We start from the raw sequence: 576,716 nt of genomic DNA, 5'->3' as shown, positions 1-576,716 counted from the left end.
AAGAGGCTTTACCCCCACTCACCCCACCCCAGCACAATGGGGCTGTCTGTAAGGCCAAAGAGGCATCCCAGGAGTCAGCTGAGACAGGTGGCTATCCCCGTAGGGTATGTACATGGGGGCTGGGAGGCTGAATGAAGGAGTAATCAGAGACAAAGGCATGGCCTATTTTCAGCAGTGTCAGTTTTCAGCAGCTGAATGTGTGGAGAGGAATGCCAGAAAAGTACAGTATCATTAATAAAGGAAAGTTTTTTTTACCTCACTTTTTATACTTTGAGCTTAAACACATTTAACCAGTTCGTAACTTTACTAAAATTAATTGGGGGTGTTTTTTCTTTTCCTTTTATGTTTTTCTAATTAAATCACACGCTTCAGTTTTATGAAACAGATTACAGTGGATCTTATATACAATATCTTCACTAATGGTCATTTAATGTCACTGCACAGTACCAAGGCATGCTTGCTCTTGTTTACTCAGTCAGCAGCAGTAAAAACCACAATCCATTGTGTGCTATTGATGTAATTTAATTCTTTGTCCTCTTTCAACTCTGTGAAAAGAGTTTAATACACCAGAGATGTTGATTTAACTGGATTAAACTAAATAGTCCACATGTCAAAAACTAAGTAAACATTCATAAAAAAGTATAGTTTAAAGGACAAGGTTAAACATTATCCCAACCAGTACTGTGTGTGTTTCATATGAAGCTATTTATCACGTCCACGTGTCTTTACTGAATGTCATGATGGATTGCACCAGTCTAGCTGTTCAATTGGACATTGCTTACACGTGTTTACTCATTTGTACATAAAATATGACTGATTGGCTTAGCTGATTAGTATTTCATGTGCTCAATAGCAAGTGTTGCCTATTAATAATTATTAACACTAGTACATCCACATGTTACAGTAATGTTTGGTCTGTGACTACAGTCATCATTAAGGTGGCAACGTGATGACATCATAATATATCATGTAAAATGTGGGATTTGTGGATATAAATTACATGTCGTGAAAATAAATGGATATAATGATTTTACAAGGTGTTACAAGAGCATAAAATCTACAGATGGGCCATTTTTACCCATTAGGTGGTTGCCAAGCAACATGATGTCCCCTGATATAGATAAGAACCTTCAGGCCCCAAGTTGACTGTGTGCCAGTTTTAAGTGGAATTTATGGTTCAACAGGGAGAGCCTGTCTGCAGCGGGAGTCCAGGGACAGAGAGAGCTCCGCTGTCCTTTCAGGCAGTGTACAAAGTATGTGGTACAACCGGTCTGTGGGCCACTCTCACCTGTGCTGTTATCGGTCCGTCAGCCAGCCGTGGAAAAGAGTGACGTTATAACGCACAAAGACCTGAAGCGAAACAGAGCGTTGAAGCAATGAAAAGTGTTCACTGCAGCGACTGCCTTTGGTTTTGTTTTTTCCTTTCCTTCCTTCCCGGTGAGTTCCCTATTTTGGCCCACTCGTCAACCAATTAGCATTCGACTAATGCATAGTTCAGCCGTTTCAAGTGATGTGCAATTGAAATTTTGGAGGACTGCGGTGGGTGAAAACCCCTTTTCGCTCGTATGTAGATGGAGACATTCGCAGGACTCTAAATTGTGTTTTAGTTGGTCAGCTCATTTTCTGTATTATAGTAAGATGATGGATGGATATGCATAATAATCCTGTCCCAGTGCCACCACTTCAACTCTCTTTCTCCAGGCCATTCAATTTTGTACAATCCCTGCCATAGCTCAGAACATATCAGACCATCCTTGTGATGTTTTAGGTGATGACAAATGCAGAAAGAGATATTTTGGAAGGCTACAATTTTGGTCAGAATCAAGAAGTCATTCCGAGGAAACCGACTCTTCTCCAGATTTCCACAGTCCCTAAATCTACTTCTCCTTTGCATGCAAACTTGTGGATAATTCGAATCTACCAAAATTACATCTCAACAGTGGAGAGCATCCAAATCCTGCTCTAGGAGAAATGACCCTGTGTTTTCATTGAAGCTGTGTATCTGAATGAGGGGGGCTTTAAGAGGGTGCCAAGGAAACCTTGCCAGTTTTGCACCCTGACCCCCCTTTGGATATTAGAGGTCCTTTACCTCTTAAACCAAAGCACTTGAGTGAAACCTTCAAGGTCCTGTTACACCAGCTTTGCAGTGCAGAGGAAGCTTTTAGTGGCAAATTTGGTGGTTTGAACTTGGATGGCCCTCCAGAGAGGTGAAGGGATGGACACTAACGGCATTGTGTGTCTGTCAGTGTGGATTTGTTAGACAGGGGTTGCAGAAAAACTGAGAAGGAGCAGAAACAGGCCGATTTGATGTGACACAAAAAAGCAGATGACAGCTAAGAATGCGCGAAGATGAGCCACAAACATTACAACATATCTGATGTTGCATAGTTTCAGAAGAAATGGTGATACGATTGTTTTCTTTTACTGTCTATTTAATAACATGACTCCAGATCACAGCGGCGACTAGAGCAACTCCGCAAAGACCATGGGAGAATCCCTCCTTGCAGGACATTGAGCAGAATTTGTACTTTCCCAAGAGGATCACATCTCTTTTGCATGACGGTTTATAGGGGAGCACAGATCCAACAGTGACAAGAAAGCTGCAGTATCTGGTGTAACATGTGCAGAAATGATGACAGAAGAGCACTCATTTGGGCAGATCTAGGGAAAAGATCAAAAACAGCAGATGAGTGAATATACTGGCGATAGGTCATCATTAAGTCATCAGATCAAGGTTTCCTGACCTCAGTGGTCAATCAATTGTAACGCTTTCCTGCCGACCCCGAGCTGCCCTCATTTAGCCTCAATGAGCGTCTGTTGAATCACGAATCCGTCATTTTGGGGAAAAACAAAACAAACTACGCTTGCCTACAACGAGGGTAAGCCCCAGCGTAGGGTCATCTTGTTGCCAGGAAACACTTGAAAAGATTCTTGACCTCTTTGGCCTGTCGCTAGGAGAGCTCCTTATTGGCGCTAGTTCGACCCAGCGAGGAAATAATTAATGTGGGAATAACTCAGTGTAGTCTGTTTGTGTCTGTTTTCAGCTGCTTTGTGGCCGAGTTTTATCTCAAAGGCAAAATAGACCGAAATAATGAGAAACGCTACAACTTCTGTGAACTTCAAAGCAAAAATTAATACCACATATTTTTTCTTTCGCTCTCCTCCGTGACTCACGAGCTCGCTATCGGGAGAGCAAAGCAAAAGTTCAAACGCTCTGACGGGGTCAGTGCCTTCTGTACAAGTCTCTTTGATTCCTAATATAGTCACGGAAAGGCTTCCTGGCCTGGATAGAAAGAGCAAAGGGGGAGTGAAAAAAGGGGAGATCAAATGGGATAGAGGTTTGTTTTGTTCTGTTCTCTCTATCTGCCGAAGGTTCCCGGCTTATTTAGCCTGCTGTTTAATCTCAGCTGGCTCAACGGCTCAGGCTGCTGCGGAGCGGTCAGGAAAAGGCACTCGATCCAAAAATGCATCAGCCGCAGCCAGGCAGTCACTGGGCAACCCCACATATCGTAAGACAAAAGGAGTAATGAAGGCAAAGAACGGGCTGGGTAGAGAGAATACAGAAAGAAATGACTAAACCACAGAAAAAAGAAGAGGGATGGTTGTTTTTATGTAACGTATTTTATATAGCACTTAAGATGTCGTGAGTAAAATGCAGGTGAATCAGTCAGCGGGATAAAGGTTACACTTTTGTGGCTACTGATGACTAATTAGCCAATCCTTAGTTCCCAGTACAAAGGAAAGGATTTCATTCAGTGGAATACATCCTTAACAGTTGAGACATGTTGACATTAGAGGTGGTCATAGGGTAAAACTGGTTCTACCAGTTTGTGCCTGTGTACAAAAAAGGAATTCTTTCACAACCAGTATGAGTCAGTTATAACAACATTCAAAAACCAATGATTCTGGTTCTTTTAGCTCTAGTTTTCATCTATTTTCATTTTCCGTTATCAGGAGCAGTTGTTAGTAGCTACTAAGTGTTAATAAAGGACGTGCAAAATCAGTTTGAAACCTTAACTTTTAACTGGCAGGGTACAGATTTGGCTTGGTTGTGAGATACTACTATTAGCCATCTAAGTCTAATCCAATAAACTGTGAGATCATGCAGGAAGTATAGAGTCAGGCTTGATTGTTAGTGGTATTAATGTATTTTAAATTCAATGAGGCATGATCCTTAATTCAGACTAAGTCAATGTCAGTTTAGGCTAAGATTTAAACTTAATCTTTCTTTTAGCTGCTCCCTTATTCATAATGGGTCATGCCACCAGATGAATCTGCATATTTGATTTGGCAAATTTTTACGTGGGATGCCCTTCCTGATACAACCCTCCAAGAAATTTGCATCCCCTCCTCATCTCGAACTATGGAGTTTTTATGTTTTGGGTCTACACTATGTTAGCTTTCAACGACTTAGGCTAATTTTACTGGTGGAGTATTTTATAATTTTAGGCTTGTAGATGTGCTGGCTGCAAAAGTTTTCAGAGATTCCCACTTCAATCTCAGGCGGAGACATAAATGCATCTGGAACTGCATCAGGAGGGCATCCAGTGTAAAAAAAAATAGATTAAAACAGTCTGTCTAACCAAGCATGTGGAGCTTCCCACTGTGCTGATCGCTTCTAAATAAGGGACCAGCTGCTGAAAGTAGCATTTTGTACTTTTTACTGATATACTACTGATTAGAAATCTAAATAAATAAATCTTATCACTTTCAATTTCAGTTTAAATCAACTTAAAAATCTGAAGCCAACAACTGCAGTTCCTCAAATGGCCACTTGAGGACGGCTTCTAAAGTGAGTCAGCATTTTTACACAACCCGTCTATAGGATTGGACGTGTTTCTGAAACCACAACTATCGCCATCTAATGGCCTTCAGACAGAATGCAGGTTTTTAGGCATTTCCCCATTGACTTCATTTTTCTGACCCAGAACCTACGTCAGTGTTTTACAGTATCTGTGTTTGACTGACAGGTGGGAGTTTCCGAAGATAATGAGTTATGGCGTCACCAGATTTACTCTAAAGTAGTAAAAAAACCTAATTATAAAAGCAGCGAAAAGTGTAGAAAAGAGTTGAGTTGAAAAATAAACAAATTGAGGTTCACTGTACCGGTTAAAACACTACGGTGAATTAGGTGTAATTTGTTACATCCAGTGAGATTCCTGAACAGCAGAGTGTAGATTAGGTCTCATGGGTTACTGTTCTAATCTTTGTAGTTGCACATCTGATAAGTAACCAAGCACTCCCTGTATTTAGCGTGCATCCTTTGCCAATGCCAACGCTCTTTTTTTGGACTCTTAAAGGAAGAAATCCAGCTCTGCATCCGAAATTTCTGAGTTATTGCTTTAGCGCACTCTGCATCAAGTTTCATAAAATCCAGTTTTGGTGTAATCAGATAAACTAATACTGCTGTGTCTCAGCTCTGGCTTATTTATGACTGGAATGCAGCCTGACCAGCCTGGAGGGCAACAAGTTCTCAAGCTGTCCAATTTCTGTATTTGGGTTTCTCCGATGTTCCTATGTGATGTTTACAGAAGCTCCCAAAGGGCACTTCTCTAAATGCCAGCAGAGTAATTTAAGAGGGCGCAGACAGCCGTCGTTAACATCTATTATTTGCAGCGACGGAAACAGTTTCAAGCATCTTGTGCTGTGAACATAGCAGATCCCAAGAGTGGCAAAGTTCCACAAAGCCTTTTTAGAACAATTCACAGATTCACACCGTGGCAGACGGCCAACAAAGCTCCTTCAAGACCTTCTCTTGAAAGTTTATCTGACTTTAAAGCAAAGAATAATCTAACGAGAATGAATCTGCATGCCATCATCCCATCGGCACTGCAGAAAATGCCATGCGAGGGAAAACATTACAGCAGACCTTGACATTCATTAAGTGATTTTTCCTACAGAAACTTTTCCACAGCTTCATTACTTCCCAGCATGGAGCTCCTCTTGCCTGCTATTGTAATAGAGCTAAAAATAAGAGAAAAGATAACTTAAAGCACTACTGTCCACCACAAGTGTGACTGCACATCCCACCGAGCCACATTCATTCTACAGCCTGGTATAAAAGAAATAGATTATTTTAGCACTGATATTTATTCATATATAACTTTTCCAGTTGATATAAAGTTGCAGAAGAACTTCCAGCACTCTGAAACAAAGTAAACAGCTGCAGAGAGAGAAGCTAATTAAAGTAGAATAAAATAAGGCGACATGTTTAGCCTGTATCTGCCGCTTCCCGTCTGAGGGGTACGCGTCGTCTCCGGCTCTTTTGATCCCTCCCCACCCCCTGAACCCCATTCCAGTACCCATATCCTGTATCCTCATTTGGTACCGTGGTGACAGTTTCCCAGATACCAGACGGTATTGGTTTCCCTTCATCTTGTGGCACAGGTCCAACCCCAGTGTCTAATTTGCTAATGGATCCCCGTTGGAAGCTGCTGTCTCGACTGTATGGCGGTGGAATTATATGTGCACAAGTGAAGTAACGGAGGACTAACTAAGGGAATGAATAAATCATTGTTTTGTATTTTCCCCCCCTGAACACGGGCGACTGCAGCCGATTTTCCTCTTGTTTGTTTTCTGCAAAGCCTTGGTGTCATTCACCCACATAGTGTGACTGTCGCTGCTGATGGGAGAATCTGCAAACTTGACTGTAATAATGCACTGACAGCAGCATTCCTTGCTTAAATTTCTAAAGATGTCATTACATGTTGGCATCAAGAGGAAATGAGGTATGACGATGGGCTTAAGTTTAATCTTGATGAAAGTTTGAGTCTTGCATGCTGCGCTGAAAGACGGCAGCTGTCTTTATCTTAAAAGCTCCATCAACTGGTCGTCCCTTTCACGTAGCAAACGTACACTTGTTAAGACCACAGAAAATGGGCAAATGGCAGCTCCCGTTCATGTGTAGTGTACCATGCAACACTTGGGAATTTCTGACTCAGACTCCTTCAGCATAAACTGACAGAACCTGTTCGGTAGGTCCAATTCTTTCACGGCCACTAACTCTAGTCTCAACAGTTTCCCTGCAAGTAATGAGCTATCAGTTGTCATTACATGGATATATTTGTTGGGACATTACATTTGGAAAAGTTTAAAGAATAGTTTGTGTTTTTAATTGAATTGCTGACATGGAGGTCACGCTGCCATTTACGTGGATCTTTTGGTTTTAATGGAATCAGCCCGGTTCAGGTCTTAAGCTACGCCAAAGCCTCTGGGAGGTAGAGATAAGGCAGCGTAAAACCAAATAAAGCTGCTTTGCACTTGGAGCGAGACAAAGTTAAAAGCATGCTTAATGTGCCTGGATGCAGTGATTATATCTGTCTGGACCTAATGTAACACTTAAAAGTGTCCTTTGTGTCCAATCTTGAGATTGCTGCCACCGTTTAGTAAACACCCTAAACAGCATTCGTCACAGCGCTGGCTCACAGCATACATGGAGCTCTGTGGACAAAGGGAGCAAGGCAGCATTTCCAAGTGAGCGTAACAACTACTGAAGTACAGTGGGCAAAGGCCACTCATTCATTTGCAGGCCAATGAGAGCAGGGTTCTCATCTTTCCCATAAAGACTTTCCCTCTATAGCCCGTCTGGAACTGCAATTATCACATGAAAGATAAGGAGCCAGCGCGATGCATTGCAAATGAGAATAACATAACAAGCCCGTCAACGATTCTGCATGGCTGGCATTTCAGCAATAGCTCTGTCTCGTCTTTGTTTGCCTTAGTTACTTTCAAGTGACGCAGTCCAGTCATTCCACCCAGATGACAGATACTCGTGAGTTTCTGGCAGCATGATTTGTCATCTTTAATAACGCTAGTTTATGCGCGCCAAAGAAAATGACTCCAAACACTCCTCCTTTGTTAACAGCCTGGGTATTTTAAAGGCTACAAATAAACAGCTATTTGCCCAATTTAGAAGCATCTTCGTGTTTTTAACAATGTGAATTAACAAGGGTAATTTTCCACGGCACATTACACGGGGCACCGCGGAGTCTGACCTCATTATTAAGAGATTATTCTCAACTTCAATCAGCTAAAAAAGGAGAGCACTGTGAGGTTCACGTTCCATCTCATTTGGATCCCAAAATGAGGATTGTTTCTAAAAACGGGATGCTTACCTAAAGGTTCAGAATGTGTCATGCTTAGAAGTTTTGTTTTTTCTTTAAGCAAAGAAACAACTTAGCACAATGAGCAAGAAAAATCACAATATATTATTTCATTTTCCACAACAGAGTCATTAGCAATCAAATAAAAAACAAAAAACAGCAAAACACAGTTTTTGCTTTAAAAAGCAGGTGAATACAAATGTCAGACACGTCAACACAGGAGCTTTAAAGCTAAAAATAACACATTTATCTACAGCGGTGTATCGCTCTCGTTAAACCTTTCTTCAACAACAGTGAATTTAAAATCTGCCCGCAGAGCAAAACACGTGTCTCACATATGCCCGCCGTTTATAAACCTCCCATCTGCTGTTAAAGCAGGGCCTAAATTATCTATGAGACAATCAAACGGCTTTGGTTTTCAGTCAAGAATCTGAGCTTTAAGTGTGCAACGAATCTCTTGTGTTTAAGGCTACACGCTTTAACTACTACTACTGCTGAGCAGAGTTTTACTTGGGAACTCCTGTCGGTAAAAAACATAAACAAACAAACAAAAAGCAGAACTAAAAGTCTCACACGTACAGCAGTGGAGCTCAGGATTTGGCATTGAAGCAAAGTGCACTTGCTGTGACACTTAGACTAATCACTTTGCCACTTGAAACTGTTTTACCTCGTGAATCACTCAGCATGAAATGCCCAATTTTCCAAATGGCTGCTAAATCCCAATCTAGTCCGTTTCTCGGATCAGCTGATTGTGGTTGACCTGACGCAAACTCAGAGTCGGGTTTTCCACAGACGGAGAGGAAAATCGGCTGTTGAGTTGATGTTTCTACTTTTTCCACACCCACCTTTGAAAATACTTTTAGGCTAAAAAGTGTGACAGATACACCCAGTGAGGTATTGGACAGCTGAAAACAACTATAACTTTGAATCATAATAAAGCACCCTTTCAATTAACCTGCGTTTAAAGTGTTAAGACATGAATGTTAAGCATGAACGGTTTGAAGAGGCGCGTCGTTTCGACAGAGTCAGGAAAGTAAAACGTAACATTAGTCATCAGGTAAGACTTGCTAACATCTCGCTACAATTTGAGGAAAAAAAAAAAAGCATTTTGTTTTAAAAGTGAAGAATACTTTTGGAAACCATTCTTCACAAATTACAGTAGTCCCTCTGTAATCGCCACATTTAGCTTATCATTATTATCCAAAGCAGTAGTATTCATCCGACTCCACCCTGAGTTTCAAAGGCGATTTGGCAAAGGCGTCGCCATCGATCACCGTTTTATCCACAAAACAATCAAGGTCCGTAGGCGAGGGATCATCCGGGAGGTCCTCTGCTAGCGTGTCCAGGTAACTACCCACAGACAGACCATCCAGGCCGTCGCTGTTACCATCGTTCAAACTATTGAAGCTTCCTCGCAGCGAGGCGCCGTCCTGGCTATCCGACAAGCTGTATAAGCTGCCGGTCAGGCTATCGTCATGGCTGGTGACACTGCCTTTGTCATCTATCATCCAGCGGATGGACTCGATGCCCTCGTTGATGGACATAAGCTGCTGCATGAGCTTTACGTCAATGGCTCGCAGATTTGCCTGTATTGTGGAGAAAAATAAACATTCAAGTGAGGTCACTGCATTTTGCATTTCAGGAAATATGCTTAACAGATCAAGATCATTCTGTCTGTACCAATTTCACCCAGCGACTCTCAGCAACGACTTGACAACTGGTTGGGGAATACAGAAGGTCGTCCAGGCCTCTGTAACTGAGTCCTTACCTACTTATATTTTACTGCTTACTCATTTAATCTTTCAAAAGACATTGTTTGTCTTAGTTCAAGTACTTCTGTTACTAAAAGTACGAAGTTCCCGTTTCAAATATGTCACTAGTGTTTAGAGCCTGTGTTTGAAATGCCATAAACAGTTACTAGCTGATCTGACCAAAGTCAGGTAAATGAGTTATCCATTACTTGTCCTGACAACAAAACAAAACAATTTTTAAACCCCACCGTCATATCATCTTATTATCATATATCATCATGAATAACTACACATGATAAATGTCTGGGAAATCGGTTTACGTTTCATGTGTCCGACAGATCAGATTCTTAAATCACCAGATTTTGGCATCGGTCATAAAAACCTCGGTCAGGTTCTAGTAGTCTTGCTCAGCTTGAGACAAAGAGCTGTGGACTGACTTAAAATGACATTTGCAAAGTCTTATCGTGCTTCTGACCTCACATACCAAATTCTTTTCTACCCAGTCAGCATATTCTTCTTCTACTGGGTGACTTGTTTGTTGGTCCCACTATTTTCTCATTATCTACAGAGCAAGATGGTATTCCAGATTTAACTGTCTGACTGTTCTGAGCACACTGCATGGGAGCTTGTAGAGTATTTTATTTAGTTGTAATTGCTTAACAGTTATCGTTCAAAACAGCAAGCATAGTAGTGAAAAGTGTGCTTTTTAGCATTTATTATGAAAGAACTGGAGCAAATGACCCAGCAATTACGTAACCTGTAACAGCCACATGAGCAACACCAGCACCCTATTTAAATCTGTAGATAAACAGACAGGTATGAGTTATGCCAGATTTAGGCTTCTGAGGAAAATCAACGTCGTAACTGGAAACTCCTTTTAACCTCATGTTGTAACCTTCCAGGTAACCTGAAGGGACCTCCTGAGAAATGTAACCTCATGTCCGGTCAACACAGATCACAATGAGTCCGACTGGTTCTGGAAGATTATGGCATAGATTTCGCTCTGAAGCATATTTCAGGCATTAAACTGCTTCTTGCTGGCAGCTGTGGCGTGACAATTTAAAGACAGAGTCAAAGTGCACTAACAGTGCAAGAAATAGAGCTCATAAGTAAAATGGAAGCCATGAAACAACTAAAAACCAGCAGCGTCAGTATTGCTACTGTAAGCATCAAGGTTCAAGGATCATTCTTGGTCACAGAAATAGTACTCTCCCCCACAGATAAAGAAGTCAGAGAAGACACAATCTACTCCAGTCATTGTTGGGTCATGTGACACCGGAAAAACGACTTGTACGCGTGTCAAATCACAGCCAGGAGACAGTTTTTATTCAGGATAATGGATGAACGATGCCTACTTTACACAGTATGGCCATTGACTAAACTTCCTGCCCTGACAAACCATGCTATTGAGGGTGGATGGAAGTGCCTATGGAGTCATTCAAAAGGGATTCCCCCTGTGTCTACTTGGTGACAAACGCCCGGTCTGAATGAAAAATGGTAAATGGGCAGCTGCAACATCCTGCCACAGTGAAAACACTCTGAGGCAGATGAAGGCAGACAGGGTTGGTAGACTGTTCCAGACAGCTGCTTTGACACAACAGCCTTTCTTTAGAGTGGATTTGTAACCACCCTTCATTTGGCTCATATTGCTGCCGGTGTGTTTGTTTTGCAAGTATAACCACCTGCTTTATGCACAAACACACACACAGAAGCTCAGCAGATGGAGTTACACCAGAATTATAGGCCAAGCAGCTATGTTGTGTTAATAGGATGGCACCACTGGGTCTCTATCACAAAATGAATATCAGAAACACAATTAGTGCAGCACAGTTTTTGTCTGCGCCGGATGCAAAACATGATTTGTGATACAAAACCCCAAACCGGCCTGGTGGGACTGCTGTTCACAGTTAATTTGCTCCTTTGATAAGCCCTTGATTAGTTTGGGCTCGCAAATAATGCAAAAGAAAAGCTAAATGCTACTTTCTTGGCACAAACTTGTGAGTGTGCATGCAGGAAGTGGTCTGATTGGATTAGTGGCTGAAATGAGAGACCAGTTACAGTTGGGATTACACTCAGTTCATTTAAAATAAATTCATTTAGTATTTTTTTCTTTTACAGGATGCTTGCATAACAATATAAATGGCGGCAGAAAAGGTGTAATTTAAGTCTAAAAAAGCCAATTACAGATCTACTATTGTCCTTACAGTAATCTCTAATAAACTAATCCTATCAGAGCAAGATCTGTGGCAGCGGGTCAGTCTGCTGGCTATGACACAGCCCTGCTAGACTGCAAAACCCGGCCAACTACACCATCTGCTCGGGACTCCTAATACCAGTCTTGACCTTTTTAAAATGGCGCTTTGCTGCGACTCTGTCGGAGTTTGAGACAAGCAGGACATTCCAGGGACATTTGAGAACAATTTGAGTGATCGCAGATAAAACTATGCAAGCATGGGGAGATAATTACAGCTGCACAACTGCAGTGGTCTGGATCATAAGACAGGAGGGGGGCGAGCGCGCTGAGGTGACGGGAGTTCACAAACAGTCCTCTGCCCGCAGCACAGTGTGAACGGCTCTCACCTGCCCCCGTGACAGTCGTTCACAGTTAATGGTTATACCTGGAGCTCACGTAATGCTATTGTGTGTAGGTAAGGTCCTTGAACGCAACAGAAGAAACAGGACCACCCTGGCAGTAAACAACGATGCCACTACATTTATCTGAAAGTAATTATTAAAATATTACTTACAACACCTGAAATTAAGCTTTAAAGAGAAGACTGTTAAACGGTTTGCAAGCTACTACAGAGCTCAGGCAATACACTCACCATCTCCTGTTTGAGAAACAACATTTTGCTTTCCAGTCTTTTTAAGTCCGCAGAGTTAGCGCAACATTTGCAGTTCCCTGAATGCGGCGCTGCGGACTTGTCGTGTTTCCCTCCGGCGAGAGAGCGAAAGAGACTGTCCGGAACTTTTCGGCCCAACTTCGTCTCTATGTCCTTCAAGTCTCGCATGACGCTGTTGTCCTCCTCCATCGCGGGGTGCCACACGCGCAGTCAGGACAGTTATCTGCTACCACGGAGGTTATATTCCCACAGGATGGCGGGCTGTTCGCGCGAGCTTTAATCAGAGAGGAGTGGAGTCAAAGTATGCTAATAAAAGTTTTAAGGCGCGCGCTCATCGCAGCTTCTCTCCGTCCCAGCGCGGAGTGATGTGACGCTAAACGCACCGCTGCCACAGCAACAGACCTCCCATTTAAGCTCGTGAATGGACAGTTTAACGACAACGCGCTCTCCGCGGACCCTCCCACTGGGGGAGCTTCCTCTGAAACCAGACACCCGACAGGTGAGACGAGAGAGCGAGAGAAAAAAAAAAAGGCAGAGGTGTTTCCAGGATATTATTTTTCAAATGCGGTGGCAAAAGCCCACAAAGAAAATAAACATGACTGTTTAAAATTTTATTATGAATAACTTTTTGCAAAGTCTTATATTTCTCTTTATTTTGTCACCTCCTGACCCCTCTGGGCAAGCTAAGCTCGTGCTGTCAAGGGAGACTAGTCACAGTCAACTGGTGCTTACAGAGTCCTATAAGTGTAATAAAAGACAGTTGCTAGAAGTGATAAATGAAGTTGTAGCAGGGGCGTGTCCAGAGGGGTGGAGGGCATGGTTACTGGCCTCCCTGAAAATATAATGCCTCTTTTCGTTAGCGACTACTCAGCTTGAGTCTGCTCTGCTTGGTTTTGGTCATTTTCCATTACAATTGAGTACCACCTCAATGTGTATGGGGTCGTTATAGCATTGTGGCTTCAAGGGCTGTGATGTCATATGTATGCGACACAAACACAACAGTGTAGGATGTTGAGGCGATGGTATACCTGCTGCTCGGTGTAAAGGTTTTTGTCAGACACAGGGACGACACACAACACCGTGCTAGATTACTGTTAGGCTGCTCCCTTGTCACGAGGGGTCACTACAACAAGTATGTCCATGTTGTACTCCTCGTGACATGTTTGATTTGTCAGACTTCCTGACCCAACCCCAAAGGAGAGTTGTGTCTTTGTGAAGACTTTAAGCATTAAGTATATTTTAATGCTAAGCTGAAACTAACTTCTTCTAGGTTTTTCTTGAGTAAAGAGTTTAAATACTTCTCTGCATAGATTCTGAGTCATCCAGGTCATGGTAGTCTAAGGAGCCTGGAAAGATAGCGTCTGGACTTACTTAAGTTTCATGACATTTCAAGACGTTTCACAAAAAGTCTAAACATTTGTTTCACTGCTTTGCAAATGAAACTCAATGCAAACAGTGTTTAACCTCGTGGGCAGTGCCACTTATCGCATAACACCATCTGCACGAGGGCGCAGGGCAGCAAATGAGCCTGAAATCCATGCCCACTGCTATCTATGCCAATTTTCTACACTGTATTTGTTCCACATCAAATTCTGTGATTTTCCCCTGGGCCTGCATTGTTCACACCCTTAAGTAGCATAAATGATTCCCAGATGCCAAAGTATTTAATGTAAAGCCCCTAAGTTCAACAGAATTATTTATGTAAAAAAAACAAGAGTATAAATTACATTTTTCAACTATTGTATGAAAAATGTGTTTCAGCTAAAAAGACAGAAAATAAAGACTCTTGACACTCAGCTTTTACATTTGATCTAAATCACCACTCTGCTTTATTTTCCTTCTATTTCTTCATTTATTAGCAACATTTCAAGTCAGGTGAAACAGTAACTTAACACATCATAAAAAAGCATATCTCTCTATTAAACATACAGTAGGTCCTGCAGAGTTCTAGAAATTGAACTACAGCACCCCCTTGTGGATAATATGGCTTAATTGCATGGGCACTTTGATGAAATATATCTTTTCTGGTATTGTGCAGCTAAACCAAGCGAACCTAAGAAGTCAGATAAACTCAGGGGATGATGTAGAGTATGCAGTTATTAAAAAGATAGTCATGTTCAAGAAGTATTAATTCCTTCATTACTTTAAATGGGTGTAAAATGCTCACTGGCACATTCCTTTCAGGTGTGGCCCCTTTTTGTTAAGTGACTTGGCAAACACTGAACTTAGAAGTCAGCTGATCTTGATATGTAATTCCTGATGTAAGGCCTTTTTTTTAACCACTGATCAAATTCAGGGTCCTGGAGGAGTGACACTGAGCAGAGACGGGGTGTCTATTTCAGGGCCTTTTCATTATAAAAAGTCTTCAGTAAGTAGGAAATGTAAAAGTCAATATTTACATCTGCACTATTTGTAAATACAGACGCACAAATGCAGCAACAAAAGAGATGATTTTATGTTCTAGTGAGAACCTTAACAAACCACACAGGCGCGTCACTGTGAGACAAAGAGGCGCTTTAAAGTGGGGCTTGTGTGTGAGAGAGAGAGAGAGTTTATACAACAGATTGGCTTTTCTCATCATCGTAGCGCTGGTACTGATCCCCGAGCAGAGGCTGGTGGCCCTCCTTCCTGTGAGACCGGGCACGCACAGCACACGTGGTGAGAGCGAAAACGACCGCTACGACCACAAGGGCAGCAACTATGGCCATGGTTATGATTTCGCTCAGGGTGAAATTTTCACCTGGAAAGACAGGAGTAAACAATGATTACAGGTCATCTGAGCATTTCTCTGAAGGCGAGATTAAAGGCGTGTGAGTCAAATGTCTACCTGGCCATTCGGCTTCGTAAGAGTAACCGAGGTTTTCAGGGGCGGTCACAAACATCTCCGAGTTGGTCACTGGAGGCCAGAAGGGCACCATGTTGTAGCGCCTGTTGTGACCGATGGGAGCATTTTGTTCTGGGTACACAGCCGCATCTGTCGGGAAGCACTTTAAATTAGCACAAAAGCTCACCGCGCCATTATCAAGGACAGTACGTTTTTTAAAAACAGATGCTACTGAAAGACCTGGGCTGTGCCTCCTCAACCATTCATCAAATATCGCGTCGGTAAAGGTGTGGAGCAGGACAAAGATGGGGTCGTTCGGGGAGAGGTGAGTCTGTCCTCCTGTCCCGTTCAGGAACAAATGAGCCAGGTTGTGGAGGCTCCTCACTATAGGGTCATAATTCCCCTTGGGGGCGCTGTAGCCTGCCAAAATAGCACGAAAGGGCACAAAAAGCTGTGTATGTGAACTCAAAAGAGTTGTATGACGGACAGACAGAAATATCTTTGTGCTCCCTCACCTTCAATGGTGTTCCTGAAGCTTTCAGAGGAGGTGGAGTAAAATGGCGGCGTGTCAAAAGTGTTGACCTGCAGGCAGTCCGCCACATCCTGGGGCTCCGGGAGACGCTGGACCATAGGCCTGTTCACATTTCCTGCTGGGTTTCTTCTAATGGGAGAAGACTCGGTGCCTGGAGGGAGGGAGGGAAAGGAAAACAACCTGGATATTATCGTATTTTCAAAAAGAACCCCAAAACTAAAAAACACAGATCACTGCAACATCCCCAGTCTCCAGCCTCACTGTTGCAGATGGTTCCCAGCGTGTCGTAGTCCTCCACGCTCTCACAGACGACTCTCCACTGGGAGAAGATGGAGTTGGGACTCAGAGAATTCATGTCAAAATTGCTCCTGGCTCCCATCAGGTCATCTGTGCAGATGTCACATGTGTTTCCCCCGATAGCAAAGTTCCAGTAGGGCAGGGCGAAGGAGGGGTTTTGCAGCATGTCCTGGGTATTGAGTATGAATAAAATCAAAGAACGGCTGGGTTAGAGTGTGTAGCCTTGGATAAGGATGTATTTGACTGTGATGCAAACCAAATGCATTCAGTCTGAAGAGTCGGTATCGCAATCTTTCTGATTTGATTTAAAGTTTAGTTTATTTTTAATAAATTGTGCTAAAAAAGAAAGCTCTAGTGGAAGTCTTTTTAATCCCTTTAGTTATGTAGAACGTCTATATGAAGACAGAAGTCGGGGGGATGCATACGGTGCTATAAAGTCACGATGGATTCAGAAATGATGAAACTTTGTGAAAAGAAGTTGCAGTGCAGCGCTCTTGCTCTGCTTCCGACTTATTTCATGACTTCCCAATGCAAAACCTCGTAGTTTAAGATAAGGCGTAAAGGTAAAGAAAATGTGTCAATAGAGGATTTATAGGGGCAAAATATTCATGAATCTCAAAGGAACATAGTCTGTCTGCTTGGCTGTGAATTACTTCCTTCTTCAATTCTTCTTCTCCGGTGGTTTATCAAAGGAAAACTTACCAAATCCCACTTTTAAACTCTATGCTTGCTGATATGAAACCAGTCGGGTAAAAGAGTGAGTTCAAGATAGAAATAACCCCCCACCACACTATTAAAATCCAGGCATTCTTACCCATATGATTTAAATGCAGCAGGACAAGAAGCAGAGACAGTTCATTCTAATTCTTACTGGAGAAAAAAAAGAGCTTTCCCTCAAACTTCACCAGTGTGACAGATTTGAGGAAGAAAAAAGAACAACAAAAAACAAGGCACTAATTAGGGATCCCAATTTAAATTAGAAACTTGCACAGGATATGGAAGAAGCTTCTCTGCAGGAGTCCAACACTGACAGGGTTCAAACCCACACAGCACACACAGCAGCCTCATTCTCTGCTCTTAATTGTGACCCGACGGATGGATGCAACACCGACCCTGGAGCGGATTATTAACATTCTCCACGCGTCACTTTGGTGATCGTTAAAGTCTAATAACGCCTCTTCAACAAAGCTCCTTTCAGTGCTGTTTTCTCCAAATGGATGGTGTGCAGACCGAATCCAATCTCTAATTTGAAGTGGTTAAAGTCACATTTTGCGCGCTGCTCGCTTATTAAGGTGTGACATTGCTTCGTCAATTATGATTTCTTCGCCATTACAGTTTGCGGGAAGGCGCATTAGACAAAACAAACAAGCGGGCAGGGGAGGGTGGGGTGGTGAGAGGTAAGAAGGACATTTGTCGGCGTTGAACTGCTAAATTAAAGATGTCGATAAACAATTAAGTGATGATTAGCGACTCCCAGGCAACATAATCAGTTTTTTTTCTTTTTCAAATTTGAGTTGAAAAGACCATAATGACATCCGCACAACTGCAGTGTAAGCTGTTATAGATCTAATTATCTGCGCTTTCTCACCTGCATGTCTCGCTCCAGCTGGAGCAGGTGGTACCTGTGCCAGGTCAGGAAACCGGGGCCCTCGTGCGAGAAATCCACGCCCCCAAAACTGGCCTGCCCAGCGCCCAGGAAGGTCTTGCTGACGGAGTAATAGTGGGACCAAACGAAGTAATTATAGATAGTGACGTTTTCAAACTGCGTGGTGTTCCCGTCAGGGCCAAAGATGCCCGGATAGTGCCGCGTTGCGATCACCAGATCGGGGTGCACCGTGCGCTTGGCCTGGTCCAGCGCGTTCACGAACGCACGCTTTTCCTCCGCGCTGAGCTGCATCACGTTTCTTCTCACTGGAGGATTATAGCATTGGAGAAAAAAATATATTAGCTCAACCGGTCACGCGATGATTGGAAATCAGTTTTTAATACCAGAGATGCGCGTAATTAGTACATTTTTGGCAGCTTTTTTGCACTTACCAACAGGAACTCTTTGGTCACAGTTGGGCCCGGTCAATCCGTGTTTACACCGGCCGCAGTTATGACCACTGAAGTTTCCGTTACACTGACAGGTACGGCTGAAAAAACGGATGGGCCATCGTTCCCGATCATCCCGTCCGTCGTGCGGGTACTGAGGCCCATGCGGCTGTGTGTCCACCGCCACCGGCACACACTGTCCACGCCCGGTGCTGGAGCCACACGGGTCATTAGGCAGTCCAGAGGGCGACGGGCAGCACTGTCCACTCCTGAGACCCTCTGGAGTCACACACTCTCTGGGGAACTGAGCGCTCACAACCACCGCGCCCACAATCACCAAAAAGAAGAACTGCCACATTATCCAAAAAAAAAGAAAAGTCGCTGCCAAATTTTTACGCACGGCTGGTTTCGAGTCTGTTTTTACTGACTGGATAATTACCTTCGAGTAGAAACCTGAACTAATTATTTTCCCCTAAAATACACTTGCATCACTTCACATCAGGAGTTATTTCTTCTCTGCCAAATGAGTGGGTGTAAACCTCCACCTTCCATGCGCCCACGCAAGACTCCACTTCTGTTTCCCCCCCAAAACCACTGAACCGACGACCTTAAATACCGGATTAGCGCATGACTACCCGGATTTACTGACTCCCGCGTGATCCCACCACATAACATCATATTTCCTACTAGGGATGGAGAAGGTAGTGTGATCCGGTCATGCACAGTTTTATTCCTCTAAAAAAAGGTCCCTGGATGTCTACAGTCGACCGAATAAACGCAGCATTAAATGTAAGACAGTCCAATTAATAACCGACTCTAAGAAACACAAATTATGATAAATGACTACTCCCACACACACCGTGTAACGTCTCAGTGCGCTTTTATGAGCACTCTATGAAAATTAATTTGCTATGAAGTAATAGCCCCCCCGCCCCCCCCACCACAAATCCTTTAGCAAAGGAAAAGATGTTTAGAGAGTTAAAATAATAATAAAAAAAAAGATTTTCAGCATGTTGAAGAAATTCAGAATAGTTTGTGCAACACTAGAATTTAATCTTGCCTCAGAGGTTTGCTAAAGTGATCATATTTCAGGTCACTTGACTTCTCAGGAAGGCCCCTCCACCCTCCCTCTCCACCTCATTCTTTCCCCAACCCTGAGCCTGATTTTACTGTCCACAGCATGTGAGACTTGAAAGCACGAACAGCATTTATTCCACAAGAAAAAGTCTTTGAGAAATGCATAAATGTCTCTGTGTTTTAAATCAGAATAAATAAGATGCAACAGGTTCATATTTCCATGCACTTCATGCATGGAAATTTAAAATCTGAATTCAAAACAGTAAATACTTTGCTGGGTTAATCAGCCTTTTAAATGCCGTTGACTACTACAGTGCAACCCTGCCTTTGAAACACACCACTGTCTCTTGCTGGTTTATTTTTGCCTTGCAGTAAGCTCAGCGTGATAGATTGTTATAACTCGCCTACAAGGAAATTTGTCGTCTCAGTCAGAGCTTACACAGAAACACACAGTGTTCGTTGAGGGCTCGTACTGCACGCGGCACAAACCTAAAGCACACTCTTCTCCATCTGAAAGTCCCTTATCTCCAGCCCCTCTGGCAGTAATGCGACGTGGGGAATGAGGTGATCAGTGTCATGAGAACTAGCTGTGTGATGTCAGACCGGAGGGATTGCATGTAGGAAGGTTTTTGAGGTAGTAATGGTGGCAAGTCTGGTTGTTGGAGATAAAGAAGTTATAATGATGCTTCATGCAGGGAGGGGAAACCCAAGATGTGGCCTAGGGAGGTCACACCACGCAATAATGTCATCTGGGTGCCCCACACAACCAGTGCTGAAGCTGGTTCTGCTGGCTGAAGTGCTGTAGTTCCCATGCAGACACACAGTACTTATCAGCGATTAATAAAGGGCAAGCTCAGGAATTCTTTCAGATTTTTTGTTAGTCAACTGTGCGTTATGTAGACAAGGTTATTATATTTCGAATATATCCAAAAGCGCTGCAAAATTCTCAGGACTACAAAAACTTCATAGTGCAAGATGTAATCAGTAAAGCGGTAAACAGTTTCTCAGCATGCCTGTTATAAAAGACCATAAAAATTAAGAATATATGAATTTTACAATCCCAGAGAAGCAGACGGTGGGACATCACGTTGTCTCATCAGGAGTAAATTCAGGCACAGCAGGAGGGAAAGCTGTATACCTGTCACGCTTAGTGTTTCACCACAAGGACCTTCTGTTTCCAGCTAACTTTAAAGAATTATTAAATATTCTTCAACACGGAGTACAACACCCTCCTAAGGATGGCCGTGATTTAAAAACATAGAAACGGCATGTTTGCTAGCAAGCCTCCCAAACGTTTAACAGCTTGGACGTGTGACCATGTGATGAATCTTTCAACCACCAAAGACTGGGCAGAGAGAGAGAGCAACATGCTGCAGCTCTAACTTAAATTCACTTCTAAAGAATGAGTTACAGCTCACATCACAACAGAGCCTTCATAACAAACCATTCACATGACACCGTGGCTTCTTTTCTACATTTGTTTATGATAAATGTGTATCTTTTGATTTTAACTGTATTTTTCCTTTATGTTGATACTGTTGATTGACAGTGAACAACTGTGGTTAAGCTAAGTGACAAAAGAAGCGAAGATGTCTGCTTGTGCATGCTTAATAAATTCTGGCAGGACTGATCAGGCGAACAGCAGCGTGTTTCCTCTGCTCATTATTTCTCCTGTTGTACAGAACGCTAATCTGTCTTCATGCCCACTGTAACGGGGCCCGTTACACTTGATGCCGTGAGAATCCAAACAGTGCTGAGAGTCTGAATCTGAATTAAATCTCCAGGACTTATTTTCCTGTTACGTTAGTTCAAAAGTCACATTTTTGAGAATAGCCACTGAATGATAAACAGATTCGCTATTGGTCCGATGTGACTTCAAAGGCTCAGATATAAAGAGACCATAATTCTTTGTGCAGCTTTGACTTCCTTTGTGTAACAACAGCTAGAAGGTCTCCAATGCCGTCCCCCTAACTGGCAACCTTCAGAAAGATGCTGACACACATACAAGAAGTATCCAGACTTCTTCTGTTTGCTCAGTTGTCAAAACTTTAAACGACTTTCTTCTTTTAAATACAATTCTGATCTCACCGCATCATTTATCAGCTGCATTTGAGGTGAAGGTTACTGTTAATTGTCATTCATTAATCATCTGCAACTCTTGTTTTATGTGTCTTTACGGCATATTTTGTGCCTTTGCTTGTGTTAGTTCTAATAATACAAGTTTTATGCGTATAAAGATATTACATATAAGATAACTCAGTCCTTGTATTAGATGGCATGTTACCTAATTTTCAGTTAAAATCTCTTTCAAAGTTACTAGTTAACTATCTATAACTATTTTGCTAACTCTCACCATCAGGCTGTGTTATTGGGTAGTGGTCTAACTGGTTATGCTTACTAACTCTGATTCATGCTATTTTCCCCTATAAGTGTTCCCTCCACATCATTTTTATCTTTGTTGGTCATAATTAATGCATTTAGCTAATTTTCTTGATTCACTGGGATGTTTGTATTCAGGGTCATGCCTCCATACACAAAAGATAAGAGTGAATAACACCCCAAATTAATTATCTGGGTACAGTTATTTTATTATGATGATTCTTAAATCCTTTAGTTAAACATGTAGAGATTTTCTGCTTTATTTTGATAGATATGTGAAGAAAGGACAGAAAAGCAGGGGCAGAGAGAGAAAGGGGAAGACATGACGCACAGGGCCGCAGGTCAGACTCAAACTTGGGCCGGCTGCTCTCAGCCGTATGGCACGTGGTCGCCCGCTCAACACACTGAGCTAAACCGGCGCCCATTCATCCAGTTTTTCTAAGCCCAGCGTGAGTAAAATGTAGAGCTGGTGTTAGAAAGTCCTGTGACCTGACACTGTAAATACTGTATTTAAATATAATAAGAGATTACAGGTGACCAGTCAGTCTTTGAAGTAGAGCCTTATAAATAAACACCAGACACTCTGGCTGTCTTTTTTTTTTGTTAAAGAAGGCCACCCTACCTTTTATATAAGAGAAAACATCACTGCCGATGCACACTGCTGATATATGCTTTAAAGCAGAGGCATGCTTTTTACACTATCACCATAATTAAGCAAAAGTAGATACAGTAATGTTATATTCAATAGAAAAGACACAATATGTGCAAATACCCAAACTCGTCAGTCTTCGTGAGAGGTGTTTCTTATGAGTCTATACTGCGTGAGTTCATAGTTTTCAGTTGTTTCCATGACTATAAAAAGTTTAATATGCAGAAGGAGCAAAAAAATAAACAAATAAAAATGAACAAGGCATCATTTTCATGCTCTCGGCCAGGCTGCCACTATAAAAAATATTTCTAACTTTATCATTGGTGGCACGAATATGAATTTAAAGTGAAAGTAAAGTGTGATTATGTCATTACGTCCAACTTTCCTCTGCTTTGAACGTGTCATTTCCCCCCAGCTTAGCTGTTCTATGAATTATTTGTACAACATTCAATTGAATTCTCCCCTCAATTGCCCCTCGAGCATGTGGATGTTGATTTGCTTCATTGTTCCTCAGGTGAAGGAGCTGAGGTGGAAACAAAAAGAAAAGCACTGATTACTCCAAATAAGCTGATGATACCAGTGGAAAATCTTGATTATTTTGGTGTGCTGCTATCATAACCTCAAGGCAGTTTTGCAATTAGAGAAAAAAAAAAAGTCTGTTTTTGCTTACAGACTCTGCAGCCATAACCCTAAGGACTTAAAATCTAGGGCAGGATCAGCAAGGCAGATGCTTTCAAAAACATCTTACAGTCTGCCCTTAATTCACAGCAAGCCTTACCCTGGATTTCAGAGGGCACTTGATAGCTTTTAATTGTTAGATATTATCTAACAACATCGAGGACATGTATATTAGCCATTCTCCAGGGGGATCAACATCCTCTAATTAGCAACCAGATGCTTTGCGAATTCACACATCAAATGCTCGTCATAGGGAGATCTTTCAGGAGAGGAAGAAAAACAAGTTCATGTCAAGGGTCTGGCTTCAAATAACAACATCTGCTTTCTGTTGAATGGCAAGTAAAGAGCAAAGCAGCAGAAAATTAGTGTTCCTCAAAAACAACACTTGCAGTTAAATGCATGGAATAGTTGTGCAGTAAGTACAAAATTTAGGCAATTTTTCTTTGAATATCCAACTGAAGCTACGATATGCAGCATATTGGGTTGGATCCATTTTGCTTTCAGAACAGCTTTAATGTATCATGGCGCAGATTCAACAAAGTGCTGGAAACATTCCTTGAGTTTGGTTCACATTGACGCAATAACATAACTCATCCATAATGTGAATCTCCTATTCCAGCACATTCCAAAGGTGCTCTATTGGACTGAGATCTGGTGACTGGAGTTCATTTGAGTGCGGAGAACTCATTGTCCGGTGTGAACTTTATGACGTGGTGCGTTATCCTGCTAGAAGCAGCCATAAGAAGATGGGTACACTGTGCTCATACGGGATGGACATGATCAGCAGCAACACTCTGATAGGTTGTGGTGTTTAAACAATTCTCAGTGGGTAAAGTAGGATGAACGTGTGCCATGAAAATACCCCCCACACCCCCACCAGCAACCGGAACCCATGAAGTCAGAATGGGCCCATGCTTTAATGTTGTTTATGTTCAATTGTGTCGCATCAGAAACCATCAGACGAGGAAACATCTTTCTGATCTTTTACTGTACAAGTTTTGTGAAACCCAGGAAGCTGGGTGCGGTTGTCTGCAGGTCATCTGCTTTAATGTTCGACATGTTGCACGCTCAAGATGCTCTTCTGCAGATTTTGGTGGTAATTCGACTTACTGTTGCCTTCCTATCAGCTCAAAGCACTCTGGTCTTTCTTTCACCTCTGGCATCAACCAGACATTTTCACCCAGAGATCTGCTGCTCACTGGATATTTTCTCTATAAATCCTCGAGATGGTCACGTGGGAAAATCCCAGCAGATCAGCAGCTTCTGAAACACTCAGAGCAACCATGGCACATTCAAAGTTACTTAAACCAGCTTTCTTCCTTATTCTGATCTCTGGTTTTTAGCTTTAGCAGGTTGTGTTGACCGTGTCTACATGTCTGAATGTATCGAGTTGCTGCCATGCGATTGGCTTAATAGTATAAATGTGTTAACGAGCAGAGGAGCAGGTGTGCTAATGAGTGTATTCCTACTTGAGTGTGTTAGCATTTCCAGCACAGTTTCCCTCAGCTCTCTATGATCTCAGTCAAAGCATGGTCATCTCAGGCACAGAACTATTGCAGAAGCCCCGCCTATGGTTCAAAAAGAGTTTGGAGAGGGGCAGCCAATCAGGAGAAAGTTAGCTTAAAGAGAAATTAGCCTCAAGGGAACTGTGCGGAAACAGCTTGTTTCAGACAGGACCTGCACCAAGACCCATCATAACATAAACAAGGATTATTTTGAACTTTATTCCCAGAATAAACAAAGGTGTTTAGAGTCAAAAAAGATAAAAGCATACATTATTTAGATACAAATTAAACATTTGTAAGAAAATAAGGTATATTTATAAAGATGAAATTCCTCCAAACCTTTGAAAGGGCGTGACTCTTGACCTAGAAAATAACAGGGTTATTTATAAAAAGTAGCTAAAACTAGCCTCACCTCCACCAGGTGTTGCACTAAAAACATGCTCAGCTCGCAATACAAGAGTAAGGTAGTAAATGCTGCAGTTTTGCTTGCAACAGAGTATTTCATGTTGTTAGCACTCCTTCCTCCCCGCTGATAAAAAGTCTCATTTCATTGTCAAAGATCTAACTGAGTAATGTTTTGATGCAGTTTGCTTTAAAGCTAATATGTTTCAGTCTGGGGCAAGTTGTCACTACCACTTTGTTCTTGCTAAGACATAAGGGTACTGATGCTGTCAGTATTAATAATTTGCATGCCAAGTCATTCATCATTTAAATGTTCTCCTCAGGCTTATAAGACAATGTCACAACAAAGCCACAGCTTTAAAAGAGGAGAACCATCTTTTTTTTCCCTTTCCCCAACGTGACTCCTTACACCGAAAGGCAAAGACTCTTAACTGAGTCACATGAGTTTCACGTTGGTTATCATAATTCCAGCTGGCTTGTATTGTTTCATAATTGGGGCGTGACGGGGAGGATTTTACAAAGCTAGCGCTAAGCTCATTCTCATGTTGTAACTTTTGAAAGTAGAGCCACATTCCTCATGCATCTGCTGTTCCTATGTGCCCTTGAGGAGTATAAGGAGGCCTGTTAGTGTTGCAAAGCTGTTTGGACCATTTAAACATCATTTTTTCCCCCAGAGTTCTTATCTTCTACTTTTTTTAAATTCAAGATGAATACTGTAATAGACATGATTATAAATTATTCTGACCTTAGAGTGTTATATCTGCCCTAAATGAATTTTCTATGCTTTATCGTCATGGGTGTTTAATAATTCAAAGTTCTATTGACCTGAAAATGCACTGCAGTGTTTTAAGGTCATATTCCAGGACAGAAGCCACCAGCCTTTCACTATTTGTCTTTACTGTCTGCCAAACACATCAGTTTAGCCTTAATTAAACTGCCAAATTGGCAAAATTAATTACTTTTTTAATGGATGTACAATAATGTGCAAGTCTTGATCCACCCTTCATTTCTTTATATTTTTCTTCAAAGGAGACAAACTTTCTTGTCATTTTTTAAAGTGATCTTTCAGAGGCAGTTGGCTGCCTTTTACTCATTTACAGTCCAGTCTTTGTACCTGATCGTTTTCAGATGAATGTTTTTTGTTTGCTAAGCCACTTTAACACTGACCTATGAGTGATTCAAGCGTGAAAAAGGCACCTAACTCAAGAGATAAGCCGCTGTTGTGTCTACACATAACTGACATGATGTTAGTAGCAGCCTGTTGCAACAACACATAATTTGTTCCCGTTTCTTTAGCCGACACTATGAAAAATTGTAAAGATAGCAAAGTCTGACAGGCATAAATTAGTATTTTTGAAATCAACGGTGCTATATAAATAAAACTGGATTGATTTCCAAAAGAGTAAACTGAAAACATATTCCTCCATGATGTGCAGCGTGTCCTTAAAAAAATTTGAGGAAACTGGTAGAGGACAAAAAAATAAACAAATCACGTCCCGGCTTCATTTTTCAGCATGACAAAACACTAAATGATAAATGGACTGGTACTTACACATTATTGCAATATATTGACTCAACATTGAAAAAGATAAATCAGGGGTATGACAAGATTTTCCAAAGGCTGACATTGATATCACATCACTAAGATGCCCATAAAATAACACTTTTGGCTGATCCTTGCTATCAATCAAACAGGCTGATTCACTATGTGAGCCACACATGTAAATATCCAACAGAGCCTCGTGGCACTTTGGGAAACAGCCTTTAAAATATATATGTATTTTCACAGACCATTAACTTTAGCCTTTTTTAATGACTGTATTTATTATCGTTACATTACATGTTTTGTTTTCTCTTGCTGTTTAGTGTATTTTCCATCTCACTCTCGGTTAGATTTCAGCAACAAAACCACTTAGGAAAAGACAAACACACCCAGCTGCGCTCTCCTCTGGGATCATTTTTTAAGTCTCCCTGTGGACTTTGTTTTACTGTTGTTTGGTTAAACTACTGGGTTTGGTACAAAGAAGAATGTGCAAACGACATGGCACTTTTAAAATCAAAATTCAGTCATGCTTAATGTCTTGAGAAAAAAGAAAAAGGAAAGAAAAATTCACATAAAAGAAATTTCATGACTTTTTCATGAACTGCGGCCAGGCTCTGTTAGTCCTGTGACCACCGCTCACGCTCGCACTGCCTCGCTGCCATTCTTCGTGTGCTCACAGCTCTGCGTGTGTGTGTGAGTAAACCTTGGGCAGGATGGAGGATCATGTGAGAAGATGTGACTTGGGCTTAATGGTAATCCCCGCCTTTGGTAAAAATGGCGCAGTGGGAGTCGTTAGGAGGGAGCTATATAGCAGCGGTTCATATGACTGTCAGCCTCTCTGTCTTCCTCCCCGCTCCTCTTCTCTAAGACAACGCCTGCAACTGCTTGTCATTCCTCTTCACTTTTTCATCACAGGTTGCCTTCATGCCATTTATTTGATCCCAGCCCCGAGTCCTCGTGTTCATTTCCTCCTCTGTATTTTGCACCTTTAAGAATGAGTCCCATGTGAACACCCCGTTACAGCTTGAGGCATCTATGCAATAACAGCTGTAGAGTCTATAGAGCCGAGCTAGTTACTTTGTGAGGCTGCACTTGGACTACATTGGTACACAAGCAAAATAAAATGCCAACGATAAGTTTGCCACTCTCTGAAACCTGGTAATCAGCACTAAACAGGAGAGCAGGGCTCCAGGCTATGAAGCCAAAGGGAGGTTTTTATGTATGGATGGCACAAGACGAAAAGCCTGAGGATAACCAAGCTCACCCGGATAACTGTATTCAATGTTTAATGGCAGTCATCCAGTACTCCTCATGGGATTTAGCATTAATTTAACTTTAACTTAACCTCAGTGCGACGATAGCTTCTGAAAACCATTATCATGTCTGCATAAAACTGTTGTGGCAAATAATCTAGTGGCGGTTATCTTTAATCTTTAACTGCTGACCTTTGACCAAATCAACCATACTCATTGTCTTCTCTTTTAAGATGTAGCAGATTAGGATCAAATAAGGCGTTTGAGCAATTTAGATTGTCAATAACTGAGCAGTGAGGAAAATAATCCATATGTAGTTGTTACAGAGTGCATATAGGAGACAAAAGTATGAGTTTCTGACAGGTTGGGCTAATGATATTATTATATGTCACGTTCCAAATCATCTAAATGCAATCAGTCGATTATTAACAGTGTGCGAGCATTTTCTCAGGCTGAAAATCCGCTTCGCTACTTAACTGAGGTGGGAGTGAATGAAGGTTTATACTGAGGGACTGTCTGGGTACAGAGTGAAGCAACCTCATGACCAAAGCCCCGGGGATGCATGTGTGGAGGGGTGTGTGTTTGAGAAAGGAAGGGGGGGGGGGGGTTGTGAGTTCTTCCGTCCTTGCATGTTTGCATTTCATATCAGCTGCTGAAACTGCAGAACTACCCAGTGGGCCTCAGATCCTTGAGTAATGTGTGTTGTTTCCCCCCCACTGCCCGGTATCTCAAAAGAATTACCAAAACGAATGCAAAGAACGACGCTGTGTGATATATAAAGGCACTACAGCTCTGTTACCTCATGCCCGACAACATTTCCCATATCCTTACATTTTCAGTGGTCATGACCGATATATCTGTGCTGCGGAGAAATCAATTTGGATCCTTGAATAGGTGGGAAAGGGGAAAAAAACAGAGGAGAAAACTCCATTAAGCTTCACACCATATCTGGCACAGGAATACAAATAAGCTGGGGAATAAGGGAGTGCATTCCTATTGCAAAACGCCTATGCGCCGGGAAAGACAACAGAGACTTTTAAACAATTAAACAATTAATCCACGCAATGGAGTTTTTTGTGATAAGCACATTAACAGTCACAAGCTCGGATTCCGGCGCAAATTAGTTGCGCTCGGCGGCTGAGTAATAGTTAGGGAAGGTGGGAAATAATGGCTGAAGCAGTTTAATTACACTTTGTTGAAATTCTGAACAGGAAGTGATTAACAATGAGACAAAGTTTAACAGAGCAGAATTATTAACAAACAAGGCTTTCAGTCTCTGGGTGTAATACAGTATAAGAGCCAGCAGAGGACAGTGACAACTCATGTAAAGATTTGTGCAAACACATGTATCCAACTTGTATGTTTTTTTTTTGCGGCTCATAAGGGTGGGGCTCCATTTTCTATCATAATCATATACATTACAGACAGAAAACTGCAATTTTTTAGCAGTAATTTTAACCAGGAGCCCTTATTTTGCATGCAATGTAGCAACTAGATATCATGGAACACAATTCAAAGAAAACTGTTACAGGTATTGTTTTATAGCACCTGCATTCACACCGGTCCCAGAAAGATTTGCATGCACTGGATCCTGAATGCAAATCTCTTTGGGACGAATACGAGTGCTGTCACATATAAGGTAAAAGTGCTCCCACTTCAGGGTAGTTCAGAACTTTTCAGGCACTATGCTTCACATCCGTTTTGCAGAAATACAGAATAAGCATTTTACATGTGAGTCAGGGAGAACTTCATTTGTTCCGCCAGGGAACTTCTGAGAATGTAGTGCCAGCTTGAGGTAGACTGACACGCTGATGAATAGCGGGAGTTAGTCCCTCAAATGGAGGCCTCCGTGAATATCGGGATACTGTCTACTTAGCACATGCACCAGCATCTTAAATCTGCTGCTTTCCAATACCAAAGCACTTCAGGTGATTTACATAGCAATAATTTAAACAGCAGAGGTGCTGTGACCGGGCGTTAGCAATAAACTACAGAGATCTACCGCCCAGACTGCTGCTACCACTTGATTGCTTTTTAACAGTCATTCGTCTTGCCGGAGCTTCTTTAAAAGGCATCATTTTTTGGTCAGCCCTTTGCACTGCTATGTAGATTTCTTACTGATGTATGAAAATCAGGAAGGATATTGACACGGGAAAGGCGAGGGTAATTCAACGGGAGCCGGCCGTGTCACAGTTCATCGCAGGCAGCGGCGGTAATTAGTGAAGAACACAAGTCTTGCTGCAGGATGCTGCAAGAAAACAGCTGGGTTGGAGGGGGCTGCTCCAGCCCCGGCCAATTAAAATGCCGGATAGAAGAGGATGATGACAGGGATGGAGGTTAAGAGCGTGCTCCTCGTTACTGGAGAAACAACACTTTTCAGAAAAATTATGCTGGCCTAGTTTATGTGACATCATCAGTGGGAGCTGTGAGTTGAATCAGATATATAAAACATTGGAAGAGATTGCCTTTAAATTGCTGAAATCTTGACTGCATTTGGCTGAACTTAAAAACAGGGATGCTTGCTTTTGCGAGTTAGGTCTCCAATGAGGGCAAATGGTTCAAGTGACCATATTTCATTCCAGTTACCAGAGAGCCTTTGGCTATAGTGGTAGCTAGTTTTATTAGTAGAGTAGCACTACTGCTAGAGATGCTTGAGGCTTGAAGACTGAGTGAGAAAAGCAAAATGGAGAATGGACACCCAGGAAACAATAAAAAGATGAGATGAGGTTACACGGACCGTGCAAATGTCTTGATTTAACCTTTATTTCTTTACATGTTGCATCCAAGGAGCCAGACCTTTTCTGTGGTCTTGAGCAACCTTTTCAAGTTGTTCTCTGGACATTGGCTGCTTTTTCATTCACTTTCAGTCCAGTCCTTGAACTCGACCATTTCCAGAGGAATGTCTGTTACTATCAGTCTGTCACAAAAACATATAATTTGTTGCCAAAGTTAGTCAAAGATAACAGTTTGACAGGCATAAAATGTTTCACTAACAGGGTGATTCCCAAGTAGCTATTAGTAGAAAAATTGGCCTATCTTGGCATGGTTGAAATGTGCCCTTATGAAATTGAATAAACTGGATGAGTGGAAGCGTAAAAAACTAAGCATGTGAGCAACATCTGGAAGTCATCGTTATGAAAAAAGAAAAACCTGAACCCCCCTTAGATTCAAATCCAGCAAAGACCTGACAGGATCTTAGGCTATGTTCACACTGCAGGCAGAAGCGCATCAAATCCAACTTTTCGGACCTATGCGACCCATATCCGATCATGGTATGACGGTGTGAACAGCACAAATAAGATATTTTCAAATCCGATCTGGGTCACTTTCGTATGTGGTACTGAATCCGATACATATCCAATGTTTTAGAAAGCGACTGCTGTTTGAACGGTCATGTCGCATTAAATCCGTCTTTTACGTCACTGACACAAGACAGACGCCAATTATCAGCGCCCGAGAAGACATCGTGAACGCTTCCTGGCCATCCAGTGTACATGTCAGTGAAACTGTTGGGAAGACAACGTTGGAGAAACGTGAACATTTTATTTGTACTGTATAATCTGCAGATTCTGACAGAAATCTACAACTATCCTTTGAAGCACCGCTCCTCTCTAAAACTGCAATAAGGATCATTATTAGGCCATATGTAAATAACACAATAACTTTATAACTTAAAGCAAAATTGGGAAACGTAAAGTCCGAATCACGTCTTTATATTAAGGGCCATCAGTCAAACAATACTGTTTGGTCTGGGTCTAAACAGAGCGCATTGTGTGTGACGTCTTCTTTTGCGCATGCGGGCCGCTTTGAAGGTTCACACTAGAGCGCGTTTGCTGTCACATTTTATTTTTAGTGTGAACAAGCAGATAAAAAAATCGGATTTGATCAAAAAATCGGAATTGAGCATTAAGACCTGCAGTGTGAACGTAGCCTAAGAGATGCATCTGGTTCCTCAGTTGATCCATGTACTGGTCTTTGAAGCCTCAACAGAAACGGACTTATTTGAAGAACTGGACTGAACATCAGTTGCGACAGGTTTTATGAAGCAACTAATAAAAATTTTGGATCATCATGAGTGTGCACGGTCAGGAGAGAGTTAAATCAGTGTCTACGGCTATCTGTAAAACATGGTAGAGGATCTATCATGGTTTGGGGCTGCATTTTAGCCATAGATATTGGAGATCTTTCAAAATTCATGGACTTTTGACAGTGATCCCAAACACACTTCCAAAACCATACCTGGATAGAAAAACATACAGTGGAACACTATGAGTCATGGATAGGCCTCCCCAAAGCCCGGACATTATCGAAGTGATGTAGCATCATCTTGACAGAAAACAGGGAAAAAAAGGCAGAAACATCCAAAGAAGAGCTTCGGACGTCCTTCAGGAAGCCTGAAGAACTATTCCTGAAGACTACTGAAAGAATGACAAGAAAACTTGTTTAAGAGATTGCATTCAATAAAGGTGGTCATACCAAATATTGACTTTCAAGGTTGTTAGAATTGTACAAACTCTGTTTTTCCTTCTATGCTGTATTTCCTTTTATATTTGCACATTTCAATCAATCGCTCCACCTTTTTCCCCATTTTCCCAGCAAAATATAAAGAAACGAGAAGTGGCTCAAGATATTTGCACAGTACTGTAGATAAAAGTGAAAGCAACATAGAGACAGTCCTAGAAAGCAAAACAATCTGACTCTGTATTTCAATTTTTCTCCAGGCTTTTCTGTTCAGAGAGATAGTGTCGAGCAAAGCAAACAGGAATTCTGATACAGTATTTTTCACTTTATTTTTAGAGGCCGAGAAAGCACCAACATGTACAACATGATATATACAGAATCCATCAGTGGCCTTTCAGTTCAGTCACATGCTTTCTTCACTACGTTCTTTACGATGCCCTTGAATTCATTTATTAAGATAACGGTGTTTGAGTCTAGATCTTCATGCAAATGATTTCATGTCTGAGGGACATAGTAAGAAAATTAAGTTTTCCCCTAGACTTCTCAGAACCTGCGGCACATTAGAAAGAAACTATTGGAAGAGAGTAGCTGCTGACTACCAGAGCTCAGATAGAAGAAGGGTACAGAGCTAAGGAGGAGTTTTACCCAGTATCTCTCTATAGTTAAAAAATTATTAATATCCGATTGTTCATGAAATGGTAGCAGCTACGTCTGGAGGCGTTCTTTTTTCAGGTTCTAAAGTATGAACGTGAAATCATTTAATGCCATGTCGGACTTTGATCATGAGAGAAGTATCAAAATATCAGCTTCCATTTGTCTTGTTCTCAGATTTGCATATGCAACAGAGTCGGTTGCAAAGAAATAGAGGGAGGCCGATCCATTCAAATATTGGCAGTATCGATACCAAAGCTGGTATTGGTATCGATACAATCAATATTATTTATACTATCAATATTTTTATATATATATATATAGGCCTATATATATTTTTAGTATTGATTCTATCTATACTAGCGTGACAGGACTGATACTTTGTTTCTATCCTCACCGTGATTTAGTGTTCATTTCATCTCATAAGTCATGACATGCTGCTCTCTCCTATATTAATTGCCTTTATGGGTTAAAATGATCGGTTTCGGTGTTGGTATTGGTGTTGGCAATAATGACCGTACATTTACTTGGTATCGGATTTATATCAAAATTTGCAGTAACAAAAAACTTGTCACTACGTTTCTTTTGTAAACACCAAAAGTGCTTTTTAATTATTTTTTTTTTAACACCAAAAACCCAGTTTGCAGTTTTGCAAGGCGTTATAAATCTGGCCCATAGTGTATCAGTCTGGACAGACATGGATGTAAACTGTTTGGCAGGACATGCGATCACAATTGAGCAATACTAGTTTTGGCAGAGGATTGTGGTATGAGCTAATACCCGATAAGCTGTATGTTCCATGACTGTAATCCGTGCTGCATAACCAAACTGATTTGTTCCTTCCAGTGGAACCCGAGAAGGCAAATTATTATAATCAATACGCAACAACCTCTAATCACTCATACAGGTGGCTTCATTTTATAGCACAACCCACACTTTTCTCTACTCCTGTATTGAATTACACAACATACTGTACTGTCACCCCCCTGTTCCATCTCCCCCAGCTCTGTTGTTAGGCATCTACTGCTGGACAAACACAGGTATTGGCTGCTATCAGGCTTCTCGACTGCCGTCAGCCTTTGTGCAAATGATCTGATATTTATAGACGGAGGTGGCTGATGCTCACCTGCTCTGTATTTCACTTCTGCACTGGGTGAAAATCACAAAGACAGACCAGTTAAGAATGACAATGTTGTTGTTTCCTTGGCACCAAAGGGGGAATTTTAAAAAAAAATGCATCCAAGCGGCGTCTCACACGCTGCTTTCCAATGCAGCTAGTTAAATCCCTCAGCCGCCACGAACAAAGGGGTTGGAAGAAAGCAGCAGAAGATCTAAGGCCTTGGACAACGATTTGTAAACTCCAGATTTGGATTCCACTGTGACTCTTTTTTGGACAGATGGCTATCGCTATGTGAACAATGTGTGGAAAATGTTTTTTGTTTTTGTTTTGTTGAAAGATTGCCTCAAACTTTTCCGCTTCGGCAAAAGAGAGTCGTTTCTTGCAGTCTACATTAGCGTGGAGTCAGTCGGAGTGTAGCGCAACGTGCCCCGGTCTGTGGGCGGATGAGAGTCAGCTACTGATGTGGCAAGAGTTTTACAAAGATGGAAGCGCATTGCCCGTCAGGGTAAGGCATGCTGGAGTAACAGAAGGAAAAATAAATGTAAATGAGCCCCTGACTCATTGTCTATTGATTACAGCTGTATGCATGAGTTTGTCACATCTCTAATAAAGTGCGCACCCCCTCCTCCGTCACACGTGTGCCACTAAAAGTTTTGTGACAGATACCAACTTCTCGCAAACTTATTGGCAACGTGTTAATCCGCGCTCTCTCCGAATCAGCTTCCTCAGTATGCGCCAGAGCGTCCCTAAAGGAAATTAATTCAGCAGAACTTCTGGATATAGACCTACATTGATCTGTTGCTGCAGCATGTCTTTTTTTGTTTGATGGAAACTCTGATAACAATCCAAACACGGCAAATGCAAAGCTTCTCTGCGATAATGATACCGCTGTGTGTGTATGTGTGTGTGGTGCAGGGGGCATTTTTTATGAAATCAACACTTGTTAAATTTCAGAGCGCTGTCTGCAGAGGTGAGCTCGATTAGACTGTTTTCTAATGAGACAGAGCGTAAATAAACTTAAAAGTCTACAGAGCTACTGCCACCTGGGTGCAGAATAACGTCAGTCAAGTCTTGCATACTATACTGGGAGGATGAGTCATTGTAGTGCATTGTAATCCCCCTTTTTTCTTTATGGTACTCTCAAACTATCCAGGAAATCATTATCTGACAAAATCCCCACAGAGAGCAAAAAATGTCTCCAGATTCACTTCCACCACCTAAATCTGCCTTACCTGCACATTTTTTTGCCCCATCCCCATCCCTCTGTCTCTTTCCACCACTCCCAGATGTGATGAGGTGCCGGCGAACGCTGTTCACCTGCCACCGTCTCCCTGTACCTTGCTCCGGTTGGCGAGTCATTTATTAGCACTCCATTATGTCACGTAGCCAAATGTATTTCATTTGTTATGCGTGCAGGGGTGACGAAGGTTGAAATGTTCTTGCTAATTTAATGCCTATTGAGACAGAAAATTGGATCTACTTCAGGGAGCCGTGATGAGTGTCGGGGATGCCATAGCTGCCAATTTCTGCCCAAGATTAATTAAAATGAAATTTCCATGGGACCTGTGACAGTCGCCCGTCTCCTGTCCATATTTCTTCATAATTGGAATCTCAGTCAGTCTCTAGAGGAGGAAGGGGGTTTCTTGGACAAGTCAGGGAACCGTGAGGGATTTGCTGAGGTTCGCAACCGGTGAGAGTCACGATTGTGTTTGGACAAAGAAAAAAAAAAAACCCACACACACTTTGAAACCTTGGAACGCGACACATGAAAGAGTATAACTCATTTCAGGAAGGAAGATGAATAAATGACTTACGGCACGCTGAAGGACAATGAAAGCCCACTTACACTCCACCAGAGGCTAAAACCAGCATACAGGAGAAAAAGACCCAACTACGAGGCTGGGACACTGCGTTTAGCTGTGTAGTGGAAAGTCATGCATAACCAGAGCGGCTATTACTTCACACAGGTGTGCTGGCACAGCATGAAAACCACAACAAGCTATATCACTTTGTGATTCAGGACAGGTGTGCTGCTTTCATTCTGCCGGGTGCTCTGCTACAGTCGGAACTGTGAATCATTTCAAACAGCAGCACAGCAAAACAAAAAAGATGTTGCACCACGGGGGCCTCGGTTTACCACTTTTGTTCTTCTGTCAGGTTTATGCATTTCAAAAAAACAGCCATTTATCAGCACATTGTAATGACTGTGGTACCAGCTTCGCTTTTTATGATATTACAACAATAGTACCAAAGTATGTCAGGGTAGAATTAACAGCTGGTACTGCAACAAGCTCTGGCAGCTTTTATTCAGCGTGGCGCTGAAGGAGTCCGCCAATTAAGTGACTCGTCAGTTTGATAGAAAGCATTTCGTTTAAAATTCGTAACTGTTTTTTCCTTTTTTTTTCCTTTTTATAAGGGAAGCTCCACTGATTTGCATGTTGTACAAGTTCAGCTTAGTCATCACAATTTGTAGTAAACTTGTCTAAAGCCTTCTGTGGCTCTGGAGTGAGCTCTTTAAAGTTTGAAAAGATACTCTGAACAGAAGGTTTGTGAAACCCAAAAGCCGTGAGGATTTTCCAGTCAGAAAGTCTGCACTGAAATTGCTGCTAAATTACATAAATGTAGGTTTAATGGAAATTTACACTGAGCGGTTGGCAAAGTTGCAGGGAAAATATATATTTTGTGCATAGACAGAAATAATTGCATATGGGCTTTTGCATGTCTTATTCATATCTAATTCACATCTTATCTTTAAACACTGTGGATCAGACAGAAATAACATTTCAATTCTGTGTATGTCCTGTACATATTGCAGAACTGGTATACTTTGACTTGACTTTGACTTGCACGAAAAATCCTCCAAAACAAACCCAAAATCTAATGTAAAGAACTGCAGTTCCTCCAGTGTCCACTTGAGGCGCACTCCAAAAAAACCCCAGTCAATCCCAGTTGGCCCTCCATGTTTAAATGCACATCTTTAAAGTTGAAAATAAAGATGTATACAGTGATATAAATGTTTTTGTTCCCTACATTTAATTCTCTCCCTCATAACAAGTGAGATCATTTTTATACAACTCTCTCTTTCAAATTGTATTAAGACTTAAAGTTAAGCATTTTTTGTTACTTTGTTTCAATAGGACACTGTGCAGTTGATAGAAAAGAGGACGGGGAAACAACATGCAGAAGAATACTTTAGTTTATTATACTTTTATTGAGTCTCTTTGATCCTTTTCCTTGGTGTCATTGATATTTATAGAAAGAACAGAAACTCACTCATTGTTAAACGGTCTAACAGGCTGATTAGTGAGTCATGGCTAAACCCAGCATCCCTGTTCATCAGGTGGTTACAGAGGTTACAGAGCCAGTTTGATTTTACTTGACGACTTGTACCCTTTGCATAATGAGTTTTCAGTTTCCTGGTTCTGGATCAAGGCTTTCAGTCCCAAAGTGCACACCAACATGGCTTATAATTATCTTTGTTCCAACAGCCATCAGATGAACAAGTCATGATGCATTTTCAACACTGTTATTTGGGAAATAATGGTTTTTGGGTGAAATTCGTTGCAAGGAGTTTATGCTTTACACTCTATAAAATGATAGTATTATTTCACCAATCTGTGTCTATAACTTTGTGAATTTATGTACGTACCTTGCTAACCAAACTAGCTAGCTTTAGTTTGTAAGTATGATCACATATAGTGCCAAAAACAAAAGCTCAAGGATTAAAAACAAGGAATCAAAAGGTAACTGCTGACTTTATGTCCATCCTTTATATACAGATCATTATTATAGGAACTGTAGACATTTTTGGACCTTGTCTCATATGATGATGGCTAAAATGATCAGTAGTATATCATTTTCTCCTTTAATAATCCTGATGTACCTAACAATATGAAAGCACAGTAGAATGAAACCTTTCAATGGAAGCTAGCATGAGCATAAACATTTAAAAGAAGATTGGAAACAATGCAGAACATCCTTAACTAGGCAGAAATGTAATATATATTTGCAAAATATGTTTACACTGTTTGGAAGTGACAACCATATGGTATCCAGATGCTGTGCAGTGTTTTAAATTTCAATTCTAACCTTATTGCAAAAGTGACTGCATGTACCTTTGATGCAGCTACAATCACGGCTGGTAGAGCAAGAAAAATGTTCAGGGACACAATCAGAAGGATTTTTTAGCCAATCACCAAAATGCAATAGACTGGTATATGACCTACAAGGAAAACTTTGTGATAACATTTTTTTGTGTGATTAACAGTTGTATTACACTCCTGAGAACAATCAAGCAATCCACCGCGTATCTACCCAACTAAGTAGAGTCCTTTTCCCCGCTTTCATCCATTCTGTAATCCTCAGTCAAAAGATCAAGCTGCTTTCTTACCTTTCTAGGTAGACAGGGGCTTAAGTACTGTCACTGGATGGATTTGGGTTAGACCTGGGATGTCTGTAAAGTCTGCTTTTTTTACTTACTTGGTCAAAGCAAAAGTGCTCATAAGTTAAATGCAGGTTTCTGTGGGAATTAAGGGCAGCTGTGCACACAGGCGCACCGTGAAACACACACACCTCAGAGGTAAGTGAGCGAAATAATAATGAAAGAAGAGGAAGCTAGCGAAGAATTGGAATAAAAATAAAGAAACGTAGACTGAGGCTGCTGCAAACAAGCATACTGCTTAATTACATTAGGAGTTCAACATGATCAAAAAGTGCAAAAGGAAAGAATTTCATCTCTTAGACAGTAAGTGAAAACACGTATCAACTGGGATTCCTGCTAATTAAGGACCCGCACAACACATGCATCTGTCCTTATTTCCTTTGTGGGGCTCTTCTTAGCCCACACGAAGTCTCCAACAAAGCAACAAACTTAATTATACATTTAAGAATTAGTTTCTTTTAAGTTACAGAATCAAAACATTTTTTCTCCCTTTGTAGCAGTAGACTATGTAAGTACCACGACCACGGAGAGCGCAGCGCACTGACGTTCCGCTTATTGTCGAGGCTCATCGCTTTTCCTAAGAACAAGCTGCTTGGAACCTGTCCCCTGGGTATGGCTCTAGTTACGAAGATGAAGAACATTAGCAGTGGAAGTTTCTGAATAAGAGAGAAAATCTTCATCGAATTCAAAACCTTCACTAACCACATCTGCCCGTTTGTCCTTTCCTTAGGAAATGTTCTGCTGAAAAGGAAAAGCTCTCCATGCCCGTTTCCACACGGAAATGACAAATAAAGGACTTAATATCAAGCCTTAACATGGTTGATGTAGCGTTCAGAAATATATGCTGACCTCACGACCACCTGTCTAATATTGTGTTGGTTTCACTTTGGCTGACTTGTTTGTTTTTCCCACAGATGCTCGATTGGATTGAGATCTGTGGACTTTGGAGGCCAAGTCAACACCTCAAACTCGTTGCTGTGCTTTATGGCAGTGGGCATTATCCCGCTGAAAGAGACCACAGCCATCAGGGAGTACTGTTTCCATGAAAGGGTGTAAAAGGTCTACAACAGTGCTTAGGTAGGTGGTGTCAAAGTAACATCCACATGGATCCACAAGGTTTACCAAAAGAGCATTGTCCAAAGCATCACACTGCCTCAGCTGGCTTGCCTTCTTCCCATTGTGCATCCTGGTGTGCCAGATGTTCCCCAGGTAAGTGACACACACACACACACACACATGGCCATCCAAGTGATGTAAAATAAAATGTGATTTATCAGATCAGGCCACCTTCTTTCATTGCTCCATGGTCCAGTTCTGACGCCCCTTGTTGGCGCTTTCCATGGTGTACAGGGTCCAGCATGACTAATCTTTCGCTATGCAGCCCCATACGCAACAAACTCTGTCTTCTAACACCTTTCGATCAAAACCACCATTAACCTTTTCAGCAATTTGAGCTACAGTAGCTCGTCTGTTGTCCACATGGTCCAGCCGTCACTCCCCGTGTGCATCAGTCAGCCTTGGCCACCTATGACTGTGTTGTTGGTTCACCACTGTTCCTTCCTTGGACCACTTTTGATAGATAATGACCGTAGACCAAGAACGGCCCAGAAAAGCTACAGTTTTGGAGACCCAAACCCTCAAATTTGCTCAAATCCCCATGCTTGCCTATTTTTTCTGCTTCTAACATCAACTTTGAGGACGAAATGTTCACTTGCTCCCTAATATATCTCACCCACTAACAGGTGGCATGATGAAGTGATAATCAGTGTTATTCACATATGTTCAAATAAGCAGCAAACAACAGGAAAGTAGATTTTACAAAAGAGTAGAAAAAGTGAAGTTTCTGTGATAATAGAGTCTTATTCCTCCAGAGTTGAGCAGAAGAATCATCTGCATCTGCAATTTCAAAACTGTATTCAGTTGTGTCTGGTAACTGTAGCTGACTAGTGGGACTACTCTGTAAATGGCGTGGCACTTACATAATGCTCTACTACTCTATTTGAGTGCTTTCTTACTACAAGGCTGATACACCCATTCACAGGCACATTCATGTTAAGGCCCTTTTCTATGCCAAAGCACTTTTTAACCTAATATTGACACAATCACACTTCAGTGGGTGCATCTGTGGAAACTCTGGGTTCAGCATCAAGGATACGCTGGCATGACACAGACGTGCAGATGGAACCACCGACCTTCTAATCAGCAGATGACCTGCTGGATAGTCTATCCTGATAGTGGCTCAGGATTATTACTTGCATGTAGGTAGTCAGAGTATAACTGGTTACTGGTGACTCCTACCAGGGTAATACTCTTTAGGGGCACAGAGAGCGGGTGCAGAACCTCCTCCCTCTAACAGTTCACGATCCAGCCAGTGTGATTTAATCTTTGCTTTTAAATTAGTTACCTTTCATAATATCAAACTGATTCCAAGACGTCACCGTACCAGTCAAGGTTTAGCTTATAAGCATCACCCAAGGATGCATGTCAATTTGAGTTCAAGCTTTGCTTTTTTCCCCTATTTCTTCTTTTGTATTTGAGGCAATTTACCTAAATAGCAGACCATTATTTGCCTCACAGTAACTGCTGTCTGCAATTTTATCATATCCTACAGCCATTTGTGCAAGGCAAACAATTACTTTATTTTTAAATGTAAGAAACCATAAAAAACAAAGCAATCTGGGACACTGAAGAGAAAAAAATGTGTTTAAATATATACTTAAAGTAGAACAATAAAGGAGTTCAGTTGAGGCTGCAATCTAAAGTTGCATTCAGAACACAAAAGCAGCACACAGGGACGGCAATTCATCGAGCCTCGGGATCTGCTATTTATTTTTTATGTTCTGAGGGAAATACTGTACAGTGCCTCAGCCATTCATACCTCAGACAGAGCAGCCTTGATGCTGAATCGAGGCAACAAGGAGACGGAACAGAAAAGGTCGACTTCTGAGGAGGTGACAGGCTGAAGGCACCTTGACAATGGAGAAAAATCAGAGCGTTCGATATTTGTCTCTCAGGAGAAACATTCATACTTCATACGTACAGCACATGTACAGTATCGGCACACGCAGAGCTAAACGAACGTGGTGACGTATCAAATTGGACACAGGGGAAATAAAAAAAAAAAGGCACACCCACTGTCATTCGAGTAAAAGATAATACCCTGTCTGTTCTTCATATTTGGGCCACTTACATAACTAACTGTCATGAATTATGTAATGACCTCCATTATTAATTTTTAAATGCATCCCACTTTGAAGCATCTATAATTGGGCATTTATATGTTTTGTGCCTTGTCTCTGCGGTATGGGCGCTCTCTGACGCGAGTTCAGTGGCAGCGAAACAAAAGTCGCAAAAGTGGAGAGCGCACACTTCGTCTCATTGCTATGTGGCTCAAGAGTACAGGCTGGATCTCTCCGATTAAAACTAAAGCAAGAAGAGGTTTCATCCTGTCACAGGGAATAAAAATGTGACACGCTGCTTTCTCTCTCTTTTTTCTCTCCCTCCCCTCCTGCTCACGGAAAGTTTCACAGAAAAATCTTGCAGACTGAGGAGAAAGCAGACTGAGGGGTGTTGACTCTGTGACAGCTGTCACGAAGCATTGTCAGCTGTTGTTAAGCCTTGTGTATTTTGATAGCACTACACTGAAGGCTTCAGCGTCTTGGAGCAGGTGTGCTAATTTACACAACAGTGAGGTTTACTCAGTAATGCCGCGCCGATGCTATAGCTGCTGTGCTTTGACACCACGTCACCGCCAAATTAGCCCGCGCGTCTCGGAACGTTCCCTCCATAAAACGGAAACTTTGAGGCAACATTTGGGAAAGCATTTGCAAGGCCATCATCATAACACTAAAGCTTTTAATTAACGCCACTTTCTTTATTAAACGTATGCAGTGAGCTGCAGTGATTCACAATCAGCACTGCTCATAATTAGAGCAGAGAAGTCTCTATTGGAGTATCATGGTTAAAGCAGCATTCATGCATAATGTTAAAAGGAAGGAAAAAAATCAAAACAAAACAAAGAGAGACGATTGTTAACGAGCCCCCTGGTTATTAAAAAAAAAGAAGCTAAATAAAGCTAAAGTAGCTCGCTGATACCGAGGCTGCCTGTATGAAAAGATTTGCAAAAACCAAACAAAACACGTAAATGACATATGGGACTCAAACACATGACACTTCATAATCCCTAACCTTTTCCCAAACCTTTGTAAGTGGAAACCTCAATCCCTTAAAATGGAAAATAAATGGAATAAAATTGCACTTTTTCTGCGGTGACAAATATTTGCTAAGATTTTACTGATCTCGGTTTCTTTTAAGAGTCAATAGCCTAAAGTTGCAAACAATCAGGTAGTTTTCCCAACCTTTTGACTACGGGGAGTTAAGACCACGCATTATACCATCTAGTCTCATAGTGCACCATGACATCACTGTTTTCCACATGGGGATCATGAAAGTTTGATCAGCGTTGGCACAAAGAGAGCCTAAATACATTTTTCATTATCATTCGCCATCCATCATTCATGGTAATCAGCTGCAGTCAGAAGTCTTAAAATCCACATGTGCACATATACGAAGTGGAATCTGTCGGCCCTGGCCGGCCACCCGCCCTTCCAGGAGACGCGCTGTTAATGCTCAATGATTAACCGTTCTCCCCAAAGTGCCGTCTGCGTTTAAGTAACTGTAGCAACATTTAAAAGGAGGAAGCCAGGCTTTCTCCCCACGCAGACTGACAATGAGGGAAGACTCCTCCATCATACCATTGATCAGAAATGTGCCCGGTATTGTGAGATGCCCTTAGGCCTAATTAAATATTAAACCTTTTATTGGCTTCCACAAAGGTATTTGTAAATACATTTCATGCCAGGGAAAGCATCAAAGATTCCAAAATCCCCCTCCTGACACAAAGTTGCGGTTATTGCTGCTCAACCCCGCCCCCCCGCTCCACCCAAACCATTTAGGCGCATTTAGAATGATGAAAGAGGAAGGAAATTGCTGCCGATGGCTTCCAGGGGAATGGATAGTATATACATCTCAGTCTATCTGTGAGAAATTATATGTTCCTGACTTCTACGAGGTTATAAAATGAAGCCGTAAAACACTGCTATGTATAGGGTTGTATCCTAGTTTACAGTTACTGTAATTCTGATTATCAGATAAAAAGAAGAAAAAAAAAGAAGGAGTCGGTTGGAGCTCGAAAGCAGACGCTGCTGGTTCGGGTTGGTTGCTGCACAGAGCTGAATAACACACATTGCTTTACTGGCCCACGCCTGAAAGTAATCACAGCGGGGCAGGACGGGTGGACGCCGACTTGCAGGAGCACAGTCAGTCAGTCATAAACAACAGGTGACAGTACATTCGGCATGTCTGTCCTGACAAAGCGCTTTAATTGAGTGCCTTGCCTGACTTGAGCAGATAAATCAGGATATCCATCATCAACAGAACGGCACGCTATTAAGTCATAACCCCAGCCAAAATAAATGGAGGGAAGCGTGGTATAAAACATATATTGGCCTTCACTTGCTCGGTATATCCATAATTCACAGGCATAAATTATACTGCCTCAGCCTCACTGCTGAGTATAGCTGTCCCTCCTCGTTTGCTGGAAGGGGAGGGCGAGGGAGAGGGGGATGGTTGGGGGGGTGAACTGAGTCAGCCGGAGCACTGTCAGAAGACACAGCGTGAAGTTCTCAGCGGCAAACAGTAGATGGAGCCCCTGGCATTGGCTTCACCTACAGCGGAAACATTACATCAGTGATTTATTCCCCCCCTGCACCCCCTCCCAGCTCCGTATCATCATCATTACACGCCATTTATGTCATTAAGGTTTTGGTGTTTGCCTCCGCGTGTGTGCGCCGTCTCAACAAGAGAGGTGCACAGAGCACAACACGAGTTTACTTTAACAAAAAACACACAAAAAGCTAAAAAGATCTCTCCAGCAACATATTAGCCATAGCTGGTCGCGTGCCAATTTGCCGTATTTGTCATCCCGAATTTATGCTCCGTTTTTCCATCATACACCCTCGGGTTAGTTAGTTTCAACCTTTGACCGCTGTCCCTCTTTGTGGTCTGCGTCTGGGGCTTTTTGTTGTCATGATTTTATTCCCTGCTTCTTTTGACATATTATATAATTTCCCTTTTTTCTCCCCACTGGTGCTCATGCTTTTTTGGCACAAATAATCAGGGCGGATATTTGCTCTGAAAGACTGCATATTGAATTAATATGCAGGATACTCCTGTTACATCAGCGAGTTAACAAAGTTGTGAATAGACATTCATCCTAATGTGATACCCTGTCTCACTCTGAATTTAATCACACGCCGGTTAGGAGTTTGAGTGTTTTTCCGTGAGGCGCTCACACAGTTTCGTCTGCATCTGTGTGTCAGATGGGGCGTTCGTCTTTTTTTAACTTGTAACATATACCTCGCCGTAAAGAGAGGAATGCGGCCGTAATAGTGAAAGAACATTGGTGCCTTGATGGTTGTTTGCCGGAGGAACACAATGGGAGATGAGCACGAGAGATGACATTTAGGAAAAAGAAAAAAAAGGGAAGTAGTAGAAGAAAAGCAGCGTGGAAAGCTTCTGGCTTGGGCACCGAGGCATGGACGCCACTTCTCAGTGCTGATTACTGCCACAGCTGAGGAAACCTGTGGGTGTAAAGGCAAACCGATGACATTTTGAGCTTTCTTTAACAAACTCTGGATAGAGTGGGCTTGCAGCTTGTACTATACTTGGGAAACGTTGCCTGGCAAACAACAATCGAACAACCGGTGCTGCTACCTCTGCATGCGACTCTGTTCCATATGCACATACACCTCTGCACAAACTCCCGAACTCTTTGTCCTCCCATAGAAAAAGCGTATTCGCTGTCACAGCCAGACAGATCTGCACACACACACACACACAGACACACACATGCATGCATAGCACAGCAGTAGAGCCAGGCCAGATTGCTGTGGCTGAAGATATGTGGTGGAATCATCAATCATAAGAGCCTCCCTCTGGTCAAATCAAGTTTGTCCTGGTGTGAACAGAACGCGATGCCAGCCGAGCAAAGACAGGCCCTCGCTGGCTGGCGGGTGCGCGGGCACGCCGGGGCCTTTCACGACATCTGGGGGCATATCAGTCTGGTGGCAGATGGATGGACGGCCGATGATTAGGGCCTCCTTAGGCCAACTGGGATGCAGCTTCCACTGGTGACAGATTCTCCTGTTCTTCAGTCCACCCTACAGCGAAATGAAAAAACAGCTGGAGGGATGGGGAGCTCTGTACGATCAGCATCTGTTCTTCAGAAAGTACAACTCTAAAGGAAGGCTTTAGAGTTTTTTGACTCAGCGATCTTGGTACCTGACGATTAAGGCGACCTCGAGTTGCTGGGAAAAATGTTGCCCGTTCAAAGTTGGAGGCAGAATCGTGTATCTAGACCTTGAAGTAAGCCATTAAGCATTATCAGGTCCAGGTTAAATCAGTGAAAATATGAGCCTCCGACCGCCTGTTCGGCAAATTCAATCTGCCGCTGCATTCACACGAGCCTTGAGCAACAAAGCTGTTAGCACTTCTGCTCATAAAAATACAAACCAATGTAGCTCATGCACAGCGGATACTGCTGCTTTACACGGGAGCTGCAGAGATGCTGAAGTACCCCATGCTGTGCCCATGTTACCAATTCCTCTCTGCATTCTGCTATTTGTCAAGGTCAACTATTTCATCGGAACTGAACGGAAATCTGGGCTATAACCATGTTTGAGCAGCAGGATTCAGGGAAATGAGAAAGCTGAAGTGCAGCTCACAAGTGTAATTGGTCTCCTGGCATCTCCACACACAGCCTGATTAACATGCCTTTGAAGCATTCCAGGCACATTTACAGACAGAACAAAGACACAGTAGATAATAATGATCAGAAATGTTAGAATTTCTGCCGGTTATTGACGGACAAGGTGTTCGAACGTCTCGGACATCCACCTTTGATGTGAATTGATAGATACGCTCGGTTTCCCTTTAAGGTGCAGTTATCTTCAAAAAGCCAGACAGGATTAAAAAGAAAATGGGGTTGAGCGAGAGGAAGATTAATATTAAGGTTCTGTCAGGGCAGGACAGACAGCCTTCAGTCATTGCCTTAGCTTGAAACAATCAGGAACTGGCTGAATTCTTTGAAAACGCACTAATGAGAACTGATTGATACTAGACTGCCGTAGTTATACTTGGGTATGATATACTTGATCATTTATTAATTGCCTTTACCAGCGAATTCATGTAAGGATCACTGGAGGCAATATAACAGTATCCACTAAGAGACAATGAAAGAAAGGATCCCTAACAGAAGTACGACGGCTTTGATCGTTTGTTCCAGCGCTTAAAGTGACCCGTGTCTTCAAGTTTTTCATTGCTAGGTTAAGGTCATTTGTTGAAGTGATGAAGTGGCAGAAGTTTCTTTTCTTTTTCCCCTAGCGCTATACTGTCCTTTGTGAGAACCTGGTTAAAAGTACTATACAGGCCAGTGGATTCCAGTCAGATAATATGACCATGAACGCAGTCCTTTTAAATACTAAAAAGCAGCTGCACAAACTTCCTAATTGGAAAAAAGTAACGTGGTTTCAGTGTGGTACAGCATTGGTAGTGCTTTAGTGCTAAACTGAGCTTTAATTTCATGTTGTAACTGTCTGCTGCAAATTTGAGGGAAAGACTTAAATAAAAGAAAAAGAAAAATTCAGTTTCTTCCACTTCTCCAATTCAGGGTTGGAGAAGTGGAGCCTGTCTCAGCTGCCATAAGGTGACCCCAGACAGGTCACCAGTCTGTTGCAGAGCTAAAACAAAGCAGTGTTAATTTTTAATTTTGCCAGGAATAAAAAATATTAAGCAGAAAATTTGCATATTAAAATTTCCATAACACTTTGTGGGATGATTTGATGATTTGATGTGGATTTAGTAACACGTGCCAGCAGAAACTAGAGGAGCATCTCACCATGTAATATTTATAAAGGATACAGATCTGCAAAAAATCAAAGTCATGTATGAGCCCCCACCACCTTTTTTTTTCCAAGAATGCATTCAATCAGAAAAGGCTGGAGAGGATGAATGCTCACTTTAGCTTCACAAGGTCACACAGCTACACACTTTTGCACTTAAAGGTGCCTGATTCAACCACCGAGCTCTGATGTTGGACACTGCGCAGTTCCACTGGAGCAGCTGGCTCAGTTCAATGAGTTCTGCTCGATGGCATTTTTACATTCGCTATTGAAGGGTAGTAGTGTCTGTCATTGATTTCCTCCATCCACAGGTCCAGAAATACCACACCAACGAGGAGTGTTTAAGCTATTATGTTTCAGATTGATTCATCAAAGAATGACAAAGGGTCACTGTGCGTTTCTTTACGAATTAGTTCCAAATTCACTTTGGATTTCTCTACCTTTTCTTTCGTGTATTGTCTGTCTTGTTTCAACAGTCTTTGTACTAAATGTCATCTTCTACCTTGGGTGGCAGATGCCCTACACAACGTGGAAATTAATCACAGCAACAGCAATTATCTGATCGTAGGCCTGGTTTTAATTTAGCTTTAAAATAAAATCAAGTATAGTTAGGGAGAATTTTCTCTATGCAGCCGAATCCACTAAAAGACAATAGCACTGTAATCACAAACCCAATCAGCGTGACATTAACATCCAACAAGTCATTATCACAAACACATTTGGTCATAAAATAGTATTTGTAATAAACAGTGTGGGAAGTTTTTTGTGCTTGTGAAATAAAGTTTTTTTTACCTGCAGGATGTGCCGCAGTCCTCGCCCAAATAAGATATTCATGTTCGCGCACATGTTTGATTCCAAAACAAGACTCGAACACGCAAATTGGTTTCAAGGCTGCATTTTCCATTTGAGTCACTGTATGACACAACTTTGCTATTAAAGCATTGCTTCTAAACAGGCAAGCAAATTGAGGCGAGACAGAACAGAAGAGCCACAAAGGTGGTTTCGTATCCATCGTGTCGTATTATATTTAAAAAAGAGATGCTAAAAGCAAACTCAGCTGGATTCCAGACAAATATACTTCGGCATTTTCCATGCGTGGTTGAACTATGCGGCTCTCCTTAATGCACCATTGATGTCATACCCATGTTTTTATGACAGCACATGTACATCAAGTCATAGCAACATCAGGTGGAAGGAACACAGGAAGACCTACTGAGGGCTTAGAGAGGAGCTGGAGAAGATGTGGAAGGTGGAGGCAACAGATCCAAGGACTGTGTCAAAGGTCTGCACTAAAGTTTGGACCCAAACGCAAACAAAAAGTCTGTTTTTTCAAAAGTAAAAATTTATTTAACTCGATGGTCTGAATGAACAGAGCGGTGCAAAGATCGAGCGTCTTTTCAGTGGAGAGACTCCACCTAAACAGAGGGAAAGGCGGATTAATTCAGGGCATATGAACACAAAGTAGGAGTAGGTATTTTCAGGTGTGTGAGTTAAATTGAATCGCTTACTTTGAGAAGCAAAGGTCAGTGGTTTCAGAGGGGGAGGCAGCTAGTGAGTAGAGAAAGCGGAGTAGTGGAAGCGAAAAATGTCCATCCTTTCCCTTTTTCCAGAGTACTGAGGAGTGGTGTGAGCAGGAAGGCAGGCAGGTAAGTGCCCAGCAAGAAACAAGGTGACCGAGTTGACCAGGGTCAGGAAACCAGGTAAACAACAGGTGAGTAGTGATCCAAGAATGTGAATTACTGGAGACTGAAGGAAGACTAGTGTTAACTTACGTAGCAAAACAATTTACCCACATGAGGTAACAGACGATCTGGGGGAAAGGGGAAGTCTGAGTTAGTCCTATGTACTGGAGGCAAAAGCGGGAAAACTGGAACTCTGCTCAGAAGGGAGAGACAAGGACTAAGGCAGCGGTCCCCAACCCACCGGTCCGTGAGTAGTTTAGTACCGGGCTGCGAGAGTTGAGGCTCGGGTGTGAAATTGATGGTTTTCAGGGTTTTTATTGTTAACTCTGTTTCCCTGGGTCTTTTCCCGTGTTGTAGTTGTGTTGTGTCTTATTTTGAAAGAAATATTTACACGTTACCATAGCGACCAGAGAGCATTAAGGGGCAGAGAGGAGGATGTTACTCTCAATGTTGTTGGCGCATTTCAGGAGGACGCTGCTAATAAAGTTACACAATTACACAGTGAATTTGCGTTTATTATTATAATTACAAAATACAGCAGTTTTTGTCTTGGTCGTATCATTTTATTTTGCTGTATTTATCCGCGTCACCTTAAAAGCCGGTCTGTGAAAATATTGTCTGACATTAAACTGGTCCGTGGTGCAAAAAAGGTTGGGGACCGCTGGACTAAGGGATTGGGAAATACACCGCAAAACCATGACGACCATGATGAGTGCCATCTGAGATCTCTGTCCAGGAGAGTGCAAAGTGCAATCCCAGGACAGGAACTTAAGCTCCATATGTATGTATTTATATAGGTTTATGTATAAAACGCTAGTCTTCCTATTTGTATAAGTGACATCATATTTTCGCTAACTGAACACTCCACAGGTTACATAATCACGGAAAATTACTGTGGAGTTTTAAAGTCGTTACTTTCTTTCCAAAAACACTTCGAATCAGATCAAGGCAGAAAATGAGGTTAACTCCTCTTTGAGCACCATCCAGTTTAAGCCAGATCTGTTTTCATCCAAACTCTCTCACAGTATATATATCCTTGGGAGTACAAGTGCTCCTCTTCTTTTGCATGCATATTCAAATAGAGAGGGAAAGAAAGAGGGTAAACAATTAAAGAGACACTGTGCATACTTCTGAATCTGGAGCACTACTCTGTTGAAAGAAGGGAATTAATGTAATACCATATCACACCCTGCTGTAGTACTCTACCTTCACGCAGAAAGTGCTAAACTGCAGATGAACACATGCTGGAATCTGCATAGTGCAAAGCATGTTTAAAGAATAGTATGTCCTTCACCCTTCTGGGACACAACATTATGCTAACAGGATGTCTAATCACAATTACGTCAGAATTAATGAACCTGTTATTTCATGGCGGAGTCACAGCGAGTGCTTCCTCTTGTATTACTTTCATATTGCTTCCAATATTTTTCTAAATTAAAGTGTGGCTAAGCTGATTATGTCATGACAAACTGCCGCTCCTGGCTGCAGGTCATTAGCTTCACTGTCTAGGAGGTCACATGTGGGGTGTTTAAATTTTTTGTTGTTCAGAGTTCAATGGATGATTTAATTTGTTGCCTTGGAGAAAGAGTTAATTAGATAATGTCATCACCACAGTGCGATCCGCTGGGCAAATTAAACTGAAATAACATGCACAAAAAAAAAAATCTTCTGATGCACTTAGCAGTCTTAAACTTAAATTCAGGTTATATTACTCTAAAATGCATACACTCCCCGGGCACTTTATTAGACACACCTTGCTAGCACCAGATTAGATCATTTTTGAGCTTCTCAGCTTCCTTAAATCTTCCTGGTACAGATTCTGGAAACATTCAAAAGACAATTTGGTCCATGTTGACGCGACAGCATCATGCAGTTGTTGCAAATTTCTCTGCTGCACATCCATTATGCAAATCTCCTGTTCCACCACATCCCAAAGGTGCTCTATTGTGTTGACTGTCAACTGTCGAGGTCGTTTAAGTACAGAGAACTCATTGTCATGTTCATGAAGCCAGTTTGAGATGATTCAAGCTTTGTGACACGACACATCATGCATGTAAGCACGGGTATACAGTAGCTATAAATGGACGCACATTATCAGCAACAATACTCAGGTAGGCCGTAGCACTGAAGTGATGCACAGCTGCTACTAGGTGGACTAAAGTGTGCAAAAAGATGTCTCCTACACCATTACACCACCTCCACCAGACTGAACCACTGATACAAAGCAGGAAGTATCCCGGCTTTAATGTTGCTTCCACTGAATTATAACCCCAACATCAAAGTATCAAATGGAGACTCATCAGATCAGGGAACTTTTTCCAATCTCAAGTTTGTGGAAGCTGTTTAAATTGTAGCTTTATTTTCATGTTCTTAGCTAATAAGAGTGTCACATGATGTAGTCTTACCTTCACTCCCCATTCTAATGCTTAATTTAAACATCTGTCTTGATCATGTCTAAACGCCTAAATGCATTGAATTACTGTTTTATGATTGGTTAATTAGATATATGCGTTGAACAGGTGAGTGTATATAGACAAAATTTGCATGTGTATTGATTTGAACCCATTACTAATCTCGCTAGAGGCTTAATTTCCCTGACATTACTAGTTATTCTTTTTCTCAGCGGGGTCCCAGGTGACAGCCAATCATAATTAACATCTTAACTGAGCATTACATACTTAATAACAGCTTTGATTATCACCACCTGCGTGACCTATGTTGAATCAGCAGGTAGGAAGAAGTACAATAACAAATCTGTCGAGATGAAGGGACGAATAGGGCAATTAAGAGCTAGTGAATATGGAGGATTAAACTATATATATATATATATATTAGTTGGAGGAGTTGCTATAAATACACAGTTAAAGTCTGCCTGTTGAATAGATGTGTGTTTTTGTATAACGCAGTACTCTGTTCCACAGCCTGTTTGATGGCCATATGGGTACACAGAGAGGGGGTTCTGTTTCTGCTTCATCCAAAATGTGTCCAAAAAGAGAAGAAGAAGAAGAAAAAAAAGAGAGAGAGAAAGAGAAGTGAGTGAATCATCACATTCTGTTCTTTGTTGGTACAAATGAAGGCAGCGCTTTTGAAGTCACTTATGAGTTTGTAATTCCCAAACTGAGGACAGTTTGAGTTGATTTTTTAACTGTTCAAACAGCAGTCTGAACAACTGGCATGAAGAGAGAGCAAATATCAGCAAACCACATATAAAAAAGGAAGCCCCCAACAGCTATTGATGTCTTTGAACAAATTCTTAAAAGAAAAAAAAAACTATAATTTTTTAAGCGCAGCTGGCCCGAATATATTTGAACAGCAGTCCAGTTGCAGTGTCGCTACCTGGACGTGTCGGTGTAATTTCCAGGTGAGTGAAACCTCACCATACAAATGGACAAACCTTTGGACGGCCTTGTGGCTCCACGAACTTTCTCGTATCTCCTTCAATATTTGATGAGGTCAACATTTTCTTTTTGTTTCACGGTCAATAAGGCGTCAAAATATCAGACAACATTTTACTCCAACGTCGTCTATCTAACGCAGTTTCCGTCTCGAAGCGCTGTCAGTTCTTGGGGAGCTTTTATGCTACAGATCAAAGCATTGCAAAGCTTCTGTTTTTACCTGACTGCATAAAAGATCAAGGCATATAATGAGGCAGCCTGAAAGGTGATAGTTCAGAAGATGAAAGTATTGGCTGCTTTGGGTACGTCAAAGAGATGCATACCATTCTGAAATGTTACCGCCGCATTCTTCCGTTGCTATAACGATCACGATTATGATTAATTGCATAATATGCACTTGATCTCTGCTCACCTTCATTACATTATCTAATACCTACATATGCCACCTTATGTGGGATATTTTCAGTGTGTGTGTTCCTAATATGCTGCATATAAAAGGATTTTTATGCTTGTTAGGTGATATCGTCGTCTTTAAAAGTCGTCAACTATTTCTCAGTGCACGATTATAGCTATCGGCTCTCTGAAAGGTTGTGTTGAAGGTGTGTAGGTGGGGATGTTCTTGCCATGTATGGAGTCTCCAATACTGAGAAAAAAAAAAGAAATAACTGAATACTGCAAAATTTTACTTTTAATAGAGTTTTTTTCCTTTTTGTTTTCAAACTATTTTCCCCCAAAAAGCTTAATTATTTAATTGAAGCTTTTTTAAAAGTGTATTTTTTGTTTTGTTTACAAGGTAATTTTACCTACATGCTTGTGTTAAAAAAAGTAATGAAATACTGTCTCTCAGTACTAAATGTAGCTAACAAACTCCTTTGCAGCTAGGAAAAATTAGCATTGAATTTTTCATATTTGGCAACGGATTGCAAGCAGTTGAAGTTATCAACTGGACCGCCAGAGTTTAAACATGCAGTGGCCTCAACCTTTTGATGAAGGCATTGCATACGTAATCTCTGAGTGGAGGCAATCTGTCTACAATCGCACTCTAACTTAGGCTACGTTCACACTGCAGGTGCTCAATTCCGATTTTTTGATCAAATCCGATTTTTTTGTCTGCTTGTTCACACTACAAATAAAATGCGACAGCAAACGCGCTCTAGTGTGAACGCTCAAAGCGGTCCACATGCGGAAAAGTAGATGTCACACACAACGCGCTCTGTTTAGACCCAGATCAAACAATATTGTTTGACTGATGGCCCTTAATATAAAGACTTCGGACTTTACGTTTCCCAATTTCTGCTTTAAGTTATTTTGTTATTTACATAATAATGTAAATAACCTAATAATGATCCTTATTGCAGTTTTAGAGAGGAGCGGTGCTTCAAAGGATAGTTGCAGATTTCTGTCAGAATCTGCAGATTATACAGTACAAATAAAATGTTCACGTTGTCTTCCCAACAGTTTCACTGATATCTACACTGGATGGCCAGGAAGCGTTCGCGATGTCCTCTCCGGCGCTGATAATTGGCGTCTGTCTTGTGTCAGTGATGTAAAAGATGGATTTAATGCGACATGACCGTTCAAACAGCAGTCGCTTTCTAAAACATCGGATATGTATCGGATTCAGTACCACATACGAAAGTGATTCAGATCGGATTTGAAAATATCGGATTTGTGCCGTTCACACTGTCACACCATGATCGGATATGGGTCGCATAGGGTCAAAAAAATCGGATTTGATGCGCTTTCGCCTGCAGTGTGAACGTAGCCTTAGACTGACTGTAGTCTCAAACATATCTGCAAATAGTTGCAAATACCTGCCGTAGTCTGCACCAAAGAGTGCACTTGTCTCTTTGCAATAGGGGACTCAGCTCAGCTGGTTTTCAGCTTGTTACAGTGGCTTGCAAAAGTATTCGGCCCCCTTGAACTTTTCCACATTTTGTCACATTACAGCCACAAACATGAATCAATTTTATTGGAATTCCACGTGAAAGACCAATACAAAGTGGTGTACACGTGAGAAGTGGAACGGAAATCATACATGATTCCAAACATTTTTTACAAATAAATAACTGAAAAGTGGGGTGTGCGTAATTATTCAGCCCCCTGAGTCAATACTTTGTAGAACCACCTTTTGCTGCAATTACAGCTACCAGTCTTTTAGGGTATGTCTCTACCAGCTTTGCACATCTACAGACTGAAATCCTTGCCCATTCTTCTTTGCAAAACAGCTCCACAATTGCCCTGTGACAGCCTCAGAGGTTGTCTAAGAGAATGTTGGGAGCAACAACACCATGAAGTCCAAAGAACACACCAGACAGGTCAGGGATAAAGTTATTGAGAAATTTAAAGCAGGCTTAGGCTACAAAAGATTTCCCAAGCCTTGAACATCCCACGGAGCACTGTTCAAGCCATCATTCAGAAATGGAAGGAGTATGGCACAACTGTAAACCTACCAAGACAAGGCCGTCCACCTAAACTCACAGGCCGAACAAGGAGAGCGCTGATCAGAAATGCAGCCAAGAGGCCCATGGTGACTCTGGACGAGCTGCAGAGATCTACAGCTCAGGTGGGGAATCTGTCCATAGGACAACTATTAGTCGTGCACTGCACAAAGTTGGCCTTTATGGAAGAGTGGCAAGAAGAAAGCCATTGTTAACAGAAAACCATGAGAAGTCCCACTTGCAGTTTGCCACAAGCCATGTGGGGGACACAGCAAACATGTGGAAGAAGGTGCTCTGGTCAGATGAGACCAAAATGGAACTTTTTGGCCAAAATGCAAAACGCTATGTGTGGCGGAAAACTACCACTGCACATCACTCTGAACACACCATCCCCACTGTCAAATATGGTGGTGGCAGCATCATGCTCTGGGGGTGCTTCTCTTCAGCAGGGACAGGGAAGCTGGTCAGACTTGATGGGAAGATGGATGGAGCCAAATACAGGGCAATCTTGGAAGAAAACCTCTTGGAGTCTGCAAAAGACTTGAGACTGGGGCGGAGGTTCACCTTCCAGCAGGACAACGACCCTAAACATAAAGCCAGGGCAACAATGGATTGGTTTAAAACAAAACATATCCATGTGTTAGAATGGCCCAGTCAAAGTCCAGATCTAAATCCAATCGAGAATCTGTGGCAAGATCTGAAAACTGCTGTTCACAAACGCTGTCCATCTAATCTGACTGAGCTGGAGCTGTTTTGCAAAGAAGAATGGGCAAGAATTTCAGTCGCTAGATGTGCAAAGCTGGTAGAGACATACCCTAAAAGACTGGCAGCTGTAATTGCAGCAAAAGGTGGTTCTACAAAGTATTGACTCAGGGGGCTGAATAATTACGCACACCCAACTTTTCAGTTATTTATTTGTAAAAAATGTTTGGAATCATGTATGATTTTTGCTCCACTTCTCACATGTACACCACTTTGTATTGGTCTTTCATGTGGAATTCCAATAAAATTGATTCATGTTTGTGGCTGTAATGTGACAAAATGTGGAAAAGTTCAAGGGGGCCGAATACTTTTGCAAGCCACTGTATACTCTTGTTATATCTCTACATAAAAGCAAGGTTGATTTTGCAGTTACACTGCTGTCCTGCAGTAACCATGTCACTATTTCGGAGGAATTTCTGAATTCCTGTTTTTGAATCTGTGAAGTTCTGTCCGAACGGTTAATGGTTGTTTGAACACAAATAGATTGCATGCAATTACCAACTTAACCCCATTCAGTCACAAACTGATGCAGACTCTTATTGCCATTTTAGTGCTGTCTTAATGCACCGAAGTTGGATTGAAGACAGTAAGTGGCTGTAGAGCAACTATTTTAAAGGCAATGAGACTACAAGTTCATTGCACACCATCATTTTCGTTCACAATAATTTTGGTCATGGAGCGGTCTCCAACCAGTATAAGTCTAGTATTATGTATATTGTATCTTATCCAATAGAGCTCAGTGTATTTTTCAGAATCAGAATCAGAGAAACTTTATTAATCCCAGAGCGATATTGAGTTGTCAGCAAATATACAACAAACATCAAGCACTCATATAAAATGAGTGTAGAAACAGAGATATTGATAGAAAATGTTAAGATAAATAGAGATATACATATAAATATAAATACACATATCAATATAAAAGGACAAGTATGTGTGCAAATACATGTCGTGGGTTGTTGGGTATGAATGAATGAATAAGTAAATAAATTTTTAATTCAAGTGTACCAAAGGCAGCTCTGAATAACTTAAATTTAACGTAGAACTAACATCAATGCGAGACAGACAAAAATCTTGGCTGAAGAATCTCAAAGTCTACAAGTCACCAGCTGGTTAGGTAGCAAAGGCTGCCTTGGTAGATAAATGGTTTAATACCGACCCGGTGTACTATTATTATTTAGCTGCAAAACTCATTCAATATATGCGTAAAATACCGACGCATGTGACAAATCGTCGGTATGTTACGTGTTCGGATGCATCAGAGCCGGCTGGAATGAATCTATAGATGTAAATGTGTTTCACGCTCTGATCATGAATCACGTTGGAAAACATGGTTAGGATTAAGGTTATGGTTAGGGCTGGAATGGATGGCTGGAGCCTCTGCTCTAAGCATGAGTTAGTGGCATGCAATTGAGAACCCGGAGCGTCTCGTAAGGATGTGGAAGGGCACCTTTCGCGTAACTATGAGACGCCTTAGGTCGTGACAAATCATCGGTACGTTACGCGTTGGGAATAAGAATGCTCTGGTCAAGAAATCATTAATCCCAGCTGCTATTAACACTATTAACTATTCATAATAAAATTTAGATGTGTATGTATACATGCAGGATATATATGCATTTGCGCATGTGCTTTTATTTTTTCTGTTTTATTTGTTTACACTGAGAGCCACATTTAAAACAACTGCCATAAACAATAAAGTTTTTCTGATTCAGATTCAGAACCACATCAAGTCTGACTGCGAATTACTTTGATATTACTGTTCAGGTAAAAGGACTTAAGCTAAATCAAGCAGCAGGTGTTTTAGTTGCTAGCATATGTAGGACAGAGGGTTGCTAATTAAAATGTTGATAACAATGCTCTTGTACAAAGAGACTGTGAAATAAAACAGGCTTTGACAAGAGGTGAAAAAAATCCTGGAAAAAAACAACAATTAACTAATGACAGTGTTATAAATTGTTAAATGATAATAGGATGGTATAAAACACAAAAACAAAATCAAAACATAATCAGAGAACCTCCATAATTAGAGTCATATAGCATGTTACTGTTGCTGAGCTAATCTAGTTATTATCGCTGATCCCTGGAAGCGATAATGACACGGGACACTATCATCTGTCAGGCACCTCACAGCGATTTAATTCTAATGGGTCATCAATACAGTAAACAAAATAAATCTGTAGGCTACTGTTAGTCGTGCAAAGTGAAGGAAGACAGCTGACGAGATCGTAGCGCTTCATTTTCACTTAAACCCCTGTGGCTGGGTGGTTTGGGAATTATATAAACGTTCCCCCAAGCACCACAAAGTTGTCACTCAAAAGTCAGATACGACATGAAAACTCTTGAGAAGATGTCTTGTGAGCAACTGATTTCCAAACGTCCTCCAATTACTTCAACCAAAGTACGTGAATGCATGTTTTATCTTTAACATCAATTAAAACCGATAATGTCAAGTACAGTAGACAAAACAGAAGGTGGTCACAACAAATATAATAGAAAGTTTTAAAAAAGTACACCTATGCAGGTGTTTGTGCTGCTACATTTATAAATCTCAGAGCATTACAGGTCAGTCGGTGACCTCTCCTTGTGTTTGAGAACAATGATTAAAAATCCCGCAATTATCCGTGTGGTTTGAAACCCAGCAGGGTTCTAATTTGAATCTAATAATGCTCGCACCCCTATGACTAATTCTGTGAAGGACGCAGCAACACACTCAAAATTTACATTACTGCCAAGAGTCTAAGCACCCACATTGCTTCTTCAGGGTGTTGGAAAAGAATAGCTCAATTGAGGAGGGCCATCTGGAGGAGGCATTACAGTTAAGACCATACCAATAACAATAGACCATACCAATATGATGTAATGTCAGAGACTGTCTGGTACAAAGTCTATTACAAGGCGCATTATCATATCTTTTAAGCACATGTATAGCATCGCAAAATGAATGTGCATCCCACTGAATATAATATGTGTCGGATTAAATCACAGGTAGCTTAAAGTGATAACTCATGTAGAGTAGAGTAGTGCTTAATTCCCTCCATCACTCATCATGCTAAGGCAGGGACGGGACTACAAGGTCAGGAAAATGTGTCAAAAGAAATCTGGTGCATACAGCCATTGGGGATTCTGTTTCAACAAAAACACCAAAACACGTCAGTCTTTGAAGGAAACAGTTTTTGAGTATTTGAGTATATTTATTATACATGTGTATATTTTTAAATTTTCAAACACAGGACATGCATATCAAAGGATTTTTTGAGAAACTTCATCCCCAATTGCAGAAAAATTGAGCACAATTGCACAGGAAAAGACAGCCGCTCATGAAGGAGAAAGGAAATGTACATTGTGTATGCCTGGAGGGAACATATTTAGAAATCCCCCTCATCTACAACAGGGATGGGCAACTCCAGGCCTCGAGGGCCGGTGTCCTGCAGGTTTTAGATCTGTCTTTGATCCAGCACAGCTGATTTAAATGGCTAAATTACCTTAACATGTCTCAAAGTTCAGACCAGAGGTCCTGGTAATGAACTAATCATTTGATTCAGGTGTGTTGACCCAGAGTGATATCCAAAACCTGCAGGACTCTGGCCCTTGAGACTTTGAGTTGCCCACCCCTGATCTACAATCTATAGCATGCAAATGGTACACTTCTGGCTAATTTGAGTTTTTTTGATTATTATTCGGGCGTAATATGTGAGGGGTCATCTGAAGCCTCTCTGTATTGAGTTTGCATGTTGGCCCACATCTGCATGGGGTTCCTGCACCCTGCAGTCCAAGGACATGCTTGAAGGTTAACAGTGTTTTTTATTGACCGTCAGTGTAGAAGCGAGAGAAAGTGGTCGACCGTTTCTGGGTGTTGACCCTGTGATCGACTGGTGACCCCGCCTCTCGCTCTATGACAGCTCGGATAGGCTCCAGCACCCACCATCCCCGGGACTCTTAAGTTGGTAAATGGTGAAGAAAATGGATTAACCTTTGGGGTTTATTGTATTTATCGTATGTATTATGTTAAGATCGGTGGGAATTATGTTTTACAAGCACCAAATTTGGGACGTAAACTTTTTATATGATTCAGTTTTTGGTTAACCTTATTACACTTTTGAAAAACCAAGACAGTGGTCATCAGAGCTAAACAAAGAGTAAAGAACTCTACATGCTTTAAATACATCAAATACATGAATTTCTTTGAACTCCAGAGGTTAGACGTCCTGAACCAGCTGAATGATTTATAGTGCTATCAAAGGGGTAAAAGAGTTGACCTGCAATTGTCATCGACCCGTTTGAGCCACATGTATCATGTGTGTCATTGCACATATTTTGTTTTCCTTGAAACAAATGAGCTGCAAAGAACTTCTGACGTTATCTACTCTACTAGTTAGATTTTTTCTGCTTATCCTTCACTCAGTTTTCATCAAAGCGACGTGAACATTTTACTCAAACCTGATTAATTTGGCTCTACACTTTGTGGCTCTACAGTTATTAACACCATGACTGATTCACACCGTTCCAAACTGACTCACAGTCATGAGTGACGTGTTGGTATTATGCTAACTAGCTAGCTGATTGCCTCTTTTGTAACTGACTTTCTTTAGCTAATATCAGTTTCACAGCATTAATGGAGGAGCTCTTTTACAGCCCTGGAGGTTTTAAAGCACTACTTGGGTGAAAACTTAAAGCTATAATGTGCCGTGCTTAAAATCAAACTGGGGTATTCAAATAACTGTGCTCACCAGCTGTCAGAAGATGGCATTTAGCACAACCCTCAACTGTCGACCTCTCTGAGTAGGCAATTTGGAAACAAAGAGCGAATCCACGCCACTTGCCGTGACAAACCAGCTCCGTTCAAATTCTTTTAACTACTAATGACACTTTCTCCATGGGACAGAAAGCCTACATGAAGTATGGAAAACCCATCTGCTCCCTCGAGGAGTTTGTTCAATCTGTAGTCTCCTCTGTCATCTATTCTCGCTCCATTTCTGTCAGGACAGAAACACAGAGCGCTCTGATGATATGACAACACTTTCTTCTCATTTGGCAAATGAATGGAGTCAGTAAACATGCTACGCCTTCCCGTTCAGCGGCTTTGAAGATTTGCTGCTTCTTCTCTGTAAAACATTAACACTGCAGGTTTTTACCATGCCTATCAGTCTTTTATATATGAGACCACAAAGGTTAAAGACAAAAAAAAGAAAAAGCACAGCAATAATAAGATCTGGGAACTCCCTTTTCATAAATGTGTAGCCAGAGGAAAAGTAGCAGGAAACGGCTTTAGGAAGACACAATTATGTGCAACACGAGTGATGATGACAATAAAAAGACAAGAGAAAAAGCGGACCAGTAAAAAGAACAGTGCTGTTGCTGTGGTGTTTTTTTTTAATTTAATTTAATTAATTAATTAATTTCACAGCTGCAATAAAATTACCCAAGAACAGCGTTAAGATAAACAAATACATCATTTTGCTCATTAGCATCTGAGGTTTTGAACATATAAATGTCGATGCAGACGGCAGTTGTACGTGCAATAGTAATTTAATTTGTGCTTTCAATTGCGCCTCTGAATACCTGGAAAAGCCTGAATTCTGCTGCAGCTCAAAAAGCAGGCAGAGAGCAAAGCTTTATGCCCTTATGTGCCAACTTTTTGATAAGCACAAAGAGACATCTTAACCACTTGTCAGTCAGCTGTCGTAGCAGCAGGGCCAGAAGACAGGCAGGCCAGCAAAACAAACAACCAACACTCCTCTATCTAACCTATCTCAGAATAAATGGACAAAAGCAGCGAGGGAGGCAATAACCAGACTACTAAGCCTGCTCTGCCCACACCAGCAAACCAGCCAATTCAGCTTCAAGACACCCAAATGATATTGCATATGTGGAGGCTTGGCCCAGCCGAGTGTAAATAAGCATTTCCACGCTCAGCATTGGGTGTATAACATGGTGTCAGGTAGCTACAATGAATGTAGAGAGGCAGAAAGAGCAATCAGCCAACCTTCGCCTTGCTGAGATGGAGGGCCACAGCCGCACACACAAACAACCAATCACCACGGGACAGTGATTGATGCCTCATCCCGCTTTGAAATCTATCACCCCGACCAAGTGGCTGTCGAGAGCTCGCCTGACAGATTGTTAAACATAGCTTAATATGCATCACTCGGGCAAATAGTTCATTAATTCTTTATTATGTGGACTTGTGTGGTGAAAGCCATTGTCCAGGCCTGTATTTAATACACAAAGTGCTTTTGTGCCCGTAAGTGATGGCATTTTCCGTTTTGTTTGATCGCTCCTAATTTCATTTCTGACGCTTAAAAATCCCAAAGTGTAGCGTCCGTCTCATGCGGCACTAATTTAATTGTACTTTCTCGTAACAAAGTGGGTACAAAGGGAAGCGGGCACATGATGCGCGGTGACATGAGGATATCTGGCTGCAACACTTCATTTGCAACAATCCAATTCGGCTCTACTTGCGAGCGTGGTGAGGCAACAGTTTGGTTTATTCTTAGATCTGTGAAATCACGTTGCATCTCGCCAGTGCCATTTATGCTACCTCACCTCACCCTTTAAAGTTAACTGCAAGACTGTGAAGAACACAGGCAGTCACTGTCTCCTTGCCAGGATCTTTAAAGCACCCCACCAGCCCTGATATTTCTCAGCGCTTCTCTGTTCCACAAAGACCTATTTTGTAGCAAATAGGTATAGAGAAGCTTGCACTGAGGTAGTTAACTATTTAATAAACTTTGGCTCTTTGAAGCTCCTATGGCAGAGCCGGCGCATTTGATATCCTGCACAAACCGTGACTGATGTAAGTAAAAGCCTTGCCAAAAAGGTCTGAATGATGAATGCCAATGCGACACGAGCTGCATTCGTTACGAAGGTGTGGGTAAAGCCACCCAAGGGGCAAGCGGTATCACTTAGTTCCTCCACCCACATGGCGCGTTCTGTTTATCATCAACCATCTTGACAAGTTGTTCCTCATCCCCGCACTTATATGTCCTCCTCGACCGCTCGTCCCCACCCTCCGTCGGCTGAGGAAGTCGCAGGAAAGGGGAGGAGAGGTGCCTTCGCGGCAAGGGTTATTTTTCTTCCCCGATCCCTGTCTGATAAGCGTGTTTGCTCTTTTGTGTCTGGGGCTACTCTTAATCAAGAGGAGGTGGAACACAGAAAGAATTTGAAGGGGCTCCTGATAAGGAAAGCATCTGTTTAACATTTTTTCTTACATGCAGGGTTACAAACGATAGGCAATTTGGCCGTAGGAGAGGCAGATAAAACGTTATAGGGCATTAATGCAGATATATTCTGCCCTCGCCTGAACGTTGCACAGTGGTGCAGCTTTTCCTTAAAATGATCTTTAGCTGATTTCAGTTGTTGATCAACGCTATATTATCTTACATTGATAAGAGTGTCATTAACTTCATGCGATGTCAACAATCACTGCACAATTTTCTTCTGATAATTAGGCCTACCCAATATAGACACATCACTCATATATATATTTATATATATGAGTGAAATGAAGCACATCGCAAAGGATGACAATCATCCTTTTTGAGCGCAGTGTCCGTACAGGCAGTGGCACGGACACTAATTTAGCATTTCAAAGTCTTGTTCACGTCAGATTTTACACCTGTAATCGCCTCTCGCAAATATATTTTTAGCCTCTTGCATTCTGTTGTCCCCACTGGCTGGTTCCCAGGGGAAATAACCATTCCCGGAGCTGACATCCACGGTGCTTTCTCTATAGATCAAACGGGACCGGTCGTGAATTGCCAAGGCCATAAGGACCCACGTTCCCCGACACATGAACTGCCTTTCTTAATACCTGCTAGTCAGCCGTTTGCAACTCCTGAAGGGTTTTTACTTATTCCTCTAAGACACGCCGCGCCGAAAAGCATCACCCACTGGATAAAATTACAAGTTATAAAACAAGCTAAACTTGATCTCCAAGATCTTGAGTGGCTTGAAGATGCAGTATCCGCCTTTGCCAGATATCAGATTTATCTTCCTTCCTTCTTCCGTCTTTTCCCTACCCACTCTCATCCTTTAAAAACCCCAATTAAGAAAAAAGTATTTGTGTGTGGGCCTCTACTCGGTTCAAACAAAGACCTAATCATAGAGCATCACTGGCATTTTGAAAAAAGAAAAAAAAAAGGGAAAAAACAGCACTTGGCAGAGGGGCAAAGCATTGGCCTGGATTCTGAGGAAAAGTTTGTTCCACTTTCTCTCCACTTTCCACTGGTCTCACACTGTGTTGTGTTTGTTGCTCCAAAAATCGGAGATCAGCACAATTGTTTAATGTGGAAATTAACTTTCATCCTGTCATGCTAAATTTAACATAGTACAAAGCAACCTTTATTTCACGGGGAGCTGAACGGTGGTGATTCTCATTTTGGGAAACCTTCACAGACAGAGGAGAGAGAAGACATATCATATTCTCTTTTCCTGCAGCCATTTTCAGGAGTAATTTCTGCCACACAGGCCCATCAAGGAAGCTTTCTTGAGAAATGAAGGAAATACACAGGCTCTTTCATTCTGACATCAGAGGTGACCGCTACTCATTCAAGCCATTTGGTGGAGGTTTCTTATTAGCAGCATCTCTCTTGTACATTGTTGAGAGAGCCGCAAGAAAATATGGATTTTTTTAAATTTCTGGTGCTGTTGTGTGTCTGTGCAGGGAGGTTTGTGATCAACGTAAAGAAAGCTACTAACACAAGTCCTCATAACCTTAGAACACAGTTACAAAATTTAAGAAAACTATAACGTGGCAGTTTTAGTGATCCTGGTGGTCAAATTTGTCTTTAGAGATGAGTCACCCTCAAAGCAAATCCAAAGCAAAGAGGCTTTGCTCTTAAATCCACACACATACTGTAAATATACTATGTAGATGTTTATATAGTTTATATATGAGCTTGTACAGCTTTGCTAACTGAGTAAAGAAAAGCCAGCTTTTGCACTATGACCATTTTATAGAGCTGGATATTCATTCCTCTTAGCAGACGTACCATAGATTCCCATGGGTTTAATTAACTTTAAAGGGGCCAGTTTTAATTAACACATTCTTAAATTTACTTAGTGTCACATTCCTGACTTCCAGGTGGAAGGCAGGAGTTTGAATTACATTTGATTTTTGCTTTGGTTAGGTTTAGGGAAAAATTATGGTCTAAGTTAAATGGTAAATTGTCTCAGTTCTTGGTTCATGGTCTAGGGCTGTGGTCCCCAACCCCCGGGTCACAGACCAGTACCGGTACATGAGTTGTTTGGTACTGGGCCCTGAGTGTTGAGTGTGAAATTGATGATTTTCGGGGTTTTTTCTTTTCCGTCTTTTAGTTGTGTGTCTTATTTTGAAAGAAATATTTACACGTTACCATAGCGACCAGAGAGCATTAAGGGGCAGGTAGGAGGATGTTACTCTCAATGTTGTTGGCGCATTTTAGGAGGACACTGCTAAGTTACACAATCACACAGTGAATTCACGTTTATTATTATATTTACAAAATACCACAGTTTTTGTCTTGGTCGTATCATTTTATTTTGTTGTATTTTGACACCTTTAAGGCCGGTCCGTGAAAATATTGGCTGACATTAAAACGGTCTGTGGCGCAAAAAAAGGTTGGGAACCGCTGGTCTAGAGGACCATGCTAAAGGGTTACTCAATGTTAAATACGATGCTTGCTGTTCCCGACTTAGGATCAATAATTAATGAGCAGGGATGAAAATAACAAAACAGTCAATTTATTTTTTTGCATTTGTACTTTACTAAGGTGAAAATGGTCTCGTGTGGAAAGATCGCAAGTCAGTCACTTATGCCGTGTGAGGAATAAAAAGAGAGCACAAACCACATAGTCAAAGATCAGTGACAGCTTCAGCTTCATTATGCAAAAATGTGGTGATAGCTGTTTACAGTAACACTGCATCTCACATGCACAAGCATATGGGTTGTCGCCACTTATGTTCAAATGTATCTCTGGTAGCAGCCGTGGATAGTGTATTTTAGCTAATCTTTAATGTTTTCCATTTGCATAAACCTGGTGGTCTAGGAAATTTAGCTCACTGGCTTTGCTTCACATCCATACCAGAGAAATTAGCATTCTGACTCACTGATATTTGATATGCCAGAGAAAAGCTAAAACCCCTGTGTTTTGTGTGAGTGTTGGGTAAGAGCATTACGCGGTGTGTAAAAGTTATGCATCCCTCTTTGCTTTAAAATGTTTATGAGCTGCATGTTGTCTTCCTTTAGTGATAGTGATAGCGGTTTAGTCCTGCTGTTAATGCTTTAAAAGTGGGTGGTTATGGGACTTATACGGCTAAATATTACAACATAAACTCCGTGGACACTTGCTGTGGTGGTTTTGTCCTTTTTTCTGGGTAATTCTTGTAAGGCTATACTAGGGAAGGCAGTTATATATTTATAATTGATAATCAGTTATTTGCACAGGCAGCAAAGTGCTTGTCTACATAGAACATATTCACAATGCTCTGCGTGGCTCACCCAGAGTACGGTGATGGTGTTTGGCATGAATATACACTAATAATTTAATGCACTGTATGTCATAGACTGAAACTGTTCTTTAATTTATTAGTTATGTCACGAGGCTGTATAAAAATGTATCTCGATTCTTCTCTTTACCCTGTGAAAAATTTAACACTGTGATGTTTAGTCAGATTACACTTAACTGACCTACTTTTTACTGTTATCAGAGTAAATTTTGACACAAGCAATATTCAAGTTCAATGAAGTAACAGCACTTAATTAATTTCGAATAGTGATAATGCAATTTGTTCTGCAAAAATCACACAGAGATAAGAAAGAAATGTGCCATGGAAGGGAAATAAACCTTGATAGATTTATAAGGCTTTTAAAACTGGTTTACATCGCAAACTGTCAAGGAAGAAAAATATGTGGTTAACCCATTTATCAACATTTATAGGCGCAGATATTAAGAATGGCCTTGATAAATCCGATAACACGCTTCTATACTGTCCCACAAGAGCACTATGTAAGATTCTAATTCTAAAGATGAAACAGCGTTTGTATAACACCACCTTTATTATTCATATGTTTCATGTTCAAGTGGCCTCCTCATTAATCTAGGCTAATTATGGCTGTAACACTTTGGAGAGTGGATGGTGGAAACATGATTGGAGAGAGGAATGCTCTCGCAAAGATAGGCAAAAACCACTACAGAGGCAGTGTAATTTACAGCAAGCTGCCCTAGATAACAGAGAGGCTTGTTTGTAGTCGTACATGAATCTTCAGAACTATTTTCTTTGCGCTTTTAGCTTCAGTCTCAATGCAGTCTTTTCACACGTCATCACTGACAACATTTTGTTTTTGACAGTAAGCACAAAACCTTTTCACTTTTTTTCAGCCACGCTAACTATAGCACCTAAATCATAATACTAGAGACATGATTAAAACATCACAACATACATCAGAAGAAATTATTTGCTTCATTACACTGCATGCGTAAGGGGTGAGTTTGCACATGGCATCTTGCGCATTTAAAGGAAAAACAATAACAATGAAGTAAATGTAAAAGTAATAAGAAAAAGTCTTCTATATTGTACTGTATATTGTTAGTAAAGTATACAATATACATACAACAGTATGTATAACAATAATGTATATTGTTGTTAAAACACACTAAATATCTTGAGCTGAAAACTGATCAGAAAGATCTAAAAAACATAAAGCTAAATGCTAAATGGCTCATAGTAAATAATGAAGCACCTAGCTTGTAGCCTAAATCCTTTGCTAAAGGTATTTATAAATAGTTAACAGTAACTGAAATGTTAAATGAATTGTTTATGCAGGCTATATACTGTGTAGTAGATTAGTGACATGCAGCTAAAAGGCTTGGCTAAATTAAAATAACCCAAATACATAGCTAAAAAATAAGCTAACAAATAGAAATGGCTAACAGAAAAAAAGCGTGAACAAGCTAGCTGAAAGAATAGCTAAACAGCAAGAAACGACCTAAATAATTGTGAAATACATTGAAGCTTATAATACACAGTAGGAAAGAGATTCAATAAAGCCCATGGATACACAGATGAAATAGCTGAATAAATGGCTAAAAAACTGAATAGTTAGCTAGGAATAAGGAATAAACGGAGAGCTAATCAGAGCTAATCACAGAAATGGATAAAATAATTAGCTGAAAGCAACGTGGCACGTGGTTGAAAACTCGAGTTAAAATCAGTTAAATATGGAAGGGATGTAATTACTTTGTAAAATTAATTAATTAAGAATTAAAGAACATAATAGTATTAAATTAAATAACACTGTCTTGTTCTGAACTGCTGTACAGTGTCTGTAACAGCTTTGACAACACAAAATTTTTTGTGGCGTGAAAGCTGTTTTTAACCTATTTATGGATATTCTCCACACTGTTTGAGCCATGGGAGCAGAACAGTGCAGCATGTTTAGATTCTATGATTCCCTATTGGTTAAACACATACTAGGACTACATAGCTGTTATCAGAATTCCTATAATTAGACTAGTGCTATTTGTGCCGGTGCATGTTCACCTCAGAGACAATATGTACTTCACTAACTTCAGTAAAACCATTAAATTCCCAGTGAGACCTGCTGGCAGACTGCTTCTGGCTCTTTGAAAGTAAGTTAGAAAATGTAATCAGGTTGTTTGTGATCCACTTTGCCATTAACTATTGATATTCCAAGCCTTGTGTGATTACATGGCACGGTAAGACTAATTACATTATATTATAATACTAATTATATTCCTAAGGGTCGCATAAAATTGTTGGCTGTCATTTCCATACCAAACTAACATCCACGGGGCAGGGTGTGCCTAATTAGCCTTCAAAATGAGATGTGTGCATATTGGATTACACTGCACTTATGCTGTCTGTGTCTCTGTGCCTCTTTTTTCCCCCCATCAACATTGATTGCAATAATGCAAGCTGATGACTGTGTGTGCTTCTTAAAATAAGCAGAACACCCATACAGAAATACGCTACTCTTGTATATTAATCTGCGGAGCATAAACAGGGTATCGTTTGCTTCATTTCCAGAGTCGAGGGCCTTATTATTCTGGTTCTTCAGTATGACACTTCTGGGTTGCGTCCCAGTAGAGAACCTCGCTGAAACTGGGTCGAATGTTAAATCGGCTGTTGAATCAAGAACAGAGCAGGAGAGCCTCAAAAGGAGGCTTTAAAAAAGGTATGGTGGTATCAGCACTTTCTAATTCGATGATAGTTTCATCATTTGGACTGATGTGACATTCAAAAACAGATTTGTTAATGTGTAAATGAAGTACTGCTTGTTAGTCAGGTATTAAATAATCACTTGTAAATTTTGGAGCATGATGCAATTAGTATGCACTTTGAGCTCAGTGTTGTGAAGATTTCTGAACATTATACCACCACTGTGTGCTCATGTGCTCTTTTGAAATACTGTAATTTCAGAGAGGTTATCATCTTTAATGGCAAAGACCTTTCTACCCTTTTTGGCTGAGTGATTTGCATGTTCCCAGGATTTTCATGCTTTTTGAGATCAGTACAGAATGAACTCGATAATATTCAAATATATGTGCGCATAATTTTAAAACGCTCAGTGCAAGTCACCTCCAGATGTAACACCTCTGAGGTTTCATCTTGACAGTGTCAATTGGTCCCTGATGCAGTGTCTCTCTTGCCTCCTGGCACACATTATTCTCAAACTCTCATATAGAGAAGTTTCCCACCTAATCTTTTCAGTCAAAAGTCTACCACAAACCTACGACTCTACCAACGAAAGTGACGCGTCAAGAAAGCCTTTTGGAGTCCTTCCACTGTTTTCTGCCTCATCGAGCTTCTTCTCTTTTTTTATTTGATAGTAGAGTGACAAGTTACACATCCAACACAGCAGGGAAGGCAGTCATTAGAAAGCAGCTCTGACAGGCTCCGGGATGTTCCAATAATGTTACAACAATGCGTGATGATTGTTACCTTAGGTTGCACATCGTGGATCGTTGAGGTGTTAGGTCAGGGGGTGGGCAGAGTTGTCTGCAGCCGTTACGTGTTCATTTGTGAATAAAGTATCTGAGGATAAGGGGAGACTTGCTGATGCAATACCTGCAAACAGCTTGCAAAATAGAACAGAGATCCTAGGCTCTTGCCATGTCTTGGTATGATAGTTTTTTCTGGGCACAAAGAAAATGTAGCGCCTGAAGGTAGAAAATCTGGAAGTCTTGACTAAAGTTTAATCTCTCCTTGCCATGGGAAAATGTAAAGGACCAAATCTTTGGGAGGGTAAAGCATTAAAATATTTTTTCTAAAGGTACAACCATGTACAACTGGCAAAATATGACAAAACCAGCACACTTCAAAAGGGCCTGATAGTTAGACATAACAGCTTAGTTACTTCTGATGCTTTAATCGGACTCTCAGTTTTCTGCTGATAAAAGGCCCTTGGTTATCCAGATAAGAGGAGTGTAAGAAGCCATCTATGTCCACTGTGAGCGACCATCTTTGAACAGAGGTTGTGGTTTACGACACCAACTGTCTGCCATCCATAGTCCAGTTTTGAAACCCCTAATGGCCACTCACATCCTGGGCCATTTGACTTCAATAAATCACACGATAGACTGGTTTCACTATGGGTTCACCCAAAACCTTGGCTGATTGTGACCCACATCCGTTTTCACACCTTGGCTCATGTGATTAGGTAGAGGATCAATAGGGGGTCCATAACCCTCTTGGGGACACTCCCAGGAAGTCCAAGAAGTCCAGACGCTTTTCTTTCCAAGTTCCTTAAACTACGATGACCTGGATGACTGAGAACCTTCACAAACACACTCGGGGATACCAAATAAAGTTATTTTGCTTGGTCGGTTCATGGTTTGGTCTACTAGTAAAGAAGTACATCGGAATCGGTAAAAACTGTGATGCTACCAGCAAAGAATACACAGGAAATAAGAGCCATCGATAATATAGGTAGTTTATTTTAAAGAGTGTATTTGTCAGTATATTATAGACTAATGCTCTGGCTTTTACAATGGATTGAAAAGCAGAATATAGTGACTGATCGCTGCCTTTTTCCTTGCCTATATCATGTGCTTCAGACTCTCCCTGAACTCTTCATCATCTCCCTTGACTTGTAATGAGACGAGACGTTAATTATTTTGAAGAATGATGCGTATCATTTTCTCAGCAACGTTTTATTGAACACGTTTACCCTGAAAATATCACAATTATGGCAATAGGATCATCAAGGTAGCACAATGTAGCAGCTGTTAATAACCATATTTTTTTGTTAGTGCAACCAAGTATTGGAATATTTCTGTCAATGGCATTTTTAAAAGCCAGAGAGTTCAGAGAGCTATTACTCTGATGACAAGGATATAACAGTGGCAATGGATTTCATTCAATATTTAAATTTTCTTCCATTTCTTTCAGGTTAGATTTTCTATATTCATCTTTCTTTCAATATCTATTAATATACTCAGACCTTGATTCCAAATATTCAGAGTTTTAAGTGCTCTAGCTTCCCATACTTCCATCCTTCAAATGCACTGTGAGCTGTAAAACCAAAACAATGACATCATTATATTTGGAGAATATTTGCACTTTTTAACCTGTCCTGGATTTTATTGTGGGATGTTATTTTAAGTGTCCATCCATATGTGGCAGCTTTGCAGACCTTCTGTAAACTGATTTTTACACATGGACAGTATAAAATATGAAGTCCTGGTTTAAAGCCTCCAGATGAGTGCTTCCACCATCGCCATCTTGGTGTTTTGGAAACAGATGTGAAGACAGAGGGGTGGGTTAGAGCTTAAAGGCACGTCCATTGACCAATGACTCATAGCCCAGTAGTCCTCTTTTTTAAAACACAGTATGATCGAAATTTACAAAATGGACAGAAGTTTTTTACTCATTGTCACCTGAAATGAGCGACTGAGCCATTTTCCCATAGACCTCGATGTCTGCGACTACATACATACATACTTTACTTTCTCAGGCGGCTGTGGCTCAGGTGGTAGGGCGGCTTGTTAACCAATCTGATGGTTATACTTTGGCAAAATAGTGAACCCTGAGTTTCCTGCAGCGTATCCACTGGAGTGTGTACATGTGTGAATGTTAGAAAGCACTTAGGCAAAGATGAAAGCACCGTATGAAGTGTGCGATTAGGTGAATGAAAATTGTAGTAGAAATCACTTTGAGTGCTCAGCTAAGTAGAAATACACTATATAAATACCAGTCCACCTATTAGAAGGACTTAAAAGATAAAACAGTGCAATCTGTAGCTGAGGCATTGAGTTTTAGCATAAAGCTAATAGTGGTTACTTAATTATCCATATGGTTACTCTGATACTTATATATAGTATATAGTATAATTACATTGCTTTATCAAGTGGAGAGCTATTTATTCACAGCATTGTAATTGCGGGTATGTTAAATGTGAATATATAGTGAAGTGTGTGATTTTTTCCCCTGTACATTGTTAAGGTTGTGGAAGGAAATAAAATCTAAGACCAGAAAATTTATTTTTGGTATTTGCCACGTGAATCCGAACTGTCTTTCTCCTGTTTATCTAGGAATGAACTGTCATCGACTTACAATGTTGGACCTGTAACACCCGTATTAACCTGGCACCTGATATCGTGAGGGCAAACTGTGCTTCCTTTGTGTATATTAGGCTAAACATCCAGATAAGTGTGAGCAGGTTTGATTGCGCATTACCACTGACGATTAATTACATTTCTAAGAGATACAGAGCCCCAACCAGACATTCCAGAAGCAGAGTCAGAGACAAACAGGAGACTCGGGGTAATTCCCAGAACTGACACGAGAAACGTATTATTCCGGCCTTATCTGCGCAGGGAAAACTGAATTCGGAGCGTTCGCTCGGAAGATAGAGGGTGCACAAATTGCCGCACAGGTTCAAGACAAAAGCGTACTGTAGAGACTATATCTGATGAGGTTCTAATGTTGTAAGAAAAGGTTAATCATGCTGCTCAGATTCTCAGGGGATATTCATTACACGGGATAATGGAAATACCAACAGTCAGTTTTCAAAGGGAGATATTGCCTGAATATTGCTCTTAAGCGACTTTCTTTGTGTTGAGGAGAACTGCTCATTACGAACACTTACTGTAAGTCAGTGTCATCAGTTCAATGTCACAACTGAAGGGACGACTGAACATTGTCCTACAAACCTCGCAAAGTTTTCGCCTGCATGCATTATGCATTGTGCATTCAGAGTTTAAGAAACAAATGTATTCTTGACACCGTCCTCCATTTTGTATGAGCCCAGAATAACACCAGTGTTTTTCAAAAGAATAGTAATTAGGCTGTACACCTCACAACTCAGTGTGCCGATATAATTTAATAATAGTCCTATTCAGCTGAGAAATCCGTCTGCTTTTTTGTGTCGAGAGTTGCATACATTTTGCACATTCGCACTTCAAAGTAAAGAGAAAAAGAAAAAAAGCTGACTTCCCGAATCACACGAGCAAATTTCGAATTCTCATACACAGCCGAGTGATCGGAAAATAAGAGCATGCACTTTTCATTTTGCTACTTTTATCAAATTCACTTTGGAAACTGAAGGAGTTTTTGACACTTGCTTCCCATAAACAACAGTTGGGGGTAGAAAATAGCAGTTTCCCTGCGTATCACAGCGACTGAATCTCACATAAAGAAAACATGTCTTCAGTCGTCAAACTGCTTTGTGAGCCCTGCAAAGGGGCTGCAGACAAATACACTTCACAGTAGAAAAAGAAGAGGGGGAGAAAAAAAAGGTACAGTGGGCTTTCACGCACCCCTTTTTCTCTGCCTTTCTCCTGCTCATAAACTGTGAGCCCTGACAACATGGACCATTTTGTTCAGTACAGCTCAGATGCACCTTTCATATTTTTTTTCCCCCTCCTTCTGTTCCAATTGAGGGGCTTTGATTTTGTCCAGAATGAGAAAGTGCAGAAGGCATGCAACAGTGTGCCATTTGCAAATCATCAACAGACAAACAGACGGATGGCATGCATCATTACTGTGAGTTAATGGAGCAGTAGTTAAGATTCTGCATATATGCAGACTCGCAGACTCCGTGTCCAAATTGTTTCAAGTTTTGAGTCGCGCAATTTAAACAAGTCGTGAATGTAAAGTCCGCATATGAGAATACAGCGAATTCCCCCCCCCCAAAAAAGCAAGTCGAGGACTCTTACGGCTGAGAGGAATAGGAGGACACGGGCTCTTATCACCAACAAGAAGTCCAAAACATCAAGAGCTGGATTATCTTGGAAAAGGCCACCAGCTGTTCCTGCTTGTCTTTAACAATGCATCAGCCTGATGGCAATTTCCTCTCCATCACGAAGCTCAGTTTCCAAAATGTGCTGCCAGACTATCTGATATTTATCGTGGAATTGGCAAGTACTGTTAGCTTCTGTTCTGAAACATACCAGCAGCCAAGACCCTGCATTACTCATGCACCCGCAGTATGGTAGACTTTGGCCTATTCATTTCGTTTCGGGATATGAGTAATGGCTCTGCCATTCTTTGTGTGGCCACAGGGGTATTTACCTTGCATTTCTTCACCATACAGAAACTCTCGACTTCAAACAATATAAGTCTGCGCTTACTTTTTCCCCTCTATATTATAATGGCAATATTAGCAGCACGTACAAATGACCCTTAGCAAAGCAATCAAAGTAGAGTGTCGTTTCATTTCCGGCTGTTATAAATTACAAATTCTGGTGGTGTCGGGGTAAAACTGTGGAATGAGTCCCCCGTCAAAGCCCACTGCCTTATGTGAACCGTGGATGTATCTAATGAAAGCTCATCCTTATTTGACCTTAGATTAGCCGGTTTCTGCCGTCTGTCACACTTTACCTCTCGCATGCATTCATCAAGAAAAGAAGGCTGCACTTTCTCATTCTCTCTTTCTTGCCATTTAATCAATGCAGACTTATACTCACAGTCTTGCAGCGAGCCAGACGATAAATGATTAGCAATCATTTTGTTTAGGCTGCTGCCAGGGGAAATCTGCCTCTCAGGGTTAATGTCCTATATGATGTGAGGTAAACTGAAGAGGAGGCATCTTCCAGCTTATGTGCTGATCAGCACTTTGGGTTATCCCACATCAGGTGATTGATATTAAGTAAGGTGCTGCTGAGGTGTTAGGTTCACTGTAAATGTAGCCAAATTATCTTGAGAAGAAAGTCTATCCTTTCTCTGTTGAATATCAATGAACAGGCTCTGCCTAATCAATCAGAGCCGAAAGCCAAATCACTCAGGTTTTAGATGTCAGTTTTCTGGCCATCTTTGGCATGCCTGATGCCTGACTTCTTGGGAAAGGGAAAGCAGACAGTAGCTTTGCTGGTGCTATGTAGTATATCCAAGTTGTTAATGAGTTTTCGCTATTCAGAAACAACACATAAAAGTAACAAACGAGGTGCACTGAAAATCAGGCTTTCACTTGATAGGCGTAATTCTCTTTTACCACCTGCAGAAATTGGTGGTGAAGCGGTCTTCACACTGAGTGGAAGGAAACCAGTTGCCTTCTCGGGCAATCAAACGGATCCCTTAAAGCAGGAGCTGCTCTCTGGTGTCAAAGCAGTTCGCTAAATTTAAATGAGACGTCTGCCACGTCTCTTTGAATGACCCACTTTGGTTTGTTTATTAGAATAAACAAGGATATTTGCAGTCAAAAGAGTCACTTTAAAGGTCCCGGAAAACTTTTATAGTTTAATTAACGCATGTGAAATTATTTAAATCAAATTAACTCTGATTCCAATCAAAACAACCAAAAATACCCCAGTGTTCAGGGGTCTTCGTTTCTGCGACAAAAACACCTTCCCAGCCGCACAGTTATTAATGCTTTGGATTTCTGTTTTGCAGCTCCTTTACCAGACGCTGACTCGGCTCTAGCTTTAAGTAAAAACAGAAAAAAAGCACAAGACAAGAAAGGAAAGAGTCAATAATTATAATGGAAAACCCTTGAGAGATCACGGAGACCATTAATAATGGCTATAATTCCCCCGTTGGCCACTCTTTCCCTTGATGTTTGACATATTAGTTTCAGCAGCACATATAAAATGAACGTTTTTACAAACGGGAAGAAGCAATACCGTCTTATTGCACCAAAGTACCTACAAAGTTGCTTAAGGATGAAAAGTTTGGTAATGTTGGTGACGCTATACATCAGCTTCAAAGCATCGTGGTGTCTTTCTTTTTTCTTTTTCTTGGAAAAAAAAAAGAACATTTTCTTCATCTACCTCCCCGCTACCTTTAGACCTGGTCGCAACCCAAGATAGATGAATGCAATTAAAGACGGCAGGTTGTCAGCTTTCAGCAGAGTGCTATTCACTGCTATACAGTAAACACCCTACGCTGTACGAACAGTAACAAGGTTTTGTAAGAAATAACAGCTTGGATTGGGGGGAGAGAACGGGCGAAAGCACATGAAAGGAGAACTTTTGCGAAGGTTATCTTCAGATCTGTCCCATATTATAGAAAAGAAAAGCATACCTTTCTCAACACTTTATACATAACACTGGCAATAAAAAGCAGGTACGTCAGCAAGAAAAGGACCGACTCCGTAGAGTCCAGGTGGGAGCAAATGAGAGGAGGGGGCAGATACTAAGAAAAGAGATGGTGGTGGAAACTGTTAATGAATGGCTATTGGAAACTCTGGGCGGACACTGCGTTGAAATGCTTACTCGTCTGTGATTAATGACTACTAGGCTGCCGTAATAGGTACCACTGGGACCTCAGACACTGGCACCTTTTTATAGAATAGCCCCAGAAGAAAAAAAAGATGAAGTCCCCATTACAGTGCTTCTTTAAGTAAAAAAAAGAAAGAAAGGAAGGAAAAAAAGCTCCACTGTAGCCCTAGAAGCTATAGTAATATCATAATGTAGCTTTTCTCCACCCACCAAAATGCTTTGTCAAATCAACTGAAAAAAATTAATCACATGAAACACCTGATTCTTTTTTTTTCAGTGCTCAGCATCCCTGAGCAACTGCAAATGTGGACAGTTGCATTTTTCTGGTGTGCACGGGTGAAGAACATCATTAAAAATTGATTCTGGGGTTATAAATGGAGCGGTGATTACGAGGACGCACGCTGCAGACGATTTGATCCCGAGGTGAAGAAAATCTAAACTTCAAATCTGTCTGAAGAGCATCCAAATTAAAGATTCGACGTAAGATAAAAGGAAACTTTGACGTCCTTGCAGTCGTGTTAATAGCGCTAAAAGGGTCTTTGTGTAATCTGTCTAGCGCGTGCTTAAGATTCACACACTGAATCGGAAACTGACACTTGTATGTGTATGACCACAGTGCATGCAATGGTCAATAAATTATTCACAACTCTTTTGTTCTACACATTACCTAATCCTCGGAGTAAGGAACAGAGTGCATCTTGGGTTCCTATTACAATCCATTTGACTTTAAAACAACTTTGACTGCGTGTGCGTGTGTGTGTTCAGGCCACAGAGTAACGCTATATCTCTGCCGCTTCGTCCAAATAAGCATTCGTCTTTGCACACTCCAAAAGCACTTTTACAAAATATATAAATTTCCAAAATTAATCTTAGTGTTTTCAACATTCAGTCAGGCGCAGCAATCCAGAAATGAATTAATCGCCCCGACACGATTGCCTTGTTTGCATTTTTCAAGGTTGTATTGAACTGATTACATGTCTGCAAGGTTGGTTAGGGAAAAAATATTAGTTAACAAATGAACACAAGATGTTTTGTTGATTTTGTTTTGTTCAAGTGCTTGAAATGGGGCTGCTCTGGGATGAATGTTTAAGTTTGCAATACAGTTGGTATTGAGTTTCAATTTGTGCCATCTCCATGGCACTGCAAGATACTCGTTTATAAATGTTCTGTATATTTCTGTGTGATGATTAATGTCTATAAATTGCATTATCAGTAAAATGAGTTTTAGCAGTTTAGGCAGTGTGACAAGTTGGAACATTGTGGCAGCACAGCAGTCGAATAAAAGTTTGTGGAAAAAACACAAATTGCACTAAAATAGAAAAAAGGGGAGATTTTGAGTGAAATGTGACTGAAATATATTAAATCAAAAGTTTATTTATTCAAATCATTATTTATTAAGGAAAATGTGCTCTCTATACAGCACACTGGATGTTAAGCCTTTTTAACCTCTCTTTGATTTAATGAGTCTCTCTCTATCCCACCTTTCTCCACGGCGTAAACTGAATGTATCACAATCAAGTAAATTTCATGTGATAGGAATCCACTAAATGTTTTACACTGTACTTATGTAACAAAATTACAAGGGAAATTTTACATGTAATCTAATTAATTACAGCTTGCATATGGGCATAAATATTTTTTGAGTAACTCTCACTCTTAGTGTACATGTAAAAGGTTGACATGAGTTTCTTGGACCTATAAGTGACTATTTTCAGAGGAAAGGGTGGAGTTAGATGCTAATATAGTTGGTAAAAAAGTTTGGTATCCAGCACACAGACACACATAATATATCTACTAATTCCCTGCTTGGATAGTTTGTCTGCATTAGAGCCGGGCGATTTGCTCCGTAGTCCAGTCATCCTATCCACCACATGGGACATTGTTAGTTCATCATATGTGGTGGCTCCTTGGTTACTATAGCACTGCTAACTCATCCGGTTTTGTTTTGGTGTGTATAAAATGTCTCACCTGTCTCTCCTGTGCTCTTCACCATCCTCTGTCCACACACAGTCGAGTTTTTCCACAGACAAAAACACTTGGTTAAAAACAAGAAAAAGAAAGGGAGACGGGATAATGAGTGTGTGCAGAATTGTATTCTGATTTAAAAATCAAACCAATTGTCAGAAATGTCCTACTTCTGTTTTTTTTTGATTTGATGAAGACGATGATGGATCAGTGTACCTTCTCCACACACACACACACATTAACATGAAAGCATCCGTGCACGAACTTGTGTGCACATCCAGACAAGTCTTTGCCGTTGGTAATGATATTAATTTAATGCATCAGCCAGGAATGACATAAAATTATGTCGACTGGCGAGCTATTGTAGCTTTGGCCATCGTTGATCCCCGACATTAGCACGACCCTTTGGCCAGCTTTTCGTGAGCTGTGTCATGTTTGCTTCCCAGTGCTGTTAAGTTAGTCATTTTAGCATTAAGCCTCAAATGACCATTAAATGAACTGCAGGTTTTTGACACATGTGCTTCAACATCATCTTTTAGCCCCAGAGAATCCCGCTTGGTCTCGGTACAAATGTGCATATATAGATGAAAACAGTGTGGTGGACATGCTAATTTCTCTCTAGGATGAGTTTGACTTTGCAGTAATGCTCTTTTTTATTACAGTAACAAATGGCATTAATGTTCATTTTTTATCTTTGTTTTTTAACAAATTTGTTGACTGCATTTCCTTCATAAAATAAGCCATAACTTAAAAAAAAGTCATACATTGCTCACGTGTCCCCTTTTCAAGCAGCAATCTTGTTGAGTCCATCAAAGAAAATCAAAACCCAACAAACAAATAAAAATAAAAGTGGAACATAGCCACTGTGATGTTGACTAGTGATTTTGGACTAAATTTTGAAGCTTAAAGAAGGAGCTGTGTTCAATGGTACGCTAAGGTATTTTATTATGTCACTTAAGCTAGCTTGAATGAGGCTGGAAGCTAGCTTATTTAAGCTAGCTAATATTTAAGCTAGCTTAAATGAGGCTGGAAGCTAGCTTAGGTTAGCCTAGCTTCCTTCCTTAATGGTGTGCAAAGAAGAAATGAAAACCCTAACAGCAATACGCCATAATACTACGATTAGTCGATACTCTATTGGACTTTGATTTTGATGATTTCCTGAATGTGTTTGAATTTGGTACAAGTTTACATAAGTGTGATAATGTAATCAGCAGGAGCAATTTCTAATGATTAGGCTGACAGTGTACTCACTGAAGTTTATATTCAGATAAACCTGTGTGGTTAAATGATCTAATATTTTCTTGTTCAGGAGGGATGAAATGAAGCGCATCTGAAATATAGCTAATAACTCAGCACTGGACAGAAAAATTAATAACCTCTGTATGTATTCTGGGGTTGATTTTTCTCAGCAAACTCACTCACACAGCGGATTTTTTAAATCTGTAAAACAGTTTCATGTGATCCGTTTTCCTTTGGGACTTTGGGTTTTGCAGACTAAAGCATTTACTCATAACCAAGACAAAACAATGGGAAAACCTACAAAAGTAGGTTTGCACTGAATAAGAATAACGTATGGGAGAGAGAACTCTATCATCTATGACAAGATTTTTAAAAAAGTGCCCCTATCATGCTTTTTCTTATTTTTCCTCAGTTATATAATGTTTATTTTAAGCATAGCCAAATATTCAAACAATGCGGAAATACTTACATGGGTAAATGTACAAGTTGTGCCTGCAAACATATTTTTCTATTTCTTTCTATTTTTGTTGGAATTGTGTAACAACACAACACACTGGAAAATAAAGGTATTAATGAGTCCTAAGGTAATGATTGCATCATATATATTTAATAATAATGTCAGAAAGTAATCATGCCAAGAGGAGCTTGGAGAGTTTGATGGCAGAACATGCAACAGTATATTTGCAACGTTACATTGCAGATATAACAGGTCCAGGTCCTTCTCAGATTTTTGCATAGGAAAGTGAATGAAAATAGAATTTAGAAAATAGAACCTAGCCCAAGAAACCAAGTATTGTGTAATTTAAAGTTAACGCCACAGTTTTCTTCGCACTGACTGCACAGTTTGTGAAATCTGCACAGAGACGCCACACTGGGATCGGTTTTAGTTAAATTGAATGAAAAATTGGACCAAACTGAAATGTAGAGATCAGTCTGTGAAATGCTTCTTCTTCCAAGCCAAACATTTTCTGTCAGATGTAACAGCACGGCATTATCTATACACAATCAGAATCGCCCGGCTACATCCTCTCTTCCCCAGTTTACTCTTATATGACATAATCCCTCTTTGTTCTCCTTTAACACCGAAAGCCAACCTGCTCACAATCTCTTTTGAAAAAGTCTCTTTTCATGCGGTTGGTACAGAAGAGAATAAAAAGATTTGGCTCTGAGATTAATTGAAGAGGGACCTTTACAAGAAATGAGAGAGGGACAGTGTGATTGTCCCAAACCTTAGCCAGATAATAGTGTCTTGGCTATAGGGATCCCTCTGGAGGTGTCTCTAAGCCTCAAACAATGAAAGAAAAATAACCTTGCAGTAGCCCATGCTGACACTGGGCCCACCCAACACAGATTGGTACCATTGTGCCACAAAAGCAATCTTAATTAGATTTGACGTCACTATCCTGCCGATTGTATTGATTTAGGTCTGAGGTTTATCTCTGGAGATCGCAATTTGTAAAGCACACTCGCAGTTTAAGGTTTTCCAACCATGTCCAATCAACACATTTAAAAAAAAAAGAAAATTCTGCTTCTCTGATAAATAGGTGAGCTACATGTAGCCATCTGTCTGTCCATGGATAAAACTAAACTGACAAATAAAAACTGATCAGCTGTGTTTACAACATTAAAACCTAATCGGAATATTGTTCTTTTTCCTTATAGGATTTGTTTCAAACCTGAACAGTGTGGGTGATAAATTGAAGGTGTACTTATTCTCTTCAACCTTTATCACACGGTTTCTACCTATTTTTGATTAATTTCAATAAATTGTCAAATAGTGTCCATAGTGGGCGACGTCTAGGTGACTCCACACCTGTGTTTATCCATTCAAAACTAGCCCAATGCACAAGTTAACTAAATGCTGGCTAAGCACCTCAGTTACCAGATAGATGTGAAAGTACTCTCAAAAGAGGTTTCGTGGTTACAAATGAACACCTAAAAAAAAAAGTAAATAAATCAGGTAAATGTGTTTTGTCTCCGCTCCAAGTTTGATGTCAGTAAGTTTCAAAAACTTTGAAACTTACATCTTATACAATTCAGCTCTTGTGGATACATCTGAGATGTTACTGTCATGAAATTAAAATCACAGGAATCTGTCAAAGTGTTGCAAGTGCATGAAGGGAAACAAAGACAATGTCATTTAGCCCATTGCTAGGTGGTTGCCTTACAACTTGTTGGCAACATAATATGCATAAGTGAAGCTTTAATAAAAATACATGTTGCTGCCATTAAATAAATAAAAAAAAAAAACAATCCTTTTACAGTATAAGGTGTTGCAGATGCATAAATAATAAAATCAGGTCATTTTAGCCCTTTGTTAATTGGTTGCTAGGCAACAATATGTTGACATCATATTTTGTGATATAGATGAGAACCTGTAGTGGTCTAAGATTTACCTGTCTGTTATGTTTGGTTTCTCAAGTCCTGATTGTTTAGGACGAGTTGGAATCCAAAAACAACCATAAGGACAAACAGAGATTTGATGTATTTTGTAAGAAATCACGTGTGTGTGACTGTTAAACACCTTTTGTGTCAGTCTAGACAGCCCTCTTGTCTCTCCAGCAAAATGAAAAAAATGCAATATGACTATGAAAACACAATTTTACATGAAATGAAGCCATAAAACAGATAAAGTCAAACAAGGACAAAATTAAACTGTGAGGAATTTTTAGTGGTTAAGGTTATGCCACGTTTGTTGAAAAGTCTTCTCCTTTTGAAATGTAATTAAAAAAATTTTTTTTTAAAATAATTTTAAATAATTTGAAAATCATTACATTCTGTTTCTATTAACATTTTGCACAGCAACTCAAAGAGTCTATAGAAATCTACCTAATTAATATTGTTTGTTTAAACCTCATTGATTATCAGTCCGCTTGTCCTCAAACCAGCAGATGAAGCAAGCTGTTTTAAGTGTTGTACTGGGAACGCTGGGGTGTATGGTGTGACTGTGTGTCAGTCGCAAATAGTTTACATGGCTCCTGGGTCAGGTGGGAGAGCCCCCTGGTAATATTTGCTTACAAGCCTCGGGGAGGTCGGCACCGGCTCTGATTCCATCTTCACCAGCCCTCCCGGCTTCACTGAAACCATCTCTCACCGCTCTAAGGTCCTGTCATACATTCTTTATGATGGGCTGATAACCAGGCACGGGATTGGTCAGGAATTCAGCTCGGAGGGGAAGGGGGAGACAAATGCAATGCTGTCAATATATCATGGGAGACAGGGACAGATTTGATGATCGAGGCCTGACTGAGACAGGTTTAAGCAGCAGCATCAGCAACCTGTTTGTGTCTGCCGTGATCTTGACAGATAAGCAATCTGCCTGCAACATCACCTCAACCCTGACAGGATGCGATTCAGCTTCAACTAGACATGAAAAGATAGTTCTCCTTTAGAGTGGACTGGTACAAGCAGAATTAATTTAAAAACTGTTAAAGGGAACTTGGCTGAAAACACATATACCAAAATTCTGTGCCCTTGTGATTGAATCTGCCAGCAAAGACATGTATCTATCTATATTTGGCTCAAAACAAGATTCGCATTTTGTTTATGTCCTGTTCTAAGTAATTCATACAATACAGCACTGTAAATGTTTGCAGACTGAGCGCCACATTATCAGTCATCAAAGCAGACGGGAAGCACATGCATAGGTCCCTGTGCCCAACAAGAGCTCCTCTTAGTAAAGTAAAAAAGGCAGCTGCAGCCTGGCTAATGGCAGCTGTATGCTAATGTCGTTTTCTGAGTCAGCAAATGCAGGCAGGTTCATGGCCGCCCGCCACGGCTCTTCTGTATGTCATCCCCTCCAATAATTTGAGGAGGAATCATCATGGAGGAAGAAGTGGATTTTGCTTGGTTGGAAAGAATTTTTGCACACCCTTGCAAGAGGGTGTGCTGCAAAATAACTAGAGGGGTTACCCAACAGTAACATTTGAAGAGCTTTGAAAAGACATTTGAGTGTTTGATTTTTAAATTCTGAACATAGATATTCCACTTTAATTGAAATACAAGGCTCTTGGCATTATTAAAAGGAATTGCTATGACAAGCGCGGCGCTCCCATCCTACGAGTGATCGAAAGGGTTCATTATTACAGCAAAATCCTAGTAAATACAGAATTTTAGCAGTAAGCATAAGCTTAAATCTAAATTCCCATAAGTAGTAACTTAAAAATCGCTTGTGTTACAGCAGCAGAATAGTACCTACCAAAATTCCTCGCCCAAATACAAGTTAGCTAGCTGCTAGCTAGATTAGAGTGTGCTAAAAGCTGCAGTTCCTGAAGTGGCCACTTAAGGTGGAGTCCAAGAGCAAGAAGCTGATCCCCATACTGATAACCTAGCACAACACGCTCCAACTCTCTAAAGACAATCTGTTAAATCCCAAAATAATGGTGGCCAAAGTGCAAATGTCGAGACTTCAAAATGCCAGCCAGAAACCAGTGGGTGACGTCACGGTGTCTGTGGCCTCCTGTTGGGGTGCAGCTGAATAGACAAACACTTTACTGCTAAGAGGTTTTGAGAAATTAATCAGCTTCATTATTTCAGGTGACCTGCCTTAATGAACGCACATGGAGAGCTACCACACTCTAATCAGTAGTATAATATGATGCTTACAGTACGGGACTGTAATGCGTACATAGTGTAATTCGCTTTAAATAAATGACATTACAATAGAAGTATTTTTTCAAAAGTAAGTTTCACACCAAGTTACTGTAATTTAATTCACAATTTCACACGTACCTACCTACCTACATCTCTAAAGGATAGATAGGAGCAGATTGCAATCTTGTTTCCGTGTTTAGTAATCAGTAACAATGAAAATTCATGAACTGCTATTTGTTATGGCACATCCTTAAATGTGTGTAAATCTTGCTTTGGGGTTGCACACATGGACTCCATGGGTAACCATATAAAGCTGCAGGTTTTTAATAACAGAGGGAAGACTCCTGCAGTCAGCTGGTGGTCTTGATCCTGCTTTTTATTTGTTTAACTTTCAAACCCCTCATATACTTTATTAATATACTCTGCATGTCACTCATTTTCTGTGTTATAGACATCCAAATAATCACCCCGGGAGTGCTGTTGAACCAAGACATACTGTTCCCTTTGCATTAACTCTCTGACAAATTCACAAACTGATGCCCTTCTTTCTCTGACGCTGACAGCTGTTGTTATAATAAATGAAACATTATTCATGTCCAGGACCTAATTACACAAATTATGTGATGAAATAGACCATTATCGAGCAGAGCAAGAGATGGAGCGGCACTCATTTGAGAATGAAATACTGTACCTGCACATACTGTACTTCATGTTCAAGGGTCTCATTTTCTATTACCCTTTCTCTCTCTTTTGTCTGTCTGTGAAACTTCGTGCCTACACATACACACATATATACTATACAAAGCTGCTTTCCATCTCACTTGTGTCCCTCATAATGCAGCTTCTACGAATAAATGAAAAGCAGGTGAAAGAAATTCCGAATGCTCTCATTAATCACCAGCCCATGTACATACATCTACATGTGCACACATGCAGACTGTGATATGTAAATGTGCACAGATGCTCTTGCATAACATTTGCAAGTCATTCCTTAAAATGAATTACTATCTGAAAATGGAGCTCTCCTCTAGCAGGTGCACTCAGTCCTGTCAGTGCGTGCCGTGGGTAGTTGTGGTTGCATGTTAAAGGTGGGGAAAAGTTGCTCTTAATGGCCTCTAGAAGTCACCCAAATAGTGCACTAGGAAATGACAGATCTTTTTCTGGCCGGATTCTATTAAAAACACAAGTGCCTGCTGGCTCCCTGGCATTTCTCCTCAGGCTCCGAGCCGTCAGGGATTCCGACCCTTGAGCTCTATTCCTGCGCCTGACAGGGAGATGACACCGTGTCAATCAAGAGATGGTGCAGAGATTCTCTGGAAAGTCTTTGCACAGTGGTGCAGTCCACAAGATGGCACAGCAATCCCTAACCATCCCAGGTCCTGTGAATATATCCCCCCCACCCCCCCTTTTTTTTCCAGTCCTGTTTGATCTATTCAGAGAATTTGTTTTCATGTAAAATGATTGTGGCTGATATGAATTAGCATGCATTTTCACTAAATGGAAGGACCTGTCAGCATGAAGCATCACCCTTCATTTCCTTGCACATTTGACGGTTTAATGATATCAGCCACTTCCTTGATTCCTTGATTTTGCATAAGAGCAACCTAATGCCGTGTTACAAGCGTCGTAAAGACAATGTGGGCTCTCGCTATTGTCGTACTTTGTTGTTAAAGTATCTTAAAACCCAAACACACTGCAGAGATGAAGCGTCTTTAAACAAAAGATTTACTCTGCCTTGTTTTGATGTGTGAATAAACCGATTAGTTCAGCAGAGATAATGTCATTGTTATCGATCTCCTTCGTGTTTATGCTAATTACAAATCCATAAATCTTTACAAACGGATTTAGCCAGTGATGGAATTAATCGTAAGCTATTCCGCTGGCTTTTCCCTTCATTCCTCCTCGGGTTAGTTGATGTCTTATGGATTTAATGCTGTTAATGATGGATTTGGTTGGCAGAGTTTGCAAAAGAGAAATGCAGAAGAGAACTTTTTTCGTGGAACTATGTTGAATGTATCCATTTTTCATTATCGCTGACACCCTGCAGTTGTTTTTGCATGTAAGAGGGATGCATTATTCAATCATGAAGCAGCTAAATATAAACAGATTAAATTTTGAATGTTTGTCAAAGCAGTTCTCAGAGGGAACTGTCAGCGTAACCCAGTTTTAAATGCCTCTCTTGTGCAATCATTTCATCTCATTACACAATAGGACTGTGATAAAGAGGGGCACCGACTCTTTACTATATTCTTTTTTTTTTATTTTGATGTATTCTCTGCCTGACAATGGAGTTTTTCCTATTGTGTGGCCCCTTTCATACATAATTAGCATATTAACAGGTAAAGCGATATCTACTGGGTGAGGTAATGCAGCACTTTTACTTGTTTCATTGACGGAAAACCACCTCATATTCTACATTTGTTTCTTTGACTTATAAGCTTTCAGTGCTTGATATAAAAAAACCCCCCCAAAAACGTAGCTGCAGTGCATTAATAACCATGGATCTGAATGGACTCTTTTCAAAAAATATCTGGTTGATGATATTTGACTTTCATGAACTCAAATGTCAACATCTTTTGGGTGAAATTCAGGTGGCCTTGTTCTCGTACTCATTTAGTGTCAAGTTGCATCAGTCAAGCATATTTTCAGACCAGAGCAGAATTTCGCCAATAGCCCGATCCCGTATAGAAATCACTGCCTTGTCATAACAGTTTTAGAAAGGGACTGAAAAGTCTTCTTCGTTAATTAAAATATAATGAGTGGTGCATACTCCTACTTAGCTGAAAAGCCACTTTCCATCCAAATTCCCTAACAGAGTATTTCACATGCAGAAGAAGAAATCGAAAGGTAAGACTGGGACTAGTGATAGTTTTTCCTACACAGAAGGGAGGCCTGAATGTTTGCCATAGTCAGGTCGAACTCCCGAAGAGTGCAAACTTGACCAATGGGGAACAAATAGCCGCTGTTCATTTGAGAATGACAAATATAACACCTTTCCCCTGCCTCGGTAATGGATTTTTCCTTGTAGCTCTGACAACTCGCCATTGACCTTGACATTGAGCAACTACCCGTGGGGGGTCAGTTTCCCCCCGTTCCTCTCTGTAAACCAAAGCTCTATCAAGGAAATGTTAAAAGTAAGGTTTGTTTTGACTGCTTTGTCATGTGACTTGATTGACGATGAGCACGAACGCAGTTGCGAAACATAAGTATAATGGACTGGAAAAGGTGAGAATGATTCATTGCTAGGATTGAGTGCTGACACTGAAGTCTCAACACACAAAAGCACAAAAAAACTTCAGTGGGATGGTTCAAGGCGACTAGGTATGGTATAACTGCCTTTATTGTGTTCCTAGTCGTTATCGCATCTATCACGTACATGAAGACACTTTATTATGACGGTTTATGGGTTTTGAAAATAGACGCCTAGCATAGTCCTTGAGTAAATCCTCTACTTTGTCTTTTAATTATTTCAAGTTTATTTCATTTGCTAAAGCAGATCCAAATATATCTTCACAAGTGGTTACACAATGCAGAAAACAGAATAAAACAAGGAAAGAAAACAAAGACAACCTTAACCTGATGTCAGGATCATAGCGTGCGTTAACTTTAGAACGACTTCATTAACACTCATTTTGCAGCTTTTGCAGCATCATAATGTAATCCAACCACATAAACAACATTAAAATCAACTCTAGCAAATTAAGAATAAACCAGTTTTCATCGAAATACATGAAGGTTTAGCACAACAGCTTCTCTCCTCATTTACTCCATGCGCCGCTCATGTGCTAAATCCCAAATGGATTGCATTTATCCTGCACCGCAGTGGGCTGTTGAACGCATCTCAGGGTAACAATAGGGGGGGAGGACAAACAGGCTGATGACCTGACATGTACTAGCTGAGATTGTAAAAGACAAATGAGAACAGGATGGCGGGTGGATGATGGTCCTGCTCAGACAACAAGGTATTTGAAGTGTTAGAGGCACGGACATTAAGGGCAGACATGAGGTGAGCCGCAAAAGCAAAAGAGGAGGGGAAAAAAATCATCATTATGGCTCGTACCCGCATGCACACAATCCATGTTTAAAAAGAAAAAGAAAGATCATTAAAATTCAAAAGATTATTTTTCCTGCTGCTAACCACTTTTGGGTTTTTGGAACACTATTAGAGTCAAACCGAGCAAGATGTGCAAGATCACAGTCCACAGCCACCGATGTTTATGCCGAATAATGTTGTCTTAACAATTATCCATGTACGTCATCGTTTGGCAGGTTTCGCTTTTGGGAAGCAGCCCATTATTAGATTAGTTACATTTGCTTAATTTTGCATTTCTGGAGCCATGAACAGGACAGTCAGACAGAATAAGAACACAAATTCTTCCCATCCTCTTGCAGCGAGCAGATTTGGTACACAGAAAGTAACAAGGACACATCTGCCTGTTGTGACAATGGAAAGTTTTACAAGGCTCCACTAATGTGCCACTCATTAGCAGGGCAGCAGGACAAAAAAATGTCCAGCTTTCCTCATGGCATCAGCACAACTGCCTGCTTCACTCCCAAAACTGTGACAAATACGGGGCATTTCGTAATGCATGCCATTTCCACACCTGTGCAAAAGTCTGTCACAGGCTTAAGTGACAGTTACAGGTGTAGATTTTACTTTCATAGCAGCAAGTAATGAAAATAAAAACTACACGTCCTATATAGTTTGAAGAGCTATAGAGAAGCTATCAATATTTTCACGGGCAATGTAAAGCTGCTGCAAACCGAGCACAAGTGCAAATTCAGCAGATGCTACATCACATTCAATTAAGAGGACGCTACGGTCGTGGCATGTGCGGTTGAACATGTCGCAGTATTGATTTTGCATCAAGGGGGGAAACATTGTAATGCTTCGCCATATACCTGTCACGCCCTGTGTTGATAAGGAGCAAGATATTTAACATGCCTTGCTTGCCTTTTCCATTAGTGCCTCGTATATCGTCCCTGCTAAATGGTGGAAGAAGACAAGCTTTGGCTCAGAGTGGAATAGCAGTAAACTTTCCATTACGTTGTACCTCATAAATCCTCTTGTTTCAGTCTGCAAACATTAGATATGTGACCTGCAATCAATGGCATAACAAAATTACGAATGCTTAAGCCCCTTTCCTCAATTTTGCTTCCCCCCTTCTGATAACCTCACATATATCAGCTGATCGGCTCCCTGTGTTTAAAATGTTGTGGCCTCCAGCCATCTCTTTGGCCACAGGGAAGTACAGTAAACCAGCTATGAGCGGTAATTTGTCTCTATCATCAGCCTTCTGTAACAGACAAACTGGATGCATTGGTGTGGAGCCTGGCAAAGGGAAAAACTCAACAGCCGGTATTATCATGCATTAAGATGGATCGTCAAATGACAGCAGAAGCAAAAAGCTACATCTATCTCTTTATGAATAACCTTGCCTGTTTCAAATTGGTGTGAGCTTTGGGGACAGTTTGTATGTATGTGTTGTCTGTGTACACACAAATCAGTCTGTAGCCAAAAGCGTTTCCTTCCCCAGCTCTTTGTTCTTCATAACGACAGTATGTGTCTTGAAATGTGTCAAAAACTGGATAAATTCAAAGATCCGTCTATCTCCACAGCGGTCATTATTAACCAGCAATCCACTGTCTTTGATTTCAGACTTGCATTGATTAAAATATTATGTATTTTGCATGAGACCCTTTCTAAGACAAAACTTTTTTTTTTAACATTGAAACTGGGTCATCGCTAGAATCCGTCACACTATGCCACGAATTGAAAATGACTACTGATAAGACTCTCGAAAAAAAAGTTTTGAAGTTTCTAAATCTACCTTTGACATTTGGGTCGGAAGACATTTCCGTTTAAAGTGTGAGTTGTGCATTTTAACTCTAGATTTGTCTTTTCTTAAATCCTATGTTCATCTTTAAATCGTTGTAGACTTGAAGAGAAAAGATCAAATGACTGCAGCTCTAAAGAGCGGAACAACACAAAGCAGTCGCATCAGAAGACACAGTAACTGAAATGTCACTCTAGTAATGATGCAATGGACAAAGTGACAGGCTAACCAAGCTTTAATAACATAATGCGACATGAAGCAGCAGTCTGAACTAAAATGATTAAGTCTCACTACCTTCAAACTGGGATGCATAACATAGTACTGAGCTCAGAAGAGCTGGAATTTAAAATGTCCAGTCAGCAAGATTAGCAAACACAGGGGCACGTTTACCACTGTATGAACTTCATTATCATTTATTATTATTTAAAAGTAACTGGTTTCTTATTCCGCAACCAGTTCCAAGCAATTGGGAAGACCAACCAGTTGCCCAGAAGTTCAAGGTGTTACACACTTTCAATTGAAAGCCAATTGCACAGGTTGCCTGACGGGAGGCAAACAATTATGTACCAACTTAGTCTGACTGGAATCACTCTCAAAGAGCTTTGCAAAGAACTGCAATAATTGATGTTTAATTTATAAATTAGACCATTTTGAGTTTGATGGCATCAAAAAAGTTTTTAAAAAGACTGGAAAAGTGATAAGTAGCCTACTAAAAGAAAAAACTGGAGAAATAATTTTGCAACTAAATAGGCTAATTGGCAACAGGTTAATAAAATGATTGGGTATAAAAAGAACATCTAAGAGTCGCATTTAGTTTCCCTAAAGTAATGATTACTGAGTTTACTCAGTCCACAAAAAAAACAAGCCAAAATTGCATCTAGAAATGGTGGAACAGTTTTGTAATAATTCTGAACATAAAATTGTGAAGAAAATCTCATCATCTACAGTGCATGATATCATCAAAAGAAGTGACCGTCTTTTGTAAATGATTGTAAACACTTCACTGTCCTATCTGTAAATGCTTATTAAAGCTCTGTCATGCAAAACAGGAGCCATATGTGAACATGAGCCAGACATACAGCTGTCTTCTCTGGACCAAGACTCATTTAAAATAAACTGAAGCAAAGTAGAAAACTGTTCTGTGATCAGAAAAATGGAAATTTGAAATTATGCTGCATCATCCAGACTAAAGAGGAGAGGGACCATCCAACCTGTTGTCAGACTGCCAGAAACCTGCATCTTTGATGGTATGTCTGTGGAACTGGAAGCTTGCACTGGACCGTCACCATCAATAGCAAAAGGTATATACAGATTTTAGAGTGGTCCAGGTCAAGGCCTTTCACTAATCATAAGTCAAAAAAATGTAAAGAAAACCCAGGACTATTGAAATTATTCATAGACTTTTTGAGATGTGTTGCAGCCATCAAATTTAAAAATAGTTTTCTTAAAATTGCACGTTTTCTCAGTTTAAAAATTTGGGGTTTATGGCATTATGAGATTAGCAGGTTTTTTTTAATCTTATTTTTACGGTTTTGCATTTTCAGAAATTGGGTTCATGAATGTCTTTGTGGTTTTTACAGTTAAATCCCTGTCCTGCAGCACCCAGGTCTCTATTTGTGGACGACTTTCTTTCAGATCTATGAGGTTCTGGCTGGATTCTGATTTCGTACGTAGACAAATTAACCCCGTTCAGAAGCAACCTGATAGCAGACTCCAGCTTCCTGTTGTTTTATCACCATCTTGATAGGAGCATACTGCAGGTGGTCGCAGACCTGGTCTCATCTTCGAATCAATCATTTCAAAGGCAACAGGATCAACAGCTCTTTGTACAAGGTCACAATAATTTTGGTTATGCCTGAGTCTCCAAGTGCTGTTTTCACTTGTGTGACTGTAGCACAAAGCAGTGTTTCCCAACCTTTTGGAGCCACGGCACACCACCAAACAAAAATGTCTCAAAAAGCACCAGGCATAGCGGAATTGGCTCGGTTTGTTTCCAATATACACTTTTTGCTTTCTTCTGACCACTACTCATGCTAGGCCTTCATCTGGGTCGGAATTTTCTCCAGGACCCAGGTCAGATTGACTACTTTTCTATTCAAATATTTATCTTTTGCTATTACGCGCCGTGTCATCTCACAGCATGACCATTATGTAATTTCTTCTTCGTCTTCTTCTGTTTTACTGGCAGTTGGCAACCCATTTAATTAGAGCAGGTAGTTGTACTGCCCTCTAGTGGAAGAGAATGTAATTGTTCTGCCCGTTACTCATGTCGATCGCTTAGAGTACTAATTAGGTGGAACCAGATGATCTTCCATGGCACACCTGATCATTTCTCACGGCACACCTATGTGCTGTGGCGCAGTGGTTGGGAAAAACTGGCATAAAGCAAACCAGTGCTGCTAAATAAATCTGCAAAACCACCTTAGACCAGCTTTAAAACAAAAAAAACCTTCCCTGTCATGTAAAGCTTCTGGTACTGTACTCCTCACCCCTTGTCTCAGTGGGGATAGTTGGGGAAGAGGTCAGAGAATGAATTAACACTTCACAGAGCTAAACCTACTCCTGACAGACAAAAATGAGTCTTTTTAGGTCATTGCATCGCCACAACGGATACTCAGCATTTAAGGAATCATGATCAGAAACAGCTAAAAACCAGTGCGATGTGTCAACTTTCCAATAAAGATGGCGATCAGCTTCATTTGTCCAATGAAGGCTCATCTCATCTACGTAACACAATGCAAGAGTCAGTGAGCAAGTCTCTGTTTGGTTTCAGTGACTGTGCGTGTGACAGAGACCCACTGAATAAAAGTGGGGGATAGTTTTAGCCTGCTAGAGCTTTTGTGTCTTTGCCCACTATTCATATTATTATTTCCTTTATTTTTATCCTCAATTTCCAACGCCTTTCACCGCATCTCACCAGTTGCTCACCAGAGAGACGATCATGAATGTGATTAAGGGAGAATGATATGAAGGAATTGATTGTCTGTTGCGCAACACTCAGTGTTTCTGCTCCTCGTTCGCTCTTCTAGTGATGGAGGCCCGGCAGTATTGAGTGAAGCCAATCCCCTGTGTTGCCTGAGTGGATCATGGGGTAAGCTCTTAATTACTCTGAGGGGCAGTTCTGTGGCATTACGAGCTGTGTAAACACACACAAACACCCACACACAAACAAGAATTGAGGACTCGCTGAGCTGAGAGGATGAAAAGCATCCCACACACTCGATGATAAACAAAGTAAAATTTTCAGATAAAACATCTTTGACAGCATGCCTCAACTTTTGAGCGACAGCAGAGGCTGTTCTCTTGTCACGGAGTGTAAAAAAAAAACGGGTAAAAAATCAGGAGTTTGAGAAAGCTGTGGAAAATATAAAGGTCAAGTTAGGTTAGTGAAAACAAAAATGACTGGGAAGACAGCACACCAACGGGTGACACTGACTAATTAATACTTAAACATACCAATAAATAAAACCTGCATTTAAAGTCACCACATGTAGGGAAAAGTAAGATTACTGTTTTCATAGCCAGGAATAATTAAATCTCAGCGAGCAGGGTATATGCATAATTATATATCTTCCTGTCTGAAGTGTGCTCATGCTTATCCTTTGTATGGTAATTCCTTAATTCTTTGTTTTTCAGGTATCTGTGAAGTGGCGGTAAACTCTTTGAAACCGAATGACCATTGCAACACGACTCTCAGCGGGCCACGCGAGGTCACAATAAGTAAGTTCCCCAGAGGCCTGCATGCTGCTGTTCTCCAGCTTCCTCGTTGGGTTCATTTCCCGCTGACACAAGAGGCCACGGTGATGGCCTCTACTTCTAAGTGCCTCAAAATGTGCCACTAACATGCTGCACAGAGCAACAACTGTAAAATCAATAACATGTTTTTTAAACCTCAGGAGTGCTCGAGGTTGCCTTAGATGGTTACTGCACTGAAATGACAATAGAATCCATCATTTATTAGTTGAGCTGCCTTTGTGCTTTGTTTTTGTTTATTTTTCATTGGGTTTGCCTCATACTTTAAGGCTTTATATCTGATATATTAAAATATGTTTTAAAAAAGCAAGACGCACATGATGAACTGGTACAAAACTTTCATATAGTTGGCTATTCCCGCTTCTTTTTTCCCCCCACACTGAATGTGTTTTTCTAGCATGCAGTTTCATATGGTTTTCTATACCAGAAGAACACATAACCTTTTTTCATGTACTGACTCAGCTTGCTGCAACACCCCAAGCCATAAATAACCCCTTGTTTGTCATCATCCTACCAGTAAGCTCATTTTAGTTCCCCACCTACGGGCTGTTTACGCTGTGTATACACTGTGATTTTGGGCTATCCCAGATGAAAGATGATCAGTGTGGAAGAACTGTGGCGATATCTTTGATTGTGTCTCTAAAACCGCCACACTATGGTAGAAGCTCAAAAGTTGAACGTGACAAAAAAAGTGTAGCAAAGTTGGGGTGACCATGCCAGAGTGTGTTCACTGCTACGACGAACATCTATTGACCAGCTAACAGGAATACAAGAGAAATACACACACACACAAACAAAAAACAAACACATGTTATTCGAGCCCAAAGCTGTTTTCCCAATTGGAATCTATGAAATCAAAAGTCAAAGTCAATCTGAAACAATCTTGATCACAGTCAAGCCCGAGTGTAGCTGCATCCACACAGGAGGCAATTGGCTGTGACCAGGCAATCAGAGCCTATAGAAAGTCAATGACATTCAGTGACTTAAAGCAGCTGCTGCTCCTGCTGCAAAAAAACCCCACGTGAAGTAAGTGTATCATCAGATAGATGTTTCTGAACTTTGAGGAAAGTGTTTGAAGCAATTACCAGTGAGAGCGCAGGATACTGTTGACCGAGATATGACGGGGTAGTAAATACAATTCAATAAGGAGAGATCATTGGAAGGAATTAAACATGATTTGTTGATCTGCACAATTCAATTATGCTATCTGGCAATTAGACTCTGATGGCCCGTCATAGAGGAATGAAATCCCAGCACTGATAGGAATTAGGGCAGGAGCTCCCAGGGTCTAGATGCTGGTGGTGGTGATGATAAGATGAAGGCTTGGATGGAGTGACTTGTGTGAGATGGTGATGGGAAGGAGGTGGGTTACATTGAGGAGTCTTCAAGGGAGAATGAAAAATGAGCAGTGCAATTTAAAGTAAGCGGAGTGGAAGCTGATTGACTTGAAGAAAGCGAGCTGAAAGATGATTGGACTACAGCAATGATGTCAGCATTGGGTTTTACAGCATTGGAAAGTGGAAATAATGTAGAAGGATAGACTAGAGGCCAAACACCTGGAAAGAAGAGAGATGAGTCAATACTGATCTTTCTTATTGAACTTAGACAGCCCGAGCCTGGAATGTCCGATAGTGACCAGCTTCAAAACGACGCGTGACAAGCAAATCACTCCGTGTTTGGTCACAGTTTAGCAGCAGGGGACTGGCAGTGATGCTGCAACCAGATCTCAGGAACTTCACACAACTATGGTGGAAATATCTGCTCGTGACACAAAGTTCAAGGTTACTCAAAACGTCTAATGTCATCGACTTTCTGTGGAAGAACTGTGGAAGCATTAGTGACCTGTTAATGAAAGCTGCTGTCAAAAAGAAAGTATTGGTCATCTTTGCACTAAAAATGCATTTATTATTATTATCCTGTAATATGCACAAGACTTTAGGAATTGGAATAATTAGCATCTGGTCCAAATATTGTAGACTTCTAACTTTAACACAAACTCAGGCCTCTCACAGTAAATGCTCAATAAAAGTGCATGAAGGTGTAAGGTCCTTAAAAGGTAATGAGAAAAAAATGAAAGAACAATGTAGATATAATCAAATATTTTGATTGGCAGAAGCTTTTCTCTTATTTTAAGTGACTACCAAGTCCTTATGTGCTGTCTGTTGCTAATTACCACGTGTTCAAAGTGGTTTGTTTAAAAGACTCAAAAACAGTCCTGAACACACTTCATACAATTGCCATTTCCACATGTGAGTAACCAAGAGCCCCTCTGGAGATATATCGAAAACAAACATCAAAGTGTTTGACACTGTGAGGGCGGACACTGGGATTGGACCATTACTTATTCATTCCTGGGGGCCGTTTAGGAGATTCAGTCAAACAGCCTTTATACCTTTGGACTGTGGGATGCAAAAATTCTGTATTTTGAGAAGCAAAAATCATTCTTGTAATAGCATTTTGACATTAATGTTTTTTCCCTGTCAAATCCAGTTTTTCTTTTTGTATTTGTTATGCTGTTACTGTGCCCAAATGTTTTTATTTCATTCCCTTAATGGTAAACTGTGGGTGTAATAACTCCATTGTAGTCATCGAGATTTATAGACTTCCTGTATAGCGGATTCTGAGAGTTACTTTTCTTGGTATACTAAAAGGATAGTCTCTGAGGATTTTCACATTGATTGGTTGACTAATGTTTCTGATTACTTGATGGAGATTTTTTCAAGCTTCATGTTCTCAAATAATCTCAAAACCAGGCCTAGTTTTAATGATTCTCACTTCTTATGCAGACTTAAAATGTCTAATAGACGCAGCGGTCCACCGCGTCCATTTCTTGCTTTGCCTTTCAAAAGCATGAAATGTACACGCATGCAGATCTTGCAGTAAGCTGCAGTAACAGCAGAGGAAGATATTTTATTTCAAGCTAGCATGAAAGCGTTTACACAGACATCATTAACACATCTGCACGTCTGCCTAGCTTAATCATTTCTGGCGATTGTCTTTGCCCAATACCGCTTTCAATATCGCCCCCTGCTGGTAATGCAACTTCTGCATGGTGGAACCGGTGCGTCTATTTCCCATCTTGCCATGATGCATTAATGATTTAGTAAAGGAACCATCTCACTGATTATTTTACAGCAATATTAAAGAACAAAAAAGAAAAAAATGTGACCTTCATCTTTCATCTATTTTATTCATTCATTCCAACATTTGTTACTGTTGTGAATAAGATTATGGCATTAAAATGATCAACCCAGGCCATAGTTCATATTTTTCCATAGAGTGTTTCTGTCAATAAATAAAGCTTGGTACCTTGCATACCACTGGACTTCGTTTGCAATGATTAGAAAGAAATGCACTTCCCTTGTGAGTAAAACTCCTTGAATTTGGTCTCAACCTCTTATTCATTTAATCCTGCAGAATTTTTGGCAGATGGTGAAATCCAATAACAGCATTTCTGCTGCTTCTCTACCTCCCCATGTTGCTGGGTACGTGCTTACTGCAAAACCACATTGGTTTTACCTTTAGTACACTTTGCTGTATCATTTTTTTCCTTTTTGGGTTTATATCAATAAACTTCTGTAAAAAAAAAAAAAAAGGAATAGAAATAATAATGTAATGGCAGAAATTTACCAGGACATTTTCCATTATTTACATTTGTTTTTTGTAATACAGTGAATGTGCCCTAGTATGAAAACCAAACCACTACTCTTATGGCTGCAGACCAGTATGTAAATTATCCAACATTATACAGTTGTCTACACAATGCCAACTTAAGATTGTCAACAAATCAGCTCTAAGCTCATATCAATCTGGTTTCAGACAATGAAGAATCATTGTTTTATGAATAATATTGTCAATGCACTAAATGAGGCCAAAAAAATGAAGATAATTATTTTGTGCTTTTATATATTCTAAATAGTTTTGGTTTCAGTTTAAGCACTTGTTTCTGTAATTTTATTGGAACTGCTACAGAAAGTTATTTGCTTCCAGTCTTTTACTTATGACCAAGGTTTTTTCTACAAAGTTTGGTTCTTGGTCCAGGACCATAAATAGTTCAATTTTTGATCATTGTTATGCACATTTGTATGCAGATGACAGGTTGTATTATATTGCTGATTTTATAAGTAGCTTGGAAAGAAAAGGGTCTGGACTCCTTAGACTACGATGACGTGGATGACTGAGAACCTTCACAGACACATTGTTGATTTTGTTCAACTAGGTACAGAGTACAAGATATTTAATGTTTGTAACATGCTCCAGTCTGTACCTAATACTCTTAAACGTATACATGTGATGCACTTAAATGTTTTTGTTTTATAGAGCCAGAGGTGGTTGCAGCAATAGTCTTCATATATCCACAATACAAAGATGAATAACAAGAGAGTTAAATAAATACCTGTAATATCTGGATAGAAGTTACACTCAAGTATGATAGGCAATGACTTCACTTCTGTTTAGACTTGTTCTAATTGATTTGGCTCTTTTTTTCTGTATCTTGTACACTTAATACAACTGCAGAAAGCATTTTATTTAGCTGTTTTTTCCCTTTTTATCTCTGACAGTTTTCATTTTGATTTTCATACAATCATCACAAATTACATTATGATTAAAATAAAGCAGCTATGCCTACCAACATTCACTCGACTGAGGAAAGAAAATAGATAACATAGAGAATGCAGATGTTGTCACCAAGATATACTGAGGTGGAGTGACCCAGTATCAAGCAACGCACGATACTTACTTTGATTTGACATGTTCGCCTATACTAGCTGCGTCCCATTTTAACACTGCACAGATTGAGAACGGTGATGCTCCTTTCTTCTCAAAGTTTGCAAGTGAGCTCTGTGCAGGTACGCGTACGTGTGTGGGCAAAACCCTGCTCTGTTCTGAAATGTATTTCCAGACCCCGGTGCTTGAGTGGTGGGGGAAGAAAAGAGGGGAGATTGAAATGTAAGGAGCTGCTGCAGTGGCGCCACAGTGATCTGAAGGGTGCCATGGAGACGCCTGTCACGGGTTGGGGGGGGTCCTGTGATGTTGACGTGTCTCTGTCTGCAAAGGCTGACAATCTGCTAAAGTCAAACTCTGTAGATGCGCGCTGTGTGCTCTTCCTGCGTGTGTCTATGAATGTCTATGAACGTATGAATTTCTGTATATTCTATGACAGTGTGTTTGTGTTTGAGTTTCGCTGGCTGCGTAGGTGTGCGCTCGCTCTTTGTAGAAGTCTACTTTGATTTCAATACATCCAAAGAAGGTGCTGCCTGCAGCGCAGTGACAGGTTCAAAAGCAAATCGACCCAATTAGGACCAGAAAATGTTGTTTTCATTTAGAACCAATGAGCACAACCAAACGCAGCCAAAGAAACATAACACAAAAGTACATTATCCTTGTACTGCTCGACTGATAAAAAACAAGAGTGTAATTCTGTGTAATTTTGCACTATTGGCTCAGAGTGAACAAGTGAGTTTGCCGAACAGTCTTATACCATTACTGGACAGTTTGAACACCCAGTGCGTTTGTAAACTGTTCTTCCTTATCTTCCTGAAAAAGTACATCGAACAAACTTGTCCTGAACTGACTCCGGGCTTGAAAAGCCAGTGGAAATCAAGTTAGTTCATCTGCCTCGAGAACACAATTTTATTCATGTTAACTCGGTGGCATTAGTAGAAATGTCAACCTACTGTAATTTTCCAGACTGTTTGCCTTGACATTTTAATTAATTTAGCAGTTTTTGACCAAAGCGGATGCGGCCTGGGTATAGATGAGCTGCCCTCACCGGAGCTCTGTTAGTGTCTTTGAAACATCGCTTTAGGAGACCTGATTGATCTTTCATCGACTAAAACTGCTACTTATTACACGGTAAAATACGATCACCTGCTGAAATTTTCATTTCATCCTCTGTAATATTTGTTAATTCTTATTCCAAACTGTGACCACTAACCGAATCTTGCATTTTCACTCACGATTCAGTCCAGCACTACCTGTTCCTGAGTGTTCTGAACTCTTGATTTGTGGTTTGATATACTGCTTCCTAACTCCCAGCCAATCTCACCCATATTGCTAAATCAATATGTCCCCTGATGAATGTTCGCCCTGACAGATTGTGGGTGACAAAAATCAACTCAAACATTTGCTGCATGTCCATTTAACAATCCATTTGTACATTGCGGATGAGGGGATGGTACCGGGCTCGGAGACACTATTCCTATTTCAATTACAGCAGGACTCTCCCGAGGATAAGGTTGAAATAGAGTTCACATCAACAGACACACAAAGAGAAGCGTGTCTTTGACATCTAGGGAGTTGATTTTATTGCATTAATTTGCTGCGTCTTCCATTTGTTTTTGATAGGTTACAATCACAGCACTCCAGTTTTTACAACTCACCCACAGCATGTCCAGAATGATAAACCCTAATTAAAACTCATTTAATTGACTTCATTTCCCAGACCTTTAATGTGATTAAACTATTTTCAGAAAATCAGGTTAAATGATAATTCTTTCAGAGTTAAGATATTCAGAAAATTTCCATGTGTGATATTGAAGTGTTATGGGTTCACTCAAGAACAAATTCTGAGTGAGAATGTGTGAGAGTCGGCAGGAGGAGGGAAGTTCTTAGTGAGAAGCTGTGTTATTTTTAAATGTCTGACTCATCCCTATTTACTTGTACTTCTCTGTCACCACGAGAGTTCGCCTGTATGACAGGAGCTAAATATTTTAAAAGTAATAACAGTATACTTATACAAACTTTTTTGTCTTACACTGCGGTATATCAGGGAGGCGCTCTTTACCAATCCGTGCAGCGGATAAAAAAAGACACTAATGGCATATTTATGTGGTGATTGAAGCACAAAACAAGTTGTGACACTGACATTTGACTGCAACTATCTATCTTGTTTGCTCAAGACATGTTAGGGTACTTCGCTTCCATTCAGTAATGATATAACGAGACAAAAAAAAAAGAGGGTAATTGCTGAAAGTGGCTCACTCGTGCTTTGTCCCAGCAGCTCGAGCCTCTTTACACGAGAATACCATCATCAGGGTCTAGAGGGAAACCTGCTAAGTCTGGCTCTTCAGGGGGTCTCGATTGCGGCTGGGCAGGTCCTTAGCCAGCAAAAGGAATTAGACACAATGAGGGAGCGGACAAATCTGCCATGATGAGGCTTGGCTGGCAAAGACAGCCAGATTCTCCAGTGGAGCGTGAGCAATTCTCTACATAAGCACATATCTGTGTCCAGAGGGGCCCCCAAACTGAGGTCTGAATGTCCTCCCAGCCAAAGCAGCAATCAGCCATAAACCAAAATACAGAAAAATCAAATAGAAATTGGGAAAAAATAAATGGAGATAAAGATGTAGAGAAGCGTGCTGGAAAATTAATAATTCCTTGCATATTTTTAGGGCCACGCAGCAATTTTCTTCCCCTAGTTGGATCAGTGTGCTCTTCTCCTGTAGGCACAAAAAATGTTGAATTTGCTGAGGCTATTTTGACTGTACAGAGCAAATTATGTTGAAAAAGAAAAGACAGTCTCATAAAATCCACGAGGAGATAACACAGTCAGTGGCATTTATCGTACGGTCCAGTGATCGCTCAGTATTTACGGAGCTCTTACATTTTGTCTGATCTGCAACCAGCACCACATTCGTATCTGCATCTGTAACTGTCATTAAACTATATTTATGAATTTATTATTAGCATAACTTACTGGTAATTGACTAGAACAGTTTTTATATGATAAAAGCGGAGCTCATTGTGAAGGTCAGTGTGCATTCACTGGAGGGGCTGTCTGTGGAGGTTCTCAGCCATGATAACCAGCTCAGCTCGCTGCACTTTGATTGTATTTAGGCAAAATGGTCCTTTTTGCTCTTTCGGATAGCGTGTATAATGTTTACTATGAGCCTTACAGACTGGCAACATGTCCAGTGTGTACCCTGCCTCTCACCCTATGACTGGAATAGGCTCCAGCCCCTCTTGACCCTGAATTGGACAGTCTGGGGCTGGCGGTTGCCAGGGGAACGCTACTTGTCTGAGTGCATTGTGCCAAGTGTAAAGTTTGGTGGTGCGGGGTTTGTTTATCAGAAATTCCAGTGCAAGGAACTCTTAATGCGTCAACATGCCGAGATATTCTGGAAAATGTCATGCTCCCAACTTTGTTGGAACAGTTTGGGGACGTTCCCTTTCTGTTCCAACATGACTGCTAAAGGTCCATAAAGACATGGATGTGCAAGTTTGGTGTGGAAGAACTTTACTGGCCTGCACAGAGTCTTGATTTCAACCCAACAGAACACCTTTGGGATGAATTTGAGTGGAGACTGCAAGTCAGAGCTTCTCATCCAACATCAGTGTCTGACCTCACAAATGTGCTTTTGGAAGAGTGGTCAAAAGTTCCCATAAACACCTTCCCAGAAGAGTTGAAGCAGTTATAGCTGCAAAGGGTAGGCTGACATCATATTAAGCCCTATGGATTAAGAATGGGATGAAATTCATATGTGTGAACCCAGACAGGTGAATAGTTTTGGCGATATAGTTTAGCAGATGACTGAGATTCATGCACATGAAACATACAAGTAAGTCATGAAGTGCTGCTTTGAGTCTGTTGTTTTTCCGAGATTAACACAAATATTGAAGTGTTAAGGCGAGGGTTAGCAGGCATCTTTATTATCCATATAGCACCTCTCAACACCAAAGTATTTTATGCACAAACAACTCTTAAAAAAAAGGACTCGTGGGTGCATTCTAGGATGTCAAGAAGCAGTCGCACAATGATATCAATGCAACGTGCATGACAGCCTGCATGCTGAAAGGCAATATGTAAGAGAGCAGTCCTGAACTTCTCGGTGTCACACACTCATCTGCATCTGTCACAATCCCCGTTTACAGGCCCCCCGGTCATGTCACACACAGACATGTGAAAATAGTTGTTGAGAGAAAAGTGGATAGGGAGAAGTAGGCAACAGGGGCTGGGAGTGAGAAATCAAGCAATGATGAAATGAAAGCATGTGGGATAAACAGAGGAGCAAAATAAAGAGAGAAGAAATGTGAAGGCAGGGTGGGAGATCGGAGAGAAAATATAGAAAGAAGGTAAAGAAAATCACCAAATCAAAGTGGCAGGGAATACCAGACAGCTTTCAATTTAAAGCTAAACCTCCCATTTTCAACGCGATTCAGACAGCTGTAGAGCTACAGCTATATATCTTTCTTTTAAGAAAACCAAAGCACATTATGTTCACTTTTACTCATGCTATGTTTAAAGCATATAAACTGAATTATTCTTAATCTTTGGCTGTGCTCTGACTTTGATTGTATTTCCTTTTTTTGCTCGAGCAAAGTTTAGCATCTTAAAACAAGTACATCGTGTGAAGCACAGACAAGGGCCAGTTTACTACAAGACATATATAAAATGCAGAGCACTCGAAAAAGGAATTTATTTATACTAATGAGCTACACAGGCTGGCCATTTAAAAAGCTCGAGAGCATCCGTCATCTAACAAAACCGAGAAGAAATTACCCTTTGAAAGATGAAAAAAAGTTACATCAGAGGCACTTAAGTGGGAACTGAAATCATAAAGCAGCAAACGCCCTGACGTCATATCGACACACCAATTAGAAGAGTCATGTAACACCCTCTGGTAATATCACCAGACATAATTGCAGCGCTAAAATAGAATGATGGCTAGATCAATACAGAAAACCTTAGAGGGAGCGAGAATGTGTATGTGTGTTTCATTGTGTAGAAGTCGATGTGTGGGAAGAAAGAAAAAAAAAAGGTGGGAGAGAGAGTGGGGGGAGGAGGGTTCCCAAAGGATACCACCATTTCATAGCACAGTGCTTGGTGGTACCTCCTGGGCTGGAACTAATTGGTGCAAGATTAACTTTCCAGTGGGATATAACGACCCCGAGCAATGCCACACATCTATGGATCAGTGACATCGGAAGAGGCCAGTTTCAGCGCCACGCGCCTCAAATGATTATTTGGCTCTGGACTGTCTGGCTACCACTTTAGGGACAAAAACAGAATGCGTCTGGAAATACTGCCGGGCCTCGATATCTGTTTATGAGAATGTGGAATGCTGACGAATTGTGTGCGCGTGTCGCACCAGCAACTGTATAATGGTTACAATATCAAACGGGATCACATGAGGAGAAGGATGCTCAGATAGCTAAAAAAAATGCAAGTTTAATGAGTGTCATCTGGTGCAGTATGGAAAAATAATCAGGTGTAAGTTTGTGAAAAGTAGGGAAATTGCTTCTCCCTGCAGAGCAGCAGCGAGGACAAAACTGTTTCTTTCAAAGTTTCCATGTCCACTTTTTTTGATTGTGCTTAGGCTGCAGTTTTGTGCAGTTTGCATTTAGCCCTCGAACAACCGCTTGTTTTCCTCACGCCCACTCCCACTTTCACCAGCCCAGCCTCGACAAACTGAGGGCAGCGTCGGTCAATTTCGATGTTGAACTAGTGGTTGGTATCAGACAGGCTTGTTGTTGACATGTTGATCTCCGCCACCATCGATCCAGCCTCTATTTGATTATTGGATGACAGCTTGTTTTGGCAGGATTAGGACTCCAACCTACAAACTCGGCCGGCTGCACTGCTGTGTTCTTTGCAAAGTTGGTGTTGATGCACATAGCGGCACGGAGCATGTCACCTTGATGTGGAAACACTGTTGTTTTTAAAGTTGTTTTTCTCCAATGCTGCTCTGAAAGTTTATTCTAAAGACTATTTAGGTTGAATAATGCTCATTAAGCATATGCTATAACATAAACGTGCGTCACGATTTCTTCCTACTTCAATGAATTTTGAGCCTTTCTAGGTCTTTTTTCAGATATATCCTCAATCGCTGCATTCAACTGATTTTAAATTGTTGTGCAGCTTTCCTTCCCTTCCTCTTCTCTTTCTATCATATTAATGAAAACACACTTTTGCACACACATACACACAAACATAAAAATGAGGATAATTGCTGTCCTTTTCTGCCATTCTCATATTTTCACGCCATCACTGTTTCTCTCCTCCATGTACCCTAGGGGCGACCAATTGTTATTTTTACCCAAGATGCTTCTGAACATAATCGGCCTTTTGACAGAATTCATAGTGAGTTAAATAAAAAACGTTAAAAAAAAAAGGGAAAGGAAAGGGGGAAAAAAACACTCATTCATCCGGGAAAAGAACGGCTTGAATATAAGTCAGACGTCCCAGTTATCGCAGCAGACTTGACAAGGTGCCACTACCACAACTCATTTCACCTGTCAACGGCGGGTGTATTGACACATGGAGGGGAGATGGCGTTTTCATGGGTGAGCGGCACCCAGTAGTGGAAACCATTTTGCAAGGTAACCAGACTATTTGTGGGTCATATCCCCTTTCAGGATGGTGTAGCATTTCATAACGCCTCACCAGCTCCCTGCGATCAGCGAAATTGTTGTGTTTGACTTCCAGTGTGACATCCTGTCTTTATTTCAGTAAAACCACCGTGCTGAGGCCTCACAGAAAACACCAAATCTACAGTCTGCACAGCACGGTGTATAAAGTGTATAAATAGAGGCAGTGCTGATCAGGGTGACTCAGAACAAGACTGGAAGTTTCATTTAACCAATACACCAGTAAGTGGAATACATTAAATGCAAAGAAATTCATATAAGAAAATACGCCCCATTGTGTTGCCCTTTTTTTCTTCCTGTGGCTCCATTGTTTTAATGTATTATTCTCATTTTAAACCTGGCATGTGCCTGCTGTGCTTGTGTGGGTCTCGATTAATTTCCACCATCACAGCAGGGATACAATTAAGCAGGTGAAAAGTGGTTATTTTCATGCCTACAGTACGTGCTCTCAGGTCTCTTTTGACCTGAAAGAGCAGTGCCTTGTTGTCCACTGTTAGCATGTGAATGCTAAGCTGCAAAAGTGGGACGTAATAAGTACAAATACTTCCTTACGCTACTTAAGTACAATTTTCAGGTTATTTTTCTGATACTTCTCTACATTTTGACACAAATATATGTACTTTCTGCTTCTTACCTTTTTAAAACAGGCTTGTTACCTTTGGGTTAACACAGTTGAGAGAAATTTTTATTTCACATCACCGCACGCCTTCAAACATCAAACCCATCTGAGGCTAAACGGAGGGAACATTAACACATACAAGGCAATCGTATTGGCGAAGCCATCTCCAAGGCTTATTACACAAAAAGAGATCAATGAAATAAAAACATACTCAGTGAGCCAGAATGACCCAGGGTGGCGTTTTTGGACCCGCTGTCCATAAGTTCCTGATACTTCAGTATCTAGCTGGTGCTACAGAAGAGGCGCGAGCACAAAAAGTGTAACGCTTTTTTAAGTGGCAGGTAATTTTAAATGCAGCTTTTCAAACTCAACTTATGTCGGCAAACACATAAAACGGTTTGTGTTTGCAGTTTATCGCACACTGTGTCTGCTAAAGGTCCAGCTGCTCTACTCCACAGGGAGAGAAGAGAGTGGGAGATAAGTTCACTGTGAGATGGAGGTTATATTTAAAGGTAAGGACTGCTCAGTGAGATTTGATAAACTGGAAATTGAAAGCTTACATGTGCAGCCATCTTTTTTTAAAATTAGATATTGCATCTGAATATGATGGGAGGTGCGCTGAGGTGTAATAACTTTGTGTTATTCGATGCTTGTGTGAAAATACTCTGTAGTTTACTGCAGGATGAACAGGTTAGCTTGCAGTACAGTAGTAGAACAGTAGTAGCTTGCAGCAGTGAATCCATAGTAAAACACTGGTGCACAGCAGCTGTAATGTTCATGGTCAGCGTTAGGTTACATTAAGTGTAGCAGCGATGAATTGAATTCAAGCTGATAATGTTTAGTCTCATTCACTGAATTCAATGTTTAAACCCACTTTATACTGTCTAGTATAAAGATAGTATAAATAGTACACTGTTAGCGTAGGGAGTGGAAATCGGCTAAGATAGCTCATAAAAAAACTATTGAATTCAGTTGCGTGAAACCACAAAGAGCAGCAAACCTCAGCACTACAACTGTTCTTAGGTGGGTTTCTCCACCTGCCAGAACTCTACTCATTTTACTGTTTAGGTGTGGAGAGAAAAAGTTTAAAAAGTTTGTATTCCCATATACTAAAATCATTTTATTTTTAAAATTCAGTTAGCTTTGCACCAAAATAGCAGTAGAAACATAGAGCTTCATAGAGCTACGTTTTGCTTTAGAGCTTGTACTTTTTCACTTTTACTTGAGTAAAGAAACTGAATCAGTACTTCAACTTTTACCAAAATATTTTTAATACAAGTATCTGTACTTCTACATAAGTACAGAAAGTTTGTACTTTTACCAAGATGGTGGTATGACAGACTAGACGTGTTCAAATGTGCTTTTGATATAACTTACATTTTTTTTGTTATTAGACAGATTTTATATCTACTTAATGTTTCTTATGACTTTGTTTTCATCCCCTCAGTTTTAATTTTGCTTTTTAATTTCCTATGGTTTTTTTTCTTAATTGGTACTGCTGATGTTATATTTTTCACTATACCTAGTGTGTGGTACAGCCTTGGATGCGTTTCTCCGCTGACTGAAATAAGCCCTTTCAGCTCCTTTTTTTCAAAAACACAGCCTCCCGTGAAGTCAGCTTTCTTCTGACTGACTAAAGAAGAGGAACACCTGAATAGAATAACCATATCTGAGACATCTGGTGAATTTAAGGCTGTCTGAAATCAAGTATTTAGACCAAGATATGCATTTTGTTCTAAACACCTTATGTGTGTCCAACATTGTAACAGTATTTAAGATAGAAAATAAGGACACAGGGCAACTTTAAGCACCTACAAGTCGTGCAACCCAAGGGTTCCGAAATGTCACTGTATCCTAAAACTCTGTACAATGAAGCCTCTGGGGACCAACAATGTCCTACAAAATATCTTCGCCATCCCTCAAGGGCTTGTTAAGATATTTTACAGTGGGTCTAGCTGAGGAATGACCAGCTGCCTGCAAACCCAATTAGCTAGTCCTATAGCCATTGTGCTATAAGCATGGCTGTAGGAATACCCGACAAAATAAAGTGTCTTAAAACAGAAGTTATAATGATGTTATATCCCTGATTTGGTTTGCCATTCCCAGAGGAAATCACCTGGCTATCTGTGGTCTGTCAAATGGTAATTAGCAATTACCAGACCCTTGTTTACTTTGGCTCCCTACCAATAACTTGTGCAACTAGTCACACTGAACATTCAGAACAATGAACTGCACAGTAAGCTGTGGATTCTCAGTGGACCAACAGACGTGTTTCATTTTTTATTTTTTGTTAATATCACACAGAAGAATTTGATTTAATGTCAAATTGTTATCTCCATATTTTTCTTTTCATGTATTTTCATGCAGCAGAGAGGAAAAAACATGCCGTTTCTTGTGCGTTAATAAGTGCTATGTACCCATTCAGCCATTTCCCTGGGTAAAATTATTTATAGTTGTGCTGTAACAGCCACGCTATGACTAAGACTTTAATGTCTATATGAGACAAAAGGGCCTGTGTAAGAAGTGCATCAGAGTATGTTCGGTATATTTGTTGAAATAATAAATTATAGCAGAGACACAACTCTGACTCTTGTTACAAATGTGCGCAGTGAAAGTAACAAGTTTGGGGTCCACACAACACATTTATGTACATCGACTTAAATTAAATAAAAGCAAAGATTTTGTGTGAAATTCAGCCACCCGTGTGAGTAATGGATGCATGTGTGTCATATGTCCTGTGGAGCTGCTGAAGGTACAAACGCAAAAGAAGATTGATGGGAAAAGGAGAGGGTGAACACGTAGGCCAGCTGTCCAAGATAGTCTTTACAATGGAAAGAAGAGCAGGCCATGCAGGTTTCAAAGGTAATAAAGGAGCAACTTAGTAACTTTACTGTCCTTTAAAATAAAAATTAAGAAGTACAAATGATATCTGCGTTATAATACTGTCACAGGTTGATTCCTCTGTTCATCTATTTCAGAGATTCCAGCTTGCAGTGATTTTGTGCATCACATTCAAGTATTAAATTAAACTTAAATTCTCTACAAACATTCCCTAAGTAGCAGCCCTCATGTTTAGTATGTATAGCAGTATAATGCATCACTATTATCACATTAAGTTTCTATTCCAAGACCTAATGCCCGTTACAGGAAGGCTCCAAAACTTAGCCCTGACCAATATAGCTAGACTTCACTTCATCATATCGATGGGGATAAAACAACAAGTTTAAACAATGAAGCCTAGGCTCTACTTAGCTTACCAAACATGGCCCAAGTTTGCCCAAGTAATGCCTGTTACCCAAAAGCTGGGGCTTCACACTGCTCTAAACGCTTGTTTTTTGTGTGTGTTTTTTTCTAAGATTGAATTTTAATGATGTCACTGAGAGAGAGCCCACAGCTATGACTCTGAGCCCCACTGACCTGCTGTTCAAACCTTCTGTTTATGATAGGGACACAGAAAGTTGCCTTAAAGAAAGGGTGAGGAGAGCTTGGTTTTGACAGTGGGTGATGTGAGGGTCTGCATCATTGCCCAGCATGAGGTAAATAGGATTATTTTAGTTTGAACTTTAGGAGAGTTCAAGAATAATATTACATAGGTATAGTAAGTCAGCGGTCCCCAACCTCTTTTGCGCCACGGACCGGTTTATGTCAATAATATTTTCATGGACCGGCCTTTAAGGTGTCGCGGATAAAAACAACAAAATCAAACCACTACCGGTACCAGAAAAAGAGGATTTATTCATAACACACGGGAAAAGACCCAGGGAAACCGAGTTAACAATAAAAACGATAAAAAAAATAACGCTAAAAACCGATAAAATTCCCGAAAACCATAAATTTCACACCCGAGCCTCAACTCTCGCGGCCTGGTACCAAACAACTCACGGACCGGTACTGGTCTGTGGCCTGGAAGTTGGGAACCGCTGTACTAAGTAATAATAGATTGAACAGTCAGTTTGGGAATAGCAGCAGATTCCAGTTATTAAAGCCTTAGAAATCTTGGATGGTCTGATTTTGGAAGTTACCAGAATGACTTAATTATTTGTTAATTTTGATCAAAGTTCTTTGGTTCAAAAAACGTTAATGTTTTCTCTAGAATCAAAATACTGTTTTAAATTACCCAGAAGCCTCTGTCATCGACTCGCCCTGGTCTCTGCCTTTACCTGACTTAGTTGGTACACTGTGACTAAATGAGGAGCACAAATGAAGCTCTGCGCACCCACAAATGAATATTTTAGAATACCCATCTTGAGGGGGGGTTTAAAAATTGAGTTATGTAACGAACATGTATTTATGATAAGACAGAGATGTGACGTCAACACAGGCAGTGATGCAACAATGTCTTGTATGTTTTTTTAATCACATTCAGATTAATTATGCAGACGGGATTCTATTTGCAGGCTCCGAAAATTTAGAAATCTGCATTTGTGTGCGCATGCACGTGTGCCTTTCCCTTGACACACGATGTGGAAAAACAAAATACATGCCCATAGACATGTGAATAATTTACAGGCTTACCAGGCTGAGGTTGTTAGGCCTGTTTTGATAATACCTCTCCAGACCACAGAAGGAGGAGGAAATATGAACAGCGAAAGGATAGGAGACAACACAACACTTCTACAGTTTCCTGTTTTGATATCATTTGTAAGTCAAACCTGATTCACCCAAAGTCAAACAGCGTACTTTTAGATTAGTCCCAATTTGGCTAATATATTATAGCTGTCAGCTTGATGATATTAGTGACTTTTTTCTTCTTACAAGTCTCAAAAATCACACATGCTTGTTTCTGTACCCTAAGAGAACCTGGTTATTATAGCCCAGCAATTCACTTAATCATCACCTCTGACTTAATTGACACTCTGTTACACATTTTACTGCCAGCTGTTCAGAACTTCAGGTCAAAAGGTACCACTAAAAGAGGTCACGCTTCATCAGTACCTATTTTAGTTTTACATTCAAAGGCATGTAAATAGCAATACAAAAAATGCAAAAACCTCACAAATCAAACAAATAAAAAACAAAAAAAGTCCAAAGACTTCATGTTATTTTTGCAGCAAACGCTGTCCCATCAGTAAGTAAGTAAGTAAGTAAGTAAAATTTATTTATATAGCACATTTCACAGATACAAATCACAAAGTGCTTCACAATAAGATCAGACATACTAGTTAAAATTAATTAAAAGCCCGTTTGTATAAAAATGTCTTCAGCTGCTTTTTAAAGGAGTCAGTAGAGTCTAGACAGCGTAAGGACAACGGCAGGGAGTTCCACAGCCTAGGTGCCAGTACCTGAAAAGCCCAATCCCCACGTGTTTTAAACCTAGTACGTGGGACCACCAGTAGCCTCTGACCTGAAGACCTAAGTGCTCGGGATGAAGCATGAGGTTTCAACAGGTCAGAGATATACTGGGGAGCTTCACCGTGCAGAGCTCTAAAAGTTACAACTACAATTTTAAAATGAACCCTAAAATTTACTGGCAACCAATGAAGAGAAGCCAAAACTGGAGTAATGTGAGACCTCTTGTTTGTACCAGTTAAAAGTCTTGCCGCTGCATTCTGTACAGACTGAAGGCGATCCAGAGCTGATTTGTTGAGACACGTAAAAAGACCGTTACAATAATCCAAACGAGAAGAGATAAAAGCATGAATAATCATCTCAAGTTCTGCCATCAGAAAACCTTCTGAGTTGTAAATGCATGCCTCAGTGCTGACAACAGTATTCACTCAAAATAGTCTTTCCTCAGTCACACATACTTCCAGTAGATGCTGCAAACAATCTTCAAAAAGCAGAGGTGGAAATAAAACCACGACTGAAAGTCATTAGACCTCTGCTTTTCTATCATCCGAGTTTCATCTGGTGCCTGGCATCTCGTCACCTCTAACAATGCTGGAATAACTGATACGAACACAGAGCTGGATCCCCACAATAAAAACACTCTGCATCTGAATTAACTGTAATGCTACACTCACACTAGGGAAAACAGTGCCTGGAGGCCGCGGCTCGACCAAAGTTATTGCGGTCTTCCCTTTAAAATGTTTGCATAGAAGATGGAGACCAGCAGTCACTTACCATCTTCAAAGCAACTTTGAGGCATCAGGACAGCAAAAAAACAGAAAAAAGATTGAATCAGTCTCCTATCAGTTTGCGGTAAATTGTTGTAAATTGTTGAAAATTGCAAATCTAATGCTGCCTATTGTAAATCTATTGCAGTTTACATACATTATCAATTTACATTAAACTGAAACATTAAATACTTTAATTCAGAGTTCAGTTTGTCTTAGGTTTGCAACCAGCTGAGACGAGTTGCAGACGAGTTGTGTCCATCAGCACAGACTGAGTCAGACTGATTGCAAAGTGTTGGCATTCACCTTGAGATCAAAAGCGGCTGCCCAGTGGTTAAGAGTGTTGCACTCTCAACCTTTGGGTGATCAGTTGGTTGCAGGAACTACTTGCAATTGATCGCTGAATGCAAGAAAACTCTGTTGGTGCAGTCGGTGGTATCAATGAGCAACTCCCTATGGTCTCTTTTCTCTCACTACGAGTCATAAAATCAGAGAATAACCAATAAATATCAGTTTAATAAAATGTCTTTTTTTGGTTTGTTTGTTTTGTTTTAATCAAAATACATATATTCAGACCAAATCCACAGTCCTTTCCACTTGCACCTGTCCTTCAATCACAACTCCACTAAAGATTTTCATGGTAACCATGGTGCCTAGTGGCTAAAATGTCCATTTATGAAACACTGCAGTTTGTGACTGACCAGGCAGCAAATTAGGCAAATTCTAGGACACGTTATGTATGACCTTATTTTTTATGACAGTTTATTCTAGCATTTGGTAATGACCGATTCATTTATTGATTACTCACTTATCGATTAACATTAACACACACTAACATTTTCAGGTCAGATATGTTTGGCTTTTGCATGCGTGTCTGCTAGACTCTATTAGAGCAATGCTTAGGTAGAAGGAGAGCGTGCAGGCTTCCATCTAACTTTGTGCTGGCAGGGAGCTGCTGTTAAAAATAGCCTCAAGCTGAACACACAAGTTTCCTCCTACTTGCCTCACACCAAAAACCACACCACAGTATTTGCCACTGAAATACATACAGTACCTCTGTGAAGATAAATGTGTTCTCGGAGTGCACTGGTGGTGGTGTAATATTGCTTTCCGTGTTTGTCTTTGTGGTGTAGTACACCTGCTGTGTCTGGGTCCATTCTCAAGTTTGTGCTTCCTGGTTTGGCAGAGATTTCAGAGAAATTTACATGCTGCAAAGAATAAAGTAAGCAAACGTAGCCCCAGGCTATCAGCTGAATGAAATAACCTGATCATTTTTCTCACTGTGTTGCGCTGAAAAGGAAAATTCACGAAACAAGGTGAAAACAAAATGGACGAAAAATAAAAATACAGCAGTCCGTGGATGTCTGGTGTTGCACAGCTAACAAGAGCAATCCCAGACTGCGTACCTCCACCAAGGCAGAAAAATCCACCTATGTAGGACCAAGTTTCTGGCAGTATTTGTAAAGATCTGATGCAAAAGGTCAGCTTTGCTCAAAAGTAAAGAATCCTTCCAAAAAACCTATGGATCCATCTCCAGATTTACTGCATTGCTAAAGTGGAACTAGTCCTATATTTGGTAAAATCTCCTTTCAAATTGGTTAACAACTGCTTGAGTAATTCTGCTAAGAGGGCCAATCACATATAACTCTTGGAAATGGGAAAAAATAAAAATGGAGGCTGTGTTACAAATGAGCTCAGATAACGCGTGCATTAAAAGATAAATAGGTGACATAAAAGGGCAAAGTTGTGAGGGCTGTAAAAGGAGTGGAAACCCCAGTTTGAGGTACCAGTCTGCCCGCACAAGGACAAAAACAGAAATCATCCTTCTGCTTTGGGATTTTTTTAGACTTCTCTTCCAGACATAATGATGACACCCAGTCATGCATGAGATAGTTCTGTCTTTGGGCCATTCATAAGATATTTTTCTCCCACATACATTCCAATTTTGATTCAGTCTGACATCAGTTTTGTGAGCACAAACCAACACCACATTAGCCTCTATTACAGCACTGTTTATCACAGATGGGTATCTAAGAAATCAGTAAATAGACATTAATGTTGGCAGTGTCTACCGGCCACTTCCGTCCAAATGCTGCTATCTCTCCCGATGAGCTCAGCCAGGAAATAACAAAGAATGGCTTCTGCATTACAAAAACACTGACACAGAACTTTGTTTCCGGTGACATATTTCATCGAACTATAACCCAGACACTTACAGCGAGGCACACTAGGAAGACATCTCTTTACTGAAAACAGTAGGAATGTTTACAATCAATAACACATACAGTGAATGTGTGAATCCATCCTTTTAACCAAAACTGCTGATGCCACAGGGGAAATCAACACCCATCATTTGAATCAACAACAGCAGGTGACAAACAGTGTGTAGGGTTTCCTCATGACTTACTCCTGATTGCATCAAGTCCACAAGGGCAAAATGCGGAGCCAGTCAAAATGCCATAGCATGTGAGGTGTCTTTTTTCAGGAGCATACAGCATTTCCAAGTATAATACTTTTTTGGGTCATGTAAAGGCAGAGCCCTTGTGATCAATAGTCAGTGAAAACTAGCATAGATGAAGGTGATCGATGGATCACTGATGGTTCAAATCAAACTTTATTGGAATGTTTGGACTAAAAACAGGAAATGGATCATAATTCATAAAAAGAAATGTGGCACAGCTACTGAGAATATAATCCCCTTAGAATTACACAGAATCTCAGTGTGTTTTATCTGAAAGTTTGATGTAATCATATTTACCAAGTAGTTTCCAATAATTATTAATAATAAATACTTATGTTGTAAGAATTTTTATGCAGTGGTTGACTTGATGTATCTTACAGGAAAGAATATGAATATTAAACAATTAAATCATTTTAAGTAGTGAGTAACTTCCATGTATTTTTAGCATAAAAACACACGTTTTTACACTTTAAATATGCAGTACTTTCTTTGTAATATTATATTATGGTGATAATGATGTTCCTTTTTTTCATTGTAAGTAGGAAAAGGAAAACGGCCCATATCACATTCTTTTATGTATCATCAGAGTGCAACTGAATAGTCAAAAATCCATCATGCACACTAAAAAAATGCACAATTAAAGCATAAACTCTGATTTTAAGCCACTCTATAAAATAAAAGTACTGCATATTTACAGTGTAAGTTGGAGAAATATTGTTTGCATTTACACCAATACATGAAAGTTTCTTATGAATTACAGTATAAATATTTCGTCTTTCCTGTAAAGACTTCTTATTCTCATGTACCTAACCAGTACTTATGTGTTGGTAAATAAAAATACATAATTATTTCAGATCAAATACAGTAAGAAAAATTCCATTCCATTAATTCTACAGGAATTACACCCTTAGTCATGGGTTGTATGCTAGCTGCTAGCACTTTATAACAGCTAACAGCTAGCATAATAGAGAAGTCAAAATGGCAATTTTAGTTGGAGGCTATGTTTAAGTAACTCTACATCTGTGATCACTGGAAGAGTACCACAGAGCGATGCACTTTAGGTATAAAAGAACTGAAGCGAATCCAGTTTGTGTTACCTGCACACAGCCAGTTCTTTAAGGCCCAGCGATGAGTTGGAGAAATTCTAATCCAGGAACCTCCAAGGAATTCAAAAGTTAAATTCTAAAACTCATGATGAAAAAAGAACCGAACATATCCCCAGTTTCTCTACTGCATATTTTATTTTTTTTTCATGTCATCACTAAATGATCTACTGTAATATTTACTGAATTTCACTGAAAACTTTCATTTGCTGGAGGTGCTATAGAAAGAGTCAGAGGTCAGATATTCACACTATTCAAGATGCTCTCGAGGATCTTGAACATCTTCAGCAGCACACTGTAGATTTTTACATATATTAACACCATTCACACAAATGCAAACCTCGTGATGGTGATAGAAGCTAAGATAGAAGTCATCAGGTTTTAATGAAAGTGATGGGCTGACCAAGTGAAAACAAAACTAGCAACACCTCCCCTTTAGTCGTTCTTCAATTTTACAGTTGCAGCGTTAAGATAATGCCCATAAAACACAAACAGTGAAGCATTACATGTTATTTTTCCCCCCACTAAGATACTGCATGCAGATTTCATGAAGGAATTGATATGTCACATGTTAATTCTAACCTCGGGCCTTTCAAGGATTAGTCGAACTATAAAAGCACAGCCTTAAAGATGCATCCTACAATCCGAACGCCCAGAGGGAGTGACAACAAACAGATGGAGCAATTAAAAGAGTTTGAGCAAGCAACAGACACACAAAGTTAAGACATGATGCGGAAGTTGCATGAAGTCGCAGCGCGCGAGAGGTAGTAGCAGATACTCAGCTGCACAGCCCACACAGTCTAATCTGTCATCACCGACTCAGATGGCTATTATGCATATACCCATGTGCTGCTCTCAGACACAGAAACTAACATCTGTTTACCTAAGCTGTGAGCAACTTCTTCTCAGTGGGACAGGAGAGGGCATACTGATTCACCCTGACAAGAAGCAACAGCAGGTGTTCCACGAAAACAAAAAGAAAAAAAGGAAAAATAAAGAAACTTTGTTTCTTTCACGGGAACGAGGGCGGTAAGGACAGCAAAGAGGAAACACGGAGGACAATGTGCGACCGAGTGGCCTGGAATTTAGAAGAAAAAAAAAAAGAAAAAGTGCACAGGGACAAAAGTGCAAGGGACGTGAACATGTTGTTGCAAGTTGTTTTAACTGATTCTGAATCTGGTGCTCTGTGTTCTCTCTGCAAATCATAGGGGTGTGCACATTAGCAGTGGAAAGAGCCACTTATCGTCCTGCTTTACTCATTAATGCAGTACATGTTCGCCGGTTTGCCTCACAATGCCGAAGCCATTTCTAATGGTCTCATTTTCTCCAGCTCGTCTCAATGTAACCTATCATTGAGGTTGAGTGCTCCTATCAATGGCCAGGGTAAGTGTGCTGCACTTATATACACAGTAGCATAGCTTGGTTTAGGCTTGGTTTATTACTAAGGTGAGGAGAGACTAGGCTGTTCTTAGCTCTCTTTCTGGAAGCTCCTGTTCTCTCCCTCCTGTCCTCTTAACCATATATCAAACCATGCATTCATGCCAAGCAATTGAATTCTCATTGGATATAAATCTGGGCAGTGACAAATGAGGCCTCTGTCCGCTGTCTTCGTCTTATAAACTGACATGCATCCCTCGTGACTGATACCTTTAATTAGCACTGCAGTCTGAGAGATCCACGGCTCTGTCTTTCACCTCTAGAGCCAAGACACAGTCACAGATAAGGACCACCATCTTGCCAAGCTAACAGTAGCTGCCGGGCATTTTCAGAGCTTCTTTTGAAGGCAAATTATAAGATGTTCATATTTTAACTTGCTTAAAAATAAAAATATCCCTGCTACTGATACGCCCTACCAATTAGATGAAAACAGCAGGCATAAATACTGAAAAACGAATGCAGAAATTGCCTACCTACCAAAAAGTTTGATTTAAAGTTCCTGGATTAATGAACCGGTGATGTTAATTCTATTAATGACTAACAGAAAACTAAATCGACCGCTCGAGTTGATTAGTAATGAGTTTTTCCAAGGAGAATTGCCAATTAAGCAGGAGTTCCTATCTGTTATTGTTGCTTGGTGTCATTGGTATATGTTTGACTTTCTCACATGACAAAAAAGAAAAACAACAAATCCATTCGCTTCTATAATTTGATGAACATGTTTTACTATTTTCTGACATTTATCAAATGTCAGATTAATCAAGTAATCAAGAGAATAGCTGTCAGTTGAGAGTCGAATGAGATTCTAATGGCACAGGCCTTTAAGCGGGGCATTATTTGTGTCGGGTTTTATTCATTTCTCTTCTCCATGATTTGGGAACATTACCAAAGAAGACACTTGGGCCTTAAAGAGGTTCTGAAGAATCATTTGGAGGCTGAGAGAGAGGACAAATCATGCCCAGGCTTTCCTGTAAGAGCTTGAAATTGGTGTCATCAGTGGTGGAAAAGTAATTAAAAGATGGAAGGAGTGCTTTGAGTATCTCCCAGACCCAAGAGACTTGCCCCTCTTAACAGGAGGCAGAGCTGCAACTGGAGGGTTTTCAGTCCATCTCTGTGGTTCTGCACACTAGAGTAGTCAGTAAGCTACCCAGTGGCACAGTAATGAACTCGGATCGCCCTGAACTGCCGAAGGATTTGAATCCTGTTGGCCTGGTGTCATTGACATATCTTTAGAGTTCGGTAACTGAGCTTTTTGATTGGTTATCAGATGAAGTGTGTTTGACTTCATCAAACCATGAGCCTGGATCGATTTGCAGCTTGGTCGGTGTGAAAACCTTCAAAACAGATATATTCCGTTTATTGCCCAGTTTCTGCTTGGTGAGTTTATTATATTTTGATTCATAATTGAGAGTAGTGGTAAAAGTGTCATTAGTTAGCTTAGCTTTTTGCACAACAACTGTAGTTGGAAAGGAGTTTCTCTTTAAATGTGTGGTCAAAAAGTTTTGATCACTTGGTAGCCTGTGGCCGAGAAGATGCTGAATTTTAGAGATGTTAATGGAGAGGTTTTGGAATGAGCTCCATATAAAGGTTTGAAACCTGTAACTTTTAGAAGGTTTGATTCTGAGTAAAGACCTCCTTATTGCCTGTTTCCAGTTCACAGATCATCCAGATGTGTCCTTATGGAGTGACCACGAGGTAGACCTTGGACAGCTGAAGAAGGCTGCAAGGTAAAAGGACATATGGTCTCCTCTATGTGCCCAACTGCTGCCATCATTAAGGCGAAAATAAAAATAGTCATTAGTTCAGTAGTGAAGCAATTAATGCTTGTTGTGCCGTCAGAAAGAGAGCCAAATCCTTGAAGGATGCAGTATAATATGAGTATATATATAATCATGGCTTTATTGGTGAGATGTTTTTATTATTCTTTCACTGCATCTTTACAAGAAACAATCAAATAAATGCTCGTACTTCAAGTCTCAGGGTTTCATTTTGCAAGTTTAGGAACTGCTTGTCACATACCTAAGCACATCAACACTCTTCACCCCTTAAAAACATAGCAACCAAGGACTATATGACATAAGTCATTTATGATAAAAATAACTAATACCAAAAGATTATGACTTATATCAGGGATGTCACACTTACTTTGCATCATTAAAGTAAGTGTGAAAATTCCCATTTTTCCAGCGTAAAGAAGTTCAGCTACACATTTAATCTCAGAGATTGTTATAAGATAGAGAACTGCAATTTCAAACAAATCCCGCTGGAGTAAATGACCAAAATCTGTCAGCAAAATTATCGGGCTTTACCTGGAAAAAGTCTTTTTTTTTAGATTACACAAAAGAATTCCTGTAGCTCACTGCTGACCCCTTTTTGTGTCGACACATTGTAAACAAAAAACAAAACAAAAAAAACGTACATTTTTATAATACATTGTGACAAAAAACAGGAGCTTTTCTGTAATTTCAATGTTTGTTTATCACTCATGCGGGAGGCCTTTATCAGCAGCAAAAACTCTAAAACTAATGAAAATACAGATAAAAGTCCAAAATTTATGCACGTCTTCACATTTTCTAAAATCAACCAGTGGGCCCAAATTGGAGTCATTACTGGGCCGATTCTGGTCCCCAGGCCTTATGTTTGACACCCCTGACTTATATGATAATGAAAGATGGGGCGGTAAAGCTATTTGCTGCCCCTGATGCTGATAATGACTAAGATCATAATCACTTTAAATGTCGTTTTAGTCCAAAATTACATGATTTTCTTTTGAACTAATCATAATTCACTAAATTTTCCTATTATATTATCCCTGGTTCAAGTGTACGTCAACTGTATTCACATCTTTGTTAACTTGCCATTTGAGGTGCAGCACACATGTCTACCAGGAGACAGCTTTAGTGTTATGAATGAGGGAGAAAGATTTATTATAGCCTGAAAAGGAATCATGGCTTCACAAATCTATCCACGAGGCTACAGAGAAACACTGAACTCCCAGCTTTGCAATTATTGTATTTTGTATTCAGAGGAATGTGTAGGGCCTGCCTTCAAAGCATTTGCAATAGAGACACTCACTCTTTTAATGTGTTTTCTGCCATAAGATAAAACAGCAATAATCTCAGCAGGAGGATTGTTTCTGGAAAGAACAGCGGGTATTTATTGTAAATATAGAGTCAGTGGGCACTTTATTGGGTGCGCCTTGCTAGAAACCAGTTTGAGATGATTTAAGCTTTGTGACAAGGCGAATTCTCCTGCTGTCAGTAGATGGGTACACTGTAGTCATAAAGGGATGGACAGCAACAACACTCACTTAGGCTGTGAGGGTTTAAAGATGCTTAATTGGTACTAAGGGGCCTAAAGTGTGCCAAAAATATATCCCCCACTCCTTTCCACCACCAGCAGCAGCCTGAACCGTTGATACAAGCGAGGATGGATCCATGCTTTCGTGTTGCTCACCTACCATCCCAATGTCGCAGTAGAAAACGAGGCTGGTCAGATCGGGGAACGTTTTTCCCTAGAGATGGTTGTGTGGGAAGATTCTAGTAGATCAACATTTTTCTGAAACACTCAGATCAGCGCATCTGGCACCAACAGCCATGCCACATTCAAAATCGCTTAAATCAACTTTCTTCCCTATTGTGATGTGCAGTTTGAGTTGATCCCGCCCCAACCGGTCGTGCAGTTGGCTGCCCCTCCCTAAACCTGGTTCCTGCTGAGGTTTCTTCCTGTTAAAAGGAAGTTTTTCCTTCCCACTGTTGCCAAAGTGCTTGCTCATAGGGGGTCATATGATTGTTGGGTTTTTCTCTGTATGTATTATTGTAGGGTCTACCTTACAATATAAAGTGCCTTGAGGTGACTGTTGTTGTGATTTGGCGCTGTATAAATAAAACTGAATGGAACTGAACTGAATTTGAGTGAGTATATGTATATAATCTTGAGTAATAGTATGCAATGAAAGCTTTTGGTGCAAACCAACACATTTTTGATGGACATGCCTCAGGGTGTAGAGCAGCCCATAGGGCAGGGGTGGGCAATTCCAGGCCCCGAGGGCCGGTGTCCCTGCAGGTTTTAGATCTCACCTTGGGTCAACACACCTGAATCACATGATTAGTTCGTTACCAGGCCTCTGGAGAACATCAGGACATGTTGAGGAGATAATTTAGCCATTTAAATCAGCTGTGTTGGTTCAAGGACACATGTAAAACCTGCAGGGACACCGGCCCTCGGTGCCCACCCCTGCCATAGGGGATCGGTCCAGTGCCTAATATTCTCAACATCTGTGAGTTGCAACGGTGAACTAAAACAATGTGCGAGAAATCGTTATTTACTTCTCCCACTTATTTTGCAGCTTCATTTCCTTGCAGTTCCTGTTCTTGGATCCACCTGCCATATTGTAACAGATCAGCCACTTTTCCAGATTCATCTTTATACAATTAAAATCATCATAACTCAGCAAATCTTCAGGTCTGAAATATCTATGCCACCTTGTTTAAAAAAAAATCCTGGAAACACCCCTGAATCACAGAGGCTCTTATCTACATGCTGGAGGCAGTGCTTCTATAAAAGCCAAGGTTTTTTTTTGTCTTTTTAATCATAAATTGCTGTGATTTTTGAGGCCAGCTCATAACAACTCACTCTGTAACTCGGTTACTGTCAACAAAAGCACGAGGAACAACACACTCGTTTTTTTGGCATGCACCTTCGCTTTCGCGCCAGAGAGAGAAGTCCTTCAAATGGAGGCAGGAGAGAGTCAGAGCAACAACAAAAAAAAAACAACAACCCCAAAACAAGCCACAAAAAAAAACAAAGCAGACAAAGTGGGGTCAAATTCAAATGGCAGAACAGCAACGTCTGAAACATCTCAGCTTATCGCTCTTGGCTCAGCTCTTCGTGGCTCAGCAAGGTTTTGTCTCATTAACCTCTCGAATCTCTTCCTCTTTTTCTTTGTCTTATCCCCCCCACCCTCCGACCCCTTCACACACACACACACACGCTCCACCCTAATCATCCTCTTTCTTCTTCTCTGTCTCCCCTCTCTTCCCACCTCCCACTTTCTCAAACGCGCAAGAATATACCCGAGCACCGATGCTCTTCTCATTTACGCGGGGCCTTCACAAGGCCAATCGCGGGCTGACATTTTGTCTCACAGTTCAGTGCGTGCTTTTCCCAAAGGGATCTATTAAGTTATGGTATCCAGTGAGCCAAAGAAAAGGAGAGCCAGGCTTCCTAGTGGATTAGTTAATCAATAATATGGGGAAGCATTAAAAAAAATGCATTCATATGTTGGTAGAAACAGTGGTGTGGCGCTGTCTAGCCTTCAGGATTCCCTCTGGTATTGACTCCACTAACTGGTGAGGAGACTTTTCCAGTGATAATCATCAAAACATGAGCTCAGCTATAAAAGTAAAACATTTGGCCAAGTCTTGCTTTGCCAGATGTTTAAATGATGTTCTGAAAAGCAGATTATTTCCCGTATCCGTGGTTATTTCAGCCACTCTCCGGCCTTTTAAGGACACAATGACCGTGAAAGAATTTTTTTGGTCCTCATGGAAATCATGCTTTCTTCGATTCTCACGGGAAGAGAAACTGAGCTCGTTATAATGCAACTTTGCTGCATTACTGCACCACTGAACCCCTTTTACCTTGGCTAACATCATACTAAACCTATTCTGTTCACCTTGTTTCTCTGCAAGATACTCCGGTCCCTGAGACTTGCCCAAAGGGACACTAAGCAGCTGCTCAGCTGGGACTTACAAAGGAAGCAATGGATGATAAAATGATGTGCAACACAGACGAGTACTGTAACAACAGCAATCTCGAGCTTTGGGGCATTTTTCATAATGCAATTATATTTCATTGCTAAGTGGACAAAAGGACCTTGGTCAGGGAGTTGCTGAAAATGGAGAAATAAAACATTAAGAGGTGGTATGTGATAGCAGGATAGATAGAGATTTGATGGTGTATAAAGACCAATAAAAGCAGGGGAGGAAGCTTTTATACAGACTTTTGCAAGCCATCTTTAAATGCTCTCAGATTTAGATGCCCTATTGAAAATAATGCAACCTTTTGAGAGTGATCAGGAGTGCTGTTTTTTTTCTTTACATTTCTCTGTTATTTATGTGGACATTACAGAATCTAATGTAATGAAATGAGCCCATGGATTTTCTGTGGTCTGTGTAAAAGCATGGAGAGTGTATTTTATATAAGATTGTGATATTTGTTCACATAATAAAACAGAAGGAATGATGTCAGACACATCACAATGGTAAACAAGTCATTTGTATTTGGAAGACATGACTTTAAATAAATGCAGTGATTCTCTGTGTCTCTATTGTAACCTATAGGCAACCATGACCTACATGGTCACCTTGACGATGGTCGAAAAAGGCTGTATTATTTTCTACGCCTCTGTAATGAGCCATTTCCACCCCCTTTCCCTCTCCCTTTAAGCCAAAGTTCTTTTGATTGGCTGCCCCATGCCAGACAGAAAGTTTGAATTAATTAATTCTAGCTTCATCGAATTCTGTGTCACAGTAAATCGTTGTCATCTCTTCCAAATGATCTCTATCATCGAATTCAGTTCAGTTTTTTTATATAGCACCAAATTACAACAACTCAAGTGTCGCCTCAAGTCTCTTTTTCTGTAAGGTAAGGCGCTACAGTGTTCTGAAGAAAACATCAACAATCAGAAACCTCCTATGAGTGAGCGCTTGGTGACAGTGGGAAGAAAAAACTCCCTTTTAACAAGAAGAAACCTCCCGCAGACCCAGGCTCAGGGAGGGGCAGCCATATGTTACAACTGGCTGGGAGTGAGGGGAGGAAGAAAAATAAGAGTAAAGAAATAAAGCCCTCTGTGCTCCCTAAACAAGATAAAGTTATCTATAAAAGCCACCGCGTAGTCACTTCAGACTGATGACAACCAGGTGTGCTGGCTCAGCAGGCAACTGAAACAACCCACAGAGGAGGAATTGGTCCAGAGATGAAAGTGTGGCAGTTCAGAGACTCAAGGACCCTGAGCACATGGAAAAAGTCTCCTTTAAGTAGTTCAGACTGTTGACGTTGGATATAATATTTTTCCACATGGACTATAGCTTCCTTCGACTTGGAGTGGTCCTATGTAATCGCTGGGATTTTCCCAGTTAATTCCTGAATACAAGCCTCAGAAAAACAGTTTGTTTTTAGTGTTTTCGTCCTGATATTTCAGAAGTTGGAATCTCCATTAAGCCCTGTTTAACCCCGTTAACCAGGATGGAGTGAGAACCAAGGTGGGATCAGTTGCTGGGTCACAGAACAACCTGACTGTTGATGAAGCACAAGGAAGGAGGTCATGGAGAAGCTGGAGCTGAGGTGTTTCTTTAACAGCCTGTGAGGATGCAGGTTTCTTTCAGGAGCCCGGTCCAGTTGAATTCCCTGCAGTGTTCCATGATGGAGGTTTCCCCTTAGTGGAGGAAAGTCCTGTTCATCCAGGATGCTAAAATATTGGGTGTCAGAGCACAGATGTACTATTAAGGCCCTTTAACCCTGAGCTTGGCTCCACCCAGGTGTTATTTGCACACACACTGATGTTATTATTTGAACATTTGAATGGTCGCCATTGTAAAACTAGATATAAAACAGAAAATAAGGAAACACATAATATCTCCACAAGGTCAAACCACTTCAAATGTAGCAAACCTGATGATGAGGTGATAGAGATAAGGCCCAGCTCCTGAAACAGCAATGAAAAGATGCACATCTACTGAGTATGTAAAAGAACACTTTGTATCTTGAATTGAGCACGGAGCAGTTTTACCTATTACACCTATTTCTGCTGTAAAGAAGCAAACACAGATCCACACAACTAGTATCCAGTCAAAATGTGGCCCACATGATGTCATAGCCAGGTTTTTCAAGCACATCTAAAAATAGATTGCGATAACAGGAAGCGTTTTGTCTACTGAAAACATCGACTATACTTGTCAGGTTTTTAATGCCAGTCTTTCTGGATTAAAGAAAGAAAAACATACAAAGGTTTTATCCAGACTAATCAGTTTGCAGCGCTGTTCGGCACTCATACAAAGAGAATCGAAGACGAGACAGCTTTCCTCACTGATAGTAGCTGCAGTAAAATTCACTGCAGCCTTTATCTGTTGTTTGCAGCACAACAGAACATTCATAGCTTTTCTTTACTTAAAAACTAAACCTGTGTGTATACAGGGGAAGAAATCCACCTTCTATGTTGAATTTTGCATTAATTATTAGCCCACAACAACAGGAATTATGCCTCAAATCTTTACCATTAATCATATATTACAGATTCTGTAACCTCAGTCGCCCTCTTCTCACTCCAGGTTAGCCAGGTCACATAATGCTTTGTCTGTAACACAGATTAGATAGTTGGAAATGTATAATTCAGCATTCCTTAAGGTTTTAATCAGAGACAACGAGACATTTTAGAGGAAGAGCCCAGTCCTTGTGCAACATTTGGCGCATGAGAGGAGTGCTGGTTTGCTGCCGGAGAGCAGCAGCGAGTCCAAATGTTTGATAATCAGATGGAAAACAAACAAGTTTCTCAGTTTTTTCCTTTTTTTTGTTGTCGAAATAACTCTAATTTTCATTCATAGGAGATGATGTTGGAGTGAGAAATTTACACAGGTAAAAACTGCTCGTGACCGATTTACAGATACTTTGCTGTTGCCTGATTTCAGGCTAAAGGTGCAACAAACGTATTACTTGGTCTGAGCTCAACGGTGCATGTTCAGTGATTTGATGTAAAGAGAACTTTTTTGACACTGAGGTTGGATATCAGACTAGAATGGCTGAGAAACATGGTTACACCACCACTGATTCCCGTTAGTTTATTACAAAGTAATTACTCCTGCTACATTTAGTAACCACATCTGATTTTTTTCTTCAACACTCATATTTGTGTTAACAATGCTTTGATTGCTTTCTGTAAACAAGCTTTGATTTTATTGAATTCAAATGTTTACACGTGCGGCACAATCAGGAAGCTGAATGCAAATTGCTCATTTATTAGGCTGATCGTACACCTGCTTCTGCAACTCAAAGCCCTCCCACTCCTGCTCTGTCTCTTTCTGTCATTTCACCTACTGTCTTTCTGCCTTTGCCACTTCTGTTTCGCTCTAAAAGCCCCCTCGGAGTCATCGTTTTACACACTCGACCGTATCATCTACAAATATTTGTATGCTAATGCTCGTTTCCGCGCGCTGCTCTAATTAGAGCTTCTGCTGCTGCGACATAGGCTAGCTAACAACCCATAGAGTGTTCTCAGTTGGCAAAGAAATGAGTAAAACAATCCATTAACGCTGCTGCTTACCGAGAAACTACTCAAAGCTTTCCCTCCCCCCCAAAGGCCACGAGCTCGTGTAAAACAAAGACCTGCTCGATTGGCTGCCACTGAGTCGCCTTAAGCTGACCTCCCAGCAGGATTCGCAGGTAGGTTAATTAGTCATGCAACAGTCTGGACCGGTCTCTTGTTGGACGGGAAATTTAGCGCCGTTTTCCCTTCATGCTGCATTGTCAAAGGAGTCACCAAATGGTTAAAGCCTTGGGAACAGGTCTAAGCTGTGACCCTATGTTTGTACATCATAACCAAGTGTGCCAGCTTCCTGCTTGTATTATTTTTGGACCGAACCCAGAGGAAATGACTGAAACTTTGTTACTGTCAAAATTCCCTTCATTTATCCTCTCAAAAAAAAGAAAAAAAGTGTTTGTTTTTTTTCATGAGGCCCTTAGGCTATTGTATTTTTATTTACTTTTTCATTTGTGATAAAATATCCATGCTATTCACCAAAGGCCTACTGGCCTCAAGTTTAGATGAAATTAGAAATCTATAATTCAGTTCACACTTCAGAAAGTGTGCCCAGCAGAGTAAATGTTTGGCAAGAGAAAGAGAGAGACACACAGAGGAGGAGGAGGAGGAGGGGGGGGGGAAGTAAAGGGACTGTGTGCGAGAATGGGAGTGGGGAGGAGAGATTTAATTTCCTATGCCTCAGCCCATCACAGCGCTCGTGGCACGGTAAAGTCCCTGGAACAAAACACAACCTTGAGTAATGAACTATACGTGCATAACAATATATTCCTTTTTCATTTTGATATTCAAATGAAAAAGGCAAGTGGGCTGCAAATAGAAGAGGGAGGGGAAAAAAAAGGATATAAAAATAAAAACTGCTCTAAACAGCGAGCAAGAATAAACTCTCTACATTAACAGTTTGACAAGTCATGGCGAGAAGCCTGGCGAGGAGTTCGGTGCTTGATCTTCTGACGTGATATTAGACACATTTCTCTGATATAATTGCTTATGGAGGAAACCGTATGAGCCCTTCCACATCATCCAGCTTCTGTTTTTTTCACCCCCTTCTTCTTCTTCTTCTCCTCTAACCTCTGCCGGTTGATATAGTCACTTCAAAGATCCAAGTTAGTGGTATGTTATTGAATTTTTGACAGGGGTGGAGGGCGGGCTGGAAAAGATATTGCTCAAGAGTTTTTCACCAACACTCAGACCAATATCATCAGATATTAAACATGGGAAGAAATCACTCCCTTTGAAGAGCAGGAGAGGAGGAATGAACAAAGGCAGGAAAACACAGGATCCATTACCTCAGATGTTGACAGGGGGGGGGAAATATATATATATATATATATATATATATCAAAAAATAGCTCTGGGCGTGAGGCTTTTTAGCCAGATTCGCACAAACAGTTTACCTTTTGATTCCATGCAGCAGCGCTACATTATGCTTTGTAGACTTTAACGCACTGGAAGGTGCTTCATTGCTTGACACAAATATAAATAGGGTGAAAACTGTTATCGTGGAAGGTGTCAGAATGTAAATAATCCCCTCGAGTGGCCACAACAACAACTCTGCAGTCATGTGATGCTTTAGCATGTGTGTGGGTCATTAGCGGGACGAATGCAAGAATAAGTTACTGGGAAGTGGCGTCAGCATGGGTCACGAGGTGCTTTATTTGCAGTGTGGTTCATCTTGACCTTGTGGAGATATATGCTGGCCATGGAGCTCAAAGAAAACGTCGCCCGTGCGCTGCAAAGTAGGTGTGCTGTATATTCAGTTCGGTTCAATGTCTCTCGAATGGAAGGGCAGGACCTCTGTAAACACATAAGGGTGGCTGTTTTCATTTTTTATTTTTTTTTAAAGAGTTGACTCGGGTCTGTATTGCTTGAGCGACAGTGACAAACAACGCTGTTTTGGCGCTTGTGAAATCCATCATCGGTTTTTCAGCTCCTGTGTTTTTTAGGGGTTTTTTTTTGCTGCGTAAACGACTTCTGGAATATCTCTGAGTAATAACCTTAATCCGCGTAATGTCTGTTACGTATAAACGTCAAACGCCTCTGGTTATTTTGACAGGGAAGCATGAAAGGATCTTTTTCAGTGTCTTGTCATGTGTGAGACAGATGGATTTTTTTCACCCCGTCATGCTCTGATTCGAGACAAAGCGCCGAACACAGAGATGCACCGGGGGTGGAGCGCTCCTTTATACCCGCAGAGAAATTCATCCGAGTCTGTTAATGCATCCTGTTGTAAAAAAAAAAAAAAAAAAACAGAGAGTGGGGAGATAAATGAGCATATCATGGAGTAAAATGCTCTAAAAAACCACAAAAAAACAAAAAAAAAACAGGTGAAAAGCTCTTCTCTTTGAATTCATAACAAGGACACAGATGAGTGAAAAATAAAAGCAAATGAACAGTTGGTTGATCATCAATCTCAGCTCCAGTGTGTCACAAGTCATTTACACTCTCCAAGGATTATTTTGTCACTTTTATTTACAGCTTTTGAAACTCAAAAAATGAATAGATCTGAGAGGAGAGGGAAAAAAAGGAGAATACGACCACTTTCTGAAATGTCTTGCCTGACAGAGGTGCCTAAAATTCATATAAATGACTGAATACAGCTCTATACTTCCTACTCAACTAATTTTCCTTGAGCTCTGCCATTTGCTCAGAACACTGAAGGACCTATTCAGCAATAAGATGCAATCAATCTGTTATGAGATGTGGGGTTTTTTTTATATATGTGTGTGTATGGTGGAAACAACCCATGCGCAGCATCAGTTCTGTTCATCCGAACTTCCATCCAGTTCTTAGACCTTATTTCTACAAAAGGGAATTTCAACCATTTTCATGACTGTTTGCCTTTGGCCATGTGACTGACAGTTCACACATCCAAAACAATTGGTATTCGCTCCAGCCCTGGGTTTTCCGTCATGACTCCTAGCAATAATGACATGCACTACTAAAAGCAATAAACTCGCATTATTAAAGTAAACCCTCGGTCTCCCCATAAGTCAGGCACTAAGAGGTGTGAATCCGAGCTCTTTTTTTTCTATCTTTCTTTTTTCTGCCAGACAGCAGAATGACCTAATGCAGCAGAATAGGCCAATTTGTGACCTTAGTCCACCGTCGTCTTGCAATAACAGCGCTAATGCAAAATTGATTTCACCTCTCTAAGAATGTGCAAATGTTAAACATCCCATATCTAACAGCCATTTTGTTCTACTCTTATTTTCCTTAACTGATTTCTCATGCAGTGTATTCTCATGCAGATGTGAATATACTGCAGATACGGTGACAATTTAAAGAAAAAAAAGGACCAAAGAGTTTCATATTATGGGTTCAAGTCATGTCTCAGCATTGATTTTTTTTTGGAGCAGTGAAACCCATCCATCCATTTTCTTTCGTTTATCCAATTCAGGGTCATGGGGGTGTGCTGGAGACTATTCCAGCTGACATAGGGCGAGAAGAGGGGTATATCCTGGACAGGTTGCCAATCTGTCGCTGGGCAAACTCATAGAGACAGACAACTGCTCATACCAACAGACAATTTAGAGTCATCGCAACCAATGCATGTCTTTGGATTGTGAGAGGAACCAACGCAAGGACAGGAGGAATATGCAAACTCTACACGAAAAGGCCCCAGGCTGGATTTGAACCCAGAGCCCTCTTGCTATGAGGCAATAACCACCATCATTCCAAAAGACAATTTCAATTATGACGTGGGTCAAGTTTCAAACTCTTCCATCCATCCATCCATTTTCTTCTGCTTATCCGGGGCCGGGTCGCGGGGGCAGCAGCCCAAGCAGAAAAGCCCAGACCTCCCTCTACCCAGCCACCTCCTCCAGCTTATCCGGGGGAACACCAAGGCGTTCCCAGGCCAGCCGAGAGATATAATCTCTCCAGCATGTCCTGGGTCTGCCCCGGGGCCTCCTCCCGGTGGGACATGCCCGGAAAACCTCGCCCAGGAGGCGCCGAGGGGGCATCCTTGTCAGATTCCCGAACCACCTCAACTGGCTCCTTTCGATGTGGAGGAGCAGCGGCTCTACTCTGAGCCCCTCCCGAATGGCCGAACTTCTCACCCTATCACTAAGAGAGAGGCCAGCCACCCTTCGGGGGACGCCCATTTCCGCCGCTTGCATTCGCGATCTCGTTCTTTCAGTCACTACCCACAGCTTGTGACCATAGGTGAGGGTAGGGACGTAGATCGACTGGTAAATTGAGAGCTTCGCTTTTACACTCAGCTCTCTCTTCACCACAACAGACCGGTACAGCGTCCGCATCACTGCAGCCGCTGCACCAATCCGTCTGCCGATCTCCCGCTCCCTTCTCCCCAAACTTTTCCTTCTGCATTAACTAGGGTTGCGATCCGGTGACCATAACATACGTTTAACCTCGTTTTCATTCTCATCAAAGCAATCAGTGACTCCCTGCGGCCTGTGAATGTAGCTCTCCTGGAAGAGAGCACTCTGATCATGGTTTTTTAAGAACGGGGTTTCATCATAGGATAATGATGATCACCCAGAACAACTTTGTATTGATTTGAAGTGACCTTTACCTCGAAGCAAAAAGCAAAATTCCCCCAGCACTTCAACAGAGATATCAGACACATCTCCTCACTGTAGTGGTCAGGGCTCCAGGTTTGTCTTTTAATTTGTCCCCCACCTATCGATATCATGTGTCGCTTCAACTTCTTGCACATTAACATCAAAGTTGGACTATCTGAGAGACTCCCTTCCTGGAATCTTTGTATTTCAGCTGTGAAATATGAAATACCTGCTAAATTATTTAGACTTAAAAACAGTGCAGGTGTACAGATTCGGTTGGGTATTGTGTTTCGCTGTCTTTGCTTTGAATTGATCTGTCCCTTCCAAGGCATTATCAGCGCACGGTTTAAACAGGATGCGATGGAACAGCTCGTCAACACATGAAAAAGTAAGCGAGCAGGTAAAGTTTTTTATTTATACAGCACCTTTCAAGATAAATATCACAAAGTGCTTCGCAACAAAAAAGAAAATGCTAGAACATCAAAAGTTACCCAAAAGCAAGTTTAGAAAAGAAGATTTTTTAGCTCCTTTTTCTTTCTTTCGTTTTTTTTATTTAAAAAAAAAAAAGAGAGAGAGAGAGATCACCGAGTCCACAGATCTCAGGCTCAGTGGGAGAGAGTTTCAGAGTCTGGGAGTTGCTGTTGCAAAAGCTCCGTCTGCTTTAGTTCTCAGCCTTGTATGCCGCACAGCCAACAGGCCCTGATCACATGACCTCAGGGACCTGCTGGGGGGATGTATGGATGTAAAAGTTCCCTGATGTACGCTGGTGCTTGTCCATGCAGAGCTCCAAAAAGTCCAAATCAAAATCTTAAAGCGGACTCTGAAACTAATGGGGGAGCCGGCGCAGCTGAAATCCAACAACAAAAGATCCACATGCAATAAAATAAAGTGACCAGTATATTAATATTTGTCTGACGCACATTTTAAAATGGAAAGTGTGAGCCAGCGATAAAAAAATATCTAAAAAGACAGCCTAGACATGACAATTAACAGCTTTGGTGCATGCAGATGAATGTCTAAAACAGCCAAGCACAATCTCTTTGTAACGTGCCGCACACAGAGATGCAAGCAGCCACTTCAGCTAGCCCTGAAGGCCATCTGCCACGGCCACACCTGAGAACCACCTCTGACAGGCTATTAATAAGAGAGCCTCTAGCTGTGGAGGCCAACCTCTGTGGCATATGTCGCTCTGATGACTCTAGTTTGTCTGGCATCTTCTTTAACTGGACAGAACAGATACAAATTATCCAGCACTTTTTTTTCTCTTGGTGAATTTCCACACGCAAGTGGATCTGTTTTCTCTAAATCTCTTCATCCAGTAGAGGAGAAGCTTTGGGAAATTGGACAACAAACGGGGGGTGGGGGTGGGGATGAACAGATGTTGTTTGGTTCAACTTTTTCTTAAATGTTTAATTATTATGTTCCAGATTCCAAAGAGAGCTACATCAGTTGCAGTTCATGTAAAAATGATTAGCTGAACGGTTCACTTTAGGATTCTTCTGCGATTCTGACCTTAAGCTGTCTGCAAAATATCCTTAGGGTTCAGGGATTCAGGTTGCGGTGATAACCCGAGGATAGCTTATTCAGCTTCTTGCTGACAGATGTGTCCAGATGTTAGGTGGAAGTCTCTGCTGCTAGACTAAAGTCAGGCTAAAGGTTTTGCCTCTTGGTCAAGGTTGTACTCGTGTTGCCCGCAGACAGCAGCCATGCAATATGCATCTGTCTCTGGCTGCGTCTGCTCCATGGAAGTTGACAGCCGTGTAGCAAAGTATGTCGCATGGCAGTTCGCAGCTCGCGGATGGATTGATGCAACGTGGCATTGTGCCAGGTTGAAATGTCAGTGCCGAGTTGTGGCATTGCGCTGAGAGATTCACGGATGTTTGACAGGCAGTTGTCCATCAACTTGAGATCTGCCAAAGAACTTTGGTCAGAGGGATTACACCGAAAGGATCCTAAGACAGTTAGCGCTCATGTTGGATTTATGTGGCCACGAGTGGGACACATCACCCATCAGTAATGGAGATATGCTGTGCAGAGCAGCAGCTAGAACTCTGAAAAGTGAAGCTTGTCTTAGGTTATTGACATGCCTGCTCCACTCCATGGCAAAGATGTGCAAAGACTTTAGCCAAAACCCAGGCAAGACGGGGATCTCCAGCACTATAGGGTTGCCCTCCAGCTATCCACAGCATGGAATCCACTTAGCTAATTTCCCTTAACTTGTGCGCTGGCTCAAGAAAAGCCCCACTTCTCCCGCTCTCTGTGCACACAGGAGTTATTGAAGTTTACTCAAAGAGTTTGCAGGGATAGGTGAAATACAAGGCTATTGGCATCATGTAAACATTATAGCACACACTCGAGATGAATCTGAGATAGCAGAGATCTGAGGGCTCTGTGGCAAAAGTTCAAAAAATATAAAGCGATACTTTATAATCTACTCTGTCAATCCTTTGATTTTATATTGCAACCGGGTTTTAGATTTTTAGAGCGATACGAGACATGTGTCTCTTTGGTAAAGGGAAAAGAGCAGAGAATGTTTGCTGAGCTTACAAGCATGCCTATATCAAATAGCAGCCGGGCAGTGGCTCCAGGGGTTAAGGGAGTGAAAGCCCACGGGTGACGCTAATTGGTGCACTGGCCAAACCCAGAGGTTTGAACGCACACAAGATATGCTACAATATCGATAGCAAGGAGGTCACGGGAGTTCAACTCGGAGGTGAGAGAGAGTTAAGGAAAGGGTGGGTGGGGGGGTGCACAGAGAGCATTTGTATGTGGGAAAAGAGACGTACGTTATTGTGCTACCGAGCCTTTCCTCCTAAAGTGCCATCTACAAATGTGATCATCTCTACCTCACACTCCACTTTACATGTCTTACGACTGGGCCCGATGATGTGCATGAATGATAATCTGCGTGAAAGCCACGTACTTTCAGATTATAGCGGCAAGCCAGGGTGTTGAATGGGCTGTCTCATAGAGTGATTGCACTGTTCTATTACAACCGGAGCTCGTGAAAGAGCAGTCAGTTTTAATTTATACATTTAAAGAACCCCCTGTTAGGCAAACAAGTGAGTTTTTCTCTTACGAATGCATATCCACCACATTCTGAACATTGATCTTTGAACTTAGATGATACGACCTTACTTGAGTGAAAACTAGATATTATTGACGGTTAACTGCAGTGAAAAGCTTAAACGATTCCAACAACTGAGGACTAAAGACTTCTTTCTAAAAGTGGGACTTGATATTTCCACAGCAGCTAATAAAATACGCTTGCTTTAAACGGACCGTGGAACAGTGTTCTGAATCTATACATTCAGCCACATAGCCTTAACTGCAGCATCTTTTTGAGAACTGTCATCTGAGGTCACTTGTGTCATTATCAAGCACGTCTTAAAGCACTCCTTTGCTGATCTTTGCTGGCCACATACACACTTAAGCTCTAGTCTAGTGAATCCATAATGTCTATAGCGGCAGCGCAGAAGTAGTTCTTGTTCTCTGTGAAAATCGATTGCAAGCAAACTGAAACATCTGCTGGTGTGCTGTGACTCTTTGCTAGAGGAAAGGATAACTAAAGAGCGAAGAAAAACACCTAATAACCATCTATCAAAATATAATTATGACTTGTGCTGCTAAAACTTCCCATACAGACACGAACATCACTTTAAAGACGATGGGTTGTTCTGTCATTAAAGCTCCAAACCGTGCTATTATCAGTTGTGCAGATGTATTTATGCCTCTGGTAAATGTCACAAAGCACTCCGTCCAATGTTGCAAGAGAGAAAGCTCAAATATTTCATTCCTACCAGAGCTGACTAATTGTTACCCCATACTGCTTAATTCGTCTTGTGAACTGAAATGGTTTTGATGTATCTGTGGACTCACCGAGCGGTGCTGATATTCTGATGCATTTTTCAAAAACATTGGCCCTACGCCTTTAAAAGGGACATCATGAGGTGTTCCCAGTGTGTCTAGAGACAGACAAAAATTTGAACTCAAACCATTTCAGTCATTTTTCCTTTTTTTTAAAGGTCATTAAATATGTTTTTGAACGAGTCGTTCGGCTTTTCAGCCAGTTTTGACATGAATACTTGATAAGCTTAGCCCCCTGCTGGTGAGTAAATCCTGGGGACGACAGACCTAATGAGCAGCCACGGTCCACGCTGTAATTTCCTCAGTAACAGAGAGCTTAGCCTCTCCTAGCTCCTAACTGATAGATTGGATGGATTGGGTGAAGTGGATTGCTTTGATTTCTGAGATGAACGAACATGCCCCCACGACAACAGGAAATTTGGACTGTTAGCACACTCTGTAGCTCATGCGTCCACCCTCATCATTTGCTTTGTAGCCTGTCCACTGGACAACACTGTAATGCTGAGGGGCATTTGAAGAAAAGTTTAGACCACTTTGATATTAGAAACGGGTGTATATAAGTGTGTGTGTGCGAGCGAGTGTGTCGCTGTGGTTTTGTTTTTATTCTATTATAAAAAAGACAAAAGGCCATATCGAATACTCAAAATTAAAAACCACTAAACTAAATTTCAAAAGTATAGGGCTACACCTCTTAACCTTGTGTTTTTAGTCTCATTGCACAGGTGTTTCAAGTCAAGCTCCTAGCTATGCCGTCTGCCTTTGCAGAGGGCTCGCTGAATAGGATGCAACCGTGACAACAAGCCAGTTTGTAAGATTTCGTCCCTCCTAGGTCTTCCAAGGTGAGCTGAAAGTATTGTTTTTGCAAAGTAGCGCTGCAGTGCTTCTGACTCAGTAACTGCAGAGTCCCAAACCTCCTCTGGCATTAACATCAGCACAAAAACGGTGCACCAGGAGCTTCATGGCATGGGTTTCATGGCTGAGCAGCTCCTGTAGGTGTAATGTGTACGTGGGCCCAGTGCTTTTGTCTAATAATCACGTTCCCATAGACTTTGGTAGAATTTGACTTCTTTTCGTGACCAGAGGAGTCGTCCTCTGCTCGGCATTGAAAAGAATGCAGGTTTAGGGCATTTTCCACACATGACTTCACTTTGCATATCCATAGAACGTACCCATCTTTCATACAAGTCTAATTTTAGAAGTGACAAAATGCCTCGTATAGTGTCTGCTACCCTGAGGTCACCTGTATGCTTTGGCCCATTTGGTTGCTCCTCTGTGGAACTCACAAAACTCTGTTTGAAAGGGGTGTGGGCAGCAGTGGATTTACAGCTACAGGCACTCACACAGCCCAGTTAAAAAGCACTGGCACACAGGGACTGTGCAATGAATGATCTGTCAAGTATTTTATGCTAAAATCTTAAACACTTATTTAGGAACATTTGAAACTTAATTTGTTATAGAAATAGTATAATACGCCCCAATAACATTCACTCTGGTGATGGTTAATTTGAAGTGTTATTTATTAGCCATTAATTGGGATCTCCCCTTAAAATATTCTTGTTTGGCGTAAATTAGCTGAAGCTACTGTATTTAAAATACCATCTCAGTCTGTGCAGCTGCTAAATTGACTATAGGTAAGAAAATTAATGGTTCTATAACGTTTTCTTAAATGATCTCAACGGGTGAGGTGATAGCCGGCAGTTTTATAGGAGGGTATTAAAAAGTTGGAAAATATTCAGTATGCAAATTTTCTTCACTTCACTTGCAAATACATCAAGCACGAGCTGGAGTGAAGAAAAAAAACAACATTTCCATCTTTTTTTTTTTATCAATACAGGGGATAAAAAAAAGATGGGGAAGAAAATTAACTGTACATTGGGCTGATGCAGCAGATGCACTTCGTCTGCATACACACAAACGACTGGCAAGTGACAGTTTGATAATTAGGCTTTCTCTAAGCAAAGGAGGATTCCTTAAGCTTCACAGGTGCTCATTTTGAATTCGCAGAACACACAGAGGAAAATGGATTTAGACTTTTAAGCTCTTCCTTGTAGGTAGTCGTTGTATATTTTCATATTAAGTGTCCAGATAATGGATGGAGAGCAATCTTAATGCAGTGTGATCTGACACTAGGAGTTATTTGCTGTTTAATTCTGTCTGAGTCACGTAGTTAGCAGAAGTTTTTTTTTTTCTAATTTATGCCATCAGTGTACATTTTTGGGGTCATTATAATCCATGCTTTTTGCAGAGATCCATCAGCATGATACGAACATTTCAAGGAATGTTGCTCATGTCGTTCCTCATTTTTTTAATCATCTTTTTGACTGGTGAGCGCTAAACAGCCTTTTATCTCCACTGCCTGAGTATGGATGTCTATGTTACAGTCTAACCACCTTTGATTATGAGCTGAAATAAAGTTCACACGATTAAAAGACTGAAATAATGGAATCAACAAATGTCTGCACATATACAAAGTGCAGCCTTTCAAATCACCTATTCACCAACACACTCACACGCCGATGCGTGGTGCGTAATGCCATAAAGATGACAAAGCTCACACCTGCAGTCAAGAACAACTTTGGGGTCGTGTCCCGACGAGAGATCGAGAAAAAACGAGTAAGTGTTAATGTCACGGAGATAAAGATTTTATGTCTTTCTTCTTCTTTTTGTTGTTGTTGTGTGGAGGCGGCAAAAAAGGAGGGCGACCTAATTAACTCAGTGTGTGAAAGTAGGAGTTTGTCGAAGCCATGCTTTAAAAACAAAAAAAGCCAGCAAATGAGTGGTTGCAAGTGGGCATTGCGTGACTTATTTTAGCTGGTTGTTCCAGGGTTTTATATGAATAATATGACTGGCAACCAATATCAGTATGTTCTGATAACATCTTCCTCGAGCATCCCCCCCAACAAACCCAGGAAAACCCCCCAAAAAAGCATGAAGAAGATTTTGTCTCCTCGAAAAAGCGCCTCCACAGAGCAGCAGCTGTTGCAGCCATGCCACGCCAAAATAAATGGGCAATGTGAGGATCTTTAACTTCAGCTACAGACACAATAAAGATAGATTTATGCTACAAAGGAAGATGGAAAGCTTTTTATCCATTATCCAAGAAAACACCACATAAACAACAGGAGTAGGCACTTATAATGTAATTAAATCAAAGATTATAAATGCAATCACTTGGGTGTATCTGCATTTGACTAACATTGTTAGAGTGTACAGCATGGTCCATTTGCAATGTTGCAGATGTTGATACATATTGCTAATGTCATTCCAAAAACAGCACCACACCACTTCTTATTAAATTTATCGCCATCTTAATTTAGGTTCTACCTTACCTTCTACTGTACTTCCCACGATACCTAGCAATTTGATTATAACGTATAATTACATAGAAATAATAGTGGCGACCTAATACACCAGGAGCACTGTGATAATAACAGCTTTAATAATAATAACTAATGTTAATGTAGCTGTGTAATGCTGTGCAGTTCATGTGCTGGGAGGCCATCAGAGTTTGCAGTCAGTGATACGACTGAGGCTGCCGTCTGGGTGTCACACACACTGGGTCAGCCACTCCTTTCCGCACTCATGCTTTCTTTATTCCAGATGAGGGTATTCCTATGAGTCATCAAGTTAACCACGGCATCCCTTGAACCTTAATGACTGAGGAAGGCAAGTGTCAGAAGAAAGGCATCTTGGGGAAGCTGGCTTTCAGTGGCATGCAAGAAGCCAGAAGCAAGTAGTAAAAGGCACCAGGGTGACTTTCTTTTGATTACTGAAATGCTTTAAAGTTCAGATGTGTTTGTTCTGTCTACAAAAACTTTTTTTTCTCTTTTTCTTTATTTTTTCTTCTGTTTTAGAAAAATTGCATCTACTCAAACACACTGCAAGCTGCCATTGTCATAATGTCAGAGTGGAAATTTCAAGTTTTTGGATCTGCAGCAAAAACATTAGATATCATTCTCATTTGATACCGATGTTATTCTAGGTACTTTAATCATATTATTTTCCCTTCTTTGTTTTTTAGAAATATCTTACAGCGCATCCTTTTTTATGGAAATGATGCTACTCACACATCAGCCATTATGGCCAGAATGGAAGTGGACAGCCAAGCTGTCAACTAAATGGATGGAGGTGTCTCTTGCGGAGTTGGGGTTCCCCTTTTAAGACAGCAGAGAAGCTTGACACCCCCTGCAATCGAGAATAAGGAACGAGCCGAGTCCTCGCTGTTCCTGTCTGCCTAAGGGTAAATTGCAGCAGTTTGTCAGGGCAGGGACAAATAAGTAGGCCTTTGAAGTCTAAGCTTAGGGGGCTTCAAACCACTTGGACCAAGTCTGTTTGGCTGTTCCAAGAAGCCAACATTGGAGTGCTCGTGCCAACACAGAAGTGGCACTGCTGGTTCAGTCCCAAAGTGGCGCACATGGCAAGGCCAAAAAGACTGATGTCATCTGACTATGACATCTACTCCTGCAGTCTCGTGTTCTGCCACTGACCAACAAATGTTAACATAGGCTAATCCTGACCACCATGAATGTGAAACTTTCAATAGATAGAAGGTGAACAACTCTAAAGGCTTCTTTAAGGCTGGTTAGGCAAACTGATAAAATCCATATATTGCATAAATGAAAACCTAAAAAAAACCACATATACAATTTAAACAGTACAGTGCAGAACGATAATGTCATCGTGTCGGGGAAATTTTTGCACAGTGGGTCTTGGCTCAGATTAAACAGCATGTAAACATTTTCTGGCAAAGCATACGAGTAATCCCATTTCATTAAGCCACTGTTAACAATGCCTGGTCAACTGTGACTTTTGGATGTGCAAATGAAAGAGAAAAAAGTAACTGGGCTGGAGAAGACTTTTCATTTGTCAGTCCTTTCTTGACTCTGATGGGGGGGGGGGCGAAGACTCGTTTTCCAAAAATGTTTCAAGTCGCATTTAATGAGTCAAAGAGACAGAGAGAAACCTACAGCTGGGGACGACCCTCGCTACGTGACAGGGAGCCGGATAGTAGTCATCTAATTGGTGCAGATGTATGCAGTCCCCCGGCAAAAACTTTGTTTCATTTGCTGTTTAACTGACAGTGTCTTTACAATGCCACTATCAAGAGGTTAATCATGTGGGCTATAAGTACTCCGACTGCTGTGTAGTGTCCTGGAGAAAAAGTTTGTCTGGCAACTATTGTCATTTTTTAATTTTTTTTTTTTTAAAGATGAAAGGCTCTAAAAGACCCGTCCAATTAGAATCAATCACAGTCCCAATTCATTCATTTAGGATCCTTTCGCGCAGGACTCCTATTATGCGGAAGGCCTCTGAGGCTTGGAAAAGAATGGATGGCTGTGTATGTAATGGATTACTCCAATCCCTAATATTTCATTTCAGTCATTTAACTAAACAAAGCCAAGCTGCAGCTGTAGCAGATTTTCCTGCACTGGCAGCAGACGCCACGATAACATCATATAAGAAATATTAAAAATTCCTCAGCTGGGCGCTGATCGCCTGCACATGCGGCCGAGCGTCGAAGCAAGAACGCGTGATTTAAAGATACAGATTGTCCGACTAGGCGCCAAATAAGTACGGTTGCCTTTGAGGCTTAAAAGCTCCCCTTAGGCCACCGTAGAGCGGACGCTCAAACAGGGAGGCACGGGCTTTTGAATGTTTTTGTCACTGTTCTCCATCTCTTTCAGCCTGAGCCTCATGAGATGTGATCTCTGAGGACAACAGGAACTTCAGTCTGATATACTGTAATTGCTTGTGACAGGCGACTTCACATTGGTGCTTGCAGCTGTCAGCGTGAAATTTTTTGTTGTTGTTGTTGTTGAAATGAACATGTTTGTTAAAAAAAAAACATCATAGAGGCATTTGTGCTGTTGCTTTGGCATGGCACGTTGCCAACTGATCTCTTAGTTTCTCTCATCATTCTTTCTTCAGGCAAGGCCAGAGCGAGGTTAGCTCCCTAATCTAAAGAGAGCTAATGATAGCATCAGTAGTATACTTCTCCATCTCTTTATCCCCCCCCTCCCCCTCTCTTTCTCATCTACATCCTCTCTACTGTACACTTGCCCATTCAGCTCACGTGATTGTATTTCACATCAGACATTCGATAGTGTTCCGAGTAAATCTACGCAGACTGTACACTGGAATGCGGCATGCTGGAAATGGTCACATTACTTCATGGTACAAGAAAAATATGCAAATCTGCTTTGTCCTATAATCCAGCAGTGATCACAAGAGGTATTAAAGAGCTGTGGAGTCGTGGAAGTGCGCCTCTTGAAGCGGGTGTGAGCAAGAGAGCATTCCAAATAATTCCTGTCTCCCAGAATAATGCAGTGACTCATAAATATCACCTAACTTCTGTGAACCAAAGTGAATACCAGATACAAAGCACTGAGCATAGCTTCACCCACTCAACTTGTATTTATATTGCACAATTGGGCAAAATTTCAGCTCTATTTGCCCAATTTAATACTGTCTAAAAAATATAAAGATATATATATGTAAATATAAAGGAATCCCATTTCTTATCCTCCACCTTTTATCTGTTGCACCAGTACTGTGAGAGCATTAACCCTGAAATAAAATTAGTAGTGGGCCTAAAAAGCTTATAATGTTAAATTCTATACATGTATACTGTGTACAGTGCATTTAAAATGCTTATACAAGATGTTCGCCCCTCTGTGCAAAGCAGATTAATATGCTATGGTGTGGATAATATAAGGGTTAAAGATTAAAAATCACATAACAGTCAATCTTGGCAGGCTCAGGAAATGAAACGAGTCATGACATATGAACAAGAGGTCGCTTTTGTAACACAGCTCTCCAGCATGGCGAGCGCAACCTTGGACACTGGAAACAAAGGTTCTATTAACCACTTTAAGCAGGTGAGTGGTGACTGGACACAGTAGGATGTGACACGTGGCTCATTATCAAAAAGTCTTTTATTTTCAGACTGTTTTGTAAAACCAAACATTATCTCACATTCAGGGGTTTTTCTAAATATACACTCCCCCGCCACTTTATTAGGTACACCTGTTCAATTGCTCGCTTATCAGCTGATCACATGGTAATGTTAGCATTCAGGCATGTAGACATGGTGATCAGCTGCTGAAGCTGAAACTGAATATCAGAATGGGAAACAACTGTGATTTAAGTGACTTTGAATCTGACATGGATGTTGCAAAGCAGTCTGGCCTTTCTCCTCTGAGTGTTTCAGAAACTTCTGATCGGCTGGGTTTTTCCTTGCTGACACTAGAGGTCAGAGGAGAAAGGCCAGAGTGCTGTGAGCTGATAGGATGGGAACAGTTCAGTAAAAAGGACTAGATGTTACAGTCCCTGATAATGCATTGCTTTACATGGAGAAAATCTTGAGGGATGGCTGTTATGAGGAAAGGCAGCCCAGACACTTTACCAGTTTGGGACACATCGTCAGTAGTGGACCTTGGATTCATCGGGTGTTTCAGCCATTATCACTAGACACCCTCATCCAAGGAGGCCCTGCCAGGGTTGATCAGGCCCTGGAGTGTGTCACTGGTTTATGTTAACTTGTTATTTCTCTTCTTCTTTCTTCTGTTTAGTTTCCTACGGTTTATTTTCTATTCACTGCAACTGAGAAATAATTCTTACCTCTTTAGCATTTATGGAGCCTCACTTCTTCAAAGGGATAGAAAAGGAGATAGAGAGAAGTAAGACAAAAGGGAAAAGATAGGAGAGAGCAGAGAGGAGAGCTGGAAGGGGGGGTGCCCGATCTGGCTTCCCACACCTCACCGCCGGATCGGGCTGTACGCTCTCAGTAACTCATTACAACCAAGGTATGTAGAAGAGCATCTGTGAATGCACAAGATCTGACACCTTGAAGCAGATGGGCTACAGAAGCAGAAGACCACACCGGGTGCCACTCCTCTCAGCTAAGAACAGGAAACCGAGGCTACAGTTCATATGGGCTCACCAAGACTGGATGATAGAAGACTGGCAAAACATTGCCTGGTCTGATTAGCTTCAATTTTCGTTATTTTGGTGTAAGCAACATGAAAGCATGGATCCACCCTGCCTTCTGTCAGCGTTTCATGTTACTTGTGTTGTAATGGTGTCGGGAAAGTTTTCTTGGTGCACATTGGTTCCTTCAGCACCATGTAGCATGGTGACCCTGCCCATCCCTACAAGAGCACAGTGTACCCATCTTCAGATGGCTGCTTCCAGCAGGATAACGCACCATGCCACAAAGCTCTAATCATCTCAAACTGATTTCTTGAACCTAACAATGGGTTCACTCAGACTTCACAGTCACCAGATCTCAATCCCGTAGAGGACCTTTGGGATGTGGCCGGAACATGAGATTTTTACCATGGCCGTATAGCTAAGAAATCTTCCGATATTATGCAATGCTATCATGTGAATATGGTCAAAAATCTCTGAGGAATGTTTCCAGCAACTTATTGAATCTGTGCTATGAAGAATTAAGGTAGTTCTGAAAGCCAAAGGGGTCCAACCGAGTACTAGCACTGTGTACCTAATAAAGTGGCTGCTGCATGTAAATTAAACTCCTTAAGACCTTTTTGCTTGCTGTACTTCTCCAATCTCAATATATTTAATAGCTTGTACGAAGACACACACACACACACACAAAACATGTATCTGTCCATGTAATAAGGCAAAATAAGGTAGGTAAACCTTACCATAGTGCCTTAGCAGAAGGAATCAGTCCACCGCAGAGCAGTGAGTGTGAGATGATGCAAGGCTAAGACATAAGGTTTTAATTTGAAAGTTATTTTAAAGATGAAAGTAATACAGTTTTCAGAGTCTGTGTTGATTCTGTTCTTGTTATTGTAGGCACAGACCCATCCCAACCTGCAGGAAGCCAACAGCCTGAAAACTGACTCAAGCTGAGCTGTAGACCTAATGGTAACCTTTAACAGTTCTCACAAAGTCTTCTGTTTTTTAACAGGAAAATCTTTATAGTCAGTGGATTTAAAAACTAAGAAGTACCTCGTGTTTTCTGATGTTTTTAATATCCATACTGTGAACATACATGGCTTTGAGTCAATTAATGCACAAAAAAAGAAAAAAGACAAACTTTAAATAGCTACTCTGCGACAGACTGGCCTCTAAGTTGCCTGCAGAATGTGTACAGTAACTTCAGCACTTTATTTTTGGTTACCGGATGTAAAGTCTGTAACTTGGCAGAGGTGAAGAAAGTGCAGGTGGTAAACTAGCATGAGTTGAAGAAGAAAAGAACTGGCAAGGTCACCGCTGACCCCAAACACCTTAGCGGAGTTCTTGTCACCAAACTGGCATCTCAAAGTCAGCGCAGGTCATTCGTCACCTGCACTACGTGGAATCTCTTCAGCTTCTTTCCTGAGTCTATCCACCTTCATCTGCCTGCAGCTACAAAATAAAGCAAAACTTATTGGGTAGGTGTAGTGGGGCCAGTGCACTCCCAAAGGAAATCTTGGTTTCATCAGACCAGAGAATTTTGTTTCTCACTGTCCGAAAGTCCTTTAGGGGCTTTTTCTCCAAACAGGTTTTTCATTCTCCTCAGTCTATCACCGAGGAGAGGCTTTTGTCTGGCAAATCTGCCGTAAAAGCCCAGACTGGTAAAGCCAACAATTATGATTGCATTTCTGGAAGTTTTTCCATGCAGGATCTCTAGACCTCGGGCAGAATGACCAAGTTCTTGGTCCCATCATTTATTATGGTGCTTCTCCAACATTTGCAGGCGACCGGCTATTTAAGAAAAGTGAAGGCTACTGTGGTCTTAGGAACCTTCAGTGTGACATATTTTTGTAGCCCTCCTCATATCTGTGCCTCTACACGAAAGTCCAGCAGGACTCATGGCTTAGATTTTGTGTGCAGACAAGTTTCTCTTTCAAACTTTCCAATGTTTGACTTAATTCAAGGTCTAGAAACACCTCAAGGATTGCATTTAGTTTTTTTATGGAATGTCTACACAACAACTGTAAGATCCTTAGAGTTTGCATGTTGCACAGGTAATGTGGTCAAAGTTACCTTTAGTCTTACCTCATATAGTTTTGAATTACCGTGTAGATTCCTAACTTAAACATATTCCCCTGTTTTCTATGTTTTTTAAAGAAGATGATAAAGTAAGCGTTTTTATCCCCAGCTTAAACTAAGCTATCCTTTGCAAGCCTGAATTGCAACTATCTAAAGTGTCAGCTTTAACAAATTCACTTGCAGAGATCAGATGATTCCACTTTCAAGTATTTTCTCAGTAGGAATTTCCTGCAGCGTAATTAGTTTCAAAAAACTTGCACCTTCAGCGAGGCCTCAGGAGCAGCTCGAGATCAGTGCTTGTGAATTGGTGGGCTACGGAATAAATGGAAAAGCTGCGCTTGATAGCGGAACGATGTCAGCTTCTGTAGTAATGAGCAAATAATCGCCATCTTCGCTGGAAAAGAACTCTTCCAGGATACTGAGAATTTTTTGCTATTCGCCCTCACAAATTGTGCTTTTCTCTTTTAGCAAGAACTTCTCCCCTCTCACCTCTCATCAGGTTTTATTGTGATGAACACAAAAGAGAAATGGGGGGGGAAGACTGATGCTTAAGAAACAGTCCGCTATGTTTTAGCTGCTCCAGTACTGACAAATACATGAAATCATTGTTCACTGCAATTTTTAAGGATTCACTGACTTTAATGTAAAAAATGGAAGAAAATGTAATGCTCGTTGGCTCCAAATATATTAGCCGATGTTTATCATTTTAAAGGTATACTAACTGAAGAAGTTGTATTTTGACAGGAAACACCACACTGTCTTTTGAAAAAATATAGTTATGCTTATTCCTAGACAACAGTAGTTGCAGTGGGCTTGAATTTACTTAGTGTAAGTAACACTGGATTTTATTGCTGACCCAGTTTCATGGCAAAAACATGTCAAAACTGCTTTTAGACCCAGACTTGCGGCATGATCCAGTTCAAATCTAACCAGTGGAAGCATAGTTTTTTCCCCCTGAGATGATTGTTAGTTCGGCACGTAATGATATATCATGAGTCATTATTTTCTTTGAATGTGAATGTGATCACTAAAGTCAATGAAAGCTGCAATATTAACATATATCATTTTTTTTTCCTGCTTATTCAGTTCAAGACTGTGGGGCTGGAGCCTATCCCAGCTGCCACAGGTCCCGATGTGGGGGGTACACCCTGGACAGAACACCAGCCTGTTGCAGGGTTAACACACAGACAGAAAATCTCTTCTACTCACATTCACAAGTAATTTGTAATCACCAGTTAACAGAACAACTAAGTGCATGTCTTTGGTAGGGCGCAGGAGCATCTGGAGAGAACCCACCCTTTATATCTGGAGAAGCTGTTTGAAACAGTGTTGCTGTTTTGTATCTTTCACTTACAAAAACTCTACTTTTGAAAGTTTGGTGCTTATCCCCACTGTGTTGGTATGTAATGTTGTTCAATTGTTACGTAACGTCAGCGATACGTTTTAGGAGTTGCATCGCCTGTTTGGTAAAGCGTCTCCCTCATTGACCCGCTTGTGATCTGTGTGGCTAAATGTAGCTCCTGAACTAAAGTGAGGCCCCTGCTTCAGGGTTTATTTGAACGATTTAGAGCTGTCAATGCACAACATGCACAATGATGGGCTCATAGCTCAGATGACAGCTTAATATTAACACTGAGATTTTTTTTAAACATTTGATAATGAGGGTATACACTTGGCTCCAGCTTCTCACAGTGCTGGGAAACATCCCAGTCTCAGCAGCTCTTCTAGCTGGCCATCAAGCGGCCAGACTGCGTAGTGCAGCTTTGGAGCGCAGCATCCCAGGTCTCTCTCTCCCCCCCCCCTCTCTCGCTTTCGCTCCCGCCGTCGTCGGCAGCTGTGTGTGTGTGTGCGTGCGTGCGTGCGTGCCCGCGCGCGCGTAGAATCCGACAGCACGCCGGGACTGCGTTTCCTAAGGAAAGCTCAGCTCTCTCAGTTTTGTGCCCGTCTTATTGCCGCTCTCATTGTCTTTGTCGGCAGTGATAAAGAGAGCAGGTACCATCTGTCCATTCCGCCAATTTATTACGAGTTGCCTTTTTTTTTATTGTTTGCTCTCCTTCACAGATGTTAGGTCAACACTTTTTGGGTGGTGGTGTTGGTGTTGGGGAGGGGGGGGACTCCCGGTTCTAACGGAATTTGTTGTGGCTTCTTCTTCTTCTTCCTTTTTTCGGTCTCTTCTCTCTTTCAGTTCATTCGGGGGCCTGTTTTTGGAATAAGAAAAAGGCATTGCTGTTTTCTGACTTTGAGTGAAGAAAGAAGGGACTCCTCTGGAATTTCCTAAGGAATTTATTCGGACAGCCCATGGTAAGTGCAGATTTTTGTACACAGAGATATGTACATATATATACATATATTTTTAAAAAAAAAGCTTCACGTTTGAGAAGACACCCAGCTATCCATTACTAAGTTGATCTCTTTGAATGAAAAATAACAACACGAAGCGCATCCCTCATTTTTTTATTTTCCTTTTTTATCTACAGTTGCGAGGGCTTTGCATTCTTCCGCCTGGGTATAGAGTAAGTAGTACTTTTTCTTTTCGTATTCTGTCAATTGCAGCCGAGAGCAGCTCGTCATGTTTTCCATGTGTGGAATAAAGTGTCGATTTTTTTTTCTGTGTCCGCTCCAAGTTCTGTGTCGTGCCGCGATGTGAGTAGGAGCCCGGGGTGCTTTTTTTTTTTAAATTTCATTTTTTGCACATCTTTGGAGGGATGTTGTGGAGAATGTGGCGCAAACGCAACGTGCACCGGGCTGCCGCTCGCTTCTACACTCCAGATGGCGGCGAGATATTTAACAGAATTTACATCGTCAACATTTATAACACGTACTGCGCTCACACGGACACACAAAATAGAAATAGGGAGAGAGAGAGGGAGAGAGCCATCTTTGCCCCGAACGATGCTCTGCCCTCTCCGGAGGATGCGCGGGCACGCATAAACAAGCTGGAAATGTGTGCGTGTGTGTGCGTGTGTGTTTAAGGGGGGGTTATTCTGTGCCATAGTTGTGGGACGTGTTGAGAAAGTTTGGTGTAATGTTTGCTTCTGCAAACTGAGACGATTTGCTTAGTCTATCTATGAATGCGTGCGTGCGTGTGTGCGCGCGCGTTACTGCGTGCCCAAGAGCTCCTGACTCAGGTGGTGTAGCCGGTGGGTGGGCTGTGACTCACCCAGTTTACCCATTTTGCTGCTGTTATCTGACAGGCTTTGATGCCAGATTTGACTGGTGACTGACAGTGGCTCATGCGCAGTAGTGTGTCAGCACATGCCCGTGTTTTTTTTGTTTTTTGTTTTTTTATTTCCTCCCTCCATCACTGCCTGATTTGGACGTTCCATAATTTATGCGACCCCTTCCCTGCGTTAAAGAGGTTTTTTTTTTGTCAGACTACTACTGACAAGTGATTCATATATAGCCAATTACCCGTGATTTGCAGTCATACTTTGCAGCCCGAGAAAAAAAAAGAAAAGTGGAAAGCCTCTAAAAGGCAAGATAATGAAGTGAAAAGTTTGTGGTTCCTCGGTATTTTGTAGCAAAGAGAAGCATTCGCAAATGAGGGCAAGGACAGCCAGTCAGAGAGATGTGTCTTCCCTGGCTAGTGTAGAGTGACAGGGGGCTAAGTGAGCATGACCATCAAGGAGAGGTAATAGCATTACGGTCTGCCAGTCATGAGGCAGTGCAAGAGATAGGCTACTGTTGCATTTCAAAAGGAACTAAATGGGTAAGCAGAGGAAACTGTGACACAGGGTCCACTAAAATTTAACGCATAAAAAGGCGCTAATGTGGCTCAGCAACACAGTTTGGCGAGGTTTTATTCATGCAGATGAGTTTGTCTTAATATTAAGCTGCTTTATTGAAAAAAGACTTTACTCATCCTAGTTTGGACCGTAATTAAGGGTTGCTTATCATTATTTTAATCCCTAATGATCTGTCAGTTTAAATATTTGTGTCTTTCCTTCTTAAACCAGTTCAAATTAGAAGGTAATCATGTATTATCATTTAGCAGCAGTAATTATATGAAGGTAATAATGTTGCCAAATCTAGGAGGAACATCAGGTGAAGTGCTCACACCCTCTTTAGATGACCAGCAAATTGCAATATGGGAAAAAGTAATGCTGAAAGTCAGTGGTCACGCAGCTCAGGTGTCCCTGTGAGTAAACACGTTTGAGCATAAAGCGGATTTGAATCATTTGCTGCAAAGCTTTCCACAGATTAGTCCTAGGTAAGAATGCCCCCTCCCTCCCTCCTCCCTCGCCATCATCTACCCAGCAGCGCTCCCACTTCATAAACTGGAAACATTCCGCAGTTTTTCCTCCATCTTGCCTTTGAGTGATGCTCCCAGACCCACTCGCCAAGCCCACATCAATCACTGCTGGATGGGATTTAAGCTGTGGCCGGAAATCATAAGCCGGAAAAGGACAAGTCGGCTTGCTCACAGTTGCTCAAGCTTCCTCCATGGTGACCCCCCCCCACCAGATCAGCATCCAGCGTTGGCAGCTACAGAGCTGCACTTCTGCCACTTCTGCAGATCCTTTTCTCTCATTAATTATGCCCTAACATAGTTTGCTCTAGTGTGACCGTGTTGACAACACCCACTTTTCCTTTTGCCTGCTTGCACGTCCCTGGAGAGAATCAGGAATAAGCTGTAATTATGGTTTATAAACTTCATCCAGGTGACATAATCGGGGCATGGCTGAGACAGCAAGGGGCTGTCATAACAGCTGCTAATACATGTATAGCTGTTTTTCCTTTCATTCCTCAGACTGTCTAACTGTACTGACATGTGTTTGTCACATGGATGCGCCGCAAACGGGCAAAACTACAGTATTCGTGTAGGTATATATGGATTTTTAAAGAAAACGGGCACACGCAGTATCGTGAAAGTGCAAACACTGCCTAGTTCTCAGCAAAAAAAAAGAAAAAAAGTGGGCTCAGTACATCTATGGAAACGTAGTGTCTATATTATCTTCGTGCGCTTGCTGTTAGGAGCACCTTGATTGCGGTCCAAGGCTCGGCAAGCTGAAGGCCCGGCTCCCAGGGGCCGTTTTATAATGAGGATGCACTGTCAGATAATTAGATACACCTGGCGCAGGCGTTTTCAGGAAATTTTGATTCATCCCAAAATAAAATGCCTGCGCCTGCCAACATGAAAGCAAGCACAAAAAAAAAAAAAAAAGTTCCCGCTGTCACATTGCCTCTCCTCTCATGGTGGCAATGTTTTATTTATTTATCCGCATCTTAATGCTCTTGGATGAGGCAGGCTTCATTTTGTGCTAGCTGATGCATTGGCTGCCAAAGTTCCACGTCTCTTGCAGAGCGAGCTTCTCACTCACGAGGGTGTCGCTGTCCCTTCATGGACACAGCCTCTCCGAAACTGGATGTTCTGATGCCGTCACATTTAACAACTCCCTTGGCTACTTGGCACAAAATGCATCTCATTGAGATTCGCAGGCGGCCGCATGACAATACAAACCCATTCCTCCCGTGGATGTGCACGAATATGCGCGTCACACAGCCTCAGATGTGGTTTGTCACATGACTGTTAATAAGAACAGGATGATATTTATCCCCACCCCTCCCTCCCTGACAGTGCGTGTATTGACCTTTTGCGCTTCCTTGATGATATTTCAATACGTACGTGAAATATTGGAGATTTTAGAATTTGATAGATGCAACTAATCAGTTATTTCATGCACACGCTGGAAGATGTGAATGATGAGTGGAATTCACTTCGGCAAGCCGGCACGCTCGCACACATTTATTCGCAGGCCCAATGCACACAAGTACAACCTTAAATGTTTCGTCTCTTCTTAGCTGTTGATTAGAAAACGCTCCGTGAGATGAAACCCTCTCACCTGTGCTGTTTATTTATCAGACACCGGGCTCCAGTCATAAATCAGACACTCATTAAGTTGTTAAACAACAACTTTTTGCCTCGTGCAGGAGATGTCAGTGCTATTAAGTCTGATGTATGTGATACAGTAGGAAGGTGAGCCGTTGCAGATTGCTCATGTTATCCAATTAAGAGAGGTTTATTAATCCTTTTTTTTCTTCACGCTGGTCAGATTTTAATTTAAAAGCCCAGCGTTGATATTGAAGTTAATGTTAAACAATCAAAAAAACAAAAAAAGGCATTACAAATGATCAGGATAGACTGATGTTATATAAGTGGCACAGATGAAATGTACTTTTTTGCCATCTGATAGCTGGGTAACCACATGTCAAGTCTTATCTGAGAGCAATCAATATTTGGCTTCTCCAGGTTAGTTCCGAGTAAGCCTTGATTAATGAATACAAGTTTGCATCGTAACAAGCCAACAAAAGACATTGAGTCTGGAGTCTGCAAGGGAATGTACAGATCTGTTTTCCTGGCAAAATTACGTATTATTGTGAAGATACTGTAAAGTTTCAAAAGACGCCCTTGGCCTGTGCAAGACCTGTTCTTGGTTATACAACATGTTTTTTTGTGTGTGTGTGTGTTTTTGCAGTAGCAGCAGCTGTCTGGTGCATGGTCATGTATTGTAATGTTTTTCCAACTTTGCACCCTGAACCAGACTGTAAAGATGTGTAAGAGGAAAAAGGAAGAAAACTGTTGAATGGACAGTGTTGTTAGATGAAATGTGCTGTTAGCTAGCGTTAGCCATCATAACCTGCTTAGTATACTGCAACAAAACAAGGAAATCGCTTCGAGTAATAAACTGAGAAAAAGAATATCATGTTATATCATGGAGACTGTAAAGTTAGCATAAGTGCTCCTAGTGTTAGCTGTCCAAGAAATAAGATATCTTTTATAACAGTCTGAAGCATGACAGAGTAATGTAATCTTTGGCTACACTGATAGCTAAAGTATACGTCAACACATGCATTACTGACTCAGTGTTATCTGAAGAAGTAGCTAATGTATGCTAACAGCTAGCATTAGCCACCATAAGCTGTTGATTAGATGTAGCAGATGTTTGTAGCAGACACACATGTGATGGAATTAAACTGAGGAAAGGCAGAGTTCATTGATCATTAATCAAACTTATTGTGGGGTTTTTTTGTTCTTTTTTGCTAACTGTAGCATTAATTACTCATATATGACAGCCACCACTTTCTCTTGGGAATACATGATTTAAGATGAAGCTTAAATTCAGAACCTCTATTAAAAGATGATGCAAGCATCATTTGATCTGTCAATAAAGCTGCCTTTAATTTCTTCCACCATTGGTGATGTAAATCTTTGGCTAGTCCACAGTATTCTGCGCAATACTGAAGGGTGCATGTCATATTACTGACCTATTCAAATGCAATTCTGTAATATGTAAATATCATGGCATTTCATTGAATTATTCAGTGCTGGTTCATGATGCATAAGCAGTGCTAAGTATTCTTTATACATCCATATGATGGCAGTTATGCTACCTGTGTGTTGATGTTCGTTGTATTTCTGCCGAGCTTTAATTTGACCTTGGCTGTCTTGATCTTGAACCAGCAGAAAACACTGTTCAGTTAGGGCGCTTTTGTTGTAAATATGCTGTTACCTAATTTCTCTAGCAGTGCTTCTAATCCAAGCTCAATCATGCGTGATTAGAAATTCATCTCAGCCGCCAACGTTGTGGTGGATGTTTCCCTTCCCTGCTCGACTGTCGGCTGCATTGTTGTTGTAGAAGGAAAATCTGGTCTGCATTGTGCTGTTAAAATTGGAAAAACAAACAGACAAAAATATTAAATAGAAAAGCATTGCCTTCTTGCTCCCCTGACATGACAGTATGTGACAAAACTGATGGATACCGACCAAAGACAAAGGCGAGAGGATAATGTTATAGATGTGCTGCCTTGAGTCACAATCCCTGTTGAAGTAGGGTGAACGCGAGGATTCCTGAATGTCATGCAAAGAAATGCAAAAGCAATTGGAACTGCAGGCTTGTTTTTGTTTAATTGTCGGAAAAAAATCAATATAATATAGTAATGAAATATGAATAATTTGAATAATTCTACAAAGCTACTATTTTCTGCAAAGCTGCTGCACTGGAGTCGGCTGAATGGGCATTCATGATATCATCGCCTTTACCGCTAGTTATTTCGGCACGATAGCGTCTAACTGCGATAACGACTTGGTGTGATTTCAGAAGAGTAAACGCCAGTGTAATCTTACAGCCTGACCTTTATGTAAGCCACGTGTACAGCGCCATGGTGTTATTTTACCTCCATACATGCGATTGCTTTGGCATACCTCGGCCATCTGGCATCTTGTGAGAGTTTAGAGGGCACTGGTATGTTGAATATTGGCCTTATAGTCTACTGGGATATGGAGGCAAAGAAGAAAACAGAAAGGAATAATGCAGGCAAGCTGGAGCCAGGGTACTCTGCACAGTTCGATGCTGCTGCCTCTACCCGACATGAACAAGAGAAATCAATTAGACCTACTCGGTTGCTATCCAAGGGACTTCCACCATGGGAAAGGGTAGAGCGAATCAAAGCGTTTGGAAAAAACAAAAAGAAAGTAGCAGAAGTGGAAAGTGAACTCGAGTGGCAGCTTGTGGGCTTCTTTGTCAGATCATCCGCCTCTGACCTAAAGATAAGATTCATTTTCTCTGTGTACATCCCAGACTTGCTTATGATTCCAGACACTTTCCAATCTCTCTTTCTTTTTTTTTTTCCAACACCGATGCCAACTTTTTTTTTCTCTTACTGTCCTTTCAGGTCAGTAATGAGAAAAAAGAAAGGCTGACAAAAATGCACCTTATAAAGGATACTTTGATGAAGCCTTAGCTGCAAATAGAAGAAATCTCAGTTGTCCCAGCAGCCTCAGATTCACACTATTAGATTTTTATATTCATACCTTGAACCCATTCCGGTAGTCACTTGGAGGTCACTGTGAACAATATTTCTTCTGCACACCGTGATGGGCACCACATTATTGTTTTGCTGAAGAGAGGAAGTTAAACTTTTTAAGGGTTTAGTTTTAGAAAAGTATTTATTTGGGTTTTATGGGGGGGGAAACTGTCTCAGGTGCCTTAAGATAAAAAAAAAAAACTTCATATTGGATATGAAATAGTCCAACCACTGTGGTAGGATCAGTGAGGCTTGTAACCAACGGCATATAATTTATTAATAGTATTTTACAGCCAGCTAAAGAACAGCCCGAGTGTAATGTAAGAATATGCAGAGCCATGGCAAATATAGAGATCCTGTAAATTCCACTTCCCAGATTTGACTAAATAGATATTTCAACTCTATACGTGAATCCTAAAAAAAAATCCTAGAGAAAATTCTTGAATAGCTGCCGGAGATGAGCCAATCACATGAGGCAGCTCGTGCTTTATGCATATTTTATTGAATGAAGCTGAGCTCTGTTCTGTAAATACTGAGGTTGAGAGTGCACAGCATGGATTTCACAGACCCCAGCGGCCATATTGTCTTTGATCAGACTGAAAAAGGACATGTTTTGATCAAGCTCTACCTTGGACATTTAAATCAAACCCCTGACAGACTCAGCAGCTCCGTGGCTGCAGAGTGTAATCTCCACACGTAGGAGAATGTGGACATCCCTGGAAGTGTGTTCGAGCCTATTATATTGTACCTTTTGAAATCTTTTTCTCCCCCTTTCCCCTTGATGAATATCTGCCACTTGGTGATAGTGGAGTGGAAATTCAATTTGACAAAGAAGACCTGTCTCATGGAGTCTTTTAAGCGATTATGATCGCACAAAGTCAGCAATGTAACAGACCTGGAAGGATTAATGAACAAGAATGCTGCACTTTATTTTTTTGCCCCCTGTGTAGCGATTTGAAGTTGAGGGAAAAACGTTGACCACGTCCTCATAAGATGAGTGACATTTCAGCTTTAAAAGTTGTGCTCCGTCTGTAATCCTGTGTGTACAGTTAGCTCAGTCCCCCCTGACAGAGCACACATGTAAACACAGCACCCCAACCTCCCACTCAGTCCTGCTGTAGGTTTGGCTGTGGGTGCTCGGCAGATCCCTCGGCATCATGAGAGAATAACAATGAGGGTTTTGGGAGGGATCAGTTCCCCAGCAAAGAGCCATACTGGGTAGGGTTTATGTAAGACCCTGGCTTCCTGAGCTCTCTGCCAGTTTAAGACGACAAACAAATGGTACCGAGGATACCGACGTTGCCAGAGGGGTGGGTGGGAGGGAGGGATCGCATCTCCTCATGCTCTCCCCACTGCTTCATCCCCCCTCTTCACACAAACACCCTCCCTCTGTTCATACCCGCGCCTGGTTATGTGTTGTGGCTTGTGATACGGGGTCTCATGTGTATCCGTGCAAGTTGAGTGTGCCTTCACGCCATTTGTTGGCTTTGCAACACTGTAGCCCACTTTGAAGCCACTGCCTTTCCTCGTCATCCTCTTCACTCTTTGTTTTCCTCTTCATATGTTCCAGTGAAAGAAGGCTGGGATCTGTCGAAACCTATCCTTTCTTCCATCCGGCTTGTCAGCTGTTTCCCCCCCCCCAAAATATCTTTATTTATTTATTTATGAATGGGTTTTTTAGGGTAAGCTGCCACAAAGGTTCCCTCAGCCTCGACACCCGAGTGGTTCTAAAAACGTCCAAACAGACGGACGCTAAAGCGTTGTCCTTTTTGGATAATCTAATTTAGCTTTTTTTCATCAGTGTTTTCTGTTTCCACTCGATGCAGCGTTTCTAATGATGTGATTCCCATCATAGCCTGACTGCAGCTTGCCGAGGAATTAAATTATCTTTCATTAATTATTAAAGCATTATAAATAGAGCTAGATGTGCTTAACCCAGTTTAAGTATCTTTATAAATAGCTATTTCTGTAGTTATTCCTACAGAAATCAAGCCTGGGATAAAAAAAGTGAAAACAAACACCACATTCATAATCTGTGCTGAGAGACAGACCTAATCGTGATTAGAGGTGGTGAGGCTTCTTGATTTTTAACCTGGATGCCCAAATGTGCCAATCCAACTCAGGCTAAGGCTCATGGTAACAACACTGCATCCAGCTACAGATAAGACAAAAGCCCACCATCCCTTGACGTTAGGTGTATTTTTAGTAAAAGCATCTAGCACGCTGCATGTGTGCCGTCTAGATTTCACAACAGAAGGCATCACAACAGAAGTCCGCTATTTCAGTCGGATGCATCTGGACTGAAAAATGCGGACGATGCGTTAAGCAAATATCTTTTCCTGGTTAAAAGTTACAGTACTGAACATCAGTTTTAAAGACAAACTGGAGGATTAAGTCAAGTCAAGTCAATACATGCGGATGAAAGTTGATTTGGGAAATATCCCAAAGACACAAAGCGATGCCAGAACTGACACAAAGAAAAGGGCAGCTTCTCAATCATTTCGGTCCCTGGATGCTACGAGGAAGACATATTGCACGCAGTGTCTTCTGACATGCAGCAGTCCAGAACAAGGCCTCCCTTTTATTCCTGCGTAGCACAGAAATACACCATAGATAACATTAGGATCCATTGAGTTGGGAGTAAGGGAAAATCGATGCAAGGTGAAAATTAAATTTGGCCCAAAGAGCCTTTAGGCAGAGTGCAATTTGAAAACACATCTTTTATTTTCCCCCGGGTGTCTGATTGGGGCTGGCAGGAGATGGACAGTGGATTTAACCGTCATAGAAAAAAAAAAAAAGCAGCGGCATGTTGCGAGCAAAAAAGGGAAACACCCTCCTCTCACTTCTAATGTGCCTCCCCTTTGATTGTCTAATTCGGTTAGGGCCGTGCGTCCCTTATCGGATCATATCAAAGGTCAGAGGCGTCCTGTAGACAAATCAATCTCCCCGTCTGAGGAGGTGCAGAGGAAGCATGGATTGAGAGAGAGAGCTGATCCATCTAGTGGGTAGAAGGAAGGTGGGTGAGGAGAAAGAGAAGTGGGGGCAAAGAAAAATTATGGCATCTGCTGCTCGGAGAGAAGTGGGCGGGGAAGGTGAGATTGAACTGTTGACTTGGGGAATGCAATATGCTCCGAGAGAGGGGAAGGAAAAAAAAGAGAGAGAGTTGACATTATTGCTCACGAGATAAGTGCAATTATTTGAGAAGCTCTGGCACATTATAAGCTACCGGACTAGCACACAGATGAGCCGTTGGTACGTTCCGAGTTGGTCGGACTGTTCACAAAAAACAACACGAGTAGTTTAAAAAAAGAAAGAAAAACAGCTCTGTGGTGGTCACCACTGCCTAGCGGTGTTATTTCTGTGTTCTAATAGGTGTAAAGATAATCCAGTGGCTGCACTTTGCTTAACGCTTGGCTTCCCTCATTTAATTTGGCTTTGTTCGTACAGTTGGAGTTTGTTTACAGCGCTTCAGTTTCGTGCATTAAGCTGTTTTGATAGCATCTTGTGTGCAAGGTCACAACTAATGCTGATCAAACGTGCAGTGTTGTTAATATTTTTTGCACTGAATGCGTCTTTATTGAGTTCTGTATATAATTTTAAATGTATTACAGTTTGTTGAAATATTTGGCTGTGAAGAAAAAGGTTGTTTTCGCCGCTCTTGTTAAACCGCTGTTTATCATTCTTTTCATTCCTGAACGACCCTGAATATTTTCAACCAGTACGCCAGACCTCTCAGAATGCCCATTAACAAATAGTCATAATTAAACAAACGATGCATAAAACAGTCCGGTGGTGAGCAGGAGTCTTGGGCAAAGTTTATAGGTAAATATAAATCATCCACGGTTTAATGCCAACCGCATGTTTAATTTGGTCCCTTTGAGTGCCTAATTAGTTCAATTACTTTCAACCCTGCATGGAGAAGCACATGCAGAATGCACCCAGGTTGCCCTCTGGTCTTCTTACATTAAATGGCAAGCGTGTATTTCCTCCTGTAAGATTAAAACTCACTGTGTAATAACTCACCAGAGCCTCCCCTCCAGACACTGTTGCAGTGGTTTCAGCGTGAGATAATGTTTGCTCAAGCAACTCTCAATGAGATTCAGCGCTCTGGTGACACCATTACTCTAAGCTCATTGCCTAGTCAGGTTGGGTGGGTCTACCCTGCCTCCGAAAGTCAAAGCACAGAGGCGCCAGAAGAGAGAGCACCTCTCGAGACAGATTACATGTCTGCGGACAAGCGAATAGGCTTGCACTTCACCTCTGCCTCAGATGAGCCGGTTATTATCTTTTCGTGGGTTTTTTTTGTGTGTGTGCTCTCGCCGGTCATGTAATGCATCCAGGACAAGATGCTCGCCTGGCAGCCTGAGCAGGTGGACGACAAGGCAGCTTACACATTTTCGCTAATAGCAGGCAGTCAGGGAAACGTATCTGAAATGAAGATGATGGCACAAGCCTGCAGAGGAAGTCAAAGCAGCCTAGGCCTGAGCCAAAGTGTTTTAAATGGATTACACCAGTGTGTCATTGCGATTACACGCTCCTTGCAGGGACCGCGACAAGATGAATTGTATTTTATGGCTTTACAGCAGATCTTTTTTCTTTCTTTTCTCCTCCAACTTGAATGCGTATTTTCCACTACTACGTAGCGTGGTCTGAATGTGGGATTGTTTTTGCCTTTGAACTACCTGACAAACAGTTCATCATCTTTTTTTTCCTTGTGGGGACTTTTTCAGTGTATCTTAGTGCTGAACCACTGAGTGGGAATACATAGATATACACACACACACTCGAGTGAGGCTGAAGCACTAGAGCTTGCCCTCATTTTGCATTTGATGCAAAACATACTGTGACCCTCAGAGAGCCTCCAAAAACACTGCATGCTACATACTAATGCACATCGCAGTTTTTTCTCTTTGCCTTTACTGTAGGCCCAATCATTTTTTACTCCCTGCTTAACCTGTCCCTGTCAGACATCGAGAAAGTAAAACATCACCCATCAAGAGCCATGCTGTTTACGCGCCCGTGCATTTACAAGAACAATTCACAGCCCCGTTTTCGACTCAAATACACTACCCACCACGTATCATAAAAATCAATGTTAAAATGTAACAGCAGTGCTTCCTCCAATGTTAACTTCATTACCGCAGAAAATCATCAGATATGGCTAAGTGTGCGAGCAAGCAGAGAGGATTATGAAACCTCCGGAGTCAGGGAGAGCGGGTGTGTATGCGAGTGTGTGTTTGTGAGAGAGAGGTTAGGCCTCAAGGGAGTCCATTAAGTAGAGAAAGGGCAGGGGGTTAAACACCAGAGAACACCACATGACCCACAGGAACATATGTTCAAATACACACTCGCACACAAACAATTTACTTTTGGAAGCATGATACTTATCAGTACTACAGTATGAGGCTACCCACCTAAACCAGAATCTCAGAATTGCTTTGAATACCTCGTCTCAACTCTCTCTTGTTCTGTGATGCACACACGGAACAAAAGACCTGTTTAGCTACACTGTTTTCAGTTGGTGTGATGTGGGGGTGTAATACATCTGGCAGTTTTGCTAGTGGACATAACCGACTGTACGAGCCTGTGTAAAAACTGAGACCATAGTTATTGCATGGACACTCATAGCATAGTTTCTATAAAGTCCATATATGGAGTAACAATGTAGCATTTTGCAACCCTGTTTAAATGTGAACAAAGTACACTGTTATCACCATTTCTTAAATAGACAGCAGAGGTTACTGTATCCATTTACATATTTTTACATATGTACATTATAGGCTATTTTACCTGCCCGATCAACAGTGCTGTTGATTCCATATGGTAAAGATTACGCTCATGCTAACAACCATATATCTTAGCTTAGAATGAAGACTGGCACTAGAAGGAAACAGCTAGCCTAGCTCTTGCGTGCTATAGCCTAACACATTACATTTTGTTTTATCACGTCATTTTGGTTTGATACAGCGAGTTCAGACAAGCAGTGGACATTTTAATCTCAGTGAAGCTTAGTGGTTTATGGTTCTAAGATAAGCTAGCTGCCCAGTCGCATAGTAGTATTGTAAAAATCAAATAAAAATCAAGACAGTTATTAATAATAAGCATTATTATTATTATTATTATTGTTGGCTATTTTGCTTACCTGATAAACAGTGCTGTTGATTCCATATGGTAAAGATTATGCTATTACTAGCAAGCAGTTGTCTTAGCTTAAAATGCAGACTAGCACTAGAAGGAAACAGCTAGCCTAGCTCTTGCGTGCTATAGCCTAACACATTACATTTTGTTTCATCACGTCATTTTGGTTTGATACAGCGAGTTCAGACAAGCAGGAGAAATTTTAATCTCAGTTAAGCTTTGGGTTTATTGTTCAAAGATAAGCTAGCTGCCCAGTATCATAGTAGTATTGTAAGACTCAAATAAAAATCAAGACAGTTTTTAAATCTTTCAGTTGAATAAAAACGTTATAAATCTAAATGTTACAAAGAAGTTGAATGTTAATTTTAGATATCTATTAACAAATAAATTCCTTATATTTCTTGTTTTTCTGCTATTTTGGCTAAGTTTGCATCGCAGTAACCATAGTTGGGACATGAATTCTCATGAAAACATGTAAACTATTATTTGAAATACAAGGAATGCCGTGTGAAATTTATAGCTTGTATATTTAAAACATGGTAACAAGTCTTCTTGTACTGCAAAATGTGAGTTTATGTTGTTAAAGAAGCTAGGTCAACCAATGAAGACACAATTAAACAGGCCATTGTTGAGACAATGTTAAAATCTGGCTAATGATGTAATAGGTTGCTATCACAAACTCTGTTAAGTGTTTCACTTGGTGATCCGCTTAAGTTTTTAAACTGTTTGTCACAAAGCTTTACCTTCTCTGCCCTTAGCATTAAAAAAGTCTTTAATGTCTTTTTTCATGTGCCTGTCGGACTGACCTGGGTTAAAATTGTTCTTCGAGCTAATCATAACACCAGTGCCTGTGAATTTTGGGGAGTCTTAACAATGACCACTGTGTGAGCCTATTGAAAACCATACAAATTAGACTCTGTACTGTTGGCCAGTGGGACAATGTATTCTGCTAGCTTTATCACATCTTGCCCTGGCCTACTATTAATCTTGTAGACTGTATGGGATGAATTAATGCTCTGAGGGATTTGTGAGGCCATGGATATGGATTACACTGTCTAACAGTATATTTGAATTGGTCTCTGAATGTAATTCCACTGGACTAAGATAAAATTCAGCCGATAAGAGCCAGCCGTAACAAACTGCACTGCTGTTGGCCCTGTCACTCTGTTGCAAATGGCAAAATGAAGCCTTGCTCTCATAATCCATCTACAAGAGCTCTTAAACTTATTAAGTAAAGCAGTACAGTTGGTGGCAACTGGCTTGGAAGTCGTTTTGTTTTGCTTACTATGTCTTACAACAACTTACTCTTGCCTCTCATTTACTTTTCGCACCTCCACACACAACTATTTCCTTTTACTTCAGTACATACAGTGCTATGCACAAGTCTCATAGTTCTCCAGGCTTCTCGAAGGACATTCAAAGCTCTTCTTTGGATGTTGACTGCATTTTGTTCTATTCTCTGTCAATGTGATCCCACTCTGCTCCCGTAATGTTGAGCTTCGGGCTCTGGGGAGGCCAGTCCATGACCGATGGCGCTCCATCGTGTGTTTTTCTATCCAGGTTTACTTTCACTGCATTGGCAGTGTGTTTGGGATCATTGCCATACTGAAAAATGAAGATGCTGACAATCAGAGATTTTCCATATGCTATTACATGATGAATCCAAATCTTATGGTACTTTTCTGCATCAATAATTCCATCAATTTCAACAAGATCCCCAACACCACAGGCTGAAATGTATCTCCAAGCCACCTCAGAGACTGTGTTTCACAGAAGGCTGTATACACTTACTGTTGTACCTCCCTCCTTACCTGAAATTTGGAGTCATCACTTCATAAAGCCACTGATTGTCAGTCCAGGTGCCATGTGTAATTTTCATACCTCAGCCTTTTCTCCCTGTTTCTCCTCCTTAAGAATGGCTTATTGACAGCCACCCTTCCACTGAGACCTTTTCTGATGACACTTCGGTGACTAGTACTTGGTTGACACAATGCACAACATGCTGAGAAATTCAACCTAGTGGTGGAAAAACACTATTTTATATCAAAATTTCAGTTATAAACAAAAACTGCTAGTAAGTTGTTCATTATATGTAGTCACAAAAGTGGTTAGATGTATTTTTTGTCCTTGAATGAGTCATAGGATAGTGTTAAGTGGCTTAACAAACAAAGGAAAAAACTGCCTGAAAATGGTCCGGTATAAGGACCGGACTTAAAATGATTGAAGACACAGACAATTTTTAAAGAGAAACTTTGAAAGCTGAAGAAATATTGCACTGCTTGATTTTTTTTTCACACGTAGCAGAAAGGTTTAGCTGGACACAAAACACCTGATTAAATTTTAATAGGAGAGAATTACCAAATGATGATCCAAATAAAAAAGGTCAAAGGTCAGGTATCATAACACTTCACAAAACTGGCAACAATTAAATTTACAGAATTGGTGACAGACATCTTTGGGGTTCCCTGCTATTGAATTCCTTTAAAGTCTTTTCCGCCTAATATTTTATATTATTATATGAGTCTGGACAGGTATCGATGCAATCTCGTTAATTTACTGAACATAAATGCGTCGGCTTTCCAAACTATTTTACCCATAAACTGTCGACGAACACTTTTGGCTGTTTGTTCTGTCTGACTGAAGCGATAGGAAGCCATGAAGAATATAAGCTCCAAAGGAACTTTTCCCTCCACCGATCACACAGACTTCCCACAGGGATGTCTAGACTTTAGCCGCTTTCCTTCCTCCCCCTCACTTTTTCTATTGAATTACATCAGATTATTGTATCATGACATAATTTCTCTCGATGCTCCCTTCACTATAAAATCATCACTGCGGTCTATTTAATGCTGACCTACTGTGAATTATTTCTTTTTTACTTGCTGTAATTGAAAATAATGCTCTTAAATGACGCTTTAAGGCTCGCACATTTTCTCCCACACACACTGCAAACATTTCCTCCTGCTTCTTTTTTTTTTTTTTATCCGTCACATCGGGAGACATCAATGTGTCATGTGCATTCCAGGCATCAGCACACAGCAGAGGCAATTTTAAAACAGTAACACACTGGAAAATCTACACTCTCAGCGGTGCCTTGCAAACGACACAAGTGTGCAAAAATATGGTTTCATTCTTTTTTTTTTTTCTTGGAGAGGTTATTCCTGTTTACTTCTTTAACCCACTGAGGCACACTGAGGACAAATGTTTGTAGCTTCTTGTGGTTTTTGGCAGGCCAGCGTGCGCTAACAGCAATTACGAGTTTCAAGCCAGGGAAGATGAGAAAATAAATTAGCATGCAGCTCCAGGCTGTGCCACAATCATGGTGCATCTCAGCTGAGAAACACTAGCGTTCACATTTACACTTGCATATTAATTAAGTGTAGTAATGATTCACCAGCAACACTTCCCCTACCCTCGTGCTCCACCTCTGCTCTGTCTTAAGCAAGGTGTTTTCTCAAACACTTGACAAACGGGTGGTGTCGTGGAAGGGAGGAAGGAAGGCAGGGAAAAAAGATCCAACATTAAGCCTGCTACCTGCCCCACTGAGCCAATGAATTTTTCATAAACTGTCCCCAGAGGTTCATAAACACCGAAAGTGAGAGCAAGAAAAACTGCGTTAGCAGGAGACAGGACGGGTGGGCGGAGGGGGAGGGGGGGGTCCCATTTTGAGGTCTTGAGATGGTTTTTTTTGCGTCGAGCGTGGAAAGAGTCATGCTGTAGCTGAACTTGCAGGGAGGTGGCAGCACTCGCAGCTGTCAACAAGACTGCGCCACTCAGTGTTTTTCTGTGCTCAGAGCTGACCCTGCCATCCATTTGGCCCCACTTTATGATTACCATAAATGCCTGGATTGCCTGCATAAAAATGTGGAGTGGAGACGAGGGCCTCTGCTTCCATTAGTGGCCTCTTTTTACTGGAAGGGCCAAGTGTGTCCCTTGGGTAAGGCCAAAACTCTCACTGTCCTCTACAGTCTGTCAAATAGACTCAATCAAGGACTGGGCTAAGTGGATAGCTACGCTGATGGTGATGTTCATAAAGTGATTATTCATAGAGAATACATTGAGTGTGTGTTTAAGAGATAACAGGGGGCAGGAGTGTTTCCACAAAAAGGAGATCGTCCTTAAAAAAAAATAACACAGCTCAATCAGCGACAGTCGTTTTTGTTTTGCTAAATTTTCCATCCAATCATAATTTAGAGCTGCAGGATGCTGTTATTAAAGGATGTCTGGAAATTAATTGGTGTCTTAATTAGATGCACTTATACAAACAAACAAACAAGCAAGCAAGCAAACCCACTTGAATGCATTACTGCGTGCTATACTGTTGCAGACACTGTTGGTCTTTGGCTTTTACCATACGCCCTGAGATGATTATAGTAATACATTAAATTGACATGACTTTGGTTCTATTTGCCTTAATAATATATTTAAATCAATAATATAATAAAAACAGAAAAAATTGAAGTATTTTTTTAATTATAGGAACTGAGGAGTGCAGTTAGATGAAATGAACATGATCACTGTCCATCCTCGCAGACGTTTCGGGTCATTTAATTATTGGGGAGTATAGCTTTATTTCACTTGGAGATTATTAAAGTTTCCAGGTGCTACATCGCTGTATAAAGTGTTACTAAGGCAGCACATATAATGACATTGCCTTGTCTTGTTCAGGGATTTAAATTTCAAATTGATCTTTTCCCGCTGATTTAGCAGCAGCAACTTTTCTAAACGGCTCTCGGTAAGGGAGGACTAAACAGAAATCCCAGCAATAATTCAAAGGTTGCACTGCATACAAATTTGCAACCAACTAAAAATACATGCAAAGAAGCTGCACAGCAATTGTTGTGATTAGCATCGACTGTGCAGAGAAGCGCATTCGCTTTTTCCTAAAGTCGAGAGATTAAAATGTGAAAGCAACTCTCAGAGGAAGCCATAGGAGAGCGGGACAATAATGTATGCAGAGGGAGGGAAAAAAATCTATTATGAGCATGATGACGAGAGATCAATGTTGCCTCTTATTCCCAGTGACAGACTGAAGCTAATATACTAATTAGCATTAATGCCACCGTGGTATAAATTGAGCAGGCTTTATTTTTAATAGTCCTGATACTGTCTGTATTAGGCAAAGAGTGAAAGTCTATAACTATAATCTGCCCTTAGGCATCTGTGGACTACAGTGGAGTGAAACTGGAATACCTACTGCTACAGTGTGTGGAGTCAATAGCCTTTTTAACCCAAATAGCCTAAGCTAATATTTACCATATAGTGAATCAATAAAAAAAAGAAAAGAAATTACAACAAACCCTGAGCCATTTTTTAATTTTAAGGCCAGATGAGCCTCTACACATAGCTTGGTCTCAGTGGAGCTATTGCTGTACACAAGGGCAAGGGGTTGGATCTATGTTGCTTTATTAAGAAAAAAAAGGCCAAACATATTTAGCTATGCCAAATATGATAGAGGCCGACCAATTTAGTATTTTTAAGATTTAAGTTTAAAAACTCGATAATCTGACATATCAGTTGATATTTTTTCTTTCAAAAATATGAACTTATTTCACTGATATTTGTCATGTAGTTGTTGTTTATTTACTTGTTTAAGCTTGGCCTCACTCTGCTCAGTCAGCTGGTTCTTGTGTTTGTGAAGTTTGAAACATGTTGCCAACATGGAGGTTGCAGTGTGCCCTCTAGTGGGCAAATTGTGCAACATCAACACTCATAAAATAGATGAAGGGTGTTTCTCCTATTCTGTCTTTGTTTTTTTTAAACAACAAAACAAGATTTATTTACCACTATAAAATACAGAAACCAGTAGATCAGCGAATAGCAAATAATTAATACAGGCAAACAAATATCGGTTGGGCTCTAAATTCTGATATGCTAGCACTCAAGGTCTAAATCGTTAAACAGACAAGTTAGCTTACGTTTTTTTTTAGACGTGATTCTTTTGTTGGTAGTTGATATTTTGCAAGGTTTACGCCTTTCAGTGTTTAGACCAGGCATTTAAGCAAAACGTATCTAACGCTGGCCTAATCTTTCGCACAGTGTCAAAACGTTTGCAACCTAATTTTGAGTCCAGAGTCGCAAAAATATTTTTCACAGTGTTTTCTTTCCTGTTAAAATAAAGACTGTGACTGCAGCCCTGAAAAAAAGAAACGAGATTCTGTTTAAATCCAGCTCGGTTCACATTTTTTTCTACATCTCTTTACAACATAGTCTGACAATAACCATAGCTTCTTTTGTGCGAGCAGAAAAACAAAGCAGTTAACTTACTAAGGGGTTTATTTCTGGGACTTTTAGAACAGTCCAGGTAATGCATCTATTATTATTACAGCTGTATAGCAATTACGTAGCTTACTCAGAGCTCCATAGCTGGAAACTGTACAGAGTATGAAATATGTTTGATTTGAAGCCCTTGTGCATATTGATAACCAATATCACTTGACTTTTGTGCAGTATCATTTAATGCCCTCGCCAGGCATTATAAATAAATAATATCTACAACACATCAGTTCTTTCAAAGGGTTATGTGCAGAATGCTATAATCAAGACTATTTGGACCATATCACATACACTCGCATAACCAGCAGTTGTTTACTGTTAAATTATCAATCGTGTAAAAAAAAGAAGAAGAAGAAGAAAAGAACAAGATTGGTCCAGGGAGCGTTGGAGGGGAAAAACAGCTGGGAGGAGAAACAGCTAAGCTGCTGAGGTTGGGAAGTTTTTCCACAGCTGCTGCTGGCTAACAGCAGCAACAAAGCCGAAAGCTGGGATTAAAAAAAGTTGGTGGCTTATGGAGCCGACTTCTATTAAGTGAATGCAATTTCTTACATTTCTGAGACACGCGTTTGTAATCTAACGCTCACTAGATTGCATCACTAGTGTGGCGCAACACGAGATGCTGAATTTATTCCATGTGCTCCTCTTGTTTATACTTTAAAGTCTTAATTTTAGGTTTTATAAACATATATTAATTGAATAGATAGAGAAGATAATACGTCTTAAGGCACAGATAAAAGACGAAGGGTAAGAGCCAAGGTTTAAGCTAAATTAGAAGTGTAAATAATTAGCGTGATTATTTGAAACACAGCAGGAAATATATTTAAAATGAAGTGGATGATGTGGGGTGGATGGTATTCTTTACTTGTGTTTTATTATAGGGTTTTATCTTCATATATATATTAACTGTGTATTTAACTGAGTAAACTGTGTAAATATCTTAAGACCTCATGGCTGAAACATATTCCTATTGTAGCAAATGAAGGTAATCGCACGTGTTTATACCACGTAAAGTTTGAGAAACTTCTGAACAGAGGGAGCGCGAGTGACCGCTCAGACCTGTAACCCTACAGCTCTGTGTTTAGCCGACCCGAGACAAATAGTCTATAGTCACACCATCTGACAGAGAAAAAGCATGTCACTAGATTCCACTGCTGCTTCAGTTACACTGGACCTGCTTGCAGATCAATACGAACCCTGCCAATGACAATGTCTGTGTTAATGCCTCAGGCCGCCTCACAAAGCCATTTTGGCAATCCCTCCCTCTAATTACACGTGCATTCTTTGTCTTCTCACTGTCCATTTTCTGCAACAAGCTTATAGCAAGGGCTAAAACCCCTTCATTTCCCAATTTCACTCACCGCCACAGATTGATTAAATATTCATTCAGTTATACTAAGAATGCCAAATTTCAGATTTAAGTGTGACAATTGCTAATGTCGAAATGGTGGGCTGCGTAATTGTGTACTTCCTGCTGCACAGTAATCATGTGCTCATGTTTGACTAATCATGGTTGCGTCCAAGTCAGCCACATAGTACCTGGGCTTGTGCAGACAGATGTGAAGAGAGCATGCAGGGGGGATAGGGAAATTAAGAACAAAAGGAAGATGGAAGGTGGATGAGCAGCAAAGAAAGCTGAACAAAGAAATAAATATTTTTGTGTGGATATGAATTATTCAGGTGCCTCACAAAAGACAAAACCACATTACTGGCGCTGTTGTGCTCTTGATTCTTCAGTTTTGCTTTTTTATTCTTTGTTATTTTTTTTTTTTTTCATTTGAATTGCAAGTTAACTTAATGTTTCATGAACTGGTCATTTTTCATGACCCTCGAATGAGAAATCCCTGTTAATAAACAGACAGAGGCAAGCTATCTCTAAGTAAACTTTTAATTAACATAGAAATTTGTGCACAAAGTGACTGACAGAAACTGTCAACTGAATCTGTGAAAAATAGCTTTAATAGTGTAAGTCTAGTTACTAGCGACTACTAGTTTGGGTATTTCAGTTTGCACATTGATCAACAGCAGGTTAGCAAGAAGTGTATTATACCCAACAATTGCTGTGTGACAAATGTTTGCACACATTCACTCAGATACTGAATATTTTTACTTTTTAAGTTTCATTAAATCATATTATTCATACTCTGTTCTTGACCTGCAGTTCATAGGTTTTGTCACAATCAAACACAGTAGGAATAACAGAAAAGAAACATTGCTCTGCCTCAGTCCAGCAGTCTTTGTAATTAAATTAGTTAAGAATTAAAGCATAAAAGCGGTTATAATCAGGGGTCCGCAGGTGCGCATTCGCTGTCAAAATAAAAGACGCGCACCAGATAAGAAGTTGCAACTTGCGTTCACGTACATATAAAAGGTACTGTTTTTGTCCGCTAGAGTGGGATTTTCACGTCATATTCTGCACCACATCGCTGTGCGTTCATCATTTGTTTGAAGCCAGCTCACCTCCTGCAACCACTTTTCAGAGAATACGCGCTTCTTTTGCGGTTCGGACTCCTTCTGACATTTCTTTGGAAGTGGAGAAACACCAAAGTAATTGCTTAAAGGAGTTTGCTTTTTTGACATCTTTAATAGTTCTAAACAAATGTCTCCAGAAAATCTTATGTGCGCAAACGCACGTTGCAACTTCTTATCTGGTGCGCGTCTTTTATTTTGACAGCGAATGCGCACCTGCGGACCACTCATGTGCACCCCTGGTTATAATGGAGATTTTAATATGGACTTAAAGGTTTTTAGGGTAGGGTATAGATGTTGTGTTTTAAACCAGACTTTAAACCAGGCTAAATAAAGCAAGCAGACATCTTGCAACCTCTAAATGAGCAAACTGGTGAGATTAAAATGTCATTAACTAGTTGCTGAGGTAGCAGGCCCCCAGCTTACCTAGCATGAGTTGTGCGATGGTTTGCTTGAATTGAATCACCCTTTTAGGCAGGTGAATTGAGTTAAAATGAGTTCAACTCAACAAAATCCAGAGGCACTTTATATTGTAAGGTAAAGATGCTACATTATAAAAGAGGGCAGACACTGAGGCAGGATTTGGTGATGGTGAGGAGGAAGAACTCCCTTTTAACAGTATGAACAGAATTGGGCTCAGGGAGGGGGCGGCCATCTGCTTTGACTGGTTGTTTTAAACCAAGACTGGTGTAGATACTGCAGGAAAATATCTGCACGAATCCTTTAAGTGTAAAAACAAAACAAAACAAAAAACATAATGCACTGAACTATTAATACACTGCAGTGTCAGGTGGTGTCTGAGTGGGCTTTATAGTAACAACAGTCAGTGCAGCTTCTGTTATTCCATTTAAAATCAATGGATCATTTACTAATTGGCCACGAGAGTCCACGCCAACCGTGTGACAAGTATCACAATGGAGCTGAATTTATTATTATTAATTTGATTCATCAGTAAGACCTACTATGGTTTAGACTGTCGCTTGAAAAAAAACATCAGCAATGTGAAGATGTCACCTTGAACTCCAGAAAATTGCAATTGGCAAATTCTGCACTTTCTAAAATCATAGAGACCAAATTATTAATCATGACTGGCAGAGAAATAAAAGGTGAAAATAATTACTAGTGTGCAACCCTGAGGTGCAACGTTATTTCTACTGTAAATATGTTCCCGAGAGCCAATTATGTCGTTTTGAGTCTAAGTCATAATTTGAGGAGACGGAAATGTCTGGTCTTAAGAAATGATGTGAAAAGGGTTATAAGTCAGTGAGGACTGTGGACCAGAAAATTGTGCAGCTTTGTAGAGTATGATGCATTGTCACCATCTGCTGAACATATTTGGGTTCAAATGTTTCATTCTGATAGATGTCAGTACATTTACATGTTTAAATTTTAAGGTACGGCTGCAAACCAGCACTGGGACTGGAACTGTTTCTGGCCTTGTTCCCAATTAAAATGGTTTTTGCAGGTGCCGCTGCACTTACTGGAAGTTTCAAACCTATAGCTGAATAATATGTTTTTGGCTCCTGCCTACTACATTCTAGGGCTGGGCGAAACAGCCTCAAAATTACGTCATGATATTTAAGTAAAATATGGGATAACAATACTTCTGACGATAGAAAAAAAAAGTATACGGAACATTTTATTGATGCTTGCAGGCAGCAGCATTTAGAAGTGTAAATGTAGAGTATTTTCCATCCTTCTTTTCTAATGAGCTGCTGTCAATGATGACACACTTCCTAATTTTAAGTGTGAATCTACTGAGACAAGGTGCCAGCAGCAACAGCATTACAGTGCAATAGCAGTGACAGCATACATCAAATGTAAGCACAAAAAGTATCCTAGGTAGTGTTCTCCCTGGAAGTTTTTAGTAAAGTATAAAAAGACTGCTTAACACATAATCATGTAGCTGGTCAGGAGCCTGCACAGTATTGTCACATAATAAAACTGCTTGGGATGTTGTATCTTGGGTCTAATTTTTTAACCAGATGCTTAAAGTCCTGCTATTCCTCTCATATGTAGTGCAGCTAGCAAGCGCAACTAGCAAGTGCAGCTAGCAAGTGCAGCTAGCAAGTGCAGCTAGCATGTGGAGCTATTGAGTGCTCCAGCGACGCTCATTTGTTTACATTTGGGTTGCAACATCACCAGCTGCTATCCAGGTTGTACTGTGATGTGGTTTTGGCTTAAGTGCGGAAGCAAGCGATGGTTTCCTGGCATATTTGGCAGACTATTGTACTTAATTGGTGTGTTGTTGAAGTAGCTTTCTTTTTAGGTGCTAAATCATCATTGAAGGCAGCTTACACTCACAGACGTGCACACTAGGTCATCTAAAGGCACGGCTATAACAATGATATCACAATAGGATATTTGTACATCACATAAAACAGATAACAGTGTTGTTGCAGGTGATACAACATGCGTAATGTCATGGAAATGTTTAGCGTATTTGCATAAACTATTAGCACAAAAGCCTTTTGTCTAGAGAGCTACGTTAGCTGAGAGTGAAATAGCAGACTACTGGAAACAGCTGATTCTTTTCTGTCGCTTGAGAAATTGGGGCAGTGGAGAGTGTAATCATAGAGTGAAACACACACACACGCACACACACTGATTTGAATATTGACTATACGAAGTCTCGTTAATTTTAAAGTTGGACTGCTTGTACCTGTGCTTCGGCATTAATGATGATGTTATGGCGGAGCTTTAGACTCCTAAAGATTAAAGCCTTTCTTTGCAGCTCTGCAGATTTTGTGTACCACCTGCTGGCAATCTCTCCGCAAGTTCATTTTTCAGGAGATTCTCATTAAATTTATGAATGCTTGAAGGAAGTCGGATTTTCTATTCTCTCCATCTGTATTTTTGTCCATATGGGACAACGTGCTAAATAAGTTCTTTTCTCTCGCCTCTCTTATGTCACTCCGCTCGGGCTTTTCTTCACTCCGAGAGAGTTTGCTGAAAAAGCAGCGCGTGCATACATCAATCGATCTCCTCTGAATTCACCAACACATCTGCTCGCTGTACCAACCGACCCGAGGAGGTGGGAACAATTTTCACCTGCCACTTAAGCCCTTCTTCACTTTTCCGGCCTAATGCTGCCGTCGCAGATGGAGGGCAGAGTTAGAGAGTTGTAAGTCAAAGGTGGCAGGGGGTGTTGAAAAGGTCAGTGCCACACCATTAGCTGTAGTGCGTGTAGGAGGGAGTGATAAATAAAGAAATAGATAAATAAAAATAGGCCGCGGTACTTAGCAGCGTAATGAGACAGCTGCGCCCATCAGCAATCGATGAGCTCCAGAGACAGTAATCACTACAGCTTCCTTAACAGTGTTTTAATTGGATGTCAGTCATTACGACTGCCGCTGCAGCAACCCACCTAGACTCTGTTCTGTGTGCTTGCATGAGAAAGACAAAGTGATGTGTGTGTGTGTGTGTGTGAATCTGTGCCCCTAAGTACAGGGTATGGGTATAATTGCATAATGTGTCCTTTGCAATTGTGTATACAAGCATGTGCACTCGGGTGTGTGTCAGAGTGTGTGAGTGTGTGGCAACACTCACCAGTCATTAGCATTGATTTTTCCAGGAGGGGCCTCTCTCACTGGTCTCCATCTCTCTCAGTACCCCCCACCCCCCACCTCCTCTCCTCCCATTACTCTCTTGCGTGCAAATAGCCATAATTTTGTTCTCACGGTCTTCATCACTGTGGGCTCTGCCCTCCTGCAGTGTAAAAGATGGCAGTCATTGATCAGGGCATCTGGACGCCCGCCCTGCCCCACCCCCCACCCTGTCACCCCCCCTACTCCCTCCCCCGCTGAAGGATCCCTCTGTCGATGGGAATCTCAGGTAAGTTACGAGCACTCCTGCACGGCTCCCAATTAACGGGCCCAGTGCCAGACACCGCTCGCCTTCCTTCCAGCACATTTTTCAGCTCTTAGCATTGAACTTCACAGCCACCTCCACCCCTCCTTCTTCCATAAGAGGAGCTGCGGGTGGGTTTTTTGTATGTATGTCACAAGTGAAGTGTTTTCAGTGAGAAGTGACTGCTTGGTGACAGCCTCTGGTTTCCATTTCACGCACACGCAAAAAAACCCTCTCTTTCACCTTGAATGGCGATTATCATTCACATCCACCATGACGGCATAATCATAAAAAAATAATTGTCTGGCCCTTTTTTTCCTGCAGAACACCCTATCGTAAATGCACAGGCTATTGCTTTAGACGTGATTGCTCAGGAGTAATCGGACTCATAACCAGCCTCACCTGAGACAGGGTACCATTTCCTGCAAAGTCACCGGGTGTGAGGAATAATACCAAATGCGACTGTCCCCGCTGAGCACAGTTCCCAGGGGCTGATTCTGTGCTGCATGACAAAGTTATTTTTTGAAGTTGGCATTGATTAAATATTGAGTGACACGAAACATGCTGTATTGAAGCAAAGGCGTAAGCGAGCGCTTCGGTGCCAGTCCTGTTCTGTGGAGCATGGCTGCATAGATGCATTTCAGCTCTTTAGTATCCACCTCAGTTTACTGTGATAGCTGATTGGGACTTTAATTGGTTAATAAATAGAGAAAGAGTGAACTAGTTCAATTATATCAGTGTCATCCCTGCAGAATGTATGCACTTATGCCCATTATAGCTATTAAAACACAAGTGCCTTTTTAGAACTAATGCAGTGGTAAGAGAAATAGAATTAATCAGGCGAAGACAACAAACAGCCGAGCAAGGAAATGAAGGGAAAAAAAAAAAAGCTTCACAGCTGTGTGCCCACAAAACTGAAACCCTGGCCGCTCAAGCTGCAATTAATATTCCAAGACCATGGCTCAACTGCCACAGATTATTTCAAGTGCCATTGTTTTTTTCCCCCCACCACTGAAGAGGCTTAATCATCTTAATGTTTTAGGGAAAAGTAGTGAGGAGCCTGACAATGTTATTTTTTTATTTCCTTCAGTGTAATAGGGGCAGAAATGTTTGCCAGCCCCAGCACATTAGGACCTGATTATTCCAATTTCCTTCCATCTCCATACCCAGTTCTGCTTCTTCCCCTCCTTTCCCCTTGCCTAAATAAACCTGGAGTCTCTGTCATTTTGCCAGGCAGCTGTTTTTTTGGCAGGTTCCCTTGCCTCCTCTCTCCTCCCTTCGACCCCTTTTCCTCGCCACTCTCTCCCAGTCTCTGTCTCTCTCTCTCTCAGGCTCCGAGCCCACTGGGCCCAGTGGGGAAGATCTAGCAATCCGCGTAATGTGAGCATAATAACACCAACAAAACATCTCATTCCACGTCTAATTCAGTGTGGTGACTGGGCTGCCATGTGTGGGATAGAAGACAATCCTCTCTGCCTTCTTTCACCGCTGCATCCTGAGACTGGCTTTTCTTAATAGGTTTTTATGGCGAGAAAATCGGATGGATGCATGCAGCGACGACTTGGCGTTCAAACAAGGCAAACCACGCAGTGATTTAGAATTCCGAGCGTCGTTCTGATAGTACCGATTGAGTTTATGTGACCCGTCTTGCAGAAATGATGCCGTGAATGTAAAAATCTACCTGATTTCAGTAGCATTTTAGGTTATTGCATTATGAGGAAAAAGCCTGTGGCATTGTAATCAAAGGCTTTTATGCCTTTTCTTTCTGAATTCCAGCCCATGGGGTCCCGATTTCATCAGCTATATTACAGCTCTCATTACTTCAGAAAAAAACACAGTGGCCCACATTTTAAGTCACTGCTCTCTTTATGAGCTTCTTTTGCCCTGAGCATTGATATCATCAAGTTTTTTATTGCATCTCTATTGTCCATTTCCCTTGTAGTCAGGGTATTTGAATCCTGGAATTTGATTTAGCAGCTTTTGCCTCGCTGGAGCCAACTTACTAAGAAGCACCACATTTAAAAGGAGTCGGGTTTTTTTTTTTTTTATCATTTCTGTGTGTGCTCTAGCAATTTGTAACCTTTAATTAATAATGTGTATCCTGACATCAATAAAATATGAACTCGGAATGTAACAAGTAGTGCTTTTAATAATAATAACAATAATACTAATAATTTGATAAACTGCATTTGAACAGTTGCATTTGGTGGAATTTGCAAGTTGTTGTCTGGTCAGTTAAAGACTGTATATATGTGATGACCCATTGGTTTGTGAAGTCACTTTCAAATCCTCACTTTGAATATTTTGGGTTCCTCCATCTATTTTTTTCAGAGGCATAAGTCACTATTTTTATGCAGTATGATGTAGTCTGGGTATTAGGTAATGCTGATGCTAATAGCAGTTGGTATTAGCTGGTACTGCCATTGTGTAATCAAATATATTTGCAGGGGCTTACATTAAAAGCTTATACAAACATAATGCAACTGTAACATTAGTGGATTACTTGGCAACCATCCTAACGGTTCAGTCAGTGCCCCATCGACTAAATATTATGCTAACATTTTATCTAAATTATCCGCCACAACTTCACTGTTCAATTTTTAAGTAGGAGTTTCAATTTAATTTCATGAGATGATCATTTTGTTTTAGTATAGAATTGGGTATCGATAATCATGTAATTGCACTGACACTGGAAAGGACTACTAAATGTTGAGTATTGTGACATCTCTAGAGGGATGGTTCCCCAAAAAGTAAACTGTTTGGGGTCACCTTGATAAAGCTAATTTGACACTTATATCACCTTCACTTAGTTGAAAATGGACATTTTAAAGAAGCCAATAAGTGGCTAGTGGCTAAAGCTAAAGCCATCCAGGGCTTGGAGCCAGCTTCAAGGCAGCTTCCTCGGTATGAGCAAAGAAATTTCTGTTATTAAGAAAAGAAGATTTTCGTTAAATTAAAATTAGATATTTGTGAAGTTTGTGTATTTGATTTCTAGGAAAGACAATTTCACTATGAAAATGGCAAAAAATTACAGTCAGTGTATCTCTGGAAATGTATATGTGGTCACAAAACAAGGAAAAACAATATATGTAGTAGGGAGAAAATGGAAAAGATGGATTTCAGAAAGAAATACCTCCTGCCTTTCTTCTTCTTTTGCTTCTGTTCATCAGTCACTCCCACTCATCAGCACAAACTTTGTTAGCACACTCATGTGAAGGGCTCATGCTTTCAAGGCCTTCATTAAATCTCAAACCCAAAAGCTAATTATCCAGCAAAAGTATAACCTCCTCTCACCTCCCAGTGTGCCACAGTCAAATCCCTGAATACATACAAACACACGCAAACACAACAGTTCCTCCTTTGCCCGGGCCCCTCATCGTGCTTCAGAAAATCAGAAGGTGACAGGAGGAGGCATGTACGCAGCGTGCTCTCTCTGCAGTCACCCGAAAACAAAGTCATTTAGCATTATCAACACAGGTGATAACCACATGAAAAGACCGGGCACTTAGGAAAGCACCCAGGGACGGATCGGAGACAATGCTGTGCAGCCCTGCTGCATGTTTTTCCTTTCATGAGTTACTCAGCCATCACGGCTACTCTTGGAGCGTTTTTGTCATACTTTCAGGTTCCCTGTACAAATGTCAACCATTTATGTTGGCTATGTTTATAGATGTTTATCTATAAACCCATTTCCAAACCGAAACACTTGCTTTAACACTTGGCTTCCAGCTTTTTTACCCCCATGTCTGATTTTACACTAAATAATTCCTAATTCTGCCTGCCTGAATTATCCCCATACAGATGTACTGCACTTTTCACCTCCGTGTCACCTCCACTTTGAATTTTAAGTAGACACGTGTTTTATATAAAATTTAATTAGCCACATAGCACATTGGTGCACTTGCAGCTTGTATCGCAGCTGTAGCCACTGGGCAGTAAATAATGGTCATGGGCAATTTGATTCATAGGGCAGTGTTAATGGCTGTTTTGATTCGTCTGCAATTCAGGTTTAAATGTTAAAGCGACTGATGGACATTTTGGCCAATACCCCCAAAATATGCCTGGAAGCAAACAAGAAATAGCCCATAGTGAGGTTTAACCTTTTTCCTGCCTCCTAAGTTTCACTGGGTGCTTATTGAGAAGCATTTTTCAGCATGTAGGGGAGTCCCGCGGACTTCAGCCCCTCATTGTTAGAAACGGACAGTGTGAGTGTGAGCACAAGTTCTCTGCTTGCGTCGTCGCTGCTGCAGGACGCACAACTGTGGTAACCATGGATGCGGATAAACAGTTGAATGAAAATGGCTGTCGCAGACAGAACTTGCTCATAATGTCTCCTGGTTGGAAGGTTACATGATTGTACTGTCCACTGTGCAACCCGGCTCCAGAAGTGGACCAAATTATCATTATTAATATTATTATTTTGGGAAATCAACAATAAAGAAATACCCCTGTGCACTGGAGAGTGACTCTAAAGAGGTGCCCTCTTTCTCTTAATATGATGAGAGAAAGTGATGAGCTGGAAGTGAGAAACTGGGGGTTAGATATGCTGGTAGCCAGATGTTGTTAGCTTTGGCCAAAGCCAGATTGTCTTTCCTGTTTTTCACTAAGCTAGCTTATATATTATACTGTGTGTAATATAGTTGTGTCAACCTGTTTTAACTCCTAACGACATAGAAAAAAACTCAAATTTTTAAAGAAATTCCCTTTATCAGAGAGCATTCCTTTTAACAAACTTAGTTGATAGCAGCAGTCGCTCAACTGATTGTACTCTTTTTTTAAATATTAATTGCCAAGCTCAGCTGTGCATTGCACACAGGTCTTTACTGTATGCATGCGGTTATACACACATGGTCAAATCACATGGTTATTAATTCTGGGAGAATTAACGGCTCACGAACTCTTTGTGACATGGGGCAGAAAGGCTCACTTCCCCCTCCTCCTTCTACCATTCGCTCTTTTGTTAGACCCACTTACTCTTATATTCTGTGATATTCTTATCACTCTCACTATACCCAATTTACCCTCATTTCATTTTGTCCCTTTCTTCAGATTCTGTCACTATTAGCTTTTATGCCTCTTGTTATTGTTATTCACTTGTTTCCTTTGGCCTCTATTGTGATGGACCCCTCCTGAGTCTTCCATTTTCCCCAGGCAAAATAGGTCCTGGATGTATGTTTTAAATAGCCAATCACCCTTTCAAGTTTTTTGAAAAGCTCTTGAAAAACACAGTCAAACTGGCAGTCTGCCACAGCAATCAAAAATCATTGAGAATAATGTAAAAAAAACCTCACAGGGCAGTAACAATAACTTTAATATGGCTTATGGCTTCTTTTGTATCCATTGTTGATCAGTTCCAATGAGTCATTCGCAAATAGAATGCCTTGTGTGTGAATGTACTTGAAGAAAGCAACCCAATATGTATGTATCTGATGTACTGGCAAAGCAAACAGGAGCAGTCTTGATCAATATTAATATGAATTAGGTTAAGTATGTATTAGCTTATTCGCAGTGCTGTGCAAAAGTCTTGCGCCTCCTCTCAGCTCTTTATAGTTTGCCTCTGAGGAGCCAGACTATGTTGTCATTTTAAAATTGGTTTTTGAGCAATAGTTCTGCAGGCTTTGACCTCTGAGTCATTCAAGCATAAAAAGGCATCTAACTTAAAGTGGACTTAAAACAGTGCAGTGTTCTGTACTGACAGAAGATGGCGCTACACTACACGTGTTTTTAAAACTTCAACTTTAAGGACTTATTTCTTAAATCCAGTTTCACAGACAGTGTTACATTTATGTTAGTTTTTGAAAGCAAGGCTCAGTGTTGTAAATTAGCCTTATATGTGTAGTGTTTCATCTCGATTTAAAGGATGAACCGGTGTTGTCTACACATATCATATGACAGTTTTAGTATCTTTAGGCACTTTGTTGCTAGCACCTTGTCAAAAAAAAACCCCCACACAATTTGTTCCCATATCTGTAGCTGAAACTATGAAAAAAGCCAACAATAAAAGGTGATTCCCAAAGTGCTACTAGCCAGAATCTTGGGATATCTCAGCATGGTGTGCAGTGTATCCTTAAAAAAATCTGAGGAAACTGGACAAATGACAGGACTAAAAACTATCTACAGAAGATGAGCTGAGTGTGAAAATCTTGTTCTTAGGAAATAGGAATCAGCAAAGAGCTGACACAGGACCTGAGAGATCCATCTGAACCTTCGGAAATGCGCTCAGTGGATGGGTGGCTGTTAAGAAGCCATTGTTATGGAAGGGAAACAGGAAGAAAAGATTGAGGTATGGTAAATTACACAAGAGCTGGACTGCAAATCAGTGGCAACAGGTCTGATGGAGTGATGAATCTAAATCTGAAAACTGATCCGCTGTTGAGTAGTGACCGGAAAGCTTCTGATTTCTCATTTTCATAGCAAAATATAAGGAAACAAGGGGTGACACAAGACTTTTTCGCAGTACATCTCAGGATGAAATTCAACTTTAATCTCTGATTAGACCTTGTAATAGGAGACCTAGTGTAAAGGTAACATGCTCTAAGAAATGCTAAGAGTGTTTCGCCCACAGAATTCATACTGTGCAGAAGGTGTGCTGTCCAAGGTCCTGAAACACCCTACAGTGAGCTCCAGTACACAGCCCAGCTGAGCAGACACTTTGATTTTGGGGTGCATATTCTTTTTCTTAGTTGAAGTTTCCATCCTCAAATGAGCCAGAAACAATCAGGGCACTTTAGTTCTCTAATGTAGGCCAAGGGGTGAGAAGGATTCCCATAAGAGGCATCTGTGAGGATATTGAATATAGGAGCTTCCTGTACTCACACCCTTCATCTAGGATGTGCACACTTGAATGAAAAATTGTATGTGTGGCTGAGCTAATGAGAAAGATCCTGCGTTAAATGTGTCAATACAACTCCAGGAACTGTATGTAGGACAACGTGCTTATATAGGACAGGCCACATTTTAACTCTAAGCCAGTTTTTCTGATGGCATTTTTTGGAAAATTTGTCATCTCACAGATTAATTAACAGATACTTGCTAGAGTCAATGGCAGCTTGCCCACTTTTTTGTAGCATTTCACTGTGACGTGCATTTCAACATCTTGGCTTGATTTCTTACGGAACAAGAAAGTCCCGTTAAAAAATTATTTTCTTATTTCTCATACATGGGTTCACTGACCATGGGCTGTGTGCATTGTTTATTTTCTGTTTATAGTAAAGTAATCCATCACTGTACTTTCAAGTAAAACAATTTTTGTGTTCAAATTTTAACCCCCCCTTGTAAAAACATGCTCCCCCCCCCAAAAACTGCCAATAATAACCCATCCTCATCATTTTCTAGCTTGTAAAAGTCATTCATTCATGAAATAATTTACATATGCATTCAGTTATTTATTTTTTTTTAAGTTAAATGCTTTGCTGGTACAACAAATTGCTAGAGGCTGAATTAATTTCGTATCTGCTAATTCAAATCAACTCGAGATATTCCTAGACTGCAGTATGTAAGTCGCAGATAATTAGATAAATGTTTATGTGAAAAAATATGACTTTGATTGTTTTTAATCGCTATTATTGTTGGTTATTTTTTATCACCAGTACCATCATGACCATCTAGCTTTCATTTTGCACATAACAGAATCACCGCTGCTGTAATCCTGCTGTACTGTCTGCATCGGTATGCTGTGAAAGAGGCAGATGATGCTCCAGCTGGGGAGGACTACTGTTTTATTCATTTTATAGACATATCTTCCTTGTGTCCTAAAACACTAGGACACACACACACTAATGATAATAATGATAATAATAATAATAATAATAAGAGAAGAATAAGAGAAGAACAACAACTGCAGCAGCTTTTCAGCTTAGTCACTGTCCATGGTCCTGAACCTGCCATTCAGGACCATGTGGGAGTGACAGTGGCCTGCCTTTTCCCACCGTATCCCACTCAGATAATATTCATATACACTGTGAACTAACAAACAGCAAACTCACACAACCCACTGCTTTTATGACATAAAATGGCAACAATATAAATTAAGGGTTTTTTTGTTAAGTATGCGCTCAACACAATCACATGCTTAACATTAAAAGAAATTGACATTTGGATCACCCAAAGTCTCCTTGCAAATTTTCCCTACACTGTCACAACCTCATTCCACTTCAGTTTCAGGGTATCTGGATTACTTGTTTGGGGGCGTACCCACTGACCAAAATATAATGCCTTCAGTGGGAGGCTCAACCAAGCTTTGAACTTTTATCCAATGGCAATATTTCCCGAGTCCTCTGCGCTGTTTCACACTGGCTCTCTCTTACTGCCGAAATGGAAAACCCCATGTGCCACTCGCACACAGCTCGGGTCATAGGTTGTCTCATTTCCTGAGCAGGTTCCTTTCTCAGAGTTGGCTCTCCTGAGATCCCTTTTTTTTTTTTGCCCGATCGGTCACGTGGAGCCTATCTCAGAGGAACTCTGTCTCCATTGTTTGACCTTCGTTTCATTACGTCCTGACTCCCAAATGTCTTTCTGTTATGAGCACAGGTTGAGGTTGGAGATCTGCACCCCTGACACATGACCTCTTCACCCTTATCTCTGTGTTCATTAGGGGTGAAAGTATACACAGGAAAACTGTCATCAGTTGTATAATACACCGGACCTATACTCATTTCACTGAACTGACTGAAACCCATTGTTCAGAGACATCATCAGTCATGCACTATTGTGCGCCGTAGCTCTCCCGAGCCTTAACTTGCTGCAATGTGCTGAATGGGCACTGAGCCTAGCCCTATAATCCTCTCACACCGCTGCATGCACTCCTTCCTACATTTCTCCATCCCTGCTCATGTTTAATATCAAACAGCACTTTATTTGTGTAGCTGCGTAAGGTGCACTAACTGCAACACACTGCTACAATTCATATTACCCAGCCTACTTATGAGAGGAGAAATATCCACCTTCATTATGCATAGGACTCTTGACAATCCCTTCCTAGGATTAGATGCGTGTGTGACAGGGTGTACGCAGACAGGCAAGGCTCAGCCGAAACTGGGGAAAAGAAAAGAATATGCAAGGTTACATATATATATCTATATATAGAGAGAGAGATATATATACATACCTGTCTATTTATATATATTCCCACTCTGCGCTGTGTTCATGCTCTTTATCTTATACGTTCCCACCTGGCAAACACAGTGTATTATACATTAAACTGTAAGTAATTACAGAGCTCAAGTATATTCTAGTCAGCAATAATAAGAAAGCCTCAGGGATTTTTGAAGATCTGCATGCACAGGCATATAAAAATATATACAGCCCCACAATGGATCTTGACTTTGCTTTCTTTTTTTAATCCTAACTGCTCTTGAGAAGTCACTAAGGGTATGACGGGATGGAGCATAAAAATGCAATGAATTTTTTCCCCCCCACCCCCCTCTATGCAATAACAAATGCAACATGACTGCAACAGCTGCTGTGGGACACGAATGCTGAAGGCTAATGGTAAAGTCAATATGGTAACCTGTTTGCGTAATTTAGATCAGCTGTGGCGAGGAAATAAGAACGCCCAAAGTCTTTAGCTGCGCTTTCATATGCCAGCTTCCGGAAGCAGACACTTTATCACCCCTTTATCACCCCCCCATCCCCCGGTATTTATTAATTGATTCCTTCTAAATAGTATATCTGCATGAATGGAGGCACATGCAATCCTAATATTTCACTTGATGTGATTCTTGTCTTGAAATATTTTCATTTCCAAGTACACCGTGACACTTGCAGAGCAGGGTAATCATCTTCAGTTCCAGCAAGTCTCTGGTCTCGTGCATGAACTTTCACTCCGTGCTCTCGGACTGCAGCTGGTAGTCCTTGTTCTGCTCTGCGACCTCAGTGAGCTCGGCGTAGTGCCATATGAACCAGTTCCCCAGAGCGGCTCTCCAGCTCACTGTAGATTTGCATAGTAGAAGGAAGACTACAAGTAGCAGAAAAATATCAAGGACAGCTACTACAGAGAGTTGGCCAGCGAGCCAGCCCATAAGGAAAACACAAGACAGGAGCCAACGGGGCTAGAGGAACTTTTAAAATAGGAGTGTAAGAATTGTCCCCTGAATTGATCCCAGATGGTGCTGAGCTCTCAGATGGATGAGAAAAAAAAAGATAAAATAAGTCACCAAATGTACTCGGGCAGGCGTTAATATAATAGTGTGGGAAACACTTAAGAGTTGTGGTACAAGACACATGAAAAGAAGACTATTTCCCCCTGCTTAAATGAATTAGTTTCACATGATTTGACATATTTTCTCCGAAAATTACATTTTTCGATCTTGTTAGATCAGTCAGAATTGGGAGCAGCAGACATCTTCTGTAATGGATTTACTTTGCGAGAATTGCTGGAACCTTTCATGTTACCCCTAAGTGAAAATGAAGATCTTGTACTTTAACACCTTGTTAAGACTTTGCCTATAGATTAACATTTTCTCCCTCATTATCACTGCATAGATGCTGTCTCCCGTTCTCTCTTCACAGCTCCAAGCGTGAGAGATTTCATTAAAGTAGGGGCTTAATTATGTAGGTGTTGAAATTTAATTAATGAAAGGGTAGTGCAACTCCATTACTATGACACATTTTTGACGCTTGCTGAGACAAAGAAAGAGATCTCATTTCAGCAGAGCAATGTCCCTTGAACATATCCTTCTTTCTTCAGTCTGTGTCTAGCCTATAGTACCTGTCTAAGCTTACACCTCGCCATCGATCATCCCTACCAGTGTCAGAACAGTTGACAGAAAGATTCTCATATTCCCAAGTCCCCCCCCAATACCCTTATCCCTTCAAAAAAAAAAAAAAAGAGTAAAAGCTTTCCTTTCTGCTGATGTGCACTTCTGTGTAATCTTCCCATGAATTCTGCATTGGCTAAGAAATTTAAATGCATCTGTCTGTCTGCCTTTGTAAAGGTCTTTTCACTCATGTTGTCTTCATCGAACGAGATGAACAAGCACCGCGGTAGATAACCTTTCTGCTTGGAGTCATTGGTCCAGGGCTTGTATTTATCACCCTTCCCAGTATTGAATCAGTTCTAACTGATAGAAAATTTAAAAAATGATATATGTCAGTCACAGTTTTTGGTCTAGGACTACCATGGTGCTTTAAGTGTGTTGACATACATGTTTCTATATGCAGTATTAATTTTAAACATTCAGCTGTTAGAAAATGTTTTTAATTGTCGTATTTAAGCAATGTGAATTCTCTCAAAACGTGACTCCTGCACACGGCCTCGTACAAAAGCAGCAGCCCAAACGAACACTGACTACAGTTCAACCCCAGGTGCGTTCTCATCTTCCCAGCAGGTGCCTGGCTGGCTAACTGCCCTGGCGCCTCCCTTACAGAAACACTGCGTCTCTCACAGTGCACTGAAGTGACCTCACTTCCCTTAAGCTGGAACCCTTGAACAATGTGAACCGCGTTGTGACAAAATCGTAAAACTGTGCGGGAATAAAGTCCAACTTCTTCAGAGTTGGCCTCTGAAGGAATTTTCCATGTTGTTGCCGCTGCAGACAGGCATGTTTTATCCAGGTATGGGGTTACAAAGATGACTAACCCTTAAAAAAAACCTCGATGGCCATGCTGAGTCACAGAATCCCTCCCTCACAAGCTCTCTTTAGTGAAGATCACAGAAAGGTTTGGGGCAACATTTGCCACGGCAGGTTTTGCCTGTCTCTCAGATGGCGTGTCCAACAATGCCAGAAAGTGGCTATTACACAATCTGTTGCACCATGATCTCCGAGAAACGGAAATGGCGGCGAAGTGGCTGGGGGCATGCTAGCGTGTGTCAGAGAGCCAGAGTACCGGATGGAAGATGACAAGACTCGAAGAAAAAAAAAGGACAAAGTTGCCTGGCTTTCCAGCTTCCCTGTTGGATGATCATACGGTATGAAACCATAGATGGCCCTAAGTGCAGCAGCTCCAGCCGACCCACCAGCTCAGCCGAGGCCATGTCACAGACTTCCTTTGATGTCGGGTGGAAGCGCAGAGGGATGAGAAGGAGCGGGGAGGTGGGATGAAGCGGGAGAGGGAGGTGAGGGTGGATAGACTGCAGCTGTTTTGGCCTCGCCACCGCCACAGCTGACACGGCGAGAGCTAACAATAACTCTTCTCTGTACTTCTGCACTACAACCCTCATAGAAATCCCCCCCCCCCCCACGCTAGCCACCTTCCCCAGCCTGCCTCCTGCTGGGATGGCCGCCCGCCTGCATGTCTGCAAAGTGAATGCACACAAAGACGCAGACACACATACACACACTAACTAATACACAGGCAAGTAGAGTAAAAAAAGACCAACTGCCGCATAAAAAGTGTGTCTGATTGATTGTAATGCTGCTCTGAGTCAGTCTCATACAAGTACATAAGCTGGCAATGTGTAAATGCAATCACTGGAACACACTGAAGGAAAATAGGAGTGAAAGTGGGGTTAGTCGCACTTTTGCTTTTAATTCAATGTGGAGCACTGAATGATCTCTGAGTGCTTGTCCCTGAGAAAGCACTCCGACATTCAGCAACAGCGCTGCAGTGTCCTCGCTAACCTCGTGTTGCATCACCTGTAGCTGACATGGCAATGGACTTCACAAGTTAGAGCATCTTTCTAATTCCTTTTCTCATACAGAAAACTGCGAGAAGGAACACTCTCAGAAGCCCAAGCTGTTGTCACTCGCCTGTCAACGTTTGGCGGTGTACTCGACTATCCCTTCATGGGAATACTTACTTACTTTCAGCTCCATATTATTACTCTACTATAGCAGCTTTGCATGAATGTGATGCCATCATGGTTTGTCATGCATAACTGAAATGTAAAGGCTCTGAATTACTTATTATTGTCATGAAAGAAAGTCAATAAGATGCCTTTATCAGGCGTCACAGGTGCTTATATGCTAAAAAAAACCAAGTTGCTAGGTGGTTGCTAGGCAACAAAATGACAGGAACTAAGATATACCTGTGTGCCAAGTTAGGTTGCGTTGGCGGGCAAGAAAAGTTTTTGTGTATTATATTAAGACACTCCCTTTATCGTGTGTCCGAAGCCCTTTTAACTCCCTCCTGTCAGCCTTCTTCTGATTGGCTGCCCCGTATAAACAGAAGGTGTCAGTAGCTGGTTGGTGGGTGCTTCTGTGTTTACATCATACAGACCCAGGAGACAGAAAAATAACAACTGCCTAAAACCCAACATTTAGAGCAGCTTGGAGCCTGGTATTGTGGGTCGGGGTCTACTTGTACATGCGCTCACGTTATTATTTGAATCTTTAGCCACGTTTGATACGAGCATCCGCTGTAACGGCATATTTATGACAGATAATCAGAAAAAACATTTTAGGTCTTCTTTGAAAACATGATACCTCTGTCAAGTGACACAGACAAATTATAAGTGTCGGGACATCCTTGACTTTATTTTAGCGTGAGTTAATTTCCTTAGATACAGTTGTGATGCATCCCAAACACCTCTGTGGCAGCAAATGAACGAGCACAATCATCCATCTGAATTTGTTTGTTTCAGCTGAATTATCCGGTGATAGCTTAGTAAATGTAACCAAGCTCGACAGGCGTCTCTAGCTCGAGATTTCTCCACACATCGAGGCGGCGGTGCCACAATACAAGAGAAAGCATGAGACTAATTTTAATTTGTCGATGCGCTCAAAGGCTCATTTTTTAATTTTAACTAGAAAGGCTGTTGCTTTATTTGTACAGTAGTGGTTGATTGTGGGCTACCGTGATCCATTTGTGGAATTCTCTGTCTGCAGGAGAACTCTCCACATCCAGTGACTCACATACGCCTTATGCTATCCCACCCCTACACTTTTCTTCCTGTGCTAACTGGGTGTATGATTCATGCTGTTCTGTGTGATTTTTAAGGATATCTTTAAAAAAAAAAGCCATCCTCTTTGAAGTTCCTTTTTAGACGCCCCGTGGATTACACTTTGTGCTCAGTGGAATAGGTTAAACATGTCCAGATGTGCTGTGAAGAAGTAAATGAACTGTAGACAATTTCCATTGTGATCCATAGATAATTCTTAACTTTTTAATGATGCCCCTCGGTGCCTCTGGAACATGATACACCTACAGGCATTAGTACCGTTCCAGCTCAAAGGGAAGAGTCATCTTTGTGATAGCGAAAGCTTATTTCCCATGGTGTTAAACAGTACCTTTACAAAAATAGCATAGTGATTGGGATTTACGTCTTGCTCTGTGCCGCACAAAAACTTACAGTGTGTTTTAGAAAATACCTTTACAACTTCTCAGGAGTGCTAAGGACAACTCTGCTTACTTTACAGTGCAGTTGAAATCTTCTTACTGCTTCCATTTTAAGATTAAGCTGATGACAGTGTTTGGTTTTAGTGTTTTAGGTGCTGAGGTGTTACGAGTGCATATAAACTAAATGTGTCAGTGTAAGTTAGTTAAGGCTTTTGCATAACTTGCTTATTTGCATACGTGGATTTGTGATGATGTGTTCACAACAGGAGCCCTGTGGCCTAAATATGTCATTTAAACTGGTTCCTCAATTATACTCTGAGAGAAACATATTTTCTTATGAGTTCTATTTTTTACAAATGCTTGTTTTCAATATATATTTTGATATTTATGTTCTTGCTTTACCATTCCTACTTTATCCCAATCCTTAGTATGTCCCTAAAGTGACTTCAAAAGTGAAAAAGAGGTGGAATTCTCCCACGAGTGTCCTCTGCGAAAGCGAGCTAAAAAAATAACCATCCTGTAAGGGTCACACTCAATTTTCCCATGATAGTCTGATGCCTTATGCTAGCAACACCCCTCCTGCCCTCTTATGCTCAATGCTGTGGGAATGTAATTTTTAGAGGCTCACAAATTTTGATGCAAACACAGACATGTTGTAGAAGTCTAGCAGTGTAAGTGAACAATTATTGTATTGTCTTTTCTAGAGTTTGGTTAACATGCTATTGTGTATTTAAGCATACTGCCTTATTCTGTCATTATTATACCTTTATTTCCATTGTGTGCATCTTAAAACGATTTGTTATGCACAATAGTTGATTGTACAATTATCTTGAAGAGTTAGATAACTGATTTCTGTGTAGAAATATGCAAAAAAGAATGATAATGATCATATTTGGGGGGGGGGGAAAGAATATAAAACAATATGAATCAAAAAATGGTCTGCAAACATGTAAAAACAATCTGTCATAAGCTAAATATTGCAAATGTATGGATATAGATTAACCTGGGGAGGCTTTATTTTGCCCCATGTTTACCACACACGTTCACACATTTTTTTATACAGCGCCAAATCACACCAACAGTCGCCTCAAAGTGCTTCATATTGTAAGGTAAAGACCCTACAACAATACATCCAGAGAAAAACCCAACAATCACATGACCCACTACGAGCAAGCACTTTGGCGACAGTGGGAAGGAAAAACTTCCTTTTAACAGGAAGAAACCTCCAGCAGAACCAGGCTCAGGGAACACATAGTTTTCTAAAGTATAAATGATGTGTGTTACTGATTTCCCAAATAAAGGACATTAGAGATGCTCCTGAACTGGAAAACGTACAATATTTAATCACATTTGATCACTCATTTTGCGTGGAGTTTGAGCAATAAAGGATTTTGTAGACTGATACTGATACCGATATTTAGTGATACGAAACATTCCGATATACTGGCCAATATTTTTTTCTTCCAGTCACACAAATCATAAACAGATTTCCCTAACATTTTGTTCTGTGTAGTTATTTACAGACTTCTTTACACTCTGCCCGACTCAGCTCGGACCAGATGGTTGTTGTGTTTATTGCACCATCAGGGAAATAGCAGATCGCCCTCTCATGGACAAACTATGCAGCAAAAACATCTGGTTGGGACCTCAAATCCCAAAATTAAAACTCAAAAAGATTGTGACACTGTGATGTTTCCACGTCTTAGACTGTTACTTTCAAACACGTTGGTCTTTATAAATGCCGATACTGATAGACTGGCACATATCCATTGCTCTTTTGGTGCTATTTTGTATAGAAAAGTCCTGCTATTCTATTAAAAGTGGTTTATATTTATTTATGCATTGAATCTCTTCAGACTTCCTATTTTAATGACACCCGTTTCATAACATTTGCATCACCACCATATTTTCTGCAGCTTAGGACTCATTACACAGCCCAGTATCCATCAGGTTAATACGACTTATTTATTTTTTTATTGATTTGGTTGTCTTTTTAAAATGATGAGACTGAGTGGTTCTTTACAGTGAGTGAGACTCTGCAATACTATGTTCATATTCTGGCTAGGTTTCTCTTCGACATTCCAGGAGGAAGTTCATGCATAATGGATTAATTGTTGCACACATCCACATGTAAAAGGCCCATGGGTTAATATTGCTGCAGTCTCACGTTCCTCAATAGGTCACCCAAGTGGGCACGGCCAGCAATATCACTGCAAATCTACGGAAATAGTTCCGTTAAGTCCACAAGTGTTCTACCGCCTCCAGTGAGTGACTGCTAAACAGTCGTAATAGGTACTGTTTGAGTATTTGCCCAATCCAGATACGTTCAAAATTGACACAGCCTTTCTGTGTCTTTCACACACATACACACAAACATAGACACACATATGTAAAGGCCTTGTGGTCCCTGTGGAGAATGACTTTGTGAATGTCAATGCAATTCAGTGGTGACAGCAAGTCGTGTCAGCAGTGAAATGGGCCCTATGTTGAGCGGAATGTAATGACTCACAAGACAATTGGAGTCGAATATGGAATGCCTTCCACTTTGTTGTGACGTGCTGAGGGTGGCTGACAGGCAGACTAGCAAGCCAGCAAGAGCCCTTCAAAGGGTTGTCCTGTCCTCTCTGCTTGTGTGTGTGTTCCCTTGGAAATATATTTCCACTCCAGCTTTTTTTTTATTTATGCCAGCTCCCCTGTTGAATGCTCAGGGATATTGGTTGTGTCTGAACCTGAGTGAGAGGTCCAGCTCCGCTTTTCTTGTTAAACCTGTGTTCTAAGTATCTGGTATTTATCTGCAGAAGACTCAGGCCCCAAGACAAAGCAGCATGTTGTAGACTCTCAGTAGGACGATAGCTGTGTAAAAGCCATGTTCAGACAGCAAAAAGAATATTTCACATCCCGACAGGCCTGAGGAATTGTTGCAAACTTTATTTTTTATATATATATATATATATATATATATATATATATATGTATATATAGTTGAAACTTTTTTAGTGTAGAATCTATTTTCCCACCCCGGCAGCGCAGAAGCATCACTATTTCATGAAATACTTTGCTGTAGTTTCTTATGGAATTGAGGAAAAAACACCTTGTTAACACTACATCATGTCCTTTTTTGATCATATAGTGTGATATCTACAGGAGGGATGTTTAAATAATTTGTTTCCATTCAACTAAATAGAAATATCAGCTTGCTGCAAATCACCAACATACAAAAAAAAAAAAAACGTGATTTTGGAGTGCACGAGGAAATTGAGCAGTACAAATATCATCTCTGCATAACAGGCACAGTACAAATGATGTTGATGTTACCCAGTGCATAAATATTTTGCCAGAATACATCCTACTTGTGAATGAATAACAAGAAAATGAGAGCCACCAGCAGCCTTTCTAAAGCTCTCACAGAACAGCACAATTAGATGCTAGCAGATTTGAATCCCATGCAGAAAGCCTCTTCATTTCAAACGTCTCTTTGATCACTTTGTTGACAAGAGCAGCAATTCGGCCTCAGCATTCAAAGTAATAAGCAAGATTGAGACTTTTTTTTTAACTCTAATTTATGCGTGTAATGCGTTACAGTCAAAGCTGTGAATGATATGAACGACAAAAAGGACAACAAAGAAAGAACAAAGCGTTGGGTATACTTTATATAACTGGGATTGTGTGACGGTTTTAATTGTGTTGTGCGGAAGGAAGGAATTCTGGGAGAGTGTGAGGAAATGTCTGGATTTGGGCAGCCATTTTGTGCCCTAATGAACTAATGATAAACATCAGCAGGCGAAGGCACGGGCGGGCAGGCTGGCTGGCCGGCTCGCCAGCAGGCCCGTGAAAAAAAAAAAGGACACTGTGTGAAAAGGAGATTAAGGGGGGTAGCCGAAGAGCAGAGAGATGAATCACATAGCCGACTGTTGAGGAAACATAGGACTGCAGAGTTAACAAGCCACTTCCAGTCGTTCCACCAAGAGAGCAGCACGCGGAGATCAAACATGGTCATTGTTGCTGCCAAGGACATCTTATCAGAGCTATCTATTTTTTGAATCTTTTAATTGCACAAGTTTTCATGGGAGTGCTGAAACAACAAAAAAAAGTTAACAGGCGCAATTAGGGAAATATAGAGGATGCAGCCATCTTGTCATTTGCTAACTTTGAAAACTTTGCACAGTGCATGACTTTTATGCTCATCGCATATTCTTCTTTTATTTCACTTTTTTAAATGCTGTTATAAAAAGCGCTGATGTAAAGTACTAATAACTGAGACCGTGGTAATAGCCTCTTGCTACATTTGTAGTTATGTTACAGGAAATATTTTGCAGTTTACAAAGTTGTTAGAACTGTCGTGTCATGTACTATAAACTCTGAATTTAAAAGGGAACTATCATGCTAATTGTTATCTCTATATTTTTTATTCATGGACTCTGTTAGAGTAGTATTGGGTGAATCTCAGTTCATTGGGCCTTTGTGCAGCCTCTTTCTTCTGATTGGCTGCCTCTCAGATAAATGGTTCGACCCGCAGGTGAGTGGGCGGTCCTTTGCTCACCGGCATAACCAAGTGCATGAGATGATGGTTTTAAGGAGATCTGCTGTCAGTGATGCCATACAAAAGAAAGAAAAGAAAGTAAATAGTGAGAGTTGTTTTGTGTTATTAATTTCTGCAGACTCGCAGAAGCTGGAAAAAAAAGGTCCATCAGAGAAAGCAAACTAATTCTGCTACTGGACAGGGAGCAGACGAGCAGACAAACAGATGCTGTAACAAAGGACAAAGGGAAGCTGAGGCTATTTATACACGGACACGATGAGGGTAATCGGGGGAATGAGGAACAGCTGAACTAAATTGGGACTAGAAGCAAACACAAGAGATATAACCCTGCAAAATAAACAGGAAGTAAATAACTAAGCACAATGTCTGTGTAGGTTCTCAGCTTGGAAAAAAAGCGACTGGACCAACTGTCTTCCACCTACAATCCAGTTTTGAGATTCCATTCCCAGGCGCCTTAATGCCCACTCACATCCTGTGTCAGGTGATCTCAATGGGCCACATGGTCTCACACTGGTTTCACTAGAATCCTCTACTGATAATAACCCACGACCCTATTCACATCTTGGCTCATGTGATGAGGCTCCACTACGGATTATGTACCTGGGACTCTCCATCAGTTGGTCTTAGAACTGAAGAAGCTTCTCAGACGAGAGGTGAAACATCGTCAAGAAACTTAAAGAGGTCCAATCGCTGTTCTTTCCAATCTCCTTAGATAACTAAACACATCAGAAACTTGACTCACAGGAGCGCTCGGGGAGGCTAGGAAAGTAAATTAAAATAACAAGCAAGCTGAGGAATTAAACTCAAGTAACAAACTCCGTAGAAACAACTAGAACTCAAACACCGTGCACAGGGAAATACACACAGGCTGTAAATAATAATAATAGAAATGGAGAAGCGGCACGCTATGACATTTTGGTGTCATGGTCTGACATCAAAATGTCACTTGTACCTAGAACTGCCGAAGACGTGATTTTGAAATAAGTGGAAAATGCTGCACTCACCAGAGTTAGCTAGATATGACTGGTAGATAGATATACAGATAAACAAATATACATTGTCTTTATATATAAGGCTGATTGGACTGCAGATGTAATATTGAGCTGGGGAAAAGTGTGCGACTTGATGCATGGAAAATAGGGCGGGTTAAGACTGTGCAGAGCAGCAGTAAAACCTAAGTTGAACAGGGCAGAGAGTCCAAACTAATCCGAGCAAATCAAAAGTGAAATCGGGAGCAGAGCAGCTGAACCGGACGGGTTTCAGACTGAGGTTATTGTACCGACAAACCTGGCTAAAACTGGAGCATTTAAAACACTTGCCTTTTATTCAATATTCACTTGCTCATTTAACACCGACACAAAAAAAAGACAACCCACTGCTACTAATTCCCTTACCCCTGATGAGTTCTGCAGATGGAAATGTCTTTTAAGTACTCAACCACACTCAATTACTGTTGACTTACAGCAAAAGACAAATCAATTCCTTCTCTTTACTGTGTGTTGTTGACTCCTGCTGAGGCAACACAATGACTTTTTTTTAGGGGCACGAAACAGTTTAAGCACTCTACTATTCTTATTTTCAGCAAGGACAATTTGCTGCGGCAGAGCAGTCTGAGAATATCAACAGTCTGGGCCAAAACATTGGCTGCATACATCATAAGCTCCAAACTCGAGAAGCCATCTAAAGCTGTATTTGCCTCCCAAAATACATCGCTTTTGAGTGACACCGCCAATGGATTTAGCTTTTAGGCTGTTAGATGGCACCTTTGCATAGGAATGTGACACGCTGAAAAGCATTATATTTTCTTGTCAGTGTGGGTATTAGAAAAAAAGGAAGTCATGATATTAAACTGATAGAAACAAGACATCTGCAAATTATACAGTGTTCACGGCTGTTGACAGACCGAGTGACGTATGTGACATATCCCTTCCCGCCGATCTCCATAACAATTTGTGCTCTTACAGACACAACGTCTTTATTTTGATCCAACATGCACTACAGTATGAAACTAAATAACCTGTCTAAATCTCTTTGCGGAATAAATCATAAGAATCCTGTACCTGCAGCACAATGAAATAATCCATTTTAGCCCAGAATCATCGTCCCACTCGTCACAAGGCCGTCCAGCAACAGTGTTGTGGCCACTTAATACTTATTTTCAAAAGGCTGAATGATCAGTCACATAGCCTGTTACAGGACTGACCTCTCTTTTTTGTGAGTGGCACTGAGGGTAGGTTAATAGCTCAAAAGGTTGCTAGGTGTAGTCACACCCCGTGGCTCGTAGGTAGAGCCGTAGGGAACAGCTCGTGTTGGTCGATGTCACTGGAGCACTTCCTTTGTCTTCCAGTGGACTGAATATTTTATAAGTTCAGAATAGAGAAGGTGAAGCTGTACTCAGGGCAACTGACCTGTCAGCTTGCGCTGTCATGAAAATAATCTTCCTCCTGACCTTCTTTTTCCATCTCAATAACTGGCCTAAAGCAGAAAAACACCGAGTTCTGGACACTTTGAACACATGCTACACTTGATTGCGTTGTGTATGTAAAGACGAGACAGTTGTTGGTATTCTGATCCTGCTCGACAAAAACTTAATTGTTTTATCCTCGGCAATCTATTGCTTCTGTTGTGAATTATTGAATTCATTTGATGTTGTCAAGCGCTTAATAGAAAAGGATGGATTGATATAATAGACCACTGGCAGAGCTATTGGTGCACTGGTTATTGGCAAAGTGCTGCTGTGGTGGCCTTATCAAACAAGCCACTTGTGAAAGGCTCAGTAGAAATTGGAGCATTTACTCTAGGATTTAAAGCCAGATGGGTAATGTACTGAACATGCTGTGAATGTAAAACATCTCGGCCTTCCTTGGATTCCCAAGTATTGTCAGTAAAGGTTAAAAAAGGCAATGTAACATAAAGAATATTGAACATTTCATGGAGCAACAGCCTTTTCGTGTGGTTGTTCACAAACACCAATTTAAACTTGGGGAAGAATATAAGATCGCATCATTGTGAAGGGATCTTACAATACGTTCTCATCCCAAAACGTGACATACCCATGCTATGTGACAAATCGTCGCTATGTTACGCATTCCGGCGCCCAACCTGTCTGTATGTTACGCTTTCCAAGGCATTCGAGTGGGTTGGAATGAATCTATAAATGTAAGGTTAAGGTTAAGGTTAGGGTTAGGGCTGCAACAGAAAGCCGCAAAGTGAAGAAAAAGGCAAGCGCATAAAAAGCTGCACTTCTATTGAGAATCCGGAGCATTTCGTAAAGAATGCGGAGGGGTACCTTTCACGCTACTATGACACGCCTCGGGCCGTGACACATCGTTGGTATGTTACGCGTTGGGAATGAGAATGCTCTGGGATCCAATGCTTTTAATACCTTTCGATACCAATATTTTGAAAAGGTGACAGTACTTAAGTTTTTTCTTTTTCTGTGTTAGTGTTGGGTATGGAAGTTCTTTGCATTCAAGGTGGATGACCGAGGGGTGATAACTGATTTGCAAAAGGTCATATGCAAACAATGCTATCGTGCTTTTTAGGTAAATCGATTAAATACTTCTTTAGTGGCGTTCCTAAAAGACCGGTATCTGGGTCTGTTCAAAGAATTCAAAGTAAGTGAGTTTGAAATCACGTTTACAGCTTCCAAAGTATTCTCCTTCCTGTTATCCTGACACAGCAGGCACTACTTTATGAAATCAAGTAGGCTAAATTGGTTAAGAGGTGTCCAACTGCTAATGCTATATAAATGCTTAAACTCACATAATGTAGCTATCAGTCTGTGTCCTGTCACTAAAATATAATATTAACATTTTAAATAAATGAGCTGCCACCATGTCAGTGATTTAAATAGTGACTTTTGTGTTCATCATTGTGTTTGGGTATCAAATTAAGAATCTTATAACTCATCCACCAGTACTGGCAGCATCTATTCAATTTCTGGCATCGTGACATCTTTACTTTAAGTCATCTACACATGTATACAGAATAGGGTTCCTCTAGTTCTCAGCGACATAATACTTGATTTCAAAGCTCCATTTCGGCGGCATAGATTCAAAACAAAGAGCAGGGCTAAATAGCTTACCTGGCTCTATGTGGAACAGAAAACAATAACAATAACAGAAACTACCTGCCGGCAGCTTTTTATATAAAATGCACCACTGATACTTTGCAATTTGTTTTTGTGTATGTATTCCGCAATCATCTTCAAATTCCGCATCCCAACTACTCATTCCAGTTTCCAGTCTGTATGTGCGTCTAAGCTAATCAGCTGCCTGTTCCAGCAACAAAAGTACTACACAGACAAAAGAGTGATGCTGACCTTCTTATCTAACTCATGCATGTTGAAGTGTTTATTTACAAGCAAGACTTGCATTTAGACATAGTTAGCAACAATTTGCCCAAATTATATTTACTGCATGAATGTGATTACAGGAGTCTAGCTTGCCTGCAAATAAGCACAAGCCTTCGTCATTTCTAGCGTGGCTTACAACAGCAGAACCACAAAATGCTAAGCACATTACCAGAAAAAGGGATACTTCCAACTCCTACACAATGCTGCCTTTACAAAATAATTCCCCTCCTCTCTGCTAACTGGGCAGCGTGCTTTCACTGAATCCACAGGAGACAGAAGGGTGAAGCAAACATCCATAGTTGAAGCTGTTTATTCCTTTGCTTTCTGGCATGCGATGCACCTTGGGCATCCTGGGAGCCAAGCACACTTGAGTCTCAAGCAAATATAACAAGATCGACACTGTATTTAATTGGGGGTAGCAATAGGTGGAACAGCACAATGTGTGTCCATGTCAACCCATGACAGTATACTTGAACCTGTATTAGCAGAGAACCAGCCTCCCACACAGCCCACATCATTTTAGTTTAGTAGTGAAATTAGAGAAGAGGCACATCCAAATTCTCATTAAAATGTAACCTCTGGACTATTGCTGACAGTCCCCACTAGATACAGTATGTCTATTTATGCAGTTATGATGACGGTTGTGGAAACACTGAAGAGATGAGTCCAAGTGGGGACGTGAGTATCTGAGCCACATGATTCTATGTTTGGATTTTTTTTTTTTATTGAGTCAAAACTGAGTAGGCTGCTCTTATGTTATGAGCTAACATTGGCTGCTAACACTGGCAGAGAAAGCACTCTTTTAAAACATTTGAACTCAAACTGAGCATCCCAACAGGCTTTGCAGTTGTCACTGATTTATCCCAATCTTCAGTAAACATGTCCTAGGAGTCACTCATTTGGTGATTTGAAGAGCCGATGTATTATCCGATATTTTTTTTCTTTTTATTAAGGGATTTCCCTAAAGTTTGTTATGTGGAGTCCTTCCAAAGAAAATACAAAAGCGCTTTTTTTCTTTTTAAAAAATACACAGTTTCATTGTTACAGGTTGGGGATTGCTTGTTTGTACTCTGCTCAGATCAGCCAGTTGTTTTGCTTGCAGTATTCCAACTCATGTCACTAACAAGGAAGTTGCAGAGCTCCCTCTAGTGGACAAACTATACACCAAGAAATCCATGACACAGTTGAAGGGTGTCTCTCCCTTACTATTTTTTAATAACATTTTTATTAAAGAAATTTTATATAAAAATGATTAAAAAAATATTTTTTATATATAGCCAACAATTTTTATATGCTGATTGGCTATATATTGACAAAAAGCCAATACTGGTTGATGGTTCGTTAGGCTTATGCATGAAACTTTGAAAACCTAGCATTGACTTATTACAAGAATAATATGTAAACCCAAATGTAAGCTGTCTGTTTACACATGTGTACCTTTGAGGTCTTATAAATGTTCTTCCTCCTAAAAGACAATTGATAACCTAATTAAAAGCATTCGATTTGTTGTTTATAACGATGCTAGCTATCTTATGGTCTTTTCAAGCACAAATGGCAGTATTGTGTATTGCACTATCACAACAATGTATTTTTTGGTGCACCAACTACCCATTAAGTAGTCACAAACTACATAGGGAGTCTTTAAATGTTCTTATATTGAAAATATATTCTGTACTTGCATGTGTCTGCGATCGTGTAGTGTCTAAATTCTATCACCCAACTGAATGAAAGTGACAAAAATATAATATACACAAGTAATACAGTCGCATGCACCTTTTCAAAATGCAGGTGTTGTCACACGTAGCCTTGCAAATTATTGACATCGGCGCTACATTAAAATGTGCTCCGAAATATACTTTGATTCAAATCTTTTTCCAGCTGAGCAAATGAGTGATAATATAACGTCACACAGAGTGGTTTGATCAGACGCACCGTGTCACAGATAGTGTCGTGGCTCAGAGGTTTGATCACTCAGATAAAGGAGGTGGGGAAACAGCTCTAATGCCCCAGGAGGAGTTGAGCTGCGAGGAAGGGGGGAAAAAAGCCCCCTGTAAAAATTGCAACAGTGCAGCCCTTATATTCTTCCCGATTGATACTAATTGGCAGCAGAACGCCTTCCTGACAAGTCTCTCACCCTCAGCGCCTCCCGCATGCAAGTGTGATGAACTGCCAACTCCGGAAATAATCCCAAGTTTAGCTGGGAAGAATCATCAGGGCCTTTAAAAATCTGCTGGGACCTGAAAGATTTTCCCTTTTGCCTTTCTTGGCATTTTCACAGCTATCATGTCATTTTGCCTCTGCATGGCTAACGATGTGAAATGTGCTTATATTAATTATAAACTCAATTACAAGAAATGGAAAAAAAACCAAACCCAAATTATATTTTGGCAAAAAAAACTACTTTGTTGTTACATTAGCATTCAGCGGAAAGTCGTTAAAAAACTTTATTCTTTAATTACAAAGCCATTCAGAGTTTATTACAGGGTGCAACAGAAAAACCATCACGCTAGGGTTTCGAAAAACACCCATCCACTTCTCAGCAGTTACAGCCTTCAATATTTATTTATAACGTCTAGCTCTCACAGGCTTATATTGTGTGCAGTTTTACAGATGCTATACCAAATATCCTAGAATATAAATCTTGAGGAATATCACAAATCAATTTACCACCCTTTGCGCCGACAATTCTCATTCTTCATATGGTTAAAAAATTGACTTCATAGTAAAAGATCATTCAGGTTTTTGCAGGGCTTAGGATAGAGAGTTTTTTCCCCCCCTCTTCTGCAGCGTAATTTGACACTTGACAAAGTGAGGTGGGTTTCAGGGATGAATGAGTGTATCTATCAGGTCTGCTTGCAGCCCTTTCATTTAACCATGCACTGTGCCGTATTCCTCCCTGTGCTGAACCTTAAACGACTTCTTCTGGCACAGCGGATATTTACCAGGTCAGTATGATGTTTGACGTTTGAGAAGAAAAGAGCGCAAGAGCCTTCACTTTAACAAAAACCCCCCAAAACAAAAACCCTGAGTAATTATAGATTGAGCGTTTGGCAACTGCGCTAAAGAAAATTAATTTGTGGCCATAAAACTCGAGCAACCTATAGATCACTGACAATATAAGATGTTATTTTGTTTGTGAGCCATGCAGGGGGAAAACATGCATTTTTATGCCTTTGAATGCACTGGGGAATAGTCATTAATCGAAGAGGCAGCGTGGCACATCCCCCACTTTACTCTTCCAGGAGAGAGTAGGATAATGTGTTGATGATAAATTGAGTTTATGCTGAGCTGCTAAACTCTATCTCTGGTGGTAAATCTTTCCCTTTCTTTTTGCTAAGTTCTCTGATCAGACAGAGTTCAAGTCAGGGCACCTCAGTGGGCATTTTGACATTTGAAACAAATCAGCTTTGACAGGTCAGGATCCCCTTAGAATCACCTACTAAGAGGGCAATCAATGGATGAATGATTTATCTCTGGGAGAATACGGTGTATGCTAAAAACATGGGTGAGAAAGCTCTCCATTGATTTAAAAATCATCTGCACAGCCTGGACGAAAAAACATGCACGCAGCCGTGTTGATATTCATGATGGCTGCATTCTTGGAGACTCTGAGAGTGAAGGTCACCTTTCTTTCCGCTTTGACTGACTTTGAACATAAATCTCCACCAATAAGGGAGGAAACCTCTATCTTAGCACAGATTATGGCCCATGTTGTCTGGGGCGTGTGCTTCTCCCAAAGGCTATACAGTACGCCGCGCTGCCAAGCTCCCTTAAATGTGCCAAAACGCACTCTGTCTTGAGGTACGCCATGTCCAAGACCATGCAGTCTCATCCAGCTAATGATGTAAGTCCCCCTTGAGAGTGTGCACATAGGATTTGCCCTGACATCCACCACCAGTCTGGAATTCGGCCCTGTGGCAAACCTGTTGATGAAATAACTCCACTTGTTTCATCTGCCTATTTAGCGTAGTGCAATAATATGCTTTTTTTGAGTCAATTAACTTATGTTTATTTCTCCATCGGCTGCAGAATTCTCTCCAGAGCAAGATGATCTCTTTTGCAGTCAGAACACCCTCAGCTTTCAGCAGTTATTGAGGTCATGTCCTATTACCATCTGTCTTTAGCTGCATCAGGAGGAATCTTTGAGTCCGCTTTCTTAACCTTATTAAAGAGATCAAGAGCAGCAGGCAACTGCTGCAATGTATATTTGCTTGTACCAGCTGCTAATTTCATCACATTGCGTTCACTTTTTATTCCAAGATATCCAATGACAGTAATATGTCACAGTGTAAATATACAAATATGTTAAATAGAAGCAATTTTAAGGTTGAGTTAGAGTGATAGGTGAATCGGTTTTTTTGGTTAGCCTGCCCTAACTCTACACTTTGAATCCACATGTATCCTCCACCAGACCTCCATCCAGGATCTGTCTGTTTGCTAACTGGGTCTGTTTTTTCCTTTTTCATTAAATTCACCTGGAAATTACATTAGTGGTCATTTTTTCCCTGTAGTGATGATTTAGCCTATTTAAAGACCCAAATAAATCCTTTAGTGTACATTTGGTGATGGAGACGACTCATAAATACGATTGTACTTAGAATTTCAAAAGAGAACAAGTTTTTTGTTTTTAAAGGTATTTTAAAAGGGTGTAATTGGTTCAGCGTCTTTTAAGTTAAACGTTTTTACCGAGGGGATTTTGGATATCTCGATTTAATCACCTCATAAATGAGAAAACACTGTCAACAGCCAGAAAAAAATAAGAACTGTTTGCAGCGTCTGTAGAAATAAACTCTTTGGACTCTGAATGACAGATAAACAAACCTCTGTGTAAAAACCTTCAAAATAAAGATAGAACTGGAAAATGTTGCTAATGTAAATCCTGCTGAAGGGAAGATTTCAAGCTTGCCACAGATTCAGAAAACTACCTTTAAAGCAATTTTCCAGTATTTAATATGAAAAATTTTCAGTTATTCAGATATTACCATAAAATGTTCCGAGTTGAATACCTACAATAACTTTTATAAAATTGTATATTTATAAATATGCAAAAAAAAGACACCTCCTTAAATATGCATTCATTAGCATAAATGCCCAATAGACCAAGTCAAATAAACATGTAAATGTGTTTTTGGTTGTTTTCTTTCTGTTAGTCTGAATGAAGATGTGGAAAAATAGCCTAAAATCTCTGGGGCATGTAGTGTTGCATCTTAAAATATAGATATACATATCTATTTATTCAATGATATGTAAGTGACAGTCATTAAACATTTAATTTTATTAGAAGCAAGAGTCATGCGCTGACCTTAAGTAAAGGCGTGCTTCCTTTCTCTCAAGAATCTGTATCGGGGGTATTAATCTACCTGTCTGCCGTCTGATATCAAATGTGATGGATGACGGCCAGCCAATGCCAAAGTCAGCTATTTCTGAGGAGCTATCTGGTTCAGGCTCAGTCAAGCACAAATCTGAATGTCACAGTCCTGCTCACATCAAAGGGCCCCGTTTGGATTCATTAATTCACAGAGTCGGCCCTCCCTATCAATTACAGCCACGATTAAAATGTTTTGGAGTTGTCTTGGAATATTTTCACTCAAGGCGCAACTTCACAAGTGTAGCTGCTTTCTTTGGAGAAATTAAATGCTTCAAACTTTCTTTCTGTTCTTTGCTTCAAAAACATAAAAACGCAACAGAGAAATTATAGTACGACGGAATAAAACACAACGCTGGAGACACAGCGTCGCTTTATAGAGGGAGGGGGGGACTCAGAAAGCCATGTTCGGCTCATAAGAGGTTTTCAAAATGAGTCTTTTGGTACACATGCTAATGGCATGAAAATGACTCTCGAGAAGAATAATAGGGCTGTAATATCCTGAACAAGATCAGATAAATGGATGAACATGGGATGGAAAGTGCCTCATTGACCACCGAAAGAGCAGCTGGGAAAAACACGCCCCGATAACTAATGAGCTTTGTGGTTTGATTGTTTGGCCAACTGTTCTTTACACTGTCCACAGTATCGTCACTGCCTACAACACCTTTTTACATTGTGCATATAACTGTACATATGAGAGCTGTATGACAAAACCACAAACCATCAGCCATTTCTTACTAAACTGTGAGAAATATTTGCAAGCTGAGAAGCACACCAACGGAAAAAAAAAAGTAAATACTTGCAAAATGTAAATAGTGTTTTAGTGCCTCTTGTTTGCAGACCTCCCCCCCCACACCCTCCTCCCCCCTCCAGTCCTCCTCACTCAGATTAATTTTCCTCATCCATCCATTTGGCTTGAAAGACCCTTTGAAGAATCTCTTTTGAGCTTGTTTGTGATGTTTATTTCTACAGTGCACTGGCTCTGCCTCAAAGTTGCTTCACTGGCAGTGAAAAGCAAATTCATTTATGACAAATTTGCCTATATTTTGATAAAGGAAGCAGCCGGGCTGATTGGTTTCACTGTTTTTTTTTTTTTCCTTTCATTTTGTCATTGTTGACATAATTCCTTCTTTCATCGTTTACAGTGGCTATACAACATAATCATGTGATGTTTCCTCTGCACATAAATCCAACCTCTAGTCTTTCCAATAAGCAGTAACTGCCAGGTGTAAGCGTGTGTGCTGGAGGCATTGTTTTTGGAGCCCTTTAATTTTTTTAGGGGGGGGGGGGCGAGGATTGGCCTGCCAACCAACTGCTGCTAAACTAAATCCAATATCACGAAGAACAATTAGTGCAGCCTTTCAATGGGCTGCAGCACACAGTAGTTTCCATCTGGGAAAATGTCAGTTTAAATGAGTAATGCTTGGTAGAGTGCATACCTTAAAAACCAACATGTTAGCCTGCAACAGTGAACTGCTGCAGTTTTTAAAAAATTTTATCCCAGTCTGGATTCTTCAAACACAAACGGCCTATCCATGGGAATCACCGATCTGAAAGATAACATGGTTTGCCAAGCCAGACAGCACACAACTGCTCAGCGTTTCGCTGGATAGGTAGGCATCCCTCTGACCATGACGCCTCAGACATACTGGGACCGATTTCATCAAAGTGCCCGCATCCCAGGGCGAGACAAAACAACATTTGTTCTGAAGTGCACAGCTTCATGTTCAAGAGCCGCTGTGAAATAGCATGAGAATGGACAGTAAGGATGCCATCTTTTATTCTGAACTACAGAGACTTTTTTTTTTTTTGTACTTCTGAGCGTGGAGTGTCATTCTGTACCCAAACTGTCAAACTACATAGACGGAAGGCTTTTCTTTTTAGAACACAAGACTCGTCAATCCTTATCGTTCTCATTTTCTGTATGACTCGTCCCTTGTGGAACTACAGTAACTATATACGCCCAAAAATTGGCAGCCATTCATAGTTTTGCCGCTGTTGTTCATTCAAATGACATCATCTTGTAAATACTGCTATTTTACTTTTACCCTTTAAAATGTACGCTGCGACACACATTAGTGTCCTTGTGGATCTGTTGAAACTCAGACCGAAAACCCCACAACTCCAATATAACAGGAGACGAACCGTTTCCTCATCCGTCCCCTTCCTCCTTCATGTCCTCACTCCAGAAGTGTTCCTGAAGGCAAGCAATCAATAGCGCTCTCACGCTGAAAGGCTGTAAACCTGAAATAGTACCCGTGACAAGCCCTTGCAGGTAATAGGTCAGATGTATTGATTGATCCGTTCATAAACACGCATTTTTTTGGATGGCTCTCTGTAAAATGTTATGTCCATGTATAAAGCATATAGCTGAAGATGTATTTGATTTACCCGTGTCCGGGTAAAGATTTTAATGTCTTTCTAGCGCTTCCTTTACAGGAAATGTAGCTCTGAAAGGTGTGTTGGCTGAGAGGACGTGCGCTATAAATAATTTGCAGCAACTTCACATTTCTGAAAGTATAAAGCGCCCTCTTATACATATACGTCAGACCACAGACCACAGTCTCACCTCTGCTGTCACATTGGAGGGAGATTCTTTTTTTTAGCAAGCGCCATCAGGGCTAGGCAATAATAAAATGTTAAGGCTATATTGCAAACTGACATTTACTGCTCACTTAGTTTGTGTGTGTGTGTGTGTGTGTGTGTGTGTGTGTGTGTGTGTGTGTGTGTGTGTGCGCGTACAGCATGCACTCGGGAAATGTAGATCTTCTCAATAAATAAGGATTAGAATCACCTTAAATGCCACTTCGACTACTTCCGAAACATACAGTAGATTAATTATTAGAGACTGTACAAAATTGTTAGTGAGGCTGAATCTCATGTTTTATTTTTAAAAAAAGCAGAGCTATCCCCGGTGTCATTAATATTTACTTTATAGTTTTCTCTTCATTAAAAATGGGAATACTCTCAGCTTCACCCCAACCACTAGATGTCAAAATAACTAAAAAGCAACTTGTGAGAGAATTCCTGTGATCCTGTGTCCCAGTTTAAACTTTATTCACACACTTTTATGCATCGTTATGAGAAAAAAATAACCAAATGTGGATAATATGTGTCAACAAAAGACATTTGAATGCCTAGCCTGCATGGAAAGGTCACTTTACTCCACCTGGTTGTGCTTCTACTTCCTCCTGGTACAGGGATAAGGCGAGCTGGGCTTTTATGAAGTCTGACATATAGTTAGAAAGATGTCTTTGGTGTTTTTGCACGCGCTCTGTCATGGATAATGTGAAGTAACGTTGTTAAGGACCCTAAATAAGACCACCATGGCACTGAAAGAATTTGACTTTCCTTACACTAAACATGGTGGATGTTATTGATGGCTTTGAATAGCGCCGCTACCAGTAATTGTGGGATGGCATTAATGTCCTTTCGTTTTGTAAAGGCTGGCCCGCTGAGAAAAGAAAGGAAGCAATGAAGCACATTTCATTAGCATTTAGTGGATTTCAGCAGCTTTTGACATGACTGCCACTTAGACACCGCGGTTAATTTCACTCCTTCAGGAAACTCCCAGAGCAATTTTTGAAAACTCCCATGGCATGTTCGACAGAAAGAAGAGCTAGCCCAAATGGCGCACTTTGTTTCCAAATGATAATAACATGAATTCCAATGAGCACAGAGGACTTTGATTCCTGTACAAGATCACTGTTTTTACACTAGTGGCTGTTTTGGTTTATGCACCAAAACTGCTCGGTATGCATCTCCCTGGTTATAATGGTCGCACATCCAGCACCAGTGACAACACGACCAAAGCGTGCTTCCTTGTGGTCTCACTGCATCTAATTCAGGCATTTATTAAAGTCAAACAGAGGCTCTAAAAATGATGCCGGAGGTTTTTCATCTGTGTCGGCATGCCAGACGTAATGAGTTAGAACAGGTTAGAACAGGTTGAGTTTATAAATTTCTCATGTCTGCCAATAAGTATGGGGAGAATTCAGGTTTTTTTTATATTTAAATTTTTCAAAATTCTCTCTTATTCACAGAACTCAATCTTGTTTATTCCGGCCTTGCTGCTGTGAAGTTATTCCGATATTTTTACACTTAAAATGTTTATAAAAAGGTGGTTAAACGGCTAAACAAGCACACAAAGTTTAGTAGAAGAGCCTGCCAACCACTATCTCATTTTCATATTGCAAATGGCAATGCAGGCTTGTGATAACGAGAAAGAAGTTTAACCTTAGGTGTAAATGCAAGGACCCATGGATCAAATGTTATTATCCAGACGCTGATCACATGTTATAAGCCGGTGTAGAACTCAGACACATTGTTTTTGGTTTGTTATTCGTTACGTATAATGTTATAAAACCAGAAAACAGAGACAAATCTGTAAAAACAGCATGTATGTAAATTTATAGGTAAGCAAAGGTTGGAACAAAACTTACATGTGGCAATGACAAATTAAATGCAAACACAATAAACCCCGTGTTGCTAATTTTCCGAACCCCTTCCTTGCAAAACAATTGTTATACAATGTAACAATATAGTAAAAACCTTTATATAGGCTACTAATCACACTGGCTTTACATTTTGTCATAAATCTAAGAACCAATAGCCTTCTCAGAGTCACTGTAAAATTTCCTGTACAGACCGTTGGACATCAGGGCACATTTTTACTGTACGCCTCTGAAGTCTTAACCATGACATAGATTACTGTTCATCCTGAGAAGACACTGTGTCCTTCATCAAACCGAAATTGAGACGATGCAATCTCCCACCCTTCTTTCTCGCTCTCTCTTTGTCTCCTCTCACTAATAAGCAGTGCTCTCTTCTTCATGCATGAGGGGCCCATTCGCTTCCCTCCCTCAGACAGACAGATAGCTGGGGAGATGGATGTGTCAGTCAGTCAGCGTTGTCTCATCTCAGTCAGGTGCTCTGTGTACTTCAGGTTATTTAGAGGCCCGCTGGCTGGTAAACTCCACATGGTTCGTTTTGGTAAAAAATCTTAAATTTGTCTGGGAAAAGCTGAACTGAGCCCATTTTGCTTAAGCTGTTTTCCTGCTGTTCGCATTGCTGCTCTTACTGGTGCTTCTTAGATGTTGGCCTTTATGTAAATTTACAATTCAGCACTCAATAAATAAATAAAGTGAAAATAAATAAATAGGCTAAGAGCTCTGTGTTGCTTTTAGTAGTTGAGAGCAGGATTTCTTTCTCTTCAGGAAACCTTTTGAAAAACAAGCCCACCCCCTCCCCAAAAAAATGTATCTACCCTAACCTGACAGAAACTGGAACAGTCAGTTCAGTACATCTCTCCATCTGCCTCTCTACAGTGTCATGTCAATGAATAACAAGCACCCGGCCACAATCTCCAATTATGCAAATCAATGGTGGGATCCAGATATAGGGTTGTTTGTGGAAGATATAAATGCAGATGCACTCATGGATTAGAGTTCTATCACATTATAGTCATGAATAAAGGACTGTTGTCCAAGACTCTGCTCAGACACGTCTCTAAAATGCCAGCATGTATCGTACCCTACGGTGAGGTCTTGGAAACATAATTTTAATTTCTACAAACCGTAATAATACCTTGCAAATCATCCGTGAGCCGGGACACACTGGTATGCAAAACATCCGTCAGATTTTTGGAAGGTGGTACTTTGTGCAATTATTTTTTCTCACAACTGTCTTTTAAAATGGTTAAAGCCCCGTTCGTTTAATTGCCCAATTTACTTCCTTCTGTTATCCGTCCATGCAGATGACAGTCAGGGCCAGATATGTCGACTTCACACGAGTTATGTCATCGGATTTTATTTCCAAAGAACAGAATGGGAAATTTTGATAGTGGTACATATTTTGTTGCTGTTGCATTAGCCATAGTTTAGCTGGGCATCAGTTTAGTCATTTTTCTTTATTAAGAGCCCATTTTGTATTGGTGTAAGTGGCATGTGTGTAAATATAGGCTGACAAATAGCATTATGTAATGGTATACAAATTCGCCATGTATTCATGTTGGTTATGCAGATAAATCAGGTATAATGCTACGTAGTGGCTAACGCCTGGTAAAAGCATGCTAATCTAGCTAAAGCTGTTCATGTAAAGGCTGAGATGGAAGTGTGTCAGTTTATTTGTAATTTATGTTTTAATTATAGCTGTAAAATCGTGCTTCTGGTACTCCAAAGCAAAAAACTAAGGATTAAGCTGAATCATATATCACTGTTGCAACCCTTTTGAGCCAACATCAGCAATTTCCAGTTGAATCTAAAGGTAGAAGCTCATTAGAGCCCGACCGATATATCTCTGGGGCCCAATATGTCAGATGATATTTATGGAAGAGGATTATGGCCACTGAAAAGAAAAAGATAGGCACGTCTTTTTTTTTTCTTCTTTTCCAGACTTCTGTGATTAAAGTCGGAATTCTGATTTTAATCCCAGAATTCTTTTTTCTCAGAATTCTGAGATTAAAGTCGGAATTCGGAGAAAAAATAATTCTGATGAAAAAGTCAGAATTCTGAGAAAAAAGTCAGAATTCTGAACTTCAATCTCAGAATTCTGACTTTTTCATCAGAATTATTTTTTCTCAGAATTCTGAGATTAAACTCTGAGGTTAAACTCAGAATTCTGAGATTAAAGTCAGAATTCTGAGATTAAACTCTGAGGTTAAACTCAGAATTCTGAGATTAAAGTCAGAATTCTGAGATTAAACTCTGAGGTTAAACTCAGAATTCTGAGATCAAAGTCAGAACTCTGAGAAAAAAGTGACTTTAATCTCAGAATTCTGACTTTAATCTCAGAATTCTGACTTTTTTTCTCAGAATTCTGGAAAATAAGAAAAAAAAGACATGCCCACTTTTTTTTTCAGTGGCCCTAATCCTCTTCTGTAGATATTAGCCATGTGCTGATATTTTGCTCACCAACCAGCTGATCTGAGCAGAGTCAGGCAGAGCGTAAACAAGCCATCTAATCTTTTTGAGAACAGAAGAAGTTTATTTTTAAACTGTTTTGTCATATTATCTTAGTAGGGGCTCATAAATAAGTAGACGTTACAGATGTTCGGGAAACATGTTTTGTGTGTCTGATATATCAGATTTCAAATCACCAAACATCAATATTGGCATCAGTCTTAAATTGCAGAAAATGCCAGATGTAGCAAATATGATACAAATGAAAGGTTTGGGTTTTTTTTGTCAGAAGGTTCAATAAACACTTGTTTTTCAAAAAATTTCTGGCAATTATTTTGTGTTCAGCCTTGAAAGAGTTAAAAATCCAAAGTGGTAGGGCTCTAGTGCTGTACCATCGAACAAAAACCTCATGTACCATTGCTTTGAATCTTATTATTTATTTATTTTTAGCAATAAACAGAAATGTTTTTCCTGGTAAACTTGCATAAGTAAGGTCCTCTTCTACCCAGCATGTAACATTAGTGAGTCTAACAAACAACATGCTGGGTATTTATTTGAATCTAAGAATATTACTTGTGATTCGTGTAAATGTTCTAGACTGTGTGGTTCAAGCAGGTCAAAACAAATGCTAAGAAGTCTGTTTCTATCTCTCGAAGTGACCACACAGCACAGAGAAACAATATATGTTGGCTTTGAAAGAAAATGCAATCTAAGTAAAAAGAAACTGTTTATTGTTCATAACTGTTTTCTGTCATTAGGCTTACGTCATGTCCGCGAACCTCTACATTTTTTCAGTAATCCCCTTGCTTCACTTGTGTACTTCTTTTCGTCAGAGAATCACAATAATTTAGTGTAGTTTTTTATATCCTCCATAGTCTTGATCTAACATTTCTCTCCTATTGAAATACGTCCACAGACAACCACACTAGACCATCCGATCTGATCTTTTTCTTCAAACAACATGTCTTCTTGCCTCCACATAACAAAGGTCTTGTCAGTGTTCTCTATTCAGGTCAGAGCTCTGCTGCAATCACAGCCAGAGTGATGACCTGATCCCACTTAATACGGCCTTGCTTGAAGTGCACCATGGATCTACAGAGGAGTTGTGTGGTAGAGACGGTGTGAACCGGGGGCTAAATGCAGAAGTTCTTTCCTAAAGAGCACACAGTACGAGACATGGCTGATCCCCCCAACTACAACCTCTCCAGAGAAAAAAAAAGGTCTTTTTTTCTTTGTGCTAACATCTGGGTCACAGCCGTGGCAGCGTTCCACTCCCTTTGTAGTTTAATTAGCCGGTGCTACATGTTGTCGTGGAGCTTCACTTACTATAGAGCTGGCTTCTGTTCAAATTAGAGCATCCGAAGGGTGAGTCTACTTCAGCATCGACCGCTTTCTTGTCGTAAATATTTTAAAGTTGCGTGACCTTTTAAAGTTGTTTAAACCCAACGAAATCATTTGAAACTGTAGAAATTCTTCCATGTATTTAAAAAAAAAACTGGGTGGTTAGGGGATGTTCAAAAAAAGGCAAAAAATGCTGTAATTACTCCACATGTATTGTAAATTTGAAGATACATTTCATCATCTCTTTATCTCGAGACTCTGACCAGTTTTTAAGAGAACTCCTCTGTTGTCGTCCCCACAGAGGCCTCTCATTTAAACATGCAAACCGCTGGGAGGCCAGCCACAAATGCTTAATTGAAACCCTTTTGAGTTTATGAATAAGAGAACACCCCTGTGCCCCGGATGACAGAATGTCTTTAACGGCCTTGCATCATTGCAAATGCAGGGCACGTCGAGCGGCCCTCTCACTGGCCTGTTACATAACCCACCGCTGCAGGTGCGTCTCATAGAGGGCGGCTATGAATGGCAGGCAGCAGCTTGTAAGTGACCATCAGCTTGTGAGTGGGGGTACGGGGCGCTTCGCATGAATGACAAGTGAGAAGCGTTGCTCATCGGCACGCATGCTTAAGCTAAATTCAGACCTGATAATAATAGTCAATAGTAAAGTATTTTCACAGCGGCGAAGGCGGACGCCAGTTTGTCATCGAGTGTCATCGTGACGGGTTATCAGCAGAGATCACAGAGAAAATGTGTGAATTTATAGACTTGCAACCTGTGCAATGCACATGATCAAGAAAAAGTGCTATTTTGTTTCATAGATTTCTTATAATGTATGCAATAGGGCTAAATTTCAAAGGTCTTAGCGTACAAAAAATGCATCAAACACCTCGAACGGATCTCGGTGCAGTTGGATTAGAAGCTGCAAAAGATGGATGGGGTGAGGGTGTGAGCTGCTACACATCCTCAGAGTTGCTAGCAGCTGTTCAGGGTAGGGACTTGGCAGGTACAGATCGCGAGGGAGCTCGCTAGCAACTCTCTCCTCCCCTCCTCCTCCCTCAGCTAGCGATGGCCTCATTTATCTGTCACCACCCCTCCTCCTCCTCCCCCTCCCCAACCGCCATCCACTCCAGACATCTTTGTCTAACACGCCTTCATCTTCGCCATTGAGCTGAAACAACTCCCGTCACTTTTGTTTTTATTCCATCAATTACGTTGCTGCCAAGCGCTCTGATCGTCCACTCTGAAAAGCTGCCTGCTGCCCCAGCAACTTCGCATCTTGGCTGTCACTGGAGTCCTGTCATTTAATGACTTACCAATAGGCTCAACGTTAAGACTGTATTAGTCATTCCTATCTCCCCGTGCTGCCCCTGCAACATGGTGGCAAAAACACCTATAGGCTTCCCAAGCGCGCGCTGTTGTTCTCCCCTCTGAAATATGCCCTCAATTAGAATGTCATATCGCCGCGCCTCAGTCATCTCGTGCCATCGCAACGAATGATGAGAGGGAATCGGGTTGCCATCTGATGGATGCCTCCCTTCGGAATTTCTCATTAGTCAAACCCATTTCTATTTCATCACAGGAAGCTCGCATTGTTGACCGTCCATCCTTTTGATGATGACCCACGCCCCTTGAATTAAAGCCCAATCAATTACCATAGCCCCATAAATATTTCACCGCAGCACATTCCAATAATTCATATGTTGTGTTGGAATCCACAGAAGCAGAACACATAGGTGGTTTTCCATTTCATAGCACGTTCTTTCCTGAAACACATAATGAACTTGCTTTAATAAATAATTTACTTCCAAATATGCATATATGTATAGTGCTGGTTCATTTTAAGGCCTTCTTTTGCACTCCCACAAAAAATACGTGAATTCCCAGCGTTTCAGGGTTTTGCTCCATTACTTCAAGCAGTGGCTTTCCGACGAGGTGTCGACCCCGACCGCATGAAGTCTGCGTCTACTGAAAACCTTCTCAGATGGACATCTACTGCCTATCTACCCAGCTCAATGCTACGTGCTGATGAAAGCAGGGCGCCTCACCATTTGGACGGCCCACGCCGATAACAGAGCTTTCAGTCTAACAATCGGGCCAAGCAGGTGTTTGGCGTTGTGTCGAGGGAATAGAGCAGCTCAACAGCACATTGGAGGATCAGAGGAGGCTTCAGATGCACCTGGTCACGTGCCAAAGCCTCCCTCCCCACACAATCTGGCCTGTTCTGTTCCTACTCAGTGGCAGACGCACCTCCGCTGGCAGCTCTGATGGACGCTAAACTCTTCTGGTGACAAATGCAGAGATCATTCGCTCCTACCCACGCAAGCGTTTAATCATGATGCACTGCTACTGCTGCTCACATTCCAGACATTATATCGCGTGAAATCCTGTTACTCTTACATTGGGAACTCTGAAAGGGTGTTGGATGTATTAAACTGGTGGTTATTTCATGGTGGGGTCCTACCCGGAGATATACTTATCAACCATCTTGCAAAAAATAAGGTTTCTGTGGAGTCACACTCAAAGGAAAGTTACTCGACATGCTTAGCATTCACTGCACGTGGTGGAGCCACAGTACATGTCCTCTGCTGAGCCTATAAGTAATGGAAGCATGGAAATCCCTAGTTAATATATGAATAATTCCGTTGTATATGCAGCCCTTTAGCTGACGGATTGAATCTGACTTTTCACTAAATAAATGGAATGTTCAGACTGTAATTCTTTGCAGTGTCGAATGTTTATGTATTAAACTCAAGCCGGACAATTTATCACGTCATAAAATCACGTTTATGTATTGTACGGGAAATGCGGTTTTCATGTCGGCTCTTCCTTGCATGCAGGCGGGTGAATGCGCGGCGTTTAATAGCGCATTCCTGCTTTCGCACCGTGTGGAGATATAATTTGCCTCGTATGTGTTCGAGGTACAATTTTATCTCTGGACCTGTGTGCAGGTGAGGTATTGACAATATCAAAGGTAGCCCGAGCAATGGGAATGAGAGCGTCCCAGCAGGTCTGCGAGCTGAAATAAGACAGATACAGCTGAGTGAGTCTTGATGGGAAAAAAAAAAATATACAGAAAGAAACAGGTCAAAGAGATGGGGCTTGGACCCTGGGGATACTTGGAGAAGGGAGAGAACATAGGGCCTTATTCACCAAAGCCATGCCTTCCAAGACTCACAGTATAGAGCGAGGAGAGACTTTTTAAGCAATTGTACTGTAAAGTTAAAGCACACCGAGTCTAGCACTAAGCTGGCTCTACTGTAAATCGACAAGAGGAATGCTGCAGGGTGCATTAGGTAGATTTTCTTGGCAATGTGGTCACCTTGGCCTGAAATACAACCCCCACTCAATCACCGACTATAGACTTTAAAAAAAAGAAGAAGAAGAAGTGGCTCCACTAACAAATTTAAAAGAATAGTTCCACATTTTGGGGGGGAAATCCGCTCAGTTACTGGCAGCAAGGCTAATTCGAGAAGATGCTGCTGTCTTGTCTGCCTGCTAATTATGAAGCGGGAGTCAGGGGACGCTTGAAGGCTGGAAACAGAAGGACAAAACTAGCCCGGCTATGTTCAAAGATTAGATTATCCACCTCCACAGTGACAATGAGACTCCGGGAAGTTTCTGCTCCCAGCTAAGAAGTTGTCCAGCACATAACTTTTCTGTCAACACACAACTTCTCATTTCTCTACTTATTCACATAACCTGTTAATTAGCGACCCGTGGAGGTGCAGGACTATCAGTCTCCTCTGAATTAGCATCGCAGCTGTACACATATAGAAAAAGATTCTTCATTGTAAAGAAAAACAAAAACGCTTCTCACTGTGAGAAAGACAACAGAGCCGCTTATAAACCTGCTAAAGAAACCTTTCACATGGCCCGACCCTGAAAGTTTCATTCTGAAGTATCTTCTAGTCCTTCATTTGTACCAAAACATTCTCATGACATATAATATTGCTCTAAACTTGTCCCCATTTAGAGGATTGAAGGATATTCTCATATAATATGGTTATGTGATTGGATGATTTTATAAATATCCCAGAGAATCCCATTCTAATTGCTGCTTTATGCTCGTGCAAATGAACTAAGCAATTTGCAGCACAATGTTTGCAAATCTCAGTCCTCAGTCTGCAATTCCTGCAACTGTACCCGACACTGCTGCGATTGAAACATTTCCTTTCTTTCTTCGCCCTTTTGTCTCTCTGTTGTCCTCTTTACTGTCGTACACGATGTCCATTTGAGCCCTCGCTGAGCTGATAAAGCTGTGAGATTTCTAGCACCGTTAAAGTGATGCCTACTTACAGTCCTTGGCGCCGGTGCTTTAAACTATCGCTTATAATGGCACATCGGCAGAGCTGAATTGACAGCAGAGAGTTGTAATTATTTCTGGGTTACTGAAAAATATCAAAGACAAAAAAAGGAGAAAAAAATAGAAAGAAAACTGTAAGGCTTTACCAAAGGGATCGCTCTTTAATCAGTTACACTTTGAGTAGATCTTTAGATTCTGTGCTGCTGTTTTGGCAGTCGTTCAACGTGTTTCGCTTCCAAGGTTTTCCTACTGAGCTATGGTTGTGTCCACGTTTGTGTGCTTCCTTGAGTCGTCTGAGAATGCCATTCTGCACTGTGCCTTTATATCGACAAATTGTGTGTGAAGTTTCGTATGCATTGAGATTATGTGGGCAGTGTGTCCTTAAGGTGTTGCATGACACTACCAAGCAGCCAGGCTGTTTCTCACTTGAAGCCGTGGTAGCTCGGAGGTGTGGACAGCAGGAGTCCAATATTTGTATTCGGTTAATAATTGGTCTGAAATTGATATCAATAAATAGGCATTTAAAGTAAAACACAGATTAATGGCAGCACGCGAATGCTCATCTACAGTCAGCGCTTGTAGCGGTGCAAACGACTATCATCCGACTGCCCCGGCGGGGCGGTGATTCACATGCCATTCGATTGTTCTCGGGACACATGGACAAAACTCTGCAGATCTGATTATCATTCTTAGCAGCGATCTGAACCGCAGAGCAATTACTCGTCAGGAACTGTAATCACTCCGAGTCTAAGCATGCATTTAATTACAGGAGTATTAACAAAAAAATAATCACTCTTGAACACCAGTCACACAGAATGAGATTTGGCGAGGAGACTCTGAGATGATTACTGCCTGTAAATCTAGCCATAAAATTGGGGGCTATTATGTCTCGTGCTCAAATGGCTTGTTCAACAAAACTCTAATCGCATGCATAATTTTACACAGTTCATTACTGTAGTTCATTAAGATACCAGAGGTGCTTTTTAGAAAGGAGCCCGTTCGCATACAGCGTGGCGCATTTTGCCAACTCTGAACGTTAAAACAATGAAAATTGCATATTCAGTAGTGATGTTAAATGGAGCTGATGTAACTGTAGTTGGGCAGGAAAATTAGCATTTGAGTGCAACAGGCAACCCATTACTGTACGCTGACGCTATCCCCAGCGCGGCCACGTAAACATCAGTTAACAGCATTGCATAATTCATGCAACACCCTGCCTTATCTCCACCTCCTCGTAGCAATGATAGCGTATGACAGCGCACAGCACGGGGGTCGGTGAGGGTCTGCACGGCAGGTGGCCGCCGGGAACCTTCCTGTTTCCGAAGCAATCGGCCTCTGGCAACGGTTGACCTCGTAACACGCGCGCTCACACTCATACATACTAACCACATAGTGTGTCAGCCGTGGCAGTGTAGCAACCCAGGGAGCATGTCCAACATGCTGAGTCAACAACAAGGGGAGCTCGAGTGGCAGAGAGGACAGCGGCCTCGGGGGCCTGCTCGCGATGCAGCCACGTCACCGCACAAAGCGGCGTTGACAGGCCGAGTAGATAAAACACAGGGGCTAGAATTTAAAAAAAAAAAAAAAAAAAAAAAATCAGGTATCCTCATAAGCGAGGGCTGCTCAGTATTCCTGACTGGACATGCACGAAACCCAAGGAGTAAGGCTTTTTCAGCTTATTGTCCTTTAGTGAAAACAGCACGTGTGGTCAGACTTTAGAGTGTAAAGTTGTAGAGAAAGGAAAAAAAAGAGTGTGCATCTCCACAAAGTCAGCTATTTATCTGGTGGAAATACTGTAAATGTGTACATATATATATATATAAATGCATATATATGAATAAGATCAGAGGAAGGGTGGCTTGTTTTCGAATCTGTGATATTGTAAAGCCACCTGGAAACATTTGCTCATTAACATTTAAGAACGTTCACATGAAAATATTTCACATTCAATCTCTCACTCAGCTCTTTTGCAGAAAAAAACCCCCAAACTAAACTAAAATGAGCCTGTGATGTGAGTGAACAGACTATAAATAACAGCCTGGCAGAAGGAAGAGGGGAAGAAAAAACAAAAGCAAAGCTTCTTCCAGCTACACGAATCAACAACGATAAGTCCACCAGCAGTCATTTGTCTTCTGTCGAAATTGGTGTTGAAGCCTCCTTCCCATTCTTATCACACTTGGCAGTTTGTGTTATGTTTATATGCAGTTATACAGTGAGTGCCCTTCTCCTTGACAGCTGGGCAGCTCCTAAGGAGGAGGCATCTATTTCAAGAAAGAGTGCCCTTCTGTGGGCTCAGAGACGTAATGTCAAGGGGATGTGTATGCTGCTGTAGTAGTATTTCCTTGGAGCTTACCTCCGTTTAATTAGAAGCAAATGCGGCTGCTGATTGACTCCATGAATGAAAACACCAAAAAAAAACATCAATGAAGCAGCGAAGGGGATTTCTCTGTTTTGTGTTTTTGCATTTTTAGACCTGCTTTTCAGTGCTCACGCTTGGCTGCGGTTAAACAGTTATTTGTGTAGCGTTTTGTATACTTTGATTTGTTCTCCGTATGTGCGCGAAGCGTGACTTGGCTGCTACGTTTGTGACGAAAACCCTGAAATTTATGCAAAAGTCAATGACGAAGTCGCGGGGAAAGGAAGTGACACGATTTTTGAAAGCTTCACGTTGTAACAACTCTCCTTAATATGGACCAATTTTATTTATTTATTTATTTATTTAATATCAATTTGTACTGCTTTTCACAGGAAATTCAAAATTACCCGACGGCAGTAATTCAGGAGCAATTTTTGTTTTCCAAACCTGGAGTTATGCCTCAATCAAAATGCCTTTTTGTCACATCCTAGATTAAATGACTCTCTAAAATTACTCAGCTTTTCAAGTGGCATACAGAACACAGCGTCATTGTTTATTCATGCAGCGAGCGCGCAACTGATTGAAAGACCGGAAAGCGGGACATTTTGCGGTGTTAACATTAAGACGAACAATGCTTCGCAGCGCTTTGTTCAATCAAAGTGAATCAAATGAAAAACGGATTTAAAAACTTTAATTATACCTTTTCTTTTTTTGCCTCCCCCCTCTGTGTTTCACAAATGAATAATTGTCTCAGTTTAATTTTTAATTGCTCGCGTTTGGGTTGTTGCCTTAAAATTTGATTAGAGAACAACAGCAATAATAGTATATATCTATTATTAGTATTATTATTAATATTCTTAGGGAAGGTGCTTAAGGCCGGACGTGAACCCATCCGTGCATCTGATCGTCCAATCATTTGCACTGTATGTAAGGCATAAAACATTTTCTGTTTTATTCTTCTCTTTGGTGTTTTACCCTGGAGGATATGGGCGTGCTGTAATATTCCCAGTTTAGGTCACTGTGACCTGTAAGACAAGCATTTCATCATAACTGCAGGTTGACAGCAGCGATGTTTCCCTCTACACCTGAAGGTCAAGGTAGCCATTGATGGGGTCTTGTCTAAAGGGTGCGTGATAAGTCAGAGTTCTTGCTTTCTGGGTGTTTTCGGCGTAAACGCGGCTGCAAATTCGGCAGCAGAGAGGAGGATCCGAGGAAGGAGCCAGGCAGTCGTCAGGCGGGCTACTTGCAGAGCATCAAGTGTACCCTTGGACCACCTTGAGAGGCAATGGATTAATGCTTGTCTGTTTGGCGAACTTTAAATATTGGCTGTAGCCATTGGTCAGTGTGTGGATGCTGTTTGTAAAAAGCAGAAATATAATCATAAAGCATTAGCCTGTGGAATGAGTAGGGAACAGTGTTGTCTATGATTCAAAGGCTGCTATCATAATGAGTTTGGATGGATTATGGATGTCTGTTTCAGATGTAGAGAGATACAGTTCCTCAAAGTACTTGTACGCCTGCAAAAAACTAATAATGGCTTCATAAATAAAAGAAGTTTATTAATACCCAGTATAGCTGATAAATTATTGCTTGGTCAGATGTGCTGTATAATACGTAATGAGCTCGTGGGCCTATACTAGCTGCTGACTCGTCAGGGTGCTAATGGTACAGTCTAGCCTCAAGCGCGGTACACAGACACTGATAATAAGTACAACGAGTCTTTTCTGTGTTTTCTTCAAAATTCAAATTCTGAAGCAACAACCCAGTGAACAATTAAAAAATAAAATAACCAAGAGCGAATCGTGTCTTTGTGACACAATGAAATAAAAGTGGAAGCAGCTTTCCGATTGTAACTCAGAGGCGTTACACAGACCCCCAGTGACTAAAGAAGCAGCTATTATACTATCAGTTGTTCATTAGGTAATTACCGCCTGCTCTTTCTTGGACAATTACAGAGGTAAGAGAACAGCTCACTTATCTTTCAAGCCATTTCCTGTTGTTAAAAAGCGTTTGCTGGAAGCTGCAGCCCTGAAACAGAGAGAGGCTGCCGATTGCAATGCAACCTCTCCGCCACCCTGCAATAACAGTTCAATAAGCTGTTCAATAATAGGTTGCATCAATACTCTCTCACCTTCTCTTTCCAAGACGCTGCCTAACGCCTAACGTGCAAACAATGCACAATAGATACAAGATCACAAGATGATCAAAATGAGGTATCCTTAGCAAACGAGGGTCGGAGGAGGCAATAACTGGGAGGCGGTCCGTCATCTGGTGCGCTGTGGGCAGCACCTTAATCTTTCCAGGTCACGGCAGGGTGAACCCTTATCTAAAGCGATGACTAAAACATCAGTCTGGCCAAGGCTGTTGCACTTATGTGATTCACCCGGATAGATATTGTGTTTTGCGCTGCTTTGTCTCGCACACATTTGACGGCGTAACAAGAGTAAAAGAAAGGTGAAAAGACAAGCAAATTTCATTAAACGGGATTTCATGTTTATTCCAGAGATAAGATTCAGTGTTTTGCAAGAATGAATGGAGGAGAAAGAAGCTGCGGGATATAATGGATCTAACTGGCCAGAGCGAGGGTGGTGATGTTTATTTTGGCATGGCTTTTTTTCTGTCTCTCACTGTTATTTTTTTTTGTCTTTTTTAATCCTTCATTCTCGGTTTTATCTTTCTGAAGAATTTTCACACTTTCACATGTCTGCCTTTTCATTCCTCTCTCAAAGCTGCCAGTCTCCGAGTACAGAGAGCCAGCTATCGCCTCTCAAGTATGCTTTCAGGGACCCGCACGGTTGTTTTCATTCATCTTTTATTTTGCCTTTGTCAGATTTGGTGCTGTTAAATGATACAGTCTGTTTCTTATAGAGAGAAAATCAGAAATATACCGAGGTCCTAATTAGCTAGCTTGTTTCCCCTCGACAGTTAGGAACCTTGGAATATTTAACGCTGCGTTTATGGATAAAAATGGATCTAAAATTATGAGGGTAAACATTACTTGTGATCACAAACTCTAAAATACTGTACAATTTCAGTCTAACCATGTTGTGTAAATATTGAATATTCTCTGGCCTTAAGGGCACAGAATATTATAAATGTGTTCATGACTCCATTAAATTATAGGCGGATTTTAAGAAATGTAACCATATTTCCATTAAACAATCGACATGTTATTCATCATTCATGTTGTCAAGACGACAGCGTGCACCTTTTGAAAAAGACACCTATATTGTGCCAGTGCCACGTGCAGAGACCCGGTATAGTGGGCCTGATAATACCTGAGGTGTTGATCATACCGTGTTCGTGCCAAGTGAAACTGACAGGAGGCGACAGTAATCCCTGCCCGTCCTGCTGCAGATTTCAACTTTAATCTCAGATTAATGTCCAGGAAATGTCCTCACGAGGCGATCGCACACCAGGGCAGATGTTGCAGCTTGTTAAGTCATGCGTTGGTACTAGCACATAGATAAACGAGCGCTCACGTTCACCAGCTTTTTTCCAAAACTGGACACCTGAGTGTAAAAAAATCAATGTCCAAGTTCTAACATACATATTTATTTATTTATTTTCCTTAAGTAGAAAGGATCTCGGAATCTTTTTCCTTCCTGATTTGCTAGAATTTGGGTTTATTCAATGGTTGGAATTTTTTCTCTATACCTTTGAAGCTACGCCTGAATGTAAAGTAGCAGAAATGTGGAATGTGCTTTTTCCATTTTTGGTTACATTACTGATCCTTGGAAGACTTTTAACGGGTTTTCTCCACCTCCCAATGGTGATGGTGTCAGGGGAGGCAGCATACATTTGTTTGAACTTTACATGAAAATATTGGTGCTTAGAAACTATTCCAAAGTAGCCAAGCCAGCTTACCTTCTATCTTTGAACTTTTAACGTTGGCAAGCCTATTTATTTTTTTTCTATTATATGCAATTTGTATGATTCAAAGGTTTTGCAGTACTTTGTTTATTTTATGTTGTGTTGATTTAAAAGACACTTGTGTCCAAATCAAGTGATTTTTCTTAAATATGCACAGTACATTTATATCCTTATTAATCTGGGGATGAAGGTTGGCAACTGCACAGTACTAATTAACTCAAATTAACCAGCAATGTTTATATATTAAAACTGTAACTTATATTAGAGCATTGTTAATAATTACTGTGAACAATAATCATAAATCAGCAAGATTTGTTGCTTTTTCCTCTTCTGAGTATGCAGTGAAACGGTTAAACGCATACAGCTGTACAGGACAGTAGCAAAGCCTTGAACAGTGAGTTAATGCACTCCACTGAGACTGCTTCACATCCCTCTAATGGATCATTTTTCACCTGGCACCTCAGCTCTCTTAAGATCAACTGAGAGGGATCAGCTTTATTGATCCCTTTCCTCTACACTGATCTGGATCAATACGGATTCCTGCATTATAAACCACCGGGCTCATTTCCAGTGCTGCTACACCTCGTCATGATGTCATTCCCGTCACTTGAAATCGCACAATGAATAGCATTTCAAATAAAGCCACACCTTCACAGATGATTCCTTCGTATTGTCTTTTAATTAAAGGCAGAATTATTGTAAGCCTTGTGATGTCCATTTTTAGCCCGGGCTGCAGCACTTTAAATGACAATTGCTCTTGCAGCATGTCTTCATCAGCGCCCAGATCTATTCCCTGGGTGCGCATTCTGGCAGATGATTCATTGACATGTTGAAATAACAGTTGGAAGTCTGCGAGATTGTTAAAACCTGCGGGGAGAAAATGCATGCGCTCCATCAGTATGCAATACATCAAAGATGCCGAGATGCCTCAATGATGCGCTCACTGGCATGATCAAAACAGCACGCTTAAAATGCAAAATCTAACTCAGCGAATGCTGAGATGCAAAAAGAAAAACACTAATACAAACAACAATCTTTAGGGAAAAAAACAAAGGAACAAAGTTAAAACGCTGGAGTGGAGAACCTTCTTGGAAACTATGAATATGCTCGAGAGTCATGGTGATAATGATCATTAAGCTTGGGGCTCGACCTTCATCCATCCTCTTGAAGCAGAGGAAGAAACACCCCAAAGAAAATATGAATGGAAAGAAATGTGACTATGCCTGAGCATCATGGCTATAATGGCTATTTAACCTGGACTCAATCATCATCTGTCAGGTTAGAGGAAAATAAGAAATAACCCATTAGATATCACAATAAACAATTATTTATACAGCTAGTTGACACTGGCGTAAGATACTTGGGAAAGGTGTTTCATTGTCATATCTCACCGGGAAATGCGTTGAAGTGTGTGAATGTGTGTCTGAGCCTTACCTGCGGCATTTGCGGTCCTTTATTACGTGAGACTGCGCTGGGCTAACGGCACGGGGAGGCCTCCACGCCTGTGAGGATTATTGGCAATACGCGGCTGCAAAACAGCTGTGGAAGGCAAATAATTGTCTTAAGGTGAATAACAATGCTGTGTTATCCGGGCGAGTGTTGATGGGGTGGACTGTGGGGGGGGGTTCGGTTGCTATAAACCAAATGGAGTTTATTTCCCGACCAACATTTCATTTATTAGATGCTCGTATGAAGCGTGCCGCTCTCGGTTTATATTCACGGCTTACGCACAAAAATGCAAGGCAGGAAGGGGATTTTGGTGAACGCAGGAGGAATTGAACTGCGGTTGCAGAGCCATGCCAATATGCTTATAACACAGTGGTACAAGCAATCTCCCCTGAGTGAGTTTGGATTTTGTGAATGAAACCCTCCTAATCTGTTCTGCTCGGGCCGCCGATCAGTAAATGCTGCCCGGGGCAAAGCCCTCTCTCTCTCCCCCTCTCTCCGTCTCTGCAGCACCCGGAGATTCAAATGCATTTGCAAATGAGCTTGTTTCTTCATTCTAAATAAGCGGAGATGTGCAGAGGTAAGACATTTTCGAATGGCCCGGTTGGGTCATTACGTGATGGTAACGCGGAGCATCGCCTGAGGTTAGTAACTGAGCGAGGCAGCCGTGACAATGAGACAGAGCGCTTGTGTTCCTGAGCACGCCAGGTCACGCTGGGCCTGTTTGTGAGTCATGTTACGTCAGACAGATGCGGTGAACCGAGGCAAAGCAACTGTCTCGCAGGTTGACTGTCAGAATCAGCAAGGGGCTTGCCAAATCTTGTATGTATCAGTTACTCTACATTGTTTATTTGACTCTTTTTCACATAAACAATAACCAAACAGTAGTCACTGCTACTCCGACTTCGCTTTACTGCTTTTTTGATTTGGGCTGTTTTTCGTGAACTCAGTCATCGAACAGAAAGTCCTAATAATTTTTGAATGTTTCATTTTTTTTTACATGTCTTAATAAACCGAAGCTTGTTACAAGAGACATATGGTTTTGAGTGTTCAGACACAGTTTGACCTGAAGCTATATTTGCATGCAAAGTTTTCCGTTGCTCTCAGTGGGCACTTGTGCTCATTATGCTTGCAACTTTCAGTATGTATCAGTTAATGCCTTTCCCTTATCAGCTGTGCCCCAACATTCTTGTGCATGTGCTCTAATTAGTGCCTGATGGAGATGATATGATTAGTAATTGCACAAATTAGTGGAGCCCTGAATCTCGGATTGTGCTTTAAACATGACATTGTTAATCAGGGAATTTCACTTAGATTTACAGTGGTGCTAACGGGGATTAACAGAGGCAGGAATCAATAGTTCATCAGCGAGTCGTCTGCTTTTCTTGAGACTTTACATTACCCAATTAAATACAAGTCACATAATCGCAAAGGTTTTAGAAGTTCCTTTTCAAAGGATGTAATATTGTTGTGATTGTGCTGTTCCTACATGACACTATTGTTATTATTATCCATCCATCCGTTTTCTTTCACTTATCCAATTCAGGATCACAGGGGGCTGGAGCCTATTATAGGGAAGGAGGTGGGGTGCACCCAAGACAGTTTGCCAGTTTGCTGATATGATCATTGTTGTTGTTGTTTTGATATCCAACCCTTTGACTAAAGACACTGAAGTCCTTGAGAATGTCCTTGAGAATGGGCGCAATCATATCAGACAGCAAATTTCCACAGCGTTTAATCATAATAATTAATGAATATTCTTAATGACGTGATACAGAAGTCTTGAACTGCCCTTGTTTTTTTTTTTGCTTTCAAGTAGCCAGTCTTTCTTATCATTTCTTTCAAAATGGTCTTGAACAGTAGTCCTCGGACTTTTAAACTTTTTCTTTGGAGCATTGGCTGCTTTTTCACTCATCTTCAGTTCAGTCTTTGTATCTGACAATTTTCAGAGGAATGTTTTTGTTGTTTGGTAAGCTACTTAACACTGACCTATGAAGCATACAAGAAGGGCCAACTAACTCAAGGCAGTAACCAATGAGTCTACACATAATGGACAACTTAGCAAAGAAAAAATCTTTAGGCAGTGTAATTTATTTGCAGTGTTGGGTAAGTTACTTTAAATTAGTAACTTAGTTACATTACTAGTTACTTCTCTAAAAAAGTAACTCAGTTACTTCAAGTTACTCGTTACTTTCAAAGTAACTAGTTACTAGGGAAAGTAACTTTGGTTTTACTCAGAATTCTCTTGTTAATGTGTTGCTTCCGTAACTGGATACCCAGCAAGATTGCCAGTCTTCTAGCTTGCTTACTTGCCACAAGTGCACTGTGCCACCTACCAATAGAAAGGAAAAAATAATGTGCACATTTCCATGAGAGAAATCCCACGCCTGGACCGTCGTTGACCGCCGCCATGATTCTAGCCTGCTTTTTACATCCAACACAAAACTGCAGTCGTGGTGCTTTGATTGTACTCAGAACTTGGAAATTCTGCCTTCTGAATAGGAAGATGTAGGTAACACCAGACTGCAGATGAACTGCATACAGAGCTGGACTGGGACAAAACAATCGTCCCGGCATTTTGACTAGAGACCGCCCACCATTATAGGAAAAATCATAAAGCCTTTGAATGAAAATAAACACTGTTGTGACAGTGATGTACACTGTTCTGATGGTATATATGTATCAATCTATCAATTGTTTGTTGTAAGACTCAGATAATTATTTTTTAAAAGCGAGACATTTTAAATGAGAATAATAAAGAAAAGTATTTCCTTGTGCCCCCCCTTTCCCTGTTAATGCCCTACCTGGCCCCTGGCAACACTTTGCTAGACCCGCCCCTGCACAGTTACCAGCTGTCAGCTACTTAGAAAAGGATCCTGGTGTTATTTGTCTCTCAGAAACAGTTCATAACTTCCTTCAACTCATTCATGTCACCTAAAAGGTAAACCTGTTTCTCCATCACCTGTTCAGCTCTGATGATTCAGTAAGGACATCTCCTGGTTTCATCTGCATGTTTCCCTCTCACCAGATAACCAAACCGATATCATGACCAGCAGCTTTACAGCTGTGGCTCCAGCAAACATCAGCTGATACTAGAAATTAATATTAAATAAATTCTAACAACAGCTGATCAAGCTTAAACGTGCTGCTGTTGTTTAACGCGACATCCGCTGGTTTCCTCTTTCTGGCGCAAAGTGGGCGATAAATAAACAGAGAAAAGCCGATCAGCTGATCATTGATCAGTTTCGTGATTGAAGTAGAAACGGGAGAGGAGAGAATGAGAGAAGAAGAGGCAGCTGTGCAGCTTCAGCTTTGTGTCTTTTTTTTCATTGTAGCTGAAGTCCGGGACAAACTGTGTTCCTTTTCACCTCAGTACGAAACGCGTAATATTTTCTCTGAATACCAGACGATTCTGTTTTTTACGGGACGGTTGGCAACTCTAATAATTAACCGTATGAACAAAATAAAGTTCAACATCAGTAACATAGCACCCACACAGCTGTATAGAAACTCCGTCATGCTAGCTAGCACGCAGTACGAAAATGTCAGCATACCGAAAATAAACTCTACCTAAACTTGGTTTATATCTGACCCAGATAGACTGCAGGTCATAACTTCTTACCTGAAGTTCAGTTCACCTGACACGCGGACCGGCGGCCGCTTCGGGTCTCTCCTCTTGCCTCCCTTTTCCTTCATCCACCTGCTGGCCTCCACCACTTGCTAATGTTATTGAATCTGTGGAAGCTCCGCGATATCCACCACACGAAGTAACGAGTAACGAGCCTATCTAAATCCCAGTAACGAGTAACGCGTTCCTGGTTTTGGCATGATAACTAGTTACCGTGCTCGTTACCACAATAATAACGTAGTTACTGTAACGCGTTACTTAATAACGCGTTAGTCCCAACACTGTTTATTTGATTCTTTAGTTGAATTTGTGTAAAATGGTAACACAGTTTGACAGGCATAAAATATTTTTGCCTGTTCCCAAACAGCTATTAGCTAAAAAATTGTGAAAATTTTGAGGAAACTTAATAAGCGGACACCGAAAAAGAAGTGACTGAAAGTCATGACTTTAAATAGGAGAAGCCCTGACAATGACAATGAGTCTTCAGTTGATCCATCTACTGTTCACTGAAGCCTCATCAGTCTCAGTTGAAGGGTGGCTGTCAAAAAGCCATTCATAAGGAAGGGGAGCGTGGAGAAAAGGCTCTAGGAAGCCAAATTTTACAAAAAATGAACCAAAATTCAGTGATAACAGGTTATATGGAGTGACTAATCCAAATTTGTACACATTTGGTGGTCAATATTTCGTAGGACGTATGTCTGTGAAGGTTCTCAGTCATCCAGGTCATCGTAGTCTAAGGAGCTTGGAAAGAAAAGCGTCTGGACTTCTTAAAGTTTCATGAAGATGTTTCACCTCTCATCCAAGAAGCTTCTGGTGCAACTGGTGGAGAGTCTCAGATTTTAAGCCCTGTGGAAGTGTCTCCCAAGAGAGTCACAGACCTCCTATTGATCCTCTATCTAATCACACGAGCTATTTCGTAGGACCTCCTTTATACCTCAACACAGCCTTCTAGTCATTTCTCCAGGCTTTTTGAAGGACACTCAAAGCATTTCTTTGCATGGTGTTCCAGTATCAGTCATGCTTTTACTACACTGGCAGTGTGTCTAGGATCATTGTCATGCTGAGAAACTAAGCCTTTCCAGATGATATTGCATGATGGATCAAAATCTGATGGTACTTTTTGTGTTCATGAGTCCTTAAACTTCGAGAAGATCCCCAACAACACTGGCTGAAATCATGACAGAGCCTCCACCGTGTTTTATGGTGGCTACAGACATTCTTCTGACCTCATCTGTAAATACTGCTTATTTAAAATATGGATTTATCACTCCACAATCTGACCTGGTGCATTATGTCTTGTGGGCATATCGGAAAACAAACTGCATCTTTGATGCTTTGCTCTGGTTTCTGTCTTGAGTTACATGCTGCAGTTTTGACACCCTCATCCGTTCAGTGTTTCCCTTCTGCTAAAGCCAAAAAAGGGTCAATTGAAGAAAATGAAGAAAATTGCAATTTAAATATTCATAAGGCTCTTTGTCTTTTGCCTCCCATCGGTGTCAGAAAGAGATCATGCTATTCCGCCGTGGATTTTGGCAATTACCTCTCATTGTAACCTCCCCGTGTCCAAAGTCACCCCTGTGCTCCTGAGAGGCACGGGCAACCTTAACATAATTGTGAGGTTACGAGAGGATGCCAACAGATTGGATAGTGCTCAAAGTGACATAATTTCACTGTTGCTGAATAGAAGCGCATCCCTGTATTGTCTAGTGCGAAATTAATCCCAATGCTGCGGCTGTGTGGTCTGAAAAAGATTACATTGTCTAATTGTGTGTCTGGCTCTGACATAACGAGCTATTGTCAATGGCAAGCAGAGTGTCTCGTGTGGGGAAAATATAATTCTGTTTTCTTTTAATCTATTGTTTTTTTCTCTAATTTTGTTATTAGTACTGGACATGGCTTTCTTCATTCAAATGGATGATTTAAAAATTTTAAAATAGTGGGTACAGCACTATGTGATGTGACAGCGATGCCATCAGGGTCCCAGAGCTTAGACAGAATCTTGGCAAAAGGCTTCAGCTAAAGGGCACCTCACTGCCAGCGCCGGCACGCTATCATTCCAGAACGGACCGTAGGGAGCCCACTCCCCAGCGTCTCTGTTCTCTGTGTGCCAATTATGCCATCCAATTGAATTATGCCCTTGAGTGGTATTATTAGCAGTTGCCGAGGGATCCAAACATGTATAATCATTATTGCTTGTTCACAGGAATGACGGAATGATCAACACAGTCTAATTAACATGCGGATAAATACAGTGCATGACAAACACTCCTTGTATTGCAAAAAATAAACAAATAAATGGTACATTTGATTTTTTTTTTTGTCTGAAGATGGTAATTATTCTCGGTCTGAATGCCGTTCATTGCCTTTCTATGCATCCAAACAGGCCCCAAGCAGGAGACTGGACTCAGGTGGTTCACACCGAAGAGCGTTCAGTTTAATGAAGCTGTGAATCAAAAGGCCGGCATCTTCTCTTGGAGACCTCGTGCGGCAGCTAAATGCCTTTCCCAGTGCTCCCAGTGACGCACGGTGCTGACCCCGGGATTTTCAGACCCCCGAATGTCGCAGACAGTCAGTTACACTTTCTTAAATGGCCAATTGAGGATGTTATTGTGAATATCTGAGGCAGCAGACTGCAGTCGTGGAGCATCCTTTAAAGGTTTCAACACTACGCACTGTCAGGTTTTACTCATTAAAAATCGTGTTGATAACAGATGGGAAACAGAATTACTTAAGTGTTTCGGTTGTTGCCCCTGTTAACTGAGACTCGAAAACAAATCTAAATTCATAAGCTCAAGTCAATCAGTCAAAGCAGAACTTGGGTATGTTATGACAGTTTTTCTTTTCCTCTTTCCTTAATCGCACACTTCCTATAACTGAGACTTTGCGGAATTTTTCTCTTCTTCCTTTTTTTTCCTCCCCAGGTCTCCCACTGCGACGCTGTGGCTGATTGGGCTACTTGTGTCACACTTGGTGTCACAAAGCCCTCTCAGTGGGCTGAGTCCTTCCCTTCAGTGGAACGCCCTAGGTTTCTGCATGCTCTGGTAGTTCACCTCTTCCATCACGCTCTCTTCTTGATGCGGTCACGTTTACTGTACATGTCTATTGTTGGTGTCTCAGACCTTGCTCTGCCTCTATGTGGATCAGAGCCAGTACAGCAGCATGCACCTTCTTATGTGTGAAGTCAACCCTGCCAGGAAGTAATGCTCTTTTCCTCCCCCTGTTATTTTGTTCTCTCTGGCAATATTTGCTTTCGGTTTAAGGCCACCGGAGGCTGCGATGTCAGTGCCTTCCTCTTTCCACGCAAGGTGCTCGGTCATCTAAAATTAGGTGGAAGCCTCCGAACCTCGCTCTCTGACTGTCTGCAACGCAGTCGTAGCTTCTTAAACTCGGCCGATAGTTCTCGCAGATGGATTTCTGTTAACCGGCTCCACCTGCCAACTATGAGTTGTTTTTGTCTTCATCCTTTGATGTAGAACACGGGAGTGTAAAAGGAACACAGTTCACTGTCGCTATAAATCGTTTAATTATAAATAAGCATGGTTTCCTACACTTAAAGTTCCTCGAGTGCAGTCAAATAATTTGTCTGACACTCAAAATCAAAGGTAGGCAGTTGCAAGATAAGATCAATCAAGAGATCCTCGTTTCCCCTCACATATTCGACTTAACAGAACTGCTACTTTATCCATATTTAATCCCTAGCCTCATTCCTGTGTAACAGTTCCCCTATGCGCACACACATAATAGAGTGGAGTGTCTTATGACTTAAAAATTGAGTTTAGCAGGGCAATTCCGCTTAATAGCCATATGGACTGAACAGACAATCTGCGGAGCATTTTGATTCAATTCATTCTACATAACCATACTCATCTTCTTTTAATGAAAAACTGGAAAAAAACAGCATCTACTGGATTGTAGACCAAATTTTCTACTTCAAAGGCTCGCACAGAACAGCCAAGATGGTAACCTCGCCTAGATACAAGTTTACTCTTCACTCGTTCTTAGCTCCAAATTCAATTTATACAATTAAATGTAATCCATTGTGGGGAATGCAGGTAGCACACAGAGGTTTGATTAAAAATTTAACAATACCATGGCAGGAAAATCGAATTACGAACATGGCTGCCTCAGTCAATCAGGTGCTAGGCTGTGGAAAGTCATCAGTTTCTTGCTAGGGGAGTGTGGGTGTGCTTGTGCGTGCATGTGTGCACGCATGTACATGACCCTGCCATCTCAGTACACTAGATAATCCACATCCTGGACAAGCACAAACTGCAGTCTTCCAGAACACTGCAGAAGGTAATTACAAATTAGGCCAGCCCTTGGATCATGAGACAGGCAGCATTCTCCAGTGCATCCTATCAGCCTGACTCTCCCTGGCCAAAACTGGCTTAGGCCAAGTGAACAATGACTCAGACCTCCCCACTGTGACAAAAACACAAGCAGGCATCCTGCACTAAGCCCGTTGGGGACTGTTGTCCTTGGTGAATGGCTTACTGGTGAATTAGCACCAGAGGTCACTGGTTGGACTGTGAAAAATGCATGGGAGCCATTCGTTGACGGGACTACAGCATGCGATGGAATATTCAGCTTTAAGTCAGCCAGCTGACTCTGCTTTAGGAAAGAAGGATTCAATATCCGTCTCTGACATACGTATGATTAGCCGTGGTACCCCTCCTCCACTCTTCGACGTGGGAATAAACGTCTGTCTTCATCCATAGATGCTTTCTACGCAGACAGTGGCAGCTTAGTTCCCCCAACACATAGGTAGACGTCTCTGACTGTTCTGATGATGATCATCAAGCTTCAAACTTCATCTAACATGTAGTCCCCCGACAGGATGTACACGCATGTGAGAGCGAGGGAGAGCCCGTGGCAACTTAGACAGCGTGCCTGTGATGGCTCTTTTGTGAGGCACAAAGGGTGAGAGCAAGCGAGGCGAGCGCAATTATTATTTCGAGTGTGGCGGCGTGCGCGCAAATGCGTACGCCTCCCGTGTTCACGGTCGTCGGGGCCGATGATGTGTTCAAGGTGGCACGGGAGCGCGGGGGACGGCCCATTGGGCGAACGCTAAGGGGAATACCAGCCGTGGAGACGTTCCAGTTCATGAAGTGTGCAAATCAGGTGACACTGGAGGGGGAGGGACAGTGATTAGAAGGGAGTGAAATAGCCAGGCCAGGGCCAGACCACCTCATCTGGGAGAAGAGAGAAGGATAAGGGGATTAAAGGGATAGAGGGGACAGAGAGGCAGTGAAGGGGAGAGAGTTATAAAAGTAGGGATACAAAGACAGAGAGAAAGTTAGAGATAATAGATGAGTGAAAGGAGGCTAGATATGGTGAAGTGCCACAGGAGGTGATTTGATCTCGGTGAGTACTTCCCCACATGGGTTATATCATCACTGGAGCAGACTCCTTGCAAACAGCTTAGCTTTGACTTCCTTCCTCCAAGAAGAGTTTTTTTTTAATGTATTTTTTTTATTTATTTTTTGGAGAGCTAGTTACAGCATGAATTAACAGCAGCACAGAGCAGACGCGATACATTATGCATTCTGCCTTGGCTCTGAAGTGATAAACAAGTCTGTATACCGACTTGTCATGCATGTCACTTTTGCCTTGGGGCATAAAAAAAAAATCTCTGGCCAAGTTTGGTGAGTTTTCCAACATCGTGGTTTCACATGAGGTTTTTGTATGTTGATTTTCTCTCCCCCCCCCCCCTCACTCACCCTTTCTCGGTTACTACGGCAACAGAAGTTGAGGATTTGGTGGGGGAAAAAAGAGATTTTTTAAATGTGCCAATTGTACCTTTGCCTTTTTTTCACTTCGTCTTCTTTTTTGTCAAAGTTTTTCTTTTCTTTCAACCCGTTGCTATTTTCCAGCAGTTTTCTGGTGATTTTCAAATAATCACATTAGTGTGGAGGACAGCATCGAGGTAGAGGTGGCAGAAGCAGGACCAATAATAGTAAATGGCACTTCACTTCTCTAAAATGTCCCTTCTTCGCCGGGGTAAATGGTAAACTGAGCGAGAAAAGCCGTATATAAGAACCAAAGTGCATCTTCTTCTTTGGGTTTGCTCTACAAACAGACCTGTAGCAGTCACAGTTTTACTTTTAGTTTATTAAAAGTTACAACCCGTGCCAGAAGTCTAAAAGAATATACGACATGCAGTATGCTCGCCTTATTTATCGCCTAGGATTTTAACAGTTCAAAATATGCCACTCCAAACTCATGTATTGTATTTTATCCTAAATATGCCCCTTTATTTCATGGAACACCATCCATCTTAACAATAGGAAGGCTTGGCTGGTATTGTTCACGTTTTTGAGTGATGACAGTGAGTGACTTCTACCTTTTTGGTTAATAAGAATGTGGAACTAAACTGGCAGATCAGCTGAGTGATTTCATGAGGGCTTGGGGGAAGTGTGTGTGTTTTTTCTGGTGTGGTTTTTGTGTAATGGTGCCTCTCTCTATTAGATCCCATGATGTAATCCATCTTCTGGATAATTAGCGGTGAGGGGATAGAAGGTGGGGGTTGGAGGAGGTGGTGTACACCGTTACAGATGAAGGCTCTTTCCTTTTTACTGTGATAGAGGTTGTGTTTATTAGGTGTGTGTTAGTGTCTCAAGGCAAACACAGTGGATTTCACATTTTCTGATTTCGCTTACATAATGGCTAAACAGTTGTGTGTCCTTACCTGTTACACAACACATTTTATTTCTTATGTCCGTGTCAGAAGGTGATGAAGGAAATCGGGCCTACTCTTCGACCGGTCCATTGGTTGGATGTGTGCGTGTCTGCTATGATGCGCTGACAGACAGTGGGGCTGTCGATGCTTCTGCTAGACAAGGCTACAGTTATAAAACTGTTATCAGAGAAAAGCATATTGAAATACACCTATTCTGATATATTTATGCTCCAGCCCTCAAGCATGAAACATGAAAATAGCTTGAACAACCAAACACCATAGGCCAACTATTTTTTGGCGATATGACTCGTCTCTAGTGCCGCCCACTGATTTAGGATTTTTTAGACCAATAACCATCACTGATATTTGGTGATTAAAAAAGCTGATATCCAGCTTCCAATCATTTTCTTTCTTTCCGACACACAAAACATAAACAGATATCCCTGACATGTATAGTGATTCATGAGTCATTACCCTGAAATGGAGTAAATGAATAACTTTCATTGTTACTAGTTACAATTGTTACAAGTAGTCGCTGCTCCTTTACGTTCTGCTTGATTATTCTCAGATAAGCTGCTTGTTCCAAACGCATGTCGCCTACAGATAAGCTGCAGAGTGCCCTCTGGTGGACAAGCTCAACAACGCAAACTCTTATAATATTGTTGAAGGGTGTTTCTTCTGTTTATCAATGCTGATACTGATATATCTGTAAAAAATAGCTAATGCTACGCACTATATCGACTCCTACTAATATGTTAATTCAACTATAGTCAAGGTCTTTTCCTTACAACGTAAAGCGGCTTAGGGCAGCTGTTGTTGTGATTTGGCACTATATAAATGAAAATGTATTGATTTGAATAGTTGAGCTGTGCTGATGTTTTGAAATCTAATTTAACGAAAAATTATTTGCCATATCATTGAATAGTGAACATATAGTGAATATATATTATAACGAACATCGATCTATCCATTGATCTTCTTCAGCTTATCCAATTCATGGTAAAGGGGGGGACTAGAGTCATAGACTGAGAGGCGGTGTACACCCTGGACGGGTTGCCTGTCTGTTGCAGGGCTAACACAGAGAAACTGGCAACCATTCGCACTCGCATTCATAGCTATGGGGAGTTTAGATTCTTTAAATTAAATTAGTCCAAGCAGTCTTTATTAAGAGGGGTGACCCCAGGGTTATCTTGAGTGGATGACTTCTGGAGAGCTATTGTATTGGTTTTGTTCTTACAAGAGTAACGCTGGTGTCTGTCCAACCAGTGTGAATTTGTTTGACGAGATCTTATAACCCCAACAGTTTACTAGTGAGTCTAGAGCCTTACGTAAAAACAACAACAAAAAGTGATGCAGTCTATCTAGAGACGGTCGCAGACAAAATACCTGCACTGGAACCAACATAATGATTCTATGCATCATACAATGATTGATATCCTTTAATTTAAGGATGAGATTAAAGAAAACCTCAAAATTCCCTGGAGAATATGGGATACCAGAAGACTGAAAGTAAACTGGATTTCTTTGCATCTCTTGCAGTTTATTTACCAGTTAAATATTCCATAGTAGGTCGTTTGATTGCCCCAAAGAAAGCTCTCCGACTTCTCAATTTGCATATTGCCTCATGCTCACTGGTGCCCAAAGTACATCAGCGTAAGGGAATCAGATTTATTACTGGAACCTTAGAATAAATAACAGCTAACAGAAATGCTGCTGACCCAACGACAAAATAGGGCTGCGTGGGGAATATGCAGTACAGTGTTTGTTTCAGTTTCCCGCAGATGCTTAACAACAGGTGCATTTCAGGTCATCTATATTTCATTTGAGCAGCCATTGCAGGATGATGAATGCAAGTTAAAGTGCGCACGTGTTTGTGGTGCGCGTGTGCCGTCAGCGATGGCCAGCAAGCTTGCTTTCCCTTCAAACGGAGTCGCTGCCCTACTTCTTCTACTCATTAAACCCAACTGCATGGCTGCATGTATACTAGCTTCAGCAAACAGACACGTAAGCTTGCTTTTGTAACTGTATACACTTTTTGCTTTAGCTGGCTTCAGCGAGGAGCCTGCCAGGAATCGCAGGAGAGGTCAGAAGGAGAGGTCATTAATCAAGACAGACAGGAGCAACACCTTTACATCCCAAGGAAGACAGTGTTGCTGGGCGCTGTGGGTCCCAAAGCCCAGATCCCGCTCTAATCAGAGCGCCAATTAAGAACCGTGCTGCTCCACGCTTTAGCTGAGGCAGGCTATGGACAACCTTTGTTCCCTGGCTTTACATCACAGCGTATGACACGACAGCCCAGGAGCATTTATGTCCAGCTTAGGTTTGGTGCAGCATGAAACAAAGTATAAGTGGTGCACTATGAGGAAGTGGCTTATGTTGTGCTTGCATCATCATAATTTATGAGAAAAAATAGTAGCGATACACAAACCAATGCACAAGCTACCATTATAATTCATACTGTAAAGCCGGGACAGTTTTTTATTTGGCTAATGGTACTTACATAGAACAAGAAAAGACAGTAATCAGATTGCAGAGGCAAAAACCAAAAAGTACCATCACCAACAATAGAAAGCATCTCTCAAGGATCATCACATGCTTCAGTACCACTCACCAAATTGCAGGGGCTCTATTCATACTTGTTTCTTTTTTTTCGTATTTTTTTACCTCCTCCAGATAGCACTAATGATCAATTCCAGCCCTCAGCATATTTATTCATGAGTGTATTACACCTGGTTCCTCTTTGTTGCTGATGCATTTCCTCAAGTATTATGTGACGCCTTGGCTCCCACGCTTCTGGCTCAGATGGCATTTCTCTCTCCTCCTTCTTACTACCAGGCTCCGTCGAACCATACGCATGTGCGCGTTTACGTGCACACATATGGTTTCCTTCACTGGATAATCTGACTTCTTTAATTTCGTTTCTTTATCGCCATCAATCGGAATCAATTTTTGTATGTGTGTTAGCGCGTCATTATCGAATCTAAGCAAGTCAAGAAACGATGAAGTGGTATCAAGTGTAAAGAAAACCAGTGTCTAAAGATGCTTAAACCAGTGGAACCAGTTTGGAAAGCCTTCACGTGGCTTTGGGTTTTCCTAGTTTTAACAATGCTCTCTGCAATTCAAATGCTGGTGTCATAATGATTATGGATGGATTGATATTACCATAATTGCCATCAATTATGTGCCTCTAAATGTCACAGTTACTAAATGCCCAATGCTACTTCCTAGAGGAACAAACAGAATTAAAAAAAGTAGCAAACCCTCACACCTGCCAAGCTGAGAATCGGAAATTTTAACATTTGTGTCACAAAAACAGCTTTTATTCAGATTTATTCCATTTCTTTTTATTATTTATAAAATGTACTGAAAATTTTGGGTTTTTATGAGACCTCCTAGTTAAATAAATAAATATAAATACGGCAAAACAGCTCACTAATTTTGCCTACAAGTGGGTATTATAAAGCACTGCTTTGTCCACAGAAACTACAAAGAGTACGTTGAATGATGATCATTTAGTTATGTGTGGGACTCGTCTGTATCTTCATCTTTGACTCTTTGTGTCCCTGTTTGTGAGACTGAACCGAGCCGCTATTGTTGGTCTGCTTTTTTCTTCTTGTTTTCTTGTTATTTTTTTTCTTGTTTCTGCATCTCTCTGGCTCCTTATGCTTCTGGCTCACTCTCTTTCAGTTTTTCTCTTTCACTTTCCTCCTTGCCAGACGATGCAGGGGCAAGCTCTGTTTCCTCCCACTGATATGATTGGGTGTCATTAGCCAGTTCAGTGTTTTAGGACAGCCAAACACTAGTCAAGTAAGAGAGGTTCACGGTCTTGCTCGGCTCTATTTTAGAATGCTTGGCTCCAGTCTCTGGCCTTGTTTGATTCGAACTGAACCATCCTACTTATATCAGCTAGCGAGTTCAGCTTGAAGTATTGAAGAATAGCTTGTAGCTTGTATATATGCATATACATTGATCTATGTATCCATCCATCCATCTCCTTGACTCTTCCTCTTGATGTCCTGCAGCCATCTCTTTCCTCAGCCGCGCGGTCGCTGAAGAATATGAAGTTTTAGCTGCGGCTGTCTCGCTGGGGAAATATATGTTGACTGTCTATTGCATTACAGTTTCTAAGCCTCACATCAGGAGGTGATCAGATTCCCTGAGGTTGCAGGAACAAGGGAAATGGAGAAAGGAATGACAGAAAGTGTGCCGCTGTATCTCCCAGTGTGCACGCGTGCATGCCTATATATTTGTGGGTGAACATTAAGATATTACTTTTCACTAAATCACAATTGAACAGGCTTTTTTTGTTTGTTTGTGTGAGGCAGGGCATGGTTTTATACCACATGTACAGTGGGAAACCTCAGGAAACATTCTACACCAGAGGTGGCTAGTCAAATCACCAAAACACGCATCAATGTGAAATGCTTTTAAAAGAGAAATTCATGCACTATTTTAACAACCACTAGCATGATGCGAGTGGTGACGATGTCAGCGTGGCAACATTTCAGAAATAGCTGTTTTCCTTCACAGACTATGTTATTTAAATTTCACACAACGCCTCAAAAGAAAGAAAAATAAATAAGTCAGCAGATTTCGTGGGGAAAAAGCATTGAGATATACAAAACAGTATAGTTAGACATCAACCGGGATCATTTAAACTAACGCCAAGGAATTTAAGTCCCCTTTTTTTCCTTTTATCAAGCTTTTGCACAGCGTGCTGAATGTTATAAACCAAATTTTGCACCAGTCCATGGCTTCATCCTGCATTCTAGCAAACGAGCCACACAGCAGTATAATGGTCCAAGGAGTGTTTCCTTGGCACAAACCTGGCCTTCCAAACAAATCAGGGGTCATGCTAAAGCAACAGTGTATCTAAGTTTTGTTGCAGACAAGCTGCATCATTTCATGGTCAATGCTGTACTAGCAGCATAATAATGCAGCATGTAACAAAGCACTCATCTTTAAACAGATCCATGGGCAGGGACATGGCTATGACTTCAGCTAATAAGAGTCTCTATTGTCCCTAAACCTTCACGTAATCTGTGGTAACCCCGTGATGCTGTCACATTGGCATCTTAACATAATCCTTGAAACAAACAAAAGTTATTTTGTTTTTTTTAGAAAAAAACGTCTATCATGTTCTAGTCTGGGTTAGCTGCTTCGCTGTATACACAGTACTGCATTTTAAGGCACTTAAAAATGAGCTCAAATTTTATCAGAGCAAACATTAGCTAATTGCAAATATATCAGCATTTAAAAAGTCTGATAAATGAAAATATAAAAAGCAAAGAAACGGAAGAAACGCACTTCACCTATGTTAGGTTTGTGTTGAGTAGTTGTCCACCAGGGGGCACTCTGCGACTTCCACGTTAGCAACACGAGTAATCCAGAATTGTTATAACAGCAAAATGAGTTTATTTTTAAACTGCATTGTCCTACTATTGTAGTAAGAATTCATAAATAACAACACATAACAAATGTCATTTAAGTCTCGTGCCTGAATTTTAAAAAAAGGCCCATTATCTTGGATTTTTAAACCAACAGATATCAGTATCGGTCTTAAAAATCCTACAGTCGGCTGTATTCTTTGAAATTTTGTGCTTACTTGTGTGCTTGTATTGCGGTCTCCTTGACTTTTTTCACATCTTCTCTCTTAATATAATATATATCCCTATCAATCCCAAATGAGGTCCACAGCTGTTTAGTTCACTAAATCAAGGTAAGCACTTTATCCAGTGGCCTATAGCAGCAAGGACCAGGGATACTGCCAGTGCCCAGAGCACTGCATTGACGCTGAGTAGCTGCTTAACAGGCTTATAGAGGAGCAGGGGAGCGAGTCAATCAGCTGCTATTGAGTGACTCTGTAATGGCCAGCCTGACCATCACACTCCCGAGAGAGCCAGTTTTGTTTTCCATTAAGACTGTCATTACGCAGGGAGGTACGACACAGCCTTCATGTGGGGCTGTGTTGTTAAAAACAAAAAAAACACGTGAATTTGTGGTTGTAGGAAAGATAACAATGTGCTCATATTTACCTTATTAAACATAATAAAGTCAAACCATAGTTGCTTTAGTGTTCATTACATGAGGAACCTACCATGTGACTCCTCCTAGAAACGTGCATTTACATATTATCTTGACATTAAATATGTGCAACGAAGATATCAATTTCTAATTTAACTGTTTTTTCTTTGTACAAGATAGAATATCACTGTTTTTGCTTAAGGTCACAGAGTGTCCCATGCCAGCTAAAAAGGAGCTTGATGGTACGGCTGTCAGCTAGCCCACTGGCCCGAGAGGGAGCGCCATTAGTTTTAATCAAGCACCACTCTAATTGAGAGGCCTCCCATCTTCATAAAGATAATTACTGGAAATGTCAGACTCTATGTGTGCTGCCCCCTCCCATAGAGCTGACCCACAGTGATAAACCACAAGGCTGGACATGTATCTTTATAAGAGGGCAGTGCCAAGACGTCTAGCTGACTGGAACAATTATTCAACATTAGCTACAAATGACCTCAGTAACACAATTAAATGCCACTACGTTACTATATATCATCCCCATTATATCTCCATAGAAGGAGTTGGGATATACTATTTAAATGCGAGTCGTACATTCATAATAACATTCATGGATATCTTTGCTTGATATAATCTGTATGCAAAGGAAGTGCATGGAGGCTGGCCAGGCTTTTATGTGGTGAAACCTAGAGGGTAGTCTGGGTGGAATGTCTTTAGATATTAGAGGCATTAAAATTAATTACAATATACTGTATGCTGTTCATAGAAATGGCTGGACAGCAGGGATAGTTCAGTCATTAACTTGTTTTAGATAGCAGGCAAATGAGTCCAATATTTAATGGGGTTATCAGTTAATCACTGATATATCTGCATTTATAATAGCTGATAAATTAAAAAAAAAATAATAATAAAGAAGAGGCAAAAGAACCATCATTCAGCTCTCTCAGTGATGATGTCGCATGTTTTTCAACCAGCTGTTAACACCAGCTGTTCTGAGTGGAGTTGGGCAGAGTGTAAACAAATAATCCACGACTTTTTGTGACAATAAAACAAGATTATTATTGAATTAGTTTTTCTACGTTATGCTGGGGAAATCTGTTTATGTGTCATGTGTCTGAAAGAAAATTGTGACCATTATTTCTGATTTTTCATAGTGACCTGAATAGCTATCCAGTTGGTTAAAGTCTCAAATAATGCGTTAGATTTAAAAATAAAAAACTATAAAGAAGTGCAGAAATTGAATTCCCTCTCAGAACACTTGAATTACAATCTGCTGAAAGACTTCCATTCAGTATTTTATGGATTTGTTTTCCTTGATGGCGGCAAAAATGTGTATCCTATCCGAGCTTTAAGCAAGAGTAGTAATAAAGAGTTGGAGAGCGTGTAGAATTTAAGTGTAAACAACCTTGTCCCCAGATTCCAAAGTCTCATCAGCGCTTTGATGTAATATCCCTGTCTCCTGAACTTTGAATGATCACTCTCTCAGGGCTTTAACAGAGAGCCATGAATGGATGAGGTGGTAGAGTCTGACTGACAGCCAACATTAAGTAGCTGCTCCCCCAACAAACCACAACCGAACCCATCTAAAAGCTGGCAATGATTAAATCATAAGTATATTTCAGGACGAAGGCAGATTTTGTGGCTTTAAGACATAAATGCTCGTTTTGCAGGGAGCGTTGTACAGCAGCACTTGCAACAGAGTTTTTTCTTCTCTCATGTTAGCATCCACTGACGTCCACTGCAGTGCATTGACAGTGACATGATTTTTAGTTAGTTAAACACTTGCCATTTCCCCGTGTATTAACAATCATGCAGCATATCACACATATGGTGACAAACACAAGTGAATTGTTATGGATATATCATATTCCCCAGTACAAGCGTTAATTTGGGCCGACCCACGCACAGGATATCAAGAAATCAATATTGCTTTCCCGTGTCTGTGGCTGCGCTAGGTGGGCCTAATTGAAATGTATGAGGGAGCTTGCTAAATGATCTGTGCAGGCAAGGGAGCCAGAGTGATTGCAAACATATGGAACGGTTCCTTAGACAAGAGAAACATTTGTACAATGCTGTGAGAGAAACAGACACGGGAGCAAAAGAGCGAGAGTAAGAGAAAGAGCGGGAAAAAAAAGAAAAGAAAGAGCGACAGAGCAGAGGAAAAGGGAGGTTGTTTCATTGCTATGTGACGTTTCTTGGTGTTGATGCAACCGGGCGCAGATGAAAATGCGTTCTGAGGATTTGACGGCGTTTTTCGTTAGACGTCCGTGTTGCTTGGGGAGATACGTAAAGGTGGAAAAGCCTGGGAAATATGTGGGGGTTGGCACATTATCAACCCATTAAAAACAAATTAAGACACAAACATGGAACTTAACATCTGTTGTTGTCGCATGTCTGCTAAAACACTAAGCTTTGACCTGCGTGAATCTTTCGGGAGCGGCTTGTTGGGATTTTGAGGGAGAAATTGTGTATGTTGCAGGTTTCTGTTGATGATTTCCTCCTTTCCTGTGTCCTCCCACCTTGCTCCCTCACTCCTCCATACATCCATCTCCCTTCCCATGTCTCTCTCTTTCTCTCTCTCTCTAATAAGCTATTGACATTCTGCTTAGTAATGACTGCAAGAATAATGGGTCTTGCATCGTCTAGAATGAGCAATGAGTAGAAGTGGCATTTTCTGAACTCCACAACAGGTAGACATCCAGGCTCGCTCACTTCCAATTGGTCAGTTTAACTGGCTATCTCTTCGAGGTCAAAGCCTTTTGCATGCGATATGGCACAAAGCTTACAACATGATAGTTGTGATAGTCTGGATTAGCAATGTCTCTGATGAAACTTTTTAACATTTCTTTTAAAATATGTGTAGCGTTTACACATTTCCTAACTAGCAGTGAAAGGATTATTTTACTACAGCCAACTGGTGATAATGCGTCTTGACAAACATTGCTTGAGGCTACAAACAAGGTTTGAGATACATGCCCACAGCTTAAGTGAGGTTCATGAGCAAATGTCAAGTGTACTGATATACACCTTGAACATTTCTTTACAAATGGGAATTTCTGTGGATGTAGAACTGCATACAGTCAATGCAAACTGTGAAGCTTTTACTCTCCCCACTGATTATGAACGGCATGAAGGACTTTGTCTACTAAATAATAACCATTGCCATTAAGTAATGAAAAGAAAAAGAAAACAACTTCTCAGCATGACAAATGTTAAGGTCAACTTTCAAATTGCTTTTTTTTGGCATGTGAACATCTTTGAGCTGAGAAGATGCCTTGGCACAAGGATATGACAAAAGAGCATCTATTATTCATTTAGTCAATGTATTGACATTGACAGCTCAGGTAAAACATCCGTGTAGGGTCAGGACAAAAAAGCTGCAAGAAATGGAATCTGGGAACAACACAGTTAGGGATAAAAATAAGGTTTCAAAATGAAAAATCTTACTGAAGCTGACAAGTAGAAATCCTGCTGTTTGGAGGAAATGCAGGTTGTCATTTATGTTTTAATGCAAATGCGAGGCGTTCAGGGTTGTCATGATGCTAGAATTTCAAACTCAATACCAAGGAAAATACTTGATAGTCACTACCTTTTTAGATACGAGGAAACAAGGACTTTTTTTTAAGAGGTAGCGGTAGGTTGCCACTGTTTCTTTCTAGTTCCTCGTAGACTTTTCTCTGCTTTAATGTAGAACAGCAGAACACAATACTTTATTTATTAGAACACTGATTCTGTAATCCTGTTGATTTAAGACTTTCTAATAATGTAAAGTATAAAGCTTGATCCCTAGCTCACACAATAATGTTATCGCTTGATTATTAGCTTTAGCCGCTAGCTGCTACCTTAAACTTAAAAGATAGCTAATGTGGTTATCGGATAATTGCTAACAGTTAAATAGCTAACATTAACATTGCACCAGTGAGGTTAACATTTATGATAACTATTTAATACCTCAAAGTTGATGAAACAGGCGCTTTACTGACCTTTTGAAATTCCTCATAAAGGGTTTTTTTAGAGTTGAGAACGTTAGCTAGCTAAGTCGCTAGTGAAGCGCTACAAGAGCTGTGTGAAGATGCTTGTTAACTGGACGAGACAGACAATGCTGTTGGTGTTGATACTGTTGCAAATAGGTTTCTAATCTGATAATCATTTTTAGTATCATTTAGCATCTAGTTTTGGTTTTGGTTTCTTTTTTGACAGCCCTGGTGGGAGTGTAAATGGATAGCGTCCTATGAGCAGGAAATTGTAAAGTTTTATATAAAGTACCTTACATGTCACAGAAATAGAAAATTGCAGACATGACAGTTCACCCTGCTATTTGGGGGATTTCTCCAGTAAATGTTTTCCGCATTCACAAGTATTTTTGAGAAGAGCATGATACAGTCGAGTGTATACTGATGTGGTAATCCATTTGTTTAAATACATCTGACATGTTCATTAAGCTGCTAAGCCACACACTCCCACATTTTTCGCTTTTCTGTCTCAATCCTCCTACTAAAAGCTGCTTTTTCTTCCTGCATTGAGACGGTAATTACCATGCAGTCAACTAAGAGGATGGCAAGCAGAAACACAGCAGCGCTTGTCTGTGGCTGCCTGCCAGCCAAGCTACTTACACTGTGAAGCACACAGTGCCCGGGCACTACGGGCCAGAGTCAGGCTTCATATAACTCTGGCTTCCTGGGCTAATAAAGATCATATCTCTGGCTGTGACTTAGAGTGAACATGATATAGCATGTTGACAGTCTTTGACAGAAGATATGTTTGTAGGCGGCGGAGTTGTAGGTCGCTGAAACACAAAAATACAGCAGAGCAGAAAAACAGAAAATAATGCCTCAGGATGATCCATGCAGGCAGGCTAAGTGCATCATTGCACTAAGTGAAATGATGAAACACTTACTGTTACACAGAGCTCTGATCATGATGTACCAACACTCCTAACACTGACAAGTCACAAAATCAGACAGGCCTTGTACCAGACTGTGACATTTTCATGAATTCTGAAAAGAAAATGAAAGGTTCACCACCATCTTTCCACTCCAGGAGCATTCGAGACTCTCTGCCTGTTTGCCCGCCTGCTTTTCAGGCATGTCGCTGCCAACTTGGCATATTACCCAGGCGCTACACTGGTGTCGGCAGTGAGCCATCTCTGCCAGCTCCATGATTGCCATGATCTGGGTCGGCAAGAGTATTACATGGCCACCTGGAAAGAGTCGAACACCTGGATGCAGCTTAGTGCCCAGCTCAGCTATAATACCGGTCTTTTTTTCTGCCAGTAAATGCAAACCTCTCTTTTCTCTCTTCTCTCTTTCACATGGTGCGCACAAGTGATTAAGCATTGTGTAGATCTACTGCTGGTATACAGTAGGTAACATTTTATGAAATCAAAGTGCTCATCAGGGTTTATTGGCCTGCTGAATAAATGGCAGCTAGCTAATGATGCACGTTTTCTTAAAAAGAAAATGTATTTTTTTGTGGCACTATGGGTTGTTGCCTCGTGTGCTTTTTGCTGGGTCAAGTATGTATTACCTTGAGAACGTATGCAGCGGTTACATTTTGAGCAATATCTCCTTGTGTTTGGCACATCCAGAACAAATTAAAGCATTTTCTGTAGCTGCTGAATTTATTGTAGCTCCGTTTAAGCCTAGAAGGAGTTTGAGAAATGTCTTCTTTGTTCACCATTAAGTCTTCTTTTATTTCTCCTTGTATTATAAATCAACAAGCTTTTTTTTTTAATTCAGCACTCAAAGTCCTGAGAGAACCACTTGCGTCCTCGCCAGTGAATGCTTCGTGACAGCACTGTCAGCCCACATTGTGCCAAAACAATCCTCTTGACCTCTGTCACTAAATTTCATTGTCTGTGATGAAATTCTGAATTTATATTTTCTCCTTTTTTATTAAGATTTTTGCAGAGGCTTAACCTGTCTTTTCTTATCTTGACGCTTAACTCAGACTGGGAGGATCAATTTGCCGCATCGTTCAAATAAATCTGCCCTTTTGCGTACGTTCACTAATAAGTGACCCTTAGCTTGGCCCTAGCAATTGCTACTCTTTCTGTGTTTGTTATCTGGTTAAGGAGCAAACAAAGACAACTTGTTTCGGGTTACGCATAAGTAATCATATATAATCATACTGTTATCGTCATGTATGCCCCCCTTACTATAAATCCTAGAAGATAAAACTCAAATTGTAGGATACGAATTCACGGATATATACTGCCCCAAGACAGGTCTTGTCCTTTGTTGGAGCACACTCTATTTATATCACATAATTCACTTAAAAAAAAAGGAAGGGGGGCCTATTCGCCTTCTCGGGACAACCGGTATTCATTAAAAATGGTTCCCCTTCGGTAAGTTCAAGAGTCACAACTCACAAACAGCAGGATATAAAATCATGCCTAAGACAGCCTGAAGAGGTAAAACGTCTGACTGTTTTGTGATCTTGACAATGGATGTCACTGGAGGCCATCAAATCCAGACAGCTCTCACAAACGTATTCGGCAAAGCATCCCAGCTGGTCCTTCCAAATCATCTGCAGCATTGTGGCTGTTGGAGGGGGCAGGAAAAAAAAGAAAGAAACGGACAGAGATTCGAACACTGATTCAACACAGATGCTCAGGACTGATAGGGACAGTTGCAGGTGAGTGACAGTGCATTCAGTACAACGCGAACAACATGGAAAGGTCATGGCAGTAAAGAGCGTCGATAAACAAAACAACACCGCTGCCCTGCAAACGAGGCAGCAGAATCTGACTCATAGCGAAGAATTTGTGCTAATTACTAGACCTGTGGGTGGTTCTTAGTGGGAAATGTCCACTGCTTATGTGTGCTCATATAAGCAATCAATGGCTTTAATTAGACTATTAGGTGGGATTGGGTCCCAGCAGACTACTTCCAAGTCTTAAGCAGTCTTATTGTTTATCTTGCTGATTGCTGAAAGTGCAGCACGCTGGGAGGTTGGAGTATTGTGACTATTGATGTTGTTTGGTTAGATCTTACACATGACAGAAGAGGGTTTGCCTGACTCGATGTTTGGTTAGTAATGGCTACTGCAAACATATGTTGCTGCTTTTTCTCGCCGTCAACTAGTTAGACCTAAAGTCTGTTCATGTTAAAAGAGAGTTCTGTCACCTTGCTGTTGCCAGTTGCTTGCTCAAAGGGAATCAGTGGATTGGGTTTAAGGTTTTGTAAGGTCTTGACCTCATAATAAAAGTGCATTGACTGGACTAATGTTGTGATTTGGCATTTTATTCATCGTTGGAGGGGTAGTGGGAGATATATTTTGGCTTTTTTGATGTAGATGAATCGTCATGACTTTGTGTTTCTCAGCTATTCATATACGGCCAGATTTACTCTAAATACCGGTGGGTGTGGCTAATTTCACAGGTGAGGCTGCCCTAATTTCTAAACCCAGGCACAGTCAACTTATTTCATTACAAAGTGCAAAAAAAATAAGAATTGAATCCGTTATATAATCAGTTTGTGTGGTTGATTTAAATATTCTCCTATATATTGCATACAAATTGCGTACAAATGCAACAGGGTTAGTCGTAAAAAATCCCACCTCTTGCATGTAACCTTGTCACTATTTTTTATACCAAAGCCCAATTTGCGCTGGAGCAGGGCATTAATAAATCTGGCCTCAAAATTTCATATAATATCAGGCAGGTTAAGAATTTCAAATGTGGAGAACTGGAAGAATTTTTCATATACAGTTTTGAACAGATCTTCATTATTTCTATCAGGATAATATCTCTAGATTTCATAAATGTCTTACTGAAAGTTTAATGGCTAAATATAATATTCAATACAAATATTCATGGATCTCTAGGAATGAATTGCAGTAACTCAAGTGGTTCAGTCTCTGCCCACACTCACTCTCAATAGACTGTTTAGGGCTAACCATTAAATGTGAAATAGTAGCAAATTAGTAACATCTTTGCTAGCATGGTAGCATCCTTATATGTATATATATGTATATATATGTATAACAGTGCTTATTCCAAAAATCCACTGTACCAAATTATATTTTCACAGCGTAGACTCACTTTTGCTTTCATTGAAGATAACAATATGATACCATGATTCAGTGGGTAAAGCAATATCTCCCTATGCATAAATTCATATTTCTCTAGTGTTATGTTTTGAAGGGGTGAACCTTTAGTCTCTGTTTTCTTACTCTGCACAATTCTGTCTTTACGTTCTCCTGAATTTTGTTCCATTATCCCCACCAATTTCTTTTCGAGGTGCAGTGTAAGCCGAATGTGGCCTTTTCCTTCAACCGCTACGGCAGACTTGTAGATCCAATAACACTGAGTTTACTGAGCAAACATGCTGAAAAAACACTGTGGCGCTTCCCCATCTTCATATTCAATATTCCACATCACGCAGATTCACTGACCCCTCAGAACTGAAACGCTGTGAAATAGGAAACCCTAATGCCGGTATTATTTTCAGTAGCCTTTTATCTTGAAGAGTTGGATTTTTATATAAGCAAGCAGGGTGACACGAAGAGGGATTTTCAGTGCTAGTTTTTATTCAGCAAGGAAAAATAAAAATGAGGTATACAAAGAAGGAGAGAAACACCTGCAAAGCAGGATAGGTAATAAGGAGGGGGGGGGGTTCATAAGGAGGCTATTACAGAAAGTGACAAAAAGGGCTCGAGGTGAAAGAGCCAATGAGGAAGAGAGAGGGAAGAGTGTCATAGCTGAAAAGTGTGTGGATGATATAATAACTTCATGCATGTTTAAGCAGAGAGGAAACACGAGTTAAAAGCTCAGAGAATGAGGGACCCAGTGCCCAGCCAGAGCAATGACACCTGGTGCAAAAGCCGTTCATGGTCCTAAGAAGATACATCCAACTGATTTAATCCTCTCACACCAAGTGTATCATATCTGATAAACTAGATTTTTTGAGACTTATATATAATCAGTGTGATTTTTCCCCTCTCCATAAAGCCTAAATAAGTTGCAAGGTAATTTTTTAAAGCAATAACTTGCAAAAAAACCCCAAAACAACGCTGACTGTAGCAAATATGATACTAATTAAATCTCATATATGCAAATAATATTAAATTAACTAAATTCACAAGGTTCAATAAACACTCCGTTTTCAACACATGTAAATATTCGGGCAGTTATTTCATGGTCCAGGCTTTAAAGGATTAACTGATTTTGGTTTTTCTGTAACCATGATTTTGACATTTGTGATTTGATATAAAAACACTGGTATATATTAGAGATGAACTGCAATAATTAAAGGTTTTCATCTGTCAGGTGAATTTTTTAATACTTTCCAATGCCCTTAGGTTTTTTCCTTAAATATTTCCATCAGCCTCGAGTGTTTAGCACTAATGTGCAAGCGCTAATGAAGTAGATTAGTTGAAAAATAAAGCAAGAAGACTTTACCATTGATTGCTAGCTCCTCAAATAATGAACAGTAGCTGATTACTGACTGACAGCCGCTTACTGAGTCCTGAAAGTGGTCATTAGTTGCATCAAAGTAAAAGTTTGCAATCAGACACCTGGTTATACAGTTGAGTTGTATAGTGTGTAAAAGATAAATATATTGTGCTCTGTGCTTATACTCGTCTGTCCTTCACTATCTCTCATTGTCATACACACACGCACACAGACTCCTCTCGTCTCACCGGGGAAAATATCCACTGTCAGTGCGAAAAATGGAGTGGAACAGATGGCATCAGAATGATTGAAACCACCTACAATGGTTCCCACAACTTCCCTGTCTTTCTCTCTCTCTCTCCCTCACTCGTCGACCGCTTTCTCCCTCTCTACCTGCCCGCTCCCGCGTTCTCGCCCAGCTACACCCAAGCCTTTTCAATGCCATCCAGTCTCACAGCTCTTGCCAAAGAGGCTCAGGCTCAGTGGAAGCCCCACGGCACTACACAAAGTCAGCCAAGAGGAGAAAGAGAGGCGGGAGAACGGGAGAGAAGAAGAAGCGTGGAGGGGAGGAGGACGCAGGGGTTCGGCTGTTTTATTTCTCCACCTGTTTGAGATTTTTTCCCCGTGTTATTTTCAGCCCCTCTATTTTTGGATCGCCGCACTGCTTGCAACAACTCGAAATCACGAAACAGCCGAAACGTTCGCTGTCACGCACGTGATCTTTTGCTCCTTAAGCAGCTGAAATAAGTTTCAGTAACAAGAGAGAGAGTTCCTCTTTCCCCCCGCCCCCACTCTTCCTTTTTCTCACCCCCGCCGCCAGCCCCTCCCTCCAGCCCCACCTTACCTCATCACACCTCCCCAACAGCAGGCTGGTTTGCTGAGCGCCAGTCATGTAAATGAGATAGTTAGCAGATCAAAAGGCATGGAGAGGAATTTTTAATAGCAGAAGAGGTGTTGATTAGTGTCAGGGAAGGGGAGACGAGGCAAAGTGCAGGCAGCCTCTATTACACCCCGATGCTTTGAGGCATATGGTAAAGTGAGCGAGCGTCGACGCATCTGTGTACACTGATGTGAGGGGAGAAAAAAAAGACAAAGCAAAGGAAATGTCTATGCGTGCTTATTTTCGCATGCATTTCCAGCATACCTGCAGACATTCGCCAGTGATGACGCTGCGCGTGTGTGTGTGTGTGTCTTGGCATCAAAGTGTGTGTGTGTGCCTTCCCTCCGGGAGATGATTGTTAATGCATAATACATAGCTCCATATTTCCGACTATAACAGCAATAATGTTGGTGCGCTGAGTTTATGAAGAGGAGATCAGGTGTAGGAGAAAGTGATTACAGGGCATAAACACCGCTACTCATATTGCTTCGTTGTGAGTAAGTAACTGGCACCAGAGAGTGCGCCAGAGACCGTGCTGATCAAACGCTTGACAAGAGCCTGACTTTCGGTAGTTACAGAGAAGTGACACGGATTAACGAGGAAGTGTCGGACAAGGAGGCCTAAACGCTCCAAATGTGCATTAAATTCCGACATATTAATGAGGATGATCTGGCTTGGCTGTGCTTATTTGTATATATTCAGTTGGCATCAGCAGCTGAGGTTTATCGCTGTAATCGGTCAGTAATACACTGCATGTAATTGTGGAGTTAATTATACTTTAGCTTGACACTTAGCAATTAGTGTAGCATTTTTAATTAGCCCTCTAAGGGATTGTTTTTAAAAAAAAAATATTTTATAAGCATCACGCTTACATAACATTTTGCCATTTGCCAGAGAAATGTGTGACTGCTGCCAGCAGTCTTTATCTCTGAATCTAAATTTGAATGGAACCTTTAGATAAGGTCTAGGAATAAATAAATAGCAGTTCAAAGCTGGCATATCACTGGCCTTCAATCTGTGTCCAGGGGCTCGTCCGCTTGCTTTTGCCTGTGTCAGAATTTTCATCTTCCCGTGCTCCCCAGCTGCACGACACCCTACCTCTCGCTCGCGCAGATGGCAGAGGGGTCGAAGCACTTTAATGAATTTTCAAAGGAGCTACGTCGGCAATATTAAAAGAAGCCCCCAAACTTAAACACGTCTGACCCGAGTCACGCACGCGCGCATGACTACATGCAGACCGCCCTAACGTGCGAATGGATGCAATCCCCAAATATACAACGCGCAGACATTAATATTACTCGTCGTTGCGAGCCAATAACATCCACAAACACAAAGAGAGGAAAATACCACATCCTCCGCGCTGCGGCGGACGTTCTTAATTAACTCCATTAGAATGACAGGCACCCGCTGGAGGGTCAAAGGTCACTTTTAATGATGAGCTTACATATGGCAGCCACCATGTTGCCTTGCAAGGGAAACGAGCAACGCTTCTGCTGATCCATCTGTCCCGTGGTAATGACTGCACCTGGCCTCACACGGGCCAACGCACACAGGTAAACGGCGCTCACAGAAGTAGCTCAGCTCGCCGAGAGAAACACAATTAAAAAGCAATAAGCCCGCTCACATCTTGCAGCCACATTGTTTACTCATTATGTCTAATTATCTGTTTGAGTCAGAGATTTAAGGAACTCCTTCGTACAAGCTCCTCAGATAGTCGGCGTGAGCGTTTAGCGTGCAACGGGGCCGTAAATGACTGTGATCTTTAGACCTGAAGAATTTCAATTGGAAATGCAGTCAATTGTGAGGCGTGTCCTCGTGACCCGCGGTAATGGTGAAGTGTCAAACATCATTAAAGTCTCTCTCTTTGAGCTTCTCCAGCTCACACCATAGCCTAAAGTAACAGCTCCAAACCCGGGGTTTTTTTAGCTGGCCTTGATCGCGCCGGTCGACATACGAGTGCCTGTAGGGTTTCCCCCCGCCCGTCTTCACAAGTGGCTGATATGAAGGGCCAAGCCGGCGCCGCACTGCTAGAGGCATCAAGGCTATTGCCGCTCCCTCGTTTTATTTCTTCCTTTCTACTCTGTCCTTCCCTCTACTTCTCCCCAGGCAAGAGAGTCTTTATCCCACCTCTACGTAGCTGAACTCAGGGTCAGAACTCAGCATAGAGCCCACGGGTCTATGATCTCCCAACTTCTGATCACTCATCAAGGTCTGCCAGGCTGAATTCTTGAAAAAAGCCGCATTTGAAAAAGTCCCTTAAATCCCTTCAGTGCTTCGTTTTCTTTCTTTCTTTTTTTTAAACACAAGAGGGTGGGCAAAGCCCCCAGGAAGATACATCAGACATGTGGCTACATTTGAGTTAGCTCTGTTATGTCATTCATTTTTTTTATTGTGGTTTTCAAGCATAGCAGGTAAAACTGGGAATAAACATGGGATCTCTCTCTTCTCTTTTTTTACAATGTTTTTGCAGTCTGTTGAAACTCTCTAACAAATGTGTCAAAATTATAATTGTTTCAGGAAAAAAAGAGGCTTCTATTAGTAATTAGTCTACTTGTGATTGCTTAGTTTGACTCCCGCCTGACCCGGAGGCGAGGGGGGGTGGATGAGAGGGTAGTAATAAAGATTTGGGATTGAGATATACCGAGCACGGCACTTCAAAAAAGAAGACAGCTGGAACAGAAACAGAACATCTGCTGCTGTGCTAACATAAGCATACCTCATTCCCGTACTGTCATGCCTGAGCAGCCTTTAAACCGGACAGCCCCGAGTCTGACAACTGCCTGATGAAGTTTGGAGTTTCTATAACTGCGCTCATCAAGCTGTCACTCACAAAGTACTTATTCACACCTCAACTCGGATAGAGATTAAAAACAAGTGAGCAATATTTTATTTTATTTTATGTTTTTTTTAGTCGGAGAACAGCCTTGGTTCTGGAGCCGATCTGGCTTTTCGTCTGACTTGTGTAAACTTCTAGATACTTCCACAGTCTGTGCGAGCCCAGGCCATCTGTAGCCTCTGTCGTGGCTTCTCTAATTGTTTGTTGCGACACACACGCACAAAAAAAAGAAGTAATGTTTATTTCAGCTCAGATGGAAGAGTGTGAGCGCTCTCTCTCTGCATCGCTGATAACGAGGCAGCAGCGTTCCCGGCTCCTGCCGTATCTTCTTCGCACCTTTTTTCCCTTTTTCTCTCTGCGTCGGAGCCTTTTTGCAGCTAGCTGGAGCATGGCCAACCAGAGCCATTTTGTCCCATTATGTGGTACTGTAAAAAAACAGCTGCTCTCATTCCACACTGGTGAATAGGTTAAATGGTGACACAAGAAGCAGGGCCTTTTTTGTCATGGTCTAAATTGACCGACAACAGGCGCTTGAGGTTGCACTGTTCCTTCTCGGCTGCCTTCCAGCTCCATTGCTTTTGATTTCCAATTAGTGGGCACTCACTCCTGTAGCCGATTTGAGGAGAGTGAGCTTTCCCTCGCTCTCTCTTGCTGTTACTCTCGCTTTCTGTGTGCATGTGTGTATTGCCTTGTGCCCCTGAGAAAAAGTGGAGCTGTTTATTTGGGGGGGGGGGGATGTCTGACTCGCTGATTAACTGCAATTAATCTGAAAAGGTGCCCTGTGGAACTAGACGAAAGAGGAACAGGGGATAGGGCGGTGGGTAGTTTGATTTCCTGGTCAGTATAGGTCCCATTAGCAAATGCAGTAACATACTGTTTTAACAATAATACCTTTTCTATGTACAAGGCACCCAATACCATTATACTGTGCATAAGCTGCAAGAATACTGCAGCATGTTACATGTCACATTTTAGAGTATTTGAAACAGGAAACATAGATAATTACAGAGGAAATAATATTTACAATAAGAGGTACAGTAATAGATACATATCAAGTCAAACTGTTGCTTTTCCTCCTCCTTACCTGACCCGAGAGACACATTTTCCCAATCACCTTTATTCGCCCATCTACGAGAGGCTGAAAATTGGCAATAAAGGTTCGTACAGAATTTCTAGTGGCTGCTAGAAGATAATTTAGCCACAAGTTATTTAGCAATTTGATCAGGCCTTTACAGATTTACTGCGGCGGTTGGTGTTAAGAGATAGAAGTCTTAATCTTTAAGGGTTTTAAGGCTTGATCTGCAGAGGGCAAATCTTTTCTAGATAGTCATTTGGCTGATAATGTTTGATTTATCATTGTTGGAATTAGTACTGTGAGAGATCCATGAATCAGATTGAAACCACATCACTGTAATATTGAGCTAATGTAGCTAAGTAGATGTGGTCGTGTTTTTTTGTTGGTAAAAAAAAAAGAAAAACCAAAGCTCCTCTGATTCCCCCCCAAAAACAGCAGTGTTGTCTGTGATGTGGTGCACTATGAGATGAATGACAAAATTCAACACTGGCAGCGTGAAACAGAGTCTCTCTCGGGGAAACTGATGTCCTTGTCCAAGAGCTGCCAAATCTCAGAGGACGCACCATACTGTATCCCACACCAAAAATCCCACCAAGGGCAGATGATGCCTCTTTAAGTTTAATCCAAATTCTTGGATAAAGGGTAATCTTTGGCACCATTGTTTCTCTGCACACCAACAATTCATTATGAAATGAGACTGTGTTCATAGTGCAGCTACTTTGACTATCCTGAAAACCACTTTTTGAGCTCCGGAGATTTGAGTCAACAGCAAATATGTCAAGCTTCACCTAACGCAGGTGATAACCACAATGTTGTCTGACATTGTCTAAGTTCACTAGAAGCTAGAGCAATTTGTAGTATTAGTTGTTGGCTAGGTTTAGACCTTCTGAAATACAAGACATATTCACACTATAGTAAAAACAGGATGGCAACCTTCTTGTGACTAGAAAAAATGGGTTATTGCCCAGAGACAGCAGTGAATTTTTTTCCTATTTGGCGACTGATTGCAATTAGCTGTGGCAGACACTTTTGATTGCAAGGCCTTTGCACAGGTCGCCTGGTGGAAGGCAGTCCGTCTCCAAACACTCCAACATAGACTGACTGCAGTCCTTCTGAGGCAGTTTAGTGATTCAGTCTTAGTCAGTGTGCACTGATGAGCCCACATTGTCTGCAAGGCCTCTCTTTACAACAGCCCAGTTGACTTAATTAGCTGTGTTTTGGTGATATTCCTATATAACAGCAACATTGCCGAGCAGCTATGTCATTGCCATCCTGCAGCACCTATGTCAGAATTTGTTTCAAATCTAGTAGTTAATATGAATTTCTGTTTAATGTGAATTTCAATGACATACCTGAGATTTGTGCTCATTTATCACAGTAAATTGATGTATTATCACAAACAGATTACATGCAATTACTATTTTGACTTTCTTATTGTGGTTTTTATTGCCTTCTTGACGCAACAAGCTCACTTTGAAAATGGCATCGGGCCGCGAGGGGTTGCAGAATTAGTCCCTGTAGTTGAAGTAACTATTTCAAAGATAACAAGATGACAATGTTTCACGATAGCTTTGTTCTCATACCACCTGTTTTCCCGGGTGTGACTGTAGGATGAAAGACTACGGAAAGTTGCTAAATCTGGCAAGAAAGTTGTGAAGTTTGCAACAGCAAAGTGAACTAAAGCTGCTGTGATTATCGCTGCTTTGAGTAAGAAGTTTCTCTGGTGAAAAGAGATGATAAATATTTCTATTTTGTGAATTTACTCAATAAAACAGTTTGACGTATGAAGTGAACAAAAGTGGGGGCATTATTGTTATGACGTGCATCCTAGTTGAGATGGTAAAAAATGATCACCCAAATTTTAAAACTCAAAACCAAAGACCTAAATAACAACAGTAATTAAGATACAGCTCAAGTAAACACTCCACACACTGAATGAACTCTCGCAGAATCAAAATCAGCTTTATTGGCCAGCTACAAGGAAGTGGGCTCTTTTTGCTCTCTGTGTACTTAAAAAAGATGTGCAGACAACAAAAATGTGCATGACAGATTTGCATGTGCAATGGTACAAAGTGCAAAGATCCTGGAATAAATATGGAGTGTATGACTGGCAACTCCTGTATTTATACACCTATAGACTTGAAACAATGAAAGCTCAAAATGTCAACATTTCAGAAAATGAAATACACTCATTTTCTGCTAATTCTTGAAGCTATTTTGGTACAAGTGATGTCATAGCGAGCTGCCACCACAACCACAAAGAAACAAAACAGAGAAAAAGAAACCAAAAGAAAAGAAGCTTGAATTTAAAAGAAAACGTAAAAGGGTTCACGGTGAGGCTGCCAGTTGCTCATCAAAGCAAAGCTATTTCTTCTTTATTGCAATGGCTAGTCAAGGCTTAACTTAAAAGGAGCCCGGGCCTTCACTAAAGACCCACGTTGGTGCTGTGACATGCTCACTATGCCACATCACAGAGGCTTTTTGTAATTCCCCCAGTACTGACCACTCCAAACATACCCAAATCCCTCTTGTCAACAGAGAAAAGACAACACGAGGAACAGACTTCTCAGCTTCTTTCTTTTTATTTGACTTGTCAAAAGTTTCCATATCGTGTTGTGGGTTCTACACAGCATAACTAAGACCTTGGAAGCAGCTTATCTGCTTAAAACAGGAGGGTGAGAGAGGGTGAAAAAAGTGTCTTAGTCTTCCATCTATTTCCTGGTTCACAGAGTGGGTTTATTGAAGCCACCAGAGCTTCAGTTTCTCCCTCTAGATTCTCCCTCCACCATACCCACTAGTCTAATCCACTTAGGCCCACGCTACCTCCACTAGTTTTGATTGGCTGGGCATCCTAAATTTCCACCACAGGACTCAGAAGAAGAAAAAAATCAATAATCTTCACTGCACTGCAAAAAGTCTCTCTGTTAAAAACACAGGAATGTGGAATAGCTGAGAGCGTAGGAGTTCACCTGTCCTTCCTGACAAAGTACAGTCAACTAACTGTACGCGCTCCATTGTTCTCAAGCAATTTGCACTTCATTGCAAAATGCGCCACATGTAAACATTTGCCACAACAACTGTATCTTTTACATTTTCGTTGTTGCCTATTACTGGCATGGCTCGGTCTCTCACTTTCTCCCAAAACTGATGCTAATGCCGTTGAAACCCCAGGTGCTTCTCCGCGGCGCTTCAAGTCCGACATCAGTCCCTGCTACCCCCCTTCCCCAGGGTCCAATTTTCCTGGCATGAAGCTTCAAGGTCCTCAGCTGAGCTCTCTGTTTAGCAACAACAGTAGCAGCGAGCACGGATGTGTGTCAGGCGGAATGGTAATGAGCGTCCCAGAGATTGAACCCCAGTCTTCCTCCCCCCTTTTTGCCTGAAAATAGATTTGTTCTCACGCACAAAACAGATATTGCAATCACATTCACTTGTTGTTGATCCCCGTGGGGATTTGCTGCATCCCCACCAAAAATGTAAATGAATGCAGGGAGTTTTGGGGGCTGAGGGGGCGGGGATAGAAATCATCGGTGATAAATCATATTACCCGCAAATTCTGCTTAGCAACAAAACCAGACTGCACTGTAAGCAACAGCAACTCCGAATTAGTCCTGAGTCTACTATTTCCCTCACACTATTCCCTGTTATTGTCAGCTCACTCCATTTCCGTGTTTTATTGCACATTTACAAGAAAGCAAAACTGTGCTTTAGAAGAGTACATTCGTACAGGGACCACTTCCGATGTTAAAAAAAAAAAAAAAAAAGCACGGTGTAATGGAAATCCAGGATATATTTCTCAGCATGGTGGAATGTTAGTACAGGAAAGTAGAGGGGAGGGCTGGGGACCAAGGCCTATCTCAATACCCCTTTCTGTAACTCATGGGAATGTCAGGTAGCAGTGACTAGTGAAGATGTGGCTAAATGGTGGCCTTTTTTTGGCGTGCTGCCTGGGGTCTTTGTGGCGCGCACAAGACTGCAAGACTGCCATTTTATTACGCCTTCAGAACCTTGGATGTCCGCTGTCGGACTAACAAGCTCGGGGAAGTGTAGTAAAAGGTCCAGGACATAGGGTGAGAGATATCTGAGGGCTACTTAATTACCTCAGAGACATATGGAGAGAGAGCGAGGAACACTCTGGGTGTGGATTTGTGTGAGCACATTTGTTTGTTCTGTGGTTATGTTACACTAGTGGGGGAACGAAAGAAGAAAAAAAAAGGCGATGACTCGCAGGTAATGGATTGGGTTTCTGCTTACATAATTTCTGCCTCCACCTTTAAAATTTTGAAACACTGACAAATATTAATGCAAGTTGTGCAAACTCGGAATCCTCGGGGGAGACTATCTCAGACGTTTCATGTCCCTCGATTAATAAATGACGTCCCCCTCTCTTGACACAGCCTATTCTTAACCCCCCGACTCTGTACAATGCTGGGAGACTATCATTTTTCAGGGTAGCCGGAGACAGCCTCAGCCTGCGTTGAAGTTTAGCTTGCTGTACATTGTAATTTGCTGACGTTTCTTCTTCTTTTTTCTCTCTTTCTCTCCTCCTCACCCCCCTCTTCCCCTTTCCCCCTTTTCCCAAATGATTTGCTTACAGATGTGACCAACCATTCCACACTAGGTAAGACTTGTTTCATTTTTTATAGCACTATTCCCCAGAGTGAGTGCGCTGTTTGAGTTGTCATGTGTCTATGGAAGTGATGCAAATGCATGAATATAGAAAAGGTGGTGGGTGGGGTGGGACATGGGAAGAGCCAACGCAAAACCGAGATGCTGATGTTTGCCCAGTAAGGTACGCAATGCCCTGCAATCCCCACCCATCCCATTTTCCCATATGTGTGCATGAGAATACACAATGGTGGCTTTCTCTGGCAAGCGGATTGTGTGCTCTGTGCCTTCAATTTGAGTTTTATTCAAATGAGAATCAAATGTCCCAGATTGTTCAAAGAATACGCCGGCAGTGTTGACTTAAACAAGCATCGAACGGATGGTGTTTGTTTCCACACTGTGGTGAGTGTGTGTGGAAATCTCACATGTGCTAAGCTGTGAACCCCTATGCTGTTTTGCGACTCCACGTGTCAACATGAAACCGCTGGTAGCGTGGACAGTGGCCATGTAGCGAGAGAAACCTGGATTTCTTGTCCCCGGAATTAACTTTCCTCTGAAAGTTCATCCATGCTCCAACTTTTTTCTTTTTTTTAAGGTGGTCCGCCATGTACTGAAGAGCTGAAAAGGACAAAAGTTTCAAACCTTCAAGTTTTTATACTTGGTAAAAAGACTTGGAGCAGTTTTACACTCTTAACCATAAAAAAAGACACCATAACTCCTGCTTCCAACCCACTGAACACTCCTAAACAAGTTTCTCTGTAGTCAAACTGCATTGCACTCTGGCGTTCTCAGATCTGCTGCAGCATTAATTAGAAATCCCACACAGATGCACAAAGAAAGAATAATTCAATTCCGACTCAATACCACATTTGTTTTTTAACCTAGAAAGACAGCTGATGAGGGGCTCACTTTATAATTCCGTTTATCCTGCGCAGGTCATATTTAGTGCAGTTGTGCTCATGTGGGTCTGATGGATGCGGCTTTTTTCCTGCATATGTCAAAACTGCATTAATTACTTTTCCTCACAGTGGTGGAAACTGCTTCAAAGATTATCTAATAAAGCCATGTATTGTAACTGCAGAAAAAACAAGGCTGAATGCGGATGTCAGGGTTAGAGGGGGGGGGGGTTTGTTCCAGAAAGCAGGTGCACAGTACTGTGCACAAGTCTTGAGCCCCCTTTGTTTCCTTATATTTTGCTAGGAAAATGGGAAATAGGTGCAGGGATTATTGAAACCTATGCAAAAGTTCCAGATTACAATAATAACCAGCTTGATGTTTAGTGTGACCACCTTTATTCTTCATCGCAGCCTGAACTCTCCTAGTCAGTTTTCTCATAATTCCTTGAAGCAGTCTTCGGGAATAGTTCTCCAGGCTTGTTGTAGGACTGTCAAAGCTCTTTCTTTGGTTATTGGTTGCCTTTTGTTTTCAGTTCTGTCAATATGATCCCACACTGCTTCAATAGAGTTGAGGTCCGGGCTCTGTGGAGGCCAATCCATGACTGATGGTGTTCCACTGTGTGTTTTTCTATCCAGGTATACTTTTACTGCATTGGCAGTGTGTTTGGGATTATTGTCATGGTGAAAAATGAAGCCATGGCCCTCAGATATTGGTAGATCAAGCCTGATGGTATTTTCCTGCATTCATATTTCCATCAATTTTGACAAGATCTCCAACACTGCTGGCGGAAAACCAGTCCCAAACCTTGACTGAGCCTCCACAATATTTTACAGATGTCTATAGACACACACTCTTGTACCTCCCCCCCGACATAATGATGACAAATTTTCAAATTTGGATTCATCTGTTCATGAGACCTGTTGCCAGTGATTTTCAGTCCAAGTCTTGTATAATGTGGCATAGATCAACCGTTTCGGCGCTCTTCTCTGATGGTTTTTTTTCCTATTTCTTAAGAACATGACTTTCAGATACTGTTCATCTCCTGTAGATGGTCTGTCACTTCTTCATTTGCCCTCCAGTTGTCCAGTTTCTTTAATTTTTTGAAGGACACACCGGGCACAGTGTCAAGAAAAGCCAAATTTTCAGGTAATAGCTCTTTGGGAATCACATTGCTGATGCAAAAAATAATATTTTATGTCTATCAAGTCGTTATCATTTTGTCTTCATAGATTCAGCTGAAAAATGTGAACAAACGATGTGTTTTTGGTTTAGGCTTATGTTAACAAAGTGAACAAAGATATAGTCTAAAACCGATTCTTTGCCAGGTTGTCTGTTATATATAGACACAACACTGGCTCATCCCATGAGTTAGGTGCCTTTTTTAAACTTCAGTGATTCATATGTCAGTGTTAAGTGGCTGAAGAAGCAAACAAAAATGGGCTGATTATGGTCAGGTACAATCACAGGACTGAAAATAAGTGAAAAAAGCAGCAATGTTCCAAGAAAAACTTGAAAGTTTAGAGAACTATCACTCAAGACCACTTAAAAAAAGAAAGGCTGACTTCTTGGATGAAAAATATAAAGAAATGATTTGTGGATCAAGACTTTTGCATAGTACTGTTGTTAAAACTCGGAGTTTCTCAACCGGGAGTGACAAAATCTACATTTGGAGGCTGGAAGTGACTACTTCACAAGACTGTGCGAGCTTTATATTTTGCACTTTCCTGCCTTTTGTGTTCAAATTCTCATCACATTTATTCACTGTTTAGGCACAAAAGACTACTTGTGCAACGATCCTCACGTGTCAGAAAAGTATGCTTAACTGCAACGTGTTTAAATGTAATGCTCGCATGTTCTTTTCAAGCATCCTTATGTGATCAGTTGGGAAGGAAAAAAAAAAAGCCAAAAATACCAAAGGACAATTGCACATTCGTGAGACACCGGCAGCTTTGCCAAAAGGCAGGATGTGAAGCCTTGAGAATAGAATAGGCTGAGCGTGGTAACTGAATTTGTGAACTTAACCTGCTCCGTTTCTTATTTTTATTTTTAACAAACTCAGAGTGTCTCTGTGACTCCGACCTGAAGCAGCTGTCTGATATTTTGTTTCAGTTCCTCTTTAAAAAAAGTCGATGTCAACATATGTAGTTTGCAGATTTAGTCAGCGATCATTCATCTGTATTTGTCATGGTGTGATTAGTCACACTGATTGAACAGTCCTGTCATAGCATCTCATGTTCTACATTAAGCGACTATTTCTAGATCAGGATGATTGCCGTGCAGTTTAAACAGGCCCCATATGGCCTTTGTGTGTCTTCATAGGCATGCATTTATATTTCCAGTTCCCCTGTACTCGCTGCAGACTCTGCTCTTTATTCACTCATTACCATGCCAGTGATGTCACCGAGCTCCACTGCTGCTACCTTTCTTTACTACCCATGCACTTGGACAACTCAGTGAACATCCACAGATTTCCTTTAACTAACGGATCGTCTGTCCTTGAACCGAAAGCTTGGGGAGTTTGTTAAATCTGCTACGTGGAAAAAATCCTAGACGTAATAGAAGGGTATGTGCAAAAATATCCCTGGCTGTTGGATGTCAAGAGAAGTGTAGCATCCTATGTTTTGTCAGTGTGTGTTAGAGACACTCAGCAGGCTGCAGGAGAGTGATGGAGGTTAACTGCATGACTGAATCTACCATAGCAGGGCATCAGACCAGGACAGCGGGACTTTTCAGCGGTACCCATGGCTCCAAGCATCTGTTCAGAAGGGGAAAATCAATCATCTCACCCCCAACGTGTAGGAGGTGTATTGGACAAATGAGAAAACTGGCACACCTTGATGTGACTCTTACTTGACCGGTGTTGTGGCTCAGATACATAGTTTTTCCTCAATGCATTTGACTTTTCATACTCGGACAGACTGCCACGTTATTGTGTAATTGAATACCCAGCGCCATGCCACTACACTCGCACAGTTTGGCTACTCGGCAGAGCATCTGCAAGCAGTTCTGGTCCTGCTCTCAACTCTTTGAGGCAGGCGCTGGCTGACTGCTCGGAAACAGAAAACCCCTGGCTAGCTGAGAATAATAAGTACCCATGGGAAGCTGCCAGATGGACATTTACTGTGAGCCTAGCTGGAGAGGGAGAAATCTGTCAAACATCACAGTAGGCATCTGTGGGGGAGCAGCGCAGGTTCACGTCCACTATGCCGGATAAGAGGAGTGCTCTTTGTCGAGACTAAAAGCTGTTAGATTTTTAACGTATCACATCTAGTTGATGCATTTACCTTCTTTTTTTCCCCCAAGGTCAGCAATTCACATTACATTAAAGCCACCTGTTACAGTAAAAGCTTTAAATAATGTCTAGATTATGGATGCTTTAAGGATCCATCTATCACTTGATAGTAGGGGCCATTGCAAATACAGTCTCTAAGTGCTGTGGAGGTTGGCTTTTTTCTTTATTTAATACAAACCTATTCTTAATGAACACTGTGCTCAATTTAAAGCCAGATTCGACTGTATTACTAACGCAAGGAGGGAGATTAAGACAGAGATTGCTCTTTTATTAGTATGTGACGTTTTCAGATGTCTACCTATGCAAAGTTTTCTCCTACATCTCCCCGAAATTTTGGTTACAGGCGGTTGTTTCTGTAACTGTTCCAAAAATTATCACTCAAAAAAATAAAAAAGCCTCGGTTTCTGCCTCAGATAATCCTCGAATCCTCGTCTTTTGACTCACAGTAGAAATGTCCAGTGCCTCCACTCTCCCACCTCCCCCCCACCCCATCCATATACTCTTCAATACAAAGCTATAGGCGAGGAATTACAATTGGCTCATTATGCTCTCACAAGCTCAAGGGTTTCGTAGTGGGAGAATGAGAGAGAAAGAGCACAAAGAGTTCATTCCAGCATCGTCAGCAGTGAAATAGGACCTCGGTTCTCTTAGGCAAGCTGTGCACCCGTTATTATTGCATTATGTCTGGCAGCCCTCCTTTCAGACAGGAACTGAGCCACACTTGATCAGTGATATGACACTGGCAGAGAGGAGAGTGATTGCTGGCTGCTCAGTTAAGCAAATACCATTATGTGGTAGAAGTCTAAAAGTAGATCTATGCCTGGTGAAAATTAGAAAAGGCAAGTTTGGAGAGCATCCAGAGCGTTGGTAGCTTTGTAATAGTCCACAGTGGATTCATCTGAAGCTATTTATTTATATATATATATTTTTCCATCTCTCAGAGGATAAGAACAATGCTATTCATGGATAATGCAGCACTTTCAAGCCTCCATCTGTGTTTTTCATGCCCTTGGAAAAAACAGCAACGATGCGCTGCATATCATTCAAAAAATATCAAAAATAAACACAAACTTTACTTTTTTTTATATGTGCATTTTATGACAACTTTATTTCATCTGCTAAGTCGTCCCGCTTTGCTAAATAAGCGCAGGTATACGTGAGGGAATATATGTTTTTAACAATGATTTGGAGTTCACAGGCAACGTGGGAATTGTTGTAAGGCGAGCATATGAGAAGCCGTAACCCAGAGTCAATCATACTGGTCCCTGTGGTGGATTGTGCTTTTTTCCCCTCCCGCGTTTTTCCCAACAACAGCTGGTTGAGTTGTTAATAAGAAATGTGACTGATAGCTTGTTAGTGTGCCTTTGCATACATTCTGCAATAATTACACTTGAGTGACAGCTTCAGCAAGTGTTCACTCTTATTTCCCGCCTGTGGGAAAATCTGCTTACGTTGCATTGTGGTAGCAGCGTGTCAGTTATTCCCCTCGAATTTTTGATAGAAAAACATTGTCATGATAATCCCTCATCATTGGCAGATGATCATGCATGCGACTTTCCATACTAAGCGCATGCAGATGCTTTCAGGATGTCGTGGAACAGTAGTTTTCAGGCAGACAACATTTAGATTTGCGCTCGCTTGGACGCACCTATCGCTGTAAGTGAAGCCGGGCTGCTGTAATGAACAGATGGCTTATCTTTAACTTTATCAACAGCGGAAGCGTCGCTAGCAAATGCAATAAGTTACTCCAGTAGCTGGAGAGAGAGCTGTATCCATCAGTAGCTAACGGCATATGGTGTAGGCACATTAAGGTGTCCTCTCCCTCTATTTCCCTGCCTTCCTGTTCTGTGAGTGGTCCTGAAGCCAAGCATCAGATGCTAACTTCACAGGGCAGCGTGTGTGTGTGTGCGCTTGTGTTGTGAGGGTTACTGGGCACCCGATTTAAGCTCCTCAGTTTCCTGTTTCATTAATTTTCTTTTTCTTTTTTCCCCTTTAAACTCTCCAGATATTTGTTTACTGACTGCATTCATTAATTATAATCCCCTGGTTTAGCTTTACACCTAACCCAGGACCCCATTATTTACCTACCTCTGTTGTTTTCCTATTTGTTGTTTTTCAGAATCTTGTTTTTGCTAGTTTATAATTTCAAGGCTATTTTTAAGAGTTAAACACGTCCATTGCCAGTCTTGGTAAAAAAAAAAAGAAAAAAGTTTTTTTTATCCATTTGGAGAGAAATCACAAGGAAATATTAGCAACCATATCCGTGTCAAGAGGGTGTTGTTTTTCCTCTCTCTCCGACTAACAACCTCCATTGCCTCTCCAACCTAACCACCCAAGTAAAGCGCTCTATTCCAACACTGGAAGGAGAGCTTGTTTACCAGCTCCTCCATGTGTTGCATCCCTATTAAGCTGAACGTCAATCAAAGCCTTGTTTGCTCGAGCAAGTGGCTTCGTCTTCTGCAGACCAACATGACAGAACGGTGTTGGACACAAATCAGACGGTGCACAAAAACGACACTCAACTCATGCGGATTGGAGAAGTGTGTGGCGGCAGTTGTCGCGATTACCAGCGTATCTCGCGAAACATCAATGCCCTCGTGTGTCTAAGGAGTGGCCCCTTGCTGAAATAAAAAAGTTCTCTGGGCTAGTAACAAGGTTGCCTCAAGGTCAGTGCTATTTCTGTGCCGACTACATTTGTCATTGTTTTTTTTTCTTTTCTTCAGGAATGAATTAACATTGTGTAATAATCACCTCCGGTGCTTTTTAACACTCATTCTCACTCCCAGTTTTGACACCCTTTTTATGCTAAATTTAAACTCATGTATAAAACCTCTGATATGCCGCAGCATGGATCCAACACAAGCCCCCCCCCCCAAGCCTTCCCTTTCCTATTGTTACTCCATGTTACGTCTCTCTCTAATAAGCAGCGTTAATTAGCCCGCTCCTCAAAAATATAATTTTCTATTGTGTCTTCAGGGTTTGGTCATTAAACGAACAAAAGCAGTCAAACGACTGACACAATACACTCAGCTGATTAAGGGCGCAGCCATGACAAAATGTGGCTGAGAAACAATGAGGGACCTGCTTGATTCTACATCATCCTGTTATCTCTTGTTTTTGTCTTCCACTCGGCTTACGAAAACACGTGACCTTGTTGCACATGTGAACTCTTAATTTCAAACAGAAGCCCATTTTTTGTTTGCGATTAGATACACAAACCGCTTAACAAATTTACTAGCCCACTACCACTATTTATGCCACAGCTGCCCTAAATCATCAGCACTGACGAATGACCAAAATCACTTTTTTAATGTTTTTGTAACAGTTAATCTACCAGTAAGCTCACAAGCTCTTCAATCAAAATGATATTTCTACTGCTACAATACGATTGTTGATGTTATCCGTGAACTTTCCATGAAAAAGCAGGAAAAAAATAGCAAAGCCCATTTATATTTTTCGATTAAGATGCCAAATTAAAGTTATTTACTTGCATTCTTAAGAAAAAAAAAATGCTTTTAGTCATTGAATGTAATGCTTGATTAATTTCTGACTTCTCAAAGAAGTCCAGTGTTCAAATTTCAGCATAGAACCATGAATTCAATATATTTTTCAATATATTTTTCGGTAGATGTTTTTGTATTTTCTTGTGAAAGGTTGTTTAATAGATTTGTTAAGCACATATAAGAATATGCTACCAACACACTGCTGTTTTCATGCCTGAATTTTTATCCAGACCAAAATCTTTTCTATTTCCAATCCCATCTTTTGGGATAATAGCTGAATTCATATGGTCTCCTTTGAGACAGCATCTGGCCCAAGTTGGCTCAAGCATCATACATCCATTTTGGCTGAACATTTGAGAATGATGAAGACCGCTGGACAAAATCCATGGCCTCGCTTCTCTGAGGGTTCAATGTCAGAGGTCGTTGGGTGACCAACCCATCTGCCGGTCTGGCATTACCACATAAAGTACAGGCTGGATGTTTGTAATCGAGCAGCATGTTTCGTGGGAGTCTAAGCAGAGACAGGCTGTGTTCACGGCTTGCTCAGATGTATACTCTACATTTACATCATAGCAGAGCGTGCCAGCGGATTATGTCACTGTGGCCGATTCGATAAACAATGTTTTGACGGAGGCAAAGTGACAGTAATATATGTATTTTTTTTGGTGGCCTATCAAGGTTTGAGAGGTATATAATGTAAAAGCATATGCTTGAAAAGCTTCAGCAATACTACCATACAGTTTAAAACACTGCGTGCTTCTTTGGTGTAGATAGAAACTGACAGTTATACTTGGATTAAATTATTATAACCGTCTAAACTGATCCCGTGGATGAGATCAGGGTCATCAGGTCCTGTGGCAAAAATGTTATTGGGCACAATAGCAGCATTTAAATCTTTTGCATCTTAAACCAGCACGTCCTCAGATCGACCATTATGGCTAGGAAAGTATAAAACTAACTGGCATGCATCAGTTTTTACTTAATTCTAGCACATGTTGTAAATTTATTACACTGGTTGGAAACAGGCAAATGTAGCAAACACAACCACATTGCACACATTTTCTTTGTGTTCAGTTCTTCAAGAAGGGATGAAAGGGTGATTTTGTGATTGTGACGGTAGATGTCAAAAAAAAGTTACCCATTAGATTTTCCAATAGTTAACTTCTTGATTAACTTTGCCTCCTTTATTGGTTTTTACTTTGTGTGTGCGTATATTATTCATATAACAACGACCCATCAGCTTTGGCTTTGGTTCTCAAATATTTTCTGTTACCTCTTCAAAAGCCACAAAAAAAAAATAAAGCAGAAAATGCTCCCAATGACATGTAACTTGATTTCATTTTTATCATCTATTTTTGAGAAGAATTGGTTTTGAGACCGAGCTGGAACTGCCTTTAACGCAAAATCTAATGTATCCCACTAGGTTTTCTTCCTGCCTAATGTTATTTACAGTTTCTGTCTATTGCTGCTCTGACAGAGATACAACGTGTCACATTTTTAGCTGTTAAAGAAAGAAACTGATGGTCCTGAGGTCAGAAAGAGTTTTACAAGTGCACGATCGCATCAACTCCTACAATGTCCACAGTATTTTGACTATGGGCGATTAAAAAAACAAGCTAGTCATGCATCAAAAGTTCATTCATATAAGGTTGAAAAGGTTTACACTATTTATTTAAACGTCAAATTCCTCTTTTATATTGGAATTCAGCAAATATTTAGTCAAGGACATAACTGAGTGTGCTGTAACTTTTTCTTTATCATTTATGTTCAGCCACGTATTTGTTATAATTGAACATGCGAATACGTCATCATTCACAATAAAGGATGCCGTATCCAGTAAACGGAGCCGTAGTTCGGAAAATGTAACAGACTGTGGACGTGAAGCCTTAAAAATGTGTCCCACTTTCTTCTTTTTAACCATGTGGTGACCATTAACAGTGTAGCGGTACTGCACCGTGGTCAAAGCGTGGATCTGTAGAGGCTTCGCCATATTTAACCAGAGCTCTGTGTACACGGAAAGCTGCTCCAGCATGTCCCAGTGCGATACTGCTTGTGCTTTCTTCACCGAAACCAAAATAGAAACTTCTGTTAATTAGTCCTCTGTGGCCTGCCATACTGAGAACCCAGGTTTGTAAATACAGGAGAGAAAGTGTCCTCAACTGTCCCTTGTTACAGATTAAGGCCTGAAGCCAGATGGGAAATTTGAGCCAGGCTGTTTTTATTTATTTTTTCGCTGCTACGGCGTGTGCATAGTCTTGGTCGGGGAAAGCACTGTCTATAGAATTCGTGTTTGTTCAGGGCCTTAAGCAATCACAGGCTCTGCTTAAGGCTAAGCCTTTGGCACGAGGAGAGTGGAATGACCTTGCAATTGGATTCAAGGTTTAGATGCACGAGGAGGAAATAAGGGCCGTAATTTCATTACTACCCTCACTATAACACAACAACCGCATTATAAACTACGCAGATGAGACATCACAATAATAACTGAGAGCAGTGCGTTCATTTATTATGTTAAAGTCATCCAGTGTCAAGATTCAGGAAAAGTGTAGGAGGCAGTGCGGTGAAACCGAAGGTGTGAAGGTCATCAGGATGTGACTGAATGAGATCGATTTTAATGCAAATGACCAGAGTGCAGCTTCTTCCAGTTACATTTGCTGTGGCAAACTTCGCATAACACGTGTTACTAGCTATAGATTTGAACATTTCATTAATTAAAATCAAAACGTGCCTTGCAGATCAGGGTGTTTTCTTTTGCTGTGATGTAATTGTTGGCTAGATTTTATCACATTGTCTGTTTTTCTGCTAAGAAATCTTTGCAGGTGCTATTCAGAAATCACCAGCCATGTGTAATTATGGACAGAACAGGGGAAAACTTTCCAAACTGGCTGCCCGGAGCAGCACTAACAGCTCCCACATCCTTTGCTCTAATACTGGCGCGGTCAGTTTCAAATATGCTTTCGGTCAAGGGACTTGTAGTGACTCAGAAGGAGTCATTTTTTAATGCAGTGTCACAGGCAAATGTAGGCCAGGCTCTGTTTTCCACACATACTCAGCATGGCTAAAAAGCACAAAAGGTTAAGTCAACTATTAAAAAACTGTGATATTTGTGTTGCTCCTTTTTAACTTAAATCAACACAAGCGACTCAAACTCAAATTAAGAGAAATACTACAAGCTTTTAAATAATGATGTGAAATCTTGCATGAACACATACACAACAGCTGTTTTATCATCTATAACATTAAATCCTGAGGATTACGTCAGACACGTGATTATTGTAATAGTGTAGCTAGCTAAAGCTTTATTTGTTAGTTGTTGTTAGTTTGCTACTGGCTCCTCTAACTGTTTAACTTCTATCTACATACAAGTTGCTCTGGTGGTTGCACGCCCTGTTTGCCACTGTTAACTGATAGTGTTAGCTTAGACTCCCGGACCTGTACCGGTCCACGAGTCGTTTGGTACCGGGTCGCGAGAGTTGAGGCTCGGGTGTGAAATTTATGGTTTTCAGGGTTTTTATTGTTAACTCGGTTTCCCTGGGTCTTTTCCCGTGTTGTAGTTGTGCGTCTTATTTTGAAAGAAATAGTTACACGTTACCATAGCGACCAGAGAGCATTAAGGGGCAGAGACGAGGACGTTAATGTGTTGTTGGCACATTTCAGGAGGACGCTGCTAATAAAGTTACAAAATCACACAGTGAATTCGCGTTTATTATTATATTTCCAAAATACCACAGTTTTTGTCTTGGTCGTATCATTTTATTTTGTTGTATTTATCGGCGACACCTTAAAGACCTTAAATATTGTCTGACATTAAACCGGTCCGTGGCACAAAAAAGGTTGGGGACCGCTGGTGTAGTGGTTAATAACAGTTGCCTAACACACAAGAGATCCATTTTCAAGAGTGGGAGGAGGCACAAATCCCATGGAGGTTTACATCAGAAAGAGCGTCCAGTGTGCAAATCTGTGCCAAAGCAAATATGTGGATGGATCTGCTGTGGTGACCCATTGTGAATAAGAAGCATAGATAGTGTGGGAGGGGAAAAAAAGACATTTCCTTGAGGCATTCATATTGTTGAATTTAGTTAACACAGGTATATGTAAGACAGCATTAATTACACAAAGTATTTAAATTGCATTAGATGACTAGTAGAGTCTTAGACAGCATCACAAGTCTGTATTAATTCTTTTTTCCCTTTTTTTCCTTTTCGGAGGCAGTTAACATGCGTCACCGCGACATTACACCCATCATTAATTTGCTATCTTGTTACCATACAACCACCTCTCACTTCTTTCATTCTCCTGCTCTCAAACTTTCCTCTTCGAACTGGCATGGTAATCACCTCGGTTGAAAGATGGCAGGCAAAGAAAAGAAATCAAGATACTGTATGCAAGAATAACAAGCTGACACTGCACTGTCAACGGCAGAGAATAATCTTTCCCACATTTTCATTCCTCCCCCTGGATTTGCGCCATAAACACGGTCCGACGTCTATTTTTAGCCCGTTTTATTTCTTTTCTTCTTTCGCCAGAATTCACCATTCAGCTTTCTATTGTCTCACGCTTTCTAGTTGGAGCCGTGCATTGTGAGCTGCACTCGAGCGGCGCTCTTTTTGTTCTGCACACTAATACGCACCTCGGTAGCAGTTTATGCAATAGCAGGTAACCCGTCACAATAGACACTGTCAATTTTATGCAGCGGTCTTTATTCATCATAAAGATTTGTACAACTATACAGCGATTATTCCAAATCCCCAGAGAAAAAGCCTTGGACATACAATGAAATGGCACAGCTTCATCAAAGAGAAAGATCCATTTATTATTCAAAACGAACGATATCGGTGGCTCTGGTGATGAAATCACGTTATCATGTTAATGACTGAGGAAGAACAGGTAATTCAGAGGAAGACCTTCAGCGAAGTTACATTTGAGTTGGGTGCATAATGACTATGTTAACATAATCCGGTCATGTTAAATTGGATCAGCAATATTATTAAAGCAGGCGAAGCTTTCATTCAGTGCCACTAATTCCTCTCACTCTAAGTCCTAATGAGAAATAAGGAAGCACTTACAAGCAAGCGCTCAGACTGAACTGCAGGTAGAGATTATCTGTCTGTCTCACTCAGTTTCTCTCTTGCATTCTGTGTTGGTGTCATGTGCACAATTACAAAGACCCAACCCCACGCAGAAACCACGCACGCACACACACACCCATGTGCGCACTCAGGAATACACACTTTTGCTTTCAATCTCTGTCTCTGTTCCTACCTCTCTCAGATGAATAACACTTTGTAATGAAGCCAGAAGGATTTTCAAACACATCATTATAAGGCTCTTGGGAAACTGTATGGAATGAAGACCAGCTGATACTCCATGATTTGGCATGAAATGGGAGTTTTGAAAATAATAATCAAAAAAAAAAAATCACACCGCTGTCAGTGGCGGTGCTTAAGTCTCGCATAAATTATATGTTGCTACAGTAGAAATTATAAAGCGGCGACTGTAAGAGCTCCCGAAATCAGGATTAGCATTAATAACTGGGTGCTGCTATTGAAACATAAAAGACAAAGTGAGTCACCGTGATTGCTCTAATGTGTTAAAGTAAGACGAAATATCATTTTAACAGTTACTACTGTTAATGTATTTATGGCTCGCAAGTGTGCTTCAAAAGTAGAACGCATCGTCTCGTGTTACTTTGTTTTTGGCTGATCTGTCCTCGTGTCAGTGTTTTGTAAAAACACACGTATACGTGACAATTATCAGCCCTAGCTGGAGAAAGAGACTGAGCAGCTCTGGCATGCGTGCTAACATGCAGAATCACAGGCAGCAATCCAAGGGGGACCATTCACTGTCTTATCTGACAGTACACAATGCTAATTCAGGTATGAACTCATTTCCATTTTTTTAATCTGGTCATGCTTTCAGAAGCGTTGACACTCTGCCCATGTTGTTGCTTCCCATTGGACACGCAAACAAAAGCCAAATACAGAATAAATTGGGAATGAAACGAGTTAAAAAGGATTATTCATTATGCACACGCGTAATATGACAGTCAATACCCTATCGATCACTGTGGAATTTTAATTTACCCATAATGACATAACATTAAGTGAACCTGATTGATAGTTTTTACACATGGGAGGACACAATTATGTTCCACACAGGCCGCACATGCGCACGCTAATGCGCACACACACAGATTCCCGTGAGCGCAAGTCGGCTGCAAATTCACACACTCCCATTCCACAATGTTATTATCTCATTCTCCATGGTCTCATTTTTCACAAAGCCCCGGGGTGTGTGAGGGACAGTCAGGGTTGAGCTCACACAAGCCCCGGCTGCACACCCGACTGCCAGCGAAGGTCTGTGTTAGCACCAAGTGCAACATTGCCAGAAGAAACAGAAATGGGGAAAATGGAAAGAAAACCAGATGATCCAACAAAACAATGTGGTGCGGGACCCTTTCACACTGCCAGTGGAAGCAGCTGCTCAACTTTGTTGGAGATTAGAACTGGAGAGTGGTTATTGATAAGACATGTCATTACAGGGGAGGCATGAAGGCTAAAGTGACCACAGCGTATATGAGCTTGGGTTATTCATTCATTCCGTGAATGAATTCCATATTTATCCACATATATTTAAAAAAAGAAGCCTCTATTCTCATTTGGATTTTAACTCATTGACATTACAAGAATATCCAGATTAATTGTTATACTTTACTTTTTTTATTCATTTTTGGTATAGTAATGTGACTTTTCTGTCAGAGCTGGACTGAGTGCGTATCTGTCCGAGACTTGAGGAGACAAGACTTGCGTATCAAACTCAAGAATGTTCAATCAATACTTGTCTTTGTTGAAGAATTCCTCTAAAGTTGTCTTAGAAGGAGAGATTCATTCTCGCCAAACTTGTTTCTTTGCTGTATGAAATGATCTGGTGGGATTCATCACACAGTCAAGACAAGCTAAGTCTATTTTCCTGGGCTCTTACAACTGGCTTTGAGCATGGTGTGTCATCATTGCATTGAATTTTGGGAATTCCCATTCAGTCTCACAGCTAAAGTTTGCGCCTGATGGATCGGAAATCAACAAGTTTTCCTTTTTCTAAGTGTTTCTTCTCTTTGCTCTCCATCATTGTGATCTTTGTCTTCATACTAAAGCAGTTAGCTAAGATTGCATGTTGGCTTATATCGACATATATATATATAGAGAGAGAGGTACATACCGAAGACTCATAGATGTAGTGAAAGAGCATGTTTGATCATTAGGTCAGAGTATCTATTTGTTTGCCTGCTGCACCGAGCAGACAGATACTGTAACAGATTCCAAAATTCTGCTGGATGATTTTATGAAATCCTTACTCAACGTACTGGCGTAGTTAGCACTGTGTTAGCGTGCTAATTTGCAACACTCGAATAGCGAATGTGGTAAGCATTATACTCGCTAAACCTCAGGGTGTCGGCATATTCCTGGATTCATCCAATCACTGGTCAGATAGGTAGAAATGACGTAGAACGTTATTTGCTGCCAGATCCTGACCAACCACTGACTTACAGTTAAAAATAATTCTTATTTATCTTATACTGGATCATGCTGCAGCTCCACAGTCCATCATCTATCTGACACAAATTATTTTTAACCTTTTTTTCTTTAAGACCAACTTAAAGGGAAGAATCAGAAGGCTGGAACAGTATGTAGGTGGGGCTGCTTTGCTCATGGCCAGCGCTGGGTGTCTGAGATGACCACACAAAGGACATCTGCTGGAGTATAATGAAAAACTGTCTGCGACTTCAGAGCATTTAGAGCAGTCTGATGGCTACGATTGGGATTTTTTGGCCTTGAGAGCTTTCATCATTTTAACAGTACACATATGTGACAAAGTAGTGATTAAATAAGTCAAAGCACAATTGGTCCACTCTAACGCTCAGCACTTTGCATTGATAGCTGCATTTGATGGACATTTAAATATCATGCCATAATAGATTTGATTCAACGGAGAAGTAGCCATTAAAACTGATTTGTGATGCTGAAGTTCTTGCAACTCTAAAAACATGTAAACAAAGGCTTTGGTGTGTGGCCATATTCTTTAGTTCTTTAGCTCTTTAGCTAGTATTTTTTTTTTTAATGTTAAAAGAGTTTTGTGCACCAGCAAGCCATTTGTAAACCTGGCCCTTAGTGTCATGTTTACTTATGCACAACATTTGCTGCGTTATCTAATAACAGAAAGCCAAGCCTTAAGCTGTGGAACAATCAGTTGACATAGAAGTGATGTGGTGCTGGAGGCAGCTAGATCTGATGACTGGACTGCCAGCAGTCAGCCGCACACATGATTAGTGTCAGATCACTGACATCATTTAATGTGATGCCTCAGACATGGGGCAGCTGTTACTGTAGGGAGCCAACTCTCCAGCATCACTTCATTGGTTTTGTGCCAGAATATTATTTTGTGGGCACAGCCAGTGAAAAAACAGAAAGCGGATGAAAACCAAATCTCCGTGTGTCACCGTCCCACCAACGACGCGTCCATTGTGTATATTACTGAATCACAGAGTCGGTGATTAGCACAGTCGGAGAGGCACAGACGGGAACCAAAGCCCAAACCAATAACTGTCAACACTGAATTTAATGTTTGTCTAGTCGGTGCTGTAAAATGTTCTCTCCATTTTCAATTCCCACATTGTTATCCTAAAAGAGGTTACAGGACTCGTGTGGCACGGACTTCCTGCGACGGTATTGTTAAGACATTTGTGTGCTCTACCTCCACTGTGGCGATCTGAAACAGTATCTTAAGTACAGTTTATACAGCCTCTGAAAGTTTCTGTCTTGTATCCAGAGTCTTCCGGAAAGCAGTAGCGAGGGGGGAAAAGCAGATATTACAGCTGTCAACAAAACAACATGAGGCGCTAAATTTGCCGTGGGGAGAACACACACTTATGGTGCCAGTAATATACTGAATTATACATTACACACGAGAGACCAGAACATATAGAGGTGCTGCACAATATACCCAAGGAACTTTTTCTTCTTGCACTTTTGCAGTTGGAAAAAACACTTTTCTAACACATTCACAAGAATAGCAATCGCAACATCTTTAAATTTAGAATGCCGAATGACGCCCACTAAATGTGTGATGAACACTAATTAACAACCTTTCAGCTTGAGAACACACTAGTTTCTTTCCTCTTTGCACATTGCTTCCCCTTGTTGCTGATGCAGTGGCGGGTGGATTGGAGGACTTAAAAGGGCCATTTTTTTTCCTCCTTGTGTAAGATGTTGATTTCCGCACCTTTCCAAAAGTGTAAGCCTCTTGTTTACCCCGACTCACATCTACATGACTTTCCAGATCTGCCATATGCTTTCATCCTTCTTCATGGTTTGTCAAAAACTTTGCACAACATACTTAATTATTGTTTTGTTTTGTTTTTTCTCCAAACTTCACAAAAATGTAGAACCTGTGCAGATGTTTTGTGTCTCCTGTGAAGAGGCTGGTCAAGTGGGAGAAATGGTGAATTAAATTTAAATCTGTCTGGGCACAGTATGCAGTTTGGAAAAGATTAGCATTATTAACATAGATTTTATGTTCATTTGAGAGAAGGAGACAGGAGTGCTCTTGTTTTTGTGGATAATCAGAAATCAAATCCTTGGACTTCAATGAGTGTTGGACATCCTTGCCAGGACCTGCCTGATGCGTGTGTCATATATGCACATTGTCTATCTCATAAACTAAACTGAATACACCTTTCTGCTAGATTTTACACAACACTTGTCTGGCTTTTCAATCAAGCCAAGTGCTATAGGGCATGTTAAGACAGGGAGAATGTGAAAACTGAATAGGTAATCCTTTTACAAATCAAATAAGTACATTAAACAGTACAATTTATTCTACTGAACACCTAACAAAGTGGCCGGTGAGCACACAAACACACATACAGAGCAGTGAAAAGCATTTACCCTCTGCCTGACTTCTTATTTTTTGCATATTTGTCACTCGTACATTTTTCAGATCAAACAAATTTGAATCTTAGTCAAATATAACCCAAGTAAATATCAAATACAGTTTTTAAATGATGATTTCATTTAATAAGCTTAGTAATTGCACCACTTTTTATATTATTAATCACATTTTTGAAAAGCCACACCCAGGCCTGATTACTGGCAGACCTGTTGAATTAAGAAATTACTTAAATAAAACCTGTCTGCAAAATGAAGTAGGCTAAAAAGCAATATATCATTCCACAATCTAAAGAAACAGCAGAGAAAAAAAGTCACTGACATCTATCGGTCTGGAAAGGGTTACAAGACCATTTCTGAGACTTTTGGACTCCAGTGAACCACAGTGAGGGCCATTATCCACAAATGGAGAAAACTTGAAACAGTAGGGAACCTTCCCAGGAGTGGCCGGCCTACCAAAATTGCTCAGATGAGTCATCCAGGAGGTCACAAAAGAACCCAGAACAATAACTAAAGAACTGCAGGCCTCACCTGTCTCAGTTAAAGTCAGAGTTCATGATTCAACAATAACAGAGACTTTGAAAAAACGGCATCCATGGGAAAGAACAAGGAGAAAACCAAAAAGAACACAAAGGTTCATCTCACATTTGCCAAAAAAACATCTCGATGATGCCTGACTAGACAAAAGTTGAACTTTTTGGAAGGTTTCAGTCCCTTTACATCTGGCATAAAACTAACACATTATTTCATTAAAAGAAAATCATACTAACAGTCAAACATGGTGGTGGTAGTGTTGTGATTTGGGGTGCTGCTTTGCTGCTTCCAGACCTGGATGACTTGCTGTAATTGATGGAAACAAATTCTTCTCTCTACCAGAAAATCCTGAAGGAGAATGCCCGGCCAACAGTTCGTGCCCTGAAGCTCAAGAGCACCTGGGTTATGCAGCAAGACAATGGTCCAAAACACACCACTAAGGCCACCTTTGGATGGCACCAAAAAAAACCTCAAAAGAAAGGTTTTCCAGTGGCCTAGCCAAAGTCCAGACTCAAATCTGAATACCATCCTTGAAAACCATCCAATGTGGCTGAATTCAAACAATTCTACAAAGAAGATTGGGCCAAAATTCCTCCTTAGCGATCTCTGAAAGACTCCAGTTACTGGAGTTACTTGCCAGTTATTGAAAACGCTTGATTGCAGTTCTTGCGGCCAAGGTTGTCAGAACCAGTTATTAGGTTTAGGAGGCAATTACATGTTCACACTGGCCCAGGTAGGTTTGGATAGCTTTTTTCCTTCATTAATGAAAACATTGTTTAAAAACTGCATTTTTTATTCACTCAGGTTACCAGGAAATATGTAAGTACATATGTATATGTTTCTTGTTAACACAAATTTTTCCAGTCACATTTAGGAGTAGCAGTACAGTTAGGCATGTAGACATGCTCGATAGAATAGAATAGCCCTTTATTGTCATTGTACAACGAAATTATGTTTTTTGGAGCTTTTTAATTTCATTTTTACAAGACAAGTCAATTTTTTACAAGACAAGACAACCTGCTTAAGTTCAAAACAAGATCAGGATGGGAAAGCAAGGTGATTTAAGGAACTTAGAAAATATCATGGTTGCTCTGAGTGTCTCAGACACTGCTGAACTATCTACGAGTATCTGCTGGTACCACATCCAACATTATCCATGTATAAATAAGTTGTGACGTTTTTTTGCAATGTGGATTTTCCGCTGTTTATTCAATGTCAATTAGCAGTCTCTTCCAATTTGTCCCTAATCTTTGTAATCTTATCTTGTATAACTTTAATGACACACACAGACTCCATGTAGAATTGGAAAAATGACTATATTATATGGCTTTATAGAGGCCTCTTTAACTGAATGGCTTTCATCAGCTACAAGTATGATAATGAGTAATGCCACTATTAAAGTGAGCAAGGTGCCAGCGAGTTTTAATCAGAGTCATTATCCTATTATTAACTGTGTTAACACAGAGGGCTAAAGCAAACAACTAGCACGTTTACCACACTTGTGCTTAACCACCGCTGGGCGTTGAGTCCCTGCACTGTATTTCTTAGGCTTGTGAAGATCTAACTGTAGAGTCTCAGAGGTCTATTATTCACAGAGAAATGGGGATTACTACCATAGCTCTCATCCAACATTGCACTTTAAAAGGTGTGTGCTCACGGTGTAGTGTTCTCCTCTTTTTGCCGCCCTATTTCACCATGCCTTACAATACAGTTTCCTCATTTCCTTCCAGGTTCATCAGTTTCATCCTTGGTCTCTTTGTATGGTGATTCCCTGACTTTAAGCTTCTCTATAACAAAATGCCAACCACTCACACCATTATTATTCCCTGATTAGATTTCTAGTTGAAAAAAAGAACACTCAAGTCACTCAAGCTCTATTAATAAGATGGAGTATCCATGTTTAGCGCAATCTAATGGATGTGTGAAATAAGCCCCGGCTATTAATGTTTAATGTATAATTGAATGTTCTACATGGCCAAACTTGTTTACTGGAATAATTGATGTTTCTGATTTCCCATTTTCGTGCAATGCAAGAAGGGACGCAGAGAGCAGTAGATAGAGACAGAGAGGGAAAGACCCCCTTAGCTCACACTCTGCAGCTGAAGGTGGTCAAGCCGCAGTAAATGGAAGTAATAACAACACTTGAAAGTGGTCATTTTTGATGAGCTCTTAAAGTCTTGCATCAAACTTTAAATTTGAACTTCACGCAAAATATTGCACGCTATGCTTATTAACTACTCAGCCACTAAAAAGAGGGAAAGCCCTTTCCTTTTATGGTACCTTTCTTTACCTGTGCAAATTTACTGCACACTACATAGTCTAAGGGATCCTGGTTTTAGAGCTTTGTTTGTGTGATGGTTTGTATGTTTTTCACTTCATCTGTTGGGCTTCAGTAGTGTGTTTACCTGAGAAGAACAGCAGGGTGTGACTGAGGTGGAGAGTGCAGTCTCACGGTCCACTGCACACCAGACACAGCACAGACTCCACAGTTAGCCTTCATGCCTTTAGTTTCTTTCTTTCTTCATTATGTTCTTTTCAGGGCCGAGTGATTTGAAGAAAATATTTCAAGTTTATTAAATTTTAGTTACATTCCAATTTATTAAAGTACAAGTCTGTGTAGTCAGGCTGGCTGGTGACTGGCCACTCACGTATATCTGATTTCCATTTTATACATGTAAGACATGCGCATAATAGGTCAAGCTGTTTAGTGTGAATAAAGACAAAGTTTACCAAACTAAATACAGAAAAAAACTACAGTGAAAAATGGTGGCTCAGAAGACAGACGGCCTTTTCGCAGCTGAACATGGCCATTTCAAAGAAGCTAATAAAGGCCAAGTGGCTAATGCTAACGCTAGCCAGAGCTCAGAGCTAGCCAGAAGCTAGCAGCCAGGAGAAATATGGCGGCAGGTGGAAAAAAACAGAAGGGCCGATATCTTTTAATCCAGTGAATGTATAAGCCTACTGGAAAATAATTGTTTTCACTTGTTTTGTTGTATAAACCTAGAGTAAGCAAAGGTAAACTATATCAGGTGAAGGTGGATTTAAAGTAGCTTATTTTAATATTTGTACTTATCCAGTAACAGAGTACTTTATTTGAAGTTGTACAAGATTGTGTAGTTTATTGAAGTTTTAGCAGAACTGTATTTTGTGTATATTTAGACTTTTATAGTCACTATTTTATTGTGTGGAATAAATGCATCAGTGAAAGAATGTAAGATTGTATGTATGCTAGTCTGCTGAAACAGCTCTGCTCCAGTTACAAGTATAGCGGCAATAAAGAAATCTTTATTTTATCTTTTGCTTATATGTGCTGTATGTGCGTATATGTAGTTCTTGAAAATCAAAATAGACAAAATTGGTATTAGCAGGCTGAAATCGCCCAAGAAAATTGGAATCGGTGCATATCTACCAATTTGTCTTATGAATTTATCACATTGCCAAATAACATTTAACTATACTCGTGATCTATTTAAGCAGTTCTCTGTTAAACTGCCTGAAACTCATTTATAACAGCTTTCATTCTAACAAACTATTTTTTTACTTTAATAAATGGTTTGATTTCACTCCTCAATGTTTATCCTCTACTCCCTTCTCCCTGTTTCCTCCCAGCATTTCTTCTCACGTCATTCTAAGCGATCAATAATCAATGTGCGTAGCGTGCCAAAGACAAGTCACCTGCTATCCTGTTTACAGTGACTGAACAATAGCCAAGCCTTTATCAACACGCAGCGAAGCACTCGGCGATCTGCCCTTTGCTTGCTGGCTTAGCAGAGCTTCACACTCGGGGGACGATTTCCTCTCCTCCTGCTGTTTCTTTTCCCTTCCTTTCACAATCCCTCCACCCAGGCTGCTTAACCACGCTGCCTTCGAGTCATTTAGATTTCTCCCAAGTGGTTCAAATTTAGTTTGAACTTACAGGCTGGTTTAAACTGATGAATAGCTTTTATTGAACATGAATAAATTTAGGGATTGAGATTAGTCAGCGCCTTCTCTCTGATGATGTGAGTTCGCCAGAGGATGTGCTCAGCATTAAAAAACGGCACCGAAGGAAACAAAAATGTACACATCTTCGACTGAAAGACGTGGGAGGGAGGGTTTGTTCTCTGTGCGCTGGTAGCTGGGGATCATGTACACCTTCTTATGAAAACACTAAGATGGATAGCGCATAAAATTCATAATAATTGCCTAGGATTACTGTTGTGTTACTGTCCTGGTGCAGTTCAGACATTTTCTTTGGTTTGCAGTCACAGTTCTTAATCTCTTGTACTTGTGTTGTCTTATCACTGATGTCAATCTTCTTCCTTGTCCATAACCTATCACTATTATTTAGCCTCTTCAAAATTAAAGCCCCTGACACAAGATCTCCCCCAGTGTGAGTAATATCACTGCCACTGACCTTCCCATCCTTCAAGTGGCCTGCGCATTGATCGATCCCGCTGATGGCCTCGGTGCTAATCTTCCAAGGGACCGACAAGAGGTGACGGTATTTCACCGTTCAATCTGATGCAATTACCCTGAAAATAAACACATTTTGGATGGCAGCTGACCTTCCAGCGAAGGAAGGTAGGTAGGTGGAATGTTTGTGCACTTAAATATGCCTATGTGAGGGGCGTTAGCCATCAATCAAGCTGCATCATAAAGAAAACATATCCCATGTAAAGTGTCGAAGGAGAGAACAGTGGCTCCTTTATATTCCTGGAAAGACTTTAATGTCCCACAAGGTTTAAAACAGCTAAGTGCTACTATTTCACTACCCATTTCCTAATTATTTTTATATGTGACTCTAGATGAGAACCATTCAGATCATTTCACAATAATATGAAGCACTAAGAAACAAAAATTGCCACTGGGAAGAATATTGCAACAGTTAAAATGAAAGTAATGTGATGAGAACCCATTTGCTAAATTGAATAATGAAATGTGTTGCAATCACTCTGCATTTAAGCAAGTGTAAGGAGAGCATATATATTATTATTTTTACTTTCATATTAAGAGTGACCTAGCCCTTGTCTTTGCCATAGGGGGAAATCACAGTAGACTGTAAGTACGAAGCCTAAGAACTAAGACATTTTTCTCCAGTTTTCAACAAGCATTCCACAACATATCTTTTACAGACATCCTCTAAGTGACTCTATAACCAGCAGCACAATGAACACCACTGAGAGAAATCAATAATCAACAATAAGGGAGTTGAAATGACATTTCTAAATTCTTCTGTGTGATCAGGAGTTCGAGAGTTGCCCGTGTTTGTGCATTGAATATAAGGGTTGCTTCGAAACTAGGCAATGTACTTAATACACTCATTGGTTACTTTATTGAGTACAGCTTTCTAGTACCAGGCTGGACTTCCTCTTGCTTTCAGAACCACACAGATTTTGGTCCTTATTGACATGCTAGTGTACATCAGCTGTACATCCACCACATCCCAAAGGTGCTCTATTGGATTGAGATCTGGTGACTGTGGAGGCCATTCGGGTGCAGTGAAGTCATTGTCATGTTCAAGAAACCAGTTTGGGATGATCTGAGCTTTTAAACATGATGCGTTATCATCAGAATATGTGGATGGACATAGTCATCAAAGATACTCAGGTATACTGTGGTGTTTAAATGATCATAAGAGGCCCAAGCAACATATTTCTAAGCTTCTATTGACCAATTTTAGAGTAAACGTGTGAACTGTATGCTCAGTTTCTGGTTCTCGGCTGACAGGAGCAGAACCTGATGTGGCCTTCTACTGCTGTTTCAGGGTTAAATGTTGTTGTATATTCAAAGATGCATACCTTGGATATAACAACTAGTTATCTGAGTTACTGTGGCCTTTCTATCGGCTCAAAGCAGTTTGACCTTTTTTTCTCTAACTGCTTTTTATTTTCAAGAGCTTTCAGGTGCTCAGCAGTGTAGAGGAAAAATATGGGCCTTGCGTCTGCGTATTCTCTTTGACGGACACTTTGTCTAACCAATATTCTTCCCTGCCACTTCCATGAGATAATATTTCCAAAGCGTGACAGCTGAAGCACAATTCAGTTGCAAACTTACCATCCACCTTGCTCTGCGACTGCCCTTTTAGGAGTCAACCCAATACACAGCTGAACGCGGCGAGATGGGCATCTGCCTGTCCAGATGCACTATAGCACCCTGCCGGTTTTAAGCTAAAGGGACAGCGACAAGCACTTAGCTGGTCCCTCAGCAACCAATCCCATTTCCTTCCTCTTATCTAAAGTGACAAGAGGAGTTTTCCAGCCCTCCTTTGCCTGAGGCTCATCCTGCATTATCTCCCAGTGTACCAGCACCACTAGCTATCTCGTGTCCCTGATTCCCTGCGTCTAAAAATATGCTAAACAGGATGATGGCATTGCTAGAAATTCAGGAGTGCGAGCCAGTTGTGCTGCACGGATGTTTTTCAAACTGCCGATCATATCGCAGGATGATGGACTCGGAGCAAGTGCATGCTTAGTGTATGTGGAGCTCAGCGGAGGCCCATTTTCCTGTATCTTATGCCATGTACTGCATTGCCCTTCCCACCAAATGGCTGTAGTTACCCATCCGATAAAGAGCGTGTGTGGAGAATGCAAAGCGACAAAACATGAACTAAAGCAGACACCCTAATGAGATATTGATTGCCCACACTGATGTTTACACTTTTGCCTGTCTAATGCTCTCCGAGTCCACCAAAAACAATCAGCCATCTGTTCGAGCACATTCTGAACTCTGCTGTGCAATTTAGATGCATCAGATGTTTGAACGAGTTAAAGTCCCAGTTTTGATATGTAATTCAGCTGGTATATCTCACAGATAATTAATACAATTTTACCTACTTTTCCTACTTTTATGTACTCCCACTGCACGTAAACAACCTCAAACAGCTGAATGAATATGCATGTGTGTTTTTTTTAAGCAGCTTCACACTGAGTGACTCCGCCGTAGCGATGCTCACACAACTAAATGTGACACTTCACATACACAGTACAAACTGCCCCCCCCCAACAAAAAACAAGAAAATGCACAATTTTTTGCTGTTTTGACAAATCTGTAGACTCAAAGGCAACAAGCACAAAAACAATTTCTCCTTGAGAGACGAGCTTGAGAAAACCACAGCAATCTTAGCCCTTGTCCTTGTGTTTTTTTTTTCTTTTTCTTCTGCTTCTTCTTTACTGCTTAACACCAAACGGTGCCTTTTTTTCCCCGAGTTCAATTAAAACGTGTATTAATTGTGAAAAAAGCCCCAGGGCCTCAAGTCATTCGGGTAGTATTCATTAGCCATGGTTTTATACTTTATAGCTCGTGAATGCAAAAACAGCGAATGATTGAAACTAATTTTTGTTCTAAACAACAAAGGAATGCTCACCCCGAGCTCCCTGTTGTTTGTGAAATGGCCCCGCTGCCTAAAGTAAAGGCTGAGAGCTCCCATATAATGAACCCAGGAAGCTGCTCTTCTTTCAAAATCAATAGTGACGAGCTCCTTTAAAACTCTCAACTTTGAGCCTTTGATGCCCGAGAATACATTACTGCTGTTAACTAGGGCTCCCGTCCAGGCAATAAGCATGCAGCTCACTCTGCAGGCTCCATTTGCACCCCTCCCCTCCACACACACACACACACCCACCCCAAATCCACCACACAGACTTCCACAACTGCTGTTCCACCACAGCCGAAGCCTACAAGTTGCTTTATTTATCACCCTGATCATTCTCGCTCAGCAAATTTATCAAATGTTACAGTTTTATTAAGGGTCATCGATAAATCCGTGGACTGGGCATGACAGTATGAGCTGTGAAGCATAAAGCTCTGGGCCTTCTGAGCACTACATCACCGCACAGCTCCGCCCCACTCCGTGAGCCATTTAAACCATTTGGCGCAAAGCACGGTCTTCATAAAGTCGTCAGTTCTCATCTAGAAAAATATTACGGCGAAGGCCGCGGTGATAATGCAGGAAAATACAGGTTTCGGAGGTGTTTGCACACGATTTCTTTCTGCGTGCAGATGTTCCCGTGTGTTTGTGAAAATGTAAGGAAGAATAAATGTTATGCCGCTGAGTGGTTTTGGCCCCATGAACTCCACAAAGGAATCAAAGCCGGCTTGAATTAAAATCCACCCAGCTATAGGCTGCTTTTTGCCGCTGTGCTCATATTCACAGTCACACTGCAAACTGCCTCGGCTGTCAAGTGCAGGTGAATTTAACATTTGCTTTTAAGTATTTGCCCACGTTTCTCTGTATGTGTATGTGTGTGTGTGTGTGTGTGTGTGCATTATGAATTGTGCCAGCAGTCTTCTCCAATGCACTACCCATCACTGTCACATCCCAGGCCATAATCATATATGCGTTGGGCTTGTTAAGCACTTTCCCACGTTCTTTGCAGCACCAAACTGCAAATGCGAGGAATTAATTTTGAAAGAAAGCTTCGATTTTCGCCTCACTCTTCAACATTTACTAATTGGCAGCATTGTGTGCACAGTGAGGACCAGGAAGACAAAAAAAAGAGGAAACAGTCAAATTCAGACTGTGAGAGGGAAACAAACGCTGGATAAGACAAGCTGACAGTGAAGAGACAATTCCCATGGGTCTATTCTTTCATTTACTGATACGAAGGCTTTAAATGGTGTACTGAATCGCTTTTATGACAGAGGGGTGGTAATTTTAGCAACAGAATGATGGAGCCATCTCAGACTGGCATGCGAGTATTTAAAATAGTTCACTTAACCACATGTGTGCAGTGACTCAACTGCACTGTAACACATTTTCGCTTAACGGGCATAAATTACATCTGTATTACTCGCATAAATGCATCAATGTATTGAAATCCCGTGCGCAGGCTGTAAGGCTTTATATAGATTTAAGTGATGTATGCGGCTCATGGCCTCATGGCATTGATTGCATAAAGGGACGCCTGTCCCCAGTAGTGATATGTGTGAGATTACGTCTGTGCTGCACAGCCCTTAAGAGTAAGTGTATTATACGTGTTAGGTCTCATGTGGGAAGACACAGGGGCACAAAGCTATTTATACAGATTATAGCTGAGAATAAGGTGTGGAAGGGGATATGCTATATGTAAGATTGACTGATATACCGTCTAAAAACATCCAGGGTTAATTCAGGTCATATATTTAAGTGGAAATTCCAGAAAAGACAGCTGGTTCCAGCTCAAACGTTCCCAGTTTTTTGGTGTTCTTTCTTTGTTTTCCATGTGTTGATCTTTTTGTATCACATCGGTTCCGATTTCTGCAACTTATGTGTTTTATTTTGTGTATAGCATCACAGCCAAAGAAAAGAGTGCATTAGTTTGGAACGGAGTTTCTGCATTTAGTATGACTGCATGGTTATTTGGAGCGGTTGGTGGGTTTAGTAACACCCACTAGATGGCTGCATATAATATCAAAGATCTACTACTGTGCTTAAGAACTGAAACCGCATGCTGTGTGTTAAAAAGAATCCTTTGGTAGTGCTCTCTAAGTGTGGTGCAGTGGTGACTATCAAAAGTTGTCTTCTGATCTCTCAGGAAACATCTTGTAGCGCATTAATTTATTATCCATTGGCCCTCTCCCAGAGCGATGACTGCCTGGCACAAACGTGACCCACTTGTGTAGTTTTCTATGGGCCACGTTTGGCCTTTGCTGACAGTGTTGAGTCAGGGTGAGGCTTAGCGCAGCAACAGGCCCACATTATATGGCCAAGATGTCAGATATGTTCTGACCTATGGGTACTTGACAGGGAGACAGAAGTAGCCCAGAGCCACTGTCTGGGTTGTGTCTGACGGGTGGCTGTGCACCTCATACTGGGTAACACTAAATCTGACAAGCTTTTTAGTTTTCAGATGCTTAAACTTGTCCTCCTCCTGTGGCTGCTTGTCATTTTTGGTCACATTTTGTTGCTAACACTTTATACTACAGCCTGCAACTGTAAGACAAACATTAAAAACAAGGTTTTTGAGTACAAACAAACATTGAATAATAGAACATCCATCATGCACATCAATGAAACGCTTATTAAATATAGATGGAAATAAACAAAGATATAAAAAGCCAAAATTAATGCACTCCACAATATAGCCTGCACCCCGAAAAGTACTGCGTATCTACGATGTAAGATAGGAAAATATTGTTTGTTCATCTGCAAAATTACCAAGAAATTACGCAGTACTTAAAATTACTTGCACAATAATTTGTCTCCTTTCCTGTAAAAGTTACGGCCTAATTTGAAGCATGTGCGGTAATGATATATATCGCGATATATTCTTTTCTTCTCTATACCGTATTTTCTGCACTATAAGGCGCACTTAAAATCCTTTAATTTTCTCAAAAATCGACAGTATGCCTTATCATCTGGTGCGCCTTATGTATGAATTCTGGTTGTGCTTACTGACCTCGAACCGATTTTATGTGGTACACGGCGCTCAAAAATCTGTCAAAAACGTTTTATTACGACTTTGGTAAGCTACAAAGCCGCACCGCTTGATGCAACATCACTGAGAGTTAAAAACTATCTAAATTCTTTCATCTTTAATAAAATGATCAGTGTTGCTGCTTTACCAGGTGTAACAATTAAGTTTAACATCCAGGCATCCATGAAAACAGAATTTATTAAATTTAACAGAGTTAGAAGTTAGCAGGAAGTTAGCTCGCTAGTTTCCACCTAAACATGATATACCATGTTCTGACTGAGAGATTTCTGAAAAAATTTAAACGTACAGCTCTGGTGTCACTTCCAACATAAATGAAGACAGAAAACATCAGTGACTTTTTTAGGGTTACTGAAGTTGAACTAGCTGGTATATAATGATGTGCTACGTGATCGCTAGCGACACAGCTATGTTAGCATAACATAAACACAGTGAAGATGGAGGATGAACGCTAACTTTTTTTCAAGTCGATAAAAGTTAACGTGAGGGTTCCCGATGGTTAGGGACAAATGCAATCGCATGGCAGGATGCTGTAAACGGACCAAACTTCAGTCAGGAGAACAACTGAGATAATCCATCCACAATACGAGGTTAGTCATTAATATACTGCAGCAACATGGGAATAGAGCAGCTGCGAAAGAATTCAACATTAATGAATCAATGGTACGGAAGTGGAGGAAGTGCAGTTTTTGGCTTTCCTCATATTCCAAAACGTGCTTCGTTTCTTTGCTATCACTGTCGCATAATGTCGCAGATGATATTGCTTGTAGCAGCTGAGATGCTTTCGACCAAAATAGGCAGAGCTTGATGACACCATCAACATGCGCTATCGCGGTAGAGCGGAATAGTCAAAATCTCGACCTTTGGCCAAATTCATATCGTTTCTACCTCCCACCCCTATCATGCAAGACATAAAATTACTTACACATTAGTTAAAATTTCTTAAAAACTACAGTATAATTCTTTCTGTTTCATCTATAACACAATGTTTGTGAGTAAAATAAATTACAACGTCATTTCAAATAAAATGCACTGAAATTACATTTCATTACAGGGAAAGTATGCGCTTAGTTGTGTTTCATATTAACATACTGCCAATATGTTTAATTTTTTTTTTTTAAACTTTGGGTCTGAATATGTAAAATTGATTTTAACTAATTACATCCATGTTCAGGTCTGCTGTGAGCTGTACAGGGCTAACCTTGACCAGACTGTGAATTCTTCTTTGCTCATTGTTAGTTTTTCTAAGTACTGTGTCTCACCACTGAGACTGTCTTTTGGGAATTGTGCTAAATCAAACATTATCATTAATTTGAATGTAATTATAATAGCAAATCCTGAATTACTTATACATGCCGTTTTGGTGTTTTTGTATCATTTAAAGTATCCTTTTGTGTTGCATCTCATATTATACATTACTAACTTACAAAAATATTTCAGAATGAAGAGCTATGATTGTTTGGACACAATCATCACCAACGGAGGAAATCACCTAAACCGTGGTCCTTCATGCACGTTTTTAAAGAATTTACTCAAAACCTTTTCCCTGTGTCAGTATTGCTAATAGCTATACCTGTCATTTTGCTCATAGACAGTGACACTGCAAATTGGTAATTACAAAATGTCAGCAATCACAGCAGAAATTATGTTTGTCACACGCTCCCAAAATACAGATGGGTTTAGAGAAACATGCAGCTCCCCTATGACATCAGCCGTGGCCTTTGAAAGCACATTTAAGCAGCAAGTTTCCATCAGACAGAAATACTAGTAAAAACTTCTGTTACACAAAAACACCTTGATACAGTTTGGACCACAGTTTGTCTTCAGATCTGTCTTAATTCTTCATAGCACAGATCCAACAAGGTGCTGTAAAGATTCCCCAGAGATTTTGGTTCATATTGACACGACAGCATCACACAGTTCACACATCCATGATGAAAAGCTCCTGTTCCGGCACATCCCAAAGGTGCTCTATTGGATTGAGATCTGGTGACTGTGGAGGCTTTTTGAGCACAGAGAACTCATTGTTATGGTCAAGAAACCACTTTGAGATGATTTGAGCTTTGTGACATGGCGTGTTACCAACTGGAAGCAGGAATCAAGATGGTACAGGATGGAAGTAGTCAGCAACGAAACTCAGGTAAGCTGTGGCATTTAAACAATGCTCACATGGTAGTGAAGAACCCAGGGTGTGTTAAGAAAATATCCCAGTAGCCTGAAACATTGATACAAGGCAGGATGGATCCATGCTTTCATGCCCTTCACACCAGATTCCATCTGAAGGTATCCAGTATGGTCTTCTGGTGCTGTAGCCCATCTGCTTCAAGGCTGCAAATGTTGTGCTTTCATAGATGCTCTTTGCATACTTTGGTTGTAACAAGTGGTTATTTGAGTTACTGTTGCCTGTAACGCCTCAACAAGGCATTCTCACCCTAAGACCTGCAGCTCACTGGATATTTTCTCTTTATCTGACCATTTCCTCTAAAATGGCTGTGTTGGAAAATCACAGCAGATCAGCAATTCCTAAAATACTGAGAGCAGCCCACCTGAAAACAACAACCACGCCACGTTCCCCGTGCCTGAATTCACCTTTCTCCCCCATTCTGATGCTCGATTTGAATGTCAGCAGGTCGTCTCAATGCGCCTAAACGCGCTGATTTGCTTCCACGTGACTTGCTGATTAGATATAGAAGAAAGAAAGTGGCCGCTGAGTGCATTTGCTATAGTCTGACCTCCTTCCTTACATTTGCTCTGCATTAAAGCTAGAGTATTTTGCAGACCTGCCGACTCAAGAAAACATGATCGGCCACCATTTGATAAAAGACTGATATAACTCACGCCTCTGCGCCGACACTGTAAATCGAGCCTGGAGTTGATTACCTTGGTATTAGTCCTGGAAGCAGAAGAAAACAGCAAGCCTCTCTCTCCAAGGTTCAAAAACACACCTACCAACAAGCTTGCTATTTCCCCTTGCTTCCAGCCTGTTTGCCAAGCTCGGCTGATCACCTGCTCGCTCTAGGGTTCTATTTAATGCACAGACATGAGGACACATATAGATGTTATCTGACTGTTGAAGTGTGCAAATACAGGTTTTTTTATTCTTCTTGTTCTGTTGATATTTGTTTAAGACGCGGCTTTATCTAAAGACTCGTCTCAAAGTCCCTGATGACTCTTGCGTGTTAACGCTCCAGCCATCTCTGCGCCTTGTTCAGCAGCTGATACTTTTGTTCTTGACAGTGCGAGAATAGAACAGTCTGGTTCGTCTCCTGTAACTCTCCTGTGCCTATTTCTTTTGTACATATAAGAGAAGCACCACTTTCCTTTACCTGCTCGACGTGTTTTTTTCCCCGCTCTGTACTTGTTTTACCCCTCCACACACACTTTTGATGAAAGGCATCATATAATGTTTTGGGGGGGGAAGCTTTGCTGCAAAATTGCACTAAAATACTGTAAATAATGATTTCCTTTATTTCACATGCTGTATCACCCCACAGTGTTCCCTGACAGCACAGAGGGGAAACAAAACAACAGGAAAAATAGAGAAAAAAAACAGAAACTTGACCAGACACAGCTCACATATGCACACACCACTTGACTGGGGGGGAGACAGAAGCACAATCAGCAAAGCCATTTTTAATGAGCCTCTTCCTCTCTCCGTCTATCAGAATGGAATTAGGACAGCACTCAGCGGCTGAGGGGAGGGACGCTGGGAGAATGGGGGCACATGGCTGAAGGAAAAAAAAAAAAGTCTTCATTAAGGACAGTGAAGTAGAGGTAGGAGGAGAGAGCGAGGAGGGGAAAGGAGAGACTTAAGTGATCTAGAAATGGTCCTCCTCTCCTCCTCCTCCTCCTCCTCCTCCCTCCACCACCTAATCAGGGAGCCAAAGTTATGCCAGTCAGAGCGGTTGTTATTCCAGCTAATCCCTCATCACGCCGTTTCATCAGGTTTGGCATTTGGCTATCTGCATTAATTAGATGTTCGAATGGACACAGCGTTAATAACTGACGCGCGGCAGATAATGAGAAACGGCGTGGCGCGGCCGTATCCCCTCACAATCACGCTCCCTTTGTCAGCGCTGATACCTCTGCGCTTGAAACACTGCATCGTGTTTACCTGCACCGGATTTCATTTATTGATGATTCAGGCTGTTTTTAGTGCCAGTGGTGATAATGTACTGTCTGCACTTTGGGAGATAAGTGTGTTCAGGCGCGATAGTTTGGACTTGTTCAGAATGTCTCTCCTTCGCTATTTTTATCTCCGCTCTCCTTCCAAAATTTTTCTTCCGCTTTCTACTTTTCTTTTATCCCACATTTCTCCTTACTCCCCTCGCCATTCTCTCCCATTTCCTCTATCTCACCTGTCTTTCTCATTTTTTTTTTCACAGCTTCCCAGAGGATAGCAAGAACCCCTATCTCTCTTTTGCACACTCTCTTCACTTTTAGGCTGTCTTCTCCCTCCCCACCTCCCATGACTCTCTCCTTCATCCATATCAACACCAGGTGAATAGCTCCTCTCTCTAATATCCATTCACAGTCCCCCTTCTTCTTGTTCTCAACTGCCTCTCCTTCCCTGCTTGTGTTTCACTCTCGCCGTACCGCTTTCAAGTTGCACTCGCTTTAATATTCTGCTATCCATCCTCCTTTGTCTCCTCCCTGCCTTCCTTCACGTTCTCCTTCCTTCCAGTGACGAGATGCTCTCTTTAGTATTCTGTCAGTCATTGCCAAGTGAATGGTGATGCACTCCATCACAGGTCCCAGATCACCTGCAATCATGGAAAGCGTAGCGTCCTTGACTTTACTGTCTGCTCTGATAAATGCCGGTGCATCTTCACCTAAAGCGATCACGTGCGATATGTTACGTTCATTATTTCCCAACATTTCGAGTGATTTATTTAACTCTTGTTGCACTCTTTAGAGCTGAATCCTTTACCAAACAGGACACGCTGACTAAGAGCACATTCTTATTTACAAGAGCAGCCCAGGGAGAGAACGGGCCGGTTCACGCCCACCTGGGAGATGCCTGAGACGAGCTTCTTTGGATCAGATGGAGTGTCTTTCTAAAGGAGTGCTTCAAAGAGGTGTCTCGATTTTCACTTTTACCCTTTCACGCCGCCATTTCATTAGGGGCATGTCATGGCGACAGTGTTTACTAGTGCCTGCTGACAGTGAAGGCAGCATTGGGAGTTGGATTGACAATACTGGGCGTTTGCCTCCAGTTTCTGATGAAGGAACCTTGTATTTATTTCGGTCTTATTTGGATTGTACCATTTGTGATGCTAGCTTTGTGCTGATATGTTATATTTTGCACAGAAGGTTGAGTGATTTTGGTTATTCTGTGTGGCCATCACAACCCTTAGAGAGTCTCTTGGCCTACTACTAATAAAAAAGAAAATACAGGATGGCAATCTTCTTCTTAAGTAAAATTGGTGGTTGCCTAGTGATTGCCAGGAATCTTTTTCACATTTAAAGACCGATTGCAAGTAGTTACATCGACCAGCTGATCACCCAGAGGTTGCAACACCCACCACCTCCCATTTTTGATCGCAAGACCATTGCACGTTGCCTGTATCCAAACAATTGCAATTGCCACTGACTGCAGTCACTCATCAACACACAGCAATTAGTTGGAGTCGGTCTGTGTCAGTGAATCAGCTAGTTTCCATCTGGTTGTTTCCTGATTATATCCATTTTAAAAAAGCAAAGATGCCGAGCGCCTGTGTCATTTTGCATTTAAATTGCTGTCCTGCAGCAGATGCATCACTATTTTTAAAGCAAACAGAAGGTTTCTACATTCTGGCTGGACTGTGTATGTAGACTCCTGATTTTTATCACAGCTGCAACTTCACTGCACATGTTTGCAATAGTTTTGGCTTCTAAACACAGAGGCATGAGCAATATTATATACTTCTTTCACTGTATCATGCTCACAGACGCTATACAGAAGATTGACATAGCTTCCAAAGTGAAGGAGGAAGTGACTTGAAAGTGCATTCACTCTAATGAGCATCAGGGGGCAGCTTCCCACTGGTTGCAAAAAGCCTTAGCTCTGTTAATCTATGACCTCAGTAAACACTTTGCAGATGAGTTTATAGTCACAGTTCCTGACTTTAACTGTTATTGAATACAAAATGATCATTTCGTAAGTTATGGTTCTCATTAGAGACAAAAAGGAAGGTGAAGCAAGGTATGCTTTAAGGGGGGGTCTACCTTATGGTTGACCTTATAATGTGAGGAAGAGCAAAACGTTACATAAAGCAGTGATGAAGTCAGATAATTAAAACATCAGGACTGCTTCGGTCAGACACAGCTTGAGCGAAGTTAAGCAGCTGCATACTTCTCTCTGAGATGTGGAGTACTGGTATTGGGAGCAAAGTCTTTTGAGTTAATTCACTTCTGGCAAACTTCTTGATCTTCTGCATACCCAGGTGGTACAGACTGTAAGGTGTACAGTCAGTACCAGGGTGCTCGTCTTTGAAATAAAGGCTAGTTTTTTTCCAAAGTTAGCTTGCTGCTACTGCTGGAGCAGTTGAGAAGTACACCGGTTCTTCCCAGTTCCTGTCACAAAGAAGCGTTACATTGAAAGCAGAAGTCTTAAGACAGCTTCACCCACAGTAATCTTGAGTTGACTTCCGGTAGCCCCTTGGATTTGTGTATATCCACCAGCCAATCCGCCCTTCCCTTCACGTTTCCATTTATTTCTCCATATGAGGTTTTCCCATCGATCCCTCATCGTCAGACACGAGGGTTCTTTCATTAAGGATTCAGATGATGTGTGGTGGCTGGGTTTTTAGAAACCTTCATTTGTGACCATCTCTCTTTCTTCTTTCCCTTCCACTCTTCCCTGCCATTGTAAACAACTGATTATGCCTTTGAGTTATTCCATCACGTCCTTTTTTTTTCCTTTTCCAGCCTAATGATTCTTGTCATGGCACCGAGCTGAAAACTGAGGCTCTCTCAGATCCCCCAGTGTAACTCAGCCTTTATCTTTCAACTTTCAAATCCCAGAAGCTCCTTAAGTCCTCTCTTTGGAGAGTCGGCACCAAAAGCCAAATCTCTCAGTCAATTTACCAGCCAGCCTAGTCGTCATTATTTTGCGCTCGCTGCCATGATCTTACTATCATTAAAATTCATCCCTTACATAACCATCAAGGACGCGATACCTCTCGCTGCGAAGAACAGAATACACCGTGTGTGCAAACAGAAACACACACACACATGCACGCTTGCAGTTTATTTTTATGTTTTTATACACTTATTTACTCTCCTCCATTTTGGCAGAAGCGGTGATTCAAAAGGAACGGATGCTCGGTAAGCACGAGCCCTGTGTGAAATATTCAAATGGCGGCCTATTTACATAGGCTGGAGAGTTTCTCTCCCACTGCCATCGCATGTTTGTTATGTGATATAAAAAGAGAGACAGCGGCAACTCCAGAGACCTCATCCACATATATTATGCGCCAAGCGCAGTCTTTTTATAGCAAGTATAAACACATTAGTTTGCTGCATTAAAATCCACTCAAAATGTTGGCAGTTGTCAGGGTTTGGACAAAAGACACGCCATGTCTTCCTTTACAATAGGTGAAGTGTGTGTGTGTGTCTTTGGTGAAGGATAGAGTGTTTGAAGAGGCTAGCAGTAGAGAGTTTGTTGTGTGTGCTTATGCAAAGATCCAGTGTGCTCCCACACCTGTGTGCGAAGGAGCACTTCTCAGTGTGTTTGTGTGTGATTGTGTGTGTGTGTGTTCGGCCGCGCTGCCAGACGGCTGCTATCTTTGCAAGTCAGACGGGCAGGGAGGCTGCCGAGGCACGCCAAACGTTTGAAGTGCTATTCTCTCCCAGAAGTTCGATCCACCCCGAGGAAATTTGTCATGTTGTTCTACCTTTCTGATTCCCATATGGGGGGGTTGAGTGGAAGGGTATTTGTCCTTATTTGCTGTCAGCGTCTCAATACACACAAACGCTGGTTAAAGTAACTAAGTAATTAGTTTTTCGCCTCGCTGCGTTTTTTTTTTTCCCTTCTCCTGTTAGTTTAATATTTTCATTCAGCCAGCATCCATCATTCGGTCCTTCATTCCGGGTGGGTTTTTTTTTCCCCAACCAAATGACTCAACAAACGTTGATAGCCTCAATATTTTCCACCACAGAATATATCCTGGTGGTAGCTCTCTCGCCATTAACTCTGAACTGAATGTCTTCTTTTTCAATAGTTAATTAACCCGCACCCTCCTCTTTTCGCTTCCCATATTAACGCGAGCGACTCCTTCGCGACCCATCGAGACCTCCAACCAGTAAGTGAAAATGAGACGGAAAGGGGAAGATGAAAGGGCGGCGAAAGAGAGACGTAGATGGCAAAAGAGAGAGAGAGAGAGAGGGAGAGAGCATGTTGTCTAGAGCCAGAGAACCTCAAGAGTGATTCAGCCATTGTTACTCATCCCCTCCTTTTTGCAAGAGGGCTCATGTCATGAGTATTTTAAGTGCTCTCCATTCCGTTGTTCTCCTTTAATCCTGTTAGATAACTCTTTTTCTCCCTCCTCCTTCTGAGTCTTTCTATTTCTTCTCTTTCCTCCTCCGCTCCCCCGCTGCCCACTCAGCAAACGGCGAGTCTTATGCTTTCTGCCACAAGGAAAAGATAGCATGCCTAAACAAGGTAGAGAAGGAGAAAAAAAGAGGGGGGGAGAGGAAGCGAAAGCAGAAGTGGAAGGGAGGAATGCAGGAGAGGGGAAATGACAAAGATGTGGCAGTACTGGTAGGTGCTGGAGAAATGCACTGGCGAGTGCAGGATCATTTGTTATGAGGAGGGATGAGCGTGGACGAGAGCCAAGGCAGTGGCGAGTGAGTTGTGGAGTGGAGCCTGCGCCGCGGCTGGTGGTTAGGACGCAGAGAGTTTGAGGTTGATTTGAAATGCGCGTAACTTGGAAGGTGTTTTAAAATTCACAATCTGAATAATTAAAAACAAACCAAAAAAAAGTAGCCAGACTCGGCGCGACGGGACGCCTCTCTGCGTTTTATCCCGTTCTCCATCACGCTCGTTCAAACAATCCTGCACGTGGCTAACGCGGGGACGAGCAATTTACACAAACACAACGGCATAAAAGTGCATTTGTAACATTAAAACAGAGCTGCCTATTCCCGTTGCCGCCTTCTTTTTTTCTACACATTTGATGATAGTAGGTTGAATCACACTTAGATCCAAACAATACGTGATGCAATGTTTCAAACCTGCCTTGTAACCACTGTGCGAAACCATCAACACTCCATCAGCCTCAAAAGAAGTCTGCTTCACATAAAATACATTTCCCACAAGCCAGCAGTCGCCAGCCCCGTCGTTTTGCATGAGGACAATCACAAATGAGGAAGCGGCGGCGGTAGGAGTTGCTTCGCCCAGACGAGGTAGCCACTTAGTACAGGTGAGGTGGGGCAGCCACATTTTTGCAGCTCTTTCTGTGGGAGAGGGCAGAAAAAATGGGTCACAGCAATACTGGAGGATTTGCTTAGACCAATAGCACAGACTAGTGGTGAATGCTTAGAATTGCATGAAAGCTGCAAGTCTTGGATCTGTGCTGTGATTTTATTTTAAATTTTTTTGTAGCATTTTCAGTTACATTCAGTCAAACTCAACAACCCTGAAATCAGCCATCATTGAATGTGTGTAATTTCCACTGATATATGGTTATTGCATTTAAGCAGCTCCATCACCACCACTTACTTAAACAAGCCCAAACCTCCTCATTTGCATTCCGAGCACCTGACGGATCCCTCGCTTCCTCTCTCTGCCAAAGAAATTAATTCAACACAAAGAGGAGGTGGGAGGGGCTGGCACTTGTGCTGGGAAGAATTTGCATGACCCAAAAATGCCCTGCCTCTTCTCTGACTCCATAAATCAAAGGGATAGAGAGAATCCCCCCGATGCCTCCTTTCTTTGTCCTCAAAGGTGATAAATTGATCCCCCGGTCGGCTAATAAGCAGAGGCACAGGGCGGCCCAAACTTCCCAAAGATTTATGCGGGCGAGAAGTGGATTTATAGCGAAGGAAATGTGAAAGATCTGGAGAACAAAATCTATTTACTTTATTCTTACTCCCGGTGCTCATGAGGTTCGAGATGGAAACTCCACAGGGGCAAACCCCCACCTCCCTTCACCCTCCCTGGGGGGCGCAAACGTCAAAGAAGCAGGGAACATCCGTCACGGAGGCAATAAATGAGGTGGAATTCCCCGCTTTTGATTGATGAGCACGTGCTTCCGGTGGCAAACATTCTCAATCCGTGCGCCCTTGGATGTGGCACCATTCGGCACAGTTATGATTAGGTTTCATTCCTGGACTTTGTCGAAAACCAATATGACAGACACTTCTTAGGTTTGTCAGCGGTCTCGTCCGAATGAAGGGAGGAAAAGAATGTAGAAGGCAATCGAACAGCTTGCAGCTTTTGCCAGACATGAGAGAAACCTTTTAAGGCAACTCAAGCAGTCCTCTTAATGACGAGAGGTGATACAGTGACAGGAAAAGCGGTCTTTTAAGAAGATGATCAATGCTATCATCTTCTCTAAGGCTGACTGGGAAAAAAAGGGGGCAGAATATAGTGGCATAGAGTTTCCTAAGAGTGCCAAAGGCTGGTGGAGCTACTCCCATCACCACCACCACCTCCTCCTCTTCTATCCTCCTTCCTCTTTCATTCTCTTCCTCTTGAGTCTCCCACTCTAGCCTTAATGTGTTTTCCCTCTTCCCTGTTGCACCTCATCTGATTTCTCACCTTTTACCCTCTCCGCATGTCTTCTTTTTCCCCTCTTTTTCTTTTCTACCGAACCTCCTTTTTCGCTTCCCGTCTACCGCACACCATCTTACTCACTCCCCTCCTCGCACCGACAGCATGCTTATCCTGTTGCGTTGATGAGATATTTGAACGATTACCATTATGCATGCTGAGCAGATTATGATAGCCTTTGGGGAGGAGCGGTTTGAGCGTGATGGAAAGTTTTCCGCATGATAGAAAACTCCGCTGATAAGTGGGCTTCGGCTGCAAGCGAGGGAGAGGGGAGCGCGGAAGGGATGACGTCTCCGCTCGCTCGTTCTCCACCCGAACACCAATAGCCTGTCCCATTCATCAGAGCTTGCATCGAACCTGCGCGGCGGAGCGGTTTGGCGTGGAACAACACTCGTTTGAGCTACGACATTTGACTTGTCGTATCAAAGGATGTCAGTGGGTAGCTTCGCTAATAAAGCCAAATGTGCAAATGCAACCCATGAGGGGGGAAAAAACAAGTTTGTGCTTCATCAGTGACTTCCGTATACCTGCAACTTTGGATTTCTCACCGAGACAGCTCGCATGGTAAATGTGATATCCGTCAACATCAGCCCGACTGTTGCAAACCTATGCAAATATGTCTAAAATATCAAACCCCTTCTCTCCTAAAAACATACCTTTTTTTATTATTTTTTTTATTTCTGTTCCCTTTGCCTTTTTTGGGTAGGATGACAGCAATCCTGAACAGACACATGATGCACTATATAACTAATTCTGCGTCTGTGCCGCAGAGGCAGCTCTGGGTACAGAGAGAGAAAGTGAAAGAAGCAAAAAAAAAAAAAAGCAGATCCCTTCCCAAATGCTCATTTTTAGCTGGCTTGTTTGGGCACAGCGCACCAGAGCTGACGAGCTGAGCACAGAGTTTTTGACACAATGGTGTCAAACTCGGGACTGTGATGTTCAGCTCGCACAAGTGAATAGCGGTGCACCTGCTGGCAACACGCAGACACAGACACAAACAGACTGTTATCAAGTCTGAGTGGTAATTAGTGTGTTTGGGAGTGCTGCGAATCATAATGACTCATTTGCCTTACATTGTTTCATTAAAGAGGCTTTCAGAGACATGGCATATGGAACCTACTGGAAATGCTGAAGCCATTTGGAAATGGCAGTGCTGTTAAGCATCCGTTTTAAAATGATAACAATTATAATATCAAAGTTGTTGTCTCTGTCAGAGTTTCGTTTCTTCACTCCTAATCAAGTATTTAGCAGATGGGCTGTTCTGTGTTTTCTGTGCCACACTGGGGCCAGCGCTAGGTTGAACTATGATCCTCTTTATTTTGTCTAGATTGTGTAAGAAAGCAAGCCCATTCATTTAAGCCACGTATAATAATTCCTTTTGCTTTAATCAATTGAACCTGGTACTCAAGAACATAAAGTAAGTTATCACCCAATGCTGTTTCTCTACAATGCATTTTTACCCTTTTTCAGCTCAGTGTTTTGGTGTTATTCCCTGCAGCTCCCTTTAAAGCTAGCTGTCACTGCTCTAATTAGTGCCTTTGCTTCAAGCAGCTGTCTTCAGTGACAAACATAGTTAGGAATGAGCTCCTAACAATCCTGATCCTGAGATATTCATGATAATAACCCCCTCAGATCTAAGTCCTCATATATGCCACCTCTAACCCTAATCCCACCCCACACTTTGGGAGAGCACACCTAGCATTGCTAGCAAACGATGCTAATATCAAACTAAAACAAATGCCTGAATCCCAAATATCTGTTGAGATGTGATTCAGAACATTTTTGCTTTTGTATCATTTTACATAGTTTAACATTATCATTGTATCACATTATAAAACATCTAAAAACCTTCTGTGTTATTTACAGTACGATGTGTCCACAGCATCGACAACATAAGCACGATTGTTTTGCTGGCTGTTTTTTGTCATGTACGACTTCTATGCATCAAACTGCCATAAAATCCCCATAACTGCACTGTTAGGATTAAAAAGTGGTATATGGTTTAAAGTCTGCACTTTTGACCCAAGTGCAGATGATCTTGCTGCTGGATCATCTTAAATGGGTCATGTGATGTGAACGCACCGGCGCCTCTGTTGGCTCCAGAGGGTTAATAAGCAGAAATCACATGAGTTACGTTCCAGTGGAGCATTTATTTGCCAGGCTGCAGTCTCTGCAGAGAGTCCTCAGCCGAGGCTCTGTTAGCCACGCCACAGTCTCAGCTGAGGACCAAGGGTGACTGGGCTTTTTCTGTTAGGGCACTCGCTGTCTGGAAGAATCTCCCTGAGGAGAGCAGCTTGCTGAGCTCCTGATTGTCTTTTAAATGTCTCTTAAGGACATATTTTTATAAGTAGGCTTTTTCAATGCTTCCACTTTGAGCTACTTTTATGCTGTCTCCTGTTTTGTTTCATCACCTCGTCTTCTTATTGTTGTTTTTGACAGTTTTATATTGCTTTTAATTTATTTGATAGTTTTAGAGCCCGTCTGACACATTATATTGCCAAATGAATTCACTTGTCTGCCTTCACACATATGAACTTGAGCGACATCCTCTTCTTAATCCACAGGGTTTAATATGATGTTGTTCCACCTTCTGCAGTTATAACAGTTTCAACATTTCTGGGAAGATTTTCCACATGTTTAGGAGTGTTTATGGGAAATTTTGACCATTCTTCCAAAAGCGCATTTGTGAGACACTCGAAGTCTTGCTCTAATTCATCCCAAAGGTGTTCTGCTGGTTTGGGGTCAGGACTCTGTGCAGGCCAGTAAACTTCTTCTACACCAAACTCGTTCATCCACGTCTTTATGGACTTGCTTTGTGCACCTTTGTGCACAGTCAGGAGGGAGCCAACCCCAAACTGTTCTCATGAAGTTGGGAGCATGAAATTGTCCAAAATGTCTTGGTATGCTGAAGCATTAACGGTTCTTTTTACTAGAACTGTAATGGTTGGTTTGGTGCGTTTCGAGCCCAGCTCCTGAAACGCACCAAACTTTACACCTGTTACAATACAAGGAAATTTAACAACTGACTTGTTGCACAGGTGGGATCCTGTCATGATACCATGCTGGAATTCACTAAGGCTACGTTCACACTGCAGGCAAAAGCGCATCAAATCCGACTTTTTTGACCCTATGGGACCCATATCCGATCATGGTATGACAGTTTGAACGGCACAAATCCAATATTTTCAAATCCGACCCAGGTCATTTTCATATGTGGTACTGAATCCAATACATATCTGATGTTTTAGAAAGCGACTGCCGTTTGAATGGTCATGTCGCATTAAATCCGTCTTTTACGTCACTGACACAAGACAGACGCCAATTATCAGCGCTGGAGAAGACAAACGAGAAAGCATGGCGGCCATTGTTAGAGCACTCTCTTTTTTCTCAGTGTCCTTCTTTCTCTAATTAATTTGTCAAAATTCTGTCGGTGCAGAAATTGATAGACTGCTGCAACAACACCTACTAGCTCTGTAGCTGCCATTTTTACTTCCATAAACAGAGCGCGTTACGTGTGACGTCTTCTTTTGCGCATGCGGGCCGCTTTGAGGGCCGTGAACCGTTCACACTAGAGCGCGTTTACTGTCACATTTTATTTGTAGTGTGAACAACCAGACAAAAAAAATCGGATTTGATCAAAAAATTGGGATTGAGCGTTAAGAGCTGCAGTGTGAACGTAGCCTAAGCTCTCGAGAGCGACCCATTCTTTCACAAATGTCTGTAGAAGCAGTCGGCTTGGCTAGATGCTTGATTTAATACATCTAAGGCCATGGAAGTGATTCCAACACTTGAATTCAATGAATTGAATGCGAATATATTATAATGTATAATAGCTGGCTGATATTATCAGCTGATGTCGGTGATAAAAGGTAAAGAAAAACAGATTGTAACCAATCAGTGTTGATGGTGCAACTGATATATCAAGTTTTCAATTCTAAATAAAAATATATAAATAAATATCATAACTGATCTGTAAATTCATGTATTGCCTGCCTCTTCCAATCCTGTATAACTTTGAATCTTTTTTCATTTATTACCATATGTTTCATCACATGTGTCCATTCTTGTAAAGCACCATGTAACTGTGTTTATTATTATTGTTTCTCCTCATTATTAAAAATAGTGTTACTTGAAAAACGTACGCTAGCTTGTGCTGTCGTTAACTAGTCCTGCATTCAGCATCAAAATGTATTTTAGTCTGCCTTTTTTAAAGTATCTTGGTGCCAGATTTCACCAGAAGCTCTGAACTGTCCATCCATCCATCCATTCGCTTCCGCTTATCCTTTCCAGGGTCGCGGGGGGCGCTGGAGCCTATCCCAGCTGTCATAGGGCGAGAGGCGGGGTACACCCTGGACAGGTCGCCAGTCTGTCGCAGGGCCAACACACAGGGACAGACAACCATTCACGCTCACATTCACTCACACATTCACACCTAGTGACAATTTGGATTATCCAATTAACCTATCCCCTCAAAGAGGGGCTCTGAACTGGTTTTAGAGTAATATTGCAATAAACTCTGAGCAAACCCTCCATACCCGGTCCATTTCCTGCTCTGTTTATACAAGCTCGATGGCGCCATAATTCCTTTCGCTTTGTCAGCGGCACAGTGCGTAGTGTATTACCACTCATTTATGACTAGGTAAGATCTTTCCAGCATTCAGTCATAGCACTAAAAGAATATACAAATAGAAATTTGATTTTCTTTTTTTTTTCTAACTGCTCCCACTTGACTGGCATTTTAGAAGCCGTGTATCGATGGAAGTGATGTCTTCACCTCTCTCTCTCGCTCAACATTCTGGTGGTTTTATGAGACGAGCTGGTGTCTCTGTTGGTTACTGTTCAGGGGGATGGTCATAAATGGGCGATTTATGTCTGAAGTACAGCCAGGAATGCTGATGCTACTGTCAGAGAGCAGAGATACTGTCTGGTTTGACTCACATTTAATGGAAACTATAAAGTCCACAACTGCATGTCCTAACTCACTCACTTTCCAGTATGTGCTCACACAGGGACCGAGTTAGCATAACTGGCAGACAGAAATTGTATAGAAAGGCGTAATAAGGCAGACGGACGATAAATTTGCTCTGTGTGACACCAGAGAAGGGTTCACATTTTCAGCGTCTTGCATCACATTTCTGGGCTAATTTGCGGCATAAGTGCACTGAGTGTACCGCCGGCGCTAATGCTAATCATCATAGAGACAAATGAGAACACTTCATTAGCGCTTAGAGTTCCAGCTGTGTCCGCATGTGTGGCGGGTTAGTCGGTACAAATGTTCCACTTGCAACACAATTTCACAATTTGATAAGTGCAAAGGTATTCATTACCACAGCGCCAGCTAACGTGATGCTTGCATTGATTACTGCACCTACTTTTTTTCCCCAATAGCTCTTATGTGGACTTCTACACCACCATTGTTAAGTTATGGGCATTTTAATTGCTGTAGACAGGGGTCCATTAGCATAGCTTCTTGGGTGGCCTTGGCCATGTTTCTCTAAATCATTAAGCTAATTATACAAGCTAATTAATCAGTATGCTTGGAATGGGCTGTGCGAGCAGACGCTGCTCTTTGTTGGCTTGCATAATGAAAGGGGTCCATTTTTAGATGGGGGTGAAAAAATGGAGAAGGGGAGGGAGAAAGAAACTTTGATCTCAAAAGTAAACATATGATTTTTGCATATCAAGTGCTTCGGCAAAGTGGGTGTGGGGAAGGAAAAAAATGATGTGAGGTAGGTTTGCAGATGCAAAAAGTCAAGCGAGATTCACATTTGTGGCGCTTTGAAGATCGCTTGAGGACAGCAGATAGGAGAGGTAGCTGCGGTGTCCAACATCCAATTATCTGTGTGGGGTGTTTTTTTTGTTGTTTTTTTCCACGGGAGGCAAACACAGGCAGAGATCTGTCAATCACCGGTGCCACTGTGACATCTGAGGGTAGTCAGACAATCTTGAGGGCACGTGCTCTACTTAACCTAACCGAAGCAAACGTAGAAGACTTAATATTTATGCCTCTACCTAAGAATGAAAATCAGCCTTTATACTGCTTGGATATTGTGTCCCTTTTCACAACACAATCTGAAACCACATTCAATTAAAGCCCCAACTACATGCACTATGTCATTATAACTGGCTGTGTGTGTGTGTGTGTGTGTGTGTGTCAAGCATATACTTATGCTTTCTTGCACGCATTAAAAAAAAGGCACTGTCAGAAATTATTACTTCCAAGCAGACATAACCAAACATCCTGCCATCCTGTCTTCAGCAAAAGGTGGAGACACTGTCAGCATTCATGCAGGAGTTTTATTTTTAGCAGCTCTCATTATGCACAATGGAAAGTCATTTTCTCAAAGTACATGAAGCATGTTTACAAACCTAATAGGGCTGCGGTGATAACACATCAGCGCGAAGGCACTACAGTGTGTGCCAGCTCATGCTCGTCTCCGTTCGCCTCGGTGCGGTGACTCTGTATGCAAACTCAGCGCTAGCGTTCGGTACGCCGATCTAAGTGTTTAGTGGTGAACGGACTAAAGCGTGACACGTCCTGACCTCTTTGTCTCTTTACCCGCAGGGAAATTCGGAGGAGTTCTGTTCTTTCGTCGCTCTGGTCCGAGGCAGCAATCGCAGCTGATTATTCCAAACGGGTAAGATTGAAAAAAAGAAAACAACAACAACAACAACAAAAAACTCAAACCCTACAATTGTGTTATTTAATCTGAGAAACTCCACTGATGACAGCCACTCCACTGGGGGATTTCTTTTTTTTTCTTCCTCCAGCGTTCAAATGTCAGCAGTGCAGGAGAATAATAATGTCAACCCACAGAAATCAAATCAGGGGTCAGACAAATAAATGATGTTAGTATGGATTAAGATAAAGGTAGAATACATGTCTGGACATGATGCATTGCTCACTTGTAGCAAATATTTTTCTTCTTTGTCTGACTTTTATTATGAACCGGGATGAATGTTGCACAAACTATAGAAAAATAAATGAGTGCTTTTGCAAAGGCAGACTGCTGTAATCATATTTCTTATTTTTTAATGCAGTTTGATTCAATAACAGTTTGAGATTAATTCCACTGATGCTGTCAGTAGGCTACCATGTTGGGCTGATGACACACAAAGCATGCTAACGGTGCCCTCTGCAGTACAGGGATCTCCACTGCTGCTGCTCTACAGTTTTAAGAGCAAAGCTGTTCTCATATGTGTGATGCACGCTGTTACACTATATTTGGACCTGCGAACACCCTGAATCTTCAGAATCACCTGCCGTATTAAAACAGCATCATTGCAGTGTATAATTATGCTATTCTCCTAAAGACACTAACGCTTTAATCTGCACTAACTAAAGTTCGCACAACTGCAAATGCCGAACTGTACTCGGCTAAATCATGATGTCTCTCTCATTATCATCATCATAATAACGTTCCAGCTGGGATAATTAAAAGTACAGTTCATGTCCTTTGGAAGTGAAGCCAAGTTACCCTCTATCACAGCAGTGTTTTTCAGATCAATGAACAGTCCCGTGGTTTCCCCCGGAGGACTTGCGGGTGCAGCTGTAATTGGAGCGTTTGTGTTGCTCTGAGTTACTGCTCCCCGGGCAGAGGCCAGCGCACACCAGAACATTCTTCCACATGTCCACAGGATTTCCAATGAACTCATCAAATGCACTCGTAGGGGAAGCGTGTTGAGATCAAATTATCACACGCTCTGTTCTTAAGGAGGATTGAGACCCTCATTTTTATTTCCTGTCCCTGCTGGCAGCATCACATATATCCCTAAGTGTGTTAAGTGAGATCGCAGGCACTAAGAATGAAAGATCTTTTTCAACAAGGCTTCGGATGCTACTCGATGCCTTGTTGCAATTACCGGGAGCATTTGTAAAAAAATTTGCAGGAGGCACAGGTGGCACGCTGATTCAAATGAAAGGCGACGGCGACAAATGCGACATGCGTGGAAAGGCTAGGCAAAGACAGTTAAATACAGATAAGTGAGGAAGGCTAACTTTGCGTAAATGACAGGAGCAGAGTTGTCACTATCACGCTTCGCTACTGTTGGAAGCCATTCGAGTGCCCTGTTTAAGAGCCATTAAGTCATTAAATTTAAATCGAATTCGCTGTTTCTTTTCAGGGAAGAAAAAAAAACATTAGGGGCACTGTTGTTAAAAGACGCTGTAATGCATTTCTACCAAGAACTGCGGGTACATAGGTGCCCTACGCCTGTCAGATGGAGTCGTGTTATATAAAGTGGAATTCACAGCAGTAGCAGGTGACCTGGTTTAAAATAGCAGCCGAGAAGAAAAAAAGTTTCCTGAAAGTAGGAAGTCTACTTCCTCAAAGTGCTTACAGTAACTGTGAAGTGACCCGTTAGCACTGAAAAATGATGCGTCTTTGGAGTATTAAACAACCGAATCACTTAAAACTGTACAGTGTTGCGGGTTTTTACTGCGTCATTGATGTGGCTCTAATGCTAAAATAGCTTTTTGTTGCAAAATACAAAAGTAATCTTTATTTTTGTGTTTTGGCACAAACTGTTAGATGGGTAGGTTTAAGCTCTTTTGGAGCAGGTTATATTGTCAAGGATACAGAAGTAGGTGTAGCGTTTAAGACTAAACTGGCTTCAGTATATTATATCATGGTTGGCACTGTGTGTGTGTGTGTGCGTCCATCCAAGTGTTGTGGGCCAGACCTGGCTCCAATGATTTATTACACTGCTTGAAGGGATTTGTACTTTCATGAGGTCACATGAGTAGCATGTCAGTCAGGCATAGCAAAGTGTTCTCTTTGGCCCCGCTGGCAATTGGTAGGCATGCCAAAACAGAAAGAAAAAAAAAAAAATCCTGTTTCCAGCACATAGTCAAGTACACCAGCAGGTATGCAGTGTTACACACACACCCACACACTTACAGAACCAAATACTGTAATCCAGCTTAGCACTGCTTTATCACCTGAGCAGGAGGCAGACGTTATGCAAATGCACGTAAGATATTCCAGAGGCACGTCAGATTAAGCCTGCCTTTAAAATGTCTTTTGAGAGGTTAATTCTATGCAAATAGAGCATCACCAGTTGAAAAACGAGATGGGTATTTTTCTAATAACACTAAGAGGAAGCCACTTAGATGCAAAGTGGAGTCTTTCAGATTGACCTGGGGTAATCATTACGAGCCTAAAGGTAGTACAACGTTTTTTTTCTTTTGGCCAACATTAATCTGCAAAACTCAAATGAAAATTAAACATAGCTATGTTCATTTGCATGCTCTTTTCTTAATTTGCATATTCCCACCAGATGGGAATTTATACGTTTATTAATGATGCACTTGATGCATTTGAAGATAGCGTCACCATAGATTTGTTTTACAGCTTTCTTATGTGCACCTTCAGGTCTCTTTCATCATTTTGTTTGCAATATTAAAATAGTGGGTTACAAAAAAAGCTGTAAGCTGGAGACCAAAGACAGACGATGTTTTACATTTTTTAAAGTGAACAAAGAAAATCTGATTATATCAAACATATTTATATACGTGTATAAATATATATATATTATTTTCTGCTTCTTCCATATGTAAATGCTCGCATTGTTGAAAATAGCACATGAAAGTGATGCTAATATTAGAATTATCCACTGATTCCTTTTGCTAAAAAAGAATAGACAGGCTATATGCACACACTCGTGTGGTTTGTATTCTTATCTCACTTACTATCTCATCTTCTAGGTGGGGGCAAAGGGGGCATTAATTTCACTGGTGTGTCGGTGAGGTAAAACCGCAGCATCGGGCAGCATGTTGGCACCTGCGTGATCCCACCAAAGAAGCCTCATTACTCGGTGAGTCGGATAAATGTTCTTTCAGTTCATGCAAGGGCTTCTGTTTTTGGATTTTCTATATTAAACCTAACCTTTTTGTCAGCTCACTTTTGAATTAGTTCGTTGTCATTCATCTTAATGATAAAAGAAGCAGCAGAATCTCTCTCACAACTTTAAGCTGCTAATGGATAAAACTGCAGCAGAAGCTCTCCACATCACGTCATTGACTTTGTTTTTAATTGAGTTGTGGCATTTGAAAAGTATAAAAGGAGGAATATGATAAGGTTATTTTTTTGCTAATTTTTCCCATGTGCTCATTTTTTGTGTTATTCATTACAGAACATACAGAGTACACTTGAACTTTTTATTTAAAAAAATATATATAAAATAAGTCCATCTGAATCTTTAAAGAAAACTACAAAATGTTTGAAGAATTAGCCTAAACTCGTTTACTCCTGCATTTCAAGACACTAAAAGTTTTACTACAATGTATGGCTACACATATTTCTCAAAATGAAAACAATTTGAAAACAGTTACTTTAAAATTTATGTGAAATGGGACAAGATTTAGTGATTTAAGGATGATAACAAGTAAGTGCAAAGTTGTGCATCATCAGCATAGAGTTGGTTTAATCAGCTTTGTACATACTGCAAAAATGCAAACAGAAAGTCTGCTTAACATCTAAAATGAATATTAACTATGTCATAATTCAACACAGAAAAAACCAATGACGACTCAGTTTTATGCCTCAATTAAATTTGGTTTAAAAAAGCTAGCTGACCGCTGATTGCTTGTGAGTGTAAATGAGATGTTAGTGTTGCAAAACTGAAGTAATAAAAATCTCTTATTGTCTGTTTTAGGCGTAAAAAGGCAAAAAGCGGGTTATTTTAGCCCTTTGTTCGGTGGTTGCCGGGCAATATAATGACCATAATATCTAATATAGATAAGAACTACTGAAGCCTAAGATGTAATTGTGTGCCTGGCCTGGTTGTTCAGCTCTCAATAGTCTAGAAGGAGTAAACAGATAAAGAAACAAACAAAGACACAGATAAAGACAAGAGCACTCAGAGAGCTAACAACCCCCGACGGGGAACAGCAATACTAAAACTGATGTTATTTATGCTGATGTCATCATTCGTAATACTGAAACCCCCAATAATGACGTCTGCACTGTTTTCATAGATCATTTGTGCTGATGTCAGCATTGTTAATGGAAATCTAGTGAAGTATAATAATCTTCTGGTTTCAATATGAAGTCACATAATGTTATATTGAAAAAATATGTTTTAAAGAGCTCAAGGAAGTGCTTATGTCTCCCAGTCACTCTTATATTGGTTAAAGTTTGAAGACGATCCAATGGACACTAAAGCATTTTCCTAATGCTAAATGGTCTTATATAGTGCTTTTCTACTTTATCCAAACACTCAAAGTGCTTTACTAACTTGCCTCATTCATGTATTCACACTCATTCACACTCTATCTAACATTCACACACATTCAAACTCCGATGGATGCATCAGAGAGCAACTTGGGGTTAGTATGTTGCCCAAGGATATTTGGCATGCAGAGTGGAGCAGACGGGGATCAAGCCACCAAACGTCCGAGTAGCAGGTGACCTGCTCTACCACCTGAGCAACGGCCACCCCAAATTCATGTGATCCTAACCTTTGACCTATGACCTTGAAGCATTACTTCTAATATGGTCTATCTTATTAATTTTACAAATATGATTAGAGCAGAGCTGTCTGAAATCCTTTGCCTGTTCAAGCTGTAAAAAGCTTGCAGATTTATCAATAGTTATGTCATTATGTGAAACTTTATGTCATCATTGTGATGTCTTAGGGTTTTTTACTGGTTTTCACATTTGGTGTGACCTTGACCGGATTTTCACCAAAATGAAATAAGCTGTTTTTGTATCTACCATCAGACAAAATTTGAACATGATATCTTGAAAACTGTGGATGTTAGACTGCTAACAAACAGACAAACACAAGAAACCGGTTACATTGTATCATAGTGAGATTCATGCCTTTAAGGCTTGCTTGTGAAAATCATGAACAGTTTTGACGTCTTGATGGGAGAAGGAATCTCATGCTTGACACATTGAGTGGGAATGGACCTCGACTATGCTCCCTTATTTCCTCCGGTCATAATTACTGTTGCCAATAGAGATAACAGTATTTTTTTCTGGTGTTTTTCTTGTGTCCGTTCAGCCTCATCAACAGTAGAAAAGGCTTTTTTTTAATTTAAATCACAATGTAAGATGTTTACATTGTGTGTGAAACACCTTTCAGTTCAATTCAGTTTTATTTATACAGTGCCAAATCACAACAACAGTTGCCTCAAGGCGCTTTAAATTGTAAGGTAGACCCTACAATAATACATACAGAGAAAACCCAACAATCATATGACCCCCTCTGAGCAAGCACTTTGGCGACAGTGGGAAGGAAAAACTCCCTTTTAACAGGAAGAAACCTCCGGCAGAACCAGAGAAAGAAAAAATACGTGAGAAAATGAGAAAACAGAACAAAGAAAGGACTAACTAGAACCTTAAATGAACAAGGTACTGTAGAGTATCATAGTACCTATGCAAGGATATCACAACAAGCTGTCAATGGTGGATACAAGATTACAGGCTTACAGCAACCTGACATAAAAAAATTAACACAGCATCATCATTTCCATCTCTTTAACTTAGTTATATTGTCAGGAAGAGAAAAAAGTACATAGAGTGTTTTAGATGTTGGCGCTGCAACACAACAAAGCGTAAAACAATTTTAACAGCTACCTGCTGTGCAGCATTCAAAGCAGCCAGAGTGTGATCGGGGCAAATTCATAGTGTTATTTCCCACATTTAACCAGCATCTGATATACTAGAACCCGTTTTGAGGAGAGAAAATCCCTGACCCAAGCCTGCGCGGTGATGTAGCTGAAGAAATACATTCAGCGGGGTATAAATATTGCACAGTGAGTACATGGAGGGCTTTTTGGCCAATGAATTATTACAAAGTCCAGTGGCTTCGTGCCAGCCGCGGAGTATATCTCGCTCAGCTTCACCCTGCAATAAGCTGTGACTGGGGAATTGTGGTTATAGTCACACCACAAATAAAGACCAGTGATACCAGAAATCCATCACATTCATCCCACATGTTGTGTGCTTACATTTGGCCAGACTCAGCAATATCCAGTTAGCTAAAAAGGAGTAAATAACAATGAAAGTGCACACAGCAGGTGGTAGACTAAAATAAAAGAGGAAAAGTTAATGAAGTTCCACTTTTTTTCTGTATTATCATTTTTTTCTTCTTTTCCTGTACACACGAGGCACAGCGGCGTTAGCTAGTCAACATTTACAGGAGGCAGGAATAAGAGAGAAACTATTTCCCTTGGTGATGCTTTGATAGATGGTGATCCCCGAAGCGAATAAAGCGTGCCACCCTCTCGTCCTCGCTCTCAGAAGAGCAAATCTGGATGGCGACGATGACTGTGATGATGATGATGAGTCTATTTGCTCAACATCAGTAGAACAGGGATGTGAAATTACTCCATGTTTGGATTTTTCCTGCTAAATCACTTTTCATTTGCACAAGGTAATCACGTTACCCGGCGGAGCATGAAGTCGATAGTTAATACAGCTGATTGTACCAGCACAATGAGGTTAAACGAAGATCAAAATAAGTATTCGAAATGGAAAAAAAGGGGGGGAAGGGTGACTTTTGGATTGTCAAACCAAAGATATGTTGGGCAGGTTGGTGATTAGCAGCAATGCATAATCCCCAGTCTGCTGACATATTTCTTTTGGAAACTGGCTGTCTGAAAAAGACAGATATGCACTGCAGAATGGATCAAATCTGTTTCATGTCAGATAGCAGCTAGCAGTTTCTCAGGACAAATCTCTACTAAGCCACAAGCAGACTGGATTAGAGATTGAAGCAGTGACCACAGTAGATCAGGAGAATACTAAAAAGGTGAATTATTAAATGATTAATGACAATTTCCGATAACTTCCAAATTACTTACTTAAATACAGCACATTCATAAGTCCCGTTGCCTGACTTGTCGTGATTGAAATGCTGATTCTTTAATATTGCATAGGTATTGTGATTATAAGGAAGCAAACATGGGAGATTCGTCTTGTTCTTTGTGGAGAAAAAAGGCAGAATTTTGCAAAATCCCTGAGCCTGTGCGCATGTTTAATGCAATGCGCAGGTTTGTCTCGAGGTGTTATGGATGAGGTGTTTCATGGGACGTATTTCGTCACTGTTAACGGCACACCTGCTGCTCATTTAGTCCTGTGACAGGAAATGTTCTGGTGCTTTTTAAGATGTGGCTTAAACACACGCATACTGTTTGCTTGCAAAAAAAATTTTAAAAAAAGAGAAAATCATGTAGAAATGGAACTGGTCGTGCAAATGGATAATCTCAGTTTTTTTCTTTCATTAGTTAACATAGTGTAAATGTGTGCGGCATACAATCTGCATACTTAATCCCACTGCAAACCCCAAAGGAAATGAAAGAAGAGTCTAAACGTGCGTCAGGATCCACATGTTGAGGGAATCTCAGGACTTTGAACTGTCAATGAAACTTCAAACCGAATCAGTCTTATATAGACAGATATTTTTCAGCCAAAGTGTGTTTTTGTTGCCAGCCTTTATCCAGCATTGTATAACCACAAGATGGTGCTATGCATCACCGTTTGCCTTCCAAGCCTTCCCCAAGTCCCTCCACGTGAGGAGGCGTGATTCACCTGCGTCATTAGAATGACTGCTTTCCATTTAATAACTCAGTAAAGTCTCATTTGCATGAAAAATTAAACTAAATATATAGTTTTTAGTCGCTTGATTAGGATTGACTGTGATGCCAAACTACAGCTATTTTAAATCTTAATCTTCAAATGACAAAAAGTTGCAGTCATTTTATTTAATCCAAGAAACCATAAACATTAAACATTATCCACATTATGTTTTCCATTTTCTCATTTCACAAAAAACCCCCAAAACATCTAAATAAATAAAACTAAAACTAACATGAAGATGTGAAAACCACCATCAGGAAGAGCAAACTTGAGTTTTAAAAAATGTATTGAAAAAAAAATAATGAATTAGTTGTTGGGCAACTTGCTTTCAGGGAAGCTTTATGTATGTGCATAACTACACTATGTGACAGGTTAAATACATGTTTACATGTCTATGCCGTATAGAAGGAGATTAGATGGGATGATAGTACGATTGAAATTACAGTAAAATCCAGCAGGTGGCAGTCTGTCAATGCAGATTTTTTTAACACACCCACAGTAGGTGTGCCTCTCATCATCAGGAGAGGTTCCTTACTTGCTATGTCTCTGCACAGTATGACGGGTGAATGCAAAGTGACAGCGCAAATGAACTTTTATCGATGGTGTAATGAAAAACGCAAGCTATTTGGATGTGGTGTGTGTGTTTATATACATATATATATATTTATATATCTCACTGATTAATGGCTGTATCGAAAGTCAGCACTCACACACACACCTCTGCAGTGTTTTTTCCTCCTTCATTTTCTCCCCTTATATCTCTTGCGCTCCATCTCTCACACTTGCACAAAGCCGAATGGCGTCACCACCCACCACTCGCACTCACTCACACGCACTCACACACACACACACACACACACCTCCTCGCCATCTGTCTGTGCAGCGGCCCGTGTCTCTTGCACTGGGAGCAGTTGGGAGCAAGACAGAGAAAGTGTCTCTTGGCTCTTTAGTTCTGAATCCCACTTCCGCTCTTCTTTCTCCTGCTGTGCTGTTGTCTATCATTCGGTCTCACAGCATCACGCTGTGTGCTGATGGGCTCGCCGTGCCTTTGTAACACCTATGTGCTTTTACAGTAACGGGAGCTCGTCTCAGCTTCGACCGGAGCCCCGATTCCGAATGTTAAAGCTCAACAAAAGGAAAAACAAACAAGCCTGATTAGCTTGTTTATAATAAGTTTCAAATTAATAGCACAGATGGCAGAATTACCCTCCAAGAAATATTTTTGGTAAAAGAAACCGTGGGACCGGCATGTTCCCCGTGACAGAGTGCAAGAGGAATGCGCATATTTTGGACATCGTTTGCTGCTGTTACCTCTGCCAGAGTTGTAAGGAAGCAGAGTGAATTTCTCTGTGTGCTTCTTGATTATATCGAGCAGCGTGAGTTTACTGTAAAAAAAAAAAATAAATAAAGCACACAAAGCAAGGAATGACAGCATCTTTACACAACAGAATGATTAAAATCCACAGGAATGCACATGATAGGTGTCATCAAGACTGTGTTTTCCCCTCTAAGATTCCCTTCTCTTCATAGTAAATTTTTATAACCCTGCAACTTTACAGAAAGCTTTGTAGGCAGCTTAAGTAATTTGAACAAAAATGCATCACCTCTCTCCCCTCAGTCGCCTCCATTTAGACAGCAAGCAAAAGTGCCTTCATAACGCTGCTATATTCAGCTGCGGTGATAAGAAATGGCAGCTATCAGCAAGCGGTCTGGAAGCTGCATATAACTGTTATTGTGTGTGTATATATATAAAAAAAATTGATTTATGTGGCCTATCACTTAGGAGGTGCAAAATGTGGATGAGTATGGGCTAATATAATAATAATAGAGGATGAATGAGAGGGATAAAGAAAGGGCCAGGTGACGCCTCAAGAAGGAGAGCGAGATCAGAGGCAGAAGACGTATAATAACAGCAAGAAATTCAATTTTCTAATCATCTTCTGTGGAGTTCACGTAATTAATTTCAGTTAGAAAAGAGAGAAAATCATTATATTAAGATAAAGGACTAAACATATATATGTCAGAAAGTTTGTATCAACTTCTGAGCACGATCACTTTGAATTTTTTTTAAATATGCATCACCTTTCATCCAAGAGGCTTCTACAGCTCTCAAACCAAAAGGTGGAGAGTGCCAGGTATTTAAACCCTAGTGGGGGTTGGCTCCTTTGGAGGTGGTCGCTGACCCACTATTAATCATCGCGTCATCGCAGGAGCCAAGTTGTGAAAAAAGGTGCGGGTCATTACCACCAGAGGTTTCAGGTGAAACCACGGTGAGCCTTTGGCCCGACCTATGACCTAATGAGGTCACCTGATGCAAGGTGCAAGTCGGGGTTGAGTCGCCTGGGAAGGGATCTCAAGACAATCAGGCTACTTTTCAACTATCACTATTTTTTATTCTTATGAAGGTTGGAACAAATATTAGTCGAGATGTTTTGACCAATCAGTAAAGAGACTGGCTATTTTGGGCCCATAAGCTATATCGTTTGATGAAATGAACACATAAAGACCAAATTACTCTGAATGTACCAAAGCAAACATCTAATATGTTAATATTAGATGTCTAATATCTAATACTACACAGTCTACCATCGTTTATGAGTGTCTGATTTTCCGTCTAAATCCAACAAGTGTCAAATGATCCCTAATGAAAACACCCACTAAGTGCAGTCCAAAATGATTTCATACCTACGCAGCAGCAAAGATAATCCCACATTTTCCAAAACAAAAAGCTAAAACCTCTTTAAGGACTTTGTTTGCAATCTTGTATAGATATAAATCCAAGCTACTTTTCTCTGTTGAATATCAGTCTCTGATCCTCATTAAATGTTGTATGGAGAAAATAGGCTTGGCGCTAGCAAACAGCCTCATGTTTACCCGTTGGCGCAGAGCTGGTGTGATGTCCAGACTTGTAAATCAGGCCCATTGAGGTAGCATAATGCCGATGATTATGACAGCCAGTCGCATGGGAGTGATAGAGGGACGTTGAGTTATGGACTTGGGGAGGATGCCCAGAACTGAAGAGTCTCGCAAATGCAGAAGCACTTTCACCAAAACACAAGTCCCCAGATGGGGACTAATGCTGCAGTTGGCGGCTGCACCACCCAAATGACTGCACATTAGCTGCTCAAAACCCGGCACACAGGATGGTGAAGCTTTTCCTTTTTTTCCCCCCCTAAATTTCATAGTTGTGCCATTTTACTAAAAAATCTGAAAGAAAAAAAAAATCACTTACTGAATACAAGAGCAAGACACAGCCAGAGTGTTTTGAAAGTGTTTTGTGTTGCACTGGCATGCGATGCATCACTTAACTAGATGACTTCAGCCAGGCGGATTCATTTCCATTCACCGTATTACTAAAGAATCTACTCTTTGCGTTCTGCGTTGTTCATTCTGCTCCTCTCCGCAGACCAACGATCATTCATCCCCATTGATCGTCAGCCATGATAATATAATCAGGCGTAAAGCACTGACAAGGCTGGCCGGTCCGATAGATCAGAGCTGCTGACAGCAGAGCTATGCACAGGTCATAAACCCTCACCTTCCTTGTTTGACCCCACATCAATTTGGCTCTTTCCAATATGAATGCAAATAACAATGCGTTTTTGGTGACATGTTTATGGTTATCTCTGTATCCCCCCTCTCGCTCCACCCGCTCCACCTAAATGTGCTGATGTTACTGAGCTAATGGGATTGAAAGAAGGTAACCTATTGCTCCGGAGTGGCCGGCACTCCACTCCCAAATACCTGCTCTGAGCACCAGCGTTGCCCATGCCCATTTTTTGCGTTTGTTTGGGTTTTTTTGCACAAACACTTACATATACAGTATATGCATACCTACATGTCCTCCACCTCACTCACTTATGTATGCATTGAGCTGATAAGTACTGCGGCTCATTTTCCCCATGGCAAAGCACAGTAAAAAACTGGGGAGTAATAATTGCTTTGGGGGGGTGGGTGGTGCGGCAATACGAGGCTGGCTAAATATGCTTGATTGCCTCCTAAGCTTCAGTGCTGTGTAATGAAATATGGCTGCTGCAGACGGGGGCTCCCGTGCGATAGCTTTCTTGTCACTTTCTCACTCGCCTTTTTCTTTTTTTCCTTCCCCTGCAGCCTTTCACTCTTCGGCGCCGGCATTTTCATCTTTGCTTGCCCATTGCCGTCGTCATAGAACAGAGTGCGTCCGAGCATTTGTTGCCATTGAACGCTATCTTAGCTATAATGTAATAATTACGGAGGCCAAATCCGGCCTAATTGAGTATTCCTCTCCGGCATCAAAACGCCAGGCACCTTAATATTCCTCTGTTCTACAATTTAATTTGTGGATTCATTAGCATGACCGGCGTGTATAGAGAGAAAGCTGATAACAAGGAACCCGGCAAAACACACCGGTGATGAGGTCAGTTTGTAGAGGCCAGCCATATCCTCACCTGGGTAATTACGTTAATTTACATGTAAGAACCGTAAAACTGAAAACCTTTTTTTTTTAATGCAACTAAATGTCAAGTTAGCTTGTTTCCTTTAGCTTCTGCAAATAAAGAAGAGGTTTTCACTCGGAAAATTGCCTCTGAGTTAGCGCGATAAGTGTCGGGCAGAGACACTTTGTTCGTGACATTCACAATTATCTTTGCTAATCATCCCATTTGACCGCTATAAAGTTCTACAATAATGTTTCAAAAGATAATGAGTCAAATTAAAACTCATCCCAAAAAAAAAGAAAGAAATGTCCCAGAACCAGCTCATTTTTATTGTAACCACCCAAAGCACATTTCTCCATGTTAGTTAAATAAGTAGCAAATCATTTACAAGAATATTAGTCCACAGGCTTGTATGGGCACAGCAGCATCTGCTAATGCATTTAGCAGGAAAATAGCCTGAGAAAATCTTCCCCGCACATTAAATAGACTTAAAAAGACATGTTTTTCTTTTTTTTTTCTTCTTTTTTTTTGCTCCCAGAATAACTAACAAGCCTAATTTGTTGTGCTACTTAAAGGAAAATGTAATTACACTTGTTTTCATAATTCACAAAGTCAATCGATAACTGCGGTTAAGTCATTCTCTACCGCACGCGCAATTTTCTCTTCCTTCAACTGAAATTTGGTTCAAAAGCACTTTTCTGTTTCTTAACTATACATTTTGTACATAATGGCGCCGAATACATGAACTAATTAAATGAGTAACATAACAATAAGAGTTTTTTATATATGAAAAGCTTTGTATACTAAAATTCATGGTTGATTAATTTTTAGTAAGAGCTAATTGCTTGTGTAGAGAAATGCTTTTCTTACTCTTTTTCTATTTCTGTTTTTTTCGTGCATGTAGTTCTCTTTCCTGAGACGTCAACCACAGGATGAGGCCTGCGGCAGGTAAGAAACTGAGCAGAATATCTTGATGCTTTTTAGACAAGAGGATTTTATCTGTTCTTTAAATATATATTTGTTTAAATTTCACACAGTACATTAAGTCGGGGTTACTTTGTTCTACTTTCAAATTTGTGTATGTGAGCTGATAATGTTTCCAAATAACAATCTTTGTTAAAAAAAAAAAGAGTAAATTGCATGTTTTGAGTACAGAGACAGGCCCAAGAATATGTCAAGTGACATCAAATCAAGCGCTAAGCTGAATCTCGACTCCAGCTCCATCTCCTGACCTGCGTCGGGGCGGAGGAAACAGACTATATCTGGCAACCTAAACCTTTTTAAAGTGACTGAGAGTGTGAGGGAGACTGACTGGCACTGATGGGACCAGACCGGGACTGCGCGATGCCGTGCTGCACTGCACCCGGGCCTCAGAGCCTGATTGATAGAGTGTGATGAGACTGTCACTGAGCAAGGAGAGAAGCCGAGAGATAGGCTAGATGGAGGGAGGGAAGTGGGCTGACCAGGGGAGAGAGATAGAGAGAAATAAATCTGAGAACATGTGAAGGATGAAGTGGGGGAATGAAGTGGCTGGATGGAATGTGGACATATGAAGGATGGGGAGGCGGAGCGCTGGGGGAGTGGAGGGGGGGTCGATGTTGGAGAGGTGAGTCAGATACGGAGAAGCTTACAGCTTTGCTTCTGAGCCAGATATACTTGGCATAAACAGATTTAGTTGATATGAATATCTGCAAAAACAGGATAAAACTTTAAAAAAGGCAAGAAGTTATTTTTATGCAAAGAAAAATATCACATGACAAATTGTGGCTGATATTTATTATGGTTGGATTTACTCCATTTACTGAAACAAAAACTTTTTTTTACATAATCGAAAAAATTCTTTTGTAACTTGCAACACAATATTTTAGCACTTGCCATTATTTTTATTTCTTAAAAAAAAGCAAAAGTAAACAAAAGATTGGTCTGCACATGTAGTATGTTCTAATAGGGTTGGGGAATATTTTCAGATGTTCCAAGCAGCTAGCATTAGGCCAAGAGCTGGAGATTGCGTGCTCCATAATGCCCCCTACTGGGCAAATCCAGCAAGTCATTATAGTAAAGTGAAACTAAACTAAAAACTAAATGTGAAAAGTTGATGAACATGTTAATTTAAACCTTAGAAGCCCACAAGACTGCTTTCAAAACGTCATGTGTTCATAATCTAATGCTTTCACTGATTTTCCTAAACTTTGCCTCTGACACGTGCACTCCAAACAATAATAAAAGATAATAATTAAAATATTAATTTAAAAGTCTACCACTAAAGCCAATAAAAACTAAACTGAATTAAGAAAATCCTCTCTGAAAAATTACCTGAACCTAAATTGAATGTAAAACAAAAAGTCAAAATTAAATTGAAGTAAAAGCTGATTTGAAAATTCAAAATGATAATAACTCTGCAGCGGGAGTTAATTGCACCACCAAGTTGAAAGACCAGCCTGGAAATAAATGAATGAATTACTGAGGATGGGTGCTAATAAATGCTCTTCAACAATCAGTGTGACCAACTTGAAACACGCCACAAAGTTGGGGATGAAACAGCAAAAATGTGGCTAATATATCGGCCAGAGGGGCCGATGGCGCGATATGGCAGCCTCGCTTCTGTCAGTCTGCCCCAGGGCAGCTGTGGCTACAACCGTAGCTTGCCTCCACCAGTGTGTGAATGTGAGCGTGAATGAATAATGTCATTGTAAAGCGCTTTGGGTGCCTTGAAAAGCGCTATATAAATCCAATGCATTATTATTATTATCATTACTACTTCGGGATAACTTGTTAGCTAAGAAAGTCATCAGACAGAGGAAGACTGAAGTCTTACATACTTTCGCTTGCTTCTACAATATTACATCAACCATTCAGTGACAGGTTTCCACATCACCGCGTTTGCAACTTTTAAACCCAAGTGCTGGTGGCAGCACGGTGGGCAGCACTGTTGCCTTGCAGCAAGAAGGTCCTGCGTTCAATTCCACCATCAGGCCATGGTCTTCCCATGTTTGTGTGGTTTCTCTCCCACAGTCCAAAAACATGCAGTTAGTGGGGTTAGGTTAACTGGAAACTCTAAATTGCCCGTAGGTGTGAATGTGAGTGCGAATGGTTGTCTGTGTTTACGTGTTAGACTGGCGACCTGTCCAGGGTGTACGCTTCCTCTCGCCCTGGGATAGCTGGGATAGGCTCCAGCCCAACCGTGACCCTGAAAAGCAGAAGCAAATGGATGGATGGATGAAGTCCAAGCAGCAACAATTTTTAAGTTGTAAATAAAAATAGATACAAAAACCTAATCTATTGCCCAAACTTAACTTTGAACCTGAGCTACAAAAAGTATTGGGCCTTAATCATTTATATCAGGTGTTTTTTGGTCCCATTGCCACTGGTGTATACAATCAAGTCCCTAGCCATGCAGTCTGCCTTTACAAACATTTGTGAACCAATGGCAAATGCTTTGCTAACCAAGTAACTGCAGAGCTCCAAACCTCCTCTTGCATCAACATCAGCACAAAAACTGCACGCTGGGAGCTTCATGAGATTGGTTTCCATGCCCGATCAGGTCCTTTAGGTGTAAGTGTAGGCAATCTACTGCTTTTGTCCATATAGAGTAGGTTCTGTAAATTGTTTTAATAATAATAATGCATTGGATTTATATAGCGCTTTTCAAGGCACCCAAAGCGCTTTACAATGACATTATTCATTCACGCTCACATTCACACACTGGTGGAGGCAAGCTACGGTTGTAGCCACAGCTGCCCTGGGGCAGACTGACAGAAGCGAGGCTGCCATATCACGCCATCGGCCCCTCTGGCCAACACCAGTAGGCGGTAGGGTAAAGTGTCTTGCCCAAGGACACAACGACCAGGACAGAGAGGCCGGGGATCGAACCGGTGACCTTCCGGTTACAGGTGCTCTTCCCAACCCCCTGAGCCACGGTCGCCCGGTTTTATATACAATGTGCCCAACATATATTCATTTCCACGCATAGTCATCCACCCATTACAGGAGATGCTGTGCAAAATACTAGCCTGTCATTAGTGCATTACCCCTTTTGATTCGTGAGTATTTCCTTTCACCACTGATCTACTTCCCACTCTAACCATACCAAGAAAAAGCCCAGATTTCACACATTTTTAGCACATTGTAGTATATCAGTATATCAGGTTTGGCCATGTAAGTTCTCGTCTGTGCAACTTTTGATTTCCAAAACTATATTTCCTGCACTGTATGTTGGCCACGTGAATATCCTAAATAGTTTATTGCCTTGTTTATCAGTTCATCAGCACCTGCTTTGGTCACAATATTAGATCTTGAAGACACATGGCATCTTGGCAATGAATGGACTACAGGCTGAGTTAAAGCCCTGTTCTGGGAATTCCACAGTTAGTGATTTTAGACTCAATAAAGGCACCATGTTTTAGTTTTATCCTTGCCTGAGGAAAGAAGGCTGACTCACCAGAACGCCAAAGTTATTATTAGTGCCTCACATGTGTAGAGAAAAGCTATGTGTATGTGCATGTCAGTGTGTGGAAGACAGAGAGAGAGAGACAGAGAGAGGCAGGCTGAGCCCTAGCAGTAGTGGTAAGTGCATGCAGGAGCAACATGAGGAGCTCTTATCTGCCGCCTGCCAAACCCTGACCAGGGCCCTGACTCTTGCGCACCCTCCCTCTCTCTGTCCCTCTCCAGCAGGGCTTCCCACTAGTCTTCTATTGGCAAGGCGGCCAGGTGAAATGAGCAATTCCCATTCAGGGACAGGAATACTGCACAGACTCACCCTGTGAAATGGCTGCTCACTTTGGCAGATCAATGCACTCTCTTTCCCTTGTGCACTGCCACTGAGTGATAGCCAGGAAGAAAAAAGGAGGGGAAAAAATGAGTATGGGTAGAGAGACGGCAGAGGTGGTTTTGCATATGCGGTTGCACATGCACGAAAGTGTGTAGAGGGGGAGAGGTAGGGTGTTAGCAGGGCATTTAATGATATTTGCCATGGCTGCTCTGAGCGAGTGCTATTGGAGGAAAATGGGAAATGCTTTGCATATACTCAAAAAGACATGCAATATTGCTGTTCCTCTTTAGAAGAAAAAGTGCCGGTCCCCGTCCCACCGGATATGAGAATTTTCAGCTGCTCAACTGGAAATTTTGCCAATATGAATGATATTAGCACCAATCATATTAAAATGCTTAGTTGTGCCGAAATGAATTCCATACCTCTTCAGTGAGAGGCTCATATGTCAGACGTTTATAGCATAGCAAGTTTTAAACATAGGTTCAAAACTGTGAGATAAAATGTGCTTAATGCAGACCTATTCTCCAGCTCGTGATCACACTCAATAGCCAGTGATTTTTTTCCTCCCCCAGCACACTGCATCTGCACTGTCTAGTACGCCTTCTTACTCCTCACGGGTAATCTGTCCTTCCACATGTAATAAATCAGGATTTGAGGAGGGCTGGTGTAAGCCCAGCCAAAAATGAAATAACAACAAACTCTAACTGTTTATATAATGAAGAAAAAGTCATTCATAGTAATTTTATATTGCAAAATATCTGTAATAATGCACCATTTATCTCTTTTATTACATGAATAACCCACAGCAAAAACGGGCTTTTATATATATATATATGTAATGAAAGTAAAAGCATTAAAAAGTTTACACAAATTCTGTCCACACTGTGCAAACACAACGTTTACAATCATCATGTTTGCTACAGATGATTCTGTCATCGCCTTTGTGTAAGGCTAATATTTACATAATCAGTCAGTGGCTGCGGAGAGGCCAGCGTTCGGCCGGATCTATTGTCCAAACGTCCAAACTTATCATAAAAAGCATCGTTAATACTCGGATTGTTTTGCTCTTTATTAAATAAACATGTCAAGAGTTTCATAAATCTTTTGCTCACTGCACATCTGGACAAACACATTGGATTTCTGTGGTTTAAGCAACATAGCTGAATTAAGTGTTTGACTCTTTCAAGAGTTGTGTATTTAATAAATGGGCAGTAGTTGTATAGTAGTTGTAATATTTTGCTCAGGCTTCATCAGAGTTCATAAACTCTGTGTCAAAATAAAACTGTGTCAAAGCACAAACACGTCTCTTCTTCGCAGGAAAATCTTGAACGTCAGTGTGGAACTCACGGGAAGACATTAATGTATCGTTGTTACAATATGAACACATTGAAAACTGAGCAGTCTGTGTTTGTCACCCTGTTTCAAAGAGTTACATTTTTGGAGTAGTGGCTGTTGAGCAATACTGTTTTGAGGCAAATTACTGCCATTTTCAATTCAAAGGGCTGAATCATGATTTCAAATGCAGAGCCTAATAAACTTTATGCCCTTTATGCAGAGAACAGTAGAGTAAAGAATCCCTACTCAAGGGCCGGTGTCCTGCAGGTTTTAGATGTGTCCTTGATCCAACACAGCTAATTTAAATGGCTAAATTACCTCCTGAACATGTCTTGTAGTTCTCCAGAGGCCTGCTAATAAACTTATCATTTGATTCAGGTGTGTTGACCCAGGGTGAAATCTAAAACCTGCAGGACACCGGCCCTCGAGGCCTGGAGTAGGCCACCCCTGCCCTACTAGAAGAACTTGAAATTTGTCTTTGATGGACTAAATGTTACCGAGCACTCTGCTTCAGTCTGTTTAGAAAACCATGGGGCAGTCTTGCACATTTATTCCTCTTTTTCCATTATGCTGAGGATACTGTATTTTTCTCACCTAAATGTTAATGTATTCATTCATATACTGCACTTAACTGGTTTCAGCTGGATTTCTGAAAGATATATCTTCGTGTGAACTTTCATTTCACTTTAAGAACAAGATTTTTTTACATACTAACATGTACCAGCTACTATACTGAGTATAATTTCCCAGTTTGGTCTAATTTCATCTTGGGTCATTGTTATAGTCTACACCAGCGGTCCCCAATCTTTTTTGCACCACGGACTGGTTTAATGTCAGATAATATTTACACGGACCGGCCTTTAAGGTATCGCGGATAAATACAACAAAATAAAATGATCCCGGTACCAAACGACTCACGGCCCGGTACCAGTCCGTGACCTGGGGGTTGGGGACCGCTGGTCTATAGAGTGCCCGTAAGCGCAGCAAACAACTGTAAACCTCAGCCTAAGTACAGATTGAATTTACAAGAACATGAAATCACCTTATTCCCTATTGTACTTCATGAAGGAGCAGTAGTCTCTAAGCAATCAGACCACACCAGATTCATTAAAGTGTGCTTGCCAAATCTGTGCTGACTTACAATGACATACTGAACAAATTGAACAAAAAAAAGCAATACCTTAATGAAAAAGCAATTCATTAAGGGTCTAGTTTGAACCAGGAAATACACGAGCACTTGAACCAAATTTCCTTCTGCGTATCACATAAGAATGAAGCTTTTACAGCGGTGTCATAATTGAGCTTTAATCGTTTGTTAGAAAACATACGCCGATGTGTAGAGATGAAGTACAGTTTTACAATTTAATTTCACACACTTATATGTCCCAATAAATTCCTACGGAGGCTTGCCGATTCATAGGTGCCCCACCAATCCTGCCGCCTCCGCTGCTTGTCAGGAAATGTAGACCAGAAATTTAGCTAACCTCATATTGAAGGATATATATCTCAGTGTGACACACAAATTGATTTAACCCTCATTGCTACTTTTCCTTTATTACAAAACTCTACGGCGACAATTCAAATTCTTATAAACTTTTTATTTAGCTCTCCTCCTTGTTCTAAAAGGTAATTTATCATCCCATCTCCATAGCCCCGGTGCTTTTTCCTCCCCTCTCGCCGTCTCGAGTCTCTCAACATCAATGAAGCCTCAGTTGAAAATATAGTCAGGCCTATGCAGACATGACAGCAATAAAGTGCACTTGATTACATGGTTGAAAGTAAGGACAAGGAGACAGAAGAGCAGAGGAAAAGAACACAGCCTCTCAGCTTTGATCGCGCTGAACATCTCGAATTTAGAAAGTCCCTTTTTTGTGCGGTCTCGGCAGAGGCAGGTGTGGGAAGGTTGAATCTCGGTCATCAGCTGTCAAGGCCGTAATGAACAGCGTTTACTAGTAATACCATGCGCTGCCACATTTCAGGGTGTGAAATGTCAAAGTGTCCATTCTCCCCAAGCTAGTCAGAAGCTCCACTGTCAGGGCTTCAGCTGTAAACAATTGGGAAAGAGAGGCGAGACGGCAACACAGAACGTTCTCCGTTTCACCCATTACAGTCTAAGTGTGAAAGAGTGGTAGAATGTCAAGCCTAGAAAAATAGAGATGCTTGCAAAGGGTAGAAAAAGCGGGTTTCAAATGGATTCCATTTGGCAGACACATAATGATAGCTATTAAACAAAACTGAGGGAAGGAAAGCAGGAGAGGGTGAGAGAGACACACAAAGACACAGAGAGACAGGCAGGGCGTAGCAGACAGACAGGCAGACAGACACCTGCTGTTGCATCACCTGCTGTAATAATAGTGTTGACATTCAAATAGAGAGCTTTGACAATAGGAGCTAGCTGAGGCAGCACCCAGTATTCAAATAAAAGAACACATCAGGAAATATTAGCAAGCATCAGGACTTTTTCTTAGCGCGCAGTGAAAACCACTTGACCCTTTGGCATCCCGCAAGTGCTTATATAGTATAACTTAATGTGTGTGCCTGTGTGTGTAAAAGCAAGCGCAGACGACACTTTAAATGAGCCGATTCTCCACTTAACTCTTATTCATTTCATATAAACTGCATTCCGAGGCTGTGAATAGAACTATAGGAGCACTGTGTATTTGTTTATATCGTTATGCAATGCTGCAACTACACAGCCTAGAAGGATGCAAGGGTTTTTTTATTTAGTTTATTATATATTATATATATTGTGTAAGTGCTGCTATTGTATATATTGTCAGCACCTTCTTTAAAATTGCTTCCATTCATTCACTGAGATTTGTGGTAAGGCTTTGCATCTTCCTAAAAAGGCATACTATATATACTATATTACAGAGGCAAAGATATACTGTATATTATCCTTGCTCATAGCATGGGCTCTTATTTTGCAAACTGTATTTGGCAGCCCCTTGAATGCCCTCAAACCTCAGTGATTTACACAAGTCAACAGCTCTTTACGGCCTCCTAAGTCCACATTTGCCTGTGCCAAAAACAGTCACACCAGGAGCTGTGCACACCGGCACTGGAAGAATGCATATAGAACAAGTCACCTGATGGTTGCAAACCCATCATTAAAAAGAGATAGATAAACTGCTTTCATAATAATAATAACAATAATAATAATGATAATGATAATAATAAGCACTATATATTATAGTTACCATTGTTACCGCTTAGTTACCATGTAATTACCATGCAATATGCTATTGTGTTATATCTATCTATCTATCTATCTATCTATCTATCTATCTATCTATCTATCTATCTATCTGTATGTGTATATATATATATGTATATGTATATGTGTGTGTATGTAAGTAACGTTTATTGTGTGGTTATTACCTCTTTGTTCCCACAGTGTTACACCACTGTTACAATGTTATCACAAGCTGTTATTTTAAAAACAACAATAATGATAATGGTAACAATGTAAGCACTTTATATTACAAACTTGTTACCATGTAATTACCATGCAATATTATTTTTAATCGTACATTAAATCATAATGTTTATGCATGATATTTACAATTAAATGTAGGTAATAATGTCACCTCTTAGTTTGCACAATACTACCCCACTATTACAGTGTGATTATGTGATTTTATCAAGCTGTAAGAAAAAAGGGTGCCAGCATAATAATACAGATTACTGTTTTAGTAATGCACATGCTCTCTGTCATTGTGGATTCTAAAAGTGAAAAGAAAAACCCTAGAAACCGTCTGCTCTCTGAATCTATTATACCAATGCTATTGCTATGGGTGGAAACCATGTTTTCAGCGACATTTTGGGGAACAGTGTCTTTCTCCTATTACACAACTCAATGCAGAGTTCGATTTGCACTATATGTAAATGTGTTCGAGTCTCTGGAAGGCAATTATTTCTCAGTCCTTCAATGAAATTAATCACAGCTTTGTTGGAATGTATAGGTGTTGTTTTTCTTGACTGGCATTCCAATTCCACTCACACTTCCAGTCTTTAATTATCACTGTCATGGTATCTTGAATACCCAGGTTAAACATAATTCAAAAAACGGAACGGACCATTAGTTGGCAAATTCTTTTTTGACTCTCTCTTTCATGCACCCCACATGCCCCCGATGGGACTATCAATCAAAATCCGATTCAGCTGATAATCGCATTCACCGATGCACGTATTTTATTCTCTTTTAAGTGCCCGGCCGTCTTTTGTATCAATGTAGACGTGCGGTGATTGCAGTAGAAACTATTCATGTTTGAATTCAGTGGGGTTTGAAGGACTGCAGATATCAGCAGATTCTTGCTGATGCACAGGTCAATACCTATTATAGTAAAAGCAATAGTCATTGTAGTGCTCCTACATTACCAGCTCCAGATGCTGTTGCCTTCAAAAGCTGTGACACTTTCTATAGTGATTTGATGCTAAATCTGATGGTTTAAGAGCGCTCTGATTGTTTCTCTACTCCTTTCTGTACTACGTGAGCAGAAAAATAAAAGGTATGGACTCTGAAAATTGTCTCCACTATACGTAGAGCAAATTGTGTTACGGTCGGCTTTTCTCAAAGTGTAAATTGGACATTTGCCATCAGCGCTCTTTGAAAATGTGTAGAACTGCCAAAGCCTTCCTGATATCTATTTGCCTTTATCATATTTAAGTAATTGTTCTCGGCTTCTGTGTTAATGCAGTACTACATCCATTAGCATGATGTTTAATAGCTAAATTTGGGACCATCGAAGACCAGTCAATTACTTTACTTTCCTATCAACCTCCATTTCAAAAAGCACTTGAGGAAATGATTTTCCATTACAACTCACTCCTTTATTGTTTAAGGGTATAAAAGCTACACTAATGCAAAAGGGAAAAAAAAGTTGTTTTAATAAATAAGTTGAATTATTTCAATCCTTTCATCAATTTCCAGTCATTGTTTTGGTACCAATGCATTACAAATCTCCTACAGGATGTATGGCACATTTTGGTTTTGTTAGCAATTTTCAAGCATAATTCAAAAATTTTACACAACTTTATTAGTTTTTTTGGCCGGCTTCTGTTTCTTATGATTTCTTTCTTTTTTTCAGCCATACTTCATGTTTACAAATTACAACTACACCCTGTTTCTGGGGTGCCTGTTTAGCTCAGTGCATTGAGCAGGTGACCACATACCTGACAGCAGCCGGCCCGGGTTCAAGTCTTACCCGCAGCCCTTCGCCTCATGTCTTCCCCTGTTTCCTGTGCTCTTTACATTGTGTCTATTGAATAAAAAATTAATTACTGAGCCATACTTTAAATGTAAGATTCCTTCTATAAAACGGGTCATAAAAAGGAAGATATTTACTTTTTACAGCACTTAGTACAGTAAATACTACAGTGAATTTGCTTATGTAGTAGACTGCTTAAAATGCAATGGCGGTTTACACTGGACTAACATATCAGTGCAAATGAGTTCCTGGCATGGTGTTCATATAGGCTTTTTCAAGAGTAGACGATGCACTGACTGATAGTCATTGCTAGCATATGCTAGAAATGAAACATTTAACATGTTTTTTCCTAATATTATCAAAAGTAATTGTAGTTGCCTCTGTCTTAAATATTTCCTTTAAAAAAAAAAAGAACACTGTCTTTTTCTGTAATTTAGCCGAAAAGTTCAAAGCCAGAGTTAAAATGGTTATTGTTATATTTGGTACATTAGCGGTCACAAAAATGGAACCAATTATTGCAAGCGTGCTTATCACTTGTTAATTCCTGGTCGTACATGGACGTAAACTATTATAACAAGCGGGGCTGGAAAAATTTTAATATTTGACTGCATTCAAAAAAGGGAGAAGAAAGAAAAGAAGCGCTCTGATTTATACAAGAGAGCAGAGGAGCGCAGACAAGCATGAGCGACTTTAAAGTTTTTTAAAGGAAATGAGATTTGGAATATGACAGCGCTCCTAATATCCTCATGCACAGCTTCCCAGCATGTATGCTAATGTCCTGCCCTGACCACTAATACACAGGAGGAAAAGTGGGGCTAAATAAAATGAAGGAGGAACCTGTGAAATATAATTCTAAATGCCTATAAGGACTACAGTATCAGCCGTCTTGGATCTGTACTTCTTCATTCGGATGTTCTCATTTGTATCCACACCTGTGTCATTCACAGCCTTACGTCTTAACCTAATTTCATGGTCTGTGGGTTTGGATGGATGGCTCTGCTGCAACCTTTACACCGAGGGGAGGAGAGAGAGTGCCGTGAGTGTGTATGGCGCGCGCATGTGTGCGAGCATCTGTGTGAGTGTACACTTACACAATAGCACAATTGTGGAAGAGCAAAGAAGAAAGAGAGAGAGAGAGAGACAGGATGCACCGCTACAATAGCACAGAGAATTGTAGTCAGTGGCAGATATTAACCTTTTAACCTTGTACTTTCTGTTAACAAAAATACATTAAGCTTCCCTGGATAGCTGACAGCGAATTGGGGTTTTACAGACTTTGATTGAGCATGACTGAATGATGAGGTGGACCTATTTTGTGGTAATGCACTTCAATTACAGAAGCAAGTCTGCTAAAAACACATAAGCTCAAGCAAGATACATTAGGGAATTTGTTAAGGGCAAATTATTCCTGTTGTTGATCTGAATGACACATGAACTACGCCCGACTGGAAAAGCTGGAGCAGGGAAAACAATGCTGCTGAGAGCAGAGCAGCGGATAAACTTTAACGATCCCAAACAGAATTAGTCACTGATTGTCGTTGATTAGATAACAGGTATTTTCAAGTAGGTGCGATTATTTATGGGGTCAGCGTAACAGCTCGGTGTGTTCTTAAGCAAAATGTCAACATTGCCCTTTTAGTTTGTCCGAGTATCTTTTGGTGTGACGGCTTATTTAGCCAAACCGTGCATGACACCAATTATACTGGAGGGAAATCGATTCCAACAAAGCTCTCTGCTTGGACAAACAATAAAATGATCAAAGTGACTGGATGGGTTTTCTTTTCTTGCAACAAGCAGCAAAATTACTTTGTACTTTAAAGCTTAGTTTTTAACCCGGTCAAAATGGGTAATTCTTAAAGCTGTTAAAGAGTGTTCTCCAGCGTGATATGAAGACATGGATATGCACACAGAGAGAAAAAAAGAAAGATAAATAAGCAGCAAGAGCAACAAAGAGGAAAAAAAAAGATGAAAGAAGAACGGTGTTTCACTATAACAACAGAAGGACAATAAATGCCCATCTCATTGTTTTGTTGCAAATTGTCTTTTCCAATCGTGTCCACCGAGTTTTACCGTAGGCACAATTCAACACAATTGCTTTTTCACGCAATAAGTGACATAGCTGGTCACAGTCTATTTAAAGAAACTGTGATACTTAGTGCAGTCTTCTTGCTGTAGCTTTCACATATCATAATACATAATAAATCACGTTTTGATGCTCTGTCGAGAAAAGTTATGACAGAATGTGCAAATTTACTAATAACTAATAATAATAGATTTGTCATTTCTTTTTGGTAATTTGTATCAACTTATCAAAAACTTCAAATAATAAAGATCGCTAACACAGTTTAAAGCAAACTCTTCCTGTGCTAGGTATAGCGACACTGTTCTTCAGCGGATCATTCACGGGTACATTCTGTGCTCAGTTAAAAAGACGCTATTTTATAATTATTAACGGTTTACCTTTGTCTCACACATGGTTCTAAGAGACCACCACTGCTGCATTTAATCACCCCCTTACCTTGCTTTTGAGACATTCAATTTTCCGCGTTGTCATTATCCATGTGCATTTTGTCAAGTTCAGAAGAGAGAAGAAACAGTGAGTCACCAGTTTGCATGAAGCTTATTTTAATTACTGTAGTATCTTACTCCACTGCTACAGTCCTCACTGAAAGTACAGTACTGTGAAACATATTAAAACCATAATGAATATGCTAATTAGCCTTTTTTATATTCAGAATCCAGCTGTGGTTTTATATTCTAATGATAAAAGCATCTTTTTATGTAAGCTATAATAAGTGCATGTAATTGCTGATATTATTATAATGGATGTCTATGTTATGATGCAGGAGTTCATCGTGTTCGACTGAGCTACGAGTCTACAGCACTGCCTTCATCCATAAACCATAACTTTAACTCGTGACACATAAAACAGGTGATTTGAACAAACCGCTGGCCAGTGTTTTTATCAGGAACATTTTCTAGATACTGAGTTTTTATGGTCAAAACGCATACAAATGGCCAAGGCTACATAATCACACATGGATTAATGCACGAAGCCCAAAAAGTTGCCTACACCAAGGAGTCACGGAGTTAGCATGGTAACATGTTTAAATTACCACTCTATAGTCAAGCGTAAAAGAGTTTAGAAAGTATGAAGGTATCAAACTTTAGCATATAATTTAAAATACAAAAGGCACTCCACTGCAAACAATAAATAAATAAAAAACTTTTGTTAGGCGTTACAGTGTGTTACACTATTTTTTGACTGTGCTTTAACGAGGGAAGGCAGGTCACTGTATTTGTCGCCAGGAAATGTGATGGTTACTTTTTAAGGACATGCTTTTGCATCAGCAGCAGCAAGAGTGAATGTTGTGCTGGATGTGCGGATTTGAACGGGGATATTAAATTACACCTGCTTTTGATAATAATGCCGGGCATGCTGAGTATCCGTGACAGTCCAAACCCACCCTGAGGACACAACAAACTGGACCTGCTGTTCCCGATGGGCTGTCCATGTGTGCTAATAATTTCTTTATTTTAAAGACTGTTTACTGCTCGGTGCCGTTCTTCATGTTCTCAAGGGGCTCAATGCAGTGCTGTGAAAAATTAAGTAGACCTCATGATTCAATAGCTTGTAGAATCTTTAGAGAAGAATCATTTCTGCATGACTTGGTTGTTACAGACTTTTGGCCCCCTTTTCTTTATAGTGGTGCTTTAGTTCATTGAAGTTTGCAAGTATTTGTTTATGCACAGAGTTCTTAAAGTCCCACGACAGCATTTCAATCAGACCGAGGTCTGGACTTTGACTGGGTCATTGCAATGCCTCCACTCTTTTCTTTTTTAGTCATTCTGTTGTGGATTTGCTGCTGTGCTTGGGATCATTGTCCTGTTGGATGACCCAGTTTGGGCGAAGCTTCGGAAGTCAGACTTTCTTTTTCGCAGGACCGTATGGCATGTGCCAGAACCACACAGACCATTTCCTGAAGTCTGCTGTGACTGTCAAGCTCCATGGTCCAGGAAAGCCTTACATGTGATTACCTCATCATACAGTTCTGCAGACTCCCATATTTGGCATGGCCACAGCCAGAGACTAGAGACGCCAAAAGCTCAGTTACACTTGTAGATAGTTCTTGCCAACAAATATAGCAGGAAGTATTTCACATTCTGAGGCTGGATCATAAAATAAATCAATTTTACACTGTGTGGATACAAATTGGGCTGGGGGTGATTTATCATTTTACTGGTGTCCAGGTCATTTTGGGTTAAATTAGGGATTTTGCAATGAGGAATGACGTGTTATTTGCATTTTGTTATGGCACAGAGTCACCCGCAAAATACAGAATCAAAAACCTTGTAAATCAGAGGGAATAGTTGGAAAGTCTCTGCTCGGTCTCGTAATCGGTCTCCTGTCTTAACAAGAGGTGTCTGAGGCAAGAGTGGGGAAGAAACCCAAGTCTCACTGGTACAATTACAGAAGTGCACTGCAGTCACTTAGCCCGCTAATACATGGTGTGATATTAATTACTGTTTGTAAACAATGCACTTTGCAGAGATTATTGCATGCACTCGGCGTCCTCCATTTGTGTTTGGTAATTCTCACAAGTGATTAAGTGGTGCAGCAAGGACAGCTGTTCAAGATGAGTTCATTGGCATGTTTAATTAATTGCACTTGAGATAATTATTCAATCATTACTTTGATTAATTTTCTGCGTCCCAGATAATGCATCAAACGTCTGCTCGACGTCAATAGTTTTGAAAGCATGAGTAAAACAAGCCAAACCGATTTTGGGGGTTTTGATTTAGGACTAAAGTCAGCTTTTGTTTCCGAAAATAATGCCAATGTCAGCCCGCCACGATGGGAATTCATTATTTTGAACGCATGGTTGATCTGAACAATGCTAGTGCTCACTTAACAGGCATACCATAAAGGTTGCCGTAACACCTGTCGAGCCAACACATCAGCAGCACCCTGCCACTGCTCACTTCCCCGTTTTAAACTCATTTCAGTCTGCGTTGCGTTTAAAACGGGCTTATTCTTCACCTCCTCAGATATGCAGGGTAGTGGCAACATCCAACTGAAGGAAAGCCAGGCAAATCGTTTGTGAGAGATCTTGTCAAACAGATTAATTCCCACCCTGGGCCTTGGGGTTCTGGACCGTTTTTCTGTCATGCTGCTTTGCCAGGCTTCCTCTTGATAATACCCCAAAGATAAAATTAATTGTGCAGGGAGATGTGGGATGGGGAGTATCTAAAAGGACCTTGAGCAACACACGAAGCTCTCTTTTCCTCTCCGCTCCTCTGCATGTGAAAACACAGAAACAATCAAACCGTCAAAAGCATGACAGATTGCACCGATGATCGCTAACTTTGTTAGGAAGTTTCTGGAAGCGGGAGGTCCTGACAGAAATGTGAAGGGACAAAATCAACCCTCGTGGAATAGCCTTGTCTTCAAATGTCTGTGCTCAAATTACCGTCAAAGTGGAATCCCCTCACTTCATCAGCAGTTTACAAAGAAGCACGGCACACTAACATTTGCCTGCAGCTGTCTAGCTGTACATCTGCAGGCTCAAGCACATATTCGTCTCTTCTTTGACGCCGATGTTCAGAGTTTAAACAAACTAAAGATGTGACAGAAATTCAGCATTGACACAGAATCTAATACAAGACTATGAGTCATGCTAACGGCATTGTGATGCTGCACAGTACTTAGGCACATCACCGCTTTGCGTCACTGTTATAAAATGCTAATATTAGTAATGACTGAAGTGCTATTTTTTTTCTTTGGAGCCATTTGGTCAAAAATGTAATATTAAACTAATATAGTTAGTGTCAGCTGAAAAAATCTGAGGATCATCAAGTTGTTAGCGTTTTAGCGTGACTGTAAATTTCGATGCGATTCACGGGATAGCTATTTAGGCATTTTATTGACAAAGCCTGAAGACAACTAAAGTCTCAGAAATTATCTTCTTGAGACCAATGGATGCCTGTCTGAAATTTCATGACAAGCCATCCCTTAGTTACTGAGATTTTTCTAACCACAATGCTAGCTAACCACAATGCTAGCTAAAATGCTAGCTAAAAGCTATTTGTCCTGTTCATACTGCCCAATCAGCTATACCATACAACACCAGGGCCAAATGCAGACACACTTGTGTGAAGCAGACCTTTCCCACAACCTCCTGTCGCCATGTACATCTCACTACATTACAGAACAAGTGCTGATCCCTGCTGTGACAGTGTCTCCGTCTTCACCATTGCCCTTCAAAAGCTGCCCAAAGAGCAATTGAACCAAGAAAAAAAAAAATCCATAGAGGGCAAAACAGAGGAGCAGGTAGACTGTGGCAGCTGTACTTTTGCTGTTTTTTTAATAGCCCCTTGGCACTGGAGCTGCCCCTGTCACCTCTACTGCAGATGGTGCAAATGAGCCTTTATATGCTGCTGCTGGAGACTGTGGACATGCAGCCAAAGCCCAATCGCAATCCATGTTTGCATGGGGAGATGACTCAAACAAAAGTGTTGCTTTTAGTACTGTCAGAGTCAAAACACATTTTCAACTGCCTGAGAGGTAAAAAAAAAAAAGACAAGAAAAAGAAAACATGTTACTACCAGTGCTTAAATCAGGATTTTTGTCAGCTACAGTATTTTTTTCCTGCAGACTAGAGTGACTGTTGTTGCAGCTCTTGCTGTAATTTGTATATTTTTTAGCAGCATATACTGAGATGTTGGTACTGTCAAGAGTTGTTGTATTTTATGAATAAGAGATGAGATCATTGAACTGCTTGCTGCACATCCGTTCCTTTGCAGAGGCAGTCAAACTGTCGTCCGAGGACACATCTTAACTTAGAGCAAAACAGTTCTTGAGAACAATAATGTTTGGCAGTTTCCATTTGTGTGGATTTGAGTCTCATTTTACTGAGAACTTCCTGCTCGTACTCTGTGCACGTACACAAAGGCAGCCCTGTGATAACCCTCACAGTCCCTGGGCAGTCCACATCCAACAGCTTTGAGCTTAAGAAGTTGCCGCTGTCACAGTGTGACATCATGAGCTGGGCTGGCAGTGTCCCAGTGGTGTTCTCCTTTGGAGCCAGAGATATTCTTCGACAGAGCTCATCCTGTGATTCCACAGTGTCACTCACGGGCCCAGACAGCCAGGATGACAGCCCTGGAATGAGAGCTCAAGAGCAGGTAGAAACTGTTGACAGGACCCTGGGGAGCAATTATGAGCAAAGCCCCGTGGGCTTGCTCAAAGGAAACCACCGCTCGTTTAAGTCTATTAAAAAACAAACCCGCACCCCTGTTAAGGGTTAGCACTTCTTGCTAGATTGTTGGTCACAAAAGTTTGATGCTCAACTGGTGACGGATTAATCATAAAAACTCCAAGGGGTTGTCAAAACTAAAGAGTTAAGCTTCAGAGTAAATTAGACTATTTGGATTTCCTGTCAGCAAAATCTTGTCAGTCGTCATCTGTGAATCAGTGAATAGTAAACGTAGTGATGTGATTAACAACTTGACCTTTTGCGAGCTTTCCTACTCCTCAGCACTTGTATTTTTAAGCCTAGAAAATCCAACAGGAATAAATTCAATAGCTACCTTTGACACTCAGCACTTCACTCTCTTTAAAATACCTTGAAATAATCAAGGCAGACAGGTAATGGTTTGGAATAGGACTCGGCTTGCTGCCCTGTGACAGACATTTCCAATTAAAAAGGGTAAATAACTTGAGATTCATCTATTTCACCCTGTCCCGAGATATATCAGTCTATCGTGCTTTAAATCCGTTCAGCCCTGAAATGGTAATATCACAGATTTGGATTTCCTAGGCAAAGAAAAATGTCATATAGTTCCAATATCCTCACACTGCTATTTAAATCTCCCTACCCTGTCTGTGTTAGAGTTTTCACGAGGCAAACGGAGCATGGGAGGAAGCCGGTGATATTATAAACATTATATTGTAGCTGGAACTTTACAGAGAGTTTGTTTGCAAGACTTTTGGATTTGACTTTTTCTGGCAGCAGTGTGCCAAGGCGTACGTTGCTCACAGGTGGTGACGCCTTAACTTTTACAACCCACTGTTCCACCCGTGGGATGCAAACTCTATGCGTTACTTTCACCAGCTGCTACTATGCACAATTATTTGGAAAATTGAGAGCTACTACGTGTTACACAAATATGAACATGTAGTTTGTACCAGTGAATTAGACTGTGAATTCACTGATTCAATGGAGTTTGGTAATTAAAACAACACTGTAGAAAGGAAAGCAGAGGAAATGAAAGGAAAAACACAGTATGACAGACATTATATGAAAGAGTCAGAAAATCTTTAATTGAGATTTTGCTCACATGTAAATGTTAACCACATGACGTAGTGATAAACATGCTGACAGTGTAGGATCAAGCGATTAATCCCCCAGCCGTACAGGTTTAGAGGTTAGCCCATGACTATCTGGCAACCACGAGTCGTGAGGGAAAAATTAGCACTCTCCGACCGGTTGCAAGTGGTTGCTGGAAGCTGATAGCAGTCTCTGGGGAAAATGATTGCTAAAACCTCAGAGACCATTCAGTGACCCCTATTTTTCCCTAGTGACCCTTTAGGGAAAAATGTATTCTCTCAAACCGCTTTGCAAAAACCTCCTCATGATTGCTTTGGTTGCTAGCATGTTGGTGCAAAAACGTGATTAGCTAAACAAGCTAATTATGTTGTCAAACTGACACGTGTAGACTTGAGGTTTGTGAATTTCAGCTGTGGGCTAGCAGGCATATCTTCTCCGTGTGAATATAAAAGATGTAGGCTGAATATCCCTGTCTTACTGTATCCATGAGATGAACTAGCATGTTGATCTTGTGTGACGCTGATCATATCAAAATACCGGCTATATGTTAGCAAAGCTGGAACTTTGCACATGTTGACTAGACGAGGGGGGAAAAAACCTTTTGAATATCAGGGCAATATTTTTTCTCTTTTTAATCAGAGATTTTCTGTCCAAAGAAGGAAGTAGGTTAAGTTGTGGTTGCATGAGCTGTTTCATTTTTGCTAAATAACAACCCCATTCAAAGCTGTCTAAACTCACCAGCGTTGTCCAATCATATGTTTCCGGTCTGATGTTGTGTAACCTCACAGATACTTTGAGCTACCTCCTTATTTCCCAAGGGGAGACCACAATGGATGGATCCTCATGTTTGTTACACCAGATGCCCTTCCTGACGTCATTTATCTGGGCTCTGGATCGACATTAAGAATACATTAGCTTGTAACCCCTGAGGGGCGAAATTGAACTAGGAAGCTTTCCCTTGTAAGCAACTGTGTTAACTACCACACCATGAAGCCACTGTCTGATGTACTATAACCTGATACTTGTTGGTTTTGGTAGCTCATATCCTGACAGCAGTGCAGTTTTCGGCTGCAACTCTCTACTCCGCTTCAACCTCCAACTAATCTTCTGGGGGAGGGTTTTAATTCAGACTGTAATTTCTGCTCTGGTGTTATTGTTACATAGAATTTAAACAAAGTCTAAATATTATGTATTTTTCCCCTATAACCCCATAACCTGAAATTTCTGACATTATTCAACTGACATTTACGACACAAACCAAACTTTTTCCTGGCCTGAGCAGGATCTCAATCTGGCACAACTGGTTGCACAGACCAGTGCTGCGAGCGTGATGAATGGGCCGCCTTTGGCCCAAAGCTTGCCCAACTGCTAATAACCGGAGCTGATTTCAAGTCCAAATTATCCCACATCCACATATGCATCCCAAAAGCTCAGCCAAACTTGGATTACTGCTGTCCGAATACAAGTGAGCGACATTTAGCTGTAATCAGCTCAACTTGGCTGGCTACCTGTGCTACTGTAGCCTGAGTCTCGCCCTGCTTTTGCCTCGATTAACTCCAGCCTGCACTGATGAAATGCAGCATCATGATAGTGGGGAACATCCAAGGGATGGAAAAAGTCTTCTTTTTTAATAAATAAAGTGACACGACTCATTAATGTGATGGATGACTATGCAATTTTCTGGGACCTCAGCATCAACCCAGCCCCACCAGCCCCCTTCAGGAGTACCCCTTGTGGGCCATTCCCAGGTGAAAGCTGGACATTTAAACGTGTCCCTTTTAAGTGCTGAGGCAAGCAGGTCCGCTGGGCAAATGATTGCCCTTTTTAGCTCTTGAAGCTCCCGAGGACCCATTTAACTGTGAAAATAAAATCGTTACATTCACCTAATAGCCAGTTAGTCTAAATTATACAGCAATATTTTAAATGACAAAAACAAAAGCTAAAAATAAATAAGAATATAAATTAATTATCATCTGTAAACGCTAAGTGGAGCACATTTTATAGATGGAGAACCAGTGGATTTAAAACAGACTCTTGCTAGTTTGATTTGATCTTGTTGACCAAAAATGTAAATTAGCAAGGGCAATTTTTGTTCATGAAGGAGATCATGACACATTTAGTTAATTCGTCACTGTCAAAGCCCAGTACTTTTAATCTATGCTATTCAAGTTCTAATTGCACCTCAGCCATGTTTTAAATTATCTGATAGCATCATAGCTTTAAACTTGAAAGAATCCACATTCAGAAATAAGCTTAAAAAAAAACATTCAACCTTTCTCGTAGATTCATGAATGTTTCAAACTAATTTGATTGTTCTATCAAAGTCTCCGTGACTTTACCAAAATAAAGTGTGTGAGAAATGTCAAACCTTTTAATCCTTTGTATTTTCAGCCTTTTTGGGTAAAGGTAGATGTCTTCAGATTTCAGGCACAGTATTTCCAGCACCTAGAGTATGCTACACTATATTATACAGCACACTGTGTATACAGTGCAGAGCAAACCCCCGGACAAATCGTGTGTTTAGACTCGACGATCACAATATGTAGTCTGGTGTGATGGAGTCCTGCCTACACTTTTTTATGGCACTAAATGTTCGCAGTTTCACAAAAGTCACCTGAGGTAGAACTGATCTATATACGGCAGCCCTGATGTTGCATAACACGCTGTCTAAGTACTGATTACTTGCAATTATGTCCAGAGACGGCTGACACAGTCAGATCTATTATAATGCATCCACTCTACAGACACTCACAGAGTTGTTGTACCCTCGCTATCGGTGGGTGACTGGACTTAGTTTCTATGGGAACCAACGTGCAACACACACTGGTAAAATGAAAATACAGCTGTTGTTGTTCAGACAAACGGCATAAAGCAAAAGTAAAGTCGACTGTTTTAGAACTGCTACGAGCTGAACAGCTGTTACACTAAAGCTATCCCGACTTATAGTTATAATATATATACTCATAGTTTTTTGCTGCCGGATGGGGAGGGGTAACAGCACTAGATGACAAAATACATTACAGATGTGATTGACCTTCATACTTTTGCTATGATAAACTCTGAATGTTCATTGGTAGCAGAGTTAGGTGGCAGTTCTTTAGATCAGCAGTCCCCAACCTTTTTTGCGCCACGGACCGGTTTATGTTCGACAATATTTTCATGGATCAACCTTTAAGGTGTCGCGGATAAATACAACAAAATAAAACCAGTACCGGTGCCAAAAAAAGAAGAGTTATTCATAATACATGGGAAAACACCCAGGGAAACCGAGTTAACGATATTAAAATAACGATAAAAACCGATAAAAACCCTGAAAATCATAAATTTCACACCCGAACCTCAACTCTGGCAGCCCGGTAACAAAAGACTCAAGGACCGGGGGTTGGGGACCACCGCTTTAGATAGTCTTAGTTGGTTACAGTATGAACTTCTAGCTGCACAGCCAACTTTGAATAACTCAGATGTTTTTGCTTCATTTAAAATAAAGAAATGATATCACATTAGACCCCAATCATACCAGCCCGAGGACCCATTTAAGTGTGTTTCTCAATCGGTTGGCGTGTGGTTCCTGGACAATGAGGACAGTCGCTGAGGCAGGCAAGTTTATTAAGTCCGATTAATGCTGGCCTAGAGACTGATCAGTGACCCCCCCTCCAGTGAACGTTTTCCGTCCCAGTGATTCGAGTTTTATTACCACTTGGCAAATGTTTGCAGACAAGTTGGCATTTTCGATGCGAACTGCTACCCGCTTGGCATCCACTTTTTGTGAGAGATTTAGCCTAGCAAAAGCCTAAAACCTCCAGCAGCGACATGCCAACCACACTAGCCAGGAAACACACATTTTTCCCTCTCTACCATAGATCCTATGTAGCTAAACTTTAGCTCTTCTTAGACAATTGAATTCTAAATTATTCAATTTCAGCCTTCTGGTGTTCATTCTAGATCTCTTCCAGTCCTCTTGTGTGCTTATATGCATCATCACAGAAAAATGTGGTCTTGGAGTCATCGGCTGTATCGGGAACTACCAGAAAAGCAGCTTTGAGGCAGGATTTTTTTTTCATATAACACAAATAATGTGTGTCATTAAATAAAATTGAATTGTAGAGTTCAGGATAGGTGTAGGTGTGATCACTTTGAGTTTTCCTAAAATACTGTGCAAAGTGCAGATGCACCTATTAATACCACACAAGTGGATCTTCGTAATTAGTGTCTCCAGTCCCACATTCCCAGTCTGAATACCACTCAGGTCCAAACTGCCAGTATGAACTTCTCCTCTTTGGCAGTATCAACATATGTGTCTCCATATTAATCTTTCTCTGTCCTTTTGATTATCTGTGCACGTGCCTCAAGGGTCATTCAGATGTTTTGCTTGAAGGGCTGTCTGGTTTTGACAAGTGCCCTACTCACCTGTGTACATGGCATGAATAGAACACAAAGTAAATATGTCCTCCCTTATGGTAGGTCAGACTACAAGGCAGTCCACTTTTCTGCACAGAGAGTGCTGCAGGTCTAAATCAAGAACTGAATTTCAACACAGTGGCATATGAAGCTTTTGCCTCAAGGGCCTGATTTCCTTGTTCTCTGGTGTTTTAACAATGAGGCTGTTCTTGACAGTCCAACTGAGGCAGTCATGTTTAAGTGGCCCTTGAGTCCAGCCTGTTTTGTGTAACAGAGTTAAAAGCACCAAAGTGCATCAGGACTACTGATATGTGCCCAATAAATATCATCAAGCCAGTCCTTCCAAATGCAAAATCAAACTGAAAAATACATCCGTTGATTAAAAAACACCTGAAAGATTACTTTGTTGATCACCTTAAAGATGTTTAATGTCATGCTTAGCTTCTTTTGAAGCTGTTTTTATATCATCATTTAGTGGCACTCAGTGATATTCAATAAATTTAGGATCAAGACTCAGAATGTTCCAGTCTTTTCTACTTATTCTTGCTTTTGTTCATTTGATCTTACATCTCATTATGCTGTTGGAAAAGCCATGACCTGCAACTGCCTGGATACCTTGATTTTATTGTGTCCTTTGCAGATTCAAGCACACTGTGCTTTATGGAGCAACACAACCCTATGGTGTGTGATGGGGTACTTTTCTTAAAAAGAAAAGTTGTTTTTTTTTCTACCATGACCACAGAGCTGATGTGACTTAGCAGAAAGCTCCAATTTTGTTTCAGCTGTCCCAAGAAAACTCACCCAGAAGCACTGTGGCTTGAAGCCCACTTTCATTTAGAAGGTAACATATGGTGCGGCTAGATACTACTGAGTCTTAATCTCTAAAGTCAGGTTGTATCCATCCTGAAGTTTTCTTAGCTTTTAGTTTTGCACTTTAAACTATCCCCCTGTTAAATCTGGGGTCAGGTTTCCTCTGGGCCAGAGGTGGGCAAATAATCTTCCCATGTCTTTACAAGCTTTTTAGTGCGGCCTCCCCACAGCATTCCCAGTTTCCCATGTGGCCCCTTGGGAAAATTAATTTCCCTCCCGTGCTCTAGCCCATGTCAGCATCTCCCTGTGAATCTTTACCATGACCACACGTGGCTATTACAGTTTTATCCTCTCAGATAACTTATGTGTGTGTGTTAAATGTGGCACACGTGATGATGATGACAAATACCACAATAACTGGATCTCTCCATTTGTCTGGGCTGAAGATTAAAACCATGTTATACTAATTAAAGTCTGCTTTAAATATGACTACACACACATTTATATAGGAACACTTGGAAAGGGTTTTGTCTGCGCTATTTTAGACTACGGTTCAGTTCTTTTCGCACATTCTTTGTTTAAAGTTAAAGCGAGCCAACATCATAATATACCCACTGCAGCGCCACTCCACTGGGCATAGTCCTGTGCCAACTTTGGCTGAAACTTAGCAGTTTGTAAAGGAACTTAGAATAGAATCAGCGAACTCTGGACACCTCTCAGAGTTAGCAGTAAGGGTAAACATTTTCATTTAATTTAAGTGTGGACACATTTTGCAGATATTAGCAGCCCATTTAAACATATATACCCAAAAGCTTTATGTGCATTTTCATTCAAAGACAACACAGAGAGGGTTTCTCAAAGATGCATCTTTGCATGTTAACAGCTGACTTCTGTATAGTACATCGTTACATTTCCAAGCTCGTATTACTACCATCCTTCAATCCTAGACGTTGTACTGTATCACAAAACATCAACATAGTACTCCACAGTCCAGCTAGTGTTTAAACACTGCACTGCAAAAATTGTGCTATCTTAGTGTCAGCACAAATTCTTACACAACAGAAGTTGTTGACAAGAATCAATCATAATCTAACTTTAAATATTAATGCAGTTAATTTACTTTCAGCTGGCTAAAGTCAGGCATGTACCTGCGAATACTGTACTTCTGCCACTACCGAAGCACTGCTGCTGCAGACGGGATGATCCTCTTAGAGGCTCGGCAATCTGGGACACTATTCCCACTTCTTACTTTTGCCAATTTGCTCCTGGAAGCCCCTGAGTCCTTGTCTTCATTAAAGGAGTTCCTCATTGATCAATCACTGTCAGGGGAGTTGCTCTGTAATTGCACTGAGGCCTAATCATGACTGACGTCTCCCCCACTGCTCTGTCACAGGTCTCGGGAGAGAGAATGCTCCATGACTTTCACACCTTCGACCTCAAGGTAGGCCTCTCTAAGGATTTTACTCTTCTCTTTGGGGTTTATCTTTAACGTTATCAGGTTTTGGACTGATTATCGCCACTCATGCATGTGTTTGTGTATGTATGTTAATGGAGATGGGGACAGGTAAGTTAAGATTTTGAATAAATATGAAATATATTTTTTACTGATACGACTGATTTCCTGTCATAGACGCGATAGACCATATTATTCATTTAAGAATTTTTCTATGTAATACATTTATACTTAGAGATACACTGTAAAATACACCGAGGTTCTTCACTGACTTGAAGAGAACACTTAACAGACAGCAGACGGGGGAAAAAATGCCGATCTTGGCCTCTCGTCAAGTTGCTCATGGAGCTAATGTTGTAGATTAACAGTTGCTGTAACCTTCAGCTTGTCATTTTCCCAAGCAAAAGTGTCTGCCAGCGCTCTTGATGTTTTGTACTTATAAGAGACTTTAGATAACCAATTTAAAATCCAGTATTTTGTAACCCCTGTGTTTAATCTTGGCATTTACATGCTGTAACTACACGAGCAGGCTGAGGTAGACAAAATTGAATGCATAATTTGATGCATAATATGAAGCAATAGTTTATACCAGTTATTCATTTATTTGACATCAAGATCTTGACTTTATTGAATTGTATTTTTTTTCCCCCCTCCAACAATGTGGCTAAGGCTTTTTATGCATGACGCATAAAGTCCTGAGCTGCTTTGTTTTATGAGACATAAACTAATACATACAGTCATTTCAGCGTTTCACCGTGCTTTAGCTCCAAGTGTTTAAATGAATACGTTCCTGCTCACAGTTAACTTTTCGCAGCTGTAGCACATGCAGAAAGATGACATGTAAGTTTGCCATCAGCTCTGTAATGTGTGATGTCAAGCCAACGCATGGATTTTTGGAGAATGACTTGCAAAAGATGCAAAATGATTGAGTGATTTTCATGGAATGGAACTGATACTGTTGCCATGATATTAAACCCAACAGGATGCAAAAGTTCAGGAAAACATTATAAGATTGTGTAAAATGATTTGTCACTCTGCCCATTTCTGTCACTGTAAGAGGTTTGATGGTAAAAGCTGTGATCATGCTTACAACCGGTGATTGCTATTAATACCTGCTGTGCCTACACCGAGCACTATTACATTTAGCTTGTAATCCGTTACAATATTTCCTTTTTTAATTGTTCTCATTTTGAAATTGTAATTTTATTAACTCATTTATGTGCTTCAGCACTTGGCAAAGAATAACCTCGCCTCTACCCGCTTCCCACAACACGCGCTGTACATTTTCAAATGTCATTTATGTGACACTTGTAGTACAAACATCCATAATGTTTTGACTGGGGGGGAATTGCAACACGGATCTCAATCATTGCGAATTCAGGGCGCAGTCAGAATAAAGGAAGGTCAGCACGGCTGAACTCTCCTTCCTACAAAACATGATTGTTTTATCAAACTTTGAAAACATGCTCATGATTACTGCTGCTGTGGCAAAACGTAAACAGAATACTGCGGAAAATGCTTTTCCCTGGAAAAATATAGCAGCATTTTCATCTTTTGGGAATAATTCAGGCTTATTTTATACATTCTACCAATAGTAGAGGTTAGGATTTGGACAAGTAGAAAAGTGGCTATTTGCACATAACTAATGTTTTAGAAAATATATACTTACACTCATAATGTAATAATATAAAGACATCTGTAGACGAAATAGAAGTGTTGTTTTTCACTGTCAGTCTATGAGATTGCAGGGACCTTGGCATTTACTAAGTCTGCCATGTCATTGTCTGGAAAAGTGTTCAGGACCATGTACGAGGAGGAAAGTTTTAAATTTAAAATGTAATCAGCACAATCACCACAAGCAATCAGTTCCTCTTCATTTCACCTGATCGAGCCCCCTGCTAAAAGGAGCCTGTTAAATAGAGCATCTTATCAGGCCTGGATTAAGTTTTGACTTTGATTAACATCTGTAGTCTGAGTTTAGAATGTCAAAGTTCAACTTAAAGGAAGAGATAGACAATTTACATATATATATATATAAAATTGTCTATCTCTCTTTCTATAAGGCAGACTTTCTCTCCTTTATTAAATACAATTGTTTATTGATTTTTTTTTTCCAGAGTTGCATGAGAATCATATAGTAAAGCTAAAGTGACATTCGCTTAAAACTGATTAGCTTAGTTTAGCATCAGATTTGTATAGAAGGTCAAAGGTCAGTCTGCCCTTTAGTAATAAAATCTACTCTAAAAAGTACCGTTCAAAGCTGACTTCTTAAAATCATTTTTGTTGAATCATCACAAATAATGAAGTAATATTGTATATGAGCAAAGAACTGAAGGGGATTTTAAAGATGGCATGAGTGCATACAGAGAAAATGAGACAGATGTGACAACGGTAAAAAAAACAACAACAACAAAACAAAACGAAAAAACTCCTCATGATAAATCAGACATACATTTGTAAGACTGTATGTGCAAATATGTTTGAGGACACTGGAAAGTTAACTCCATACAACACTTTAAATGACAGGCTTCTGTTTCAAACAATGAAAATGCAGAAGTGTACAAAGATGTATACAAATCAATGCAGAGGTAATAAGGTGATAAGAGGAGGTTTAAGGTGGTGTTAAAAAAAGTTTAAAAGAAGGCGGAAAATCATATATTCAGAAAAATGAATTTAAAAATGAATAAGTAACTAATATAATTGTCAATTTATGTCAAATTTCTGAATTAACTAATGCCCACATTTTTGAATCCTTTGATTCTTTTAGTTATATATTAGTCTTAATCTCTTCCTTTTGTCTGTTTTACCCCCATTTAACCCATTTTCCATGTAACCCCCCTCCACAGGTGATTACACACAGAACAGTGGAGGAGAGAACCACAGATTTAGTGTTACTAAATCGTGTGTTGTTTTTCTTTGAAAAAACAAGCTATGATTTTAGTTTTTTAGATCAGGATGGACTTGTCGAAATAACATATGGGAGACAGGAGCAGCAGGTGTTCCTCAGAGGCTGCTGGTTCAGGGCTAGATGCTGGAATGGTCTCCAGTTTCTAATATCTTTTTTTTTTTTTTTATTTGTATACAATAGCTGTCAAATGTCATGCACAAAATCTTAGAACAGTAATTTGTTTCATTCCATACATGACTTAGAGGAAATTATGCGTGTGATTTTTCTCAAGCAGTGAGAAATGTCTGCGTGCATGCTGAGCCATCAGAATGAATTCTTTGTAGCTGAGGAATCTGCCGGCTTCAGAGCTCTGTGTGTTTCTTGAGCAGTGGGCATGTTTGAAAGGCCGGCTGCAGTCTGCCCACCCAATCACAAGTTAGAAATAGTCATTTTCTTTCCTACTTTTCCATTGGTGGTACTTGTTTTTTCTTAATTTTTAACTGGTTGGGCAAGACAAACCTTCAATGAATGTAATTCCCTTATTTACCGGAGATGTATATTTGTAAGGGTATTATAATTTATACACAGTTCTTCATCCTCCAAACTTCAGGGCATAAATTTGTCCGTTTTGCATCACAGGACTAATTTCCAGGATAATTACTTGTGAAAAAAATGACTTGACAGTCTTAAGAAAATTAGGTTTACTCGATTTGCAAATAAATAAAAACAATGATGTTTAGATAAATCCCCCTTTTGGCATTGTCCAAATTTCATTATGAAAGCCACCACAAGCTGCACTGACTGACCAGCTATGAACATTTTGTGAATTTCAATGTCACTACAGCTGAGCTCATTTGGGAAAAGGCGAACCAAGCACACGCACAGGCTATATCCAGACATAATAAACTGTCGCCCTGTTCACAGAGGCGTGGAAAGGAGAGAACACCTCCCCAGTACATCCTCAGACACATCTGTGCCCATGCCCCTAAAATTATGTTTCTTTTGCAGTGGAAATAGGTCAGCCGTGAATACCTGGCTCCTTCCATCTCAAAAAACCCTTTAACACACTTAATTAAGAACGTAACTGTCTGGATTTTTGAGTGTGATATTTTTAAAAAAAAGAGAGAAGTGGACTGTTTTGTTTGTTTGTGAAGTTTTTGACAAGCTGAGAAGATGTGCAACTGATATGTGAAAGCAGGGGATGCGTTCGGAGACATGAAATATTTCCGTAAATCTGAACATTTTACAAGGGGCTTTGTTAGGAACTGCAAAGGCACAATAATGCCAACTTGGCCCTCATTTAGACACTGAATCATTCAGATTGCACCACTGTGATTGCTTAATTAAATGCTCGACTGTGTAATGACTTTGCTTGAGAGGGAATTAAATGTCTAAATGCTGCAGAATCTGCGTTGAGCTGAATAGAAATCAATGGGACACAGTGCAGGAACCGAAGGTGTTTTCCGACTTGTTTAGGGTGAATGTTTGGTATTGATGCCATCCCTCAGTCACTCAGTCAAAAGCTCATTCCTCTAAGTCCACAGCATTGATTGCTGGCATGCAAACAGTGTGCTTACTTGGTGCTTTCTTGTGAGATCGAGGAAGTCTATTACTTACATGTCTTCAGCCTGCTGTGTGTAATACTGGATCTACTGTACAATCGTCCAGTGATTAGGGGGCTGTAAGATTACAAGAAATCAATAACGATACATATTAAAAGAAATTTACCACATCTGCTGCATTTCAAACACAGCCCCAGTGGTCCCTGTCCGCGTCTGTTTATGTTACGATCACGTTTCAAGCTGGTTTGAGTTCATAGTGTATGTTATTCCTCACTGGCTATTAAAACATGGCCGCATTTTTCTCTCAAAATAACTTTCAGAGTCCAAAATTATCACTCGTCCGGCATATTTTCAGAGTGTTCTACTACAAAAGCCCAAAGGCAAACATTAAAACCCATCCCACATGGAAATAGTTCTTGAAAGGAGTGCAGCCCAACTAATCTCACAAATATTTGATTGAACCAAAGACCTTTAGAAACCGCCGAAGCTGCGAAGGGCATACAACTCCTAAAATGACAACCGATTATCAAACTGCCTCTGGCTCGAGACACTGTAATCCCCCAGATGTTGCAGTCTATGAAATACGAGAGTCTGAATTAGATCTCTCAAACAATGTCGGCTTGTCTGCATTCGTAAACCCTCAGCATTTAAGTCACAAAATTAAGTTGACCCCGTCGGAAAGCTTAAGGACATGTAACAAAGCCCCCGGCAGTCTTATTACTTCATCTGCTTTCATCTCATCTACTCTGTGTAATAAGTTCCCACTCTAGCAAGACCACTGGGGCTAATAAGGGTTTTTATCTGCTTTTTGATATTAGATATTAACACCTCATCAAAGTTAAGCCAGCTGTAGGCTCTAGTCGTGCCTCCAAATTTACATTAGCCTAACAATGTCTCTAAAGGAAATCTTATCAAATTCAAATTAAGGGCGAGTTGAATAGCCAGAAGGAAACTGCTACCCATCACTCAAGGAACAAGTCGTTTGGTTCTGCTGCAAAAACACAAGCAGGCTTTGTAAATCACTGGACAGTAGGTTTATTTTTTGGTGTGAGAACATTAATACTTTAAATTCGCCCCTCGCAATCCCGAATCAAAACTGCACGCATTTGCAGCAAATGAATGATGAATGTTTAGCCGGCAGGAATGAAAATAGGTCTGACTGACACAATCAGGATTTGCTGTTTGAGAACTCCATACAAAGCATCTCTAGTCAGCCAGCCTTTGTGATCTTTACCTGAAGGGGGTAGACGTTCGTAGCGCGCGTGTTGTTTTTGTTGTTATCATCAGATACTCAGTGCAGGTTGTAACCCAGTGGTTGGTTGGAATCACCCGTGAAGCCGAACGCACTTATGTAAACATCTGTCATCGATCCTCGCCATTCCTGAACGGCATACCCAAGTGAAGATATAGCTTTTTTTCGTGTGTGACGAAAGAAGAACAAAACACTAGCGTCTAAGTTATTTTAGAGGTCTTACTTCTTCAAACATTTCTCAAGGTAAACCCTGTATCTAGAGAGAGAGAGTGAGTGCAAAGGTTTCAGAATTCTTATCATCCCTTGTGGCATCCTTTGTCAGGTTGTATGAAAAAAAAATGAAATATTAACTGGAAAATATAGCTCGGAGAGATAGAAAATAAATTACTTCAGTGTGGCAAGGAAAAGAAGATTGTGAGATTTATCAAGTCAAGATGGAAATGCCTGCTAAGTCTGTGCCCCTACCTTGAAAAATTAAAGGAAAAAAAGCATTAAATGCCTTCGAGTACATTGTGATGTAAAGGCATGCATGTGCGCCTGCAAAGATGTAGCGTATGGAATTTGTTGTTTGAATGTGATGGTGTTGCATGCGACAACAGATCACACAGTAGATTCAGCTAACACACACGCAGAGAGCGTATCCAAAATAATCCAAGCTGCACTCCCCAGTCTTTTAACACTTAACAGATTTGGTGTGAAACAGCTTGACTGGCAAAATCTATAATTGTACAGATAAGTGAACATGTTAGCTAGATAAAGGTTAAACTATCAGGGATATGTTCTCCATCCGTCTAAAGCCAATTTTACACATTCAGCTCAAGCAACAGAGGGTGGGAAAAAAGGAGGCAGGAGGGGTGAAAAAAACTGGCAAGTCAATATTGATTGATCTGGAGCCTTAGCAATTACCTCCATGTGCAGAAGACCATGTTAAGGTCAGTATTATCTTAGCTCATTTTATGGGTCAGTGCTCTGGCTTTAGCTGAAATAAATTAATGGGGTAAACACTTTAGCTCACCTTGATGAAGTGGATGAAGTGGAAAAGCTTTGCATAGGTGGGAGGTACAGTGCTGCGGAGTGACCCTTGATATTTTCCCGAACGCCCATAGGTCGTAAAATCCCAGCATTAAATAACACTGACTACCCAGCGATGAAACCATAAGGCCAATAATGCACTGTTAAGAAGCAGTGAAGCTATTAAATGAATCTCGTTTACGGGTTAACCAAACCCATTCGCTTGAATGGATAGATGTCCTACGGAATAAATAAAAGCGGTTACAACGGTGATTTTCATGAATGAATTTCTTCACATCTGGGAGATTACTTTTTTGGAATTAAATGGAAAACATTATGGAGAATAGCAAGGGAAATTAACCTTGTATATGTATATTTATGTCTATATATATTAATTTGCATACATTTACTACATCAGGCATTTTTTTCTTCTTTTTTTGCAGTTTATTTCTTAAAAATGTATCGGGCAATTTATTTCATATTTTTGGTGGGAAAAGAAAAGTCACACTGATGATGTAGAAGTCTCAAAAACTCATGTATGTTTTAGCCCAGCGGTCCCCACCCCCGGGCCACAGACCGAGTCGTTTGGTAGAGTTGAGGAGAGTTGAGGCTCCGGTGTGAAATTGATGATTTTCAGGGTTTTTTATCGGTTTTTTACGTTATTTTGTTTTATCGTTAACTTGGTTACCCTGAGTCTTTTCCCCGTGGTGTTATGAATAAATCTTCTGTTTTTTTGTTACAGGTTCTGGTTTTATTTTGTTGTATTTATCCGTGACACCTTAAAGGCCGGTCCATGAAAATATCAGACATAATCCGGTCCGTGGCGCAAAAAAGGCTGGGGACCGCTGTTTTAACCCATGTATATAAGGGTTAAATCAACTATGGGACACAGTTTGCTTCCTGTTTCTCCTCTTTACTCCTGAGAGCCTCCATGGAGTAACCCTTGAAGCTCTTTTATCAAATGTGTCGTTTTTCAGGCCTGCTTATATAAAAACAGGACATGAGTAAGCACGACAAGTTAGTGAGGGTTGTCTCTGCCTATGCATTTATACCTCCTGCCAAGTGAAATCGCCAGTATACTGATGGTAGAATAAAGCAAGTACTTCACGGCCGTGTCAACCACTCTAGTAACATTCATATGCTGTGCGTTTCTTTTATGCATCGCTGTTGCCAAAGGCTGCCATTATCAATTCAAACTAGGCAAACAGCAACAAGTAGCCCACTGTACAGCACGACTGTAGCACCCTCAATCCATTATAATAGCAGAGTCCTCAATTTTGCATGTTATTTCTTGACACCTGTGTGTATTTAACTGGAGGGAACGGAGAGCGTTATCACTCAGCCAAACACGTCACCTTTGTATTGGAATTCTGCTCTGGCCTTCGGGCCGACTCACAAACAGCTCTGTTGTGTTCTTAAGTCCAAAATAAATTCAATTTCCAATGCAGTGATCTCCTTAATGAAAAGTCAATGCCCCTCACTCATTGGCAAGCTCCCACGGCGAGAAAGATGAATTTGTCAACAGGCCGGAGACTGCGCCCTCGGGGACACCCACCCCCTTACGATCAAACAGAATACGACTGCGTGTGTCCGACCGCTCTTCCATTATTACCCAGCTCCTGCTTTTAATGTGAGCTGACGAAGGAGCGATGACAGTATTGATCTGGCCAAAGTGCTATTTATGTACTCACAAATCCTGTAATCAGTGATTACAAAAGCACTCTACCATTGCGGCTAGCTCGTTCTCAATTTGTTAAGTGCATGGGGTGACATTTTGCTCATGTCATATGCATGCAGGGCTGTCTTAACATGCCTGTTTTGCAGCCTTTCCTCAGTGAAACGTTAGCATGCAAGCTCCCGCCACACGTCTTCAAATCAAATCAGTCTGTATTTCTGGACAAACATCTAAACATGAACCTGATTTTACTTTGGAGCGTCCCCTCCATCTGCAGCATTCATTTCTTTATTTATTTTCTTGGCAATTTTTTAGCTGAAACACCGCATTGTTGCGCTGCATTCCTGTGAACGCTTCAGAAGTTTCTGATTATTAATAACACCGTGTCTTGTCAGCAGCATAACCTCCCGATAAGTAAAGGGTGGGGGGGAGGGGGACATGAGGTTGTTGTCATGGCGTATGGTTAACAGTATTATAGATAAGCTTTAATCCCCCGCTCGGCTCACTGTAATGCATAGCAAAAGTGATGGAAGCGGAGAACATGCACATGTGTAAACATCAGCCGCCGAAGGAGCGGCGTGCTGAAATGACACAGCAGAGAGAGAGGAGCATGCAGCGTGCCGCTTGCTTACAACGGCGAGGTAATTCATGCTCATCAAAGTCATCACTCCATAAGCACAGCTCTTGTGAGTCTTTCACTCACATGAGGTGCAACAGTAAATCATGTGTAGTGAGCATGACCACATCCTGCCCCTCTGCTACACATTCATGAATAAAACTCGAATATGGATCATTATTGACCCCATACGTTTAGGACGGGACATCCATCCTTACTGTGGCGTCTCATCCAAAAATTGGGACTAGAACAGGGTGGGGGTGGGGGGAATCAAATATCAATCATATCTTAATCTGCATTTATGCAGTCAGTGTTTGGTGCTAATTTTCAAACATTTACAGTTTTGATGGGTAAGCCCTAATTTTGTCGGATTTTGCATTGATGATTAATTGTGGATGAAGCAAATATAAGGTATCATCGTAGTTATAGTATGCTTCAAGGTTTGCCGTATTTATGGTTTAAAAAATAGATATATATAGCTCACAGAATCCAGCTGACATGGGCATCAGCAGGCAGACAAAAATGATATAGAAACAGGATAAACAGCTGATTAAATCCTAAATTTAGCCTTGGTGAGTTTTTTTCTGTCTTGGTTCCTTGATTAGAGACTTTAGCTTTTAGCACTTTACATTAAAATTGGATTGTATGACGTTCGGGGGGAGAAAAAAAAATATAGCACATTTAAATGCGCGACATCAATGATATAGAAAATTAGTTCCAATGTATTTTCTGTTGTCCATTTTACTCTGAATAATGCAAAACATAATTTGGAAAGATAAAAAAAACCAGAAAGTAATTTCGTGGAAAAACGAAATAAATAAAAAAAAGTGCGGATTATTCCCCCAAATTAGCCCGTTACTTGCAGAAGGCTGAGATAAAGTGTAGAGCACTGAGCTTGTAGCATTATCGTCTTTTTCTGGTTTGTTGTTCAGAGTGACAGAAAGTATTGTGTACATTTGTTGCAACTGTTGGCCTTCATTTTTGGTTTTGTTGGTTTTATTGTCCTTGAAAATTTGTTATATTTAACACCTGTGTATGACATTTGGGTTAACACGTGCACGCTTGCACCCACTGCAAACACATAATACACGGCTGTAATAGTGTGCATGGAGATGGCTTGAAGACCGTTCCTAAAGCTTAATGCAGTCCACCAATGGAAATGTTCTTAATGTATAATTATAAGAAACTGTTGTAGATACAGAATATTTGATTCATGTCTGTGAATGTGCTGTACAGTGTATGCAACCTGTTTTTTTAAATGGAATATTACGGTATCTTCATATTCCCGGGGGAAATGCAATCTATTGAGACTCTAATTTATTGGATCCCGCACTGATAGAGGATCTCTGTTCATCTCAGTCCTCATTGTGTGAGTCTCTCTCTCTCTAATGTGGCTGTACTGCCCATAAACAGACATTGAGTGATTAGCGCTGTTCTGCCATTGACATCATTTGCATTTTAATAGACCATAATTACAACTCAGGGAAAATAAATTGCAGTTTGAAGAATGTTTGAATTACTCCAACTCCCCGGCTCTTCTTGCGAGATAGCAGCGAGCATATGCAGGGGCTGCTCGGATACTTAATGTCAGGTTCAGAGATGTACAGAGAAGCAGGACTGCAAAACTGAAAAGAACAGAGGAGGACGTCGCGCTAATGGCGTTTGCAACATAAGGGATTTTGAGATGCTTCCCGCGATGAGCCTTCGAAATCCAGTGTCAATGAAATCCAGGTGAATTTTACGGGGGTCAGTTTTAGGATATATCACTGCGCGAACAGCCGTTGATAGATGCACGACTGTTTCTGAAGTCAAATCTCTGAGTGCTCAGATACAGAACGGGTCTCTAATCGCAAAGCCACCCTGCCAGCCTCCTGTAGTTTCCTGGCTTCTCATTAATGCCTGTGATAATTGCAGTTTGTCCGTTTAATATCCCCCCGGTCTGTCTTATCGCCACACCTCACCTGCTGAGATGTGACACCTTCCCAGGATTTGCCGAGGGATGTCTAACCCTGGCAGTTAAAGCCCGTGTGACCCTGTAAGCAAGAGTGACAACACAATAATACTCCCCACGTCTAATCTTTCATTGGTGGATTATCAGATTAGAGGCCCCAGTTGTTTATGGGTGCTGTGACTATCGAAAAAGTTGATCTGTCAAGTTTATCTTACACTTGTCGTATCAAGGCTGTGTTGGTCCATACAGTTGGCTGTGGATGGAAGATAAGGCCAACGCAGCTGAATGAAACCTTTGGAAAATGAGAAACAAGGCTTTTGGTTTTTTACCTCGACAACAGCGCACTTTATCTAGTTTAGGAAATGGACCCCTGCAAAAGCATTACGGCGCCGTTTGGATTCACTCGAGTTCGTTGACCTCTTTAGTGTGACACAGCTGCCCTTTCTTTATTTCCAAAGCACATATCAGAAATCATCCACCAGTTTAACGCTCAGGTTAGTGGTGTGGAATCACAAGTTTCAAAGAGGACATAATCCGTCCTCTTTCAAGCTGCCTCTTTGTGGCATTTCAAAGACTTGAACTGATATAGGTTCCCTATCAATCAGCTGTTTTGGCAAGTAACAGAGTGGTGGAAGTCCATTGTGTAACCTTTGGATGTGGTTCACTAATTCAGGCTAACTGTTTTCTTTCCATCACAAAGCGGGGACTCTGAAGGTTATTGGCTCTTCAAGCAGGACTGTCACAAGGTGTCTATGAATAACAGATTCGAGATCACTATCCTTTTTAATCTGCTCTTATCGGATTTGCAAGCTAGGGTGTAAATGTTTTGACATCACCTCTGGTAGGATGGGAAGTGGAATTTCAAATTACCAAAGAAACATCTTCATTTGAGCAGAATAAAAAAATCTTGATGATAGTTAAATATTCTGATGGTTTAAAGCAAATTAGATTCACCAAGGCATTATTTTATATACAGTGGATTTATGATAAGGTCCAGTATTCATTACCCAAAATTGAAACGCTAGCACTGACACAAAACTCAAGGAAAAAGCTGACAAATGTGTGAGTGTTTGTGTGTGTTTAGCTCATTAGAACCGTACAGACTTTTTAGCCTTATGTACTGTATTTCAATGTATATTTGTATGGTGTCATGGTCCTCGGTGACCCAGTTTTTTTTTGTGTTTTGAATTATTAATGTCTCAGGGTCAAGTCTGTGTCTTTGTGAATGTCTCTTGTTTCCTGTTTTACTTTGATAGTCTCGTGTGCTACGTTAGTGTTTTCAGTTTTGCTTCCCCCGGTCTCGTTGCTTGTGATCGCTCCCGGCTGTGCTCTCCTCCTGTGTCTTATTCCCTCATTATCCCTCTGCCTATTTAAGCCCTTTGTCTTCCTGTTTGTTGCTGGATCGTCTGCGTACCTCCCACTGCATTTCCCATGTCTCAGGTTCGATGTTCGGTGTTCCACATCTCAGGTCTTTAGTTTCTTTATTCCAGTTTTTTTTTAGGTTCTCCCAGTTTAGGTTTTTGCTGGTTTAGTCTTCGTCTCCTTTTGCTTGTGTTTGTGTTCTGCTCCGCCGAAATAAAGGCTCGCTCTCGGTTCAAGTCCGTCATCAGCGTCTGCATTTGGGTCCAATCCCTCTCACACATCTGCCATAGCGGATGTGAAAGGTGGCCCAAGACTTTTGCACACTATCACATGTTGATTGTATTCCTATATGAAAGCAAGGTTGCCAGGCACGTGTTATTTAGCAGTTAAATTGTTGTCCTGCAGCAGCTACATCACTAATTGTGGAGGAATTTCTATCAGGGATTCCGAATGTAAGTAGCTAATGTGAATTTCTGTGTACACACACGGCAACAGATTTGCAAGTTTCGCCAATTTCTGACAGTTATCTGCTGTATTATCACAAACGACTCGTTCAATTGAAGCTTCCAACTGAACTCCTTCGATTGCAGGCTGATAGCAGATTGAATGACTATCTGGCTGCCTTGTTACTTTTCTATCACTGTTTTGATGCACATATGTGGCTCTGACAACCATTTCAAAGACAACAAGATCACAAGTTCGTCGCACACAGTCAAAGTTTTCCCGAGTGTGACACGACTTTGGTCTAGCCACAAGCTAATACATCGCATTCTTTTCAAAGCTTTAGGAGCATGAATGCTCCATGATTCATTGTTCTAAAGATGTTTTCAATTTTTCACTTTAACACTTCGGTAAAGACTGAAATATCTTCACAGTTAATTTGTTTATTACTAACAAATTAGCAATTAACTCTAAAAGCTGGCACAGAAGGGGGAAAAAAAGAGATTAAGGGTCCTTAAATCTTTCCTTGACGCCCTCAAACACTTGGTATTTAAATCAGCTTTAAATTGAATTTGTGTTCGAAACGTGTTTAACTTAAACTGGGAGAGGTTGAACTCCACATTATAGGTAATAGAAGCAGTGTCGTGTGTTTTTTAGGAGAAAAAACACATCCAGATTCATTTTACGGCTTTTGCAGATTCAGCTGTATCAGCTAACATTTGCCAGCTATAACCTACAGTCACCGTGTGTGGTGAATCACAGTTATCAAGCAGTGGCTTAAGTATTTAGGACTACTTGTCGCCACAACTGTGAATTATCTAAAGGGCCTTTGAGAATTGCGATAAAGTGCCAAACAGGGTTAGTTCAAATTTATATGTATAACCACTAGTCTTATATTTTAGACCAGTAACAGCAGAACACTCTCCTAAAGGGATAATAATAATTCCTCTGTCCCATTCCCATCGTATTTATGGCACAGCACACTGGTTTGTCATTCGCAGCCAGTGTGATTATTCACCTGGCGAGCATATTATTCTAGCAAATACCACAGCTATAAAAATTCTTCATATTTCATTCCAGGAGTTTGATGAGAATGCGCTGAATCCCATTTTCCAAAATATTGGGTATTCTGTGCAACAAGAATATGGCTTCCCTGATTACATTATGCCTCTGAGCTGTGTTTAGCCAAATGTGCATGACTTGCAAGTAAAATGTACAATAGACTGCTGCTGGTGTGTCATATTAAGAAAGAAAAAAAAGATTGAAATGAGGCAGAACATAGAGGTCTGCTTTCATCAGACTTCCTACATTTAAATGAAATCCTCTAAGTTGATTTTTTTTCCATCCCTGGAAATTAAAACTGAGCTGAGTTCACGTCTGCTCGGTAACAACAGAGTGACAGCAGGTTGTTAAAATAGTCGAAGGTCGAAAGTGACTGAGTCTTAACTCAGTGTTTCAGCGTTTTGGATATTGAATCAACTTCTTAAGCTTCGCAGAATTGTCTCTTTAGTCACAGTGGTGTATTCCCATTTTCTCTTTGTGTATTTATTCTCGCAGGTCTTAACATCACACAAAGGAGTTGCATTCCACTGTTACTTAATTCAACACGCATGCACAGACACGCAAAGTCCAAGATAAAAACTGTGTTTCCCCTCACAAACGGAACACTTTTCCTGCTTTTAAAAGCGACACGTTGGATCTTGAAGAATAAAAATCGTTCTTTGATGCTAAAGCGAAAGGACCCGGCCACGACTAGAGGCAGTGTGCCGCACAGATGTCCGCCACATGGAGTGGACGCATCTCATTTGTTGCACTTTGGAGTTATTTATTTATTTCCCGGGTCTGATACAGGGAAACATCTGTCACCTTTGCCTAAGTGCCCGCTTGCGTGATACACAGACTGCGTTTCAGAACAAAACACCCTCCCATTGTTTGGCTCTTTAGTCTGCAGCTCAGGTGCAGAATCCTGTGAGGCATTTGGAGCGCCCTGCTGTTGCAGCAGAGCATGCATCTCTGTTTTGCAGTGCTCTTCGTTGACATCGCTCTTTTTGTAGATTATTTCTTTATTGGTGTGGTTAAATTAATCTTGTGCCACATTGGTCTAACTTGCTTACAAATCATCGTTTCACTTTAATAGTTATAAAAGTTGCTTATCTTGATTACCAGTTCAAAATAATCCTTATTTAAGGACTTTCTTCCAAGACAGCTTTGCTGTCATTGTCTGCCTCTTACAAATAAATCTGAACAGCAGCTTTGGTGTATGTGCAACAAGATTATTATAGTTAACTGAAACTACACTAAGAATACTGGTGGGCACCAGTGCTACCCCTCAGCTTCCTAATAGATGCATCTATGGCAGAAATATGAAAATCCTAGGTGATTTTAAGAAAACTTGACCTTAAGTTCAGTATCACTGAGATTCATAGCTATCTGCCATTTTTAGTAGATGTACCTCTGGTATGAATATCAAAATCCTATGTTTCCTTATACAGCGGTCCCTCGTTTATCACGGTAGTTACGTTCCAAAAATAACCCGCGATAGGTGAAATCCGCAAAGTAGCTAACTTAATTTTTTAAATTTTTTTTTAATTATTATAGATGTTTTAAGGCTGTAAAACCCCTCAATACACACTTTATACACTTTTCTCCGACAGGCTCAAACATTTCCACACTTTTCTCTCTTGTTTAAACACTCTCAAAGTTTAAACCTTCGTAGAAAAATAAGTCCTGTATTAAAGAAAGAAACCAAAAGCACCTGTTTGTTGGAGAAAACTTACAAACAAACATACAGTACAGCACTTCAGAGTCCCACTGCTAGTGATCGAAGATTTAGGTAAATTTGACAAGCTGACTGCATTCTGTACTGTACAGGAGACATGGCACGAGACTGATTGACAGTGGTCTACAGCCAATCAGAATGCAGAACAAAATGCGCTGTGAAAGAAAAAGAAAAAAATAAGCATTCAAAATTGCACAAAAAAAATCAGCGAAACAGCGAGACTGCGAAAGGTGAACCGTGTTATAGCGAGGGGCCACTGTATTCGAGTTATCGCATTTACAAACTTGGTTGCCCACACCGCCCACCCACCTGCCCACCAGGGTTACAATATGCCATCAGCCTTTTACGGCTGCAATTTTTGTGATATTTGAAAACCAACTTAAAATCAAAAATATAGAGGAAAAATTCTTAGTATGTCTTAACTTAGTAAAATCTGTTATCACAAACTGCCTGATGAGGGTTTAACAGATGTTTGCCTGTGAGTCAACTGCTTTCAAAAAGTTCTGTTTATATTCTAATATCAATACTGATTTCCCCAAATCTTGTCTCTGCCATTTGCCTTAAATAAAATAATCAGGAATAAAGACTAAAACTAACACTGAAGCTAATAAAAACGAAATGAAAATGAAACATTTTCAACCAATGAGAGCTACACTGAAATGATCAAATCCACTCTGGAAACTGAACCTGAATTAAACTGAGTTAAAAATAAAAAACTATAAGAAAGTATGGTGCATACTCACAGCCTGGGATGTCCATATCAAGCACATCTGCACTCTGTGACATCATACAGAGCAAGAAGGAGAAAAAAACTGGAGCATTTAAGGCCGTCTGAAGCCTAAGCAGACGTCCATGTTTTGGCCTATTGAATCAGAAACGTATATAAATGAGTGGCTAATGAGAAGGATATGAAACCAAAAAGACAAAAACATACCCCAGTGCTTGTTAGTTGGCTTTTTCAGAGCTGAAAAATCCCTAAACTGCTCCTGTGCTCCTTTTCCTAATGACAGTCACCCCACCCTCCAAAGTAAATTAATTAAAATGGCATAGTGCCACACTTGTGAAAGGAAATCTGATGCTCATGTCTGAAGTATTTGAAGTGTCACCCAAGATAATGGATGTAGGAGAGGTTTCTAATTCTCAGAGCCCGGCCCCAAATAGCACCAGTAGCCATCTGTATTCTCGTTTCTGCAGCACTCACTAAATCAACACACTCGACACAAGCCCGAGGATGCCTCCGCACAATCATGCATGACAACATCAAAGCTTTTCTTTATTGCCTCTCCTCTTCATCACCCCCCACCACCACCACCACCCCTTTTCTGAGCCCCCTTAACTGTTATCTGAAGCTAAAAGCAGTGGTACCATTGCAAATATTATCTTGAGGTTAGTGCAAACACTGAAAATCCGAGCTGCTACTTGTCAACAGTCTCAGTCACAGCTGATAGCCGTGTTCAAGGATGATTTCATCCTTTCACAGGTACGAATTTAAAGAAGTTGCATGCACGTGGATTACTAGCAAAGATTTGTCGCCTGATCTGTGAATCCCCGGCCCTCGAAAAAAAAAAAAAAGAGAGAGAGACCTGCTTCTAAACAAACCAGAGAAAGAAAAAATTCATTAAACCGTTCAGCATTCTTTGGGATTTTCTCTTAATTGCCTGTTTTGTTTCCCACATCTACAAATTTACAACCATAAATCTCGAAAATGTCGGATGAGTCAAATCCCCAGATTTCCACGAGCCGGATGCTTCAATGATGAGCTGGATCTGTCATTGGGGAGCCACTCAGCACCCACAAACAAATTGAGCAGGCACCCAAGATGGATCTGTCGACACTTCATTCTACATCTCTCTATTTAATGATATTATATTTCATTTCCAGAGCAAAGAAAACACCATTACCCAAAGCAGCGAGTCGTAACGAGCCATTCTGCCACAGATTCCATTCCTCCTTGGTGGTACAGTAATTGAATTACAATCGCATATGATAAAAAGTTTGAAAGCGATTGCATTTGTTTCCATTTGTTCCTTCCATGTTACATACTAAGCTCGACCTTGCACACAGTTAAAGGCGTTGACGCGTACGTAGTCTGATTTCAACACATATTCTAAGATCTTGATTGGAAACAGCAGGCCTGCAGCTTTACTATGAACTACGGATGGTGTTATTTGACCCCCATCAGTTCTTGTAAATCCGTTTAGAGGTGAATACTGTTGAGCAACCGACAGAGAGGTCAAAAGAAGTACGCTGATTTCCTGCAACCCCTATGCCCGTATTGATAACTAACCTAAAATTTATTTGGCTGGTAACTGTGGTTAAGTGCTCTGAGAGCTATTGGGGTTTTGAATAGTGCACCCAATTGTTTTGACCAGAGATTGAAAGGCAGTTATCATTTCAATGCGGGCAATATGCTCCGAGGGGAAGGGACAAAGAGGTCAGCAGAAGTGGAGTAAGTGCTCCCTCAGGCACAAACACTGAAGGCCATTCAAAAGGCCTCAAAGAGACACTAGGGGAAATTGATTTCAGCTTTATTCCTGGTCGGATGCATGACTGTACTGGTGCGTGACCCAGTGGTGGACCTGTCTGCTCAAATTAGGAAACCATTTGGAAGATATGGCCACATGTGAATGGCCAGTCACACTCTATGAATATTGTACGGCAATAGCATTATTTCACACATCAAAACATCCAGAGGTCACCCAGCACTTTTGTTATGCGAGCGATGATCTTTTTTGTCGGGGCAAACCCCATTTGCTAAAGTAGTTTGCCAGCAGTGCACTGGATGGTCTTCATTGGCAAAACTCAGCAGTGACGCTGTAAAATTTCTGGGGCACTGTCAGTGGCACAAATTACATAAAGACATAAAAGCTTTTGCTATCGGGTGCATGCATTTTGACAAAAGTGGGACTGGCACATATTTTTCCCCCAAAAGATAATAGAGAGTGCTTTGAGCTCCCACCATCATTGCTCTAAATAAGACAAAAAAAAAAAAAAAGCATAGACGTGCAGTCTAGACTACAGCCTGTCTGACAGTTTGACAGCAACTGAGTTGGCTTATTTTGAATTTCTGTTTTATTTGGTCAGATACACTGCTGTGGGAAAAGTCTTGAGGCACCCCTTAGTTCTTTATATTTTTCTTCCAAGAGGTCAGACTTTCTGTCATTTTTAACCTGGTGTTGAGCAATAGTTTTCCAGGATTTCTCAAGGTTTCTATTGGACTTAGGTTGTTTTTTGACTCATTTTCAGTCCAATCCTTGTACCTGGCCACTGTCAGAGGAATGTTTGTTTTTTAAACCATTGAACACTACAAATGATTCGATAATAAAGAGAGAAGTACTGTTGTCATTGTCTACAGCCATCTGTGAAACAAGGCAGAGGCTCTGCTCTTGAAAGCAGCTTCATTTTTCAGCATGATAATGACCCCAAACTCCCTGTCAATGCAGTGAAAGCATACCTGGATACAAAAACACACAATGGTCGTAGATTGGCCTCCCCGAAAGGCGGCCAACATCCAAAGAAGAGCTTTGAATGTCCTTCAAGAAGCCTGGAGAACTTTTCCTGAAGACTACCTCCCTATTTTCTGTCAATAATTAACAATAACTCATGTTAAAGTGGTGTATACTCATTTTAAACATGGCAAAAGTTTCAAATAATGAGAACATAGCACGATAGATTTTTAAAAAGTTAAAATGCTCTTTTAACACTGGGTCCATGTTCATGGAAAGTAGTTACATTAAAAGCTGCTTGCATTAAAGATCTGATTTATCCTGCCCGTTAGGGTCCGGTATCCGTAACAGTTAAGTTACAGTACCTTCGAGGTATTTTTTAAAATATGTACTTGTATTAAGGTGAATCCAAAGTGTGCATGTGCTGACATAACGGCGTGTTTGCAAATCCCATTGATGAAACATCTTCGCTTCTTTCACTAGCAGCCATTCACCTAATCTTCTTTCTCATCAAGATAATTTTCCAGTCAATATGGTGCCCTGTGGGAGCTCTGTGCTTATAGCCACACACTGTGTATACACTGTACATGATTTATGCATGCTCTGCTGTTATGTTTGCCATGTTTACAGCTGTGCAGATCAGGTTCAGCTAAGTGCTGATTTTCAGGCCAAAAAAGAAAAGGAGGGGGGGGAAAAACGCTCTTGTTTTTCTGCCCCTTCAGGCACCATGTTTATACATTACACCACACTATATGAAGCAGGACACGAGCACTGCAACGGAATAGAGGGTTGTACCAGCCGTCGCTATGTTGCTTCAACACCACGAACCTCGGGGCTTAGCTGGCTGCCAAGCTGCAATCACCCACAGAGCCGTGTGCTTATTTTCTCTGCCCTCTTCTTGACCATATGGAGCATAAGGGTCACAGGGACACTGTGTTTCACAGATTTGTCTCTGTGTGTGTGACAGAGTGTGTGTGTGTGTGTGTGTGTGTGCATACATGTTCTCGTGTATATGCATTGCCTGCTTGGAAAATGAGCCAAATCTGCTTGCTAGTATTTGTGGATTTGGCAGTAGGGTGCATTGATTTTGTCAGCATTTGCTTTTCCCTGCCAGCTAAGAATACTTTTATTAGCTCCACCAATATAGATGCAGAAAACATTCATAGTCTTTTCACATTCTGCTGTGTTGGAACTAGCACTATGGCGGTGTTCTTAGTGCGCTGGGATTCCTTTTTTTCTCATTACATCTATAACCCAGAACTGCCAAGCGGGTATGAGCTGTTTCTATTCATGTGAACGACTGACTATTCCATCAAACAAGCGTTAGGAAAACCCCGGATGATAAATGTTAATGCCAAAGGTCAGACACACTCTAAAGGTGCAATATGATGAAGTATCTTTTACTGCGTTGCCAGCTGATACTGGGTCAGCTTGTCAGGAGCTGACATGGTAACATAGTAGCAACCTCTCATTTAATCACAGTATTAATTCACCCATCACAAAGCCCTAATGACACTGCTGCTGGCCGATTAATCTCTGAATTTGATTTAGCAAGTGTCCATTCATCATAACTGACTCTTTCAGTATGCAATCAATATGGCCCTTTTTGCACTTCGGTCACCTAGACCTCGAGAGGTACACAGTCACGCTGTGGAGAGTGTTATGATAAAATAATGCTTGCCCCGGCCAAAGGGGAGAAGCATCGATCACATATGAGTGCATACATCCAAAGCGCTTTTTCCTCGGGTCCTACTGATGAAGCCCAGTCATCAAAAGTCTCGTGAAGAGTAAACACGTGGCTGACTATTGCTTAGAATAAATTTAAACTGTTAGTTAAGGAAACTTTACTGAGTGTTAAACAATTAAGTGATCAGTAATGATGTGCGTTTTTCTTGATGTGCCTGGCTCATTTAGGCGAAGGGAGAGCCACACGGTACCAATTTAATTATGGCAAAATGTATTTTTAGTAATTAGTAATAGATAACCCCATCAGAACAAATTAATGCGTGTCACCCCCCAAAACACTGCAGTTGAGTAGAATAAAAGCAAATGAAAGCTTAACAGGAAATGTGAGAGAGCTATGGGAGGACACCAGCTACTAAAGAGGAGTTATTAGCTCTAAAATCGTGCTAAAGCTTTCGTTACTGATGTTAGCCTTTCCTCGGCCTCCCTGCCCACAAGTTGATCTTTACTGTTGGGCCTACGGCGTATACAATAGGCCAGTGTTTCCCAACCTTTTGGAGCCACGGCACATATAGAAAAATCACACGGCACACCACCAAACAAAAATGTCACAAAAAGCATAATCATCATTTTTCCCCGCACACCAGGCATAGCGGAATGGGCTCGGTTTGTCCCCCGTGTACCTTTTTTGGTTTCTTCTGACCACTGCTCATCTTTACTTAAACCAGACAAAACTGTTCTGGTGTCAATACCTAATTTTAAAAAAGATACTAGAAAAACAACAGTGAAAGGAAAAAAGAAAAGTAAGAACAGAACTAAACCATGTTTTTGAGGTTCACAGCTGCCTGCGTAGGCTTTTTAGAACAACTTCTAAACATCTGTTTCTTTTAAATAGCTAGCTAATAAATGTTTATAGATGATTACACAGCGTTTTTAACCATTTACAAGTTGGATTTGTTGCACCTCTAGAACAATTATTTGGATAGCGGTTTCTTTATGTTTATTTATTTATTTACCTTTGCTAATTACTACTGGTTGTTAACAGTAAAACTGTTAACTAATGTTTAACTAACTACCAGTTTGCCATTTATTAATATAATTATCTTTACAATACATTATGAAGTGATGCTCAACCCCTCACCCCCCAGGTCCAGTAAAATCAGTAGTACGTAAATCATAAGTCTTCATAGTTGCAGCTTACTTGCCTGCAGCTCCCTATTTACTCGTGTGCAATTGTTTTTATTCCCGTGTCTTGGAATAAGCTGTGTTGCTAGTGCACCTTGTCAGTATCCCTGCATGCTTGTGCTTGGACTCACACTGGCCCATACATACACGCAGCATCGAGCCGCCAGGCAAAGGCAGCTCTGCTCACTCAAGGGGAAAGTGAACAGCTGTGCCTGTGACAGCTGGAGCAGTCATGACATCCCTTCACCAAATATCAGGGACGGCTTTGGACACAATGGCGTATCAGCCGAGAGGGGTCCATTTACAACCTGGACGAGATGCCAAGGCTTTAGCCTGCGAGCAGGCTGAGCTCAGTTTTTCCGCCACGCATTTCCAGTGATAATGTGAGAAGTAATGAGTTTCTCCTTGGTCTGCAGCCCATATAATAGTCCCCCATTTGCTTCAAAACAAGCCCAATGGAGCAAATTAGATAATGTTGTGCCTGTGAAAAATGAGCTGAATGCTAATGTTTATTTTTGGACGTCCAGTTTCAGTGATTCCTCATCAGATTCTCACCAGAATCTTTCCTTGCTTACGTTTTCCAAGCGTATCCTGAGCAACATGGAGGTAATTGACTCAGGAGGATGTGGGGAAAAAAGAAAAACATCTGCCAGATGCCTTGAAAATAAGAACTGCACATTTAGAATTAAGTCTGTTTCATTAACTAACATGGGTGGCATGTCAATCATTTCGTCTTACCCTGGAGATACATTAAGAATGCAAAATGTTATCACGCATAAACACTTTCTCTAATCATCCCCGAGTTTGGGTTTTGTTTGAAATATTAAAAATGATGGATGTCTAAAATGTGTTAGAACTAGCCGTAATTGTGGAGGCAGCATTAAAAAAAGAAATCTGTGTACTATGCAAATGAGCATAATCACCTTCAGCCCCTTTAGCACCAGACCAATTTTAATTACACCTTAATTTCATGTATAAATACCCCCAATTCAGGCAAGCTGCCGCTGTAAGCACCAGCAGAATAGACTGCGTGGGAGAACCGTATAGGTACAGATAATTACAACTCACTGTTATGGACTCCTGATTATATGGGGTGGTGGCCAACATACTAACACCAAATGAACTTTGTCGAGGTGATAGATTGAAGTATATCACAGTTTTGGCAGCGGTGTCATGTTAACTGAATAGCACTTCACAAATAGCGAGGGCAGTGTCTTTTTATCTCTACAATACTGCCCGGCCGGTCTGTTTGATGTTAATGCAAGATAACTAAGACGGCAGTCTTGCTACTCCATGCAGCCAAGAACATATGACTCCAGGTTATTTAAAATTAGAGTTAAACTCAATCTTAGTACCAATTCATGGTACAGTAAAAAGGTAGCATGGAGGAGCTGGATTTTCCCCCTGTTAAATGTAGGTGGTCAAAAAAGTAGCCAATGCTCAGATACTAAGCAATGCTAAAATTAATCAGATTAGATACTCATTTGCAACAGTATTGTGTTGTGCTGTCAGTGGTGCTATCTTTGCCTTCCCCACATCTCGCACAACTTCACACAGTACCTCTGCAGACAGGAAGGGACACCGCCATTGACATAGTTGACATCCATTACACTAAACACAGCTTCAGGAAGAAGCTCCCATTTGAACATTATTAAACAGATATCATAAATGTTAAACTGGCTAGCAAAGATGTTAACGTTAGCCGTATAACTACTAGCAAACTAGCCAATTGCAGGAGACCACAAACTAGTGTACTCCTAGTACTGGTCCCAAGCCTGGAGAACTGGGCAAGTTGCGTCCGGAGGGACTTAACATTTTTGGAAAATCAAACGTGCAAAAAAGAGAACAAACCTCCCTTTCCCAATATCTACATTAGCTAACTGTTAAGCTATCATTAACGTAGCAGCTAATAATCGCTAATAATAAAACGATAACCTTACTGTGTGAGCTGTACAATCTGTAACATTAATAGACAGTGGTCATTTAACAGGATAGCACACTTATTTATGTCTAAAAAGTTATGTTTCTTTTAAAGTCCCAGTTTGAAGCTGGGAAAAGTCTAGCATCAACTGGGAGCACTAGTGGTAGCCTAGCAAACATTGCTACATTTTAATGGGCTTTCTTTTTTCTTTTTTTCTTTTTTTTTTTTGTATTACTTTAGCATAAAAATAGAATTGGCTCTAATGGCATTGAGTTTGAAATTCTAGTACCGTGACCAGCCTAGCCAGATTTTTTGGAAACTTTTCACGGATTCACATGTTGGTTTTTATGTAAAATGGGGCTCTGAATGTTGTCAAGTCTTTTTTAAGAGAGGTTGTGTAAAAAAACAAACAGAGACTTATGTGGTTGTGAGTACATTTGAGCTTCCAATTAAGGGCAACTTGACTACGACATTTCCAGGTTTTAATTAACTTGATAACATCAAGTGAGTTCACAGTTACCACATCCACATGTTTGGGTTTTCCTTATTTTCCCACATAAATAACAAACAAGTACACGTGTATATATCCTTTGGTACTGCACCTCATACATAAGCAACAGTCCTGGTGAAACGAGCCCACACTGACAGCAGGCGCTACAGTCCGTCTTAAGGAACCATTAAAGTTGGATGAGTGAATTTGCTCTATAAATAGAAGCTTTTCTCCTGCAGGGACTGATGATTGAGCATTGTTGAGAACATAGGCGCAGCTTGTTGCGGTCTCAGATGTTCCTTAACACTTGATTTCCTCAAGTTGCAGTTCCTTTTTCGCCACGTTATTGTGCTAATTATTTTTCGACACTTGAGTGGCTCGCGGCTCTGACCGTACAACCTCAGCCCAACTCCTCCCAAGTGCGTGACACAAGAGTTTCTGAATATTATTGACTATTTTAAAATGCTTTATGACCGATGATGGAGCGTTTGCTTCTCTTAGCTTTTGCAGCCAAGTAAGATTTTCCTCTCACAGTGTTGATCTTCAGGTAATTTCATATGTATATATATAAATTCAGCAAGTGCACTAGTAATTGTTGTAGACAGCAGCATACACTGACATACAGGCAGAACAGCGATGCAGTCTAAAAGAAGGGTGTCATTGTATTTCTTGTCATGCTGAATTTTTCGGCTCAATATTTTTTTTACATTTCCCTCAAAAGCTCAGACTTGCTGCCTGGGGTCGTTGCTTTCTGCCATAACATGAAATGGGTTTGTACTTTGTGTACACACGTGCAAACCAATGTTACAGTTAGACTCTAAACTGGTTTTCATTTTCATGTTTTATGGAGAGACTTCTCTGGTTTGAGCTGACTGTAAAATCTTATGACTGCAGCGTTCCAGATATGATCTTGGCATGGAAATTTACACTGAATCTGTCACTCTGCGCAATGATTCTGATCTCTCTCTCATGTTTCTTTTTTTTTAATCTTATAAGCAAGGTGGGGACAAGGATGGGGGAAATCAGCCGAGAGAGACCTTTTTTTCTGTAATGGTATTAAAAGAGAGGAAAAAAAATAGCCAATGCATATTTCAAGTTCTTTTAGGGGAAAGGAAAAGTGCTGTCTGGCTGTTCTAAAATTTTAGCTTTGCCTACTGAGGTCAGGAGTTCCATGCTTGAATGCCCGTATTTGCATCTCTGACTCGGTCTGGCCCAGTGAGGAAGAATGAGCTGTTACGTCTCCTGTGATGTGCTGAAGTGAGAATGTACAACAGCATTCACTGAACTGCACGCGCTCCACTGATCTCAGCGTGAAAGTATTTCGCTGCAGAAGGGGCATGCCTTCTCCCACAAAAACTATACATATGCAAAACGGCATGAAGATGTGGCCAGGCCTTAATGGGAGCACATGAATAACTCCATTGAGACAAGATAAGCAATATAGTCATGCAAAAATGTCTTGACTTTATTTACATTTTCAGTGTGGCAGTCCTTTCGTGCCTTTTTTGCCATTTATTTCGGTTCCTTTTGGTCGTGTTCACGCTGATCGCCTTATCGCCACGGTTTTTCATCCCCCAATTATCATGCAGGATCATAACAACAATACTAACCACAGGCGTTTGGAGTGTCTGGGCTACGTGACCCTCGTTTGTCATTCCCAAGCTACTACGCTCTCAATCCGTGCAGGCAAGGTGAAATCTGCACCACTTTCTCATATTTACATTTGAACTAATGATTCCCCCGTGGGCTCACTGTGGCCTTCCAAATACTCTACATGGTGCAACCAAGGGTGATGTATGGTACTAGTGGGCAACTGAAGCTGGTGACTAACTCAGTATGATACATGGTTTCATAGCGTAATTGCAGCTCCCAGCTGAATAGGCCATAAGCCAACAGAGACCTACTGACCTTGGTGGAAGTTAAAATGGGCCCCATGCCTCTACATGACCCATTTTGTCACTGAAAATCTTTGCTGGGCATTAAAAAAAAAACTCTGACAGGCTGTTGTGAATGGACCCATTTGCGCTCAGTTACTACATACTGTAGGGAGGGATGTCAGGAAAGCAGCTTGTGCAGCACACTAAGAAAGATATCACACATACATGAAAGTCAGCACTGTAAAAAGAAGTAAGCAGTGCTTTACTAATGCCTAAATATGGCAACAAAGGAGCATCAAACATTATCAGGCAGTTAGCCGCTTCTGTGGTCTCCGTACAATCTATTAGTTCCAGGAAGCAACAATAAACAAACCACACGTCTGCCTAATTCAGCCAGCGCTGGTATATACCGTCCCACTTTATTAGACACACGTGGTGGAAATCTGCTCTGGTGGTGGTGTGCCACACAAAGATCTCGTCGAAGAATTATACGCCATCTTTCAAAAAGCCAGATGCTGCCCTCTTTGTTCTCTATCACCCGTCTTCCTACCCCGTCGACGCTAACAGCTGTTCCCTCAAACGGCAAAGGCAGGAAACAGATAATTGAAAATGTCGATCTCATTAATTATCATGGTGAAAGTTGTAGAAGCAGCTTTCATTTAGGGAATAAGTGGCTCATTCGGATTCAGACCCGAGTGCTTACAAAGCAAAATCATATTGTATGGCAAAACCTATACATGATGCTTGCACCATTGGCTTAAAGCACCAATTATCAGTGCTTTAACATTACATCAAGTATCTGTGTGTATGTGAGAAGGGTTAGTCATACCTAGAGCGAATCATCAAAAAGATTTTCCCCTACAGGGTAGCTTATTTTGGGGTTTTAGGGCTTATTAACATCCAGCTGGTAAAAATACAGTACTGTGAAAAAAGCTGGAGCCACCCCTCATTTATTTATATATTCCAAAGATAACACAGCTTGACAGGAATACATTGTATTTTTGCATCTACAAGTTTATTTGCAAAGATCTATTAGCTGAAAACTTGGAATATCCTGACATGGTGTGCACTGTTTTCATTGAGGAAACTGGAGAAGTGGAGTACAAATGAAGAATGGATGGAGTTGTGAATGCAAAAAGTACCATCGGGTTTTTATCCAACATGAAATCGCATCCGGAAAGAGTCTGATGGACAGCAGCCACATTTGCATGGATGACAATGATCCCAGACACACTGCTAATGCAATAAAAACATACCTGGATAGAGAAAGACACAATGAAACACTTCTCAGTCATCGATTAGCCTCCCCGTAGTCCAGACCTCAACATTATTGAAGCAGTGTGGGATCATCTTCAGAGAAGAAAAGGCAGCCAACATCCAAAGAATAGCATTGAATGTCTCCAGGAAGCCTGGAGAACTATTCCTGAAGACTACTTCAAGAAATAACAAGAATGCTTGTCTAAGAGTGTTTGCGAATTAAGGTGGTCATACCAAATATTGACTTTGAAGGTTGTTAGAATTGCACAAATTCTGTTTTTATCACAAGATATTGAAGTGAGTCAATATAACATTCATTTAACCAGGCACTTCATCAAGAGCACCTCTCATGTAGGGGTACCTAGGAAGAAATATCCAAAGTTAATCAACAGTACGCATATAAAAGCGCCTCAACACACCCAGCAAATTTGAGTTGAATTCTGCAGAGAGCATCTGTGGCAGCATTATCACAGACAGACGCAAACTTCCACACAAGAAAACCACAAGATGCGACGCAAATCAAACGTAAGCTAGTGTTCCTGTTGTAATAGCAGCGGTGAACAACTTCACTTAATGTTAAAGACAAAACTAAAGCCTTTTATCTGAGCAGCGTATGCCTTATCTCTGAAATACAACTCGGCTGTCAAAACTTTTGAAAGTTTCTAGCAACTCAAAACAACAGCACGAAGCATTACTCACAAAGAGAGGAGGATTTCATAGAAATTTGGTGACTAAGTGGTGCAGATTACAGTTGCTTGCATGGCAGACTTAAAGCTCTCTTCCTGGTCCATTTAGAGAGGTGCCAGCCACTCTTGTACCTGTAACACACACTACAACTCCTAATTGATTTTACAAGGCAGCTTAGGCTCTAATTGCTGATTTGCCTGGGGAGATTCTTGATCCAAATGGCTTAGCAAGTTCTTTTGTGGCGAGCTGTTAGGAGATTTTCATTCATGGGAGAGTAGTTGGGACGGGGATTGAATGAATGCATCAAGAGGCAAGTTGTGTAGGGTAAACAGATGCATTCCACGTACCCTGCATCATTCATTCTATATCTTGTTTTAAAGTGATCTTTTTTCACTTTTTTTTCCTTTTGGAGTGACAGCAAAATGTAAGATGACGACGGTGATGATGATAACTAGTGACTTTATTCCTGACTGCAAGATTAAGAGAGGAAGAAATCAGCGCATTCTGGTAAAGACACGCAAAAATGCTTTTAAGGATTACATTTCGCAAACTCTTCAAGGCAAATCTCCTTGAATCAGAAATTAATTGGCTCGAGTTTAGAGTAAACGTCCCTGTTTAAACACTGTTTTAACTTTTGACAGGGCAGATGAGTAACGGGATAACAATATTAAAAAGATCTGAGCGATACAGCACTTTGAGTTCCAGAGTAATTGATTTAATTCCCTTCACTTAATCAGCAGCGAGGCACGCTAACAATAAAAAAAAATTCGATTCTCTGCATGATCAAAACTTCTTATCTCTTGCTTCCTTTTGATACCCGGTGAAGCCTAAATCAAAACACATCAATAAATTGTCTTAATGGTCAATCGGCGCCACGCTAGCAAATGCATCAATCGGCATTAATCACTGCAGCAGGAAGTCTCATTCAAATTCACATTATTGAATGGCCATTAAGCTGATGCAGTTGGTTTTAACACCACTGCGTTAAAGCCAGTCACATGACGCTGCAGTAGCGAAGGGCAGTGGAGTCACGCGGCTTCAAGCACTGTAGCTAATCCATAGACAATGGGAAGAATGCTGACGTGGTGAACAGATGCATTTGCCATTTTCACTTTTATGCTCCACTGGGTTTTTTTAAAGGTCCAGAGTTATCAGCATTACTGGACAGTAAGGCTTATTTTAGTGTAAGATTTCAAAAATGCAATAGCGCTAAAGGTCTGTGCCCCCCCTTTTTCTTTTTTTTGTTTAGAGCTACAGCAGCTTTTCAAGTTATATGACATCACAGTTAAGGAATATATATGGATCAAGTTAATCCAAAGTAGCTTATCCTACTATAATATTATTGGCATTCCTCTTAGGGTGGAATGGTGTTGCTGTGGTAATTTTGATTTCTTATGCATTGCGGATAATGTTCAGTTCTAGTGTTATTATTTAGTTAGGGTTTAGTCTAGTTAATATTATCTTCCATGCTCCCTTGTTTATGTGTTATTTTCCTGTCTAAGTCTGTCTTGTCCTATATGTATACTTTTACTTATGCCCGTGCCTGGTCCCCCTTATCTGTTCCCATGTTCCTCTCCTTGTGTTCCTTTCCATTCCCCCAGTCTGTTGTGTATTTCATGTCTGCGTGTTCCACGTCCTTTTGTTGTCATGTCTACGTCTCTCCATGTTTCCTGTTTTATTTTGAAAGTCTTGTGTTTCCATGTTCAGTGTGTTTAGTTTCGCTTCCTGTGGTGTCAGGTTTATTTGTGTCAGCTGTGTTTCCCAGGTGTTTCCACTTCCCTCATTACTCGTCTGTGTATTTCCCTTTGTTTAGTGTTGGGTTGTTTGTTTGTTTTGCTACCTGTTCTGTGATTCTCGGCTCTTCATGTCACAGATTTTCTCCTCATGCTCATGTTCATGTTCATGTTTTGATTGTCTCACGTCAGTTTTCATGTTCCTGCTCAGGCCATGTTCGTGTCTTAGTTTTCATGTTTCATGTTCACCTTGCCTTGTTTTCGTTTTTGCTATCAGCCTAATAAATGCCTTGCTTTTTATTACACCTTAGTTTTCTCTCTCCTGTGTCTTCTTCTGAGTCCACACCTCAGACACATCGGCCATCCCAGCCGTGACAGTCTGTGCCTCTGTTTTATCCCCGCAATTGCCTGGCAACCTGTTTAGGGCATACCCTGTGTTTCGCCTTACAACATATGGGACCATATCATTTAAATAATTGTTTTAAATATAAAGTTTTTCATATTTTTTTCCCATCCATCTGGCTCAGTTGTAGCAGGGGGCCTCATGCGAGGCGATTTCTTTCAGATAAAACTAGTTTTACCCCGTTAGTTCTGGCCCGGTACACCCTTCCATTCATGTGCATTTTTATTAGCGATTATCTCTCATGCAGCCATTTTTATGCGTAACACCAGCTCAGGCTCAGAATACAGACATTAAGGTAATTTCCCGGCAAATGAAATTTTTTGCAGGGATCTTTTGTGCATTTGGTTATACTCAGTGCACTTCTTGAGAATCTTTTTTTTACTTATATAGGATGCTTATTAGAAGAAAAAAAATCATAATGAGATCATATTAATAGACATTACAAGTAATTAGTCCAGTCAAGCAAATTATGAAACTAAAGGTCATTTTAATTTGCTCATTGGTTTTACTGACGTTGATCGTTTACCTTTCAAAATAAAATGCATTTTCAAAGAAACTGCAAATATGAATGAGGAGAGTTTTAATATAGATTTAGCTGAACTTACTTTAGTGTTACTACGTACTGTAAACTAATACTGCATAAAAATAAAGACATCTTTTAGAATTGGAAGAAGTGCGCATTACAATTCTAATATGATTCAGATATAATAATGTGCCGCCGAGGCTTTAAGCACTATTCCAAATATATTTGTCACATCACAGGATCAGAAAACCATGCATTTAATAATTTAAGAACAAAGGTCCCCTTCGAAATCTCAAGGGTGTAGCATGTCTTTGATCAGCTCACATATCCTGCGTTGTTTTGGCCCTCACATCCAAATCTGCTCCTCAAACAGCCGAGAACTAAACAGTATGGGAATTTGATGGGAGTAATCTGACAGAATATATGCAGTTTCATAAGACTAGCCAGGCAGAAAATAGATTGGGGTGGGGTTGTGATTTGGGGAGCGTTAGGGTGGGAGGGGTGGAGGTTACAGAGAAATAATGTGTCACTCACAGTGCTGAAACTACTGCCGGTGGAACCGAGGCTGAGGCGTGACCCGCTGCCTGTCCCACCTGACAAAAATGTGGCATCTTCACCTTTCACCTCCAACTTAAATGTTCTTACAGCTAAAAAAACCCAAAAAATTTTAAAAGTGGGGTTTTTTTTCTCAAATTGGATTTTGTCTCTAACACTGACGTAAGCACAGTGTGCGCTTTGACAGAAGAGCAGGGTAATTATTGAAACATATGGATGGCTGCCCCCCCCTTGACCCCCTCACTAATGATGCTTGGCTATTACAGAAGGGCATGGGAAGGACACTTCTGCCATTAACTGATGTATAGTACCACAAACCCGTGACTTTTTTCTACACTTGTTGGCTACAGAGAAGCAGAACACTGACAAAAAAAGACACACGACCTTCTTTGCACTCAAAACCATTCATGAAAAAGGAAAGCGAACCTACGTACTGGATGTACAAACTTTCACTAAAAACTTGTCACTTGTGTTGCTTTTAACTAAAATCTTGCTTTTCATGTGGAAGTTTCACTCAGTTTCACTCAGCAGCATCAGTTAGTGTGTGTTTGTGCTTGTCCTGTTTAACATCTATAGATTAATAGCTCAATATTGCCACAGTCTGTGTACAAAATGAATATGCAACGTGTATCCTCTACATTAATATATGCTGAAGAGTAGCTGTATTTTACCAGTCCTTGATAGACTAAGAAAAGTTTAAATAGGTTGCTCTCAGTGGATGCTGGTACTCCGGGTTTGAACTCAAAATTACAACAACTCCTTAATCTTTGCCACATCAAAGCCTTCGCATTGGCAGGAGATTCAATTTAACTCTAGACGACCCACTTCAACTCCATTAACTTTCTTTGCAGTGAAAGGGATCAGGGGAAGATGCCTCCTCATAATGTCAGCTCGCTTGGGGCATTTTTTCTTCTCCAGCTTGGAAGCTGCAGCTCACTCTCATGTTAATGGACCCAGCGATTACCCTCCGCAGTCCATGCAAAACATGCATACATCCCCCAGGTGCATCGCAGTGTGACCCAGCCAACTGGCGCTTTTGTTCATGCAGTCTCGTGGCTATGGGCAAAAGTGATGCTGCTACACAATGAACTAAAAGCTTTGGCGGACAGCAAGAGTCCCCAACACAATGGTTGAAGCTGGTCCAGAAACAGTGATTGGAAATAACTTCGCTCCTCCGGCTACATACAGGACTTATGTTATTCAGCTAAAATGCAAAATGCATTCAGCATCAGCACCAGCTAAATATTTGTATAAGACCATTATTGAAATGGAAAGCAGATATGTGACACAATACTGTGCAAAAGTCTTGAGCCCACACACACCCCCGTTTATATTTTGCAAGTAAAAGTGGAATAGTATAAAAGCAAAAACAGAGTTTGTACTATTCTAACAAACTTGACAGTCAGTATTTGGTATGATTTATTCTCAGATACAGCCTCTCTGAGGCAGCTTTCTTGCAATTTCATTTTGAAGTAGTCTTTAGTAATAGTTCTCCAGGCTTCTTCAAGGAGATTCAAAGCTCTTCTTTGGATGTTGGCTGCCTTTTTTTCTCTTTTGTCACTCTGTTTCTGGGGAGGCCAATCCGTCACTGATAGTGTTCCACTGTGTATTTTTCTGTCCAGGTATGCTTTTACCGCATTGGTACTGTCTTTGAGATCACCGTCGTAGTGACAACCAGACACTTTCCAGATGGTATTGCTTGGTGGATCAATATCAGACTATATATTTCCATGTTCAGAATTGATTGTGGCAAGATACCCAGTACCACTGGCTGAAATGCAGCCTCAAACCATGACAGAACCTCCACCATGTTTTACAGACAACTGTAGACTCTCACTGTTGTCTCACCTTTGTGCATATTGATGTCAAGTGGAACCCAAATTTTCAAATTCAGATTCAGTTCTCGATAAGTCTTGTTGGCACCAATTTTCAGCCCAGGTCTTGTGTAATGTGGCTCATCTTTTCTCCCTGTTTGATATCCCGATATATGTTTTAAGCTAATAGTTCTTTAAGGAATCACCTTGTTGGTTGAAAAATGCTACTTTATGCCTGCCAGACTGTGTTATTGTTGCCATTTTGTCATAGATTCAGCCTAAAAAGAAGAGATGTTTTCCTAATGATACCATTGGTTCTTTGGTAAGTTGACCATTATGTGTATATTAGACTGGTCCATCCCTTGTGTTAGATGGTTTTAAGCTTGAATGATTCATAGGTCAGTGTTAACTGGCTCGACATCAAATAAATAAATGAATGAATAAGACATTTCTCTGAAACTTATCAATTACAATGATGGGGTGAAAACTTTGTGAAAAAATAGCCGATCAAAAGGTGGCTGTTGCTCAGTAGGTAGACCAGGTCATCTGCTAATCAGAAGGTTGATGGTTTGATCCCTGACTGCTCCAGCCTGCATGCAAAAGTATCGTTGGGAAGGATATTGATCTCCAATGCTTCTAACATTCATCTGAATGTGAATGTTAGATGGAAAGCAGCAGGAAAGCATGTTTTGGTAAATGGGAAATACGGTATGTTGAATGAAACTCTTTGAGTGCTCGAGTAGAAAAGTGCTATATATAAGAACCAGTCCGTTTACTATATACCAGCATCCAAGAAAACCTTTGAAATGCTGGAGAACTATTGCTTAAGATCACTTAAAAAAATAAAACACTCTTGGTGGCTCAAGAGTTGTGCACATTAACCCATTTTAAAAAAACTCACCTTAAAAACAAATTTGAAAAATTTACACTTTGACTATATTTGTGTTATGTCTGACACAACCTTGCTGCGCTGCTGATTTTATCTTCAGGCAGTGTAGAGCCGAGCAGAAGTCCAGCTGAGTGGGTGCGAGTTAGGAAAATGAAGGCCAGCGAGTGCATCTGTTCAGCAATTCTAAGAGACATTTTTCACTCCACTTGTGCCTATGGAGCACCTTAACATATTTCCCAACTGGCACATAGCATTCATCTTTGAGTGGTCCATAACAGCAGCAGAGTCATTTTCCCATCCGTTCCTCCCAGTTGCTAATTGAGATAGGAAAAAAGGATTCAGCCATTCCATTTTTTTTCCCTAAACGACTATTGGACACCCGAGACCAGATGGTCTGTTTGTGAGTGTCACCGGCGGCCAGTTGTTACATTTGACAATTTTGGCTTATCTGGCAAGTATCAGTACAATTTTTGCCACCTTCAAGAAGGCGCAACTGGGGGAAAAAAATAGCATTTGGATTGATTTCATCCCTCATTCGGTGCACAGCAAATATTTCTGACAAAGACATATGGTGGAGAGAAGTGCACAACAGCAGGCTGCCCAGCCTCTTGCCTGAGATGTTTTCGCTTGATAGTTTCCGGCAACATGCACATTTAGACAAGCTATGTATGCGGTGTTTGCATGCAGGATGCAGGAAGGCAGGCAGGCACGAACACACACACAAACTGCTTGAGCCTGACATTGAGGAAAGTGATATATCTATGGAAACATAAATATCCCCCTTCATGGAATTCTCCCAAGAGGATTTTTTTTCTCAAAGCATCATAATGTTTCCAAACGTAACTCACTGACTATTTTTATGCTGATATTGTAAAATCGTACACATCAGCCTGAATGAAGTCAACCTATTTGTCTCCAGACAAAAACGCTATGCATGCCAGATGTTTGCTGTACCATGTCAGGAAGGAAGTAAGCAGAGCTGCATCAAAACTCCACCTAAATCCGTCTGTCTTCCGCTGAAGCAATCTTTGAGAAATAGAGTCTTTCACCTTCAGTCCATTTGGAATTGGCGGGTGGGGGGAAACCGACCTGACGTTCAAAGTTGCTCGCTGATGCCGAGTCCCTGTCTGGGCTTTGGCAGCTGGACTGATAGCCGGTCCTTTGGAATGGCAGCTGTTGAAGGGCTTTTTAAATTGCACCCGGGTTGATGGGTGGCTGTCAGGAGGGCAATGGACGGAGAATTTCCAAGGAAAGGAGGGTGGGGGTCAGGGAGAAGAGGGTAGAGGGAGTGTGGAGCTCAGAGGATAGTGACCCTGACACTGAGATTTACAAAGAAAAAAGAAAAAAGATCTGAAATCCTGGGCAAAAAAAATGGCAGTATAAACCAAAGGCCGTGAAATAATGGCGTGAGGTGATGTTGCTGGAATAAATGGAGCACTAAGGTAATTTAGGTAGGCTGCACATCATCTCTGTTCATCAAGTGTAATATTCCCAGGCTGTTTACACACAGCAGGATAATATCACTTTCTTTCAGAGCTTAATCACCTGCCAGAGATACAAATGGAAAATGTCAAAGGACAGTGCTCTCATTTTCCTTTTCAGAGCGGCTCGCATTAGCTTTTGTGCCCATCAAGTCTTACAATTCCATTAATTACAAAAGCTTCGACATGTTTCCACTGGCTTCAGAATGAAATCATTGTGAACACACAATGGTATCTGAAATGAAGTGAAGTGAAAGCACTGTCTTTTGCCATTTACAGTGCAGTGGGAGAGCAGGTGTCATGTAATGGGAGTCTTTCAATCTCACTGGCTAATCTCGCCTTGCTGTGGCTGTGCTGTGCAACAGATGGTGTTTTAAGAAGGTCATCATGTCTGTCTCCCCTAGTTTCACTATTAGGGGATATTTAAGACATCATCGAGAATCTGTCAAAGTGCTGCCATACAGCAGCTAAATAAATACAACCGGTATTAGACAGCTTAGACTCTTTAGAGATCTCTGTGGAGTGTTTAAGAATTGTACTGAGTGCACAGCAAGGAAGAAGCTATTTAAATACTAAATACTAACTAATTAGTTCTCCCACATATACTTCTTAAGGTCTATTGTAGAATGATGAGCAGTAATTTCTACCTATGTAACATATTTCATGTTCAGCAAGGACTAGAAGACTATTAGTCTTGTTAGTAATTCCCCAAATCTCTTTATGGCTGTCAGCTCTATCTCTATCAATGTGTATTTAAATACTGCTTAACCTTTGCAGAAGTATAGCTGGACTTAAGCAAGTGCAGTGCAGAGTTAATGTCATTTAGATGAGGGCTTCTTATATTTTATATCACAACAGACAACGAAAACTTGAAGTAATTATTTTCTGTATTTTCTGCAATGTACCTTTAACCCCAAAAGTCAGATTTACACCTTCAAAAAGGATTTTAAAGTGATATATAATAGTGTGCACAAGCAGCCTGCTCCAGAAATACAGCATATGATCCAGTTTCTTTAGTTAAATTTATGAACAATGCCAAAGATAACTCTGTTTGACAGACATAATTGTATTTTTGCACCAACAAAGTGATTCTAAAGTACCTAAGTGAGTTCAGACTTCTTAAATAACTCCAAATATTGACTTTCAAGCATGTTGGGACAGACTCAGTGTTTTTGCCTTATATACCGTATTATATATGTATGTTTGCATATATGTCAATCAGTTCTTGCATCTGACTTCTGTTTTCCTAGCACACTATAAAAAAAATGGGTGTGGCTCAAGAATTTTACACTTCACTGTAAAAAAGTTGCGTGCTGTCAAAAGGTTCTTATTTTGACAAAATTTAATCACTTTGATAGTCTAGTGGATATCACTTATATATCAAAGATATATATGTAGTACATACACACACACACACACACATACACACACACACACATATATATATATATATATCACGTACGGGTGTGTGTGTGTTTGTGTGCAGGGGGTGGGGGGACTTCCGTCATTCATGTTTGAATTTGCAGTTCTCCAAAATGCAGAGCACACTTCAGTCAGTGCATCTTTACAACTATCCCCTCATTGACGGATTCAATGGACATCTGTAAACTGTAGTTGTAAAAAGATAACCTTGGTTACACTCTCTTCAAACAGGCTCTGCGCTAACTGGCCTCAGTTTTAATGAGGGAACTTTGCATCCTGCATCATTCCCAGTTTTCCACATGCTAAACACATTCCAGTTCTGATTTATTTCACGTTTTTCCTCACTCTCTCACAATGTTCTGCAAACCCACAGATTTCCTTCTATAAGGCTCTGATAGGAGTCTACCTGAGTGGCTGCATTCGTGGACCGTTATTAGCCATAAATCTAAAAAGGGCAGCAGAACCTCTGACAGGTGGCTCTCTTATTGCCTGCTGATTGCTGGAGTGTACCTATTAATCATTTTCTGTATCCCCCACGGGTCAGGAAACATTTTTAGGTGAGGGATGGATCAGACACAATGGGGCTACAGATTTTTCCCTGTCCTAACTCTGTTTTGATTTGCTCGTGCATCGTTTGCTTCACCCCAAATCATGCTTGCAACAGATTTCCCCCCCCCCCCCTCTACTGAAAGATATGACTGATGCTGAGAGCCATGTTGAAGAGAGATTAACATGAAATAGTTGGCGGGGGTTTTTAGGGATGTCAGCTTTTACACATGTAGCTCAGTATTAAGTTCATAGTAATTACAACAATGGTTTTTGCAGATGATTTTGTGTTTGGAAATGTAAAGGATTTGTCATGTCCCAGAAAACGTCTGCCTGCTTTCAGTCCATTCACTGAATCCAGGCACGGCACCCATAAGCCCGAGCACAGCGCCATGATTACACACCAGAGAAATGGCAGCGTGCTGTACATCAAACTGTAGCCATTTAGTCTCAGTAACTCCATGATATAGCTCGCATATAAACTAGAAATAAATTCCCCTTCAGCATTTTGACAGCAGCTATTCAGACACTTAGCCCTCATGCTCTGCAGTCGTTTCCCTTTGCCAGAATCAATTGTGCTGGCAACCATTGCCAAGCTGGAATTTTATCTCCCAGCTGGAAAAAAAAGAGAGGAGGGGTGGAAGGGGGAACAGAGCATGGAGATATGCTGTTTATCAGTCACACCACTAATTTTCTCTCCCATCTCCCCCAGTTCCCTCTTTTTGAAAGTGAGCTTGGTAATAATTTATAAGACCTTGAGCGCCTCGTGCACACCGTCAGCCATGACACATCCCAATTTCTACTTCTTCTTTTTTTTTGTGTTTTTTTTCTTTCTTTGGTCGATCCCTGACCTTTTGAGCACCTCCCACATTTAATTAGTACTAAACTAAAAAGCTGCTCAGCGCCCCTCCTCACTCTCCTTCCTCCCCTTTTGTCCTCGTGACTCTTTTTTTTTATTTTGGTGCCTCCATGGGAAATATACCGCATTCACGCCGTGATTGAATATCAGCGGTGAAGAAGGGGTTTTTGTAACGGCGTGGAAAATTACAAGGGTTTAAGTGTCAGACACATATGCCTGCCAAATGTAATCAGTGTGTAATAAATGTTTGCCCTTTACACTATAAAAGCAATGGCAGGACTGAATTAGTTCAGCTCAAGGCTGCACATCATTGCGTTGCCGTAGCTCTGATTAAAATTATTTCCCCGACAACAAGACCTGCTGTCTTCACCAGTTCCCTTTCTTGAAACTTCTCCCAAAATGACATTAACCTTTGTTTTTTATCATAATTGGTTTCATGATGACATGAACATACTGTAATCTAACATGCTTTTCGTTGTTGTGTTGTTGTCCTGCAGCTCTTGAACTCTTTGGAAGTTTGCTTGAGTGCTGAAAGGTAAGCTGCTAAAGTCGATTCACATGCAAGACTCATTGAATAAATAACAAAGATGGGCTCATTTCATTTCAAATTCAGTTTCCTCCTCTGCTCATTCCTAGAACTGTGCTAACGTTGGTTTCAGTGGAAGCACAGAGGTCAGAGAGCAAAGGGCCTCTCGCTCTTTTCTCCCCGCTGTTTAATTAGCGTGGTCTGAAAAATCAGGGTGCCGCTTAAGCAATCGCAAATCCTGCCCAGCCAACAAAAAAACATTAAAAACTTGTTTTTAACCACGTCTGGCAGAGATAAATGGCACGCCTCGCCCGTCTTCTCTGCTACCCATGCAATATTGCATTGTGGGAAGACATGTGGAGTGGCAGAAATCTAAGTGGGCATGTGGGTCATTCGATAATGACAAATCTATGTGGGCATTTTCTGTTTTGTTTGCAAAAAGAACTAGAAGTGCTTGTCTTTGCATTGTGTGCATGTTTTGATATGTTGACAAGACTCAGTGAGTGCACTGTGCACGGCTCAGGTAAAAATACACTTCTCTTATTAACCTCAACCACAAAGCTGTGCTGAATTAAAAAGAAGGAGCGAATATTTCCTAATTGAAATGCTCTATTCATTTGCTCTGGTTCCCCCAGATGAGATTCTAGGGCTTGGTTAGTTCAATATATGGGAAAGACTCAGAGAATGATGTATTACATTCTGCTGCTTGATGAGAGAATGCCGAAGATTTCATTAAATGAAGGGTTTTTGGGTGGCTGCAAGAAGAGTGGCACAATCGTTAAACAACCTCTTCATCCATGAAAGACACGATGAACAGATATGTTCCACTAAAATACAGTATGAAAAATACATGCAGTACTGTGCACAAGTCTTGAGCCACCCCTCATTTCTTTTTATTTGGCTATCAAAATGAGAAATAGGTGCAATTGGTGAAATGGAAATACAGTATATAAGGCAAAAACAGAGTTTGTGCCATTCTAACGAGCTTGAAAGTCAATATTTGGTTCGACCACCTTTAGTCTTCAGCACAGTCTGAACTCTCTTTCTCAAGTTTTCTTCTAATATCTTTTGGTAGTCTTCAGGAATAGTTCTCCGGGCTTCTTGAAAGACTTTCAAAGCTCTTCTTTGGATGCTGTCTGCCTTTTCTGTTTTCTGCTAAGCCCTATTTAAGCCTATTTACCACATAAGAACTCGATAAACTTATCCATGCCTTCATCACTTCTAGACTGGACTATTGCAACTCTCTCTGCAATTAGTCCAAAATGCAGCAGCACGCCTCTTAACCGGCACCAGAAGGCATGAGCACATCACTCCTGTCCTCACTAACTTACACTGGCTTCCTGTAAAATATCACATTGATTTCAAAATCCTTCTGCTCACTTTTAAAATTCTAAGTAATCTGGCCCCTAGCTGCTTAACTTGATCTGTACAACCCAACGAGAGCACTAAGATCCTCCAGCCAACTGCTCCTAATCCAACCAAGGTTTGGTTTAGAAACCAGAGGTGACCGTGCTTTTGATATTGCCGCCCCTAGACTCTGGAATAATCTCCCAGTCGACACCGGAATCAATTCAGTCATTCAAATCACGCTTAAAAAACACCTGTTCAACTTAGCTTTTGAAGCAAATTAGTTTGACTTTCATTCGGCCTACACTACACCATGTAAATGTAATTTTAATTATAATTGAACTATTTTAACCTTGTTCTGCCCGCATTACGGTTTTATTGTGAAGCACTTTGATGTACGCTAGTCTTTTAAATGTGCTATAGAAATAAACTTTGACTTGACTTGAAGATGATCCCACACTGTTGAGGTCTGGACTCAGGGGAGGCCAATCCACAACTGATCAGCCAGTTTCCAGTTTCCTCAAAGGACTCAACATACACCATGCCGAGATAGCCCAAGTTTTCAGTTAATAGCTCTTTGCAAATTGAGTTGTTGGCGCAAAAATACTTACCTTCAGAAAGCCTGGATAACAAGAACGAGAAAGTCTGGCTCCTTGGAAGCAAAGTTTGAGGGGTGATTCATCTTATTCAAGCACTACTTATCTGGGCAGCAAACATTATTGTGACTCGCAGTGTGAAAGGTTATGTTTCAAGCTTAAATCACAAAGTCGGGTTGGAACAAAGACTGGAGCACCATACGCCGAGACTCCTCAGATCTGTCCAGTGTGCCGAGGTAAAACTATTTTTAGACAGAGACTGCACTCAATTGCTATTGGTGAAATTACCAGATAGAGGTTAAACACGATGTTAACATGAATTACCTGCAAGCAAATACAGCATCCATAAAAGTTTGAACTGATTAGGCTGAACGTAATCAAAGCATCTAGCCCAAACAGGGAAATGCACTGTAGGTCTGCGAGCCATTAAGATGACCTAATGCAGTTTTATACAAGAGTTTTCCATCCTTGAGGATAAACAGTAAGATGAGATCATTTTTTATTTTCTCTGTAACAATACACAGTAATGAAGTAATGAAGCATTGTCAGAAAGTACTGTATTTTTATTTATCTCAATCAGATAATGTTTAAAGGGATTTTTTTCCGCTATATAACACAAACTCTACATTTAATATGCATCCATACTTACAATAGTTATTAAACAAAAAATAATAACACTGAAATCAGCCTTAGTTTAAATCTTAAAGTTTGAAACTTAATAAAACTTTTATAACATGCAGAAAAAAAAGCACACACTTCACTTATAGGGTACTTTAGCAGTAATTGCTGGAGCCCTTTGTTGCTGTGTCGTGTTTCACTGGATCATAGTAAGGGAGCAGTTTGTAGCAGTGGGGGCATAATTAGTGATAGGCTTTGGACATGTCATACTCTGTTAGTCAGCCTCGCTTTAATTCCTTTGTCTCCTCTCTGCTCCGAGCATTTATTCAGGTTGTGTGCCTTTACACAGGCATCGCAGTGCATGAGCATGCTTAATGTATCTAGTAAAGGTTTGTTTTGCCTTATATAAGTACTGGCCACTTTTTTAGGTACACCTGTTCAACAGCTTGTCAGTGCAAATATCTAATCAAACAGTCACATGGTAGCAACTCAGTGTATTTAGACATGTGGCCATGGTTTAGATCAGGAGTGTCCAACTCCAGGCCTCAAGGACCGGTGTCCTGCAGGTTTTAGATGTGTCCTTGATCCAAAACAGCTGATTTAAATGGCTAAATGAGCTCCTCAACATGTCCTGAGGTTCTCCAGAGGCCTGGTAATAAATTAATCATTTGATTCAGGTGTGTTGACCCAGGATGAGATCTAAAACCTGTAGGACAATGGACTTTGAGGCCTGGAGTTGGACACCCCTGGTCTAGATGATCTGCTGACGTTCAAACTGAGCATCAGAATGAGAGAAGTAAGGTGATTTAAGTGACTTTGAATGTGCCATGGATGTTGGTGCCAGATGGGGTCATCTGAGTGTTTCACAAACATCTCTAGGGTTTTAAAAAAAAGTGTCTTGATGATGATGTAGAAATAAATACTTGTTACAACCACGGTATGCAGAAGAGCATCTTGTGGTGGATTCCTATAGACCAACATGTTACAATTTGCCATCACAGAAGACCACACCAGCAGCAGAAGACCACACCAGGTAGCCACTCGTGCCATCTAAGATAAGGAGCTGAGGATCAAATTTGCACAGGCTTACCTTAACTGGACAATAAAAGATTGACTCCTCAGATCAGGCAATGTTTTTCCAGAGTTTCTGCTACAACATTTGGATAGTAGGATCAGAATTTGATGTAAACAACCTGAAAGCATGGATCCATCTTGCCTTGTGGCAACAGTTCAGGCTGGTGGTGGTGGTGGTGTAATGATGTTGAGGATGTTTCCTTGGCACACTTTGGCCCCCTTTTTAGTACCACTTGAGCATTGTTTAAATTCTACAGCCGACCTGATTATCGTTGCTGACCGTGTTCTTGCCTCTATGATCACAGTGTACCTATCTTGTGATGGCTACTTCCAGCTGGACAATGTGCCATTTCACAAAGCTCTAATAATCTCAAAGTGGTTTCTTGACCATGACAGCGACTGTTCTCAAACGGCCTCCGCAGTCACAAGACCTCAAGCCAAATAGAGCATCTTAGGGATGTAGTGGCACAGGAGATTCACATCATGGATATACGGCCAATAAATCTGCAGCAACTGTGTGATGCTATCATGTTAATATGCACCAAAATCTCTAAGGAGTGTTTCCAGCACCTTGTTGAATCTGTCTCACAAAGAATTAAAAGAGCTTTGAAAGCAAAACCAGCACTAGGGCGGTCTAATATTGTGGCTGGCGAGTGTATTGTGTTGTCAGTTCAGAAAATAGTATTTATCTGTATGAACATTTGCTAATATATGCTCATGTTTGTCTTTCTTGTGTCTGCGCCTGTCTGTACTAATATACCTGTGCAAGTGCCCCTTTGATTTCCAGCTGAACAAAAGAAAAACAAATCATTCAATTCTAGCCAAGTCCTACAAGCTAGAAAGGCTTCAGCATTCAGCTGGCTCATGAAGCTCACTTTGTCTATAATTAGAGGAAACCTTTTGGGGCTTTCCATTTTCCTTTTTAAGTAGGTCCCAGTAGCAATGAAATGCATAAAAAAATGATACTGCATGATGCCAAAAGGTAGACTGGTGATTACCGTCAGAGGCCATTTTTTTTGGCATGATCAGCGTGTGTCTATGCGTGGAGTTTGCAGAGTGGTTTTTCAACCTAGGCTGATGATGTGAGGGGTGGATGAAAGCTGCTTTGAGGATACAGTATACGGCTGGGAGGAAAAGCTTTTCCTTCACTCCCTTCCATTGCCTTTTCTCCAATTTTCCCTTTCTCCTTCATCCCCCTCCTTCATTTCCCTTCTTTCTGCCCTCTTTCATTCTCCTGCCACTCTACCCTTCCTATCTCTTCTTGCCTGCCTCTCCCCTCCCTCTGTTGTTTCCCTATCCAATTTTCCCCATACATCCAGTCCACTCTCTGTGTAGCCTCTTTCCCCTGCCACAGCTGTCTTCATACCTGCACTCATCTGTAACTGCTCTGCTCTGTGTGCTCCCTCTTTGGCTCTTTTTTCCCCCCATTAATTCCTGACCCCACTTTCCCCCATATAGGCTGGCAGCAGTTAAGGACACTGTTCGCAAATTGATGATTAGACACATTTTCAGGAAGTGAAGATTACACAGTCCCATAATAGTTTTGGGGGGTTTTTTTTCCTGTTGCAAAAATTCACTTTGCACTTTGTGTAGTTAGTGTGGGATTGTTGCTTTAAACCTACAAGTCATTTTAAGATGTAGATTTATAAATGTGGAACATGGGGTGCAGGTGCATGCCCAGAGCCATTTTAAGGAATGCTCCTGAAGCCGTAACACATGGCACCTATGCAAAATAGCAATCCACGTGCTTCTGTTCCTTCATCACGCTATATTAGCTTTACAGACGGAAAGAGAGAAAAAAAGCAGCGTGCCTCGAGGTGAACCTTAAACTTCCAAGGTTGGAGAACATACAGATTTGTACTCTCTGCTCTGGTTAACTGAAATGAATTACTCAGATAACTGTGTTATGTGATGAAGAAGTAAATGTGAGAAAAATGCACTTAAACGAATTAGTTTTGGTGCATTGCAGCACGTGTGTATTCTTATTGAACAAATCTGGGTTTAAAGCACCTGGATTTCATGCGTAGCTATAATGATATTATTGTTTAGCACAAACAAATGTCATGTAAAAAAAAAAAAAGATTGCATTGGTATTACTCTAGACCTTTATACTTTTCCATTAACCATCATCACAAGGCAGGCTTGTGGCTTATTCAGACTACAGATACACATCAAAGTCCAGTGTTTGCACAAAGCTTTCTTGTTGCCGACTATCTTAAGTAGGACTAATTTTCTCTGTATTCGGGGTAAATTAGGAATGCTTTCAAACTAACAAATATGGCTGACTGAGATAAAGCTCCACGCTGCCAAGCTGGGCTCGCTCCAGGGGAAGGAAAAAGAAAACATGTCTGGTGAAAGAAACATTTACAAGTACATTTTAAATTCACTATTTAGCAAAAACAAAAAAAAAAACATGGCAAACCAAAATATGCCTTTTTGTTTGGGTGTCTATGGCAAATGACAAATTATGCTTCTTGCTCCCTCTTTGTGTTAGTCGTAGACAGGTGTCTTTGATCCTTAACACTGAACAACAGCAAAAAGCACTTAGGGTACAAAGTAAGAAGTTTCCCTTTTAAATTACAGGAAAGTACAGGGAGATGCATTTGCCACATTTTAACAGTATTTTTTTTTCGGTCTGCCCACTACAACAACGGTTTCTACTGTCAGCTATTTGTTTGCCGCGTTGTTTTGCTGTTCCTGCTGTAATTTTCATAAACGGTTTATTACTGTAAAAATGCACGTGCACGTCTTTGCTCATGCACGTTAAGTTTGTTTTCATGTCTTGTCTTGAACGATGACACAATAACAGCTGGGTCCGATCACTCTTCATGTATTATACCATAAAAATTTATAGTAGCTTGGCGTCAGTATTATTTCCTCAAAGACATCGGAATTTACATTACTGTGCACTTTATTCACAAAGAAATGTCTTTTGCTGTTTACAATTCCCAGTATTTTTATATTAGTGGTTTTTTAGTGTTGTAGTAGTAATCAGAGATGAGAAGTAACGCGTAATCTGATTACTATTTTTTTCAAGTAACGAGTAAAGTAAGGGATTACTATTGCAAAAAAGGAATTAGATTACTGTTACTTTCCCTTAAGCATGCTGCGTTCCTGCGTTACTAAACCGTGATTTTAGTAACGCACGTCATTACGACCTCCGTGGCAGCAACAGACGTGTGTAGATCAACAGTGGATAATATGGAGTGTGGGAGAGAGTACGACCGTGCAGCGTTTAAAGCTTGGAAGTACTGACATTACTTTGAGTTTGATTCTGTAAAAAGTGACAAAAACATTAGCGTCCGCTGTACACTCTGCGTGGGAAGAAAACGTCTTTCTGTAGTCAAAAATTAAACTTCAAATCTGAGCAAGCACCAAGCACGCTACCACGGGAGTGTTGAATTCACAGAGAAACCCCCGGATCCTCCCACTGGCATGACCAGTGCAGCACCGGGCAAACCTCCCCCGGCCCCACTCCTGCTAAACAGATGACAATAGATTTAAGAGCGACAGGACTTAGTGCCGCAGAATCTTTGATTTTATTTATCTTTTGTTGCGTTTTACTTGCATCTATTTGAAAGAGTGAGTGTAAACACAAACTTATTTTATTTTATATGCTGGAATATGCAGAAAATTGGTTTAAATGTTAAACAAATTTCTTCCAGTCAGAGAATGTTGCATATAATTTAATTTTTGCTTGATGCATAAAGTTAAAAGATTAAAACTAATAAAAAAAAGTTTTAAAAAGAGACTTTTTCATTTGATTACATTTTATATGATGGATTATGCAGAAAAAATAGAATTGGGCTGAAAGGTCTATTGCTTTATTACCTATTCAGGTTGTGTATCATGTTTTTAAAAAGTAACTAAGTAATAAAGTAACTAATTACTTTTGAAAATAAGTAATCAGTAAAGTAATGGGATTACTTTTTTCAGAACTAATTAGTAATTAGTAACTTACTTTTTTCAAGTAACTTGACCAACACTGGTAGTAATAATAATAATAGTAGCAATAGTAGTGGCTACATTTTGAAAGGTGGAGTATGTTTTTATGCTAACGCATAACACTCTGTGATGCTAACAATTATTGCAAATATTTTTTAATAACTTAACCAGTAATCGTTCGATAATTCTTAACTTTAATTCCTATGAGATATTTAATCAGACTCATAGCTTAAATGTGCGTTCTGTATCTTATTCTGCATTCATGGAAAATGTTGTAAACCCCCCCCCACCACCACCACTGGCTTTATTTGCTTGATGGTAATTCACTGTCTACTATTTGAGAAGTCGAGGCAGCTTGCTATTGATTTTATTTAGAAGGCTTCTACCCTTTATATTATATATTTTATTTCTATAATTCACCATGCATAGGAGAGCAATTGGTTCCAAGTGCATGCATGAATCAATGTTTCCCTGGAACTAGCTCCGTTGACTGCATGCAGTTCAATACCTCCTATTTATGTTTTAATTACGATGATCTACTAAGTGTAGGGAGCTTGGGCCTGCTCTCACAATCAGCAGCAACAAGCCCGGTAGCGTATGTCATATTTTATTGAATTTTACCATCTATACATACATGTGTCTGCACAGAGTATGGTGATCTGTAGCAATCCGCTTTGACTGGGACAGTTACAGCTGATGTACACAATGGGAATTTGGTAGAAAACACTGAACACATGACTGACTTTTAGGAAGCTACACATGAAATAAGCAGTGGCTCATTTTATTTGCATCGTTCAGTTTTTTGTCTTTTGTTTTTTTTTTAATACCCTGTTCTGATGCTCTTCTTTGGCAGTGTAGCTCCATACTGGGCTTTAAACCCCACCGTGTTTGTTCTGTACTGCTTTTGTTTGGCAGAACAGTATATCATTTAATCAGTCGCCATTAGAAGTGATTGCTTAACTCAGTATGCCATATAAGTGGATTCTGGCAAGCCTTGAAGCCATAAATTTTATTGACTCAAGTAATTAGGAGAGATCAATAAAAGGCAGTTTCTTTCACAGTCCTGCTTTCCCGGGACTGCATTCGTTGGTGCGCTTCTCTGTTTCCTGGTTCCACTGCAAAATCTCAACGTGATGACACAGAACTGCTTTAAAAAGCTGAACCAAAAGGTTTATGATGTATTTTATGAACATAGGTATCTCAGTGCAACAACCTTTTACAGTGTCAGCCTGAAGTCAGGAAGAAATATGATTCTATTTTAAAGAGAAAGAAACCACCGGGGCTCCACTTTTCCAACTTCTTTGCAATTTGTTGCCGTTGTTTTATCTGGTGCCGTTTGCAGATGCTCCACCAGTAATACCTATTATGATACAGTAGAGAAACGGCCCCATAGTGTGTTCCTGTCAAGTCTCTTAAGTTGATAGCTGTGTCTTTGCACACTGCGGGAAGAATCCCTTTCTGTCAAACAACAGCTGGTGAAGACAACATGATGCGGAGGCCACGGACGAGTGAGCCATCAAACCTCCGTCTCTGACAGCATTTTGGCAAGCCGTGTTTCATAAGAGTCTGTCTCTCTCCGCTCTGCCTTTATGCTGCATGAAGCAATAATAATTGTGCTGTGTTCTCACTTGAATGGTAGACGTATCCCCCGTGTGGCAAAGACAGTCAAAAACGGGAAGTTTGGAGGGATGTACGAAGGAAGACCCACGAATTAGCATGAATGAAATGAATCACACTTCTCCAGGGAGTATGATTCATTAGCTGGAAAATGTTCAGAGGAGGCATTGGTGGCAACCAATAAAACTAATATAACTTGTCCTTTATGAGCCTCAGCAGCTATGAAAAGCGAGGTTACACTACGGATGAAGCAAGTCTTTTGCTGACAGGGTTCAAAGAAAAATTCTTGCAAGGAATGGATCTACAAGCTGTTCAAGTGAGCTGCGTGAATTAAAAAATCCATGTAGGAAAGGCCATGAAACCATTCCTTTAAATCATTGTGTTTCACCCAAGCTCTAAAGCATTTTCCACCAATATGCTACACCTAGGTTTTCCTGCAAACTGTTATTGAATCAAGCCACAACAACCTTATCCTCAGCTCCATCAGGGCCCGATTTCGGTCCAAACCAAGCCCCTATTCTCCTTTCCTTGATCCCCTCTGAAAAGCAAAGTGATTAGAAGTAGACTTAAAGTTGACTATAGCAAAAGAAACCCCCCCAAAACCAACCCTCCCACCCCAAAGCTCCACCCATTCCCAACAGGACCTTCTTGAATCCCCAAAGCCTTGGGCATTTTATCAGCATCAGGGGATCAGGCAATCTCTCCCACTCTCTTCAAACGGGTAGCCCGGTGTGTTCCGCGGCCTTGTGTGTAATCTCTTTGGCTGTCGACAGATCTCGCAAAGGGGTCAGCTGTGATAACAGGATCACTCAGGTGGAGACGGGGGCGGGGGGAGGAGACCGCTAAAGAAAGGGACAGAAGCTAAAAGGAGAAAAATGCAGGAAAGTGCAAGGTGAGCTCCCCCTTGCTCAGCGGGGCTGGTACTTCTGATGAGAAAGAATACCTTCTCTTTTTTTGTACAAAAGATGCAAAGAAATGAGACGTGCATGGACGTGCATGAGCACAAAAGAACAACCGCAAAGTTAAAACGCACGAATGACCGAGGCAAAATCACTCAACGCTCAAGTCATGAAAAACTCATCTTTTTTTAAGATGTTTGCTAATTTTAGACATTGTATAGACAAAACAGCCGATCCCATACGGAATAATAACAATCAACAGATTAATCAATAATGACAATAATAGTACTAATTATACAGCTGCAGCAGAATGAGCAGCCGGCTTTAGAGCTAAATGCAGCACAATAAGCTTTTGCTGAAAGAAATACAATCATGTCCAAGCTATTATAGTGGAAATAATAGAAAATCCAATATTTGGTTACAAACTGAGCCCTATTTGACATGGCTGGATGCCTGACAGAGCAGTGAGGCGCCCTGACAAGGCTGTTTTGCCCTGTCTTGCCTAGTCTGCCTCTTGCTAACACTCTGACCTGGCATCTTATTAAAACTGCTATTACCCACGGACTGGGGAAAAAAAAAAAAAAGGAGCAGCGGTGGACATAAATAGTGGAAAAAAATGGAAAGGTGAAAGTTCATGGAAAACTCGGGAGCCTCAGTATCAATTTTACGCTTGAGCATCCAGCTGATATCAAGCAACAGAGACACATTACTTGTGCCCCGTCACACATTCAAGCATATACGCAAAGAAATGTATGCATGCAGACGCACAGCATGCACAGACTCGCCCTTTTCTCCCCACAACCCCCCCGGTTTTTTTGACTCTCTCTCTGACACACACATGCTGAGAAGCAGCATGGTAGGCAGTGACACAAAGCTAATGCCTTGTCACACAGGCTGTCAGCAGATTAGCCAGTGGATTACACCCCAGCCATTAGATGTGCACAGAGCGAAAGGCCACAAACATGGTAGCAAGAGAGTAGAAGAGGAAGAGAGTGAGGCAGAGTGTGAGGCTGGCAATGGAAAAGGCATAGTCTGGAGTAAGGCACGGGAACAGTTAATAGAGCACAATTTAAACTTAAAAGAAGAGGAGGGAAAATAAATGGCGACCGCAGAAAGCAACAAGTCACACGTAGTAGATTTTGAATGGGGAAGATGTAAGGATAAGAAGAAAAGCGATTGTCAAGAGAATTTGTTGCCAGAGCAATGGTAACAAGATAATCACAGAGACAGGACAGGCAAAAAAAAGTAATAACAATGGTAAAGCGAGAGTCGCGGAGAAAAACAGAAACGAGAGAAAGGGGTGGGAAAGGATCCAAGAGCACATGAGAGTCCAGAGAAGAGGGAGCGTTGTGTAGTGTACAGGTAGGGGGGGAATGAAAAGGAGTGGAGGTGATGAGAGACATGAGAGGGGAGAGAAAAGGACGCTTGAAAAACAGAAAGGGAAGGGGAGGGGAGGAGAGATGGAAATGACAGAAGCAGGAGTGGAGATTAGAGGGGAGGGATGGGATGTGAAGCATCAGAGGACAGGGTTGAGAATTCTCTGCAGTATATTAAAAACAATGCAGCATGCAGCAGACGAGCAAAGGCAGATGATAAGAAGTGGAAGATGGACCGTAATGTAAAGGATTAGTAAAAAAAAAACCCAAATTTAAAGCTGATTTCACACATTTTTCACCCACAGTAGCCACAGGAATTCTAATATTATTACAGCTAGGGTTTGGCGTGTTTCGCGCCACACGTAGCTTACTCAAATGTCGATTTGAAGAGACAAACATACCCTGCTGCTAACATCTGTCACAATCTGCTCATTTCAAAGCGAATCATCTCGATTACCTTTAAGACTATTGTGACAAAATGTCTTCAGTGACAAAGCTGATTTGTATTTAGATCATTGCATCATTTTTAAAAACCCGGACATTGCACTGTACCGTACACGTGTCCCTTTCACTCCACAAAAATTCAAAAAAAAATGTTGCATATATTTAATATTTCTCTTATTTATTAAAAGAAAGACAGAAATTTTGGGACGGGATCGATAGGACGCTACTTTGGGCATACCCCAGCTGGTAGGAGCCCCTCTCCGAGAATTGAGAGGGTTTTGACTGGAATTGGTTATAGGGTTTTGTAATGGGCATGGGAGTTTGGGGGTGTCCTACGGACTCTCGGGATTTTGTGGTGGCATGATTTAGTTTATCGGAGGAGTATTTGGACAGATGTTGGGCCGCCCCAGTTAGGGTCGCGACAGTTATCTATACACGTGTATAATTTGTTTTTTCTTAACCCCACAGATTATATGCGTTTCATTCTGTTTAGTTTGTTTCTTTTGCCTTCTTTTTTCTTATTTTTGTTTGTATGTACTAGAAATTTGGAAAAAGTACAAAATAAAAAGTATTAAAAAAAACAGAAAGACAGAAATTACAGTTTGTTTTAAGGCTACGTTAACTGAAGGAGGCAAGGCTGTCTACAGAAAACTGAGTATCTTTGTTCTGCCACTTTCAGGCTCATAACTCCATTAATTTTGGGGGGATTCGACTAGAATAGGCTCACATGCTTTAATTTTCACATCACATTATTCTTCCCCTGCTATGCATTACTCTATCTTTCCTAGAATCACTAGCTTTCAAATTACGCAGTATGTATTGGTGTTAGAGGCTGATATGAGCTATTCACCAATATATCAGTATTAGCATTTGTAAAAGCCAATAAATGAAAATGGGGAAAAAAAGGAAAGAAAGAAGAGAAACACCCTTCAACCACGTTATGGTGTTGATGTTGCATAGTTTGTACACTAGAGGGCGCCCTGCAACTTCCCTGTTTGGAACGACACAAACCCAAGCAGGCAGCTGAGTCGGGAAGAGGAAAAACACATAATCAACCGTTGTGACGATAAAACAAGATCGGTGAGGACTTGTGGTTTGTTTTTGTTTTTTTGTTCTTTTCTTTTATTGCTACTTTTTTCGGGAACAGTGGGTTGCTCCAACAGTTTAATTTGATATTTTTTTATGCTCTTCCTTTTTTATATTTTAAGGACATAACTAGCTACACATAGCAAATGTTTGAAATCTGTTTATGCTTTATGTGTCTGTAAGAAAACAAAATATCAGCCAATATATCGGATTTTTAAATCGCCAAAAGTATCGGTATCGGTCTTAAAAATCTTATATCAGTCGAGCTCCAATTAGTGCACTTGCTGGACAAGTTTCACCCAGATGTGCTGCACGTTTCTCTGGCCTTAGTTGCATAAGTAATTTGGATGTACTGATGAAACAATCCCAAGCTTCATTTAGTAGTCCATTTAGCAAATGACAAAATTACATTTTTTTAATATTAATTGCAATTTTATCTCTAATTTTAATGATACTAACTATCTGCTGCTATAGATAATGGGATGTGATTTAAAAAAGAAGACTGTATTGTTAGGGGTGTTTTGTGAATGGAAATATGGCTCTTCTGCTTTTTTCCCCTGTTCTATTCATCTCTCCCTCTCCTCTGTTTTTTTCTTTTCTTTTTTCTAACCAGTCTCTGATTCCTAGTGGAGAGGTGTCAGGCCTCCTCAGTTGGTGTTTCATTTTACAATAATCTACTTCCCTGCCCCTACTGCCACCGCTACCTAAAGCCCCCCACCACAAAACCACTTTGCAGATGTAATGACACATAATTGTCTGTTGGATTTGCCTGCTAGGGGCTTCGTTCTGAGCCGGTATTTGTACAAGAATGAAAAGGGGGAGATGTCAAGTTAACAGGGGCTAATGTGAAATTCTGATATCCATTAAGACTGGATATTGCATTCAGAATAGCCATAAGAAGGATGCCATACTGTGCTAACACACAAGTCATGTGTTTATGTGCGCTTTGAGTTTCTAGTAGCATATAGACCAGTTGGCGATAGACTCAGGAGTGGTTTAAATGTTTCCAAGCTTTCATGCATGCCAGTGTGTACATGCATAATGTATGTGCATGCATGCATGCATGCATACAGGAGGATATATTTGTGTGTGTGTGTGTATTTGACAGCGAGTCTGATGTCATTCAGGACGCTTTAGCTGGTTGAGTGATCCGAACGTGTGCTGCGGAATGAGTTGCGACTCCGAGTGCCGGAGGGAGATGAGAGGGAAACTAAATGTGTGAATCCCCACAGGATATTTAGACTGTTTATTATGATAAGCTCCTGTGTGCGCACATCCTCTATATAAACATGAATAAATACACACATAAACTTGTGAAGTAACAAATGAAAGAGAAAGATGAAAATGCAAACGGGGAAGCGGAGAGGGAAAAAAATGATGAGGAGACAAAGGAAAGAGGAAAAAAGAGTTAGGAGACGCGTCGAGTCCCATTTTTTGCGCAGCGATCGGCTCGTAGTTCACAGCCTTTAAAAACTAATTCCACAGCGAGCTATCCATAGCTATCTCATATGGGAGCCATTCCACCTTTTAAACCAGCTCTCACTTAAAGCAGGCCCAGATGTAAGTCAAGGGGCTGCTTTGGATTAGCCAGCGAGAAAAACTCATTTCCTTTGCCATTTTACGAGCATTTAATTTGAAACAATTAAGATATTACGGTGCTGTGAATTCACTACACAGAGTGACAGCTGGGAGCAATCCCATAAACCCCTGAACCAGTGAATGAGCCACCTTGTGACTCTTTTCTTTTTTCTTCTTCTTTTTGCTCCACTCGCCTCCTCCTCCTTTTCCTCCATCTCCTCTGCTGTTTCATCGAAGTCTTTGGCTCAAGGCTCTGTTCACTGTTCAGGTGAATGTACTACCTTTGCTTCAGCTGACATCTCGCCGCTGCCGCCAATTAATTTAGCGGCTCGTAAATGCACCAGTTGGCTGATGAAAGAATAGCCTAATTTCCAGAGTCTAAAGGGAGGAAGAGAGCACCGAGGATGTTTACCTTCTGGACGGCTTTTTATTCATCTCGGCTTTTATTGCATTATTGAAGTTTTAGCACAGGCTGCCTCACTCATCTTTGGAGAAGTACATGAGAACGGTGCTAACTACAGGGGGCAGCAAATGGTAAGCTGAGATTCAGATAGCTGTCAGTGTGGTCGTCATCATGACACTGTTTTCTTTCTTTCTTTCTTTTTTTGCATACTGCTGGACATTTTTGAATTGGGGCACTTGTTTGACGTCATGCAGCTGTTTATTTCGTGGACTTTGATAACACACATATTGATCACCCTCCATGTCCTATCTGTCCTACACTTAAATAACTCTGCCACTCCCCGGCTTCAGATTCGCGCGAGCTTTGTCAGCTTTCACCCATCAATTCACCTCCTCCTCCTCCTGCCTCCCACATTGGCATAGAAGGGCATCGGAGGTGTGAAATTGATGAAGGTGTGCTTGTGAAAATGTCAGTGGGGGATCACTGGCCAAAGAGAGAGTGAGGGAGAGTATATTTTTTGAAGGGGGGGGGTAGAGGGAGTGACGGATAGGAGTGGCAGACACTCCTTTTCATGAACACTGGACTGTAAAATGGAGGACCTAGTGCAAACAATGGCCATGATCAATCGGCTATGGTGAGAGGCTCCTCGTAAATGCCCACATGCGCTAAAAGAGAGAAAAAGAAAGGGGAGAAAAGGCAGGATAGCGAGAGAGAGAGACGGAAAGAGACAGAAAGAAATGAGGTATGTGTCACTATTAGTTTGGCAAGGAAAAGTCAGAGAGGTAGAGAGCAGAAGAAGTAGATATAGAGAGCAAGACAGAGAAGGGTGGAGATAAATGAGCAAGTGGTATAAGATGATGACAGGAGAAGGTAAAAAGGCTTTTAGAGTAAGGAGGAATTTAAATAAATGAAAAGACAAGAATGGGAGTGGATAGAGGGGAAACAGACAGAAAAAAGGGGGAGTGTGTGATTCGTCCTCAGACTCACCGATTTGAATTCAGGCAGGAAGGGAGAATCACAAAGAAACAGGAAAAGAGCTGAAATGTAAAACAAAGGGATCGTAGCTATATTACATTATCACATCGTGGCGATGATTCAACTCAACTTTTCACTCAGTGCTGTAGATGGTTTGCTGTATCAGTGGCCATCCCATGGACAGCTTTTTTTTTTCACATTGTTTTATTGTTGCATCGATATATAATTTAAATCAGACAAAATTCAGCCAAATTTTCCCAGAGCTTAATATTTACTGATTCCATTGTTATACAACAGAAAGAAAAAAAGAAAAGAAACAATAATGACGTGAGTTCGGGGATTAGCAGAACTGTTGAGTCACTAATCAACCAAGCGTTGTATTCCTACATAAAATGAAAATAAAAACATGGCCGCAGTAACTGTGATGTCACCCACAGGTGTTTGGACTCCAGTTTTTGAAGCATTAGCAGGGAGATAACATTTTGGCTGCTACTATTTTGGTTTTTTAGGGGGCATAAATGGTTTTGTTTGGGTGAGAGGCTGCAGTCCTGACTTTTCAGTGGCTCAAAGTAGAGTTGGTGCCTAGCAGACAGTTATGCTCAACAGAGGCCTGTGTCCGCATGTTCATCAGTCTGACAAAATCCAAACAGTTAACTTATAAAAGAATTAAAAATTAATTTTAAAAAGTCATCCACTGAATTAATTCGAATCAGTTTTATTGATATCTCACCAAATCACAACAGCAGTCACCTCAAGGCGCTTTATATTGCAAGGACCCTAAAAATAATACAGAGGAAACCCCAATGGTCAGATAACCCCCTATTAGCAAGCACTTAGCGACAGTAGGAAGGAAAAACTCTCTTGTAACAGGAAGAAGCATCCAGCAGAATCACACTCGGGGAGGGGAAGTTATGAAGTTAAGATAACCATCTGTGTGGAGTGGCTCACGCTTTTTGGGCCACCCTCAAGTGGCCACTCCAGGAATTGCACATTTTTTGCTCTTCTGCTATGACTTGATTTTTTTAACCCTGCCTGTTGGCACTTACTAAGTTCTTACCTGTATTTTCTTATAGTGGATGTGCACATAAAGCATACAGACCATATGTTCATTCTTTTGAGAAGGTCTGTATTTGCATGGAAACAGCACATAACATAACTCAAAGGTACAACAACGTAGGTATTGGTATTCACCGTGACAGCTGTTTGCTACTTACGGAGGAGAGTAGTGGGTTCTCACAGCTTACCTGCATATGCATACCCTCCTTCTGCATAAGAAGGGCCCTCCACAGCTGCAAATGTGACTTCACGCTGACTGAATATTAGTCAAGTGCTGCTGGGGTTAGATTAGTTTTGGGGGAAAGCCCCTGTCATCCACTTTCACTTGTCCACCTCCACTTCCTTTAATCTTCCTCCTACCATATCAGGTGTATGAAAGCAGTGTTGATGCAGACTTGTAAGGGGAACACTGTGCCCGACTCACTTCACTCACACATAAATTTAACATTTAATCCAAATGCACATTTTAGCCGGTTTAGTGGACAGTGTCCTGAGCTAGGTTCCACAGAGTGACTCCATCAGGCAGGAGTTGACTCAATCTGTCCAACCCTCTCTCCCTTGCTACCTTTATCTCTCTCTTTGTCTCTCTGTGCAGGCCGCTGCACACCGCGGCTGCTCACGCCATCCCAGTTGATCTCTTAATGGACCTAATTGCTTTTCAGCTCATTGCACCCCATGCCAGCACTAAACTAAATCAAACCGAGGCCCCATCCGCAAGCCTCATTGCAAATCTGATTCCGCTTGACATCATAATAAGGTGATATTGACTACTCATGACTCAGCAGTTTCAGAAAAGATGACTAAGCTTTTGGTTTTCTCACCATGACATGCCCCGTGAAAGGAAAAACTGTTCAGGTCACATAAGAGTTCAAGTTACCCTCCTTAGGGGTGCAGCCCATTGCGTTCCCGTTGTCGATATGCTTGCGACCGTCTGTGCGGAGGGCAATATTTGATGCATTGTTGCACACCGAACTATGGATTATGCAACTAATACACAATGAACAAGCAGTCTGTGCTCGTGTGTGCTTCTTTGGTCTCACTACCTTTTGCATGGCATATTGATGTAACGTGCTGTACAGCTGATAGCAAATGAAAACAGATCAAACATGAAACGCAGACCTTTAGTAAGCTCGTCTAATATTGTCTTTCGGATGTTATCGCATGAGGTTTATGCATTTGAACCTTAAAAAATGTCAGTGTCACACATGTCTGTGAACTTTGTCAACATTTAGATCAAAATTGGATTCGCTGCAGTGTCAGTCAAATCAGATCGATAGAGAGTTATAAGGATTGTAGCTCATTTATTCAGGATAACTTAACATTGCAGAAAACTATTAACTTAAGAATGTTTAATTCGGTTAAAGGTTGCAAAGTTAACGCTGATTTTTACAAATTTTCTTTGTACCATCATGACTTTAAAAAAAATAAATAATATCCACAATTTTCATCCTTCGTCATCAGACAGCCATCTTAGGCCAAGGTAATTCTCAAAGGTAGCAATTTGAAAAAGATAAACAGGGTTAATTTAATGGTCTGGCTTCAAGAGACATTAAAGTGTGATTTCTCCTCAGGGACATGTGATATGACTGTGTAGTCTCCAAGTTATGTAGGTCAGGAAGTGAATGGTGCAGGCATTATCAGTGATTGTTTAAGACTCTGTATACAGCTGTCTGGCGTCTGACCAGTAAATTAGTCACTTCTTCCATATCGTTTGCGTAATTATGGCAATCAATCTGGCGTTTAAACTTCACAATCATTTCAGCGACATCATAAAAATCTTGTTTTGTCTGTGATGAACTCTTTGACTATTAAGTCTTCCAATTTTTGACTAAATGTTAATTGCTCATGAAGGCATGACTGTATGCTTAGCCATTCATCACATCTGACAGATTCCAAGAAGGAGAGAAGTATTAGATGTCTCGGCCAAGGACTAGAGTTGGGTGTTGGTTTACATTTTTCGTGCCTTGGAGATATGTGCAGTATCACCTTGGCATTTGTTGCACTTAGCCCCCTCCACCCACCACCACCCCCTCCTCTCTTTCTCGACTGCTTGGGCAGCGGCCATAAATAAGTCAATCTCCATCCGTCTCAACACATTGGATTAGATTTATCCGCTTAAGATAGATTGTTATCCCAAAGAGCGTGAGTCTCGCTTGATGGGGAAATTAATTTTACGATGACTGGTTTACTTGATCGGGACTGTGGGGGAGGTAGGGGGCTATAAATGTATCAACTCCTGGGCGAGAGGAGCTGAAAACAACAATCCTTGTTTTTGATTCAGATAAGTTGCCTCTCTTCTCTGCAGCATTATACATGGTGCTGTCTTTGGTCACAGAAACCAGAGTAATGATTTGACAGACAGTCATTTGTAAAGTGCCAGCAACTTGTCAAGGGTGAGAAGGCCTGAACCTCGGGCTATGAGAAGATTGACAGTGAAAGATATTGGGTTTTTTTGGTTGTTGTTGATTTTTTAAATCTAGCATTAAATGTGGTTGCCGAATTATAAATAGTCTGTATAATCAGAGTTACTCTGCAAATTATCCGCAATCAAAACGCTAACTGAAGTGTTACTGATATAACAGTTATTGGATTGAGTTGCACTGGAATTGACCCAAACCTGTTGAGCAATGATAGTGTGTGTCAACAGTAGCCTTTTGTCAAATTCATCTGACAAACATTACTCAGAACCTCTTTAAGCAAAATAAAGGTTCTTTATTTCTCCCCCCACAACTTATAGAACCACTCATCAAGCTGGTTCAAAGCTGAAATACAACATATAAATGTGACTTTAAGGTAAAGAAATAAACAATGCACCCAGTAAAAAAAATCATCTAATGAATGAATCTGCTTTGTACAGTAGCTTAAACTGTCCACAAGGACACTGTTGACGACCCTGCAGAGAGAAAAAGTTTAATCTAAGCAGAAATGATCCACCAACTCAAGCACCATGGCACAAAGGAGCTGTCAAAGGCTAAGATGGTGCACTGCTAAAAGGGACTTGCGGTACTTTTAACAAAGAATAACTTTACAGTTATGATACTAGTGAAGCATATAGGGACTAAATGTAAGTATCTGTTTAAAATCTGAAGCTGTTTCAACTTTAAAGCAGTATGAGACTGAAAAGTCATAGGTTATGTCCGAAGTTATTACGAGTCGTCCTATAAACCAACTGGTGCCAATAGATATGCTAGTTTTGAGATATTTAACAGGATATGTGAACAGTTTTGACCTGTCGGTAAAACCAGAAGGAGAGTGACATTTGCCTAATGTTTGGGTAAAATATCATGCCAGTACCTGCAATAGCTGCCAACACATTCAACCTGAATTCAGATAGCTTGCGTAGCACATTATTTAAATATCCACAGCGCTTACTTTGCTTATAATTGAATATGGCATTCAAATTATTCAACAGCCAACTGCTGATTTTTGTCTACTGAAAAAGAAAAAAGCAGTTCCACAGAATTTCAAAGTATTGAGAATATTTAGTGTTAATTAGTTTTCTAAAGTCAGAATCATCCCCAAAGATTTACTGTGTGGGTACGTACACAGGGAAGCACATACATCAAAGGGTTTATTTACATTATTCATCTAAAGCGAATGCATATTGATACAGGATAACCTTTAGCATCGTTACTAGCATTTGCATTGTATTTACATAGTAAATGTCAATCAGTGCTACACTTTGCATGACCCCACGCACATATAAATGTAAATATGTCCACTGCAGGATTTCAAACACTACTGACGCATGTAACACTAATGCATTATCACTGTCCTACAACAAAGAAATTTTCCCTTGCTAGAGTCTTTTAAATGGTCCTTTTCCTGTCAGTGCTGGTAGGTAAACCTGCAGCAGGTGGTAATGTATTTTCCCAGCCCTCTCTTGGATCCTTCTTATTGAAGGACAGTTGGTTTATAGACTACCGTGTCTTGTTGGGCAACAAAGTTCAGCCACGATAGGCGAGCAAGGCAGCCTCTTGATAAATCCTACCCTTGCCCCCATTTATCAACAAGTGCTGCTGTATTACTGCTATGGATGGTGCCAAGAATATAAAAGAACAAGGTTAGAAGCAGAGCAGAACTGTAAATCTAATATCTAGTGCCACGCAATTATATTCAAAGATCAACAATATTTTTGAGAGATTTGGAAAGAAAAAATCTCTTGCAGTCATGCATCAAGGGTGAATGTCAACAAAATCGTTTTATTAAAGCAAATTGAGTTTTATGAATGAAATTGAATCTTTAAATGTTTGGAATCTGGCACATCATCGTTACAACCAAATCAGCTTTCCAGCCTTCACTCTGTACTCCTGTTACATAAGAATAATATTCCAAACAATCCAAGCAAATGTTGTCGTGATATCCACATATTTGTGATCTACAGTGCATTGTGCCTTGAGACACAACAGTCTCACTCCCACAATGCTTTCTCATAGCCAGCAGTTGAGGCCAATAGTTCACCTTACAGTAATTTCATCGAGTTGCTCCATGGTTCATTGTCAGAAAACCAACACTTTCCTTTGGAATCTACATGCATAGACTGAATCTAATTCCGCCCTTACAAAATGGAGCTGGGTATAATTTGCAGGTGTAAATCACCATCACGGTTGCTCAGTCAGATACATGACGTGGCTGAGTGCAGGTAAGAAAACAGATCTGCTGACTGCAGTAGTCTGTCTCTCTGTCTCTCAGTGTACTATTGTTGGATGCTAGATCTACGTGTCTGCAGGGCCAGGTTGTTCATCAGAGGTTTTGGCTTGCTGCCATAGAGGCAACTTTTCCGAAAACACTATTGGTCATAGTCAACTGTCTCCCCAGGCCATTGCTGTTATTTTCTGTAGCCCTACATCAGAGGTCCATTCACTTCACTGCGTTATAAGGAGCAATATTATCCCCTTGCTGTGTGACATTATGCCTAGGCAGTGACATAGACATGCATGAACCACATCTAGGAATTCTTAGACTTGGAGGTTCCTGATCAACAGGCTGGCTTTGGTTTAGTTACTGCATATGTAAATGCAGTTTTCCTACATGAAGAAGCAATGCCTTGCATGCATGCACTTTAGGTTCAGTTTGACAAAAGAATCAATATAAGATCCCGACAGGGATCTGTGTCTCTGAGAAGGGTTTAGAGGGTCCTTACTGTACACAATGACATTTATTATGAACCAAACCAAAGTCAGGAAATGTAGGCAATGCTAAGCTTTATCTTTGTTTGTCCACTGTGGGAAAAAGCAAACATCTATAATCAAGTAACAGACACAAGTACAGTACAACTCGTATTTAAGATTCATCCTTTTATGGTAATGTTTTTATTCTTGGTTTGGCAGCTGCATTTACTAGCTAGAAAGCAATAACTACTAGTCAGGTACTGCACTTTGTATCAGATTCATTTTGTCTTGCTTACATAATACAGCATCTATACAAGTATTAGCACAGGAACTGATCATTTTGCAGACTACCTCTTTACTGGTAACCCATAGCTGAAATTAAAGGTACAGTGTATAAAATCTCACCGCTAGATGTCAGTAGATTGCAGACAACTGAATTCTGTTTTTTTACCCCTGCAAATGAAGTACATCTAAGGTGTAGGGCTAATGTATTTTAGTCAGCCAAGAGATATCAAAAACATTAAATCTAGACTATACCTCATAACAGCCATGACCAGACAGTGTTTTTCAGCAATTTTTTACACACTATGTTGTAGCATATTTGAATAATATTAACATTTAGTAATAAATCAGTAATAAAAAGCAGATATGTGCCAATTATATATTTTGCAGTATTTTATATTTTTACCCCTTGAATCACCCCGAAGACTCTTTCTTCACCTGTAGTGAGTGTAGGCTGTCAGTCCGCTGTTACCTCAGCTGTCAATCTGTCCAAGTCTGTTTACTCTGGAGGAGGCTGTAAAACTTTGTGAAAGGAGTTTTCTACGAGTTGATGAGTCAGTGAAGCTCACTTCAGATGCTGATGTGAGTTGTTGAGGATATTCTGAACTTTTCTGTCGATGAGTGCCGCTCTTAGCCTCCGTTAGCGGTCGTTAGCCAGTGTTAGCTGCTGTTAGTCTATGTTAGCTGCTGTTAGCTAGAATTAGTGAAACTTTGAGGTTGGATCAATGTTAAAGTCAAACATGTACTGAATAAACTCATATGATGTAAGATTGTAAGGTTTTTTTGTCAGAGGTAAAGTGTGATTTTTAGGAGACATCATGTGACATAGTGTTAGCTTATAATAGGCTGTTGTTGTTTAGCCAACGGCTGTCCAGAGATGGGAAGACTGCAGGTCAAATTTACTGACAATAAGTAACTGCGAAAATGTCATGAATAAATAAGCATGTTTGTGCACATTTTTGTGTGTTAGAGCACTAACTTCAGTTCAGTGGAGTGGTTGCCATTTTTTCCAGATGCTGGTTATATTGTCTCTTTCCACTGCATTGTTTCTTTCCATCAGTTCCTCATTTGTTTTATTGTTTTGGTTTTATAATCAGACTAGCTTTCGACAAGTGTCAGGTCTGGACTGCAGACAGGCACCTTTTAGTTACCAGACCTTTACCACACTGTTGTGGTTTAACATTGGCTTGCTTAAAATAAGCAAGACCCTGAAAACAAACATGTCTGGATGGTAGCATACATTCCACCATGAAACTACATCCACAGTGGAAGTCATTCACAGCAATGTGGTAACCAGAGATCATAGAAAGTGAATGGCATTCTGTGACTTTATGCGACTACAGATGAAATAAGCTGTGGTGACAGGAAGTAGGTAGGACCTGAGATAAACGGTTCTCTACTTCTACCATGTCCCGTGCTCACAAGCCTATTTAAGCTAAGTTCAGTTTTAATAGGCTTGGACCCACAAAAAGAAACATACTTACTTTTTGGGGGGCGGAGTCTGATATGAGGGCATTATAGAGTCTTAACTTGCATTTGTAGATGAAGCAATGAACTATCCTGACCCATGATGGTTAGAGTGAGATGTTCCTGACCAACTGCACTGATTTCTACTTGTTTGTAATGTACTGCCTCCTTGACAACCAGAGCCATTCAATTTCCCCTCTTGACCTCACACCTCATGACAGGCATTTCTGTGGATTCTCTTTAAATATGTGCACCATAGACACATCTGTATTAAACAGTCTGTTGCTTATACACATCATGTTGGAATTCGATTCAAAATGACTAAAAAAGGGGGGGGGAAATCTTTACAACACATTTACAACTCTAAAATAACTGACATACACAGACACATGGGAGCTAAAGAGATTGTCTTGATTTAGCATCTGAAAATAATTACCAGGTCAAACCTAAACACTCACACCCACTCTGGCTTCTCCCTTTCACACCAATCTTCCTCTAAAATAGCCATGTCCAAATGGACATTCCTGCAGTGGACTTGGGAAGGAAAGTTGATCCAGGAGAGCTGGCAGAGTGGGACCTCGCTGAGTGACGTCACCCCTCCCGCTCCCCCCCAACCCACCCACCCTTTCACACACGCAAAAACACACAAACGCACACACCAAGTTCGTGTTCAGGTCTCGGTGAGGATAGAGAGAGAGAGAGGGAGAGAGAGAGAGACTCAGACAGACGTACCGAGGCGGATGAGTGAGGGGGGAGAGAGCGAGAGAGAGCGAGAGAGAGAGAGCAGTGTGTCCCAGGCACACCGCACTCTCCAAACACAACCACAGTCTCGCCACGTTCAATTCAATGAAGATCTAACGAGCACAACAGAGACAGACCCAAACCAGAGAATATATTATACACGCCCCACGTGCGTGTTTTTTTTTTCACCCCCATCTCTCCCCCCTCCCCCGACAATCACCGGTGACGGACAACTCGAGGAAAGACGCGAAATAAGAACGAACAGACGGGGGAGGAAAGAAGGAAAGAAAGAAAGAAAGAAGAAGAAGGACCTGAGGACGGATTTCTTTCCTCCACGGTATTTTCCCCGGGACTCGCCTGCCATTTAGTGGATGTAAAACAGAAAGAAGAAAAAGAAACTCGACTTCCCTTTACGCAGAAAAAAATAAAGGACAGTTTGAGAGTGACTGCAAAATGGTGATAAGGTAAGAGATGTTTGACGAGCCTGGGAGTTTGGAGGTTGTGACGGTGGGAAGTGAAGTGGCTGCCGCAGTGATTTGAGGTGCGCGCACAGGCTCGCGAAGTTGGTTCAAACATTAGCGGGGGCCGTTACACGTATGTGGACGGCTTTTCTGTCCTCGCGCTGCCGTGTTCAGGGGCTAAAGCTGTGCGTTCGTGTGTCCAACTTGTAGTTTTTTCTGAACTCGCGCGACGTGATGTTGCTTTCAGGGCCAGATTACAGTAAGAAATAAGCGCGGAATGACACGAAATAGCTTCCTTTGACTGGCTGATTTAAAAAACAAAAACCTTCAAATGCACCTGCACGTGAGCAAATTTGTCTGTGGTGTATTTTGGTCATGACGTGGGGTTTGTGTTGAGGTGTTCAGTAGATTATCCGCACGCGCTTAATGTATTTATAATATTTACGTTCGTTTTTTAAATTATTTTTTACTAATTTATTTCAAAATAAACTGGTAACTATTTTTTTCTGCGCTGTGTTATCCTAAAAAAAGAGCCGGTCGGTTCACACGTTATTTTAAGCCTTCTTTATAAGCCGAGTGGCTGTCGTGAGTATACGGTTCGTATTAGTGCATCCTGCCTTTGTAGGCAGCCAGTGGAGTGCGAGGAATTTTCAAAGTGCATTCTGAAAACTCTCCAGAGGTGCCTCATCTTACCTGTCTTTTTTTAGAACATTTTTTCTAGTGTTTATTGACGAGGGGACGTTAAAGTTAACTGCTTTTAAAAAATTATAATAATAAAAGCAGCATTTGTCTGTCAGTCAGGTGAAAGCGAGCCTTTATTTCCAGCAGGAGTACATGCCACCTGTGCTCAGTGTGCCAGTTGGGCCACTAGGGGACTCATTCTCTCCAGCCACTGAGGAGAATGCAGCAGAGAGGGGCTACAAGCCATGGTTAGAGATCCCTCCTCTTTTGCTTGAAAAAAGAAAGAAAAACTTTATATAAGGTATAGCAACCAGTGTTAGAAATGTAACAAATGTCCCCAAGGATGAAATGATAGTTTATCAGCTTGATGGAAATTAATATGTGTATAGCTACATAATCAGCAATTCACGTTAGGTGGGATTATAGTGTAAAAAAATGGATGAAAGAGTGATAAGATGTGTTGCGGTGTTGCTGTCTGGGTAAATGAAAAGGCAGGGATCGAAGGCGGAGTCGGCTTGTGAGGTGATTTGAAAGGCCAGTACGTGTGTGTCTGTTTGCATGTGTGTGTGTGTGTGTGTATTTAAACATTCAAATCAGAGTGAATGTGGGTGTTTGCTCAGGCATTTTCATCGCACAGTGAGCACTCTGGGAAGAGCACGCCCAGCATCTCTGCACTGTACCTTCACGTCCGATTCTTCCAGGCTCAAACAATTAGCCCGATTTTGACACAGCACAATTAATGCTGTCACCACACATTCGAGTTCCACTTTCAGCAGCACTCGAAGGAGGGAGGCAAAATGGATACGCGCCGAGGCGGCGTTCCGTTTTAAGTGCTGCCTCCCAAAGTCGCTGAAGGGAGCAAAGAGTCTCAGTCATCGAAAAGTGGCACCGACGCGGCCATCTGCACTCCAACCCCTCATCCTTCACCTTCTGCTGTTCTAAAGCCTCCCAGACAATATGCAGCTGGTGAGCAAAGTCTGAACCTGTGAAAACACGAATGTGTTTGTGTGAACGTGCACGCGCAAAGGATGCAAACAGTTTGTGGCATTCAAGCCGCTGAATTGAAAAATGATCAGGGGTTGGAAAGTGCCTACAAGGGGCTTAGGCCATCTTTAGCGTGCCTGCCGATCTGCTCCTTTTTTCTTCAGTTTCTGTACCTGAAGCACACTCTGAAATCACATCCTACATTTTTGACAGTGTCTGAAAGGGACAGCGGGTGTTTTGAAAACTTCATGTTTTAAGGGAACTCGAGATCTTTCAGACGCTTCTCTCATTTCTGCTTCCTTTCCAGTGCGCATTCGCTTAGCTGTGGGATTTGATTGCCGCGCCACCGGTTGGTTAAATGTTAAGCTCGCCGATAAAAGCTAATTGACAGTAGGGCCTTCAGTGTAACAGAGATGTCTGGAAGGACTGCGGGAGCTTTAAATATCTCCTTATCCACCATCCGTAACTGGCACACAGCCGAGGCCGGTTAAAAACAAGTGTGCCTGCTCCGCACACTCCCATTGTCTCAGCACGGATAAGTAGCTCTGACTCACTGCTTTATTTTTTGTTTTCGAGAGTTTAAAAAAAGAAAAAGAAATGTCAGGAAAAAAATTTTTTGTACTACGTGTGTGCTTTTACATGTGCCTGTGTGTGTGAAAGAGAGAGAGGTCTACTTCAGGAATTCCAAGGCCAGGGCCCCTATTACAAGTGTGGAATGAGAAATCAACACTTACATTACAAAAATGGATACGTAAACACAGAGGCCGCAATTATCAGGCGCCATGGTGTTGGAACTGGGTGAGATGGAGTGCCAATATGTCTGTTAGCAATCACCCCCCTCGCTGCCTGCCCCCTGTAATCCAGTGGGTGTATTCTAGCTTGTTTTGTGCCAACAATGGCCCTTAACAGCTACCCACTGACTGGCAGGCAGGCTAGCTGGCAGGGTGGGTGGCTGGTGGATGCGAGAGAGAAGTTTGACGGGCTCTGGAGGGAAAAGGCTCCGAGGTTCACACGTCCACGAAGCTCACGCCGTACATCACATGTGCATTTTGTATATGGCGCACTTAAAAGTTTCTTCCTGCTAATCTGGTGTGTGCGGCTGTGCTTCGGGGCCCTCCTGTCGACTACAGAACCCCCACCTCACAGAGGCCAGCCTGATGCATTGTGACAAATGAGAAAGCAGTTTGATTTCGCACAACACTGAGCTGCACCGCGGCATAATGAAGTGATCATGACTTTACCCTTGGTTCACTTTGGCCGTGGTCCCGCGGTGTTTTTCCTCTCTATTCAATCGCTTCACTCACTTATTTACTTGGCAAGCATTTCCTCCCGTAACCTCTAGTACTGCATAACTAGCGTCAAGGGTGGGTTGCTTGATAAAAACCACCGCTACGGGGCATTGGTTTTACACATAGGGGAACGCTAGCAGTTTTTATTGATATTCAAGTTGCCACTGGGTTGGAATAATAAGAAGCCTATTTTCACGCCCAAGCAAAATCACCTCTACTGTCCATCACCCTGTCAGGGCAGAAAGCTGAGGCGTAAATATTTTTGGCAGCGGAGGGGATGGAGGGAGAAGCTGAGCTTGTTCTTTCCCCGTTTGCGCTCATTCTCCAATTCTGCGACCGATTTAAATGTCTTGTCCTGTTTTGTTTCCGCGTTCTCCCTGCTTCAAATTAGCCTCTTGAAATGAGGTGTAATTTTAGAAAGAAAAGTTCTTCTCCCTTCCTTCCCCATTCTTTCATGGCGATTTCATCTCCCTTTGTAAAATGCACTTGTAAGCGTTAAAAGCGGAACGCTCAGTGTCATTTCTAACAGCTTGGAGTGCTTCGCCTTGAGGCTCTGCCTCCAGCCTTTACATACAGGGGAACTATCGATGTGACAGAAACATGGAGGAGTGCTTTTCTGTTGCAGCTGTCCTTTGCTTGGAGATTGTGTTTCAGGAGATATGATGGATGCCAAACGCCTGTAGCCAGTTGTGAGGACGTACAGGGGGTGGAAGTATGCGGATATGGATCTGGATCGGGGTCAGCGGCACTGGCAGAGTATTATAATTTTGCCCTTGACCTCCATTTTGGATCAGCCCCCCTCGCCCCCCCATCTAGCAACTAAAAGTCTGTCACTATCCACACTTTGGGAAAGCTGCAGCTACTTAGAAGAAAGCTGAAGAGTGCTAGTGAAACATGATAATTCTGGCTTCAAATGCTGCATGAAAGAAGGCGATGGGGTATGAAACGGTAGCCTGGTGATATTTTTTTTAAGGGATTCATTTTGATTGTACTGCAACCCAAAACATCATTTCTTTTTATGCCCTTCCTATTGTCTCATTTCCTCTTATCTTAATTTTTGGGGAAGGCTGAGAGCAGAATCCAGCGAGGTTCATTTGAATAACCGGCAGAATGAGGAAATAAAAGCTGGAGGAAGAAATGGAAGTGGCGGGCGGCCTGTGTGCATTCATGTCACACAGCTTTATCAAATTATTCCACAATAGCAGCCACACAAGTGATGGAATTTCAATTAAAGTATGACAGTTTCAGAATTTGTTTCTGCTCGCGCGCGAGAGAGAGAGCCACGTTACGTTTCGTGGATTGGGGGGGTGGGGTGGGGGCTGCTGGTCTTGTACAGAAGACATATTTCCCAGTCTGTATTCTCTGTCTACTCACCTCCCTGCTCGCTCACCCCCTCGTTCTCCATCAAAAGGGAACGACTTAGCGGAGACACTTTTGTTCAGAGGCACTCTGTGGTTAGAGCCAGCAGCCGGGCCAAAAATGGGGTGTTGTGATAAAGGTCTTTGAGACGAAAAGTCAAAAATGGAAGGCTTTGGCTGATAGGCTCTTTCCAAGAACAATTACGCTACCTGCTGTGCCAAATATAAGGGTGCAAGAGATAAGTGCAAGGGAGGGGGTGCTCAGCTCAGACTGGTGGCTAGCTCGTAAACTGGTAAAGAGCTACGTCTATATGACCCTCAGGGGCTGTAAACTGTTTCAGGGCTGAGATTGTAACACACGCAAGCACTTCTGTGCTCACCCAGACGCCCAATGTGTCTATATACGCACACACACATGCGCGTGTGAATGTAGATGGTAGAGCGAAACCTAAGAATAGACTCAGCATGCAGGATTTATTGCAGCAGCAGTGCTACAGAAAAAAACATTTGCATACATTAAACCACAAATAAAAATGACTTTTATCTTAAATGAAGTTTCGGAACAAAGGGTGTAAAGATTTGAATTTGTCGCCATTTGCATTTCCCGGACTCCGACCGGAATTGGCAAGGAGCAGAGGATTCCATTAAAAAGTTCAGTGACATTGCCACATAGCAATTTCACGAATGAGGAATGCATTTAATAGGGGATGGATTTTTCATAATTTGGAAATGTTTCCCCCGATTTGTGCCATAATTCTTGAAGTGACGCGTGTTTTAGTGGAATCCAGTGCACCCGCGGAGAGGTCTCGGAAGACGTATAGAAATCTCACGCGGAAGGTGGGAAATAGAGTAGAAAAAAAGTCCTGCACATGTGGACATACCAGCGTCAACACTGTGGGAATGTGTCTCCTTTATTATCAATCATTTACGTTTCTCGTTTTAAATCGGAATTCAAATTCCTGCATCGCTGCAAGGTTACGAGTGAGTGTTTAAATTCTGTGTAACCCCGGCATTCTCCCTCTCTCTACTCACTGTGCAATTATAGCTAGCTGCTTTGAAGAAGCCAGGCGGAACTAAAATGACTTTTCATGTCCGGTATAATGACTGCCATTTGGAAGCGGACATGGAGAGAGAGGGTGAGAGAGACAGAGCTACAGAGGAGAAGGAGAGAGAGCAAAAAAGATGGAGGGAGGTGCAGAATGAGGGAGAAAAAAGAGGGGGGGGGGGGCAATCAGTGGATGAAAATGGCTTAGGTCACCTCTGGTTCTGCCCAGACAGCCCAAACCAACCACCTTTCATTCCTCACAGTTGAATCGGACACATTTTCTCCTTCTTCTTCTTTTTTTCCCTCCCTGTCCGTGCTTCTCACTGAAACTTCCACTCTCCTCTTTCTCCGTCTTCATCTTTCTTGCCATTGGTCACCATTCATTTGCCTTCAGCGGAAGCTTAGCAGCTTTAAGGCGGATTACAAGATGAATTGCAAAGAGCGAGACGCCGTATATTCTCTTTAGGGTGGGCCACTGCAGCCAAAGGCCAGAGCTGTGGGCCGTCACCTGGGCTAGCAGCTGGCTATCTTTTACACCCCCCTCACTAATGAGGCCAGACAGTTGGGGCTGAAGTTATAGCTCAGGCTGGATGCTGTGTTGGTAATCTATTATTTAGACTCTCACGGGGAGCCTGGTCTCAAGAATTTCATGCATGCATTTTGCAAAGCAAATGGTAGCCCAGGGGGAATACAGAGCTCTGTGTGGGAAAGAAATGAGTGCGTATTAGACATTAATGTGAGTGAGTATTAGGCATTAATGTGAGCTGCAGTGTTTCCATGTCCTGCCTATTTCAAACCTGCCAAGACCCAAAGGAAATTTTGTTTTTTCTTCCTCTGATCCCTGCCATTCTACTAGAATAGTAATGTTGGTTAAACAGATGCGCTTCGACGGTGCTAGCAATGCTGACAACTTAATTCGGCGCATGAGTCTTTTTTGTCCCCCCCCCCATTCCATCCTTTATTTCGTACCTCATTGTGATATTTTAGGGATGACAGATCAAGGTTGTAGCTGGGTCTTCAAACAGCCGACACAAAAGAATGGGTATATCTTTCCCTTCCCTTTTCATGTATATTTTAGGAACTATTTCAGAGGGGTTTCGGAGAGTTGCATCACACTGTTATAGATAACACTGTGCAGACAGGCCTTGTTTATATTTAGTCAGGGTAGAAAACTATGCCACACATGACCCCGCCAATGTATTTATAGTGAAAAATCCCTTGGCTACCAGGGATGTATAAAGTAATACTTAAATTTGTTTATTCGTTTATTTCTATTCGCATGTTTCTCAAGTGTACCATTCATCTACACTCAGCATCTAAACATTAGGACCCGACATGGCACTAGTATAAAAAACAGCGAATGAGGAGTCAGTATCTTCCAGCCTTCCACATTCATGTGAACACTTTGGGCAATTAACTGTATTTGGTGTTGTACATATACAAATCTACTGGGAGATGAGATGGCAACAGTTAAACATAGAAAGACAGTTTTAGACAGAGCTGTTTAGCAGACTTAGGTTACTCTTAAATGGAGTTCATGTGGAATGGCTTAAGATGTTTGAAATGGTTTAAGAGTGCTAGATAGCATAAATAAGCTAGGCATACCGAGCCCGGTGAAGTCACCAAGATATCCTTGGGTCCATACATAACATGTATCTTCATCTTGATGGGACATACTGTAGCTTTCTGTTCTGAGAAGCGAAGCTTATGTGGAAGTGCTTTAAAACTGCATTTGTATTTCAAGCCAGCAGGGGGTGACTGCTCTGGTTGCAAAAAGGCTTCTGCTTCTATAGAAATCTGTGGAGAAAACGACCCTTTGCCCTATGATCTCAACACGTTTCGACAAGTTTATGGTCTCAGTCGCTGGTCATACTGAGCCCAACATGATGTTCATATTGGGGTGGATCCATCCCTCGTTTGTCACGTCCAGTTTCAAAACACCAAGATCAAGGCTTCAAGGACTTCACCAGCCAGTGGATGGTATCATGGTAGTGCTGTGTGTCTTCTAAATGTTGTTTATTCATCAGAATTAGTGTAAGAAAAGACCAGGCCAAGCTGCCACACTTAAAGCTGCGGTGTGCAACATCTCACCACTAGATGTCAGTAGATTGCAGATTGCATGCTGTTTTCTTACCCCCAGATTCAAGTGCTTCGTTCTAGCTATGGTGGCTGCTGCAGGACAAACAGGTTTAAAAAGTTTGAATTGTGTCCGTGTGTCTAGGTGTTAGGTTGAATTACCTTTCGATCGGAAAGCAGGTAACTTCAGTGTCACTTTTAAAATCCTTCACCCTCTGCAGCTCCTTCCATCTGGAAAAGGCTACTGTACCTGTAATTATCCTTGTTTTATCCCAATGCCCGTCGTGTGTCTCTTTCCTTTGCATTTTCACTTCTGTGTGACCTATTCTCAGATGAAATCATACCTATGAAAACATTGGTATGATCCTTCATTTTTTAAATCTGAAGGTGCAGGCACGGATTAAAATTTGCCTCCAGGGCATGAGAACGCCTACGAGTTCTCTTCTCCTCCACCTTTAGCCTACTACGTGTGTGGGACATAAAACACAACTAGGCAGAACAGCGATGTCCCTCTCGGCGACTGCATTCAAGATGGCAGGGGAGCATGGCGGCTTACACAAACCGGTGCCTGCTCCTATGTATTTGTAATGGATTCATTCTAAGTTCATGAGAATTCTTCCGTTTGTTTGAATACGTAATTAAACACAAATATGTATGTAATGTATATTTATCATTTTTCTGTTACATAACCTACAGTATTTTTACATACTGTAGCTTTAAAGCACCACACAGCACACGGCACCGGCACATTTTTCAGTTTTATTCATTGCCTTAACGTTATATTTTCAGGGACACACCTCACACTGCGTACAAATCTCACAGGTGCAAACCTTTATACCATCATCAGTGCACTGAATTCATGGAAACTACATAGTACAGTCAGCTAAAGATCCTGTGACCTCTAATATAACTTATTTTCCACTGAATTTCTCATGCTGTTCGGGGGAAGTCTGTGTCAGGTGTCGGGCACTGTAACTGTAGCTGCCACACTTAATCCTCTACCTACCGCTACCTTGTCCTTGCATGCGTTCTCCTGTCGGGCTACCCTAAAGAAACATTCCAAGAGAGGTTTAGCATCGCTGTAACTGGACACCATCTATCGCCTCTCATTCTTCCTTAATGCTGAGAAAATGAGAGTTAAAGAGCTGGCACGCTCTTTGTAGAGTCAGATGGGTGCTGACCCACAAAATCACAAAATAAAGCTGTCAGAACTCGGAATTAAGGGATCGTTTTTAAATAGGAGTTGGAATGCTCATGTATATATCTTTTTCCTCTTTTCTCTTAAAGTTTAAAATAACATGGCACTCACATATCGCCCGAAGCACCAAATAAGCCTGAGATCAAGTTATAACAGCGTACTCTGGGATTTAAGATCAGCTCTGATAGGTGAATAGAGGTAGAGAGTAAAAGCTCTAGACAAAATAATCACCCAAATATAACACAATGTTCTTTTGGGGAACCTTGGGTCTCGGCGTTCATATAGATGTTGCTTTTACACGTACCACCCACCTAAATGTTGGTGCAGCCCAAACACCCCCATGACAAAGGCTCTGCGTGACGGCTGCCAGCTGCAGCCTCCCTCAGCAGGACAAGTGTCCCGCCACCGCAAAAACTGGCCAGGAATGCAAGCGTGCGTGAATGTGTGCATGTGCGTCTGCATTTGTGTGAAAGCTACTCCAGATAAAAGAATCTAAACCTTACCGCCATGATTGTTGCTGAAACCTAGATTCAGACTTACTATAAAACAGCTTACTAACTATAAGTGTTACCCAGTTTAGATGCTCACCTCAGGTCTGCACAAAGGGAGAAAGGGTGTCAGTTAAATGTGCAGCCGGATGCCGATTTAGCTTTTGATGCTGGCCATCACCTCCTTTTGTCACAGCTGATTGTCATTCCTGTGACAGCCCAAGAAGTGTGTGTGTTTGTGTGTTCTTTGTTTGTGTCACAGTCTATAGAAGGGTTCATTTAGTAGCCATAAAGACACATATACAATGCAGCTGCTTCTTCCCCTCCCCTGCTGCTCTCTCTCCCCATCTTCCCACCCTCCGCCGCTATTTGGAAATCTATTGTGATAAGCTAAGGGCAAAGCTGTGAGGACGGTGTCCTGCGCTAGCTGCTGGCCATATTGTTGCCTTGTTCCTTCGTTTGGATCCCCAGCCTGCATAACACTGCATCGGGGAATTAACCTCCGCTTCCATTTCTTTCATATTCTATAACTTTTTCTTTGCTTCTTCCTTTATTTTTTTTTGCGATGGCCACTCCGCCGCGAGGGGAGAAGTACTGTAAATGTTGCCAAATTACTGACAGCTCCTCTGGAGCCCCGGCTGCATAAATGCGCTGCGAATGTGATAAACAGCTCAGTCTCTCTTGCTTGTGGCTGCCTGTAAGCGCAACCTTTACAGAAATAAAAGGGCACGACATTTTTTTTTAAAGGCAACTTCGTTGACGTGAGAGCGGGAAGTTAAATAAAAGAGAGTGTAGCGCAGTGAATGAGACATTACTAAATTGTCACACTTTGTGACCTTTCCTATTTGTTCTGACAAGCCGGGGTTTCTCTCTGTCAAAATGGCCTATGAGCGTTTGTAAGCGATTCTTCCCTTCCTGACCCCCCCCCAACACACACACCCTATTTTTTCATATCTGCCATCTGCAGTGACTGCGTGACGCCACAGCTTCTGTGTCATCAGTGACAATGCTCACACGCACACTGGGACTAAACAAGAGAGCAGGGAGGAATAAAGTGGGGAGACAGAATAGGCGGCGAAAAGAGAGCTCACTTCATCCTTTAATTGTATCTCCGAATGTCCCGGTGGACTTCATTACCAAGGCATGCGAAGAAATCTCACTTGTTTGCTCTTGGAAACATGTAAAAAGTGTTTGTAGTTCTTTTTATGTCTCTGTAGCAGCGTGAAGCGTTTCAGTCGGGCGAGTCGAAATTTCTCTGCGGCGCCGACTGAGGCCGATTTCAAGCAGTCGGTGAAGCGACGGACTTACGTTTAAAAGAAAAAAACGTGTTGATGATTACGCGTTAACCTACTGGATGCCAGGAATTAAAACACATTTTCACATAACATCAAATGATAATTTTACTTATTGGCACCTGTTATGCGGAGTTTCAGGTGTCTTCTACAGTTTCCTTTGCATAATTCATTATTGAGATTATGCTGAGCCTTAGTGCAGTGCTTTAGTTTATCTACTGTTTAAAATGAGCTGTTTTAGCTCCCCTCCTGATTGGCTTCCCCTCGCAAACAGAAAGTTTGGACAGGAGGTGGGCGGGGCTTCATATCAAGGATGCCCTCTCTCTCTTGCGCGTCACACAGATCCACACAGTGTTGATTTTAACAAAAAAAAAGTCGTATTTTGCTCATAGAAATGTAATAACCTATTCCAGAGTTTACTTTTTTTCCTGAATAGGGACCTTGAACACACTGCCAGCTTTATGCGGAAAATCACATCTTTCTTTAGCGATTTTAAAGAGAAATTTCAGTGACACATTCAGCGTCTGTAGACCTTTACCAGAGGACTGGAGGTAATTTTTGACTTCATTAAATCCAGGGCTAAAAATCTACAGCATCACTGCATAAAAACACAGCAGGAGAGGTGATTATCTTTGGAAATTAGCTCACTCATTTAGAGCTGTGTGGATGCAGATGCCTCTGTTCAATGGAAGCCTATTATTCCAAACGACTCTCATTAAGCCGTAGTGAAATAAGGCAAGCTGTGGAAGCAGTGAAATAAAATCTTTAGACTGGCTGTGTAGAACTCGGCGGCGGCGAGCTACGCTGTCTTCATTAAGAGCTCTGACGTCAGGAGTGAAATGCCGAAAACGATCAGTGTAAAAGGAAAAATTGTATGCAGCTGATTTCTGCCTCTCGTGCTCTATAGGTGGGTTATTTGGCGTTTGTGCTCTAAGCCGAGGGAACCGACAATACAGTCTGAGCTTAATGAGTGACTTTAATAAAAAATTTTTAAAAAGCTAACACCGAGGAGCATGAGTCATAGCTGATCTGTAATTTCTGTATTTGAATGGAGTGCTTAGAAGCCCTTTTAAATACCAGTCTGAGCGAGCCCCTTTCCTAGTTAGTCAAGATGTGCTGTGCTTTCTTTTACATGATACACAACAAAGCAGATCACGTGCTCGTATCGTGGCCTCTGGCAGCTGTTGAGTGGTATGGAAATCAGCATCCACCCTATTGGCATTCGTGGTCTCTCCTCAGCAAACACAACAGAACCTGTTTAAGGCCCTTCCCGGTGCCTCTGTAATGCCTTGGTTAGGTGCTGCTTGTGCCGAGCTAACGGCATAGACTGAAGAAGTGGAGTGGTCTTTTTCAAAGACCACTCCCCACCCCCTTTCTTCTTCACGGCACAATTTATGTGCATTAAGAGCCAACTGAGGTCAGCCTATCAATAAGTTAATCATGACTCAATCCATCACTACATGTGACTGCACAGACTGATTAATGGCGCTTTGTTTGGGATGCAATTAACATAAAAAACACATAAATTTCACGAATGTTGTATATTGCAAGTGATGGCTCATTTAGCTAAAAAAAAAAAGGGGGGGGGGGTTTAAACGAAGCCCCACTTTAGGGGAATGAGTGATGTCAGTTTCCAAAACTTTGCATGAGCTTTGCATGTGCACTGAATGCAGTATTTGCATGAACTAAATCAAAAGCAAACTTTTCTTTAGTCCTGAAACTGACAAAAAGTGTATCTGTTGAAAGGCGATCAAGCTGGTTTGATCTGCTGATAAAACACCAACAAATTCTGTGGTTAATCTGTTTATTCTGGGGCACAAAGACCAGCTGCTATAAAGCAAAGTATTATAGGATTATCGAGCATCTGGAATTATTTATTTTTCTCCCCTGGATCTATTTAAGTTAGACGACCTAGCGAGGAGAGGGAGATTCGATGGACTTGTGTCAAATAAAGAAAAATACAGGTGGGTCTCAGAATTCCCCTGGCCTCAACAACAACACAGGTGGCTGTCATTTGCATGTCCCGCAAGCTTACCTCCTCCTCCTTGTGTATATTTATTAAAATAGCCGCCGGTGGAAAGTAGATGACTGTCAAATCATCCTGTTTACCAGCGTTCTGTAACATGTGCCCTCATACATATATACACACACTACAGGTCGAACACACAGTGCTGTTTATTACCGCTTCCATGATAACCTCCGTCAAAAGATTCATGTACTGTTTGGCCGGGGCCCTAAACATCAGTAGCCTGTATAAAGTGATGGAACGCACACATTAAAATTCGATCTCCTGCATCAGTACATCCAGCGCTGCTCGGAATGGCAACTATAAATTGCTGGCCATTATTTTCGATTAACCACGCTGACACTATGGCCCATCACATTTCTTCCTATTTTTACCCCCCCACCCCCCCAATCACAGCTGCACCATATTTCCAGCACTGTTTCATTTTAGATTGTCCCGGAGCACGATAACACAGAGCGGCAAACCTCGGGACACGAGCTAGCAGACGATCTTATTAATAGCGGAGCTGCGATAACGGCAGTTGTCAACATCCTCAGTCGGTATCTCGATCTTCAGGCGCATCCTTTCCGAAGGCCTGAAGAGCAGAGGCGTCACAGTGGGTGCAAAAGGGGGCAACAAACTTGGCAGTTTTATCATTGATGTTCTGGGAAAGTTTAATTCCCTGCATCTCAAATACAGCAAACAGGATTTCCCGAGCGGGGTGGGGGATTAGGAGGCAGGTAGAAAAGAAAAAAAAAAAAGGGGTGGGTGGGTGGCGAATACAGTTTGAGCGTTCATGTAAAAAGATGTCCCTAAACAGACACCGGTGCAGGCGTGAAGGGTAATTAACATAAAGAAAATGAATAAAATAAGTACAGTTAACCGCCGTGTGCCAGATTTCACAACCTTGAAAGCTTCATTTCATATTAAACATTAAATGCAGACAGGATGGAAACAGCCCTGCTGGTCGGCTGCCAGCTAACATCAGGCGTGACAGATGCGCAACGCAAGAGGAGCAGATATATGACGCCGTTACCAAGTGCTCGTTTTGTGAAATAATGGCCACTGTCTCAAAGAAATCACTGTGGTGTCCGCGTTTTAGAACGTTTTACGTCTGTTCGCCTAATTGTCTGGCAGGTTTGGGGGTTAGTCAAGGGGCAGCTGATTTTAAAATCATTACCAATGCCTTATTTACAAAATAGGAAACTGACCCGGTGAAGACGGCCTCACCGCTGAGCTCTTGTTTTGACAGAAACAAATTGTTGCGTCTCGCAGAAAGTCCTCCCGTTAGTTCTTAATGAATTTATTGGTAATCGATATCCTTTACTCGTTCACTCACTGAGGCCGTGACCCCCCAAGACGGCGGCTTCCAGCATGCCATTGGGATCGGTGGCTGTTTTTTCATATTTAAGCAGACAGGGATTGCCCCAGTTTCACCTAGGTGAGATGAAGGCATAAAATGTAGCTTTTTTTCCTCTTTTTTTTGCTTTAATAGCCAGGAGGCTCAAAGTCTCACTCCAATAAAATAAGACTGCTGCCTTTCTTATTCGCTTCTCTCACAACTTTCATTTCCTTCACGACGTTCCACTTCTTCTGCACTCCACGGCACATGCTAACTGATTTGGCTTGGGACCGCGTCTCTGAAAGAAAACCTCCTCAAAGAGCTGGTTATGCATCCCTGTCAAATACTGCACAAAATGCGAGCTTGCCTGTCAGTCAAAGCTTCTTAGCGGAACCTCTCTTGCAGCGATTTCTGTGAGCGTCCTGCTGATGCAGGCAGTTTTTTTTTTCTTCTGTTTTTTGTTTTTTTGCAGGAAGACGGGGCCTGGCCTCCCAGTGGGGGTCAAAGCGGTTGACCCTGCCCTGGCGAGCTCCGAGTCTGTCTGCAATGATTTTATTCAGCCCCATTCAGTATAACAGCGGGGTGCGACCCGGATCGATGTGGCACTGCCAACGCTGATTCCATTGAGAAACCCGAGGCCTATTGAGAGGCACTGATCAAGGGTGCCGGATGTTTTTGCTTTGCACTGTTGAGCCTCTGTGTATTCAACAGTCAAATCAGTCTGCTAAAATTGTGTCTCCTAAAACATATGACTCAGAGGAGCTGGCGGAACGCAAGGGAGCTTTGCTATCCTCAAAAAATATATAGTCCTCCTACTATGGCTGCGTGCACGCATCATTCAAGGGCTGCGTCTTTTTGCTATTGTTTAGCGCCGCACAAAGCCGAATAAAGGCAGGAGAGAGGAGGATATCTGGCAAATGAAAAACAATTGGGCCAGATGCCAGAATCAAATCAAGCATGTGAGCTCAATAAAGCACACGGTATCGATTTGCGAGTTATTCATTATTTGTTTTGGATGTAGAGAAAGTTCTTTGGAAAATGATTTTGGTTTGCAGTCCAGACTCTGAAATAAATGGTTTGACAGCTCATCGATGACCATAGAATATGATAGTAAATGGCCTGATATTGATTTATTTTCCAATGCCCCGCTTCTTTTTTCTCGGCAGTTGTTGTGCTTAAAGCAAGACCAAGCACTCTCCTGTGTATTGGATTTTTGTCCGGCCTCCTTTCAGATGCGAAAATGAGGATTTATTTTGTCCTGCAGCTTGACTGATGCTCGTGAGAGAGCACGGATTTGACTAGATAAATTGAGACAGAGGAAGGGTATACATCACACTGCATTTAATATCTCTCATGACAGCGAACAGCTTCGCCCGCGGTGATATCCAAGCATATAGACCCCCGAAATGCAAAAATGGCAGCTTTGTTTACTGCATTCAAAATAAATGGCTTAGGCCCCGCTGTCACTCACAGATGGCACTTCCTTTGAAGAGAAAAAAAATAACTGCAGAGCCAGTGACTCGTAGTAATGCACTGGCACGGCGGCAGCCATTTTGCACAACCTCCGGAGGCACCGATCATCACGGAGAGGCGTTGGCATCGTCTTGGCATCGGCACGACCCCAAGCCCAGAGTAGTAACTGATAGCCGAGCTGAAGCTCGTCAGGCCTGACTTTTATCACTGTTGACATCTGTCCACTTCATCTCTCCTCCCTCATCTGTAGCCGGCCACTAGAACACCGACCTTGGGATCTCTTTCTCTGTTGCTCCAGTGCCCCAAACCGATCTCCCCCTCCTTCAGTTGTCCTCATTTGGCGCTGGTTCAGTGTGTGTTGCTTTGAGGCTTTTGTTTACCCTTTTAGACCCTGGTTGGTGGGCTGACATGACTTGCAAATTCATACACAAACTCTTCCTGTTTGATTTTGGCGTTTATGTAATGAGTTTAAGGAGCCAATACCAAATCTGACTTTTTCTAGTAAGTCGGGACAGCTTGATTATTAAGCAGGGTTCTTTATTTTGCAAATAAAATCTTAGAAACACAAAAAAGAGATGCGGTTACAACAATGAAGAGAAACATACACACTAAACCTAGTTTTTCCTGATGATTGCAGTCTTTATTGCCGTTTTTTGTCTGCATAAAAGAAAGAAGAAGAAGTCAGACTGCCAACCGCATTCCAGTCTTGACAGGCTGGTAGGAGATGTCTGACACCCTGTGTTGTGACAGCGCGGTGACAAGGTAGTTTGTGAAACAGTCGCAAAGTTTCATCTATTCATTGTTCTTCGCAGACACAAATTGTATGGCTTCCCCCTCAGAGCGTGAGTGACGGTGGCGGTGACATCAGTCACAGGCTCGTCAGCTAAGACGCTGAAGTTCAAGCCCACCAAGGGCCTGGTGGTTTTTTTGTCTCCTGAGAAAAGTGTGATTCCTTGGCCGTCCACAAGAGCAGATAGATCATGTTTTGTAATTTCTAAAGAGCAGAGCTGTTTGCACGGCTGTTGTTTGGTTGCCTAAAGAAAGGATCAACAAGGCAAACACATTCAGACACATGTTCAGTGCACGTCCTGAATAAACACGTTACACTTGACAGGACACATGGAGGGCCGGCCGGTTCAGAAGCCAGAGCTGCACCCCCACGTTACAACGAGTCGAATGGAGTCCTGTTAGATCGTGTTTGCACAGAGCAGCTGAGGTACTGAAAGAGCTGGTTAGACTCCCACACTGCTTGCCATCACATATATGTATATTTTGCTAAATATTTTCCCACCGCTTTTATCAAAATCCACACACCAGTTACATTTACAGCATAGCTTTACATTTTCCCATGTTACATTGCACAGCCTTTATGCCACTGTGACTCAACAGCAGCCCTCACCCCTGGCCTCACTTATGAGGTAATTAAGCCCCTGGTTGTTTGTTTAGCTGTCTGCATTTGTGTCCTGTATAAAACACTGGGGGGGCATATGTTCTTCCTACCATAAACCCATTGAAACAGCGGGACATGAGTGGTGAGGAGGGGTCGACTGTGCATGCCTGTGTGAGTGTGTGCTCTAATTAGGCAGGCAGAAGTGTATTAGCCTCACTGGGCAACAGCCAGCTGGGAGCATCTGGAATCGTCTTTCATACTCACCAACTTCCCCGCTGCACAGATACTCATATGCACGCACACACACACACACACACACACACACACAGAGGCATGTTAAATTAGAAAAGATATCTATGGAACAGCAGTGCGATAAGAGAACGTAGGTCAGGCATGATGGGTCATATGAGCAGCTATTTAAGTCTGCCAACATTTAAAGCCTCCCTCACATCACAGCCCCCGACTGAACACACCGACTGGAGCCCTTGTTTTAGAGGTGCCACTCTCACGTCTCTCTCGAGATTGGAATGCCAACAGCCAAGAGGGGAGGACCGCATCCATTCCCAGCAGCTTCTGCACCCGGGCTGCATCAAAGCGCTTCCTAAGAATAAAAAGAGTGTCTAAAATAATCCAGCGCCTCTTGAATTCACTCTGCACTTTTATTAAGAGTTAAGAGTCAAAAGAAGATTATTTTTATCAGCCAGTCATTTATGTTTGGCAGCAGGACTCTGTTCTGGGACCTCCCCGACCTTTTGCATGCATACAAGGGAAACTTTCAATGTATGCAGAGGGAGTAGCAGCAGGGCACTGTCAGATATGTCACTGTTAGATCAGATGGAGGATGAAGGGGGCAGCTGGGGAAAAGGTGGGTTGCAAAGCAGTATGCATATGCAGAGCGACTGTGTGCAGGGTAAAGTAGCTTAAATAGCATAACCTATATGATTGCCAATTAGATGTGTAGAAGGGTGCAAGCGTGCCATAGCCTGATCTGGCTACGCTTGATTTAACAGAGACAGTTATTTGAGTTTGAGTCTTTTTATATATTTGCCTTTTATGATCTAATTCTTTTGAAATAGCCGCTCTATTTGTGCCAAATCTTTGGATAAGCTGCAGTCCATCCTATATGAACAACAGAGCTTTCTCTTGTTAATATCAATGACATACTTCAGCTGCTCCCACCCACTCCCTTCTCTCTAAAGTCCAATTCAGGTTCTGCGTAGGTGCACACTCACCACTTCACAAGATACATCACTTCCTGAGTATAAGCTAAATATATTTAACGAAATACTGCCGTCACATGCTGTGGAGAACAAAAAGGGAAAAAAAAAAAAAATACTGAGACTGAGTTGGCACTTGTGGTATTTCTCCTGTGCAGAGAGCTCAGTGAGCCAGCTGAAATAGTGTTTCTCTGTGCTATTGATTAGCTGGTTAGGCCATGAAAAGCTGGGGACAAGACAGCCACTGAGCTCTCTTCCTACCAGTGGATTCTTGTATGTCTGTTTTTTCACTTTACTCTCGTTTTTTTAAGCTCCCTTTCTTTTTTTTTTCCATTTATCGAATTCCTCTCCATGTCCTAAATTCATCGCCCTCGTCCTCGCGCTGTTCTTATGTATTTACTATTCCACTCACAGAGAAAAAACCCCGGCACGCTGCTTGTCGAGTTAGATCACAGGATCCCAGCTGTTCACAGTCAAGGGCCGCTTCTTTTATTAGCCGTCAGCAAGCCGACCTGGTAGGGCGGTGAGAGGGAGAAAGAGTGGGAGGCAGGAGTGCAAGGGCAGTAGGGGGCACAGATTTCCCAGCTGTTAGTCCGCAAGCTCTGCTTCCCTGTCAGAGATTAAGTAGATCAGCGGGAATGCAATAGGTGAGACAAGACAGCTCAGAGAAAATGGATTGAGATGGCTCTCCTTCAAGGGTGATAGTAGCTGGAGATGGAACACCCAACTCTTGAAGTTGCTTGTAGGATGAGCACTGTAAAGTTTTGCCCGCTGCGCCACTGGAATGTGCTGTGGGATAAGGCACAAGCCAGCAGGCGTGCAGTGCCTTAATACCCCTACAAATCCCTTTCTCCTGCCTTGCGTTCCTTTTATATTTCCCCACCATCTCACAAACCCATGCTTGCCTTTTAGTCTGTAGAGGACTGTTTTACTGGCGAGCGACTGGCCTACAGGGATACAAAGAACCTGAGTGTAAAATTATATTTCAAGCTGCTGTATATAACCAGACCTCCATTGTGCCAGTTTTTTTATGATATTATTTTCATTGAAATTGCAGGAAAAGTCTCCCCTCTTTGTTGTTGTGTCCCCCCCCCCCCCCCCCTTACCAACATATCTGCTTCAGTTCTAACCACATTGGAAACACAACCACTCAAAAGAAGTGGCAGTGATGAGAGCAGCACAGAGTGCTCCCATTTTGTATGATTAAATTTACTCTGACAAGCAAGCATGCTTTGTTTTGGCACAACATGTTGCTCTGGGAACCTCGAAACTTCGCAGTTTTTGAAGTACAGCGCCTCACGTGAGGCGATTAGAGGACTCGTGATTTGAGGAGGGGTCTTCAGCAAGTCTTCGCCTGAAGTCGCTTTTTTTTCTCCTCTCCGAAGTGCTCAACACGTCTGAATTGTATTTGCATATTTATGAGAAATGGGTGTCACAGTGATTAAGTTAACTGGGAGCCAGTTCTGCAGAGTGTGGATAATGAAATCATATAAAATTTGAAAGTCAAAGGACGTTTTTTTAAAAATATCTCTTAACTTTATTCCGACTTGGTCAAGTTTGATGAACAACTGGACTCTCGTCTAGTGGATTTGTAAGCTGGGATAAGTTCAAATGGGTCAGTAAATGGTTGTAAAATGGTAACAAAAAAACAATACCCACTTGATTATATGATCTTGTGCTTTTTTTTTTTAGCTTGAAGAGGATCTATTGTGTTCATTTCTTTAAAAAAGTTGTTTTTTAGAGTGGCTTTGCATCAGTCACAGTTCAAAGTATCCCTTATTATCTAATATTTGTCAGTGGTGCTGCCACTCAATGCGTTCAGTGTCTAGAGCAAGCCACTATAGTTCCCTCATCAATTTAAGCTAGTTTCTCTGATACGCCGCCCCTCGAAAAAGGAGGGTGTAAACAGCAGTAGGGTCGGGCTTCAGGGTGTGCCTGATATCCCCATGTTGGTGTTGTCCCTGCGTCATCAAAATAATTTTGGTCCAGGATCAACATTGAAAATGACCATTCATAGCTTTGGAACTTGGTGGAAAAAGAAAACAAACTTTGTTTAAAACTCTCTTTTGGAACAATTGGTCAGTATTTTAAGTGGTTTCTTTATTAATTTATGCAATATAACAAATGTATTATCAAGTTAGGTTTGCTGTTAGCCACATTTAGGTCACCTGTGTTGGTTTGTTAGCAATAGTTTTTAATACCATTAGCTAACCTCTCAGCTAATGCTAACTAAAAGTTCAGACAATCCGATTGGTCAGTTGCACTGCTGACCCTGGACTAACATTATTGTGATGATATAGAAACAATGCTAACAAGAGATATCAGATCCATGTTATCGTGTAAACAAACAGAAAACAATCTTGAAACAGGGAGTACAGAGATTGAGCAATCGGGACATTCATGTTGTATGTGATAAACATGGACCCAATATGGACTTCATTACTAAGTGCTTGAGACCAATGTAGCTCAGTGGCCCCAGACAAGTAATTAGAGTTCACACTGAGGTTTGACTCTAAAATACAGTCATTATCGCAGCAAAAAATACAACCTTTCCAGGTCACATCACTTTGTTTGCAGCAGTAAAAGTAGTTTATTTCTGTATTGTGCCACCATTATAGTAGCCCCAATCCACTTGCCAGCATTTTATGGTGCGCAGAGTGATTGGGGGCGACTGAGAGCTCCAATAAAAATGTGGTAACACAATTGGCCCAACAAAAGGTAACTGAGAGCGTGACAATTTTTGTGTGGAGTTTGTGCTCGATTATAGCATAATTTTATATACCAGCGTATGTGATGCCTGCACGCAATAGTTGTCATCACCCAAATTTAACAACTGTCTTATGACCGAAGGCCCGGAACCAAGGCACCAAATTCTTTACGGCCCCCCTAAGAGCTAATCAGCCATCTTGCAATGAAACACAGGAGTTTATATTGGCTTTTCCCACACAATGGTCCCAGTGTACGCTTGTTGTTGGGCTCAAAGGTCTTGGCAAGAATAAAACTCATCCTGCTGCTGTCATGGTGATCACTGAATGTGGGCAGGGGAAAATAATGCCATAATCGGAGAGGAACAAAAAGAAAAGGCCCCAAGTATTTTGGCAGCTACAGACTGGACAGAAGTTTCACACAACTATGAGTAAATGTCCCTCGAAAAACATTGTCCTTGGAATGTGAGATTAGCTGTGAATTTATAATCAGCCCGACTTTCCTCCTGCACAACTTCTGATTCAGCAAAACGTTGTGTAAATATGATGTCTGGCCACTTTTCAGGGGCACAGTTTGCAGTGCGCTACTGAATTGGATGTGTTTTCTGTTTAGAATGGATGAAAAATCTGGTACACAAAAATTATACTTATATTTTAGGTAAAATATTAGGGATGTTTCTCATAAGGGTATTTCAGACTAAGCTACTAAATGCTGCTTAAGCCTGAGCGTTTTAGCCCTCCTTTTGGACCGAATCAAATGATGCACTCCCTCTTGCTTTTTTCCCGGGAGACACCGCTTGAATGAGGACACGTGGGAGGAACCTGCTCAAAACCCTGACTTTCAGCGTGCCGAAGATACAGGCTGTTCTTTCAAAACCTATACATTTCATCAAAAACACCAGTGAAGGGGAAGGGGAGGATGACCCTCCTCGCATATACACAACACTCCTGGCACCAGCGCCAATTTATCACATGTAATTTCCTCAGCTCTTGACCTCTGACCCCTCCCTAGGGCTGTGTTTGTATTGAAGGCGAGGTGCCACTGTCTGAACTGTCTGTCTGAAATCTCTCTAGAGGGACACGGCAGTGTTTGCTGGAGAAATATGCTGCTTAATCCACTGGTGGTGGCTCCACCCTTGTCCCCAGCATGTGTTGATGTCTCCGTGTGTGTATGTCTATCATTGTCTCCCGTGTGTTTTATGCATGCTGCTCATTAGCCAGACAATGGCTACTTACAATGAAATGTCGTTCAGAGCACTGTGTCAGCTAACCCCTGGGATGAAAGACGGAAGTGGGGTAGGACAAAGAAATGTGCTCAGAAAGAAAGGAGAGGTGAATGTGAAAGGAATGATAGGGAGAGTGCACCGAGAGTTCAAGAAGAAGAAAATGGTCCATGTGTTTAACAAATGACAAGGGGGCTTATATACATTTGCACATTTTTGCGGATCCTTTTATAGAAGAAATTACCAGCAAGACTTCAGTCCAACCCACCACCCTGCTTCTGTGAACAGCGATCTCAGAAGCGAGGCCGACCGGTCAAACGGCCCTGACCTTGCGTGCTTGTGAGACCGAGCAGAACAAGAAGAGAGTGCCACTGCTCCACGCATGCACCGGACACACGCCGCCGCAGCCCCTAACTGAGCCACTAGCTCCATCCAGTGTATGCTTGCTCTACATCGCCGCGTCTAGAGGCAGAAGGTGGGGAGGGGTACAAGATTAATGATGGTGCTAACCGCGTATTTATCATCCGACTGGAGAGTAATGCGACACCTTTCTAATCTGAATATATTTCATTGGGCTGTTATGGCACTCAGCCCTGGGCCGCATGTATGTGCGAGAGTGCGCTTTCAGGCTTATGTATGTGTGTGACTCAAAGTGTATTTGAATGTTAATCATATCTGCACGAGTTGCGTGCGCGAGAGCGCGTGTGCTCGTAAAAAGGCCCGAGATACCGAACAGGCCGCCATAAACGCTGGCGCTATCTACCCTGGCAAAATGGCCCTGTGGTAATTAGATAAAGATGAAGTTCCTCTTTCCGGCACGCTCCGGCCACGCTCCCTAAGATCCTTTCTTCTGATTCTCAGCTGCCTTATCACCCTTCTTCCAGCCTCCTCTCAATCTCTCCGTCTGGTTCTCCTACTACTTCTTTTTTGGCACTCAGCAAAAATCAAGATAGATGTCTCCTTAGCAGAGATGGAGAGATATCGAAAGCGCAATGCCAAGATGGGTCCTGATAGGGCCCACATTGGGCCTCCTGTTAGATTGAGTCCACCGGGGCTGCCAGAACTGTTCAGGAACTTTGGAATAGAAACAGCCTATTTTAGAGGATACTCTGCTGTGGGCGTTTTCAGATGGGGAACACAAGTTGAGTAGGTAGTTTGTCCACACTTGGGACGTGCACTAGTCCACACACAAATGTTAAATTATACAACAGCTTGGCTTTCTTGTTGTATAGAGTGTTACTCTACTAATCCATTTATGTAGAAGAATATCAAAAAGATAGCAGCAGTCTGAAGTCTCTTCTGCATTCATCTTTTAAATCCACCCATGGGCGTGCTTGTGGGGTAAAACCGTGGTCACATGCACATGTATGATGGGATTACCTCGAGATGTGTTGCCGGTCACGGGGGTAATTTAGTTAATTCAACATTCTGAATATATGCTGATGTTATCATAAATTAAACATGTGGCGCAAGGTACAACCTTAGACAATCTGTTCCCTCAAGATTTCGGCATCTTATGGCAGCATATAGCGTATACAGGATTCTATTTGACAGTCACTGCAATGACATAGCCGTCAAAATTTTCATACCAGAAGGAAATGCAAACATGGGCACGCTTTGTTGCACAAAGGGCTTTTCTCTTGGAGATTATGACTCTTGCTTTCTTGTGTGTCCTTTGCCAATCTCCCATTTGTGTAAGTGAATATATTCCAGACTCTGAAGCTTATTGCACGTTTCATTGTTCGTGGTCATTGTAAAGCAACAAAAGGCAGAGAGAGAGAGTCATACGACGATTCTTCAAGTAAGAGATTTGGATGATGCATTGCACAAACTAACCTACCCACCTATCCAAGCTTACATTAAAGCGGTCACAGAAAAAATAGCACCTCGCACACCAGATGAAAACAACAGAAGATTATTAACCAAGGTTCATGTGCAAGTTATACCGACAGCATCCACTGCTGTTGTGTTTTCCCCAAATTTCTTTCTTTCTGTGGATTACAGTATCTGTGCCTGCATTATTAAGTCCAGTGCATCAGAGGTTAATAATATAAAAGAGAAGCTGTCATGCTTTTTCAAACTTCTCTGTCATAGAAATATTGTTGTAATGGCAGATGCTCACATTTAACACAAGTAATCCATGTGAGCCACAATCTCAGGTGTCATCCTCTAAATGTGTTGTTTCAGGCTCTTTTTCCTACCCTTGGCTCTGTGATGTGTCAATAAAAGTGGTTGTCTCAAGCACACCTACTTGATGGTAAAACCTTCTGTTTACAAAGGTGAACCCATTCAGAAAGAGTTGCATTAAAAGAAAGAGTGGGTTTGAAGATTGAACAGAGAATGAACTGAGGGGCTGCAGTAAGACTTGGCGTAAGATAAATATCAATTACTTTAAACTTCAAATCATGCAAGGGTACTTTAGTAGAGTCCGTCAATCACACTGATGTTACATTGACTTTTGAGTTTGTTACAATCGGAGGTTGAGCAGTAGATTTCTCTCCTCCAGTCCTCCACTAAATCCTGGTTCCTTTCCCATCTAATATAGGGAATTTTTTCAAACCCTGACATGTCAGAGAAGAATGTAAGTCTGGTGCTTTGCCAACACAGACAACACATGATGTTTCAGTGTCATCACAGCCCTGAGCATATTTGGCCAGACTTCTACACATATGAATCCCGAGAGGAGGACGGGACAGTTTATCTGTTGCAGTTAGCAGCTGGTGTCTGCCCTAAAGACTTTAACAGCCTCCAGCCAGCGTTGCCACTTCAGATGCTAGTCATTTAGCAAACGAGTCAATCATGCGCAAGCAACTCCTAGTGACTTTTCGGTGTCCCCAGTGATCCCTGATATGACGACAAGGGGGCAAAGCGGAGCTGCGGTCTGCTAGGTCGTGGAAATCAGGTCGAACAATGGTAGACCCAGCAAACTATCTGGGTCTAGCATTCTCTGCTAATGATGGTCACTGCTGAAACTGTTTGTAATCCCAAAAGATCTGGGGACCCCGGTGTGGTCCAGATTCCAGTGCAGTTCACTGATTTTGATCCCCGTCAGTGGCTGGTGCAGGATTGTATATCTCAATTATAATTTGAACTGGCATTCATATGTTTTTCGTTTGACCCATAGAATGTAAATATAATGAAAGCTTTGTGTGCAAAAGACTATCACTCTTTCTGCTCTGAGTGGTGGTCTTTTTTGTGTGATTGAGAAACACTAGTAGGTAACCTGAACAGCAGAACTGGAGTTTGAGTATTAAATTGAAATAAAAGACACGTAGGTCTTGTATCTCATCTCTTGTTTGACAAAGCTGTTTTAGATATGCCACTGGGAATCGAGGAGCCGGCACGAGCTTGACAGCTGACAGTGTTAGTGGCAGTAACTCATTTACTGTCTTTTACTGTTGGGATGAAGGACAGTGAATATAAGAAATGAACAATATGCACACGCATTTGCCTTCTGTTGGATTCGGTTAGCTTCATAGACAAGGAAATCATTATAGCTTTGTAGTGTAGCTCTTTTATTGCTTGTTTCAGATCCTGGTACTCTCAGCTGTTAGCCTTTGATTTGTAGCTTCCTGTGAATGGCCTTGCTGGTGTTATCCCAAAATAGAAGTTGGAACAACTGGAGCAGAATTTGCATTGTATAAATAAATTGACTGAAGAAGTTTTCTTGGATTCAATCAAGTGGCAAATACTGGAGTTTATCACCTGTAACGATATATATTCTTAATGAAGTCAATTCTTTCTTTGTAAATACCGACAGTATTTTTTCAGTCCACTGACTTTGCACTGGTGGATGCCTTTGTAGATCAGGCCCAGAGTCTTCTAAAGCAGCACTGTTACATAAAGATGTAATGCAACATAGATTATTGAAGGTTAAATAGTACTCTTGAATGGAAGGGTGAACATCTCCTGGATATACTTACACAATCGTGTGGCAAACAGTCCTAAGTGCAATGTAAACAAAACTAAGTGAGAGACCTTGTTGCTAACAAGGTAACCCTTGAATTCAAGGTTACAGTCTGCTGTGGTTCCAAAATGCACACTCAAGCATATGCACACCAATGTCCTCGCACACCCACACATACGTACACATCAGTACACAGCAAGCATGCACAGACAAATACATCTCTCTCCCTGTAGTGCCCTCCTTGGCAAAATCTCAGTGCCAGTCTCTTAATGAAATGCTCAATTAGGGTCTTTAAATAGGTAATTATGCAGAGCCTAATCCCCTAGCTCCTAGGCCCTATCTCATTTAGATGACACTTGGGCAGGCGGAATGGGAGGGGCAGGCACTCGGGCCTTAGTTTCTGTCATCAAAGCCCCTCCGTGGTGGCACGGGCGGCCCCGTTAATGATAAGGCACATCCACGCAGTCAGTCAACAGTGAGGGCCACTGGCAGCACGGGAGAGATGGCAATGTCAGGCTTGACAGTGTCTTAATCATGTTTGCGAGCGTTCGGGGGCGGATTTGGGTTGGGGGAGCATGTAGAAAGGTTTCTAAGATGTAAAGTGAGAGCGAAAAAAAAGACTTGTTTGTGTGGCGTGGGTTCACATGCAGATTTTTTTTTTCCGGACAATTACCAAGTTAATTTTATATGAAGGCATGAAGACACGGAGAGAGAAAATCACTCCCAAATGTCAAACTGTGCTTTTTCTTTGCTTGAATCCAGGCATTGACAGAACGGTTTTGATTTTGTACTCTGACATTTGTTTGAAGGTGGCATTTGATTTGAATTTCAATCTTCAAACTGTGGCTGGAAAAGGATTATCCATTTGTTTTCGGCAGCATAATAAAATGTCTCGTTCCAGCGCTACAATATACCATCAGTGACAGGGAACTACTTTTTCCCCCCCGTGTGTGTGTGTGTGTGTGTGTGTGTGTGTCTGGTAACATTGCAATGGCAAACATTTGTCTTGGTGAAACGACAAAGGAGGAATTGTTGCTTTTGCCTCGGGGTGAACCATTTCTTTCTCTTCACCGAGGTGCACGGGCAGCCTAAACTGCTTTTCATGAGAACAATAGCTTAGCTTGGCTAAAACACCTTTCAAGGGTGTCCAAGAACTAATAAAAGTTATAATCAGCAGCTCCCGCATCAAAGCGCTCAGTAAACTTTAGTAAGGATACTTGAGCTGCAGAAATATTGAAACAGCTTTCTAAATGCTCATCATCACCCGCCCCACCCCCACCTAGCATGTCCTCTGACAGTCTTATCAGGATATAGATGGAAAGGCAGGAACAACACAATTTCACCCCTATCTGTGTATTCAGCAAAAACATTTCATATCTGTGATAATAATTTTTTGTCCTGGTGCCCTCCGTATTGGCACTGATGAATTTTCATGCAAAAAAAAAAAAAAAAGGCTTCGATAAGCTGCCGCTTCTAATGGGCCCTGCCTGCTCTTTTACTTGTTGACTCAGGCTTTCTTATCAAATCTCAGTCATGGCAAAAAAAACACTGGCTGAAGTCCAGCGAGAAACAAGAATGGCTGTCAGCTTCGACAAACATTCTTGCTCTTGAAAGTAAACATTTTAGCTGCACTGCCTTAAAGGCCGCCCTCTCTTTGAGCTCTAACTTTCTTCTGATTGGCTGATCCTTGCAAACAGAAAGTTTGAATACAAGGCTAACAGACATCCTACAAAGCTGATTTTTTAATTGTTTATGTGAGCAACCCTCATCATAACAGGGCCCACTGTAATGTAGCTTAGATGATATGTCCATGTATGTGCAGATGTGGGGCAAGTGCCAAGAACTGACATAAAACGGCCCCGGATATTTTCACAAGACTAGATCTCCGCTTATGAAAACATCTCACCCCAGGTAAACGATAGCGTACAGTGTGCTAGGCTAATTGAAGGGAAATTCACCCATCGTCGCCTTAGTGCACAGCCATAATGTGGCGTTACATTTTAGCTCAGGGTAAATCGAGGCAAATTAGCATTTAGATAATGGAAGACACTTGGCATTTTAATTATTTTGCTGGCCTATGAGTATAGCGTGGATGCCCCCAGCGCCTCCTTACATCCTTCATGTGCGCTTAAGTAGTGTATTTACATACCAAACGGCTTGGCGTGCGTACAAAAGCCACTAAAATGTCACTAGCGCACAATGTAGCTCGGTGTGTCAATTGTTTCGAAAAGATAAGGAGGCACATTGCTGTTGACTTATGCCATATGTATTAGGGGGCAACACAATTCCCGGCGCTGTATTATTCCGATATTTTCAATAGAGCTCTGTTCTAATGTTTTGTGCCGCGTCGGCGAGTGGCAGTGGAACGCTGTTTTGTCTCTTCGAGGGCTCGGCACTTTCCATGAAACGACGTGAGCTCGGGCTGGGAACAACCTCCCTCTCGCCCTCCTTCCTCTCTCTCATTCCTCTGCCTCACGGAAGTGAGATTATTCATCCTCCCACAGACCGTTGCTGTGTTGGGGGTAGATGTCAGAGTGCCAGGAGCACGCGGTGCAAAGGGTATACGTGCCCGCTCTTCTGCTCGTGTGTGCCCGAGTCCACATTTGCGAGCGTGTTTGTGTGGGAGTTTTGTTTTGGCGTTTTTTTTTCCTTTAAGCCGCATCGATTTGCTTGGACGTAGTCCTGAACCAGAGTGTGCACATTTGAGGGTGAGAAGAGTCTGCCATGTGTTTTATTCACATTTTGTTTTTCTCTTTCACCTGCTGTCATCTGTCCAGCTCCCTCCCTTTCAGGAAACAATACCTTCACACTGCCAGAGCGGTCTCGCAGCTACCGCCCTCTCCTCTTTAGCAGCGCCTGATTTCTCTCTCCCTCTATCTCTCGTTCCTCTCTCTCCCATCTCCCTCACGCAGCCTCCGTCAGGCGTACGAGCACAGGCGGAGTGTGAAAAAAGCTGGCGGTGAGGCACATTCCCTCGCTTCCTTCCCCTTGGTCTCCGCCTCTCCTGCTCTTTCACCCTACAGCGTGCTCTCCTCTTCATCCCCCCTTTCCTTCCTTGCCTCCTTCCCCTGTCCTCCTCTCCCTTCTCTTGCCACCTCTCTGCCTCGTTGCTCCCCTTATCCATTATATTTCCAGCCCTCTGCTCCGCCCTCTTCTCACTCCCTCTTCTTTTTTTTTCTGCTTCATAATATGTAACATGATTTAGCCCTCCCCAGTTCATGCGGCGTAAATTTAATCCCATCCATTCCTGGTTGGCTGCCGCTGCTGCTGCTGTTGCCGCGTCTACTATTTTTCTCTTTTTTCCCTCTCTATCCCGCCACACTTTGTGCACCCAACACAATAGACTCCTCATGATTCAGCCTGTTTGCATGATAACAAGTTCTTTCCCTATGCTAAATGCTGATACGCAAGGTCAAGCACGACCCAAGTGGCACATGCTCATACTATAGAAGCCGCCCACGCCGTGACAAGCAAATGTAGCGCAAGAGAAGGCCTCCCAAAGAGCTGGCAGTCATTTGAATAGTTTACACAGCTCGCATGCATCCCAAAAGGCTGATTGTGCTCTGCTCTGGTTTTATGCGCTGCCCATTCAAAAGGCATTAGTGGCGTCCATTAGCGTTCAATAGCAAGTGTGTTTGTTGTGTCAACAAGGTCAGCGGAGGTGATCCAAAAATGGCGACAAAGATGAAACAGATTACTTTGGCTTCTTTGTTCCCCCTCAACCCTCACTTTGAAATTCCCAAGTGTCCCCAAAGCTTACCCAATAGCTCCATAACCTTGCACACGTGTATGTGTGTGTGTGTGTGTGTGTGTGTTTGTGTGTGCGTTTGTTATGCCTGTGCGTGCACTGTGTGTTGGTATGCGTTCAAAGAGCAGCACAACAGGGCACGGGGATAATCAGTCACTAGACTACAGGTCAGGGTCTTGCACTGTTGGTACCATCCATCTGAACCAAGCAGCTGCTGGGAAACGTGGCGGGAGGAATGAGATGAGAGAGAAAGATGGGCGAGGACGGGGAGAGAGAGGGAAAAAGTAGCAAGGTAGATCAGGTGGAGAGAAAAGTCAAGGAGAGGCTGTTGAAAACAAAAACGAGCACACGCACACAGACACACACACAGAGGGAGTAGAGGCATTCCTGAGCTGACGCCGTGCGCTCCTTTAAGTCATACCAAAAAAAGCATCAAGGTCAGTCCGGGTGGGCTGAGTTCACACAATGATAAAAGCTTGCTCTTGCACCCAAGCAAGGTAACGGTCTTAAAACTGCAACTCAGCTTTTGTTTTCATCTGCCCAATTACATACTTTTTTTAATATTATTTTCTTCCTTTTTTTGCTCGATGAAGATGCGTGACCTCTCATTTTGGCGGTTAACGTAACAGAAAAACAATCACAGAAAAGGCCTCGGAGAAATAATTTGTATTTTACACTGTTTCTGCTGTGACATTTTTAAAGTCCACAATCATTTTTGCTGACAGGGAAGAAGGGTGGGGGGAGGAAGTGGTTTGAAATCTCCTGGAAGTAATTTGCCACGGACACACAATCGAGACGGGATCGTGATAGCTTCGGCGTCCTACAGCCGCAGCAGGTGCTTTTAAACCAATTATTAGACAGACAAATGTCATCAGAGCCAATTAGCTTCCCGCTGTGCTGTTTCACGTTGGGCGATCCATTCACAGGAAAACAAGATATAACCAGACATCAGCCCCAGCAACCGGTAGCCTTTGCTCGTCCAAAAAATTAGTCAGGCGTCCGAGGCAGGGCCGTAAACCCCGATTTTCTCAAGCAAAAAGTCAGGCGGCGCCACCCATAGTTTATGGCCGTGAGAGGCTTGTTTGAGGGAGGCGAGGGGGTAGAAGCAAATAAATAAGTATAGAAAATAAACTCCTCTAATGTGTAGTTGTCAGGGTCTTTCATGTGGAGGCTGCACTTGAGGGCATAGCTTAGCTTAGCTTGAGGAATGTTATTACACATGCCGGCTGATCGAGAGCGATGTGTGAGAAAAGGCCTTGTCACTCGGTCTTAAATCACAAGAGAAAGAAAGTAGCAGCAGAAAGAAAGGGGGGGAGAAAGGAAAAATAAGGAAAAACAGAAGCCACTAACACAAGGGAAGAATGTTCATGAAAAGACAGAAGTACACATAAGAAAAGGGCTTTTTTCAGAGAAGAGAGACTTTAAAATTTACAGGAAACCAAAAAAATATTAGCTGTACAGCTGTAAATCTGGTCATTTGATGTTTGGGAAAATCCTAGGGGCGTCCTTTGCAGCTATCCATGTGTTTCTTCGACGCAAGCTATTAAAAGAGCAGCGGTGCTAGTTCACTGCAGCTTGTGATGTTTTATTTGCCCTTTGACAGTCTGACTCCTGTATACACTGCCACTCCACAGAGGTTTCGCTTTGATTGGTATTTACTCATTAAAAGGGAGCTTATTACGTTTGCCTGTGTATATATATGACCTGACAATGGTGGATGATAATAGCAGACATGGCCAAAGATTCGAATGATGACTTGGGTGTATGTAGAAGTTATCAGTATGAGAAGTATGAGCTGTTTCTATTTCTTTTGGTTTTTACTCTTAGATCTGTATGATGTCAGTGGGAGTGGCTGTCCCTAATATGGTCATCTTACAGCTGCCCCGCCCACCTGCTGTTCAAACCAAAGTGTAGCCTTAAGACATCTCATTTCAGGCAGTGGATGGAGGGTACACCAAGGCTAGACGGATTATTTTGAATTGTATCATGCAAAGCTACTGTGGTTGATTGTGAGGACACACGGATGGATATGGATGTAAATGAATTTTAGTCCCATTCCTGCTATCCTCCCGCGATCTCAGAGTAAGGGCTCTTTCAAGTGTTCAAAGAGAAGAACGGGCCATAAGGCAGGAGAGGTGGTTTAGTTGTTATATTTATGTAGTGTATTCAAATTAAAATCCCAGGCAGAACTTTTAAAGAACTGACTTTGTATTTTAGTGTAGTGCACCTGTATCGACGAGTGTTGCCAGAGTTTTTAAGACCGATTCTAATATTCGGTGATCCCGAATACCAGCCCCCAACTTTTTTTTTTTTTTGATCAGGAGTCACGAAACATAAATAGATTTCACTAATATTTGTTTTGTGTGCTTATTTAGTAGTCCTTATTTAAATATTAAAAACAGTCTTGTTTTGTTGTCACAACAAGCAGTTGAAACACTGCCCAGCTCTGCTCGGATCGCCTGGTCGTCTTGTTTGTGGCGTTCCAAACGTTTAGTCTTTTCTTTACGTCTTACATTTGCATTTATTGGCTAATATAAAAGCTGATATAGAATCGAGCAGAATAGCATCTCTGCTATACCCATCAAAAAAGATCAGATAATAAAAACAATAACAAATACGTTCTTACTCCTAAGGGAACGATTATACAGGGCGCAATGAGTTAGTGCAAGTTATTGTAGTGTATGGGGGGACGATGGAGGCCACGTCTTCGGGGAAAAAGCTGTTCCAGACTCTGTTTATATATCGGCAAACGGCTAACGGAATATATAAGCCGGGCTCCTTCTTGACTAATGTTCCACATGACTTTATGAACTTGCTCAGTGTTCAAGGACAGCATCTCTAGAACTTACATTAGAATCTCCTTAAGGCACCCACACTGTGCCATATTTTTAATTAATATCCAAATGAATGCTGTGTTCCCCATATATAAACATATATGCTCTGATGCACCCGTATTTCACATCTTTCATTTGAATACCCAAGAAGATCATCAGTAACATGGTTAAACCTTATCAAGACAAAATATTTCCATGAGTTCTTTAAGCTTTATTCCCAGCCATCTATTACTGGTGCCTCCATCATGGTGTTAAGCTGGAGAATAGTTTACATGCATATTAAGTCAACAGCAGTTGGAGGCTGGTGGAATCTGTGTCTGCTGCAGTTCTGCTCTGCTCTCCACCTTGCGTCCCCTTCACTGCCACTTAGCTTCACAACAAGAGCTGGTCGTCTGATGCGGTTTCTGAGGCACGGGCCGTGTCTCTCAGCATCAGGGCAGAAATCACAGAGACCAGTGCAGTTATAACACAGCAGTTTACCCCACTGTTCTCACAGCCTTGCATATCACTGTAGCTTAAAAGTGTGGCTGTGGAGGGTAATTATTGCATTCTTTAACTCAACCAGTCTGGAGATAAATAGAAAGCCCCGCCTCGTAAAAGGAAACGCATTCTCATTGGCTGTGCCTGGCTGGGTTTGATGCTACTTTTTTATGACCCGGTCCAGTTCGGTTCACATCCATCGTAGCTTTGCTGCGCTTTTGTCCTCGCATGTGTTGAGCTAATTACAGAGGGATTGGCCTTAATAGATTTGGTGGCATTTTTGTGGCCGCTCTGGTCTGTTAGGATAACATACCATGAGTCCGCCGTTTCCTTTCGAGTTCAGTTCAGTTTGTGCATGAGCCTGAAATTAAAAACACCCCATTTCAACATTCTCCGGGGCAGGCCAAAGCGAAATTGGTCATCTTGCGCTGGGGATGAGCATAATGCGGTCCAAATGCTACGCTCAAGCTCATGTTGAAAATGTTAAAAAACAAATAAATAAAAAATTGCACCGTCGGTTTGGGCCTTTGGTTTGTATCGAGCTCGCTAAAACAGTAAAACGTGGCGGAGAGCACGCAAAAGACACGCCGATGTTATGAAAGCGCTGTTTTTGAAGCTCATAAACTATTCTGCCTGCATTTGTCCCCATAACAAGTTTATTGGAGTATGGCTGGAATATGAGATAAATATGACTGATTCTTTGTTGTTGTTGTTTTGGTTTGGTTTTTTTAGAGCCTTAATAATATTGCTTGTCTAAATAGACCAGAATACCAAACAGGCATGCTCAAATGAGAATAGAGCCCAGCCATTATGGAGAATATAAACATCCCACCCTCTCTTCTCTTTCACATTTCTGATAAGGATCATGGTGAAGGAGGGAGAGAGAGAGAGTAGACAGCTCAACAGCCTCTTTCTTTTTCTTGCCACACACTCCCCCCCCCCACCCCCACCCTTTTTCTAATTAACATTGTGCATGTTGTCAGGCTTTGTTTAATAATGCATGATTGCTATCAGCAGCAAAATCCTTTGAATGAAACACTACTGAATGGGAACACAATAATACCACCGGGGGCTCAGGAAGAAAGACAAGACTGTTGGTGTTTTTTTTCTCCCCCTTTTTTATTGTAATAAATGTTCAATGACAAGCATCAGTGCCACCAAATATATGAACGAGAAGATTCGCAGAGTGACGCCAAATGGCCGTGTTGAGGATGAAACGATCAAAGGTGATGCTGTTGGTTTACACCGACTAATGCATACAGAGAAGATGATGCGAATTTGCATGCAGGCCCGTTTATGTAATTGCAGAAGCTTCCACTCCAAAAAAAATAAATAAAAAAAACTGCAGTATTTAAGCTAAATCCATTGTCGGTTAACAATGGAGTTGGCAAACTGCTGCCTTTCTGCCAGGTCTGGCAGGTGGCTCGTCACCCCCATAGCACATTAGGAAGGAATCTGCAGCACAGTTTACTTGTAAAAATGAACACTACAAATCAACACCAATTATAATTGCTTTCATTGTTGGTATAAATTATGGCTGCGCTGGGTGCATTTTAGCCTACATTAGCTTCTCCTTCTATTTACTCACATGGCGTAGCCTCTTGGTTGTCTCACTAGCGGTTACACAACATACAGATGGTTTTGTTTGCCTCTATCAGCGTGTGTGTGTGTGCAAATGGGTGTGTGTGCACGCGGGGTGCGAACAGAGAAGTGGAGGGCTGCCGAGCACTGTTTCTTGTGTGCTACCTAATGTCGTGTCATTATGGAAATTCACACTTCATTAATTAACTCAAAGGCTATCACTTAGATTTGGAGGGGCAGATGCGTGAAACAATAACCGGAGGAGACAGACGGCCGTACGCCGCGCCACGTATGGATCACGCCGCAGCTCCATCCCCTCGCGCCGCTGCTCGGGGCTTTTCAGTCCAGTTAATTCTAATCAGATTCACCGTCGCTACAAACACTGCTCATGTGAAAATTCTGTCTAGTGTTCTCAGATGTATGTTATATGCATACACGTTTTTGTTTGCGTGTGTGTGTGTGTGTGTGTGTGTGTGTGTGTGTGTGTGTGTGTGGTGTGAGCGGGGATGAAATTGCCTCAAATTGATTCCCTTTGCCACCCGTCCCCCCCGCTCTTGCATTCGCTACTAGCCCCGCGGTGCTTGGAGACAGGTAGTCGTGTCTATCTCCCCCCAACACAAATCGAGTGTGACAGGTGTGCTATCTTCCCGTCTTTTCTGCCATTTACAGCCCACAGAAATGAAAGAGGGAAGGCTAAGAACGAGACAGAGGATGATTGGTAACAGGGAAATGAGGTACTTTGTCATCATCGGGCCTAGTGATTGGGCTTAGGGGCTGCGTTTTTCCCTTTTTTTCCCTCTTTGCTTCCTACTAGTGAGTGGCGGTCAAATCTGCAGATAACACCCCAGCGTAATAATACTTCTAGCAAAAGCCTTTATGTGCACAGTTATCAAAAACAATCCGAAAGCTGATGTGCTTTTGACCTCACGGTGCACAAAGTGTCTGAAATGTCACGGTGCGCATACCGTGCGCGCATCCAACTCCACCAGTCTCCACCGCAGCTGAAACAACAGCGGCTTCCCGCCGAACAATGCAGGCAGACGAGCTAAGATGCTAACCAGCGGTACAGTGTGTCATCAAAGCTCACACACTCGGATTAGCCGGGAGCCGTGTTATGAGCCGAAGACTACCGCACAGCATCCATCACTGAGGATCAAGCTCGGGCTTAAGCAAATGGATGACAAGGGATGGAGCCGGTCTGCGGCTAATACTAGCTCACTGTATCACATTGATTTTCACAGCCATGTAGTGGTCCTGAGATAAAAGGCTGAAACATGAATGGCAACGGCTCGCCGCTCTGTCTTACAGATTTTATTTGTTGTTTGTGCAGCAAACGGATAAAAGACTGAACCACACACACACACACACACAAACATACATGGGCTCCAAGTTAAGCTACTCTACTTTGTATAGGCACTTAGAGCTTTTAAAGAATTGATGGAAATGTTGTGTATGGGCTACAGATGAAGGGGTTTAGCAAACATGTACAAGATAGCACAGTGTCGTTTACAGCCAACTTTTATGTCCAGTGATGTTAAAAGTTTAAGCAGTTTTACTGAATAATATGAGATCGCTTTTGCAATTCGGGATTATTACTGCATTTGCTGGCTGTTGCTTTATGGGAGCGAGGCCTTCCTTATGTGAAACAGATATCGCCGCTGATCTGAGGTGGACTTGGAAGGTGCTCATATTATGGAGCGTATTTAATTGGCGCTCGTGACCGGAGCTGTGAAGACAAAATCACATTAACTCGCCCTTTCATCTGGGTGGTTTCTCCCTCTCTCTCTCTGTGGCTTGCACTCTCACTCCTTCTCATGCACACGTGCACACGCGTTGTGTGAAGTGACTATTCCATTTAGAGAACTGTCAGAACATACCCTGTGAGCACATCAGGCTCTTCCTATCCTCTGTCAGCTCCAGCCGAGGCTGTGTGGGGGTATGTCAGAAATGTGCAGGAATAGATAAAACCCGTGGAGCCAAACAGCTTTGTTTCATTCATTCTCCTCTCTCTTTCTCTCTCCCTTTTTTCCCCCTCCTCATCCCCTCCTTCCTTCTCCCTCTTCCTTTCCCTCCTTGCCTCGCATAGGCTGTGAATACCCTGCATCTGAGAAATCAGACCAGACTGACTCACAGGGCTCTGTGAGCCAGTGCCACCGAGGCTGCCAAAGCATGCTGGTGCCAAGCTGTCCCACCATGCGCAGAGCCAGACCCACGCTGCTGCTGCCGCTGCTGCTTGTCCTGGGTCTGCTCCTCCACCTCGCCGACGCTCAAAGTAAGTACACCGTCCGCTTTCCCCACGGGCCTCGAGTGTGGCGTCCTGCTGGTTATGGGATGGGGACTGTTTTTGTGTCATCTCTTTCATCATCAAGCGCAGAAATACTTCATGTATTGCGTTTGTAAAAACTTCACAGGCCTGGGTCTGTGGGTAAGAGACACTGTTTGTCTAATAATGTGTTATTATTTATGTTATTACACAAAGCGAAAAGGTGGATTTTTTTACATCCTGAAACATATTTAAAAAGTGATCCCAGTCAGTGATGAGAAAACTGGCCCTCCTATTGTACCGTTCCCACTGTGTGTATGCCTCCTTCACACACACACACCTTTATTTCACAATGATCAGTCTCTTCATCTCATCATCTTCATCTTATTTTCCAGCTACTTCTTTCTGCAGTAAAAACCAGAAACGCTCACGCCTCGGCCAAGAATCTCACAATGAGAAATCTTTGGAATTGAGTTACTTGACATCAGACACCTGCCCATTGATGTGTGACAACCGTTTTCAAACCTCATTGAGCTCTGGTCCTACACCAAAAGACCACCTCCCCCTCCCCCACATCATCCCCCACCACCTTTTTTTTCTTATTATTTTACACTAAGATCCATGAATCATTAGCTACTGGAGTCACAGTGAGATGAATAAAAAATTTTATTGCTCCCTTTGCACTGCCTGAAATCCCCTCAGTTCAGCCGAATATCTCAGAATGAAGGGCTCGTTCACCCAAGGTCACAGACAACGGAGCCAACGCAAAGTGGAATTGATGGGCGAAATTTTCAACTTTGTGCTTGAGAAATGTTCCCTGCAATCCGCTCCACTGTGTTTTATTTTTCTATTCTGCGCCCAACCCCCTCTTACCCCCGAGCCACATATGTCTCGCAGCAGGGAAGAGGCAAACAGTTGAAAACGTCTTCTCCGTTTATTCCCCGGTTTTATGTGCAGCTCCGGGATTTATTGACACAATTTAATTATGGGACCTTCCCAAAATGGCATTAACGGTCGATAAACGTTACCATTGAGCGGGCTCTTCGGAAGCCATCTTTTCACAAACTCCCATCTTCCGCGGCGTAGTGTGAATTCACATAACATTTGCTCAGACAACCTCAGACAACTGCCTCGGTGAAACTTCCAGACATTCCAAACCTTGACGCCTCAGTGCTCGCCATTCCCCTGCAATCCCCCCCCCCCACTACCCCCCGATTAATTCCCTTCATTTGGCTGTGGGGTTGTTACCAGCTGCGGCTACCCCCGTACCCTACTTTAACAGCTGTGCGGGGTCATCATTTCAAAGCCAAAACACACACACTTATCACGAGGTAGCCACACTGCCTGTCTGCTAATGACTGAAGGGGTGTGTGGGAGTGAGGGAGGTCACGGAGACGCGGCGCTTGTTGTGTCTGCTGCCGAGGTGTGCGAAAACATGGCTGCTCATAAGCAGAGCCACTTCAGGCAGTACATATTAGCTCTGGGATTTATATTTGCTCCTTTCTGTTCCTGCACCGCCTGATCTCCCACATGCACGTGTTTGCTCCTTTTCTTTCCCCAGCTTCTTTCTATTGTTTTTCTTCCTAATCGCTCTCTTGCCAATTTTCTCCTCAGTTCTTACTTTGGCTTTTTCTTTCTGATGTTGTTGTTTTTTTTTTCTTCCTTTCTGTTTTTTGTTTCCCCCGCCAGCGGCTTTGTCTTTTCCCCACCTTCTTCCCTTGCTGTTTGGAAGCCGTGCAATAGCCCCTTCCAGCGACTCGGAAGCTCCTTAATTTCCTCCACTGTGCCAATGCTTGTGCATGCCCAGCCCTGACACTCTAAGGCTCTCCCTGCATGTGTGCTGTGCACTGAGGACCTCAGTGCACAGCACTTTAGTCTGTTCCAGACTAACCCCACAGCCCCCAAAACCCTACTGTTGCTGCTCTGGATCCATTTGGATGTGAGCTAGCCTCAGGCTGTGGACCTGGTGGAGGATATGAGACACACGAGTGCTGAAAATGGCTGAGTCTGCCTGTTCAACAGATGGCACGAGCCTTAGAGCCAGTCCTACCTCACATATTGGGCACTCTTTAAGAAAATTAACAGTAAAGACTCCTAGTAAACATGCATTTCTCTTAATAAATATAAAAGGTGTATTTCCTTATCTCTGTGCAGGTCTGTTCGGTCTGCTGTTGTGTGTTCACTCACTCATTGTTTAGTCTTTGGCCTTCTCTCTGTTGCTCTCTGTTGTTTTCTCCTTCACCTTGTTCCCCTTGCTCTTCAAATGCCTCCCGTTTAATTTGTGTAGCAAATTGGGCTCGGCAATAGCTCGAAGGGGGGAGGAGCGGGGGGACATAATTGTCCCCAGTGAGCCAAGGGGGGACAAAGTGCGAGAGAGGCAACAAACAATTTCTCTGTCTTTTACTGAGCAGTAATACAAACAGGACTCACTGGAGATGAGAGGACAGCCTGAAGCATTAAACAGCTCCACCTGCGCAGGGATGAAGTTAAAGCTAAAACTTTGGTGTGGGCACCAGAACTAAATAACTCGGGTCTCCTTTAACTCGATAGAGCTTTTGCTTCATGAGCCCAACACAGATATGAAGCAAAACCAAACCAGGTTTGGACTGGATCATGTCTCCACAAGGTGTGGGGCTTGATTTTGCTACTGGGCAACAGAAAAATCAAGTCAACCTGCAATATAACTTAGATTACAGAGAGGAAGAATTTGCCAGCGTCAAACTATTAGATAACGGTTCAATGCTGGTAAATCTGGCGTTCATGCAACAAAAATAATGTACAACACAATATAATATACAATACACAACTGAAATAGACAACAATATAGTGCTGTAATTGTAACAACATACTGTTGTAATAATGTTATAATCATATCGTAATATGCAACAGTTTCCTTATTTAAAGAAATGCTACACTGGCCTATGTAGCTTTACTGTATAATACTGCTGTTTTTTATCATATACAAAACTCAACTGTGATGACAAAGAGTGTTATTTTACTGTATTTTTAGAGCAATTGGCTTTATAATACGTAGCTTAATCATTAAACTGATTCAGCTACAGATGTGAAAATTGCGAAAGTAATTTACTGTATCTTTCTTTTCTCGATGAGCGCACATCACCGACATCAAAAACCTAGTTTAACAATCCCCAAGACAGCTCACTCTCTATTTACTTTAAGGCAAACATTATTGTATTTTATATATATATTCATTTAGTTTTATTTGTTCTTTTTAAATGTATTTTTAAGATTGTAGTGCAGTAAAAATCTGATAAGGGTGGCATAACAGATGTTTACTTTGATTGCACGTTTAATAACAGTATGTGGGAGTAGGTTATGGATAATAGGGATTGATTTGTGCATAACTGGAGCTTATTATATATCATTATTGTACAGTAGTATTCTTGCTAACTAGGCAGCTCAGCCTTTTTCTGTTGACAATACTTTGTTTGAAGAAAACACATTTTTGGGTCAACTTGAACGAAAGGTGGATTGTGAAATGTAAAAGTGAGGTCAGAGGTCAAATGTGACATGATTTTGGATGTAACTATATAAACATTTTATGAAAGTTTGATCTCATTTGATCTTGAAGAAGAGGTCAAAAGTTCAAAGTAACATCATTTTTAGAATCCCCACATATCACTCCATATTTGCTGATATGTTATGTACAGATTACTATTATTACTGTGACCTTCAGATCAGTCTATTAATGTTTATGAAGTGTGACATCATATTTTACATTTTTACACACTACTTTCTATGTGTTGACAATACACAGCACACTTGTACAATTCATAGGTTCTAAATTATCAGGGTTTTTGTTCATTTTCAGGCAATAGATCAATAGGTTGAGCTTGAAGTCGTTGGTGAATATGAGCCAAATTTTAATGGACGCCAGAATTCCTTCAGAACCTTTCAAACTGTCGTGTTTACAGACAGGTAGAAAGACAAGGCAACTGAACGCTACCACAAAAGCATAACCTCCCTGGTGGAGGTAAAAATCAGCTGGTCTTTCAGCTGCAAATTTGCTCAGCTACATCTGTAGAGAAACCCAACTCACACACTTTCTAGCCCATGCTGTGTTGGACCACGTCAAACCCTTGGCCTAATAGTGTTTTAATTGATTGCCCTCATTGCTGGTGGATGGCGTGGCGAGTCACAGCGAGCCAGCCCAATTCTCTATAACACGTCAAATGAGTATCGACAAGGCTCCGTCCTCTTTACGCATTAAGATGTTAACACCCAAACTTCATCTCGCTCACGCGCGCTTATTTACAGGCACGCGAGTATAGAGAAACATGCCCACCCAAGCGCTAACAACATCCACAGGCACCTTAATGTATGTGCAAACCTTTGGAGCCTGCAATCAAAGGTGAACCACATGGGAGGAAAACAGCACATCATCTATTGATGTGGTGCTTCTTCTGAGCTGCAGCAGTGTGAAAAAAGCAAGCCATGGTAGAGTTGATGTTTGGAGGGGGGGGGGCGGCTAAGGGCAGAATTAAATACAACAACATCTAAAGGCAGCCACGTTTCCATGCTAGCAGATTTGCATTCTGTCCTTTCCCCATAAGTTAACTAAATGCAGAAGCAAGTTATGACCCAGCAGTATCTACTGCTCTGTGACAGCAGAGGAGAGTATAAGTGTCATCTGTTTAGTAGTAATGCAGCAACAGAATGCGAAAAAATTAGAAGCATGCCTGCTGGGATGGACGAGCTATACCAAATTATGCACACGCGCAAAGACACACTGTCATTCCTGTGAGCGTTACAGTGTTGTGAATAAAGCCGCAGCAGCAGCGGCGATGCACACAGATAAATGGAGAAGTTCTAATGCATACGCCCGCCCCACATACCAGCTAAAAAGCTTCACCTTGTTAGGAGTCCAAAAGCTAATGATACTCAATTCCCCAGATGACGTTAGGATGTAATATGTGTTTTATGCATGCCTGGCCTAATATGAATTATTGTAAAATAGTATTGTATTTGCATATAAGCTTGCGGGCTGTACTGAAATTAGCATTTTTACAACAGCTCAAATTAAATCCGTCTGCTTAATTTGCCTACATGCTAATTTGATTTAAATTGAGTCTATTCCGTTCGCTTTTACGCTCGTACCCACAGAAGCGGGCGCGCACGCACACACGTGAATGCACAGTATGTACTCTTTAAGAGCTGCAGCCTACACGCCGCGGTGCACACGCTGAATTAGGCACACAAATAAGCGCGCGCCGAGGTTACATGTTTGTGTAGCCGCACGAAATGACATCAAAGCAAGAGGAGAACCGTACTCTCAGAGGGGGTTTTGATCCAACTTTAAATCACTGTAATTCCTCAAGTCTACCACCTCGTTCATCATTCTGCCGGACGCTGCTCATGTGGAAATCTCATTGTTGGCTCCACTCGTTCATTTCAAAACGTATCTTAGCGCAGTACATCCTTAAAAACCAGCGTCGATATCTACAAGGGGAGAGCATGCATCATGTTCACACTTCAAATAAATGCGGTGAGAACACCTTCGGCTTAGAGTGCCAGCATTTAATTACCATCTAGTTGTTTGGATGAAGACCTTGTGACAAGGCTGGGAATCTGAGATAAAACAATGTTATCGGTGCAATGCAAGATGCCTCTCGCTTGCAGGTTGAACTGAACGAGTAAGAAGTCATTATCATTTTCTTTGGCTGTAAAGGCCTGTACCAACTCCTTGTCAACAATGTGCTGTGCAATTATGTGTAAAGGTTGTATCAGGCCCATTATTAACTCCATGGATGCCGATTTCTCCGGCAGCTTTGCCCAAGTGTATTATTTAAGGCCATTAGCCTCATCTATGGATCGCAGTCATTTCGCCTCGCACTTAGACCACAGAATCGCACAAAAGCCAAGCAATTTTCATCAGACCCCTGACCCTCCCACTCTCAAGAAAAGCAGATAATCACATACAATATGGAGATGTTGTACAGGCTCCGATGAAGGTAATTAAAGGCTAGCCCCCACGGTTAGTAACGCCACATCTGAGTGCACTTATTTCTTCAAGAAATAACCGACTAAAAAGTGGTGGTGCAAATTAAGCATGCTGTACCATTCACATCTCAGAGTGGGAATATTGACAGAACAAAAGCACCTTAATCCAAATTGTAAATCCATTGGAGTGGCAATCAACAAACTCCACAAATCCCTTTTTCTAATTCCATAGATTTGAATGTCATACTGTGAAATGGTATGGATTTCAGTCAACCTGGCGCCTCCTTATCTGTGCGTTGAGCATTTATGGTGTCAGCAAAACAATAGAGGGCCACGTTAACACGGTGTGTCATGCTAGGTTTTTTTTTTGTTTTGATTCTTACACAATTGCTCTCCCTTTCTCTCCCTCATGCACACACACTCTCATTGAAAGGGTACCTCGTAGCACGTCTTTGAAGCTGGGATCAGCCGGTGAGACGAACACAATGCCAGCTGTTCTGCATCTGCCGGGCTTACGCTTGGCACGATTTGGGCTTTGCTGGCGCACGTACTAAAATCTGATCACCCTTCACACACTGTGCCAGTGAACTGTATAACAATGCAGGTGTTTCATGACATTGCCACAGTGACAGTGCAATTAATGGATTGATGCCGTAGCTGCGGCGATGGGATTACTCGGCTAGTCAGGTCTGAAATACACGAGCGCTCACAGACCAGATGATGTTTTACTGCAGTGTGCAGGTGAAGGGGAGGGAACAAAACCTCTATGTGTGCACAGCAATCTTACTAAAGATGTTTTTATACTCACAGTACAGAAATTCATACTCAAGTCTTTTAAGTAGAAAAGAGAAGTGAAAATGGTTCCATGTGGATTTGAGTCATAATGTTCCCAAAACATGCTGGAGTTTGTCTGCTTCCCATATGCTACCTGATTTATCTCCCAACTTTAGATTGACTTGTTAATAGAGAGAGATGTCCTTTATGTGGTCATCTGAGCACACAGCTCTGCCCCCAACCACAGGCTGTTCAAATCTTTTGTTTGCAAGAGGCTGTTGATAAGATGAAAGTTAAAGAGCTGGAACAGGACGCTAAAACAGCTGCTTGAACTGAGGGGGTGGCACGAAGGTTATAATACTGAGACTTATTTTAATGTTAGTCTTGAAGTTACAATAAATAGGCTTCAAAAATGAAAATAAAAAGAACTTAATGACGTGAAATAATCAACAGTGCATATTTTGTCCTCCCTTCACTCCTAACCGGTCAATTCAATTTTAGTGATAAAGCGCCAAGGCGTTTTATATTGTAAGGTAGACCCAACAATAATACATACAGAGAAAAAAAGCATCACTCATATGACCCCCTATGAGCAAGCACTTTGGCGACAGTGGGAAGGAAAAACTCCCTTTTAACAGGAAGAAACCAGCCATCTGCTGCGACCGGTTGGGGTGAGAGAAGGAAGACAGGATGAAGGACATGCTGTGGAAGAGAGACAGAGGTTAATAACAGATATGATTCAATGCAGAGAGGTCTGTTAACACATGTTGAGTGAGAAAGATGAAAAGGAAATACTCAATGCATCATGGGAATCCACCAGCAGCCTACACCAATTGCAGCATAACTAAGGGAGGATTCAGGGTCACCTGATCCAGCCCTCACAATATGCTTTAGCAAAAAGGAAAGTTTTAAGCCTAATCTTAAACCTTCTTATCTTAAGATTGGCTGCCCCTCCCTGACCTTGGTTCTGCCAGAGGTTTCTTCCTGTTAAAAGGGAGTTTTTCCTTCCCACTGTCGCAAAGTGCCTGATCATAAAGGTTTGTCTGATTGTTAGAGTTTTTCTATATTATTGAAGGGTTACAATATAAAGCACTTTAAGGTGACTGTTGTTGTGATGTGGTGCTGTATATATAAAATAAGATGGAATTGAATATTGTGCACTTAAAAAAAATTGCTAAGCTAAAATAGACCGGACTTTTGGTCAACTTTATCATCAGTGATGAAGTTTTGGTGAAAAGGTTTCCTAAGACCTGGGATCTCCACATGATTGTGGTTTATGTGCTGTCAAAAATTGGCATACCTGTTCTGAACTTTTTAAATTTACCCCTTATAAGACTCAATTTTATAATGATTAAAACTTATTAAAAACAAAACTAGAAGCAAACTTTGTCAAACAATGACAACTAAACGGAAATTAACTACCCTGGAAAAATGAACTGAAACTAAAGCGAACTGAACAAACAACAAAACCTCAAAAGAAATTAAAAAAATAAATAAAAAAGGCAACTAATTAGAAAACACAAAACTATAATAATTCTGGGGTGCACCAAAGCCCAGTGTGAGATCATTATTTTTGAACTTTGAGTCATGCAAAACTCCAAGAATAAAAAAATCATGAAGCTGGAAATGAGCACTTTTCTGGATACATGTTTACTTAATGCCGTACATTTGGCTAAACGGTTGCTTCGTCTGCTCCACATTCATGGCTTGTTCATCAATTTTGCACTAGCAAATCAGGCCAGTGATGATAATTTGATGATTACCAACACTTTGCGATTTGCATAAATAAAAGTATGCACCATTCACAACCAAACACGTCCAAAAGCTTGTGTTTAATTTGTACTTTATAAGCAGTACATAGAAATAGGTGGTGTACAGTATGACTGTGCTGCAGGGACAGGATTTACATGTCATTCAGTAAATTGTTGAAAATATCTCTGAAGATAAAATCTGCACTTTTGTTTAGTTGCTCACTTAATTCGCAAGCGGTAGTAACAGCGGATAGATCTGCATATTTGATTTGGCACAGCTTTTATACTGGATGCCCTTCCTGACCCAACCATCCCATTTATCCAGGCTTGGAATGAGCACTAGGAGTACACTAGCTTGTGAGCTCCTGAGGCTGGGCCTATCCTCCTGGCCTTTAATTGGGGATCTTTTGTTTGTTTGTGCGACTGTGTTAACCACTACACGTAAAAAATGGAAATAAATGTTGCTAAATTCATTAATTTGTTTGTTGAAACACTCCCATCGCTGATTTGTGATGGAAACAATCACTTTTGAATTCCCCACTTCAGAACCGTGTGTGGTTTGCGCGCATGTGTCCTCACGGGGGGGGGGTAACACCCGGCCCTAGGCTGGCGCTTTGGTCTCACACCGGGGGGTCCTGAGAGTGCGACACGTTGCACTGATCTCAGTGCAGCACATTCGTGTGCCTCGGGGGTGTGTTGGGATTCTGCAGTGGGGTTAATGGTCTAAACCATTCATCTCCATGAAGCGCCTCCGGGCGATCTCTCAGTCCTAGCCAAAAAGCTTACATCCCAACCTTCTTACCTACAGCACTCGCCAAAGCGTGATGCAGATTGGGAAATCTTTATGCCCCGAGCTCCTCCTGTCACAGCTGATTTACATTCGGCGCTGTGATGGAGTGAGTGCTCAAAGTCCGTCTTAGGAGAGCCATCTTTCTCACCTAATACCCTCTCACACACACTACATCTGTCAGTCTTTCCCGTCACTCCGCCCTCTCTCTTGTTTGCGCGCTCGCTCGCTCATTAACTCACTCTCGCGCACACCGGCTCACACACCCTGCGCCTTACACACTCTCTCTCTCTCTCTCTCCCTCTTTGGCTTCTCTGCAGCGGCAAATGAGTCATGCCATTTGAGGAGCTGAGATTTATTGTGACACACTGCTTTAGTGTGGTTTATTAGTTATGGCAAATGAGAGTGAAAGCCTCCATTGAGAGGTGAAAATGCTCTCACGCCACAGCCAGACCCATAGGCTTTTCAAGTTGAGCCTGAGCCAAGCTCTTGTTTCTAATGGTGGAGCACTCTAAGTGCCCATCACATCATATGTATTCACACACAGACACACACACACACACACACACACACACACACACACACACACACACAATTACAGACGGGTCCCTGGACATTTATGCAGTGTTTAGACAGCATTCATCATAACATCCATAACCAGTCTGTTTCCCTTTAGTTTTAATACTCCCCTGGTGCCATCTTTCATGTCATTCATCACCCTCTCATCAGCTAATTAATTACCCCAATCACCCCCATCACTTGAGTCATGATGAAGGATATTTCAAGTTAAGTGCAGATAATTAATGTACAACAAAGAGGCTGGAATGACCGTGGAATCCTGAGTCAAAAGGCGGGACCTTGTTAGCTTTTACAAGCCCCATTAAGGTAAACAAGCAGTCCGGAATATTTCATCAAAACATGGTGGACTGCTTTAGTCCTCCTAAATTCAACCTCATTCGCTCCTTCCTTAAACAGTCATCCCTGCACTTTTATCTCTTCCCTCCGTCTTGATAGTCGGTACAAGACGGCACAGAGTGTGCTCTGTGATGTCAGGATTTGTGCCTACATGGATTTCTTTAAGTACACTTTCCAAATAAGATTTTCCCGCTCTCCTACTCGTGCCTCTAGGAGCGCAGAAAAATACACGATCCCCTTACACCCCTTCACCTTTCTCCCCGCCACGGCCGGGGTGGGATCTGTTGTCGCCTTTCATTAAATGGCACAATTTAATTGCGTGTGCTTTCCCTCTCAATGCTGGGATTCAAGGAGAAACATTCAAGAACAAGAGGCTTTAGTTTTGCCATCAAATCCTTATTTGTGTATCTGGATGGTTGCGAGGCGAATGAGAACACCGATATGAGACGGTAATGAGTTAGCAGGTAGCAAAGTGCCACAGAATGACCCAGTTGAATAGAAAATTTAAGAGAGTTTTGCATGAAAAGACAGAAATTAAATACTGAAAAGAATTAAATTATCCCTATTTTTGTAGCTACTGTAATGTTTTGCACATACTATGAAGGTTTGCATCTGGCTATGTGAATAGTCTTATAGTAAATATATTCAGTTGAATGAAAACACTCCCTGGGGTTTGGTCCCTGTTGGCCAAGATTGATTTTTTTTTTTCTTCAGTGAGATTTTTTGGTCTTTCGGGATTTTATTTAGCTAATTTAGTGGTTTGTCTCTTTGAGTATTCAAATTGGTAAATAATTAATATGGAAAGCCCAAACGCTAAATAGCACAGCATGGTGGTTTTGCTACATTGAGTGAGATATCAGAGTTGTACACAGACATAGGGGGAGATTGTCATGACTACGACTTGAGGCAGGCATTGTCTGTCTGTAAAACAAAGCAAGTGCCTTAATCCTCCACCCGTCCATCCTGTATATACTGTAGTTACAGATAATGTTTCTTGATCATTTAATAGCATCTGTTACCCTCACCTGTTTGTTCATTTTGAGGCTGCAAGGTGGTCTTCCTGTGATTGCTTCATTTGAATCCATTGGCTCATCTGTTTTGTCTGTTTTAAAGTGAAAATAATCCCTAACAGGTGTAATCTTTGTGCAAACAGTGTGCAGGGAATGGTAGTTTGTTGGCTCGGAAGCACCCATTCCTAAAGCATAAGATGCTGAACGTAGCTGCTGTGCAGGGTTGAATTACACATATTCACTGTCTCTGTGGCATACATGTATATAAAAGAAGCATGTTCTCCACACATGCATGCTAGACACCTAATGGAAGCAAGAGATGGGCAGTACTTGTGGTGCATTGTAGATCAGATGGTGTGCAAAATCCATGCTGACCCATGCCTGCCACAACAATGTGCTGCTTGTACATTGTGCTAATGTCAAAATACCATGGATGCTGAGAGATTACAAGTTGGGCGACAGAAAATAAAGCTACGGGAGAGAAAAGAGCTTAGTTGACGATTAACTAAAAGAATGGGTGGATTGACTTTCAAAGGCATTTGAACCAGATGAGGTGATAGGACTGAAGTGAAGGGGAGGCTAATACAAGTTACAGGGATTTCTTTTATATTTCTTCACTGCTTAGTGAGTTTTTTTTCCTTTACAAAGCTCAGAGATAATTTTCAAAAAGTAATCCTGGAGCCTACAACTCTAATCCCGCCGATATGATTAGGTTCTCGGCATCTTATGAAATGATCTCGACTCTTTTTTTTTTCTTTTTTTTTATAAGGATCTGAAATTTGGTAATGAAAGTCAAAGGTAAACAGATTAAAGATATTGCAGTTGGGATTGAATGTCACATTTTGATCTTATTTCAAGTCTCTTGTCATACACAATGAAAAGCAAAGAAAAAAAAAGTTGACTTTTATCTAGAAAGTACGCGCCACTGCATTTAACTTCCAGCCAACTTCCATCGGGGCTCAGAGTCAACACTGTGTGAACCAAGAGAGTTTTTATTTACAGCATTTGCACAAAGAGAAGCACTTTGGCTCGCGGTCCTCTCGGCTTGTCGCGGCATTATAGCGGACAGACGCTGAAGCATTACAGGAAAAAGATAAGAGTACTGCAGGTTTATAATGTGTGCTGGGTGAGGGGGGGGAAGAGTGCTCTGAAAATGCAGCCTTACGCCAAAATAATAATCCATGGCAACACGCAGTAAGGCAGTAAATAGTGAAAATAACCAAGGTCCAGGCGACTTTGTAGTAATCAGTAGGCTGTGTAGTGGCTGAAGTGATTCGGGGGGATGGAGACGGAGAGTTACAATAATAGCAAACAAAAAAAAAAAAAGCAAAACCAAACCACGGGAGGGTATTCTTATCTCAGATGACTGCTATCTCATAGAAGACAGCCACTTTTGTTTTGCCGCGGCTCATTGTGCGGCGTCTTTGAAATCCACGAGGGCCTGTTACACAGCATTCATTTTGTCTCATCACTCACACAAAAGCCTTGACTGACAATATTTGAGATAGTTTGTTTCAGGTACAATGAGAGTAATTATTCAGGCTGCACTGAGAAAACAGAGAGTACCAGCAGAAAGTAAGCAACATTACTGGCAATGAGACAATATGGCAACAAATTACTAGTAAGAGCTGCACAAATAATGACACGGGGCTGGGGATTGCTAAAAAAAAGAAAAAAAGAAATGCAGTCAGCATGCCGCTCTTGTGGCTTTCTGAGCTTTGCGAGGTTATGATAAAGTTAGAGGCTCCAATAAACATAAACGGAGCCTCGTCTTTGGTCAAGGTTGCTTGAGGTAACAAGATTAGACCAAAAAGAAAAACGCATGGGTCAAATTATGAGCACAAAACCAAAAAAAGCATCCAAGGTGTCTGTGTGTGCCCAGAAAAAACAAAAAATCAGGTCCTGATTTTTCCCTAAAGTATCCATGTGCAGTGGAGCTGGTGCTCATCACTGGAAGAAGCTGTAGCGTGTGCCCTGGGTCAGCCATGCAGAGAAGCACTTTCTTGTTTACTGCCACCCTACTACTGTTCCCAGCTGCCTTTTTTTAATCCAATAAAGGGCTTCTCAAAAGGCAGATCTATCCATCGAGTCACTGCTCTACATCTGTACAAGATCTGGAAATATTGATTAGGTGATAATTAAATTGTCCACCCCAGCTTGATATGGATTAATAATTGTCCACTAATGCCCTCCTGACATTTCACTGCATTGACTCGATACTGTTTACAGGGGTGCCGTCGATAATTTTGATGATTAGTATTCCTCGTTTTGTCCCTAATGAGACCAATCAGAGCTGGCTCGACTTTTTGCCTAAGACTCAGAGAGAGGAGTGAAAGCGACTGAGAAGGGAGGATAGATTTTCTCTTAGGACCCATTACTCAGTGCTTTGGGTCCTTATCACAGATATATCCCCTTGCTTTACAGGAACATTTCTTGTCTTACAAACCCGATTCCTGACGAGTAATCAGCGCATCGCCGATCTAAATATAAACTGTCATTCTGCGTTGATCCAAATCACGTAAAGAGGACATCTTTGGACAAACAACAGCACCAGTAGGAGTACTATAAATACTGAGATGAGAAGGTGGTATGGGCCGCGTGCCACATCGCTGCTTCGACTTCCTCGCTGCCATCTGTGAGTGTTCCTCCTCTGGCATTCTCACAAAGGCCTTTTGTGGATTTTTTTTCCCCCCTTTGTCCCTGTTTGCTAGGTTTAATTAGGTTATTTACTTGAGCCTCACCTCCCAGTGTTTCATTATAGTGGGCATTGCAGATAGGGCTTCACACAGGGCAGGGCCAGATAAAAACTTAGGACAAAAGATGATAAATGTCGCGAGCGGGGACCGGAATGCAATCTGGCCGCCACGATGCAGAGATGCTCTAATGGCTTCCCAGCAAGGAAGGGGGAAGGCACTGTCGAGATGGCAACGTGATAAATGGCGCTGGGATGGCAGTAAGGACTGTAGGCAAGACAAAGAAAAAGAAAAGAGTCATGGAAGTGGCGGGAAAAAAACAAAACAAAGCAAAAAAACAAAAACAAAGATGGACCACAAAATGGATCTAATTAATCTGGACTTCGAACCCCCCCTTACTGACAAATCCAGTGCAGAGGAAGAAGAGGAAGTGAAATTGTTTTTAGGGATGTGTTCACCCTCCACCTCCAGCCACCTTCCCTCCTTTTTCCTTTCCATTCTACTTTCCACCCAGGTTGGAAAGGCAAAGGGACGTATGGCTTCTGACAATGCTGCCGCACCTGTGGAATGATTAATGGCGGCACACTCGCCTTACATACTGCAGAGTGAAAATATCCATTCCAAAAACACAAGGAGAACTCTGCTATAAACATAATTCTTCTGCTATTTACCGGTACATTACACAAACGTAGGTTTTAGGCCTCCTTTAAAGGCAAACAACATTCATCGCAGACCTGTTTTTCTTTTTTTTCCCTCCTTATAATGCTGCATTTTCTCTACTGTATTAACTTTCCGGATGGTTTCTCACTGGTGAATACACTACATTACATCGGATTCGTTTATTCTTAAAGCCATCTATACTAATGTATGATGATTACTATAAAAATGGATGGGGGGGGAAAAGTGAGCATGAGAGAGGACTGGAAGGAAAAAGCCTCTCATACAGGGATGAATGAGTGGATAAAACTGCATTAGCGCTGATATCTCATTCAATGAGATGCGTGCTGAAGTGATGTCAGTACTTTTTAGATACACAAGTGTTAAGGGAGACTCATTTACAAGCCACATCCGAGTTTTATTCATATGCAGAAAGCTGCGCTAGTCCCGACAATTTATGGATGCAGTTTGCAACTTTGACTATTAATTGCAGATACTTTACATCCTTATGCGATCTTACACTTGAATCGTATCCGTGCGACGCGTTGGATAACTCCCGTTTCACGCCATTATAAAGGACACTTGTTTGACGTGACCCACTACCTCCCCATCAGTTCAGTCCTCCTCGCTTTGACGAGTCTCACACTTTAAACCCTCAAGTGCACTAGATTTCCTGGAGTATTCACGATGTTCACGCCAAGTCAATTTGTAGGCTTACTATTTATCCTTTAATCAATGCGAGAAGACAAATGAAGTCATTACTTACCGGGGATCATAGTACCTCGTGGCATTTTGTGACGATGCCACCGGCTTTTAACTTTATCTTTCGCTCCTTGGCGGTTTCACTGCTCCACAATAAAATAACTCCAGTCGATATCCACTTGCGCTTTTAGAATGATTCAGATAAGAGTGAAAAACAAATTAATAGCAGATTTGAAACTTGGATAAAACTTCTTCCACAATGGAATCTGGCAGCAACGGCCGAAGCACATTTCGATCCTGGTATTCAAACATTATTTATCACATTTGAATATATTTAAAGTTCCAGATATGAACTTTTATGGCAAAAAATCCTCAGTGTGGAGGATACAAGTATAACAAATGTCTTTAGTTTGATTCAAGTCAGGCAACACACTTGGCCTGGTCATAGTTTCTACTTTTTTCCCCTCTTTAGAAACTCATAATTTTTGGCAGTCTGTTTCGGATCATTATCATGCTGGAATATTCCTTTTCTGCCAGGCTTTGGGAAACTTGAATCATCTTGTCAGGCATTACCTTGGTGTGTTCACTGGGATTTGTGCTGTTGTCTTTTGGTGTTAACCCCCAACACCTTTTTTTGCACTCATGCAACCTCATTGCCAGGGGAGCCTCCAGAATTTTTGCCTAGGGGTGGCCATATGGGGGCTACTAGAAATATTAGGGCGACACACCAAAAACAAAATTTGCAGTTTTATTATGCTGTTGTCAGAAATAGGTAAAAAGAGAGAAAATTTGAGCGGTGGCCAGTGCCCCCCCTTGGTTGTGCCCCTGCTCATCGCATCACACTTCCACTGTTGGGATTATGTATTCGCTGTGGTAGTCCTGGCTAACGTTCATGCCAGATACACTGGGCCTCATCTGAGCCGAACAAACTCATCTTGGCATCGTCCGATCAAAGAATGTTCCCACAATATTCATCAGGGCTCTTTTTAATGATCTTTATCGAAGTTAGTCTTGCAGTTTTGTGCCAAAGAATAAGTTTTTTTTTTCAGTTTGTTTGTTTTCTTATGCACAGTCTGAGCTTTCACAGAAGCCCTGGCTTCGTTTGATAACCCTTGTGACGAGTTGGAGGCACTTGCCCATCTGTTTTTCAGAAAAAGATTGTCCAAGTAGGGCACAGTCCGTGGCATCATTTTAGGGGCATGGCCTCCTGATTACTGTCTCAGTCCTGTTTCTACTGATTTTAAGGTGGTACTTTTCCATCCTTGCAAAAAAATGTTTTTTTGCTTTAATGTCTGCTGCTATTATACAAATAGACAGAGGGTACAAGGAAGTACTCTAATTGTTAACTTAGAACAGGGGTGTAAACACTTCAGCTGTATTGTGAAAAATACACAAGTATGCACTTATGTTTGGATGCACAAATAAACGTGGTCTGCACAGTATTTCTATTCACACACTTATGTACATACACTTAAAGCACAAATTAAAAAAAACTCCCACATTTACTCGCCTAGTGGACTAAAGCCCATTACTGCCAGCAAACATTTGCACTTGAGGGTGGCGCCTTTGTGTACTCTCTCACTCTGTCAACTGAAGCTCAGTTTAGCGAAGGGTGAAAAGGACTAAGAAGGGAAGGGTAACCAACTCCATCCGTCCAGAGGCCACATCTCCGGCCCCCAACAGTCTCGTGCCCTGCGGAGGCTTCAGATCATCAGAAATCGACTCCAGATTTTTCATATGCCTTTACCGCAGAATATTCCATTAAATCAAAACAAATATGAAAGGCTATAATATAGGCAAAGTCAGAAAAAGCTTTTTTGTTTTATATTTCAAGCAAATAACTGTTTTTTACTGTTCTTTTATATTGTTTGTCTTCATTCTTTCATTTTAAAAAAGTGATTGGTTGTGTAATTTCATCACTTTGATCGTGTTCATTTTAACCAACTTTAAAGTGATGCAAATATTTCCAAGGTTAAAGCAATTATTTGGGGGGTAATCGCAACATGCAAGCAGTTCAATGGAAACCTGAGACTAGTTTCAAAGTTTGGAAAAAAATAAAAGCAAAACATTATGGAAGCAGAAGTGCGATGTTGCGGCACGTTGCACAGATATGTGTGGCAGCAGGCTTATGATTATGATAAATACAAATACTCTAAAAGCAGAGACTCTAGTAGCGCACAGACAGTGTAAACAGACACATGGACACACATACTCTTTACACCTCCCCATGAATCATCGCCACTTCCACACGCGCACACATCAAGGAAGAGTCTTTCCAAAATGATCTGAAGCACTTAATTTTACTGGATTATTTTAATTACGCCCCCTGAGGGTTGGTGTTTTTTTGCTCCTGGGGTGACATTGCACTGTTTGCTTCCAAGTCAAAAACCCCCATTCGCCAGACTGACCCTGATACCACCCGCCCTCATTTGTTTCCCATCTGTAGCTCTTCAAAGACTTTGCCACACACACACACACAGACACACACACGCACTCATACAAGCTCAACTGTTTTCTTCAGGGGTTCGCAATTAAGAATTCAAAGACTTCATCTTAGATTTACTGCATGCAGTTTAGTTGGCGACATATTAATAATGTGTAGCTGACAGAAACAATCCACTAAGACACAGCTAATGTGTTATCCTGCTATCGGGTATGTTGCTAAGTTAATGTAAGGCAAACTAATTACAAATGATGATTCTTTTGGACAATGCCGTGGCATTTTCATATATACGTATATGAAATGAAATGCAGCAGATCAGATACAAAACTTTGACCTCAGATAATAAGAGTAATTAGTAACGTATGTCTTTATGAAAAATGAGCCAAAATGAGCTAGTTGTACTATAAACCTCACTCAGTAAATTAAGCTATTATAAGATTTCAGAAAATTATGTTTTATTACGTGTTTGATTCTAAAATTCACAGGTAAAAGCGCAAGATTTCCAAATCTCGTTTGAACCCTGAAATGCACGTCAGAACTCATTTCCATCGACATAATAATAGTTTCCTTACATTTTCAACGGGTATCAGTACCAAAAAGCTGGCACTGGTGTGATGGCCCCAAAGTTGGAACAGCTGCTGTTATTGGTCTTTTGTGGTGCTACCAAAAGGAATTCAGCAAGGATTTTATTAGCTGGGATTTTATTCTTCCATTTTTGGAAGAAACATGTAAACTGGTTCTGCACTGAGGTTAACTGGGCACTAACCAGTGCTGGCTTCTGTGGCACTGTTCTGTTGGTGAGATCTTCTCATAGGGTCCAAAACTTCTAGACATCCCAAGTCATCTGGCTCTGGTTTATTGGAGGTTTTCTTAAGTTACATAAGCACGAAACACAGCAATGCTTTGAGTTTCCACTCTGCTCACATATGGAAGAAAACATGACATGTCATAATTGACATGTCATTACATTCCTGGTCACTAACAGCTATGCCACTGGATTCTGACAGATCATACTCACTGCTGGCTTCATAAAGGAAAAGGTGATTTTCATCTCAGTACCCTTCCACTTACTACCATTTTTCTTCCTCTCTTTTATATGCAGTACTATTCCTTCACTGCTGCATAAAATTAGTGGCCTATGAAAGGTCACTTTGGTCCTTGAGTGACTGTTTGTGGTACCTCCCCTTTATATCCTTTGTCCCAGTCATAGGATTTTGGTGTGAGGATAGCCATTAATACAGCTGGTTGCAGAGAACAGTACTCAGACGAGCTCATTATGGATTTTTTTTCTTCTTATTGTTCTTTTTTTGTGTGTTATTTTTTAAGAATTTGTATTTTATTTTAATGAGAATGTGAAGACTAGCAGAATGTGATGGTTGGGTGTACAGAGGATGTGGAGAAACCAGGATAAAAGGTCTGTTTATTTTCCTAAAAAGCTTGGTATTAGTATAACCTGGTTTGCTGAACTTAGGAGCATTTGCAGGATAGCTGAGCTGCTGAAAGGAAGCCAGTTGTCATCATGCAGGATTGCTGGAGCATGAGCTAGTTTGCCTGTAAGCGCCTGAGAAAACACAGTGCAGGGAATGTGTCACTTCTTATGGCCCGGCAACTGGCATCCATCGGAAATGGCTTGGCACTGCTTATCCATAAAATTAGAGTCTGTTTAAATATACAATGTCGAATCCGTGGAATTATTTGCTACATAATCCATCTCTGCTCCTACGGAGACAAATATGAGGCAAGCTTTTCCGCTCTGTGGTTGAGGGCAAGACAATTATGTGAAGTTTATGCTTTAAAGAAATAGGGCAGGCCCAAGAATAGTGAAATACTCCCTCGATTAGAGCCGGCTGAACATGGTAGTTATTTGATTTCCTATACACAATACATATATATATCTCTTTCCTATTTCCTATATATTGATTTCCTATACACAATATAGGAAACAATATAACATACACAATGAACACAAAGGAATCGAATAATATATTAGTATTTGTTTCCTTCCTAATTTCCTAATTTTCACATTTGTCACATGTACATGTTTCAGATCACAAATTTTAATATTAGACAAAATACAAGATGCAGTTTTCTTTTTATAAGGGAAAAAAGTCGTCTAATCTACTTGGCCTTATGTGCAAAAACTAATTGCCCCTAAACCTAATAACAGGTCGTGCCACAGTTGGCAGCATGAACTCCAATCAGCCATTTGTAATAACTGGAAATGAGTCTTTCACATTGCTATTGAGGAATTTTGGCCACTTTTCTTTGTAGAATTGTTTTAATTCAGCCACATTGGAGAGTTTTCGATATATTCGGCCTTTTAAGATCATGCCAAAGCATCTCAATCAGATTTGAGTCCAGACTGACGAGACCACTCCAAAACCATCATTTTGGGGGTTTTTGGGCCATTCAGATGTGGATGTGTGTATTTTGGATCATTGCCCTCCTGCACAACCCAACTGCGCTTGATCTTCAAGGCATGAAATAGTGGCTGGGCATTCTCTTTAAGGATTTTCTGGCAAAGAGCAGAATTCTTGGTTCTGTCAATTACAGCAAGTCTTCCAGGTCCCAAAGCAGCAAAGTAGCCCCAGACCGTCACACTACCACCGCCATGTTTGTTGTTTTTATGCTGTGTTAGTTTTATGCCAGCTTTATGAGCTTTTTCGAAGCCTTCGAAAAAGCTCAACTTTTGTCTCGTCAGTCCACAGAATATTTTTTCCCAAAGGTCTTGGGGATCATCAAGATGTTCTTTTTGGTCAGCAGTGGTTTTTGTCCTTGGAAATCTCCCACGGAGGCCATTTTTGTCCAGTTTCTTTCTTATGGTTGAATCATAAACTCTGACCATAGCTGAGACAAGTAAGACCTGCAGTTCTTTAGCTGTTGTTCTGATTTCTTTGTAACCTTCTGGATGATTCGTCGAGTAAATTTGGCCACTCCTGGAAAGGTTCCCCACTGTTCCAAGTTGTGGTGTAGTGGCTGTCACAGTTATTCACTGGAGTCCCGAAGCTGTGGCAATGGCTTTGTAACAGTTTCCTGGCTGATAGATGCCAGTGACTTTGTTTCTCATCTGTTTCTTTAGATCTGAGCATGACGCATTGCTTTGTGAGATCTTCTAACCTAGTTCACTTTGTCAGACAGATTTTATTTAAGTGATTTGGCAGTAATCAGTGTAAGGCTAGTGAACTAGAACTCAGTCCTGGTAGCCTTTTCCCTCAACAAATGAAATCATCATTTAAAATCTTTTATCTTTGTGTTATTATTACAATTATTATTATTATTTATGTATTAGAAGAATCACACACATCATTATATTGACAATAATCTGACACGGTCAATGACTGTTTATCATTTTTGCCATTTTTTTTTTCTTTTTACATCTTTTCAAGTCTGTGCAGCCTCAGCATGATAACTACTGGCCATTTTGCTGCAGCACTGCCATTTAATGAATCGTTCCATTGCCTAGTGGATAACAGAATGAACGAATGGCTTTCTGTGTTAGTGCCTGCCACTGCCTATCCTATCAGATAATTAACTTTTTGCAAATAGACTGCACTGACTACCAAACAGAGTAAGCCTGCACAATTAGAATTGCTTATCTATGTTCTTTCTTTTCTTTTTTTTCCTCCCCCCCCCCTCCCCTCAGACGTTAGAGGGAAAAACAAACAAGACAAACAAATCCAAATTTCATACTTCTTGCTCGACTGTTTTCTCCTCAAATGGTCACACACCAATTGGCCCCAGATTTGTGTATCCATGCACAAATGAACAAATAATGAATGAGCAGGGATGAAAATGAAGTCTTATTGAAAGTGAACCCTCTGTATTATTATTATTTTTTATATTTTTTTTGCAGTGGCGTTTGACAACCTCAGCCCAGATGTTCAGAATTTCCAACAGGGGAGCTGAGTGTTTTCCATCCCCCCCACCTCCCACTTCTTCTTTAGCCTTCATATTTATTTATTTTTCTCACAGGCGGACGGTTTCGCACCAACAGTGGTGCAATTCAATATTTATATGTTTCCTTCTGTTTGGTTTCCACCGCAAAGGGAGGTGGGCATTCCTGCGTCTGATTTGCCTCGGCGGCGATCCGGTCCCAGCTTTTAGAGCGTCGGGGGCCGTTTGAACAAAGCCATCTGTTTGAGTGGGCCGTTTTATTAAGTGACAAACTGGATCCCTCTGCCTCGCTAATGCGCCCCTCGGGAGACGGCGGTAGCTTGTTTTCGGGTGCGTGTCTGGTAGAAAGATAAGCACGGGAAGAGAGGGAGAGCGAGAGAGACGGAGTTTTCCTCTGCAAATGTCGCGATACGCCGCAGAAGAGGCGTGCATAACCCATGCGGTTCCCTCTCTCCAGAACTGAGAGGTTTTTGCCTTTATGAATCCACGATGATAATTGAACGGGGACCCCTTCGGCTTCCATCTCATCCAAACTTGCCTCTCTTCAATATGTGCTTATTTAATGGACCCCTTCATGATTTTCTGTCGCCCCACGTCAGTCAATTTATTAACGTCATTCGCCCATTTGCAATGCTTCCGCCATCCAACAGGAATGCTCGAATACTCGTGAGAGCATGTGCTTGTGCATGCATGTATATGTGCACGATTTGCACTTCGGCCCCCCCGTCAGAGAATCTGTCAGTGCATCGAATGTGGGACAAGAGCATTAGCCATTCTTTTTGAAGCGGTTGCTGTTGTCTGTGCACAAGTGCCCTTACTCCAGCAGAGTTGTAGCCAGAAGCTCAGACCTTCCATAGGAGCGCCACTGAGCATGAGTAACACACACCGGCCGGGGTTAAGACAGTCCCATCGGAATATGTTTTTTTTAAGCAGCTTTAGTCACTGGGTTGAGTATTTTTGCGAGGAGAGTTTGCATGCTATTATGCGTCCTACTGCTTTTATTCTGGCTTTAAAGCCACGTTCAATGCACTGATATACATTTATTTATTCATATCCGCCTCTCTTTAGCTCATGAGCCAGATAAGAGACCGTGACCCTATCAGGAAATGGACCTGCAGCCCTATTATCTATATGCAGTCTCTATATTAATGTGTCATTAGGCTGCATTTTTGTATATTCCATTGGATTAGTTTTACATAATGACTGTTTGAAATTTTGCTTAGAGAGCACATTTAAGCAGTGGGGAGGGGCTGGTGGTGGTGGTGGGGGCAGTGTGGGAGAAGGCTTGTATTATGAACTTCATTATGTGTGACAAGCAGCACAATATTGATGGAAGAGTGGGTCCCCATCATTGCACTGCATTAAAACCTCTGCAGTGAATTAATGTACTATTCCTGATCCAGTAATTAACAATCATTCGGGGGCCATATCCCTTCTCAAGTAATCACTAATTGCAATAAGAATTTCAGATTCCATTTAAGGCAAGATTACCGATGAGCATGCAATGCAAATCAGCCAACAGTTCTAATTAGGCTCCGATTCTTTCTCCCTGTCTTTCTGCCGAGATCCTTTGTGAGCGCGTACAGTGTGGAGTTTGTTTCCTCCGCATTATAAGAGACACATTTTTTTATCATAACACTGCAGATAGCGAGCTGTGAAGTGCCCAAAGATTAGCATGTGCGGTTTGTCTTGGTTCCTGTTTGGTTTGTGGTTTTTTTCCCGCCCTCCCTTTATGTTGTTTGGCTCTGTTTTTGTGCATCTGCTGTTAAGACATTCTGCTTTGGTGTTTGGTGTGAGGTCAGACGTCTCTGGACTCTATGCAGGCCATTAACTGAACTACAATGTTTACCTTCCTTTTTTCAACTATTATAACAAAGTTACTGCTGCTGTTTGACTTGCAGAATACTCAAAGGATTATAAGTCATAAGTAAGTCAAATGTCTGAGGCATATATATAAATATATATACCACATGTGTCGCTTTTAGCCTCTCCTGACACCAGCCGCCCCTTTCAGTCTAATTTGTGTTGCTTTGCTCGAATTGTGACAATTCATCAATATCACACAGCTGATATTCTGGGGCTTAAAGATGTCGAATGAGGTTAATGACATCCTTAAATGTTCCTTTCTTCCATGCCTTCGTCCAAAATGGAGCAGAGTATTTGCAGACTGCCACCCAATGTGTTAGGATTAATTATCGCCCTCCGCAACCCCACCTCACCCTGCAAGTTAAAGATTCAGAGAGGAAATGGCCCCTTTCATGCAAATGAAATTGAATATGTCAGTCAGTATAATTGTGAAAACCGAGCCGTCTTGGACTGGTGTCTGTGCGCCCAATAGAGGTTTCAGCTAAAAGTCGGTTTATTAATGTTCTCCTTTCCTCTCTTTGATTCGTGCTCTTTAATGGCTCGGCAGATCAAACTTAAGTCTACGGCGAATCCTGATAGCTGGAAATGTTTTGGCCATTGTGAACGAAACCCAGACTCGGATGTCTTTGAGAACCAGCATTTCTAAATGCAGTGTTTGACTGTGAGTTAAGCCAATATCAAACAGGCTTGTAATGAATGCAGATCTGCAAGATCCTCTGAACCCCACTGGGATGATACAAAAAAAAAAAATCGATATCATTAGCCCCAGTCCTCAGTTTTACCGTCGACAGCTCGGATAGCTTTCCTGTAGCAGGTACTTAAAGCAGGAACTTAAAGCAAAATACAAAAAAAATCAAACCAAACCAACAAAAACCTGAAGATGTGAGGTTATTTATGCAGTGTCAGTTTACCGACAGTGTTTCTTGAAATGTTTCCCCTTCTGTGTCATGTCAGAGTTTGACTTTTAATTGGGTTTTGCAGTTAATAAACACAGTCGCATTTATTCATTTGGGTTGGGATTTATCGCGGAGAGAAGAAATTTCCATTTAGGTCCAACACCTCTTACTTTTTATTTGAAATCCAAGTTTAGGCAGAAAAGAAAATGGAGCGGCTCTCCCAATCCTTCCATTAGTACCAGTGTCACTGGCTCTTTGTGCACTGCCCCGGAAATATATCGGAAGATAACATCACACAAGAATTATTCGCACTGAGGGTTGCTTCTACATCACCTCTGTGAATGACTGATTCTGGTAACCCGTATTAAGGCCAAACCAATGCAGCGCTTCTGAGGGTTAACAGTTGTGTGGGGTTGAATGGGGCATTTGCCGTAGCCCTGGAGAAAAGAGGAAGGGTGAAATGCAATGCACTGTTGCTACTTGAAAGCATCAAATGTATCCCAGAGTTTCCCTTCGTGCTTTAAATAGGTTTCCAGAAAAGGACTCGTGCAGATCAGCCACCTCTTTTTGTTATTGCTGCCTAGCACCAATGTAACACCATATTGTTAATCAGCAGGGTGCAGAGTGTCAGCACAGATCAGACCATAACGGTTATATACAGGCTACCAAAAGATACCGGCCACAAGTTTAATTTTTGACATCTATATGCCGTTTTTGATTCCAGAGTAGGTAATATGTTGTGCCTGCTCAAACGTAACTCCTTGTGGTTATTTATTTATGATTTTTCTTTATAATCAGCTAAAAAAAAACTTGATTGATGGGTTGAAAAAACAAACTTGAAATGTTTTAAGACCTCATCAGTCGTAAGGGTAGTGTGCAGTAGCAGGAGCAGTTATGCATTTCATCTTCAGCCCACATTGTTTCAAGGCTTCCAATTTTCATTTCTGTTCACACATTAAAAATATAGATATTTAAAGTCAGGGAATGGTCTGCCCCCTCAGCCCTGTGGACATGGATGTTCTGAAGAACAATCGAGGTTCTCACTCAAACATCAAATTATTAACACAACATTGAACCATGAAAAATGGAGCTGTGGGATGCTTCGTCTTTTCCCGTGGCTATGTATGGGATAGGTTACATAATGACCTCGAGGGAAGGCAGGAACAGGCCCGTGTCACAAGCCTTTCAGCTTGTGACACTTCTCATTTGTTTGCTGCTGACAGCTTAGCACTGGATTACCAGGTGCCTAGCCATGGCATTAATTTATGTAGATTGTGGCTACCTCTCAAAGGAGGTGCGCGCACACGCAGCCGAGCTAAAAGGAGCCTCTTAAATTGTTAGCCTCGCGTTGAAAAGATAATCTGTGTTAATTAAATATTTTTTTTTGGTTTAAATGAACATGATTACAGTTAAAAAGTGACACGTCTCCCCTGCTTTCTGCTTTCGTATGCTTTTATACTGCAACAGAAGTCATTTTCTGACACAGTCGCTGACAGAAACATTTAAAAAAAACGTGTTTCTTTGCTAAGGTTTCTCTGTGGCGTGTGAAATTTGCACACTGTTTGCTCACAGACCGTGCCTCTACTCGCTGCCAAGGTTATAGCCGCGGTATTGTTCGGACAAGAGCCGAGGTTTCAATCAGCCTCTGTCTGCGCGAAGCCGTACGAGGAGCCTACCAAAATGGATGTTTGTCAGCCGCAGATCTAAAATGGGGGTATGATGGCGATATCAGCGGCCATGTCTGTGAAAACACCATTACCTCCATGTCACGCCTCAATCACTCCCCATTGTGCTATGACTACCCCCCAACCTCCCCTCCCCACACACACACACACATGCAGACACACACACGCGCCCTCTTCCCCTCACCTCCAGCGCTGATCTCCCGTACATGTCGTAGAAGTCTATTACAGGCAGCATAGGGAGACGCACCGCAGCCGTAATGGATGGCCTGGGAGCGAAAACAGCCCCAATAGCATATCAATTACCCATCAGCGCCCTCTTGGCTGCATGCCAACGTGCACCACACCCCGGCCCGAGTCAACGAGATAAGGCGCAAATGCAGATATAATGGTGCTTTAGGCCAAGTACAAATTACACAGTGTCAACTCTGCTGCCCACCTGTCTGATCTGTCAGCAGGTGAACCAGAGTGCGAGTCTGAGAAACCTGCGCGTGCGTCTGCGTGTGCGTGAGGGGCGATCAGGCGATTTCCCAGACTCGCTGGCCCAGTGGAAGACCAGCTGCTCGCCCGTTTATCTGTTCACTCTTTTGATTGCCACTCGCATATCTTATGTCACCTCTCCGCGAATCCCGCAGGTTAATTTGTCCCACGCTCGCAGCGCCGTCGCCGACACTGCTGCTAGGCATTCAGCCCGTGCACAGGCAGGCACGCGAATAAGCACGGTCGCACGTTCTCGCTCACACACGCTCACTCGGATGAGGTGATTCAGATGGTTGGCATTACTGCAGCTGTGTGGCCTCTAATGGCCTTCTGAAGTGATTGATAAAAGGCAAACAGTTGCTCTGCAGGGGGACAGATGGAGCTGCACCTCCCACTGAAGCCGGCACTCTAGCTTCAGAGGAAAACACTGGCGGCGGGGGTCTGACTTAGCACTGACATTATTGCTACTGAAATTATAAGAGCCTTGATCATGATAAAGCTGGAATGTAAATCAATCAAAATCTCATCAGGGGAAGCCAGGTCCCTTTGATAACCGATCACTTTCATGCTTTTTGATTTTTGTGCGATTGTAAAAGAAACATCAGCTTGTGAGGCAGAGGCTGATTATCCTGGGGTGGGGGGAGGCAAGACAGAACTGAATTGTTGCGAGTGAATGTGGATTGAAATTGGCTGTAATGGCTGACAAAGCCTGACTTAGACCGGGGAGCGTTTTTCTTGTAATTCTAAAAATGCACTCTGCAGGAATAAGATTGGAAAAACCTCATTGTTGCGCAAACCAAAGCAAATGGTAGCGTACGGCGCTGCAAAGCCCACATGGGGTTTGAAAACGTCCATACCATGACCACAGAAAGCACACACGCTTCCACTCCTCTGTTCTCCCACCTCCACTCGGCTGCTGCATTTTTTGCATTTTTATCCTCATTCCCTTTACGCTTGACTTGTTGCGCCAAAGGACCAATTAAGAGCGAAAAGAACAGCAATCAAAGAATTTCAAAGCTCTTATCAGGTTTATGTCTCATTTGTGTGGGGCACCACTATTATTCGGTGATGTTCTACAGATTAGAAATGTCTGCAACTAAATGGATTTATAAGCCTCCTTTTTTCTGAAAACAAGTGGGGAAATGTTATAATATGGAGATATTAGCCCTGGTACTAATGCTACTGATCAGAAACACCCAGTCTCAGAGGGATGCTAAAAAACTAGTTCATGTGTTAATCACTTCTAACCTGAACTTGAATACTTATTATTAATCTCTGCCTCTCTTCCACGGTGTGTTTTTGTCCTGTCTCCCTCCCCACAGCCCCAACTTGTCACAGCGTGTGGCTGCCCGTCTGCTGGAGGTTTCTTCCTGTTAAAAGGGAGTTTTTCCTTCCCACTGTTGCCAAGTGCTGCTCATAGGGGGTCGTTTTCACTCTGTTATTGTAGGGCCTTTACCTTGCAATATAAAGCCCCTTGATATGACTGCCATTGGGATTTGGTGCTATATCAAATAAAATTGTACTGGATTGAATCAGAGTCTCGTTTCAGTTACCAACTAGTTCCGATTAAATTAACTACTTCTTCACAAAGTAAAGAATTCAGAAAATAGTCTGGCTTCGCAGCCTGGTTTGAAAGCTTGTATGGAGAACAACAGAATCACCACAGGAGTAGCTGCAAGCCTCTAGCTCGCATTTCCTCCCATTTATTTTATGACAGTATCACATAGCGATCACAATAGCACAGTTTACAGGCAGAGAAATAAGAGGTGGTCTTTTTTCTGCCTTGACACAAGTGAAAGTCTTTATGTCTAAATAACTGGCAATTAAATCCAAATTTCCTCTTGAGAACAAATGAAAAACAACAAGTGGAAAATGGTTTTTATAAGCTTATTTTCTTTCTTTTTTCCCCCCCATCGCAACAAAATCCACCCTAAGTCTCAAGTCAGTCAACCTTCAATGGAGATTTCACAAAATCCTTCCAGGGTCAGGAGAATGTTTTATACATTCTGCTCCCAACACCTCTGTCCTTTTACAGCAGCTGATCTGTTTGCACTTGCACAATAAAGTCTCTATAAGCTCTTGTCTTGACTTCCAAAGTCAATCTTCTTAAAAGCCACATGCCAAAATCCACGACTTTTTTTTCCTCTAGCGTGTGTGTGTGTGTGTGTGGCTTGATAAGAGATTAATTGCTCATTCTCTGCGATGCTCAGCATGCTCACATTTAAAAACAATCTTTCCTTGTTTCTCTGCTTCTCTTTTCAGCACCACCAAAGTTTTTAAGAACCCCCAATGACCAAACAGGCGTGCAAGGAGGTGTAGCATCCTTCATCTGCCAAGCTACAGGAGATCCACGGCCGAAGATCGTGTGGAACAAGAAGGGGAAGAAAGTCAGCAACCAGAGATTTGAGGTATTAGGTCTATTGTTCTGATGTAAAATGCTCGACAAAAATGGGAATGCTTCAGCACTGCTTTTGGCTCCGCTCGCACATAATCCATTCCGCCAAGCCTCCCTCGCTTGCTTTTGCCCTGACTTGCCACCACGCATTAGCAGGCTCTAATAATCACGCTGGCCAGGCTTTTAAACATGCATGAGGTTTAATGAGCAAGTACACAAAAGATCTGGGGACAAATTTGTAATTGAATAAAAGACAAGGAAAGAGCAATTGGATAGAAGAGAAAAAAACACACACGAAAAAAACCAACACAACTTGTGGTGTGACCCAGATACCTCCATTAGCATCACGCCACATTTGCCAGCTTCGTGCAAAGTGAAAGGGGGGGAAGTAGCGCTTTCACTTCGGAAAAATCCTTCTGCTTTGTGGCATCTTTATCTAAATGCATGTCGTGCCCTCCTTATTTTGGCTGAAGCTTTGATTTCTGGTCAGCTTTAATCTGCACTTGGGCTCAATACCCATGAGAAACAACACATCATCGCAGAACACTGATAAGATTTCTATTAATTTCTGTGTCAGTTCTCGGGACTATCATGGTGTCACTTCTTTTTTTCCTCCTTCTCTGCCCTAGATGCCATATTTGCTTGCTACTGCACAGCAGGATGGCTTAAGGGAGCTTGGAGACCTCTTCCCACCTCTTCTTTGCATCTCATGTCCGCAGAAATCTAATCTTATCAGAGTTCATCGCGTTTGCATCGCACGTTGCGCTGAATGCTAACACGCTAGTTTTCATTCCTTCACCGCCTCACAGGACTTGCTGGCAGCCGCCATCCTGCACCGATTCAATCACGCACTGCCGCTTCATCTTCTAACAAAAACCCATTTCCCTTTTAGAAGTCTCACAACTTCCTTTTTTAATTTGCTCTTTGGCTTTGACTAAGAAAAGAGGCTGTTTCTGCACATCACCCGCTTTAGCTTGGCTAATGAAATGTTTAAAATGTATTGTTAACTAACATATGCTCAGATATACTGTGAACTTTAAAAATGTCCGTAGGCCTTGTGCGTGTGTGCGTGCGCGAGCGAGTGTGTGAGCGTTTGAGCTCTCGGGCCTGTTCTTTTTTTTATTGAAATCTACCTCTATGCTTAAAAGAGATTGAGTTATGACACACAGATCTTTCTAAAATCAGTGAGTATACAACGTGTAGCATGCAAAAAAAAACAAAAAAAGAAACAAACCCATAGCTGAATAAGCTACCAAAAAACCCCACACCTGTTTGTCAGCATTTTATGTGTCGTTCGTCCAAAGCAGTCGATCCTGTCTTTTTGTACCACTACCTCACCTCATGGTACAACTGTCCGTAACCGTTTATCAAGCCACCTTTAACTGTTTGTGCTTGTTTCTGTCCCATTGACACGATCCAGTGTGATGCATTTCCTTCAAAGGATTTAAAAGTTAACTTTAAGAGTGGGACACGTTCAGGTTTCAATTCTCTGCCACCTAAAGTCCGGCCAAAAATTTGTCTGACCAAGATAAAAGAATAAAAAACAACATAAAAAATTCCCCATTCTTAAAGTTAGTCAGCCTCATTGGTTATTTTATAAAGTCTTGCACAGCGCTTAAGTAGATATCCAGCAATTCACAGCTGAACACATAACAAATGGACTCCGTGCCTAACCACAAAGAGTATGCTAGTTTTTGTTTAAATCAAATATAACTAGCAGCTACGAGTTAGCCACAAGAAAAATAATCCTACATAAATTCTAAAGATCTTTCTATATGTACATAACAACAACGTGCAACATTCATCAGAACATAAATCACTAGGGTTGAGCGTAAGGTAGGCAGCAGCTTTCGTTCCTGTCATAGACAGCACATTGTGTCAGTCACCATCAGTGTTGTTAGCTAAATGTCCTCGACAGTGTTGTTTCCGTTTCTTTCTTTCTTGTTTTTCTTTTGTTTCGTTGTTTTTTTTTCTCTTTTTTTTCTGCAGAAGGTCCCTCACCCATTGTGAACAAAAAAATCTCCTTTAACATATCCTGTCTCTCGCACCTGCAGGTGATTGAGTTCGACGATGGCTCTGGTTCAGTGCTGAGAATTCAGCCGTTGCGCACGCCCCGAGACGAAGCCATATACGAATGCGTCGCCTCCAACAGTGTTGGAGAGACGAGCGCTACCACCAGACTCACTGTTTTACGTGGTAGGTCCCTCTCGACAGCCCGACGAGCAAAGAAAAAGCCACCACCAACCCTCCCTACTACACACACACACACACATACACACACTACTAACGCACTCTTTTCTTCCAACTAACCCAGGTAAGCTTGAATTTATCTGTTTGATGTCTTTCCTGCCCTCTTTTTTTAAATTTTCCTTTATTTTCACCGTCACTCTGCACAGTCAAGCCCACTTTCAGACTTCGGTTACACTCACGTTGTGCGTTCTAACTTGATAAGATTTAGTCCATTAGCCATTTAGCCAACTAAGTTTCCGTTTCTAAGTGACTTAAGTCATTTGCATACAGATTTCTGACACAATAATTAAGATGCCAGTTAAATTATGCAAATAGCCATCTATTCCTAGCCTGCAGTGGTTTAATGGAAAAGCTCAGCAATAATTTTCAAATCAGTCATTTTTCATCTCCTGCACTTCAGCTTTGATATTCATTTGACCGTGCAGAAAACAAAGCGGCGCGTTCTGACGCGATCAACCGCCGTATATTGTTCCGAGCGGCGTTGCGGCGGCAGGTTGGCTCAATGTCAGCGCCTTCCAGCGGGCCAGTGGTTGTTAACACGCCGCGCACACCCCTCTACACGAACGTGCGCAGCAACCCGGGCAGGAAAGGTCAGCCACTTTGTTTACTTTCAGCGAGCGGTGCGGGTAAAAGTCGGATGACAAATATCGAGTTGCAATGACAGTGCCTCTTTTATAAGGAGCAGTGAACAAAATTTTATCTTGATTACACATAACATCCCATTCAGAGGCAAATATGTGGTGGCCCTGAGCTCAAAAGGCTGCGTAATATCTCTCTAAAACATGACTTGTTTGACTGTGAATGGAGAAAATGGCTTTAGAAGGAAAAAAAAAGAAAAAGCCTTGGGCTGCTTGAATGAGGTGCGCTCCATTATGTGCCACAATTACACAACATGGCAAATGAGTTCCTATTGAGAGGGGTGCTTCCATCCTATAGAAAAAAGCTGGCTCTGCGAGTCTCTGAAGAACCCCCTACACACACACACACACACGCACGCACACACCCACCCAGCCCTTCCTCCCTCCACTCGCTTCTTATCTCACCAGTGAGCCAACAAAAGGCCCTTTGCACTGTCTCCAGAGGCCGATTGAAAGAGAAAGGTGGCACGTTCAAATGCAGCTTTCTCCTGTTTACTCTGGAGCACAAAGTGAGTGTGTGTGTGTGTGTGTGGTGCGTGTGCACGTGTGCGTGCTCTCACTCACATGCAATATTGTGCATTTCCCCTTCCCTTTCACTCTCGCTCTGCCTCTATCTCTGTATTTTCCCTTCACACACACACACACACAAATAGATAGCTGAGGGATGGGTAGAAGCTGCTCTTCCCGGCTCCACGGCCTAGCATTAGCATGTTTATTACCATTTCCATTTTGCTCTTCTGCTCGCTCTCCTTTCCCATCAATGTATTGAAGGTGAGTAGAGGCCTATCACGGCTGGAAAAAAAAAAAATAGAAAAACGGGGCCGAGCTTTTTCCTCCTCGGCTTTGGTGCAAATATAAAGTTGTGCTCTTTCACGTTGCTTCCTGTGGATACGTGAAATATTGACTTTGTGAGGATTTAGCTGATAATGTGGAATTTAAAAAAATATAAAAATTATGTTGATTTCACTTCAGTATACGACCGCTGCTGTGGAATAACAGGAGTTTAATATACAGTGAGTTTGAGGATTGAGCACAGGTCATGAAGCTAATAATAAATAAATACATTAATAATAAGTATGAGCAGTAGCACCAGTTGGACACAGTCACAGCTTGACGTGTGTGTGTTAAATGTAATAAGACATTTTCCTTTATTGGTATTGCAGATTATAAGTATACACAGCGTACCGCACACACGTGTTCAAGTTGCAGACAAGCTGACTTGTGCTCTGTGCAAGGTGGAAATGTGCCGACACGCCGTATTGTAAAAGCGTAGTACTATATGAAGAGCTTGCGAGCGCACAGCGTTACCTCAAGAGTGTGCTATAAATGATTTAGAAGCCCAAAAAGCTTCCTACCTCCAAAAGTGCTCCGTACAGTACGGCGCTGCTAGTTTCATTCCACACGACATAAACTTCAGCAGATTTTTTTTCCAACGCTCGTCTGTCACCAAGATGAAAAATTCACTTCTTTGGCCGTTTCACTGGAGAAATACCGAAGTTACACACAAGTGTGTGATGCGGGCCTGGAGAGATAAATAAGCAAATAAAGATAAGTGCTACTGCACCAGGCCTAATACATATAAAGTGACTGTTCGTTTAGTTCATTTAGGCTCCAATGGTCTGTGGAAACGACTGCAAAGCATCTGTTGTGGGAAGCTCGCCACAGGGGGCGATGCCTAATTCCATGAAGGAAAAGCACATTCTTGTAATTGCCGTGTTATGAGAAGAGGGGACTTGAGGTGACAAACACCAGGGGATATTAGTATTCCAATGGGCCTCCAACTTGATGGGAAGCGCCATTAGTAATGAACTTCCAAGCTTTAGAGAAGCGATTTGCATGAAAGGCGAACTCGGAAACGTAATGATGTTCCAAGTCAAATCCGCCAGGCCTCGGCATGAGGTACGGCTTTTCTTATTGCACTGTCTTTTCTTTTTCTTTTTTTTATGGGGGGGGGGGTTCTGTGTTTCGATTAACTGTGAGATGACCCGACTCATACGTGACTCATGTCTTTGAATTAAGGTCGTCCCGATTTGCTGGGTAATTGAGAATGACATGAAGAGATTGAAAAATGAAGCAGCAGCACATTTTGGGTGTCATGTCCGGCATGCGATTTCAGTGAAAGCGCTGTTTAATCTTCTAAATGAGCGCGGACATGCTCACGGCGAGGCGTCTACAACGAGTATATACCCTTAGACGGTTAAGCGAAAGTAAACATGAAAAACACCTTAAAATGTAGACAAAACATCGCACAGTGTCTAGACGCTTTGCTAGCGGCACTTCCAGCAGAATGATGTGTACATTTGAGTGCTGCAGTTCATGATTCAGGCGTGATTAAGGATTTATATTTCATCCTCATACTCCCATTATGCTGTCAACAACCATTTCCTGTGCCCCACACACAAGCAGGCAAACTTATGCAGCTGTGCACAACTTGACAGTGGGAGCGGAAAATGGGAAGCCGCTCTCCTGTGACGGAAAAATAGAATGCATCATTTCCATTTGTATGGAATGGTGCAGGGCTGTGTAGCTGAGACGGATCTTTCCACATGCAATGAAAGCGCCGCTACATGATCAGTGATTATTCATAGACAATGTATACTCCGGGCTCTTTGTCGTTGTTATGGGGGGAAAAAAGAAACAGTCTCCACTCTTAATAAAAGACGCCAATACCTGCCTATTTGATATTCCAGGCTTTGTACACCGACATCCACAGCACGTGGGTCGACACAAACCTGCCTGTGAAGCAAAAATGAGCAAATTTGGAGTCATAATAAGGATTAAAATGTACCTTAACACCTCCGCCTAAATGCCATTTTTCATTTGTATGCTCTTGCACCGCTTCTAACAAGTGCAGAGTGCAAGATGAACAAAAACTGGTCGGCATGCTCAAATTGCTCGGGAAGATAAATGCTGTGTCAGCTGTCTCGCCAGAGTAAGCGTAGCAGTCGGTAGAAAGCAAGTGACCATTGTAAAATTACCGTGTTTGTGATCAGTGGCTTGCAAAAAGAAAAAGAAAAAAACAGGAGAGGAGGGGGAGCAGCAGCAGCTACCATGCAATTCTCTGGTTTACTGGCGGGAGCTCTATAGAAGGCGAGACCTGAGCTGCCGCATGGAAACACTCAATTTTGTTAGGAAAGTACACTTTTCCTCCAAGGAAATGGTGCTGGGATGACATGCTGACTCGTTGTAAGAGTTTTTAAGTATGAAACTAACTTATCCGAACACTTTTTCTGTTTTTTTTTTTCATCCTTGTACAATACTTAGGATTGTTAAACTCCTTTTCTTCGCAGTCTATGGCTTTTCAGAGGCCACCAACATTTCACGCGGTTGCTAACTAGTCATTATATCTGCAGCGTATTTTTTTTCCTCACAAACAGCTTTTCCCAGCAACGCTGGAACCGTCACAGAGTCGATTATCATCATTAGATGTTTCATAAAATATCCACATTGCTGGGGATTTGGCCTTGATGCTACTTCTCAACTTCGCTCCATCATACGTCACAAAAATGGAGCACGTAATGACAAGTTATTCATTCTTGTAATTAAAAAGATGGAGTCGAATGTCCTCGACGAAATTGATCTTCTCGGGAAAGTAAAAAAGAAGGAGAAGAAGAAAAAAAAGATCATCCCTCACACCCCTCTATAACTTACTGCGTGGTTAATCATGAGAGCCGATCATTATCTGCATTGTATGCAGGATGATTTAAAACAAAAAGTGCTGCTTGCAAGATGGATGTTGGGACTTTTGCAGCCTGCGTAGCATGTGAGAGAACATCTGCTGGTGCCTCAGACGCTCTCTGACTGCACTCAGACCGTGATAGATAACTCTGCACGTCCTTCGGCTTCGTATTTATTTTAATAAAACGAAACACGGCCACACAGATTAATAATTATTGATTCAGACAAATGAGGTATGCACGTTTTGTTTTTGCTTCCTGGCCGTAGATGCCGCTGTCCTCCACGGAGGCCTCGCAGCAGCACCGGCCCGTAATAGGGTCACGATTGATTTTACTGTGCGAACAGTTTCCTCATTCAGTGTCAGAGTACATTTAAAGACATCGTGAAGAAAGAGTAGTTGCTGTATTTCTCAAGACTAAATGCTTGATATAGATACACAAGATATTGTGTTTTCTTAATTTTCTTAATCCCATTTTTGTGCTGAATTTAATGCTGAAGTTGAGGACGGCCTCTGTGTCACAGCTGAAAACCTAAAAAATGTAAATCAAACTGGAATTTGCAGAAAAAGCTTCATATTGAAGATAAAACCCTGCATAGTTCTACTTTTTCTACATTACATAGTCTGTAAATAACTCAGAATGTGTAATCTCATTGTTTAGACCATTCAATATATACATATACATATATATATTTTATTTTATTATATTATTATGGCCACTATTATAAAATATATATTTTATATGCGCTCCTGTTGTTCTGTTGTCTCTTTTTTAATGATGTAAGTCCAGAATTTTATTAAAAGATATATGTATGCACTTCTTAGATTTGATACTTTCTATGACACTTTTTGTGTGTCAGTATTTGTCTGTTATTCAAACTTACATAAGTTTTACTCAACATGTGAGGTCAGAATAAATGTAACTTCGCTTTGCTTGCATAATAACAACAAAGGTCTTGTAATATGTTTTATATGTTTTTCGGTTTTATGAGTAAAAAATTGATCCATCCAACACTTTTCACCCCTCAGCTGTAAAAGGTTGGTGGGGTATTGTCGTCACCCTGCCGGGGGCACAGGTTAGGCGCCTACGTTTGCGAATGCGATAACTCGAGAACGAGGCATCGTAGGAGCTTCAAGTTGGTACCATAGATGCATCTACTAAAATTCTCAGATGAGTCTGAATCTTAGTGATCTCGACCTAAAAGTCAGAGGTCAAGTTGTCTGAAAATCTTGATAACTTGAGAACAAGTTGACCTAGGATTTGGAAATTGATGCCACAGGTGTGTCTGCCAGGAGGCTGAGGGGTAGAACCGGTGGTCGTCTGTGGTTTGGTGGTTTAAAAGCAAACCACAGACAAAACAGATCGGCTTTCTTACAGCGCGAAAAACTTCAGTGATAATGTACAATCAGCTCTTTGTTATCAGGGCTTTTCAAAAAAGAAAAATCCCTGCAGCAAGATGTTAGATACATCAGGCTTCAAAAAATTCAAATAGAGTTCTCAAACTTTATCAAATTGGTTTGATTTTGAATGTAATATAAATGAGAGGTATTGTAATGTAACCAGATCAAACAGCACTCAATGCTGACCTTTAATACTCACTTCTTTTTCAGGAATCCACGCCAATTAGATGTTCTAGTGCAGTCTCCTATTTCTTATTTTAGATCTAATGTATTGCAATAAGAGACTTATGGTCGAGCTCTAGTTTTAAACCTAATATAATATAACATAATAATAACCTAATGCAACTTATAACATGACCTAAGACAATGAGTTAAGGTAACAATTTAAGTCTTTGTGCATTTCAGGCACATCTACGAAGGATTGGGGTTGAAATTATGTCTTTGGCTGTGAGGCAAATGCTAAAAAAGCTTTTTAATCTAACCCTTTTCATGAAGGACTTCCTTTGAATCTTCCTCCTCTTTGGTGGGAGACTTGTTTGGGCATTGTGAGAGCATAATAATGAAGATAAAAAGCATGTCTCACAAGCTGAAGTCTGAGAGTTGGCAACCATGCGAAGACTCTTCAGTAGAAGTTTGTAAGGTTTAACTTAAGCACCGAGCATAATACAAACTAGCATCTGCCAACCTGCTTAGAGGGCATTCTGTTTAGGATGTTTACTATCTTATATGAATCTGTTAACATGCTAACATTTCTTATATCATCTACATGTTTAGAGAAACATTTATGTCGACCACGAGATCAGATATTAATTCATAAATTTCCACCGTCTCTTCTTTGAGCGCGATAAACTACAATCACTGTTTGTGCACATTACGTAATACCATTGACTGTGAGAAACCTCAGTTTTTCAGCTAATTAATTCTAGCATGACTCGTAGGCTAGCTTTTAAATGCAATATCTGTCATAATGAAACCCTAGGAAACACTTTATAGCCGTCTGCAGTAACTTAACTACCCCTATCAGCATGCATTGCACGGTGGCTGCTGCTACTTGCTGGTACTTGTGCTGCACACTGGGAAAAACAAGTCTTCTCCACTACCTCAAACACACAAGTTACCCAAAGGCCAGCTTCCCGAAAGACAGGGTGCAGCTGGTATCGCTGCACTATATGGCAGAGCAGAACGTATATTTAATCAGGAATACTCCTTTGGCTAGACTAGGAGGGACACAAGGTCATAAAATGAGGAGTGTGTAAGTCTGAGCCAGGTAGTCGAGGGGTGCTAATGTTAGCAGCTTTGATCTTAGCTGCACTCGAAAGTAATTTTCTACTAGATTAATTGGTACTGCAGGGTCATCCTAAATGCATCTAATGATCTTGAGAAACTTCTCAAGCCATGTAAGGTTGCTTGCTAATTACAACCAAACAACTTTGGTGAAAAGTGATGCGTCAAGAATTAATTTCGTGCGACTTCCCCCCTCCCCGTACATGTGTTATATTAAGAATAAATGCGGTGACTAATTCGAGGCAAAGGGGGATAAAACTTCATATTTTTGTCGTTGCCTGTTTCATCATCTTTGAGCCCACCTGTCAAATCTCAAAACTTAAAGCAATATAGCAATATCCGTGATAAAACGATGTCAGAACCCGCCTGCTGTGACACCCATCTCCCGCAGTCACTTTTGGAGGAGAATGCCTGTCTGCTAAATTTGAAAAGCCTGATACAACCCCATTTTCCATTAGGGCTCTTTGAGAGCCAAGAGGTCCTCTCTGCAGGATGTTAGCAAGCATGAATAATCTCTATACCCCCCTCTCCTGCTAGTAAGCTTTTAGATATATAAATTATTGAAATGGTTGGTGCTAGGTTTTTCCTTTCTCGGGAGGAAGTGAACTTGTATAAAAGTCAGCTCCCTCAGACATTCATACCACTCCTTTTATACGTCTCCCAGAGTGTTCGTCTGAGTCTACCGATACCACGGCAGAACCCTTAAAGATAGCCACCCCTGTCTGAAAAAGAAAAATTGATTTAAATGTTAAAAACTTTGTGGATTCTAATAAAGTAATACACTAATAAACACCTCAATGGACGCATAATATTGAACAAAGACGAGATTTGCCCAAGAGATTGCCAAGATATTCGAAATGCCTCTTGAATCAAACTAACCTTTGCTTCTCAATGTACAGTACACGAAGGTTAATGAAGCAACTCAGCGTCTCACGGTTTTGCCGTCTGTCTTTTTTTGCTGCCTGGTAGGAAACCTCACCTAGTCGCCGATGCTCTCCTGAGCCCCTGCCGACTCCGGCTTCTGGCTTTGGCCTTTATCAGCTGCCCCTGAACCGATAAGACGAATAAGGCGACGTTGTTTTATGATAAATGTTGATGCTTTATTAAACTTCGAAGTTTCAAACACATAGTTATCCCAAGTGGGCGGCGAGAGGGTAAATATACAGCGAATAAGCCTGAGACATAAAAGCGGAACAGATGTCTGTGCTTCAAAGTGACAGGAGCGTTGGTGAGAATGGAGGCGTCTCTAAGGAGAAGGTAGCGTGTGGTTGTTTATATATTCCCTTCCACGTCCTCTTTATTTGTGAATGCTTAATGCACTCAGGAGGATCAAATGAGGGTTGATGGACTGTTAAGAAAAAGCTAAAAAATAAATAAATAAAGGGAAAAAAAAGAAGAAGAGGCTTCCTAAGGTGCATCTCATGATGTTGAGAGGGACTAAATGACATCCATTTTGGCTTTGTGTTTGGCAAATAGCTGAAAGCACTGTCAAATAGTTTGCTCCCTCCTCTGCTGATTACTTATAATTGAAAAAAAATGTGGATGGAAGACATCCACAAGAATATTTCTTTTTTCTTTCTTCCTTTCCAACTAAATAAATGGGACACTGTTTTCTGGAGTAAATGGAATCATTGCTCAGGGTAACAACCAGCAAATGGAATATGCAAAGTAAAATCCTGAAGAGGGCGGGAGAAGGACAGAAGCGGGGGCGGGAGACGCAAAAAGACGGATCGAGAGAGTCCTCAACGTAAAGGACATTTAAAGCCCGGGATGAACTGGATCGAGACTGATGGACCGGTAAACAGGGGCGAATGCAAAAGACGGTGGCGGTCTGAAAGAAAGACTTGATTGAAGGTAGAGCAGGTCTCAACCTCCCTCTCTACCTTGCCCCTAGGTGATCTTTACTCAGAACAGTACATCTGGCTGAGCTGACATGTAGTCTGTAAAGCAACAACGAAAAAAAGAAGTGGGGGGGCATCTGAGTGTAAATGGAGCTTTGTGCTTGGCTTCCTGCCTGTCTTGCTGCTTGCCCAGCCAGGCCTGTAGAGAAAGGCCCCCTCTCCGCCCTTCCTGCTTCATCTCTCCGTTTCATCTCGCTCTTTACCCATCCATTTTAGCGCTACCCCTAAGGGGCATCCGACACTAACACTCCCTCTCTGCTTTCATTCTCTTCCTCCCACTCCCTTCGCTTATGTTGTAAATGGAGGAATATCACAGCTAATCCGTCATGTTTATGAATGACATTGGGCCTACGGAGAGTTGGGTCGCCTTGCCAGAAGTGGCGTACATCTCTGTTGCATGCCCTCTGCTTGGCTGATCCAATCTGCCCCAGCAGCAGTGGCCATAAAAAAAAACAAAGTCTATGGGGGAAGGCAGGCTTGGAGGGACATTTGATTGGGTCACTTTAAAGCTTTTTTTTTTTTTTTTTAATTCATTTTTCCGCCCAATATTTTCTATTGAATTGTAAAAAACCAAAGCTGCTCTCTCTGTGGACCTCACTTCGTGTCAGTGTAAACCTTCCAGCTGTGTTTTAAGGGCGTTGTGGACAAATTAATAACAAGAATACTCTAACTTGATTGCTCAACATAAGTTATTCTTAGAGGCTCAAGGCTGCGATGGTTTGGGCATGTGCAGAGGAGGACAGGAAGTTGGAGACGGAGCTGCCAGGCAGGAGGGAAAGAGAAACACCGCAGAGAAAATGTAGTGAAGGAGGACGTGAAGAGGGTTGATGTGACAGAGGAAGAGACAGAGATAGAGGCAGATGAGCCGCTGTGGCGACCCCTAAAGGGAGAGGCTGAAAGCTGAAACCTGGGTATTGTTTTTGTCAGGATACAAGAAAATTGCAAATGTGAAATATGTGTAATTTGGCTTTTGTATCATGTGATCTACCTTCTTGGTGCCAGTCCGTAGAACGCTGACTAAAAGGCAAGACTTAAAGCGAGATGAGCTAAAACAAGTGATCTCAGGTAACAGATGATCAGCTCTGAGGCTAAAGATGAATCTGAACAGTGATTCATGCAAGCCTAATCTAGCTGGAGCTGGAAATGAGCATAATGAAATCCTTTAATGAAAGAAAAATGTTGACTTAAAAGTTTTACAACTAGTTCTCCAAAGTCACTCTGAATGAGGAAATTGTTCACGTGTGAAGGCTTTCTTGTGGGGGTGGGGGGGGGGGGGGGTTGCCTGTGATTAATAGATTGACTCTACAATGGTTTCCTCATAATTTCAGGCATTAGGTGAGGCTTTTTAATGACAAATAATCAGCATTCAATTAATTACACAATCTCAAAGGGGATTTATGGAAGAAACAATCAGTGCGGGGCAAAGGGGGGAGAAGAAGCTATTTTTCACCGAGACAGACTGCCGTGAACCTCGGGTTAAGAGAGCTTTCTGCGCCTTCACCTTCCTCCTCCCATATTTCGTTCCAACATTCATCATCGCAGGAGTTTTAAAGAACACACAGGATGGTATTTCACAACCAATTCCTTTTTTTCACTGCTTTAGGCCACAGTGGGCAAATAAAAGTTTTAGTGGATAGTCGATGGTCCCTCATTGTCCGCCTTGGGGTTTTAGCAGTTTCCTCAAAGAGACTGTATTTGTTCAGCAAATTACTGAACTACCTTTTAGAGGCACCAAGCTGGAGAGACTTAATGCCACTTTGTGTCAGAGTGGGAATGTTCCTCCTAAAACTCTATTACAGCAAATTGAAATTAGCGGTTTGAGCCAACTGTGGCACATTCGCGGTAATATTCATTAGCGTGCTCGGTACCTGTTGAATCAACTAATAAACTAGACTGAAGCATATTTTCCGGAGCCAAGCCAAGATTCCAAGGGGCTGTTTTTACCGCACAAAATGAAACATAAAGGAACAACTGCAGAAACATGTTTTGTTTTTGTTAAATTGACTGACATTCCTCGTGTGGTTTTCTTCACCTCACATCAGATGATTCGTTAATGCCGAACATGAGGCTTTGGCACATACAGCGCGCATGCAGGTATACGTCCAAAACGAGAGGCACCACTCTCTGATCTTGAATGTTAAACGCGCAAATGTATCTTCATTTGAGATAAATGAGTCATGGGCTTTCATGGAAAACACAAACCCTCGGGCTCTTTGCTAGATACAAAAGGATTAGATCTGACATGCAGGTCCTGCACGGACGCATTTGCAAACCTGAAGTAGAAAGCAGCAACCCCTTGCCACTTAAGATTTTCCCATACGGCTGATCTAAGGCTTTTGGACGTACAGAAGTACGACCCCAGACTCTCATGTTTGAAAAGTCTCTTCCAGTCTAGACAATCATAAAAGCTACGTGCCACGTTTTAAAACAATTTGAAGGTTGACTCAGAGTTCAGTAGCCTGAATCCTTTAAAGAGCAACACAGGAAGGAGAATTTCAGAATTATCCCCCTTCTACACAGCAGCGTGTGCTCTATTAGACGCTAGTGCTGAGCATTTTGTTTTCCATTATTGGATTACTTAAGCAATATCTACCCAATGCAGGTGCCAGGAGGCTTATTTGGAAAATCAGGCTCAAAGGAAGCTCTAGAGTGAAAAAAACCTAATCTTATTTAGACTGGACAACATATGTGCCAAGCAGCACTGGGATGTATCAACGAGATAAATACTGGCTCTGAATTCTCTGAGGGCATTCGGGGAGAATTTAGACGTCTCGATTCGTAATTTCTTAAGAATTGCGACCAAGCGCGCATGTATGTTTATAGACTTGTTGCTTTAATAGCTGGACCTGCCACTCATGAATGTTACTTTATGCTCCCAGTGTCAGGGGTCATCGCTTTCACTTGCATCTCAACTATTCCAAGTATTCTACCCAAGGCAGTGCCAGCCCATTTATATGCTGAAAGCAATCTTAAGGCATTAGTGGAGTATTTATTTATTTTTTAACTCTGCAAAGCCTCAAAAATGTAAAAAATTGCCTGAAAATTCATTCAGTATTCATATATGAGCTTTAATTCATGTCATTTTTGCTACATCCAGCATTTTTGTGCAATTTATTGCTCACAGTTTAGCTTAAAAAACATGCTTAAAAAAATCAGGCTGATGTAGAAGTCTCAAATATGATTCAGTTGGCGTTATAGGGTTAAATATTGTTTCATGCCACCTGCTAGCATGGTGTCCTAAAGCAGAAAAAAGATTTTAAGGAATATTTAAGAGGTTCTAAAGTAGAAAAACACCATCAAATGTCCTAGTTCAGTGATCAAAAATTAATGTGGGGACACGTTTCACCTCTGCCCAAAGTTAATGGGCAGAATGATGGATGGTGTGTTGAGCTAAGCAACTATGTCCAAGTTCAAGATTGAGGTTGTTCAACCAAGCTGTAGGTAGCTGATAAAGCAAAGGGTGGGCTCAGATTCAGGACCTGTCACTCATTAGGAGCTGGATTGTAAAGTGCATCTTTTTTTTTTAACCACAGTATAAAGTGTACCTTGTAAATAGAGCAAGGAAATCAACTGCGATGTGGGTGAAAGTGGTGAAACATTAGAGCGGAGGGGAGGGAGAGAAGAATGGAACAGATGCCGTCATAGAATTGGCACAAAATGAAATTGCTGCCTTCTTTTGTTAATCAAGAGCTCTTACGTTTGGTTGAGTAATTTTGTTTGTGTGAAAACAAAAGCATAATTAACAGTTCCCTCTCCGTGCCAAAGGGAGAAAAAAAATGAATATGTCAGTGGAACAGGAGCCGAACAGAACTTTTTATTGACGGGGATTTAGGTCGTCTCTCGCAGCGTTTTTAGAGGAGCGTGAACAAATCATACAGGTCACCGTTACGAAATCAACAACGTTGCTTTTCATAAAACCTTGTTTTATTTTGCTTTCTTTAAACATCTAGAGCATTAGCACAAATCATGTTTAGGCAAAAACAAAATTAACCAAAATTTTAAAAAGTTCCATAAACATATGAACAATCTCAAGCCTGCAGCGTTTGAGCAAGTCTGGGTCTTAATAATTAAAGTTATTTGCTATTCATCCTTTTTTCATTTTACATACTTTATTTAAATTTCTTTGTCCTTTCTCCTTAACTGTGTACACAGAGTTCTTTTAGAAAACCGAGTCGAGGCAGGCTAATGTATTAGCAAACCATGAAACACGTCGATTCCAAACAATGCTCTTGTATTGAGTAAAATCACTGTATGATTAATATGATTAGCACTCTAACCCTCCTAAATTCTCTGATCTTCTTTCTCACTTGTTTTGGATTTTAGAGCATTAAAACAGCTTTTTAATCAGTGTCCCTCAACTTCAAATTATATGCTATGGTGTGGTGGGAAAAATGGTTTGGGCTCAGACTGCTGAGAAAAATAAGCACTACTGTCACACTCGACATGGTTGATGTTTTGCGGCTTCTTTTCTTTTCTGCTAGTCTCATCTTGGGAGGGGTAGCGAGGATCAGATGGATTTCCTGAATTGGGCAAAAATCATCTTTAGGACGATATAAGAAGTGGTGTAAATAGTTAAAGACATCGACCTGCACGTTCATAATTGACAATCTTTTGCGAAGACGGGATACCAAAACACAGACTCCCGTGCTGCTGCCACAGTAAGTGACCTGTGACAGCCTCTTTGAGGAGATTGTATCCACACAAATACGTCCAACAAATATACCTTATTATGTCCTCGGGGGATTTTCCCCGAAGAATAACCTCAACCACGAGGGTGAAAAGTCTTGTTCCGCTTGGGGAGAAAAGGGGTCGGACCAAATCCAATCCTTGTGCAGCAACCACAGAACTAAAGCCAGAATGTGACTGGAAAGGTTTATGTTTTTATGGCTTTACTTGGAAAGTCCGGTGCAACAAAGGCTTATTTTCTTCTCGGATTCCTTCATCGGGTATTTTTGGAGCCAGCTGTGATTTCAGTGTCACAAAAGAGCATCACTCACGATCTGGGGAATTTTTTTTTTTTTTAAATTTACACTTCATTTCACAACCAATGTGTGCTACTTCTTGGTTATTTTTAGAACAGTGTGTAGCTTCTTGACATCTCTAGTCCAGTGTGTGACTATCAAGATTTACTACACATAAATTGTCAAACTTACTTTGCTTAAAGCTGCGAAGCTGTTAGCTTAACGAAATGTGATGCCAGGCAACACCGGCACACTGCAGCGTTGCTTTGTTAAAAAACCTGTGCTGCGTGCACAGCTTGACATTCACCGGATAAATGAAAGTGATAGCGAAGACACGGTTGAACGTCTGCTGATCCTGTGTAGGTGCTGAGCAGGAGAAACGAACAGGCTTTTCATTTTGATGTCTGAACCCAGTGTCACACAGCTGTCAACATGTAAGTGCGTGCCAAATTTAAGCAGCGATTCTGGCCTTATGTGCAGGTCCCCATGCCTCACAAATGAATTCGCGTCCATAGATCCAACCACATTAGTTTTCTAAGTTACACTGTAAACGTCGCCTTGTACAGCTACCGCGGTGTTGCATCAACTAAAGTACACTTGTGAGTAACTGATTGGCTAAACGGCGCCTCTATCAGTTCAGACTCCAACAGTCGATTTAATTAAATCCTGGAAAAAAGGGGTTTTGTCACTCTGGTCACTAAATCTTTTAAGTTACAACTGAAAAATGACAAAAAATTGGAATTTATTGCTGCACTGAAGCAACACTTTAGAAACTTTAATGGCCCCTGTTGTCATACTAGGAAAATGTGATTTCACTTATGCTCGTATTCTGTATGAGTGATCAATAGATATAATCTGCTAATGGGGTGAGTTTATGTCCAATGGCCTTATGTCTTCTGCAGAAATCTGCTCACTGAGGTACTTTTTGAGCCAATGTCCTTTTTATACTCATCCAATACTTGGCACCACACACTCATATGGTCTGATAGCCTGGCAGTGGCTAATGTGTGCAAATTGTCATTGGGAGTCTTTTTATATCAAGCACCAGTGCTCAGCACTTCTTTAGAAGGTGACTTCAGCATTTCTCTCCCTTCCATCTCATTTAGTGTGTAGATCCATTGTTGAATATACAGTATGGGTCTGTAAAGCAGGAAGTGCCCTTGTCTTAGGGTGTCCTTGAGATTGCAGTCCGGAGCCAGGTAGAATAAGCGAGCGAGAAAAATTATGTAAAAACCATTCCACTTTTTTTTTTTCTTTTTACCTGTTAATTTCACCCTTCAGGTTTGACTTTCATTTATTGCACGGAGTGGCTTAGCGCCGTTTTCATGGCACCTAGGACATAATGTATTCACTCCAGCCTACACATTCAACAACAAATGCAAGCACCCCAAACCAGTTTCCCCTCCTGACAGGATGCACTTGAGACCTTTTAAGTGGCACTGAAACAGCTCCTTACTGACAATCTCTGCAAGTCGAAAAAACTGCAAACCACTTGGTCTCTGCTTGACTAATTATTTCAGTCTTTACCTCTAATGCCTTGTCAATAACCCACGTTCTTCAGAAATGTGCAACATGTGCGATTAAAGAGCAATTAATGTGATTTCATTTTGCTCTCTTAGCCTTATAAGGAGAACGCTGCAGCAGCTCTGTTGACATCAGTTGTTAATCACAGCAGCAGCTTCCAATTGTGTTCAATTTCCCCTTCCTTTATTTATTATCACAATGGTAATTCACTTCACTATGAAATAAATGAGGGTAGAGCTAAGAGTTACAAGCGGCTTGAGAATATGAATGTAGTTGCGTTTGTTGTATCTAAAGTTTGGCATCGGTGCGAGGAAAGTTTTCAGATAGCTCACTGTCGATGTCATGACTTTGTGACCATTCTTGATGAGCGCGGGTTCACGAGGCAGCTGTAAACTACATTTCTGGCCGAAGTAGGAATGCATGCACAAAGCCAGAACTATTTGTAACAAATCATTAATTTTGTCTGGATGCGTACCGGCTGACTGCACTAAAAATATGGTTTAGCGAAATGCAACACTCATTTAGATAATATGGGTTTGGCAAAAGTGCACGTTGTTCACTTGACCCCACATTTTTTTTTCCCCTTAAACAATTCTTCTGTGTGACACTGTAGTTAATCAGTAGGCTGAATCAGTCGTAAGGCTGTGATTCCACATGATTTTGCGGGGTATACCACTTACAGTTTAAAATGAAATGTCCCCCGTCCCTCTTTTGCAGTCCTTAAAGCTGCAGCATGAGAACAGTTCTAACATCTTACAGGATAGCTAAATTATGATCTCTTGAGCACTTTGTTTTAGAATACACTGCAATTTCACGAGCTTTGCATTTTAGTTCGCATGGATTGTCACATCCAATTACTATATTCAACACGCATCCCTGCTCCTAGGCTTGCCTCTGGCTATTGTGTTTGATCAGGTATACTTTGGACTCACTGTAGAATCAACTAATTGTCTGTTCGACCTTGAACAGGCTGGAGGGAGCCTGGACAGGAGCTACCATGTACAATTAATTCATTTCCCCTCCCTCCATGTCTTTCTCCATTTGAATGAGCAGTGCACTTTCTCACATTAAACTGCTCTTTCATTCCTTGATAGTTGTTAACCTAGAGCTTTTATTGGAGCTAAGTGATTGGGACCAAATTTGTGCATAGACTTCAAGTACTGCACCTTTTTTGCAAAATCAATAGTTAAACATTTGTGACCGTTCTTTACATTTTTATGTTGATGTTTTGCTAAACTCAGACAGAATTACCAGTTTATATTTATGGGAATGATAACTGAGATTTGTAACGCCTGTTTGCATCTTCTAAACACTTCAGACTGAGTCAGTGTTTAATTTGTAGACCTGTTTTTTCTGAGGTGATATATGCTGATGGAGAATGTTAATAGTTCTTGAAGACTATTAAATGAACATTAAAAAACAATAGACTGAACATCAATCATTTAGCCACCCTCGGTGGGTTATGAATCATGGCAAAAACAAGTTCCCAAGGGAAAAAGAATAATATTTGAATAATTTCTAAGTGCTTTACCCAAAAATCAGCCCTGTTCTTTTTCTTGTATACTTTTCTAGTTATTTACGATGTAAATTAAATAAGGCCACTGTTTGACGGAGGCGATTTGACTAAGTGCTTGCTGTTTTTATGAGCATCTGTACTGTGCCAACAACAAGCAGACACAATGCCAGATAACTGCAAAAGTTTAACAAGAGTTAAAGCCAGAGCATCTTTCATTACCTTAATGGATGCTGGACATGATAAAGATAACGTATGCTCTCGACAGACACAAAATTAAAACTACTGACAGGTAAAGTGAATAACCCTACAGTGCAGCTTTCTGCTGGGAATCCTCGTTTCCTGGTATTTAACTGCATAGTACGCCACACAGCTTAACTATATACCAATTTCAGCATCACTCCCTGATGGCAGAGGCCTCCTGACAGCAGAACAAGGTGCTCAAGGTTTTGACCCAGCCTCCAAACGCCCCAGATCCCAATCCACAGAAGCTTCGATGGGATATGCCAGAAAAGCCCAATTAACCCCCCCACCCAGAGAACCCAAAGGATTTGGAGTCATTGTTCCAGTTCCAGAAACCAGATGCCACCCATGTCTGTGCCCTGACAAGATGTCCTGTATATCTAAAAGCGCATATTGGCAAAGAAAACAGCACCTTTAAAAGGAGTGAGTGCACTCCATAGGCTTGGAAATGATCAAAACTATTAAAAAGCCTATAGTTGTCCATTTTCAAAGATGCAGCAAGCTTTACCTTACACATCAGTTCAGTCGGGGACACAGAGTTGCATTGGAAAACTTTTGCAGCACAGTCTGAAATCACTCATTTGCAATACTGTGTATTTCTGAGAAGATTTATCCATGGCGGTGGCTTCTCATGCCAGATACCCAAAAGCATTGTTGGAAGGCAGCCATAATTGTCGTTTGGCTGTGCTGCAGACTATGGCATCTCAAAGCTGTTTCTAGTCTGATGTCGCCTCATGAAAATTTAATGAAGAAATAGTTTCCAAAAAGGTGCCGTTTACGAAAGCAACAGAAGACACTAATTAGCGATATCACAGCAGGGAAAGCAAAACTTAAAGATGTACATAAACCTCATTGGCATTCACAGTAAGCAGGTCTTGTTTGGCAGGTTAAGACTTAGCCAACGTTGAAGAGCGGCAGATATTTTGCATATGGGGGATCTTGCGGTGTAGACAGTGTTTGAGTCTGCAGCCTCTCAGAGATCATCACTTGCTTCAAAGTGAAAATACTTCCTGTTGAGAGCTGAGAGCTTCAGACAAAACTGCTCTGGGCTTTGATTTTCTTTGTTTTGCTCAAAGAACATGGTTGGGGCAAAAGTGCAGCGTGAGTTATTTTCTTTCACTTCTCAAACGGCAGCAAGATGTTGCTCGCCCTTGTTCAATCAGAAAGTTGAGACGTGCGCGGGAACAAGACAGCTTTTACAACACGGCAAAGCCACCTGCCATCACCAAAGGACATCAAAGCTCTGCTGCACGTGTAGCCACTGAATCCTTTCCCCCAGGAAAAGAAAGAGTGGCATTTATATGCCGTGGAGAGATGAGATTATTATCACTCGCATATCTCACTCTCAGGAGACATTTAACTTAGCTTAAATTAGCTTAGCATAAATACTCAAAACATATAATTGATACCTATTTTTATTCTACCCCAAGCTACCTAAGCTATCTACTATAAAATTCTTTCCTTATAATTCATTTATTTCTTTAAGCCGAGCTTTATTTACAGTAGCTGCCTGTTAACTTTTTACGCTAAGCTAACTAGCTGCTAGCTTTAGCTTATTGTATTGTAAATGCTGCTACATGTACAAGCTATTTCTTTAAATCCTCAAGATTTTTTTTCTTCTTTTATTTTCCAATTGTCTCTTCCCCCTCCCTAGCACAAGGTTTAATGCAACCCTCAGTTCTGATATATGCAACAATGTCTGTATAACCTATTTCCAGAGGACCAGCTGCCCCCTGGTTTCCCCACCATAGACATGGGCCCACAGTTGAAAGTGGTGGAGCGAACACGCACTGCCACCATGCTCTGTGCTGCCAGCGGCAACCCAGACCCAGATATCTCTTGGTTCAAAGACTTCCTCCCTGTCAACACCAGCAACAACAATGGGCGCATTAAACAGCTCAGATCAGGTAGGTTTCCTCTGCTGAAAATCTAATTACCGGACAGGGAAGTCTTCTTTCTTGTTTTCTTCTATCTGATCTGCTCCCCCTATTGTATCCTCTGTTCTTTCATCCACTTCTTCCTCCCATAATTTAACTTCTCATTTGGCTTTTAATTTTGTAGGTAATGGCATTGTTTCTACTATTTCCTGTCCTCTACTTTCTGTACACCCTGGTGTGTTGTGTCCGTTTGTGTGTCTCCCTTTGTCTTCCAGTGTTGTCATGGGCTGTTGGGATTGTTCCCCCTCCCTCTGTGTTTGCTGGCTTCTGCCCCAACTTCTGCCCTCATTGCTCACTGCTGTGACTTTTTTACAATGAATTCTTTTGCTGTTTTCTGTTGATTTCCTTTCCACTGCATTGGTGCAGAATTTTTTAGAACCATTTTCTTCATGTTCTTATGTCTTTTCTTTTAACAATTAATATTCAACATTCGGCTTCATTCAGAATCTGCAACGGAGTGCGCATACTTTTAAAACAGGAAAACACGCTCCCTCCCCCCAAAAAATCGAATTAATGTACTTTTGTCTAAATTTTACTTTCCAAAAGGTATCTTAAACTAATTTGGGTCGATATTTGCTGTGTTTAAGACCTTTTAGGTTTGAGAAATACATTTAATTTTGGAGACTAATCAGCCACAGTAGTGCGTAAAACTTCGTAAAGCTTTTCCCTCTCCCCCCAGCCCCTTGATTCATTGACTTTAGCAGTCCCTGCTTTAATGTTTAGCTGCCAGCTTTGCTTTTTTTGCCTGTGACACACCCCAATATACTCATTATATATATATATATATACTCAAGTTTGATTTTAATATCGCAATATAGAACTTATACATACACATAGCCTGCAACTTTATTTAGCAGCTAATAACAGCGCATTAGCCTAACTACTTAAATTTTAAGTCTTGTGTGTTTGACCCCCTGTCTTCACAGATTTCACAGCTGTTCTTTGTTAAATCATCGTGTTAACCTTACTTCCTTGCTGACTTGTTTTCAACAGAATTGTGTAGCATTAATCCTTTTTGCTAACGTGCAACTCAGAGTTTATAAAGCATTAACAAAACCTTGTTAACTAAACTTACCTAAAGAATATAATCCTATTCTTATGCTGTCTTTCTTCTCTCTATATTTTTAAATCTACAGAATCCTTTGGTAAGTGCTTAGCTCTAAAGCACACATCACCTCCACTAATTTCCATGTTCCAACAACTATTAAAATGCATGGCATGCATTTTACTAACAGATAGTTTAGTCTCAGGGCTACTACTAGAGGCACATACACTCTTCCCTCACCCCACGGTGTCCTGTCACTACCAGCTGTAGCGTCACCCAATCTGGAGGTTATCCAAAGTTTAGCTTAGCATTGTCATATACTGACCTGGATAATGATCTGTCCTCACATGTTTGTAACTCACTTACTGACCCACTGCTTACTCACTTAATCTTTTAACACCAGCACATCTTAGGCATGGAAATTTGAAGAACCTTTAGAGAGGTGACCAGCTCTTCTTAGCTCAGGTCAAGCAAAGGGATCACACTTTTTTTTTTCTTTAAGTATCTCTGCTCTCAATCTTACACACCACAAAGTCCTGAAAGTCTTTCCCTTCAGTAGATGGTCTTCAGAAGCCATTGCCACTTCCAAAATGGCAGCTCCCCGTGGTACACCAATGTGTCTCTCTGACCAGTGATTTTTCTATGATGAATCCTGTCTTTCTTTGCCAGTAGAGTTCAGAAAAAAAAGTTCTTATTCTCTTTCTCTCTCCTTTCTCTTTTCCTGTAGTACCTTTATTTACGTACCCTGTTAAATCTAATTTGATTCTTCTTCCAAAGCCCCCAGCCTCTATCTACACGTACTAATGCTTCTTCTTTCTAATCTTATTTGCATTCATATTATCCACCCAGGTGGTACACCAATAAGAGGTAAGAGTGCTGAACTGACGTTCACAGAATGAAAATAATACAAATTCATTCTTGCTGTCAATCCATCCATTCACTTGAATCACCTCCATTTCTGTCCTGTTTACCAAGACCGAATCCCATTTCGTTCATATGGACCTTCCTTCTTATTTGTCCTGTTTCGTTGACTACGTTCGTATTTCATCTTTCTGTCTACGCTTTATTTACTCCTTTGTGTTCTCGTTTTAAGAGCCCGTTTAGCTCAGTTGCGATATGCTTGCCCTGGCTCGAATAAGCATATCCAATGACAATTATTTTTTTAAACTCTATTTTTTACGTTTCATTTTTGTTTTCTTTTTGGCCATAGCGAATCATGTGTCCCTCTTTTTGTCCAACTAAAACAACCAAGCATTTTTCCCCCTTAGCTGTTCTTGTTCAGCACTAAAAATATGCACAGATGCTGTGGAATCACGCAGGCATGCTGACGACAACATTGCCTCTCCTCTGCTTTTTTCTCCCAAAGAATTCTTTCTATCTTTGCAAACTATTTTTTTTTCCATTTCTTCTATTTGCTTTCCTCTCCTGTACCTCTACAAAAAAGCCCAAACAACCACTTTTTTGATAAAGTTTCTACGGTGCTTTTTTTCTCTTTCACCTATTTTTCTTACTTTTCTTGGGTTTGGAGACTATTTTACTTTTTGACTTTTTTTCTTCAGGGTTTGGGAAGGCAAACAAGTAGAGTCTGGCGAGGACCCGATTGGCTCATTTTTGCCGTGTGACATGGAGCCGGAGAGTTGTTGATGCATAAAGCCATTTTTCCCTGGGTCATGTGACACCACACTGCTGATCCCATTGGTGGATTTTTATGGGTGTCTTTTGTAGCTTTCACAAGCTAAAGCAGTGGCTGGTTACCTTCTTGTCGGCTCAGGCCGGTATTTTGAATTTTGTCTTCTAATACAATTGCATTTTATTTTTCAGCTAAGGGTTGTCAGAAGGTTGTAAGTTGTGTCGACATACATTTCTTCGCTAAGATTTGCATGTCAAAACTTTTGTTACAGAGGGTTATATGGTGCTTTTGCCTTGCATAATACGTTCAATTACATTTTTTCCAGATATCTCAGCAGCATTTTTCAATTTTTTGGTACGAGCTGCATTTTTTTGAAAAGTCACTTCACTTAAATGAAGTCCCAAATTATTCTGCAGGCAGAATAATACACCTGATTTGTGATTGAATATGCTAAAAATCATACCTAAATTTCTTTTGTTCAATTGTCTTCCCTTGTTATGCTGCTTTCTTATACTGTAAACCTCTTTTGTTTGATCCATGTTTCCCTGAAGTAGTATCACTCATCCCCATATTGACCAGTCCAGTGATATGTTGTACATTGACGGGCTTGCCCCTATTTTTCAAAGTGACATTTTTTTTTTTTTTTCCATTGGCGTTAGGATGAGTGTCTTGTTAGAGCCTATAGGTAAAAAAGCTTTTTTTTTTAATAAGAGATCATCAAGAGGGTAAATATATTAGCGACTGACTTTGGTGTTATTTTTCTTTTTTTTTCCCTTTGGATTTGGTTGACGATGTGTTTTTTTTTCCTTTCTTTTCTCGTGTTGCTACTTTAGGCTTCTTGAAGGAAACTATTTGTATCGCAGTGTTTTGCCTCACTTACAGTGCGATTGCACAGTCTCGATTTCACCTCAGCCAGCGGATCAGGCTGTGACAATAAGTGATCGAATTTAATGTTTATAAAAATTTTATTCATACATTTAATTGGATATCGATCAGTTATAAGGTTCATTTCACTGATCTACTGATGCTTAGAAGGACAGAAATCTAGAAATGATGGGCACTGACGTTGACCTCCATGAGGTCAAACGAGCCCGTTGCTTTTTTGTTTTTTGTTGTTTTGTTTGGTTCTTTTTTGCTTGTGAACTTGATGCCAACGACATAGCTTTAACCAAATATACTTTGCTACCCCGTTTGCTATTCCCAACCAGGAGCCCTCCAGATAGAGCAGAGCGAAGAGTCTGACCAGGGGAAGTATGAATGCGTGGCGACCAACAACGATGGAACCCGCTACTCTGCCCCAGCAAACCTATATGTCAGAGGTAGGAAGCGCGCGTTAAGCACCACCAGCATGCTTCTGTCAAACATTACATTAACTTTCTCTTTACGATTCGAGAGGAATTTTTAAATTAGCCAATAAAGTCTGCAGGGGCCACATCGTGTGACTCTATTGTAAGTATGCTTGATTTGTTAAGTTTAGTTTTTGGTATTGGTTTGGTTTTTTGTTTTTGCACTTGACTTACCTGCACTGATTTGAACCTAAAGTGGTCTTTTACATGTTTCTGGCCCTTTTCTCTCGATTATCCTGAATCTAACACTGCTTGCTGTTTTTATCTACTAATTGCTTTTAAAACCTAACTGTTGGAGGCGGATGTCCTCCCTCCCCTCCATCAGCCCTGACTTTTTTTCCCAGCAGTAAACAGCTCCTTTTTCTACCCACTGGTCAACAATGGAAGGACACCTTTAATCCCATTACCTTTGCTGCTGACGATGAATATGTTAAAACACCAAATTCAAGAGTTTAAACTGGAATATAATAATTTCATTATGTAACAGTGGTGAATTTTGTTATCCTGCAATAAAGATGAAATTAGCTGACAAAAGAAAACAGTCACAGCTGCACAGCGTTTGTAATATAAAGCTTAACGATTTTGGTAATTACGACATAGTTCAAGAACAGCTTTTAGTGATCTCTTTTTTTCCTACAGAGCCTGTAATCAACAGTTTTTTTATATTTCTTTTTGTTTAGCCAGAATATGTAGCACATTGGTCTAACTCTTCTTACGTACTTCTTATTGCACTTAGTATGTAAAGCTTTTTTTTGCTTTTATATACAAAACCCACTGTTTTTGCTCCAGTAATCCAGAAACTTTCCATGTTTAGAGCCTATACATACATATATATATATATATATATATATATATATATATATATATATATATATATATATATATATATATATTTATATATATATATTTATTTATTGAGTTTATTATATTTTCTTCCAAATATTTCAGTGCTCTTTAGTCCTATGGTTAGCTTTCATTAATTATAGTTTCAAAGTATTTTTTATAAGCTATGCAATCAACTTTAATTAATATTTACTATATTTGAAGCTAACCACATGACTTGAGCAGACGATATGTTTTTTTCTTCTTATTTAGAAGGATTGAAATGAGACAGGTTAAGGCTTTGCTTTGTAACGTGGGTGCTCTTGGGTGCAAGCGGCTTCCTGCGCCCTCGAAACAGAAGGTCCTTCTAATTGTTCAAGTAGCATTTGAACACCTAAAACATGGCCTTTTTACTCTCTGTGTTTCCCTTGTTTTTCTCCTTTCCTTATTTTTATTTTGTTCTGCATCAAATTCCCCACATCCCTCAGAGCTGCGAGAAGGTTGGTGTGTTTTTTACTTTTTGAACACAACAGAAACAAGTGTTTTTTTTTTCTTTTTAGCGACATTTTAGAGACATTCAAAATAAAAAAACTGATGTATTACTGTAGACTTTTTTTTTTTTGTGCTTCTATGAATATTATTTTTCTCTGCTGTACGTTCAGTGTCCATGTTCCCATTGAGAATGCCTCTGGTCCTTGCTTGACTGTCCAATAGGTGGTGCATGTTTTGCATCTTGAGGTGGGGTTTTAGGAATGATATTTGCATCTGTCTGACGGTCTATTTGCATGGTCACCTGTTAATGTTTGGACTAGCCACCCCTTTCCCCCAGCTCTTACCCTGTCAGTGTTCCTGCTTGGTTTCTCTGATGACTAACAGCACAGCAGGGGAATAGGGTAAGGCGGTTAAAAGCAAGAAAGAAAACAGCATTAGGAAGATCACTGTCTTTCATTTATCGGTGCTTAGAACTAAAGCCACCTCCATTCACATGGATGTCAAATGTTTCTCTGCATGCAAGAGTTTAAGCCTTAGTCTACACAAAAATTTTCCTCTAACGGAAGTCTGTCACAGATAAGAGCATGTTTAAGCGAAATCCACCTTTTGTTGTAATTGGAACTAAAGGCAGGCATCAAGCTGTAAAAACAATCCTGCCCTTAGAGACGATCCACTTCCTCAGATGAGGATGTTTCTGCGCAGGAAGTCATGAAAGAATGATGTATTTAGAGCGTTATCCACAAGACTTGACAAATGTAATGATATTCAAATGAGCAGGATAATATTATGTCTGTGGGGAGCGTGATCCAATTGGATATTAATTAAATATTGAGCGAGAGAAACGTTGTATTTAATAATGCAAGCAGTTCCCCTAGATTTCCTCTCTGGAGAGCTGCCGCCTGTTCAACAGAATGGGCTCTGTGAATTAGTAGCAGGCAGCTGCGAGAGCACGTCTAAGTTCTAGTCAAATATAGCACAAGTAACTCGCTTAGACTCAGCATAAGTGTAACTACAAATATTCCAATCTTTAGAAGTGATTTATTCCTTCATTTATTTCTTCAAGGTTCGCTAAATAATTTATTGAGTAATCCATTTTGAATGCCACGAGCAGTAACACTGACTTTACGTTTTATTTGAATCCTCGCTAGAAGTTGTACAACAGCACCTGGTAGTACCAGCCTCATTTCCTTTGTGCCTGCGTCCCCTGGATAAACCTGAGTGCTAAGATGATGTTATCGTCTTTTGTGTCTCCCTGTTCTCCCTTAGCTTGTGCTAGCCGCAGTTAGAGCAGTGTAACAGTGTCAGACTAACCTCTCCATTTACACCGAGTGACACAATGTCTTCCCTCTGACCCTGTTACTGCTTCTTTTGCCCCCCGCAGCCCCCTTTCCCTAGACTCCCTCATGTGGTTGCCTCCCAAAGCCAACATTGTTCTTGTATGCATGATTGATTCTTGCTCTCCTCCAGAAGGCCTCGATGCCATTCCTGTGTTACCAGCGTCACACACTGACATTCATCTTTTTAAGAAATTGTAGCCTTTTTAAAGATTTTTATTGGAGCAAACCTGCACAATTAAGAGTAATTTAATCTAACAATATTTTAAAAAAGAGTCACCGTAAGAGTGAAATGTATCACATTTTTGCAGGAATAGCACATTATAGTGCATTATTTATGTGCTGCAAAACTAGTATTGGAATTGGAAGTAACATTACATTGAGCATTTCAAAGGTGATATTCCCGCCCAGATCCCAATCCGATACTATGCCGATATTCGATGATTTAAACCTTGAGTATATCGGCTGATACTTTTCTTTCAGACAGATTTCTGTAACATTTGCTTATGCCTAGTTATTTATCACTCCTTGCTTATAGCTTTTATTTAATAAACTTTTATTTTTTACAAGAACTCTTTAATCCGCTGATTGTTTGCAGACGTCCCTCTAGTGGACAAATTATGCAACATCATTTATAAATGTGCATTTATTGGCCATTATATATGCTGATACCGATATAAGAGCCAGTAGCTGATATTGACCGATAAGTTTGCTGCACCAATGCATTGTTCGGACCCTGCAGAAGCATCCGTCTTTAAGTGTGTTACCCTCCTTTTAGGATTGAATCCTGTCCTATAAATCCCTAACATGGCACATCATTTCAGAGCTGTCAAAGTGAATGACGTTTCTTAGCCCTTTCTGTCAAAATGTACTGAGAGGCGTACAGTCATACTGAAAATAGTCTGAATTAGCATCATAAATGATGTTTATGATTTTGATTCGTTCCCAGGCATGGATTGAATTGTAGAACCACTGACTGTAATGTTGTGAGATTATTCATGCTTTGAGCGGCAGTATAACTACTCCTCTTAATAAATTTCACATTTATCTGAGGTGTATAGAACAGCTCCACTTTTCCTGTTTTTTGCGTGTGAAGCCTTTAAGTGTACGACCTACATGTCCATGTGATGTGAGAATGTGATGCGGCACATTATCTCACATCAGCTGGAAGTTTGCAGCCTGAAAGTTGTTTGTTTGCATACAACTGTGGAGTGCTGTTGACTCTCCAGCACTTTGTGCAGTTCTGTACATCCGTACTGATGGTGATGCAGTTTTTTGTGCATGGTGCTTGTGTTGTTGTTAATCCATTCGCCTCGTAATCGAAGTCTCGGATCGCATGAGTTAACCTTTAGTGAACATTCATAAATGGAGAAATCTTAGAGAATTTCACACTATTAAACATTTAAGAGTCTGTTAATATTCTCATTAAATGATTTTTTTCTTCTTTTTGGGTGAATGCCGTGTTTCTGTAAAGGTTTCCCCAGATTCCGCCTGGTTTTCATGCTATTTTTTGGTCTTTTTTTAGTGCGACGGGTGCCACCACGATTCTCCATTCCACCTACAGACAATGAGATCATGCCAGGCGGCAGTGTCAATATCACATGTGTAGCTGTGGGCTCCCCCATGCCATATGTCAAGTGGATGATGGGTGCTGAGGATCTTACGCCGGAAGACGATATGCCCATTGGACGTAACGTCTTGGAGCTTACGGACGTACGGCAATCGGCCAATTACACGTGTGTAGCCATGTCAACCCTCGGGGTGATAGAGGCTGTGGCACAGATAACAGTGAAAGGTACATGTGGCTTTAATTCTTCTGCTAATACTGTAAATAAAGACTCTAATTTTCATAGAAATGCCAATGCTAGAGGCAAAGGTATTAATAGTTCAGTTCAAGAGCTTTTCTTAGAGTGTGTATTTACTTCAAAATACAGTATGTCTCCAGTTTGCAGCTAATATTTATTAGTAATCTATCCGAGCAGCGACTACTGGCAGTGCTTTAAAGGAACTTATTTACCTCACACTGCCACGATAAGTCATCTGTAGAGGATTCCTTAAAGCTTTAGACAAGCCCTGGCACCAGCCTCGGTGCATTAGATGCCAGGCTGAGAATATAGTGAAGTGCTTATCTCTCAGCTGGAGAGCTACAGAGCCAAAAGCGCACCATTTCTGCGAGCAATTTGTAAGAAAGGAGGGGGCATGTTAGAGGGTGAAACATAGTGAGTATACTTTGGTGTAGACATGGTACTTATCTGTGCGTAATCATATCTACACTGCAGTGTGTCAGAAAGATACCCCCGATTGGTGCCGCCATGTTTACGAGCACACCGGGGACAGAGCCACGTACACAGACATTCAGCTTTGTTTTTCCAAGACATAACACAGAGATATTAGTCACAATATAACCCTCTGGCAGGAGCTCCCCCAGAAGCATACTTCAGATGGTGTATAAAGACAATCTATTGCCCTGATATCTTTTTGCCATGTGCCACGGTGTAGGGAATTAAAGTAATAAATTTACCTGTTTAATTATTAAAGTGATAAACACTGGGAAACCCAAGATTAACGACAACAACGCTCCGAAATGCTGAACGTGGAGTGTACAAGCCTTAAATCTCACTCATTAGATGATATGTCGCTTTTTTCTTTTTTTCTTTTTTTTTTACACAACTATAAACTAGAAAACTGAGGTAATATTAAGACTACCCACCCACCTAATCGAATACGCACAACACAGTCTCTTATGACTCCACATACACTGTGGCTCATCAGTATCGTGTGCAGCGGTCTGGTAAATGAAAGTTATCAATAAAAGTCAACCATCAACAAATTAAAATAAAGTCTCTACGGCATATAAAATAAATTCCTCTACCAATATGTGACTTTTGTGTATTTTGCATTTTTATTAATATTCATGCCATAATTATCATCACAGCGTTGCCCAAGGCTCCTGGTATTCCTGTAGTGGAAGAGCGCACAGCCACAAGCATAACATTGGCTTGGGACTCTGGCAACCCTGAACCAATTTCCTACTACATCATCCAGCACAAGTCAAAGTACTCGGATGAGTTGTACAAAGAGATTGATGGCGTAGCCACCACTAGGTACAGCGTCGGGGGCCTCAGCCCCTACTCCGACTATGAGTTTCGGGTGGTGGCGGTGAACAACATCGGCCGAGGGCCACCCAGCGAGAGCATTGAGGCCAAAACTGCTGAGCAGGCACCCAGTACCGCACCGAGGCATGTCCGAGGTCACATGATGAGCGCCACCACAGCGGTCATCCAGTGGGATGAACCAGAGGAGGCCAACGGACAGATCATGGGCTACCGAGTCTACTACACCATGGATCCCAGCCAGCACCCCAACCACTGGGAGAAGCAGATCGTCCGGGAGTCTAACTTTGTCACCATCCAGGGCCTCATCCCAAATAAGACCTACTATATCAAAATTTTAGCCTACACTTCAGTGGGTGATGGGCCTCTTTCTCCAGATCTTCAAATCATTGCTAAGACCGGAGGTGGGTTTGTTTTTACTTTATTTTTCATTAAGAAAAAAAAACCAACGTGACAATGAATGAAAATACTAAACTGGAAAAAAAGCTGCAAAAAAGTATCATTATTCTTAATCCTGCAATGAAAATTTTGAGTGTGACAAACATTTTTAGCCAGTGATCTTAAGTGAGAATGCCTCGTTGTTTATTTCTCACGAAAAAGTCCCGTGAAGACTATCGCAATAACTCAACCGCCAAGTGGCATGTGTGTGCACGTGTGACTCGGATGAGAGTGGATTGTGCAGGACGTGACGAGTAATGAATTTGTCTCTTCATTCTAATTCCAGTTCCCTCACAACCAACTGACTTCAAAGGAGAAGCCAAATCAGAAACAAGCATTTTGCTGTCGTGGAACGCTCCGACGCAAACCGGACAAGAAAATCAAGTGACAGGATATGAGCTTTTATACAGAAAGAGAGATGACAAAGAGGAGGTAATTACTTTCTAATATTAAGCGAATTTTGTCAACTCTTAAGACTTAAGAGTTCATAATTCTCCTTAACACATTAATAAGGCTCTAATCATTTTTGGGATTATTGTGTTTAATGTGCCTAACTTTCTTATTATTAGTCTGCATAGTTGATCTGTTCTTACCAAGTAAATGTATGTATATGCAATGTTCTATTGTTTAACTTGAGCTAAATCATGAAGCATTATTTCTAAGATATTGTTTATGTCAAAAGTTGAACTATTATAATTGTTATTGGTAAAACCTCTGACTTTGGTGAGACAATATCTCAAATTAAAGCTGTCTTAGTAAAGCCAATTATTTGATTTTTCTTCTGTTCTGCTGTAGTTTAACGAATCTTATACACAAAGTGACAGTGCCACCCTTTCCTCCCAGAAACGAGTCAGCTTTGAGCCGACAACAACGTACCTACTGAAGGACTTGAAGCCCTTCACTACTTACACTTTTCGGCTGGCTGCCCGAAGTAAACACGGAGTTGGAGCTTACACCAATGAAATCTCTGCAGAAACTCCACAGACACGTAGGTCTTCTTCCTTATCTGACAGGGTTGAAACTATCTGGGAAGGAACACATTTTCAAATGCATTCAAAGTTTTATGTGGGCCGCAAAAAAAAAAAATCGAAGATGTGACAAAAATGTCAGAAAGGTCCTTCTGAGCACAGATAAACCAAATAAGATTTTTTCCCCCTTTAAATGTTTGATGCATTTGAAAATAGCAAAGCTGTAAACACTTAAAATGGAAAATCAGTGTTACAAAATCTACCTGACCATGCTGTATCCCCCCCTTTGAAAAGGTTGCATGGGCAGTGTACCCGGGGCTTTCCTGTAAAGTCAGGAGACGAGGTTATAAAAAAACTCCGGGCTCTCCACCTTTGTTGTGCAAAAACAGACGTAAATGAATGATAAAGCCTTGAATTATTTGTGTGAATGCCCACATCTGTGTCTCCTGTTTTTTCTCCTAAATGAAAGGGCATAGCTGGCCTTTAGGAAGCCTTGTCTCCTGAAATTGCATGTCAGCCCAAAAATAAGAGAATAGAAATGTTTTGGGGTCTGTCTGAGCTTTCTATGTGGCTACAATGGAGAGAACCAAAGCAACTTTTTTTTCCCATTTTCTTCAAGAACTCTCACCTTAATACTCAATTCAGATTTGAATGAAGAGCGTTCATGATTTTCAATATCATAGAAAGCTCAAAGCGAGTACTGCCTTTGTAGTTAGGGACATGTTCACCCGAAAGACCTCAGATTTATGCAGCTGGTTAAAATTGGGGGAGGGGGTAAAAACTAAAATTGGAAATGCAGAGAATTACCAGTCTTAGATTTCTCATAGAAAAATAAATGAATGTTTTTAAAAAGAAGAGGAAACTTCTGTGTATCTGACCTAAATCTGAGGGCTTTGAAAGACAAGGGCAGGGATCAGGTAGGTATAAAAGATCAGAAGTTCTAACTCGGCTCAGATGATGTAGTAAATGATGTAGTTAACTTAGAAAAAACAGTGCATGCCAATGTTATCAGAATCTAATAAATCAGTCATGTCTCCTTGGGAAGTTCTCTGTTGTACAATCAGGCTTTTACCACAAACCAACAGGCTTCGGAAAGGTTGGTGACAAACACAATATTTTTTTTTCTATTTTTAAAAATAGTTACAGCATCAACCTTTATGTTTTTGGATTGATGGTAACTGCTTGCCAAATTTTTCTTAGTCTGTTTTAAAATGGTTTAACTTAAATGTCATCTGAAGTAGGTGTAGCTTTTTTTTCTTTCATATTTACGGGATCTAAGAATATTAGGATATGTGATTTTTGTCTTCTTTGTTTTTACACATTTTTTTTTGATTCATGACAAAGGTAGGTTACATATGGTAAAGCTGTCCATGTTATTTTCCCAGTCAACACCATCCATTCATCATGAGTTGGTACACTTTTGTGTTTGTCGTTACCTTTCATTTTGCCTTTATTTGTGTATTCCACGTTTCACTGATTTAAAATGTTTTTGATTTACCCACGTGTCCTTGTGCTTTTGCCTCATTTTTTTTATCATTTTATTTCCCTCTTCTTTTTTTCCCTTGGTTTTGGTCAATTCTACCATCATCACCCTGATCAAAACAAAAAACTCCTTTCAAAAACACAAAATCCCAAAAAACCAAATCCAACCCAATGAATGGCCTCACCAAAACCCAACAAAACCAAACCAAAAAAAAAAACAAAAACCTGCTCCAAATCCAACCCGACAACCAGAACCCTCGGGCCCACCTCAGGAAGTCAAGTGCTATAGCCCCAGCTCCACCAACATCCTGGTAAGTTGGCGGCCACCACCTGTAGAATTACAAAACGGGATCATAACGCAATACGCCATCCAGTACGCTGCGACCGAAGGGGAGGACACGACTACTCGTCAAATCATCAACATCCCTCCGGAAAGCACCCAGTACCTTTTGGAAAACTTGGAAAAATGGACAGAGTACCGTGTGACTGTCACTGCTCATACAGATGTTGGAGCAGGACCGGAGAGCCTGCCGCAGGTCATCCGCACAGAGGAGGATGGTATGTGTTCGCTAAAACAAAGCTCCAGCTGCAATTCCAGTCTACCCTTCTTAACCTACCCTGTCAAATACTAACAGCCTTGCCTATATCTACAAACCCCCCTCTTCTCTTCTACCCTCTCTGCCTGCTTCTAATATGACTGTCGACACTCAGTACTTTTAACCCTATTTTTGGACAATGCTTTTTAAAAAAAAAAGAAACTCACTTTGCATAAAGCACCATATTTTTGGCTTTTTTTTTTATCCCCCACCCCTTACGCTGCTCAATTTCAACACATGGTATGGCATTTTCAGCAGAAGGCCTCCAAACTTCCAGTCCCAACTGTCATTTTTTAAACTTTTACCGAATGTCATCATTTTTTTCACTTTTTTCTTTTCTTTTTGAGAACTTGACAAATTGTGGACAGTGGGAAAAACAAAAGGTGGAAGATTTTTTTTTTTTTTTTTGAAGGCCATTTTTTAAAAAGATTTTTTTGTCTCCCGTCATGTGATACAGTCATTTTTAACCCATTTTTTTTTTCCTTGCTCCATAGCCAAAATTCTTGCCGTGCTTCAAGCAGTCGAAACTCTTGAAGCCTCCTTTGGCTCCACTTTTCTATTTTGGCAAAAAGGCATTTTTATTCCATGTTTTTAAAATCCACTCTACCCATTTTTAATGTTTCGAGATTAGGTCAGTTGTCAGACCTGTTTTTGCGGTTGGTTTTTACCCCCCTCCTTACCATTGTTGAAATATTGATGTCATGCAGTGCTTGTTGCAGTTTGCTGCACTTTTGTGATTTTTATTTTTTATTTTTTTAGTCACTGCAGCATTTTGCGCTACGGCTTTGGGCAAGAGTCAAAAAAAGAGAGAGAAAAAAAAGGGGGTGAAGGGGTTCTCTATAATTTTCACCTTTTTTCTTCTATCCCATGGTGTTCCTCCAGTTCCTAGCGGGCCACCTCGTAAAGTTGAGGTGGAGGCTGTCAACTCCTCATCAATTAAAGTGATCTGGCGTTCACCGATGCCCACCAAGCAGCACGGTCAGATCCGAGGGTACCAGGTGCACTATGTCAGGATGGTTAATGGGGAGCCCACAGGACAGCCAGCCATCAAGGACATCCTGATTGATGATGCCCAGGTACAACACCCCCACCCCACCCTCAGCCAGCCACATCATCTGAGACACATAGTAATGTTTTTCTCACTCACACCTTTTACATCAGGCTAAATCAGTCTTTTATTTGGAGTGAAATTACAAACTATTATTATGTAAGCCTGATTATTTATTCAGCTTAGTTGTAACTTGTTTTGCCACTAATGAGAATTCAGTTGGATACACAAGATTGCTGCATATTTATCTGCATATGGATGATCATTTCTGCTTTTGCTGTAAATATTTTCCATGAAAAAATTGTATTTAATTTATTTAGTGGTTGCAGACAAACACTATGTGTGTGTGTGCATTTTATTTCCAGTGATTAGTGTCTATACCTTATTTGTTGTCTCTTTTTCTCTCCATGTTCTGATATCAAAATCAGTGGGAATATGATGATACAACTGATCATGTGAGTAGCTCAACTTCACGAAATACAAATGTTTTCTCCTGCTGTCAACCTCTGCATGAATGCATGTGGTACATGAGTGTTATTTCATCTTCAAAAACTGCAGAAAGGAAGCTCATTTGAAACTTACCAAACTGCAAGTGCTGATGAACAAAATATAACATGAAATAAAATTTGAACTTTTGTAGTTATTTATTAAGTAAAGCTTTTCACTCTGGTCCCTGTCAAGTCACACATGCCTAGAGTTGAAGTATACGTGATGCAGCATGTCAAAACCAGGTCAAAATGTTTATTTTTAAACATTTTTATATTTAAAATTTTTGTTTAACATGGCCTCCAAGCCCTTTATGTTGTAAGGCAAAGACCCTACAATACAGAGAAAACCCCAACAATCAAACAACCCCTCTGAGAAAGCACTTGGCAGCAGTGGGAAAGAAAAACTCCCTTTTAACAGGAAGAAACCTCTGGGAGAACCAGGCTCAGGGAGGGGCAGCCATCTGGCACGATTGGTTGGGGGCGACGTTTTAGTTTATTTTTGGTGACTTTTTAACTTGAAGATGTAGAACTGTGTCGGCGCTTTGAATTATTTTGGTTTAGTCATGTGCAAATGGATAAATAGTCACGTGTAGTATGTTTGGAAATGGTTAAACGTCTGATAAAAACTCAACTAGGTTTAAAAGAAGCTGTTGATCAAGCACAATTCACCGGCTACAGACGGAAAAGTTGCCACCATCACCAAAGGGGTAAATTTCGCTGGGTGAATGGACGGGTCCCACCCCCAGCGAACTGCTGCTGCACTCAGTAGGGTCTCTTCCTGTAAGCGAGGAGGGAGAGACGATTTGCAAAGAGCTGTTTATTTGACAGTGAAGTCAAGATAACAAACACTGGAAATATTGGAAAGAAAGGTTGTTCCTGATTGTGTTGTTGCTTGGCTACGGCTGGGATTCTCGATCTGCATCTTTGGCCAGCTGTTTAGCGTGCTGCCTCACATATGCTAAAGGAATGTGTTCGTGAAGGTTATTTTCATATCACATCCCACTTCTGTTTGCTCGTATCTGCATGATAACAAATGAGCATCCTGCAACTCAACTCTTGCGTCTTCACAGGAAATGATCATCACAGAGCTGCAGGCTGAGACCACGTATTCTGTTACTGTCGCAGCCTTCACGACAAAGGGCGACGGTGCACGCAGCAAGCCCAAGCTGATCACCACCACTGGTGCAGGTAACAGAACCATCACTGCTGACACATTTCCACTTTGCAATGCTATAGTATTGCATCTAATAACAGTCAAACTATTATGTAATATCCTAAGCATTATTTACACTTGTCAGTGAGCACAAATACAGCTAATTACTGTCTCATTAAGAAACAGTAACTCTTACCCACTGGTATGACATGGCAAAGCTGAAGGCACTTTTACTGTAGTAACGTAAACAGACAAAACAAAAAAACAGGAAACGGCTCTTGTACGGCGTCATGCCACGCTAAAGACAAAAACAAGCTGATTGTAGATTGACTAACACTGAATGCCTGTGTGCTATAAATATTTCTAACTTGTCCCTTTCTCCATTGCTGCTATTAGTTCCTGAAAAACCTTGGCTTAAGGTCAGTACAACCAACATGGGCACAGCTCTCCTCCAGTGGAATCCCCCAGCAATAACTCACGGGCCCCTGCAAGGCTATCGTCTGCGCTTTGGCCGTAAAGATGTGGATCCGCTGACTGTTATTGAGTTCGCAGAGAGAGAGAACCACTACACAACCAAAGAGATCCACAAGGGAGCCTCTTACACTTTTCGCCTATCGGCGCGCAACAAGGTGGGCTTTGGTGAAGAAACGGTCAAAGAAGTGACCACAAATGAGGACGTTCCAAGCGGCTACCCTCAGAACATTAAAGCGGAGGGCGCCACCACCTCCACCATTCAGGTTAGCTGGCAACCTGTGCTGCTGGCAGAACGAAACGGGCAAATAGTGAAGTACGCTCTGCAGTACAAGGACATCAACAGCCCGCGCAGTCCCTCAGAACTCTTCATCACTGCCCCGGAGTCGACAGTCATCCTGGATGGCCTTAGGGCCGATACTACTTATGATATTAAAATGTGTGCCTTCACCAGCAAGGGCGCTGGTCCCTATAGCCCAAGTGTCCAATTCAGGACACAGCCTGTGGATCAAGGTAGGACCAGTCCCTGAATTGTTTTTAGGCCTTTCCCTTTAAAAAAAAAAATAACAATAACAAGCCGACCTTTCCCTGCTCTGCCCTTTCCAATCACTCCCCTAAAAACCTCAAAAGGCAGAAGTTGTCAAAGTACGGACTCAACCCGAAGACTATGGTTCTGACATACTGCCCTATCATTAGTCTCTTTAATCTAACAGTCATTTAAGAAATTCACGTGGAGTAAGTATGTACGTCTCTTTGTCTTGTCAGTTAAGCAAAGGTCAGTCATTAATTTTAAGAGCTGGTGTGGGTCAGAAGGTAAGAGGATAGTGTTGAGTTCAGAGTAGTACTGCTGCTTTCAGCCTGGTTTTAAAGAAGGCATCAGGTAAGCAACGATGTGGGACCTCTGTCGGTAGATTTGTTTTTAAAAAAAGAGAGTGAGAGGATGTTTTGTGTCTAAATCACGTGCTCCCCCTTTCTTTTAGCAGTGTTTGCAAAAAATTTTCACGTGAAAGCTGCCATGAAGTCGTCGGTGCTGCTGACATGGGAAATTCCAGACACCTACAACCCTGCTCAACCTTTCACTGTGAGCATTGCCTAGCTCAGTATGGCATTTTCATATACACGCAACAAAAGGCCTTGTGAATACTTGCAATGTACACTACATTAGAAATCATGTGGTGTTCTACATGAAACTTCAAGTGAATCGTCCTTTTACAGATCCTCTACGATAACGGGCAGAGTGTGGAGGTCGATGGGAAGTTAACCCAGAAGCTAATCACGGGTCTTCAGCCTGAAACCCAGTACTCTTTCCTCTTGACCAATCGCGGCAACAGCGCAGGAGGTCTTCAGCACCGCGTGTCCACCATGACGGCCCCGGACGTCCTCCGCACCAAACCCCATTTGGTCGACAAGACCAACTCAGACGGTATGGTGACTGTGGATCTACCTGCAGTGGAGACTTCTGAGCGAGTAAGGTAAGCAGAAAAAAAAATGTGTGTATGATTTTTCCTTTTAGTGTTTGATTAATTAGTGCTGCATAGATCAGAAGTATTGGTTCAGTCCATCAGTTAGATACAATATATTCATTGCAGCTATGCAGTCAAACACATAATAACAACATAAGTCAACGGATTAGCTTGGAGCAGCGTTCCCGAGTCAACTGTGAATTTCCTGACCTGGGTAGTGTATCAAAATGTGTCTTGTTGGATATTTAACTCGTTTCCTCCATCCACATTACTGATTTGTATTTCCTACTGTTGCTCTGTGAATGGAAATAAACAAGTTAACTTGATAGCTGACCTTGTCAGGGGTAATTCTTCCAAAACAGTCATTTATATTCATCCCTGCATTTCAGTGTAATATCCACTTCACCTGAGTCATTACACAGTGGAGCACCCCGGCTCATTTAAGCACACTCCTCTAAGCCCTATAAAGTCTCTTACAGCCTTTCAACAAAGCCCAGGGTTGTCAGAAGGCCAAGGATCACATCCGATTGCAGACTGAAGCTCCAAACCCATCTTGGGGTTTTCTTTTTTCCTTTTTAAATCGGTGGTTACATTTGGACCACTATCTCCCACGCCAGAGCTTAAGCTAATTAGTTTCCCATTAGCTGGCCACACTGCTATCCTGGCTAATGCTAGCTAGAGCAGCGCCCAAACCAGGAAGCCCAAATCTGGCAGGAGGTCGTTATCTCTGTTGCCACCCCGATGAAGAGATGAAAAACCCATCTCGCTCTGTATGTTTTCTACATTTGCTGAGCTCTCCTAATTAGCCCACAGGGGGCCTAAGCGAGGTATAACCATATTGCCTGACTTCAATGAACATGCTTGAATTAATGCAGAAAAGAAATCCCTGATCAGATGATAAGAGATCATGTAACTTGCTAAAAGCATGATTTTAGTCTCTTTGCACTGTTTTCTGGTCAGCAGACTACGCTTTCTAATACGGACAGACACTGAAGGAGCCGTTGCCGTGGCTCTTCTTGCTGTGTTGTTTACTCCACTGATTCCACCCAGTCCAGAACAATTTGTATTTATATAACACTTTATATTTTCCAGGGGTTATTATATTGTGGTGGTACCTCTGAAGAAGCAGCGCACCGGCAAGTTTTTCAAACCCTGGGATAGTCCTGACGAGATGAATTTGGAGGAGGTATGCTGAAAAGGATGATCTGGTTTTAATTGTCATAATTGGTTATAATGGCTATAATTTTTTTTTCTCTTTTTATCTCAGTATTATACTCAGCTTCATAACGAGCCCTATAAACTTTGCGCACATGCAGCCCGCACACGTCTTTTCCTTCAAACTAGGAAAAAAAATAAGGGGCAGGGAGAACAGCAGATGAGTCCCGCTGATTGACGCAAATAGCTGCAGAGAGCACTGTTCATATGGAAATGAGAACATAAAGTAGCCATCAAGTGCACTGCAAACTCAAACCCCCATCCCCACCTCCTCCTCCTCCTCTTTATGTCTGTGGTAATTACCTGAAGAGCTGCATCAGGCCTTCATGTCTCTTCTCATTCCAGGCAAAGCTAGGCTACCTGCATATCCGCAAAACACTTGACAACTTTTATATTTAGCCAGTCGAGATAATTCGAGGGGGGGTGGGGGGGGTCCTGGGCTACGCACTGATGTATGTGTAAGCAAATGTTTCGATTCGAGGTGGAACATCGCAGGCCGAAAGCAGGCTGGCAAAGAATAATACTCGCAAATCGAATCTTGATAATTAAACCTCAATTTTTAAATCTTGAGATGTCGCACGTGTCTGGAAGGCTGAAAGAAAAACACGGAGTGTCTCATCTGGTATCGGCTTTCCAGCTCGTGCCTATGTGTCTGTAGCCTTGACCGATTGGCCAAAAGTCACCCCTCTGTCAGAATTTATTTGTTTGTCAATATTGGCACTCACCTTTTCACAACTTTTCCCAAGGGCAGCTAGATTTAGCTGTGTTGACAGGAGAGATGATTGAAGACATTATCGGGCAGCACCAACAGCCCCGCAGCCAAAACAGAGCACACACAATGAGCGCACCCTCTCTAAAGTGAATGACAGCCGCGCACGCACGCACAGGCCGCGGATATGCATTCAGACAACGAAACAACTAGCCAGGCCCGATTAGCATAATTATCATCCGCGCTTTGTACCAGAAATTTAAAATCTGATGGCTTGTATGAAGGGCACAGTCCTTCAGCCTATTAGAGTCACAAGCGCTAACACTAATCGCCCGAGGAGGCAACAGAGGAGGGAAAAACGGCAAACAAATAAAGCACAAATTAAACGTTAATTTGAACATATTTCTAATTTAATCTCAGTATATATAATCCAGCTCCACACATCTTTCATTCGAACTGAAGGCAAAGAATTAAAAACGCATAACGGTACAGTTGTCAAACACTTCTTCTTCTCTTCTATTTGTCTACATATTTCATCAAAAAATCTTTCTGATGCTATCAGCGAGAGAAGAATAATTGAGCTGTGTAAGTTTTGAATTAATTTGGTGTCTTTTTTACTGTTTGAAGCTGTTGGATAATCCTCAGCTGTTTTATATGCTGGAAATCCACACAATCTTTTAATCTGACAATCTTTTGTAGTCCAAAAAAACACGAAATAAGTCATTGATCTTTTCTTGTAATGTTCTGCCTTTTTTTTGCAATCAGCGTTTTCAGCTCAGCGATCAGGGACAAAAAAAGAAGAAGAAGAAAAAAATCCAGATAGAGATATTTGGTTTGTGTGGATTTGTTTTCATGTGTGTACTGGAACGTGTTATCAACTGTCTGCTTCTCACTCCTCACTGTAGCTGCTGAAGGAGATAAACCGAACGAGCAGGGGCCTTCGTTTCCAGAGGCAGGCAGAACCCAAAGCCTATATCGCCGCTTACTTCAAAGACCTGCCCAAAGAGTTCACCCTGGGAGATGGCAAGATCTATGGGGACTTTGAGAACAAGCAACTTCAGAATGGCCAGGAATACATCTTCTTTGTGCTTGCTGTTCTGGAGATGTCTGAGAATGTAAGTCTCGAGTATAAGTTTTCTTCCCGTTGGGAAGCCCCCTTGCTAGTGATTTCACATTCTTTGCTCTTAAAATAAAAACATAAAAAGCAGCTTTCCGTGTTAGTAAGCAGAGGAGGTTAAACGTGCTGTGTCCTGGCTGAGGGTCGGAGCTGGCTTCTGGTCAGATGTGTTACTCTGAGTCCTTTTGAGGTATTGGACTTTAAAACTTAAAGCTGCAGCCAGCCCAAGAAGCTGACCCTTGCTGCTTTAGGGAGAGAAGCCCCTTAAGACCTTAGCTGATCGCGAGAACACCTCGATAACAGAGCTCCTCTTTAATTGCATCCAGTGTGCGGTCCGCCTTATCTTCGCTGCTGCAGCTAGTGTGTGTGTGCATTTGTCTGTCTGTACTGAAGACCAGAAAGCTGCATGATTAGGCAGCTGCAGGCAAGATGATGGAGTTGATGAGCTGCAGGGTCTATAGTGCTGCCTCACACTCTCTCCACTAACCCTGAGTTCAGGTAGAGCAAAAACGATAATGACGGACGGAGGGAAATCTCTAATTTGCCCACTGAAGCATATATTTTCTTCCCACTGGACCTTTTTTTTTTTAATCTTCACTTGGACTGTGGAATAGTTCAATCAAGGCTCCAGTATAGGAGAGATACTAAAGATAATTCTGATTGGTCAAACTCCGGCTTAGAAGGAACTACACAGAGAAACTTTGAATTGGCTTTTAATATGTATTGTTGGTCATGCCTGTCTTCGCCAAGATATGCTCTGCAGTGGCCGTATATTAACTGAAGGTTTGCAGTGCTGCTTTAAATACCTCAAGCACCCAAAAATAGGTCTAGATGTACTAGCCCGCTCTTATTCCCAGGGCGTCAAATACTGACGATTTGTCAAAGCTGCTGGCGTCTAAAAGACACCCATGAGGTGTCCTTTAGTATCAGAGAAGAGTGAGAAGGTCCTAACCCACATATGGAGCGTGTTAGAGACCACTCCGCGGATAAATGTTATTCTTTACACCCCCTAACACTTTTTTTTAACCAACGAGAGTTAGAGTAAAAAGAAGCAGAAACAAAACAAACTGTTAAATCCAGATATAAGAGGGTATCAGACTGCGTGTAGCACATCTGACACCCTGGAAAGCGTTTACATTGGGTCTGTTGTATCCGCCAACACTTTTGATGTGGAAATGATACACAGAGAACTGCCCAAACTTTTCATTTTTTTAAAAATGGCGTGTATTTCAGAACATTTACCTTTAATTTGTTTTTCCCTGGCTCAGATTATGTATGCTACCAGCCCCTACTCGGACTCAGTCGTTTCAGCCGACATCGATCCCCAGCCAATCATCGATGAGGAGGAGGGCCTCATCTGGGTGGTGGGGCCTGTGCTAGCTGTTGTCTTCATCATATGCATCGTCATTGCCATCCTCCTTTACAAGAGGTGAGGATTTAAAAAGCTAATTAACACACAGGGGAGCACAAGCATGAGAATCCAATTCAGAATCAACAGCTAGCTTAACGTAAAAAGACGCACTAACACACAAACACGTCAGACTCTGATACCAACACCCGCTAAAGAGGTTGGCCTAACTGCTGGTGCCGTATCTCTGTATCTAGCTAGCTGTTAAACAGCTAATGTTAGGGATGTGTTTGTTAGCTAGCGTGTGTGATTAGCTAAGGCAGTTAGCCGTAGCTTTAAACTCCACATTCCACTGGAAAAAACAGCTGCATACTTTAAAAATGTAAAATACAAAGCCAATAAAGAGCCATGTATTTTTAGTGCTGTCAGCGTTAATCTTGTTAAAATGCGGATCGCCCCTTGTGTGTGGCTGCACGGCGTCAACGCGTTAGCGCGGTTAGCTCATTAACGTGTTAGCACCGTCCAGCCCCACGCAAGGGGCGATCTGCGTTAGCGCACTAACGGAGATTTGCCGCGTTAATGCGGTTATGGCGTTAACAGCATTTTAACAAGATTAACGCTGACAGCACTAGTATGTTTTTTTCCCCTTCAATGTAGGTGGGAAGTCATTGCACTCTATCTCTGTGCTAGTGCACATTCACTACAAAGGAGACAGTATAAAACAATGCACTACTGTACATACACTTTACTACTTAGACTGCATACGTGCACTTTAAATTCATGTCATCTATAGTAACCAAGCATTCATGTGTACCGTCTGTACCAAGAAGTATTTAAATGTATTAAAAAAAAACCCACACACGAATGTGCAGTTAGCACATTTGAGTATCGATGCTAAATGTAAGAATGTAGCTAAAACCATAAGGTGCATTGATCTTCAGACAAGCCGTGACAGTCAAAGCCAGTTGCACGCACTCACACACACACACACACACACACACACACACTTTTAATCTCTTATAAGTGAATTCACGAATGCAGCTACCCAAGCTGTCAAGGCATGAAGTGCAGTCGCCCACGATCCTTCAAACAGACACGTGCGTTGACTGAAAGTTAATCAGACACGTCCCTCCACCCCCTGCACGCACAAACACACACTCTCAAACCCATGTAACACTGTAAAAAAAACCACTTGCTGTAGTGCATTTTCACACTGAATCAAAACAGCCTTCTTTTTTTTTTTGCCTAAAACCCCCTAGTGGTAGTCAGACCTCGTGCTGTCACTGCTCATCAGTCAAGCGTAGGAGGGGAGAGCTTTGACTATCTGCTGCATGTCACCGCATGTGTGTGTGCAGCCTTTGAAAGGCCCTGGGGCCTGGGATAGCTTCCCAGCCTCTTCCCTTATCCCACTACCTATTCCACGGGGGAAGGGGGGGGGACTCAGCTCTTGATCCAGGCTTTGACCTTATGCTGCCCTCCTGTTTTGCCAGGACAGGCACATATTGAAGGTGCACACTTACACATCTACACACTTTGCTATCTTGTCCCTTCTCACCTTTTACATAAGGCAGATTTTCTGCAGTGTTCATTCAATCAAATGTCCAGGCCTAAGCAGAATTTAACAGTAGTCCTCAAGGTTTAATTTTGGAAGGGTAAGATTAGTAACTGAAGAGTCAGCACAAGCCCAAATCAGTAACAGTACCAATACCGAAGACCAAAAAAAAAAAAAAAAATCCATCAATACTATTAGTGTAATGTAAAGAGGTTTAGAGGTACAGCTTTATTCTGGCTCTTGCATTTTATTGTCCTTGGCATCCGTTCATATAAAATTTGAGATAATACAAAGGTGACTTGAAAGTGAGCATGGACTGCATATGCGGCTGGCTTTGGTTTTTCCATTCGTGGCAGGCAGATTTACACATCGATTACCCAGCCAGTGTCACTGCCACATTAGGGAACATTTAGTGCATAACCAGCATATATTTCTCTTGTCAAGATCAATTTTTATGTGACAAAAGTCGCCTCCTGTGCAAAACAAATGGAAACAAGCATGTTCTGCTGAGCTATAGGAAAGGGCGTGGGTATGACGAGCAGAGAGAAACAGAAGTCAGGGCCGACTAGGGTTGCGGTGCGATCGCAAGCAAGGTATCCTCATCAATGCTTTAAATCAGTATTATCATTATTATTAGAGTCATATTACATTAATCTGCCTCACTGTAGTTTCATGTGGGCATTTAACACATAGAACAGAAGGGCAGTGTTCATTTGTGTTTCTTTGATTTTTAAATTGGCACTTAACGTTACTGCGTTTGCAGAGATGCTCATTTATTGCTCTCTCTGACTTGCAGCAGTACTGCTACTCTGTTTTCGTGTGCTTGGGCCACAGTGTACTGTATACATTACAGAGAGTGGATATCTCAGTCTTAACGAGCGCACATCCACCCCCGCTGATGTTATCGTTATTAGCGATCTCGCAGGGGGGGACGACAGGATGATCGGACTGCCAAATCAATAGAGCGCGATCGTTTTGTTTTAAATAAAACAAATTTGAACGCTCTTATGTGCCTGATTTGCACACATTCATTCGAGATCCTGATCCCACTCGAACGTGCCGACGTCGTGACTTTAATAAATGCAACAGTGGTAGGCAGGAGAAGGCAGACACAGCAATTAAGAGTCGAGAGATGACTTTTATGCTCGAACAAGAAGCAATCAGCTGAAACTGCTTGAAATAGCAGAGATACAATGTACAAATCTTGGATGCACCTGGGAAACTGTAGCATTTGAAACAAAGAGCCCCAAGGCTGCATAATTGAGCATAATCTCTGAAGTGAAGCATCACTAATCTCGCACGCGAAGCAAAAACTGAGATATGATTGGTATCGTTTGTCTCTCATGCAAGCCAGCCATTTACTTATTCTAAGGAAAAGTTTCTGGCATTCTCCATTATACAAAGTCAACGGTCTTACCACCTAATGTTGTGTTGATATTTCTTTTCTTGCTCACCAATGGAGCAGCAAGCCGGACAGGTAAGAGTGAGAAAGAAGTAGATAAAGACCTAATTCCTTTCAAAACCTTTTTTTTCCCTCTCGTCCTTGCTGTGCATATGATGCCTAAACCTATAGAAACTGCTCTCTCTCATTTGGAGTTGAAATGACCTGGGAAGCATGTTGCTTACACCTGCTGTGGTTGATAGGAGGAGATCAGGTCAAGCACAAACAGCTTGACCTTTCCAACTGCTAATTAACTTTGTATTCGTGGTGCAACATGACCCCCCAAATTGCTTCTTTTTTAAAGAATGAACTACATTTACATCTATGAAAGTGGCACTTGATTCGAAAATCTAACAAAACTAAAAAGGGAGTGGAGCAAGTTTTCTCTGAAACAAAAAACACTATCAATATATAATGTAATGCACTCTTAATACCAACCCCAGCTACAGCTTCCAAATTACTAAAAAGTTGTATCCAAACCTTCGCCTGACATTAGCAGTGAAAAGTGAACAAAAGGCTTTGCTAAAGCGTGTATTTACTGTCTAAGGGCTTATTGTACTTGATGGCTTTATACTATAACGTGATGTTATTTTGCCTACCTCTTATAGCCCTATGTACTACAAGAATGTAGCCCTGTCACTTCCTTAATTACATATGTGCCTTCATTATTCATGAGACCGCAAGGCAAGCTTTGAGGTTACACAATAACAATTAAGAGTTTTGAGGAACAAATTAGTCAAATAATCTCCCGGAATTAATTAAAATTGACAATTTGCTCCACAGAAAACGAGCTGAATCTGAAGCTAGAAAAGGTAGTCTCCCCAACAGCAAGGAAATGCCGCTTCATCATCCCACTGATCCAGTTGAGCTGCGACGTCTCAACTTCCAAACACCCGGTAAGTATCCCGAATGATGCCGTATGTTGTCGTCTTGGTGCGGTGTGAATTTAAGACTGAGTGCTTGCTTCAATTAATTCAGCTAGCCTAATATGGCCTCACTGTAAAAAAAAAAAAACACATCATCTTTGCAGTGAGATTGGCACAGAATGTGTGAGCAGTTTGCAGGTAGATAATGGACAGGTGCTTGAGAAGACACAGAGGGTCAATACTGACACGGGCCTCCCTGGAGACATTTCTCAGGGAGGAAATGGAGAGGCAGAAATGCGAGCTTGACAGTTTCGTGACATCTGTCATCTTCCTCTGCACCTGGGTTATCCAGGTCATCCAGACCTGTCACTCTCGCAGCGGTGTAGTCCTGTTAGAACAAGGAGCATCGCGGAAGTTGAGCAAAATACAGAACGGCTGTGTGTTTCATTCGGTATGCAGGCCATAGGGATACGAAAGCGGTGACAAGCTGTAAACAGCGATGTTTACTCGCGCCGACCTTTAGTGCTGAGGTGAGCGGTCGCGCCGTGGCTCAGTCGTGCGGCCGTTCCTCGCCTCGGGAAAAGACGGGAGTCACAGTCCATTTATCGCCTGGAAAGGTGGCATGCATCTTTGCCTCCATGCCGACCAAGAGTGGCACACTTGACTGCCGTTTGAGTTCCTCTGGCACTCGCTGCTTTGGGACAGGTGTTCAGAGACTGCCAATAATGTTGTAATATCAAAGCCATATTTTTCAGGTCAGCTAGTATGAAAGGAGGATGAATTATCCCCGCAGGCTCATTTTTGCTAAAGATTATGCATATTTATGAATGCTCTTCAATGATTTTAGGGGCCATTACAGACTGTTTCATCCCAGCAGAGGGGTATTTTTCCTTTTGGCTCAGAGTGATCTCAACTATCCTTCAGCTATTTCGCTCACCTCTCAAGCCATCATTTTTCCCCCCAAACAGCCTTTTTGAGAGCTGGTATCTTGGCTCAAAAAGGGCCAAACATTTCTTTTTCCTACCACCTGACCACTTTCTCTCAAGTCCTGAAGCAGCATCTACATTAGACCACCTCTCTCCCCTACTCTCTCTCAGCTCTTTACCCCGTCAATGGACATTTTCATCTTAAGGACGCTTGATGTTTGAGCGACAGTGTGTTGGAAAAGGTACTTTCATTGTCCCCCAGTGGTGGAAATGGATTTTGAGTAGTGGGTTGCAATAGAAACGGCCTTTGCCGTCTTTCAGAGAGACGCGAGAGTGGGTGGGAAAACGCTGCAGCTTCCATTAGCTAATGCCCACTTGTGCCAGAAACCAAAATGAGATATCACCTCTGCAGAGACAGACTAACACCCAGCTGGTGTGTCATAATGGCACATAAATTCTTAAGGTGGAGATCTTTTGCCATAGACCAGATGTTGATACCGTAAACAAAAAGGAGTCTTGTTGAATTTTCTTTCATCTTTTCCCCTTTATCTAAGCTCTTAAATATACTGACACCTATACATAGACTATTGCATTGCTATTATACTGCCAAGCCTCCAAGTAGTATATTCAATACGTTCTCACCCCAGAGCATCAAACACTAGAGCAAAAGAGACAGGATTTTTAAGACACTTGGTGAGGCAAAAATCTGCCGATATTCTTTTTCTTTCAGACACATAAAATATAAACAGATTTCCCAAACGTTTCTTCTGTGTATTGATGAGTTCTTGCTAAGACAGTGTGACACTGCAGCTTAAAAATAATCTTCTTGTACTGTCACAAAAAGTTACTCCTTTATGCTCTTCTAAACTGCTCAGATCAGCGGGTTGTTTGTAGGGTTTCAGTTCATATCAGTTGTATTTATATAGCAGCAATTCACAATAACATTCCCCTGAAGGTGCGTTATATTGTAAGGTAAAGACCCCACAGTAATAGATAGAAAACCCCAACAATCAGGTGGCTGACTATGAGCTAGCACTTGGCAACAGTGGGAAGGAAAAACTCCTTTTTCAGTAGTGTAGCCAACAGAGAGGTTGATCTGTGGTGGACAGGCTATCCACATAGTTAACAGAGTGCTTCTCCTTTCTCTTCTATAGTTTTTTAACTTTCATTCATCAGCTGTTATAAATGGCGATATCGGTGTATTGGCAAACAGGTAATATTGGGCGATATATATGAGCAGGGCAAAAATATCAGCTTTAATAAAGCTCCGTTAAGTACTGAAATTCTTTCAGCTTCTGCTGTTATTTTGGATTGATTTCTTGATGCATTGGTTGCAGCAACACTGGATCTTAAGCAATGACGATCCTCACATTTGCAGAGTATGGTATTAACATAAGTTAGCCTGCCAGGAGATAGCGGTTTGTATCTCATTTTGGACTCTGTGTTTCTTGATTTCATTTTTGCTTTTTGCTTGCTTTATGTTTCTTAGCTTTAGATACCATAAAGAGAAAGAGATTATGGTTTGGGTAAATGTATGAAACCCCACAACAAACCCTGCAAGTCAAAAAATGTGCCGCTTCCAAAGGCTTGTTTTAACAACGACCTTATTGGACATTGTCTAGCTATTGTCATAAGCCAGTGTCGTCTCACCAACACCAAAGGCCACCTGTGAGACACAAAAGCAGAGTTTGAGGGAGGATCGAGAATCAGCTGATACAATGTCGGCACTCAAGTGTAAAACCAATGGCAAATAAAGCGGTCGCAGTGATTTGCGGTCGCAGTGATTTGCAGTTCCCCGTATGCTTTCTTATTTCCATGAAATAAGCATGGTGGCATAGCAAAGCTTCTAGCATGGTGATTTGTATGTTACTAATAAATGTCCCATTTAGAAAACACATAATCATGCAGCTCCCTCTTGTCACATTTCAGTTTCTACCTTCTGTTTGTAAAGACAATAGTCATCACATTGCTCTGACGTCTGCAATATATTTAATTCCACCGCCGTTTCCTCCACAGGTTCAGGTGCGCCCAGTCACCCCAGTAACCTCCATTTGTCAAGTTAGTTGGTCTCGATTACACATTTGACACGATTTGTTTTTGGAATATTTTTTTTTTCAGCTTTAACTCCTTTCTTTTCTTTTTTTTCTGCCAAGCCTTGTATCTCCATCCCCATCTAATCCATCTGATGTTAATGCTATATCATCACAGGAGGCGGAGTTTGAAATGACAGCCTTGAAACCATGTCATCACTCAAAGCAGACGTCAACATCTGGCCTAACATTGAATGTCTTTTCGTTTTGTTTCGTTCTGTTTGTTTTGGGATGTTCGTTCGTGTCTGTGCTTTAATGTCATGCTAACTGTCCACTGCAGCGTGAATAACGTTCTTCTCTCTCAGTAGGGAGAGGTCCCAGTGGGGGCAAAGTGTGCTCGGTGACTCCTCATTGGCTTCTGTGCCCATATTCTCTTTACCAGCATGGTCACTGCTTTGAGTGAACAAACTAGCCTAACAACGATCCGCTCTTCCATTTTCCCTGTTGTAACCACATGCCGCTTATCTAATGATTCACCGTTTGCTTGTGCTTGGGTGACGCCCTCTCAAAAGACTTGGGGACTGACCTTGGGTCCAATATGATTGGCAGGTATGGCCAGCCACCCTCCAATCCCTGTCATGGAATTAGCGGATCATCTGGAGCGCCTGAAAGCCAACGATAACCTCAAGTTTTCACAGGAGTACGAGGTGAGTGTCGGAAAATTCCTAATGTTGATTGAGCTCTGTGAGTGTGAGTCAGCTGCTTAAACTACAACTTTTTGGGGGGGTGTTGGCCAAATCACATACATTTACTTAATTAATATTAAATTAATGATATTTAGCTGCATGTGTTTGGTGGCTGGCTTGCCGGTAGGGGTGTTGGCATCACCAAACTAAGATTTATAATGATCCCGTATTCGTTTTTTTCTTTCACTTTAGGCTGTTTGACATGTCAACACAGGTATAATTAATAACACTAATAATGGCACATTCCATTTCTAGTTCCAGGACCCTGCTATTGTGCCTGCTGGCTCAGTGACATTGCTTCCCGAGGCAGCTGAATGGGTTATTAATTTCATTAGTAACACCTGGGCTTTTTTCCGCTTTGACAAGTGTATGCTATAAAGTAAGCCTACATGACTAAAATGTCACGGCGGCAGCCACAACATATATCATTTTATGATTTAAAGGTGAACTCTCGTCATTAAAAATTATGCTGTTGGTGCTTCCAGTATTTAAGGGGGTGGGAAAATAGATACTAAAAGGTTTTAAAATATAGCACTACACCTTACAAGAGAAATATGTTGGATGGGGCAAACAAATGTATAGACAGATGTTTAGCATTGCTTATTCTCTAGAACTCGATTGTTTCTCATACTTAGACTCTACTTGGGCAGGATAACCTGGTATATAAATGATGTCCTGTGTATTTGGTGGCTCATTTTGTCACCCAATATTAATTTATAATGAACAGGCCTGAAGGGGTGTCTATAGTCTTCAGCTGACTCATCGGATTTCGTAATCCTCAGTCAGACAAACTCCAACTCCACTGTCTTGGACTGCAGCTAGCAGTGCTGGCTCTGCTCTGATCTGCTGTGAGCTGGAGAGCTACTCTCACCAGAACCTGGAGTCATGGAAAACTGGCTCATGTGCGACTCCACCAAGATCACCAAGGTTACAGAGCAGCATGGACTACCATCGCTAGCTGCAGTTTATACGTTTTAGTTGGAGTCTGACTGTGGAACATAGCAGGCCACAATTAAGTACATAACAATGAACGTATTTGCAGAGAAATGCCTAAACAAAGTTAATGATAAGAACATGTTAATAGAAGCCATAGCTGTGTGTCTCCTTGTATATGTGCATGTATAAATACTATGGGAAACACTCCCATCTAAATATTAAGACCTATGGTTCAGTAACTGCTAGTCACCTATGCATACTGACCATGACAATCATCAGGATAAAAGTGCATTAATGAACAAAGCTCAAAGGTATATTCAAGTGTCATGCAATCGGGCCTTCGGTTCCTTTACCTGCTGACTGTATTCAGGCAGTTGTAATTGTTACCTGCGTATTGCCATGTAGATGAAACTAGCAGAACGCTCATGGTACCTCAAAATACATGCAAGCAAGAGGTGCTTTCTGTATGAGATATGAACAGTCACCTTTTCTCTGCCAATTTCTCTCTGCAGGTCCTTCAACAACTCCAAAATCTATGAGGTCACTGTATGGGTGCCTGCCAAGCTGCCCAATCATTATTGCAGCTTAAGTACATTGAATTCCAATTTCATAGTGCTTACTCGAGAGCAGTGGAAAGCAATTTTGCGAGCACAATGAAATAAAGATTCCTATTATGAGCAATGTTGCAGCCCACTGTTTCAACATATTTTGATAAAATATCAGGCTAAGCCTGCGGTTTGTCTCCCACATATTTCTGCTTAGGTGATTTCTACAGACAAAGAACTCAGTCTTAAAATAAATTCCCATTGGGCTTAAATGTAAAATAAATGAATACACCAAGTTTATCATACACACCTCTGCATCATCCGTGTGATATTTGTTTAACCCGAACCTGCTTATATGTTTATATTTGTTAAAGATAAAGAAACTATGAGCAATAAATTGCACCAAAATGCCAGATTTCGATCTTATTGATCATACAGATGATCAGAAAAGTACAATCTCACTCATATTTTGCTATTTTGCACTTGGTCTTCCGTCGCCGTCGCTGGAGATTAACTCAAAAAAATCATTAATAGCACAGGAACAATATTTTCCTGTTAATGCGAAATGGAACTCTATCTATCACGTCTTTATGTTTTCCCTTTGTGATATTACATTTTATAGTTCATTTCTCTGCAACGGGGGATCGTAATCAAGCCCTGCTTAACAAAGCTGAAGGAGGGCCTGGATATCAAAACTGAGCTAGTCTCAAGTGTAGCGCTCTACTATGAGCCATAAAATCCTGCTAATCAAATAAGAAAAGCTGATGTGAACACAAGCAATTTCCTCTGTGACCAATTCAGAATGCAGTATTTTGTTAATCTAATCTTTTATATCTAGAGGTTATTTCATGCCAAAGACAACAGATAGTTCAAATAGTTCTGAGAAGTGGGGAATTCACATTCATGGCAAATGCGCCCTTACAAAAAGTTTTCCCACATTTCTGTTTTAACATTTGCACAGCAAAAGAGTGAACTTAGTGTCCAGTGTGTGTAGACGCCCCACTTTCTAAAAAGCTATCGGGTAGTAGTACCCAAATCAAGTATGGGAGATTAAATGTGTGGGTAAGACTGATCTATGGACTCACCACCTTCACATCTTTGTGTATGTAGAGTGGGTGTTGTACTGTACTCACTGGAATAAAGTCTGTGTTCCACACACATGACGTTAAAACAGTATCCTTCAACCTTTCAGCATCCCCGGTCTAACAACAGCACCAGACGTGACCTCGAGTCTAAAGCACACTCTTAAAGAGGTTTATTTAAACACCCGTATAATGTAATAGATATGATTTTCATTTTCACTCGCTGTGAGGTGAAATGCATTTTTCAGTGGGCTTTCTGACAACACGCGCCAGGAATCGCCAAAGAGTGAAATTCAATCTTGTTTTACGTGCCAAACGGAGCAAAATAGTTTCACTGCAGTCACAAAACAAATATCTTCTCTCTTACAGTCCGTCGACCCTGGCCAGCAGTTCACATGGGAGCACTCCAACCTAGAGGTCAACAAACCAAAGAACAGATATGCCAACGTGATAGCCTACGACCACTCCAGGGTCTTGCTCTCAGCTATTGACGGTATGTCGCCCACCTACATCCTCGCTCCTAACTGCTGTATCGATTCTGCAGATAGCCGGCGCAGCCTCGTCTTTGGGACCTCGGGAGTGCAACCAGACTGTACTTTTAAATTATATTCCTTCACGAGCATGGCAGCCTGCTTATTTGTTTTGATACCCCAGGCGCTTGCAAAGAAAAGGGAAAAAAATGGCCTCGGGAGAAAGAAAGAAAGGAAGAAAAAGGCACTTCTGTCTTAAAATGCTGACGCAAGCATTCAAATGAAACCAAACAATGACCCACAGTTAGGGATGCAAGTGTGTTTCACCGGCATTTGTTTCTTTGCTGCTTTATTACACTTCAGGGTTACATTTTGCATTAAGCCGAGGCCTGTTTTCAAGCTGAATTTACACGCTGAATCCAGAACACACATACACATAGACACACACAAGCATGACTTTTTTTGTGCCTATTTTTTATCCTAGTCAAACTCGACAAACTCACAGCAAACCCACAAGATTGCTTGCTGGCGCTGATTTAGTGCAGAGTTATACGGAAAGGACTCATTCATGATTTTGTACTTTCAGAGTCGAACTTGAGCCCATTACAGGCTCGATTTGAACCCCACCAGCACGCTGCTCACTGCATTAAAGACGAGTTGCTCACGAGTTTCTAATGAATGAAAGCACATTTTGAAATGGACAGTTAAGTGCCGACTCCTTCACCACTTTATTGGATTAAACACAACTTCACATACAGCTATTAATTAAGCATTTCCACTGAACTGCTCTCAGGGGGGGCGAAGGCAAATAAACAAATTAGTAAATGGGTAATGTGACAACAACAGATAGAAACAGCCTTATAGAGCCCCCCACACCCACACTTTTTTTTTCGCAAGTCTCTCAGAAACAGCACACAGCTTGAGCGCTGATGGAGCTCCATTAGCCAGACGTATAAACACATCTGTACAACCACATTGGAGGCTTTGTGCTGTGGAAAGTGAGTAGTTCTCAGCCAGGGGGACATGAGGGACTTCCTCTATTCCTGCTAAAGCTTAAACAAAGCCTTTCGGCAAGCAATGTGTCTATTGTTTACTTTGATTGAGTTCTTTGAATAAAAAGGGATTTGGGATTTCACATCAGAGTCTGAAGACGGAATTCACTGATGTGGGGGGACGGATCAACCGAATCTTTGGCAAACAGGCGGCCCCGGTGCCTGAGTGCATTCGTGGACTTTAATTGCGGTGACGTCACTGAATTTGCTCCACTTTTGCTGACTCTTGACCGTCCGCCTGACCGTACATAGCATACACTCGCAAGATTAAACTGGAACCTAAAACTTTTTCTTCTTTTCACTTTAGCGTTTTAGAAAAGTTTTAGATCAAACCCGAAAGTCGTGTTTACTCCATAGTAGTGTCATTGCGTGCTCATGAAACCATATTTTTAAAATATATAGATAAACTGCAGGAATTACCTTTAATTAAAGTCTTTTAGTGAGCTTGATCATATTTGTCAGTGCAGCCACTGCGAGGAGGCACCGGTGTTAATTCAAACTGAGACGTCTGCGTGGCTTCGTGTCAGGTATTTGTACATGTAACTGAATAAAAATGTAAAATTGGAAAGTTAATTTAAAAAAAAAATAACATAATAACTAAAAGATCTGCGCTCCATTTCCCAACAGCTCTGTTATTTCACAACAGCAAAGTTATGCATGAGCTCACTAGTTTTTCCATTGATCTATTTCAAGCGCGGAAGCTGTCGCAAGTAATAAAAATATTCTGCTCTTGATTTCGTTGCCACCTGACCGACAAAGAGGTCGTTTATTAAGAAAATAAAGTGAAACTCTCACGAGAAAACTTCTCCTGACGCACACGTTCTATAATAAGCGAGCGTGGGAATCGAAATTTAACGGAAACGTTATACGCGTTAACCTGTTTGAACTTGACTATACCACGACTGGTAGTGACTATTCCTCATTAATACAGTAATTACAGTGTTGTACTTTAAAAGCTCTCTGAGATTACTTTGCCTTTCCCTGACGACTGAGTGCCAAACAACACCGTGGCAATGTTTATTTCTTAATATTTACAGAGAAAATGGTCGAATTTAGACAAATCCTGACTGACAGAAAGCACAAAGGCAAAATCCATTTGCAAATGTGCATTAAACAACTTGCTTCATTCTCATTAAACCACAGTGATGTCTCCTTTTTCGCTTTTTCTCCCCCCCTCCCTTTTCAAATTGAAAACACACTGGGCTTAATTGTACTTATCCCTTGTCCATCACAGAAATGCACAACCGCCTGGCTGCGGGGACAGCTTCAACAGCAAAATGAGCGGGCGGTGGACAGTTTTAGGGAAAAAAAAATAAAAAATAATGTGTGTGGGTTTTTGAATGTGTTCATATTCCATTTTCTTTCCGTTTTTTTCTGTTGAATAAGTTACCTGGGAGTAAAAGGGAGTCTGAGGGAGATGGGGGGGGGGGGAGCGGTTGGAGTGAGGGGATTCTCTGAGACGTGGCGCCCATGCAGATGAGACTTATCTTGGTCGACCATGTGTGCACGAAGCCCCTAAACTGCCAGTCCTAAAGCATTGACTAGCTGTCAGCTCTGTCTCTTTCCCCTGGATTCGAAAAGGCTGCTGTGCCTTTCATTTAATATAAGCAAAGGAAAGGAGGAGTGAGGAGCGGTGGGGGGAAATTGTTTTGCGAGTTTTTTGTTGGTTTGTTTTTCTCCGTGTGAGGTGATAGACTTCTAGGGACCGAGCTTTATCTGTAACTCAGTTGCACATATGGGGGTGAGGGGTGGGTGGGGGGGGGGGTGGAGCTGTTGATTTAAATGTGTTGTTGATAGCAAATACAAATCCTTTTGGGCTGTAACACTGGTTCCAAAACTGACTGTTGTGCTTTTTTTTTATACAAAACAACAGTGGCTTTACTGGCATAAATTTAGGACCCACGGACGATAACGTGGCATTGTGCGAACACTGTGTGGGGGAGAATTACCTCCAATAAACTGTAGGGATAATAAAGGCCTGGACCAATTTACCGAGCCACAAATGCCACTGTTGTGTGACATTTAAGGTCTGCCTCACATCGAGTTTGACAAACAAAACAAAAGTTGAAATTTGAATCCATTTTCACCCACTGTAAACTTTTTTTTTTTTACAGGGATCCCTGGCAGTGACTACATTAATTCCAACTACATCGATGGCTACAGGAAGCAGAACGCCTACATCGCCACCCAGGGTTCTTTACCCGAGACGTTTGGGGACTTCTGGAGGATGATCTGGGAGCAGAGGAGTGCCACCATCGTCATGATGACCAAACTAGAAGAGCGGTCCAGGGTAAAGCTTTAAGAATCGTTTTCAAAGCCTGTGCTAGAGTTCTCCGATATTCATTCATCAGCATCTATAAAATCAAACTTTTTTTGTGACACCGTTTAACATTTTTCCCACCAGAGAATTGTTTTACTAGTGACTCATGAATCATTTAAGGCTTCCCAGAATATTTTAGCTCCATATATATAAAAAGAAGCAGCACACTGTTAGTTTTTAACCACTGACGCACCGGAATCCCTGATTGCAGGAATATTTCATCACTTGCAGGGATAATGTTAATTGGTACACTGTCCTATACTCTGGGACAGTTTTTATGTATTTATTCACTACAAGAAGCAGCCAAGCAGCATTCTGTTACCCACTGATATCCTCGATCCACACACACTCTTGTCTTACAGTCCTGACTGATTAGTATCCAGACTTACTTCATTGGCCTCATACTGCTTAAGGCGCCGGATTACAATCCGTGGTAAAAAAAAAAAAAAAGACAGACCGTAAAGCCACATCTCCCTGCTGTACGCACTTGCTAGTTCTTTAAGGTTGACACAGTCTAAAGCCATTATCTCCCCTCCCCCTACCCCAAACGTCTTGCCATATTTGACTGAGCATATGAAAGCTTCCTTGGACTCCATCAGCTACTGACCTTCACACTTCTATGCCTCTTTTTAAGAGCCCGGTCTAGTGTTAACAGGAGTGTGGACTCAATCGAGAGAGCGGGTTTCACTGAGCATTCACACAATCTGCAAAGCAAATAAGAGCCCAGGTGTCTGCATTGGCCTATAGAAGCAGTGCCATGTAAGCACATTACTATGCTGTTTGCTGGGAGACCACCCCCACCCTGAAATCTGCCTATATTGTTTGACATTTGTTGCAAATATTGTGCTTTTGTTGCTGCTAAAAGTGCGTGTCTTTCATATTAATCAGTCAAATCATTCACTCATGCTGCCTTTGTATGTTTTGCATATCTAAAGCTCGACTATTTGCAAGTAAACAATATTATGAATCATTACATTACTCCCGGTGTCACAGACACTTCATTGCGCTTTGTGTTAATGTTATAACAGATGCTTGGGAAATTGAATTAGTGGCTGGTTAAAAACCTGATTATTCCAGAGTGCTGTTCAATTGTAATATTAATCAGCGGCAGAGAATCCTACAGCAGGATATGTTGGTGAAGCATGTGTCCGAAAACCACATCAGTGCTAGGGGACAATCTGAAGAAAAACAGTTTCACTGGAACCAAGCTTTTCCTTTCCCCAAAGCCAATAGTTCTTCTCTTTGTCAGCTAAGCAGTATTGCAATACAATGTTTTATTGGCCGTTTACTGTGAACCAGAGTACACTCAAATAGCAATAAAGCTGAGACGATAATATGAGTGGAAACCGTGCTTACCTTTGTAATTATGGAGTACGTCAGGACAATTAATAGCCCTGTTGGTTCACTACAAATATCTCAAGCTATTTCATTGATTAGAAAATCAAACCTAGTCAGCAAGAATAAGGGGAATTTGGGCATTTATTTGGCCTTTATTTGACTTGCTGCACTTGTACTGAGTGCGTAACTGAGATGCAGAGAATTGCTGTAAAGAGCCTTCATGCTCTGTGAACAAACACCAAATACATAAAGGTTTTATGGACTCCTTGCCTAATGCGATATTTCTCTCCACTACAGGTAAAGTGTGACCAGTACTGGCCTACAAGAGGGACAGAGACATACGGTCTAATCCAAGTGACCCTGCTGGACACGGTAGAGCTGGCCACGTACTGTGTCAGGACGTTTGCACTCTTTAAAGTGAGTATTTCTGTTGTATGCTGTATAGTAGCACTTCAAACCTCACAGTAGAGGGAAGATCTATGCAAATATAGCATCGATGTTGGTGTCAGATCGATACTAGTGTCCTATAAATTCCTTATTTTATTTATAGCCTATAGCACAATTAAACAACAGACGCTGACCCACAGTGCTTTAGAGACCAGCACATTTACATTCCAGGGCTAAAAAAACACAGTTTTAAAATACATGCAAAGCTGAAAGGTGTGTTAGGTTGTGTTAAGCAATCATTCATCTCATATGTCATGACACACTGCTCTACATAAGCTGCCTTTGTAACTTAAAAGTATGAGTATTGCTATTAACATTGATATCTGCAATACTGGCCCTGTTTTTACTTGGTATCAGATCGATACCAGGATTTGCAGTATTGCACAGCTCTACCTCGCAGCATCTGCAGGTCAAATCATTTGATGTAAGCTGTGTTCGGTCACTGAGCTTTTCTCCGTGTTAACATTCAGAATGGCTCCAGTGAGAAGAGGGAGGTGAGGCAGTTCCAGTTCACGGCCTGGCCAGACCACGGGGTACCCGAGCACCCCACTCCATTCCTGGCCTTCCTGAGACGGGTGAAAGCCTGCAATCCTCCAGATGCAGGACCCATGGTAGTACACTGCAGGTAAGAAACAACATGGCCTCGCAAAAACATCCTGAAGCATGAAATTGATTTTCTTCTCTCCATTTGCTGTAATGAATATATGAATACATATGGCAAAAACACAACATATTCTTGGTTATTTAGAGGTGTATGTTTGAGTTCTCTTTGGACTAACACTTGAAAGAGAAATTAGACATGAACTATCAGTGAAAGGAGGACTGTTTGATAGGATGTAAACTGTTGTTCCTCCCATCTGAAAAACCAAAAATAAAGAAACAAAAAATCCAGCCCACCAGCTTTCACAGAAAGCACTTTAAATCAGAAGGTGTTTTCAACATCGCAGAACAAAGTGTACTGGTGTCATTGCCCTCAGCAAACTTAAACATCTCCTCCCACGCGGTGACACAAAGATACGTGCAGACCTGTCGTCTTCCTCGCTACACCGCTAACATGTCGCGCATCTGCAGCCCACAAGTCCTTGGCTCATCCCCTGGGTTATTGCATCTGAAACAAATAACTTTCATGCCAACTTCACTTCCCTCAGCGACATAAGAGGCCAGACTCCCAGCAGAGAGCACAAAGATATAACACAGACTTCTGGCTTCCCTTAACTCAGGAAGTCATCGGAGGCGCTGCACAGAAGAAGAAAAAGAAAAGTGACAGAAGGAGAGGGAGGGGGGGGGGAAGTCGAAATTAAGAAGCAGCGATAGCGAGTGTAACAGATACAAACTTTTGTCAGAAAGCGACAAAAAGGGTAGGGGGATTACTGAAGAATTAGAATTACCACATGCTGAAGTTAATTAGTGCTAGTTGGCGAATTGCTTCCAATTGAAAACCCTGACTTTTTTCTTCTTTTTTTTTTTACAGTGAAGCAGAATGCAGGAATTAATGTCACTGTGCAGATGGGAGTTTTTAATTCCTCTGGCACCCTATCAGATACAGTCATGCCCCAGCTCCAAATCCTATAAACCTAACTTTCTGTTTTACAGTTTTAAATAGAGCTATCTTTTATATTTACTTACTTCCAATACATTTTTTCACTCACTAAAAACGAAAAAAAGTAGTTTAGCAGATATACTTTAAATAAGATATATTTTCTCCTTTAGTTTGTGCAGGTTTTTGTTTTCCTGAAGCTGTTTACGCACGTGGAAAGAGGCCAAAATAAAAGCCTTGGGAAAAAAAATCCACAACTGACAGCATGGTGCAGTCTACGGAGCAGTCGACTGATTAGTTGGTGCACCCCAAAAAAAAAAAAAATCAGCTTGCATGTGCTCAGGCGCCTTATGTAAAGACCATAAAGGCATAAAAAACAAGCAATCAAGGGCTTTTGATTTTTTTTATTTATTTTTGTGTAAGGGAATGAATAGGAGCTTAAATGAGAGGGTTTAGAACTTTTAAAAATCAACTACACAGGATTTCCTCCCTCACAAGTCGCTAATTAGAAGCACGTTTCTCTCTCCTCCTGTCGCTCACATTCTCGGATTCTAGATGAATCCATACAGACGCTGCAAAATGCATTCAATCAAACGCATGCTCGTAAGCTATACCTCTGTTGTATAAAGCAGTTAAGCTAAGAAATGTCCATTACAGGGAGCACCTTTTTTTTTTGTCGCGCTTGCTTATGAAACATCATTAATATGGGTTTAGTGGGTGGCTAATGCGTCCCCCGCAGGAGTATTTAAGAGTATCAATCAAAATACATTCATCTGTTTTCCACTGCCGAGCGAACACTTGTCAGAAGGTGAGACTAGAGGAATTTTCTTCCGGGGACATTATAGCGTGCCTCTTGCTTTCCTAGTTCCTGCTGTTTTCAGTAACCCACAGGTCAGGGGCTGTTTTGCTCTTGTAGCTAAAGGGCTAGTCAGGCATTGTGAGGTCTCAGAAGAGGTCAAAAGGACATGATTAAATGTCACAGTGATCACTGGCCTCTCCCAGTGACTCAGAAGGAAAACTTTAAGAACAACTCACAGTTACAAGTAACAGCCTAACCATTTCCTTCCTCCTTTTTTACCATGCTGTAAAGATTCCCAATGTCAGAGTACTGCGGCCCACCCAAAAACCAGAGAACCCCATGGGGTCCATCCAATCTTAAAACTTCACTCTAATCAAAATACAAGAGAAAGTGGTGCATTTCCAAGAAAGCTTTATTCAAAACCCAGAAACAACACAGGCTGTTGGCTATAAATTGCTAATGCTACCCACTCATATGCAAAATTTTAAGCCCAATGTGTGATATAAATATCCTCCTGAGAACCAGCATTTATGTCCTCTGTAATGGACATTTGTTTATGGTCGGTATCTTTTGACATATTTGAGCTACCACACAAAGTCCTGATGTACTACATAGAGGACATCCTGGGCTCTCCATTGATATTTCATGTGTTTGGTTGGCCTCTTTTAGCTCCATAGAAGGGAGGAAATCACACAAAAAGTTCAATGGAAAGATTCTGTTTTATAAATTTCATAGTAATTTATATAAATAAGCAACTGCATATATATATTCAAACTAATTTTAAAGTAATTTCAAAAGTATAAAAGGTGGACATAGCTATCATGAACTCTCCCACTGCTTTCCCGTTTTGAAGCCTTGAATTGTGCCGCCGCCATCTTGGTTGCAAAACCCCCCCAGATGTGATAAGTGATGTTGGGTCTGTCTGTGAAACAACACACTTATTGGTTAATGGCTTGTGATTGGCAAGTCGTTAGCCAGTGAGGGTGCTTTTTCATACCACAGCTAATCCCCCATTTTGAATGACCCAAAATGAATCACTGAGCCCATCAAATCAGAAGGAATATTCTTATAGATGTTGCAAAGACTTAATGGCTACATCCATGTTTGACAACATCTGTAGGGTCAATAATAAATGGCTGATTTTTAGGGCAAGCCTCAAGTGGCCATATAACAAACTGCGCTTGCTGTATCGATAACACAAGTCTGAATACTGCTGCTGGCTTGACTTGAAAAGCTTCTAGTTTTCTTGTGAAGACCAGGCAACCAACCTTGTCAGCGTCGCCTACTAGTGGTGAGCACAGGCTGTGCAGTTATGACGAGGTGTTACAGCCGCAGGGCGTGGTGAAAATAAAACAGGCCACACCTAACTGCACCCAGTGGCATTCGTGGATGTGGTCAGAGACTTATAACGCTCAGTGCAGCAGTGTTTTTCCTCCACACCACATCTTGTTGGAGTCATGCTCTAATACCAGTACTAGTTTTTAAAGCTAGTAATTCTTTGATGATGGAGAAGCCAGTGTTAAAGACTGAAAACATAATGAAATGTCAGTGGTGATGTTAGGTTAAGCAACATTGATTCTTCGTCCTCTCTTATCCTTCAAGCTACAGCTGTGTCTCCCAGTGATTCCAGTACAGTTATACAAATGGTTGGGATTATAGCCAACCCAATGGACAGTCAACACTAACCAGTGGGTTGGCTTTAAAAGACCAACCTTCCATAACCCCCGAGTAAGCAATGCGTTCTTTTTCTCTTTGATATACTTTCCACATTTCCAAGTATTCGCGCACGCACGCGACTGAAATGATTATCGACCCCATTAACAGCAATGCAGCAGTCCTGGTGAGCTTGGCTTTATGTGTGCATGTTTTATAGGCAGAGTAGCAAAATGGTGACAGGTTAGCTGACAGCCAGAGATTTTCTAACAATACATATGTAATTGCTTTCACTGCTGCTCACGCTTTATCTTCACAGGACTCGTTGCAGCTGTATTTCACACTGAACTTTCTTTCCCATCCCTTATTCCCTAAACTCCTGGAAAGCATATTAGTCTGACACTTAATGTGTGTCGACGTCCAGAGCAGCTGGTTTTGACTGGTTGAAAAGGCAGTGTCAGGTCATTAGTGCAGTCAGTACGCCAGCTCTCCTTCAACTGCCAAATGTACCGACAGCTTTCTGCACCGTCTCACCCCACCCCGAATGCACACACACACACGCACCTGTCAATAAAGAAATATTACACTTTCCTAGCATTTCTTGTTTTTTAATTAATAGCAATTCCAGATGCTTACGAGACAAACGAGGAGAATCTCTAGCTGAAACAAGTCTGCCTTCGCTCTCGTCGCCCTTGCGCGCTCCCCGTCGTCCTCCGTCTCCTTCTCTCTAGCTCTCTGCTGTCACTCTGTCACTTACTCTCTTGCAGGTCATCACTCTCCCACATTCAAGTCTGCACTGTAAAATGCCTTCAGATTGGAAACAGCTGGGGTAGAGGGAGAAATCTCGACTTGTTTCTATATCCCACGGCCAGGAGCTGAGGTGTTCTCAGACCTGGAAGTGATTCATTCTTCAAATAACCCTGAGACACATTTCACATTTCTTTGCAGCCCAGTTCTCTCTCTCACTCACTCATACTGACTCTTTTTTCCCTTCCACCCTAAAGGTGTGAAGAGTTTTGTCAGGAAAGAAATAAAAAGTTCAGTCTCATTCAGCCAATGTCAGCCATTTTGAAAGTGATCATCAGATCATTTGTTAAAGCCAATGACTCCCATACGTGTCTTTATTCCATTTGCAGCACAGTTCCAGTGCAGCATGGCACATTAACCAGACTTGGCCCCCGGGGACTGACTTTACTCCCTCTTGAGTTTTCCTTCTCAAGCCTTTCCCTGTTCCTCAGAGCAAATGAAAAACAAATGCTTCATCAGGAGGAGGCACAAGAGCATGGTTCACACCTCGTAGGCATGTCAGCTTAATGAATTGAATAACCTATTTACTTTGGAGTGCCAAGTGCAAGGACTTGTCTTGTCAATGCCGAGCTTTGCGGGAGGTGGGAGGAGAGTTAACGAACAAGATTTAACACCACCCCGTCGCCCCGCGGTAAATAAATTGTCATCAGAAAACATCTTTGTGCTGAACCATGCAATATTAAAACATGTAATGTGCAGGGGTGAGCATTCGTCAGCAGACTGCCAAAGCGCTACATTTATAGAGCATGTCTCGAGCTGGCCTGCAAGGAGAGGTCAAAGTGAAACAGTAAAACATTTTTGTCTTTGGTAGGATGTCTTTTTTTTTTCACATGTGCATTTTGCTCACTAATGCACAAATGTACCTGTGTGAATCATAATGAGGAGACCTGGCTTTCAGTGCCTCTTCTAAAGCTCTTATTCCATTTAGGTGCACAGTACTAATCTAATGGCATTAATTGTAGTCAGCTGCACTTCTCAGAAGTTGCCCGGCACATTAATAAAAAATGTTCACGTCAAATTTGCGACTCCGGAGCCACATTTGTGTTCACATTTGTTCTAGTGGCACTTTTCCCATTTGCGAGATGAAGGTTAAATGTTGCTGTTGCGTAAGTTATTAGTCCCGATAGGTTGAAGAGTGCAGGTGGGGTCCAAAGGGGAAGGACTAGATTGCAAAGCCAGTGTTGGGCTCGCTCAAGGCTGTGAGTACCAGGCCCTCTTCTCCACATAGTGCCACTTCAGATTTAATTACACTCCAAGCCAAATGGTCCATCCTACAGTGGCAAACTTGGCAAAGAGAGTTTACCTTTTGTCCTCATCACCGGAAGAAGGGAACTTATTCAAGCTCCCTGTCCTTGTTTGGACAAGACACTTCTCCTTCCACTGGCTAAACCTGCATTCTTTCTAAATCCAGTTGCATATGCATTGTATAAAAAATCATCTGGCTTCTCGCTTTAACATTCAGCAAGTTGGTGTTACCAGCCAATAATAGCTATTTTCTAATCTGTCAATATCGGCATTTATAACAGCCGATAAATGAAAACTAGACTAACTAACTAAAACTAAACTAAAGTAGACAAGGAGAAACGCTCCTCTAACATGTTATGAGTGTTGACATTACACAGTTTTCCCACCAGAGGGCACTATGCAATTTCTTACTTGGCAGCGCTTGTTGAGCATAAACAAACAAATAAATAACTACTAAAACAAAAAAAGTATCGGCTGATATATTGGAATAATGGGTTTTTAAATTTCCAAATACCAATATCGGGTTAAAAAAATCCTATATCAGTCAGTTTCTGTTTAATAACTTTGTAAGCGCTTGATGAAACTGTGGTCTCAGTTTCTGGTTTCAAGTGTCATTTAGTACTGCATGATGTTAGCTTAAAAACATTTGGTCTCAAAAGTGATGAACCAGAGTATAATTTAGCGGTGGGGAGACCTTGTAATTGACAAGGCGCTTATGTCACTAATGAGTGTGTCAGTCATATCAACCCATGACTCGTGGCATATGGTTTCTAACAACTAGCTGGTGACAGCCAAAATGTTTCAAGGCTTCAAAACCAGTCCGCAGACCAGTGAGTGATGTCATGGTGGCTTTATCCCGGTTTTATAAAAAGCTTGTGATGCCAACTTCGGCATGATATAACTCATAAAAACATGAGGTTATAGGCCCTGGTGGGAGTTTGCCATAAAACTCTGTCATCTGAATAAAGTCTAAAGCGTTATTTCATAAATGAATAACCATCTTCCACCCTTCCATCTCTGTCTCCTTTGTGGCTCCAGTGCCGGCGTGGGACGCACAGGTTGCTTCATCGTGATTGATGCCATGCTTGAACGTATCAAGCACGAGAAGACCGTGGATATCTACGGGCACGTCACGCTAATGCGTGCCCAGCGCAACTACATGGTGCAGACAGAGGACCAGTATGTCTTCATACATGACGCGCTCCAGGAGGCCGTCAACTGCGGCACCACCGAAGTGCCCGCCAGAAACCTATACGCCTACATCCAGAAACTGACCCAGATAGAGGGTGGAGAGAATGTCACCGGCATGGAACTTGAGTTCAAGGTATCTTGAAGAAATAATGCTAAAGACAGTGTTATCGTATATTACATTTTCCAAACCACACCTGATAAAGTTATTTACCAGTATTTAGAATTTACCTGCACCCCACTGGCATCCAGTACCCCACTTCACACCAAGGAGTCATTGTAATTTTTTTCCCATTCTCAATACAACTCCCAAACTATTTTCCAGCCCCTATTAGGCCCCACTAGACAGCAAGGGGCCTGTGGTTTCCTCTCTATTCCAGTTAGTTGACTCACTTGTGTAACATGACATAGGATAAATTTCCCCCCTTTCTGGTTCCCCCTTCCATAGCTCCATTTCCTTCAAAAACAGGGGTCTTGGTTTACATGAAAACGGCAAACACAGGTTTTCCCCACCACAGAGCAGTTGCCAGAAGAACTTGAGCAATATACTCTGCATTTACAATGAAAGGCTCCAACTCTTTGCAGTCTGTGGCGATGCTGTATATATGCTATTGCCTTGCTTGTCACGCGCCTACTTTCATTCTCTTTGATGGATGCTGATTCCACCAAGAGATTATAAACAGGTTAGATTACACTGCTCTTCTGACTACTTAAATCTTCCTGGTGTATCCATTTCCCTGTCTTTTCATCATAACACGGGCAAAGGGCAAACTGTGATAGTAATCACTTTGATGCCATTTCCATACTTTATGGTTACATGACCCAGCTGTGTGCAGCATATTATACTTTTGATTCTTTTTCATCGCTTTCAAGGTGTGCAATTCGCTAGACTGCTCAGATCTTTATCGCTCGCAACATACCTTTGTTGTCAAACACAATCTGTCACCGGGGAAATACAGAAACATCTGAATGCCATTGTTCCTACCTGACACCCGTACACTCAAGGGTATCTCTTTTTTTCCCCTCCTTTTTTCCCCTGCAGCGTTTAGCTAACACTAAAGCCCATACATCACGATTCATCAGTGCCAATCTCCCCTGCAACAAGTTCAAGAACCGCCTTGTTAACATAATGCCATACGAGTCCACACGAGTGTGTCTTCAGCCCATTCGAGGAGTTGAGGGCTCTGACTACATCAATGCCAGTTTCATTGATGGGTACAGGTAAGCACTAAAAAGAAGGTGAATCAACACAAGGCTTCACGTCAGTGCAAACGTAGTTCCATGTAACGTTCAGATATGCGTCCACGCTGATTATTTCCCACCTTTGTCATGTGATTCATTTCCGCAGGCAACAGAAAGCCTACATTGCAACACAGGGACCACTGGCAGAGACCACGGAGGACTTTTGGAGGATGCTCTGGGAGCATAACTCTACTATTGTTGTAATGCTAACCAAGCTTAGAGAAATGGGCAGGGTACGGAAATACTGTTTTGCTATTCTTTTCTTCTGGCAGCCTTTGAAAGAAATGAAATACAATAAGCTGTTTTCACACATATCAGGAGCAGAAGATAGTCCACTTTAGCAGTGCTTTCCTCTAGGAAATACTCTGTTTGGTTTAAGTTTAGAGAACGTAGGAGCTAAGATGTAGGGGCAAGCAGTGGTGACCCAGCTGTTACCTGTGCCATTCTCATATTGACACAAACAGACATTATATAGACTTGGTGCTAGGGAGACGGCAGGTTAAAGACAGGTTATTTTCCGGTCCGACTGCATCTTGTCCTCACGTGCAGCTCAGCCGGGTTAAAGAAGTCTAGAAAAAGTTCAGGGCTGCAGTGCATGTGTGAAAACAGCTATACTTAGATTCAGGAACTGGGAAGAAAAGCTTTCAAAGAGCAGATACAGTGTGAATTGAAAGACAGACATTTCTGGGAACGAACACAATGAAGCTAGTCTGTGAAGAGAATGTTGTGGCTCACTGTGGTATTCTATTTTTCACTTCCCACAGGAAAAGTGCCACCAGTACTGGCCAGCAGAAAGGTCGGCCAGATACCAGTACTTTGTGGTGGACCCCATGGCCGAGTATAACATGCCCCAGTATATCCTGAGAGAGTTCAAAGTGACTGATGCCAGGGTAAGCAGACACTGTTTCATAAAACAGGGTTTAAAGATCAAAGGTTGTGGGAATGTATTGCTTCAGATCAGTGCTGTTTACAGTTTAGACTAGTGCTATTGTTTCTCCACGTCTGGGTTGTGACCTACCCAAGGGTCATGGAGGACACTGAGTGGATTACAGAGAGGTGCAGGTGTAGACAATTTAGAAAGAACCAAGTGAGTGTTTGAGCACACAATAGGTTATTTTAATGTCTCAAATCCCATAATGCAATTTGTTAATCACATGATTTTATTTACCAAGAAAGGAGATTTGACTAATGGGGTTGAACACGCTGGATGATGAACTGTAATTAACTAGATTTTTTTCTGCAGCAGCAGTAATTTGCTCCAATTTTGGCATTGTATCAAATATTTGTTTACAACACCATTATGGCCTTAAGTGTAACATGGGAAGAAATATAAATATATGGAAATTATGACACATGTCAATGTGTTTAAAAAAACAAATGTGGTGCCGGCAGCACTGAGCTGCCAGAGTTTTTAATTCCATCAAAGGCTTACACAGATAAATGGCACAGACTCCCTTCTTTGTAGAGCATGTTACACTGTCTCGTCAATGGGATTGCTTTCCTTATCAAGGGGATACAACATCACTTAAGTAATGCACATCCTCAAAGTTGATTCTCCAAGCACCCTGTCAAGGGTAGCACATCAAAGGAATTAGCATCTTTAGTGTTCATGTTAAATACATTCAGGTAAAATGACCGTCTTCTTTAATAACAAAACGTTTTCTCTGATGCTTTACTCTTGGCATCTGCGCAACCGCCTTTCTTCAAGATTTCAAGATTGCACTGTAACAACGATCATGGAATGAACTGGGCTACCTGCAAAATACCGCCAGCTACATTCCTAGCTTCAATTCTCATCGTCATGACCGTTTTTCTACATTATTTCTCTCGCAGGATGGGCAGTCACGGACAGTAAGGCAGTTTCAGTTCACAGACTGGCCTGAACAAGGAGTGCCAAAATCAGGAGAGGGGTTCATTGATTTCATCGGCCAAGTACATAAAACAAAAGAGCAGTTCGGCCAAGATGGCCCTATCTCGGTCCACTGTAGGTAAGTGACCAACCAGCATAATGCACCAAACCATCTTTGTCTTTACAGAAGGCAAATAAAATGTAAAAAAGAAAAAAGAAAAAAAGAAAAACGTGCAAGAACATATTCACATTAGGGGATAAATTATGATGAAATTAGCAATTTCCATTCAGGGAGAAAAAAAAACACTACTTGTAGGTTCATTAAGGTTCTGGCCCCAGCATTGACCTCTTTGCCATCTTGATCTCTTTTCCACAGCGCGGGCGTCGGTAGAACCGGAGTTTTCATCACCCTCAGCATCGTCTTGGAGCGAATGAGATATGAGGGCGTAGTAGACATCTTTCAGACAGTGAAAATGTTACGGACGCAAAGACCAGCTATGGTGCAGACAGAGGTGAGCTGTCTCCAACCCCACCCTTTGTTGTTGGTGTACTTTCACACTCTAGGAAAAGCCCAGCTTACATACTGTACATAGGTGTTTGACTGTAACTAGCTACTGTGTTACTAATTTGATAGTTAGCTCCAATTGCCTGAAACGTCTGGATAGATTCCAAGCAGCCTCTTTAGCCAAACAGATGAACTAAAGCGAGGCTCTGTTAAAGACTATGATTAATTTAGTAGTGTTTTGCCAGTTCTCCACTTCTCCATTTCAACTGACCAGCATACAAATTTCAAGCTTTGAGAATGTAGTTTGTTTATTTTTGGAAAAAAAAATGAATTGTATCTACAGTATAGACAATGTTTTGGTTGGCTGAAATGGAAAATGTAGCGAACATGATTCTACGTAACCATCTTTTCTTCTTTGTTTCCAGGATCAATATCAGTTCTGCTACAGAGCTGGCTTGGAGTACTTGGGAAGCTTTGATCACTATGCAACGTAAAAGACCCAGTATTGGAAGATAAAAGCAGAGGGCCCTTTGGAAAAAGAAAACCCAGTGAGCCTCTCTTCTGAGCCATAAATTCCTGCTTGAGAAAGTACTCCTTAACTCCTTGCTAACAACTCATTACGTGTTGGATGTGCGACATGACTTGTCAAAAAACGAAAAAAAATAAATGATTCCCAGGAGGACCAAGTATTTCCCCAACCCCAATAAAAACCTCGCCTTGACTCAGAGTGAGGGAATCCTGACTGTTGAAGCATTACACGGAATTACCTTTTCTTTTGCTTCAAGGATTCATTTTGGGGCTCATAAAACTGAACGAAACCAACACAACAAAAAAGTAAATGAACAATAATGACATCGTCAGAAATGCATCAGTGATTATGAACCATTACGAGAGGCATCGGAGGAACACAGTATTGCGGGGGGAGGGAAAAAAAACTCAATGCACATTGTAAAGAAGAAAAAAAATCAGTTTCACAATCAAGTACACACCGAGAACCCATCACAAAAGAAGACAATGCTTGGTCCACAAGAGCAGGACAGACTAAAGTAACAATGAATAAATACCCCTGTTTTCTGTCACAATGTTCATCATCTAAATTTTGGGGAAGAGGGTAAATGATCTATGAAATAAATACAAATTATTGATTTAGTTTTTTAGTACTTTATTATACAGCTGATGTGCTTTTTTTGAACTGTGTGAATTTCCTTTTTTTACACAAATTTATCGCTTGGGAAAAAGTGATAAAATGTATTTACGTAAATGTTCATTATTTTTTTCTCAAAGCTGTAGAACTGTTCTAACGTACAGTATGTGCTGTTTTGCAGAGGATCTCTTTGCTTCTTTTTTTTTTTAACCCCCGCGCATTTTGTTGCACTTAGTGCACAGAACAGAATTCACACAACCAAAATGTAACTTTGCTAAAGAGTTATTTTTTGGTCTTGATTTTTCTGTTGTTTTTTTTCTAAAACAAATTATATTTTTTCCTCTGTTGGTTTTGTTTTTTCTGTCCATGATCACCTACATGGTAACTTAATTACTCCCATGAGATAAACTGGGGCTTTGTGGAATCAACAGGGATGAGCAAAGTATGAAGTTGCTGCTACCGATTATCTTAGTTCTTCCATGTTCCAATGATAAGAGAGAATCTGATGAATTTGATGACATACACGACTATATAAATATATGGTATAGATTGTCAAATATGTGAGATATATAAATATATATACATAGATATATATATAAAAGTAAATAACATTCTAAATATATTGATAAAGTACATAATTTATGAGTAAAAATGTAAATGAAATATGGATCATCTATGAAATCTTTTAAATTGAGAGTTTGTGTGCTGTGGGGGAAATGAAGAGATTTTTCACTGGAATGCACATCAGTAGGACAAAACTGTATTCTGATTCAGTGCATCTTTTCTTGTGCAATAAATATGTGTGTGTTTAGATAGGGGTTTTACGTGGATATGTTGTTCACTCATTGACATTGTCGTTTCCCCCCGCAAGTGAGGTGTGGGAGTGGGAACGCCCCGGTGCCGGTCAGGGCGTTTTTTTTCCGAGCTCTCGTACGCTTTGTATTCAGAGACAGAGGGGTCACGCAGACGCACTCACGTTCCACGCAATAGGGCAAGGTACAAAGACGTCACTTTGTTGTGGTTCTTCGAAGCGTTCGGTGGTAAGGACATTTCTTTCATTTTGCATTTAGAGTGCCTTATATTTATGCCTGTTTTTATAATGTTTCATTTAACATGTCAATGTATCCTTTGAGTAATCGAGGCATTTAGTGTAAATGTACAGTTTATTTACCTTTAGTATTCATTTGTCACATGATGAGATTATATATATGCAAATAAGAACGTTTCAAAGGTCATACGTGTCATTTTCAGTGGCCTTATTGTGGCTGTGAAGCGAATTAGCAAATTAGAGGAAAACAGTATATAGCTATATATACTACATGTATACTGGCCTTCTGGCCTTTATAGAAAACGGGCAACATTGCGAACAATTACCAGACAGGTTTTAAACAGGGAAGAGACTGGTCTCAGAACTAAACAGGATAATATCCATCATGTCTTAAGGCCCAACCTAAGGTTAACCAATTCTTTACCATTTACAGTCACATTTCCCAACATTGTTTAGATTTTAAATCAAAAACGATCAGGCCAAAAAAAAGGATGCCCAGTGCACAGGTCGTCACCGAAGGGTTTCTTCTTCATGCCTTAGGTTTTTACTTTATATGTAGAGAAATACAAACTGCAGACAAAACATCATTTAAGTTATCCTGACAATCCTAAACGGTGTTTCAAGCCCCCTTTTTCTTTTTCTGTTTTTTTCTGGCATAGCAGTTCGAGACAGGGGGTTTAGCTGGGTTATGTTTCAGTCTTCATGTTGAGCAGCATCTATAACTTCTCAGTACCCTCTCTGATGGCTTTGTGGATGTGCATTCCAGGTGCTTTCTTTCCCTTGTTAACTGAAGCAGCTATGTGTTATATTTGTGTCTGCTTAACTGGTTACTTTTGTCATAGTTTTGAGATATAAAAGTGCTATTATTTAACCTCATGGTGGCTAATGTTACATTATGTTCATCTCAGAACACATTGTTTTTTCTTCTCATTGGACTTTTCCCCTTTTTTTTATCGATTTGTTTTCTTTTGTTTTTCATATGCATGGTTAAACGTTGCAGAAGGGCCAAAGCTGGCCTGGTAGGAAGACTTGCACTTTCTCTATCTTTGTACTATGCACTGCCCTATTGATTCTAAACCCAATAATATATTACTTGAACCCATCTATAAAAAGAAAAAAAAAAATCTCCTTAAACGTTCACTTTGTGTGTATGTAAATAACACAAAACGGTATCAACTCTTGAAAAAGACAAAAAAAAAAAAGTTTGTGGCAAAAAGAGCATCCATTCTGATGCCATGGTTACTCCAGCAGATGACTTCAGAACAATCTGTCCCCCCAACCATCTGTTCTTGTGGCTTTGCCATTCAAGCTTGGAGTGTCATTAACAGAAATAAACGTTGTGTTCTCTGCTCTCTCTATCTATCTCTCGTCTGGATGCATAGACTGAAAATTAAATAATGAAATTGTAAAAAAAGAAAAAAATGGCTTGTTAAAAAGATCATACAATTACCTCTGATTAGTTGTTAGCGTAAAATGTTTCTTTCTCTGAATGAAAGGAGTGCTTTTTATTTTCTTACTTAGGTTACATTGGTGGCGGAAGAAGTCTGTACGAAAACCAGTTCTTTGCTGACACGAGTTCCATTTGTTATAAATGAATTCTATTAAAAAATGTCAGTGTTATGCATCGGCGTTTCACTTGTTTCCCTCCACCTCACTTTGACTTGAAAAGACTGATGAAGCTATTTTACCCCCTACTGGTCTGGGTCCAACATATTATCCACAGTTCTCTCATGAAAGGGGAAATTGAGCCTCACCACATTTGAATAGATTTCCATCGCTCTGGTTTTTCTGTCACTGATGTCAGCCACAATGAATCATCAGGGGAACCTTTGACGGATGAAGTGCGATGTTTTCGAAGCTGCTTTGTTTTTTAACGCAGACTTTGTTCACCCTAGTAACACGGTGGAATGGTACTATTACTCAGAATTAAAACCTCAATTCGGTCATTTTTTTTAAATGCAGCTCCCTGTTGCTACATTGAGGTTTTTGCTGCAAGTTTATGCATTTAATCTATTGTTTAAGTGTCTGTGAACTTAAAGTCTATTATGGCATTGATTAAATGTCTAAAAAACACTTTCCTCTTCATCAAATTTACATATTTACTAGCTTTTTTTTTTATTAGCTTATAATCCCTTTAAATGTTTAAATGGTTTTTATCTTTGGCTCATTTAGCATCCATATATCCATGAAAATACAAATTAATCCTTGCTTCATCCTTCTGCTCCTTGCTTGCATAGAGGGAGATCCACACTGGTCCACATTATCCAGGTATATTTTATGCTATTCTGAAAATCTGGAAGTCTCACAGTACACACAGAGTGCTGCTCTGATAGATCAAGGAAGTCATGGGATACATCAAAAGCTCCACAGTGGCTCTTGTATGTTGAACAACAGCGAAGTATTTGCTGTTAAAGTTAAACAAAGCACCTCTGCTCTGTGTGTGTTTATTTCACTGTGACACACGGAGAGGAGTGGGAGCAAAGGTGGCACACGTGGTGAAACGGTGAACAGAGGAGAGACAAGATTGCTACTTTAGATTTGTGATGTATGAGACCCTGGCTACCTAATGCTGCAGTCACACTGGGGAAGACAAGGTTGGAGACCAAGTACAATCAAAATTACTGCGACTGTGTGCAATAAGCTTGCAATCTCGTTGCCTTAAAAAAGGTTGCTTTTAAGGCAGGAAACAGGTCTGGAACCACATGCATTAATTGGCAATGCAGCTAAGTCAGTTTATGTTTGGATGGCAGTTGCATTCAGTCTATGATGGTGATAAATGGGGAATATTGGAAATCTGTGGCCATCTCCATACAGAGAAATGAACTACTTACATTCGAATTAATTACTTAAATTCAGAGTCCAGCCAGAACTTCATAGATTTGAAGGAGAAATTCTTCCAGTAATAGTGATGCAGTTGCTGCAGAACAGCAGTGATGCTCAGCAACCTCACCTTTACATAAGAATATAATCCAAGTTGAGTTGGGTCCCCTATTGCAAAGAGACACACTGAAGAAAGTTGTGCACTTCAACACAGACCAACTGGTTGATTGCAATGTGCAATCTGTCTGAATTTATAAAGTACACAGCAATTAGTTGCAAACCTTCACCAATCTGTCGGAGAATGAATGCAGTCGAACCAATTTAGACTTACCAGTTGTTTGGAGACATGTTTCCTCCTGTGCAACAATCTTGGTTGCTGCAACTACTTGAAGTTACTTGCTGATTTCTAGTTACAAAGATGTTACTGTTCTAGTTTTACTCTAGTGTGACTGAGCAAAAAAGCTTCATTTCTTGGTACTCAGCCCCAAACTGTCATGGAGGATAGCTGCCCCTTCCTGAGTGTGGGTCTGCTGCAAGTTTCTTCCTGTTGAAAAGGAGTTTTTCCTTCCCACAGTCGCCAAACTGCTTGCTCATAGGGAGTTGTGTGATTGTTGGGGTTTCTTTGTTGTTATGAATTGGTGCAATATAAATAACACGAGATATCCATATATCACGAGGAATGAAATTTGAGAATCTGTGTTTTTGATAATATATTATATGATGTTAAAGTATATATTGGATATCTGCTACTCTGCATCAAACCTAATAGGACAGTTTTAATCATCAGTCGGGCTGAATGTGCGTGCTGGACATTGTTCTGTCCTGGATGACATTTCCCAACATGATAAAGCATAGGCATGTTGAAAGTCAGTAAAAATGCAGAAATGCATTAAATCCACATAAGAGTTCCAAATATTTATTCACTTTAGATGCGGAGGGGTCCCAAGCTTAGCATATTTCCACACTTCAAATGTACATGTATGACTTTGTGGATAATGTATAGAGCTCTAGAGCCACAATTACAGGCGACCTGCTAATGCACTGAGCCTACACGCATCCTGTGTAGATACTAACAGAAAGCTGAAGCCTAAATGACCAAAATAAACACAAACCCATAAAAGTAGCAACCAAAAAAGTAGCTGTTCATTTAAGTGCACATAATATGGTTTTACTGGTAACAATTGGACACAAATGTTCTATTACAGACAGAATAATTACCTGCAGTAACTTCACTGAGTCACTGCGAATAAATTAAAGTCTTACTACACAAAATCTATTTATAATTAGACTACTTATTAGTCACAATAACATTAGCGGATGTTTTTCCATCAATTAGAATGTCACAAGTACAATAAAATGTCAATAACCTGAAGCAAGAGCAAGTGCGGGAACTAAAAAGAGCTCTTAAAACAGTATTAAACTACTTGACAGCTGGGGAGCACAGTCAATAACTGCTTGCTGGGAGAAGTTACTCAGGAAGCTCTCCATGCGCTCAATTAGAAAACATCATTCCACATGATAGCAAATGACAGATGCCGTCAGCTTTGGCGGTGAGCTGGAGAAACATTACTCCCGAGTTTACTGCTGAACGTGTTTTCTGATAACAAGCTCAACAAAGCCTTCGTCCACGTGTCAGATCACAGCAGAGTTGGAATGCAACAAATAACAAGCACCTGTCTTAAAGAGAAAATCGCGCCGTATATTATGTGTCAAAAACAATGATATACTGCAAGAAATGCAGAGCTGATGTGCGGCAGTGATTTCCACAGGAGTGACACGTTGCCTTCTGCTCTTTGTTTTTACAAATCGCACCTGAAGACTCAACACGGAACGCAACCCGAGTGTAGAATAATGTACAGGATGTTGTTTACTGCGCTCGGATGTTTTCTGCTGCGTTATGAAGCAATGGAATGACATACATTTACATTAATTTCAGCCTTGCTACCCCCACATATGCTTAGAACATTACTCCCTATGGAGGAAAAACACCGCCAAGACTAGAGACAACATTATGAAAGCTTGAACAAACCGAACGCTCTGAATGCTGGAGTATTATATTACCAAAAGTTCACATGACATGCGGGGAAACGATTGCAGATTACTGCACAGCAAGAGAGATTATCGCTTCACCTTGTTTCTGACAATTTTGTGGAAATTGGCTAAAACGAATCCCCAAACTTCTTGGGCAATCGTGCCAGTGCAGATGTCTGCTTCACACTAGTCAAGAGTACAACAAAATAAGGAACTTCTACTGTCATCAGATTTTATTTTTCACCGGAGACTGCACTTCAGATGTGTCGAGCAGATGTTCCGTCTCCGTCTCTCAGCAGTTTTTGGAGAATTATGAAACCAACCAGCCAGTCACAACACTTTGCACAAGTCATTTCTCATTTACACCCACCCACCACCCCACTCCAACACACACAGACATACACACATTCAACGACGACAGCTTGCCTCAGTCCCCTGGTGCTTTATTTTCAACATCCTAAATTTGATGAAACATGTCCAAACGCTGCGTGGCTTTGTTGTCAACAGTACTGAGTGGGATTTAAGAAAGACATTTCTTTTAATTCTCTCAATTCTGAAAGAAGAAAAGGCCGTCTGTGCCTAATTCTGCTGCAGCAACACTACATAATTGAGTGTTAAAAGAATTCAATTATATTGTCACTTCAGTTCGATCAAGAACTCAGACGCTGACTGTTCTCGAAGCTCCGTCCCCGTGCTGATAAACAATCACCTGTTACCACTTCATCATCTCGTGCATTTTGTGACTCATCTTCCTGTGGTTTTCAGTAATGTGCACTTTGGCAGCTACGTTCTGCATCTATTTTCATATGAACTTTGCTGTGGATTGCTAAGTTCTCAAATATAAGGCCGCAGGTGCAAATGAGGTGCAAAAAGACACTTTAGCTTCTTCAACCCTTTGCCAAAAACCACTGGCTTTTAAATCTCGGTGTTCTGGGTTGATGCAAAGTTGATCCCCAGTTCAATAAATATCAAATGGAGCACTATTTTGGCAACCCTCTTTACCCCGTCTCCCCCGTCTGTGGCTGCAGAGTGGGGCTAATCACAAAGAGGTCTGCTAGCAGGATGTCTTACGAGCAAAAGTAAAAACTTAAAAAGATGAGTAATGAGGTAGAAATGAATATCTCAGAAGAGCAGCTTAGGGTGAGAAGGTTGGAGGCAGCATTGGGCCAGAGGAGGGATTGTGACTATACTGGACAAAGGACGTATGTGGAAAAAGCGGAAGATCAGAGAAAAGATTGATGGATGTGGTGAAGGAGGACATGCAGAGGGTTTGCGTGACAGAGGAGGATGCTAAGGATAGGATGAGATGGAGGTGCAAGACCCACGTGGTAACCTCTAAAGGGAGCAACTGAAAGAAGACGAGAGAAGTATTTTTATAGGCTTTTGCAGCAGCCAGAGTAGTGCTGTGTTAGTGAGTGTGATTTAATAAAAGAAAACAAGACAGTGCTTCACAGTATGCATATTAACATTGTATGAATGTGTGGGCATGTTGTGTGCAGTGGTAACTATGACTGTAAAAATGTTACATTAATGAAGTCTATTTAAAGCAAGGAGGGAAAACTGATCATATTTACTGAATTATTTATTCAGTTTTATTAACATGTTATTTAAAGAAAAGTATTCCTGTAGAAAAGATTGCCTGATTATTTCTGCTGCAGTCCTAGTAAGTGTTAATCAGTCTGAGAGAACAAATAGAAAAACTGACTAGGCCTACTTGCCATTGTGACACAAGGTTAACCTAACGCTACATTAAAGTGTATAGGAAAATAAAATAACTTTTACATTTCTTGCAGGCAGCAAGCGATACAAAAACAAGTAATAATGCTGCTCTGAAGAACCTGAATTTCTTATTGATGTTTGTAAAGAAACGACAAAGACTTCAGATGAACGGTGACTCTATTTCCCAGAGGATTGACTGATCAGTGGGCAGTAGTTTTGCACATGCTGCTTTCAGCTCAAACAAAACTTACTCTGTTTGATTTTCAGCACGAGTAACCATGGTGGCGTATCCCCAAAAAGAAGTGAGCTACGTTTGTAACCTTGAACACCCCAGGGATTAACTAAAGTTCATGGTACAGGCGTCTACTCTCTTTGCTGAGGGTTTGTAAGAAGGAAGACTTGGAGGTATACTCCAATTTCAGAGGGATCCTCATCCTCACTGGGAAGGTCTATGTCAGGGTGCTGGAGAGAAGAGTCCCTCAGAACCTCTGAGAAGAGCAGTTTTTTGGCTGCTCAATGAACTCTGCACCAGCGCTTTATCCTCTCATGGTTGGGCAAAACTACACAGGAGTTTGCCCAACCACTCTACGTGTGTTTTTTGGACTTAGAGAAGGCATTCGACATCTTGTGAGGAGTGATTGGGGAGTACAAGTGGATGGGTCCAATGCTATAGGCCATTCAGTTCCTGTACAACTGTAGTGAGACCTTGCTTTGAGGTCAGGTGAGGTTTGAGAGTTTAAGAGTTTGTATCCATCAGGGCTGCCCTGATTGTGTTCATAATTTTTATGGACAGAATTCCAAGACACAACCAATTGGGACGTTTTTACCACTTTGTTGACCTCAGGATCATGTGTTTGTTCTCCAGAGACAATGCGGCTCTTTTGGAGTCTTTTGGAACCCTCAGCTGCAAGTCTGAAACCATGGTCGTCAGCCAGAAGAGAGGGCGGAGTTCTTATTCCAAGTCATGGACAAGCTCTGGGTAGTGACTAAAATAATAAGATTGCAAATCCCTGTGATAGAAATGAGCTTTTTCCAAAGGGTGGTTGTGCTCTCCCTTAGAGATAAGGGGGAGAGGCTTGGAGTAGAGCCTCTACTCCTTCGTATTTAAAGGTAAAGAAAGCTTGAGATTCATTCATTTGACCAGGACACTTCCTGCGTGCATCTTAGGTGAGCAAAGCACATGCTAAAGAGATTATATTTCTTGGGAGGATCTTGGTGGCCCTCGGAAGAGGTGGAAGAGGTGGTTGGGGAGCTAGAGGTCTGTTCTGGTGTTATTATTATTATTATTAAGGTGGCTGGGGACAGGAATGTCTGAGTCTCTCTGCTTAGACTTCCTGTTACCTGGAGCCAGATAAGGGAAGAGGATGGATGGATGGATGGATGGATGGGTGGATGGATGGATGGATCACAATTATGAGCTGTTGTTTTTGATGCTCTGTGAAAACATTCATGTCCACTCAATGGCAATATGAAATAGAATACAGTGTACATTAGAAATAACTGAACATGATTACTGATGAAGCAACTAAAGACAGATGATATATGTGGCAGAGCAGGATTTTAAGAAATCTTTCGAAGAACAATTACATTGGCTTAGAAATAACCTGTCTGGGGTGAACCCCTCCTCTCGCCTACTGTCAGCTGGGATAGCTGCCAGCCTGCCTGCAGCCCTGGTTGGATAAATGGTTAAGAAAAAAGACTGAGTTCAGAAATAACTGTGATATAGAGCCAGTCATGATTTCGCTATCTACTTAGGGAAAAATTTTCATTTACGAAATATTTGACTTTTGTCTCACAATGCTAGTTAAAGTCATTAACTGCAAAACATTTCCAAATGTTTGCCCTGAAGGTGAAACACTGTTCAATTAATATCTTTCCATTTTAATATTAGTAATGATGCACAGAACCTATTTTCTGAATCTGAAGGGGACTCAAATAGTAAAATATAAAAACTCTGGATGTTTTTCTTCCACCTCTTCCTTTATGTGTGTCTGGATTGTTTCAGTTTCTTATCTCATTCATTGATGAGATTTGGCAATGAACACATTTGCACTTCCAACAAATGTTTCACATTCTTTGATTCAACATCTTTGGGTTTTTTATTATTTTTTATTAATAACTGATAGGTCTTTGGTTTCATCTTTTAAGCCCTTTCTGCAGCCCTTTAAAGTAGTTTCTTTCACATGTTAAAAATAACCAAACAGAAAGATCACAGTGAATTTAAATGGAGCACTGCTGCCTGTAACTTGGAATGATTTTCAAGTACTCACATGAATACATTACCCTATTAAACTAAAGTCACTTTATACTTTACATATTGTTTCTGTTAGTACAATGTTGAGCACCAAAATGTAACAGAGATTTTATATACTTGTTAAGGCCAAAGCTATACTAGTTCACTGTTGCTGCTGGCTTCCAGCAAAGCTAATATTAAACTTGGAAGCTACGCAGCTGAGTAAACAGACGTTGTACTTGCTGGATTCTTGGCTTGAATGAACTAAAGGTACAACGTAGACCAAGTGGAGTGACTGTGTGCTACAAATGAAACACAGCTATGGGACCTTTTGCCGGCAGAATGGTGAAGACTGTTGTTTTGCAGCAGCTAGACAGCCAGCATGCCCCGCAGCAGACTGATGACGACGATCCATATGGGGATCCTCAATCGAGCCAGCTCCCAGATCAACAATAACGAATCCAGAAAAGAGTCGACGCCGCTGCCAACGCTTTGACTTCATGCGCACATCATATTAGAGCTACTTCAGAGGCAGACGGAAGGTTTGACCTTTAGTTACGACTGCGGCAGGAACGAAAGGAAAGGAAGACAAATAAAAGGCTGCAGCTATCGGTGTGATTGCAAATTTTTGTTTGTGTTTGAAGTGTAAATTATTGCTAGCTATCTCAGTGAAAAGATATTAGCAGATTGGGTTTCTTCAGCTGAGTGACAAAGTGAGAAAAAAAAACAAGCAAACAGAGAAAACGGGGAGTTAAATGATTAAAATCGAGACCGATAAGGAAGAGACAACTTCAGTGAAAAGGTTGACTGGAAAAACAGGAGCGGTAGTGAGATGAGGGCCAGGGAGCAATCCAGCCCGAGCCAACAGTTGCCGCAGTGTATAAACCTCTGAAGGTTAATTTCTCCAGCTCAGCATCTTGCCAATATCCCTGCGATCAGAACCTCTGTAGGCCAGCCATCTGCTTCCCCTTTTCTCTCTGCCTGCACTGCTGATTCCTAGTTGGCTTCATGAGGGAGTGGACATGCATCAGTGCTGTTTTAGGAACTAATGTCTCAATGTAGAAGGAAGGAAGGGGAAGGGATTAGGCAAAAACTCGGATTTTTAATCAGTGAGTTAATTCTAGACTTGCTGTTAGCAGCTTGTACATAAGCTGAAAAAAATATAAAAGGAGCAGATTACCCAGATTCTTCTCTTACATTAGCAGTTTCAATAATGAAGTCAGGATATGTACACGTAATCGCTATGCACACAAAAGTTAGCTTTTTTCTTCTCTCGGCTCTGGTGTGGTATGAATGTGAGAGAATATCCCCAGTGTTGTCACCTCAGAAGCTCCTCCCACCTGCTGTTTGTGTTTATGAGGGGCAGCCAATCAGAAGAAAGCTTGCTGAAAGGAAGAGGAAAGAGTGCTAAAGCATCTTGCTTCAGAAAAAATGGCCCGAGGAGCTGCACCAAGGCCCAGTAGAAGAAATATTTTAACATATTTCATTTATTTTCTCCAACGTCCTTTATTTAAACCGTCAACATCTTGAGTGACTTTAGATCTTCCTGACAACAAAAGAAAAATATATAATATATAGGCTAGTTGAAGCCAATTTGAAGTTCACAGCTCACATCAATTATCCTGTCAAGCGTGGGGGGGAAAGAGAGCCGGAAATATAATTTACGAGCTCCCCGACAGTTTTTTTTTTCTTTTTTTTGTTGCAACCTAAAGCAATAATACACTTTCAGTTCAGTGCTCAGCCACAATCTTTTCATACACTGCCACTTCACCAAGGGGATAAGTACTAAGGGTATATTTTTCTTGACCTAGGAGGACACAGTGTCAATTATTCGGGGTAGGACCGGGTGGAGGACTTCATTCCCTAATCAAAATAAATGGCCAGGGCAGCAGAAAGTGAATGGAGCTAAGCCCTCAATATTCCTTCGAGACGGCAGGGGGGGGTGGTGGAGGCGTTGGTTTGGGCCGCAAACAAATCCATTACCACAAAGGTAAACAGGACGCATCAGCACTCTTGGCCCATTTGAATGGTTCGAAACCTTTGACCACCCCCCTCCACAGGATCCTTCCGTTTCAGACGCGGGAGCTGATAGCAGGGGTTTCTTTTTTTGCCCCCCCCCCCCCCCTTGCACGCCACCCTAGAGTCAATCTTACATAATACATTTCTGATGATAAAACCCTTCCGCTGTGCATATGGCAGCTCCGCTAACTGAAAGTGGCTGTGACTAACTCACTGTAATAGGAAAATTCAGCTTACTGCATATAATAGAGAAACGTGGAAGAAGTTCAAACTTGAATGCATTATTACAGCTTAGTGTGGTCTTGAGCAATCCACAGTGGGGTGAGGGGTTGGAGGTGGGGGAATGGGATGTCATTAAAAGCAGTCATAAAATTAGACGTTTCCCCCTCATTTTTTTCCCTTCACCAGCTGGTAGTCATTTCACTGTCAGGGTGTATATAATTTCCGCTGATAGTGAAGACAGTTCCGCTTGAGGGAACTATTTTTTTTTTTTTTTCATTTATAAGTGCTTTTAGGGGGCTCCTCGTACACAAGGCTTTCACGTTGTCCATCTTCTTCCCAATGTCTTTTTCACAATAGCTTTGCTTTTGGCATTAGACAAAGCTATATCAGGGATAATATGAAACTGTCATTCTGTCCTATAAAGGTTTACAGAGTCAGTCAGCGATATTGCCAAACACTGGAGCCAACGGAAGAGGCACTTGCTAGAAAAGTCAAGGTTGTAGAAAGCCCTTATTCACAGTGCAACTTCAGCTACACGCTGCGCTTCAGAATCAAAATGCTGCTAATGTTTTTCACTTTCAAAAGTACTTTCAATGTATTTTCAGTCAGTTCATCATAGATTTCGAGCACACTGAATAGTGAACAAAAAGCACCCATTAAAAGTGCGGTTTCAATAGGATTACTGAGTCAACCTTTAATCTATTTCAGCTGTTATCATAGTTTTTTTTTGCACTGCATATCGAGTACTGCAGGGCAAGGCTAAGAGTTGCTGGCCTTCATTACAGTGCATGGCACATTCCAATTTTTACCTTAGTAAGGTTGGATTCCCCTTGAAGCTGCTAAAGCATGGAGATTGTTGTCATTTCAAAAAGAAAAAACATTCAGAAGCACCTTCATCTGTGAGCCTACTGTGGGTGGTGATCAAAAGTGGTGACTCAATAGGTGGTTGCTAATGAGCGTAGAAAATACTGCAGAAGTTAGTTTCACAAGTCATGAAAATTTGGGTCTAGTTTGTTAAAAATGTGACACAAGGAGAACGGGATCATACAGAAAACAATGAAACTATTTCACTGATAATTAATGTCGTAAAACTACTAAAAAATAAACTGACTTGTAGCTGTAATGACTTTTAATCAGTTTAGCACAGTTGGAAGTGTAAATGTGGTGCACTCTAAAAAGTAATTCATCAGGCCTTTTACCACCACTTTATTAAATCCATGGCTGCAAGATAAAAATTCTAATTTACTGATTAAGATAGACCTTCTAAGTTGCTGACTTTATTTTTTGGGGTTGCGTTGAATTAATAATGTTGGTAATTACATTAAATTAATTTTATATGTAATTTGAAATTAAATCCCAATGTTAGTGGGTTCAAAATAAAATTCAAGTTGTAATTACTTAAAGAAATTGAATATGTAACTTATTTTTTCTCCACTGTAACTTTTGATTTCAAGTTCCCTCCCCTACCCACTTAACTAGTCCGGGCAAATTCATATATGGTGCATTGCTTGGTGGACTTCCAAGCTTATGTAAAAGACATTTCAAGGTAAGTAACATTTCATTTACAAATAACTGTTCTAACAAAGCAAAGCATTTGTGCTAGTCACTTGTAGTGGATTTGTGTACCATGTTGTGCTCATACAGTTAAGGAAATATTTTGCACTACCACATGTAGCTAATGCTAACCATTCTAAACTTTAGCACAGGAGAGGATAAGACTTATAAAGTTTCATTTGACAAAGGTCTTCAGCTAGAGAGAGCTGCTGTGGCTAGGAAAAGCATGGTTAAAGTTTTGCTACACAATGCAATCTAATTTCGCTGGTTTTGTTTTGTTCTTTTTAACATATCAGGTTGTGTGAAATATCGTTAATGTCATTCCAGTAGCATTATTCTAGCATAGGCTATGTGAATCTACTTAACATTAAGACTTTATGTAAGCAGTTAGTATAGTATGATAATCTAGGGTCATTAATGAGTTGTTAAGTTGGTACACATTTTTTACAAAATGGGCTGGGAGTGCACAATGTGTAAATTTGAAACCTCTACAAAAACAGGGTTGCTAAAGCATTACAGATTACGCCATGGTTATGGTGGGGAATGTCTCTCTTCTCTTCACTAAGATTGTTTTTGTTCCCTTGGGGTAGCCTTAGATCACATCTATCATCTTTAACTAATGTATTAGAGCATTAATTAATGCAAAATAGCTAATAGTCTGCAAGATTTAATTCTTCTGTTTGTGTGGTCTACAGATAAAGGAGGAATTCAAGAGTTCAACCACTGTAAGCCTTGAATGGCTACACTTGACCCCAAAACTGATGGACGTCATTTTTCAAGGGAGGAGCTAAAGGAGTGAGAATCAGGCAGATCAAGTACATGCTTCTTGAGGTAGGACAACTATTTAGACTTTGGGTAGCTTTGAAATGCACTTTGTTGGCAGTCACCCATGTAGTTTATACTCATACTTTATTTTTCTTAAATAGCACAATTCAACTGAAATACACAGAGAAGTAGCCATCTGCTGCCTTATCACATACCTTGGAGAGAAGGAAGAGGACCTTTTCATGGAGTTTGGTGTAAGTAATTCAGCATCGTGTGTGTGTGTGTGTGTGTGTGTGTATTCCACTGATCATCTGAATTCATTAAGATTCAGTAAGTATTAAAGTCTAATGTATAATCTACTAACCTATTTTTTAAAATTTGCTTTACAAGGACAATTTAAGGCCAACCTTGAAAGGCAGGTGATGAAAACTGCCATCATCGGTGACCGGTACCCCTGGATCTGACCATAAGACTGCAACCATTGTGGTGCGGGAACAAAAATCCTGGAGGGCCAGAATTTCCCAAGGTGCTGTGTGTTACTCATGGGCATAATATATGCTCTCAATCTGAGCTAATGCAAGGATCTGAAATATACTTTTGAAGTTTTTCAGAAGCTGTTCCTTGACCTTGATGGAACCAGCATTATGTTAAAGATGCTGACTCTGTTTCAAAAATTGTTAACTGTTTTGAATCCTGTATGTGTAACATTGATCTTAAAGGTGTTTGCTGCATTGTGTAAAAGAAAGATGCAAGATCTTGTAAAGTTTGGTAGGCACTGAAAGTTGACATTTATTGAACACTTGCTTGGAAGTAGTACTGTAACAAAATGTTTTCTAAGTGGATTTTTTACCAATTGAACACATTTATTTCTGTGGTCTTAAATACATAAAAGCATATTGTTTAACTTGGCTACGATGGTACAAATCTAAATTTCTGGTTTATTTTCACTTTTTAAATATGAAGTGTTGAAATGCCTACAGTTAAAAAATAAAAAGTTATTTGCTAAAAAAATGTTGAATGAATTCATTTTTTAAAAGCTATTACAATAAAAAAAAAATAAGAAAAAGCTAAAACGATGATAATAATGAAGAAAATCAGCAACTTAACTAACTTAACTTTAAAAAATTGTTTTTGTAATTGCTGTAATTAATTACATAACACTTAAAAATCATTTTAAGTAATGTGGAAAAAGTAATTGGAGGAACATAATTTTTATGAGTAAACAACTTAAAAACATGTTTTTAAGCTACCAATTATTAAGTAAGTGGTAATTAAAATCACCTTTGATTATGGAGGAAAAGTTAATTCCCCTAACTCAATATAGTTTGTTGGTTCAATATAATTTCAACATAAGTTATCGTAACTCAAAAAGATTAATGGAAACTGTTGCGTTAATTTTTTTTGTTGAGCTTAAACAATAGTTTTTAGAGTGTGTAGTGGGTGAAGCCACTGCAAAAGATCCCTGAGAGGGTTGTGTCAGGAAGGGGATCTGGTGTACAAGTCTTCAACATGAAGGACTTTTAAGGCCAAAATTTGTGATTTAAAAATATGACAATGAAGGTTGAAAAAAACCCTGTTTTTACTGTCACAACAAGTATTGCATCACTCGTTCGCATTTTGTTAGCAATACACATCTTGGGAACGCCCTCTGGTGGGCGAATCATGCAACATCAACACACATAACACGGTTAAAGTGTGTTTCTCCCACTTCCTCTTCTTCTATTCATCCATCCATTCTCTTCCACTTATCCTTAACAGGGCCGTGGGGGGCTTAAGCCCAGCTACTATAGGGCAAGAGGCAGGTACACCCTGGACACAATCATACGCGCTCACACCCACATCTATGGGCAATTTAGAAGGGAGGAAGCCGGAGTACCTGGGGAGGACCCATGCAAATATGGTGAGAACATGCAAACTCCAGAAAGGCCCCGACCAGATGATGGAGCCAAACTCAGGACCTTCTTGCTGTGCAGTGTTAACAGTGTTACTTTTTAAATTTCCACCTGCCCCTGTTAATAATCCCAATGCTGACAGATCGGCAAATAGCTAATATTAGCCAATATATCAGTCAGGCTCTATGTCAAATCAAATACATGTGGCTCCTTTCACTGGGGTCACCCTTTGTGCATAAGGAAGCAGGCAGAAAAATAGTACAGATACAGTAAACAGGATTAAAAAATGTTTGCTTTGTTTCCATATATAACAGATTAGAACAGGGCTGAGCAAATTCCCCGGAGAAAATGTAAAACACAAAAGAGTGGACGGTTGACTGCTACTGCTCGAGGCCATACAAGAGCATTTAACTAGCAGAGATTAACTACTGTATTTCCACTGGTAGTCTAGATGTCCTAGTGTAGCACCTCAGGGAGGAGCGATACCAGGAAGGGAGTGGTGGAAGGCCTAAAAGAAGAGGTATGTAGGGTGAAGTGTCCATATCGTGGAGATGGATTCGAAAACTTGACATTATAGAGTGACAGGTGAAACAGAACAAAAGCATTCAGCCTCCATTTGTTTTGACCGTTTGAGTTGCTCTGTAAGGTGGTGATTATTTTGTCATATTGATTATTGCATGCCACTAGAAATCATCCCAATCCTGGTGGGTGAGGATGGTGTTAATGACTTTTGTATATTGAGAATAACAATAAAAAAAAGAAAGAAAATAAAATGATGGAATACAGATCCTTTTGCAGACCTCAACTTGAATTCACCTTATTTAAACTTTAAAAATGATGGCACAGCAGCTGTGTTCACAAGTCAATTTATTCCCTCCCAAAATATGTCTCTCATTTCCCCCCACTGTCTTGACCAAGCCTACACATGACAGCAGTCGATCTAACTCGGACGGACATATTTGTGGAACTTCCTCAAACTGCTCCTGATCCATCTGTGACATCTTCTCGGGCCATTTCTCGTTAGCGTTCATAACGTCACGGCCGTACCCACTGCCATTCATGTTATAATGCTGTATGATATGTTTCACTCAAATCAGTCTCTCTCGGACACACACACACACACACAAAATCCAAGGTTGCAGTGCCTTGCAATCAGCAGTCATCCAGGTAAATGGTAAAAATTCCACACTCCCAACTTCAAGATGACTGTGAGTTAATTTTGAAAATCAGGCATCGGAGCAGGCAATTATAGAAGTGAACCTGAGCAAACTATTTTTTTTTTCCCTGGGAAAACTTTTTTTCCCTGTTATACTGAGTTTTTTCAGTTCCATATCAAGCAGAGTTGGAAATTTTTTGCACACAGTAATCAATAATGCCTCAAGATTAACACGTGTTGTGTCTCTCAAAAAAATCAGCAAATTTCAGGTGCAATCAAGTATAACCACAGCTTAATCACACAAGCACAAATAATAATGCATTGCAGTGACATTATCATTGTCTGGGAGGATTGTTGATCATATTTTCAGGTTTTTCTGGCTTTGTAATTAAGGCTGTGTTATTCTTGCAGTTCTTTTAAGTGCTTAACAGCAACTGGGGACAGTAGATGCCTCTATGGACACACCTTTGAGTTGTTCCTTACGCCATATCTTCCATTTTCCAGTGGAATATATGGATGCAGGAAACATATAGCAATGACACTTAGTCTTTCTGGCCTCCCTCAACCGCCTACACTTTCCCTTCATCCTTCCTCCTCTCTGTTTCTCTATCTCTGCTTCCCTGCATCTTTCCTCTCCGTGCTTCTGCCTGGAAGTGGAACCGATCATTCCGGATTCTCTCCTCCATCACTGAATAAAGCTCCTCTACTTGTGATGCAGAGCAGGAGAAAAAGCACAGGAATATGGCATGTATCCAGCATTGCTGGTTCAGAGAGAAGAAGTGCAGCATTTTGTATGCAGGCAGGATTAGCCTAATTGAAGTGTCAGCCTGAGAAAATTGTGGATGCGTGCGGGTTAATGTCTGGGTATAGCAGAAGCTTCACTCTTCTCAGTGATGATGAGAAATTTGGCTATCAATGCAGGCCTCATTTGATTGTATGTGAGTGTGTGTGAGTGTGAGTATGGACGCTAGCGTACGGTGATGGTTATTGGAAAATGTACCATCTAGTTGAATTGTAATGCTGAGACAGCGAGTTGGAAGCTGTTGGCTCCAGTCATTAGTGAGCCATTACATTAAAGTCACTCTTCAATTAAAATCACGTTTTAACCTCATTAAAATGTCCATGTGTATCGTTTTTTAGATGCTATGGCTATGCTAACGCTATGGCTAGGCAATACCGCCATGGATCTACAACTAATCAACGACAGTCTCAAAAAAATGGATTTTGAGAGCTAGGGTTGTTAGCCCCTACAGGGTGGTGCTAACCATCATGAAAGTTTCATAAACAAAATGCTACTTTAAAAATTATTGACTGTACTTTTAATGAACAATGAATAAGCCTTTGTTTTATTGTTGGAAAAAGGTTCTCCTTTTCAGATTAGATATGCAACCTCCCTTCTCGGACAGCTGACAAGCTAGCTAAACAGCAACATTAGCTGGTTATGAGCTAATATTATGCTAGCTAGCACTAGGCTTGAGTATTCTAAAAGTCACACTTTCCCCCAATCAACAGCTTGATTACACGTCATATAACAGTTTATTTACCAAGTGTTGCAATCACTTTAAAGACAGTTTATTTACTAAGTGTTGCATTCACTTTAAAGACAGTTTCACTAATGCAGGCTAACAGCAGCCAACAGCAACAAAAACAGCAACGCTTACCAACAGAAAACTTCATGACAACAACTCATGTCCGTATCACTTTCACTGGACAGAAGCAAGCTTCACGGACTCCTTCTACAAAGTTTTACAGGACTCTCACCCGACAGCTGAGATAAACAGTAAACCGATAACTGAATACTCAACTGAACACAGATAAGGAAAAACTCCAGGACACATCTGGTCTGGAGTAACTTTACTACCTGAGAGCACTCACTACAGGTGAATGGTGGAGTTTTTTGAAGTTAACTCAGTGGTAAATTAAAAACAGGACCAGTTTTGATCAGTTAAATTAATTTGGAAACTTGTGAACAAACTGATCAACACATACGTTGGCCTTTTCTAACACCTGACATTAAGGTGGTGTGAGCTGAATGATACCATATTTCTTGCCACCTGTCTCTGCTTCTATCAGTGTAATTGTCACGGTAATTGAAATGTGTCAGTGTGACAGTGATAACAGTGAATTAATGCTGAACCTCAGAGAGGGAAATAAAATCATACAAGCTGCACTGGAGCCATACTGCCAAGCAACACATTGCGGGTATGTGCAAGAGCTATTATTGCCTTGTCAAGGCATGAACCAAATGACTACCTTAAACAAGTCTCACTCAACATTTTCACAGCATATGCAGGAGAAAAGAATGCTTTGATGGTTTTACCAGACTTTTAGGAGAAAGAAAAAGTTAGCTGTATCCTGCACAGCATAACAACACTCCCCCCTGCTTTTTTCAGCCAATACCAGTACATTGGTACACTCTACTTTTTAGCTTTTAGTTTCACTGATGAAGAACTAGATGCTATATATCTTTTTCAGAATTAAATTTGCTTCTACCAGCTCATTGTCAAAGATAACCGATTCTTCAAATGAGCTGTAGTGCTGTGGAAAAGTATTTGCCCCCTTCCTGATTTTTTAAAATCTATTTAACATCAGACAAACTGAGTAAATACAAAAAGCAGGTTTAAAAGAATTATTTAATTTCTTTAGGAGAAAAAATGTATCCAGACATACCGGGCCCTTTGTGAAAAAGAAATTATCCTTTAGACCTAATTACTCAGTAGCAAAAACTAGAAGCATTTGTGCTAACTGATAATGAGTCTTTCACATTGTTGTTATGGAATTTTGGCTCACTCAGCCACACTGTATGGTTTCTGAGCATGAAGAGTCTGTTTAGGGTCATGTCAAAGCCTGATTTAAATCTGAACTTTGTCTAGGTCACTCAAAAAACTTTCAGAGTTGGACTTGCTGCTGTATTTTCGGTCCTTATCTTGCTACATAAGCCAAGTACTTGAGCTTCAGGCTGGGTATTCGCCTTCAGGAGTCTTTTTTTGGTTGGGGGGAGGGTGTTTGCCTTCAATAAAAGGTCGGAGAGGAAAGCACGGCAAAGATCCTTGGGTTGGACTTGAACCTAGGTTGTTAGAATTTAGCCTTGTGTCACATGATCGCCTGCTAGCCCATGAGCTTACTAGGGGTTACTGGTAGGGAGCAGAATTTATGGTTTAATCGTCCTGAATGCCAACACAGCAGCCACAGACCATTATGCTACCACCACCATGTTTGACAGTTGGCATGAGGTCCTTTTATGAAATGCTGTTAGTTTTGCATCAGATGTAACAGTCCTCTGAAAAAACATAGTCTTTCGTTAGTCCTCAGATTCTTAGTCCTGGGGATCATCAAGATGTCTTCTTTCTGTTCTTTTTGGTCAGCAGTGTTTTTTTCCTTGAATCTCTCCCATGGATGACATTTTTCCCCAGTCTCTTTGTTAGTGTTGAATCATGAACTCTGACCTGCAGTTCTTTAGAGATTGTTCTGAGTTCTTTGTAACTTCCTGGATGATTTGTTGTGGAGTAATTTTGGTAAGCCGACCACTCCTGGGAAGGTTCCCCACAGTTCCAATTTTTCTCCATTTGTTGATAATGGCCCTCACCGTGGTTCACTGGAATCCCCAAGCCTTAGAAACGGCTCTGTAACCCTTTCCAGACCGATAGATGTGACTTTGGTTCTCAGCTGTTTCTTTAGCTTGTTGTCTACTTCTCTTTGTCCGACATGTTATATTTAAGCGATTTTGTGATTCAAACATCTGTGCTTCATTATAGTTATTTAATGACTTAACAAAGGGGGCAATTACTTTTTCACTCATGGCCAGGTAGGTTTGGATAGTTTTTTTTGCTCTTTAAAATGAAAGTGTCATTTTAAAACTGCATTTTATATTCACTCGGTTATCGTTGTCCATTATTAACATTTGTTTGATGTTCGGAAACATATAACTGTGACAAATAGGAAAAACATGTAGCGGAAAAACGTTTTTTCACAGCACTGTACATTCTTACAGTTTGTCATATTAAAACAGAGCCCCCCCAGAAGGGGCTTCAGAAAGATGCTTTATTATTGGCAACTGTATAGGATTTACACTACACAGTTTAATTAGCTCTTTCCCATCATCTGAACATGTTTTACATGTTGAAAAAAAAACAAAAAAACGGCCACCTTATGGTTATGGGGATATCACGAGCTGCTGTATCTGCTAGTGGCAAATTTCATCATCTGTGATTAATGCCTTTCTGTTGGCAAACTTGGCTGTTGCCTATTTCATGTGCTCTCTGGTGAAATATTCCTCTTGGTCACAGATGGTTTACTTGAGAAAAAAACACCACACTTACTGAATTAGCTGAGTGCATAGGAGCCCATCAATATTAGTCTGGCTTTAGCAGAGCACAGGCAGGTACGGTGCAGTATCTCAGTCGAAACAAACAGTAAAGCCAAGCTGACAAATCTGATGTTCTCTTTTGCACATGTGAACCAAACAGACACTTTCCCCTTCTTATTTCCAGCTGAGCAGAAATAACAGGGCAGTTTGCTGCAGTGAGAGTTTATAATACAGAAGATCGTGTTGAATAACAACTAACGTTTCTATAGGTTTCCTTAATGGAGTTCATGTGGCATCGCTACAGATTCAGAAAGGTGAATCAATGCCATCATCAGCGACAATAATTTAAAAGTCAATAAAAGATATTGTGCAAAGCCATTTAAGACACGACAGATGCAATTATCCAGACCGGTCTGCGGCATCTATATAATGCTTATGTAGACGTGTGACCAGAAAAATTTTAAAGATATGTGGCTCCACCAGCATCAGTCATCACTGTACGGTCAGTCAAATTTGCATCCTCCTGAGCTTGAGGAAATCATAACCTAAGCAAAGGTATGATGTCATCCAATATAGCCCGGAGTGTTTCTGATGAAGTCAATTTACTTAATGTGTATGAGATGGAATTGGCAGCTCTGCTCATGTCCACAGTGGGGTTACCCCACTGCAGGACCGGCTAGCAATTTAATATTGCTGACTCAAGAGATCCTGAAGATGAGGTCAGCCTTAAATGCTGCCGTAGGGACTCTGCAACCAATAGTGACGTCACTAAAAGGGGCAGCTGTCGAGGCCAAGACCTCCGCGAGTCCACACGTCAGCTCATCCTGATGTCAAAGAAATTCCAACAGAAGTTGCCCGAGCCATCACCCGATGTTGCCCTAAGCTGCGATCACACGATGCAAAGTGCCATTTTTTTATTGAATAAAACATTATTTTACCTGCTTTCGCACCCGCTCACCATCAAACACACACAAATGCTGTTTTCATGTGCCCGCATCCTAAAATAAACCGATGGCTTTTGCGCTCTTGTGTTCCAAAGCATAACAGAGCTGATCAAAGTCAGACAACGTCCAACGGTGCCACACTCAAAATCAAGCCCATCTAGTAGCCCTATCTGAGAGCATCAAGCCCACTTTGCACTGCGTTAGCACCTAAATTACAGTTAATTTACACTGATGAGAAAGAGTGGGCGAGTGAGTGGTAAATACTCAGTACAACTGTAGCCAGTGTCTTACCAAGAGAGCCGGGCTGAGAGTTGGCAGAGGCACGCGTGGGATGGATTAGTGTCTTCTTGTTTATTGCGCTTTAATAGGATTTGATTTTATAGATTTTTTTGGCAATTCCTCCTCCTCCCAACACACCATCTGAGGGATGAGAGATATATAATATGGATTAAGAAATGCCTTCTTTGAGAAAAATGTGTCTGTTGCTTTGCTCCAGGAAGATATTATCCTGCCTTTAAAGTAGACATATATTACAGTAACTAGTGTATATGTATATGTATGAAATATACAACAAAGTCATGTTATCACGAACAAGAGCTATCCGTTGATCTTTTAGGAAGTGAATTATTGCTGACAATGAGAACTTGAAAGTGATGTCATGTCTTCTTAGTGTAACACCGTGAAGATTACAGTCGCTATTCCACCCAGATATTGGATTATGTTACTCGCAGAACAGATGAGTCAGTTAAGTGTTTCCAGAAGTATCTATAAAAGTACCATGGTAGCTGTAGGAAGAGTCAGTCTTTGTAAAGCTGCGCAGTAAAAAGCCTCACTGAATACCCAACGGCATCTGTCACATTTGGAGTTAGGGCAACTATTTCATATTTAAAAATAAACCGCTCTTCTGCAGAGCTGCCTCTGCGAAGCGCTGCTCACAAGACGTCTCTGTCTTCGTGGGAGAAAAGCCATAGAGAATAATTCAAATTAAAGGTCATGGGTAAAGTTCGCACAAATACGTCGAGAGGAAGTGATTTTGTCACGCGCTGTAATGTACATATGAGCGAGAGCAAAATGCTGGAGGTTTCAAACAAGACTGTTATTTATCTAGTACAAGCAGGCAACGTACAGCAGCAAGGATGTTTGGATTATACGCTTAGGAAAACACACCACAAACTCCCCTCAGGAGAAACATTGACAGTCTGCTTTCTTTGCTGTGAGCCTTACACGTTCAAATAGTTTTCTAATTATTTGAGTGGATGATCAGGCAGCAGGAGGACCTGCACTTAAAATTAAATGTAAATATTTCAAGATTAACATTTGTTTTTCTCCTCAAACTTTACAAACGATCGCCGGGACTTGTGAATTTGAACGGCAGCGTAATGGCAATAAATACCGGGAATGGGACATTGGATTTGCTATTTGAAGTGGAAAGCTTTCGCCCTTTAACTTGACACTCGTTTTATTGCTGCCATTAAAACCCTGAAGTGCCTGGAGTTGTTAACATAAGAGAAACAAAGGCAAAAAATTAGTCCAACGACTAGGATCTCCCATCACAAGAAACACAAAAAAAGGAATTGGAAACTGTGTCATGACAAACATTTTTTATAGTGTGTTATAGTATTTAATGTATAAGCCCAAAGAGCTTGGGGTGCTGATTAAGTTTGGCCGGAGTGCAGATATAATTGGCTGTGGGTGTCGTCCAAACTCTAAGCCTCCAAATGCGACCCATTAAAGATACAGTGTACCCCTTCTTACTCTTTAATATAATGAGGCATTCAGAGAGCTGCCTTTCGACTACACTCCCAAACTTTTGTCATATTTTCACCTTATCTGTGTTAATTCCAGCGACAGCCTGCAGATAAATTCAGAGCTGTCTCAGAGCTACAACGACAGCTCCCGGAAATCCTCTGTGGTGGGAAAAAAACCAGTTTTATAGGGTTGAAAAATCCCACGCACCTAAACCTGCTTATTGTATACAGATTCCTCAGCAAGAATTAAGAATAATTCACTGTCACCCAAAGGCTTACTGTGTACTGCTGCATGGTATGTACATTTATCTTACATATGAGCAAGGAATTAGGGTTAGCGGAGTAGAAACGGTGAGTATGCTTTGGAGACTTTCCTTTTTTTTTATGCTCCAGTGTCTCCAAGCTGCAGAGAAGAAAACCCGTCCTCTGTGTACACGTCAAATTTGTGGCTTGGGAGTCACAGTCCTTGTCACATTCCTGCCTCCTTTCTGACTCTCACAAACGTTGGCATTACAGTGCTTAACAAATCTATTAGCCCACCAACCAATGCAAAATTAACAGCACTGATAATTACCCAAATCATTTTTTATGTTTCTGTAATGCTTGGTCCACCAATGTGCACGCGCTCTTTAATCAAAACAATATTTTTAACGCTAATGTGTTGCTAATGTAATGTGTTGCCATCTGTCTGTCCAAGTCGGACCATGATTGGTTGGAGACAGGTTGCTTCCCACCACGTGACCTTGTATCCAGACATGCAAGACCCTAAACATACTTAATGTATAAGGCATTTGAAACCAGCGTTGCAGAAATCATTTACAACTTTTTAAAATACTGTTCTACTTTAAACAGTACACAGTATTTACAGTATTACAGTAACTGTTTACCAGTTTGTTAAACTTCATTTTAACCATCACAGTAATGTAACTAGTTCATTTTTAGACTTAACCAAAAAAAAAACAAAACTTAACCAAAGTTGTGTGTTTGACATTTTTATATGGTTATTACAGTGTTACGGCATAGCTTGTTGTTACATCTTTGATTGAGAGCAAAGAGAGAGGACAAAAAACTGCAACTCAATTTACACGAGTAGAAATTAGAGCAGATAAAACTGTAAATAATAGGACAGAGTGGATTTTAATAAAATATCTAATTAAAAAGTTAATGTGAGCACAAAATACCCGTATTATACCCCGAGCTTTCTCTTTAAAGATTAATATTAAATGACCTGCTAATGGGGTGACACTGAGTTCTGTATTTATGACAGACTTTTGTTTATTGAGGCTTACGGCACGACGTACTCCGTCTTGGTGTACTTTTAGCACCTGCTCGATCTCGCCACTTTAGAGCTGATGGATGAAGTATCTCAAGAAAATAAATTCAAATCCTGTGACTGTTATTGCTCTGGCTGTTGTCCAAGCATATGGTGACCATCAGTCTAAAAAGAAATAGAGGAAATCCTGGGTTTCATTCAAAAAAGGACTGAGAACAGCTGCTGTCTTAGTAGTGGGAAATAAAGGTAAACTGAAAGGGAGGACAAATCCGGCACGGAAACTAGGCAGTTTGCCTCAGTGATGTCATGGTCTCGTCCAAATATAAGCCGAGCATGTGAATGGGAAGCCAAAGGTCTGTCGTCTCTCACCGTTATTTGGGATGACACGTGCTTAACACTGAGCCGTGACCCCATTGTCGAGGAATGGAGACTGGGAAAGAAAGAGGAGAGCAAAAGTGGGAGCAAGTACAGTTAAGAAAGGCTAACCTCTGAGCAAACTTGTAACCACAAAAAACCCCCAAAACTTGGCAGTGCAGCAGGCATTATTGCACAGGGATTCACTTCACGCAAACATGGAATTTTAGTTTTAAGACAGCGCTTTTGTTTTAGGTTCTGTAAGTACAGATAAACTGATTTTTGACTTTTCTCCCATGCCGTGATTTGATCTTTATGGGTTTTTGTAGGAAATTCTGCAAAAATTAATCTGAAAATACCCCAGTTTCTTAATGTGTTGTGTTCACAGGAAGCGAATGGACACATTGCCACAGTGACCTTTACCTTTGACCAATAAAACTTAATCATTTCATCCTTAAGTCCCAGTTTGTGCTAGATTTAAGAAAAAACAGAAATGGGCTGGACTGTCGAGCATCTCTGAACACATACTTCCTATAGCCAGGCTCTAATGCATTAAACAATATGCATTTTCCAGTTTGGCTTTCAAGGACATAATCTACGTAAAGGCATGGGAAAAAGAACGTTTTATGTGTAGTTCAGTGAAAAATTACAGTTCACGTTTCAATAGCATGTGGATCCACGATCAACTGTTTTCTGTATTTCTGTACTTGGTCTGTCTCTCACATCACTGTGGAGGAATTTTGGCTCTCTCCTAACTCCACACCATCTGGACTTGCACCTCCATCCTTTTCTTTTTCAGCCACTGTGTTGTATATTTGCTGCCGCGCTTGGAAACACTGTCCTGCTGACTGATCGAATATTGGCCGAGCTTTAGTTCTCAGACAGACTGCCTCACATTTGACCCTAGAATACTTTGGTATACAGTATAGAGGAGTTCATGGCTGACTCAATGACTGCAAGGCACCCTGCGTCTGCAAAACAATCCCAGTCATCACCCTTCAACCACCTGTGTGACCCCAACTTGTTTGAATGTTTCCACTTGGGAATGATTGTTCTCGCTTAAAAATAGTGGACTTTAAACAGCTGCCATATTGATGAGCAGCAAAAATTACTCCTTTAATATCAAGAAGCTGATGTCTTTCCCCCATGGGGTTGTGTTAACATACCTGATTGTCCAGAGCAGCAAACTGCCAAGACTTCTTTCTTACAGGTGCTCAGTTCATCGAAGACATTTGATTGTCAGCACCTGGATGCTGTGCACCCCTGTGGAAGGAGTAGATGTGTACTTTCTCACCACTCCACATGTACAACAACATTTGGTTATGTGAATAAGTTTCAAAAAAAAGAAACCGTTTTGATTCTCAGCATCTCTACAAAGTGGCTGTAACTGTAATCGTCTGGGAATCACTTAGACTGGTTAACAAAACACTTTAATTTGACAGTTTAATACACAGAAGGTTTTCTGGACTTTTACCAACATCATTTACTATCACATGTCTGAGGAATTTTCTTTGACTGTTAAACTTCTGAGCACATACCTTTTTCTTTTTTTTAACGAGGTATACAAGCGGATCCCTCTATAGTTTAGATGCACTCAAGAAAATGTTTCCTGCGGTTAAGTGAGCAAACTCTTGAGGATGAAACACGAGTAATAACATCCACACTGAGAGAGCTACACTGCTGGGAGAAGTTGAGAAATGCCGTCCTCAGCGGTAACCACAGGTGTTCCCGTTTCTACAATTCCAGGTTTAAGTTCTTTAATGTTTTTTGGTGCTTAATAAACACAAGAGTTTTACTTATTCTTGGATACTGAGCTATGATAGTTTTAGAAAGAAAAGAGAAATGTTTGTTTGTTATTATAGTTTAACAGTATTAGTATAGTTAGTATGATAAATCAAGCACAATCAAATGACCTAAGATTATAACCTATGCCACTGGCTCTGCACTAGACAATTGTGGCTCAAATTAATGATCATACATCTGTCTTCTGTGGTGTGCAACCTGTTCGTATTTGCACTGATTAATTACCAGTGCAGCAAAGTGATGGAAAAGTCCCAGGTTAATTATTAACAACACACGAAAAGAAAAGTAGAAAGCAGAAATCGGGGAAGTCAAGCCTACCCCATCAAAGAGAAAAAGCATCAGAAGGAAGAATGTCAACATTAGCTCTTTTTTGCATACCATCAAACTGCAAACATTAACCATTATATGTACATAACAGAGAGCCGGATTGTCTTGAAGGAATTGAAAAAAAAAAATCACATTAAAAATCTCATTAAAATCGGGTAATCATGCTTCGCCTCAGGTCTGGGGGGCGGGGGGTTGAGAAAGGAAACGCTTACAAGTTGAATCAGCCTGAGGAAGAATACATCTGCTTTAGCTGCATGCCTTAATGCTCCAGAGTATTATTAATGTTGAGAGGAAATAGATCCCATGTGGGATGTTTTTTTTTTTTTTTTTTCCCAAAAGGACGTTGCCTCTTCTTATCCTGCATTAGGTCACCACTTGATCGGCTGCAGAGGCTGCTTCATATTACAATAGAGAGCGCAATCCAGCATTGTACTCACAAACTGAATGTGGCAGGGAGCTCGGGGTCAAAAATGATGTGGGAAAGCAGTCAATGTCAGTATCATTCGGATGCCTGGCTCCACAGGGAATCCTGACTGCACAATATGTGAGCAGCAACACATTTTTATAAATCAGCCGATATAACTAATGTTAAAAGGAGGTAAACCCCCCACCCCTCTAATTCTCTGCACCTGAATACAGTAAAATGCCACCCATCAAGCGTCGTATAAACCACGAGGTTAGGGTAATAAAATCTCAATGAAGTCATGTTATTCAATATGGATTTTATTTATGTGGCTTAATCTTCACTGGGCTGTCAAATCCAAATATTATCATCAAACACTGGATTATCAGCCCCCAGACTTTTGCTGGAAGACGTACATTAAAAATATTAGCTCTCTCTTAGCTGTTAGCAAAGAAAATCTTGAAACTTTTGAACCCGGCTAAGTGAAGTTGTTTTTCCACAACTTGCATGGCGGTAAGGGTCAGATGCAGTTTAAAGAAAACTAATAAGTAAATAAAACAAACCAAACGGTGATGACAGCACGTTCCACATTAAACTGATTTCCTGCTGCTTGTTCCCTTCTTACGGTATTCCTTGAACTGCTTCAAGCCCTCCTATTTTCTTTGGCCTCCTACAGGTCATGGGCATGAATACAAATAATGGGCACCATATGTTTTCTTTTCTTTTTTTATTTTATTTGAGCTATTTTAGTATTTCAGTGCCACGTGTAACCTTGCCCTGAATGGTCAAATACTTTAACACTCACCAGAACCTCTCTGTTTAGGATACGGTTGTGTCTGCTGCATATAATGCTGTTATGTTGATTTTAATTAAAGAGGACACAACAAACGACCAAGCTTTCTCTTAGGTTGCTCCCTTCTCTGTGTTAAGGTTACAGTGTTTCTAAGTCTAGGTCTTAGATGTATTTTTTATTCAGGTGTTTTATATTCAGAAATTTAGACATGGAAGTCTGTAGGCTTCCACAGACGTATGATTAATAGTGAGAAACGAATTGTGGTTAATGTACAGTGCATGTTGCATTTTTCTTTGTGTGCTGAAATGTTATCAAAAGTATATAGCACATATATGTGAAATAAGCGTTGTGGCACCCTTGACTCATAGTCAGCACACAAGTTTTGCAGCACCAACTTTGACACCAACATGACGGCTAGAAAGTAAGCAAATTAGTTACAAACTTACAAACTATTAGCATGCAAGTACTGTTTTTGATATAGTGCCATGCACACTGTCTGGAAAGCTATGACAGGAAAACTGGTGTTTAGAAAGTTTGTAAATGGTCACCTGATTCAAGACATTTTTTTTGTCGTTTTTCAAAAGAAGTGGCAAATAAAAACCACTAGACACCATAAAAGATGATATACCCACTAAAACGTGGAGTATTGAGACTGTCACCACTGACGATAGTTATCAAACAAGGTTAAACAGATGAGTGAGGCCTAGAAGACCAGTAACCTGGACTAACCTGTGATTCAAAGACAACCGTGCGCCTAATAATGCATGACTTCAAGCTTAATAATATTGAAACAGGTGAATCACATAAAACAAAAATCTCCTAATGAAGAAATCAGACTAACTTTAATAACGTCTTTTGTAAAACTGTGCACTTTAACTGGGGCCAGTATGGAAGTTCCTTAAAACTGGATTCTTTTTGATGGTCACTTTATGTCATACTAGTTTCAGGTCAAAGTGAATGTAACAAATTCATTTTGTAAATTATGGTTTCCATAATTCCAGGATCCTTCACAAATTTTAGCAAGTGTGTTGTAAGCTATCAGCTATCCCATGATCAAGATGCCTGCTTTAAAAAAGGTAAGAGGCCAATGGGATGCTTCAACCATTAGCATGTGACCACTAACGACATCTATTCTGAATATGTGACGATCGCGGTGATGATGTTTTTGTTGCAGCACCTTTATTGCAGCTGATTTCACCTACAAAGAGGCTACAACCTCCAGGGAGCGCTGTATCTGGCAGATAACTCTAGACCAATGTGCACGTAATGTTACATGAGAAACATCAAAAGTCTTTGGAAGTGACCCTGTAGAAACTACATGTTTTGTTACTTTGGCATTTCCTTTGCTTTTTAATCCCAGCATGTTTAAAACACAAGTTAAGTGCATATCTACACCCAAGTCCAACTAATATCTGCGTCATCGTTCACGTTGTGCGCCAAGTTTAGATCACGTCAGTCAGAAATGCCTTCATTTCAGAGGTCTTTGAGCTCCAGCTTCTGAAAAATCTTATCCTCTTCCTGCCTTTTGGTGCTTGACAACTGACATTAATTACAGTACTTGCACTTCCTTTTAATTATGCCCAATTATGTGACATATGTAATAATGGTGCAGACACGCCAAACAACAAATGCTGAGATGATAGGTAGATTGATAGTTGGATGGATCGGCAGAACATCTTTTTGTGCTCGGCCCAAAATTAACACGGTAATTACAGCACTTTTATAGCTCACTCATGGGAGGCTAACTTGGACATCTCTACCATTACCTTCCAGTGAGAAGGGAAAAAACCAGCCATAAATCAAGCAAACCATCTACAGTGGAGTATCACACACAAGGCCGCTGTAAACTCTAGAGACATTAAGAAGGATGTGGGGACCTAAAAGTGTAGAATTTATGAGCATGAATTTATATTCTCATTGCTGCAGTGGGCCTACTTTGAAAGGATGATTGATTCCTCCTCCTCATTACGGAGCTATTCAAACCCTACTATGGATTTTTTTCTTCCTCATAATGATGCAAATGGGGAAAGATAAACAAAACAAAAACAGATCTGATAGGGCTGGAAATGAGTTGTGCTGACATAAAATTGCAGGCTTATTCATGTAAAGACAGAGGATTTTGTTTTTCTACGGCTGACTTGGTGTCACTAAAATAACCATATGTGTTTTCCTCAACTATTCATGTATGTATGATCAAAGTTAAAGAGCAAAGAAAATGTTTCATGGAGGGTTCGCACGACACTGGAATAGCTATTCTGGTGGTTGCTTTCAAGGTTTCCTAGTGGGAAACGAGACAAAGCACAATTAGAAGAAAGCATCACAGAAAATCAACAACTGGCCATTTCAAAAGTAAACACTTTCTGCTACATCGAGTTCAGGAGCTCAACAACATGAAAAGCTAACTTCAAAGGTAAAAATGCCCCTTTTTTTCTTTTCCATGAATCATCATTTGTGGAATAATGCTTCTAACCTTAATACCCCAGCAGAGTGGAATAGCACTTACATGTAACTATAAATTCTCAAAACACCCACAGTGATTTCTTAATGGTACATAAGCATAAAAAAAATCATTGTGGAACTATTAAGTATGGGCTCTTTTGACAGAAAGGGAAGTTATGAACTAACTGGAGAAATTATGTCACTTGAAAGCTGTGATTGCCCCTCTCTGAAAATGTACTTGAGAGTCGTTCTCAATTTAGAGAAAGAACAGGCATTCAATGGCAGAAACAGCTGTGGGAATGATAAGTTAGGTTTGCCTTCAGCTGTAGACGTGGGTCTTAATACCTTCCTTCCTCTTGAATCCGCACGCGTCGTATAAATTCATTAGAAAGGCATAAAAATGATAGAAATGTCAAATTTCAGAACAAGCTATAGAACAGGATCTATGCTGAGAGAGATTTTTGTGAATAGCTTAAATAATTTTTACCTGTATTCAGACCGCAGGTGTTAGTCTTTTGCTCTCGCGCTCTCTCTTCCTGTCTACTGCTACCTCTCATCTCTCAGCCCTCTGTGTTTTGCTTCTTCTCATTCATTTTTAATGAATTGTTTCAGGTGGCGGCACGAGAAGAGCAAATCAAGGGGACAGTTAGCACCGGGAGAAAGGGGGTGACTATTGAGCCGATAAACCAAAGTAATGAAAACAGGAGCTCCAATCTCAATGCTCTCCGCAGGACGTTTGTCTTTTTCTCATAAGCGGTGCGCCAACTCAGTGGCTCTGCCTCTCGTGAGCCATTAGAGTGTCAGGCTTAAGATTGTAAAGGGTGAAACTTGGGCCTTGGGAATATTGTGTGAATGAATTCCCACATTTCTTGTTCACTTCTGCGGTTGCATTGCGTCATGTCTGATGAATATTTTGGTTTGGTGGGTGCCTGTGTGTACACTTTGTGGGTGGTCTAAAATTAGCCTATTTGTGAGAGATGAAACACATAGAAAATTCACCATGAGGCCATTAGCAATGATCGGTGGAGGGGCTGTGCGTGTGAAACTATTCAGCGCGGAACAGCGGGACACATTTGGATGCATGCAGGATATAGCGTGCCATCATTCACTTTCCTCACACAGAGAGTCCCGTAAACAGGGAAGGACTAACCTAACACTGCACCTCTCCAAATAGTGGTTACTGTACAAACAATGTGATTATGTTGACATCATAGCACTTTGGTTATGTGAGAGACTATTATTGCCTGACCACACTGTCCTCGGACTTGGCCAGGGGTTGGGGACACGCTTACGTAATGGGAGAAGCTGTGTGGGATCAAACTTGGATCCGCGGCAGCTTTGGCAGCAAGGAAAACATGAATCATTGTGTGCCAGGGTGGCAAAAAGAAACTCAGTGTTTGCTTTGTGTTGGGTAGTTTAAAGCTTGATTGAAAAAAACGGCCATTTCAAGACAAATGCTCATTTTGTTCGGCTTGCTTCATTTCTGCCACGTTTTAAATTTTAATAGAATAAATCAATCTTTGGAAAATGTGTTTATTTGATTTCTTGTCGAAGAAAGCAGCCAGAAGACTGTTAGCTTAGCTTAAACACTGAAAGCAGTCCCAGATAGCGATCGCTGAAATTAAATCAAAATTCCACTTTCAAATTAAATTTCACTGAATAATTTTTAAACTGATGTGGGCGCCTCATCAGTTTTGGACCCTCAATTAATATTGAAACAAACATTAAAAAAGACGACTGAGTAGCAACAGGACTTCAGCAGTATGTCAACCATGATTAACTACAGCAAATGAAAATTATTTATTCAAAATATTGTGAAAAATGTGTTCTGGCTCTATTCAATTAAGTTCAGTTCTATTTATATAGCGCCAAATCACAACAACAGTCGCCTCAAGGCGCTTTATATTCCAAGGTAGACCCTACAATAATACATGCAGAGAAAAACCCAACAATCATATGACCCCCTATGAGCAAGCACTTTGGTGACAGTGGGAAGGAAAAACTCCCTTTTAACAGGAAGAAACCTCCGGCAGAACCAGGCTCAGGGAGGGGCGGGGCCATCTAGTTGGGGTGAGGTCAAAAGATATCAGAAATAACAGCAAACAACTATAACATTTTTTAATATAGTGCCAAATCACACCAGCGGTCACCTGAAGTCCCTTTATACTGTAAGGTGAAGACCCAACAGCAATACAGAGAAAATGACAACAATCAAGCCTGAGTAAGGCCTATATGAAGGGCTCTCCCAGTACTCAGGTACTACCAGTATGACTACTTCATTTTAACATTAAATAAACGTTCTTTTCTCAGGTTCTAATAGTGGTTAAAAAATAGTTACAAAATAAAAGTTGAACCGACACCAAGGGCATTAGCACGTCTTGAATGCCATCTTGGTGTCTTGGTGTTTTGCATAGTATTTTTTCTACTTTCTCTTCATCAAATAGACTAAAGCTAAAGAAAAAAATGTTTCTTGATAGAAAATAAAAACTTCACTGCAGTAGTAACTCAAAACTTGCATTCCACTCCTCATTGGTCAATCAACTAGCCTACCAAGCTAACTCACTTTCCATGTAAGCTGTGGTATTTTGGAGTTTATGATGCTGACACTGCAACAGGCAACAAATGAAATACAATTTAGAGCTAAAAAAATCGTAAAGACTCTATAAAGAGATTATTGTGTAAGTGGGTGTCTGTTTACAGCCATGTAGTAACTATATTAGTTGCAACTGAAAAAACCCCCCCAAATTTACTTCCTTCCTTCCATAAATGTTTACATGAGTTTACCATTTTTTAATGTAAATGTGACTTCAGAGAACAAAGAACGATAACATTAACATGCATGACAGAATCAGCTGACGCTACAGTCTCAGTGGCAATGTCTTTAGCAAGAGTGTGCGACTATTTTGGTTTAAAAGTTGTTGTTTTGTTTTTTCTCCTTCGAAGGTACACACTTGCCCACATCATAATACAAAACACGAAACCCCTCACTTATTATAATTGTCATAATTTCATCTAATTGTCAAGCAGGATTGTAGGAATTATGTTATTTTTGAAGTAGCTGTGGGACGTGTACCCACATTCTGTCACAGTGAGAAGCGCCAACATATTGTTTTTTGTTTCGCTGCGTTTTTTCCCCTCTGCTCAAACACACTTCCTCGCTCAAACAGAAGCGATCCCTCTTTGCCTAAGTCATCGCAGAGGCGACATTATGCTCTAAATGCTGATGACAATGAGAATCATAAAAATGATCACTAAAAAAAAAAAAAAACCTTTTGGGGAAACAGTATCCAATTCGGTGGAAATAAGACATTTCGCCGCCTACGAACAAACATGAATCACAAAATTGAGGTGTAACGATGTCAGTTCCAAGAGTTTGCAGCAAATGGCAGTCCACCTGCTGTGAAAAGACAATCTGTTCCGCGGGGGGCCACCATCCACAATGCACTCTATTATGAGCTCTCTTAATAAAATACGTTTTTTATGATAGAATTTCAATATAAAAATGTTAATGTATAATCAACACTTTGAGACTGATAACATTTGCCAATCAACTTTAGATGGATTTAATCTATTTATAAGTAC

The 576,716-nt window shown here is 41.2% G+C and overlaps 3 protein-coding genes and 2 long non-coding RNA genes across 11 annotated transcripts; 3 read left to right on the top strand and 2 right to left on the bottom strand.

Annotated features, from left to right (window-relative positions):
* Positions 1-3,591: 3,591 nt before the first annotated feature.
* On the bottom strand, positions 3,592-13,144 carry LOC116333189 (leucine rich adaptor protein 1-like). Its single transcript, XM_031756372.2, has 2 exons — positions 12,679-13,144; positions 3,592-9,688 (listed from the first exon to the last, which is right to left on the bottom strand). The coding sequence occupies exons 1-2, from the start codon at positions 12,883-12,885 to the stop codon at positions 9,299-9,301; spliced, it is 597 nt and encodes a 198-aa protein (XP_031612232.1). The 5' UTR covers positions 12,886-13,144; the 3' UTR covers positions 3,592-9,298.
* A 1,350-nt stretch (positions 13,145-14,494) lies between these two features.
* Positions 14,495-18,989, bottom strand: LOC116333167 (5,6-dihydroxyindole-2-carboxylic acid oxidase). Its single transcript, XM_031756350.2, has 7 exons — positions 18,387-18,989; positions 17,938-18,260; positions 16,314-16,518; positions 16,036-16,203; positions 15,761-15,940; positions 15,524-15,670; positions 14,495-15,436 (listed from the first exon to the last, which is right to left on the bottom strand). Exons 1-7 carry the CDS (start codon positions 18,739-18,741, stop codon positions 15,249-15,251), a joined length of 1,566 nt encoding a protein of 521 aa, XP_031612210.1. The 5' UTR covers positions 18,742-18,989; the 3' UTR covers positions 14,495-15,248.
* Positions 18,990-68,315: 49,326 nt separating this feature from the next.
* On the top strand, positions 68,316-94,033 carry LOC120438912. The gene is made up of 4 exons (XR_005612247.1): positions 68,316-68,393; positions 68,812-68,959; positions 93,106-93,167; positions 93,713-94,033. It is a non-coding gene; the product is annotated as an uncharacterized LOC120438912 (long non-coding RNA).
* A 52,524-nt stretch (positions 94,034-146,557) lies between these two features.
* Positions 146,558-543,955, top strand: LOC116333162 (receptor-type tyrosine-protein phosphatase delta). 7 transcript variants are annotated; one of them, XM_039609499.1, is made up of 45 exons: positions 146,558-146,578; positions 146,772-146,887; positions 147,064-147,099; positions 255,931-255,954; positions 301,824-301,896; positions 304,965-305,074; positions 315,166-315,209; positions 340,506-340,553; positions 379,370-379,407; positions 440,877-441,062; positions 469,827-469,972; positions 472,014-472,155; positions 491,069-491,257; positions 492,424-492,432; positions 493,182-493,199; positions 495,171-495,281; positions 496,619-496,630; positions 499,482-499,751; positions 500,892-501,473; positions 501,794-501,939; positions 502,351-502,495; positions 504,210-504,515; positions 505,436-505,629; positions 506,030-506,056; positions 507,160-507,277; positions 507,639-508,226; positions 508,694-508,794; positions 508,929-509,185; positions 510,269-510,362; positions 512,006-512,215; positions 513,486-513,646; positions 517,342-517,454; positions 520,367-520,408; positions 520,990-521,087; positions 524,059-524,182; positions 527,326-527,501; positions 529,167-529,286; positions 529,787-529,941; positions 536,396-536,681; positions 537,588-537,766; positions 537,894-538,020; positions 538,552-538,677; positions 539,621-539,775; positions 540,013-540,148; positions 540,567-543,955. In XM_039609499.1, the coding sequence occupies exons 10-45, from the start codon at positions 440,960-440,962 to the stop codon at positions 540,633-540,635; spliced, it is 5,835 nt and encodes a 1,944-aa protein (XP_039465433.1). In that variant the 5' UTR covers positions 146,558-146,578; positions 146,772-146,887; positions 147,064-147,099; positions 255,931-255,954; positions 301,824-301,896; positions 304,965-305,074; positions 315,166-315,209; positions 340,506-340,553; positions 379,370-379,407; positions 440,877-440,959; the 3' UTR covers positions 540,636-543,955. The 7 variants fall into 7 exon arrangements, with proteins under 7 accessions (XP_039465433.1, XP_039465434.1, XP_039465438.1 ...); XM_039609500.1 differs by lacking the exons at positions 146,558-146,578; positions 146,772-146,887; positions 147,064-147,099; ... (4 more) ...; positions 340,506-340,553; positions 379,370-379,407 and adding an exon at positions 403,962-404,477; XM_039609504.1 differs by lacking the exons at positions 146,558-146,578; positions 146,772-146,887; positions 147,064-147,099; ... (6 more) ...; positions 493,182-493,199; positions 520,367-520,408 and adding an exon at positions 403,963-404,477.
* An 11,755-nt stretch (positions 543,956-555,710) lies between these two features.
* On the top strand, positions 555,711-556,146 carry LOC120439447. The gene is made up of 3 exons (XR_005612646.1): positions 555,711-555,762; positions 555,858-555,950; positions 556,087-556,146. It is a non-coding gene; the product is annotated as an uncharacterized LOC120439447 (long non-coding RNA).
* The last annotated feature ends 20,570 nt before the right edge of the window (positions 556,147-576,716 follow it).

The sequence above is a fragment of the Oreochromis aureus genome, linkage group 3 (assembly GCF_013358895.1).
Source record: "Oreochromis aureus strain Israel breed Guangdong linkage group 3, ZZ_aureus, whole genome shotgun sequence".
NCBI classification, from domain to species: Eukaryota; Metazoa; Chordata; class Actinopteri; order Cichliformes; family Cichlidae; genus Oreochromis; species Oreochromis aureus.
The sequence above is the reverse complement of the archived record's forward strand: the minus strand, read 5'-3'. Positions and strand labels throughout refer to the sequence as shown.

Coding starts and splice junctions, on each gene's coding strand:
- LOC116333162 (XM_039609499.1), top strand. CDS start 440,960: ATGCTGGTGCCAAGCTGTCCCACCATGCGCAGAGCCAGACCCACGCTG. Junction 441,063..469,826: donor CCACCTCGCCGACGCTCAAA/GTAAGTACACCG, acceptor TTCTCTTTTCAG/CACCACCAAAGTTTTTAAGA. Junction 521,088..524,058: donor AGTTTTCACAGGAGTACGAG/GTGAGTGTCGGA, acceptor TCTCTCTTACAG/TCCGTCGACCCTGGCCAGCA.
- LOC116333189 (XM_031756372.2), bottom strand. CDS start 12,885: ATGGAGGAGGACAACAGCGTCATGCGAGACTTGAAGGACATAGAGACG. Junction 9,689..12,678: donor TGTTTCTCAAACAGGAGATG/GTGAGTGTATTG, acceptor TCCACAATACAG/GCAAATCTGCGAGCCATTGA.
- LOC116333167 (XM_031756350.2), bottom strand. CDS start 18,741: ATGTGGCAGTTCTTCTTTTTGGTGATTGTGGGCGCGGTGGTTGTGAGC. Junction 16,204..16,313: donor GCTGGGAACCATCTGCAACA/GTGAGGCTGGAG, acceptor CCCTCCCTCCAG/GCACCGAGTCTTCTCCCATT. Junction 15,437..15,523: donor TTACGAAGCCGAATGGCCAG/GTAGACATTTGA, acceptor CTGTCTTTCCAG/GTGAAAATTTCACCCTGAGC.